Source organism: Halichoeres trimaculatus, unplaced genomic scaffold, assembly GCF_033239565.1.
Source record: "Halichoeres trimaculatus isolate MK-OKI-2021-1 unplaced genomic scaffold, fHalTri1.1 fHalTri1_scaffold_3, whole genome shotgun sequence".
NCBI classification, from domain to species: domain Eukaryota; kingdom Metazoa; phylum Chordata; class Actinopteri; order Labriformes; family Labridae; genus Halichoeres; species Halichoeres trimaculatus.
In genome coordinates, this window is record NW_027437181.1 from 25,026,885 (window position 1) to 25,582,965 (window position 556,081).

General features: G+C 39.9%; 15 protein-coding genes across 24 annotated transcripts; 5 read left to right on the forward strand and 10 right to left on the reverse strand.

The window, feature by feature from the left end:
* Window positions 1–28,615: 28,615 nt before the first annotated feature.
* mdga1 (MAM domain containing glycosylphosphatidylinositol anchor 1) lies at window positions 28,616–274,257 on the reverse strand. Of its 4 annotated transcripts, XM_074666079.1 has the most exons (19): window positions 274,035–274,256; window positions 262,823–262,944; window positions 261,349–261,438; window positions 201,080–201,219; window positions 170,952–171,126; window positions 120,765–120,961; window positions 117,990–118,122; window positions 104,127–104,396; window positions 100,655–100,984; window positions 99,603–99,902; window positions 90,227–90,493; window positions 89,916–90,064; window positions 74,334–74,514; window positions 74,206–74,229; window positions 70,434–70,586; window positions 70,084–70,245; window positions 63,079–63,209; window positions 43,765–43,882; window positions 28,616–33,434 (listed from the first exon to the last, which is right to left on the reverse strand). In XM_074666079.1, the coding sequence occupies exons 3-19, from the start codon at window positions 261,413–261,415 to the stop codon at window positions 33,349–33,351; spliced, it is 2,883 nt and encodes a 960-aa protein (XP_074522180.1). In that variant the 5' UTR covers window positions 261,416–261,438; window positions 262,823–262,944; window positions 274,035–274,256; the 3' UTR covers window positions 28,616–33,348. The 4 variants fall into 4 exon arrangements, with proteins under 4 accessions (XP_074522180.1, XP_074522182.1, XP_074522183.1 ...); XM_074666081.1 differs by lacking the exon at window positions 262,823–262,944 and having other exon boundaries at window positions 274,035–274,257; XM_074666082.1 differs by lacking the exon at window positions 274,035–274,256 and having other exon boundaries at window positions 43,774–43,882; window positions 262,823–263,385.
* A 34,302-nt stretch (window positions 274,258–308,559) lies between these two features.
* LOC141787742 (AN1-type zinc finger protein 3 homolog) lies at window positions 308,560–326,886 on the reverse strand. 3 transcript variants are annotated; one of them, XM_074666394.1, is made up of 6 exons: window positions 326,503–326,886; window positions 316,972–317,012; window positions 316,155–316,343; window positions 315,052–315,114; window positions 311,821–312,033; window positions 308,560–308,804 (listed from the first exon to the last, which is right to left on the reverse strand). In XM_074666394.1, exons 1-6 carry the CDS (start codon window positions 326,583–326,585, stop codon window positions 308,650–308,652), a joined length of 744 nt encoding a protein of 247 aa, XP_074522495.1. In that variant the 5' UTR covers window positions 326,586–326,886; the 3' UTR covers window positions 308,560–308,649. The 3 variants fall into 3 exon arrangements, with proteins under 3 accessions (XP_074522495.1, XP_074522494.1, XP_074522496.1); XM_074666393.1 differs by having other exon boundaries at window positions 315,052–315,117; window positions 326,503–326,883; XM_074666395.1 differs by lacking the exon at window positions 326,503–326,886 and adding an exon at window positions 326,142–326,217 and having other exon boundaries at window positions 315,052–315,117.
* Window positions 326,887–340,010: 13,124 nt separating this feature from the next.
* On the reverse strand, window positions 340,011–351,935 carry slc7a9 (solute carrier family 7 member 9). 2 transcript variants are annotated; one of them, XM_074666392.1, is made up of 13 exons: window positions 351,923–351,935; window positions 350,887–351,009; window positions 350,013–350,160; window positions 347,481–347,723; window positions 345,130–345,255; window positions 344,916–345,015; window positions 343,073–343,117; window positions 342,843–342,966; window positions 342,535–342,638; window positions 342,362–342,458; window positions 342,055–342,204; window positions 340,858–341,032; window positions 340,011–340,754 (listed from the first exon to the last, which is right to left on the reverse strand). In XM_074666392.1, the coding sequence occupies exons 2-13, from the start codon at window positions 351,001–351,003 to the stop codon at window positions 340,693–340,695; spliced, it is 1,491 nt and encodes a 496-aa protein (XP_074522493.1). In that variant the 5' UTR covers window positions 351,004–351,009; window positions 351,923–351,935; the 3' UTR covers window positions 340,011–340,692. The 2 variants fall into 2 exon arrangements, with proteins under 2 accessions (XP_074522493.1, XP_074522492.1); XM_074666391.1 differs by lacking the exons at window positions 350,013–350,160; window positions 351,923–351,935 and having other exon boundaries at window positions 340,014–340,754; window positions 350,887–350,942.
* Window positions 351,936–356,192: 4,257 nt separating this feature from the next.
* On the forward strand, window positions 356,193–361,911 carry nudt19 (nudix (nucleoside diphosphate linked moiety X)-type motif 19). Its single transcript, XM_074665665.1, has 3 exons — window positions 356,193–357,083; window positions 360,062–360,269; window positions 360,888–361,911. Exons 1-3 carry the CDS (start codon window positions 356,322–356,324, stop codon window positions 361,100–361,102), a joined length of 1,185 nt encoding a protein of 394 aa, XP_074521766.1. The 5' UTR covers window positions 356,193–356,321; the 3' UTR covers window positions 361,103–361,911.
* A 3,523-nt stretch (window positions 361,912–365,434) lies between these two features.
* LOC141787953 (regulator of G-protein signaling 9-binding protein) lies at window positions 365,435–368,320 on the reverse strand. The gene has a single exon (XM_074666712.1). It carries the CDS (start codon window positions 367,648–367,650, stop codon window positions 366,910–366,912), a length of 741 nt encoding a protein of 246 aa, XP_074522813.1. The 5' UTR covers window positions 367,651–368,320; the 3' UTR covers window positions 365,435–366,909.
* A 15,198-nt stretch (window positions 368,321–383,518) lies between these two features.
* zdhhc7 (zDHHC palmitoyltransferase 7) lies at window positions 383,519–396,422 on the forward strand. 2 transcript variants are annotated; one of them, XM_074665580.1, is made up of 8 exons: window positions 383,519–383,682; window positions 384,354–384,450; window positions 389,818–390,168; window positions 391,003–391,127; window positions 391,284–391,380; window positions 391,972–392,053; window positions 392,699–392,829; window positions 393,056–396,422. In XM_074665580.1, the coding sequence occupies exons 3-8, from the start codon at window positions 389,824–389,826 to the stop codon at window positions 393,236–393,238; spliced, it is 963 nt and encodes a 320-aa protein (XP_074521681.1). In that variant the 5' UTR covers window positions 383,519–383,682; window positions 384,354–384,450; window positions 389,818–389,823; the 3' UTR covers window positions 393,239–396,422. The 2 variants fall into 2 exon arrangements, with proteins under 2 accessions (XP_074521681.1, XP_074521683.1); XM_074665582.1 differs by having other exon boundaries at window positions 389,823–390,168.
* Window positions 396,423–396,993: 571 nt separating this feature from the next.
* terfa (telomeric repeat binding factor a) lies at window positions 396,994–404,071 on the forward strand. The gene is made up of 13 exons (XM_074665579.1): window positions 396,994–397,390; window positions 398,401–398,496; window positions 398,883–399,013; window positions 399,186–399,272; window positions 400,169–400,309; window positions 400,598–400,719; window positions 401,444–401,890; window positions 402,352–402,444; window positions 402,828–402,932; window positions 403,038–403,157; window positions 403,310–403,392; window positions 403,490–403,530; window positions 403,791–404,071. Exons 1-13 carry the CDS (start codon window positions 397,240–397,242, stop codon window positions 403,947–403,949), a joined length of 1,776 nt encoding a protein of 591 aa, XP_074521680.1. The 5' UTR covers window positions 396,994–397,239; the 3' UTR covers window positions 403,950–404,071.
* Window positions 404,072–404,097: 26 nt separating this feature from the next.
* Window positions 404,098–405,877, reverse strand: nip7 (NIP7 nucleolar pre-rRNA processing protein). Its single transcript, XM_074665583.1, has 5 exons — window positions 405,736–405,877; window positions 405,542–405,628; window positions 405,326–405,464; window positions 404,821–404,961; window positions 404,098–404,562 (listed from the first exon to the last, which is right to left on the reverse strand). The coding sequence occupies exons 1-5, from the start codon at window positions 405,789–405,791 to the stop codon at window positions 404,443–404,445; spliced, it is 543 nt and encodes a 180-aa protein (XP_074521684.1). The 5' UTR covers window positions 405,792–405,877; the 3' UTR covers window positions 404,098–404,442.
* Window positions 405,878–405,896: 19 nt separating this feature from the next.
* cdc42se2 (CDC42 small effector 2) lies at window positions 405,897–411,208 on the forward strand. The gene is made up of 5 exons (XM_074665584.1): window positions 405,897–405,996; window positions 407,512–407,753; window positions 408,347–408,445; window positions 408,528–408,606; window positions 411,069–411,208. The coding sequence occupies exons 2-4, from the start codon at window positions 407,700–407,702 to the stop codon at window positions 408,600–408,602; spliced, it is 228 nt and encodes a 75-aa protein (XP_074521685.1). The 5' UTR covers window positions 405,897–405,996; window positions 407,512–407,699; the 3' UTR covers window positions 408,603–408,606; window positions 411,069–411,208.
* Window positions 411,209–415,065: 3,857 nt separating this feature from the next.
* On the reverse strand, window positions 415,066–421,599 carry LOC141788194 (uncharacterized). The gene is made up of 7 exons (XM_074667052.1): window positions 421,501–421,599; window positions 421,303–421,402; window positions 417,162–417,341; window positions 416,922–417,083; window positions 416,773–416,825; window positions 416,475–416,565; window positions 415,066–415,184 (listed from the first exon to the last, which is right to left on the reverse strand). The coding sequence occupies exons 1-7, from the start codon at window positions 421,597–421,599 to the stop codon at window positions 415,066–415,068; spliced, it is 804 nt and encodes a 267-aa protein (XP_074523153.1).
* A 3,590-nt stretch (window positions 421,600–425,189) lies between these two features.
* LOC141787376 (uncharacterized) lies at window positions 425,190–429,785 on the reverse strand. The gene is made up of 10 exons (XM_074665668.1): window positions 429,589–429,785; window positions 429,440–429,510; window positions 429,241–429,349; window positions 428,914–429,065; window positions 428,660–428,802; window positions 428,328–428,484; window positions 427,214–427,307; window positions 427,031–427,109; window positions 426,746–426,816; window positions 425,190–426,660 (listed from the first exon to the last, which is right to left on the reverse strand). Exons 1-10 carry the CDS (start codon window positions 429,600–429,602, stop codon window positions 425,721–425,723), a joined length of 1,830 nt encoding a protein of 609 aa, XP_074521769.1. The 5' UTR covers window positions 429,603–429,785; the 3' UTR covers window positions 425,190–425,720.
* Window positions 429,786–432,672: 2,887 nt separating this feature from the next.
* Window positions 432,673–436,483, forward strand: ddias (DNA damage-induced apoptosis suppressor). Its single transcript, XM_074665671.1, has 5 exons — window positions 432,673–432,957; window positions 433,101–433,262; window positions 433,400–433,508; window positions 434,216–434,532; window positions 434,688–436,483. The coding sequence occupies exons 1-5, from the start codon at window positions 432,836–432,838 to the stop codon at window positions 436,426–436,428; spliced, it is 2,451 nt and encodes an 816-aa protein (XP_074521772.1). The 5' UTR covers window positions 432,673–432,835; the 3' UTR covers window positions 436,429–436,483.
* Window positions 436,484–446,934: 10,451 nt separating this feature from the next.
* Window positions 446,935–455,418, reverse strand: LOC141787898 (uncharacterized). The gene is made up of 7 exons (XM_074666601.1): window positions 455,361–455,418; window positions 452,642–452,755; window positions 452,425–452,538; window positions 452,213–452,269; window positions 451,967–452,131; window positions 449,879–449,992; window positions 446,935–449,761 (listed from the first exon to the last, which is right to left on the reverse strand). Exons 2-7 carry the CDS (start codon window positions 452,753–452,755, stop codon window positions 449,669–449,671), a joined length of 657 nt encoding a protein of 218 aa, XP_074522702.1. The 5' UTR covers window positions 455,361–455,418; the 3' UTR covers window positions 446,935–449,668.
* Window positions 455,419–460,380: 4,962 nt separating this feature from the next.
* On the reverse strand, window positions 460,381–484,672 carry lpin1a (lipin 1a). 3 transcript variants are annotated; one of them, XM_074665935.1, is made up of 24 exons: window positions 484,494–484,672; window positions 480,582–480,782; window positions 480,205–480,300; window positions 475,727–475,823; window positions 475,399–475,618; window positions 473,363–473,431; window positions 473,027–473,119; window positions 472,682–472,796; window positions 470,906–471,104; window positions 470,669–470,812; window positions 470,468–470,561; window positions 469,810–470,006; window positions 469,559–469,652; window positions 469,167–469,236; window positions 467,238–467,324; window positions 466,679–466,771; window positions 466,523–466,587; window positions 466,274–466,412; window positions 465,666–465,814; window positions 465,393–465,479; window positions 465,066–465,218; window positions 464,823–464,937; window positions 464,634–464,737; window positions 460,381–464,532 (listed from the first exon to the last, which is right to left on the reverse strand). In XM_074665935.1, exons 2-24 carry the CDS (start codon window positions 480,771–480,773, stop codon window positions 464,364–464,366), a joined length of 2,841 nt encoding a protein of 946 aa, XP_074522036.1. In that variant the 5' UTR covers window positions 480,774–480,782; window positions 484,494–484,672; the 3' UTR covers window positions 460,381–464,363. The 3 variants fall into 3 exon arrangements, with proteins under 3 accessions (XP_074522036.1, XP_074522034.1, XP_074522035.1); XM_074665933.1 differs by having other exon boundaries at window positions 473,027–473,122; XM_074665934.1 differs by lacking the exon at window positions 473,027–473,119.
* Window positions 484,673–492,494: 7,822 nt separating this feature from the next.
* Window positions 492,495–516,833, reverse strand: greb1 (growth regulating estrogen receptor binding 1). Its single transcript, XM_074665932.1, has 34 exons — window positions 516,746–516,833; window positions 508,445–508,605; window positions 508,254–508,361; window positions 507,288–507,464; window positions 506,907–507,089; window positions 505,423–505,536; window positions 504,997–505,137; window positions 503,749–503,910; window positions 503,519–503,641; window positions 502,481–502,666; window positions 502,084–502,220; window positions 501,637–501,913; window positions 501,384–501,512; window positions 501,064–501,276; window positions 500,608–500,805; window positions 500,281–500,464; window positions 499,924–500,107; window positions 499,671–499,807; window positions 499,222–499,573; window positions 498,763–498,878; window positions 498,366–498,571; window positions 497,656–498,256; window positions 497,410–497,566; window positions 497,220–497,322; window positions 495,865–496,020; window positions 495,571–495,707; window positions 495,307–495,468; window positions 494,792–494,996; window positions 494,502–494,664; window positions 494,249–494,367; window positions 493,781–494,013; window positions 493,285–493,485; window positions 493,021–493,159; window positions 492,495–492,777 (listed from the first exon to the last, which is right to left on the reverse strand). Exons 2-34 carry the CDS (start codon window positions 508,596–508,598, stop codon window positions 492,614–492,616), a joined length of 6,021 nt encoding a protein of 2,006 aa, XP_074522033.1. The 5' UTR covers window positions 508,599–508,605; window positions 516,746–516,833; the 3' UTR covers window positions 492,495–492,613.
* Window positions 516,834–556,081: the final 39,248 nt, after the last annotated feature.

Below are 556,081 nucleotides of genomic sequence, written 5' to 3' on the forward strand. Positions count from 1 at the left end.
ACACATGACAGTTAATGAGGCCATGGATGAGTAGTCTCAGGAAAGCAGTCTGAGTCAGAAGATGATTTAAGGTGTTAGGTCTGAAGAAACAGTCAGAGATGAAAAGGTAGAGTCGCACGGCAAGAAGCTGCTCTAATTCAAATGTTTTAAACTATAGCTTTCTCCGGAAAGAAGCCCACAAAGAGTGAGCTGGACTCTGTTCTGGGAATTGTCGCCTAATTATCTCATATTCTATGGTTTTGCTTTAAGAAGGAAGAGAAAAATAATATGAAAGAGGAGGAAACTTGTGAGCAAATAATGGCAGAAAACATGTAACGCTGTCCTTTATCTCTGCTCCCTCTCATTCTCTCTCCCTCTCCTTTTTTGTATTCTTCTCTCTATTCACAGCAAATTGCTCTGAGACTTATAAAGCTCCTCCAGCAGAGCTCTCACCTGGGAACTGGCCCGGGTCTACGATCTATGCCTCATGCACTTCTAACTTTAAGTGCGTTGCCATCAGCTCAGCCAATTAAGCCTCTTGTTCCCCTGAAGTCCTACCTTCCTCCTCTAACACTCGTCATTGGAAATGAAAATAAGGTAGACGGTTCTCCCCAGACGAGAGAGGGGAATAGCCTTCTCAGGACTGTGCCTGCCTTTGGACAAATCAAGTTTCAAACATTTGCCATATCTGAGGTTAAAAGAGGAAAATAATACAACTCCTAAGAAAACTTTTTTTTGTCAATTGAGGTTAATAAATATCTTAGCAGCTGGGCTTGTCACCACCCAGTGTGCAGCTATTAGAAGTCTAATTATGTAAAGTCCCAAGCCTTGCATGGGGATGGGAATATTACAGGATGCTGGTTTTAACCCCTTAAATACAAAACCTCGACTGGTAAATTGCAGTCAAGTGCTGTGGGAAGATGAACCGTAGAAAGCACATTAGGCTGCAGGTTTTAATGGTCTCCTCTGAGACTAAATTGGATTTCTGTGTGTCCAGAAGAGGCCATTGCTCATTGTTTTTATATATGAGGAAACACAAATGTGAATGGCCAAATGTGTTGTATTGCCAAATAAAATATGCATCTTTTATTGACCTCCAATGGGCAACTACAGAACTGTTGACTCAGCAGAGGAAAGCAGAATAGGGATATTGAAAACAGGCTCCTCAGAGGGCTAAAAACCTGGCAGACTCTGTCTTTCTCTGGTGGTCTGTCCACAGCTCTTTTAGTATTACCAATATGCTGCTGATTGTTGGAGTCAGGAGAATTTAGCTCTGATATACAAGTTGTATTCACCCTGACAGAGTGTGTTCTTTTTGGTATGGAGAATGTTTTATTTGCATATCTATCATGTCAATCTTTTTTTTCTTTCCTTTTCTTTCCTTTTCCTTTCTTTTCTAACCTTTAGTATGAACCTAGGTTTGAGAAAATAAACAAAGTAAAACAAAATCACTTCTTTGATTTCCTTAATTTCCGTTATCCAACTTGTATTCATAAATTAAATAGTAAAATATTTGAATACCCAAAAGTCTTGCTTCTGAGAAAAGCTCCCGGGATCAAAATACTGTATGTAAAAGCAAAATTCATCACTTTATTACAGAAGAATTATTTCTAAAAGCTATACAGCAACAAAAACAGAGAAAACCAGGCATGACTCCAGTGTGGAAGCTACATCAGGTTGATGATGAAGGCTCTGCAGAGTACTGGATGGAGATTTAGCACCTACTCTCATAAGTGACAAGTGACTTGCAGGCTCGTATGACAACGTGAACAGGTTGCAGTCTTTCAGAAGAAATTTAAAATGGAAAGTTCACTTGTTTAGTTTGTGGGATAGTAAAGGGCAGTAAACAGCCAATTTAAAAATGGTAGATGCCCAGGGAAAACAAACAAACAAACAAACAATTTCCATCTTGCCCTTTCCTGTCACTCATCTCTACACAGTATGGAGAAAACCTGCTGATACAAGACATTTAGCTTTGTCAAAATCAAGTTATGTGCAAGTGAACTCTGATTGGTTCTTTGGCACCAACTGAACTAGTTTTATGTATATAGTGTTTAACACATTTATTAGACCATGTGTTGTTTTCCTACACTTTAACATTTTAAACAGGAAAGAGGAGTTAAAAAACTGGTTTTGTGTTTTTATTTCCAAATTTGAGCCAAAAACTGAGAATTTAGAAGTTTATCAAAAACGACCTACAACCACTAAAAAACATTTTTCTGTTCGGGGACACAGGTAAATAACTGGAATTTTTCAGTCAAATAAATAAACAAATAAAAAACAATAACATGCTTTACTTTTAGCTTCTGCTTTTTGTTTTGAAAAAGTATATTAGAGAATTCATGGATAAGAATTAAATATATGTCAGCATTAAAAATACATAATTTTGATTAAAGAGCTTGCTCATTCTGGATGATTAACCATTACAGAAACACTAAAAATGTTTTTTGTTGTCAACTATATGCTGTTTATTCAGAGCAGTGGTAGGAGTGCCGGTATAGACTAGGTCTTATATTGCGTATTGTAGCTTTACTTCAGCAGAACAATAGAGTTCTTAGTAATCCGCTTCAACAAATTTGTGCTCCTGAAGAGTTCAAGTATTTCTGTAGGAACTTTCATTGATTTAAAATAAGCTCACTCTGTATTACATTTTTAACAGCCTGATGAACAAGAAAGTATTGACAAGGAAAAAGCTTAGACCATTATTTTTTTCTCCCGTGTTTTTATTATTATTATTATTATTATTATTATTATTATTATGATTATTATTATTATTATTATTATTATTATTATTATTATTATCATCTCTTTTTTTTTCAATTTTATTGATCTGCAGAGGACTCTTCCTTTGTTATTTCTACAATTTTTTAAACCAAAGTATTCCACTTCCCCATATTGTGAGCATGAACACCTCCTGGTGCCATTGAATGAATTTGAATGTCACATCTTGGACAAATTCACATGACAGCTTTCAACCTGCTGTCAAAAAAAGGCAAAAAGCAGTAAGAGTCTCAACACAAACTCAAGTTGTGCTTGAGTTTAAGGCCTTACCTTAAGTCTGTGAAGCTGCAGTAGAGTGCTTTGAGTTGTTGAGTGCAGATTTTACAGTACTTTTCAGTACTTGCACTACTCACCATTCCATTTGCACTAACTGCTGTAAATATTTTCCGCTTCGACAGTGTTGGAACCTTTTTAATTGACAATGTCCATGTTTATTTTTATTTACTTTTATACTGTTGTTTATATATATATATATATATATATATATATATATATATATATATATATATATATATATATATATATATATATATATATATATATATATATTTACATATACTTGTATAGTGTGTTTTATATTTTCATATTTATATAGTGTATTGTGGGCTTATACCGGGACCGGGGAAACTAATTTCGTTCCACCTCATGTCTTTACATGTGTGAAATGACAATAAAGCTCCTTGAATCCTTGAATCCTTGAATTTTACCATGAAAAAGACATGAAGGTTAATATTCACCCCACTGCCCACACACACACACCGTGTGTGCCTGTTATTGCAGTACAACTGTATTTTGATTTGTCTTGAATTTTATTCCTTTTTTTAGCCTAGCTTTATTTTTGAAAGACATTATAACAAAATCTACTTCAGTACAGGTATCATTTCAGAAATAATGTCAAAACAACACCTGGCAGTAGGACTGGGACGATTTAATATTCTCGCAATTTGATTCTGTCACAATTTTCAGGGTGCCGATTGCGAATTGGGATTCTTCATGTTTTTGATTTTTGTGATTTGTAGTTTGCCTTTTTAACACGAGACCATGTGAAAAAGTTAAATGATGATGATAATGTCTACACTGTCTACTATTTCAGGAGCCATATTTTCCCATAAAATGCACATTACATGAGTCAGAGAGAAACATTTTGATCCTTTGATAAAGAATCCACATTCTGATATTGTCAAACAGAAAATCCAGATTTTTTCACCCACCCCTACCTGGCAGTATGAGCTTGCTAGGCTTATGCATCTCAACATACAATATCCATTCACTCCCTCTATTCTCCTCTTCCTCCCTGTGCTGCCTTCATCATTTGCGCTCTGTAATTAACTCAGAATATCTCTGTCATGATGTGGAAATAAACCGCAATTTAGATCACAAGGCAATTTACACTAGTGTGTGTGTGTGGAGGGGTAATGGTAAAACAAACGATAGCATGAGGTTAATAGGAAGAGAATTAAAACTGAGATTAGACACTGATTAGTTTGAATAGTGCGGTTAGAACCAGAAAAAGGAGAGACTGAACGAATCGAGTGGAGCTGGTGAGAGGAACAGACATAAAGGAAAGATGGACATCTTGTTGAAGAGAGGTGAGGAGACTGCAGAATACGTGGAGCAAATAGAGGAGTCCAACAGAAAGGAAAGGAGTTAACTGCTGAAAGAAGTTATAAAATTACCTAATTTTAAAAGGAAAACTAAATGTTGTCTTGGAGACACAAAAAGGAAGGGAGATTAAGAAATTCTTTTAGATAAATCTCATTTTTAACAAGGAGACAGTGTGAAGAGTCTTAAGTCAAAAGCCAAAAAGATGCACTGCAAACCAGCATTGGGGGCTCTTTTACAATGTTTGTATAAATGCTTACAATTTGATACAATGGAAGCTGACAGGGGCCAAAGTGCAGTATTTATTCTTTTACAGCCATGGAAAAAATAACAGGGACAATAAAGGACACACCCAGATAACAAAAATACAAACCACAGCTATTAAATCTTGGCTTTTGTGTAATTGGCATTACTTTTACGATTGCAGAACATCCCTCCAAACTTTTTGTAACATCTGTTTGTTTAATGTGTTAATAATGTGTAACACAGCTGCAGTAAACTGCAAAAAAGGTGCCGCTTAATTTGATTAAGAAATTAATATGATCAAAATTTCACTTGAATGTGGCAGATGATCACGCCTGTGAAAGGGTTGCCATGTTGTACTTTTTAAGCATATGCTTGATACATTATCCTCCTTTCACACACAGACATTTTTCCTTTCCTAAGTGATCCCCCATACCTCTGTGAATTCTCACCACCAAGGTATGGTGTAAGTCTGTCTTCTCTTCATTTTCTGCTTCGGCCTAATAGAGCCCACCTTCTCTTTCTCATGTCCACCAGTGAGATGTGGATTGCGATCAAACGTTCCCCACTGAGGAGTGGTCTAGCTCAGGCTCGCTCTCAGACTTGAGTTTAGGTTTAATAGCATGTGTTCTGATAAAGTCTCTGTTAACTGCCTGTGAGAGGTTAGAGCCATTAGTAAAAGGATGAAGATAATGGACAAAATAAGAAAAAGGAAGAAGGAGAAAGTGCTCTATTTAAGCACAAAGAATGGATTTCTTTCTGCATGTGCCTCAGGATATCTGCTCTTCACTCCCCCAGGACCCAAAGGGCTCCGGGTGAAATTGTGGCCGACCTTCCTCAACCTGGACGTAAACGAATGAGGCCTTCGTCCCAGGGGGGAGCTGCACTACAGCGGGACAAAATCTAGTCACACTGTGGAAATAGTTTCTTAACTGGCCACTGTATGTATGTGATTTAATAAAAAGTCTTAAAAAGTAATGCAACAAGAGCCTTTTTTTCATTATGAGCCTCACACTGAGAGAACACAGCTAAATAAAACTTGAATCTAACCTCTTCATTTACTCATTTTTGTCATGCAAAGCTGTTTCTTATCAAGAGCATCTGAACACAATCAGGCCCAAAGCAGGTTTGTTCTTCTTGTTTTATGCATGCACCCTCTTGTTTGTTTTGCTGTTATTTGTTGATGGGCTTTCTTTTTTGTATTGCCAGAACAAATTTAATTAGAGCTGAAGGAATACAAATGAGTGTTCACCCACCAAATGCTATTTGGTCCCCTAATAAAGGACTCCGAGGTAGGGGAAGGAAGGAATTACAAATGTGTTTTCAAGAGCAGGGGAAAAGAGAATTGCTTGAGGAATGTGACTCTTTTTAACAAATGAAGGTAATTCTCCAAACTGGCCCTATAGGCTAAAGTAAATAGACCCATTCAAGAATAAGGACAGTGTTCTTTCGCTGTGAGTCAGACCTTTATTTTTCTTAGCAGGGTTTATACGACTTTCTGCTGCTTTTATGAATGTTAAGTTAGCACACGTGGGACTCCAACAGTCATTATAACATGTGAAACAACCATACAGTGACAGAGAGACAGAACTTTTACCCCTTAACCCAGACTGAGCAGTTCTTGAATTACTCTCTGATCACAAAAATTAGGAATCAAAAGTTTTTTTTTTTTTTGTTTTTTTTTTTTGTGTGTGTGTGAAAATCAACTTAAAATAGCAGAACATACTATAACATGCAGAAATGGATCCAACAAGGACTTTGTGATTAAGGTGGCCCTTTGAGTTTCTTGGAGAGAGGGGGTATGTGATGAACTTATCAACAGTTAATGTGACATGTAAAGTGAATAGTAGTCAGCATAGCTCATTTGCAGAATTTAATGCACAAAATAATCTATGCGTGAGGTCACACTTATATACCACTTGTCACTTTAAAAAGAAATTCGACATAAATTGCTAGATAAGATATAACTTTGTTCCAAAGTAAAAACAGATTTGTTTTTGACACAGCTCTAACAAATTGAAACACCTAAACAGTTTTTGTGATTTTTCTTTGGATTTTGTCTCACTTCATTCAACAGCACTGTACACTTCAACATACTGTGCATGCATTAAGGAGGAATTATTGCTGAAATGTTGAAATAACATAAATGCTGGACACAACATGAAACTTTCACAGTAGGAAAACAACAGAAATGTTACAATAAGATACTCAGAGTTACTACATGATAAGAAGAGTTACAATATGACACTATGACACCATACAACACGAAATGGCACAACATGACACAACACGACAGAACATGACATAGTGCGATGGTAAGATAAGATACTAAACAACACATGATAAACTTTGTATTTGGACTTGTGTGCAGCACACGCTCAACTGCCTTCTACAACAGTACCAATATATAAAAAAAGAAACTAAAAGTTCCACCAACTCCGGCTAACTCTCCTATCCAGATGCAAATAGAGAAATGCATACATGACCCATATTGCACAATCTGCAAAAGATAACATAGAAAAAAAATAACCTTATGAAATGTCATATAAAATGTATATAAAATATAATGTATAATTTATTTTAAATTAATACACTGTTACGTCCTGGCATTAGGGGTATGCAAGACCAACAACACTAATTCAAAAACTGTGAAAAAGGTGGAGATAATAAAGAGATGGCAGGAGGATGTGATAATTTATGTATTTTGATGTAGAAACTCAAGTCAGCATAACTACAGAAAAAAATCCTTGCAAAAACTAAGGATAATTAAAGTACTGAACCAAAAACGTTTTTTAACAGAGACTAAGAAACAGAACTAATGGTGAACTCACCAACAAGGCTAAACCCTGGAAAAAAAGAAAAGAAGACAACACTAATCGGAAATAAGCCACAAAAGCAAATGCTACTTTCACTAGCTCAGAACAAAGAACAGGTTCAGGCTGTCTGCGGCCTCACTGCAGCTTATCCACTGACCGAGAGAGATTCCACCTCCTTTGTCTCAAAGGTGCACCTCCAGGTGATCAAGATCCTGCAATCAGGCCACTCTCACACACACTCACACACAGACACACACAGACACAAACAGACACACACTGAGACATGACAGAACACCTCCATACATGTCTGTCACAGACACATACTCTATTCAGAGTGTAACAAATGTGTCTTTTGATTACACTTGAGTCCAGTCCATAGAGTAGACATAAAGTTTTATCCTTAATGTCTACGGTCTTGGTAGATGAGTTCTTCTATGATAAGTCAATGGAGGAAGATGCTGTCCGCAGATGGTGAGCTCCCTGAATCTGTTAAACCGTGGCACAATGGAACAGGCAACCCTGACTGTTCCCTTTGCTGGACTTATTAGTGACCACTTATGTCAGTTAGTCTGCCAGATGGTTAAAGGCAGTGAGCCAGAAATGGTTAAGTGTCAACTGGAAACAAACCTCAAAAATGTTTCTTTGGGCTACTAAATAAGCAGTGAAGTATACAGCTTCTGGTATTAAACCAGGAAAAAACAAAAAACACTTGCAAAATAAAATAAATTCTTTACTCAAATGAGGGTGAGTAATTGAATACAGACCAAAAATAATGATTACAGCTCTGATGAGCAAGTAAGTATTATTGTAGTAATGTTATCTTAATAACTGTGTTAGAAACCCAACATCAACATCAGATGTTTTTTACAGTGTTTTCTACTATGCTCTAGTTATTTTGCGCCTATATGGTCGAGGGATATACATGTGAAAAGGTTTTTAATTGTTGCTAGTTGTCCCCTGACATCTCACTGTTACTGACAAAAGCAGCTACTTCCTCTTTACTTCTCAGCAACGGTTTGTTTTGTTTCCCTCCACTCTTGCGTTGATCTTTGCATCTTTCTCTTTTCCTGTTCTATCCTCTTTTACTTCTCCCCTCCCCTGTGTCTCCCTCTTCCTCCTCTTTTCTTCACTTTACTGCACTTTTCTTCCTTCCTCACACACACACACACACACACACACACACACACACACACACACACACACACACACACACACACACACACACACACACACACACACACACACACACACACACACACACACACACCTTGACCTCAGCTACCTCCCTGATTCTCCCACAGGCCAGCTTTGTTTCTCAGTATTAATTGGCGTGGTCTTCCTTCTGTTTCATGGGTCCATTAATAAATTATTTTATGTCTGTGAGGTTGGAGGAGCTGCAGGTCTGGGCCAACAAGAAAAACTGCAGAACACAGACATTACAGTGTGCACAAAGTTAAAACTAAATCTACACCAAGAAAAGATTATTCTTTGAATGCAGATTGATTTTAACCTTCAAATGAATATAACCACTAAAGTTGCGGAAAATGAAGAAGCCTCTGATTGTGATAACATCATCTTTAAAACATCATTACTCAGTTTGACTACAGCCCATTTCTAACACTTTCTATTAGAAACAAAGCCCAGAGATCAATCCTTAGCCAGCCTTTTTTTCTGGGTGTAACATGAAGACAGCAACAGACCTAACCACTGTATTACAGTATGAGCCGTCCTTTTCTCTTTGACAAAGGAAGACAGTATTATCTATCATTTCTCGAGTACATCATCAGTTGAAATAAAAAAATAGATAAATTTATATAAGTTCCAGATTGTTAAAGGCAGAGTTGGCAGTCCTGAAAAACTAGCATGAATTTGAATGTAGCATCTCATCAGGACTCCATCTAGCCCCTCCTCCCCCTCCCCTTGGAGCTCTTCCAAAGCAACAGCCGGTCTCACATGCATGAGCATCGCTGATTCGCGACTATGATTGTGAATCACTGAAAGACAAACTCAGCACATCATTTTATGTTTTGCACTGTGTGGAGTCATGTCTCATTTAGAGGTAAGGAAACACCAAACGTTAAATCGTAAAGCTAAAAAACAAATAAACATAACTTTTGTTAGTACTCACAGCTGTTGTGCTAGCATTATCCACTTTTACATGTGACGCGATATCAGGAGTAAAGCTACAATACAAATAGTACATGTACATTTTCTCCAGGACTTACTAAATATCACAATTTTGTTTTGCTTGTCAGAGCCCCTGTGGTGAGAGTTTATCAGATTCTGGTCCAGACCTCATTGCTTGTCATGGGGACATGTAGATCATTTTAACCAGTATAACAAAAAGTGTATCTAAATCAAACTACCAATTATACCTTTAAATGAATTAAAAAAAAAAATCCCTATCTTTGCTAAATCTGTAATGCCATCTGTATTATACTTACACACTTAAGGCAAATTATGTTAGCATGACCCTCTATTCTTAGATCAATTCAACACCACTCATCAATCATTTATGATGCAAACCTAATGTTGACAATAGTTAAATTCTAGCTTTACCTTAATATTGTGCATGGATCAAAAGCTGACAGTGATCTCCAAAGTTTTCACTCCAAATCAAAGTTTATATGATCACATATGATCACAACCTGTGGCATGAATCAGAGAGAATTAAAAAAAAGGGTAGACCATAATATAATTTTCGTGCGGAACTGTACTAACTTTCTGAATACTGGAATATTATTAAACAAAATGTTTTTGGGGCTCATGTTGTGATATAGAAATACTTTTCTCTCAAAGTTCCTCAGAGTCCTTCATTATCAAGAACCAGCAGGTTGATTCTTCCTTGAAAACCAGACAAAAACAAATAGATTGGCAGACTGGTTGATTGATTGCTAATGCCTTGAGTTTTTACCTTTTAAGGGTGGATGATGCAATAAGTTAAGCGATATTACACATCCACTGGGTGGGATACTTTGGAACAAAAAATAAAACAATAAGGCCGGAATGCCTCTTTAGTTTTGGCATGCAGAGCACTGATGGGGCATAATTTTTTTTTCAGATTGACAAAAATAAAATAATTTATTCAAATAACGTGACAGAATACCTACAAACCTCATAAGTAAGAAGCAACTAATGCTTTATGGATTTATCATTTTTCCCTTTCTTTGATGCTTTAACAATTCAGATTCAACACCTCGTTTAAAGTCCAGCACTGGCATGCTGGTCCAAGCTTCGCTTTGGCTTTGCTCCATGCAGGGCCTGCCTCAAGCCTCTGCTTTTATTTGCAGCAGTGTTCCTTGGTGGATGAAACCATTTCCAATTTATTAAGTCACGCTTTGTTCGAGAGGGCCTGCAAATTAAGTGTCGGATGTTTTTTTTTTGTCTCCCTTCATTTCAGTGTTACTTCCTCTACTTTCCCACAGCAGAGTGTTGCAGCGAGCATGACTTTGTCTCTAAACCTCTAATATACAGCCTGGGTCCTCTGTGTGTGTCTGTGTGTCTCTGTGTATGTGTGTGTGTCTCTGTTCTGTTGGAGTCCTCTCTGCTCTGCCAAAGAAACTCAGCCCAACTGAGTTCTTTCAATTCATTAGCTCCCCACCAACGTACCCCACGAAACAAGCACAAGCAGTGCCTGTTTACTGTGTGACAATACACAACAGACTTAATAAACAATCTGATTCAGCAAGTAAATATTTCATCTTGGCTTCTGTGCCTGCACTAAGTTCAACTTATGAATTGGTGGTATAAGAAAACATAACTGTTTGAAAAATGCTTTTAAATTTTCAGATCCTCCATGCCCCCTGCAGCTCCATGGTTTTCACACCATTCTGACCAGAGGCTTCATCCATTTCTTCATGCTGTGAGACGTCATTTATAGCTCACCATCAGACCAGCCTTTTCATGTAATCCATCTTGAGTTATGAACAAGCAACCAATGTCTCTCAATTTACAATAATAAATCATGAAATATAGTTAAATGTTTAGGACCATGAATCTGACTCTGGACAGTTTCAAAAGGAGACAACATAAACATCAAGATGCTCTTTTAAGGCAAAGTACAAAACACTAATGTGTCCTTGCTGTAGGTTCTATATCAATACTGACAAATAGCTAAACTCGTCCTGACACCAATACTCTGAAGACGGGACATGAATTGCTTGTCCATAGGGTTATCAATGTATCAGAAAGTGTGAAACTACAAAACAAATGATGCAGTCAGTCTTACACTCAGTCTAAAACACAAATATCTACCAAGTCCTCATACTCTTGAGGCCTCCAAGGGCATGATAACTGACATCACTGGATTCCACTCGCTTTAGTACAATACCAGCCAAGGCCAAGACACCCCCCTTTGAAACTCCATGACAAGACACACCTCCCAGTCTGCTACATTCCCAATCCAAACGACACAAAAACATGAAAAAAAAAAAAAAAAAAAAAGACATAAACCCCAAACGGCACAGACGCAGAGTAACAGCACTTGAGGCTTTGGTATTGTATTTATAAACAGGCTTTGTAATTGAGCTACTGCATTAATTTTTTATATTTCTTATTATCTTTTTAAATTTTTTGACAAGTGTAAAAGAGAAAATGAAAAGCAAATTAAATAATCTAGTTTCAGGCAAAGAGCCAGTGTACTAAAAGATTTATTGCTTTCTTCCACGTTTTGCACAACATGCCCCTGTGCTTCAGGTAAGAATAATCTTTTTAATATTACCTCCAGCTCTCTTCTCTCCTCCCAACCATTTCCCCCAATAAATTTGTACAAACCATTCAATTCAGAAACCCAAACACTCTGGCTGAAAGTTCCACAGAGAAAGGGTTGGCAATATAGTGAGAACATTAACTCATATATATTTTCTTTTCTTTTCTTTCTCTTCCTGAAAATATCTTCTGTTTTTCCATCCAAAAAAGAGCCACATTTTCTTGCAGCACAAAACTATTACACACTGAGCATTTTAATCTCTGACTTCTCATCCTCTAACACAAACTCTGGGGTCTTGTTAGATACCATACTCCCCATCAGAGTGGGGCACTCTGCGTAGTCAGGAGTCTCCCTGAGCCGCCGGCAGTGATGGACTGATGTTGTTTTAGATCAGAAACAGAGGCTGGAGCAGACAGGCAGTTTAGTTGAGTGAATAGTGGGGAAGACGAGGAAGAGGAGGGTTTTGGTGGAACCACAATGTTTCACAATTGTAAGTCACATCTTGCCAGTGTCATACTCTTACAGAGGACATCTTACCTAATAAAGTTCGAAGAAACCAGGTAAAACAGACTTTTGGGGAGGAAACACAACGCAACAAGCCTGACTGACCAATACATGCAAAGAAGTAGAGCTGAGACAAAGAGTAAAAAATCCACAGGGAGAGGAGATACATTCAAAATAAATTGAGGAGGTTTGATCCATCAAGGCTTTCTTTGTTTTTTGTCATGCTGGTTTCATGGACTTTGGTGTTTTGCTTACAATTAAGTTTTGTAACAGTTTTCAGAAGATCTTTTTTTTTTTTTTTTGTCTCCCCAATGGGTGACTTTTTGGAGATCTCAAATTCTGTAGCTTAGCCGCCAAACTTTCATCAACTTTTTCAATAACAGAGCTGAAAGATAAGCCAGTCACATTGGTGATTGTATTAACTGTTATCTAGCTGTTAGCACCAAAGGAGAGCAAACAGACTTAGTGCAGGCTTCTCTATCTGGTCCATGCTGATGCGAACTAAACAGTTCATGGTGATTGTGTCAGTGTATGTGTGTGTGTGAGCACACTTATGAGCAGTGTGTGCAAACACATGAGCAGATAAGCATGAGATTCAGAGAGAGAGTGGGTATGGGACTAATTGGACGGTAATAAAACCACTGGTTTAATTACTCGCACAGATATTTCACCTATCTGAAGCAGAAATCAGAGCTTTGGAATAATCTGCACAAGGTCAGTTATGTACACTGCAGTAACTCTGAAGTTTTACTTTAATTCAATGTTAAATGTGTGAGCATCTATCTATCTATCTATCTATCTATCTATCTATCTATCTATCTATCTATCTATCTATCTATCTATCTATCTATCTATCTATCTATCTATCTATCTATTCAACCAACCAACCACCCAAAGCCAATACAATGAGAAACCCTCTCAGGCAACCTTTAGGCCAACCAGTAACAGGATTATGTCTCATAAAATGTTAATGTGATTTTTAACCACTTTTATTTTGTAGTTCTGTTTTATTCTTATTATTCTTATTATTCTTATTATTATTATTATTTATTTATTTATTTATTTTTATTTTTTTTTAATTTATTTGTCCAGTGTTTTGACCCTCCATTTAATGTTTTCCACAATTTTTACAGACAGACCTTTGCCAGAATTTATCACTTGGGCTGGATACAACGCGACAAACCATTTCATACGGCCTGCCATATGAGAACAGTCTATAGGGAAATCTGACTGACTGCTTTCATGGCCCAGTTTGCTGTTAGGATTAGGTGTGAAATATTTTTTTTTTCTTTTTTTTTTTTTTTTTTGTACCTTGAAGCATGAACACCACGTGAACCCAAATTAAAAAAAAAAAAGAAACCTTGGGCATGCCGCTAACAAATTCAAACGTGGAAGCAAGATGGTTATTTCAAAGGCCAAAAAAAAGTTAATGTAAGGCACAGAGTGTTTCAGAACAAGTGGAAGTATGATTATTTATTTAAGGTTTAAAGGGAATTAAACCTGTTTTATATGCTAAGAGAAAGTTGCCGATTTTAAGGAGTATAACCCGCACAGCTAAAGAAAGAGCTGTCAGTGCAACAAAATGTATTCCACAGAGCAAGAAAGGCAAACCAAAGCATAGATCCCAATTTAGTGATGTCCACCTTCAAGTCACATTGAGGGATTCAACTACACCCTCCTTCAGAGCAAATGTGACCCAGCTTTCTGAGGAGAAGCACCCTCAGGTGTTGAAAGCAAGCATTAGGCAAGAAAAGCCAAGCATGGCAGTGAAATAGTTCATAGTGGGTGGTTGGAGCCTATCCAAGCAGTTATTGGGCGAGAGGCGGTGCACACCCTGGACTGGTCACCAGTCAACCACAGGACCGACCAACCTGTTAACCAACCAACTAACTCAACCCAACCATCAAAACAACCTATCAAATACCCCACTGACCCACCAGTGAAGTGACACACTCAATTCAACCACACAACCTTTATTAACCCTTTAAACCCAACCATGCAATTATTTGTTTTAACTTAACAATAAACTAACACACTCACCAATCAACTTGACTGCCCACCCACCTACCTGCACATCTATCAAGTTAGTGTGCAAACCTTATAGCTCTTCTGCTGGCTGTTCCTCGGACGGTTTGATGCTTTGGCAACTTCAGTGGGTAAAAAGCAAAGCAAAACATTATGAATAAAGTGTGCCATGTGTAGTTACTGTTTTTGTGTTTACTTCCAAATAACAGCTAAAAAAACAGCTTTTTGGAAATATAACATTTCATCATGTGCAAAATTTTGCAATAAAGGAGCAGTTCCAGTATTTCCATGAGCCGAGCAAGGACTCAGACCACTTCATTCCTTCATTTGAAATAATTTTGCTTTATCTGTGTTGATATTGAAAAAGCCTAGACTGGCTGTGTTTCACAGTTTGGACTCAAAAAAGGTCAGGTTTCAGTTTTACACTTGTGGTCGTCTACTGCCAGAGGTGTTTTTCATTTTGAGTCTGGCTAATTAAGATGACGACAGTATAATGGAAAAATTACTCTTAAATATATTAAGAGGGTCAAAGTGCTGTAGACCATTTTGTACTTGATTCTGGTCTTGGTCCAGCTGAGCTGATGTAACTTATGGAGCTTTTTGTGGCCCAGACAAAATGGTAAAAAAAAAATTGTTTTAACTGCTTTGAAAATTCCCCTAGCCATGCATTCATGCATATCTCATCTCTTTATCTCTTTGTTTATCTCTTTTTTTCCAGCATATTTGTAGATTTTAGCCAATTTTCCTTTTTCATGGTGTTATTACAAAGTACCGAACATGTATTCAACATCTGCCTGGTGAGTAGGAGTTCACCCAGATGTCACATGATAGCACAAGGACAAGGGTCTGATTTTTTTCTTACCGTAAAAACACATTCACTCGTAATGATGGAAAATTTATAGTTGGATAAAATAAATAAAGGTCTGAAAAAGTAATCCTACAGGCATCTCCAGCTGCTAATGTTGCCACTGAGTATTAGGCTCCAAATGAAGCCCTTCACAGTGAATGGACACAGCATGTAATCATAGGTCATTAAATCCCTCATTAATACTACATTCAGTGTCCTGCCCACTGAGAGTCTACAAACCAGCTCTTTGCATCCACAGAATCTGCACTTTTTTGTATGCCATTTGAAATTCATTTCTAATAGCTGAAATTCTCTCATGTCTGGAGTGGCTACAGGCAGCAGAAAGAGTGAGAAGTGGATAAAAGAGAATGCCCTGCCCCATGTTTCTGGGGCTTTATTTAACAGGGAAAATGCAGTTTTGTAAAAGGATGAGCCAATAAAGGCACCTCTGGGGATGGATGTGCTCCACGTCCTCTCCTGATAACCCCTGGCTCTCTCCACCTCACCCCATCCTCTGACATACTCACACAAACACACACTGACTGAAATGCAATGGAATATGACTGCTCTCTATGCACTATCACACTAAATCTGATCAACAGGATGAATTTAGTATGAATATATATATATATATATATATATATATATATATATATGTGTGTGTGTGTGTGTGTGTGTGTGTGTGTGTGTGTGTGGTATAAATATAATGTCATATAAGAAATTATTATTTTGCACTAAGCTCAATAAATCAAATGTTTTCTTCCCTCATGGCCTCATAACTGAGGGCCTGTTAACTCAGGATAATGGCAAAGATGAGGCTATGGCCAAACTTCAGACTTTAGATTGTCCTCATTAATTTGTTCCTATAAATCAATGCAAAAGAACACTGTTCAATAAATTAAAACAGGATTGCTGAACAGCCATTGGCTTGTTGCTGAAGTTGGACCTTTGTAAAGCTCTCATTGTCTGAAAGCTGCTAAAAGTCTATAGTATGCATAAAGGCTGTGTGGTTGCAACAACAATGGGGTTTTGAATGGACGGTAAGGTTAATTCTGTGAGTACTTAAAGCTTCAATACATAAATAAACATTCTTTACAACACAGCAAATGGGCTCATTCTAATTTTGAGTTTTATGAGTTTAATATACACAGACCTCTGTGATGTATTTGTTTATCCTATTTGTTCAGGGCTTAAGTGGTATAACACAAAACTAAATGTAAAATAAATGGTATTGTCTTGTAAATCTAAATGTGATTAAACCTGCTTCCTGTACGGCCTCTGTTTTCTTTTTCTTTTTTCTTTGTCTCTGCTGTTCTGAGTCCGAGTTCCTGCTTGACCTTGCCTTTGCGGCACAGACCAATCGATAGCTGTGATTATTAGAGCTATGTGAGTCACTTTAATTCCAGCTTGAAGCCAAAGAACATCAGTATTCATGAGGACAGGTCATACTCCTTGGTATTTTTCAATCTAAAATAAAATTGTGCTGATTATATAACCCTGTCTCGTTCCTCCACCTACCTGCTTTTCCTGTGTCATTCAGCATCCACTGACGCACAGAACTAAGCTTCACACAGACCTGTAAAACACACAGGGAAAAAAGTCTACAGCAATGTTAGGAGCTCTTTGAGGCTATACTGAAAAGGACTGATGCTAAATGCTAACTTTAGCAACTATGTCACCGCAGTGTTGATAGTAGATGTTAAGTTACAACAGACAGTAAAAATCTAGTCAAGGTTTTTTTTTTAAGGAATTTGATGATTGGCAACATGGAAAATTGTATTATTGCATGATAGCACAAGATGAGTAAAGACAGATTATCAATTACACTTCATTACACAGAGTTATACATCTTGAATCTTCCTCTTTATTTCCGGCATCTTGTTGAAAATTTATGCAACAAATTTGGGAGGAAAGTGAAGTATCTAAAAGGAAAACACTCAATCAGTAATCCAAACTTTAAGAAGAATAATTATTCTAAAATAAATGATACTTTCTGCTTGTAGCTCATACCAAGAGGACCTTTCATTGTGGTGTGAGGACAATCCCAAAAAAGCCAGTATTTTTCCAGATTAAGATTTTTCCAGAGGGCATTCAAAATAAATAAATAAAAATAAAAAAAAGTGATTAGCAGTATGCATGTTCCAGGTTGATGGCCCAAAATGTTGATGTGCCTATACATAACCGTCATAAACAAATTATGCAAAGACAGTGAATAATCCTTTGGAAAAGTGGGGTTGTGTAGCCATACAGCAAATTTAGACTTGGGCAGCACAACACTTTTCAAACTTTCCCTTTGTCTTCGTTTTTTATCTAATTGACAAGCTGATAACAGCTGTTTGTATGTTCTTGTAATAAAATGTTAATTTCCTCAGCTGAAAAATATTTTTCTTGGTCTCAGTGACACGGTTACTGCTCGCCAGGTTTATTGCTGTTTATGCGTGGTAGGCATGCACAATTCAGGTTTTCCAGGAGGTTCCCCTAAATTATGACGTATTCTGGACCTGCATTACTTTAATGGTGTAATTAGTTAACTGGCCAATTATCTGTAGTCATGCATGCAGCTAACACTGCAGCCATACGAGCCGTTCCATAACAGTACGTTGGGACTAATGCTTCTGGTTGTTTAATAATTGAATGTGCATATGAGTTCAGATCTTTTTAACACTACTTTACATTGTTATAGACAACTTTTTACAGGCTACAAAATGACATGGTAAGGAATTAATCAATATTTAGGTAGGTAGTTAATAGTTAGGTTGTTCTAAATTTTACATCAAGCAAACTTTGCAAACTCAGTTTGTGCTGTAGTTAAGTACCAGGCTATATTTAACGCTACTGACTGCCTCTAGCTCAGAGACGTACCCTTGACATGAAGAGTAAGTGAATCCTAGTTACGTCCTGCCAGTGCTTATCTATTAACTCCAACTTCACCAAGCACAGCTGACGTAACCTCACTCTTCATTTTACTGATAGACTCTAAAGTTTTGAGCAGACCAATGCAGCATAAATGCTGCATGTGGGTTGGACACCAGTACTGTTGTTTCGACTGTCACGGACTAGCATGTCGTGCTTGTGCTGCTGAGTCTGCTGATTGTCTTTCAACCAAATGTGCATCTGTTGCACCACTTCTGCATTTGCCAACAAGCCAGATGATTGGCCCAATTCTACTACTACTACTATCAGTAGATATCTACCAAAAGCCACATCTGAACAAGATAGTCACATTGCCCACTACAGGCCTGGCATGTTTACTACAGTGTTTTTAGTTCCTCAGCGTTTCTGTGTAAATGCCGATTTTTTTTTCTCACTGCATTTTTGTGTTTTGGGTTTATTTGTTGTCACGTGAACACAGCCTTTGACGTGCCCTAATCAATCCAGTCCTGTCAGACCCAGACTGGAGACTGAGAAGTAGCATTCAGAAATAACCTATTTTGGCACTGATACTCTCATTTCAAACTGTGAACTATGACTAGGCATATATCCAGAAGTGAGACTTTTTCAAGATCACTTGGAAAGTACTCACATGTACTTTAACTAACCAAGCACCTAAATTTGAAAAAGAGCTTTCTGCAGTATTAGATACAACTCAAAGAACCAAGATATATAACAAGGTTAGATTACTAATAGGGCACATTATTGCATTATGTTGATTTGAGGGGCATCCAGAGGACACTGTTATGTTTTATCTAGCTATAAGAGCAATTTTCCTAAGCTTTTTACTAAAGGGCCATCCAAGAGGGCACTTATGCAGTATTGTTTTCAGACATGATCTCCCCCACAAGTACTGTGACACTACATAAAAAGTCATAACTAAATGAAAACAAGTGTCACATAATAAAGCCACAAAAAAACATGCATCCCAAATATCAATTTATTATCAATGTAATTGTAAAATGTGCAACTTCATGTTTGCAAGAGACCTGATGGCAGTTTAAGTTATTAGAGTTACAAGTTATATTATCAGGTGTTATCCTCTGTAACATTGGAATTCAAACTCACGCCTTAGCTCTACATTTAACAGTCACATTTTTTTTCCTAACATAGTTTCCTTAAATCATTTTACATGCTTTTAAAGTAAATGTTTTTCAAATGACGGGCTAAAAAAGCTCTAGCTGTCTGCGAGTTACTCCCCCTGAATTCAGAGTGAACTCATTAAGCAGCTACAAGCAGGGAATGAATGAATCTGTAAGATCTTGATGAGTGAACTCTCCTATAAAGAGAGAGTGCTTTAGCTCAGCAGGCCTGTTTCACACACTCTGAGTGAAAGGATGAATGCTTACAATAGATTACTTTTAAATCTTATTACACTGTTCTCTGATATTTTACTCCACAGAAATAAGTCCCCTGCTGCAGAATGAGCAGCTCCTTTCCTTGGTCTCACAGTTAAACCTGCCTTCATTTGTCAGATTATATCTGCTTTAACCAGGAAGAGCTGTCGAATCTCAGACATCTGCTGCTGCTGTGTGCTGCAGTCACTGTGCTGTCAGAGGCACATCATGTCCAGGCAACGCTGTGAAATAATGGCAGTGATTGTCAGATGAGAATGTGTTAACTTATCAAAGCCATGTGACTGGACATACATTAGAAACATCAAAAACCAGGCAGTGACTCAGACTCTGTATTAAACATGTTCAGCCCAAAATGAACACTTACTTTCTTATATGCTAAAAAAGAAACTTGTTGAATTTCAAGTGTCCCAATAATTAAATCAAGACAAGTTGGGGTATTGGGATTGTCAAACCTCTGTTAAAGATTTGGACCGACATTCTTTGATCACTCTTATCATGATTCATTCCCTGTTATTTGGAGAAATACTAGATTAACTTGACTTGTTAAAGGAGTTATTGATTTGGATACACTCTTTGGAGATAAGGATAAAGTCAGTGCAGTGAAAGCATTTACATTTTACATTGACTTGAAATAACTTTCAAAAGCATCTAGGCAGATCAAGTCCTGAAACCAATGTTTATACAACAGTAAGTCTTGACCAAGAAAGGATAAGAGGCATCACATAATTACTGATATAGAATAAAACTGACTGTACTGATATACAGCCTTTAACTGCGTTTATCACTCTCTTCTTACCAGGTATTGTAAACATGGTCGGTGAACAGTTCACCTGAGTGTCTCTGGTTAAATTAATTAAACTGGTTCCTCAGAACCACACAGGCCATTAAATCCAGACTGAATGATTAATGGAAACATTGAGCACAGCGTTAGTTCAGGCAGGCCATGAAGTCAAGTTCAGCCGACAGAGTATCAGCTGCTCTATGGCCAGCTCCTATCAGCTCTCAGTTCAGCTGATTTACATCACCTCATCCAATTGGGAAATAGCTAAACAGGAGCTCCATTTAAACTGATTAAGCCTGCCTTCTCTCACTGCTTCCCCTGTAAACCTCTGATTTTTACCAGTGTTATATATATTGTCACTAAGGTTGCTTTGTTCTGTATCTCAGAGGTCTTGGCTGCTGCACTCCCTGCCTTGGTTTTTCACATATGAATATGGAAGAGAGAGGTGTGCTCTACTCATCCGAGGCTTTGGCAGAGGGTTTCCAGAGGCCACACCCCCACCGAATAGAGCGAAGCCTGTGAGCTAGCTCAGGCAGACGGTTTAAGCTGTGCTGCCTAATGTCCCACCATTTCCCAGTCATGTCTTCTGTCTCTCAATTTGGTGGTCTATTTAAACTGGAAATGTCCCATCTCTCCCTCTGCCTTTCAATGCCTCTGCTGCTCTGCATTTGTAGTGCTGTATGTTCTCTCTTACCCACTGCCACCCCATCAGTCACCTGCAAGCTCCAGGGGGGGATTGTGTTTAGTATGTTTTGCTCATCACTCCCATAGACCATTTAAAGGTCCCATATTATGCAAAATTCACTTTAGACTGGTTTTGCCTCCTTCTCTTGCTTGCTCCAGACAAAGTTTGCTTTCAGAACATGTGTGCTCAAACACGTGGATTTGAGATCTGCCCTGCATGGCGTCATGCAGGGCGGTAAAATAAACATGGCGAAGGTACGAGCGAAGCACGTGGTTGCTCTGTTGTTGGCTGCACAAACGAGCACAGAAGTCTTTTTAACTCCATCAACTGAGGTTAAGAAGACGCAGTGGATTCATTTTATTTTTGATGGAGATGCACCCACAACAACTCCTAATGTGTGTGTATGTGTGTGCTCACCCACTCACTTCGGACTGCTTTCTCAACGAGGGCCAGCACAAAGCAGGATTCACCAAGAACCTGAAGCTGAAGCATGGATCTGTACCAGCTGTCCGTGACCCAGCTACATATGTGAGAGCTGTAAGTTTTACTAATTTATGTTGCTTTACTTTATGCCCTACCTAGCGCGATAGCCTGGCAAATGTGGTTTTAGCATGGCAGCTAACGTAAGTTCAATTGTAACTTAGTTTCCTTACTCTACGTTAACACACATGAGTAAATAATATCAGAGGACATTAAAGAGAAGATATATGGACATATATTTCACGTGAAGCTAGCTTTGTATACATAATGTTCTGTTTTATTTGGACGGATGTGACTACTTGTCGTGGTAGCCTCCGGTGGAGCTAATGTTGTGCTACAGGGTAGCGAACGCACTCATCTGTTATTATGGACGCTGAGACCACAGTCACCACTAATGTGTGTGTTACTGCTGCAGTTTAGTTTGCTTAATAGATGTCCCTCATGGTACTGACTCGAAAAACTAACAGTCCAGGCTGCACACAGTTCTTTCTGCTCGGTGTGGTCATATAACTCTGGTTAGCACCAAGCTGCTAATGTTAGCTTAATTTACCTGATGGTAACTGCAGCAGCAAATCAAGACACATTATATTTGTTACTAACCACTCAGAAACGTCCTGCTGCAGCCGTAGAGTTTGGATTTCTTCACGCGCCTCTTCTTCTGGGTTAGACTCTGGATCAAGCTGGTGTGACTGAACCAAAGAAGTTGTGAAGGAGGCGTGGACAGGGCAGCTCATTATCATTTAGAGCTACGCCCACAGAAACAGCTTGTTCTCAGGAGCGCTCAGGAGAGGGGATTTATAGAGTGGCAGTAGTCCAGGAAATATTTTTTAAAATTTTGAGGCAAAACACTTTTAATTGACTGTCCTGGGATCTCTGAGACCAATTCGAACTTGTTGAAAAGTTGCATAATATGGGACCTTTAATTAATAGACGTAGTCTCCCCGACATCAGCCGTCTGTTTCTGAAACAGATTTTTGAAACAAATCCATATTGGAAGTGACGGGAGCTTCAAGTCTCCACACACACTCCAAGTATAGGGAGCAAGTCATTCACATGAGCTGAGCCTTAGATCTGGCAAACTCAGGATCTTAATATCATCCAAATTGCTGAGATAGAAAAAAATTCACCCCCGTACAGTGAGTGCCTGTAGTGAAATTAACGATTCATACAGGAGACATATTTTTGTACCAGTCTGTAAATATGTTTATTTCTGCTGTGAAAACATATATTTTCTGGCTTGGTGTGTATGTGACTTCTGGTGCTTCCAGAGCCAGCTTCAAGTGGACATTTGAGAAAAAAGAGATTTTTGCACTTCTGCATATTGTCTCATATTTTTGGACCCGAGGTTGCTGCTTGATCACTCCTCATTGTCTACATGTAAACTTACCTGCTGTATGTATTTGCTGCTACAATAAACTATTTAAACATGAGTTTTCTGACTCCAATAACTTATCACATGAAAATGAAAATTTATATTTTGAAGACACTAGTCCTGACTGATTAAAATAAATGCACATCAAACAAAGACAGTTGTATTATGATATGTATTGATACACATATTTTTTGTAATACTTTTTAAATGACTCTCACAGCACATTCTGCTTGTAAAACTGTGTAATAAAAGCCATATCAATCCTGAGGTTAAGCAATTGTACTGAGCACCAGCACTCTTTACCTGAAGCCACATGTCTGAAAAATCACAGCCATGCTGATGCTTTACTCTACATGACTTCTTTCCAAAGGTTACTGCTCGATCAAAATTCACTGTCTAAATTCTCAAGCTGTAATCATTATTTGTATGTTAAAAACTCCTCAATCCTGTGCAAATGGTGAAGTGAAGGAAATCTCTGATAAACAAAGAATCAGAGTTAAGGTGCTTCATGAGGCTGAGTGGGTTTTCTTGTTTTTGTGACAGGTGGTCTATATGTTTGTATTTCATTTGCATGTTTTTGATTCTTTCGATGACTTTATGCCAGTGGACAGAGTGAAACTGACACGTCAGGAAGAAGCAGGTGATGTGACCTTTGTTGGAACTTCAGGTCATTTGGAGTCCTTTATAGTAAATTGCCCTCATGAGGCTATAAAACATTTAGCAGAACAATTCAACATTTTACCTTCAGATTTTCATCCACTGAGGAAGCATTTAAAGAAGCCGCAGAGAGCAGCGTTTGATGAATAATGTATAAAGGACAGTCGTAAGGATGTAGAGTTTTCCTCCTTCTATACTCAGAGCGTCTGGAATAAAGCACACAAGATCTCCTGTGGCTAGATATCAAACAAATGGAATTCACTCTTCAAGCATATCAGAGGGCTTTCTGGGTAAGTTTGTGACTCCTTTGAGAGCAATGCACATGTTGAGGTGTGTGTTTAACACAAATCTGTCATCCATAAGCTGCTATGGCATTTTCTGAAAGATAGGATGGATGCAGAAAAGTGGGCATTTTTTCCTCAAAATGACTTTGAAAATCAATCCTTTCTCTTGAAAGATATAAACAGAAAGATATGAGCCTGTGTGTTAAGATGTCTGAGTGATGCTTGATGCATTAATGTGTGTGTTAGGACTGAATAACTTCAGGTTATAAATAGACTTCAAGAGACACAAGACAGCTCACAAATGGGGGCTAACCTCGGAAATGACACACACTCAGCTTTACAAAACTGAAGACTAAACCTAAAGGATGACACCATGTGTCTGACTTTTTTTTTTTTTTTTTTTTTGCAAAATGTTGATATTGATGCTGTGAAAATATTTAAGGCATAAATATAACTTGGGGATATGAAGAGGAAGATGAAGTCTGGAGTTAGAATAAGATTGTTGTAACCTGTAAAATTATAAGATGCATGACAGGAGCTAGCTTAAAGAGGGTAATAATGCTTTCCCATGTTTTAAATGTAAGTACAAAGTAACAATGTCACATACTTAACGTATTCAGATTTTAAAAACTCTACATACTTATGTCATTGTTAAAATCCCTGAATCTGTTTCAATATGTTGGAGGGATGAGCCTCAAAGGTTTGCACATTGCTCTGTACCCATCAGGCCAAAACAGAGCTAGCCAATCAGAGAGAAGGGGGTTTGTGGAGCAGGGAGCCTTAAAGAGAGCAGCAAATTTTTATTTTAGCATTTCAGACAGAAGCTGAAAAAGGCTTATCTTAAACACCGAAAGGAGAAAAATAAGAATTTTTCGAAGCTGTAAATCATATAAAGCCACCACATTAATACCAGAGAGACAGTATAAAACCCCCAAACAAAGCATGATATGCACTCTTTAATAAAGAGATCTGGGGAGGGTTGGTTGTTTCAGCAAAATACTGATATTAAATAATATAATCTTATTTTCTCAAAGTTCTTTGAGTGGTCAGAAGAAAAGAGCAAGCGCTTCTGAAAGTAAGCCTGAGATACCATCTTCACTCCTTCAGGTATTTAACACATTATAAGATTAGCCCTTCCTTAGCATGTTTTTAGTTCATATTTATTGCTATTTGGACATAAAATCTGTGTTGTGGAGGAATTGTATACAAACAAGACTTTTAAAAAGTTACAAAAAATAATTACTATTCAATTTGATTTACAGATCCTTTAAATGTTGCATTTCTGTTTTTCTGGTTCTTGTATTAGTAAAGGAGTCTGGGCCTTTCCATTTATCTACCTGGATTTGGTAATTTAATATGATTTAGTCTCGTTTTTTTTTTTTTTTTTTTTTTTTTTGTATTAGGTTATACCCATAAAATTGCCCATTATGTTTTTTTTTTATGCATGCCCACCATAGGTAAAAAGATATTTTTTTTATTTATTTATTTTTTGTATATCAGGGTATTGAGCCCTCTGTATTGTGATAAAAAAAGATGGAACATAAGACCCTTCTGTAGAACCACGAACAGTATGTAAATCTTTGGGACACTGGACAATAGAAAGACAGAACCTTTGGTCATTTTGCAGATTTGCCTTATCATGATCCTGTACAACAAACAGTGCCATTGTGAACACATTGCCTTTAAACAAATGAGTGATATTGTTTCTGTTCTAGACAGAAAGCTTTAGAATTTAACTGAGTGATACAAAAGAAACTGTGCAAAGCAAACTTGATTAGGAATGAACTCTTGCTGTGGTTTGGCTGCTTGCTAGGTTGGATTATACACAAGTGTGCATTGATTCTAGGTGCAAATCAAAATGTCTTTGGGATTACTTAGAAGCAAAGCTTGTATCCATCAATAATGAACCCTGGGTAATCTTTGAATCAACAGGCACTGCAAAAAGCTGTCTTCCCCTCTTCATATAAGTGCGAGTCACAGGCTCAGTAAGAAATCCCACCTCCCAAGTGTCACCAACAACAAATGAAGGAGAACAGTGCAGCGCTGAACTATTCAGCCCAAACCCCTCCACCCTGCTCTGCACTAAGAGGCAGCTCAGAGTAGAAAGCACACACTAATTAGACTTCTATCTGTACATCTCTGCTCTGCTCGGTGAGAGAGAGGAGAAAGTGAGAAGAGGGGGTATGGGAGAGGATAAAAGCTGTGTCCTGTGGTCCTCTGACTGAACTACACCTTATGGGATATACATAAATATAGATGTATAAAGTTGAAAACAATAGCAAGCCACAGTAGTGCTGGACTTGAGAAGGAAGAACTAAAAATCCAAACCATCTGACTTCTGTCTCTTTTTCTAGCCATCAGACCAAAATAAGTAAGCTTATCACATCCAGCCTGAGATCAGACAGATCAAAACCAGACAGGTACTTGATACTTTTAAAATATTATCATGTAGGTGTATATTTTGATACCTGTATCTTTTTTAGATGGGATAGAATAGATAATAAGACAGCCAAAGAGGAAAAATGACAAAAGTTGACAGGAAAAACAAACAAGTAGGAACAGCACGTCAGTGTTAACGTAAGTGTGATCGAGAAAACTTGCGACCTTGGAGTGTAAATGAGTTCAGATTACAGTATTCGTTGTCTTGATATGACTACGTGCTGACATCATATGCTGAGGTGTTAAAAGTAAGGAGAAAGCTGTTTGTGTGAGTTCATTATACTTTTACACACATCCCATTAATTAGGGATGCATGAGCTGGCAGCCTTGGCAGAAAAGTCATTAATGGGAAGCGATTAAATTTGTAAGTCATTTTTTAATTCCTGAGAATTGCATCTGCGACATGTGCCATCTATCCTTGCTGCTCAGTACACAAAACATGAACATGATTGAAAGTGAAAATACATGGAGAATATCTGTAGAATAATCGGTTTTGTAAATTGGGTCACACCACAGGTGATGTTTGCGTGGGTGCTCTGATTAAACAGACATGATGGTTAACATAATGAGCTTTGGATACTTTTAAGGTCAGTTATCCAAGCATGTTCATCTTTCAATCACATATGATGACTTGCATAATGTAATTACTATCTTTATGCATGTAATTTGCCAGAAGACCATCATGTTACCGAAAGCTTTTTTTTTTTAAAATCTCTATTTACAACAATAAAAGTGCTGTTAAATAGAAATACAATTATGGCTTAATGGTTAAAAGACGCTTCAAAGCACTTGTGACCCAATTGGATGTCATCAACATTTGTAATAAGGGTATGTTTGAGATGGTATTAGCTTTTAAGCTTGAGCCTATCCCCCAACCCCACCTCACCCAGGAAAAAGCTCTACAACCAGTTAGCCACTAAGAGATGGCATTGCATTAATCATAGATGGGTGTCGGAGTGAGAAAGGCTACCTGAGTTCAATTTCCCAAGAACAGGGACTGAGGTCAGCCAGACTTGAGAGGATGGCAGGACATGTGTGTTCCAGTTATATAAACGTTGTGTTCGTCCCTAAAGTGATAATTTTGATGATATAGAAAAGAATGACAGTGTTGAAAAGCTATTAAACTAGGGTTAAGATTGAATCCCTGCTATGTTTTACATTTGTTAAGAGTTGTGAAGGTGTCTTCAAAATATAAAAGAAAGAGGCTGCAAATAGGGACTCTTGATCTGCCAGATATTGGCTTCAGTTGAGTCAGAATTCTATAAACTATATATATATATATATATATATATATATATATATATATATATATATATATATATATATATATATATATATATATATATATATATATATATATATATATATATATATATATATATATATATATATACAAGAATAGAAGAATAGAAGAGGATCAGTGACAGAAACCATAACTGACACTGACTGAGATATCACTGGAATTTCCATAGTCATAAGTGTCTGCTTAATAGCAACACAAGCTTCTGTTCAGCTGGCGAAAGTACCCATCTGAGTGATCTCTGATGCTTTATTGGTACCTTCAATGCAAGTTTTGGCTAACTCTGCATGACAACACTCCTGTCATGCTACCATCCAGGTCACTTCTGCTCCTGCCATCCTTTTTTGTTCAGTGACCAAATTTTACAAAAAATGTGTTCATTTTTTAACTCAAGTACAAAGATTTTATGATCCCCAGACAGTCTTTTTCACAGTTTATGAGACAAATATTTTTTTTTCCTCAATGACACAGTCAGAAGTCTATGGCTGCTTGGCAGCATTTTAGGAAGTTATCAAACCCAGTTAAGAAGTCGGCTTTTGCTTTACAAACTGTATCAAGGGGTCATAAGACATACTCTTTAAGAGGTCTTCAACCAAAGTGAGAAGATTGTGTTCAGCGGTGTTTATGCCAATTTGAGGTCACTGGCTGTAGCTTTTCTTTTTAAATGTACAGATGTGAGAGTGATGCTAATTTTTCTCATGACACTGTTAGATTGTAGAGTGTTGGTGTCTCTAGCAGTATTATCTTACCACCACAGGGACAACTACACAACAAACAATACAAAATTTACATTTTCATTTCACAAATGTTTATTTGTACCTTTCAGAGTCATATTTCAAATATATTTTCCTCTAAAATACTTCAGAACATGACAGAGATATACAACACCCAGCACTGGTTGATACCCTTCTCCCGTTTCTTTCTCCTAAAAGTGCATTTCACATCTCATGTTCCAAAATGGATCAATACATAGACTGCTGTACGCCCCAAAAACCCCAAAACAAACAAAAAAAGACTCAGCTAGACAGTCATCTTGTTTACTAGCGCTGTGACTGATGCACTGTTTTCCGAAACGTACTTAATGTGAAGATGATGCTTGTCACAGTGAGTTTCAGGTGCGTTCTTTAAAAGGTTTTAAGGCTTATCACTTTGAAGCTGCATGGTGAAATGCTTGACACCACAAAACACGGAACAGAAACACCATCATGTGTTAGCTGAATGTTAAAAGGTCATCTGAAACACTGAGATGCAGTTTTGTGTTGACATGTAAAATGTTTGATTCAGCCTGTTGTATTTTTGAAAGGCAAAAATATAATTGTTGTATTTTTTCTTCTATATTTTTTTTTTTTTACCATAAAAATATTTTCAATGGAGCACCACACCAAAAGAATTCTGCTTTCAACCCTTTTCATTTTGGACACCATGGCAGGGGCCAGAGCGTTTTTTTCCAAAGGTGTTTTTAATCTTTAAATCAAAGCTCTTTCACAAATAATGCATTCAGGATTGAGAAAAAGCTTGATCCAGACAGAAAGTTTTTCTTTTTTCTTACTTAGCAAAGATGAGTTTAAACATGTGGCAAAGTTTTTGACATTGCCAAGAGGATCTATTGCCACATAGATGCTCAGTGTATCGGCAGCTTTTGTACCTCAGTGAGAGACTGAGTTGAGTGAGACTGACTCTGAAAAGTTAATTCTGACAAACTCATGACAGCAGACAGTATACAGTAGATAGGTGATTAACAGTCAGTTTGTCTTTTCAGTATTGTTAACCAGTATGACAGCAGAATACGGGTATGTTTGTGTGTGTATCTTTGTATGTACATGTGCAGCTCTTCAGGGGCTTGGTGCAGCAACGAATGAGTAGGCTGCATACAGAAAGTGAAAATGACACAGTTGCAAACATTTGCTAGAAATGTACCGCACACTCATGAAATCACATTCTTACCATCTTCGTCATCATATATCTGGTCCTCAAAGGTCAATCAATAAGGTCATGGTCTTGGCTTGATATCTGAAGGAATGAACTGAGTTTAATGGAACAAAGCCTTGTTTTTGATAGTAACTGTGTTTAAGTGACAGAAGTCACAATAAACCTTAAGCCATCAATCACACTCAATACTGGTCACATTTCAAATGTTACGTGCTTGAGTTTCAATTTACTACTCCCCTCCATTTGTGTTAGCTATTGCATTGCTGCGCTACAGATCCTCATTGTGTTAAGTGAAGCTGTGCATGATGATCAGCGTTTAAGACGTTTGCTACGAAAGGATGGCAAGTAGGAGGGACATTTATACTATTTCACAAAGATGAGACTTCATGACCTTTTCAAAAGTTTTGAATTTGTAAACTGACAAGCATTTTTACTTGTTATCCAATTTTTTTTTTCTACAATTTCTTGACCCTATAGGGCGGTCAAACTTAAGAATCAGTTGCCTTTCATACTAACCTCTTTGCGATATGTTTTATTCAATACTAACTGGTAAACGTGACAACTTGCTTTATCAACCAAAAACATTTTTTAGATGCAATTCCAGCAATGCGTAGCACATGAGAATCTCATAGTTTACGCTTCTGTTCTTAAGTGAGTTATGTAATGCAGCTATAGTTATGAGTTTTCTTAAAACAAACGCAGTTGAAGTGTGTCTATGAGTTGGTCTGAAACATATAACAAAGGTTACAGACCACATATCTTAAGAATTCCACAGTGGTCTGCGTGCACTGCAACTTTTACACGTCCAAATGCAATAACAACCGGTCACTACTGCAGCTGAAACATGAGGCAGTATAAGAAACTCTTTGACAGCATGATGAAACCCCACGGAGACCAGTGCTTTAAGATATTCTTAAAACATGTTTGATTCTATATCGGTACAAACTGAACTACATTGTGCTATTTAAGTACAAAATAACGCTCATGGTAATAAACAACTGAAGCGGATATGCAATTCACACGAGACTGAGTTTCACAGCCATGTTAAGTGTAGCAACTGGAAAACTATTAATGCAGAAAAATACTTTCTGCTATGTTTGCATTGGTTTTATGACAAATGTATTAAAGCGTCTGGCAAGTGAAATGGTTATAAAGTTAGCTTCGGGATACATAACAGCGACCATTCGTGGACGGATTTGTCTCATACTTGCATGACCCACAGTGAAGTAGATTTATATTGGTGAAGACAAAGAAAACCATATGCTTACAGTCATTTTAGAAAGGCTGCAGTGTAGTTAGCAGACTTCATAATCCAGGGGTTATGGGTTTTTCCAACATGCCTGACTCAACTATGTTTGAATCAAAAGTTTGTGATACTGTATGATATCTACACTTAAAGAGGACATCAGTACAACATCACCCTTAAACCACTCTTACACCAGTCTGGGTGAAACAACCAGGCACATATTTCCATGGTGTTATGTTTATGATTGGAAAATTAATATTGCAAATGTATTTGCCTTAGCTCAACGAAAAAAAGCAACAAAATAGTATGTACCATGATGAAACCAACCTGACTTGACAGAGCATGAAAAGTACACAAAAGTGGTTTTAAAAATGCAGCAAACACACAATGGATCAGTTGCTGAAGCAGGGTGAGTTGAAGTGAAGTTTTTCTGAATGTGCTGAAGCATGATGTAGCAAAATACAAACATACTGCCTCCTGAATGAGTTGATGAGCTACAGCTTTAATTATGATGGATTCATATATGAATAGTGAGCACATTTATAAATCAAAAGTGAGAAATGATTAAAGTTCAACAAGTTTTTCTGCTGACTGAACAGCTTTAACTGTTTCTACTGTGTACAGATGTCAAGATATGAGTATTGCTTAACTTTAACAATCATATCTATGCGGTTATGAAAGTTGTTTACACTACAGACATTCAACGTTAATTAAACAAAGAATCTAATATGCAATCCACACTGTGCCCTCACCAGATACCTTCAGCCTTCTCCACCGTTTCACTCATACGAGTATGGAGATCTCATTCATGACATTCAACAACCTGTGGAGAAAGAGGTGCTCTCTGATCATTTATTATTCATCTGACCTCACTGCAGGCTCTTTTCTGCATCTTGTAACACACCATGTTTTTCTTTCCTTAAGAGACATGTCCACCTACTCTGCTGTGGTTGACCAGTCCAGACACGAGTCAAGATGTCCTCTGAATGAAAGTTCATGATAATGGAGTAGAAATGTGAAGGTTGCATCCACCAGCCGTAGTTTTCTTCTCTTTTTGTCCAGTCATATACGGATGACACTTGTATTTGAGGCAGAAGGTGAGCAGAGGGCCTGGCTGTGATGTCAGCAAAGACATCTGAGTATGTAAGTGTGTGTTTTTGTATGTTCGTTATGTGCAAAGAAAACTCCGAGTGGCTTGGGTCATCCTTCCTGGCATTTTCATTCTTCTTGCTCAATTCAGATCTTCTATCCTCTTTCTTCCCTGTCATAAATGTTAATGTAATACCTTAATCCCCTTTGCCTGTGACCCTTGTTACGCCATCAACAAAAAAAACAAACAAAAAAGCAAAAATATCAAAAACATTGAATAGGTCTGACAAATTGCAACATCACATAAGTAGAATAAAACCCAAAGGAACAGCAGAGGTTGTATAAACGTTGTGCTTCTTTAATTCCACTTTTTAGAGTCCTCCACTGTCCTAGTTGTGTTTTAGTTTAAACTTTGTTATATTTAATATATAGAGAGATAAATGTACACGTATAATCCGCACTGAGGTTTGTCTCTTGTGGCAAGCAGAGGTTGAGCAGAGAGGCCACCAGGAGCGCCCTTCTTTTAGTCCTCCGTGTCCTTTCCTCGCAGTTTACTTGTTCATTCTGCCTTTCATTCATTCATTCATTCATCAAGTTTATTTTCCATCGTCCTTTTGTCATCCTGTAGCTTCCACAGCCCCATAAAGCTGGGATGGCAAGGAGACAGTCTGTGTGAAAAAGAAGGTCTTTTTCCTGCTTTTTCTTTGTCTTTCACTTTCTTCCTGGAGTCCCTGTTTCCTCATTTTATTCCCTCAGGTCCTTTGTCATCTTTGGTAGAGTGTCCGACACTTTGGTGTGTCTGGGGAATAGGATGGAGGAGCCAAGGAGGTGGGACAGGGGATACATGAGAGGGTGCATGTAAGGATGGAGAAGGTTGATGACGGGGCGGAGAGGATAAGGTGACAAAGTGACACAGACATGGATAAAGTCGTTCTAATCAGACTAATAGAGTGACAAAGGAGAGAATATGAGGTCTGACAGTTACAGATCATTAATTATGTTCACCTTAAGTTCAACATGAGCATCAGCTGGTTATGTTAGGAGTCTAGGGGGTAAATGTTTAAAGAAAGCAGAGCAGAAAGACAAGACAGATATTTTGTGTTACAATGTATCGCAGCGAGAAGGATGAAATAGATGCATGAAGGATAGAAAGATGAGTGGGAAAGGATGTGGAGTTGGGGAGACAGGTGGGTGTAAGAAAGGAAGAGGAGAAGGATTGAGAAAGAAGTAAAAGAGCAAAAGTTGGGGCAGTGTCTGTCACTGCAGACACGTGGTGCTGAGGGAAGTGCTTATCATCTGTAGAGTAACGACAGGAAGCAGGCGAGGCCAAAGGTCAGCCAGCTGGCCAATGGGAGCGAGTGTGAGCCGCCAATCAGGACTGTGGAAACAGGCGCAAAAAGAGTGGAGATGAGTTACAAATTCAGGACAGGATACAAAATACTCACAAGCACCATGATGACTTCTGGTGTTATTTGACCACAGCTGCTATAGTCATGATAAGTCATACCTTTACTGTCACTGTATAGCTGCAGTTGACTTTACTGTGACTTTTGTTGGCCTCTCTGGTAAAACTCTGTTATTTATATGTGTGTTGCTTTGCTAGTCTCTCCCTTTTTGCATGTCTCTTTCAGCCCTTCCAATCCGAAGTCTGGTTCTGATCATTGTTACTTAAATGTTTTGTTTTACCGTTTCCATTTACTTTTCAATTACCACTGCATCCTCATGCTTGCTCATAATAGAATCAAACTGAATGCAACCTGTATGACAAGTATAGTGAAAACCTACTTTTTATGAAAGTGTAGTACTCACAAAACCTTGAGTCTGAGTTGAGTCTTGGATCCCTGGTGATAAAGACTGAGTCACCAGAGAAGAATCTGAGCCAGTCTGATTCAAGTCCCCCAGTAGCTAAAGTATGAACCTTGACTGACTGACTGACTGTGTATAACCTTTTAGACATGTAGTAAAACACATTTCTTTCATTAACATTACATCCTGCCTGAACCAGTCTGCATCTCTGCTGTATTGAATTGTCAATGAAGTTACAGCACTGTGTGTCGTGTGCAAATATGCACTGTACCACTTTTAATGGAGAGATAGATCCATTGATGCTGCCATGGTGGGATCACTGTAGGTGTCTTATGAACTCAAAAATACCATTAACAGCCACCAGTGATCAGAATTTTAACCATTTATTTTGCAAGCAGCCTGGCATCCCTTTCTTTTTTTAGTTGCATTCTCAGATATCTGTAAAAGTTAGATGTTTTTTTCTCTTCTCCTCCTTGATGGATCGTTACATTTTGAACATGTTGCACTTCCCTTGGTTTCAGTATCTAAGAAATTTTTGAGAGTGAAATGCACCATTTGTGGCACCTCAAGTCCTGGACTGAAAGGTAGAGTCTTCAGGATTTTCATAAAGAATACAAATGTCAACTTTTACAGGAATAATCCTGCTCAATCATCACTTCTGAGCCTCTATACGTGTGTATCCGTGTCAGTGTCTGTGTCTGTCTAGTACCCTTGAACCCTCTCTGCCTGTATTTTGATGTTTTGGTTGTATCAGGATGTTTCTGGGTGGAGATTAAGCGTGGTTACATCAACCAATCACAGGGCGGCCAGTATAAAAGTGACTTTGCATGTCAATTAGATAGTGGAAGAAGCTGTCCTGGGCGGCTATGATAGTGGACGAAGGTGGAGAAAGAAAAACACAACCAAAGTAAAATGAAACGCCAAACAGATAAAGCTTTTTTACTAAACGAGGGTAAAGCTTGGCTCGGCTTTCACTCATTTTCTGGCACTTGGAGAGCAGCAATGAAAAATGATGTGAGTTGGCTTTCAGCTGAGCAAGTATGTGTCAAATAACCTGGTGATTAGCTTGTGCTAACATGCTAAGTCAGGCGCACGGCTCTCGAGGCTCTCCCATGTTGATGCTGAACACAATGGTGCAGGTGGTTGCAAAGCTAGTGAGAATGTTTAAGTCGTCATGGTCAGAGGCAGTGGGTGTGCGCTACAGCTGGCACTGAGCCAAGGGGGAGGATCCCAGCTCAACTGAAAAACAAAAATATTCTAATGACTAGTTGTTTACATTTAGGTGATCAAAAATGTGACCAAATTTGTCACTATGGTCATTTATATTTTACTTAGAGTCTACCGGAAACATAGGCAGGGGCTGTCTCATGTCTAAAATCACCGCCATGTGTTCTGCATTCAACAAGCACCAGCCTGACCTTGACTAAACGACAGGATACATAGATAACTGCATGTTCATATTTATTCATCCAACCTCAAGTTTCCAATCTTTTTGTGGCAGTGATCAAAAGTTCTTTTAAATGTACAGAACAGCATCATTTGGGCAATAACCATCTTCAACAGTGAAGAGCAGAAAGGTGTCGTGGAAAAATGGATCTTGACTTTAAATGAAGGGACAGGATGGATAAACAAGGAAGAGTAACAGAGAGATTGAGATTGCACACTTTGTCATAACAGCGGTGGGGTTTAACTGGGAAAGTTACAATTGATGTCATCATCACCAATATGTGATGGATCGCTTCTCTGATTTTCTTTTCTCTTAAACCTACTCCGTGTAAGAGAATGCATTCCATACATCTTATATGTAATTAACTCTATTCTTTTACATCCATTACACTAACTAGTATAACCAGCGGCTGCATAATGATATCCATTTCTTTACTACAATGTGGAAATTCAATAGTTTTGCATTGGAGCTCTGCATAAAAACACTCCCTTCTTCTATACACCTACAATAAACTCTCTCATTACAAGAATGCGGCAACAAATTATACGTACACGCTGCTCACACAGAGTTTCATTAATAAAAAAATGGGTATTGTGTTACAGAGATCAATACGATTTCATATCAAGCGTCTGTCCTCGAGGCAGAAAATCAATGTTTATGAAAAGCACTCCCAAAACACACACACAAACACACACACACACACACACACAAACACAGACTCATTGCTGAAGTTTGAAGCAGCAGATTGAAGTGAACATGTTATTTTACATCTGTCCATTATAGATCCTTACTGAATTTCCTTTGTACCAGCGCCCCACTGAACACACACACACACACACACACACACACACACACACACACACACACACACACACACACACACACACACACACACACACACACACACACACACACACACACACACACACACTTCGACTCAGGCCCATCCAGACCTATACTTCATGCATCTATCTGTTCCCTCCAGAAATTAAAATAGAGTTAGAAAGATAGTGGATTACAGTGGGCAAATGCACAGCCATATGTTTTCTATGTTGATGTTTTATTGTAGGAGATTCTTTGTACTTTGTTTTATATGACTAACAGCAAACATTAATCCACAAACATAAATCTGAGTCCCTAATCCAGCTGTTTTTGCCTCACCAGCAACAAAATCTTGGTCGGTTTAACCGACCTTATCGGAATAATTGCAGGTAACGTTACATCAGTCAAAACTGTCTTGTACTACTTCAACGCCTTTTATTGAGCAGTCTGTATTTCAATAGTAACTTCAGGTGTTTGATAAAATGAAGCACAATGCCAAAACATGAAATCCATCAAACAGTCTAAGATGGAATCTTTATTAAGACCAGTTAGAAATTAAAAAGTGTCTCATAATGGTATCCTAGAAGAGGATGTCACAGCACAGTGAAAGAGTAAAAATGGTTATGCCAAGGTCAGACAATGCATTTTTCAAGCACAGTTAGAGTTCTACAAGTGCACAGGTCACAAGTGTGAACAAACAACATGGTGATGCGATAGGGGAATGGTGCTGTGCGGTCTTGCCATGAGACAGAAGAAACGTTTGTTGAGCCCTGGCGATAACATCCATGCTATGATGGCGTATAATCAAGGGACAACCTGATTCACTGAAGCAGAGAAATGTTGGCAGATGCACATCAGGAGCTTAACATACTCAAGGCAGATTTTGGACAGGAAGAGTTTGCAGGTAAACTGAGTAACAGGGGGACTTCAAGAGGAATGGGCTTGCATTTAAGTTGCCTCTGTGCACATATGAAAGTGGAAACAAGGTGTTAAACAAAGCAACAAACTAACCACACAGCACCGCTGTGATTTAAGCTGGCAGAGCTACACCAAACATGTCAAAGGTAATCATCCTTTATTTGCAGAGAAATGTGGTTAACAGTCCCATGTGAGTCCACATAATTAACCCGAAGTAAATGTGTGCGCATGCAACTATGGGAATGCAGACACTACAGGCTTCATGTGTGTATTCTTTCAGTCGATTTGCTTCTCGTTGAGTGGATGTATCATTAAAAAGTTTGTGCTGAAAATAGGTTATTGTGCACAAATAAGAGTGTGTGTGTAGGTGTATGTGTGTGTGTGCATACCTATGCTTGTGTGTGTATGTCTGTGTGTGTCACAGGTGTGATGTGTCAGCTGTGTAGAACTGCGGGGCTCACCTTCACACATCCCCCTCCTATGAGGTTGCAGTCTCATTGGAGACACACACACACACACACACACACACACACACACACACACACACACACACACACACACACACACACACACACACACACACACACACACACACACACACACACACACAAATGACAGATTCCTGATCAAAGCTGCCATTGATGTTATGTGCTGTTTGTACTTGTGCATTCATAAACACTACCTCGCTATGAATGTCTGCCTCAAACTATTCATCTCTCTCTGTTTATTTATCTTTCAAAAAATAAAATATATTGTCACTGAGCAAAAGTAACAAAGTACCTTTATGAGTTTACATTTTCCAAAACATGACTTTAAGAGATATAAGAGCATGTGCTGTCATTAAATCTTTGAATTACAATATTTTTTGGTGATTTATCATTTTTGATTTATGCTTGATTTGAGATGTACACTGCTTAGTTACTATTTGGACATTTTCATTTCAGTTGTATTTGACCCTCCTTTTAATGATTATTTAATTCTCTCTAACTGATGACTACTTTGTGAAGTGTGCTCCATCATGAGGTCAATAAATAACTAATTGATTACGCCTGTGATGTGTAATAATGAAGGGTGATACATCACTTCAACCACAGTTTACAGACACTTGTTATGAATTAGTTACATGCCTGCTACAAATAGCTCCACAGCTGTGCATAATAGTCTGCTGTTGTTTAATGGATGAAATGGCACTTTGTATTTGCAGCTAATGTCACGGAAAGGTATGATGTGTTGGATCAGGCTAAAATGTGGATGCGGATAGCAACAGATATTTTTAAAGGATTCTGCAGCCATATATGTAGTAGTGTCATGAGTAATGAGGCTCCTTCACATTTACTTATTTTGCCTTTGATATTGAATTGTACAGTTAAATGACTCCCTGCTGAACACACACCTTGAAAACTCTAATGATAAGAACATATGTGAGTGCATGTTTTTTTTTAGACTCCTTTCAATATTATTAGAGATCCATCTGATCTTATATTAGGGTATAAATGTCAGTACCTTTGAAATGAGAGTGCATTTTCCACTAAATCAGACTCCTTTTGGTTACATCATACCTGGTAAACATGATTTAGTTTAATCCTCCTCTAATCCTCACTTTTCCTTACCAACTCCACAGTGGCAAACTTTGTACCCCAGACGGAGGCATTTGTGTTTCTCACAGTGGCAGGGACTCTGTAGCTGCCTGCCTGATAATTACCCATCTGTCTTCACTGTGTGTCTCTGCCTGCACAAACCTGCAGGACACACATGCACACGCACAGACATGCACGCTTAGGGAGCTCAAGAGCTTTCCTCTTCCTGTTTACACCCTAATCCATTATTCACTTTATCCGCCAGTGCCTTTACATGCACATATGTGTGAGATCTCTAACACACACACACACACACACAGACACACACTTCCTACACTAGGGTTTTGAAGAGGTAAAAGCAAGGTTTCAATAATTCACCCTCCCGTTTTGGCTGTTTTGTGTTGTTTCTACAGCTCTTATGTTTTTTGTTGGTGTTTTTTTTTTGCAGCCTGTCCTAAAAAAAGAACATAAAGGTTCTCAACACATGTTGCTGCATAAATTCTAGCTTGTTGCTCTAAAATCCTCAACACACATCACATTTTTGCATTTTGTTCTTCTTAGATGTGGGTTGCTCTACTGTTCTGTCTCCCCACTTATAAATATTTTTTGTTGGCTTCTTTGTTCCAAAGAAAGAGTCTAAAAACAGAGGCTGGTGTGTGGCATGCAGATGATAAAGTTAGATGCCAAATCTGCAACTATAAACATTTAACTCTTTCTGCTGCACCATGCATTTTTTAATGGTATTAAAGCATTTCCAGTGAAAGTACTTCTACCACACAAAAGCAGATGCCTTTAATAACATTAAAGCTTCTGTAAAAAGTTTTTAGCCGGTAATGATTAGTTTGATTCTCCCATGGCAACAACCAAAATGATAGGTAGAGTATCAAAACATGCCTCATTTTTTGGTGTCGAGTTTCGGTACCCAAAGGTTAAATAATGTCATCAAGCTCTGATAATTTCACTGGGGATTTGCTGTAACTTTACATGTGGTTGCAGCATGCTGGCTGTTGCCTACTTAGAGGCTCTGTTGATGTATTTAGTGAGTTTTCAGACCCCTCTAGCTTCTTTTTTGTCAAAAAAGGGTGAATAAAAGTGAATACCAACAAATCTAGTTAATTTTCTGGAGGTTGGAGACTGACGTGAAAGCATGTTTTAATCTCCAGCACGCGCTACTTCTCAACAGGCTGCGCCAAAACACTCAAACAAGTCCTCCTCACTCACATAGCAGTTTCTCTCAGAGCTCACTGGCCATCCATACTGTGCCCTAACACACCTCAACTCTAAAGTCCAGTTTGTTTTGCCAGTGTGACAGCAAGTGTGCTGTGCTCAGGCAAGATTCACTTCTCTGCTTTGCACACTTCAGAGAGGTGAACTTTGTAGGGTGGTACATTTAATGCACAAGCGCAGGCACCCACAGCGCATATTATCCATGTATGCTGCAGCATACATGAGAAGACTACTGCATGCAAATGAACACTTGTCTCTTTTGGTCATCTTTGGTGGTCCCAACCCTGGATAAAGGAGGAAGATTATTTTGAATTAAAAAAAAAATCAGCAGAATGAAGCTCATTTATAGTTAAAAGAAACAGGTACTAAAACAATTATTTGTTGTTTATTTTTTGTAACAAAACTGCTATGGGTGGAAAAATAGTGCTGAAAAATAAGACTCAAGATTTGAAGTGTAATGTGTAATGTAGTTTCCTTTTTGTTGAAAAACAGACAGAGCAGCCTAAGCTTGAGGTAGGCTCCGGAAGTACCAGAAGTCACATACACAACAAGACAAAAAAAAGCTGTTTTCAAAGCAGAAATTAATATATTTACAGCCTGGTTCAAAAACGTCTCCTATCTGAGTCGCTTTTTTAACCATTGGCACACACTCTTACTCGGCTGTTCAGAGGATATTAGTATCGCAAGCTTGCCCAATCAGAGGCACAGCTCAGGGTCACGTGACCGACAGGCACCCTATAGCTGTACAGGAAGCCCTTGCCACTACCAATATGGCCGCTTTAGCTGATGTGCTTCATTTTCCGTTTCAGAAACAGACGGGTGATGTCGGGCAGACTACGTCTATGTTTTATACAGTCTATGCTGAAACCGCTGAGTAGAGTTGGTATATTAGGCCAGATGACTTTCATCATCCTGGAGGACATTGTTTTGAAAAAATATTTTCTTACGAATTAACAACTGTTCCAAGACGGTAGAAGCTGTTATAACTAGAGTTTTGTCAGGTTAATCTAAATGTTCCACTTCCTAACAAGTCATCACGGTGGCATTGATGACATAAATACAGGGTCGTGTTAACAAAAGTTAAGTTGTCAGCGAGATATTAGAAGAAGACAACCTGACAATGTTGAACAGCTGTAAAAGATGTAAAGAAATTAACTTTAAAAATTAAAAGAGTGAAGTAAAAGCTGTTCTGTCTTTATGCGAGGACGAGAGGAGAAGTGGAGAATGCGCTCAAGTCTGCAGAGAGCTGCTCCCATTTGTGATGTTTGGATTTCACAGAGTCCTATTATACAATTAGCACCTGTTTTATTGACGGGTTGGCGGTGTATTCCTAAATGCTACAAATCAGCGTGAAACATGAGACTAACACTGCTCCATTACGTATCGATTGGTTTAGTGTGGTATTGTATCAAATCGTGAGTCACTAAAGCAATCCCCGCATGCACATACAATATCTACTCAGCTACATTCGTGTGTGTATGTGTGTGTTTCTGTAGACGACTCTTGGCTGGCAGAGGGCAGCTCTAACTGCAGTTTAACTCCTGGCAGGTTTAAGTATCAAATTCTCTTTCTTCTATTTGGTTTTTAGACCTGATTCTTTTCTCTATCTTCTTCCCACTCTGACTCTTTTTCACTCAAACCCACACACACCTTCAGTCACACTCAGTCTTTGACCTTTTCTTTTTCTCTGTCTCCTCTCCACAGCCAACTCTTCAGGCTATTTCTCCACTGCACTCACATGGACGTGCACTCGTTCTTTGTAATTCACTTGTTTTTCTGCCCAGGTCAGACTTGAGTCGAAGTGCATCATCAAAAACGGCAGTTTTTAGCAGCAAAAAAATGTAATCTGGCATATATGGGCAGATGGCTTCATTTAGCTCATCGAGCATATCAGCATGAGAAGTGTGGTGAAACTATGGATGATTTATAAAGGAAAAGCAGCTCTTCTCATTTACCGGTCTCAGCCACTGCTGCAGAGATACTCTGTTTTGTTTATTCTCCTTCAATTTGCTATCTTTCTGTAAATTCACACAATAACCACCTTCTCCTGTTCAGTTTTTCTCACCTCGAGGACAATGACGGGAGCTTTTAAAGGACAGTGTGAGATATACAGATAACAAAGTGTAGATGGCTAATAGAGAGAGGAAGGTAACAGGAACAGAGACTAATGAAGGTAAGTAAAGGGGGACGGCTGGTATCTGATGTGAAAACTTTAAGAATGAGGAGAAGGAGAATAGACTGGGTATGTGAGGTAAATAGAAATACAGAGACAGAGGAAGGAGTGCCAATGATGCCCATCTACCCAAAGCCCCTGAACTGACATGTTCCGGCTACATTTGGTGCCTATGTTTTTACACTGACCCTGTGTGCATTCCTAAATTAGGGTTGACAGATGTTGCTGTTGATCATACAGCAATACATAGAATGAAGCAAAGAGAGTAGTCATCCGAGGTTACACAATGTACGTTGACGTACAGCCGTAAATGTGGACCAATGACAGGGTTTTGCAGTTTTTATTGTCCTGGTTATACACTTAGTCAGACTTGAACAGACTTCAAATCACACAGAGGAAGTACATGTCAGGCTAGATGTGTAGGCTTCTACATTTGAAATAGGTCACACAGACCTATGGAGTAGTCTCAGCACCATTTTGACATGGAAGTATAAACAATTCCAAACCATTATGGATAATTTGATTCTCTATCAGGGATAAGCAACCTTTTTCATGAGACTTTCAAATACGCTCATGTCCGAAGTGCCAATACTTACTTCTTTCATAAAATCATCTGCAGTCAATAGGAAAAGCTCCTTTATGTATTCTGTGTCACCAAATGGTTTTTCATGCTTAGCTATGTAGTGGTATAACTTCCCTCTGTTGCCTGGTTTATAACAGTAGAGAAAGTTTTGAATGTGTTATTCTGTTTCACATACTTTTTTAACGCTGGTTTTGCGTTTGGTCTTGAGAAGATGCTACGCAGTTGATGTCCTACATACCACACTTTTACAGCAAAAGGTGCATTTCGCCCAATCTCTGTCACTCTCTGCCAATAAATCCATACTCCAGTGTCCAACTATGTTGGAAACAATGACTGGAGCTTGGTTTGCTTGTCATGATAACACCGCCAAAGGGATGTGATTGTGAACTAGCAGACTGACGTCCCACGAGATTTGCAGAGACCATTTGCAAGACACATTTTCACATTTGTAAAGTCTTGATTTAAATTCATTATTCAGCGTTATTTGTTAAATTTTTACAGAAGAAAGTTTAGTGTTTGCTCAATTTCTTGAAAAAACATCAGTTTTGATATTATTTATTTCTGCCTCATTGTAATTATTCTTTGTGTGCCTACATAAATAGCCTGGCACCTGTGCCCTGGGTTGCATACCCCTGCTCTATATCTTATTTTGGCTCCCTGACTGCACCTGAATAAATCAATGACCTTATATCAATATGAACACCATGCTTTTAAGCTCCTACCACAGACAAACTATTGCCAAAATGACGCTGTGGGACTGACTTCACCTTACCACTATCACCTTAGGAACACTGCAGGAGCTCACTGTTAAACAAAGCCCTCAATCAATCATCTATTGAATATCAAATAACCAATAAGAACTAAACCTGTCAGAAAATTAAACACTTGGGGATAAATCAGCATTCCTCAGCGCTGACAAAAACATGGCATTTTGATTTAAGCCCATGTTTCAGCTGTTATAATGAAGGACAGGTTCATAATCTGTACCCCAGCTGGTCAATAGAGGGAGCTCAACGTAGTTTGGCTTCACTGTCACTGAACATACCTGGTGTCTATTTTAATCTACAGTCTTTGGCATACACAATGAGGAGATCAAAGTTAATTACAGATTCCTCTTTGTGTCTCGTCTCTCCACTACGAAAATGTCTATCTTACCTGTCTTACCTGCGCTGGCTACAGTGTTCTCCTGCTTGCATTTCCCTATGGTGATGGACACGTCATCCACTGCGATGTCCCCCTCGAAGCTCGGACCTCGGACTCCTTCAAACACAATCTGTTCAGGAGAGAGAGATGTTTGTGAAATATGTGTCATAGAGTATGGATGAAAAACTGTCTTTTCCTACAGGCAAAAAAAAAAAAAAAAGGGTCAAATTAGATATTAAGAAGACTTTTTGTGTGACTAAGTTCCCCTTTTCAATAATTTAAATTCTATGACACTTCAAATCTTTTTTACATTAGTTACAAGACCTGAGCTGTTTTTTTTAACACAATCATAAAAAGATGGACAGCCCAGAATCATTTGCATGTCAGTGAGCTACAGAATTCATTATGCTAAAACATTAATCAAACAAACAACACTGATAAAAGTATGCCGGTAGTAATAACCTGCAGTATAAAATATTCACAAGTTGCATTCTTATCCCATAATCACTTGTGGACCCACAAGCAGAAAACGAAACAGAAGCCTCATCTAAACACTTTCCGGGCGATAGCCACCAGCCATCTGGTTTTGATTGACAGCCTAATTACTGTGGCGTAGTGAGGCTCCCGGCTAATCAAAAACCCAGCAATTCAGTCTGGAATATCTGAGCAGTGAAAAATCCCTCCAAAAGAGCAAACTTTAATGCTGGAGAATAACAAGAAAGCAACTCTCATGGCTGTCGTTACCAGCTTTGAATCTTGGCTTTGGTGCATGTTAATGTTTGAATTTAAAAAATGAGCCGAGGTTCTTTCTGTGTATTAATGTCAATTCTTCAGCAATAATTGCTTATTTGATCTGCTGAGTAGTTTCTATAGAAATGTACATCATACACTAAGAGATAGACTGTCTTGTCAACATTTCCTCCTTGATCTGCTGCTCAGCCCTCAAGCAGGGCACTTGACCCTGAATTTAATTCAGAATTAATCAGAGCAGGTGAAAGAATGTTGCATCGATGAAAACACAGCCTTCTCTCTGTGTATGTAACATATACATACATAACAAGCGAGTGAGCAGGTGCGTGCATGGAGGGGTTCAAATATGCATGACTGGCCTCACTTTAAAACTCCATCTGTTAACACCGAGCTGCAGTGGGAGAGTATTAACAGAGTGTTTAACCCGAACAGAACAGACCTGCTGTCAATTTGTGTGTAATTGTATCAAACTGTACTGAGAGGGAGTTCTATTAACCCTGTCCTGACCCACCATGGAGAACAACACGACCCCACCCCAGGTATGTTGAGAGTAGATGGAAGTCAGAGGATGTCAGAGCAGACACCGTGGTAACCATCCCTCGCCACCGGAACATTCCCTTACGTGGGTTTTAATCTGTGAGCATGGCGCTGTTAGCTCCTTACAGTCTTGTCAGTTTGAAGTATCAAACTGAAATTCATAGGGCAGATACCAATAACCTATTCATTGCTGTAGAAAAGGATCAGCATGTGTGTGTGTGTGTGTGTGTGTGTGTGTGTGTGTGTGTGTGTGTGTGTGTGTGTGTGTGTGTGTGTGTGTGTGTGTGTGTGTGTATGTGTGTGTGCGCGTGTGTGTGTGCCCATGGGAGTTATTTCAGCAGATCTACTCTGCAGTGTAATCACGAAAAGTCAAGTTAAAGGTGAACGGAGAAAGATGCTGGAAATGGATAATTCTTTAAATGTCATTCAAGTATTTTGAACAGCCTCTGGCTTAGTAACTGTTGCTCTTCCTTGAAAAACTGAATTTTTTATTCTTTGGTTCAGTAAACTGCTGCCAGTGTGACCTCTGCCAGTGTTTGAGCACATACTGCAGGCTATACGTTCAATGGCCCTTAAAACCTGCAAGAAAAACATGTACAGCTATCCTGAATAGTCCGCGTCTCACAATATCCTCTCCAAAAGATTGCCCCATTCAGTGAGATTCATGAAGAGTAGGGAAACACAAGAGCAGCTCAACCGCTCTCCTGCTTGCTTTCTAATTTAGTCCCAGATTGAGAGATCTCTGAATGAATAAATAAAACAATTAGGAGAACCTTGAAACTGATTGGATGGCGTGAAGGGAGACAGAAAAGAAGTGCAGCAGCACGGGCTGGATGAGGTTTAGCTGCTGATTTGTGGAGAAGGATTATTGTATTTCCTGTGAGGAGGGTAGCTGGGACGGTAAATCAGGGGATGCAGAGGGAAGGGGCTAATTGGCCAAAAGGCCGTGGTCAACTAATTTAGAAGTGCCTTTTCTTCACAGTGCAGTTCTCACATACTTTATTAATGTATTCTTATTTTCTTTCATGTGTAAATTTGCATCGCTATTACAAGCAGCCCTGCACACTTCAGAATCCTTGTTGCCAATGGCGTACACACATGCATAACAACAAACTGGAGCCACACGTGGCTACAGCTGTTCACCTGAAAGTGTGTCTCATTTAAATGAGTCAAAGAAAATACAACACACAGTATAATTAAAGAGGGTATGATGAATAATTGGGGTGGGACTGAGTTCAGAAACCCAACTTTGGCCTTGACATACTAATACACAAACCCACTGCATAAGTGAAAATCTACTTTACTGACAAACAACACAGTCACACCCCGAGCAATCATTCCCTCGGAGATACAGAGCAGCCAGGCAGGAAGGCAGATATGATTGTGATTTTATTTGTGTGTTTGTCCAGAAAGGCCTGTGCCTTTTCACTGACAGATAAAGCAGAGGTGTGTGGCCATGAGTGCCTCATCACTCCTGAGTGTCTTGTTTAGGTTACATGTTTCTCAGCTGTTGACAGATCATAAATACCTTCAAATGTTTCATGCTTGACTTTGAAAAAATTGTTATTATGTCATGAATAATAATAGCTTATCAAAGATTTTTTTTTAAATCCCCATGAATCTTTGAAAACTTTTGAACAGTTAACTGTCCAAAGGTCCATTTTACCTCTGCGGAGGAGGTTATGTTTTTGGGAGAGTTTGTCTGTTTGTTAGTGTGTGAACAACACAACTTAAAAAGCAACAAATGGATCTTGTTGAATTTTTCAGGAAATGTTAAAAATGGGATAAGGAGGACGTGTTTAAATATTGTGGGTGATCTGGATCACCGTCTGGATCCAGGATTTTTTTTTTAAAGGATTCTTTATCATTGTGATATAGGGCTGTTATGACCATATGTGTATATAAAGCCACAATAAATGGTTGGATTGCTTTGCAAAACAATACAAGACAAGGTCACCATCATTTCTGACAGATGTAAAAGTATGATCCAGATCCTGGAAATATTTTGGATACTAAGATCCAGAATAAGAAATAAATTCTAGGACGTCATAATTTTCTACACTGTCAGGTAACAAATTATCGTACAAACCTGCAACTAACACCAAATTGTAGCAGACATTCTGCTTAGAGGGAGTATAACATTAAAGTAGGACTAAAGTGTTGGTGACAATCACAATATGCTTGTTGAAGGTCTGCACTCTCTGAGTGCTTTTCTAGCCTGTACTGATCAAATATGCAGACAGATACTGGAACAAAATTTTGCTTGCTCTCTGAGTAAATATTGTGTGTATTTTTGCAGGTTTCCTGAAAGCTCATGGATATAGATCAAATGTAAATGGTTGCTGTGTTGAGCGGTGAAGTCAGAAGCTAATAAAGTAGAACACCTCGGGGATGGTGGACTTTTTTCTGCCACAAGCCACGATGATGCCTCTAGTTTGCCCCTGTTTTAACAAATACATGTTTTACACTTCCTCCATCATTACCATGTTGTCAAAAACATTGTATTTGTTGAATTGTCAAGACTTTATAACAAACATAACTGAACTTTCATCACAATGCCATCCATCATTCAAAACAACAGGCCTTTTTGCACATTATCCCAGTTCTCACTGTAAATGTTCATTGTCAAGTGCTTTTCACTGTCAAGAACCAATCTTTGTACATATCTTGCTCTTATGTAAATATGTAAATTGTAATATTTTTTTTATTTTTCAACTTTTCTATACTACTTAAAATTTCTAATTTCATATTCTTCTTCTTATTATTATATTCTTTATTGCTACTGTATTACTGCACTTTTTTGTGAGCTGTTTAGGCAGAAAAAACTCCCCCCAAAGAGGATGAAAAATAATAATAATAATATTGTTACAAACTCGTCTCAGTGTAATTTAATGTACATCTAAGATTGTGTGGGGGGACTTTACATTGTACTTTGAGTGTTTGTCATTTTTTGTCTCAAGCTGTTTGTTCGTCTTTCGTTTGTCAGCTTTGGAGTTTTGATGGTACCAATTTATTGCCACTTGTAAAGGAAGCATAGACAAGTCTTCAGACTGAAACACAGCGCTGCTTTCACAAGTGTCTCTGATAATTTAATTTGACATGGGTAAATCCAAAAGACACATCAAACTCTTTATGACAGTTGAACAACCAAATCTTTAACCAAATTGTTATGAGTCAAACCTCAAACTTTCATTCTCAAGAAGCGTCATAACACTGAACGGCATGTGACAAAGGGAGTGCGTGGAAAACCTGAGTGAGATTATACAGCTCAGGTGTGCGTGTGTGTGTGTCTGTGTGTGTGTGTGTGTGTGTGTGTGTGTGTGTGTGTGTGTGTGTGTGACTACAGGATCAAAGGGTGTACAATAAAGTGTCAGGTTGGACTTGTGAATGTGTCGTTTTGTCGTGCCTTGTAACCTTTAATGTTCCCATTGATGTGCTGTCCACATACCGGAGGGGACACAGCAGTGAGAGAGAGGCACCGTGTGTGTAAGTGTATGTTTGTGCATGTGTGCATGCGTGTGTGTTTGTGTGTTTGTGTGTGTGTGTATGTGTGTGTGTGTGTGTGTGTGTGTGTGTAGGGGGGAGAGAGAGGGAGAGATGTACAGAGACAGCTTTGAAATACCAGTGCAGAAGAGATTCGGTGCAGTGTGAAGCACACAAATGTGGGTTGGCCTGGTTTCCAACAAGCCCCCCAGGAACCAAACACTGCAAGGAACACAGATGGCCTCTGGGTAAACCACAGAGGAGTGAGTAGGGACACAAATAATCCACTACAACACATTACCTCTTCTTTTCCTAAACCCATTGACTCAACATGTTCATGTGTTTTTTTCTGCTCTTCAAGTTGATCTGATTAACAACAAGCTTTAAACCCTGTTGAATCTGAGGATTTTATTACGCAACAGCAGTTTCCAACAGATTTACCGACTGAGAGTGTTACAGCAGAGTCACTTTTTTCTCTGTGTTTTGGCAGCTCGAACTAAACTGTTAAGTTCCCACTTATAAAGTGATAAACCAAATCAAGAGCAGAAGCCAACAGTGCCACTTCATACTTTGAGAACCCGGGACCTGGATTCACACAGACATTCATCACAGACAACAGACAGTGAGCTCTTCAAAATGATGATGTTTTCTTATTAGTTGGCTAAACAACTGTTTATATAAAAGCCTTGTCGTCATGCATGCAATCTGCAGAGCTACAGCTTTTTCAGAGTGGCAGGAAGGGAAGCTGTTCTCAAAGACATCATTACTTTTGTTGGACGGAGCACAGAGAGAGGGGGGAAATGCAGAGACGAGTGGCAGCACCTCAAAGGCCTTCGGTGTACGCAGTCAGCAAGCTGTGCACAGGACTAGAGAGTTTGTGTTCTCCATGGACATGCTCTCAACATGAAGCAGAAATAAAACTAGCGTCAATATGGAGCCACTCCTGCACACTGTGGAACAAAGTAACACGTACTTCAAAAGGCCAATGCAGTGGGAATTCAGATGAGTTATAAAACTATATGAATGTTGTCTGCAGTGGATATATAAGATGATATAACTTGGTAATTACACTTTCTTTAAGACTCAAGTTGGTTATTACATTTAGGAGAGCAGGGATTAATGTCAAGGACACAAACACAAGAGAACTGTAAGTTTTTCATTACTAATATGACTTATGCAAAGAGACGTATATAAGGAGCTGCACCAGGCTTACATTGGTGCAAAAGCTTATCTGTACTAACACAGTAACACATGGACAACCGACAGGAAATATCTGCTATACAGCAACTCTTGACAGCTTGATACTGAAATAACGCAGCTTTCAAAATCATGCATTTAAGAAGGGATTTAGAGTCATACTCAAAACTGACACATTTCCCATTTTTTAGAAAAGCAATAAGAGGGGCACAGCCAGTCTAAAGCCCCACACACCCACACTTCAAAAATCTTGTAGATTTTTTTTATTCCTCTGGTGGGCTGCATGTATTGCTGAAAATAGCCAATATTTTTAGTCAGACTTTATCAAAACAGTTTTTTGTGAACTAATGTGAGGATGCACCAGATTGGTCTGGGGTAAAGAAATTTGTACCTTTGTTGGAAATGCTACCATAGATGAGGCAGTCTATTGGTGTCATTTATCCAAGTATTTTTGTTTTAGTAACAACACAAGATGTGCATGTATCACAAGAGCAAGGCAAGAAATCTAACATCCCATAACAAATAATGTGCCCAGCATAACACTGTCTTTTATCAAACCACTGCTTTGTATGCAAAGCACATTTTATTTCTCTATTACAACTTCCTTGATTGATACTGAGCAGCTATCCTCAAACAAACTATGGTCCCAGTGGTGGCTCCACCCATGCACAGAGACAGGGCCAGCCCGTGGCATAGGCAGTATGGGGAAATGCTAGGGGCGCCGGCAATCATAGGGGCACCAGCGCAGCACCCTCATGATGGCTGGGGGATGATAAGAAGAAAAGAAGAAAAAATGTCTACAAGGATTTAAGGTTATGTTTTTTGTATAAAAGAATTTCCAGACTTATATTTATTAATGTTACAAAAGAATCCTGAAAAAAATGACAATAACCTAAAAAAAGGCCCTATTTTCCTGAACGGGGCTTGACCCTGAAGGGCGCACGATCACAACATCAACACGGCTCCTCCTCACCTGCTCATTTGTGGATGAGATGGACAGGCAATTTATGCTGCTTAAATGATACTGACCGACAGTACGCTAAATAACAGGTATCATGTCAAAAAAGCCAAAGCCCTCAGGAGCCCAGGGGTGAAAGAAAAGAAGAGGAGGAGCAACGGCAAAAAGACAGGTACGTGTGTAATGTTATTCACTCACAGTTATGCTAGCTTGTTATCTGTTGGTAGTCATGTGTGACTGTGTAAATCCTAACTTCTGATAAAGTTAACGCCAGTGATTTTCACTACTTTTTAATCAGGTAAACAAACATTTCTATACTTATAGATGAAGTATATAGAATTACAGTTTTTTTTATTTTATTTTTTTTTGTGGAGTACCTGCTTCCTATTAACATCATTGTGCACTTAGTAAACACGCATTCATACACTTGCCCTGCTGCTTTATGATAGTTTTATCTAAGTATGTAAAAACTGTTATTGCTGCTGGAATACAAGGGGCACCAGACGAAATCTTGCTTCGGGCACCAAATTGGTCAGGGCCGGCTCTGCACAGACTGTTCCTAGCACATAATGACAGGACGCACTATCATGGAATACCAGAAACTTTTTTATCCCCCCTTTGTTTTCCATTAGTATATTTTGCAATATTGTATATTAATATATAATATATTTTAGTTTTATTATGGCTGCACGGTGGTGCAACGGTTAGCGCTGCAGCCTTACAGCAAGAAGGTCACCGGTTCAATTCCCCACCTCGGCCGGTGGGTCTTTCTGTGTGGAGTTTGCATGTTCTCCCCGTGCATGCGTGGGTTCTCTCCGGGTACTCCGGCTTCCTCCCACAGTCTAAAAACATGCTTACCAGGTTAATTGGTCACACCAAATTGTCCCTAGGTGTGAGTGTGTGCGTGCATGGTTGTCTGTCTATGTGTCAGCCCTGCGATTGACTGGCGACCAGTCCAGGGTGTACCCTGCCTCTCGCCCAATGATTGCTGGGATAGGCTCCAGCCACCCGCGACCCTGTAACAGGATAAGCGGTATAGAAAATGGATGGATGGATGGATAGTTTTATTATAATATATAATAGTATATTTGAAATTTGTTTGTACTTGTTGCAATGACAAATAAAGTTCTATTCTATTCTATTTCATCTGTTCCAACTGTTTTGTTACAGTGTTAGTTTACTTGATAAAGACTATGATTAAAAATATTTGTCAATTAACCTTTTTCACGGATGAAAACAAAACAAATACTAAATAAAAAGTCAGACATTATGACAAGACAGTGACGGTAAATAAATGACACTTTCATCAACAAATAAAGACAACAGGAAAATGTTTGGGAGAGACGCTGGCCTGGAGTGGCACTGGGTTGAAATGTATCACAGAAGCTGATAACGTGGTCCCAAGGCTGCCTGCTTCCGCAGCTCTTTTTTTTTTCTCATATGCAGCCGCCCGCTACCTTGACAACACGTCCGTGCTTGTCAGAGGATAATGAAAATGAGTACAAACCTTTATTATTACTGTAGTTTATGATACAAACACAAGAAAATGAACAGCAAGAAGAGCAAGGATGAAGCTGAAAACACAAGCGATAACAAAAGTAAGGCATTACAGTCTAATATGGCCATGTGTGCCAAACTATGGAACTTTTTCATCAGGACGAGCTGATGGGATGAAAAGAAAACTCCAGATGGAGTGGATGAAACAGTTAAGATATGATTAAAAAAAACAACAACACTGCCTGCAAACCACCGTCCAAGTCTATGAATTGTGTATCGTTATAACATAAAGCCATATTAATTAAACAACAGCCATACAACTCACAACAGGTACATGTCCTTGTCTACAGCCCCTCAGCAGCAGCAGCAGCAGTCACACAGGAGGAGAACCAAGATGAGTTTGCAGAACTTTACACAGTTTCCAGGATGTTTTCACAGCAGTTAGGTTTTTTACATTCTATTTGACAAAAATTGGCCAATATTTAGTCAGCTAAACTACTGAAACTAAGACTAAAAGACTAAACAACTTGAGACTAGACTAAGACTTAAAGGATTCAGGTGACTAAAATATGACTAAAACTAAAACTAAAATTAAAACTAAATAGAAATAGAAAGCCTTTATTGTCATCATGTGACTTGCACACAATGAAATTAGGAGCACTGCTCCACCTGGTGCTACAAAAACAATACAAATAAACATCACAATATAAATTATAGTGCAAGAAAAAAAATAAAAAATAAAATAATATATATATATATATATATATATATATATATATACAAAAATAATTTTTGACACAATAAATGGTACAAGCAGAAAGATAAAATATTTCAGCCTACGGTATGTGCAAATTTGGTGGAAGGGTTGAGAGGGATTGCACATGTGTTTATTGCATATGAGAGAAAGATCTGCTCATTGTGTTTTGTGAAGGAGACTGTTTAGAGCTCTTATGGCTCTGGGGAAGAAGCTGTCTCTGAGTCTGTTCGTTCTGGTTTTGTGTAACCTGTAGTGCCGGCCTGAGGGCAGCAGGTTGAATAGGTTGTGATTGGGGTGGGATGTGTCTTTGACAATGTTCGTAGCAATTAATGGTGTTAAGTCAATGGTGTGTTGTTCAAAAGACCAAGAATAAATCAGAATTTGCTGTCAAAATTAACACCGCTTTGTTGAAATACTGAAAAGCGTTTTCCAAAGCGTATGACTGTCACTTCCTCTGCAAACTTCTTTCTTCAATGAAACACAACAGTGCAGAAACAAATCTAGTGAGAACAGGTTCCTCAGAAGTCATACCAAGACTTGTGACTGGGACTGGGGGGTGGGTGTCTGGATCTAGCTGCAGATCAAGAAAAGAGCGCAGTAAGTGTCTGTGAAACTGGAACATAAAGGGCCGCTCCACCAGTTACTACACACGTTCAAGTTAGTTTATTACTCAAAGGAAGCACATCTCATAATGTGGAAGAAGTTGTTTTTCAACTTCTGAGGTACTGAAGAAAGGTTTAGACACAACATTATTTTAAAGGCAGCCTGAGGTATAAACTCCAGCTATAGAATTACAAAGACACAGCTGTTTACAAGGCAGGAAGGTACAATCAATAGGCACAGTCAAGCTGAGCAAAAAAGTGAGTTTCGTGTTAATTTTTTCTGCAGCCTGACCTCGGGATATCTCAGTAGATATATGCAGCTGCATTGATTTTGACATTTTTCCCCTTTGTTTCACTTCATTCCTCCAACTTTAAGAATTACAATCTTAAATCAAAGGAGTCCTGGTTTAACTTCATTTGTTTGCACTGTAATACTGCGTGGCTCTATGATTTAGAAGTGGAGGGTGGTACTTCAGTGACTCCGACAGATTAAATATACCCCGCAGAGATTTAAAGCACTATTAGAGCCATGGCGCTATATTTTCTCCAGTAAGTTCTTGTTTTATCTACACCCTGCACAAGGACACATGCACTCACATGTGCATACGCTGATGGTGATTCACATTCTGGTGGCAATTAAAGTAAATAATGTGGCAACAAATGTGACAACACAACAGCGGCACCATCAACAAGTCAGGGGGAGACTATTGGAACGCAAACATGGGTGTTAAAACACCATTTGAAATGTTTCAAAGAAGTGGCTCTTGTTTATCTAATAAAGACTTTAACAAGGCACTAGGACTGCATGTGATCACATCGTTGTGAGTGAATTCAATTATTGGTTTGAGTGATTCAGAAGTCCAACATCACACACACCTCTTATCTTTGTGAGACAAGGCTTATTCATGTGTAGTGGAGATCCAATAATTGGGATAAAAAACTTATGAGAAATCCTTGTGCAATATTCTTCCTAACTCCAACCAAAAACTAACTAAGTAAGCCACTAAAATGGACATGGGGTTTGGATACTGTTAAGTTGCCAAGGGCTGCCAATCCTTGCATCAGTTACTTGTGAAAACACAGCAATGCCTAACTCAATCCTTTGGTTCCCAGCAGCAAAAGCACACACAAAAAAGCTTTGCTCATCTCTACCAGTCATCTCCTTTACAAACAACACCAGCTGCAGTGAGCCATAGCAATTGGCAAAATAAGCTCAATAGAGTCATTCTTTACAATTTCAACTTGTAGAAAAGAAGCTAAACGGCAGAACACAACAACAGCAATTGTGTCAGGTAATTCCCTTTGTCAACAGCAGACAGCTCAATCATTATTATTGATTGTCGGGAAACCAGCACTCCCGAGACGCAGAGGAGATAGAGAGCGTGAGTGTGAGACTGATGGAGAAAGGAGGGAAGAAAAGCCGCAACAGAAGGTGGCAGCAAGAGAGGAGGAGCAAGGGGGGGTGCTGAGGGAGAAAGACATGAGAGACAGACAGGTATGGAGCAGGGGGAGAGAAATAGTCTTCTCCCTTCTTATCTCATTTCATCAGGCCCTTGGGGAGCTCAATACATAACAGAAAATAGAGAGAAAGGTGGTGAAGGGAGAGAAAGGGAGAAAGTAACAAAGTATGTTTATCAGCTCGCCTCCTCTGGCGAGTGCTGAGATCAAGGTCGCATACCTTCTACATTATTTAACAACTCTTTTTGTTACTAGAAGAGGCGTGTGAGCGTGTGTATGTACTAAACAGGTTGGGGGATGAAATAACTGTTCAAGTTATTGATACAGTTACAAAAAAAAGTTCTCAAATGGAAGGACAGCAGAAGAAATGCTATTAAAGCTGAATTTAGTAGATTTTGACTGAGTTGTGAAAGTTTGAAGGTGAAAACAAAATATTGACTTCAAACATCTCTGAGAACTTGCTGAGGTCATAAAAAGTTCAATAATGAAGGCTTTATCCAGCCAAGTACACAAGCAAGTTCATTCTAACACCTTGGAGTAGCTTAAAAACATATTTCATTCATATTATAAATTACACCTGTGCTTTTCCTGCCATGACTTTAACAAAATATCTGCTGTGACAAAAGCCTCTGGACCTTGGTGGAACATGATTGAGCACCAAAACATTATATAATACAGTGGACAATGTTCCAGGACACACTCAGGCAAGGACACACACCGTACACACTCACACAGAAACATGTGATGGATTAGACAGAAAGCATGCAGGAAAAATAGAGAGAAGTAAGGGCAGATGGAAGAAACACACACTCATACAACGATATGATGGAGTGGAAATTCAGCACTATAGATTAAGTATGTACACGCGCAAATAGGAAGGACCTCACAAGGAAAAGGGAGACAAAGGAAAAATAGTCATACACAAGGCTACCTCCAGTTGCCAGGGAGATGACCCTTCTTTTGCACGTTTCCTTCCTCATTCATCCATCCTGCCTCACACACCTCTTCCCGAGTTGCAAATGGAGGATGAATATTTAAAACACATTAAGTGCTCTATTGTTGATACATATGCACATTCACATGTCTCATTCTATCAGGTTTACCTAGCCTTTCTCTGTATCATTAAATCACACACTCCTAAGCACACTGACACACAAACAGCATTCTCCTTGCCGTCATCTTTTTCGCTGTATAATTTCCTCCCATTACCATCTGGTTACGGTGTCTTGTCCAATTAAGCTGTCTGCTTTTGCACTGGAGAGACACTATGTCAAAAGGACAAGGCTCTCCAGCTGGTGAGTTTTCTCCTTGCAGAGTGTGTAAGTGCACCGTACAGCCCTTTACACATATGAAATCCTGACATTTTCTTGATATTTTCAGGACAGTTATATCTTCAGGACCTGCCTTTGCACCTCACTGCGGGAGATTATCTGTGTCAAACGTGCTCTCACAACTCGATATGCTCTGTTTGATTTGGGTGAAGAGGAGCGGCTACATCCCATTTGCAGGAGACAGACCAGAAGTCTACTTCAGTAGTGATTGTTGTTGGGGCTGGGACTGGCAGGAAAAAGTCCACCCAAAGAGGGAGTTTGCTAGCCCACCCAGCCAATGTTAGGAAACTTTAAAGGTCCCATATTCTGCTCCTTTTCTGCAGTTTAATATGGATCATTGATGTCTTCATGAAATTGTAGTAACATCTTTTGGTCCAAAAAGCCAATAAATCAAGCACAGCAGCATTGTTTCCAGGCTCTCATAGCCCCTCTGTTCAGAATGCTCTGATTTAGTGGGCGTGGTCTTCATATGTAAATGAGCCACCGCTGATACCGCCCCGCTCTTCAGCGTCACTGAGAGCGATGCCATGAGCTCCGAGTGCACAATGTTTAGAAAACAGCGAAGCTCATTTACTGTAACATTACAGGCTAAAACAACAGGCTAACCGCAGCTAAAGTTAGCATCCTGAAGCTAACACAGAGACAGGGGACACTGAGGAAAAGCTCTTACATCTGCTCCACAGCACACAGCATTTATAATACCCACATTTCCAGGGTCCGAGGTTTGTTGGCGGATGGTTGGCAATGTGCCTGGATTCAGGACCAGTCTGTTCACTAGCCCTCTGTTGTACTGTCCAAAGTTGGAAAAGCAGTCGGCCGTGAAGTGACTAGCACACACATGCACAGTTTTACTGAGTGCAGTTGGCACATTTCCTTGATAAATAAACTCTAGCCACTTAGTCTTGTCTTCTTCCGAGATGGGAAGCTTGTGCATGGAACTATGTGGCTGTTTACAGCCAAAAGCAAAGCAGTGATGGCTCTTCAACTTCGGCATTTCTCTCCAGCAGCGGGGAGGGGAGTGGGCGGGGAGGGGGTTCGGGAGTATCTGCACCAGTGGACCAATCAGGTCAGACTTGCTCCTGATTGGTCAAAAAAGGGAATCGCTGACATCAGCAAATCCCCCAAATCCAAACAGCTCGTATTAGGTCAGGATTTTACATTCACAAGCACTACTAAGTACAGGTTTTGTCATTAAATATCACATTTTGCGGGCTGGGAGGAAAGCCAAAGACCCACAAATTTCCCCAAAAGACTTAAAGTGATTTTTGCATGATATGGGACCTTCAATGTGTAGTAAATGCAGCTTATATTTTTCCTGTTAGCATGGGATCTCTTAAATCTCCATCCATCTCCATTAAGATTAAAACAGCCAAGAAGGGATAGTGAGTAAAAAGTTAGACAAGAAAAAAAGAAAGAAAAAAAATCTGCTCAGAAGATCACACACATTAAGTAACATACTGTTTATGTGAGTTAATGAGTGTGCAGTGGTTAAAAACTTAAGTCTATGAGACTCGTTAGCATACAAATTTGATAAAGTCAGCACTCTTCACCATCACAGAGGAGCCCTAAAAGACACTGTAAGCCCCCTGTTTCAGCCTTAATTTTGCCTGTAATGGTGAAAGAAACACGTTGCCGCAGAGGCATAGTTAATGAAGAGCAAATGCAGCCCCCAGCTAAGGCCTTCAGCCCACATTCATCATGGATTCAATTTCCCCTATGCACGAACAGAGAGTATCTGGAATCATTACAACACAACTAGCAGGCATCCCTTGCTCATAAATAAGCCTGTTAATTGACCTGTCATAGCTAATTGCTGCAGGGGGTTGGAGACCGGGGTGTGTGTGCGTTTAAAGAAAGAGTTTGTCCGTATGTGTGCATGTGTCTGAATCTATCAAAGTGTTTATGTATGTAAATGTGTTTGTGTGTGATTAAACTGCAAATCTGTGAAGCAGCTAGTGGACAGTGGGGGGGGGGTCAGAAACACAAAAAAATGTTTAAGACTCTTTCCTGTGAGTTGATTTTGCAGCCATTAGTCATAAGCCTTGAGACAGGGGGATGTGAAGCAGACAGGGCAAGAATCGACCCAAACTGGTGCATATGTCCCAGCTCAGGGCCAGAGAGAAAGATAAGCAAAGAAAAGGAAAATACAAACAGACAGGGATCGAGAACATACACAGGAGGATAGTTGCACGCAAAACAAAACCATCATCATTTTATCCCCTCTACGTTTTTTTTTCTTTGCCTCTCTGATGGGTTGGAAACTCACAGAGTTGCACACGTATTCACACAGAGATGCATTGAGTGAGAAAATGAGTGAGAGGGAAAGCATCATGTCCAGTCAGAAAAAAGGAGGCCTGAGTCATCTAGTTTACTCGGCCGGATCCCAACAGGGGAAGAGCTAACTGCAAGTGCAGCTGCCGAAGAGCCAAAGGGACCTCGATGATGTGTCAACAGACAGAGCTCAAACACAGACACGTCCTCTGTTTTGGCTCCCTGACCATTTTTCCTCCACTATCGACTGAATGTGACACAATAAACCTAAACTTTAAACTCCTGGTGAACTCGGACAAGAAACAATAATGAAAAGGTCAAACTGGATTTTAGACTCTGACCCTCCAACTTTATTGAGCTTGATCAGTTTTTGACATTTTATCAGGTCCTCATAAAATACTCAGTGTGAAAGTTGAGATGTTTGTGAGAAAATGTGTTTATAAAAGAGAGCGATATGTGGTGTAGACCAAGACTCGGCGAAGAAATAAGCCTCAAGCCGTGTCATGCTATCCAGTCTAATACTTTTTTCAATAGTGCACACCATCTCATATTGCTCAGAGTATTCAAGACTTATCAAAAGTCAAACAAGAGGTCTGACTCATTCCATCCCTTTACTTCAAACTCTGATTACAATTCTCCGTCCTTTTATTATAACCTAATGTGAACTTAGTCTGCTTTCTATCACTGAGGAGTAAAGGCTGGGTTATGGTTTCTGTACTAACGTGTCCCACAGAGATGAGATGCGTGGAATCAGTTTGGAAGAATGTGTGTGACTTTTTAACTTTTTGACTCTCCATGCAGCGCCTATTCCCAAACTGCAGGGGGCGGTGTACCACAAAAGCACATCTACCACAGTAATACACTAGAGCAGAAGTAGTTATTTACACCATTGACAACTTTTTTTGGTGTGGCCACGATTTCCCGCCAGGAGTTGTTCTCCACACAGTTATTACAGTGGTTCCTGTGTGATGAATCATATCAATGCCAGTATTTTTGACACTAGGAGTGGACTGCTTGTCTTTCCGTGTGGAAGTCAGAAATTTTCTGCCTGAAAAGGACCGTGAGAGAGGCTGCTAAAAAGACATCATTAGGCTACATGTAGGCCTACTGTGTGGACTTTGCAGACGCATCAATCATAAACTAAGGATGCAATCACACTGGCAAACCATGCAGTTTTTAAGCACACTTCAGCCCTAAAGCACGTTTAGAATGTGTGACCGCAACTGGGCCGTGCTTCAGCACAATTCACCTCTCTGCTTTGGCATGCTTCATAGAGGTGGGCTTCGGCGCAGTTTACTCCATGCTCGAGCACAAGCACATTGCGTGTGATCCATGACGTATGATCACCGCGAGCACATCTCTCGACAATCATTTTAAACAGTAGCGGGGTGTGAGAATGCTGTGTCGGGCCAAGACAACTTACTACAAGTCAAAAAGTCTCTAAAGTTGTAGCAGTGCTCTTTGTGTCTCATTGTGCTGAGTATGATGAGATCGCACTTCATGTAAATAGATGCTTCATGATTACATAGGCGGGCCATGCGCTTGTGTGACACCCGTCTGGTTCATATAGGGGTAGTGTGACCGCTGGTCGCACTCTTAGCGCTGTGGGGGGCAATCGCGCTTGAGCACGGCACGGTTTGGATGGGCAGTGTGACCACGCCCTTAGCTTAACTGCCTTTTCTTTAAATTTTTTTTGCACTTTTGTTTTCCTTCCAAAGTATAACCCTTTTTAAAATGAAGTGCTGTATTGGCACTAGGTTTTGATTTATAGGTGTAAATTCAGACCAAAAAATAGGACAAGAGAAGAAAAAAATATATACTAGCCCTGAAGAAAAAAGACCTTTCAGTATGGATGCACTACTATTTACAGCCTATGCCAGGCGTATCCAAAGTCAGGCCCAAGTTCCATTTTCATGGCCCCAGCTTTCATCCGAAAAGAAATGAAATATGGCACTGAAATCAACCAATTTCTAAATTATATAAACAGTTACAAGATTTTTTTCCAAGTGCATATCAAAGTATATCTTCTCAAGTTTTACAAAACGCCATTTAGACTGTGCATAGGCCACTTGTCAAGCCAAAGCGATGTACATGAAGTGTTTAATTTCTTAAGACTCGAGCTTTTGTCTGGTGTGCAGTTTTTAATTCACCTTGCTATTTGAGATACTTAAGACCTAATAAGTATAATAGCTAAACTTGGTCTTTGTACGGGGAGTTTGATTATTTGTGTTATGAGGTCTCTATTTGTTGTTTGTAGTGTTGTTGAACTTCAACATGTTGTTTTTTTCACTAAAATTGGTATAATGTTGTGATTTCACCAAAAGATTATGTGGGTAGTGTCTCTAAATGTGGCTAATAGGCCAAAGTTTTAAAAAAGGAAGTATCATGGGTCTGAGAAGCAGAAATTTTAGGTCTCAAGAGGTTAAAATAATTTATTTATCACTAAGTGAAAATTTGCTTCATTAACATGCAGACTTCTAAAAACACAATTAAGGACACAGGGCTGGATTAAATCATAAAATAGTGCAGAAAACGTAAAAAATGGTGGATAAAGAATGTTAAGATTGGGGGGTAAGACATTGTGCTTAACATGCTGCTCTGGGGTCACAATATCTTTGAAAAAGTCATAAAAAAGTTTTTTTTTTTTTTTTTTTTAAAGAACCCCCCCCCCCCCCCCCCCCCCCCCCCCCCCCATAAAAAAATAAAATAAAATAAAATAAAAATAAAAAAATAAATAAATAAAAATAAAAAAATAAATAAATAAAAAATAGAAAATAAAAAAATACGAATAAATTTACCCCACATTGCTTACCCTGACTGGGAAAATATCTCTTGAGAAGAAACTTGCTGGTGTTCAAAAAGCACATAACACTGCAGAATACTATAGACGTATTAGGTTGCAAGAGAGGATAATGGGATATGTGAGGTTTTATTTCATAAGTCTGTAATGATGGCACAAGTAAGCATGACATCACATAGAGACTGATTTTCTCAAGAAACCACTTTTTTAATGTTATTCTCTCTCTTCTTTTAAAGTAACTAATAAAATTCTCAACCTTAAATGGTGCACTCTCTTGACAGATCTGATTTTTTTTCTATTTATAGTCAGTATTCGATGCTACTATTACTCCAGTATATGAGCTCCATTACTACTCTTCATATCATCTCAGTGTCTTGTTGTTTCTCTAAAGACGATGAGTTGCTGCGTATACATCCTATTCAGATCATTCAAATTGGTGTGAAAACTCATTCTCTACCCTGCAATCAGCACATTTCTCATGAAGTGAATAATCCTCCAGTTACTGTGCGCATATGTTTTCTGCTGACATTCAGCAGAGAATGAGCTGAATGTTCACTCACAGGCACTCATTTATCAAAACTCCTCTCACTATATAAATGTCAAAAAAGCTGCCCCAACATTTATTTTACTGAATAAAAATGCAACGAAGTCTCTCATATCAAAGCTTCCTTTAAGTTGATTTATGCTCATTATTTTCCTGAATGCCTTTGTGACTAATCCTTTTTCGACAAATAAGATGATTAAGAATAACATACTGCGTTGATTCCACTTGGCAAACTCGCTCATTACTTTCTGTGACTGACTGCAGCGGTTAAGGTGCTGAGTGAGGCACACACAGGGCAGATGTTTGTCATCTTGTATAGTTGTTTTTTCTTTTAAACTGTAGATATGTTATCTCTTTGCATTGAAAAGTATATACTTTTGATATGTTGTTGCTCTGATATTGTTCAAGAGTTTTTAAAAACTCCAATGGTTCAAAAGTACAGCCAAAGTTGATGACTTTCTCTGGGTCTTTGAGGCTTTAAACATCAGAGCAGAGAATTTCCTACAGCAAAATCAAATTTTAAGCAGAGTTTCAAGCCAGATTTTTTGCTGAATTCCCTTGTTTCCCAAACAGCCACCGGAGTACAAAATCCCCCCAGTTCTATCTGAGCTGCAGAGGAGTCTGTCCTCATGGGGAAAGACACAGTCAAGAGGAAAGGCTGCAGTAAAAAGAAATTCTCAAAGAGGAGGGAGAGATGACAAGAAATCTGAAATATAGAGGACATAAAAGAATATAAATCACTTTTTTCTTCAACTTCTTTTTAGAGCAAGCTAAAGCAGACCTGACAATGGTGTCAGCATTTGGTGTCAATGTGCTGGAGGCTGGTTTTAGTTCAAAAGATTGAAATATTTTAACATCTAGCTTAATAATACAGAGCACACAACATTTACCCATCATACCCGTGGCTAAAGTTCTGCCTCTGCCTGCAACACATGCTAGCTGCTCAGTGTGGCTACAGGGTGGACGGCAGCATCATAGTTGAAAAAATTCAGGCATACATCCTCTGGCCCATTGGATGCATTTTTTTCATGGACATCATAGACATTACAACAGACACATTCCTGAAATGTTTCCCTGCTGGTTTGGAGCAGGTTTTTTGTTGTTGTCATTGCCGGGGGAAGAATAATCTCCAAGCAAATACCTGGAAGGGTCCACTGGGGCTGATATCAAAGAATGCTTTCCTCCAGTCCGGGCCCTGATGACCAGACTTGGTCCATATCACCGTGTCCACAGAGGCAATGCTCCTCACTCTCAGGAGCACATTGAGAGTACCTGTAAAAAGTATAAATACATGCATCCCCGCAGGCACACACACACACACACACACACACACCAAGCAACACATGCAGACAGAACAGATCATTAGAAGCTGTCAGTGAACTGTCAATGAGCAGGAACTGAAGACTGAGTTATGTAAAGCTGTTAACAGACCTCAAGCTGATTGAAACCCAGGGAGGGAAACATTGTAGACATATCAGCCCACAGATAATGACTTATTTCCACCAACATAGACATGTGTTTAAATCCTGACAGAGTGAAACGAGGCCATGGTGAATAACTGAATAAGTAAAGAGTTTGAGGAGTAAGTAAACGAAAAGGGTGTGAGCTGAGCTGCTATGAAACAGATTATCATCAGTTTTTCATTGTCCATTAATCTCAACGTTATTAAATGGCTGACCAAGCAGTCATAGATATTAAAAGTGATATATTATTGTTTACAGGCATGAGAGAAATAAAAAGAAACAAGCACTGTCCATAAAGGTATTTCATGTGTATCACAGATCACAGATCGCTGTATATTTATCAAAGAAGCAAACTGTCACGTCTTTTAGCAGAATCACGCAGACAAAAGTCTTTTGATCAACAGAATAGAGAGCTACACCTGCGTTTGACCACCACACACCATACATTTCTTTCTTTCTCTCTTACTAAATATATATGTTGGAAATTGGAAGAAATGCAATTCACACACTCAAACAAGTCTCTAAGGTCAGACACTGGATCCAGATGACATTTAGGTGGAAATGAAATGTGTGAAGCCCAATGCATGAGTGGTGGTATGTGTAGAATTTAACATTGACAGTGCGGGCAGTGGAGAGTTTTATTACTGACATAAATGGAGCAAAAGGACAGGAAAGGAAGGGGGAGGAGGAGAAAGAGGCAGTCAGGGATAATAACAATAAAGAGAAGATAGCAAAAGAGGGAACAGTTGAAAAAATAAAGCTTATGCTGTGTGATATCTGGTTTGCATCCTTAAACGTTTATCATTAATTAAAAAACTTCCCCCCCCAGAAAAGTGTGTGCTTTGATACTGTTATAATAATCAGGAGTTAAATCAGTCTGAAACTGCCTCAGGCTCAGCCCTTCAAAGTATGGGTTGTGGCCTTACAGATGACAGAGTGTTTTATTTCTCGTTTATTTATTTAGTCATTTTCAGTTTGAATGGGCCATTTTTGCAAGCTTGATCCAAGAAGCTGGACAGAGTGGAGATATGGCAGCTTATCTTTGTCACAGTTTGGTGCAAAATTGGAGCAAACTGCGCAGAGCTGCGAAGCTTTGTGGGTGTATTTTACGCTCAAATACAAGTAGAGAAATCTGCTTTGTGAATTAGACCTTGAGCGGGGCAAATAATGTGCTGTTCTTGGGGATAATTGCAGCAGCAATCCGTTCTTAGTGTATTTCCCCCTTAATTTTTCTGAGTCCTGGAAAATGGATGAGGGAAACCAACATCATCTGGATCTCGAGGTAGTTATCCAAACATGTTCTATCTCTCTCTATCTAATCCCTGAGATGCATAGGTATAATTCATCTCCTTAACGATCTCCAGCCAGCTCCTAATTAGAACATTAACCAACCACCAGCGTCTTATAAAACACGCAGGCAGGGGGCACAATATCTGTGTTATATGCTGTATATAATAACATGTGTCAGGAACAAGTTTGCAAATTTATGCTTGTGTTTGTGTGCATATGTTTCTCACTCTGTTGTGTGTTTTTACATCTTTGAATTAATGTTCCACAAACCTTGAAATAAGCAGCCGGCTGGCAGTAATTAAAGTCTCTCTCTGTCAAACGAGAGGTGTGATAAGGGGGAGTGAACCTTTTAAAGGGACACAAGGTGCTGAAATAACAAGTTGAGGATGTTTGTACTCAGCACACAGGAAGAAGCAGCAGGAGGCGGACTGTCAAACTAGTCATCACTCTAATAAGACATAACATTTGCTTTTAGCTTTTCAGCATCTGCAGTGTCTCAAAGACAAGTTTTATCAGCTTTGAATGTACATGCACAATGCTACAGGAGGGATGCTCAATGTTTCAATTTTTAAAGATGAGCTTAAGTTTATCCAAGATATATCCTAAACATTCATTTACAGTCAACTTTGTTTTTTAATGCAACCAAACTCTAGAAGAGAAATATTCCTCCTCCTATATTATATTTTTCCCTTCTAATAAAGTAACAGATATCTACAAACCACCAAAAATGTGATAAAAAAGAGTCACTACTTTGGGAAAGCATTAAGCTGGTCTATCTTTTTTTTATCTTTACCCAGTCTGAATCAGGTTAACAACCGGTTAAAATGCGGCAAATAAAGAGGTGAAATAACTGCATTTCCAGGGGACTATCTATCTATCTATCTATCTATCTATCTATCTATCTATCTATCTATCTATCTATCTATCTATCTATCTATCTATCTATCTATCTATCTATCTATCTATCTATCTATGAGGCTAGTTCTGTTGAAAGCTACAGCCCTAAAGAAATTGTTTGGGACAAAGAAAAAAACACGCATTTCCTTTGCCATGCTATGTAATGAGCAGTAGCTCTTCAGTTTGAATCATCCAGGTACAAACTGATAGTGCCCTTGGTAGGAATGATATTACAGCTGGAATAGCTACATAAGGGTCAAATGCAACTTCACATAGCATTACATTTGAGAGTTCATGGGCAGCGCAGCAGTTTTATAAAACGCAGAAAAAAACACTGTTTTTTTTGGTTCAGCCCACTTTCACTTGCCTGGCCCACTCTCTTTCTACCTCCATATATCAGAGCCTCACTGTCTCCTTCACCAACAACCTCCCTCTCACCCGTCTCTGTGCACCTTCACTATTACTACCCACACACACGCACATACACGCGCACTCACACACACGATTGCGAACAGATTCGTACACACATGCACACACATTCACACACACATCTGAAGGGAGAGGAAAGTGGACTCTGATTAGCAGTGTATTGATTGGACAGAGGTAAAGCAGAGTGTGTTCTTTAGAGTGTCAGAGAGGCAGAGGAGATGGCACAGCTCTATCAGAGGGACTGCTCTGCAGAGTCATGAGGGAGGTACGACGGCAGAGACAGACAGACACTTACAGGCTAAGAACTTTAACAGGCTATTCTCTCATCCTTTTAATAATTGGAATTTGGCTCAAACTGGATCCCTTCTGCACGTCTCCATTCTTTGTTTTTGTCTTTACTTATGCCTTGTTTAGCCTCAAAACATGCTAACTGCTTTACAAACAAGACATTAAATCATTGTCAATGGCTTATTCTACATACGACACGCCAACATCAAGCCAAAGCATGTTATCCAGAGTTCTGAGTACATAACCAATTCAGAAGCATGAGAAAAGAGGCAAATCTGGGTTTAACTTAATCCTTTTTAAATTAAACCTTGCAAGACAACAAGCTTATCATAATGTCTTTCTGAAAATGAAAATCCAAACCTGAACTCTCACAAAAAAAAAAAGAAATTAAACATGGATCATTACATCACTTGGTATTCTGAAAGCTGTGCTAACACAGAAAACTCCTCTCAAAAGCAACCCCTCCACGTTGAAACAACAAACTTCCTCAAAGTCTCCCCTAGTAAAACTGTAATCCAAAAAAATCCTGCAAGAAGTACAATATTTACACGACTGCGAAATGTAGTTTGTTTTTCATGGCTCTGAAATAAAAATGATCCAGTGATTCCAAGTAAGCTTGCCAGTGGCACTCTGCAAACCTGAGCCAGTCTGAAATACTACCCAATGCCAAATAAAACTTAATTAAATGTTGTTTATTGCTGCTGCCAGCAAGCCTAAAGAGAAAGGCATTAAGGTGAACAACAAAACACTCCACACAGGGAGGACTTTATTTGTAGCACTGGCAAACTCCAAACTAGCCAAAGAGCAACACTCTGTCACTTTTATTTCCTTGTGCTACTTTTACCTCTTTCATATCCACATGATCTTTTGATTACGACATATGTGGGTTGCAAAAGAGTACATTTTTAACTGCATTTGGAAAACCGCTTTTGTGTTTAAGTATCCTGAGGCTTTAAACATATACAGCCCTTTTTAACACTTCACAGTACTTAAGCACTATAGCATTGAGTGCATTAAACCAGCTTCAGTCCTCCAGAACAAAGCAGCACCTCTTCCATCCTCTCCCTACCTCTGCACATTAACACATTGATGGCCTCTCCTGCAGCTCTCTTTTTTTTACCTCCCTAACCATGCCCTCTCAAACTACTACTCACACTCCCTTTCTTGTCGCACTTCATTTTCCTTAGTCTGCCTCTTTCTTTCTATTTTCTTTGCTCTCTCCATTCATTAACCCTCTTATTCTTATTCTTCTGCTTCCTAAGACTAGCCAATCCCTCCTTCTTCTCATCTCCTCTCACTGACCCCCTCTGTCTTATCCCCGTCTTGTCTCTTTCCGTCATTAAGAGTCGCGCTGTGTCTCCACGGCTCGAGTGTGAGATCTGCCAAGGTAAGGCAATTACAGTGACAACAAATTGGAAGTGACTCGAAGAACAACAGAGTAAATTGAGGGAGGGCTTGTAGCAGAGAAGGCGTAACCGGTAACACAATGTACTGATATTAAGAGAGCGCTGTGTGAATAATGCAACAGTGTTTGACTCATTGCTTTGCCTGCACATGTAGAAAAAAACGGCAGTATCTATTTCAGTTTACTCGTAAAGTGCTTTGCATGAGAATGTGCATAAATATGTCTTTGAAAAGGAGAAAGTGTTGAGCTATAGAGTTAGTAACACATCAAACTGGTTCAACACAACCCAGTGGTTTCTGGAGAAGATGCATCATGGAGGCCCAAAGTTGAGGTTACTTTAATGGCAATGTGGATTCCAGCACACTGTACAGCTAATCTAGAAACAGAAAAATGAACACAGTGCACTCTCTGACATAACCAGCTGTGCTCCCAGTTATGACTAAATAATCATAATTATGAGCCTTAGGATAATCAAAACAACTTAAAGATGCCGTGAGGAGGATCTGTTTTGATTGGACAGCCTCGCCAACTTCTGGCCCTAAGTCTCACGCACACTGTCACAAATTACTTTTAGCGAGGCGTGTTTTTGTTTTAGAATTAAATGGCAATAAGATAAAAACAATTGTTTAAGACAACTTTTGATTGGATACAATGCACAGAGCTAAGGTATTTTTTTTTTTTATTACGTAGCGCTGCTGTTTGAAAATGTGACAACAAGCAAACGCTGTAGCAGCTGGCTATATTTCGCACTATCGGCAGCCCAACGGTGCTCCAACGTATCCGTAGGCTAACATGACAACAAGTAAACACAGTTGGTTTGTATGTAGTTTAGTAGCCGTTAATATTTAGCACAGCTGACAGCCTCGCACTCTAAGACATGTCAGTAATGTGTAATGTTATTGAATCCTGGTTAAGTCCTGCCAGTCATCTACCAAGCAGAGCTAACGTAACCTCACTCTTCATTTTATTGATAGACTCTCAAGTTTGAACAGACCACTACAGAATAACTGCTATGTATGGGTTGGAATGAGCATTACCACAAACAGATTAGCCCCCTGTTTTATAGAGTGAGTATATGTGCTCCTAATTAGCCGTTAGCTCAGGCTGTATCACTCTCTTGTTTAGCTTTCTTCTGCTCTTCTGACCTTTTTCTCTCTGACAGTTAGGCTCCAGTGTCCACCATCACTACAAAATTAATCACAGAAATTGTTTTCTTCTCTTTACTAAACTTCATCAGCCAGCGTAGTGTTGTCATAGAGACATAGGTGCCGTGAATCAATCCAGTCCTGCAGCCCAATTGGGAAACTAAGAAGTGGCATTTTAAAATAACCTGTAAACTGTAATATAGTGAATGAAGTTATTTAGTTGTGTTGCTGCAGGGAGAAACAAGACCACCAAAGTCCGCAGTATGAAATGTTAGGAATTCAAATGTTGTGCCAGATTGTGACATACTTGACAGACCCAGTGCAATATTTAACCTGCAAGTGGAAGAGGAAGTTTGGAAACAAATAAATAGATTTGAATTTATCTGCTATGTTACAACTACAACGACTTATCACAATGATGCAGGTGTGCTAATAATGCTATGAATGCACACTACACGCTTTGCATTCAGAGGAGAGGGGACAGGTCAGTACGTAACAAAAGCAGCACTGAAGCTTGTATGCTGGGGTTATCAGAAGATGAATCAACATTCCATGAGTGTGTGTGTGTGTGTGTGTGTGTGTGTGTGTGTGTGTGTGTGTGTGTGTGTGTGTGTGTGTGTGTGTGTGTGTGTGGTAGAGTTCATGAGTGTGCCTCCATGTTTTCGTTGGTGTTACTATACTTTTTTGTTTGTTTTGCTGGAATCCATGCCAAAGTACAGCGTATGCCTGAGTGTATGTGTGTATGTGAAAGTGTGTGTTCAGGTGCGCAGGCTACAAGATGTATGCATTCTAGCAATGTGACAGAGCATATTATGATGAACAGCTCCCCCCAAATGACTGATTGCTTCTTACCACCACCATAAATCACACACCCACTGCCCTCCTTCAGCCACCTCCAAACACACACGCTCACAAACACACCGAGGTACAAACACACTGAGGAACTTTTGTAGCACAATGACCCATGCTTGCTCCCACTCTCTTACACAAAACACACACACACACACACACACACACACACACACACACACACACACACACACACACACCTTTGATGTTGTATCTGACAAGCTCTACAAGCCAGAGTCAGGTACAGAGTGCAGAGTGTGACAGAGGCCCAGTGATATGAGAACGTGGTAGCAACAAGTATCAGTGTGTGTCACTGTGTATCTATGGTTGCTTACCAATGATGATATGTGTGTATGATTGTTCTCTGCCACATTACTCACCGATATGTTTTCCCTTCATGTGGTAGTAGAAGGAGACACAGTATGGGACTCTGCCGGAGCCTTTGGGTCCCCTGATTGAGGTCACATTGAAAAGTGGAGAGAGCAGGCGAGCCTTGTCCCCCTCCATACGAGGCCGTGATGCTTCAATATACATGTAGTACCCTGAAACCCACAACACAAAACTTAATCTACTTTAAAGAAGTCAAGGCTAAAGCTACTATCTATGATATTTTTGTTTTCAAAGTTTGAAAGTATTTTATAAATTGTAGAATACTGGTAGCACTTATTGAACTTCTTCACACAGGGCTGAACCTGTGTATGAATAAGTCATTATTCCACAGTTTACTCACCTTCCTTTGTTCCACTGCGGTCAGTCTCAGGCCCTGTGTTGGCAGATCGCTTTGGATTCTGTGTCAGGTGATTCTGTCTGGTCCAGTCGAAGACATCACTCCGGTCTTGAGTGAAACCACAGATCCTTTCATCCTCAAAACCACACACATGATCTAGGATGTAGAGAAAACAAAAAACAAAGGAAGATAAGAAATACTTGACCAGACAGGTCAAAATGATTCACAAATATTTTCCCAGTTTGACTCAGAAATAATGTCAGTAGTACAGCTGTATAATGCCTGAGATGATCGTGCTTTATTGCACTGCAGATGGATTTGTTGACACTTGAGAGAAGAAAAGCCATCAGAGGTTAAAGGCATTTCAAAAAGCCAGAAATAGCTTTGACTGCTTAAACACAAAAAAGGCACAAAGATGGACTGATGTTTCAGCGTAAGAATGCAGGCGTTGACAGACGGCTTTCAGCTCGATGCATGGTCCAAGGCTTCAGCTTATCATTAGATATCGATCTGAGGAGAACATTTCAAGATGTATTGTATACACTTTTTACACAGCTTTTATAAACTCGATAACTACTGACACATTCAGCTGAAAGTCGCCAGTTTATAGGGTCACTCTTTAAACAGCAACACCGTGAGCTGACAGACAGATTCAAACTATCAGGCTTAAAAAAAAAAATGTTGGGGAGTTATAAAACTAAGTGAGTTACAGTTGTGTGTGATGTGATTGTGGACGGAGGGGGAAATAGAAACACGGCGTGTGCTCCACTAATCAGAACTATTCAGCTTACAGGCCTCACCTTTCAAAGCTCCTGGACATTATGGAAGTACAACCCCCCAGGCAGGGACATTTTTAGGGATGTATTTACAACCCAAGAACTTTATTCTGACCTTAGTTTTGATGGCTGAAAGCGTATTGTTTTTAGGAGTAAAAAAAAAAACCTTCTGTCACTGTTGAGCCAGCAAAAAGTGAGCTGGCTCAAAGTTCATTTGACATCATCAATTTTGAACTTAGTTCATGATAAAAAAAAAACCCAACCTCACGTTCATTTTTTTAGAGCCATCTTAACTTTAATCCAGGGGTCACCAACATGGTGCCCGTGGCCACCTGGGTGCCTGCGAGGCATGTTCCAGAAAACAGCACTGGTCACAATGGAGCTCCTTCCTACCATCATTGTTCTGTAAATCATTAATAATAATTGTAAAATAATTAACAATGACCTGTGAGCAGTCTCTTCACACAGTCGTACCACTTCTACTCTGATTAATGGTATTAAAAAGTGATCTGTGCAATTTTGTTGAGAACATTTTTATCAGACAAGTAGCCCCGTGCCACTCACGTCCTGTGAGGTAGCCCTCGGTCACCCCTGCTTTAATCCATATCCCTCAAGCCAATTCCCAGATAAATGAATCCCTGCATGTTATTATAGCACCACAGACAGATATTCGGTTTAGGTATTTGTTAGCCCCTGTGTTTATGATCTGTTCACAAAACTTCAGCAAATGTTGAAGCCACGGCTGGTCTCACATGGACTGCTGCTGCTAACCGTAGTGTGTGAACTGTCAGCAGGACTAGCTATACTGAATGCACGGGGAGTGCCATTGTAGATCTGGCTTTTGTTGCTGTTTATCACAGTACTCGGCATCTCTCGGCACCTCCCGTCACCTCTCTGCAACTCCCTTCATCTCTGGGCACCTCCCGGATTGTGAGAGGCCGTTCACTGCCCCAGGAGTGAACCACCCTCATGTTCCTGTTCATGAGTTATAAACTGAGCAGTTCAGTTCAGCCCAAATATTAGCCTGTTCACTGTGTTCAATTTAACTCTTTCACACACAGCAGTGCCTTCTGTCTTCCTTTTGAGTATCTCAGATAGCATCATTTCCACTGAGAGACTTGATTTACCCATACACTATGAGTCATTTTTTTCGGTTGCTAGGCGCTACCCAAGTAGCTGCCTGTTGCAGCAGCTCTCTCGTCTTTGTCCGTTTCTTGTAATTTCTTCGTCTCTTTTTCGTAATCTTTGTATTTGGAGTGGATCATTACTTTGTATGGTTCATTGATGGTCACGGACACCAAACTTTTTGTGGCTTCAGCAATATTTTTACTACTTTTCTCCTGTGTTTGTCTGGAGATCCTACATGTAACCATGGCTGCATTGTTTACATGCGAAATTAGCTGTTAGCAGCCTGTAGCATGTCAATGCTAACTAGTGTAGGGCTTGATGATTTCCCTCGAGCTGAGGAGGAGGCGGTGAGGACGACGTGCTGGTTCTCGGATGTGAGCTGGGAGGTGACGACGTGGACCTGTCCTTCCATCCATCGTTGTTGGGAACGTGGGACCTAGCCCCGGGGGATGGATGAGCTAGCCGTGCTAACCCAGCGGCATCGTGCTGTTCACGGGCGTGGCTGACGGAGCTGACATCGGACGCCGCTACACATCGGAGGAGCTTCGCCTGCTGTGAGCAGACAGGATCCAGGAGACAGAGACTGAACAGACTGCTGGGGAGTCTCAGTCCTGGACCCTGTGGAGGTGGAGACTGGCTGGGCTGGAGAATGGTGGACGAGTGGTGGACGGGATGTCGTCATCTAATTTCTTATGGACATTTTTGCACTTTCTATATTCTTTCTTACTTTTGTTTTCTTAAATGCTGCGGTGACTCCTGAATTTCCCCTCGGGGATAAATAAAGTATTTTCTATTCTATTCTATTCTATTCTATTTTTGATAGTCTTTTATAATCCTTTTTGTCAGATTTAGGCTTTTTGATATTGCCGCAGACATCAGGGCCAAAAATCAAAAGGGGGTAAAAAATGCCATGACATGGAAATTGTTGTTTTCTTGTTACCAATTTTTTCTCATCAAAAAAGACAGAAAGTATTCTCTCTGTGGTGTTGTCCCCTTTATTAGTCCATCTGAAGGACCCTCTCATTATCAGACACGCGCCAAGTAAATGAAAACTGAGGCAAGAAGAGCTATTGAAGCCATCAAAGCTGACGGATTCAGTGAAGGCTTCCCGGACACTCACACAGTCCACTGCAGATGCATATGGCTTGCGCTCCCCAAGAGGATAGCTTGTGTGTGTGTGTGGCTTCTTTGTTTCAGGAAGCTAATCTATTACTATTCACACCCTGCTCCACTACACGCGCTCCTTTCAATTTGCACTGTTGTTCTCGCAGTCTGTTCCAATCTGCTGTTGTTTTAATTGCCTCACCCTGCCGGAGCCAACTGCCACTCCTGCCAGAAAAATGCTGCAGATCTCTTAATGAAGAAAATAGACAAGATGTGCAATTGACTGAGGAAGAGAGAGGGATGGCAGGAGAGAGGATGAGAGGCAGAAGGGGAACAGAAGTTAGAGAAAGAGGGAGGAGAGACAGAGAGAAAACAGAGGCATGCATTTACAGGGATGAAACTGTTGTAATACAGTTTCAGAGTTTAGAATATTTCACCCTTACACAAATTTACAATGCATTAACCTCTGTGGTGGTATTTTAAATGTCATGGACCTGCTTTCAGCCATCAGTTGCTTTCTCACGTCCTGGCTCTCCTCCCTAACAACAGATTTAATAAATTCCCAGTGAGGGTAATGGCAAACTTTGCCTTGACAAACTTGTGCTGACACTGCTTAGAGCGCAAGCTAAATTAGCTTGCACCAAAATTCAACAAGCCGTCCTAACTTCAGCAGCCTGTCATCAATCAGGTCACAACAACAACAAGGTCGGGACTGAAATATAGGGGAGTGGAAGAGCAGGAGTTGGAAATCAAGTAAGAGGTCTTACCTGAGGGTCTGGGGTATGTGTAGGCTGGAAAAAAAGAAATAAAGATTGTAACTTATGTGTTTAGAGTGCAAAGATGGATATCAAAGAACATGACCTCAAAAACTGATGAATGAATAAGTAAGACTTACGCTCTGAGTACTGAATAATTCGGCTGATGTAATCCCCAGTGCTGTAGGTGGTGATAGGGGCCAGTCGTACCTCGTAGGACAGAGGGATCTTCAGATCTGTGATGGTGTAGGACAGCAGCACACCCTTCTCTGGCTCCTTTTCCTTCAGGTCTATGTGTGTGGACAGCAGGATCATCTTGTTCTGGATTTGTACAGATGAAAACACACAAAGTAGACATGTTATATTCATACTCAAACAGGCTTACGAAAAGACATCAAGAGGAGTTGTGGAAAACTCACTTTTGATGACAAGACAAAGCTTCAGCTTATGTCTGATCAGGAGGGTTTTTACTGCAATATTATCAACTCTAGAGTTAAATATGGGAAGCATACCCACAATGACCAATGGGAGGAGACACCAGAAAGTGTCATTAACAAAACTGTACCCAGAGCTAAGTGGGAAAAACTAGGCCCCGTTCACACAAAGTTTCATCTGAAAATGCTAAAACGTAGTGAAAAAAATCTGCGTTTACACAGAAATGATGGTGGTCTGAGAACGCTGTAGTAAGCATGCCAGGCCTGTAGGTGGTGCTATAACGCTCTTATCCAGAAGCCGCTTTTGGGAGATTTCCACCAAAGTTGAGTTGAGCTGGTCATCTGGTGTATTGGGGAATACTAAGTTCAAGAGTGGAGCAACAGATGCACATTTTGTTGAAAGACAGTCAGCAGATACAGCAGATTGAACAGCACAAGCACAAATGGTAGTTCGCGATGATTGTAGCAACGGTACTGTTGTCCTGTTGTATGCATGAAGCCCGAAGTGGAGCGTGACATCATTGTTTCCACTAAAAGCACGGGCTCACTGTTTACACGGCATACATATCAGCTGTGTTTCAGAAGAATCCCACTCTGGAGGTCGTTTTCAAAGCTTGCGTTTTAGGTCGGCTGAAACGTTGTTTCTGTATTAACATGAAGCTGAAGCGCAACAAAACTTTTGCGTTTCAGCCTAAAACCGTTGTCGCATACACAGCCCCTAAAGGCAGTGTTTGGTATCATTAGATGAATTCTTTTCCCATTTTTTCTTGTTACTTCGGCAGAACATCACACCAGGTTGGGTGGCTTATGACATTATTTGGCTTGCATGTTTGTTTATCTTATGAGTTTGATTGTGCAAGCTTCAGTGGAATCTTGCGTCGATGGAATTGTTGATAGAACTGTCAAGCACATGGTGCCTGTTAATCCATCTAAAGTTAGACATTTTAATTACTTAATAAATGTGCTTCCTTCTTCAGTCAGCTTTCCTTCGCAGTTGGCCGTTGTTTCACTGACAACCCACAGAACGGGTGTCTGTCTATCCTCATGGTTCCTTCCCACACAACAGAAAGTTGCATCGTAAATATCGAACATGGTTAATATTTACAATTTGAAACCAGCTTGGTTGCAGCGCTCTTTGAAAAATTTCCAGGGAAGTGAAACCATTCTACACTTGCATCTGACGTTACCAGAACTATCAAATTATCTGGACCTTGCTAAGATTGGGCCTAAAAGGGGCTTGATCATTGTTTCCACAATCCGGTGCTTCCATGATAGTTATAGTTAAGTCCCTTAATATAACAGAAAAATATGTCCTCCTTTAAAATCTCTGCTAAATATGATACAGAATTGAATAAAATGCTTTGTATCAGACACTATTTTAGATCAATTAAATGGGCCGAACATCACAGGAAGGGAAATGGTTAAAGTGTTAATCCAGTCAAATTGTTGTCTTGGACCAGGGGTGTTTTTTCCTAAGCACCACTTTTAATAGAGCTACTGCCGTGTTATTCCACCCACGGAGAGAAGGATCCATTAGCTGTGTATCTGCCTCTGATCCCAGCTACTTAAAGACCTGACAGTGAGCTCAATCTAATGCATTAGGTCAGCCACTCCACCATAACACCTCAGTACACCCACAGCATGCCATTATCACAAAATGCATGCAGCAAAAGGTGTGTGTCTGAGTGTGTGTGCGGATGCTTTTGTGTATAAGGTAAATGTCTACAGTACAAAGCACTTTCACAGTAATCTATCAGAGTATATCAAGTTTGTGCACCCCAGATATAGAATGATTTTAGAGCATTTATTGCATTCATGCACACTCGATGATATTGAATTAATTTGTTGTGCTGGCAACACGTTTCATTTAACACAGCAAAGGTGACAAAAGTTTAAAAAATGTATTTTTTTCCAATTGAAAGCAGCTTGAGGAAATTATCATAACAATTGGTGGAAGCATTCACATTAGATATGAGAAAAAAGGTGCCAGAGTGTGAGTAGCCATGGAGATTCAGATGTATCATACAACATCTATAATTGCTGCAGGTTTCCCTGCTTTGACATTTCTTCGGTGAAATCTGTGTTTCTCTCTGTCCTCTGACACTCAGGTTGAGGTGTGTTGGTCCTGTTGGATGTCGACTCATCATCAAAAGTTCAAACTTAGCCGCACTGAACAGATCTTTGTAGTGACAGGACCACTGTGACTCCTGTTCATGCTGTGAGAATTTCCAGGTACTGTCATGAGCCCCACATTGCAGCCCAAGCATCAACACAGCATGTTCCTTCCCTGCAACATGCAAGGGATCAAATCCGACCTTCGCGTCGGGCTCTAGATGCTACAACCAGATTTAAAGCCTTCCTTCTCAGAGACAGTGTGCTGCTCTCTTTTTCAGTTGCTCTGACTTTTCACTTTCTCTTGCCAGTCGTGGAGCACGCCTGTACAACAGCAGGTGTCTTACATGTAGACAATAATACCCTTTTTCCCACCACCTCTGCCAAACAAATAATGTATTCTCTCCAATTCATATCAATTATTGCTAATAATCTCCCATCTGCTTGTTCTCTTTTTATTTAAAAAATCCAGCCTTAATGGTGCATTTGTGATCACAAACTTAAAAAGCATTAAGGGCCTGTCTATTACACCAAACACTTCTGTTTGATCGTGCTGTAGCTGCTGTGATCTGCAGATTTTTATGCTCTGCAACATCAACTGAAGTATTTTACAGCAATCTGAAAGAATTCATAAAAAAAGAGGGATTTAGAGGCAGGATGCTGTTAACAGGACAATGCAGCTTGTAGCAAAAAGGGTAGGACAGCGACCTTTTGGTTAATAGGCTGTCACATGAGGTAAAGGTCAGAGGATTCAATTTCCCAAACAGCCATAGGTGTTGTTCAAGTTTTCATTAGGAAGGTCCTGCTACTGCAATCTTTTGCCAAAGTGGAGGCAAACATAGAAAAAAAAAATGCTAAAGATGCCACACCAGAAGAAAAAGTCTTTTGTTCAGCCGATCTTTTAATAATATATGTCAATCAAAAAATAAATACAAAAATAATGTGGCAGAATTCCAATTAGGAATTGTCCATCTGCAATCATTATAAGCTGTGTTTCACAGTTGAAGTTGGCCCGAGGTGTATTCTGTTTCAAGTTCTTTCTCCACAAGAAGTTTTGTTAAGTGGTTTCCATCCTGAAGCTTGGCCCCTCCAAAGAGGCACCAGGTAAATGTCAGGGGGTCTTGAGATGGTTCACTGGCGATCAAAGACAAAGATAAAAACATCTTTTGAACAGACTTACTTCAATCTTTGTTCTCTCTTCAAATATCAGCGAAAGGCACATCTGAAAATGTTGGAGTTTCTGTTTGTTTGATCAAACTGAGACGACCAAAGCTGCACAATTGGGGCTTAAATTTTAATCAAGATTATTTTGATAAGTATGAAGATAATAATTAATGATTTATCAAGGCCTGTTTTGCTGTTTAACTCTTGTTGAACGTTAACACTAGCTCCATTCTCTGCTTTGCTTACACACACCTTATTGTCCTGCTCCCAGTCTGATTTCCTGCAGATACTATTTTGCATTCTCAGGCTATTTTCAGAACATATTTTTCCCTTTCCTTTAAAATGAAAAAAAAAAAAAGAAATCTGTCCACACCAGAAATATTTTTGAGATTTCTCTGTCCCCCACAACTGTTATACCGTAGACACTGTAAACAACTTTCTTAAAGCTGGACATGGAGTGGTGAGTTAAAAACTTTGGAACGATGCACAACCTCCACCCTGCACAGGGGCTGCAGTATGACGATAAAGACCATGCTTCATTGTAACCTCGTGACTGAGTGAACACTATCAAGCAGACTTAGCACAAGCTGAAGTACAAACATCAGAATTTGTCAAATGAATAGATAATAAACAAGGCTTTTATGAAATCTCTTCTTTGATGGCATTTAATAACCTCTGGTTTCATTGACCTTCTACTCCATTAACATGAGTTCTTCAGACCAAAACACTGAAGAGGGAGAGATGTTTTGAATATACACAAAATTGTGGACAGTTCATCTTTTTTTTCCGTTGGATAATTTAATGAGATATGCAAGGCCAGCACCTGGGGTCATAATGAAACTGTGAGTGAAACTTTTTTAAAGCGTAAGTTGTTTTATAAAGAAGGCTCTATACGTTTTGGGCAGGAAAACTCACACACATTAATATGAGTGAAAGAACATACCTTAAGGAAATTACATATATTAGGGCTGGGGCGATATGCTATTCTCGCACTTCAATTCTATTGCAACGTTTGGGGTGCCAATTCTATTTAAATTGCGATTTTTTGATATTAAAGATTTTTGGGCTATTTAGTTTGCTTTTTTAACACCAGTCCATGGAAAAAAGTTAAACCATGATGATAATGTCTACAGACTATAGCAGGGGACATAATTTTTCCATAAAATGCACATCCCATGAGTCAGAGAGAAATATTTCCCCCTCTGCTGGAGAAAAGTGGTAACTTTTTTTCCAATCCAGTTTATAAACAAGACTGCAATTAACAATTTGAATTTGAAAAAAAAAGAAAAAAAACAAGAAAAAAAAATACTGATTTTGTTATTGCCAAACAAAAAATCCCAATATATCAATTTTCCATTTTTCTCCCACTCCTAATAAATATCCCTAAGTAATTGTAAAGAAAAAATGTCAAACACATTTTTTGAATTGTGATTTCCTAACCACAAACACACTGAGGGTTTTTTTTTCTTATTTTGCGCACAAAACACAAATTTAAAACACTAGTGCCAATGATGTTTCTGTAAGTGTAGAAAGAACAAAACTATGCACCTAATGTGAAAAAAAAAATAAAAATAAAAAATACATGTGAAATTCTGGACCAGAAGCATTCATAGTTGCTACAGGCTACTCCACATATACATACATCATGACAGTGTATAACATTTTTACACAGCTAAATGTATAGTGCCCTTTTAAGACCTACTTAGGTTCACATTCATCCCTACAAACATTTACACACAGCTCATCCAGCTTGTGCATAATTATGTGAAATATAGCAGTAAAGCAAAGCTACGCTCATGTAATATGCATGGAGTGAGTGTAAGCAGGGATGAGCGCATAATGCTGAGGAATCACAGCTTCAGAAGGAAGGAGAAGATGCTTTCTTCATGAGTAGACACACAAACACATGCTCGCACACTTTCTCTGGTTCCTTTAGCAGGACGTGGGAGTTTCACAAAATAACAAACCAGACTAAAAGCATGCACACATACACACAGAGGGGCTGAAACAAACACACACACGCAGAATCACACATCTGCACTGTGTGGACCTGGAAATAGAGGCTGGATCAATAAGGTGCTGAAGTGTGACTCAGAAGAATTTAGCTGCTCCCACTGCTGCTAAAAGTCTCCCTGACTCTGCCTCTTGCTTCCTTCAGTAGGTCAAGGGACATTATTTGTGTGTGTGTGTGTGTGTGTGTGTGTGTGTGTGTGTGTGTGTGTGTGTGTGTGTGTGTGTGTGTGTGTGTGTGTGTGTGTGTGTATACTTTGACTGTGTGTGACAGGGAAAGGCAAGAAAGATAAAAAGCATGAAGAAAGAGAACAACTAGAGGGAGACGGGAGACGGTCAAAGTGACCGTAATGAGTGATTGATGTTTTGAAAAGGAAAAACATGTTTTGGTTGGTAGACTGATTTAAATGTGAATGTACCTCTTTTGTGGTGTGTGTGTGTGTCGTGGGGGGGGGTAGTGTTTAGCTGTGACATCATTGGACTGTTAGCAAAGACTCAACAAGACAAAGAACTTGTGAAAGAGGGTGAGAGTGAAATAGAAACACAAACACACAGTGATGAGTGTGCGTGTGTGAGTGTGAGAGTGTGTGTGCGAGCATGCATGTGTCTAAGGATGATCTGGTCTGACAGCGTGAGAGGATTCAGCCTCTTCAAACACTTCAGAGTATGAGGTTAATTTGTCTGTTATCCTCCTTTAATGGCTTCCTTTCATGACTGACCCAGCAGATCACTGATATATACTGTGTTCATGGGAAGTGTCATCACCATGCATGTGCACTCTGATTCTGTATGTGATGATTCTCTGCTCTCTGTTTGTTTGATCCGGCGTGTGAATATATGACTGTATCTGCATGAGAGGGTCGGTTATGTTATGTGCATAAGTAATTCATGGGTTTGATTTAATTCACAGCCCTAATTCAACATGAATATTTTTAATTTCTCATATATATGATAATAGGGGGTGGTTGTGTGTTTGTGTGGCTGCTGGTGCATGTGTGCAGACAGGTCCTGGGTGCAGCTGTGATAGGTTGTTAGGTCAGTGGCTACATATCTTTACTTATACACAGCAGGCAACAGTTGCATTGAGAGAGGAGATTGATACAAAGAGAGATAAAGTGTGACTGGAGGAAGGGGAAAGATGTAATGGAGCTTGCACAGTTCCAGAAATGTACTTAAATCAGATTTTTAAGGTCTAGCGTGTTAGATATCTCATTGACTGACTTAACCCTTAAAGGTGCCGTAGGCAGGATTTAGCGAGTCAATATTAATTTTTTTTGTGTGTTCTTTGGATTAAATGTTAGAGTATCGATTGATAACCCTTTATGAGTGTAGTATAATTGCACTACCGCAAGGTTGCAGCGTTTCCATCTGTCTCTGTGATGAGCTGACAAGGATTCTTGACTGCTCCAGGTATCCTTGACCAATCAGAAGAGCCCCTGAGGCCCTATCCTGATTGGTCAAGGGGCGGCGCTTCGTCCTTCATTGTGATTGGTTGTAAAGCTCTTCGTTCTCATGAACGCGCGTGAGGAAGTCCTGGCTCGCATATTTACCTGCCTTGTCGGACTTCCAGCCCCCAAAACACCAAGGAGTTTAACGAGGACAGTATGAAGGAGTGGAGGGAGAAGAAGAAGAAGAAGAAGAAGAAGCATAAACTTGTGTGTAAACTTCTTGTGGGAGGGGCTAAACTTGCGTAAGGGCATGATGCCAGAGAACACAGGACAGGAGGGGCTGTGCTGGTTTTCAAATCTTACATGGGTCAAATCGCCATCTTACCTAGGTAATCCTGCCTACGGCACCTGTGATGTACTTTTACACATACTTTATCAAACCAACAGCAGGTGGTGAATATTAGTTGATCTCTTAAGAAGTCTTTTTTTGACCTGGCCAAAGCAGAGTAGAGCAGAGTTATAATCTGTATTGTGACATGCAATACACTTCATGGCAGGAAAACAAAGCGTCAACTTCAAGTTGTGCAGAAATCTGCTGTTTTCAATTGAGGCTGGCTCAGGAAGTACCGGAAGTCACACACACCAAGCCAAAAAAAAAGCTGTTTTCATAGCAGAAGTTAACATATTTACAGCCTGGTTCAAACAACCCCCCCTGTCTTTCTAACTCGGCTGTTCAGAGGATATTAAGATCGCAAGCTCGCCCAATCAGGGACACAGCTCAGGTCACGTGACTGACAGGCACTCTATAGCTGTATGTTTGTCTTTTTTCTTTGCTTCACAGAGAGCATGCGTTATGCCAGTATATCTTCTTTCAATGCAAAGAAATTATCAGCTGTGTGTCCATAAATAAGTTAGATCAATGTATTGACCTGATGATTGATGAGCTCCAGTTTAATCTGCTGCAACATTTTAATAGGCAGAATGGACAAAGTGATACATTCAGGGTTGTAATGAGACAATAAATATCCTAAAGTCTGCTGTTTTGCATAGTAACTTTTTTTCTTTTGGTGGGTAGGCTATGATTCCACCAGACCTCAGTTTTATATTTCTAGAGTTTGTTGTTCTAGTTCAAGCTTCTCGGCTGACTGTGGCTGGATCATTTCTACAGGCATAATCTTGACTGGAGAGCAGGCTAGATTTCCAGTCACCCATAAACCGAAGCAGTCACAGTCAGATCATTTCTGATGCCTTCGTATTGACTACAAATTGACAATGAATCTCTCTTTTTTTCTGAACCAAAAAACAAACAAGACAAGCTCATGTGATTTGCTGTGAACACTGTACAATTTCAGTCAAAATGTTGTTTCCTGGCTGGTGTGTTGAGTTTAATTTCATGTGTTCAAATGTTTGAATAACATTTGTTTCATCTATTATCCTTCTCTCTCTGCAACTTGCGCACATCACTAGTATGTTTTGTTCTGACAGATTATTTAAGAATGTTTGGTTTTAAGTCCACACCCAGTCATCATCAATTCAAAGATATGTCGATACAACAAATCGCAAACAAACTTAACAAATTCTATAGTAGCTCTGACATAAACTCCTAAATCTAAGTTGAGGCAGAATGCAGGGCAGATTATTTTTGAGGTGCAAAGATTGTGTGTGATGTCAAAGTTGCAAAAAGATGGACATTCACCAAGAGCGGCACAAAAGACACTAAAACTCAAAAAAAGTTTGCGTTTCTGTCCCGGGGCTGGAATGGAAAGTTAGGCAAAGAATGGGAGATTTTGTTCTAAGTTGAGCTGAAAAACACTCTCCTACACACACACACACACACACACACACACACACACACACACACACACACACACACACACACACACACACACACACACACACACACACACACACACACACACACACAGAGCGGATTAGTCATCAGGCACTGTTACTTGGTTGTACAACTGCTGGAAGGGTAAAAATTTATAGGGATGCACTCAAAGATGAGGACCTGAAACTTTCTAGTGAAATCTTATTTAGCTTGAAGTAGAAGTGGCCAACATCTTGATGGTGTTTTAAATGTATAAGACCCCACTGATAATAATAAATGATGAAAGATGAATTAATCGCTGCCCTGTTGTGGCTGTCTGTTACAGCAGCTCTCTCTTCTTTGTCCATTTCTCGTAATTTTTCATCTCTTTTTTTGTCTTTTTTTGCTTTTGAAGTGGATCATTGCTTTGTGTGGTTCATTTTTTGGACACTAAACTGTTTGTGTCTTCAATGATATTTTTACTATCATTTTTCCTGTGTTTGTCTGAGGAGCCTACATAAAACAGTGGCCAAATTTTTTACATGTGAAATCAGCCGTTAACAGCATTTAGCATGTCAATGCTAACTGTTGCAAGGCCTGATGTTTTCCCACAAGGTGAGGAGAAGGAGGTGAGGACGATGTGCTGGTTCTCAGGTGTCAGCTAAGAAGTGATGACATGGACCTGTCCTCCCATCCACTGTTATTGGGAACGTAAGATCTATCTCCAATAAGATGGACGAGCTAGCTGTGCTAACCCAGCAACAGAGGGAATACCAGAAGGCAGAGTAGCATCATGCTATTTACAGACATGGCTAACAGAGCTTACACCAGACATGAATGCCACATTGGAAGAACTTCAGTCCTGGACCCTGTGGAGGTGAGGGCTGGCTGACTGGTGAATGATGGACAAGCTGTCATCAGCTATTTTTTATGGACCTTTTTGCACTTTCCATACACTTTCTTACTTTTGTTTTCTTGATTGCTGCTTTGACTCCTCCTGAATTTCCCCTCAAGGATAAATAAAATATTTTCTATTCTATTCTATTCTATTCTATTCTATTCTATTCTATTCTATTCTAAATACTTTGGTTGCAATGGTATATAAAGTGCAAAGATATAGCCACTAGCACAGAATTTTTCATAAACTCCTCTCTTTTTTAGACAAATTGTGTTAAGTCTTGCAGGAATCGTTTTATAATTGTGGTTGTGTTTGTCAACTTGCTTACAGAAAGTGTGCACAGCTGTCTTCTGGGTATCCCCACACATTTGCAATCGCAAACACTGAACATGTTTAAAACTTAAACCACAGTGGCCACAATCCTTTCCCGAAACTGTTCAGGGCAGGAACAACCCCACATCAAAGAAAGAAACTCTGCTGAATTTTGCCAGGAGAAAGATAAAATCAGCCCCAAGTTTCTAGCAATACAAACCCAGCTTCAAACAGATGTCCAGTGAGTGCTTTAGAAGATGGATCAACATCAAGCTGACGTCAGAGTAAATGGCTTGTAACTTTATTCCCATTTACTCTTGGTCATGATTTTGTTTTTCACTTTTCATGTTTTGTTTTTGAACACATACATCAAGGCTGGATGGGTTAGTATCAGGTGATTTCCTGAGAACAGCTATTCTTAAAAACACAACCCACCTCACAAATCAGCAGCTTTCTTTGTATCTGCATACAGATGTGACTTGTTAAACTGAGAACATGTCTATCCTGCACGTGTGAAAGAAGAGCACTGTACACAACCTGCAGCGGCTGCCAGATAAAATAAGCTGCCAGAAATAAGACACAAAAGGGCTTTGTAAATTTGTCTCTGTTGTTACTAAAGGGTGAAATTAACACTTGCTAATTATCTGTCACAAATCAAAGCGCTCATTTGAAAAGCTGTAGGAGTGGAGGTTGTGGTGTGAGGAAAATGGGTGCAGGGACAGCTTGATGGAAAAAAGGAGGGTCTGTTAGCTCTGCTAATTCCTACACAGGGAAACCTCCTGCAGGGAGAATGAAACTAAATTAAGAAGTGTTAACAAGGATTTCACAGCCTGGCAATGAGTCATGGAGCAAACCATGGTTGCCACACACACACACAGACGCACATGCACACACACAAACACTCAGCTAGACACAAACAAGAGGAGGCAAATACAAGCACACTGAAGGCCTCACACATGGCAGACATGCAAACACAACAACATAAAGCTAGTGCTGATATTGACATTGATCCCATATGACCTATGGGAGCACAAAAATATCAATACTCTGAAATATTGCGATAGTTCATGATGTGATGCTGTATCGATTCTCTAAAGTGCTGTATGCAGCACTACATATTTACGTCACATATATAGAGATATAGCTATATTTGATCTCATCACATGGACTGTAAAACATGAGTGTGCAGCAGGCACAACTTGTCATGTAGTTACTGAAAAATTAATTTCAGTTTAGTAACTTTCTTTACAAATCACTCTAAAACAACAACATTTAAAGCATCTGTGAACTGATTGATATTGTACTGTAAACACATATGAAGGCTACCTGTGATTTTTAACCGCTACGTATTGATATGTTGTAGAAATCCCACTTGCTGGATGAGGATCTCCTTACTGGTTCAAGACATGTTAAAAGCCTCAAACATTAAAGTCTGCTGTAGCTCTACCCTCAACAGGCCTTCAGTGGGCTGGCCAATCAGAGGGAAGGGAGTCTGTGGAGCAGGGAGTCACGAAGAGACAGCAGCTTAAAGGAAGTTTTTCAGAAAGAAGATGACGAGTTTTCTAAAAACACCAGTGTGAGGAAAATAGTGATGTATTGTATCTGCAAGGGGCAACATCCAGTAGGTGAAAATGAAGCCCACGCGGAAGTGCTAAAAACGAGGTGTTAATCGAGAATTTGCTTGAGGCTGGCTGCAGAAAGACCAGAAGTCACATACACATGAAGCCATAAAATTTGACTTTTACAGCATTAATAAGCATATTTACAGCCTGGTTCAAACAACGGCTCACTGGCACACAGTGTACGGTGAGTGAATTTTTTTGTAAGTCTATGGTTAAGAAGGTATTAGGATCATTTGATTGTTCAATCAGAGACACAGCTCAGGTCACATGGCTGTTGGGCGCCCTGTTGCTGTTCGAAGAGGTGCAGCAAGGGATTTTGGGCCCCATTAAAAGAAATATTGCTGGGCCCCTGTATAGTTATATTAGAAGCCTTTCTGGGCCCCTGTCAATGATGGGCCCCCCCTTTCAGTGCACAAGGCTGTTTAAAAGAAAACTCACAGCCGGCATCATATCAAATGTGGGTGCATCCACAGGTTGGCTTCATTTCACTGTTTCAGGAACAGACAGGTGACATACCGGAGGCTACGTCCATGTTTTACACAGTCTATGTGTATCACCAGGTTCTTAACAACTCACCGTGCTGATAACCTAAAACAAAGGAGCCCGTAACCATTGAGTAATCCTCTGTGCGCCATTATCAGTGCCTGAGAATGCAACTGCAAAGCTTTAACAGCTGAAACATCTTTTTACATTTTCTACACAAATTACAGTTAGTGGTAAAATTGGCCAGGAAAAAAATACAGGAAGATGATGTTTCATTTAAAGAGTACTTACATATGTAGAGGACAAGATCAGCAAAGGAATGAGAGTCATCATTTTGTCCACAGGGATCACAAAAATTGACACAAGCCCAAAGTTCTTCACAAGAAGGTTGAAGGAAATAAATACCCAAGAGTAATGGGCAAAAGATCAGACCTTCCAGTTACAAGCACTGCTCTTCATGAACTGATCTGAGTCTTTTATGTCTGCATTTCTCCTCAGAGACTCCTCCATCACTTTGTATGTGCTAAAAAGATAGTGTGTCGAGGCGTTAAGAGGATGAGCTGGAGAAAGTGTTGCAGAAATAGATGGGTTGTGAAATTGAGATGGTATTACATTTGAATGTTCTCATACTCTATTTAATAGTCGAGAGGACCAGTGAGATTTGCTGTTTTTCTTTAATTTGCATCTTATTCCTCTCTTTCACACCCTTTCATAGTCTCTCGTGCTCACTCTCCCCTAGCCCTTCTTTTTTTTTCTCTCTTTTTATCCGCTGCTTTTAAATGGATACATAAAAACATATGCAGGTAAAAAAGCTTGAAATTGAATTAGACTTTAATAACATAAAATAAGTCCTAAACCGCCACTTAATGTTCACTCATTATTTTAACACTGTCAGCATAACAACTCGCAGCAACTATTTATCAGCGCTATTTCAGTCGCCACGGTTCGTCCAACATTAAATGCCATTAATGGTGCACTTATAACACAATTTCTCAGAGCTAGAGAAACTCAGAGAGCAGCAAAAGTGGAAGCAATGTGGACGGAAAAACTGAAAAGAGAGAGAAATAAATTGTAAGAAAAAAAACAGAGAAGAGGCTATGTGAGAAATATTGGTAAAAGGACAGAGGGCAAAAAGAGAGCAGATCTTTTCAGAGAGCTGAGGCATGCAATCAAAAGTGCATCTCAGGAAGGCCAGTGCTCATTGTCTGTCTCCCTGTAGAGTCCTACTTAATGAGGTAAGCTGCCAAGCCTTAAAGTAGGAGGGGAAATCAGCTATTCAGCCGCACAAAAGCAAGCTGGCAGACCCTGCATTCTCTCTGGTTCAGAGTTTCTCACACACACACATGCACACTTACAACCAGACACTCACCACCCCCTAACCAGTTGTGTATAATTCACCATTATCCTTCCTGCTCTCTGGCTCAAAGCAAGTCATCTATGAATAGATGTCGCTTAAAAAAACAAGAAGGTGGTTTGAGGTTCCCAACCCCAGATCAGGGGCTCCGTCAGGGAGCTCCAAAACTGTTGTCAGGGGTTGGTACAGATGAGAAGTGAAGAGTGAGAGTTCCTTGAGGATAAACAGTTTTTGATTGTATCAGGCCTCACCCTTTAAGCTTTTGTTTTAATAGCAAAGCTTTGTTGGATTTAATTTGTGTCACATAAAAACATATACCTTCCATAATATCTCTTTGATCATATTCAGTTTGAATAGAGACTGCATTGCGATTTAAAACATTATCCTGGTACACGTTTACTTTGAATCCAAGTTTATAACTGCTAGACTAATTTAACACCTCACAAGGCTGTGAAAATGAAGTCACACTAATGCAAAGTCAATCATTTGAAGGCAAGCTATAACATAAAAAGAGTTGAAAAATGTAGTCTCTTAGTGTTTGTCTCCTTTCTGACTTCTGGCTTAAATGAGCAGCCATAGCAAGAGATTTTCTATGCTTATTTTAGTAGTGTCCTATAAGAGACTGAATATTTCTATGTATGCATGAGTTCTTGGTAAGAATAAAAATAATGGGTTATTTTTCAGTTAAATTTGTTAACTCATTTCACACTTACTAGTCTTACAATTAAAGGAGAAGAGAAAAAGGAGAGAGCAGAGGATTGACAGAAGTAGTTGTCATTCAGTGCAGGTCTCCATCGATCGACAACACACGCGCCTGGTACTCCACAAGCTCATAAAGCCCAATGTTTACACAGTGTGTGCACTTCACTTTACACAGACTAGCATGTCTGTGTGCTCTTTTTCCATACATTATAGGCCCTTTCAAGTAAGGTAATGTAAAACAAACACAGATGACCCAAGTTTGTCATTGACTTCTGAATGTTTGTATGAGACGGGCAGTCTGTGAGTTTATGCTGTATCTGTAAAGCCTCATGATTGCTACCTGTTGTTCAGAGCTCAAGCATGCTGTTGAGATTAAAGGTCCCATATTATGCAAAAATCCCTTTATTAAGTCTTTTAGAGAAATTTGTGGGTCTTTTATTTTCCTCTCAACCCACAAAATGTGATATTCAATGACAAAACCTGTACTTAGTAGTGCTTGTGAATGTAAAATCCTGACCTAAAACGAGCTGTTTGGAATTTCCGGGGTTGTCGACGTCAGCGGGTTCCTTTTTTGACCAATCAGGAGCAAGTCTGACCTGATTGGTCCACCGGAGTAGATACCCCAAACCCCCTCCTTGCCCACTCTGCTGCTGGAGGGAAATGCACTGCTGGAGTGTGGCTGTTTTTGGCTGTAAACAACCACATAGTTCCATGCACAAGCTTCCCATCTCAGAAGAAGACAAGACTAAGTGGCTAGAGTTCATTTATGAGGGAATTGTGCCAGCTACACTGTGCATGTGTGCGCTAGTCACTTCACTGCTTTTCTTACTTTGAACAGTACAACAGAGGGCTAGCAAATAGACTGGTCCTGAATCCAGGCGCATTACCAACCATCCACCAACAAACCTGGGACCCTGGAAATGTGAGTATTTTAAACGCTGTGTGCTGTGGAGCAGATGTAAGAGCTTTTCCTCAGTGTCCCCCTGTCTCTGAGTTAGCTTCAGGATGCTAACTTTAGCTGCAGTTAGCCTGTTGTTTTAGCCTGTAACGTTACGGCAAAAGAGCTTCGCTGTTTTCTAAACAATGTGCACTTGAAGCTCATGGCGCCGCTCTCAGTGACGTGGAAGAGCAGGGGGGGTATCAGCGGTGGATCTTTTACACATGAAGGTCACGCCCACTAAATCAGAGCGTTCTGAACAGAGGGGCTATGAGAGCCTGGAAACAATGCTGCTGTGCTTGATTTATTGGCTTTTTGGACCAAAACATGTTACTACCATTTCAAGACATCAATGATCCATATTAAACTGCAGAAAAGGAGCATAATATCGGACCTTCAAGTCTAAAACATGTGCATTACATTTGCCTGACTGCATGTTTGTTTTGTTGTTGATTTTGAGCAAACATGTCCAAGTACGTTAGCAAGACGACTTTACCTTTCGGACATTGATCCAGTAACCGATGATCCGGTCTGTGGCCTCCGGGTCTCTCTGTGTCCATTGCAGGTTGTATGAGTAGTTGTTCCCCTTTTGGATTCGGACTGGGTTTGGTGTGTCGAAGTAAAACTCTGCATTGTAGGGCTGTGCTGTGGGAGGACAAAATTTCATTGATAAATGTTACTGAAGAAGATAAATGTTACTGAAAAAAATAGTGGCACAGTGTTGAATACGAGATAGATGGATGAAGTACCCAACCATATACTGATCCATTCCTTGGAAACAAAGATAAACCATTTGTCTTGGCTCACCAGAGACGTTGAATGTGCATGTTGATACTCCTGCACTGTTGCTGACTCGGCACTCGTAAGTACCATTGTTGGTGGGATCCAGCTTAAACTTCAACTCAGGAGTCTCCTTTAGGTCCGGCATTGGCATTCGTATGAATTCACCATTGCGGAACCAGCGTATGTCCGTTAAACGTGGGGGGTTTGCCCGGAGCACTGTGCATCTCAGGGTGACCATTTGATAGTTCCTGGAACGGACATCCTGGAAGACTGGGTCCAGTAAAGGAGTATCTGCACAAAACAATAGCATGAAGAGATTCAGTACATATGTCATACACGCTGGTTCTAGTGTTTCTATCTTAACACCTTTGAGTTATCTTAACATAAAAATGCTTTTGAATACATTTTAATGAGTTGATATCTGGTTCCCTTAAAGAACTGACAACTTTTTAAAGATCATCTGTAAGTTCCTGTGTAAGTTTTGTTTTCACTAACTCTGGGCACCAGTTTAAGGAAACATGCTTTTAAGGGTTTTGGAAAGTCTTTTGAGCTGTTGTCATTTCTAATCTTTTCCATGTCTCATGTCACAAAGGGTGAAACAGTGCCCTCTGGACGGAGTGCAGTAGATATTGCAGTGAAACCACTTTGGTCGCCACGAATCGTTCTGCTCCTGTCACATCTCCGAGGAAGCCCAATAATACCATAACTCCTAGGTGTGAAAACAAAATACCGCCCAAGAAATCCCCAAAAAGGGAGCTGTGGAGCTGGATTTGATAATGATGCATCAACATTATATTGTCAAGATACTCCTTTTATGACAACAACTCCACTAAGTCTGAAGAACAGAGATTGTTTCCTCAAAAAGTTACCCCATGACAAACCATTGCCAATTAAACATAGTTTTACCCCTCGATCAATCATGTTTTATAAATGGTGTTTCTAAAATGATCACAAAGACATAAAGCATCACAATGGAGGAAATAAATTTCCTTTGACAAGGCAAAAACCTTGAGCAGAGCCACACTGATGTTGGAAAGTCATGAACTTGGAAGACAGGGTTAGAGGGAGATTCAGGGAGAAAGAGATGGACGGAGACAAACAAGCAGAAGAATAACAGTCACAACAATAGCAACTCTTCGTAAAAAAACAAACAAAAAAAAAAACAAATGTTGCATTTTTACACATAAATTTATAAATTGTGAATGTTTTTTGTGTGGCTATTTAAAAAAGAAAAATTATTAAATTACAGTAATCATCATAATACAATTTATCATTTAATTTACCAGATTAGTGCCATCCAGATCAGTGAGCTCATTCTCAAATGAGACCTTGCCAAGTTTGGTAGCTAGTTTTAAGAAAAAAAATCAGAACTATACTGTAGCAACTAAAGCTTTTTGGCAGAGATCAACTAAAGCATTTGCATACAGAAAGCCAGGATACCAGACCCTCCTCTAAGGATTTCAAAACATTCAGACAAAATTTTGCTTTTAGACATCAGACCAAAGATTGTTCCAGACAAATGGTGCAGAATAACTAAAGGCTCTTTTCCTCAACTCAGTTCTGACTTTAAGAACAACAAAATGCACACTGTCCAACAAGTGAAAGTTGTTAATTTCCTCTTTCAGAATTAAACCGGCCCTAAGAAAGGCCTCTAATGTACAGTATGCCTTCACGGATGAGAGTTCAGAGACCTGTTTTTTTGTTGTGACATGTTATTCAGCATTGTACCTACTTCATGTTAAACTACACTGATCATTCAGGATACTACAGATAAGCCAATGTGAAACATAGTCTTCAATATCTTCAATTTAAGACCATTTTCATCTTTAAGAGAAAGATGGAGAAAGTCTGAGAATACACGTTGAAGCTTGAGGACTCAGCTTACGAAAGGAAAAGGTGAAATGGACAATAAGGAAGCACAAACATCGATACGATCCATCTTTAATTCCCTCTGCCTAGTCCCTATCCTTTCCACTGCTGACTAAATATCCTCAAAGCATGAGAAAACATTAGTTTGACATATCTGACATAGAGCTGCTGGGTCTGGCATTTCTGCAAGCTACAATCCCATCCTGGCTTACTAACCTATACTAACCAGCAGTAATTAACCTGTCAGCAGCTACGTGTGGCTCTGCGGTTAATGACTGACTAACTGCTATTGCCCTCTGGGTCACCCAAGGCCCAACACAGTGAAATGACTCTGCCACAAATCAGCAGACAGCTCGTTCAGCCCCCCTCAGCTCATCATGTAGATAATAGACAAGATGCTAATGGTGGTTTTGTCGTGCAAACCGTGATGAGATCTGGTGTTAGGCCTCCGGAGGTGAGGCAGCATGACTCGAGTCCCTTATGAATCAAGTTTATCAGACACAGATGCGTAATTAGAGTCTAATCTATGTTATGCCTGTAATTTAGACAGATAGGGCGAGGGATGAACGTCAGCAAGGAGGAGAGAAAGAGACGGAGACAGAGGGAAAGATAACAGGGGAGAAGACTGAGACGGATGCTTTTGTTGTGCTCAATACAATGTAGAAACCTCAGGGCAGAATAAACCATCCCCCGTGTAATGAAAATAATAATAGACATTCAGCCAGGACCTGTCATAATAGAAGTGATCTGAATTACAAATAATCCTGATGTCTAAATAACTGATAAGGAGTCTGTGCAGGCCATGGTATGGACATGGAATAACGTGTAGAGATCTTCAGCCCTACTTTTCATTTCATGAAACGTTTCATTACATTTCATCATCATAAGACTGTCAAACTATTACATGTTTGAATATGAATTAATCATAGGATTAATAGTTAATTGCAGTTATTGACACTTTTAATGTTGTGTTTAAAATCCCATTGTTTGCATCTGAAAACATTTTTTAAGTCCATATATTAGCTCTTGTGAGGAACACTGTGCTACATGGAAACCTGAGGACAGCATTGGAGGCATCCACAATTTGACAACAATATTTGCCATCAAAGTAGCAGCAGGAAGCATAAAGGCATAAGGAGCCTTTGGTACAGTGTTTCAAAAAGGACAAAATAGCACAATTGGAAAAAAGAGTGGAAAAAACAAAACAAACACACCAGTGTCTGATGTTAATTAATTTGCAAGATTTACACTGGCAGCCTTCATTTTCATTGAAAACACTCATTCAGGTTTTTTTTCTAATATCTCTAATGTAATATAGACTTCATTGTTTCTTTTATCAACTTCTCGTTTGTCTCAGTTTCATTAATTACATGTGTACTGTTTTTAAGAGCACTCTCAGAAAAGTCTTTGATTACACCATTTATTTGCTCTGAACTACTAAATTTTACGACTACCAGGAGACAGCCGACACTGCATGGTTTCTGCATTTTGGAAACCTAAAGGTTTATTTTTCTAAAAAACACTTTATCTATTCACTCTGTGTCTCTAGATCTTTTTTTTTTTCTATCAGTCTAGGTTTTTAAAGGGAAACCAAATCCTTGTTTGAATTTACCATGGAGTGCCTGCGCTGCAGTCTGAGGAACACAAGTAAGCACCTGCATGCTAAAAAGACCTGAAACCACCAAAACATTTCACTTTTCAACTTCTGTTTTGTTTTTTTGAATAGACACCAGCTATAGGGTAAACAACATATAAAATGCATCCCTCTTTCAAAAGCTAATTGTAATTTACAGCTGGGTGCGCTCTGACCTCCATATCGACTGTGTCACCTGCACTTCCTGCAGCCACTGCGGTGTCATGTGGTAGAGTTGAGGGATGGGTGAGCGGTTAAAGGTTGTAGTGTAATCCCACGGGCTGATTAGTGTATGGTCACATACCCTGCTCCTATTTATGGACACACACATGCATACTGATGCCTATCTGACATTGGAAACAGGTGGCAAGGGTAAAGAGATGCAGGCAAACTGTGGATAAATGGTTACAGAAGAAGAAAGGAGGATGGGGTAGGCAGGAGGAGGTGTGTTGCGAGCTGGTTTGTGAGCAGTTTATAAATCATACCACCCCAGTGGAATTGGTAGGCAAGTTAATAAAATCTCTTGCCTTTCCCTGAGTTTTCATTGCAATAATTATCTAAACTTCCTAGCTGCATGTTTCACTTTCACAAGTCGTGGGGTCACTTAACTCCCAACTTCTCAAATCCTCTGGAGCACTGCTTCTGTGTTTGTTTGCAACACATTCGAGACTCCACACTGCAATGTTTTATAGTCAGTGGACCATAATCCATGTGAAAACACCATCGCTATTCGTCTTACTGGATGCAAAATGGATTCCATCCGGAAACGCAACACCGACCAAGCCAAACATTTACAGTGCACAAATAGAAAATCAATTTACATGAGACCAAGAGAGAGGGGAGAGATGGAGAGGGGAAATAGGGGGGTATAGTGGGAAAAAGGGGGAGGGAAGCAACGACAATGAAGAAGACAAATGACAGGGAAAGTGTGGTGTGAAAGTAAGAGAAGTTGATGATTGAGTATGGGAGGTTTGGGAGAGAACTAGAGAATGCAGGACGCAGAAAGGGAATGACAAGACAGAGAGTGGTCCTCTCTCATGGCCAGCAGTCAGCTGATTGATGATGATGAGAATGGCAATGAGGAAGAACAACCACCTCTCTTCGAGGGAGAGTAGGCAGGTGGGGAAGGAATACAAGGGGGGAAGAGGAAGTAGGAGAGAGGAGGGTGGAAAGAATCTGCACATCTACTTAATTATATCTGCCATGAAAAATAATGGCATCCTTCCCTCACATCGATCAGTACCGTTTAAGGGAAGGAGACAAAACAAACATGGTAGAATAAACAAATTAAGGAAGATGGTGCAGGCTGCGTGACAAACTGCAGAGAGAAGAAAAGATAGGAAAAACCAGCGGGATGTAACTAAGAAAAAGTTCTTCTTTTTGATTGCCGGGCACTTTCTTCCTCCCATCCTTTTTTTCAGATTTCTAACCTCCAAACCTAAAAATGTTTTTTCCTAACACTTGCCCTGCCCTCCTCCCTCCCTCCATCACCCATAACCCTGCTTTCCTATTCAAGCTCTCTCTTAACCCTGTTTTTCTTTCTCTCTCCCGCTCCTGCTCATGTATCTGTGTCATCTCTCTGTTGCTCTCTCGGTCCAGAGTGGGGTGGCCACCTGGTCCATTAATCAGACTTGGCTGGTGTGGACAGCAGAGCTCACAGAGCGCTGCCCTTCCGCCCCGCCTGCATTAGCAAACCCTGTAAATCCTTCTCAAAAAAGGAAAAAGAAAAAAAAAGAAGAGAAAAAATGGAGAGGAGGAAAGAAGAGGGACACTGCTCCTGTGAGGCCAAGTAGTCTCTGTCAAAATAGTGCTGGTCCTGCTGTAAGCTTTACTGTTTCTCTTCAACTCATCAAAAAGTATACCCTCTGAGGCTGTCCAGGTGTCCCTTTAAATTTGTTGAATAAGTCACATTTAAATGCATCTGCTGCAGCAATTACTTTACATATGGTGTCATATCAGGTGTGAATAGTAACACGCCTGGGATCAATAAAGATTTTTACCAATGAACTAACTTGATACAGAAAATTTGATGAATAGTCCTCTGGCTTAAAATGAGATAAAAATGTACAAACAAAAATCAGCTAATCTCACAAATTTTGTCATAGAAATTAAAAGTTTGTCACAAAATTCAGGCCATGGAGTTTTCCTCAATTTTTGAGAAATTTGTTTTTCCTGTGTTGTATTATTTTTTAGGGGACAAGCAAGAAATTGTACAGCATCTTACTTCTAGCATTCAGCACATACTTATACTATGAAATGTCTGCAGTTTTAACTTAGCTGCCAGTTGTCCCTCCAGCCCCCTCAGCTTTGGGGTGGGAGAGAACAGAATCATACATAACAGAATGAGTGACCACATTGCTTTCAATGTCTTCAAGAGTACAGGAGTTAAAGCTGGACACTGCTGAATGGATGAGCTTGCTGAATGTTATAATGTTGCTGTTTATATCAGTAAGACCTTAAAGGATCTCTGGAGTCTGAGTAACATTCTCACATTTAAAGATTCCCTCTGACTGACAAATGAAGACATGATCACGTTACACCAGTCTCCCTCTTGAAGTGTCGGCTGACATGCAGGTCCAAGGCCAGCTATGACCGGAAAAACATGGAAACATCCGAGCCTGCTCCCATTGAGGATGCAACAGGAGTTGCTATTATGAACTCCAAACTGACAACCGATGCACATCTTCCAAATGTGGACACCAGAAGGACAGCTACTGTTGCTCAGAAAAGAACAGCCAATCATCATGTTGTATTAAGGAAAGGAAAGTCTTGCAGATTAGCTGGAACGCCCACCACCAGAATATAAGACAAGTTGCCTCACCCTCATTTTTAGGGGTTTTTAGGGGACAGTCGATTTCCTGCAGACCTGTCAACTCACTTTGTTCAAGATGGCATGTTTGAATAAAGATTTTTGGATTCGGAATGACTGAACTCCTTGGTCAATGGGACTCTGCATCTTCTTCCTCAATTGTTTAATGTCAAGGTATTGGAAAATTCAACGATTAAGTATCCAGGCAGGGGAATTAGGGGCCCATCCCGACGGGACCAGCAGGAGGCCCAAAGCACCAGTAAAAAGTTATGACAACTGCTCTGGATCATCACTTTTCTTGTTGCGTGCTCATGTTTTTCTTACATCCAGCTTATCAGCTTTATCATTATAACATGCACTGGTAATACAATGAATGGGTGGAATTGGAAGTTGAATAATGCTTTGTTTAAACTAACACAAGAGCACAAGAAAAGTTAATTTAGGGGCATTTCTTTAACTAATTAACACTATTCAATAAGTACTTGTATACTGACCCACCAGATTAATTTCCTTCATTTTAGATCTGATGAATACTTTCAAAGAAGCGACAGTTTGATGTCCTGTATTGTTCAGATTAAACAGACAGTGTCACAGACATTTAGCCAATTAACCTTTTGGAAATTATTATATTCTGATTGAAGTGTCTGATTTTTATCTCTTTGTTACTATATTCGGCATGAAACACAACACTGTTTCACATAAGGACAATCAGCAGGGAGTCCTGTGTTACTGCTGCTGATGACAACTTCTCCAGTGCATTGATTGAAGCCCCCCTGCTGTGCCAGTAAAATTGAACCACATCCAGCATCAGTACATATAGGGTGCAGAAATTTTCATGTATTTCTGATGCTACTTTCAGATGGAATATTTAGGTTGGAGAGCATACCCTTTTTTGTGATGGCAAAGGCAATAATATATTGTTATAAAACACCAAAGAAAGGTAACGGGCAGTTGGAGAATGCTCAAAACTAGCAATCCCAGAGCACGCACACGCGGCTTTGGGTGACAAATGATTTGGTTTGGCTGGATTAGATAAATGAGGATGCCTAAAGTGTGGTTATTTTAGCTCCAGTTTCTGAAGAAATCTACTTCAAATCTGTATTTCACGTTACCCTGTCGTATCCTATTCAGTTTCAACTTTGCACAGGCAGGCGAGCAATGATCTGAAGTGCCAAAGATATGTATCCTGAGTGCTGACATGATTTCAGAAGCAAGGAGAAGTAGGTAACCTCATGGAAAGGGAAAAGATACTGAAATGATGTGATGCTTTAGCAAGACAGTACTTTCTAAACTCTGTCCTCTGGGAGTTTCATAATGACAGACTCTGATGAACAGCTCACGAAGGGAAAGTACAGGTTGAGTTAAACTGACTTTAAGATGCAGTTTGCTCTTGTTTCCCATTTTTACACACCCATTTTGCACTCTATACTATCTCTACACACTCTATACACTATTGCTAACATTTCGGGTCGATAGTCCATGCCATCATTGAGAGGAGATTAAAAAAGTGCTGGTTTTTGAATGTCTAATTTTACTATCACACAAAAAAGTTGTTTTCTTAGATGAAGGTCTTCTCATTTTTAATTTGAAAAAGCTCAGATCAGAAGCAGAACCCCTGTGTTTTTCAGAAGAAATGGTGTTTTTCTACCTCTTTCTTATTTCATCACATTTAATTTGCTTTATTTATCCACAACCAGTGTACTGATAAACTCTACCTCTGAAATTTTGTGTTTGTGTTTTCTTTTGCATTTTTTTATTCTCATGTATAATGCACTTTACTTTGTTTACTACTACTGTTTCTGTTTGCTGCTACTGTTGCCCAGAGATCATTAAATTTTCATAATATTCAGTCTTTTCTCTGTAGTAGAAAAGATGCAGCAATAATAGTGTTGGAAACTAATCTGGACTTGTTTATACCAAATGGCAAATAATGGCTCGCTCATCAGCCCTCTGCCTTGTGCTGCTTGATGTGGCAATGGTTTTGTATGAGGGTATGGGGGCTGTAATGGACACATCATAGTGTTGGAAAAGAAAAAAAATGAAAGCGTACTGCATCTGAAATTATACTTTACTGGGTCCTTTCTCATCAATCTATATCAAAATATACCATATCCTATTAAAACATTGTGTTTGATTTTATAAAGAACCATTGTATTGTATTGTACATTATCATGTTTTTTTACTTTATTTTATGTTGTGTCATGTCATGGCTTGCCATGTTGTCTTGTATCATATCATATCATATCATATTAAAGTATATTGGATTATATCATGTTGTATTATATCATATTATTTCATATCATATATATTATATCATATCGATTATTTCATATCATTTAGTATCGTATCTCATTATATTGTATTATATCATTGTGTTATATCATTGTATCATATCATTTCATAGCATATCATATCATATCTTATTAAATCATATTGTATTATATTATATTATATCATATCATATATATTATACCATATAGTACCATTTCATATCATTTAGTATCTATCCCATTATATTGTATTATGTTATGTTATATTATATCATATCATACATTGAATCATATCATATTGTATTGCATCATGTTGTATATTATATCATATCATATCATGTTGTATTGTATCTCATCATATTGTATTGTATCATGTTGTATCATATTGTATTATATCATATTGTATCATATATCGTATTGCATCTATCTTATCATATCACATCATATGGTATCATATCATTTATCATAATTCACATCATATTGTTTTGTTTCTTATTGTATCCTACAGTATCATATTGCTTCGTATCACATCGTATAATATCAGATATCGTATAATATCAGATATCGTATCATATCATATCATATCATATCATATCATATCATATCATATCATATCATATCATATCATATCATATCATATGTTATTGCATCGTATGGTACTGTATCATATTATATGGTAGCATATATTGTATTATATTATGTCATATAATATTATATCATATTTTATTGTAGAGCTTTTTGTTTTGTCATGGCAGCTTGCTGTAATGTGTCATATCCTTGTCATCTGTGTGTCCATTTGTCCCATCATGTCACACTTACACTGCACATTGAGTTGGACCTGTGCCTCCCTGCGTTTGATGTTTAGCCCATTATACGGAGCAGTCTGGCATCGGTATACTCCCATCATGTCCCTGGTGACATACTTCAGCCTCAAGCGGCCGTCAGGGGTCTCCACCATGGTCTGTCCAGAAGGCATGAGCAGGTCCTTCTCCAACCGAGACCAGAGTATGGGTGGGCGGGGTTTGCCGTCCACCACCAAGCACACCAGTTCTGCATTTCCTCCCTCTCGCACATTCACCACTTGTCCTCCTGGTGGAACTGACAGCATTGGTGGAGAGACTGGAGGGATAGGAAGGGGCAAAAAAGGGAAGGAATGAGAGGAAGAGGTTTTAAAGCAATTCTTCCTTTTGAATTCGGAGGAGCATGAATAATACTTTTGGAAAGAAAATGTTTCTTAACAAATATAGGAGTGTTTCAATGAAGCAATAACAGTAGCTGTTCAAAACATGCTGAAGGAAACTTTGATATATATTGTCACTTACAAATATCTTAAAAAGATAGGCGTAAGACTTTGTCAGGTGTTATTAGCTAAAGAAATTATTTTCTTTGTATGAGTTGAATGATGACCCCTGACAAGTTTTCTAAGATATTTACTTTCCTCTCAGCTTTTTAAAGTGTGCTTGAAATGCTTTGGTGTAGATGACGAGCATAAGTGCAGTGGTGAGTTGAGTCATAAATTGTGATTTAACAAGTCAAGAGGTGGACATAACTTAGAAACTACAGATGGTATTAACAGAAAAATCTTGATGACTGCGACAGACGGATAATAAAATTAGGTATAAAAGGAAGCTACATTTACAAGGTCATTTTATTGAACCGTCACACGGTTTCAGTACAACATGGGAACACTAAAAGAGGAACAGGTCAGAATTATGTGTTAATATTATGGTTAGTCAGACCGACACAAAGGTACTGAAAAGTGAAACAGCCTGTAAATGTCTTATGGACTGTGCTATTTTTTTCTATTATTAGCTGAAAGATGGGCAAGAGATATGATTTGTGGGAGAAAAGTAGAAGAAAAAAACTCTCACTGTTGTTCTGTGAGATGTTGACATCCACCCGGAGCTCTGGCACCCTGCTGCCTGGGAAGTTTGCCACACAGCTGTAGGTGCCCAAGTCCCTGAACTTCATGTCCACTATCTCCAAGCTGCTGGTGCCGGGCGCCATGTCCGGGTCACTGCGTAGCAAGATCAGGCTGTCTGAGTTGAAGACGGGTGCACCGTTCTTGTACCAGGTGTAGTTGACCTTGTCCTGCGGGGTTGCATCAACGTGGCACGACAGCTTGAGGTCCCGACCCATCTGGATGGTCTCGCTGTCCTTGTTGGAGTCCGGTGTGATCTGGAAGGTCAGGTTGCTCATCGCTGTGTGGGGTGGTAGAGGGTTGAAGAAAAGTGAGAAAAAGGGTCAAAGGTCAAGGAAGGTTTGCTAAATCTTCTTCATCCCACATACTGAGATTTTGCCTCTCAAGTATACTTTTCTGATTGAACCGATATTTTTTGGTTGGAAGGAACTTAAAGGCACAAATTTGTTTTTCTTTCAGGAACATCAACAAATTCATGCAAAGCAATACCTAAAGAGGGTGCTTTAAGCATCTCTCACAAATACATAGTGCAGTGTAGGGATGGGTACCTTTCATATTTGAAACGATACAGTACCAATGCCCGGTACCTGGCAATCAGTATCCGTACTCAACAGTACCAATTTTCTGTACTTTTTTGCGTTTATGTGGTAAAAAAAAAAAATTGATTGAATAAAAGAATCTCTTTTTTTTTCAATTTATCATATTCATTCTTCAATATATAACCAAGCTGTGTCCATGTCAAGCATGGAAAACCACCTACTCTTCCACTCCTTCACAGCCACAAGGATGCAATTAGGTACCTAAACATGGTACCTTTTGTTTTTACGTCAAATCAGTACCTGGTACTTTTGACTGAATTCGGGTGGTACCTATAAAAGTACCTAATTAGGTTCCCATCCTTAGTGCAATGCGTTTGAAATATGTCAAGCATCATGTGTTGTGAGTTCTACTGATTAAGTGTTGTACTGAGTCAAGCTTCTAAATAATTAAGAATTGGGGCCTGTGTCCACTTAGAGCTCTTGGTTATGCTACAAGTGGCTTTAACTCTATACGAAACCACTGCAGCTCTGAGCGTTGTAGGCAGAGGAACATCCTTAGTCTCAGCTGTTTTTTTTTTTTGCCTCAGCTTTCATTTACTCTCTTGAAAAAAAATCTTTTAGAACACCGCAGCCCTTGTTAATGTCACTTCCCCCTCATTAACCAATCAAAAACAAGAAGGGGTGGACACAAAAGACAGATTTAACACCCACAACCAAAGAAAGCAGAATTGCCATGAAACTATCCTATTCAAAAAGCACTCCTGTGGACTTAGGCCCCTCTTTAAAAAGAGTGTCTCCTATTTAGTACTTTAATGGGTTTATTAATCTTGAATGGATTACATAGGTTTTGTTGTATTTTTTCTACTGCTGCAGCATGTTTTTCTATTTCTAGTAAAATTTATAAAAGTTTGTAAAATTAAATCAACATTGAAACAAGATTAAAGTTAACAGCATAACATCAGATATGATGAATTGATATTAAAAGAAGAAAATGTAAAAGAAGAAGCAGGAAAGTAGTTAATACAGAATGGTGGATAAGTTGGTACTGGGTGAAGAGTATGGAGGGGGCAGAACGATGAAAAAAACACAAAAGGAAAAAGGAAATTGAAGAAGAAAAGAAAAGAAGAGAGAGGAAGAAGCAAATTGTGAAGGAGGAAAAGACAAAAGAAGCTCGATCTAGAATAAAATAACAGGGGGATTAGGAGGAGGGGGGGAACAAAATCAAGGACAAAGAGTTACTCTCACACTGTCACATTTAATTTTCAGTTTCAAAGGCTGCGTTTCCCCAACAGATTTCCATGTTGAATTCAAAACAGCTCTCTGTTTCCCCACTAAGGGGAGAGACAGGCAGCAGGGAGAGGAGGAGCGCTTGATTCAAACTCCTTTCCAGCTTGTTAACAAGACGCTTGGATGGAGTCATGAACATAATGCATTGACCAGATGGTTAACAACTTTACCTGGTTAGTGTGGAGACATTATTATTTAAGCCTCTGATTGTGTGTGCATGCTTGTGAGTGAAGCAGAGCTGCCTGCCTACCTGCACGCTTTTAATTGGAAGACTGAGCTTTCTGAATGTGTGTATGTGTTTGAGTGTGTGAGAGAGTGAGTGTGAGAGTGTGTGTGTGGGGGGTTGTGTGTCTCATTCAGCGTCTCGCCACCTGTGCTGGTGTGACGATGCGTTCAGGCCCATTAAGCTAACAGGAGAAACCCATCCAGCATACGTTCTCTACAGTGTGTTAACTAACAGAAGAGACTGTCGCTAATTGCTTCCACTCCAGTCTAACTAATTGGAGTGAATAAAGATGATTAAAGGGACTAAAAATAGCCGGAGGGGAGGAGGAATGGAGGGCTTCTGTTTTAACGGCAGGAGAATTAGAAAAATAAAAAAGCCACACTTAACCCGCCTACACTGACAAGATTTACATCAACTCTCTCTAATGATGGATCAACGGCTGGTGTGTCATGCAGCAGGCAGACAGATACTTGCCAATGAACACTGTTACACACATTCACAAGTACAATCACAGGGTCGGGGAACAAAGGCAGCAAGGACTGGACAGAGAGTACTTTTCATTTTCAGTGAAGGAAATAATTCCAGCTTTGATTGAAATTGGCTTTGACAAAAACACTAAAAAATGCAGTAGTTTAATCAGACATTTTTTGGGCATAAAACTTCAATTTTTCACCCACTGTCCGTGTGTGTGTGCATAAGCTTTGAGGAAAAATAACCTAAATAAAAATGTAGCTGTGCTTTCTTGATCAGCAGCTCGCTGTAACATGGAGAAAAGAAAAAAAATTAAATGACCTTTTCTACCATACAGAAACTATAAAGGCTGCACAACAGGAATATTTTGTTACAATATATCATTCAAATTGCCTTTAAAAAGCAATCTTCCAGATGCATCTACCTGCTTTTTGTAGTATAAACTTAGCAAACATTTACAGGCTGATCTACAACACCAGTGTCATAACAGTCACCGTCAATGTATGGACTTTCGATGTCAGTGCTTCAAGTAGGCTTAGTTTGACACCTCAGAAGATGGATGAGAATGTTCATATGAATGAGACATGATTGCATGCACAGAAATTCTCAGTAAAAATATAACTTTTTTTAAAAAGACCAGAAACAGTTTGTACTGTTCTTAATTTTGCAGATTAAGAATAGTTCTTTTAGTCAGAAGAGTAAGTACAGAATAGTAATATAGAAGAAAAATGAGCTTTTATTACCATAAGGTGTACTTTAACTTTACATTTCAAAATGTAAAAGCGTAGATGAAAAATGATAATCTCATCTGTATTGTTTATCAAAAGTAGATCCTTAACCTATTGTCTCACAAAAACCCATATTGTGAATTAAAACAAACATTATCATGCATTACTCACTTCTGACTACAATATTGACGTTCTTGCGAGCAGGGTTCCCCACGTTGTTGACAGCCGTACAGTTGTAGAAGCCTGCGTCGGATGGTGTGACAGCTCGCAAAATCAGTGTCGGCCCCCGAACTTGAGCGCTGAGGGGCAGAGGGCCTGGGTAACGTGACCACGTCACAGTGGGGGGCGGGAATCCTGCAGTCACCTCACAGGTTAGGAGCACATCCTGCCCGGGATCAACAACCACTGTGTCGTTCACTGACAGACGAATCATCGGTGGAGCTGAAGAAAGAAGGGAGAAAAAAGGATCATGATTTACAAAGAACAGATGTCAAAGTGTTTACTTTGTGTTTGCAACCATTTGCAAACATGGTGTAGTTTACAGATGTTGACATCAACAGCTGATCCATATCTGCACCTGTAACACATACACTGTTATAAATATGACTGAACAGCTTTGACTCATGTGCACAGCGAAGCTTAGGGATATTTCAAAGGAGGATGTCAAAGCTGTCTGTGGAGGATCACTACCTCACTGTAGTTCTTCTTAAAGGAGGAGGAGGCGAAACCATCCTTGACCCTGATCTGTGCCAGGCAGTTTGATATTTTCCACTAATTATTAATTTTTTTTGTAGTGTATAAAAAGTACATACACATGCACTCATTCCTCACAGAGTGTGCCTGTATGTGTCCTCATGAGCCGGTGTGCATTTCATTCATGTGGTGGTGTCTGACTAGAACACACTAATCAGTAAACCAAAAGTTTTTCACATCCCTACCCCCAGCTCTCATATCACCAGTATGATCCCTGCACCACTGCAACATTTTTGGCATGACTGACCCAACAGGGAAAGGACAGTATGACCCAAAATAAAACTACAGAGGAAAGAAAAAAAGGTTGCCAGACAGAGATCGATCGGACTCCAGCTGTTTCAAAACACAAAAAAGTGAAGAGCAGGAAAAGAGAGGGCAACACACGTTACAGGCCAGGCTACCAAATGAGGATAGAAAGGATAGGGTAAAAATGAGACAGTGTGCACTGTCTGCGCCATTACCATATAAAGGGTGAAAATGAAATGAGCAGATTACGTTGATGCTTGGATGCTGATAAGACAGCTTTCTCACACCGTGTGAAAACCAGGAAATCAACTGATATACTCACAAAAATGTAGCTACTGTAAAACTGGATTATAAGAGTTTTAGGCTTCTTGTTTTGCTAAGAAACAATCAAACAGAGCACCAAAAAAAAAAAAAAAAACAGCCTCAAATAGATGTGTCAGCTGATGGCTCAGGTGCAAGCTGATGACCTCGTTGCAGATCTGTGCTCTCGCTTTCAATCATAGAAATAATTTCAAAAATTGCAAATGCTTTGCAGAAGCATTAACAAAGAGTTTCTGTTGAGGCTGTTTCCTTGTTTCATAAAGCACGGTGACTTACTGAAATTCTATTACAAAGATAAACAGGAGTTGTTTTGTATTTAACCATGCATAATTAGTCAGATAATTTGCCATTTGGCTCTCAGTTTAAGCTCAGTAAGTGTCCGAAAAGCTGCTTTAGTTTTGAGGTTTCATTGTGTCTGGATAGAGATTCAACTGACAGTTATCTGTTTAATTGTCAACCAAAGTGTGATTTAAGTAACTGTAATGATGATTGTTGCTCCCTGACGTCATTTTGACTGTAATGGTTGATTTAGCCTCACAGCCTCTGACATGATATTTGATCAGAGCTGACACTAGCTTAAAGAGCAAAACTGATGTTCTGTGGTTTTCAACCGCGGGCTTTTTGGGTGATATATTTACTGTTTTATAAACCAGGGTTCATAAGAAAACAGAATTCAAGTAGAGAAATGGTTTTAGAGTTAACCTACTTATTTTTATTTTTTCAGTTGGCTGTAAATTTTTAAAATTGACATTCATTTGATAGCTTAACTTGTACATTTTGCTACAGAATACTTTTTGTTTTTTTAAAAAAATCTTCTACATCTGTAATTTGACACAATTCAATGCCTTATTTCCAGGACATTTGTCTTGTACTGATGTTTACTGTTATCACAGGCTTACTTTTAGGCTGAAAGTTTTCAAAACAGCAGACTGCTCAGCACATCAATCCTCACCCTCTCAGCATCTTGTAATAGTTAGTTTGTATGATTTGCCACTGGGCATAAAACGATGGAAACAAGAGGAGAAAAAGAGCTTATGGCCAAAATGTCACCTCTTTAAATCCCTCAAGAGGCCACAAAAATTTTTTTAGTGTACCACGCAGAGTGATTTCTCCTTGTCCCTGCATTAAAACCACCTTGGTATAAAGCTAAGTGTCAGTTTCTAAACCAGGGCTGCTTCACTGCTTAATCTGTATTTTTTTTACCTTTCTTCTTTTTGTGAGGAACTCCCTGTTTGTGTGAATTTTGGTGCTCTCTGTGGACAAACTTATACCTGTCATCTTTTTGCTGATCTTGTCAGGATGTTTTCAAAACATTTTCCCGAAAGAAGGAAATCTAGTCCTGTTTTTATTTAACGGTCAAATACACCTCTCTCTGTGAATGTTAATTACAACAATAGTAGCAGATGCATGCAGCAGTTGCAGATGATCTCATTCACGTTTTTAGGGTCACACAAAGGCACCCGTGTTTATATCTGTCTGTATCATCACAAGGTAAAGACTCTTTGCAGGAACTTTAAGTGTTTGTGGGTAAGAAAATGTTTGTTTTCTGTAACAGCTCAGTGAGACTGTGTACAGCAGGTAATGGTTTTGTACTGTTTGGCTTCTGGAGTCACTTGGACACTTTATAGTTTTTAGTTTTATCTCTGGAAAAAATCAACAATTAACTTTCCATCTGGTTTTAAAGAACGTTTGACGGTGAGTATACATACAGTATATACTCTCCTGCGCCAATGTGCATTCGCATCTTTTTTCTGTGTGAAATCATTTCTATTCAGTGCATGATGAAAGATGCAAGAGGCCTTCGTTCTTTAATAGACAAGGATGCATATCTGACCTCAGAATGAGAACCAGGTGAATCTGCTGCTATAAAAAGAAAACTGTTTGCAGAAACATATGCCATCCATTACTTGGCCATCAACCTTTTTTTGATGCCTGGAAAAATAAAATAAAATTTACTTTTTTTCATTTTCATGCAGTTCCTTAAAAGGAAAGGGTTAGTTGTAGAGATGAAGCTGGTATTGATTTAGATTATGCTTCATCTAGTTTTTTCACCTCACTCTCACGACAGATGAGTTTTAAAGTGGATCCTGTTGATTTTCAGTTTATAGACCCTGTGATCCATTCCAGTCATCAACAGATGGGCGGTATTAAAAAGCAGAACTTCTTTAAAAAAAAAAAAAAAAAAGTTTGGAGATGTCCCTGGAAATCTAAACCTGACGATTTTTTTTCCTACACCAAGTTTGTGGTTTCATGAATTTGTTTTCTTTGGAGCACTTTGAATTGCATATATTATCCTGCATACACATACATATGTCTATATTTCTATATTGGTTTAACAGATTGGATCCTAATGGGTGTGATTGGCTGATGTGTCCTGCTGTAGATAGCGGATATTAATCACTCTTATTTAAGAACACATCATGTGTTGCTTGCCATCGGGACATATAGATCATTTTAACCTGTATAACAAAAAGTGTATATAAAACAAACTCCAAACTATACCTTTAATTGTGATGAGATCATCATATTGAATATTGTAAACCATTTTAATCTTAATCAACATGTCAGGCAGGCAACTGTAAAGGCTAAATCCTCATATAAGCTGTACCTTTGGGCTCCAGGGCTGCCTTATGTCCTAATTTTTCCTTTTTCTTTGCCTAATTTTTCATTCATATGCATTTACCAATTTATAGAGATGAGATAAAAACAAGCACGTACAAAGTCTTCTCAAATGAAAAATACTAATATATAAACACATGACTCAATGAGTGCAATACTCTTAAGCAATTAATAATGAATGCTTGCAAATCATATTTGCAATTGTAGGACACAACCATAGTCTAAATGGAATTTACAATTTTTAAAGATAATAATAAATTGATTAGTAAAAATGATGAGCATAAGAGTAAAGCATATTAGATAATATCAACATCAAGCTATTAAGCTGATGATTCATTTCCATCATCCTTCCACCAAGTTTACCAGGAAAGACACTGAGGTCTGTTCTGCTGCTGTAAGCTGCTCTAAACCTCTCCACATGCAGGTGTGAATATGTGTCAGTACAAAACAGTGGAGCAGTCCGTGCTCTGTAAACCCCTGATTATCAAAATATGTAGTTAATCCTGTTACATCAAACGATTGTTGTGAATTTTTGAGGCACTAAGGAGTACATTGTTTTTGTTCCCTATGAGTGTCATCTCGGTTACAATGCGTTTTTAAAGATCTGAATGTTATTATTTGTTCATTTTGGGGGAGTGTACTTGAGATAGGGTCTTTTACATGAGCTCTAGAGGACAAGGAGGAGGAGAAAGCGGGCTTTTATCGACCTGAGAGAGTTAATCCTCTGTGAGAGACCGACCCCCCAAGTGCAGGAAGTAATTCATTCCTCTAATAGACTTTATGCAGTACATCCTCTCATCTAATCTCTTTTTTAACAGATTGCAATCGCCGTAATGAAAGAGGTGCACCGAGGCTCGACAAACCGGTTTACAGATGCATGTTTCCACTAATACAAGGTCGTGCACGAGGCTGTGCGTGCACACACACAGACTGGCTTGTACTCTGTTAAATAAGTGACAAAAATGTGCATGCAAAAACACACTAATGGGATATCTCTTTAGCTAACCTCCTTGGTGATGATTCTCAAGCTGACAAGAAATTTTACTGGTGTAACAACTGCAATCAAAGCATAAATAGCACTGTCCACTTCCATTGTATCAAATCACAAACGCTGGGGAAGTAAACCCCCGTAGGCCTGAGAGGCTTCAGAGTATGAGCCTCCAGCATGGAAACTGATCCATGGATCAGAACACAGTTAAACTACATCACAGCATCAGTGTACATAGGGATTTGTAACATTACACCCATGTATGTTGTCATAATTGATTTCCCTAGCAGACGTGGTAACAAAAGTCATCTTTCCTCTGGGTAAACTTCCATTAACTTAATTTTAAAAGATCAAACCTTAATTATCTGGAGACCCTGAATGAATGTGGGTGAATGTTGATATAAACATCATAAGTACAAAGCACAACTACTCAAATGTTGTGCAGTCTCACAACCAAGTAACGCCAATATAAAGTGGAGAGAAAGTCTAGGAGGGGGAAAAAGAGAGGACTAAGTGTGAAGCCAAAGGGAGGGAGGAACTGAGGATTTGAGAATTATAGCTTCAATTTCCTGGGGATGCGTGGGTGACGGTAACGGTGGGATCAGCCAGCGCTCTTCCCAAAGTAATGGGATTTATGTGCAGCACAGCGGTTTACAACCAGGTAACAAATGCACCCTCTTCCACGCTCTCACTTTCTCACTCCCTCTTTCCCCCTTTTCTCTGTGTCAGTTTGTCACCTCTGTATCTTCAGTATCTGTTTTATACCTCCCCTCCTTTCTTTCCCTACTCTCAGTTCTCATTCCTTCCCCTCTCATTCTTTCCCCTCTGCACATTTTTTTACTGAATCCTCTTCATCACTCTCTCTGTCTCTGTCTCTCTCACTGCCTTGCTGTATGACCTGTTGGAGATTTGCAGGGCCTAATCCATCTATGAGGTAAAAGCAGAGGGTTATTGGGAGAAATGAGCTGGAAATAAAGGTTTAAAGGTTTAGATAGAGGTGTGTGCTAACAGGACCTGAGTGGATGTTATGTATGCAGGGGCACTAGTTCTCACCTTAACATCAGTCAAACAGTGAGCAGCTGAGAAGCCAACTAGAAACCAAAAGTCATCTTCACTTCTGAAAGGAGGGTAAAGGTCAGGGATGTTTGGAATATTGAGGAACTTTCTTTCTACATAAAGCTATAAAAGCCTGAAGAAAGCAGAGTGGATGAAGCAGTGCAAGTGCCCTGCACTGTGGTTGTGACCTTGTTGTATTCCTCTTGTTCAGGTTTGATATGAGGTACATATGTTCACTAATACACAAGGCTGACAGAGTTGGAAAAAGTAGACATATTCAAACACAATGAACAACACAGCAGCTGTGATCAGTGACAGGTATTAATAAAACTGGGGGTGCACTGATAACAATTTTCTGGCTGATCACCAATCTTTAACGAGCCTGACCTGATAGTACAGATTTGGGCCGATACCAATTTTTATTTTTTATAACTGACAACATATACCTGTTTGAGTCTTATTTTATTGAAAATCATTGAGCAATGCCTTTGAAATAATAAAATCGTATTTTAACTTGAAAAACCAATAAAGTGTCCTGAGTTTTAGATCTCAGGGCAAAAAGCAACAATGGCTGGCTGTCAGACCTTCCTGGAGGTATATAAGATCAGTTTCATATGTAAGGATGGGTCGATCACCGGTCACCCAAAATTAAGGAAATCAGCACGGATTAATCAGTGTATGTCTGGTTAGAACTAACTTTAAACTGACAGCCATGACAGGTGGAAATATCTGCCAAATCCAGTACATTCACTTCAACCTAAAATTGACGATGGGTAGGGGTGAAAAATTCTGAGAATTTTAAAAGTCAGAAACTTTCCATGAGATTTATGGGAGTAAACAGGAACTGATAATGTGGAACTTAAATATAGCTAAGGTATGAATATTGTAGCACAATTTTGGCTAAACCATCACATTTAACGTAAGTTCACTGGAGTTCCTATGCTTTCCTTGACCACTATACTTTGCTGACTGCAGGGATTTTGAGGCCATGCTCCCTTGATGAACTGTGCACGATGCCCACAGCACAAGATCTTTAAGGACATCACCTGAGAACTACATATTCATTAGGGCTGAACAATAAATCAAATTTAAACCAACTTCGCAATGTGAAAGAACAAAATTTTCAAATCACAAAGGCTGCAATCAAAAAAGAGGACAAATTTTAAAGTTCATTTAAAAAGTGCATTCCACATGTTGACATATTTCAGTGGCTCAGCCAGAGATTTGGTCTTATTTACATTTCTGCACTTTATTTAGTGTGTGATTCAGAGAGGAGGGGATTTATGGTTATTTTTCAAATTATTGTTCATACCAGGCCTGTTGTTCTGCAGTTCTTTGTTCCTTTCTCTGATTTCCAAGGTATTTAATGATAATTATATTACACATCTACAAGGTTTGAAGTTAAATAAATCCATCAATATTCTGCTGTGATTCTTATAGTTCAATGAAGATATGTTAATTGTATCAATTCATCTTATTACATCTTAACATGTACACCTGTTGGTCTTACTATGAAACGGATTATTGATTGTGTTTAGTAAATAATGCAGAAGATAAACTGCATGCTTAACAGCGATCGCAATAAAAGTAAAAAAAAATTGCAATCAGATAATTTTCCAAAATCATTCAGCCTTAATATTCATTGTCAATTAATTTTTGATTTAAAAAAAATCAAAATATTTCCAAATTTTCCAAGCTAACTTCCCATAGAGAGCTTCTGGAAATTTCCCACTCTTTTATAACCTCAGTGACAGATGACAGTCGAGGAGATTGGCATAAGACATTGGTCCAAATAAATTCACTACTATGAGTTATTTAACATAACCTCTATTTTGAAATGCAAAACAATTGAATTCATATGTGAGGGACTGTTATTAATGATTTTCTGTGACTGTTTTGCAGCCATCATGCTGAGATGTAAACACTTTTATTTTTATCAGTGCTTTCAAAATATACTCCACAACGAGAGAGAAAAAATGGTGATGTGCTCTTTTTTTTTCTGCCACTCAGGTTCACAACGATAGATAACATAACAGTCTGTTTAGGTCTACAGTCTGCTGTAGGTCTTGACATAAGAAGACTTCAACCAGTGTGTTGACAATTAAATTTAGAGACCTACGGATACAAAAAGTAAATAATAAAAAGAGCTTCATATGAGTGCTTCAAAATACTGTGAGAGCACAAACTAGATATCTAGGCCTCAATCTAACAGACAAAATACATTCATACTGAGGGAGAGTGCATTGGTCTTGCAGCTTCTGGGGATAAATATGTGTAAAAATTTGTACATATGTAATTTTAGCAACATGATTTAAAACAGAAAAGGTCAAACTCAGAGGGCAAAAAGATGAAATCATTAGATTCTTAAAGCCTCCTCCAGTGTCTTCATAAAAAAAAAATGATCGAAGCAGAAAATTATTTTTGCCAGTGGTGTCACTGCAAAGTCTTTCCCTCAGGAAAATAGTAACGTGAAAATGGTCTGGGCATTTTGCTGGTGGTGTGGTAGGCCCTTACATGCATAAAGCTGAGACTCACTCATTCTGTTGCTGAAGAAGGAAACTGGCAACAGAAACAGATGAAGCAACAACTAAAAAAAAATCTTTTAAATGATTGGATTTGCTCTTGTTCTTCCTGTTTTTAAACCATTTGTCTGTGATTCTCTTTTCTACATGACCGCATGTCTCAGACGGGGATTACAGCCTTACATAAACCTGACTGCACAGTCCGTTCCATGCCTCATGTTGGGTTTACTGTACTGACAGTTTTAGCAGATTGTTCATTGATCCTCAGCTTTCATGTGGGAATTGGTGTGCCATTAGATATGCCATCTATTGATCTTGTCATACATGTGCAGTATATAGCATACATATGTCAAACCACCGTGCAGGTAAACTGCGGGGAGTGTTACGGTGATCAATACAAGACTAAATCAACCCAACATCCATGAGTATTTACAGGCTGACTCAGTTCACTCAAAGTTTGTCCACCCTTTAAAACACGTGTGCCTGTGAGTATTATTGTCCTTTATTTTATATGTCTGGCACAACTTTAATGATTCCCATAATTATTGTGTGCATAGGCAAAAATTTCCATTACAAAGAAAGAAAGAGAAAGAAAAAACTCCATTCAAAATGTGATTTACAGACTTCAAGAGGCTCTTAATGAAGAGTTTCACATCTTTATTAAAGGAACTCAGAAACTGTATGAGGTTCCTTTCATCAGCTGTAATCTGTGATGGATAAAATAAAAATATAAGACCTGTATTGCATAGAGAGTTTTTTGTTTTATGATTTTAAAATAAGACATCATCTGCTGCAGGTATCAAAAATGATTTTGGACAGAATGATAATCTATCCCATCATGCAAGTATTTATCTGCAAAGGGACTTGGTTGCACAAATAAATGTCTTTTTTCTGTCTAGTGTGGGAGTTTAAGTGTAATGCCAGTCACTATTTGAGCAAAAAGGGAAAATGATCTTATGGTTAGGACTGACCCATATTTTCTCATTCACATATTCCACCAACAAATATTCGAAGTTAATCTATAGTAATCCATGTGTGGCCCCAACTCTCTTCAGGTCAAAAAACTACTCTATTAACCACTCCTCCCTGTGTACTGTACTCTACCACCTCTTTAAACAACCAGACAAGCTCGGGGGCACTGCCCTCTTGTTCTTTTTTATGAGAGGCAGCAGTAACTGAAGGGCAGCAGCCCTGCACTCAAATCCCAGGTTGGGATTATGATATACAAATCAATCAATCTCCTTTTCCCAGCGTGCTGAATCAGAGCTGATGGCGTGACCTAGTTGGATGAATCTAATCTAAGCCATGACTGACGGCACAAGGACAAAAGAGAGCTCTGCGGGGAATTACCAAATATGCTCATTAGATAAATATTAAAGAGGATAAAAAACAAAGCAGAAGCTTTCAGTTTGTGTTCCTCTTTATCATTTGCCCTGTCTCTGTTTCTGTGTCCATCTGTCTTTTCTCTTTGTGTCATCGCCTGTGTTGTCTTTTTGTTCTGTAATTTATTTTCTGTCTTTCAGTGTTTCCCCACCAGTCACTCACGTCCTTTCATTCTGACGAGCTGAATCAGGAGATGTGATTCTTCGAGAAAATATCATTATGTTTAAACTTACAACTCATCAGCAATCATCTTTCATCATCCTTTGACATTTCAAGCAAGATACGACTCTGGTACTGGATGCTATCTTTATAGTGATTTCAGTTCACCTACGCATAATATTAACTTCCAGCCGAGACGTCCTTTTTCATGCAAAGCTAAACATCAATTCCTGGACTGTTTACCCCTCCTCATGTCTCAGTTCAACAGCAAATGGAAAAGGAAATATAAAAAGTGGCTTCACAATGACTTAATTCAGTGGTATGAAGCCTGAAAAAGAAGTAATGTTTCTATTTCCTTAACAGGTCTGACCATGAAGCAAATTCAGAAAAATGTACAAATACAACCTTTGTCAGGAGAGCTGGTGGAGAACTAAAAACACAGTTTCTGTACATAAAGTCTGTTGTTATTACTGTAACAGGACTATTATAGGAAGAAACAGGGGTTCAATCAGTCTGGCTGTCTGAGTGAAAACCCCTGCACTCATGAGCCCTGCCACTACAGGGTGTTATGTTGGTTTATTAAGTGATTCATTAATTCATCACATTGAATAAGCTGGGCATTAAAGGGTATAAATGTGTCACATCTGTCATGATTTGCACAGAAAAATGGGAAGATGTCTTTTTCAACATTCAGCTCATCATATGTAGGCCTATGAGGACAAAACTCAGCCCTGTCAGGATGAAAGGCTACCGTGCAGCTCTTTGCCACACAGTGCTCAGATGAGGCTGCTCATCTCAGTCACAATCAGCCGCAAATCTGGAACAAGCTCAATGAAGCTTATGGACATTTTTGTGCTTAAATTTCTTACGTGCAATTTGCTTTGTGAACAACACCTACAGACTGAGCAGATAGCAGGGACAGGTTACGTACAATTCTTGGTGCCTAAAGCAACCTCAATCCTATCTTAGTGATCCTCCCCTCAGTGTTGTTATATGAAATGAAGGCACATGTTTTATGAGTCAATCTGATTCTTCATGTTTGAATATGATCATAAATTTTAAGACTGACCCAAAGAAAATAATTTCAGACAAGCGCAAAGACAGATCCCTGGCCCAGCCTCAGTGTTCAGCACTCGGACATCTTGAAGGAGCTCGTAGTTAAGAATGTTCAGGGACGTCATCGTGACGTTCGCACATTTCCTGGGTGCTTTTTTTAAGAATATTTTTTCAGCTCGTATATAAATGGCTAAAAAAATTCTATGATGAAGGAGGAGAATTACGATATCTCATGTGCTTAGACAGTGCCTGTCAAAGGGAGATCAAGAAAAGTCTGCTGGGCAGAAACACTACCTTACTTAGCCTGCCAGGAAATGGTTGAATGCATGAAACCCTGAAGTTATTTTAGGATATGTGTGTAAGAAATGAAGAAAACTGTGAAAATCACACACACACACACACACACACACACACACACACACACACACACACACACACACACACACACACACACACACACACACACACACACACACACACACACACACACACACACACACACACACACACACACACACACACACACACACACACTCCTCAAAGCAGTGTGTTTCTTTTCACTCTGTGAGGCTGTGAGGTCCAGACAGACCGGCTGTTTTGGCAACTCCCTAAGCCTGTGTGCCAGCAAGCACACTCATTGTTATCATCGCTATGTGTGTGTGTGTGTGTGTGTGTGTGTGTGTGTGTGTGTGTGTGTGTGTGTGTGTGTGTGTGTGTGTGTGTGTGTGTGTGTGTGTGTAGGTGTGTGCAGGTGGGTTGGTGTGTATCGATTGAACCAGGGGGATACAATTGATCTCAGTCACAGGGGTCCAATAGGGAATAAGACGGAAGAATGCCTGTCACGTACAGCTCGAGTACTCAGAGTTTCTATTCATTTCCCACCTGTTGATTGTGAAAAAAAACTTTAAACTTTCTGGGACTTTTATAAAGAAAAAGGAAGATTGTAACAATTTTGGTCACAGCATTCTGGGATCTGGGATCTGACAGGCCAAAGACTAGTTCGCTTAATCTTATAGTTGTATAAGCTGATTTAATAATTACAGAATCATAAATGTGCAGCATTATATTCACCTAATACTGGTTTATAAGCCTAAGCAGGCAGTGTCCCCTCTCCTCTGGTCTGACTCATGCTCTATCTTTGATTTCATCTTTTTTCTTTTTGTTTCTGTCTGCCACCGCTTCTTTCTGGCACTGGGTCTTTCAAAGAGATGCCAACTCAGTTTGCTCTTTTAAATTTATCAGAGGTTTCTCTTTGAGGTTTTATTTATTTATATATTTATTTTTTATCTCTCCCACCTCCAGCTCACTCAAGACGACTCCTGAGAAACTGTATCTCTTATCTGAAAGACACCGCATTGCTGGATTGATAACCTCTCCTGCAGTTCAAAGTCTGTAAATAAAAAAAAGTTCAGGTGAAAGTGAAAGTAAAAAAAAGCATGGCCAATCTTAAAAACAGAGCAAGGATAACTTTCTCCTCCTACCTCATAAGTGTAGCTCGCATTTTACAAGGATGGAAAATTAACGCAATTGAAGGTCTGAGCTTCTTTTCAGACTTCAAAGCAGTATGAAGAGAGGTGAGACGTTAGGCATACAATGAGAAACTACAACAAAAAAACATCACTCTTCAAACATGACTTCTAATTTAACTTTTCAACAAGAGCCATGTCATGACCAGCAACAGAAATTAAAAGCACATAACACCTCACATTTTCTGATGGTTTAGTGTGTTGCCAAAGGAAACTTGTTTTACTTTTAACAAACAGTGTTTTTTCTCTTTGTTTAAGCTTAATGAGAAGGTAGAAATAAATATCAGGGGTGGGGATTTTTCTTGGCCAGGAGCGCTGACTCTAAGCTTACAGGGCTTTGGAGATGCTCGTAGGCAGGATTTCATCCAAGCCGGGTCAGTTTGCCTCAATTTCCAGCAAAAGCTAAAGCACTAGACCGCTAGCGTTGACTTCATTTTTAACTCAGAGCGACAAGATTCCCTATCTTCTTATCAAACTATGGGCAAGTGAGCTAATGTATTTCCCAAAATGTCAAACTAAGGCTTTAAGGGAATGTTAATCTTTCATTTCCCTCGCTAGTGTGAAGATTTGGAGACCCACTGTTTTGGCCGAGAGGCTGCTTCTCTAATATAAAGCTACAACTTTTCTGTATCCATATTTCTGTGCACAGCTATTCAGGCCTTCTCATCGTGGGAAAGGCTGGATTAAAACCAAAAGCCCTGATCATTCCTTATCTTTAAATGGCTCTGGTGCTTGAAGGAAACAAATGTAATTCTCTGTCTTAATAAGAAGCATGTTTCATTAAATTTGACATCAAGGACGAACCAAATTAATGGAGTATAAATGATAATGGGTTTGTATAAACACTGTAAAGCTCGGGTTGGCATTAAGAAAATTAAAATGAAGAGAAGGAAAAGGGGATAAAAAAATAAGCCCAGGAGAATACAGAAAACACACACACAAGGCTTTTCCCTTGTGGTGTATCAGTCTGACCGTAACAAACCTGACAGGGTTGTCAACGGCAAACATGACTCCGCAAGTAAGAGAGTTGCAGGGTGATGGTGTGCAGACGGACAGAGGGGTGTGGAGTGAATTGGAGATAACAGGGAGTGTGACAACTGAATTACAGCTGACGGCCCTGACGTGAGCCCTCAGCCACAGGAAAACAAGACACATAGACAAAAAGCACAGGGAGGCAGGGGAGGACACAGAGACAGGGTAAAACAGACAGGAAAGAAGCAGAGCAGAGGAGGAGAATCTGAAGAAACTGGAGAAAGAAAATGAGGGAACTGAGGGTTTGGCTGGAAACAGGGTGAAGTGAGGTCTGAGGATACCTGAGACCTGCTGCCATTCATCTACTATCTCCTGAAATTTGGTAAAAGAAAAAGTAAAAAGCGCATCTAAAGGGAAAGTTTCAAAAACTTACATGTTGCATTTGTCAGCCTGAAGGTGACCGACTTGTCTTCGATGTTACACACATTACGGACAGACACCTGGCACGTGTAATTAGCAAAGTCCTTTGGTCTGAGGTTCTTTAGCTTCAGCACCTTGGTCTCACCCTGGATCAGACAAGAAAAACACAAACAAGACATCAAGTTAAAATGATTCCTAATAACATTTTATCCCAAAATGAATCTAACTGGCTTGCATTCACATTACATAACATTACATCAACATGAAAGCTCAGAGCTTTCTGTTGTCTTTTCTAAACTAGTTTGTAATCTTGTGTAAAAGTCACTTTAATTTTTCATGAGCTGCAGCTCGATAAACAGGGTCAAATACACACTACAATAAATACACAAACGTACACATCAACACATACTGTCTGTTTGCCTGGCATGGCCTGATTATCAACTGAAGCGTCTCAGATCTCCATATAGAGCAATCGTGAATGCCTCTCACATGAGAGCATAACATAAATGACACTGAAGTGATTGTCAGCGCAAAGACCACAGCTAAATTCATCTGTCTTCTCCCTCGGTATTCATAAAACAATGTCACTCACTACTGTCACTCAGTGTGCGTCTCAGAGAGACAGATTCCCTCTCCTTCTTTCTCCCACTTGTCTCCCACTTTTGCTCCCTCTTTCTCAGCCACACAGAAGCAGACACATCTCTTTTAACTCTGGTGGTGATGTTGTGTCTGATAATGTGTAACTGTCGGCTACAGGGGGTGATGGGCTAACCCCAGGAAGAGCTCTGCTGGCCGGTTAATTGAACTCGAGGGGCTCCACTCTGTGGCTGACTGACGCTTTGATAAGTGGAGAAAAATGGAGTAGTTGCACTAATGCAACAACAGTGGGTGCAGACCGGATCAGGCTTGGGCACAGTTTATTTTTTTTCCTTCAGCTGACTTACGGGCTACTGCTGTCTGACCAATCACATACTGAAGAACTGAGTGAACGAATGAATGGTCATTTTAAAGTGGGTCTAACCGTGTCTTTGTTTTCTTGGTGATATTATGGCAGGTCTCTGACCATGCTAACTGGTGACTCTCAGCCGACGGTAACAGTGATTAACGGCTGAGAGTCACCAGTTAACAATTAACTACACCCGCGACGTCTGCGGGTGAATAGTTAACTCCGGGTGTCATTTTCTGGTTCTTGTATTATGAACCAGGTCTCAGACTCAGCAGTCTGTGTGCTCCTTTTGGTCTGGGTTTAATTCCTGGTCTGTCACAGTCTGATAAGTGTCCACAGATAATGCGGTAAGGAGCATCGAGAGACAGTTGTGTGTTTAAATTGCTCTCTGGGTACATGCTGGATTCCTCCGCAAAAAAAAGTCTGTCCACCTAATATCTGTCCACCTGCTGATCTCTTTTATCCACTCATTGCTATTTCACAACCCTGGGAGCCGTTTACCATCTGTATAAGTGCTGATATTTCGTTTAAAAATGTGTTTTTTGGTGGTTAACTCCTCCACATCAGTTGACAAACTGTTATACTCCGCAGTGGTTCTGCACCAAAGTTGCGCACGCACCTGGCGTTGTTGATAAACAAATAATCCCTCTTTATGTGTTTATATATGTCTAGGCATAATAGTTGTACGAGAAAGTAAAAAAAAAAAAATGCAGGTGTGCACCTTAAAGTAGTGGAAGTTTTTCTCATCTTAGGGTACTTTAGAGCACATAATGCCACAAAAAAACTGGATTAATCAATTTTTTGCTATGACTCAATTTTGTGGGTAGGCTCGCTCATGTTTATCATGTTTTATCTGAAGGAACAAAATTTGGGGCAAAAGTGGGAGAACAAATAGGCAAAGAATAATCCTTAGGGTTTCAAGAGGACCTTTGCCCCTGACCTTGTGGTCAGGCATGGGCCCTTAAAGTTGACCTTTGCCCATATTTAAAGGCGTTAGTGCATGCAATTGGACAAGATGGTAACACTTTATAATAACCATCATCTATACCGGCAAAATAAGTGTAAATAGTTAATTAACCATTCATAAAGAGCAATTTACAGTCAAAAAAAAAGTGAAGTTACAGTTTAAATTAAAGGTCACATGCAGTTACCGAGAAAAGTGAGTTGGAATTAGCCCTGTAATGTGGCTAACTTGTTTTTCAGCATTGATGACTTTACTTAAGCTGTTAAACCAGTGTTAATAGGTTTTAACTGGCTGTTAATTTCATAGTGGTGACATGTTACAATGGGACATGTAACCTTGCAAACAATGTAGAAATAAAAGGTCAGTAGCCTTGTAAATGAGACTACACTTGGTGCCTGCCTAAATACAAAGTTTAATCCTTTCCTTACACATTCACTCGCACATTTCAGTTTGTAGCAGGCTTATGAGATGTGACACAGCTCTCAAAACTGTTTAAACACATAGTGTCATTCTCAGTAGGGCCTCGTGAACACAGATCCTGAATGTGAAGATATTCACAGCCTGTCAGACCTGTCTCACCCTGTTAAAGTTAAAGCTTTTGGAGCACTGTTGTTTAGGTAAGGAGTTTAGTGAACAGTCAAACCAGTTCATTGTTGTCAAAGCCATAATGTTTTAACAGTGGTCATGTAAAGGCTTTATTTTCACATAGAAATGCTGTCCGATGTCAGCAGAAGGTTATCTGCTGAGACAAGGATATAACCATGGAGTTGGGAATTGTATAACACTCTGTGGGACTTTCTGTGGTATTTCGGAGCAGAAAGTGACTGGTGACTGTACATCTGGCAGAGTGTCTGCTCCAAATATGTGTTCCTGTGTACCTGAGTGTAAAGCGGTTCATAGATGTCGACTCCGTTGTCCTTGCTCTGTTCGATGAGCATGCTCCCTCGTTTCCAGATGAACCGTGCAGGAGGGTTGGAGTTGACGGTGCAGCGCAGGAAAACCGTCTTCTCTTGGTAGTAACTGCCGCGAACATCACTGATGGTCTGGTGCACCGTCAGAACTGGTTTGTCAAGGTCTGAAAAACAGCAAAGAAACAAAATAAAAAGCATGAAGCTGTTGATGAAAAATGTCCCGTACATTTACTGATGAAAGTTTACTGCTAACTACAGAAAAGCAGGGAAGCCACAGGGTACTTTGTGGGAAAAAAAGGTAGAATACTTAAGCCAGACATGGCAGATGGCTCTCCACAAGTGAGTCTGTTATTGTTCCTGCGCCTGTTGCTAAGTGTTGCTCATGGTGGATAAATGTATGGTCTCTCTGAGTAAAGGCACAGTGTGGAGCTGCTTTGAGGGGTACATCATAAAACTTTTTAGTGAATAAACATTGGGAGTGAAATGAAAATAACAATTGACTTTAAATCAGCATAACTATACAGTATAGTCTGTTGTCTTTTGCACAGATGGTTATTTCTGTAGCAAATGTGTTTGCCTCTGTTGTTTCTGTAATGTGGATGTGAGGCATGGACTAAAAAGTCTTGAAAGAATGACAAAAAAACAACGGTCAACCCAGCAGATATAAGGAAAATCTTAAGTGTGGGAACCCTGCATGATGAAATAAAAAAAAAAAGTTCATCGAGCTTGTAGCAAAAGAAAAAAAATAATCTGACAACAACAAGAGCACTTTGTCAATGCCTCTGCACCTCAAACAGCAGCATCCAGTCCATGAAGTCAACTGAGTGGACCGGTGTTTTGGTTTAATAAGTGACCTTCCAGCCTAATGTTGCTGTAGTTACAGGGTCCATGAGGTTGCCTTTTTCCCCTCAACATCTACAACCACTAGTGCTTTCAGCTAAAAGTCTCTGGTCACTAGGGCCAGAAGTTAAATCAAAAGACCCTCAGACATCTTGTTAGCAGTATCATAACAATAAATAAATGAGCCTACTTGTTGAGGCAGTTAAGGTAAGCACAGACTGCAAGATAATAATGGCAGTTTTTTTTTCCTCTGGTTAAAAACATAAATGTTGTGTGTTTTCCTGCCAAGCAGCGGACTCCAGTCTTCAAATATGAATCCATGTTAAACTACAGAACCGTTAAAATGTCAATCCTTATATCAAAATAAAAAAAAAACATGTTTACATCTTTGTTTGAAAAAGGGTTTCGGTTTCAGGACCTAATTTCTTTATCAGCACTCACTGTACAGGGGTATTTTTTTTTTTCGAAACTCAGTATTTTTTGAAGTTATTAAACTTTCCTCAAACTTGCCTCAAGCTTGCCTCTTTTCCTCTCACAAGCTCAACCAAAGTTAGGTTGAGTCAGCTTTTATAGTATGGCAGCCGCCGATACGTTTCAGAAGTCCTCTTCAGAAACAGATGGGTGATGTAACAGAGACCATGTCTATGAATTATACAGTCTATGGTCGATGTATCAGCTGCCTTTTGTGATAAGCCATAGAAAACAATAATAGTACTATCAATTTCTTAAAGTATGAGGTTTTTTCATGATACGGACAAAGATACACCCTACAAAGACAAATATGGCCATCCCCATTTGTTAGCCAGTGTCATGAGCTTCAACATTATCTTTTTTCTAGATTACACTTACAATAGTTCATTTATCATTCATTCCTTTTCTATACTGCTTATCCTGTCCAGGGTCGCTGAAGCCCATTCCAGCTGTCATTGGGCAGAGACAAAGTATACCCTGGACTGGCAGACAACCGTTCACTCACACACTCACACCTAGGGACAATTTAAAGTGACCATGTTTTTGGACTGTGGGAGGAAGCTGGAATACCTAGAGAGAGCCCACGCATTGCACGGGGAGAGCATGCAAACTCCACAGGCTGAGGTGGGGATTTAACCGGGGACCTTCTTGCTGTGAGGCTGGAGCGCTAACCGTTGTGCCACCGTGCATCCCCACTTACTACAGTAATATATGTGATATATTTTTATTGTACTTTTTTCACTTATACTTTCTTGATTGCTTCTGTAACACAGTAAATTTCCCCATTGTGGGACCAATAAATTCACAGCTTATCGTATCGTAAGTAGTATTGGAGAAGTTACTTAAAAAAGTAGTATTTGCTTGTTACTCGTTACTTCTTGAAAAGGTAGTCCCTTACTTTACTTGGTTACCCTCAGGAAAAAAAAAAAACTTCTGGCGTTACTCGTTACTTTTACATTACTTTTATGGTGCTTGACTTTGGGCAGAACCCCATCTCATTTCCTAAATGTGTATAGGTCGACATCAAGTTCTACTATGGAGCACATAGAAGGTGATTATTTTGTGCTCTTTATTCTGAAAAATGCAACAGAGCACTTGACAAGAAAAACAGTAATGCCATGATGACTGAATTCTCTCTGCATGCTATTGCAAGTACCAGTCTCAGTGAGAGGCGGCGACCATTGGGCATGTGCGCAGCTGAGGCAGTGTTGCTGTCAAATCGGTCCCTGGGAAAAGTAATGTTGTGCCCAACTGAAAAAGGAACTACGTTGCATTACCATATTTTCAGTAGTAACATGTTACACTACTCTTCACCCCAAAAAGTAGTTACGTTACTGTAAAGCGTTACTTTGTAACTCACTATACCCAACACTGATCGTAACCATTTTTATTCAAACCCAGAAATAATACAGGCTAAGATAATTCTTTCAGAGTCCCACAACAGAGATATCTGTAATGTTACAGCCATAGATATCAATGAAACAAGTTACTGCAATATGTCTTTTAACTTGATTCAGGACCAGAACTATCAATTAGATACTTTATTAGAACAATTACTCCAGCCCTAATACATATAAATTCTTTGATAAATTCACACCCACAGAGATGCAACCACGAGGCAGCTTCAACAACAAAAAAACGAACACTGAACAAATTCAGTGAGTAAATTAGCTGTTTGTATGATGTTGTCTTTTCTGTGCAGAATGTAGAAAGATTATGTGTGGCAGTTATGGGTTTTGGTAACTGGGACACAAACAAGGGCAAGCAAGTGCTGTTTGTTGGCTGAATAGCCCACCCATGCTGACCAAAACTGTCCAAATAGTTTCCTATTGATTCCAGCTTCTGACAAACTCAGACGTCCAAACAGTCTGCACATCTCCCTCTAGCTGTGATTGTCTCACTCACTAAATTCATACTTTTCCCTGTCAGTTTTATCTCCATTCCTCCGTTTCTCTGCACATTTCCTTCATGGGAGTGTCATGTCCTGTTTCCTCCAGTGGATAGGATTTCAGCTGCTGTCACGAGCAGGGAGGCTGCTCTCCCCTGGTTCCTGCCATTTCTCCTAAACTCACTGCCACTTTCACTCCTCTTCACCCTTCCTCCCTCCGTATCCCTTCCTCCATGCTTCTCGCCTCTATCTCTCACAGGGCAGAGTGTAAAGTGAGTGTGTGTAATCCTGATTCTTTGCTGCCTAATTGGACTGTTGCAGACTTCAAACGTCATGGAAACAATTTCTGCCAACACCAGCATAGCCTTTTCACCCCTTTTCCTGCCTTTCCATTTTCACTTCTCTTCTTTCCTCTACCCTTCGCTTTTATTTTCTCTGTTCCTGTCCTTCAAGCAGTGGGGAAAGGGCCGCCTTAACAGCGGACAGAAGGACGTATTTGTATTTTGAGCTCTTTGGTTAAGATCTTTGAGAGTGCTGTTGGAAATGGTCACAGCTGTCACACACGCAGGCAAGGCACTTCTTTAGTTCAAAGGTAAGAGCTGTGGGAAAAGACTAGCACATAAACACAAAGGAGCAACTCAGACTCGTTCAGGTGGATTTTGCACCTAAGGAAAAAAAAGCAGCATTGCATGAGATTGCAGCTTTCTTTGAAAGTCAAGTTACGGGGTCAGACGAATATTTACCAATTCATAGGATGAGAGGATCTATCTTCTCTGCTTTGAAGCTATAGTGTGCAGAAACTTTGCCTGATGTCATGGGAAAGAAGGATAAATCAGAGGCGGTAACATACTCAAACTAGGCTGTGAACACTCTAGACCACAGATGTTCAGTCAAATGAGCTTCACTATCGTTTTACAACAGAAAACACTGACAACACATTTCTTTGTCGTTCATGCGAATCGGTTCTGAGGCTGTTGTAATACTCAGCAATATGAAATGAATATTTACAAATGGATTAGACCTTGCTATGACCCTCTTATGTAATTGTTCTGTAATCCACCCAGAGAAGAGGGAGTTTTAATTTAGATCTACTGTATGTTTAATGAGAAAATGATGGTTTGGCAAAATGGGTTTTGACTGTATTATGCATTAGTACACCGATCAACCATAACATTATGACTACTGACAGAGGAAGTGAAGAAAACTGTGGCAGGTGGAATGGCACCTGTCAAGGGATGGGATGTAAAAGGCTGCAGGAGGAGATTCTGTCCTCAAAGTTGATTAGTTGGAGGCAGGAAAAATGGGCAAGCTTAAGGAAGTCAGGGACTTTGTCGAGAGCTAAATTGCAATGACATCTCCCAACTTGCAGCATGTGCAAGGTGTTCCTGGTCTGCAGTGGTCAGTTCCTATACAAATAGTACAAGGAAGGGAAATCAGTGGACCACATACAAGGGCATGGGGGGCTGCAGCTCATTGATGCATTGATGATGGAAGTTGGCCTGTGTGGTGCGATCCAACAGGAAAGCTACTGAAGCTCAGACTGCTGGAGAGTTAATGCTGGTTCTGATAGAAAAGTGTCTGGGTGTATCCATAGACTGTACAAAACATGAACCTCTGCGACGTCACCCGTCTGTTCTTGAAACTGTTAAATGAAGCCCATCCACAGATGCAGTCATGTTCGTTATGATGCCGGCTGTGAGTTTTTCTTCAAGCAGCTACAGGGCGCTTACTTGTCATGTGACCTGAGCTGTGCCTTTGATTGGAAAATCAAAATATTTTAATAACTTCTAAACCGCAAAGTAAATCCACCATTCAGTGTGTGCCAATAGTGAAATCAGCTTTCTAGACCCAACCCATTTTTTGAACCAGGCTGTAAATATCCTTTTTAATGCCATAAAAGTCCATTTTTAAGGCTGGGTGTGTACCATAGACTGTGTAAAACATAGACGTAGTCTCGCCGACGTCACCCATCTGTTTCTGATACAGAAAGTGAAGCACATCAGCTATAGGGGCCATATTGGTAGTGGCAAGGGCTTTGCCTACAGCCATAGGGCGCCGTCGGTCACATGACCCTCAGCTTTGTCTCTTATTGGGGGAGCTTGTGATCTTAATATCCTCTGAACAGCCGTGTTAGAAAAAATTCATCCCCTGTACAGTGGGTGCCGGTTGTAAAATTAGCAACTCAGACTCAGTTTTTTGAACCAGGCTGAAAATAGGTTTATTCCTGCTTTGAAAACAGCTTTTTTTGGCTTGGTGTGTACATGACTTCCGGCCTTTCTGCAGCCAGCCTCAAGCGGATTATCAATAAACAGCTACTTTTAGCACTTCCGCATAGGCATCATTAATACTAACCGGATGTTGCCCCTTGGATGTATCACAGTTTGTCTCCTATGGAGCCGTGCAGTTGCAGACTATGTGCATGTCGACCGCTTTCCACCACAAAATGAGCATGTGAGCATCTGAAGTGGACGATGGGGTGTTACAAATGGTGACCTTAATGAACATGATAATGAAGTGCTGAACAACAAAGTCCGATCCACGAGGGTTCTCCCTGCATCTTATTTAAGTCACAAAGGATCTGCTGCTGAAGCCAGACACAGAGCAAACCTGAAGAAGAAACCAGTTCAGTCTGTCATGGCCCTGACCTGATAGGAGGGAGGCCTACACAGGGTTACATCGCTGCTAATCATGTTTTGGCGGATCAGTGTATGTTTTCTTAGAATTCTCACTGAGCTCGAACAAACCCTTTTGCAAGCCTTTGTGTAAAAAATGTTGGAAAATTGGACAAAACACATGAACAGCTGTTATTGTTGAGCTTCATTTGCTGAGTATGACCCGGCTAAGCTGCTTACAGTTATGCACTGCAGTCCTTTTGTGCTCCTGTTATTTGAGACTTTCTCAGTGATTCAGCTGTGCTCTGTGTGAAGTGCTCACCTGTTTCCATTCCTTTCATCTCCCCGTGGACACCCTCATTTATAGAGAGACAACCTGCAGATTGTGACAAAAGGCCCAGCAGGGAAGTAGACGCTGAGGTACCAGCAGTCTCTCTAAAAGCCTCTGCCAGCAAACAGGCCATCAAACCTGGGTGCCTATCAAAGATATCTGCCTCTTAGTCCTGCCACATTGGCATGTGTGTGTGGAAGAGATCTGGCTGAAGACCAAGCACCTTTTCCTGATTCCATTAATCAATGTGTGCATCTTAGTGTGTATTTGTACGGATTGGTCACAGATTTTTGTGTAATTTTCACAAATCATTTGCAGCACAGGGTGAATCCAAGCTGACAAATGGTGCTGAAGAGCGTGTGTGTCAGAGAGTGAGAGATTTGAACTATCTGCTGTCACTCTGTCTGCTTTTTGACACTGTGGTGAATGTGTAGAGAGTCAAAAGTGACAGGATGACACAGACAGAAGCAGAAACAGACAGGTAGATTCCAGAGAATGTCACATATCTGTAAATGGACGAGGACTGAAGAGTCACTCAGAGGCCCTCCATGTGGGTTTATATCCAGACAGAAACTCTGACAGCATAAAATAATGGGGACCATACTGTTTCTGCTGGTGTTGCTGTATTTCTCCTTTACTGGGGCCAAGCTAAACAAAGACAATACTTTCACAGCCTTTTCTCACATGATAGTTGTGCTTTTTACAGCTTTTATTTCCAAGCCCCCACAGTGCACCCAACTTTACTCTGTTTGAGCCCTTAAGTAAACAGAACCACAAGATGAAACTGCAAGTGTACAGAAATACAATATGAAACTTTAATGAAGCCTCTGATTTCCCCAAAGTCCTGCCTTTGCACACAGCTCAGATCAATTGCGCTGCACTGCATTTGTTAGCCACAGCTTTTAATGTACATCTAAGCTCCCACAGTCCAAGCTGCACTGGGGGTCTGGTGCTGTTTTCAGCCTGGACACCACACAGTGGGCAGACACTCAGGCATTTTAGTTCTCTCTTTGTGTGTGGTCCTGAACTTGGAACGTGACCTTTAAAACGACGGATAAAAAGTGATGTCTGACTTCTGCTGCTCTCAGATGGTTAATCAGATGATTTTGATGGTGCAAATCTATGACTGTCCTATGGGAACTGTGCATGACTGCTAACTTGGGTTATCAAGGATGCAGAATTTGATGGAACAAACAGACCTCTGTCAAAACTAGAAACAAGTGAATTACCCCTTTTCCCCATCAGATACATCAAAAAGTGACATTGATTCCCATTAAAGGTGTAGTCAGCAATCATCTAATCTGCACTATTTGTCAAAATCACTTATTTCTCCTCTCCATCCACAAGATATCATCACTGACAGCATGTTGAAAAAAAGTCCGGTTTCAGTACACAGCCTTGGCTCTAAAGTTCTGCAGGTAAATACTGTGGCTTGAACCGAGCCACCAAAAGGGGGTACACCCCCACACACCCAGGGGGCGGATCATACTCATGCGCAGGTCAGACAGAGGGGGGAGGGGGAGTAGTCTGTCGCGGAGCATTCGCAGTAAGCTTAAGAAAGCAGTGTGATACCTACAGTAGCAATGGCCGAAAAACAGCCCAAAAGAAAAAGGACAGAGGAGCACAAAATGAAAAAGTAGATCTATGACCATAACAGAGGAAAGACCAAGGTCAATATTGGTGTGGCTTTCTGATGGTGGAGGGAACTACGCGATTTAACAGAGCTGAAAACAGACGCAGATATTGCCGTCTTTCTGCTGGACAGGTAAGCAAGATTAGCTTTGCGGTGCTTCACAAAACAGTAACAGCCGTCAGGCATTCATCTTATTGTCTTATCTGCCAAACTGTACTGTTGTTGTGATGTTATCAATTATGGCAGTTTAGTTATGGCTACTGTTGTCTGACGAGTCAGGGTTACCTTAGCTTTGCAGCTTAGCAGTGAGCTAACCCAGAGTCGACGTCAGACAAAATTAAACAGGGGGCATTATGACAGGTGCAGGGGGGCACAGATTCTTGTTCATTACTGGATTCATAACCATTGTGTAAAGTTCTAATTCACATGTACAAGGCGCTGTACCACAACAACACGTCCCTCCCTCTCTTTTCTCTCCCTCCAGTGCACACAATCATGCGCCTTTAGCACACCAAGATTAGAGTGAACATCAAACACCATTCAACAATCAAAGAACCACAAAACCCAAACAATAGTAGCGAGCTAAAGATAGAAATACCTTTAAAACAGCTGGAGCGGGCGAGTGTTGCAGCTAAATCTCCTGAGGACAGTGTCCTGCCGCCTCATCGTACATCTGCAGGTCAAGTCTCTTTCAAAGGCAAGCTCAACAACCTGGACCTTTATATTGTGGAGCATCACACATCTTTGATCAAAAATTATTTATATATCTTAATATTATAATATCTTTTGCTCAGATACTACTAAAACTTGTCACACTCCTACTACTTTCAAAGTAATAACTACGGCTTCATGTATTATAGCAAACTGACCCTCGAGCATTCGCTGGTCGGGCCTCCGCCATGTTGGTCACCCACGCAGTTTCTATGGTGGTTTCCATGACGATGCATCATCTTTCGGACATGGAGCCAGAGGTGGGGTCTAAAGGGAGAGGCGGGTCTAGATTCGTTTATCAACTACCTCTCCAATCTTTTTCTCCCAGATCGCTGACTACACCTTTAAAGGCCCATTACATGTTTATTTATTTATTTAATTAATATACGATTGAGTGCTTCCAGGGACTACAGTTTCATCTCTTTCCTACTTCTTAGTGATCAGGATGTTGACGTGTTGAGTTTTCTTTGTAACAATTCTTGATTCACTGTTTTTGCACAAGGGGAATCCCTGGAAATAAGTATGAAAAATGATAGAGATGAAAAAAGAAATTTAACACACGCACACACACACACACACAGTGAAGGTTTCTCAATGTATTAAATCCAATAAGGTCACCATGATCGAGTTCAACTTAGATGCTATTTAGTTCCTTGGGCACTATTTTTTAACATAGACGTTTTAAATAGACAGAAATTAAAAATAGACAAATAAATAATTGAAAAAGATAAATATATGTCTTTTGCTCTGATTCTAGATTGAAAATTAACTCAATTTGATTTTGCTTTGTTTAATTCTTTGAATTAAAACAAGGAGGGGAAAAAATGCTACCTCTCTTTTCTCTTTGTCAGATAACGGGAAGAATCCAAGACTTTGTTTCATATAATCAGATCCCATCAAAACAGATGATTCTTAATGAAATTCCTTTATTACTAGAACAAAACACTTGAGATCTTTTAATCTCCTCTTCACTCAGAATAATCTCAGGTCCCTCTTTGTGTCTGCTGTACCAAAATCCAATGCATGAAAGCCTTGATAAGCAAGCACGTGCTTCAAAATTACCAACTTGTTTGAGGTATCCCCTGAAGGTTAACACTGAGTGAAATTTCAGTCAGGCATTCCCATCATGTTTGCTCTTGAAGATGATGTTTGTTGTTTTAATACAAATTTCAGGGAGAGCTAACGAGCAGAAGGTAGCACTCCGACACCGTCTTTGTTTGCTTGTTATCGGAATTAGATGATCAGGAATGTGATCAGAATTATAAATCATGGACACTACAAAAAAAAAAAAAAAAATCTTCCGCTGGAAAGAATGCAACGACAGGGTGTGTTTTTATCAACCACAAGACATTACTCTGGGTTTACCTACTGTATATGAAAGATATTTTATACTCTTTTTCCAGTCCTGCATGGCAGGTGTAAGCGACAACAAAATGGGGGGAAAAATAAATCAGTATGCTTAATAAAAAAATGCTTTTAAAAAATTTAGCTAATGCATTTCCATGTGAACAGTTCTGAACAATCATAGCTTAGAGTCTGTCTGACTGAGCCAGACTGACCACGGTTGTGATAGAAGCAGAGATTTACTCTAAAGCAATCCATCTGAGCGGTCAGGGTTGACCGAGTGTGTTTTTGTAACAAGTTGACCTCTGCTGGGTTCTTTTCCCCCGCAGGAGGACGCCCCGGACTCCAAATCCTCTTTGATTTCCAATAACATGTCCTGTTCTCTAATAGCTCTCCAGGAGTAGACGGCCATTAGGGGACCAAAGAGAAGATGACAGGTTCAATTGAGTGTGAGCGTGCAATGGAGGAGAATAAGGTGTGGTGTGGTGTGGTGTGGTGCATGTGGTGTGATGCGTGTGAGGTGGGCGCGATGTGATTTTGTGAGCCAAGATATCTGTGTTCAGGATCTATTGTGCAACACAAAGCAGCAAGTGTATTATCAACAGTGAACAGTTATAATTCACTGAAGGTCGGCATAACACCTATTATGAACTTGCAGAATAATAAAGAAAAAAATGGACTGTACATGTATGTAAAAAAAGAAATATCTGGGGCATGGAGCTGTATTCATGTTAAACTAACCTGATACAAAGCCTCTTCTATTCAACACAGACCAGAGGGGTGAGTAGGTGATGCTGGAGTACTCCTGTGCAAGGCTTGCTGATATGTTGTGAATTTCTTTTCAAAAAGCAGAGTTTTGACACTGAAAAGCTGCTCTAGCTCTCTGTGGCTGATTCTGCACACCTCCTTGTTGCTGCTGCTGGAGAGCATTTCAAGAAACATGGCCCTGGTTTCACACATCAGTTCTCTTATTTAAGAGTTCCTTGCTTCTTTTCCGACCTGTGAGATGCTGCAGTCAAGCATCAAAAAGGCTGTTTCGGTGGTTTTTCAAGAGTGAAACCTTTATGGAGGTTTTTTGGACTGGTGGACCTCTTCATGAAAGGTCTCTGTTTTTTTGGATTATGTAGGCTGTTTAAAACTACATTTATTATTCCCAGAGTTTGATTGATGAAGTGGAAATACAATAACAAGAATCGACTCAAGGCTTTACAATGTCAGACTGTGTTGTTAGCAATGTTCATCTCATCAAATATTATGACAATTTTGGTCTAATTGGACAAAAAGATCATTATCATTGTCCTTTTTATTAGAAAAACTTATTTTTAAAATTCATATCCCCCCATTAATCAACATTATGCACAAATTACCATCAGCAATAAACACATTTTAATTGTCCGTCACTTCCCTGAAGTCAGTTGTAAGGCTGAAAAACTGTGTTTGTTCAGCAATTATAATTAGATGTGATGCATTTCCATAAATTACACTTTGGCTAAATCAAGATAATCTGTTTTGTTTTCTTTATTATTAATGCTAATGCTATATTATCACTACAATCTTTTTGGGCTAGAACAAATGAATAACTGAATGAATAAGGCAGTGCTGACTTTAGAAGAAGTATATGAGCTATTGAGGCCTGGTGGTAATTGTGCTGCCTTATGAGTGTCAGAGCACATACAACAAAAACAAACCATCAAACATTGCAACAAAACAAATTTAAGCAACAGCTGTTGCAGACATGTTGACATCAAAAAAGGTTTTGCTTTAGATCACAGGAAAAAAAAACAAAACAAAACACTACTTGTGTATTTTCTACAATGACTACAATCTCTCTGGAAGCTTCCAGAGCAGGGACTTGGACAGAGTTGAGCTTAATGTTATAGTCTCTCTGCAAACATGCTTACAAAAAACAGAATTGGCATCCAAAAGTTGTTTTTAGGGCATTTTTTCCTTTCTTTAACAGGACATGACATGTAGAGAGTGAGGGAAGACATGAAGTGAAGGGTAAAGCCAAGCGCAGCAGAGGTGTAGCCTCTGCAGTGTGTGCTTCAAACTCCGAGCCAAACCCGCACTCCCAGAACCAGGACTTTCAGTTGCTTGTTAGTTAGGAATTCTGAGATGCACGTAAAATGTTCATCAAGCTTCAGTTCAGCTTTAGTTAAAGGTCCCATATTATGCAAAAATCACCTTATTAAGTCTTTTAATGAAATTTGTGGGTCTTTGGCTTTCCTCCCAGCCCACAAAATGTGATATTTAATGACAAAACCCGTATTTCGTAGTACTTGTAACTCTAAAATCCTGACCTAAAACGAGCTGTTTGGATTTTGGGGATTTACCGACGACAGCAGTTTCCCTTTTTTGACCAATCAGGAGCAGACTCCCAGCTGCTGGAGAAAAATCTCTCCAGCAGCGAGGAGGACAATGCCAAAGTTGAAGAGCCATCACTGCTTTGTTTTTGGCTGTAAACAGCCACATAGTTCCATGCACATGCTTGATAGTCACTTCACAGCCGACTGCTTTTCCAACTTTGAACAGTACAACAGAGGGCTAGTGAATAGGCTGGTCCTGAATCCAGTCACATTACCAACCATCTGCCAACAAACCTCGGACCCTGGAAATGTGAGTATTTTAAATGCTGTGTGCTGTGGAGCAGATGTATGAGCTTTTCCTCAGTGTCCCCACTGTCTCTGTGTTAGCTTCAGGATGCTAACTCTAGCTGCAGTTAGCCTGTTGTTTTATCCTGAAATGTTATGTTAAACAAGCTTCGCTGTTTTCTAAACATTGTGCACTCTGAGCTCGTGGCGCTGCTGTCAGTGACGCTGAAGAGTGGGGTGGTATCAGCGGTGGCTCATTTACATATGAAGGCCACGCCCACTAAATCAGAGCGTTCTGAACAGAGGGGCTATGAGAGCCTGGAAACAATGCTGCTGTGTTCAATTTATTGGCTTTTTGGAGCAAAACATGTTACTACCATTTCATGAAGACATCAATGATCCATATTAAACTGCAGAAAAGGAGCAGAATATGGGACCTTTAACACTTTCATTTCTACAATTCTCTATTGTTTACAGCCCAGCTAGCCTTAGACAAAGTGGTGAATAGAAAACAGATCCCTGTTAGAGAGCCTGATGAAAAGTCCAATCCTTTCAGATGACTGCATTAAGACTGATGGGTATATTCATCCTCTTCAGCTCTCCCTATGGACTATTTGTCTGCATACAGCCAATATACACTGATGTGCAAGTTTACAAATACAGTAGTCTGACTTTGAATAAAAAAAGACTTTGAATACCCTGCTGGTCTGGTGCTCTAACGTTTACATCAAAGTAAACACCATGAAAAAAGTCTAGTGGATAGATATCAGCTCATCTACAAGAGAATCAGGCAAAATCATCTCTGCCTCCATCTGTGCATCAGAGGAAACATGAGGGTTGGCATAAAACACTGGCATAAAACACTGGCCACACGGATCCTCTCTGCCAAACATCTTGCTAACCTACAGATGCTGGATGGTGGAACTGACAACCTCTGTGCCTGCTTTGTTTCCACATGAATATGGTGAGTTCTGATGTCCAATTGTTCCCCTGGTGAATGGATGAAACAAGATCTTTGTATCTGAGAAATGGGAGCTGTGATGTCTTTTGTTTAACCAAAACTTGGCGAGATCCAAGATTCTTCAGTGCCAAAGTTTAACAAAGTCACCATTCTTCCAGAACGGACGAATAGGAAGAGAGCAAAGTCAGAAGATTACTCAGGGCAAAAACAGAAAAATCGTCAAACTATCTGACAAGTGTGCTTAGGGATGGGTACCGAATTAGGTACTTTTACAGGTACCGACTGAATCCTGTCAAAAGTACCGGGTATTGATTCATGTAAAATCAAAAGGTAGCATGTTTAGGTACCTAAACGCATCCTTGTGACTGTGAGGGAGTGGAAGAGTAGGTTATTTTCCATGCTGGATATGAACACAGCATTGCAAAGTTATATATTGAAGGATAAATATGTCAAATTGAAAAGAATCTATACTTTATTATTAAACAAACTAATATATTTTACCGCATAAACACAAAAAAAGTACCGAAAATTGGTACCGTTGAGTACCGATACCGATTGCCGGGTACCGGGCATCGGTACTGTATCGTTTCAAATGTGAAAGGTACCCATCCCCAAGTGTGCTAGAGATGATCAGAAAGAGCCGCAACAATTATTCCTGCTGCGCATAAGGGAAGTCAGAGGACATCCAAAGATGGGACTTTGGATGTCTGAACAGGAGGGATTCTGCCTAAGAACTCACGAGACATTTGTTGGCAATAAACACTTAAGCCAAAGTGGTGAACAGACAAAAGAACAAGATCTCTATCTCTTGATGTGAAAAATACAAAACTGCTGCTGAAGTGTTTTCAGAGACAACAGGGCCAAACATGTTTCAGCACGCTGTAAAAAAAGTACCACCGAAAATCCCAACCTACTCATCTGTCTTCTTTTCTCGTGTACACACACACACACACCTACACCCACGAAACAGACTGTGAACAAATTAATATGGGCTTCTGACCACACACACATGCACACACACACTCAAAAATGTGTGCACATAGCCACATGCACAGACAGAAAAGCTGTGCATTCAGAGAGGCACAAACAGAGGCAGACTTTCTCTTTGATCTCTCTGAGTCTCGTCAATTATTCAACATTCTGCTCATAGACATCGCCTTAAAGACCACATTAAACTTGCACGAGGCCCACATTTGGAAATAACGAGAACATTGCCTGTGTTTAAAATGCAGGGTTGAGAAGTAAAGATTGATTTAAGCTGATTTTCTCTGCACATTTTTTTTCTTTTAAGTATGCAAACCAAAATCACTCTGCTTTGTTTTTTAGTACCTACGTGTCAGTTTGTTTCTTTCTTTGCTCTGACATAAAGGAAAACAAATTATGGAAGACTGGAGGGGAGATAAAACAAAACCAACAAGACTTTTATCAGCATCACTAATATCCTTGTAAACAATCAGAGGGATTGGATTTTGATAACATCTTGGTGAAATGATCAGCAATGCGATTGCTTTCCTTCAGGAGGGGAAATGTCACAGTGCATAAGAACTGTTTCCTTCACAGTGAGAAAAAAAGGAAGAGCTGTGCTGTCTGTGGTTGCTTCTTCTGCCTTATTCTGCAAAGTTAGGTGTAACAACAAGGCGCAGGAGCATGTGCTTAGAAAAATGACGCTGTGAGTCTTCTCCCAAATTAACACTCATGAATTTGCTGAAAATGGTGCATTTTTGTTAAGCCAGCGCATTATGTACAAGCCTTAATTATGCTTTTGTCAGCAAAGAGTCTGGAAAATGGTATTTAACATTCATGACAGTGTGCCTCTATTATTTTAGGCCATTAAAAGGCTAATTTGGGCACGGATATTTACCCTGAGTGTGACAGCGGAGCAGCACAGCGGTGGTGACAGCAGAGGGGGGTGTTAAGGGACAAAGAGGCACAGTTCACTCACTCTGCCTGCAGCATGAAATAACACACGAATGGGAAAAACACAGGGAAACTCGCACAGAAGCACACATGCAGACATGCATGTGCACACCGTGAATTACACACTGAATCTCCTCAGGGTTAAATCACACATGAATCTTAGTTCCCCTGCACTCCTCAAGGGCTAGCATGAGAAAATCCTGAGTCTCTTTAAGTGCCTTCTGAAGTTATCTTTGGGGATCAGATTGAATAAAAGATGCCCTTCTTACTTCTTCTGAAGACACCTGGGTCATGTAACAGCTAGAATCCATACGGTACTGTGGTGCAAGGTGTTAAGGTCAGAGAGTGATGACATCAGTAGTAAGGAGCAGCAGCTTCTTCTTTGAGACAACACAAGAAACTTTATTCAGGCGAGATCCAAAAGACAGATCTTTTGTTTTTTTCACCTTGGCACGTGCGTACTGTATATCTTATTAGCTTTGTGGCATGGAGGCCACTGCGGACCACAGCAATAGAGCATATGGAAAACACAGTAAAAGCAATATGGTCTGATGCTTTGAAATGATTGAATTACACACGTTTTATTTTGTTGTACTCCGATGCAGACACTGGAATCTACACAATGCCTCTATTAAAAAAAAATAAAAAAAAAATGGACCACTTCGGGAGATTCCTGCTCCAGAGCTAAAGTGATATCCTAGCACACCTTTGTTTATTACCTCCTGTTTCACAGGCTGCTGTGAGAAAGCAAATAAATAAATAAGAAGTAGACTCCCAAGACAACAACTGGCTGGAAAAGTTCCCAGTCTCATCATAAGATTCAGACAAAAGTTTGGAGGTTTCATTTATTTTTTTTATTTTCACTTTTAGATGTTCACTTATGTATAAATGAGTTTCATGTGTTTTGAATGTAACTAAAATAGAAGGGAAAGAAAAGAGCATGCTTTGGAAAAACTCATCAGAAATGTCTATTATCTTTTTCCCAAACAATTCAAGATACCAGATCCTTATTGGTAAAAATCCCATAATAACAGAGATCAATCTGCAGCACCTCAGCAATGCACAAACACAAACAGAGTAATTTGATGTATCAGTATGAAAGGAAGCAGTCATGATTGACTTGGGTAGACAACTGAAAGTGTTTTATGATGATGTTGATGCATGTGCCACACTCAAAACAGAATAACAGCTAAAATACACCAGATGCGTCTGCAATGCGTCTGCGTTCTGTTACGGCAAACGGATCAAATAGTTTTCATTCAAATCAATGTGTCAACTTGAACAGGATCCCTTCTGTTGCAATACGTCTGTGTGGCTGGTCCGTTGTGTTGCAGGACAGAAGTCGTGACCGGAAACTACCTGAAAACACCCAGTGACTTTCAAAATAAAACAGACCGTGTCAAATTCAGTTCATATTTAGCATGACAACGACAACGACAAACGGACATCATGAGTGGAGCCAGACCAGAAGTCAACAGGTCTGAGGTTTTACAGCCCAACATGAAAGACGACTTATCAGTGGAGAGGGAAGCGCGGGAACTCCTCGGTCTGTGACTCCAGCTGAGACAGCTAAGAGAGAGGCAGGCCTTCACGCCTTTGCAGGCCCCACATTTGCCTCAGTTATATTTAGAGGTCTGTAAACTGCAAAACTTAGAATGAATAAGGGCTAAATGAGGACAAAAATCTCAACATGAAGATTTATGAAGAAGTCGCAATCCCTTTGTCTCATGTTATCTTCAGTGGAAAGTTCAAATTCATGTGAATTAGATGAAAGATGCAGGCCCAGGTTTAAACTTAAACAAGATCTAATTCAAGATCCAAGAAGCTTTGTTGTAATACATTTTACCCTCAAGGTCCTGTTTTTAAGTGGGTAAATATCAACAAATGAAACACATAAAACCAAATAAAAAGAAGATGTCTTACGAGCAATTAAAAAAATATAAACATCTGACATGTCTGGTTTAATTTTCATTGGCCAGACAGAGAGGGTGATAAGGATCAGATGCCACAGCAGTGTAACTGATGGTAGAGTTTCAGGGTCTATGATGAAGATGTATCAACAGATAACTTCTTATTTATCAAATTCATCCAAATTAAAATTTTGGGGGCCAACTTGTTCATGATTTTGGTTGGAACCAGGATAATATGTGAGATAATGAGAACACAGCGTTAAGACAAATCACAACCAACAAGATGAGCAAGATCCCTCTGCTTTATTAGGCATCCAGTATCCCATACAAGTTCATACACTTGTCTTTTCCCAGTAAAATCTCTCAGTATCTATTGTCAACCAAGCAACGTTCTCTAAAAGCTTGGTGCTTTATTTCCTTCTAGCATTGTTGTCATTGTTATTTCACCACAGACATAAACTAACCATACAGAGTAATCATGGTCGCTGTGAAATCTAAGAGATGAAAGTGCTTTGCTGATGTGTGAGCTTCCAGTGGCCGCTGGGCAGGCGTGTGGTCTGACCACAAGCTCCTGCCCTTCTCTGGTGGACTAAAACCATCCATTAACTGGCCTGTCTCTACTGTCCATGATCTCACTCTGAATTACTGTCCCACATGCATTTATAATGATGACGGTGGATGAAGATGCACTATGGACACTTATTTTTCTACCAGGTGAATCAAGGACAAAGAAATTTAAACTCTACTCCACAGTTTATGAATATGCACTAACATGTCACTAACTAATCACTGGCTAAGAAACAGAGAGGTTCCTGTTTCACATTTAAAAACACAGGTCTGACAAAGCTTGTAATAAATCCAAGTCATCTGCCAACCCCCTGCAGTTAATTCTTCATGACCTGGAGCAAGGAATCATCCCTCACATATCTTTACCAAAACAGGCAGGTCAAAGGTCAGCAGTGTTCATCTGCAGCCGGTAACTAACCTCACTGTTCTGCCCTGGAGCAAGACACAGAAAATCCATCTGCTTATTTGATAAATACTTCATAATCCTCATAAAACAGTTCAAAATTAAAACTTGATAGGTTGTGGGATAGAGCATGATTACTCTGCGTATATTGAATCTTTCCTTCATGATACGCCAACAATCACAAGAGCCTCAGTAGAAGACTCTGTCAGGAACATCTGAAGGTATATTACGTGTTATTTGTGATCTGAGTGGCCCCTAATGGGCCATTACAAAGTGACTGGAGGTCTTTGTTCGCATTAACCATTTATTCATTCTGGGCTTTAGGGATTTGACAAATGATCCTTATGCCCTTTACAATGGTTTATTGGGTCAAAAGTCACAGGAAAGTCTGAGTTTTGGCAGGAACACAATATCAAGACCCTGGAGGTTAATGATTGTGTCAGGGAATGATTCAATAAAGCCAAAATATATAAGTGAAATGCCATAATCACATAAAGGCAATTCAGTGCTTGGAGATTCAGAGTTAGCAGTCATGAAATTGTTTAAACTCACCAATTTAACGTTCAAAAAGACAGAAATTTCAATAACTTTTTTTTTGTTAATCTCCAGGTGTTTTGCTGAGTTGTAAATGTTCATTTGTCGCTTCAATGGTTGCTTGTCGCTAAGTGTAAATCTTCCTATTCCCTCATCTCTTTTAATTTTTGATGGAAGTCTGTAGGAAATTTAAATACAGAAAGGGTTTCCGAGATTATCGGTGCTTATTTATTTGAAAAAAACAACAACAACAACAACATACTGAGCCCCTCTCTTGCAAATATCAAATTCCACCATAGAAAATCCACCCTGAACCAAAACATAGTGTTTCAGAGAAACAACACTCCTCTAAGAAAGTGCCCACAGCCAATTTCTCTCTCACAGAGCTTATTAGGCGACGCTCTGAGAGAGAATAACCCCACCTGCCTGTGGCTGTGATGGTTATTGCCTGCTCTCTAGACTGATTTGTGTGGCACCCACAGCCACCAGCAGCAGCTCTCACAAAGTGCTGAGCTGGCTCACTATTTACTAAATTTAACACCTTGGGGTTGTGGCAGGGCCCCCACAGGGCACTGGTTTCAGATTTTCATCGGGGTCACTTCCTTGTTATTTTTTGTTTGCCTTACTTTTTTTTTTTTTCTTGTTTATGTTTTTTTCCCACCCTGCTTTGTCCTTCCTCGCCTTTTCTACAAAGACAAAGACATTATTTCCCCAGGCTGGAAAGCTTGTAAAAGTTTTACACTTTCAAACAGATTTTGCATTGGGGAGTAAAAGTGCTGCGTCATGCTCTTGAAATGATTCAATTTGTACTGAGGTTGAAAACTTGCTCCAAAATGTTTCTGTGTTTTTATGAAGAGAAGAGAAAAGTTACTGTTACTTTGCATGATTGCATCAAACTCTCTGTAAATCAATCCTGACACACCACCCTTTTACATTCTCAGCTCCTTTTTTTGTAGCTGTATCTTTTCTTGGATTGAAAAAAAACACTCATGCCTCCAAATGATTACATATATCTGAGTGCCAGATGCATCAGGTTTAGGGACTGTGAGAAATAAGGGTTGGTATCAAAAATATGCTTTAAACTTGTTAAAACATCATGTTAGATGTTTGCTTAAATGAGTAGTTTGCATTTCTTTTGGTATCATATTATTTTATATGACTTTTTAAAACCATTTTTAGCCAACTAAGGAATCAGTCCCATTAAATTGTCAAAGTTGGAACCACAAAAGCATGATAAGTATTGCATAATTTACCCTCATGCAAGTGTACAGATGAAATCGTCCTTTGTCCTGAAATATCTGAAAGGGGCTGTGAGGAGTTTCTAAGTGATCTTGAAAAAGTCTCCTAGATATATGCCTGATCATAATCTACACTTTAAAATGAGATTATCAGCGCCAATATTACAGGTTACAGGTTATTTTAAATTACTTATTAGCTTCCAGTTTGGGTCATCCAGGACTGGATTGATCTAAGGCACAATGACAACACCACGCTGGCTGACAAAGTTTAGTAGTGAGAAGAGATAAAACACAGAGATTTGCGTTTTTCTCTGCTAAAAATAATTTCTGTGACTAATTTTGTAGCCCAACTGTCAGACAGAAAAAGGACAGAAGAGCAGGAGAAAGCTAAATAGGAGAGTGATACAGCCTGAGCTTAAGGCTGTTTAGCCTTTAGCTAGGGCTGTCCCACAGTATAACACAGGGGCTAAAGTGTTTGTGTTAATGTTCATTTTAACCCATAGTCAGCAGTTATTCTGCAGTGGTCTGTTCAAACTTGAGAGTCTATCAATAAAATGAAGAGTGAGGTTACGTTAGCTCTGATTGGTAGATGACTGACAGCACACAGCTAACCAGGATTTACTGTCTGAGAGCACTTGACTGCCAGCTGCGCTAAATATAAATGGCTACTAAACTACTTACAAACTGACAGTGTTTGCTTGTTGTCATGTTAGCCTACACATACGTCGGGGCACCAGGCTAACATATAGCCGGCTGCTACAATGTTTGCATGATGTCACGTTTCAAACCATAGAGATACGTAACTGCACTGATAAATACCTTACCTTGGCGCGTTATATCCAGTAAAAAGTTGTCTTGAACAAAGAAAATTTGTCTTTTAGCTGAAAGTATTTTTCGACAGTGTGCGGAGACTCCTGGCCACAAGGTGGCGAGGGAGAGTAATCAAAACAGATCCTCCTCATAGCATCTTTAAAATAAACTTAAAATACTTCATTACTAAACTTGATAGTATCACTTTTGTTGTAATGAGCAATTCAGTTAGCTGTAGACATCAATATTTTTCTCTATTTTGGGATTTTTTAAACCTCATTTTAACAGTAGACTGCTAAAATCATCATAGAAACTTTTTTGGCACAATTTCATTATTAGAAACATTGGTCGCACCATTTGGGGCCTATATTTACATGTCTTTTACCCTGTAATTCATCATGAGCAGGTGGTTATGCAAATTAGGGTCCCTACAGTGTGAGCAACACTTGAGGCCCAGTAGCTCCTCTGGCTTCTCTCACATCTGTGCCAGATGTTTGATGATTGAATGTTTGAATGATTTGATAAGACGAGTGATCAGGTTAGCCCTGGCTTCAGGTTGTACAAGTCAGAATCAAGTATTTAGCACAAAGATTGTTTAAGATTAAACATGACGTCAGCTTCAGATTTGCTGTGTTTAACCTGCATTGAGCTTGTTGTGAGAACCACACCATTGTTGTTTGTTACTATAACAATATCTATACTGAAACGAGGTAACTTTAGGACTTAACTGTTGTGATGCCAGATCAGTGTGATGACTTCAAACATCCAAGACAGCACATCACAGGCCGTATTGGTTAGATGGTCTCAAAACAACTCTAGATGTACACTCAACAGAACTGTTTTCCTTTAGATATACAATATCTGGTAATTTAAATAATTCTAAACATTTTGCCCTGGTGTCTCACATTTTTCAGAGTCAAATTTGCCAGAATCAAATGGAAATGTATGAAGACACAGTCATGATTTCCTTGTACCTGTAATATTTTCCTGTTCCTGGATCTTTCCCATGTGTCATGGCTGTCTCATCCTCCAGCCTCTGCCCCTGAGCTCCCATCCTCCTCATCCTATTTCAATTTTTCTATCTGCCGATACACAGCCTGCTGGCCTGCTGGGGGGTTCCTCCCATACTTTATAACTCTGCCTTCATTACCCAGACTGCTGCAGCTGCTCATAAATGAAAATCTGAGGAAGGGGGATGTTGAGGAGAAAGTACAGGAAAGGAGAGGAAAGGGTAAAAAATGTAAAGTGAGTCAATCATGAGAGGGAGAGTCACAGTTAGAGACGCAGTGGGTGGAAGAAGCAGGAGGTTTGGTTTCAAGGAACAGACTGAAAAAAGTAGAGAGAAGGAGGAGCTCGGCCATAAAATCAGAGCTGGATGTTATTGGAGAGCTGCTGGATGAAAAATGCCATGGCCATAAAATAATATTAGAATTGGCCTGGCCTTATGGCATTGATGAATACAGATGCTGCCCAGTGGGGCCTTTGGCTGAGGAGACTGGCTAATTTGAACAGCAGCCTACCTGTGAGGGTGGTTAAAAAAATATTAAAGGAAATGAAATAAAGGTTCACTGTCAGTATTTCAGTTTATGGCTCCACATTTCCATCCAAGAGTGAGATAGGTGTCAGACAGAAGTACTTCCTGCCAAGGCGGCTGCCTGTGGGGCAGTTAACCATGTGTGCTGGATTTATTGTTAATATCAGGTAAAATGAAAAAAAACTACAAACCAAAAAAAATTAGACCTGCAGCAGCTTTAAACACATTAATGTATGACAAGAATCAAACCTCTCCACCTTGTACACTGAAAAATAGCTTTTTTTTTCACCCACACCCACCCCAACATGCCGTCAATAACTGGCCCAGGGGAAGCATGAGTGGACGTGAATTAACGACAGCTGAGTGAAAAAGGAGCAGCTGAAATCTGATCAGCTATTGACCAGGGGATAGTGGAAAGACAGCTGGATGCCTTAATTACAGAAACATTATTGTGGTGCCTTTTCATCACATTCAAATTAGGTCCAGAGAAGTCTATCAGCAAAGTATGCTGCCATTTTTAATCATAGACGAGGTAATAAAGATTAATGCTGCAATTTCAGGCTGACTATAAAAATAAATTATGCTTTTTAGAAAATAAAAGCGGTATTCATAATGTAATCTTATCCATGCCATTTTACTGATTAATGCCCATGTTATAAGATAATGACAAACTAGGTGCAACCACAGTGTCTAGGTTTAAAATTTTCAGTATTTCTCCTCTACTCACACAAAATAAATATATGCTTGAGCAATAAATACCAGTACTCCCCATTCAAATCTACACGTCAGATTTGACACTCTGTTTAACACATCCAAAATAGCCCATTATATACATTCAGTAAAGTGTCCCTCTCATTCAGACGTCTCTCTTTCAGCCCCTCTTTAATAATTGCCTGTCTGTCTCTTCTGTTTCCGGGGAAAATCCTCCATGAGCCACCTGATTTATGCTCCATTCCAGCATAATGGTTATTTTCTCTGAGAACAATATCAGCTTGTGCTTCAAGAACCGGTGGTAAGGTCAAGATAATTTCAGGCCTACACTGCACTGTGTAACCTTCAAAGAAAGAGAGAGTCAATAAATAAGGGATGGAAAAATAAAAAGGACTGGGGGTGAAAAAAAAGCGCGTTTAAGATAACGTCGGCCACACGATGGAGAAAGTGAAGGGGTCTTATCTCCTCATGGTCTTGTAGACAGCTTATTACTAAACCATACTTCACCCTATTGTGTGTGTGTGTCTGTGTGAGAGTGCGTGTGCGTGTGTGTGAGTGTGTTCAGGCGTACTCTCACAGCATGTTTACTTTGGTGGTCTTAAAAGATGTTTGACTCAAAGCAGAGCTGATAACTTATGTGTTGAATTAATGTTAAAATGTGATTGAAATAAATAAATAAAGCAGAAGTGAAAGATAGTGATTCAGTCTAATCTACTTCACTTATAATATTAACATAAGGCTGTCAGGATCCCCCTCGTATAACCTTTACATCTCTCTATTCGTATCAGACAGTCAGCCTTTTGATCAGGAAAACACTTTTCTTATCTTGTCTTAACCCAGCAAACTGATATAAATGCTTCACCTTACTTGGCTATGCATGAGACTTTGGCAGACAGCCATGAGGGAAAAAAACTCCCTCAGTGTAGTTTTAATCTGTAAAGCAGTAGTATGATGGTAAAAAAAAAATGCAACTGCACGTACATTTCTGTTATTGTTGTTGTTTTTGATATTTATATATAGATTTTTTGTTCTCTTAATAGTTTTTTTTTTTTTTTTTTTTTTAATCAGCTGTGCGCAACACATTTACTTTATCTTCTCCTTTATCTTTACTTCTATGCCAACTTTTTCTGTCTCTATCTACACTTTCCCCTTTTTCTCTTTCTTTTTTGTGGAAATCCTGGTCGTAAATTGTGTCATACCTGAAGCACCGGGAACTAGCTTTAGTTAAAGCTACTGCTACTATAATGCTGTAGTAATCTGCACCCAGATGTAAACAAGCACAGTATTTGATGGAATGTCTTGGTTTAGGACTAATTTGATAAAGAAGGTGAAGATAATATGTTTGTCTGATTAATTTATCAAATTGACTGTAGAAATATGTGACCAGCACAAGCATGTGGATGTTAACCTGTAATGAGGACTAAAGGCTAGTGGTGCTAGCTCTGCTGATGGTAGAAAAGACACATTTCATTGACTGTCTCTTTCAAGTGTTTTCTCTCCTCATTATTGAATTTTGATTCATTCATTCATTCATTCATTTTCTTAACTGCTTATCCAGTTCAGGGTAGCGGGTGGCTGGAGCTTATCCCAGCTGTCATTGGGCGAGAGGCGGGGTACACCCTGGACTGAACAACCATTCACACACACACTCACACCTACAGCCAATTTAGAGTATTTGATTAACCTGATGAGCATGTTTTTGGACTGTGGGAGGAAGCCGGAGTACCCGGAGAGAACTTAGAATTCACAGGGAGAACATGCAAACTCCACACAGAAAAGGCCCACCGGCCAAGCTGGGAATCGAACTGATAACCTTCTTGCTGTGAGGCTGCAGAGCCAACTGTTGCGCCACCGTGCAGCCCCTGATTTTTGATTAAAGGAAGCAAAAAGAACACCCCTACTTTAAAACCTTCTGTATTCACTCCACCTTTGTCTTTAGGGTAACTAACTTTAGGTTAAATGAAAAGTACAACACCTCTGATTTTAAAAGGATAACAGATACCTGGCACCTCATTTTGCCTGAGTGGAAAAAGGGGACCAAAACCATCGTGGTGAGCCACATTACATTTAACAGTGACTTGACCTACTTGATCACTTCTTTCATACAGTCTCTTCAACCCCTGTTCACAGAACATTATATAGTCATATATATGTACAAACAAAGGCACACCCTATTGAGACTTTTCTGTATGTTGCCTATTAAGTGTATCTTGAAAAGTAAGTGTCTCAACTGACATCTATCCCTGAATGTGCTGTTCCTTGAAGAGTTCCTATGAAAGGTCATCTTCTACATGAATCTGTGAGGGATTTCACACACACACACACACACACACACACACACATAGTGTGTTAATCAAATTAATTTGCTTCATGGAAGAACTTTCATTAGTTTGCACCAACATAGTAAAAGAAAAAAATGGAACTGATATATGAAAGGCCTCGCACAGAATATGAAATTACTTGTCACAGAGGTGATCATTTACATTAACTGCCCTTTGTTTAAGAGAATGGGATATCATTTATTTTTAATACAGTTTTAGTTCAGATAAGTGGCTGCGGTTCAGGGTTTCTGCTACAGTGGAGATAGAGATGTGCGTTTTATGATCGGGGATTGTTGTCACAGATATGTGTGCGGCCTGTTGGAGCGTAAAACAGGAAAAGCCTTGAGAGATTTTTTTTCTGGCTGTGATTAGAGTTTCTTAAGTGCTGTTAAGAAAGGCTGTTAGAGCAATTTGAACGAAAGCATCAATTGGTTCAGCAAGATTCTGCTGTGTCAAAGCAATCGGGCATGGCTAGATGGTGCCTGAAATTTGGATAAATGAGGCTCCGTTGTGACGGTGTAATTGTAACATGTCATATTAAGCATATGTCGGGGAAGTAATAGAAGCCTGATTGTGGTTTGTGCTCATCACCTCCATCTGCTCATCCATCTGTCCTGACAAATACAGCTGATTTGCTCGCAAACTATGAAACTTCTCAAGTTGCACTAATTGGGGACCTTTGATTAGGCAGAGTTAAAAAATGGCCTCACTCATGCTGGGATGTTATCTGCCCCATCAGGGTGTTATTGGCTGAGGCTATAAACCCAATTTGCAGCAGATCTATTAAAAGTTGCAAAGAAAGTTCCAGTGTTTTGAGACCTTTCTTTTGTAATCTTCCGCTTTAAGCAACTGGATCAAATTATTGGATAAAAGCTGTCTATTAGCTGAGGAAGCTGTCTGTCATTTGACATCACTATTGGTCAATTCATATATCAAGATACTCAGTTAGTGATGCCTCTGATTGGCTGAGTGGGTAGCTTAATATTTAATGATAACCATTCACAGTTTGGCTGAATTTAGGTGAATTGTTATAACAACTGCATTAAGACTTAATTGAGAATGCATGACAAGGCTGTAGTTTCAACTATGGGCCTACTGGAAAAACTTACATGTACATTTACCACTGTGGCAGGCCTTCTATAACCCTGCATTTTGTCCAATCTTAACATTTATTATTTACATATTTCAACATTAAAGATAAAGTTAAAATATACTTACTCTAATGTTGATTTCAATGGTTACCACTTCACCCAGGTGCTGATACAACCTTTATCCCCTCATATTCTTGGTTGCAGATATGTATCACCAGTAACACTTTCTGTCACATTTAATGAGGAAGTGGCACCTAGCTAATTACAGCACTGTCTGCATGGCTGCCACAGGCTGTTTTTTAAGCTGCTCACACCCCGCCTGTCAGAGGGGAATCAATACAGTTCAATACACACAAGAGTGATATATCCTCATCTCCAGTTACACTGAAGGGTATCTTAGAGCACTGCCTGTCAATATTTAGATCTTGAAAACTAGAAAGCTAATGTGTTGTGTGATTTGACATCACAGAATACAACTGTACGCCCAGTGACTGCTTTTTAAGAGACAGTATTATTTCAAGATGGGAATGTCCTGTAAGATTTATTGACAAAACTCATCTAAAACCAAACAACAACCAACATATTTTCATTTAAACAGCATAAAACCCATCATAGCTCCATGGAACAAGAAAAAAGCCTGTACTATTAGGGCTCTAATTTCGTGGCGCAGCGCAGGGGGCGCAAGCCTGGCGCAGTCTGAGCAGTGCTAATTTTGTGCGGCGCACCGCCGTGCGCTGCCAATTTGACAGTTTGGTAGACCGTCTGCGCAGAGATGGGTGTGACGGCGCACCAGGGGGAGGTGTCAGCAGATTCATGTTGGCGCAGTGACAATTTTGTGCCAAAAAAGTGCGCTGAAAGCTCGCCAGCTCCAACCTGGTCTATCCTCGGCGCAAGGCGGAGCGCACCCCACGCAGCTGTAATTTGGTGACAGGCACACATGTGCGCACATGTCATCAAAGCCTCAGAGGCAGGTTTCCAGAGTGTCAGGCACATTTTAATGCAATAAGCAATCACAGCAAACACTATTTAATGTAACCGTCTGAACCAGCATATACATTTATATCTATATTAACTGTCCCGTCACATCTGATGTCAGATTAAAGCCGTTTGTCATAATGGAAAGTTAACCTGACGGCAGCTGGAAGTTTGATGCACATCTTACAATTAAACAATAAACAGCCTTAACATCTGATACTGAGTATATATCTGGTTCTCTCATTTCATTTAATTCAAAGAAAAGAGGGAGAGAAAAGACAAAGAAAAAAGAGACAAAATAAATGTATGTCACTCAAGATTTACCCGTGATTTCCCATATTTCTCTGTTTTAGTCTTTATTTTTAACGTGATCTAAAAAGATGAAGTACATTACTGTAAGGAGGATGAGGTGGGGACACTGGGAGAGTATACAGTATATCACCAAAGGCTCTGCTTGGCGATGACAAACCAGGAGTGCAGGTGGATCAAAAGTATTCTGAATGGATAAGCCAGCTGTGTAACTGTCTCTTCATTTTGTACTCCTATTAATGACAAAGGAACAGATTAAATCTGTCCTGGGAGCTGGCCCACAAGGTGACGCGCGTCGTGTCCTCCGATGCACCCCGCTGTCCATTGACCTGCTGCAGGCACAGCGACTCTGACCGTCTCCGCTATGAGCACTCTCTCCGCGGTGCTGGAGATCACTCAGACCAATCAGACGCTGCGCCTCAGTTGCCGGGCGAGGAGAGGCGCTCATTTGATTGGTGAAAACAGCGCTCGGCTGTGTTAAACCCACTCACGGCTTTTCTCCTCTCTCTCTGCCATTTGCGCGGAGGGAGGCGTGGATGCGCTGCTCTGCGCTCATGTGCCCCTGTACTGCACCTCTCTTGGCACTGCAAGAAACTTGCAAAGTGCGCCGGTCACGCCCTGTGCGCACGGCGAAGGCCGGCGCAGGGCAGGTGCGCCTGCGTCTGGTCTACGAAATTAGAGCCCCTAGAGTCACCTGAAACCCCCAACCTGCCTTTCTTCACAGCACAGGCTCACACCAGAACAGCCAAACCACTGTACAGTAACAATTCTAGTTACCTTTACATGAAAAAAATGAGAGTGCAGTTATTTATATTAATATGTTGATTTCATCAAATCATTTATCAACTGTATTTTACTCATTTTTGTTTGATGTCTGCTCTGGTGGACCAATCAGGTCAGACTTGCTCTTGATTGTTAAAAAAAGGGAATCGCTGACGTCGGCAAATACCGGAAATCCAAACAGCTCATTTTAGGTCAGGATTTTACATTCACAAGCACTACTAAGTACAGGTTTTGTCACTAAATATCACATTTTGTGGGCTGGGAGGAAAGCCAAAGACCCACAAATTTCACTAAAAGACTTAATAAAGTGATTTTTGCATAATATGGGACCTTTAATTTTTTAAGTAGATTTTTCTGAGTACACCAGTAAAATGTCATCAGTGACATTTAGGTATTCTGAGCAATAAAGGTTCAAGACAAACAGTGGACCACTTGTTTGATTAAATAAGTGAATTTTGGTAAGGTTTAGTTAAGAGAACCCCTCACTGAAGCAGTATGTGACTGCTGTATAATTGTCTCTGCTGAGTGGCTCTCCTGGGAGACAAAGTGACCTCTTGCAATTGAGAGGGTAGGGCAAGAGGAGCAGTGAGGACATACTTCTTGCATAATGAACTAAGTAATGGGTCCAAAGCAACAGCACTATGGTCATGTGCTGTTAAGGAGCTGAGTAATCCAGCAAGATGGTTGTGACATTCAGGGTTAGAGCAAGGACATTTTTGTTGCAGGCTTATCATTGTGGAACATTTCATCCTGCACAGTGATGCTGTGACATTAAAAACCCTGGAGTGAGCTCCCTATACATTCATCCCAGGGGTGCACGCCATAATGCAAGATAATCCTGCACATATATAAAGACATTTTTAGGATATCTACGTTTGTCACACAGTAAAAGTTTGTGTACAGGACAGAGGTTGGGAGACGCTTTATTATTTAGGATCACTAGCATTGCAGCTCTTATTGCCCTTCTCCCCTACACACGTTTTGGGAACAGAGCAACATACTCAACTGTCAAGTCTCTGTGACCTCATCCAGTTGTTTCCTACAGAATCACCTGAGGACTCACTTAAATGAAAACCAGGCAACATCACTGAAGCAGACAGATTCTTTAAAGCAGCAAAACACAAGCTCTTAGGCCTGCTGATTGGTTGATGTATAGGAAAATTACACTTCTGTCGCTAACTGCTGCTAATTGATGCATGTTAAACTCTTGACATACAAACTGTGGGACTGCCTCCTTGTAATCTTAGTCCATCACATCCAGTACAACAAGTGCTGTGCAGACTCCAGCACATTAAAATTTCAATGGACTGAATTAAATTTTACTAAAGATGTTGAGACACTGCAACACAGAAACAAAACAAAATGTTTGTGGCAGCTGTTCTGAATTGATCCCTCTGGAGAGATTAGCATATTCTCCATGGAAATGAGGGTGAAAAATCAACAGCGCACCTTTAAAGGTTGACCTGCAGCAGCCCCATTATGCAAATCTGACTCATTTGTAAGCATACCTTTATTGGAATAGCGGGTTTTATGTTAACCACATTTAAACAGTAAGAAATAGTGCCTTTAAAGGAGTAAAATCCTGACCTGCATTTTTATTACGCCTAGTAGAAAAACTGAGGTTGAATAATAATTTCTGAATGTGAGACAAAAATTCATTATTCCATGAAAAAAAAAAAAAGTGATGTCTGAGATATCACCTGAGCCACACATAATAAACCGCACTAGGACTGATGAGAGAACTACAGAGGAAAATAAAACCATTAATTTTAAATATTTAAAAGCACTCAGAGGCGTTGCTAATAGAGGGTAATGTGTGGTACATGAAGGATGAAGGCTGAGGATTTCTCACACAGGCTACCTTTGTATAAATATTTCTAAAGGCTGACAATAGTATTGTCAGTGTGAAAGCTCCCCCTTTCACAGACATCTCCACTGCTTTGAATATTTTACATCACAAGCATTAGCTGAGTGTTGCTCTCAAGGGGAATTAATAGTACAATAACTTCACTTTTTATGTGATTATTGCTATCTAGCACGACAAAAAAAAAATCATTGTATTAATGTGATACAAGGTGAGAGAAAGTACCTTTCAGATTTTGTCTCTCTTTTTTTTAAATCCTCTTTGCTGATCAAAGATTTGTGGGCTACATGTAAGTGCTTTTCCCTGTTTGGTTTGATTCATATTCTTCCGGACACAGAGAAGCCATTATCTGTTGTAGTGCCTTCTCTGATGTCCCGGTATGTTACTCTGTCAAGGTGACACCGACCGATATGTCAGGAACAGCACATGTCAGATTGTAAAAGATGTTTTTTGCTTGAAGGCAAAGGTTTGGCTCAAGACTCAATCAAACCTTCCAACTCACTCCTTGCTCTCCCCCTCAGTCTTGCAATCAGTGTCTGGCAGCAGAAAGAAATAATTAGGCCAGGGTGGCTGTCTGAGGCATAAAGATCCATTAGCAACACATCGTACACATTACATGCTGGTTTTGCAAGGGTAGCTGGGGTCTGATCTCAAAAGGAACACATATCTTACTCCTTTCACTGTATTCAAAGAAGAAGTAGTTCAAGTGGATAGGACTAATGTAGTCCATATGTCGCATGTCTATAGAGGGATTATTTGTTTGTCAACAACGGCAGATGCGGGCGCAACTTGGGTGCAGAAGCACTGTGGGGTATAGTGGTTTGTCAACCGATGTGGAGGAGTTAACCACCTAAAAAAACACATTTTTTGACTTAATGTTATAACTTTGACGGACGGCAAAATGCTCCCAGGTTTGTGAAATGGCAGCAATTGGACAGAAGAGATCAGCAAGTGGACAGATATTAGGTGGACAGACGTTTTTATCAGAGAAACCTAGCATTTACCCAGAGAGGAAACACAACTCTCACTCGATGCTCATGACTGAATTATCCGTGGACACTTATCAGACTGTGACAGACCAGGATGTAAACATTGTTTCATAATATTCCCTAATTTTACTTTGGTCATAAAATCTGTTTCTGTTAACCATAATTCATAGATTCACTCATTATTTACTGTCCATATTGAGTCCATGTTTGGTCAGAACCTCTGCCCCAAACCAACTTTTTCATTAAATAAACAAAGTCAAATCTGTATTTTCAGTATCAGCAGTTATTATTGTTTGTTTGCAGTCAAATCTGGTTAACTGAGGTTGGATAAAGAATGCACATTTAATTACACACACGCAGACGTCCCTGGTGTATCAGTGTAAAGTGTGACCCTGTTAACTGGTGACTCTCGGCCGTTAATCACGGCAGCCGCCGGCTGAAAGTCACCATTTAACATGGTCGCTTTTAACGCTGAAACACCGGTTGCGCTGTAACGGTCGAAACTTGACAGAAGTTGCCTCTATTGTGAAGTATTGTTTTTGACAGCTGTCCACAGAAAAACCGTACATTTTGATGCTTCTAACAGGTTGAATTTAGTGTTTAAAACGCTTACTCGTTTGAATGAATGGAGCTAAATGCTGTTTCTGCGGTCAAGATGCGTGCGCATCTTTATGATGACATAGACTGATAATCCTTAGATAGCTTCTGTGTTTCAAAAACACAGGCAAAATAAAAACTCTGGAATGCCAATTTGGTTAATGGCCTGTGACTGTCCAGGTTCAACAAATTGAATGTATTTTAGGGAGCCCCTCTCCTAAGGGATGGCCTCCACTCATTAGTTTCTACTTTTACAACCTAAACACCAACAAGCAATTACCAAGAAGGACTGATTTGGGGTGCAGTGCTAAAACAGTGTTTAACAACAATCTGTGACCTATATTTCTACACCAGCAAGATTACTTGGATTAATGAGGGTAAACATGATGTTTTTTTAGTCTCCATTATCCACTGTACAGTAAAATCCAGTTGAATGGTCATAAGGGCAAAAGAATGAGAGAAAAATGTGTCAAAACAACAAAAATCAATTAAAAAAAACTTTTAACTCTCTAAATAAATTTTGCTCAAATCCATTTTTAAATCATATTGTGTTAACAGAAAATATTACTTTTATTAGATAAGCACAGGTTCCCATCTTATCTGTTTGAATCTCTTCATAATTGACCTAAAACCTTGCATAATCAACCCACGAAACAAAAATACAGATATAACAAGTCAAACATTACTCGGAAAAGATATCCTGTAACAAACACCCTGATGATTGGCCTTTCTTCCCCATCCAAGCACTGAAAATAACTCCAAGGTCAGTGAGCTCCCATTAGGGAGTCATACCATAGAAAAGTGCTAATTAATTAGGCCTAATGTGAGACAATGGTGGGATTGCCAGCTCATTCTCTTGTATCATACAAAGTCCACTGTTGGACTTTGGTAAGCTATTTCAGGTCAAATAGAACCAGATTTTTAGCCAGCAACGTGTGCCCACATTTACAACTCACCTAAATCCTTCATACCGTGGTTAAGAACAGACATTTTTCTGTTGAATGGAATCTCCTTTTTAATAAGATTCATCTTCAGTGGAGATAACATGAAATATTTTGTACACAAACAGGCAGCAATGGAATGTGATGCAGCTGGAAAAAGGAAGTACAACGTATGGGTTATCATTACACAGATGCCATTTGACAGCTGGTCCATTCATAGACCAGAGCAATGTTTTGGCTCTTTTTCTTAATCATCAGTGCTCAGTCAAACTGCCAAGACACTTTGTTACAATGGCTTATTTTTCCTTTATCTACCTGCACCAGCTTCTGGCCCATTAAAGCACAGTTTAAGGTGAGTGAAAACTTACCACGATGAGCATTAATCTTTACTTCACACTACATGGCTGTGTGTTTTAGACTGATTAAAAAAACTGCAGAGCTATCAGAGCCATTTCATTGCATTCATCTGGTGGCTAATGTCCCCTGGAGAAACATACACTCATGACAGGCAGCTTAGCAAATCTTAAGGTAAAGGAGAAATAGTGAAGAGAGAAACAAACCATAGTGATGTTACAGCTTCCTGACTGATCAGCATTTAAAATACTAAAGTCCTCTGAATGAACTTCATGCTTTGTTTTCAGATTAATTTAAGTGATATTTGAATTTTATATTTTTTTAGGCGCATCAGCTATCAGCTAAATTTAGCACTTGCACCACTTTAATATCTTACATGTTGGTTTAAAGGTGTTAATTTACATACAATTATACAATAAGTAAAACATGGATTTTTAGCTTGTGCTAGCTGGCTAACAGAAAGACAAGTGAGAAAAAAAGATGATGCAAGCCATTGGTAGATTATTATTTATAAAATAAGTTACGGCCAGGTGTCCCTATAAATTTCACAGTTAAACGTTCCTGTCACTGATGACTCAAAAAGTCATGAGTTACTCAGTTTTCACAGATTCCGTTACATTTAAAAATGTTGAAAACCTGTCAAGTCTATTGTTAACTTCTTTGTACAATTTCAAATTTGCCTACTCATAATAAATGAACCCAAATCAGTTCTGCCAAGGTCCATTTTACCGTAATGACCCAAATATAGGACAACCCTGATTTTAAAACAATCCCCCTCTTTTCAAGACAAAGCTTTAAAAAAAGACTCTAATAGCCAAGCTATTTGTTTTTTTTTTTTCTTCTTTTTTAATTCTGAATAATCATTGAAGTTATAGTTGGACACTGCTTTTTATTTTTGGCTTTAAATACAATCAGTAAGATCTGTGTTAAAAATGTAATTCTGATGGCAGCTCTGGTAATGGGCACGCCTTCGTTACATTTCTCAAATTCATACAAACTCCTGTCAAACTCTTGGTAATGGCAGCTTTGAGAACCACGATAAACCTTTTTTTTTTTTTTTTTTTACAGTTTGCTTTTTTCAGACGGTCTTAACGGACACTTCATCTTTGGGCATTACACTCTGTAACTTCATAGTTTTGACGGCCTGACAGTTGGTTAGAGTGAGGTCTCTGACGTTACGAAAAGGTGGCACTCTCTGCTGTTGTGACCATAGATAACTATCAGCACATGGTTGGACCCCGATTATACCCCCAACCCCCAACACCACCACACACACACACACACACACACACACACACACACACACACACACACACACACACACACACACACACACACACACACACACACACACACACACATTTTCACTTTTCATATTTTCCACAAAAAGAACCTTGTCTTATATTCAGGTCAATATGGTAATATTCATGACTGGGTGATTGGGACTGTTTTTTTTTCTTTTTATCTATTCTTGTTTCCTTTCTTGAAACATTTGTTTTAGACGTACTCAAAAAAATGAATTCCAGATTTTTTCACTTATACAGACATACCTATCATTCAAATGTTAAGTCAGTGGAATAACCAACTACTTTTGTAGTGTCTGGTACTGAATGGAGTTTGGGAACAAAGACTTGTTCATTTTTTTGGCATAGAGACTGAAAGAGGGAGGCTGACTTAAAATATCAGCAGGATAAACTTAATCAGACTATGTATTCATGGGGAACAGGACAATAGCTGCTTCACCTTTTTATAACTCTTTATATCTACAGAACATCTTTTGCCTGTTCAGTCGCAGAAATACGATGCACAGTGGGACAAAATTGGATTTTATAGAAAGAAGATGTATTATTTCCCAGTGACAATAGTCCTCCTATTGCTGCTCAGCACACAGATTTATGCACAAACCAGTTCATGGACACATACTATATGTATACCTTTTTTCCTCTTAGATATGGATGGACACAGCCACTAACATACACATTCAGTATTATCTTATTCAATCAGGCTAATTTATCTGGGAGAGACTATGTTAAAATGTAAGTGCTGGTATTGAATTCTACCTTAGTATTTAATCATATTAGCTCTGAAGTGGAGCTGACAACGTGATGATAAGCTGATAGCACCTGATGTGATAATAATCATATTCTTCTCCTCACAAAGATCAAATGAGAACTCAGAGAGACTAGGCTGGCTTCTCATGGTGCACTTGCATTTTTTACTTCATATTGTGAGTCAAATTATTTCATTTACATATTTGACTGGAGGTGAGATAGTGGTAATGAGAATCTTTCAGATGCAGAGAGAGAGCAAAGAACATGACCGATAGGCCCCGACTATTACTGAACACATTCTGTCAGTTTCTATTCAAAGTGAGCAGTACAGCTCTTCTTTTAATGTTGCTGCATCTACTTTTTTTATTATTAATTTCTATCTGGGGTCATTTAAAGTTTATGTACAACTCTGACATGGGATTCATTTGATATTTCGCTACCAAAACCAGTGGTATTCAATGTGTATTTAACTGGAGTGCAGATACTTGCTCTGAAGAGTAAGCAGGCTTTTTGTATACATAGGTCATGTGTTTGCATCAGTGATGTTTGTTGAGTCAATGGATACCCTATCCACTATCCAACTCTAGATGTGTTATTTAAATTATGTGTAAAGCAATAGCACAAAGTCAGGATCTTCAAGTATTTGATATTTCTCGTTTTCGTGCGCTGACAGTGAAAGGCTAAGGCTAGTAAACACACTGGAGACAAAGAATGAACTCTCATTACACACATTCTTCAGACAAAAACTATACCTGGCTCTCTACAGAGACACATAATGTGTGTGTGTGTGTGTGTGTGTGTGTGTGTGTGTGTGTGTGTGTGTGTGTGTGTGTGTGTGCGTGCGTGCGTGCGTGCGTGCGCGCGTGTGTGTGCGTGCGTGCGCACGTGCGTGTGTGTGTGTGTGTGTGTGTGTGTGTGTGTGTGTGTGCGTGCGTGTGTGTGTGTGTGTGTGTGTGTGTGTGTGTGTACACATAAAATACATTAAGTATCTCAGCTCAAGACCTAGGTGTATGCTGACTACTCACTACTGATTGAATAGCACAGCATTTTAAAACTCAGCTTTCAACAACTCAGACAAAATATTTAAAGCGCTGATAATCTGTAGTACAACCTCTAAACTACACCTTATGGAGCTAAATCTTACGATATGCACTGTCTTGGGAAACTGCAAAATGGGTTGAATATTTTGGAGGTTATCTAATGATCATAAATATTGGTTTTAAGCTGGTATTTAACTTGCACTAACAAATGATGGAAGACCACTGATCTACATTACATGGATAAGATTACCTAAAATTCATGTCACATGAAAAAGGACCATAATTAGGGTGTTGGATTTAAGCGTTGTATATTCACACAGTAAATACACCTCCTGGCCAAAACATAACATTATCCTGTCCTAAGGAGCCTGAGGTTGTTTTGCACATTAGCAATACCACAATGCTACATTAAGCAACTGACCGTTGTCATGCAGAAAGCATAGAGACGACAATGCTGTTGTATATACTCTTATAAAGTGAAACATGCAGCTTTAGGCCTTTGTGCAAAGGCAGGGAGCATAGCGATCTACTATTCTTTGGTCTCCTGGTAGCGCTAATGGGGAAGTTGAGCCTTTTCATGGGTAATTGTCTGAGCAATCTTGAGACAATTTTTCAAAACTCTGTACATTTTCAATTCCTCTTTTACCTCAAGGTTTGGGATCATTGATGCAATAACTTTGGAAGGATAAATCAAAAAAAAAAAAAATAACGGGCTGACACTCTCAAAAGCTTTGTGCTGTTTGACAATGTTTTAGTACTATACAAGTTTCTTTCTCTCTCTCAAAAAAAAAAGCTTGATTCTATTCATGCAAACACTTTTAACTGTCTTGTATCAAACAATGAAACATCCTTGGAAGGTTTTTACATTTACAGTAAAAGTAGAGGACATTTATTTGAGATTCAGAGTCCTTGCTCTGGTAGATGAACCCAGAGAAATCTACTGTATGTCCCTAACCATAAATTCATATTACACCTACTGATAGCCTGTAGAGGAGTGGCATGTGTCTCTCAAGTGTTACATTCTCACTCTACAGAAAGCAGGTATAGACTGTCATAAATGTTGCAGCTTCTGAAAACTCTCATTGCAGATGTTCAACCCTGGTTCAAAGTGAACTCTTTCCTTTGAAACAGACTGACAAAGAAGCCATTCATGAAAAGTCGCGAACTGAAATTGAATTCAAAACACTCCCAGGTCATTACAAAGCACTTAAGAGAACAGGTCATGTCAACTGTATTACCTACTTTCTTTTTGAACATTGCATTTAGTAGTATGATTAAAATGAGCGGTACTTCCACGTCTCTCAATATAAAGGCTGAAATACCGTGAAGTTCACATCTACAGGCTGAAAAAGATCATGAGTTTGTCGACAAACTGGAAGTCAAAGCTCTCTCTTTATTCTGTTTAACCATATTTGTCGTAGGCTAACTAATCCGTGATAGCCAAAAGATAGTGAAACAGTCTGTGTTACCTCAACCCTCCTTAAAGCTATGGTCTATGATCGTTTGAAAAACGCAGCCTCACTCACCCCTCCCCTCCATGTTCCGAGATCCCACCCCCCAGCTCGTATCGCCCTTCTTCGCCTCCTCACAACACGCCCCCTCCGACAGAGCAAGCCAGCCGGCAGAAAATGTAACAAACAAGACAGTCATCCTCCTTCTAACACACAGTAGTAGCTTTTTCAATTAGAGCGGCGCAATCAAAACTATGAATTAGCCACGAAGCAGGTCTGGCGTTGCCACTGCCAGCTGATCAGAGCAGGGCCGACTGTGGGCGAAGCTTTACCTTTCTTGGCGTGTCTTCACCAGCTCAGTTTACAATGCTAAAGATGTGTGGCTAACTTATACTAAAATCTATTGACAGAGCCGACCCGTTCCGACCAGCAGCGTTCAGATATTAGCCAGTATAGGCACAGACTAACCAGAGCTATTCAGCTTACATCTCCCACCAACTTTTGTGTAGTTTTAAACTCTGTTGATCTAGAGAGTGTGAAAGGATGGCCTGAATGGTGCTCTTCTAAAAAGGTTTTGAAAGGACAGGATATGTGTAGGACAGCACAACCTGAAGAGCTCTTATTTGTGTTTATACCCTCCTGTAACTTGAACAGGTTGTCCTTAGAGAACTTCTCTTTAGAGCACAGAAACAAATATTTTTTTTGTCCATGCAGAGAAAAATGTACCCACTCATCTTGAGGTCACTTTTTTAGGCTTTACTTCCATTCCAGCCATTTCACTTCTTTCCACCCATGTCTCTGTTGATGGCATTCCACCATCAAACTGCTTTATTACTCTGCTACTGCTGGGTACAAAATCTTTTTATATTCATTAATTCATCTAAAGGTCTGTGGATTGATTTTTTTTTTTTTCAAATCTATTGGCTTTTATGTCCTATAACAAGTGAAGAAGCATCAGAATTTTAGTTTGGTTCCACACAGCCTTCTTGCTGAGAGGTGACAAAGTTCACCAAAAAATAAGCATGCTTTTTTAATATATGTTGGAATTACAACAGTTTACTTGCTTACTTTCCAAATCAGCGACAATTTGAAGCCATAAGTAAGGTCCTGGCCCTTGCACAGAAAATAGAGGCCAAGTCTTCTGTTGGGATGACAGGCTCTGAGTTATCTACAACATGGACACTGAAGTTTACGAAACAATGAGAGCAGAACATTTGAGGGAAGACTGATGGTCTTTGCGTGGTATTCTACCTACCTTTTTGTCCCTGAGTGTATGTGTCTGGGTTTTATCCTCTACGACACATGCAGATAAAATTAGTCAGTGTTTAAACAACATAAGACACTAGCATTATGCCCTCAGTCTGACACAAATCCATGACTGCAAATTCAACGGAAGGTCTCCTGAAATGCTAATGTTGCTTTCTGTTGATCTGTGTAATTGAGTCTCTTAGTACCAACACCATGCATTTGAGAGTGCTAATTTGCCACTTGTATATTATTAGCTGATGACTGTTGTAGTGGATAGTGGATGCTGACATCATTACAATAGATTGACAAAGAGTTGAATATAACACAGAATAGATCTGTCCCCACCCTCAGTCAGTGCTTTTTTCCATAAATGACTAAACACAAAGCCTTTTCATCTGATGTACTGCTGAATAACTCCTCGATTATAAGCAAGGTGTTGCTTCAAGTAAGGCTGGATTTAAAATGTGTTTGTAGTTCAAAAATTACTTTAATATTTCAAGCCACTTACAACACAGTGACAAAAAGAAAGTCTTTCCTGGGGAGAGACTTCTTCCTTTATTTGATTATGAAACTGCATTTCCTTCCTCTTCTATCGCGTGTTGGATTTTCAGGTTATGGAAGCTCGAGGGCCATTCAAAGCTGGGGAGAAATGCAAAAAGTGATATTTTGCTCTCTATTCTTAGCTTACTTGTCAAATGGAATTCATTTTCAAGATTTTACAGTTGGAAGAAGAATTCTGCAAACTTTACTGGGAAAAGGTTTTGAAATATTTCTTTTCTCTTCTCATCAAATGAGTCAGTCTTTTTTTTTTTTTTTTTTTGCCACTGATGTGGATCAACACATAAAGTCACTCAAGCTGCAATAGGAACTTCTAAGTAGTACTGAGAACTAGCATGGGGTATTCATGTGATCTGAGAAGGCAAGGTTTTGTTTGTCCATCTTCCTGTAATCTGCTGACAGCCACTTAACATAAAATGAGGATCAAAAGACTGTTATCCATATGTATTCTGTATGCACGCATACACTTTCCGCAGTCTACACAGTCAGACATGCAAACACGCACACAACAGCTAGTCGAGGAGTGGCATAAAAGAACATGGTGTGGCAGAGGAGAGCAGCTGGAAAAAAAACATGGGACATTGCTCAGGGCAAGCGTCACAGCACTTTAAGTTACCAAAAGAACTGAAGCCATGCACTGTGCTCTTAACAATGGGAGCTTTTTGCCTTCATATCAAACAAGAGCCAGTGTGTTTTTCCATGTGATATCTACAAGCAACTCAGATATTGACCTATAAGTTCACTTCTAAACTCATCAAAGGCCACATCCAACACAACTCTTAAAAATTGAAGTACAATAGCACATTTTCAGATTAATCCATTTTCACCTCGCTGTCAGCTTTGATTATATCCTAAAGATTCCATTAGGAACGAATGAAAAACAGAATATTATTACTACAGAAACAATTTCTGGAAGTTTTCTTCATTTCCGTCTGCAAAAGTAGAGGTTCATTCCTTGTTAGAAAAAAGGTAATAAAAAATGCATTTTTATATCAGTGGTGCCACCATAAAAGAACCAGGGCTGGCTCTGAAACAAAACACGGACCAGAAAATCAGGGAAGGAGCAAAATGCTTTAGGGCAAGAAAGCAACTAAGTAGATGTCAAAGGAAATATAAGAAGAAATGCAGATACAGTATTTTCTCCCGGTAGAAACTCAATGCTTCTGTGCAATTATTTAAATGCCTTTCAGCTTTCAGCCTCCACAGTTAAAAAAGAAAACGTCTCTTTGGTCGAATATGTAGAACTAATAGCAAGTGTATTCAGTTCTATCTGTTCAAATCAAGCTCCCATGGTCACTCTGGGTTACATTTATGAAGACAAAAATCATTTATGTTATTAACCACACATGAGCTTTTGTTAAGGCTTAAAACACAGGACCAGTACAAACTGGGATTTTGGTTTGCCTTTTCATATTTTAAGTGTGACGATTTAGAAATTATAACAATAAACATTTGCTTGTAAAGGTAATAGAGCAGGGGTGGCCAACCTGCGGCTCAGGAGCCACATGTGGCTCTTTGCCTTTCAGCTCTTCGATCAATTCATAAAAATATATTGTTATGAGTAGTGGTGTGCTGATCAATCTGAAATATTGATTTATTGATGCCAACGTTGGTATTGATCAATAGTTGGGTGATGAGATTGATACTTAAGTTTCAGTTTCTTTTCTCTACATTTGCTCCTCTCAATTCCTCATGCACTCGTTGCTAGACAGACAGATAGATAGATAGATAGATAGATAGATAGATAGATAGATAGATAGATAGATAGATAGATAGATAGATAGATAGATAGATAGATAGATAGATAGAACTTTGTCTCATCTGCGGTAAAAACAAAAACTCGCCTTTGACACGGCTCAAAGAACAGATTTAAACACACTTGCAAACACAATAAATTTTGCTTTGAAAATTGGAAATGTATTGTATTTCATTTTATGTCATTCAGTTTACATGTTACAGGAAGTAGGTTCGAAAGACCATGTATGCCATGCGGCTCTTTGTAGTACCACGGTAATTTCTGTTGCTCTTGGTCTTTGACTGGTTGGCCATCCCTGTAATAGAGGCTCTCAAAATGGCTTTTGAACTCTCCGGAAAAAAAAAAATCAAATTTTAACAACCTTTTTTTTTTTTTTTCACTCAGTTCCCCAATGTGCCATTTGAAGTCCCTGTGACCATCATAATACACCGAAATTTCTCCATATACAGAAGAGCTTGAGGCCAGATTAACAGAAATTTGACCTCATCTGGTGCTTTTCTCATGTTCTGATCTGGTTACTGCAGACTAATCAAATTACAGAGCTGTGAAATAGAAAAACACATGGACCATATAAGCTACAGAGTTTCCCATACACAGAGGATACTTGAGCCAGACTAATACAAGATGACTTAGATTTTAACAAATTCAAAAAGTTCTGAGGTTTTGAAAATCAGAGATGTTGGTGAGCACTAAAACAAGCTGAAGAACAAAGCAAGAGAAATATATGTAAACTAAAGTAATGAAAAGAGAACTTTTAATTTCATTACTTTTAATAGACTCCCAACCTCACACCTCATGCCACCTCCTCTGTCACAGGTACAGTGTCATTCTCTAGGAAACACTGAACTATATATCAAAAAGCACATTTCTAGGAACAATGCAGCATGTGAATAATCATCTTTTTTTCTTTTTTTTTTTTCGTGCTGAGCAAGCAGGAGAAAATTGGATTGGGAATGAAACCAACAAAAGAAAGTAGAAGACACAAAACCTACTGAGACAACACTGAAAGACAGAGGAAGCACAAGCAGACCAAGAAGCATACACAAACAGAAATATATATTAAGAGAGCCACAGACAGTAATAATAACACATGGAGAGAGGGCCACTGAGTGACAGCGAGGAGGACAAATATAAAGAGCAAGGACGGGAGAAACACAGAGAAGTGATGGTGAACCAAGGGACCAAAGTTTGTGCGAGTTTGCCACACTGTGTGACTCAGATGCTACTGTTGTGTCCTAGTGATTCACCCCACGGCTTCAGCCTCAACACCACTGAAAGGTCAAAGCTTTTTTAAAACTACCTGTTTTAAACTGCACCTTGTTTTGTCTTCCACAGCCTACTTCTTTCATCAGTTTCTGCAGCTTGTGTGTGTGTGTGTGTGTGTGTGTGTGTGTGTGTGTGTGTGTGTGTGTGTGTGTGTGTGTGTGTGTGTGTGTGTGTGTGTGTGTGTGTGTGTGTGTGTGTGTGTGCTGTTTCAGTGGAGTACCAACACCAGCAGCAGTGCCCATTCATCCCTTTCAGCCAGGCCTGGTGTCACCCTGAAGCGCAGAGCAGGCTGTTTGGTGACAGAAGACTCTGGCCAACATAGACAGACCAAATGCCACCAAGCCTGCTGTTTAGGGGTGTGAAAGTGTGTGTGCCTCTGTCAAACACAACAATTCTACTGTAGAGCACTTGTAGTACTGCACTGGGACTATTTCTGAAGCCACAGTGTTGGAATAATGGATAACACATCCCTCTCTTGACTCCAATTGCAAGTGACAGAAAGGGCGATAACTGCCAAAGCAGAGAAAGGGCTTGTGTACATTTGGAGTTACATGGTCTTATACTCCATTGATTTATTCTGTCATTACTGACAATGCCACAAGAGGTTGGTGCCAGTTTCTTGGAGGAATTCAGTCTGACTTGAAAATCAGCAGAAAAGAAGGTTAGTTTTTGATCAATCAAGCTTACAGGGAGCTATATCTTCCTGTCTCTTCTTGGCAAGTGTTGAGGGAACCTTGATACTCTGCTGCTCAGATAGAGCTGACTATGCTGGCTGTCTTTTCGGTCACTATTTAGCTTACACATTCTCTGAACAACCTGGAACAACAAGAAGTATCAATTACAATGCCCATTTCACCAAAATTTTAAGACCAGTTGAAAAATTGCAAGAATTTACATTTTACACTGTTGGATCTCAAGAAAGTTCGATAGGGAATCCCATGATGCAAAATGAATGAAGACATGGGGGCGAGACTAGAGCTGCATGATTATCGCAATCGCATTCGCAATGTCAGCACATGCAATTACGTAATCGCAAAAGAGGTGCGATTGTAAAATTATTTTTAAAAAGTGTAAAAAATGAGCGTGTTTGTGTGAGTGATGTCTGTGTGTGTGTGTGTGTGTGTGTGTGTGTGTGTGTGTGTGTGTGTGTGTGTGTGTGTGTGTGTGTGTGTGTGTGTGTGTGTGTGTGTGTGTGTGTGTGTGTGTGACTGAGTAAGAGAGCGAGCGTGAGATGACTAATCAGTCACTGTTTCAACTTGTCATGTGACCACCTGCCCCCCTGGTACGGCAGTTTAATCAGACAAGATGGAGCACAAAGAAGTAAGTGAGGCGCTCAAGGCGAAAAGAAACTCTACCTCTGTTATTTGGTGTTATTTTGGTTACAGGTTGAATGACACAGCAAAAAAAGATGTAATTTTTAAAACATGCAAAGCAAAAGTGGCATAAATGTGCTATTTTGAATACAAACAAAACAGTACTGTTGTGCTGTACATTGTTGTTTGTATACAGTAAGTTTGGATATTTTGAGAATTATTACACAATTAAAATCCTCAGTAATCCATCTCTGCTTTTTTCTTGATTTTTCTCCATGATAACCAAGCAAGTCTGTAGACTCATGACATTTTTTTTTTTAATTAAATCGCAAGCACAATCACAATCGCAATATTGTCCACCTAATCGCAAATCGCACCTATTCCCCAAATTGTGCAGCTCTAGGCGAGACAAAAACTGACATAGGCTGATCATCACAGATCATAAAACTGTAAGACCACAGGCTTTAAAAGCCAAAATCTGTGCAAGCATGTGGATCCAATGTTATTTCCTGTCAGGTATCCACGATGCCACTATGTCCTGAGCTCTGATTGGCTGCCCATAAAGACATGGGACAATTCTCTACCCAAATTAAGGCCGTTACTGGTGCAAACTGCTGCCCAATAACCATCGGATGACATCTGTGAGAAAAGCCCAAAGAACCAAAAATGTCTTCACAGGCCTTGTCCTTTAAACAACACAAAATTGCTCATTTGGACTTTACAAAGAACACCAAACACAGGACTGACAAACAGAAGAAAGTTTTATTCTCTGATGAGAAAAATTTAAACCGTGGCTAGCAATGTGGAGAGGTAGCATGGGACATCCCTCATTGACTCTGGCCTGTGTAGTACTGACTGTGTTTTCAACAAGATAACGCACTGACAAAGAACTTCTTCCAGAGGAATAACATCACTCTTTTGGACCATCCTGTGTGTTCGCCTGATCTAAATCTGAGAACATTTAGGGATGAATAGCACAGGATTTTAACAAAAATGGACATCAGGTCCACACAGTGGACACCCTCTGTGAGGCTAATCTTCACCACTTGGAGCAATGTTCCCACTAGCCTCCTGGAAACATTTGCAACAAGCAAACCACAATAATCAACAGAAACGATGGAGCTGCTTATTACTGATTTTTTTTTTTTTTTTCAAAGTTAAATATATATTTTACTTTTTTTTTATTATTCTATTTTGACAGTTTTCACTGTGGTCTTAAACTTTTGATCTGCTGATGAACAGCCTATTTCAGTTTAATTGTTGTTGTTAGCAATATTTTGAAGCTCAGAACCTTTTTAAGAGCCACCTGTTTAAAAGGTAATTTTTTTTTCAATTTTTCAACTGGTTTGGTGAAATTTTGATCAGGTGTGTATCAGTGCAGAAATATAGAAAACACTGTAAGATTCCAAACACTTACCAAGGTAATAATTATATCAAATATAGGAGGGTTTTTTTTGTTTGTTTGTTTAAAAAAAAATCCATATAAACAAAGAGGAACTGACAATTGTTTACTGTGCAATGGATGCATCACAGATTCAATGGTCAAAGTCTTATCTGCGTAGACATCCACCAAAGATTAAACAAACAATCGACTGTAAGTATTGTATGAAGGCTCAGATTGTATCATATCCCACTGGCTCTGTTCTTTATCAACTCATATTCAGGTAATAATAATGAGAACCTGTGTATACACCACAGGCTGGTTGTGGTGGAGTGGCTGGGTGAAGATGTCTTATTGGTATCTACAAAGAGCTCAACAGTGTCAGAGTCTGGGTAAAGTCTGTTTTGCATTTTTTGCTTTGATCTGGTGTCAAATTGCTTCACAGACCCAAGACATCGTCTAAATCTGGAAAAACACAGCGTCAGCATCCTGACAATCATCATCTTCCCCCCCACTGTCTCAACATAGCCACCAACAGGAACATAATCAGCATCTGTCTCATTATCCCCATCATCATTAACCCCCCAACACTCCGCCACTTACCTGGTTGTGTCCTGAAGAGAGTAATGAGACACAGAGAGGTCCTGATCTGAACTATGATGAGCAAATCACGTTTCTCTATGTTTTATTTAGGTATCATTGATTGGGTTTCTGAACCAAGTCCATCCCATCAGTAGAGGCTCCTCAAAGTTAAACCCCGCCAGCTCACTGCCCCACTGCCTCTGTGGTCGGATGCCAGGTCATTCGTCAGGTAGAGATTGATATGATAGAGGGAAAAGTTTTACAGAGATGGGTGACGAGTGGAAAAGGTGTTTTTGAGTGGGAAAAATCAGTTTAGGTGGTAAGTAGATGACTAGAAGGCTCCCTGTTCATGTTTATTGATTATCAGGGAGGATAGGATTTCCTTCATTGGATTTGGATTGGGTACCTTGCCTTTGTAATAAAACATAGTGGTGTAACAAAATAGATGAAATCTGGTAAGCCTGCACTGTGTTAGATATGTAAAAGCTGTGTGACTTAGATGCCACTGTTGGTGTGACATCAAAACTTGAACTTTACTGTTAAAGATCCAAACTTACAAACTTAGTTCAGACAGACAGTAGTCTGAAATAACATGATGTGAAACAAGATTTTTCTTGTTACCAAATCATAGGTTTCTTTAGAAGGTTATGTAAGAGCTACTCTCTGAACTACTCTAACATAATTAAAGGACCAATACAGCAAAAATAGAGGTATGTTTACAAATTAACACATTTATATCATGGCTTGTCTTATCGAGGAGGGTTAACACCTTTGAACTTTGAAACCCTGATGATAACATTTCACTAAAGATCCTTCAGGATGTTTCAAAAAGAAAATGAATAATAGAAGAAATAGACCGTCAGCTATATGTATATATAAGTGAATCATTTCAGTATGTCTTCTGTTCAAAGCAGAATATTGAGTTTGCACCTTTGCTCTAATCCTGAAACTCTTCAATCATTTACATGGCTGTCTTTTCAGTTTCAATCTGTCGTTCACTTTCTCCGCTCTGCTTTCTTCCTCCTGCTCTCACATACCACACTTTGAAGTGTGAATCAGTGTGCTTTGGTGCGTGAGTGCTTTTTTCTGCTTTTTATTTGATTCTACCGTTCTGCTCAAGGGTGTGTCTACTTTACTTAATGCGTTAGTGTCCATGTATATCATTGCAAATGTGCATGCGTGCTACATTTAAATGTGAGGCTGTGTATGTATATGTGTGTGTGTGCTGTCTTGGAGGCCTCCTTGTATCCATGCAATTGTGTGAAAGCAGAGTTGCATGCAGGGCACATGACCTACAGCCAGTTGCTGCTGTGTTTGGATGAACCTCACAGCTGAGAGAGGGGAGGGACCCCAGCTGACTCATCTCACACACACATACACACAAAAAACACACTACTGTTGGCATTTGTGCGTGAGGCTAAAGAAGAAAAAAAGAGAAGAAAAACATGCAGGAAGATCAGAGGAAATAAAAGAAGGAGGAAAATAATGATTGGAGAAAGTGCAGGTTTATGATCATTTCAGTGAGGGGGGAAAAAAAGCTGAAAATAGCAAAACGCATACATTGTGTGACTGAGATACACGCTCCTGTTTGTACCCAGTGTGGGTAACAACGTGTTCTGCCCTGGAGTCCAACAACTGGTCTGTTGGATGCATCCAAATTGAAAAGCATATGAGTGCATCTACCTTATTATGAGCATCTCTCTTTGCCTCACTTCTTCTCACCATCTTTTTTTTTTTATCTTTCCCTCTGTCATTCTTCTTCTGTTCCTTTTCCGCTTCAGGTTTTCTACTTTTGAGAGTGAAAATTACATCTCACTCCATATTACAATCCATTCTTACACAATCAATCACCACTTTTCTCTATTTCAGTATTTCTTTTTTACATTGTTCATTTTATTTTTGCTTCTTTTGTGAGGAAGAGTGCTCCTCAGTTATATGGGGGTAAACACAGGGCACACTGGGTTTACTTTGCTCTGTTTCCCCTCTCATAATCCTGCTTCAGGAAATGTTCACACAGTCATATCAGCAGAATGTCTGCATCTAAAAATCCGATGCTCAACTTTTTAAGCCTTTATCAGCCAATACCAATGTTATGAGATGCATCCCTAGTTTTTTGCCACTTTTTGTTATGTTGCCAGTCACAAGCAAGAAAACATCAATTTTAGTCTAACTACAGGGCTCTGATGAAGCAGAGATATCAATTCTGGCCTGAAAGACTCTCAATTTAGTTCAATTTATTGAAACTGAGACATTCCCCTTTTTGTGATCTTTTTTTCTGTTTCCAAATTAGATACAAGATATATAATGTGTAAAATGAGCTAAAACAGCTCTAAGCCTTTTTTAAAATCTCCCTCTTTACTAAGCTTTATACACAGGAGACTGACTTAATACAGGTCAATTTACTCTGTTGTTTTGCCTTTTAGTATAACTGCCATGTTAATTCAATTTCAGACTTTTTCAGGGCTTCTACATAAAATCAGAGCTCTTTGAATTTGAGTTGTGTTTTTTTGGAAGCATCTCCAGGGCCCCTCAGCTATAGCTGTTTCTACTTGTTACCGCACAACGTCTTCCTGCTGATAACCTCTCTCCCTCTTTACTGTCCCATCCATCTTTTACTCCACTTCCATCCAACACCCCTTCTCTCTACTTCCCACTCTCTGCCTGTCTTTGTACACAGTAGCCTCAGCTAATTGTTACATCGCCTGAGCTCTAAAGCCGCTCTGTGTGGGACGCGTGGCTGACCGCCGCCGTGTGTAACTCAGCATGGGGGATGGGGAATTGAACAAGCATTGGCTGTCAGAGCTGGTTAGCTTCACAGCGCTCTTGTCACAACCACACACACACACACACACACACACACACACACACACACACACACACACAAACACACAAATTCACACACACAATACAACCTGTTTACTATCCAGACCCCTCTGCAATTACCAGCACCCCTGCAGGCGCCAAGCTAACGCCTGGGGAGAACTAACACTAACTGAAGAGGAGGGAGGTCGAGGAAAGGAAGGAGAGACGGGGAGCCCCATTAAGAGGCTGAGGTAGGGCAGTGTGTAAGTGACAAATCCTACAGGGACATGCACAGGGCAAGCATGTGTGTGCAGCTACATGGATTGATGTTAAGAGATTTGATGCTAAAAGGGTGGCAGAGCATTTGACTATACAAAAGGGAGAGCAAAAGAAGAGTTAATGTGAAATAAGGAAATGCAGGTAATTGATGTTTAGTGCTATAGGACCCTTGGAAATTCTGTTTTTTTTCTATAAGTCTATAAACCAGCCATTAAAATGATTGAATCAATGAAGGAGGAAACCATCCCTGCAATAAACTGTTGTTACACAGGGGCGCTAATTTGAAGTTGCCAGCAATGAAAATAAAGTGTATAAAAGAATCGATTTGTTGGGTATATAGATATGTGTGCGTCAACTTGTCGCCATGACCTGGCCCCTGACTCACAGGAACAGTGGGGCAGTGAAACAAGCAGCAGCACGGGGCCCCTACAACACGACACTGCTTCTCAACAAAGCCTGTTTAAAGATCCTTGGACTTCAGGGACGCTTCAAAGGATCTGTGGCAAGGTCCCAGAAGGAGAAGTGATCTCTTTATCCTTAGCAGAGAGAAATGAGCAAGTTAACTTTCTTCAGCAAGGTCAAAGGGGAACATTGAGAATGTCTCAGTCAGACTGGCTGACTGTAATGTTGTATTCTTTTCCATTTCCTGGAGCTCTTGGGATGTACTGAGTTGAGAGCAGTGGGTTAGGGAGCCCGTACCACCTGGACTAACTGTTTTTTTTAACTCTTAATACATCCACAGACTTCACTTTCTCCAGGAGTATCTGATTAAAAAAGAATCTTCCTTCTCTAATTACCCTCATTGGTGGACCACAGCAACCAGCATTAACTATAAAACAAACCAATGGTGCACCAAAGCCAAGAGAGAGTTGGGACTGAGATGTTAGTTTTAAGTGTTTCCATCTGATCCACCCTCTTTTTCCAAATACTGCTCTCTCCTTTGATTGATCCCCACCTCCCCTCATAATCCACGCTACCATGCTTTTCATCCTTCCAAAGTCCTCAGATACTCCTGGAAGCCATTCCCACCTGAGATCTCATCATCCATCCAATCTGTCTCTCATCTTTCCCCCTCCAATCTTACCCTCTCTCCCTGCACCTCTGGCTCTTGCTCTAACAGTGGGAATAGCTGAAGTGAAAGAGCTGTGGTCTAAAAGTGGAAGGAGTATTTTTTCCTCTTTCTCCCTGCCCACTTACACTGCACATCTACACGGATGGACTTGATGGCAGCCACCCCCACCCCGTTGTCGGCCTTGCAGTAGTAGCGACCTCCCTGCACCCTCTGGATGCCCTCAATGCGCAGAGTCTCGTTGTAGATGGGTGTTTCCTGGAACTTGTCTGATGCACTGCCAGCTGTTTTCGTCCACCGTACCTGGGGAGAGCAGAGAGGGGAAAAGCTGTTGAGTGGACAAAGATGTTGTCTTTGACAACGTGATTTTCTGAAGGACAGAGTCAGTCAGGGTTTAATGGAAGAAAGTCTAATGGGCAGGTTTTGAGAGTAGGAGAATGAAACACTTAAATGATCCAATATGAGATAAATGTTGACAACAAGCACCAACAAGCTAATCTCTATGTTTATGGGCAGTATTCATCATTATACCTATAAAAAATGTTTACTCCTTATTTATAACTGTTTTTTTTCCTTTGGGCTTGACTGTGCAGCTAAAAACATTCATCAAAAAATCATTTTATTATCTGCCAATGAAAAAAATCAAAAACAAAAAATGAGTGTCACATCATATTCTTAAGCTGTAATCACAATCAACAGTGATGTTAAGTGACACCTCGAGGAGCACATTAGAACATAAATGCAGACAGTTGTTGAAAAAAGCAGTGTTCCCAGAAAACATAGGCTTGTAGTTAAGAAATGCCCTAAAATAGCACAACAAAGCCTTTTAGTGGCTGTAGGATAAAAGACGATCACCTCTGGTAGTTGACGACACAGTTTTGCTTCTTACCCAAGCTGTCATTGAAATGGGTTTCAAATTTATGATTTCCTACAAGAGGAAGTCTTAGTTTCTGTAAATTATGACCATGATCATGGTAGATCCTTGATTTTAAATGAAACTTTATTAAGCAGATCAAAAGCTTGTTGATTCTGTGCAAAGTTAGCTAAAGGGCTATACTTCCCTAACACCACCAGGTAAATGTGTCACACCATGCAATCATTTTTACTCCAAACAAAACTTGTTTGTTGATCAATGATACCACAACATCAGAAAGCTTCATCTTTATAGCTCTTATTTGTGTAGATATCGGACTCCAATACAGTAAATATATAGTTATAACAAAAATTGCATTTTCATCAGTTTTTCTGTTCTTTTTTTAATATGCTGTGCATATTTTTTTGAAAATTTACTTAATGCAGTTTTCTTTTTGTCTTACATGTGTCTCATATCTATGGTTATTTTCTCTTATGTATTATTTATTTTTCTCCTTTTTTTCTCTTAGTAAAGTTTAACATTGGTGTGTGATTTGTTTTCTAATAACTGACTTTGCATTCAATTTATTCTGCTCTGTTTTATTTTAACTTGTGCTTTTTAGCTTGCCTACTTAAACATTTGGCCAGGGACTGCAGATGACAGCTAGCCTTTTGGCTAACTCTGGCATATTTACTGAATAATAATGAAATAATATGCATTGTCCCTGTAAATTAAATAAATAAAAAATATAAAAAAATTAAATTAAAAATTAAATTAAATTCATCCCTATGGTTGTGTTGTCTTATATTGAAGTGTAACATGCTACTGATTGAGAGTGATGCACCAGACAAACAAAACAAGGGCCAAGGTCCAAAGTCTTCCACACACACTGTGATCTGTGGTTTGCGCACTCAGTAATGTTTAAAAAGGGACCCTATGTGCTATGCAGAGAGACCCAACATTAATGCATACAGCTAGTGTTTAGTCAACAGAAACGCTTAGAAGTTATCTGCCTCAGAGCAAAGTTGTAATATTGCTGAAACACAATTATAAACTTACTTTTGCTTAGCCTCCTTGTTATTTTAAGGATACGTTTGAACAGATCACTTCTTGATCTCCAACTCTGAACTGAAGCTGAAAACTACTAATGTAAAGGCTTCTGAAGATTTTCCCATATTGGTTACTCTGGAAAAAAAAAGCTCTATGACAATGATGTCTCCATCATTTCCCCAAAGGAGCAATGATGGAGAGCCAGAATTAGGTGATGCTACAACACAACTCAAGAAGCAAAAGAAAAACAGGCAAACACTGGACCTCTGAATAAAGGTTTACAAATACATCCATACTAAGCATCAGCACAAAAGACACAGAGATCCTGTCTCCTCCTTTCACTTCTCCAAAGCAGTTTTTTAAAGACATAAAGTGCATGAGTGATCACACTCACTTTCCCAGAGCAGGCCATTCAATTGTCTAAATAACTGATCAGAACTATAAAAGCAGTTATGTCTTTTTTCTCTCAGTGATAAAATCTGTCTCTGCCCCATAGAGCTGAAGTTAATGACACTAAGCCCTGTACTCGTGGCGTCCATGACGCTAAACTCAGACCATTTAGACTTTTGACAAACTCTGTCTGGCTTTTCATGCTTCAATTATCCCATCAAGCTGTGGAAATGCTGCCAGGCTGACGGCTACATGATATTTTCACTCTGGTAATCAAACACACAAACACACATGCATACACACACTTTAGAGACACATGAAAGGCTGTAAACTCATCAGTGCTGGAGTGTTTTTCTGGCTCTTCTGTGTGAGTATGTGTGTGTGCGTGTGTGTGTGAGTGTGTGTGTGTGTGTGTGTGTAATAGTGTGTGTGTACAGTCCATTAATCCCTATTAACCCTTGTGTGTGTTATCAACACCGACAAGACTATCAACCATGTCCTGTTGAGGAGGTCAGGCAGGATAATGGGTAAAAGTCACTGATACTGTGTGTGTGTGTGTGTGTGTGTGTGTGTGTGTGTGTGTGTGTGTGTGTGTGTGTGTGTGTGTGTGTGTGTGTGTGTGTGTGTGTGCGCACATGCAAATGTTTGTGTATAAAAGTGAGTGCCTCCTGCTTTCATGTACAGTTGCCTGCCTGTGTTCCTGGGCAGATACACAGAATGGGCAGACAAATTCAATCCATTATGCATGTGAGTGTGTCAGTGATTGTGTGTATGTTTTGAGGGGGGTTAGAAAGCAGGTTATATGGATTAGCAGATTATCTGTGCCTGTGTAAATGCTCTCTGCCTGTTTATCCAGCTCTGTTTGTGGGAGGGATTTGCAAGAGGCAGAGTGCCATTGATCAAACCCAGCCAAGGTGAGCAATGAAGCGAACCCTGTCTCTCCACGGTTTGGTGACTCCCGTTTGCATGCATGCTTGTGTGCGGTTGTGATTGTGAGTATGAGAGAGTCACAGCAAGCATGAGGAGAGCATCCGTGTTTCCTGCGTTTATCCGCTGTGATGAGGATTAACAGATGAGTGAAATCTTACAAATTACAGACATTTTGTTTATACATTTTCGCAGGATTAGAGTTTGACAACCTTGAGGGTTAGGTTTAAATTTAGAAGAAATGGAAGATAAAGTGACAAAGCCCTTTGTTAAAAAAAAAAAAAAGAATTGAAAAAAGTAAATCAATCACATATTTCAGTTGTAAGCAGTCAATGTTTGCCGGCTGATGTGGGTGAGTGCATGATGAAATTTTGTGTTTGTGGGGTAAAAAAAAGTATGTGTTAAGCATGAAATCAGGATGATGTATTGCACTCAAAAGATTACAGAAAGTCAGTGGGGACGGAAGAGGAATATAAGCTTACAATAATACAGCTGCCAGTATTGTTATATAAGGAGATCCTGGGGTGAAAGCATGAGCAAAGTATGCAAGGCAGCCTAGAGAATAAAAGTGAAAAGAGAAAAACTGAGTCAGTAAGGAATACAATAGGTAAGACGGGTATGTGTGAGGTATAAAAAGATTTTATGTGTAAGTGAGATGCAGGTTTTTTCAGCCAGTGAGAGCGAGAGAAGGAGTTTTATATACAGTATCGCTGGCAGCTGTGTGAAGGGGAGAGAAAAAGTGGATCACACTGGGAAGTCGCTACAACAGGGAGGCAAATGAAGCGAGATACAGGGAGGTGATATTGCGAATAAAGGGGATATTGTGTGCTATGCAGATGACAGGCAGGCAGGAGAGGAGTCTATATCTGCCTGTGGCACCAGCATCTTAAAGCCGTCACCTGCGCTCTCTTTCTTTGACCTTCTCCTCTCTCCTTTCAATAGATGTGTGACACTGCTCTATTTTCTCCCCTCAGGTCCCCACAGATGGGTCTGGATATCTCTCCCAGTCTTCTTTCTCTCCCTTGTCTTATCTCCGTCTTCACTCTTCCCTGTCCTTTTTACTTCTTTACAAAGCAGAAGAAAGCAAAACTCTCACTCCTCATCAAATCTTGCACATCCATTTACACACACGCATAACAAAAAACACACACGATTCCCTCCACACTCCGTGCCTCACACAAGCTGAGAGATAAAGATGCATTTGTTGAGTAAGAGCCTTTTGTAATAATCACTCTTACATTTGGTTAGGAGTCTCTAACGTGAAGGGAAAGCGTTGAGCTCCCTTGGGATCCGGCTCGACATGAGATGCAGCAGGTTTTGTGAGCTGTTTCTGTATTCAGCCGGGGAGCTGTATGCTGTCTAGGACACAGATGTTTCAACAGGAGAACAGAAAGAGAGCCGGGAGAAGAGGAGAAGCCCTGTCAGAGTGTTGAGAAGGGGAAGTTAGAGAGACTACTTCAAGTGAGACTTTTAAAGGGAAGTTAAATGGATGGAGCTATTAGGCTTCATGTCAACTGTGGTTATTGAACAAACTGACCAGGGACAGCTTGAGCATTTTCCATTAGTGGTCTCTTGGTGGGTGATATCATTTTACTCATTTGTGTTTACTCAGTAGTTGCTTCCCATCAATGCATGGATGTTTTCTTCCTGTTTGTTAAAAATGAAACAAGTAGGAAAAGTTATTTTGGTATTTTTACTGCTTGATATGAATAAAGTGCTGAGTGTACAGCCTCCAAATGTTTGGAGCTGTATTCATCTTCAAATGCATTTCAAGATTTCACCTAGTGTAACACAGTTACCTTGTCCTCGCAATTTCAATAAGACTAAATTAAATGTTAAGGTGATTTTTCATATAAATAAACTTTATAAATCCTCCATCTCTGCGGTTTACCCAGCAGCCCTCTGCAAAATCCTTCACAATTCAGGAAAAAAGTGTTGTTGAGGACTGAGCATGTAAGCCGAGTGAAACTGCAACAATTTCCGCTCTTCGCTCCAAAAGGTGTCCGTCTCAGTCCCTCTCTGCTCAAAGCCCCACCAGTAAACAACCAAGATACATCCCACTCTGCTCCAAGCTCGCTCCAAAAATATGTTCTGGTTCTGATTCTGGGCCCGGGTTTGGGCATGCTTTGAGCCTGGACCACACGAATATGGATATATTCCTAAACGCACATTTTTCTGTCCAATTGGGCCTCTCAACTACACGAACATGGCGATTTCACCCACATAAACTGAGATTTTTTAAACAGATAAAAAAAATGAAGAAATAGAAAAATATCCGGTTGAGTGCATCCGTGTAGCGGCGTTAGACAGAACTGGTGTTGAAGCAATGACGTCAAGCGCCTAGCAACAAGTCACTGTAGCAAGGGATGCCAACAACAAGAACGGTGGCTGACATTTACCACCCTATTTCTGTGTTCTTTGCACTTTTTGCCCTCATCACAGCTCTACAAATGAATGTAATGTTTTTGTATTTGTTTTTTTTGCCATCCCCTTACTCCGTCGACTGCTTCTTCGTAATGTTTTTGACAGCACATGCTCATAACCTTCTTCTTCTATGGATTTCACATTTTGCTAACTTGCCACTTATCGGCCAGGCATGGCATTGCAGGCTTCAAAGGTGATCGTTTTCAGTTTTGCCTCTTCATATAGACAGAGATATTTCTGTGGTGTGGACAGAGTTTTTTTTTTTTTTTTTTTTTTTTTTTTTTTAAACGGGGAAAAAGATGTCCGGTCAAAAAAATATCCATAAACATGTGGTCCAGGCCTAAGACTCGTGATGTGAGTGGTAGCAGAGTGAAACTGGAATGGGACAGCATACCTCTTCCCATTCTTAAAAAAAAACTAAATCCAACTCTGCTCACACGCTCTGTTGTGAAATATATTGTGAATCTATTGGAGATGGGGGAACAAGTTTGAGTTTGCTAGTAGTGCAAAACCCAGACTTAAGACTTATCTTGGAAATTTTAATTTTGGGCCCAATCGTTTCATTTTGTTTTATTGTTAATATTACAAGTTGAATGTAATTCCCTTCTTTGGTACTTTTCAGATCAATCATATCACCTGCAGCTGCTGCTGATACTTATTTGTCATGGAAGAGGCTGTTCATTATCAATCCTGTGTAGAGGAGTTGAACAGCACCTGGCCACTAGTGAGATGACAGAGACCGAGAACATGTATTTCACAATATCCTCCTTTTGAAGACTGGAAAAACAAGGCAGCTGGACTGTTTTTTTTTTTCCAAGTCTTCAGAATCATGAGAATCTACATAGACATACAATCCTCCTGTTGTGCACTGATTGAGCTCAATGTCTTATGTTAGATATCGACGGTTTTAACAGTTCTGTGCAGATACTTGCTGCTGTTTTGGATCGAGCACACACAGAGTCACCTGTTGTGATAATAGAAGATTGCGTGAAACATTTTGTAACTGAGTTGTTATTGGGGCATCTTCATAAAGCAAGCTGCTGATGAGACACACAGGCATATAAAACCCGCAAGACGCAAGGCCAGACACACACCACTGCAGCGTGTAGTAGAAAAGGAGAGATACGATACACACCATCCCTGTACTTTACAAACTAGTCAACATTTCCTCTGCAGTATCTCAGCAACAGTGTATGCTGTTGTGTACTCTACAATACAAACAGGTATTTTAACAAACAGCAAGGTTTCACTTTACTTGATACACACACCTCTCTTTTTCAGCAGAATCCAATACAGCAGCCCTGCAATAAAACCTAACTTTATGAAGCTTGTAAAGTTGTATACAGTACATCTTTCAACTCCCTACCTCTAAAATGAAGTCAACACCTCTCTGACACACTGTCAACACAAAGAGTGAACATTACAAGCTTTATAATACCAGATTTATGGTCCACCACCTGGATTTTCTGCACCGGATTTTCACTCTGTTTCTGTTTTGTGGTGAGAAGGAGGACAACTTACTATCACAAGCTGAATATGGAACAGACCTTGAAAAGATATTAGTTACAGCAAAGCCGGGGATTGATTTACAAAAGTGGAAAAAAGAGGGCTGACAAACACTTTGATGACGCTAATCTTTCCAAGAAGATTACAGATTAATGAGTGAAAAGGGCGAAAGGTGTAGGAATTAGGAGGTGATGGAAGAGAGGAGGGCTAATATGTGTCAAACACAGTGACAGGTCAGTGTCCTGCAGATTGCACCCTGCCTCCCCTCGCTGTCTTTCACAAGTGTGTCTCTGTCAGTCTGTGGTCTCACTCTTATTCTTCAAATCATTTCTCTCTGTCCTCTTTTTCCATCTCTACCTTCTAACTCTTAACGCCCAGTGATTTCCTCTTCATCCCCACTGATCTGGCCTACCTCCTCCACCTCAAATACAAACATGCAAACACAGTGTTTCCCTCTCTCCTGTTGAGTGTCTGTGTGTCTTTCACTCCCCCCTCAGTGTGACACATCACAACAAGATTCAGCAGACATGGTCCAATGACTGTCAGACCCTTTAGCCATGCTGTCCGAATGGGAGGCTGTCAACGCTACACAGCACAACGTGAGACCACCATAGTGAACAAGCATTTATAGCCCACAAAAAAAGACATTAGGATGGTTGTTTACAACCTGTTCTATTATATTAATCACTAATTTACTAATCAGCAAGGCTGTCACAAATAATTACGGAAAAGGTAGACATACTGAAGCTTTAAGCAAGTTTTTTTTTTTTTCTATCTTTCAGTGACAACATGAGCAGGTTATAGACTTCCATTTACATTTCTGCCTGAGTAATTCAGAGACGTTTATCCACCTCCTTTGCTATTAATATCTCCAGTGCTGCATGGTGTGGGTACTAGACTCTGTGCATGAAAAAGCATAACTTCCATCATGTAATACTGCATGAACTCTAAGAGCTGTCAGGAATTAGCTCATGCATGCCTCAAGGCAAAAAAAAACAAAACGTAAGAGATAAATCACAGCTCATGCACTGGCTGTTGAGCCTCGACTGAGTGATGCAGTGATGTGGCTCTCTTTACATTATGCTTGTTTCCCAGCTCCAGTTCAAGGAAGTTAACTAATAATACATTAGTATTAAATGGAAATTAGAGATAGTTTTTCAAGCTTTTTTATGCCTTTATCGAAGACAAGCCAGCTAGATAGATCAGGAAACAGACAGTAAGGAGTGGGATACTGAAAAGGTTGGATTAGAACCTCGGCTGGACTCACGGGACCTGCCAGAAGGCTAAACTGTCACCCCAGTTGAATATTATTTCATGGATAAATATTTCATCTGACCTCATACCATTAAGGTCTGTGGTTACCTTGGGTACTTTCTTCATTTTAAGATAACATTAATAATGAATTGGAGTGCTGTATGGTCCATTTCATGAGTAAAAATGCAATGATGTATGATATTTCAGTGGTAACGCGTGGGTGCACTGGGCTCACCATGTCTGGTTTGCTGCTTATTCTGTGTTTAGTTTTTGAACTTACGACTTTGGAACAAATTACATGATCAATCTGTTGTTAGACTGCTCATTACCAAGTGTTAAACCAAAGTGTAGCCTCTGTGTAATAAATCCATTTACAGTGAAACTGAGACTGACCAGAAACGAAAGAAAAAGTGAGTAAAATATATTCTAAATGCTGCTTGATCCTTTTTTGTGTGTGACTTTGGACAGTGAACAATGCAGCACACACTGAGTCTATAAAGGTTGTTCATAGTTCTAAGTATTACATTATAATTCAGACTACTGGTAAGTGTGAAGCCGTGTCCTTGGCATTGTTTTTATCAACCAGCTCCATTAATTCCAAAGACAATGATAACAGGTTACTATAAATTACATGTGTATTAAAAATAAGGTGTAATCAATTCATGAAATATTCTAGGGATGGGAATCAAAAACCGGTTCCTGTTGAGAAGAAATGTTTGAAATGTTTGATATATAAAGAATTCAATTCTTTATATTGTGCCAGAGCCGCCGGACCTTAAGTCGACTAGCCTGCTGCAGCTATCTTAGATTAGCAGTGAAATAACATTTCCCAAGAAAACTTTGATTCAGGATTTTCAGCTTGAATTTTAACCGACTTCATAAAGGAATGTACATTACTCTCTCTCAGGAGATTCATATTCAGTACATTCGAAATGGTTTAAATCACCTTATTTACCAAAATAACAAAATAGCGCTTATGGGAAACTGTATTAATATGCTAGCAGTTAGCATACACCAGTATAACTTCAGCTTCAGAATAGAATTTCAACTTTCATCACAGAAACATATCACATCAACTCTTTGTAAAAAATACTGAGAATTCCAAATATCAAAAGCTAACAGGCTAATGAATGGCTCATGTCTGACTTCATAACTATGGAAAGCTTCCAGACAACTTAAACCATTGCTATAACCACTTTGAGACACTAGATGGCCTACTTGAATTATTGATATATTACAACACAGTACATCAACGTCACATTGTGGGTAGTTTTTACCTGTTTCTGTATAATTATACCCAGAAATGTCCAGACTCAGGGACCAATTACATTTTATTCCCTGTCAGTATAAACTCAATTAAATGTTGTTGACACAGAAAACCTGTAAAGCTACTTTTTGTACCAAGAAAAGTCACAACAGGAATTCATAAGGGAATCGATAAAGAATCAGATCGATAAGCAGAATCGATAAGGGCATTGGTATTGACAAAATCTTGGCAATTGCCATCCCTAGTATATTCCCAGTTCTTTTCACGCCTGTCCTCACTAACTGTTAGTTCACTAAGAGAGATTACTCTGTGATACACCAAATATCATTGTGGATGGAACTTGAATAAGATATTAATTCTCACGTATTCCTGACAGTTCATTGAGCTCAATACTTTTAGTAACTAATGGCAGCTCTTGATCTTTACAATAAATTGTAACTCCTGTGTCTCTGTTCATGGACCAGCTCTGCAGTCTTTGCATTCAATGTAAGCCCCCATCAGGCAGTGAGTAAAATCCTTGAGTGAAAAGTTAAATCCTTCCCTGTTTGACATCACTGTAAGCAATGCTTAGCTTGCAGAGGCTTACCCCCCTCTCCACCGCAGCTGCTTCCTGCGGTGTTACAAAGTGTGAATCCTTTATATTCCCTCTCAGAAGCCCACCAAGAGCTCGCTTTCTGCCTGCCTTCTACAATTTTTCTAACTCTTTTCTTGATGTAACGCCAGCAGAGTCGACGATACAGTGCTTTATCCATCCAACTGGCTCACTTACCGTGAATAGGCTTAAGATAGTAATCCTGTTATCGGGGAATACTACTTGGCACGGGTTTGGACTGCTCATACACACAGACACGAACACACAAAGCACACTGGGTGAAGTGTGTGAGGGGAAGTGTGGGAGAGGAGGAGAGAAAACAGGCAGAAAAAGAGGAGAAGGGGAGAAGTGCAGGTAGATTATAGCAGCTTGAATGGACTCTGGGAGGTAATTGCTCCCTCTTTACTTTACAAACAGCGGTTAAATTGAGTGACTTAAAGTGACAAGGTGTGGATGACATACAGTACAAGACTGAATAAACTTGCACAGGAGGTATCTATTTTAATTATCTGTCAGTTGGATGATAGATGGGGGTTGAAATGATGGAGCTGAGAGGAGAAGACGAGTAAATGGACGGTTTTAAGAGACTAGAGCGAGTAATAAATATCATTCCAAGCATCGCCGACTAAATGGACGATAACTTGCTGATTCATGGCATTGGGTACTAGAAAAAGAGGACGAACAGGAAGCAAGGTGTTGAAACAGAGGGCTTTTTCCCTCATTTTTGTGATTCTGGAAAAGAATTTGGTAAATTGCTCATGCAGAAGATTTGGGGAAAGGTCAACAGGAATAAAGTTAAGAAAAAGAAAGTTGGGATTACAAACAAAACACCAAAGGTGAGTGGGCAAAGGGACATGGAGGATCATGTGCTGTAGTGGCTCACAAAAGTTTTTTTGTTTTTGTTTGTTTTAGAAGATATAACAGAAAATAAATGAATAAACCAAAAGAGGGAAAAGGAACCACACAAGGTAACAGAAAACACACACACACACACACACACACACACACACACACACACACACACACACACACACACAATGGGCGTTATGCACCGGCGAGCATGACGCACTTTGGGTCCAATCTCAGGATGCATTTAAACTTCCAGTTACGTAGAGTCCCATGCTACTGTAGGATACCACCAAATGCTTGTTGTCAAAAAAATCCTGAACTGTTCATTTTTGTCGTTGCTGTGTTTACATTAATGTTTGTATTGATGTTTTTAACTTTGGCTAATTATTTACTGGCTAAATGTGATGATGTGTAACCGTACAAAAGTGACCTTTCAAAAATGGGATGGCAGCTTTCCCGGTCTCCTATACCATTGCTGTGCAGTGTAGGAGATGTATAACATGTTCAGTGGACTGAAAATTTATCACTTGTTTAACAGAAAAATACATTTGCTTGTGTGTTCAGCTATGAAAGTTGAAATTCTGCTGGAAAACCAAAGTTTTATCAGTGTATGCTAAAGCTAGCACAAAAATGCATTTTTCTTTTGTATGTTAGTGTCAAGCTAGCGCTAGGTTTTTATATTGTATTAGTACGCTAGGAGTTCCTAATACATCTAGATGTGAATCCTCTTTTGGGAGAGTAATGTATTCATGGGCTCTCAGGAAGGTCTTTTGTAGGTCCATTTTTACCTTTTACTTTAATAAAAGTGCAAAAACATGAAGTGAGAGGTTTATACACATAATGCAACATACTTGAAAGCATGACTGACCTGAGGCAGAACAGCGTCTTAAGTTTACACACCAAAGGAAGGTTTCTGGTTCACGTTAGCTAGGTTAGCAGGTTGGCAAATTACCTTTAAAGCTGCAAAGAAAAATTATTACATGTGCATCTACTCCTCCCTGATATGGTTGGCTAATTGTTGTCTGTCAAAATATGAACAAATGAGTTCTATTGAAATTCTATTGACCATGTTTTATATTTCTGTTGAGGAAAAGTTATTTTAAGATACATATATCTTTGTTGTTTTATCACCCAAGGCCAGTTGTTAGTAGTTTTTCCTTTTCAGAGTTGCTGAAAAGTCACCTGTCTCACCAATCTTTGGGATGGTTAATTAGACCATAAATTAGAGTTTGTCCAATAGTTAATGTCTGTCCAAAAAAAAAAAAAAACTAATTTCTGAATCAGCAGTTAAATATACTGACTCAACAGAGAAAAAATGGCTAATGATATCAGTGCATGGTGAAGATACATGAAATACGCAAATGTTTTAGGTATGTTTAATTTAATTTGTGGAGAATCATTAAAAATTTCAATCAGTAACCCATTTTGTTAAAGAACTTTACATATTAGTTATGTCATATAACTGTTGTTGGTATACTCTAATTTCAGATCAATCAGCACTGACTCGTCATATGTTGATGTTCTGTTTAAATAACTGAGTGGAAGCCAACTCCAGTCTGTTGTTTTTCTCTATTTTAAAAAACCTTCCACTCTTTAGAGCTGAAAACACGCAGCAAGAAAAAAGCTCAATAACACTGACTCATTGATATTGAACACACCATCCTGCTCCCTAACCTTGTCATACAATATGAATGCCTTTACTGCTCTTTCTGCCTCTGTAATAAGAGACTAAGGTGGTGATGAGATTACAGGAAACAGAGGCATCATCAGTGTATGTGATAACCTCATGGTCTGTGAAAAACTGCAGCCAAAACTGGATATTGAACCTCTGAGTTCATGAGGTCATGAGTGTTGCAGAAAATTGAACAGTTTTTCAACGCTTGGTTTTTACAGACATCAATTTTAAGTTTATTTAGAAAATCTTTTCACAATTTATTTTACTGTTTGACCGAAAAGCTCGATGGGATCATTTTAAGTGCTCGCTCATCACTGTCTTGACCATCAGATGTCTTGACTCTGAGCAGATCAATCCCAGGCAGACGGATTAAACCGACATAAGGAGCTCTCTCCAAACAGCCCGTATGTGTTGACAGCCGTCAGCAGCAGAGTCAGTCGCCACTCTACACACTCCACCCATACTGGATGTGTTACTTGTAATGAGTAATGGATGATTAGCACAAGCATGGCACTGTACAGCGAAATCTGAGCTCTCACATTGCTGTCGGTGTGTGTTTGTGAGTGTGTGGAACAGATGATGTCATTGCTGGGTGGCACAATGATGCTGGATGCTGAGTAATGAAAAAAACAGAGTGAGGGAGGAGGATAAGGAACAGCAGGATATCTAGTGACAGTAGCTTTAAGGGTTTGCGTTGGTTAAATAACAAAAGAGGCAGAGATACACCACATTAACACAACTGGAGGTCTGACTCCAGAGGAATTCATAAGTTGGTTGTTGAAGGTTACTATTAAGCTGTATTCCAGTGCCTGAAGCTCTTTGTGTATGAAATACTGTGTTTGACTCTGTCCTTGTATTACCTTCTATGGCTAATACCTGTGTACTGTCCCCAAGAGCCAGTCATCTCAGGTAGGCCTGGTCCAAAAATTAGGCATGTCAGTACCAAAGAACTGTGGGAGGAAGGTTGTGTATTTAGCTGTTCTATCAATCACAGATTACATCAATTAAAAGCTACACACATGCTGCAAAACTCTTAAACTAAACTAAATTGAATATCTTTATAAGTCTGTGGGATAGATGTGATGGTTTTGGGTAGAGACCAAATCATAATTGTCTGAATACTGTCTAGCACTTAAAAATCCCTGGTGTTACGTAACTGATTGGCTTTAAAGTTTATTACATGATCATATATTACATGTTAAGCCAGACTGTTATTATGGAGATGTCCCCTCACCACTCACAGACATGCTCTCAATGCAGGCATGGTTGCAGTTAAAAAATGATTTTACTGAACTGGAAGCCTTCAGTATCCCCATGTTTCAAAAAGTTCCTTAATTATGCTCTTTATCTATCACTAAGACAAAAGATTTGCTTCATAAAGAAGCGTTTGTTGTTGTTGTAACCGTTGTTGACTCTTCTTGTTAAGTTTGATCCATAAATCTTAGTATTTCTGCAATTCTTTGCTTATTCTTAATACTGAGAGATATTCTGACTAATCCCCATTCAAACGTCTTTTTTCCATCATATTTTTATTTTTACTCTTAGTTCTATTTTACTTTTGAAACCAAAGATCTTCCATTAAAGATGGTGACAATGTCTTTTAGCTGATATTACTATCCAATGGTTCTGACTGACAGGTTCTAACTGTTTAAAAGACTTTAAGATGCTTTTTGTTTTGTTTTTTGTCTGTTTTTTTGTGTGTAAAAGTAATTTTTTTTTCAATGTTTTTTTATGTTTATGTTTTATGTTTTTGTTGTATGTCCAACAATGCGGGAAAACAGCTTTACAACTGACTTAAGATTATGCACTTGCTGCATGGTACCAAATTCTGAGCTTCATAAGTACCTTAAAAACTCTTAAATACTAAATCTACTGTTACTGTCATTCCTCAAAACAAAATAAAGAGAATGAATAAATCCAATAAATGAGTTATAATAAATGAAGTTTTAAAGAAAGGTGTGTAAATTGTTAACTTTGTCCAGCCTAAAGTTTTAAAAGACCAAACTGAAGAAGGCAAGCAAGTATTTTAACCCATGTTTTGTTGTTGTTGTTTTAATTGATATTGTTTTTATTTGCATATTTGTCTGATTTATTCTTTCATTATGCACATAATCTTTTCTATTCTTATCCTGTTCATGTTCCTCTACAGTTAATGAACCTGCAATAAGGGACTTAGCCTTGTTAAGCTATCAGCAGAGAGAGTTGCCTTGAGTTACTTGTATTGTTAAAGATATGAGCAAGTTTATCAAACTTTTAGTAAATCAGCAGTTATACTTCACTTACTTGGCTGAAAACATCAAATTTTAGGATACTTTCTCTCAGTCACTCTGTCTAGTTATATACAGTCTACTTTGTCCTACCATTCCATTTCATCTCAAGAGCCCAAACACTGAGACCTGTAGACATGGTCTTTATTAATATTTTCGGCCTCAGAGGGGGGCTTGTCTGCAAAGTGCAGCAAGTTACCTTGGCAGCAGACACACTAGAGACACTCAGACATATAGGAACGACAGAGTCTTCAGTCTGAGCAGTCTGCTCAGATTTATCACTGAAAATATAAATATATAAACTTTTTTCATTTGTTTTTCCTTAAGATTTAATCTGATCCCTCTCATCACAAGGACACAGATACATCAGACTCCTCTGAAGTAGTTTAGACCTGTTTTATATTGAGTTTCCTTTCAAACTTAAGTGTGAACTGAAGTGATTCAAAGACATGTTACAAAAGCTACATTGTCACGTTGCCTTCATCAAGTGTTGGATAAGTGATTGCATTGAAGAGGTTGATTAGTTGGCAAACACTTCTGTATTAAGTTGGCAGCAAAGTAGAAGCACTATACCTGAGAGAAAGAGATCACCGATTTCCTCAGAACATGTCGAGTTTTGTCTACTCTTTGAAAAGTCCCAGTTTGGGGCCTATGAACAAAATAACTTCCCAAACCACTTAAAGAAACACTAACTGACGCCTTATGAGCAGCACACCTGGCACAAAGTAAAATATTCAACCTTTTCTCCTACATAGGAGCATACATGTTTTCTCATAGTAGACAAAAAATGTGGTTAAAAATCTCAAGGTCTTTCTGTGGTGCCACTTTTTTCTCAGGTCTTATTTCACTCCACAGGAGACCCTGCCGAGAAAATATAATGAAAATCTCACATCAAAGAACAATAGACCATAACAAACTGTAATCACGCATCAGGCATAACAAGAACAAAACCCAGGTATTTCAGATGCTTTCAATCACTTCATTGTGTAAAACCTGATGACCCTCCTTGACTTTCCTCTTTTCATCTCAGGAAGTTTGTTTCTCTTTGCACAAGGGACACGTCAAAGACAAGGGTGTATTAGTTTAATAATGGAAAAAAGAAAGGATTTTTTTTTTTTTTTTTTTTTTACCATGGGCAGATTTAGTAAGCATATGATGTTGTGTTTGGACTAAGACACTGCTATGCACTCACTGGCCACTTTATTAGATACACCTTGCTAGCACTGGGTTGGACCCCCTTTTGCCTTCAGACCCACCTTAATCCTTAGTGGCATAGATTCAACAAGGTACAAACATTCCTTAGAGAGTTTGGTCCATATTGACATGTGGACCAGCTCAAGGAAGGTTATTTTGACTTTTTTCTTGTTAATTCAACTGCAATCTCTGATGTTTTCTTCAACTTTATTTTAGAAAATTTAACTTTATTCTTGTCCTTTCGACTTTTTATTCATTCATTTATTTTCTGAACAGCTTATCCTGTTCAGGGTCGCGGGTGGCTGGAGCCTATCCCAGCTGTCATTGGGCGAGAGGCGGGGTACACCCTGGACTGGTTGCCAGTCAATCACAGGGCTGACACAGAGACAGACAACCATTCACACACACACTCACACCTGCATGGCGTACATAGGGAGACCATGCAAACTCCAAACAGTAAGGCCCACAGGCCAAGCTGGGATTCGAACCGGTGACCTTCTTGCTGTGAGGCTGCAGCACTACCTGTTGTGCCACCATGCACCCCTGTCCTTCAAGTTTAATCTTGAAATTGTTTTTCGACTCCCTTCTCATCATTTCGACTTTAATCTCGTTGTTACTCCATTAAAAATGGCCCTAATCCACTTCCAATGAAAATAGTGTCCTTTTTTAATGTCTGTATTTTGCTTTTCAATTGAACTTTTTCTACAATGTCAAGTTTCTTTTGCAATACCAAATCTTACTCTCAGTGTTCTAGCTCTGTGCGTTACCTCTTTTGTCCATCTACTTGGACATTTTGCATTACTACTTCAGTTAATCCCTAACAATACGACACAGTATTTCAATGTGTGTTTAATCATTGTTCAAGTCTTTCACACTTTACTGCTACATTTACTGAAAGTGTTTTTTTTTTCCTTACTTCTATCTTTGTTTCTCACTTCTATAGAGCTGTGTCTTCAGTTCTTATCTCCATTCAAGCACTCGATGACAGTTTATTCACCTAAGCACAGAGCACAGGGTGTAACATCGTTTACTTTTTTTTAAGGTGGTCTTGAGTTTTGTCTTCAAAGAGTCAAAGATCATCTTTAACTTTTTAAAACAGAAGTACGCCCTACTGTACATTTTAAAGATTTTCCTCTCTGCAGATACCGCATGCTCTTCTCATTTTATATGATAACATATCTTGTCCTCATAGCTTCCTCAATTTTCTGTCTCTCACTCTTTGCTTGTTTTTGCTGCCATGTTTGATTTTTCAACAAGAGAGTCTGAAAAAATGAAAAATAATTAAGTAACAGCCCTGGTTCTTCAACCTTATTGAGCCCCTCCAGACCCTTTTCTGCCCTCCTCGCTCTTCTTTTTTCCAACTTTCTTTTTCCTCTTCTTTCCATCTCCCTGTCCAGTTAGGGGTCATGCAGTGACCTTGTTTGTGTCTAGGTCGTGTTCCCACTGAGTGCCTGTGCAGCCTCGTGCTGCCACCCGATCAGCCTCGCTTTCAGCCTCACTATCGATCGCCTTCCTCTCACCCCTCAAGGACGGAAATCCAAAACCCATATTCCAGACCGCAGCCCTCATCCCCCTCCACCCTGCTTCTTTCTTTTCCCCTTCTATGGCTCTCTCTACCTTTTTCCTCTCTTATAGAATTCATCACACACATACACACAGGGATCTCAAGGTTGCAATGACCAGCAGCCCCATGAATAAATAATAAGGAGGTAGGAATCACTTTCAGAAAAACCATTTACTCTCCTATTGTGTTCTTGAAGAATCCATGAGTGTGTGTGTGTGTGTGTGTGTGTGTGTGTGTGTGTGTGTGTGTGTGTGTGTGTGTGTGTGTGTGTGTGTGTGTGTGTGTGTGTGTGTGTGTGTGTGTGTGTGTGTGTGCGCACTTGCATCCTCACATGTGTATGTCTAACAAGAAAGGCTTTGTGAGCCAGACTACAGTGCTTTGTTAACTAAAAGCATGGCTGTCCCTAGAGTTAACTTGAGCAAAGCTACAAGCACCTTTCAGGTGACCTCTGACACCGACTTTTCACTGTGTTTTTGGCCTTTTGCTTTGAGTCATCGTAAGATAGCCAGCTCATCAGTCTCACAGCTTTACAGGAGAACATTACAGAATGAGAGTCAGGGTTCGATGCCCTTTATAAACTAACCCTGATATGTGAGTGCAGAAAAAAAAAAACAATAAAAGTAAGGAAATTAAATAATGCTACAAGTATCATACCAATAGGTAATAGTATTATTTATTGGATTGTGTCACATGTAGTGTTGATGAGGAGGATATAAGCTAGAGTCATTGGGGTTTCCTACCAATGTTGATGAGGCCTCCCATGGTCCAGAAGAAGGAGGAAACCCTTGTGGCTCCTTGCATTAGCTAGGACCTCCAAATTAACATCACTTCTTAAAGAAAAAAGTGTAGATACATCATAAGCATGATGAGAACTAACTTTGATGAAAGAAGTCACGTTTGAGGAAATGTAAGTGATGAATAGTTTGACCCATGTTCCATCTGCTTCTATGGAGAAAACAGGCTTTGTCAACCTGTAAGATCATATGTTTTGGCTTCACTTGCAAGAAGCTGCTTTGTCATCCTCATTATAAAACCTATGTCGTTAAGGCCTAAATTTAGATAGCATTTAGATGCATTTAGATAGCATGTTCTTTTTTTAACTACCAAACATTTTAGTTCTTGTAGAAATAAGAGATGGACCAATATGTATTTTTTGGGGCCAGTACGAATACTGATTATTAGTAGGCAAGAAGGCGGATAACCGATATCTGAAGTTGATATTAATTTGCAGTCAAAGTGAAAATATTGGCGTAAAAATTTTGGGCAATACTAACTCCCTACAATTAACTGCATTCAAATGCCTTCAAGCATACGTTTATTAAACAGCTCCCAGGCTTAGCAGCATGTTTTATAAAGTTAAATGAAAACTTAAAAAAATAAATAGCTAGTTTTCTACAACAAATGACATCTTTCCAAAATTTCTACGTCACTGCAATAAAACTGGACAGAATTGAGTTTGTGCTGCCTTTTATGGGCATGAACTGCAGTTGAATTAATTTTCTGTTTGGTTTTACATGGCTGGTTTAAAATGTTTCGACCATCTAAGGCTTCCAAAGTGTAAACAGGGAGAAACTCTGTGCGGAGAAGCATCAACAAGCAGCTCCTAAATGTCTGCAGTTTATTTTATTTTTTAAAATCATTTTTAAGGTGCAGAAAAACATATTCCTGTGGGTATTGAAGGGAGGAGTTATTTTTGTGTCTGTGATAGTTAAAATAAGCTCATAAACAGTCAGATAGTCACAATGCTAAATGTGTTAGCCTGTCAATGGAATTTCCCATTGACATTAGCATTATTGACCTTTGGATTAAAAAGCTGATGTCGATATGCCCCAAATATTGGCCTTAATAATCGGCCTGGCCAACAATCGGTCTATCCCTAGTGGAAATCCAACACCACTGGGCTTTTGGATGACACAAAGAGTTAAAAAAAAAACTACATTTTGGATCAAACTGGAATAAAAAAAAAAATCACTGAAGTACTATGTTTGGGCTATGAGCTAAGCATACAGAAGCAGCCAACCAGACAGATGTCAGTTGGTAACCACTTCCAAAAACCAGCTGAGCACTATTTGGAGTGTAGATATAATCATGTACCTGTGAGTCCATTTAATTACTGGGCCTGCTAAATATGTGGCAATCGACAACAGGCTGGAGAACAGTCAGTATGTTGAATGAAGCTAATGAAATCAGACTATTAGTCAGCGTGAGCTCGGACTATAAAGATGTGTGTGAACAGCTTAGTCTGGGGGAAGGACTCAGTAAAGCCCGACTGTGACACCTCGATAATGTGACTGAAATCGGACTGCAGTTAGATTGGACAGGACTCAGCATGTCTCTGTGTGCCTCAGCGTTCAGCTCGAGGAAATTTCACCTGGGAAAAGAAGTAGATGACCACGATAAATGGGGTTGCTGCACTCAAACACAACAAAAACCTCTGTAGGGTTCAGAATGAGTGTTGCATAATGAGTTATTCATAATCAACAAAATGGATTTTAGTATTTAATTAGATTTTAAAAAATCAATTTGTGACAACCCTGATTGAAGTTTGAATGTTTTTAAATGTTTCCAGTTTGTGTGTCTAATAAAATAAAATCCTTTAACAAGCAGTTTTGTTTCTTTGGACGCAAAGAAAATTTCCTTTCCCAAAAGCAGCTCCATCAGGGGGACTATCTGTTTGCGACTTGATGTATGGCTTGTTGTGGCAGGTCTGAAGTAAAAAGAGGAGAGAGGGGCAAGAAAACCTAAGCGAAATCGCGAAAGAAACAATTGGCGATCTTAGCGGGGAAGGGAATGAGGAAAAGCTCAGTTTCAAGAGAGGAACAAGACAAGGATAAAAGAAGCCCAGAGAGAACAAAGACACGCAAAGAGACTTTGGTGAAGGAAAGGAAGAGTAAGAAAGACTGAGGAACAGAAAGAGACCGTTTGAGGAGAACAGACTGTAACAGAAAAGATGAAAGAAGAGACACATAGACAAAGAAGAAGAGAAAGAAAGTGAAATGATTAGATTTCTCCCTCTCCTCTATGGATCAGGGTGAGAGCTCTCTTTTCAATCCAATCAAGCTCCAGCAAAGGTAAACAATCAGTCTTGATAAAGGATTGGATAAATCCTCAATCAGACTCATTCGCAGTAAAGCAGATATTTATTGGTTTGGCCTCACATGGCCAAATTGGATCCTCCTTCTTTTGACAAAGGCGAGGACTGAGAGAATAGGACTGAAAGTCTACATCATCTCAGTTCGAGCTGCTGTGGATTAAGGTTTTGGAACAAAATGGCCTTTGCATAAAAAACTGATACACAGTAAAAAAAGTTCTTTCCTGGTAATACATGTAGACTGAAAGTGCTGAAAAAATCCATCGCCAATCAGAACTCATACATCATATTCTTATGATCTTAAATGAAGCCATCAAAATGTGGGCCACGAGCCACTCTCTCCCAAAGCTTGAAAACCAGAGACAGATAAAAGACCCTGAACTACTATGAAACAGCTAAAGGAATTAAAAAAATATGGGGCTCTAATGTTTTTAAAGACTCACTGTAGTCCACTCTGTAGTGGGTGTGTTTATCAGCAAATGAATTCAAATGTTGTCGGAACAAATTTGTGTAGTGCATTGTTTCTCAAAGGGCTGAAAACAGAGAGCATTATGAGGACATTTACGCTAAACTGGAGTACATCAATAAATAATCACACAGCAGCCAGAAACTCCAATATTTTGTGTGTCTGCTGAAAGCTGGGGGCGAACACAAACTTCAGAGTGAGGATTTTTTTTCTTCCAGATAAAGAAGACATGGTTCACTTTATAAGCAGCTCAACTGTTGTGTTTCTTTTTGTGGTGAATTTAGTGCATGTTTAGTGAGTCTTTGTGTAATAATTCTATGAGTGCATGAGGAGTCCACTTCAAAAAATAATCAAACTGTCACAACTACTCTTACCCAGCTTTTTCTTTAAGAGTGAATTCTGCATGCTGCACTTGAGGAATCTTGTGGTCAGAGCCCTGCAATACCGCAGAGTTGTTAAGTATGTATTTGACATCCATGCAAGTTGTGGCAGTTTCTTGGTGATCTATTTCTTGAATATTATGCATGTGATAGATACAGAGATGAAGCAGTTTTTCAGACTGTATCCGTTTTCCATCAAAGATAATGTGTTAGGATCATAAACTGTATAAAACATGGACAAAGCATCCACAACGTAACCCATCTCTTCCTGAAACCATGGAATGAAAGCTGTGCCTCTGATTGGAAAACCAAACAATCCTAATAACTTCTAAACCACAGAGATAGAAAAAAATCACTCACTGTACAGTGTGTGCCGGTAGTGAAATCAGCGTTTCAGACCCAAGCTATTTCTTGAACCAGGCTGTAAATATGCTTTTTATGCTGTAAAAGTCCGTTTTTATGGCTGTGTGTATACGTGACTTCCGGTCTTTCTGCAGCCAGACTCAAGCGGATTCTCGACAGTTAAGGTGTTTAATGACATCCACCTGAACACGGACAGTGGCAGAGTTTCAGTAGTCGTGCTGCTTGATCTCAGTGCTGCTTTTGATACAGTACACCATGAAATACTGTTAAACCGACTGGAAAAGTAGGTGGGACTTTCTGGCACAGCACTCAATTGGTTTAAATCTTATCTAAAGGACAGAGACTGTTTTGTGTCTATAGGTAACTGTACATCTGAGTGGACAAAAATAACATGTGGAGTCCCCCAAGGATCCATCCTGGGGCTTCTTCTGTATAACATCTATATGCTCCCACTGGCTCAGATTATAAAAAACAACAAAGTCAGCCACCATAACTATGCTGACGACACACAGTTATACATTTCAGTGTCACCAGGTGATCATAGCAGCATACAGGCTCTGGGTAAATGTATTGAACAGCCCACTATCACTTAAAGAATGTGTCAAAGATTAAAAGGCTGATGTGTCAGCAGGACCTGGAAAAACTGGTCCATGATTTTATCTTCAGTAGGCTTGAATGCTGTAACAGCATCTTTACAGGTCTCCCTAAAAAATCAGTCAGACAGCTGCAGCTGGTTCAGTACGATGCTACTCGAGTCCTCACGAAGACCAAGAAGGTTGAAGACCCACCTTTTTACAGCTGCCTTTTATTAGACCATTTTAATAATTCATTTTAATATCTTCTCTTTAACTCTGCACTGCCACTCTTATCTTAAAATCTGTTTTAAAAAATGTTATAAAATCTTTTTTTTTTTCCTTTAATCAAATTTTGTTGTATCTTTTTATTTTTATCTGCTTTTTAATTGAACTTTAATTGTTTTCTTTTAATTAGTTCTGTTTGTAAAGCTCTTTGAATCGCCATACTGAAATGTGCTAAATAACTTGCCTTGCCTTCTTAACACAGCTTCACTTCTGTCTTTATCTAATTCACTGTTGCTGCTGCACACAGGACTTGTGCATATAGGAGGGTTTTTGTTGAACTTAAGCTTTGCTCAGAGTGAGGATGGCAGGGTAGGCTGACCAGGAATGGATGGTGACAAGAGAATTAGGCCGATTGGTAGCTCTATAGCAGAAATATACAAACCGTTAAATCATTTTGAAACGTGTTCCAGTGTATCGAAAAATCGATACATTACACAGTTCAACTACAACGCCAAAAGAAAACCTAAAGTTAAACCTAATCAGAACTCTCCCCATTAGCTTTTCTTGACTGTTTAATTCTCTTAACTTTTAGTGTTGCAAATAGAAAGAGAAATATAATGAGGTTGTGTTGGCTTTCATTTTTACACAAAATGATACAATTCCAAAACAATACACAAGTTAGAACAACTTTGTGCAGGACAACAGTCTGTGTTTTTTGTGGGGAAAAGAAGGTATGGAAATCTGTAAGGATGGCTAAAGGAGAGCTGGGGCTTCAGGGATCAGATTATCAATATAGCTGATGGAGCAGGGGAAACTCAGTAAGCCCAATGGGGCCAGCTGCAGAATGCTGCAGTGTGCTGCTCCAGCACAACACACTGGGACAGAGGTCACTGTTTACTTCTGTTTAACTCTAATCCAGTCTCTGCTCACAGGCAGAGGACGTGGAGCTCATCTGACAACCCTGCTTTCTGTGGGTCACTTTTTCTCAGCCCAGTTTTGGCAAATTTTGACATTTGGTGCCTTTTTGAGTTTAGCACAGGGTGATGGGAAAATTGGTTGGACAGATAGAGGATGACAAGTGACAAAGGTCAAGCAGTCAAAACCTTTTGGTGAGCAAGCAGCAGCCTCTACAGTTTCATAAAAATTAACTCATAGGGCTTTATTTAATGCTATCACAAACATATGTTTTGTGCTTCTCCAACATGGACATGATGGTAATGCATTAAAAGGGGCAGGCAGAGATAAACACACAAACCTACACAGGCATGATTATCTGGACTCCAGATTGATCTTCCCTCTCTATCACACTAAGAATCAACACATTTTGTTTTTCATTCTTCACCCCTGTGATTCCACCATAATCTTTCATCACTCAATTTCTCATTTATTGTCCTTACATGGCTTCTCTGTGTTGTTATCGTCTGATCTTTGTCTCTTCCTATCTCTCTGTCTGCATGTGGATGGGTGTACAAATGCCACCTCTATCTGACGGCCTTCTCCTGTACAGGTTCCTCTCACTGAGACACACAGTTGTCAATATGTGCTGAACTCTCATGTTGTTTTTTGCATCTTTTTAACACATGTGGAGACAGGAAAATTATTGTTTTATTGACAGGTATAGTTTCTAGTCTTTGACCTTTGATAGTGTTGGTGCTGATGTAGTTTAGATGTAAACTAAAATCAAAAAGTGTAAGTTTAAGGGTTTGTCACTCTGGGAATAGAGAACAGAAAATGTTATGAGGCATTCTGCTTTCAGGGTTAGCATCTCCTTATTGTAACTGTGTTTTCATCCTTTCACAATGAGCACAAACAAAGATACTTGTGTGCAAAGACCGGCATGATGTTTTTCAGCTCAGTGCATTTTGCTCTTATCTTTTTTTTGTCCAACTGAGGAGATGTGGCATTGAGTCTTTGAGTCTGGCTTTTTTCCTATTTACAACAGTTTCCTCTCATAAGCATCCAAATGCAGCTCAGCCAGTTTCAGAAGAAAGAAACTTCAACCCAAGGTGGCTCCAGTCCATCTCCTCATGGAGGAAGTAACAAGCTTCACCATGTTTTACAACTCCAGGATGAGCTTCCATGCATGTTGTTGTCAAGCACCTGTTGTTTCTGACCTGTTCACGCCTTGCTCATCAAGATTAATCGTTGATTTATTTATGTTAACAACAAAGAATTTTATTTTTTAAGATGAACTAAATCAAATGTAAATGTTTCAATGTCTGAATTCCTGTCTTGCTCAAAATTGCAAATCTGCTGCACAGGCCTTCGAAATGCTGAAGCTCCAACTTAGCAGATCCACGGCACATGGAGCCAGTGGAAGCACGCGGATTGACAGACCGAACATGCATCTGATGGAAGTTCCTGGAAATAGTGGGTGGCTTTTTGGGCTGATGTTCCTTGGGCTGTTGTTGTAGGATTCAACTTTTTTTTTTCCTTCAACTGCAAATTTCGCCCCAGATGAATGATGCATGATGGCTCATTTTAATGCACAGAAACAGCACCAGTGCACAGAGACACCATTTGTTATCGCTACATGCATGTGTTTTTATGAATTGGACATATTTTTTGTCTGATTTGAAGGCGCAGCCCTGTTGGCTATGCCTGCCTTTTGCAGCAGCTCTCTCTTCTTTGTCTGTTTTTTTGTAATTTTTTCATCTCTTTTTTGTAATCTTTGTATTTGGAGTGGATCATTACTTTGTATGGCTCATTTGTTGGTCATTGAAACCAAACTTTTTGCGGCTTAAGCAACATTTTTACTACTTTTTCTCCTGTGTTTGCCTGGAGATCCTACATGTAACCATGGCCACATTGTTTACACGTGAACTCAGCTGTTAGCAGCCTGTAGCATGTCAATGCTAACTGGTGCAAGGCCTGATGTCTTCCCACAAGGTGAGGAGAAGGAGGTGAGGACAAAATGCTGGTTCTCAGGTGTGAGCTAAGAAGTGATGACATGGACCTGTCCTTCCATCCATCGTTATTGGGAACATAAGATCTATCTCCAATAAGATGGACGAGCTAGCCGTGCTAACCCAGCAACAGAGGGAATACCAGAGGGCAGAGAAGCATCATACTATTCACAGACATGGCTAACAGAGCTAACATCAGACACCAACGCCACATTGGAAGAGCTTCACCTGCTGTGAGCAGACAGGATTCAGGAGACAGAGATGGAGCATGACTGAAGAAGCTCAGTCCTGGACCCTGTGGAGGTGGAGGCTGGCTGAACTGGAGAATGATGGACAAGCTGTCATCATCTATTTTCTTGTGGACCTTTTGCACTTTCTATACACTTTCTTACTTTTGTTTTCTTGATTGCTGCTGTGACTTCAATTCCAATGTACTTCTTACAATGATAATAAAGTTCTATTCTATTCTATTCAGTTCTATTTAATTCTATTGTATTCTAAAGGATTACCCAGTTCAAAAGATGTGCAAACCCTTAATGCATCAGGCCCTCACAGTCTTCATCACCTTGATGGTATATTATCTCTTCATCATTATGTGGCAAAGAATTAAATTTTTAGGTGTAAAGAAATGTAGTGATCACTTCAAAACCTGAAAACCTGAGTGATGGTTAACAGACGTGTGTATTCAGGAACATCTGACTTGAAAATTAAAACACAAACCATTCAGTAGACTTACACTTTTTATAATTTGGGTTGATGAAGTTAGACAAAGGGTTGAAGAAAAACTCACTAGGTTGTAATGCATGATGAATGTACATGATTCTTTCCACTGATTTACCCTGACTGTGTTTACTGTTTGCTTTAAATAAGTTTATCTTTATTCTCTTTAAGACAAACTTTTATGGGGAAGTACCAGAAACCTTTCTTTAATTGTGAAACAATTTTGAGCTGACCTTTACACACACTTTGCTGATTTAATCAAGATATGTTATTTCAATCTCGGTTTTCAATCTGAGGGCATAAAGCTTCTGAAATGTTCCACTGCTAAGATTCTGCAGCCCAATGTTTGGCTTGTTCTTTATCTGCCTCCTTTAATGTGTGTCTACACACAAATTTTCACACAAACACACACACACAGTCACTCAACCGATGTCTTTTTGCCAGGGGCAGTGGAAGTCTTGTTTGTGTTCGCATTATATACATTTTACATTCTGACAATGTGGCCAACGTGATCATTATTCAAAATAGACTTCCACCTCCGGCCCACAGAACAAGCAATCACTGACGCAATTTCCTCCATCTTTGAACTGCTCCAGGGAATGAACTTGGGCAGTGTGTGTTTTTCAGAGAACATTTTTATAATGATTATTATTCCTACCCTGTTGAAAATATGTTTTTATTAAAAGTCAGTCTGCATTTGTTTCAGAGAACTCGGCCTGAAAATCAAGTGTGTTTATCTGTGTGTGTGTGTGTGCCACACAGGAAAGGAGGAAAAGGATTAGAGACAGAAAGAGATTCAAAAAGAAGACAGTAAACTGATCAGATCTAAAAGTAATGAAAGCCACCGTTAGTGTGGGCAGGTCAACTGTTCTATTTGTATTTAGATATTAGAGCAACATGTCAATGGTTAGTTTGCGTCTCCAGAGTCACGCAAACATATGCCACACAAGCATGAGCACACAGACTGGATACACACTTAGACACAAACTGAAGACAACAAGGCCTGGACATGGGTCCTGTTTTATTCATGATGATGTGATGCCAGTGGACACGCACCCGTGAGGAACACTGCTTTTCTCACCTCACACACTCCCACTCATATATACACAAAACACACAATCCCAAGGCAGTCACCTCAGTTTATTCTGCATCTGTCTACGTCAGAACACACACACACACACACACACACACTCACAGAGAAAGCAAAAGAGAGACAGAATCTGGTCCAAAACTGTTTTGCTGGAGTTCATCTAAGGAAACCAGATGTGTCTACTGTTGGCAGAGTCTGCTGCTTCATGTTTGTGTACCTAAATACTGTCATATATAAAACATGTCTTTGTAAAATAACAGAGGCTGTGGTCGCTGTGACCCAATTATGGGGCTGTACACCAAATACAGTATGTGTTACCCAGGCTGAGCTGTTGTGTAAGAGCATTTGTTCTTCTTCACTTGTTGCTGTGTGGCCAAAGAAAACTGAGGGACCTTAAGTGGCATAGTAGACTGGAGAGATGGGTTAATATAAATGGAAAAGTTTACTAAATGGCACGCAAATGATCCTCTTTCTTGTTAGTGCTCTAGCTGAACAGGAATCATCTAAAGAGCCAAACTGTAATTTGTTTGTATGCTACAGTTCTGCAGCAGGCGGAGCATGTTTGGCCACAAGCTATTTAGAGAATAAAACCAATGACCTTTAAGTCAGAGGTAATTCCACCAAGTCCAGAGCTTATCTGCAACATAATGTGTAAGATGTTTCTCTTAAATTTTCTGAATGTGCCACTAATAACACAGAGGACACCAGTAAGAGCCGACAGTTATCAGTGCCAGCTGGAGAACACTGAATCAGGCTGTGTGTTCCCACTTTGTCACACTATCTCCCCTTTGATACACCTTACAGTAGCACCAAGTAACACAGTGACACTATAACCATGAGGCGCAGATACATCACAATATCTACACTACTGATAGCAGCTCATGTTTGTGATTGATGCCAATCAAAGGATGTGTCCATGTCCTAGACGGCATGTTGACGACACACTTACTTTGTGAGCAATGTTTTTGCTAGACTGAAGAGGGTTTTCATGCATTATAACTACATCAACAGCGTGATGACACCTTGGGCTGTTCTGTATATGTGCTGGTAAATTTGGACTCTCAAAGAAAGACTGCAGTATAAACCTGAGTTTACACGACAATGTTTCATCTGAAAAAGCTAAAATGCAGTGAAAAAAAAACGGGGTTTACACAGAAACACGGAGGGACTGAAAAAAACTGTAGTAAGCATGCCAGGCCTGTAGGTGGTGCTATAACAGTCTTGTCCAGAAGCCGCTTTTGGGAGATCTCCACCGAAGTAGAGTTGAGCCGGTTATCTGGTGTATTGGTGAATACTAAGTTAAAAAGTGGAGGAACAGATGCACATTTTGTTGAAAGACAGTCAGCAGATTCAGCAGCACAAGCACAACAGGGTAGTTTGCAACAATTGTAACAATGGTACTGTTGTCCCGTTGAGCGCTCGCGCAAAGCTGAGGATGACGTCAGCGTTTCCAATGAGGACACTGGCTTACTGTCTACACAGAAACAGTGTTGGCAGCATTTCAGGTTGAAACGTAACAAAATTTTTGCGTTTCACCTTAAAACCATTGTCGTGTAAACAGCCCCTGAATACAAGGTTATAGAAGACAGAAGCCGCATTTCCTAAAGACTATTCTTAAATGAATAAATTAATGATTTAATAATCAAAATAGTCTTGATTATTTTGCACAGGCTGCAAATGAAGCAGGAAATTTGATAGAGAAGATACAGAACTTTTAGATCCCCCCCTTCAGACTGGCTGCAGTATTGATCATAATGTCTGCCTGTTTCCTGGGACAAAGGTCAATCTTTAAAATCTAAATACAATGCCAAGATTTTTTTTCTAAAACATACATTTCTGTCAATACAGCATATTTTTAGTTGGCTGATTTGCTGTTACTTTTTTTATCCCTCAGGGTGAGCTAAGGGTGGATGCTGGGATGATGGAGTAGCTGGAAGTTCCAGTGCAGCAGCGGTGTGTGTCAACAGTGGCAATAGCAACACAGAGCAGTCTAGAAATCTTGCAGCTTAGGCGGTAAAAACAGGGGGATATTTTTATCAGATGATTGCAGGAACAATGCATGTGTGAAATCAGTGAAGCTTGAGCCGCTTGGACTTGCTTTCAGGGATTTAATTCCATTTCGTTCATCAGGAAAAGGAAGAGAGCTGCCCTTAATCGTTGTTTACAGTCGAGTAATATCTAATTGATTTGTGGTCTTGATGCAGCAGACTGTAATAACAATATACAGACCATTGCACACCATTGAGGTACTAAACCACAGAGAAATTTTATTAATTTATCCCTAATTTATGTCAGACATTTTCTAAATACACTCAGAATAAAAACTATGATGTACTGAAACAGGGGTGTAATATAGCCAAGTATTGGAAAGCTTCATCCACCCGTCCATCCATCCATTCTTCACTATCTGAGTGATTACAGAGAGTGCAGCATGCTGGACTGCTGACAGAGCGAATAGAAAAACACTATTGTCAAAGTGTCCTTGAGCATGGAGTCTCTAAACCAACCTGCTCACTCAGTGAGTGTCACCCCAGATAGCAGGATCAGCATCAACATGTATGTAAAACAATCCGTCAACAAATCCTCTGACACACACACATCTGCTCAGCAGGTGTTTCAGGAGCTTACCTGTGGTCTCGGGTGTCCTTTAACAATACACTGAAGCACTAGTGTGTCTCCTTCTTTGATGGTGTAGATCCTCTCACTGATGTTATCATCCTTGACATTACACGCAGCACCTGAATGCACGATCTGGGCGTTGGCTGGGGCTGTAAACACATGGACCAACGTTCACACACATGCACAGACAGACATGAAGCCATGCGTACATACACATTTACACCCACACATACAAGGGAAGGAGGGGAGAAAACAAACGACAAATTTAGACACAACCTCACCACAAAAAGGTCACTGTCTTGTGGGCGCATATGTAATACCATTACTCACACCATGACTCAGAAAAATAAAAAAAACATTACTCCTGCATCTGTATGAACATAACCTCCTAAAGAATGCTTAAGTGTTTTATTTATAGGTGCATTATAAAAACGTTTCTAAAAGTCTACATAACCGTCTAATTGTAACATTTCAGTGTACTGATGCCCTGACCTGTGTATAAGGTCTGTTTCAATGGCACTAAAAACTGCTGTGTCCTTCTGATAAGACTCGTCACTACTCCACAACTCAATCCAGTGGCTCAAATGACTAATGATTAGTCCCATGTCATACCTCATTAATCAGGTATTGTGAATTATTTGGATAATGGTTTATTTATTTATACCACCACATATCATTACATAACTTTCTTTCCAGATGCCCCAAAGGTGGTGGATCATGTTGTTGACTTTGGTGGGCAATACATTATTACATTGTACCAATGTAACAATGTAATTCATTAAATTTTATTTGATTGTGATTTCCATCTCTGGTATTCACTCCAAAGCAGTACTTTTACTGTAGATAACACTTTTTTGAAATCACACAGCCCACAGAACAAAAGGTTGCCAAGTTCTTGAAGCAGTGTTTGGTATCAGTGTGCAGCTATGCCACAAAAACAAGTGAATGGCTAAACTTTAAAAAAAAAAATGCAAACACATTTGCAAGGGGGGCACAACATCACCAATGCCGTCAGTTACTATGATTAATTGACAATGGCTGATGCTCTGGCACACCAGTACATCAGGAAGGACATGCATAAGACCAAATTTATGTGTGGAATTTATTACAACTTGAAACTTCATTATTGGGTGACCCAGTGATCACAGTGTTTTGGAAAAACATACATACAAAAAAAAAAAAAGCCAGAAAATATGAGGACTTTACAGAGCTAATCTTTAAACTCAATCGTCAACAAACTTCAGTTCTGAACATGTAATGAAGGCCTGGTTATTGAAGGAATTTAAAGGGTCCCATTTTGTGCAAAAATCACTTTATTAAGTCTTTTAGTGAAAGTTGTGGGTCTTTGGCTTTCCTCCCAGCCCACAAAATGTGATATTTAATGACAAAACCTGTACTTAGTAGTGCTTGTGAATGTAAAATCCTGACCTAAAACGAGCTGTTTGGATTTTGGGGATTTGCCGACTTCAACGATTCCCTTTTTTGACCAATCAGGAGCAAGTCTGACCTGATTGGTCCACCAGAGCAGATACCCCCAAACCCCTCCCCGCCCACTCCTCTCCTCTACAGAGAGGAGTGGGCTTCGCTGTTTTTTAAACATTGTGCACTCGAAGCTCGGTAGTCATGGTTACAAGGCGCCACTCTCAGTGACACGGAAGAGCGGGGCGGTATCAGCGGTGGCTCATTTACATATGAAGGTCACGCCCACTAAATCAGAGCGTTCTGAACAGAGGGGCTATGAGAGCCTGGAAACAATGCTGCTGTGCTTGATTTATTGGCTTTTTGGACCAAAACATGTTACTACCATTTCATGAAGACATCAATGATCCATATTAAACTGCAGAAAAGGAGCATAATATGGGACCTTTAAAATATGTATGATTACTTTGTGTCCTCCATGTATAATCACAACCTCCAACATGGCAGAGAAAGAGAGAAGAAGAGGCCCAAACTTGGTTTCAGTGTGTTTTCAAGCAGGACAGTGAAAAAGTGAGCCTCTGAGGCTAAATATAGCTGGCATGCCCCAGCTGACAAACTAACAGGTACAATCCAAACTCTGTTTTTTTTGCTGGAGGAGAAAACACAGCTGATATCCCCCAAACATTTTCTCAATCTAACATTTTAAGCCTTCTGCTTTTACTTTCCTTACTGCAGGCTGAAGTCCGACTCTGCTTCCAGAGACGTTAAGTCACAGCTTCTGGCAAACATAATTATTGAGATCATTTTATGTAGTGAGTGTTGCGTCTTTGTTAATTATTATTTACTGCAGACTGCGATGTGAACAACTCACAGGTAGCTCCTGAAGTGACCCGCATGCTCAGTTGAACATAAATGACGTCTCACACAGAACAGTGTTTACGGAAACACACATTGCAGCAGCTGGTAGTCTCTCATTTACAGTCTTATGTCAAAAGCAGTGTGTGCAGCCAGAAAATTGTAAGCAGGTTATGTTTAAAAGGAGGAAGAGGAGAAAGGATTTTAATTTTTAACCTCTGTTTTTGTCTGCTCCAGAGCGACGTCGCAGTCGCATTAAAAATCTGGTATGAGTCTAATCCAAGACCACATTTTGAAAGTGGCCTGAATCTGACTCAAAGGTGTCGGATTCAACATGACCTGTGCTCTTCACACTGTCAGAAACAAAGCACCAAAAAAAAAAAAAAAAAAGAAAAAGAAAAACAGCTTCAGGTCACTTTTAACTGCAGTGTGATCAAAGCTTTAGCCTGACCTAAGACATACTCAGATAATCAAATTTATGTCTGCATTAAAAAATTTGAAAAACTAAATCTGACACATTTTATTCTAGCATCGTTGGAGTATAACTATTTCCAAATTTGTCAGCAAAAGCTCTGTATTCCACTTCTGTTTGCTACACTGAAGTTACGACAAGCTGTGCCAGCACCCGCTGAATTCTGAGATGACAGGTGCATGATGGGAGATCTCTGCAGTGGCGACAACTGCAATATCTGAGTGTGCACAGCGCTGACCCATGAGGAGGCCTGGCTTGCGTGCGAGCACCCTCAGATGGCTTCACCTCCTCTGTGATGAAGGCAGACAGAAGGGAGGAGGGGAAGGACCCAGACAGAGCGGGAGACGCAGCGGGTGAGGAGGAAAAGACCAGAGAGGAGTGTGAAACCCCAGAGAGAGGATGGGAGGGGTGTACAATAATGTGATTAGCATTGATTCACAGGGAGAGCAAATTTTCACTCTGCTCTACAGCTGTTATCACAGAGCAGACAGAACGGAAGTGGGCGGCCTCTTCACCTTTGACTCCAGCTCAATGAGATCTAACGTCACTAAGACATGAGTCAAGATCACAGGAAAGAGAAGCTTTTCAACATCTCTACATGCTCACTTTAAGAGAAAAGGTGTTAATAACTTTAGTTACCTGCTGTAGTTTTCACAAATAGGTTTAATTTAATCATACTTTTGCTTCAACCTTTTTTTTTTTCTCTGAAGTAACAGCAAAGAAAAGGGAGACAAGAAAAGAGACTTCTGGTAAGACGCAGCATACAGGTTAAAATATATCTGCTCCAATGTCTGGTGGAATAATGCAACACAAAAGTATTTTATGGAAAGCATGTTGCCAAGAGAATATCACAAAAGAAGCTCTGAGATGTCTGGAAAATACAAGTTAATATCTGCACTGTGCTGTAGCTGACATTTGAACACAGTCAGCTCTCTTTTGTTTAGTCCTGATTCTCAGAAAGTGGCTGTTCTGAAAGAAAAAAAAAAAAAGATGAGCCAGGGTGTTTATGGAATGCTTCCCACAATGCCTAGCGCATGTGTGTGTGTGTGTGTGTGTATGGGAGTGTGAAACTTGGTGCAGTATAGTTTCAGTGTGTGCACTAAAGAAATGTGTGTAAATCCCTGTTTGACGCTGTTGATGCACAGTTGAGTATAAGATCATCAACAGAGCAGTCAATCATTCATTCTTTCCATTATCTCTTTAGCATAACAGAGCCGTTTTCTCTCAGAGCGCAAACCATTATTATTCATAAACACGCACAAAACACATGACCAAGAATCTGTGTCTCCAAACACATAAAGCTACACAAAAACACAACATCTACAGATTTAATACCTCCTCCTGCAGCAACTCCCTACATGTAAAACAGGCTTGTTGTTAAGTCCTCCCACCCTTCTCTATCTCATGTCTCGACCTCGCTGTATCTCTGTCTCTGCAACACAAGCTGGAAGGAGCTATGTGGGGAATAAGTTCAACAGTGTGAAACCCCAGACTACCTTCTGAAACTGTGAGTTGGAGTTCGACCTGAGCAATAACCCCTAAAGGGGAAAAAAAAGACTTAAACTTATCTAAGTTTTGAATTTTGCGTTGAATTTCAACCCTGGTACTTACACACATACATGAGGCAGAGCTGCCTTGTGTAATCACTGTCTTTGTCTGTTGGGCTCTCAGCACATCCAGAGGAGCAGCTGGAGGTTAAGTGCCTTGCAGAAGGGCACATTGAAAGCGGTTTATGTGCGACTGGAGATCATGTCTCATTTATGCTTGCTTCAGTCAGGTTTTACAGCTCATACTGACCAATGATCTTCCGGTAAGAGGCAAAGTGTAACCTCAAAGCTGCAGTTTCTCTTGTGCAAATCCCTGTCAATCAATGAAAATGTAACCACCAAAGGATAAAAGACACGTGGGGTAACAGAGCCGGGCTCCGGAGGTGGGCCGTGCTAACGCAGAAAGACAGAGAGCTGATATAAATGGTGAATAATTGTCTCTTTACAGCTTATTGGCGTGTCGACATTAGTTTGCCTCTCCAGAGAGGGAGGGAGGTCGGACAGAGCGGCTCCTCTGTCTGCTCTCGCCTCCGGCAGCTTGGCTGCTTCAACTGTCTGATCGACTAGAGGCTGAGAGAGAGGAGGAGGAAATAAAGGCAAGAGAGGAAGACAGAGGGAGGCAGGAGGGAGAAAGACTGTATGGGCAAAAGGGAGACAGAAAACAGAATAAAAATACAGAAACATGGAAGGAACAAAAAGAGAGGAGAGAGCAAAAGAAAGAAGTCAGAGAAAAAGTTAAATCTGAACAGGAAGGGCAGAAAAAATATGATGAAGATTGGGATGAGTTGAGAGATGAATTAATGTAATCAGGGATTTTTTAAATCGGAAAGAGATCACTGGGAGAGTTCTTGATGGGTATAATCACAAGACATGAAATGAAAGAGGATTTAGTGAACCAAAGAGGAGAGACTGGCAGGAGGGAGAGCAGAGGAAGGCTTCTCAACAGGAGATTGAGTCAAAAACAAAGCAAAGGGATGACGCAAACATGGACTGAGAGCTCAACCTGTTCAACTGCAGACACATTCCTCTTTTTCTCTTCGTCCTAAAAACACCACTGGCATTTCAACATACATTGCATCATCAACAAACAAACTGGGCAGTCCAGCTTCACATAAACAGACATTTAATTTCTGGGCAAAAATGGGAAATATTTACTGTAGCTGCACACTTCTGACAACTTTGAATGAATTCCACACAGTACAGTGTGTGTGTGACAACCACTTCTTGGTTTGAAACACAAAGTGTTGCCACAACTCTTTGATGAACTTGGCAAGGTTGTTCACATGAAGAAAACAGTGAGTGTTCTTCAATCAGACTTTCCCTTCTTATTTTTACAGGAAAATCAGTAAAGTGTCGTACAAGCAGGAGACAAAGTCAGGTATGGGCGGATAGGCAGGCTGGTAAAACCGCAACAAGAAATAGGAAGGAAACAAAGGCAACAGATAGTGCAATCCAACGAGGAAGAGAATAAGGAAGTATAACAAGGACGATTGGGGGGTGGAAGGGGAAAAAATGGAACATGTTCAATATATTTGCAGTGAGACTGATGTATGAGTGAGACAAGTTAGTAGGGTTGCAAGGAAGGTCAGAGCACTGATTGGCTGATTATCATAGGTAATAGGTACATCAGTGAGGGGGGAGAAGTAGAGCACCAGACTTGATGAAGATGGAATCTGACCTTAGAGGAGGAACTGGGGGTAAGACTGTGAGGTTTACAAAGTATTTTATGTCATGTCTCATTAGTTTGGTTAGGTTCCCTCCCATGTTTCTGTCATGTCCCCCCGTGTTTTGTCAGATTTTATTTTGTAGTACCAATCTCTCAGTGTTACCTCAAGCTTCACTTCCTGTCCTGGTGTCTACATGTCTTGTTGGTTGTGTGCTCCACCCCTAATTATAATTAATATAACTATTACCTTTTTTTTTGTACTCCAGTGTTGCTGTAACTTTCTGTTTAAAGATGCTATGAGGAGGATCTGTTCAAATTGCACTCCCTTGTCACCTTGTTGTCTGGCGTCTCACACACACTGTAGTAAACTACTTTTAGGGAGGCTTGTTTTTGTTTTGGAATTGAATGAAGATCTGATCCAAACAAAGTTTCTTTGTTCAAGATATTTTTTTCACTGGATACAATGTGCTGTGGTAAGGTATTTATCAGTACAGATGTGTAGTAAAGGGTTTGAAACGTAACATCAAACAAACGTTGTAGCAGCTGGCTATATGTTAGCCCGGTGCTCTGACATATCTGTAGGCTAACGTGACAACAAGTAAACACTGTCAGTTTGTAAGTTATTTGGTAGCCATTTATATCTAGCGCAGCTGGCAGTCCAGCGCTCTACGACATGTCCATAATGTGTAACCTTATTAAATCCTGGTTAGCTATGTCCTGCTAATTATCTACCACGCAGAGCTAACGTAACCTCACTCTTCATTTTATTGACGGACCACTGCAGAATAACTGCAGCATGTGGGTTGGAATGGAGATAATCACCTACAGTTTAGCCCCTGTGTTATAGAGTAATACACCCTGGGCTAAAGGCTTATTAGCCTTATTAAAGGCTTATTAGCCTTTAGCTTGGGCTGCATCACTCTCCGTTTAGCTTTCTTCTGCTCTTCTGTCTTTTTTCTGTCTGACAGTTAGACTCCTGTGTCCACCATCACTACAAAATTAATAATCAAATTTGTTTTTAGCAGAGAAAAACTCCGATCTCTCGTCACTACTCAACTTCATCAGCCGGCGTGGTGTTGTCATAGAGACCTAGATGTGCCATAGATCAATCCAGTCCTGGACGACCCAAACTGGAAGCTAAGAAGTAGCAATTTAAACTAACCTGTAACCAGCAATATTGGCGCTGATAATGTCATTTCAAAGTGTGGATTATGATCAGGCAGATATCTAGAAGGGAGACTTTTTCAAGATCACTTTTAAACTCCTAACAGCTCCTTTAAGGGTTTGGGTCCTCATCACTGAGCCCTGTCAATTCTGCTTTAACAGGTTTTTTTTGTTTTTGTTTTGTTTTTTTTGTTGAGGATCTTTAACCTTCAGATTCCTCACCAATTACAGTCTAACAAGGTCATGTCCCTTCAAAGTAAAGGTGAACTTCCCAATTTTGCCGTTATATGCCAGCCATGACTTTCTTTAAGTCCTATGTGGACAGGTGTAACTGGACCTTTTTATTTTGGGGGCTTTAACATTGGCCACATGCAAAACTGTCTCTGTAAGCAATTGGACAGATCTACAGCCTGTCGGAATGACACAAGTCACTTAGCACAGAGCTTCAGAGCAGAAATAGTAAGCTTTTTTTAATCGAACTAAAGAGTCTGATGATATGGAACCAACAAACGTTGTGTTTCATTTTTCCTCTACCACAAAAACATCCAAACCGGAGAAACGCATGCTAAACAATTTTTCTTATGAATCAAAATGTTTAACAGCAGGAGAACCGTGCAAGTTATTAACAGAAATAGTGACACTATGTTCTATCCTGCTTCTGGTGAATCAATTTAGTTAACGTTTGGGATGATCATCAGTCATAGAGAGCGGCCGCCTTGACAGCAATCTATCCAACGCAGACAATTCATCGATCAAAAGTGTTCCAGGGTATGCTGATTGAAAGTGTTGTCCATGCATTATTGGAAACTTTCTGAGACATTCAATGCACATTAGTTGTAAGTGAAACATAACTATCGGCAAATGCCGGGCCTGATTAATTGATTCGTCACTGCATGCCATGTTTGTTTTTGTTGAGGGGACAGGACATCTCTCACTAAAACTAATGATGAGACGGGAGAGCTGGTGTCAGACCGCACTGACAGCTTGACAGAGTGCCGAGCCGCTTGTGTGTGTGTGTGTGTGTGTGTGTGTGTGTGTGTGTGTGTGTGTGTGTGTGTGTGTGTGTGTGTGTGTGTGTGTGTAGCTGAATACTGAGACTGTGTGTGCTTGTTGCTGAAAAAGGACCCTCACACATGCAACAGTCCATATGCATGTGTTATTTGTATGTTTTACTGTATGTTGCCGGAGGAATCCCACAGAAGGTCATGAATCCTGTGGAACATGGAGTCACGCTGAGCATGACTGATTGGCGTAGTTACTTTATGGGTGCTGCTCATGCATGGCGATGAGCTCTGTCTCAATTCACTTCATTCACAAGAGAACATTAAGATGCTTTGGCCCATTCCCTGTCATCCCAGAGAAGGGAAGGAAAAGGAAAGGAAAGGAAAGGAAAGGAAAGGAAAGGAAAGGAAAGGAAAGGAAAGGAAAGGAAAGGAAAGGAAAGGAAAGGAAAGGAGAGTTGCTACCGAGAGAAAAGTCACAGACTTTATCGATTAACTGCAATAGAGGGAAGTGTTCATCTGACCCCAACAAATACTAATCATACACACATATACACACATCAACACAGCAGAGAAGGAGCATTTTTCAGGCTTTTCCCTGCAGACAGGATGAAGAGAGATCAAATAGGCGATGTCATGACCCCATCCTTTTCATTTCGGCTCGATCGGAGCGCTAGATATCAAATCAGGCCTGGGACATTGATTTAACTTTTGACCTACAGCATTTATAAATGAGATAACTAACCTCAGACACCCTCTGGTGCTTTCAATGAACTGTAAATTACAGTTATGCTTCTTATGTGAACAAACACTGGCAGGAACTAAAGGATAGGTATTATTTTAATGTTAATGCAGATGGTCCTTCTTAATCTTAATCCATTTAAGATTTTAATTTTGATTTTTAAAGGGGAACCTGGGGGGGGGGCTCAGCTGGGTTTACATTGTGTCTTATTAAATCACATTATTTTCTTTAATATAGCATAGTTGTTTAATTATGTAATTATGTTACGTTTTGCAAATAAATGAATATAAAGATGAAGGGTCAGATTAAAAAAATTACAGCTAATTTTTCTTCAAAATTGAAGTTAGACACCAGAAAGTGTCCAACAAATTATATAATGTATCTGTTTTTGCGGTTATTTTTTTTTTCCTTTTTGTCAGGACTGTTCTTCCTTCAGCGTCCATGCAGGTTTGAGTTTGTGGATGTACTCTAGTGTTTGGTAATGCACCATCGCATTTATTAGCTTGTATTTGGTTTAGTGCATGTGTCACACTTTTCTGTGTAGTTGGAAATGTAAAGAGTGGATCTGCCAGCACCAGCTATGAACAGATAAAGCCAACAACGAGAGCTTTGATTAAATTTTTATCTGTTTTATCCCCCAACAATGAACAGAAGATCATTAAACCAGTGTGTCTGAGGGTGTGTGGGACACCTGCTGTGATACCAAACCTTTGTGTGTGTGTGTGTGTGTGTGTGTGTGTGTGTGTGTGTGTGTGTGTGTGTGTGTGTGTGTGTGTGTGTGTGTGTGTGTGTGTGTGTGTGTGTGTGTGTACCTGTGTTTGACAGTGAGTAAGTGTGTGTTTTCCACCACAATCACTGTAAGAGGAGAAAGAGATTGCTCGATCCACAAAAGTGTCAGATGACAGGAGAAGCTAATAAAGGGGGATCATTGGAGAGCAGAGGGTAGATTGGAAGGGCAGGGAGGTGAAGAAACAAAAAAGCTAATAGAAAAAAGGAGAGGGGGTAGAAGAAGATGTTTCTTCACAGCACTCCAGAACAAGGAAACTTTTCTTTGAAATTTTCACTACAGATTATTGGCAGGCGGAAAACATGTAATCCTTGAGGAAAGTGAGGAAAGATGAAAAATCAGACTATCCACACTTTGTTCTGGCAGTTTCCCAAGGCTTACCAAGCTTCTCTAAAAGCATGCAGGATATGTTTATTTTCTGTTTTAACAGTATTTTCATCAGGACATCACAAAGAAATAACAAGTATAAACTGTTTGTGCTCCATGTGCCTCTTTGGTATTAATTCACCAAGAGGTCCAAAACAAATTGAGAAATCTTTGATGGAAAATGTGTTTAAGAGGAATAAATTTTGTCATTATAAGAAAAAATAAAGGTTATGAAAGACCAGGGCCATGAAAACAGGTATGTTTATTTATGAAGTGACAGTTTCTGTGAGAAGTGTGGAGAGAAAGAGGTGAAAAACAAAACAAACAGAAAAGACAAGAAGTCAGGGTTAGGAGATTGGGGGTTGTGTCTGTTGTGAAGACTGAAGTGATGTGAAGAGTCGGGGGTTTGTTGAGCGCGGTCAAACATGACTCGTACCCCTCCATGAGAGTGTGTTTGCTGCACTTGAGCTTTCCCAGGATGAAAAGATAACGAGAGGAGAGAGAGGAAGAGTTCCGACAAAGAGATGAAAACTGCTTAGATCTTTGGCAGAGACGGACAGAAGGGGAGACGAGAGGAGAGCACGGAGCGGGAGGAGGAGGGGGGGTGAAGAGAAGGAAATAAAAAGAAATGTATGACTGGCGTTCCCTTTGTGAGAGCTTCATTCACGAAGCCTGTCGTCTCCCATATACAGTGTTGGAACTGACAGGCCGAGAAATGGGAGAGAAGTGGAAAACAGACGGTTTATTTCCAACGCCTAACAAGCTTTTTGGAGTTTCATGAGCACAAAGTACACAGCTGTGGTGATTTCAAGGGTTTCTGCAGAAACAATTATTTTTTGGTTGCTGCTCGCCTGACTTTCATCTTTACCTGAACTAGAAATGAGAAGGTTTGAGCATCAGGAATAGACAGTTAATACTCTGGACCTGATGAGTGTTGGTAGACTTAACCCATTTCTAACTCAATTACAAAAACTCCATATTTAAGATGCTCTGAAAATAAAAGTTGCGCTTTTAAAACTTTTCCGTTTGCTATGCCAGCACCATGACTGCTTTTATTCGTTAGCTGGGCATCACTTTAATCCATCAGAAGTGTTCCTGGTCCCCAAGGGATATTCAAATGGCAGACCTTGGCGATCTTTTACATTCTCCTTTTCAACAAGCATCCAAAGTGTCACATATCTTATAAAATATATTATTACCTCTCATCATCACTGAGCACATATCTGACCCAGACATTCTCTGTCACCAGAGTGTAAATCCCTCAGAATTTAGAAATCCTCTGTCCTCTTTGGTTCAATAAGGATTTCAAAAAGTTTCTGGAGATATCTTTACATTTACTACATTGTTCAAAATAAATTTTCTTGCAGACATTTTTGGTTCCCAGGGGATGTTTCCTGCTGACTTTGGTGATGCGCTGACTTTTGCTACACACTAATTCACTGCCTTGCCAAAGTGCAGTCTTGCAGAGTTTGGTTCTGGATTAAGGGGCAACATCTGGTTTTAAAAAATAAAGCCTGTGCAGAAGTGTTAAAAAGGTACAGTTAGTTGACTGTCTGCTTGAGGCTGGCTGCAGAAAAACCCAAAACTACATACACACCAAGCCAAAGACTTTTACAGCATTAAAAAGAAACCACACATGTACAGCCCGTTTTAAAAAAAGAGCTTGGGTCTGAATTGCACTATTGGCACACACCGTATAAGGAGTAATTATTTTTTGAAACCCAGCAGTTTAGAAGACAAGATCACCTGTTTGTCAAATGAGAGCCACAGCTCATGTGAATGGCAAGTTTGGTGCCTTATAACTTTTAGTAAGGAGGCTCAAAGCCTACCTCTTGAGTCAGCATTTTCAATATGGTTCCCAGCAACAACTGGCTTCATAACTTTGCTTCAGGAACAGTGGGTGGTGTTGTCGGGACTATGTCCATATATTATTGTCTCTGTACTGGACCTGTTGAATAATAATAATTACCAGAAGGTGCCCTGGCTCGGGCCGAGGACCCTAATAAATGACTTCAACTGTAAATTAGTGGTGAAAACCGAGTTTCACTAGATTAAGGTATGCTAGCACTAGATGGGAGGCTGATGAGATAGCTCATCTTTGCCTTACAAGTCAATTCTGAAGGACTAAATTGAAAGTATTGCCTGTTCTCATACCTGTTTTCCGATCTAGATGTCAGAGTTCAAGCTTATACTATCATACAGTTATAGTGGTAGTTTTTCCTTACAAGCCCATACTATATTATATTTTTACAAATAGGGCACCTGCCAGGTTTAAGTGTACAATAATTAAATGTGAACTCAACAAAACTGACTTTCGACACTTCAATGTAAAATAAAAGCTCATTAGATTACATATCACCAAGTGCATATAAGATATGTATACATTAAAACATCTGGGTAAATGAAATGATATTGAGGTATATCTAAGGACAGAATGAAAATCAGGCTGAAGTTTAACAAAAAGGGCAACAAGAGTTTAAATTGCCTTCATTCCAACACTGAAAAGTACATCACTGTGCAGCTAGAGTAACAAAAGCACTTATTGACATCTTGACTGGAGGTTAAAGTGCTCAGACAAAGTCCAGCACACACTTACAAACACAAACACACAGTGCTCACTTCAACAGCAGGGCAACAACAGGACTGAAAACTGTGGGCACTTAACTGAGGTATGTATTGAACTGTGGGCTAACTATATTGTTCAGGCCCCCAGGGTTTGATGTTACAACTGCTGGACAAAATCACAAAGTACGCTGTTACCTTAACAAAATTTAAATTAATCGTTTACCAGCAATGTTAGTTTAATGTCACAAATAAAATGAAATTTAAAATCAGAGGGTCTGACTGCAAACATACTCCTCTCGCCTGAAACTATAACCTCCTCCTGAGGACTTTCACAAGTTATTATCACTCAGCTTCTTAATTGTCTAACACTGAGCTAAATACAGCATCCTGGTGGGCAAAACATGGACCCCCTGCTATCTAACCTTTAATCTCATCGCTTGACTGTTGTCACAGGTCATTTATCTTCTCTACTGTCCTCATGTACTCCTTAGTAAATCCTCTGTTGTTAATGTCAGCCGGGTAGGAAAATATGTTAGAGACCAGGATTTGAAGCAGATTCACAAGTCCCGCCTTCTTGGTAAAAAAAAAAAAAAAACTTGATGGTGTTAGTGATGTTTAAGATCTGTGCTTCACACTTCCTACATCATCATTCTCACCAACCTCTGGGTCTCTCAAAGCAACACAAGCATCTGTTAAGACAGTAAACAAAAAAAGAGAGACAGAGAGAAACACACAGAGGACGGTAACAGCTGGTGAGGCAGAGAAATTGCAGCAGAGCTTTTACTTCTTTTACTGGGTGTTTGTGGATTGTGTCTTTTTTTGTGTTTGCACAGCGTATGGCAACACACACCACCTTAGGTGTAACATATGGTTATTCTCGTCAATACAGCTTTCTGGAGCAGGATGTGAATGATGAGGAGAGACAAGGAAAGCATCTCTGTGCTTCCTTGTTTCTGTGATTACACGGGGTTGTAGAGAAGAGGAGAAGGGAGGTAAAAGACAACAAGGCAGAAAACAAAACACTCAGATGACAGGAAGGAGAAAAGCACTGTATTTAGAGTGAAAAGAGAGAAAGAGGTGAGGACAGGGCGGTGTGGCGTGGAGGTCATGTGCCTCACATCATCTGTCTGCCTGACTGTCAGTCTGACCTATTCTGCGCAACTACACACACATGTGCACATATGAACAACAGAAAGAATTCTTAAGAGTCTGTGTCCATTAGACTGTGTGTATGAGTAAGTGTGTGTGTGCATCTCCAAGGAAACTGCAGCTGAGCAGCCAACAATGCAAAGCGGTCAGTCCAGGTGAAGTGGTAGGAAGGAAGGAGGTTTTGAGAAAGGATGTCGATAAAAGAGGAGAGTGAGAAGGAACGCTTGAGTAAAAGGTCAGAGTCAGAGCTGGTGGTACAGAGAGAGCAGGTGTGTGTCTGTGTGTATCAGTGTGTGTATGTGGGAAAGAAAGGAGGAGAGGAACATGGTGGAGACAAGATATGGAAAAGAGGTGAGATATTATGTGTTCTGCCCATTTTAATGGTCACACCAATAAAGCGAGAGATTGGAAAGAGAGATACCCCGACGAAGAGATGGAGAGAAATGCTGAAGCAGGCAGAGGTGAAGTCATATTCACAGACTGAGGGAAAAGGGCAGAAATTGAAATATATCTTTACAGTAACAAGCACAGGAACAAATCATCAATCGATGGAGGAAGACCAAGGCAGGTGAAGATACAGACTCAACTGTGACACCAGAGAAAATTCAAGATAAAGAGAAACTGAACTTCCCCCAAAGTGTCAAAAACAGCCAGCTGACTCAGTATATTGATGGAAGTGTCATGCATAACCACAGGATCCATTTTACTGCTTTATAAATAACTCTTCATTAATGTGTCACACTTCATTTTATGCAGGGCTTTTTCAGCTGCCGCCAGGATTTAATAAAGGGCTTGCTCACACTAAAGGCAGATCTTAGGAATGGTAATTTTTCTTGTCCTGTTCAGGGAGACAGACAAGAATTTCCGTCTGTGATGGATCAGGACAAAGAGACAAAGTTTTTCTGGTTGTCCGGGTCTTTTGTGAAGTTCTTTGGTCATATGAGGTGACTGTGAGGAGTTTTTGGCTGGTTGTGCGACAGGCTGAAAGCAATGTGGATGTCTTTATAACTATAACTCTGTTATCATTATTGTCTAAATACTGAAAAAATACTGAAAAAAACAAGGAGAGAAACAGTTTTAAAAATTTTTGTTTTGTTTTGTTTTTCATTTTCCTCTTCAAAGATTCACAATGAGTGATTCTTGCCACTGTTGTAAAATATAATATGAAAATGTTGTCATCAGGTTTACACGCAGCTGGTGCCAAGTCAAGGCAAATTGTAAGACCACAATATTCTTTGTGTTAAAAGCAAATTAATAATTTTAAGTCCAGGAATTTTTCAAGATTCTCAGATGCAAAATGTGTTACCAGCGCCCTTGATCATTAACTCCGCCAAGGAGGTTATGTTTTTGGGAGAGTTCGTCTGTTTGTTAGTTTGTGAACAACTTAACAACAAAAAAAATTAAAAAACAACTCGAAGACACAACATTCAAGTTCCTCCACCTGCAGCACAGCTGATGGTAATATTGTGTGTTAGTATTTTTGCATCACAATCTTAACATCTGCACAATTAAGTTACTTGGGACATCCAGTCAGCACAGACGTTCCTCAACTCTGATTATTTTACTCTTTGAGTCTCCTTCATCCTCTGTGAACTCTAGCTCATAACCATGTCCACTTGCCCCTGCAGTAAACGGTAACTCTTTAGCAGTCAGAATCACTATTCTTGTGTTTTTGATTGGCTAAAATCCAATCTCTCTTAAAGCCTGAAGACCCAGTTTCTAAAACTACTAGAAAAGCACTCAGAGAGCGCAGACCTCCACCAAGCATAATTTGATTGTCACGCAACACTTTAGTCTTACTTTAATGTTATACCTCCTTTCAGCAGACTGTCTGCTACAGTTTGGTGTTAGTTGCAGGTTTGTACGATAATTTGTTTCCTGACAGAGTTGAAAATTATGATGACCCAGTACATGTTTCGTATTCCAGATCTTAGTATCCAGAATATTTCCAGGATCTGGATCATACTTTTACATGTGTCAAAAATGATGGTGACCTTGTCTTGTATTCTTTTGCAAAGCAATCCGACCATTTATTGTGGAGTTATATACACAAATGGTGAAAACAGCCCTATCTCACAATGATAAAGAATCCTTTACAAAAAGAAATTTCCCATGTTCACATCTGGAACATTTCCTGAAAATTTCCTGAAGATCCGTTAGTTTCTTTTTGAGTTATGTTGTTCACAGACTAATTAACAGAAATACAAGAAAACATAACCTTCTTGGCGGAGGTATACAGTATAATTTATATTTCCATGGGCATGAGTGTTTTTGTCAGACTCTCTTAAAATGAACTAATTTACATGCTCCATTGACTCTGTGTGCCCAGTTCAAGGCCTATATGCCAGTTCTCTGTATGGTTTCTCAACAAAGGGCAAATCTGACCAACGTCTCCTGTGATTAACAAGCTTATTAATGACACGCACCTCACACAACCCCACTTTAAAAAAAGGAAGGTACCAATAATATAAATAGAACAATACAACACCTGCCATACAGGTGTGCTGATGACTTTCTCATCTAAGTTAAAAAAAAAACTCAAAAACAAACTGACAACATCTAAAACATTAGCTAGTAATATTCTGCAGCTTGTATTAATGTGACTATTTTACAAACCCTTAAATCTGGGAAAAGTAAGACTAACTGGTTGACTAAAAACTGAAAACTCGTTCACATTACACTTGTATATTTTTAGGCACACTGACACAACCCTTCTTACCTTCTTCATCATGCTGCCAACTTTTTATCTTTCTGAGTAAAACAAAACTGTTAAGGTGCAACATCTGGTGCATTTACCAAGGCGAGCGATGAAAATCACAGTTACTGAGGGTGTGTGTGCAGGGGAAAAGGAGAAGTAGGGGTGAAAAAGAAGACATGTTAACAAATGTTGTGTGAGATGGACTGTCTGACTCATCCCAAACATCTCAGCCAGATAGTACACTCACAAAAACTCTATCAACTATGCAACCTTTAGACATTTGTAACGTGTGTTTTGGAAAACCCTTGATACTCAAGTGCTTTATGATACACAACAAACATAACCTTCTTCAATATAGTCATCCCACTTTTTTGTTTTTCTCCACAATGTGAAAAACGCTCAGATTTGTTCAGATGCAAGAAAAGGAGAGCTGGAGAGGGAGCATCAGACTTTGAGTATTCACACCATTGTGAGCTTCTTACAGCTTTTTTCACTCAGTTCAGACAGCTAAATTATCCAGTCTGTGTGAAAAAAAAAAAAACATCTCAGAAGTGAAATTTGTATTTGTACGCCCGTTTCTGTGCATCTATGTGTACAGCACCCCGTACCATCAGCTGTGATGGATTATGAGCTACAGGCCTGCCCTGGATGAGCCCTTAGATGAAATTGGAGCAGCAAGCTGCGCTAAAACCTGACAGAGACATCTGGCCTTGGATAACCTTCATGTGCCTGTTTGGCTTCAAAGCCAAAGACAGGCCAATAAAAAAAAAAAAAAAAAAGGTCTGCAGAGCTAATCTAGAGTAAAAGGCTTTTCTCAACTTGAAATGTTACCTTTAGCTGAGAGGAAACTGAAGAGTTTTAGCTGCAGGGGCAATTTTTAATCCAACCCTTCCTCTTGTGAAGAGTTTACACTGTTTAGAGGCTTACCCAGCATGCAATGTGCACAAAGCAGCGTACACGCTTGACAGATCCTCTGTCACTCAAAGTGCTAACACATGTGGACAAACACATTTACACCCAAATTCACACTTACAGATCATCTCCAGTTCATGTAAACTGTTGAAGACTGCTGGTGTAGGCCACACGGACACAGAGCTAACACCAAAACCGAAGGTGGTTTGTTGTCATTTCTATTTTCATCTGATACAAATCATTATCATGACATCAGCCTTGGGTCTAGTTACAGATAGATTCTAGTTTGGAGGCCTCATTTTGACCTCCTAAGGTGATGTCTTAATGGATGACATTGTGTATATGATGTTCTTACCTTTGCAATTATCACCCACCCTTGAACAGTTTTATTACTCAGCTGTATCCAAGCAACATAAGATCCTCCATGCAAGGCCACAACTACCTGTATCATACATTCTCTGCACAGAGGGAGAGACTTTCTCAAACCTACAGGCTTTAAAAACCTAAGAGCCTGTCATTAGCTGTAGATGAGGCTCTATGAAGACAATAAGTTCAGGATAATTGGAGTGATGTTAGGCCACTAAAGCCAGAAAGATCAACCAGCTGTCAATCACACTGTCATCATATTCACAACTTGTATTGTGCTGAAACAGAGGTCATACTTTTTATGATCTGAAAAGATGTTTGAAAGGTTTGTAGTCCCGTAGTTTCATTGACAGTTAATCACCAATGTCAGAGATTACACAGCGCTGCAGAAAAATACAACACCTCAGATTTTCCTGCTTAAAAGGTTTTCTTATTTTATAGTGATGATAAAGTTAGTGACAGACAATAGAGTGAAATATGCAAATGATTGCTGAGCTCTGAGATTCATTTCCTGATGTTTTTGAACATGGGATCCTCTTTTACCACCAGGAAGAAGTGGAGGTTGTAGTGGAAAAAGTTTTCCTCAACTCAAACTTGAGGTTTAGCTGTCAATCACTTTTGAACTTGACATTTCTAAGAGTGCAGGCTTACAATGCTTTCAATTAATTACACCAAACTTTCTGTGATGCGCGTAGCTCTGCATTAATCTTTTATTGTACGTGATTCTCTTTCAATAGTTGGCTCAACTGAAAACGTTTTAATAAAGAGATCCTGTGACTTTTTTAGATTTTTGTGATGGTGTTAACCTGGGGAAAAAGTCTAGCCAGAGATGGAAGATGAAATTACTTCAGACAGAATAAAGGTTGTGCAACGGAGAGAGGAACCTGCACAGAATAAAAAAAGGAAACCTGTGCTGAGAAACTCACAGTCTTTGAAGGTTTTCCTGACAGTCTGTCTGTCTGCTGCTGGTTTATTAGATCTCTTTATATATGATAATGCCTCTGTCCCTTGTGACATATTTGATGTAATAAAAATGAAGCAAACTGCAATCTCACACAGATTGGAGAACATGGAGGGAGAATAAAGATCCCAGAGGATTATTTTCAACCAAGGATGCATCAGTTTCTGACTTAGCTAACATGAATAAAACGATAAGCTTCAAAACTCATTGGCAGAGTGAGGCATCACTTCTTTCTCTCAGCACAACTTCTATTTGAGACACGCGGGGAGTTAAAACACTATGTAAAGATGGACATCTGTGCACATTTAACAAAACAGACTGTCTTTCCTGCCTCATAACATGTTTGTGTATTTTTTTCCCTGTGAGGAAACTTTCTCCTCCTGGACATAAATACCTTCCTCACCACAACAACCACATCTTTGAGGTTTTCTAACTTTCTTTTTCTCCTGGTCTGTTTCTTTATCTTTGCCAAGCCTCTTGAAGAACACTGAAACTGACAAAGTTAAAGAAGCAAACCTCCATGTATTGCAGCAGTGCTAGTGTGCTGGTGTATTTTTTAAAACTGCAGTTCATGAGCCCAGCCAGAGTGGGGGAACTGTGCCTGGAGGGTCCCGATGGCTTGAAAAGGCGGCTGACATGTTTTTTCCGGGGCATTTTTCACAGGATGAGAGACAATATTTCCCAGATTTGCAATGTAAGCCACAAAAGACAAACACGCTGAGGGACCAAATGTGTTTGAAAGACAGACAGTGACTCATCAACGCTGCGTTATTTAACAGTAGATTAAATATTAACTAGCAGTCGAGAACAGTTGGACTGAAAACCCCTGAGGAGGGCGGATTGAAAGACAATAACAGATTGACGAAGAGGGAAACAAAGAGGTGGCGATAACTACAGAAGCAGAGAAAGCCGCTGAAAGAAAAGAGTATCAAAAATGTTAAAAAGCAGAAAGAAAAATACAAGAGTGTGAAAACAACGCATACAACAGCAACTCTGTTGCAGACCTACTTTCTTGCAGAAATTTCACCTATCATCTGGAGCCTGGATCTGAACCCCACTTCACCGCATACACACTTATGACTCAGTGACTTAGACGAGCATCAGACAACACTTGGGGTATGATGATACACTCAACTCCAAAAAGACGAGAAACAATAAAAGCTTCACAAGAACGAGATAAGATTATAATCACGCATTTTTTTTTTTGAGAGAGAGACAAAAAAACACTTCAGTGATGAAACGTGTGAGTAGAGAATTACTTTCATGCCTACGAGCCACAAAAGCAAAACAATGCAGGTTTGACTGGTCACCATCTTAAAATGAGTGTCACTTCAGTTTGACTTTATCTGTATTTCTTTATTACTAAAGGAAAAGACACAAATACTGTAAGATATCATCATTTACTGTTAGTCCCATGACGCTTATGAAAATCATAGCCATTCTCCTACAGCCGTTTCTCCCTGTACTTCAGTGACTTATCATGGTAATAGCAGTTTTATATTATTTTATTTTTTATCTTTTTTTATTCATATGTCTTCCAGAGCTCAGCAATAACACACTAACTTCCTGTAATTAAGACATGAGGGCTCTAAATACTAATCAAATTGAAAATGAAGTGTTGCCGTATTGCACTGCAACAAGGTGAATGTGAGGTGCAGAAGTTCAACAGAAATGGGACAAACTGGGACAGATCCCTCCACAGTTTAAACATGGATCCAGAGATCAAAACTGTACATTAAAGTTCAGTCACAACTTTCTGTAAGCACCTTGACTGAACTGTTAAAACGGTGATATGAGAGTGTTTATCTTTAACACAGACTGTAGGACCTCTGATCAACAGCAGCACAGCATGTGTCTGGTGCTGCAGATTATCAGGTGTGAAGAGAGTGAGAGATTGTCTTGGGTACTGGCTGTCAATGGAGATCTAACACATAAATCAGTTAGTTATCTTAACTGCTTTTTCCTTCAGGGTCGGGAGGGTGACAGTATCCTATCCCAGATATCTTTGGGTGCAAGGTGCTGTACCAGTTGCGGCTGCTGGTCAGTCAAGAAGGGAAAGCTCATTTTTTTCCGGCCTACATCATAAATTTGTTTATTTATTTCAACGTAAATTCTACCCTTGTGTTCTTTTCATGAAAATGTTCTGTGACCCTGTCATACCAACCAGATGTTTTTCCATGGATTTTACCAGTGTTCTCTCAACGCTTGTCATTTTTAAGAAAGGTAAACTCTCTGGGGATCGATAAAGCCTTCGGATCAGTCCAGAACAACTCAGAAGATGCTCCGGTGGAGGGTTGTACTTCAAGATCCCTGACTGGCTCATTTCACTGTCAATCAAAAAGGGATTCGGCCTCAGACAGATCATCCAATCATCATGCAGAAGCCGAGGGTCCAGGCCAGCCCACTGCCTCATAGACCCCCAGAGACGCTGAGCATCCGAGGGAGGGACAAAGCCCAGCATTTATCCAATGACTGTCCAGTTTCCACAGGGGAACAATCCACTCTACGCTTCCCCGCTGAAGTCAGAAGACGTCCGACTGTGTTAAAGCTCTGAGACACTGCGGGGATGAATGAGAAGGAGGTTGAGCCAGTTACCTGTGATAGGTAGCTGATTCTGAACAAAAGGTGAAGGAATTCTAGCGCATATTTTGTCCATGAAATGTACACACAGCAGAACATATCACCACTTTTTTTAGGGACATTTTCGAGGAAGCAGAGCTTCCCTTGCAGTCTTAGAGCAATCACCACTGTGCTGTTCCCACTGGGCATGTTGCCAATCATTTATGTACAAATTTACACTATTGGGCAATTTATAGTGACCCACCTGATGAGCATGTATTTGAACTGTGTAAGGAAGCTGGAGAACCCGGGGAGATGCACAGGAAAACATGATAAGTCCACGCAGAAAGGTACCAGGAATCTTTTCTGGGAGACTACAGCACTAACCACTGCACCATCACACATCTTTTTTCTTTTTAAATTGAGATTTAAAAATGCTAAAAATCAATATTTTGAGCATCACATTTGGACAGCCTACCCAGTTACTGCAAGAGGATTTGCTCTGTGACACTGGTCAGGTGGGTTTGCTCACATTATCTCTCATGTTAGGAGAAATGTGATCAAATGTGTAGAGTGTGAAGGGATTTAATTTGTAGTTACTGTTTCAATCTCCATGTTGTGATATCCTACAAAAACAACCATCAACACATTTTTCTAATAACTTTTAGAATTTAAGAATGAAATGTGTTTTTGGGAAGTAACAGGGTTTGAATGAATGTTTTAATCATGTGAAATTGATCATAGTGTGCTTATTTTATATTCTTATAATAATCATGATACTCAAACACATTTCACAGACAGTGCATAGTGCAAAGCATCTGAGAAATAATTAGCGCAATAATCTGTTTGATCAAAGTTTTCCATAAACATATGAAAATACTATGGCATATATAGCGCATTAACCCTCAGACACACAGGGTGCATGAGGCCCTTTGAGCTCTTTGTGTTGTCATCTAAGCACCTCTGAAGTTTCACTCCAGGCCTCAGACAGAGAAAAATACGGGGAAAAAAACAAGACAACAGTCTTTTGAAGTCTCCTCTCCCATGTTTTGTCAGAGAACTTTGACAAGAGTGGAGGAGGAGCGCTGATGAGAACAAGAGGAGATCGCTCCTAATTGGCTGCATGAAGAGGAGGAGGACAAGGCCGAGGAGGCATCCTGATAAAACTCTGTGAGCTCTGAGCGACAGCAAGTGTGAGTGCGATGATTACACACACACACACACACACACACACACAACTCCTTATGTTAATAACTCCAGTATAACCAATGCAATATTACTGATTCGCACTCACATATTTAAAGGTCCCATATTATGCAAAAACCGCTTTATTAAGTCTTTTAGTGAAATTTGTGGGTCTTTGGCTTTCCACCCACAAAATGTGATATTTAATGACAAAACCTGTACTTAGTAGTGCTTTTGAACGTAAAATCCTGACCCAAAACGAGCTGTTTGGATTTTGGGGTTTTGCCAATGTCAGCGATTCCCTTTTTTGACCAATCAGGAGCAAGTCTGACTTGATTGGTCCAGCGGAGCAGACACCCCCGAACCCCCTCCCCGCCTACTCCTCTCCCCGCTGCTGGAGAAATGCCAAAGTTGAAGAGCCATCACTGCTCTGTTTTTGGCTGTAAACAGCCACATAGTTCCATGCACAAGCTTCTCATCTCAGGAGAAGACAAGACTAAGTGGCTAGAGTTCATTTATCAAGGAAATGTTCCAGCTACACTCAGTAAAACTGTGCATGTGTGTGCTAGTCACTTCACGGCCGACTGCTTTTCCAACTTTGGACAGAACAATAGAGGGCTAGCAAATAGACTGGTCCTGAATCCAGGCGCATTACCAACCATCCACCAACAAACCTCTGACCCTGGAAATGTGAGTATTTTAAATGCTGTGTGCTGTGGAGTAGATGTAAGAGCTTTTCCTCAGTGTCCCCCTGTCTCTGTGTTAGCTTCAGGATGCTAAATTTAGCTGCGGTTAGCCTGTTGTTTTAGCCTGTAACGTTATGGTATACGAACGTCACTGTTTTCTAAACATTGTGCACTCTGAGCTCGTGGCACCGCTCTCAGTGACGCTGAAGAGTGGGGCGGTATCAGCGGTGGCTCATTTACATATGAAGGTCACGCCCACTAAATCCGAGCGTTCTGAACAGAAGGGCTATGAGAGCCTGGAAACAATGCTGCTGTGCTTGATTTATTGGCTTTTTGGACCAAAACATGTTACTATCATTTCATGAAGACTTCAATGATCCATATTAAACTGCAGAAAAGGAGCATAATGTGGGACCTTTAAAATAAAACTGACATCAGTTCTTTCATTTTAGCCAATAGGACTGTATCTATGAAGCCAACAAACAACAATTTTCAAGAACTTTGACTTTACAAGGAAGCTATTCTGACTTTCAAAGACAAACTGAGGCAAAAAGTTCAGAATCAACAAAGCATTTGTTGACCATTTTTCTGTGACGTACCTTTTTATTTACAATCATTGATGAATTTAGAATAAACTTGTCAGTTTTACCCTGGGCAGTTAGGCCACACATCATTTCATTGCACTTATAATGCAGGGCACTGCAGCAGTAAGGAGGGATAGATGAATTGAATAAAAGAGGAGATCTATATCAACGCCTTAAACATATAGATTGTTTTAAAACATGCAGGCAGTGAGGATCTTTCCCAAGGACAGTGTAGCGAGATACAGTAGCAACAAAATCTTTCTTCTGCCGTTTTTTCTTTTCATACTGTATGCAGAGCAACGCAGGGTATAAAATATTCTGGATGTTCTGTCAAATTGAGTATTCTGTCACATCTTAACAACGGTGGAACAATATAAGACAACGTGGAAGGAGCAGAGAAATGCATGTCACAATAAAAAGACAAGACAATTCATAATGTACACACCCACATACACATACGCGTTCATCCGTTCAACAAGGCGTTGAGAAAATCCCCAGGTGCTGTTTGAGTCCCACAACCAACTTTTCATTAGAAGCTGGGGAGAGAATGGAGGAGGCAGGAGAGATAGAGATAAAGAAAAATAAAGCACAGGGAAGAAAATCAACTGTAAGAGAGAGATAAGGAGGAGGAGAGAAAGGACGTCTAGAAAAAAAGAGTAGTGGAAGAAATGAAAGGAAAAGGAAAAGACTGAGAAAAAAACAAGGAAAAAAGAAACAGAAACAGAAGAAAAGACACAAGCAGAAAAGTGAAAGTAGGGAGCGAGCGATGTGCTGTCACTGAGTGAAATGCCACCCGGCCTGTCACATATCTCTACAATATTAATTACACTGTGCCACGCTTCTGAATAATGGAACAGCCCTATTTAACCAGAGTGAATAATTTAGCAGCTGCTTGGCCTAGTGTATATAACGGGATCGATAAGCAGCGAGTACAGGTAATGAAATTCCAAAGGGAAGCTCAAGGAGGAAAGTTGGGTCCACCTGCACTCAGAGTTACAGCCCATCCAGAGAATGTGTGTGTGTGTGTGTAGCTCGCACTCACTCTCTAACCCACGTAAGTATATTTGTTAGGCCTTCAAGGTAAAGCTCTCTGTGAGTGAGTGTTTTATGAAGTCTTACACACAATAACAAAATACTTAGCAGATCAAATGAATCTCTATCAAAAATTGTGTCCCTCAAACAGGTTTTAGTCTGATGCTAGACTCACAGCTAATCAAGTGCCTGCATGGCTACTTGAGTGAAGCACCTGTTCAAGGAACTCATTTTTACAAAGTCCTATCTCAGTTCTCAGTGTTCAATACTATAAAAAAGCCCCAAGGGGAAGTGAACCTTTCACTATTGGTTCAGCTGTCAGTTGCAGGTTCATGTAAGTTTATGCAACACAACTTACACAGCTGTAGTGTTGCAGGAGGTGAATTTTTCTCAACCTATATTTACCAAGGGCAGCTGTTGTCTAAGAGTTGTTTTCTATACAAACACTCAACATTCACTGAGCTTATACACCAAAACAACTGCAGTGTGAGCTACTCTGCTCTACTCTTATACAAAGAACTACAGAATTTACTGATACGTTTACATGGGAACGGCATTTCAGCTGACCTAAAACGCAAACTTTTGAAAACAGCCTCCAGAGTGGGATTTTTCTGAAATGCTGTTGACACCGCTGCTGTGTAAACAGTAAGCCGGCGTTTTCAGTGGAAGAGCTGAGGTCACACTCCGCCTCGCGCTTCATGCATACAATAGGACAACCGTACCGTTGTTACGATCGTTGCAAACTACCGTGTTGTGCTTCTTCTGCTCAATCTGCTGTATCTGCTGACTGTCTTTCAACAAAATGTGCATCTGTTGCTCCACTTTTGCACTTAGTATTCCCCAATACTCCAGATGACCATCTCAACTCTACTTTTGGTGGAGATCTTCCAAAAGCTGCTTCTGGACAAGACAGTTTTAGCACCACCTACAGGCCTGGCATACTTAGTACAGCGTTTTCAGTCCCTCAACGTTTCCATGTAAACGCATATTTTTTACACTGCGTTTTAGCGTTTTCAGATGAAACATTGTCGTGTATATGGGGCCTGAGTCTTGAGAGAAGGAAAACAACTAAACCATAATAAAGACTTATAAAGATTAAAAGTTTTTCTACTATCTGTGAGTATAGATTGATCATTTTGTTGTAAAAGTAGGCTGTACACAGCTTAATAGTTACACTAGGGTGGGTGCTGATTTGCCCAAATCTAATTCAAGCAACAGAAGTAAGAAAATACTTGCAGATGTTGCTTAACTCACTTGGTGCCATTGACGTCTATAGACATCAATTCAATTACAGCCGTTTACTGCATCTATAAAAGTATATTGTGTTTTTCAGCGAGAGGTGAGGTCTGATGGAGCTTGTCAATCAAAATCATGCTGGTAAACTACTGTGGGTGAGAGCAGTGCACTCTTTGGATGAGAGATCAGCATGGATATGAGGAGAAGATGTGAGATGACAGAAGCATAGCAAGACGCCGCAAGTCAGAACAGTCCAGGCAGCTCACACTCGAACTAAGGATGTGACTACGGAGATCATGGAGAGGATCAAAGGGGGGAGGGAAGGGCAGGCAGTGAAAGATAGACACAGACAATGCTACTGTGCCTTCTGAGGTCTCCTGCATCGAGAGGTTAAAGGTCAAAGCTGATATTTCAATCACAAGAAACACACCAAGGGTAAAACCCATTACCTTTAATGTTCTTTTTTTTACTTTTAGGCTATCAAATTTAAATCCTGTAATAAAATCCATAAAATAAAACGGACAATATAGAATCTAAGCTAGTACCATACATCATCATCTCTATAAACATTAATACCAAGCGTAGCTCCATCATCACAGTGACACCCCGTCAGCTGGTGCATCAGATTCATGGACGTATGGAGGACAAAATGTGTGTCCATTCTTTCAAGCAGAATCTGCTCAGTCATCACAAACAGCCCATGATAAATGAACATGGACATCGTTCCCCTGGCTCCACCTGGCCTACATCAACGAGGTTTAGTCCACTGGGACATGCAGGCTGTGGCTGTCTTCTGAGATGATGTCTCTGATGCCCTAAAAAGTGGGGATTTGAGGGGGCTCTTGGTTAGTTTACAGGATGGGAGGGTGGTGGAAAGTTAAAAGAGTAATGATGGACATCTATTTAAAAGTTAAGTCTGTTAAAGCAGTTAAATCATAAATGTCAGACACTTTTTGTTGACAGAGGCCCATTATATACAAGAGGAGTGATGTGTCGGTTTTTTTTCAGGGATAACCAAGTGTTAACAGCAACAGCTAAGTCTGCGTATTAACACACAAATATTCCACACATTTTGCTCCACAACTTTGCAGATAATACAAGAATACACTTAGCAGCATATATTTTGTTTGGGGAAGAAAGCAGCTTGGTGAACTATGACTGCAACTGTTTCAAAGATATGAAGTGGACAAAGTAGAAGAGTGAGCTGCATGTAATTGACTGTATTTTGAAAATAAAACTGCAGATACTCCAGTGTGTGTAAGAAAGTCTGTTCCTCAGATAAAAGGTTGAAGCAAACATTATTGTTCCAGTCAGTGTGTGCTCCTGTTCTCATTGTGTTCATCTGTGTCTCTCTTAGCTCAGTGCATGCATTTCTGTGTTAGCAGTTATGCAAATGCCTTTGAGGAGCCTGTGTGAGTGTGTGTGCAAAAACCCAGGAAGGTGTTGCGGCTGAGCAAAGCAGCCCTCAATTAATCAGCCCCGCCAAACTCCTCTCCCTTGGAAATGGATGTAAGCAAAAAGTTAAAAGACTTAATTCATAAATAAATCACACAGTAAATAATAGGTGTTTGCACTGCTCGCGACAGTAGACGAAGCTGTGTGTGAGCTGAGGGAAAGGGGGGATTTACACTCTCACTGCACACGGTGAATGAGGTAAAGCCACTGAAGACGATACATATGCATCACTAGACTGGTAGTAAATTCAGGTACAGACAATTACGACTCAGTACAAGGCAGTACAAACAGCCACAAATATGTAGCTGAGAATAGAGGAAAGTAAGAAAAAAAGTGAAAGGAGATGGTAGAAGAGAGGGTTAGAGGAAGAGATGGAGTTGGAAAGGGGGAGAGGAGTCTAGATGGAGCACAGCATATAAGGAAGGACACTAAAATTTCATTTACATAAAGTGGACTTTGGTTTCAACTTGTTTAAGTTGAAACAAAAGCAACAACTCAGATGACTTAAAGGATAGAAAAATTATAAAATTACTTAACTGCTCACTTAAACTTGATCTGCTTTAAAATAATAGAAAAGTTTAACTTTAAATTAAAAGGAAGAATGTAATGGTACTTATTAGAACTTAAAACACAATTCAAATCAATGAGGGCAAAAAAAAAGAGTTGTAATGAGTCTTCAAACCAGTAGAGGGTGTAATGCCTCCTCATGCCTGTAGCTGAGTTGTACAGACATGACATCAGCAGTGAGGACTGCAGTTCAGGATTCACTATGAGTTTGTTAAGGAAATATCGTGTCGTAAAACAGCGCTACCTCCGCTGCAGAGCCACAGCCGGCTATGAGGCTCTTAACGCTTAGTGTATCAGTCCTCATGGCAGCATGCCAGATATAAACAAACGCAGGTTGTCTGCCAGGACGAAGAGACACGATGAGAACTAGAGCCTTATTTAGCGGTGTTTTTGTGTGAAAGTAACGCGCTGAAAATTCTCTGAATAAAGCGTGAATGCAGACCGATAGAGTTTTTCGGTGGGAGTCCGTTTATTTGTGTTTTTGATCAAGTAAAAATTGCCCCGTCTGAGTGCAGAGGAAACAGGCAGAGGAGCAGGGAGGGGGTGTTTAGTGCGTGCGCCATGGGCTTCTGCTGCACAAAAACACTGCTGTAGGGGTAATTTCTGCCCTAAACCTTGTGATAGGACCCAACTTGTTCCATCCCGGAGTATCACTTTAAGGCCAGACTCTGCCTGAGTATTATTGCTGACCACGTCCGTCTCTTTGTGAGTGTAGCCATCTTCTGATGGATACTTCCAGAAGGACAACACAGTATGTCACAAAGCTGGAATAATCTTAAACTGGCTTCTTGAGCATGACGATGAGTTTGCTGTGCTCAGATGGCCACCATCCCTAGATCTCAATCCAGAAGAACAACTTTGGGATGTGGTAAAACGTGAGCTTCATATCATGGATGTGCAGCTGACAAATCTCCTATGAAGCCCGCATGGACCAAAACATCTGAGAAATGGTTTTTAGCAGCTTGTTGAATCTATGCCGTGAAAAATGAAGGCAGTTCTGAGGGCTAAAGGTGTTTCACTGAGCATTGGAAACGAAGCCAGTGTGTGTACTAGATCAGTGGTTTCTCAAACTTTTTTTAATGACGTACCCCCTCTGACAGGTTTTTTTTTCTGCCAAGTATCCCCTGCCAAAGTCGAAAAAAATATATAGAACAAAGCGCTGTACCATACGCGTCTATTATATCGATATATAGTTATTGACTATTATATAATATTCAGTTTTATTATCTTACATTTATATTGGATTCAAACACTGATTGAATAAATGGTGTTAAAGGAATTTTTCCTTGGTTGCTGTTTTTTTTTGAATATACATTCTTGAATCTTGCGTACTCTCGGAGTGCCCTCGCCTATCCTTGGGGGTACACGCACCCCCCTTTGAGAACCACTGTACCAGGTAATGTAAGAGACAATGGATCACATCAAATCATATAACAAAAGGAGCATTATCATATCAGCAAAAAACGGCTGCGGGAAACACAAAGAACTTCACTGAGCGAAGAGTGCACAACACAAAGTACACACACTACTTTACTTTTTAAACACACTCTTAACATGTACTTAACATGCCACAAAAAGTATCAAATATTCAAACACATAGGAAAATCTACTCACTCAGGCATTTATTATCCAGTTTGCCATGCATCCTTGCAGGCACTGAGCTATGGTTTATAGTTACTACACCTCCACATTCTCTCACACACTTGCTTTCTATCCCTCTTTCCCATAATCAGCTCATTCTCTGTTGCAGTTTCTCTCAAACTAATCAGGACTGCAGAGCCATCACTGAGGTCATTGTCTCTCAATGAATGGTCATTGCAAAACACACTTCAGAGCTCTGCCTGAGGCTACAACAGGATGGTCCCATTACCTGGCTGCCTCTAGCAGCCATTTAAAATTGGTCAAGGTAGGATTCAAATACAACGTGATGATGCCTAATGACTCCACAGCTTAAAACAAATCTGTCAGCATTAAGTAAAATGCTCCACGGGGGAATGTATGCATAATTATTCTGCCTCATATCTATGCAATGAAAGGACTATGAAGCAGTATTTCACTAAAAAAGAAAACATGGAATGCACTACACAGCAAGAAGATACAAGTTAGATTAAAGAAAGGATAAAGTAACCCTTTGACTACTGTCTCTTCTTGTAAGAATGGCTCCAGAGAAGTGAGGTCGCTTCCTGTTTCTATTTCATTTTGAATCCCCTGCTGTTGGGGTGAGGCTCTGAAAGTTAGCAGAAATCATCAGCATGAGCTACAACTTTAAACTTATATCTTTAGTAAGACCAGTGTCTTCATTCCTTTGTGATTGGACAAATGCTGTTTACATTGCTGTTGTTAAAAATAAGCCTCATTTCTTGATCCTGTTTACACACACAAGCAGTCATGCGTCTTTATATGTGCGGTGCCTTCAAATACCCCTCTCGATCCCCTGTGGAGTCTTCCTTTTTCTCAATGACTTTCATTTTTATTAGAGCACTTGGCATCTGATTAAGTCCCTTTTGGTGTGTTAATTAGCTGAGCTGCTTTGCTGCAGCAGCCTATACACTGAATAAGGTCAAGACAACAATGAAGAAACCATCAGGTTTCTTAGAGAGTGACTTCGAAGTTCACTGACTCTGACATTACGAGAGCCAGCAGAGAAAGAAGAGGCTGGCACAAGAGAGATACAATTCAGACCAAGGTTTGAGAACCGCTCTAACAAGGCTGTCCTCACCAAGAGAAGGACTACTCTGGATGTTTGTTCAAACTTTTAGAGGATCCCAGAATCCTACTTTAAGCTTTCTGCCTTGTGAAAGTGTCTCTATACTTGGACAGGTATCAGCACTGTTAATGTAATATTAATGAAACAATGCTGCACCCTTGTTGGTCCCTCTGGAGCCACCTTGAGGTGCAACTGGTAAACTAAGTGGTTACATTAGAGGTTTGCTGAGAGTTTGCTCTGCTGTTTACTGGCTGGAAAAAAAGTGATCTGGAAAAAAAATGAATATAAAAAGTGATCACTGCAATAGGTAAGGGTCTTAAAACATGGAGGAGAAAAAATCATACAGAACTGATGACTCTGGCCTGATCAGCTGCATGTCAGGGCTGATGATTAAGAGGTTCACCAAACATGCCTCCTATTCTATTCACAGGCACTACAAACACGGCTTCACGATAAACAAGATCAACATTTGCAACCCAGCAGGTGATCCTTGTTTTAAAGCATTTAAAGTTAAATTCTCCCAGAGTTCATAAGTTTCAAGACATAATGATTTTGCATGAACTGCCATTTAGACCATGACTCATGTCATATCTTTCAATAAATGATATCAGCCTGATTTTACTACAATTAAAGCACCAAGTCAAGCTGAGAAAGTATCTTGTAGTGAAAAGTCACCAGGCTTTTTACAAGGGCAGACAATTAAATTTCACAAAAGGATCTAATAGACTGCTACTTCAAGGTGGGGTATCTTTGCACCTCTTTCATCTTAAATGCCATGTGTAATGATATTGAATGGAGGTGGAAAGTCCTTCCGCCTCTGATCCATTTAAGATGGTTAGAGGGGGATTATCTGGGGCAGACAGCGGTAATATGTAGACATGCACCGATCGATCAGTGCCGATTTCCTTAATCTTGGGGGATCAGTGATCGTGATCAGAGATTAGAGATCGGTGATCTGCCCATTCTTACATATGAAACTGATCTTATATACCTCCGGAAAGGTCTGACAGCCAGCCTTTGTCGCTTTTTGCTCTGAGACCTAAAACTCAGGACACTTTATTGGTTGTTTAATGTAAAACGTAAAGATTTTATTGTTTCACAGATAATGTTCAATGATTTTCAATGAAATAGGATTGGAACATTGAAGGTATATTCAGTCAGTTTTACACAATAAAAAGTAAAAATCAGTATCGGCCCAAATCGGTATTGACAGGTCAGGCTTTTTTAAAGATCAGTGAATGGTAATCGGCCAGAAAATTGTGATCGATGCACCCCTGGTAATATGTAGTGTTGGAGCCGCCAGGGTTGAATAGCACTGTGTGGCAATTCAGCTTTAAGTTTACATGCTGGGCCTCCTGCTTCTAATGCAACATGAAATCACATACTGACACAATAAAATAACAGCCCTGTGGGATTAAAAAGGCATGGTGATGGGCTCTCATTGTCTTTTTTTTTTTTTCTTTGCTTTGTTTTTTTCTGGTTGTCCACCCATAGACTGTATATAGAGTGGACAGTGTGGTTCCGCCATTTACCATTGTACGGTTTTAAAGCCAAAATATCCCTGTCATAGGTGCTGCCATTAGAAGCAGTTGTGCAGCCAGAGTCTGTGCAGTGGAGACTGTGAGGGATTCTGGGAAAATCTGAGTTGAGTCGAGTGACAAAAATAATAACTTTTTTTCATTCGAGAGTCTCATCACTTCTTGACTCTACCTCCTGACATATTTTACAATCCCCGAAAAAAATACATGAGAACGGCAGCTGTCAATCATCGTTAAACATGACGTAAAACCTTGTTTTTAACCTCGTATAACTAATGAAAATGAAACTTTTCAGAAAAAAAGAGGACTTGAATACAAGACAGCCAAATGATATCTTCAAATCACCACAACAATCGGACATGAGAAACATTTCTACGAGGTGTATTAATTTTTTTAAGTTTGACCACAGCCCATCTGGTATGACTGGAAAGCCGGATTTTTTAACCTATACTGCGGCCAGTCACCAGGGAGAGCAGTTTTTGTGGCGACTTCACTTTGAGCCGAGTAAGATGACGTCCATTTTTTACAGTCTATGTGTCACCTTGTCCAAATTGAAATAAACCAATGCACCTGAGAAAAAGCACTACAGCCATGTTTGAGTTTTGCTAAAGAGAGGGGAGTGATCACCTTATGAGCTGCTCTGGAAAAGTGGTTGAAGTAACGCTGCATCTGCACAGTAGGCTTTAAAAAGATTCCCATACACCACGCTGACAGTCATGGGCTGGGCTGGGTGGTTATCATCATAATTATTTTCCTCTTCATGTCTTGAAGTGGGGCTGCACTGTGGCGTAATGCTTAGCCTCACAGCAAGAAGGTCATCAGTCAAGCCCCAATTTGGGCAAGCTGGGCCTTTGTGGAGTCTTCCCCCGTGGATGCGTGGGCTCTCTCAGGGTACTCCGGCTTCCTCCCACAGTCCAAAAACATGCTCACTAGTTTAGTCGGTGATTCCAACCCAAAAGACAGCTGGGATAGGCTCCTACCACCCTGAACAGGATAAGCAGTAGATATTTAATGAATGTCTCACAGTGTAAGTAAATGAAAACATGTGAAGAACTCAACATTTCTCTTCCGGGCTGATTCTCTCGTGAGCACATAATTCATTCAAAGTCAGTGGTACTGTGATGTGCTGGACTATATCAAGCTTTATGATAAAAGCACTATGCTGGAAGAGGACTCACAAATTTTCATGGGTTGGGGACATAACATGCTAATTTATTTCAATTTCAGCTAAAACCTTGTTAAGCTGATATCATTTCATTGATACCAAACACTCAGGTGCTGATTTAGTGTCATTCTAACAAAGTGGATGGCTGTTTAGTAAACAACATATTGGACAGATTTTTAACAACTACCGTTAAAATGTTAGTACGGTTTCCTACAGAAAGCTCCTGATTTGGATGTAACACAGTTTTAATAGAGTAGATTTTAGGATAGTCAAGCTCTGTTGTGTTTATTTGGCACAAGTTTCTCGACCTGCACTAAGATCAAAAACTCAGGTATTTTGTTTACAAGCTCTAGAGAGAAGAAAAACACTGCTCGATCAAGGCCGAAAAGAGGACAGTAGTTACACCAAAAGTGTTAATTAACAGCATCCATCACAGGAACCTTATATTGATTGTGTACAGCAGAATGAAAGAGTCGAAGGGTTTGCTGTTTTTGTTTATATGAGTCAACACGAGCTCTTTGCCTCCACATCACTTTTTTTACACCTCTGTTTCAGCCTGGTTTCTCTTTTAGCTTTACCACCACCAACACTCGCTCTTACAGCGGCCGATGTTGCCATGGTAATTAACAAGACTTGTGAATATCAAAGTCACTGAGACAAGAGGCTTATGACTTTCACACAGTGAGATCACTCAGCTGACAAATGGATTAATTAAAGCTCAGGCTTACTTTTAGCCTGGAAGCTATTATTGTATTATTTCCCCTGATCACAGCAAACAAAGGCTTCTCGCCAACTCTCCACATTTTGTACAGTTCTTCATATTCCCATCAGCCGAGATGAGTTCTGTGGGAACGTAGAGAGTGTGTGTGTGAGTGTGTGTGTTCATTTCCATCATCATGTGGGCTAATTTGATTTAAATGACTACAGGAATCAAACAGCTGTGATTGTAGCAAACTTGTGGCTGTTATATGAACACAGTGTTAAAGGATTAGTTCACCATTGTTTGCTGGAAAGTTTAAAAAGAACCAACGTTCCAGTGTCACAAGACTCAGTCTGACTTTTTTTTCGTTTTCAGATCATTATTTTGTAGCTTGTTCTTATATGTTTTGCGTTGACTTCCTGTTTGTTTTTTATCCTGGCGTTCTTGGATTATGGCCAGAGTTACTTTCCTCCATATTTTTGTGTCCTGTCTTTTTTTCCATACACACCTGTGCCTCTTTTGCTATTATCCTGGTCCATATATATGTATATATACCCATGAGTTTTCCACCCACTCTCTGCCAGATTGTCATTGTCAGCCTAGTGTGTTTGTGCTCTCCAGCCTATTGTGACTGATTGTTTGCCTGTTTTGTGACCTTTGCATTGGGTCTTGGGTTTTGATTGTTTGGATTAGCCGTGACTGGATTTGTTTGCCTCTGCTGATCGACCTACTGTGTATCATATCCTGAACTGTTTCAGTAAAGAAAAATTTCTCCTGAACTTTACTTGGTGTCATGGACTTTTCTCTGCAGCTGAGTCCCTGAGTTGTCACAGATTTAGTACAAAAATCGTTTTTTTGTTTTCTATTGTTTGTGTGCTTGTGCAAGTATGTTTAATAGTTTTTTTCTTTTACTCTGTCAGGTTTTCCTGAGTGCATGAGCGGAGCAGCACACAGATGAATAATGAGGCAATTATAACCACAGCAGACCACAGAGTACCACCTGCTTTCACTCAATACCCTTGGACCTGCACTATATGAAACACCCCTACTGGATCCTCCCAGCTATCAATGCTCTCAGAATACATTTGGTGAGAAGTGGGAAACTTGTATGTCTGTGTTGGTTGGCAGGTGTGTCTTTGAGAGCAGCTGATTGACCTTCCTCTGCAGGCTCTCTATTTTAAAAACACACTCACAAACAAATCACACAGAATCAGCAGTTAACTGTCATGAAAGTTAAGCAGCCCTCGGCAACCTTGAATATGAAGCTTGAAATTTAATTAACTTTTCAAACAAGCTTTTTTTTATTTGGTGGCAAAGGTGCTCTAAAATTCCAAAAATATTGAAGCACCCTTACAACTTTTGGGGGTCTCAATATTTATATGAACATTTCTTCTACCAGTGCTAACATTTGAAAGCTGGTACACTCCACTTAACCATGAGAATAACTTTGGAGGTAAAAGGAAGATTGGTGAGATTCAGACACAACCTTGACTGAGCTTTCTGAGCTTTACAAAGGATGCTAAAGAAGACAGAGCCGGCCCTCGCAGACCCCTGCCACATTCTGGCAGAAACATTTTAGCTGCTTTCATCTGATCACAGGTACAGCCTGCTAAAATGCATAGACTTTCAGCACTTTTGTCATTGGAGTCTTAAATAAACAATACTCAGATTTTTATATATTGTTTAGTGAGGGATGTGCTTCCTTCTGCTGTGTTTGCTGCTGGCTGTACAACAAATTACACCTCAGAGATCATAAAGATTTCCTTGAACCTTGAAAAAAAAGACCATCACTTGGGCTTTTTTATGGACATAACAATCAAAAAATTCAACAGTAGGATTACCGACCAAATTATTTCAAGAGCCTGAAGGTGGAGATTATGATGGTTTAGTAAAAACATCCACAGTAATCTTTAACAAGATTCAGCAAAAAGATAAAAACAGTTCTCTTAATTATTCATTTTTTTTACATGGATAAGAGAAATAATCTCAACAGCCTTCTCTGATCTTTCTAACGTGCTTAGCTGTATTTCAGACAGTCAGTTAGGGGAGCAACACATCTCCTTTTGACCTTGTCACCTCCTGCGGCTTCTGATAATGTCTGCTGTGTGATCAGTTCCCATGTGTAAAGACATCCCTGCCTCTCTCTCATGGTTGGCTTTACATCTGTCCCAGTACATCTCTGAGCAGCGTGAGGAGGCAGGAGGGAAGAAAATCCAAAGACAATCTGCTCTGAGTTTCATCAGTGGACTGTCTCTGCTTTTCTTTAGCTGCAGCAGTTTTTTCCTCAGTGGTTAAAGTTTTGCTCTTTGCTTTAGGTCGATGTGACTGAGCAGAGGGAAGACAAGTGTTGCATGTGAGCTTATTAGTCATGATGGCAAAAGCATACAGGCATGCTGCAGAAAGGAAGGAATGAAATAGAAATTTAGTCCAATTACTTTTTTATTTCTGCCTAGAATGGAGGAAAAGCTCCATAGAGATATCAGTTGTGTGAGCATTTTAACTTCTGAGGTCTGCAGTCACCACAGTGCCCGAGTCCATCAGTGAACCTTTGTTTCTTCCTGACTAAAAAGGCCTCTTAGATCTCTTGGGCTAAGTCTGCTGGCTGATGCAGAGTCACGAGTTAAAGATAAATGATAAAGCCTTTGCTGTACTGAGACCTGTGTGTACGTTTTGAAACAGTCTTCAGTTCGTTTCCCATCTGCTGACACTTCAGACCTTTTCACCTGAATGTTTACCCATCTCTCTGTTACTCTCCCTGACTTCAGCTTCAGTTTAATGTTTGAACTTCTTGCAAGAAATGTGTAATCTGTGTTTGAAGTGTAGCTGATAAAGTGTTAAAACTGAGTTGATTTTATGCAGTCAACAGAAACCAATTAGTTGTCAGTTGGATGAAAAGTGTTATATATTACATTTGGTTGATAATTATTTTCAAAACATTGGAAATTTGAAGATTAAGGGCTCTAAATTCATGGCCAGGCACAAGCGCAGGCGCACCTGCCCTGCGCCGGCCTTCGCCACGCGGGCAGGGCGTGACCGGCGCACTTTACAAGTTTCCTGCAGTGCCAAGAGAGCCGCACTGAAGTCGCATAGAGGTGCAGGGGTGCGCTTCCACGCCTCCCTCCGCGCAAATGGCAAAGAGGGAGGAGAAAAGCCGTGAGTGGGTTTAACACAGCCGAGCGCTGTTTTCACCAATCAAATGAGCACCTCTCCTCGCCTTTAAATGCCCTGTGACCGAGGCGCAGCATCTGATTGGTCTGAGTGATCCCTAGCACCGTGGAAACAGTGCTGGTAGCGGAGACGGTCAGAGCCGCTGTCCCTGCAGCAGGAGAATGGACAGCGGGGCACATCGGAGGACACGAAGCACGTCACCGTTTTGATCCACCTGCACTCCTGGTTTGTCATCGCCAAATAGCAGAACCTTTGGTGACATACTGTTTACTCTCCCAGCATCTCCACCTCATCCTCCTTACAATAATGTACTCCATCTTTTTAGATCACGTTAAAAATAAAGGCTAAAACAGAGAAATATGGAAAATCATGGGTAAATCCCGAGTGACATACATTTATTTTGTCTCTTTTTTCTTTGTCTTTTCTCTCCCTCTTTTCTTTGAATTAAATTAAAAGAGAGAAGCCAGATATATACTCAGTATCAGATGTAAAGGCTGTTTATTGTTTAATTGTAAGATGTGCATCAAACTTCCAGCTGCGTCAGGTTAACTTTCCATTATGACAAACGGCTTTAATCTGACATCAGATGTGACGGGACAGTTAATATAGATATAAATGTATATGCTGTTTCAGACGGTTATATTAAATAGTGATTGCTGTGATTGTTTATTGCATTAAAATGTGCCTGACACTCTGGAAACCTGCCTCTGAGGCTTTGATGACATGTGCGCACATGTGCGCCTGTCACCAAATTACAGCTGCGTGGGGTGCGCTCCGCCTTGCGCCGAGTATAGACCAGGTTGGAGCTGGCGAGCTTTCAGCGCACTTTTTTGGCACAAAATTGTCACTGCGCCAACATGAATCTGCTGACACCTCCCCCTGGTGCGCCATCAACTCCCCCTGGCGCGCAGTCACACCCATCTCTGCGCAGACAGTCTACCAAACTGTCAAATTGGCAGTGCACTGCGGTGCGCAGCATGAAATTAACACAGCACAGGGTGCGCCAGGCTTGCGCCCCCTGCGTTGGCCACGAAATTAGAGCCCAATGTCTGTTTATACCAACAACCATAGAAGACAAATCTTATATATTAGACAATATTGCTTTTACTCGTTGTGAGTGATGATGATAAATATCTTTAACAGCATTAAATGATTAAGGAATCCTACCTTGGATTAATAAAGCTGTAGACCGAGCACCTGCCACAAAAGTTTTTGTTTTTTTGGTCGTGGTTCAGGCTCCAAGTCTGAACTCTCACCCTCTGTTCTTCAGTCAAAATCACCAAACTGTCAGTATCTCTGTTTAAGTCTGTTTGTTGCCCAAAAAACATGATAGTGGTAGAAATAAACATGTCAGTGAAATGTTCTGTGTCATGCCACAGCCGTCTGTTTTACAGCAACAGTGTCAAGAGGAATAGAACCTCAGAAATCTTTAGTGCTTCATTAGACAACCTTACAGGCGTCAGAAAGCACACAGAGCATAAATTTAGGAAAACTAACTGAACAAAAATAATGTTAATTTTTACAAATGTATTGCCATCCAAAATGTCATAAGTTAACTGCTCACCTTTTTTAAATAACATGCAAAAAAGTTATTATTTTCTGTAAATATTCTTCATTCCTCAGACCCAGTTTGCTCACCACTACAGTCACTTTAAGCTTGGATTGGGATACCTTTCTCTTCTAAAAGCACATTGTGGGCAAAAGCCTTTTTCTATTACAGTATTAGACATTTTCCACCTGCCAGGTACACTTATAACACAGAACAGAGTCAGAATCATGTTTTGAAAAGACTTCACTCTTTTACATGTTGGAAAACCGCGATATAATACCGTTATCGCAATATAAAGGAAAAAAAATACAGTGATAGGAATTTTGGGCCATATCGCTCAACCCTCATTTCCATGTTTGACCTGACATGGGACGCAAGCTTTTAAAGATCAATAATTACCTGCTCCTGGGTAATTTTGGGTGCTAAATGTGCCATCAGCTAGTAAAATAAATAATAACTGGTCTACTTTTCTGAAAAAGGCTGTTGATCACTTTGTCATTATTTCTGTGACTTTGTTATTAGCAGAACGGTCTTTGTGCTCTTTAAAGCTTCATGACTGTTGAATGAGCAGGGGCAGACTCTGTGCCACTGCTGTTTGATATTCCTTCATTACTTCTACAATGGGATGACTGTTAATTTAAGTGGTTTTAAAGATCTGCTGTTTTCAAAACTGGGACCCTTTTTCTTCACTTTTAGCACATTCAGCACATTTAGGAAGTTGAAATGTGTTATTTTCCTCTGTAACTGAAAATCATAGTCTGTTAATAAGACAGTGAGAGAAACTTCCATCAGTTTTTACTGGTTTAAACAGTTGTATTGATATGATAAACCATTTTAGCCTGAAGTGTACTGAACAGATGTTTATCTTATGTCTGCTTTTGTCTGTACACAGTATGCAACTCTCTACTATTCTTCAGTCAGTTTTATAAAGTTCACAGATTATGCAAAAGACAATTTGCACCATGTAATGTTTCTTCTTAATATGGACATGGTTCATTAAAACAAGATCAGATATAAAAAAATGATGGAAGGCTTCTGCTTTCATTTAAAGTCAGAGATGATTACAGACAGAGGCAGAGAGATAAGACGGATGAGGGAAAGGAAAAGACAGAGTAACAGAGGTGTGAAATATCACTCCCAGGTATACACAAACACACATAAACAGAGGAATGAGCTTGCTTTGTCTCTCTTTTGCCAATTACCTTCACTTTCTGGAGTCCACCCACACACACACTACTCAAGGAGCATGATTAAGAGTGACAGAAAGATGGAAACACGTTAACTCAGCTAGAAACAGAGCAGTCACACTCACTCCCTGAATGACTTGCTGATAAGAATCTGATCACACTCAGTGTGTTATTATTATTCTTCACAGGAGAAACTTTGGTATCTCAAGGTTGTACTAAGAAGCTCTAATTCCAAAAGTTCTCATTAAGTAAATAAGCTGGATATTTGAGGAGAGAATTAAGCAAAACAAGTAGAAGATGACCATTTAATAATGAAACTCAGCACCCACATACTGTACCTTGACATAAATCACTTGCCTTTATTAGCTCTTATGAAAGACTTCATTTAAAAACCACTTGTCAAGCTCAAGGACAACATCAAAAACAAGAAGTTAACCTGAGATGTTCTCAGACATCTGAAGGGGTGATATCAGCTCTAAAAAACCCAGCCAGAGTACATTCATCAACACTCTGGCTGGGAGCCGATATCGTGCTGAGGCACATTTATATTGCATCAACAATTTTCAATTCAATTTGGCACCAATAAAAAACATATTTTCCTGGGCATGGATTCAAAGCTGTCACTGCCAAACAAAAAGCAGCAATTAGAGGAGTGGGCATCTTAAAGGAAGATGAAAGTGCATGAAATCCTCTGGTTACCCATCATAACATTCACACAGTATCACTCAGGGGAGATGAATTCTCTGGCTGGTTGTGGTTTCCAATCACAAACAAAATGCAAAATGTGACTGTTATTTTCTCCCTTAATAAAAGACCTTTTACAGACATTTATTTCATTTTAATTTAATTACCAGATGCATAATTTTCCCATAATCTATCTCCTAAATTACACAATGCTTTTGAGGTTTAGACACAGTGTAATTTATCTGGTAGAAATATAAATTCATCTAAAATGTTACAGCAAAAAAGTATTTTAAATAGTTTGGAATATGTACAGTTAAAAAAAAATATAACAATACTAACGCCAGATAAAAAGCATCCCTTCAGACAAGAGAGAAATTGCAAGGTAATGTGTGGTTTCTGAAAAAGCTGAATTCCCACAAAAGCCTTTTTTTTCCTTTTGTACTTTCATGTGCACAGAATTCATGCTGTACCAAGTTATTACATTATGTCACCTATTAGTCCTTTATAGTTATTTCACAATGCCAGAAAGACTTTTTCTCCCAAAGTCCTCTCAGTGCATGCACAGTGGCGGAGAGGAGCATGGTGACTCATTTGCATTTGAATGACAACTGTACAATATGCATCACTGCTGGTTCCTAAGGAGAGTGTTAATAATAAATGCAGTACCTGCTGCTGTACAGGATAAAGTAAAATGGTTTGTGCAGCAGGATCTCTGTGTACATCCCAGCTGGGATATGATGCCCAACAGTGTAATTTAACACAGGATCAAAACTGCTTTGTCTGACTGACTCCCTCCACATATTGGTGAAACGTGTTGGGAAATCAGATTGTAATGTGTACAATCAGCTACAGCAACAGCATTAACCACTACAATGTATTCACCAAGGATGGATGTGACCGTTACATGAGTCAGAAACAGGTCCTCACTGTTGACACGTCACAAGGAAAGCTGCTGTTTGATTTACCACTGAGAACTGTGTGGGACCTTTTGGGTATAAAGAAAACACATTTCATCATCAAACCCAGACTGATCCAGTGGGCATGTCTGTAGATTTTAATGATCAATGAAAATCACGCTGTGTGTTGTGCGTTAATGTGCACCACAGCTCTCCTAATGGTAGATGCACCAATTCTGCTGCAGTTGGATCACTGCAGGTGTCTAATAAACTCAGTAACGCCTGCAGCCACACCGCTGTTAGTCAGAGGTTTTAACAAACCAAATATTGACTTTGACTTTGGTTAAGTTACTTTATTCACAAATATAACTGGAAGCCTGCAAGAAAGCAACTCCAGCATCCCACCTACAGATGCACCCAGGACAGGTGTCTGACTGAGGCCACTCCTGTCTTCTCCCTGATGGTTCTTTTGCAAGAAAAATTCAGATTTGTTGCCCCTCCTTAACTAGCAGTAACTTTCAGTCCCCTAAAATATAAAGCCTAAGAAGTAGTGCTAAAATCTGTGGTCCTTCAAGATTCTTCTTGAGACAGGTTTTTGTACGAAAATAAGTAACATTAGTACAGCCTGGTTCAGAAAATGGTTTTGGTATTAGTGCCTTACTTCTCTATCGACACACACTGCACATAGGAATGAATTTGCTCATAATTCAATAGTTTTTTAGTTATCAAAAGCATGAGATTATCCTGTTCAAGAGCATGGCAGACTTGATTGACATGTATGTGGACAGTAGCTGTCTGCAAAGAGGCAGAAGGCTCCACCTCTCTGCCTCATCCAAACTTGAAGAAAGCTACGTTAAGTTCAGCATTTCCAATGTAGCACCAACCAACGACAGACCTCGAAACTGATGATTTCAGTCGGGATAGAATTAAAGATGATATGCACAACAAAGGCCTTGTGCACCGGCCTAGCAGGGTATTTTCAAAAACGAATATTCATCCCTCATTTGTTTTTTTCAAATACTTTTGTCCACATGCACTGGGAAAATCTGCCGATAAGTGTGGCTCGAAGCACGCCAAACCCATTTTTGGCAGTGTTTTCCCCACCCTAAACCTCTGCAATCCAATCAGAATGAACCTCTGTCATTCAGCAGTGACATTTAAGAACCAAATACTCTGTCTCCTGGCGTCTACACGACACCAGGAAACCAGAGTTTTCCAAAATCTTCACTTTGGCCGAAGTTTTCACACAACATTGTTTTAAGTTTTGTAAAACTGTGGTTTCCTGTGGATGACAGGGCTAAACGTATTAAAATATACGCAGTTTACAAAAACTGTCTGATTTAGCATCAGAACAGATTGACACAAACTGTCAAAAGTGGAATAACATCTGTGCCACTAGCCTGCTTTCTGAAGTCAAGTTTCCAGAAAGTTATACCTTTGAATATGATCTGCAGTAAGCAGCTGAAGCAGGATTTGGTAATGATTTGCAGCGTTAACAGATTCATATTAACACACACAGAGTCACAGATCTCACCTCCTTGCCCCACTCAAAACTTGGTGCAAAGATGTAAAAAAAAAAAACTATTGATCTGATTGTTTGCCCCTGTAAATCCTCTTGGTTTTCACCTTAAAAATATATGCACTCTATTCTTTTTTCCTTTATTCCTTCCCTGCTTTCTTCCTTTCTCCCTTTCTTCCTTCCTCTGCGGCCCACTTCTGCACAGAGGGAATGGCAGCGGTGGCTTCAATAATTCACTTTCCCTCAGAACAGGTTGTGTTTGCATTGCAGGGCGCTGCAGGCGAGAATAGAGAGGGCGAGGAGGAAAGATTAAAAACAAGGAGGAATGAAGAATGGAGTCGGAATGGATTAAAAATTTGAATAGAAGGGCAGGCAAGGTACAGGTAGACAGACGAAATACAGCGGACGAGAGCCTGTTGTGACTCGTTGTGATGTAAAACAAAAATAATAATAAAATAAAGATCAAAAAAAGTTAAAGGGGAAGAAGTCAGATGACTGCGCTCTCCTGTGTACATTCTCAAAGGTGAGCCGGTAATGAAAGTACGAGGAGAAATATAATGTTATCAGAGAACATACTGAGAAAGGCTTCCTGCGCAGAGGGGAGAAAGACAAGGATGGTCAGTGTGATAAGGAGTGAATTCACCTCTAAATGAAACATCCTCCCTCGGTGAAATCACAACAAATATAAATTGAGCTCTGCTTCCTTTTCTGAGAGAATTGTAACACTGGTTCTTTAAATCCAGAGCTTGTTTCATCTCAAACTGCTCATATTTAAAATCTGATGGCTCTGATGATGCGCTGTGGTTTGTTCCACAGGGATGAAAAATCTACCTCAGAAAACTGAAGACTTCAAAGTGTTATTTCATCTTTGTTTTACGTTGACCTGAAGTTCAGTCAAACTTGTAGAAAATGGTAACAAGACAAGAAACTAAGAGCTGAATTAGTGAACAGAAAGTTAAAAGTCCACCTTTAAGTCTTAGAAATGTCCTGTTAATATGTGTTGTTCTCCTTTTCGCTGCTTTTCTCACATTTTGATTACACTGATGTGAATATCTGTTGGTGGAACTAAAGGAGAGAGTTGAAAGTATCTTTTTTTTAAGAAATGAGATGAAACACATTTGTTTCGTTGCCAAAATTTCAAAGAAGGCAACAAACTCAGTGTGAGTCAGTGTGATTTTGAGTGATGTTCTCTTATACCTGAGCAGTGATTCATGCAGGAACCAAATGTTAAAATGCCCTAAAGCAAACTTTTTCAAGATGGTTTGAGTCCTAGCAGAATAAAAAAAGTTTCTGTCATTCCTTTATTGAACTTTCTCCTGCGCTCTCCCTCTCACACTAACTCATTCCTTTTCGTTCTTTCTCATTTTCCAGGCCCCTTGTCGGTCTCGCTCTCTGTCTCTAGGGAAGCCTTTCTTCTTTTAGCTGCTCTGTATCTGGTCCTGCCCTTTCACAATGTCACTCTGGCTGTGTCTCTCCTTTTTTAGGATGAGGTCTCACTCTGCCATATGCTCTTTTTCTCCTCCTTACCAAGCCAGATCTAAGACCTTTTATCGAAGATTTAATCAGATTACTTCAGCTATGTGTAGAAATGACACCGTGTTAAACTCACAAACCTCCAATTCTACATGTCTCATATTGCTCAACTTTCCTTCTTAAACATCTCAAGTTTCTAAAACATCTTCATTTAAAGTACATCCCTGCTGCTCAGGAGACCTCCTGTTGCTTCTGTCTGCTTTACCGCTGAGCGGTCATGAGGTCCACTGACGCATCAGAACATGCTGAGTGTGTCTGGTTTCTTTGGATGAAAGTGTGAAATCTTCCTGATACATTAGCTCGCTGAAGAGCACCACCTCCTCAGATATGAGATGTCCGGGGAAATTATTTTTCATGTGATATAAGGTGTCTGTTCTGAGCCAAAGGCATCTGAGTGATTGAGTTAGAAATAATCTTCTCATATAGACAACTGGATGCAGAGGCTCTTATTTGTTTTTTCTTCCATCCTCACTGAATGCATCGGGCATTTCAAGCAAAAGAGCTATTCGATATCCGCTCGTAATTATTCGAAAAGCAGCCGCAACCCACACACACACATACCTGCAAACATTTCTCTTTCACCAAGATTTAGAGGGCTGTTATGCTCTGCACGTCAACCATCAAACTCATTTCTTCTGGTTACAAAACTGACCACTGACTGTTGATCTGTGAACAGCTCTGCACTTTCCGCTGTATGCCTTGCTCTCACATGGCTGTGCATAGTTGTTGACGGCTTGTGACATGTAAATTAAAGGCCCATTTATGCTCAACATTACATACGGATATGGGCGGAGCCTTTATAACCAGATACAAGGCTTTATTGTGACACAAAGAAGAAATAACAATGGTGGAACTTTCGCGATGTAAACTGCCTCATTGACCGCTGCCTCCAACAACGCTGCCTCTGTTTTTGTCTTTTATGCAGGCGGGACATTATTGTTACCTCCCCCACAGTCACCATGCTTGTTTTTGAGTCTTGTTGTCATAAACATAGACTGGAAAAAAAAATGGACGAAGCATCCACAACATCAACCGTCAGTTCTTGAAACCGCGAAATGAAGCCAATCCGGACGCAGCCACATTTGCTCTGGCACCGGCTGTGAGTTATTCTTTTAGCAGCTACAGGGCGCCTGGCGGTCATGTGACCTGAGCTGTGCCTCTGGTTGGACAATCAAACGATTGTAATAACTTCTAAACCACAGAGATAGAAAAAAATTCACTCACCGTACAGTGTGTGCTGATAGGGAAATCAGCGTTTTAGACCCAAGCTGTTTTTTGAACCAGGCTGTAAATGTGTTTTTTCATGCCATAAAAGTCTGTTTTTATGGCTGGGTGTGTACGTGACCCCCGGTCTTTCTGCAGACAGCCTTAAGCAGATTCTCAATGAACAGTGACTTTTAGCACTTTAGGTTTCATTTTTACTGACCAGATGTTGCCCCTTGGTCATAAACTTTTGACTCTGGAGGGGCGTACGGGAGTACGTGGGCAGTGACGGTAACAGACGGATACATTTTCCTACGTAATGGAGTATAAATGGGCCTTAACCTTGCAGAGTTTACACTGTTCCTCTTTCTTTTTTTTTTCAAGGGAGCTCCCACACGTCCCAATCATACTTGAACGTCTCCTTGTTCTTGTTTTGGCTGTAAATCCTCAAGCCTGTTCATTTCTGGTCCATCTCTGTGCATTATGTCAGTTTGTTGATGTGGTCAAGTTAAATGCAATCTGGTTTGGACATGGTTTGTTTTACTTTGAAAGTCATTGAGCATTATAGATGGTTTCCGTGCACAATTCCCTGTCGCACTCAATCTGCTTTTTGTGAAACTGACGCATAACAGCTCTGGCATCCGGCATTAAACTGGGATCTGCTGCAGACAGGACAAAGCAATCTGAACATAAACTATTTGATTTTTTTGATGTTAACGACTATTCATCATTCATTCATTTTCTGAACCACTTATCCTGTTCAGGGTTGTGGTTTGCTGGAGTCTATCCCATCTGTCATGGGCCATTTCAAGTTGATAATAATAATAATTAATCCATATGCTACCATGCACTTATTATCTGATGAAGGATTCGGCCACTTGTTTCTTCTCAGCCTCATTCCCCAAAATCAAACCTTTTCTCTTGTTGCATCTTTCCCTCTGGCCTTGTTTCCCTCATTCACCGCTCGCCAAACCTGCCTGCTCGCTCCCCAGTGTCAGCCCTCCGCCCAGCTTCCCAAAGCCTGTCTGCAGCCCTCAGTGACAGTGTGCGCTATGTCCTATATATGCAATAAGTGGAGAGGTGGGTGGATGCTTGCCACTGAATTGGGGGATGATAGCAGGAGATGACAGGGCTTTGGAGGAGCGAGGTGCTGGGTGGAAAGAAAAGAAGGGCTGGTGAGGAGGAGGAGGAGGAGGGGAAGGAGGCAAGGAAGAAAAGTGGCACGGAGAGTTAAAGGGTTGAAAGGAGTTTGGTTGAAGAGGGAGAATTAGGATGTAAAGCAGAGAACTGGTACATTTTGTCCCTTTTCTGAAATGTTAAGGGCAGCTATAATGTAGGCTGAAGAGGAAAAATGGATCTGAGAAAGGAAGGAGAGGAAGATGACAGAAACACCCCTCTTGACAGGTACAAGTTTAGTCGATGGGCAAGGACAGAGGGAAGGAGGAGGAAGAGGAGGAGGAGAGGACTCAGGATGTGTGCCGTGGCAGGTAAATTGTTAAACCGCCAACATGGGGACTTTTCAACATATCCAACAGATTATACTCCATTTCTTCTGAGCCAGCAGAGATGCATAAAAACAGAAAAGTGAGGAAGCAGCAAGCTGAAATTTCAAATGTCCAAAGTGCTGGAAAATTTTACTGGGAAAGTGTTTTTTCCTTTTTTTTATCTATTTTTTTTCCACTGCTGATGGCGAATGAGTATCAGAGAGTGAGTGTGAACGAGAAGCAGGGAGGGGAGAGGGTGAGATCTCTAAGCAGCACGCATCGCTGAATTATTGAGGCCAGACGTGTGTAGGAGCAGCAGATAGATTTCCACTGTCGATCCCTTCCTGCTGTCAGAAAGTTTAGTTGGACACGATCAACTCTGGTAGTTGCGGCTGTTCTTGTTGTTGTTTGGGGGTTTCAGCGATCACCACGGGGGAAAAGAAGAACACATGTGGGAGGAGCAGCCTCAAAAAGTGAGTTGAGTATAGCCAGAGTATATCTGTAAGACATGTTTTTTCCAGGCAGTCAGGAGCTATATGAGCAGGTTTCATGAAGTGACAGATCGATATAAGGCTGTGCTGAAGGTGCGACAGGCAGCAGGAAAGGCTGTGAAACCCCACTGTTCCCTCAGGGTGAGCCAGCATTATAACAAATATTTTAAAACTCCCTGAGGAGGCGAAAACTGGCTGTAAAGACTGGCACAGTGTGACAACGCGAACACATCGGTAATGCCAAAATGATCTTCAAGGTAACTGAATTAATCTTTACAACTGTTATGGACATGAGGGTTGTTTGAACAGGGTTCAGAACAGGGCTGGGAAACGTTGGGTGATCAAAAATATAATATCAAACACGATACTCTGAACACAACGATGATACTATCATGATTCAGAGATACGAGATAACTGTTTTATTGCAGGTGAAATGCCATTATATCTTATTATCTTGTGAATACTACTGAGAAAGGGAAAGTGTTAATGTGCAAATCAAATGTAAAACAAGTTATGACATTCAAAAAGTTTAGAAAAAAAAAACATATATATATATATATATATATATATACATATATATATATATATATATATATATATATATATATATATATATATATATATATATATATATATATATATATATAGTCTGACAATCATTTGCAGCTGATTTCCAATGTATCTAGTGCAAAGATAACATATCAAATGTTGCAACTGAAAAGATTTTGTTTTTCAAAAAAATAAAAAAAATCAAGCAACGGCAACAGGGAGCAACATGTTTCCAAAAAATTGGGCTGAGGATAAAAACCACTGCATCTATTGTGTTAAGATTAAAATAAAAACTCAAAGAACATCTCCACACTAATGAAGTTTATTTGAAACAGTTTAGTGACATTGATGTGTATAAAAGAGCATTCAAAGCGCTGAGTCTCTGCAAAGTAAAGACGGGAACAGGTTTGCCACTCTGTGAGAGACTGTGAGAGCAAAATGGTTCGACAAATTTAGAACAATGTTCCCCAGTGGGAAGGCGTTAATTATTTGGGGATTTCATTATCTACAGTACATAACGGAGAGAAATCTCTGAACAAAAGTGACAAGAGGAATGACTGCGATCCCAGGGCCCTCAGCCACCATCTTTGTCAACCTTTTACACAGTTCTAGCTTAGTTTCACTAAGACACAAAATGTAAATGTTTTAGTCTGTTAATCCAATGTACAGACCAATGAAATAAATTGTGTTTTAAAAAAGATGTTTTCAATCAGACATTGTAGTTCTTGACAGGGATAACTTTCATAACCAGAAACACAACCAGGTTGTTTTGATGTTTGTCTCTTCCTGTAACAGCTTCAGGCATTTGTGTTGGAGTGTAAATAACAACCAGGTCCCTTTGAGTCTGCTTTCATTGCTCTGGAGCTTTCAGTCATCTTCTGACAAAGAAGCAAAGGATTAAACCTGATGCATCACATTGCTTTTCCCTTAATATTGTCAAAGGTATGGCCTGAAATTATCATGCAGTCCCCTTAAGCTCAATGAGAGCTTCCAACATTTTTCATCTTCATTCACAACAAAGGGCTGGAATTTTTTTTCTGTCCTTTTTTTTAAGTGGCTCTCCTTCATCTTCTTCTCATCTTACTTTTTTTTAATTTTACCACTGTCACCTTCTTCTTCTTCTTCTGCCAGCTAATTTTTATTCACATTACACTATTTCTTTCATCTGCGCCACAAGCTGCATTTCCATTACACTTTTTCGCAAAATAAAAGCGATATTTCTGAAGTTTCGATAAAGAACAATTTAGCTTTGCTGGTGTTTCCATTACGAACAGAATTGCTCACAACTTTGGTAAAGTAAAACATAATGTTCGAACGCTGCACTCATGATGATGCCGATTCACGAACATTAGTGTTTTTATTCTCTGCTCAAATTGTCGGCCATAATCACGCTAACTCAAAACAGGCACAAACAAAATGCTGAATGAAGATCATCATCTCCAGCTCACATACTCTCACTCACGCACAAACACACACACACCTCTGCCCCTCCCTCCTGCTGCTCTCTGACTCTGACCGGCTCACAGCCGTCCTGATGTCTTCATAAGTGTTGGTCAAAAACACAAACATCTGCATTGAACATATAAATAACAGCAGAGCTGATAAAAGATGAACGCTGGAGTCTGTTTGTGTGGCAGTGGACACGTACAAGGAGGTAAGGGAGGAGCGTTGTTATGATAACGTGCGGGAAAGGTGTTTCCATTGCACTTTTGTGACTAAGTTCAGTATCAAAATTTCCAAAAAATACCTCATGAAAGCGTAAAAACTTTTAATCGAAATTTGAGAGGTTTTTAAAAAATGTGCTGTTTCCATTACCGTCTCTTTGTTGCGATATTTAGGTTTTGCGTAAATCTAGGTGTAATGGAAATGCAGCTACAATAAGGTTATCTGTTTGCAGTGCTATAATAAATTCAAATTACTGACCTGAGTCAGCTGAACTAATAATTTGAAACCCTAATTTTGAAAAAATGTCTGCCAGATTTTGGGGGAAATAAAGTTGAAAACCTTTAAAAGTTTGATGGTTGGCCTCACTTTACAGGTGATGTAAAAAGATAATCCTGCATAGGAAAACTAATTTGACCCTTTAACTTTGATTTTTGGCCTTGATGACTGAGCACATGCAGCTCACCAAAGTGAAATGTTAGAAACAGAAGTAAAATTCCACATGCAATTAAAAATAAGCTTGCATTCACAGAGAGGGAAAAGTTGTAAAAAGTTTTTCTCTGCCTTCAAACATGATGGGTATTTTTTTTTTAAGCTGCTGTCTGTGAGATTCAAAAGTTCCAACTGTGAACCCTCCAGCAGTAGTCACATGAAAGACACAGCCAGTGTTTGATTTTCAGCGCTGAACTATGCTCACCATTCTAGTAAAAGTTTATTCAAAAGAGCTGGGCTAAAGAAAGAAATAAGTGCTGAAGACAAAGGACAGGGAGGTGACAGAGAAGGCAGTGAAGAAGAAAGGGGGTGACAGCGTGAGAGAAGTGCAGGAGGAGGCAGACGGTCTCTGATGTAAGCTATGTTCTCACCGCTGTTCGCGGCCGTCCTGTCGACTTCATGAATAAGTTAGACGCCAAATGTTCCCTCCCTCTAATGTCCACGAATGCGAACTCACACAGGGACACACACACACTCTAACCCTTGTTCTTTCACTCCCAAGGCACCGGGATCAGGGCCTGTGAATCCCCCGAAAAAACACTGACAGACATGACAAAACACACCTACGCTCCAACGGCTTTGTCATCCAGCCTCTTAACCACAGTGTATTAAAATATTAAATTGTTCCACTCTCTTAAAATCCTGCACAAAGGCACACGTGTTTGCTCTCCTGAAGCGGAGCCAATGAGAGGTGCTTGATAATGTCTGACAGAGTGACAGGAGAACGGAGGAGAACGGAGGAGAAAAGTGAAACCTCCCTGACAGTTTTTCCTAATCCACGTCATTCTGCTCTGGACCCATCTCATCCAAACATTAAGTGTGTATGTGTATGTGTGTGCGTGCATGAGTGTGTGATTGAAACTGACTAACATCCCGCTACAAAAGGCAGTAGAGTGGGTGAGAGTGAGGTAATGATCTTTGAGTTCAGCTAAAGGTAATCGTAGCGAGAGATGTTAGCATGCGTGCAGGTCTGTAGCTGCCTGTATAATTTGTGTGTGGGCTTCTGGTGTGTGCGGTTTTGAAGCATGGATGTGATCTGTATGAGCAAGAACATCATCATCCCAGGGAGTGAATTATTAAAAAAACAAAATTATAATAATTCTCTCAACCCTTCAGTATTAAGATAGGCGGCTTGAGCCTGCAGCGCTTCTCGACATTTCAATCCTCTATCTTTGATTTCTCACAGGCAGACTTGCAAGAAATGAAATATTTCCAGTGAATATGGATTTCTTTCATACTCCAATTAATCTGACCATCAATCTGCTCTTATTTGAACACACTCAATGCAGAGAGTAGTGAGTGAAGCTGTGTAACAGTGTGGAGGGTCTGCATATGCTGACAGAGAACAGACAAGATGAGACAAACAACACAACAAGCCTGCTTTTATGTGGCTTGAGAGATCGCCCATTTCAGAAAAACTACAACTATTTTTAATTCAATGATTTCAGTCTTGATACTAAAGGAAAGACCTAAATTTGCCAAACAGCCACACTACTTATGGGGAAAAAACACTGGGGCTCACTTGGCTTGAATGTATGTCAAATCTTAAACAAGACGGTCGTCAATCACACACCTCATCATACAACTACCTTTAAGTTTGCTCTCAGACATGATTGACTGGCAAACATTCAACTCAGCAAAGCTCTGGCTGACATTACATACAGGACTTATGCCATAATGTTATCATATGCTATCGTCATGTAACAGATAACTTTAAATCACCTCTTCTTTCTCTGAAACATTAGCTGCACATAGCATCAAAAATACAACTGTGGGAGCTATAAGAAAGAAAAGTTCAACATTGGTAAAGGAAACCATTTCCTGGTCCGATAATTATGCTACTGATCAAATCCTAATTTTCCTAATACTCATTTTTTATCGATTCCCAATACATGTGAAGAAAAAGCTTCTTTTGCGTTGTGCTTGCCCTTAAAGATGACACATCAAACCCTTTTTTAGTTATTTAACACAGTGCCCTGAAGTCTAAAAGAAACTTTCTCCCCGTGTTTCAGTCAAAATAATACAGAAATAACAGTATGGCTGTGTCCGAAATGGCATACTAACATACTACATACTACATGGTCGTTGTGTATATACTGTATACTACATACTATAAGTATGATTAGAGTGCCAACCGTTTACACCGTAGTATACTACTCGGTTTCCCATGATGCATTTCAAAACCTCCGACGACAAAAATTGGAAGCACACATAAGTCTATGGAAGCACACCAGGCTATCAAATATCTCAGTTGATTCGCCATATTTGAAAGTTTCAAGAACATTTTAGGCGAGAAAGTCATCACGTAGAATACCAAAATGTGGTCATTTGGGCCACAAAACGCATGGATACAAATTTAATTTCGACATTTCGGACATTCTGTTAAGAGCGCCAATATGCTATCGAAGAAACTTCTGGTCCGCTCCACAACAAGAGCCCAATTTACAAAAGCGTTAAAGAACTTAAAGGAGATAAACGGGTGCTTTTATTTTGAAAACGTAAAGTTCGCGAGTGGATGATTTTTAGCTAACACCGGTCTCAAAACGAATTCATCTCTCTTCAAAAAATTAAAAAATGTTTACTGCTCGCAGACACCAAAGACGATCCGTCCGTTGCCTCAGGCACTTTATTTCTTTGTACCTACGTTTAGGTTTCCCTGTAGAGCTAAGTCCATTTTAGTTGCTTCTCATCTTGTCATCTCATTCTGTATTTACGTTAATAAATACGGGGCTCGCAATGCATGGGGCGTGTCAGTACGACTAGTATGCCCACCTCCCATACTTAAAAATTTTACCGATATAGTATACATCCGGGTATTTGTCGCGCACACAATCTTTTCATACTATTTAATGTGAACGCACTACATACTATTTTTGACGTCATACTTAGTATGAGTAGTACGTTAGTATGCCATTTCGGACACAGCCTATGTCTCTTTCAATCCAAATAAGCTCCTATAGCCCCACCCCTCTCTTCCACTGGTTTCAGACCTCATAGGAAGCTAACATGTAGTGCTGCGGGGGCACACTGTTTCACGCCGACTGTAGCATGTTTTACACTTGACTGGTTGCAGTAAACTTTAATCAGTGGTTACACAAATTTGGGAAAGAGCCACGTGTGATCCATGGTTAGCTGCTCAAAGAGCATCTACACCAGTACCTCTAAATAAAGAATCAACCTGATGTCTGTTTGAACATGTGTAAAGGCGTTGATCATGTGTTCATTTAGCTTGTATGTTAAAGAGAGTTATAAGTGACACATTTAGATTACTGCAGGTAGCAAACGGGGTAAATAACACTGAGCTACAGGTAAATGTGAGATTTGTGTCAGATTCTGAACAGACCATCACACTGAGTGTTAACAGACATATGTGCATCACAAACAAAGGACAACATATTAGTAAGAGAATATACCAGACAGACACGGACAAGTATTCAGGCTGTCGCTTTAATGTGTTATTTAGCGATGCACCAATCCAACTTTTCTGGTTCCGACACCGATACTGAAACTGATACCGATATCTATACCTGGTCTTTGGTATTAACCAATACCGATCAGATCCGATACCAGTGTGAAATAACAGCCTGCATGCCCTACTGTGGGATAAGACTGATAATATTTTGGATAAAAGCCAAAAAATGAGTATATGGAAATACTGAAGTTAATATTTATTTGAACTATAAAATATCTAAAAGTTAACAATCAAAACATTCTTTTCAGAATACACACAAGTTCTTTTCAAATGTAAACTTTTATACTGACATTTTAAATAAAGTAGCAAAGAGCGCTGGTTAAAAAAAAAAAGAGCTTTGGCCTGGATCAGCACCATGGATCTCTTCTCACTGATACCAATTAAGCCTTGAGGGGCACCGATACACCAATAACCAATCAGTATTAATGCATCCATAGCGTTAATTAGATTAGTTAATTACACAGTAAGTTAATGCATTACAAGCCAGCCATTTCCAGCACATGAACGATCTTTCAAGGCCCAAATAATATTGTTTTCTATGACTATAAACACCAAAACTACCTAAGAGTGGACCCTCTTCTTTAATGTCCCTCTTCTTGTTTCTGATACTTTTTTGATCTTGTTTGTCTCTGTGTTTCATCCTTTGATCCTCTCCATGATCTCTGTCATCTTTTCTCACACATCCTCAGTTTGAGTGTGAGGTGCCTGAACTTTTCTGACTTGCAGCGTCTCGCTATGTCTCTGTCATCACACATCTTCTCCTCATTTCCATGCTGATCTCTCATCCAAAGAGTGCACTGCTCTCACCCACAGTAGTTTACAAGCATGATTTTGATTGACAAGCCCCACCAGACCCCCCCTTCCCCTGCTGAAAAACATAGTTCATTTCTATAGACGTAGTAAAGTGTTGCACAACGTCACTGGCAGCAAACACAGATATTTTACTTTTGGCGAGATGAAAAAAATGTATATTTACAAACAATTTGTAATGTCCTAGAATTCAAATTCTCTATTTGGGGACCTTAAGCAGATATAAGATTAAAATGTGATTGATTAGACTAATTAATTACAAATCCTGTATTAATTAGCTTATTGTTTTAATCGCCTGACAGCATTAACAAGCATACAAGCAAAAATACTGAAGAAGTGTTTTATCCTCACAGTGCTTTAAAAGGCCAAACCTCAATCTCAACACATACATTATATACTTAGTAATCACAAGGAGACTTGCCAGACAGTGTTTTCTAAGAAGATATAACTATAACACCTCACAAGGGGACCCAGTGTGCCAGACCGCCTACCCCTACCTGCTGCCGTGTGCACACCCCGGGCTTGGAGTGTAACTGGTGGGAGGCAGGGTGATAAATCAGACCTCCCAGGACGTTGTCTTAGCACTCTTATCCTTTAGCCCCAGGTAGTAATGCTAGTGTAAACCACAGTCAACATATGACTTTGGACAAAGGCCTATGGCACCGCTGCTGACCTGTGGGTTAATGGAAATGTTGTCAGGCTGTAATATCCAGTCAGCCACAGAATGAGAGGAGAGGAGAGGAGAGGAGAGGTGAGGAGAGGAGAGGAGAGGAGAGGAGAGGAGAGGAGAGGAGAGGAGAGGAGAGGAGAGGAGAGGAGAGGAGAGGAGAGGAGAGGAGAGGAGAGGAGAGGAGAGGAGAGGAGAGGAGAGGAGAGGAAGCACCAAAACAAGGAGGTGAGTGTATTTTACTGAGTTTCGTCAAGATATGACCCTAATATTCAAGCCACACAGCTACACAATGGATCTAGTTAAAGCATAGAAAAATTGAGAGCAAGATGGAATAGTTAAAGCGCTGTGTGCACAAAAATTTCAGCAGAAGGGACGTGATTGGAAGGACTGGAAGAGATGAGTCGAGACAGACCAAAAGAAGGCGGACAGCAGACAAAGAGGGGGAGCAGACAGATACCTCCACTCACGCCTCGTACTTCACAACTAAATTTTCAATTTTGAAGCGTGATGAACAATGGAAAATCAGAAATATAATACCACCAGTTTAGCCTCCTGCCAACATTAATCAGTGTTGGACTCTGCCAAGCCATTAACTCCTATCTGTTCATTCAGAGAATAGATCTGCTAATCGCCTGGCACCCAGCACCACAATCAAGCTTCCTTACCATCCAAATAACAGAATTCTTCCGTCCAAATATTGACCCAGTTTGTATGCCTCCTTTCAGGCAGCTCTATCTATCTACCCATCTCTATCTTTCTATCCAGTTTTATTTGGATGGTTGGGGAAGCAGTTTGAGCACCTTTAATTAAATTCCAAGGACTTTAATTACACATAATACAGAGGGAAAGGTCATTCAACAATTGCTGACATTGCTTATCTCTTTCACGTGGAGGCCACACAATGTGTAAGGAGAAAAAGGTGTGTGAGTGTGTGTGTTTGTGTGTGTGTGTGTGTATACCTGTGAGGACTATGAGCAGAAAAATGATAGCAAAGTGGTGCAGAGTGGGAGGGGGGTTGTATGTGCCTGGTTAGTGGGAGGTAAAAGATTATAATCAGCTCTAACCTAATGCTTCAGTCTCTTCCTATCACCATCTCCCGCCCCTCCCTCCTCCTCTGCCTAAGAGCCAGTGATAAATTATGGATGCTTATTAGAAAAGGGCAATATTCAGCATCCAAAATAAACGCAACAGCAAGACGCATAAAAGAGACACAAACAAAAAGTGCTGATGAGGGGAGAGGGAGAGTTAAACTCACAGGGGAGCAAGTGACCATGCAGGCCACTGAAACCTGAAAAGATTTCTTTCTAGGTCACCATCCCTCCACCCGGATGCCACGGAAGCTAATGCACCGCTGAGAGTACAGCTCCACATTAAGACGCTACTCAAATGTTGAGCACTCATCCACACACAGAATGCATACAAAAAAACTCACTCTTCATTCTTCCCTGGGCGACAGCTTCAAAGTGAAATAAAATCTGCGCACATTGTACGCATAAGAAACTTTTCTAACTCTCTGCATCTCATGTAGCGTTTTGTTCTCTGGCCAGTGGCAAGGCCTCACTCCTGCTGCTACTGCATGTGCCTCTCTCAAAATCTGAAACAAAAACACTGTAGTGCAAAATTATTGATTTGAGTTCATTAAATTTCCTGTTAACAAGCACATAGTGAAGGATCATAGTGCAGATTAATGCAGTCTGAATTCCATCTGCAGCATCGGCTAATGGTTTCGTGTGACTCTGTCAGGCAATCAATAATTTGGTGTCACTGCGAACTCTGTTGCTTCACAGAGTGGGATGTGATGCGGCACCATCGCTGATGGAGAGAAAGTCTTTCTGGTGCACTTTGTCAGTTCTGATGTCCTGACTGCTGCCTTCAGATGACGAGTCATGTCCTGAGAGACTTTCTGGAATATTTCTGAATTTCAACTAATCCTCAAGTATGTTTCTAAGAGTCAGAGCTTCTCTGAACAATGTATCATGCATGTTACGCCTGGGATTATAGTCCATACAGATTACAGGAACTTGGAAATCACTTTACATGTATGCAGGGATGTTTGGGACAAGACAAAAAAATGAAGGATGGAGGAAATGCGAGAAGAGGCCTTTGGGGGAAAAAATACAATCAGATAATCGTCGTAAGAAATTGAAATGTGAAAGCAAACACTGTGTGGAGCCTTGGAAAACAGCGTTGCAATTTCTCTGCGCACTTACCTGTCCAATTGCTGTTTGATGGACAGGTGTTACACGCTTTCTGACAGCCTATCAGAATTCACAAAAGTGCAATCAATACCACACTGCTGCAAAGAGAAACAGTGACTGATCCACATGTCCCTGCTGAGCCAGCAAACTGTTGCAGAGGCAAGAAAAGTGTGTCTGCTGTACAAACACGTCCCACTCAAACACACAAGCATACACACACACACTCACAAAGTTTTTTACAGATTGGCAGAGACACACACATGCCTCCTCTCTGTCCTCACGTTTTCGAGCACAGACACCTGCACGCACGCACGCACGCACTCGCAGGCGTGAGCCGACGAAAACGCACGTATCCAAACGCACCCCAGAGAAAGCTACAGTAAATGAACCTCACAGCCATCCAAAGTGCTGACATCAATCAGGCACGCTTACACTGTTTGGCTCCCGACGGACAGTGAGTCGCATCTGTCTGTTAGAGCAAGTGCTAAACAATTCCAAAGAGAAGCGAGCCATTTTCTGCATTTCTGCATATACAGCGAGCTACTGAGCGAGCCAAACTCGTTGGCTCTCCTCCAAATTGTCTCTACTCATGCTGTTTACAGCAATTGTGAAAATTGTGAAACAATTTGTTCTTATTGAATGACTCTTTTACAGCTTATTTACCTTCATGAAACAGTTGTTGTGCAGGTACACACAGACGAAAAACAACCCCCCAAAAGCCATCTGGAAATCTGGGGGGACTGCAAAAAGCTGGCCAGTGTGATTTCCACTAAGCTTTGGGACTCTGGTTCCCTCAGCAGTGACTGAAAGGCAGCTGTTGCACATAAGAAAAATAACCCACAACGGTGGGAAGGGGGGAAAACAGCATAATATCACTGCAGTCCCTGCTGTTAGCCTTGAATAAATACCTCTCTCTGGCTCGACCCTCTACATATTCATAACAGAGCCCATGTGGCATGGATGTGCAAAATTCTTAATGACAATCAGCGCATCACTCCACAGAGAGCCAAAAACTGTTTCATGTTCTTATTATGAAAAAAATGAGGACAGGAATGCACAAGGGCAAAGTAGAGATGTGAGCCTTCTGCAGGACAGAGCAACTAGATCAGAGGGGTCACTCCAGGAGGACACAGCTGACTGAAAAAATAAAGTAGACATGCTCCACAAAAAATGACTGCTGGTGGGGAAAAGTGACACATAATCTTCAAACTATGCATGTTTATTTGTTTATGTATAGATTTATATATGATTTTTTTTTCTCTTATTTTTGGAAAGACCTCAACAACAAGTAAATCCTTTTCTTATCATACAAGATAAAGCTACACCTGCAGGTAAAAACTGATCACAGATAAGAATGTGATGTTTCTAAAACTGAGGCACCGTCTTTTATTTTACTTTTTCAGCCAGCCGTATTCGACACATTATACAAAACCAGATAAGACAGAAAAATCTGAGCTCTGGAGATCTTATCCATCACTGTAACAATACCCTAACAGTGCTCTGTTCACAGCTGTAGGTCACAGAAATACACTACACATTGAAAAAACTCAGAAAAACCTATGACATTGCTTTGTGAATGCTGAAAATGATCAAGATACAGGCAACAGAAATTTAACAATTCCCATGTTTTGTGGTTGTAATTTACACTAACGCTGTCACGACACCTGCCGTATTGGACAACATGTGTCTACTTGCTTCAGAAAATGACAGATTGTCGGCGTGTCACAGTGTGACGGCTGTCTGCGGGATTGCTTATGACAACAGCACTCTATGCTACTATGACTAAACAGACCTTTTTTCAATGGCTGCCACATGCTTTCAAACATCAAAATAAAAGTATCAGAGCTGACAGATCAGTTTGTGTGTTTGCCTTGCCCGGAGGGACAGCAGGAGGAGGATGCATATCTGGCCAACATACGCGTGTCGCTGAAGAAACCGAGCCTCTCTGGTACAGTGAGACCGGTCTTATGAGGGGGACAGATCCACGCTTCATCCTCAAAAGCACAGTGTGACTGTGCAGCTTAACCCGACATAAGACAAGCCACTTCTCTGAGAGCTCTGCCAGGTTTATCCAGTTCGTATGCGTGTGTGTGTGTGAGTGTGTGTGTGGGTATGTTCAGGTTAAATACGGGTTAAACTATAACCTCCCTTCAGCAATAACCATAAAACTGTAAGAATAACTTTAAGTTTGATTTTACTTTGTGTAATGAAGAGCTAATCCAAGAGCCTAATGAATGTTGGCCATGAAGATTTATATCAGCCTAAAAATGATATTAGATTGGATTTACAGTAGGTGGGTTTCCCTCCAACACACTGCTGGATGTTTTCCCAGCCGCCTCTTGCGACTTCTAAGAAGTAATATCTCCCTTTCAAGTTAATTTGCTGTCGATCTCCCCGAAGCTGTTCTCCAGTAGTTTAAACGCCAGTTATTACTCTGCCTCCCATTTGCTCGTCGCACTGAAAGGCAGACAATATGTGGCACGGAGAAGCCCTTAATTAGGGTTATGGGCTAATAATTGAACAAATTAACATTGCTCCTGCTGCAACTGAGCTCAGTGAGGCTGCACTAATAATGCATGTGTTGATGTAGTAATGGGAATGCATTTGTAAATAGCATTTTTTTTTACCGTAAACTCCTTGGCCCCAGGTGAGAGGACAGACACTAGAAAATAACAAAATCCAGAAAGGCTCCATGTTCAGCTCAGCTCCGTCATAACCTGAGAAAACACACACACACACACACAGGCATAGAGAGGGGTGAAAACAGAGAAGGGCACAGCTTGTGCATCTATGTGAAAAACAAGCGGCGACAGCTGAGTGATTGTTATCAAAAAGGAAGAAGAGGTCTTTGGGATTGTTTTTCTCGTGTTCAGATACGTCCCCTTCAACCTCTTAAGCCATGGAAATAATATTACAGAACAATTTGGCCCCTGCTGTCACAGTCTACATCATTTCACTGAACTTAAAGGACGCCTAATTCAATCACCATTGGCGGATTACACAAACTTTACAAGCCCAGCTGTGCTCGTGTCTGTGTGTGTGTGTGTGTGTGTGTGTGTGTGTGTCTGTGTGTGTGTGTGTGTGAGTAGGGAAAATTGGAGATTGACAGAATAGTCTGCTGTTTAGCGTGACTGAACATCATTCATTACACTTCTTCTCACTGAGGAGAGGAATGATGAAGGGGGTGTTGCGGGTGGGTGATGATATGAAGGTGTAGCCAAGATGAGGCAAAACTGAGGATTACACAGCAGTATTCATGGAGGTTTACCTACAGCATGTGGGGTCATGCACTTTAGACCCCACCCCACCTACACACATACACACACTCACACACACACACACACACACACACACACACACACACTCACACACACACACACACACACACTCCTCTGTTTGTTTCAGATCAATAAAATTACTCTAAATGTTTCTGCTGCAGCTAACGTGACAGAAGTCTTTAACAGGACAGTTTTTATTTTAATTTCTGTCACAACCTTTTTAGTCACAAGCGAGTTGGCCACTTAGATCACATGGTGATGCAGTTTTTTTTTTATCTAATCAGTGATAACTTGTGGAAAACCTGTGAAAATGTCAAAAGGCTGCAAGAGTCAGAAGCTAATGGACCCTCTGATGTGATTCCTCCGACTGAACATGGATTTCCTCTGCCGTCTGGCCTCCACATTTGTATAATGAGTGTGAGCCGGCTGCATTGGCAGGTTTTATTACAGAGCGCGCTGTGATCAAAGTTTCATTATACGGTGCACGAGAGTTAACACGCTGCGTTAATGTCAGGATGCGCTGCATGACACTTGTTTTAACTGACGTGTTATGTAGTAGATCGGTCATAAAATGAGGTGATGTCAAATAAAGAGGAGTGGGAGAGTAGACCTGATGGTGAATGGTAGCGGTGAAGCGTATTGGAGCCAGGTTGAATTTTATTTCGGATCCAGCGCAAATTGGAGAGACTATACTGACAAAAACAGGCTGCACTTCTCTCTTAAAATTAACACACAGAACATTTCAAACCCATTCCCAAACATTCACTCTGAAAATAGTAAATGTGGTTCCTGTTCAGGTATGTAATCCCTGCCGTGGCTCTACCTTGTCTCCGAGGTTGCCGTCCTTTGGGTCAGTCTGCTACCCGGCGCAGCGCGCTCTCCTCCCGGCTCAGCGAGGGGGATCGCTCCGCTCCCTGCCAAACCAACCCGCCTCCGTCCGTGTCTCTCCAAAAAGATTGTTCAGAAGTTATACATCCACCGGTTCGATATCAGCTTTACAACAATCCCGGAGAGTAAAACGGAGACTTTGTCTGGCTCCAACACCTCTCCAGTGATCTCTTTGCTGTGTTAAACTTTATTTTACGCACGGAGACACGCAGCTAGGCTCCACAACAGTCTTTCCTCCAAAAGATAAACACACTTTCCTTCAGGAAAACTCAAAGGTTAGTTTGCCTGAAAACTCCCATACACCCGATCTCTTCTTATGTGGTCTGTCTACTTTTAAAGGCGTGGTAGAGATGTTTTTACTCTCTGTCTGTCTTTCTCTCTGACCGGTGACAGTCTGAAGCGAAGCCCCAGTAACACAATCACGCGCTCTGAAAATAAGCTCCCCTCCGCTCCTTCAATCAGCACTGTGTCTGTGGACTCCAAGTGATGCTGGCCAAGTGGAATATGTGCACTGACTGAGAACGACCGCCCCTGTCTGTGGAGAGGGAGGGAGGGAGGGAGGGAGAAAGAGAGGGAGAGATGGATTGAAAGAGGGAGGGAGGGAGGACAGAGGCTCACACATAGACGCGCTCAAGCCTCAGCTCCACAGTGAACAGGTTGTCAGAAGAAGAGCATCGCTGCCCTCTCTTTTTCCTCATGAATTCACTATGAAATATCAACGTTTTTAGTGCCGCGGAGTGTCTTTAGAAAAGAAAAGGGGGCAGCAGCAGAGGTTTTTGTTTTTTGACTCTTTGGTGGAGTGCGCCAGCTGCGGTGCCACCACTGCTCCGTGCCAATTAGAACTGAAAGGCGCTCCGAAAGTTTTTGGCCTAATGGATGAGCCCTCAGCTCCCCCACCCCTCCCCGTGGACCAATTATTTATGACAGGGAAAATAGACTGACTGTTGAACAACCCCATCCCCTCACTCACTCTCTCTCTCTCTCACACACACACACACACACACACACACACACACACACACACACACACACACACACACACACACACACATATACACACACACTCTCTCACTCTCTCTCTCTCTCTCTCTCTCTCTGTCTCTTACCACGCCAATAGCCTACACACACTCACACCAACTCTCCTCTCCCTCATTTGCTGAGCTCCTCCACTCTCAGCATCAGAGCAGCGCCGGCAGGTTTTTAACTTCCAAACGCGGCCACAAGGGGGCGAGTTTCAGGTCATTACCACTTCTGGGATGGGGGATTGTAGTGGGATTGTAGTGTGTGTGTGTGTGTGTGTGTGTGTGTGTGTGTGTGTGTGTGTGTGTAGCGATGAGGTCTGAAATCAGTATCCTGTGTGAAGGGCTCTTGTACTTCTGGCCTGTGCGTAGAGATGTTGGATGTCTCTGTGCGCAGCTGGACTGAATGAGGCACTTTAAATATCAAAGAGCTGCTAAACAGAGTACAGCAAGCAATCTCAGTCTGGGGGGGAAACCTGCATTAAATATACAATCCTCTGTGCAATGGAGCAGTCTCATGAGATTCCTCTTTTTTAAATGATCATAAAAAGGGAAAAGTCCTGATTGTACAGTTGGAGAAGAAGTAACATCTAACTCGACTAGAAAGCACTCAGCGTGATGGTGTGGTCTGATACATTTGCATGTAAGTCTATGAATGTTTATCTTGAATACAAACATACAGCACTGTCAGTTTTCCATGTAATCCAAGCCACATCACCTCAAAATCATCTTGTTATTAAACAGATTCTTTTTCCTACTGAGAAACTGTGCAATAGAAAAATAAATCCATTTAGAACCTTGAGAATCTGGTGCAAACGAATGTCTGTGTGGTAAATGTTTAGTATGAAGGACTGTGTGGGTGTTCATGTTGCATATTACTAAATGGCGTTTTAGTCCACTTAACAGCACAGTTTCAGCACATAATGCATCACTATAGAAAATGCCGACCTTTGACCTTTACCTGTCTGGCATTTTAACTCATTATCGTCATCCCTCTCCTTTTTTCCACATACACTTATTCTAACACTGTATGTATTGTTCACAATCAAAACTGCAACTAACAACTATTTTTTACAGTCAACTTGTTGCAAGCTATACCCAAAAAATGACCTTGAATGTTTGGATGAAACGTAAAAATCATTTGATGGCTCCCATTCCATTTTTTTTTTTGTTGTTGTTTTTTTTGCTTTAAAGTAGGGATGCACCAAGTATTAGCCGAATATATTAGGCCGAATATTGCAACAACAAAAAAAAGCCACATTCAGCCTTTGGTGAAGTGAGTTTAACGCAAGGCCAAATAGTAGTGTGTGACACAATGACGCAATTAAACAAGGTGCAGTGACATAGTGACCTCTCACCTTTGGAAAAATGTCGGCAGTGTGGAGATATTTTAAAGCATTGGAAAGCGAGAAAAGAACTGCAGTTTGCAAAGACTGTTCAACAGAACTATCTAGAGGGAGTTCCTCTGTAAAGACTCTTAACACTACTGCTTAAATTTTCCATTTAAGAGCCAAATACCCTCAACAGCATGCTGAGTACAAGAGAGAGATGATGCCTGCATCAGCTAAAAGGAAAGCGTCTTGTCTCAGCATGCCCACTCTGTCCGTGGCCGACGTCTTTGAGGACGAAAAAGTTTGCTCAGGGCAAGAAAGTCATGGAGTTCATGGGTTTGGATGATCAACTGTGTAGTGTTGTGGAGGGCACTGGCTTTCGGAGGCTTGTGGAGCACATTGAGCCCCGTTAAACTTAGCAAAACATTGATATTTCATTCGGCTTCAGCCACAAATTTTCATTTCAGTGCATCCCTACTTTAAAGCTTCCACAAGAAAAGTCTTCACTGGTTATGAAACAAACTTAGAAAAAACTTTGATGTCTTTCTGTGAGCTACTAAAGCAAACCAGACAACAAGGCATCAGGTTGATTAATCCTATGTTGATATTTGTTATGTCTGAAACTAACATTTCACAGACATTAGGACAAGTACTAAACTATGTGCAGCTGAAACAGACATTTTTTTACATATATACAACTCCATGACAAGGTTCCCCCGTCATTAAAATGGTTAAGCGCAAAAAGCCAATCTTTCTGGTTGATTCAAGTGATTCACTTCCAGAAGCTTCATTAACATTAAAAACACACAAAGCATAAAACTACTTATCGGAAACATTTCTTAAGAGATTTTACTTGACCACAAAACACCTCAAAGAGATTCAGCACAGCAGAGAGGCAAAAATGATCACACAGGACCACAACCAGAAGTTCAAATGGTCAACAGACTGTGTTTTGTAGTGTTTCTCTAGTGTTCTGACGAATCAGAGCACTGTTGTCATACATGTCACATTCACCCATTAACACCACAGATGGCACAGCATGGGGGTCCTGCCCAGGGGCAATTTGGCATGTGAGACCTGGGATCAAACCCTTTTAGGCTTGGTTTGGCAAAGTGTTAAAAGATACCCAAGGTAGCAACAAGGCAACACAAAATGACTACAAAAGTCACCAGATATCAACAAAATAAAATAAAAAAACCCCCCAGAAAGATAGAAAAATAAGGGACTGAAAATGATAAAAAATAAAATCATTAAATAATCATAAAGATGGGACTGCCAGTATCACCACAATCCAACTCCTACCCCGTTTTTCTGTTCTATTCACTGTACTTTCCTCACCAAATAAAGGGATCAAAGAGGCAAACATGTTCAAAAAAAAAACACATCAAGAATAACATAAGTTTTAGACTGTGCCAGAGTCCCAATATCCAATTGTTGACTTCCTCCACAGGTTGCACCTGCAGGTTTTTATGCTTGGCTCAAGAGAACTGAGGTGTTTAAAACAGTGAAGAGCATCTCTCATCTGGTTCAGCTGCCAACATTCCCACTGAATTGTTTGGAATTAGAACCAGCAACCCTGCAGTCAAACGTCCATCTGTCTCCACTGCAAGCCGTCTGAGCCTCTGATGCAAAACTTCAAAGTGGTCTGTGCTGCTGTACTCTGAATGCCTTCTTCACACACTCGTTCATTCTGCTGAGACAGGCAATGTAAATAATCCCATATGACAGTTTCAAATGCGCTTACTAGAAGTTCAGTTTTACCAATCCTTCTCCCTGTCTCAGCTTTGGCCTCGCATGTGGTTGAATAATCGGTGAATAAGCTCCACATTTTTTTTCACAAAAAAACCCAGACAGTATTCAGTAATTCAGCTGAACTTTTTTGTTACCCCTCTTAATTATTATTGTGATAACTGAGAGAAATCCTCAGAAAGACACAAATTCAAACACTGATTTTTCTGTCCCTAACACAGACCAACATTTGTACACTTCAATCAATCCGTGGCAGAAGCGGGCAGTAAACATTCAGGGTTTTCATCTGACATCCCTCAACAGAATCAAGACACTCAGCAATTACTTAGCTCTCTGGATCCAAATGAATCTTTCATTCAGAGTAAACAAAATCATGGGATCTGACTCAAGAAACTGTCTCCCTCTTTCCTTCTTTCCTTTTTGCACCTCGTCTTGGGCTGCAGCCAGCAGTCTTGGCATGTCTCGCTGAGAGCACATCATCGCTGCTTAAGGCAATGAATCTCAAAAGACAACATGTTGTACGAACAACCTTGGGTGCGAGCCACACACAAATACACACACACACACACACACACACACACACACACTACATGAAACCATGTTTTTTCAAAGAACTGCAGAAGGCTTCTGAGCGAAGCAATAATTGCAGTGGGTGTAGTGAGCCAACAAAGAAGTGAGCACAGACAACAACAAAAGACTACACTTGCCAGATTCTCTATTTGGACTCTGCTGCACTCTCTAACACACACACACACACACACACACACACACACACACACACACACACACACACACACACACACACACACACACACACACACACACACACACACACACACACACACACACACACACACATCTCAGCTTTTAGAGACTTTTAGGGCATTTTGACAAAGTCACAGTCCCTACATGTATTACTGAGGTGAAGATGCAACAAAACAGTTTTAACTTAGTGTCTAGTCTTGTGTGTGACTTTGCTTGCAAGGAACTCCTGCAGCAGACTTTAGTCTATACATTTTAATGGAATAGAGTTAAACTAAAACTCTTTTTTATTTTTGGTCTGAAGATCCTTCGGCCACCGCTTTTTTGCAGTTCAAAGTTGTTGAAGTATGCAGAAATCATCAACATGTATCACTGCACCGATTAGCACAATAACTCAATTTGATGTGATGGCAGGTACGAGACAATTCACAGAGAAACACAAAAGCCCTAACAAGTTGTGTTTTTAACAGTTACTTCCAGGTTAATGTAACTTCCTTGTCTCTGCTATCCCTCCCCAAGTTTTCCATACATTTAAACTGGTCCAGAACTCTGCTGCCCATAGTACAACCCCTTCAATAAAACACTTCCACACACACCCCAACAAATTCACTGGCTGCCTGTCAGGTACCACACAGACTTCAAGGTTCTTCTTCATACATTAAAGACTCCCCATAAACTCCCTCTTCCTTACACTCCGTTCTCCCTCATACTGAACACCTACTAATACACACAGATATTCTTTCTCTATGCTCCTCATGCTTTGCTTGTTTCACCCATACAGGTTTTCGAGCATTCACTTTTGCAGGCCCCCAACTCTGGAACTCACTACCCCCAAACTATGATCCTCTTCCTGGTTTCAAGTCCCACCAATAAACCTTTCACAGGTGCCTTTTTCTGTATTCCTTTTCTTTTCTCTTTATATTTTATTTTACTCCACAACATTCATTTTGGTGCTCTTCTGATGCCCCTTGTAAAGTGACCCTTGTAAGCTATGGTCTACTATTTGGAAGCTTGGTAGTTATAAATAACACCATTTATGAAGCCGTTAAGGTCCAATGGTCTGATCTACGCAACATAAAAACAAAAAGAATGAAAAAAATCAATTCAGTACATCAGCTGCAAAATATAACAGCATAACAATTGACCGATCCAAACCACCGTTTCCCTTATTTCAGGTCTGTGAGTGAGTCCATCCAATCCCCTGTCTCCCCTGCTCTGCACCGCCCTGCCCATGGTCCCCCCTTGTCCTTCCCCACAACCCCTCTCACGTTAACTAGCTGCTCAGCTACTGAAGCATCATGGAGCTGGGGAAGACCGAAACTAGGAAGCTGTTACTGTTACCCTCCACAGCGAAGAGAAGGAAACGAAAAAGTTCAGAGGAAAAGGCTGAAGCAAGGAGGAATTTTGAGCGATACAGGTGCCAACGGAGACTGAATATTGGAGAAATGTACAACCGACGGGGCTGCGTTTTTCAAATGTGTCTCATCAGCCAAATTGGGTTTCAGATCGTAGACCATAGCTTTCAGTTAGCGATGCACGATATTATCGGCACAATATCGGTATCGGCTGATAAAAGCTTAAAAACACATTTATCAGTAACGGCAGATACGAAAATTTCTGCCGATATGCACAGCCGATAAGGTGCTATTCAGTTGGGATTATTATTATTTTCCATCTGAAAAATAAGCTCCTTAAATAAAATGTAGCACTTCATTTATTTGCACTGCAGAGCTCTGTGTCTGTCACCAGGTTGTTACAGAAGCTCAAAAATAATCAAATTCAACTTGGTTATGTTTAAAAATGCATTGTTCATTTAAAGTTCATGTGATCTAAAGAAATTATTTTTCTGTATTTCAATACTGAATGTCTTGAGTTTGAAAAAATAATACATTTCTTATTCATGGTAAATGCAAATGTTTTTTGTCTTGTTTTATGTGTGTTTCTTAAACAAATAAGACCGTCACAATAAGAGTAACATATAAATTTCAGTACAGGATAGACTTAGCTGTCAATAAAAAAAAAAAAAAACAAACTTGTGATTAGCGGTATCGGCCAAAAGGGGTTTCGATATATCGGCATATCGGATATCGGCAAAAATCAAATATTGGGCATCCCTACTTTCAGTGTCTTGAAAAGTCATCATAAATAAAATGTATTATTTTAAATTATATTTGAATTCATCAGCTTTTGTCTCAAAGCAATGTGTTTCTGAGAATGACGACCTACTCATGTTTTTATCCAGTGGTTAGTAACAAAAGCAATTTTACTGTCTATGTACTGCGTTAGGGTTAGGGTTGAAGAAAGGAAGAAACTGATTCGTTTCATGTTACTTGTCATTAACACATCTAGAGTTTGCAAAGGTAACAAGATCATGATGCACATTTTTCAATGATGTGCTCTCAAGAGGGGATGGACCAAATTTGACAGTGCTTGACCTAGTGATGTGTGGTTGTCAAGTGCATGTCAGACAACAGAACACTGCAAATGAAACCAGATTACTTCTCTTATCAAAGTCCAGCCCTGCATGAGCAGATTCGACCACATCAACCTCAAATCTGTGACTTCAGATTACCTTCAGGTTAGTGCTGCACGATTTGGGGAAAAGGTTCGATTTGCGATTAGGTGGACAATATTGCGATTGCGATTGTGCTTGCGATATAATAAAAAAAGTTGTGTCATGATGAGTCTAAAGACTTGCTTGGTTATCATGGAGAAAAATCTGAATTGCATGTGCTGACATTGCGATTGCGATATCCTCTTTTGCGATTACGTAATTGCATGTGCTGACATTGCGATTGCGACTGCGATTGCGATAATCGTGCAGCCCTACTTCAGGTCAACTAACTGCCTGTCGACATCTTCTTCTCTGCTTTTCTGGTTGCAGTTCTTTACCCAGGGATGCTACATGTCCATCTAAAACACAAAGTTATTAATATTTATTTAAATCTAGAGACAAAACATAGTCCAGGAAATATCAAAAACCCTCAGTGAATGTGTGCCTCAGCCTGGCTTTTTTATACGATTAAACTTTGAAAGAAAGTATTCTTAATAAAAATTGATGTTTTTTTTTTAATTATTTTAGTCTCTGCTTCAGAACATTTGATCCATAACCTGTTGACATGCAGTTCTATGGCCAAAAGTATATGTCAAAAGTAAGTTAGGCCGACATACGATGCTGCCTGGACTATTTTGTCCTTTCTACTAACAATGTGTGGGAGATGTCCAAGTCTAAATGTAAAGAGTTAAAGGTAAGAATCTACTAAGAGTGAACACTTAAATAGCTCTTATTTAAATCTATGTCAAAGGTTGGAAAATAATCAAATGAGGTGTTGATTTTGTTTTAAGCTACGGGCAGAAGCCAGAAAAGCATTAGCCTAATCAGCCTAAAGTAAAGTGTTTTTTTTTTCTGGCAACATCAACAAAATCTAAACATATTTAGGCAAATTTTAAGGTGGAGTTGATCAAGATCACACTTGGATACAATTTTGGACTCGTGTAGCACATAAAGTGGTTATTAAGTGTCAAACAGCACCTAAGAAAATGAAACCTTTGTTGCTCATGCCACTTGGTTCACAATTACGTTATCATATTATACTATTAAAAAATGTCTTCACCTGTCTTTAAATGAAGTGTTTGCAAACCTACTTCTATTTGTGCAGCCTATCAGAGCACCACACACTGTAACGTGATCTGAGGAGCTTGGTTAAATTTTTTTCTAGCACTGTTCTCTGTAATTGATGTTCCCATCAGTGTAATTCAATCGGCGCTCAAAGTGCTGTATATCAGCACCAAGCACTTCCCCACACAGAAACAGCTAAATGGACAGAAAAGATACACTTGAGACCGCCGATAATTTCATTGTCTGCATGTGTGTGGGTGTCTCTGCGTCTGTGTGTGTGTCTCGAAAAGAAAGGAACAGAAAGCAAGATAACTTTGTTAAAACGAGATGTGGTGACAGACATCTCGACCTGGCAGCTCAACACGTCAGTGCAGGGATGAGGAGGGAAAGAGGATGATGTGGGGGAAAGGGAAGACTCTGAATGCCTGAGACAGACTAAGAACTGGCATCTGGTAGATGTCTGATAGATGGGGAACAGTTTTCTTTTCCTTAAATGCCCTGAGTTAACTTTTTGCAATGTTATACTCTTTTAAGAGCAAAGCAAGTATCTTCTTTTGGCCCTAAAAGAAAATCTGTCTCTTTCTTTCCAACATGATCTCACTTCCAAGTCCAAATAAATGTTTGGCAGCACGTTATGTTCACAATATCCTACCTCTAATCAGACCTTTACATGATTTCGTTGTGTCCTTGTTTTCTTTCTAGTTCAACGTAAATTAAATGGGAGCATTCAGCAAAACAAATGTATTTTGTTTTTGTTAACAAAGCCCTGAATTTATTAAATGTTATGAGGTCTTTCCTAATTACAGCAAGTAAGACTACTGAATATGTGTTAATGAAAGTCTTTTAAGTAATGATTTAAAATGTCAACAGATTTGGAAACATGAAAATATAAAGCTTCTTTAAAAACTCTAAACATTAAAATAGGTGAAGCCAGACTCTGGGTCACGGTGTGTACAATAGTCCACAAAACAGTGAACAGTGTACAGAAGGGCTATTCAATTAAAAGTTCGGTTGGGCTGGATTTTTAGATTACAGACATGAGCTGGACCACACATTTTTAACTGCGAAACAAGCTGCCATTGCCCTCCCCTGATCTCCCTCAAGAGATCCCTTGGGAAAGTTTGTCTAAAACTTGACATGTTTTTAAGTTAGTGGTAAAATAAATACATCCTTTTCAGTCCACGCAGAATTAAACTGATGATTATCGAAACTGATGATACCAATTTCTCGTTTTAGGGTAGAAAGAGACATGCTATTTTCACCTGTGTAGACTTGCTAATGTTAACTTTTCAAACACAACGCATTGTGGGTTAATTGCTAGGTTGCGATAGGTGTTGCAGTCAATTTATGTAGTAATGTTGGAATTTTGTCAACGTTAGTAAAAGATTTTTTTCTCATCGGACTAAAATCCCAATCACTTGGCAGCTGCTTTAAGGCCACTCAAGGGTTGCTTTCAAGGCCACTAATTGAATATTCTGCCACACAGTGAGTTTTAATTGAGCAAAGCGTTAGTTCAGACAGGCACAGAGTCAATCTGCTTAGCCGAGCTCTCGCTCATTTGCTTATGGGGGTGGCCTTATCGGGCGGTCTCACGTCAGCTGATTGGTCCCCCCTCCCAGCCAGATCAGCTGATCTATTTGGCACGTTATTTAAACTGCCCCAGTCTACCTGAGTGTCTGGCTGCTCATCTGCACGCTGCTCATAACCCACCTCCTCCCCAGCTCCTCCTTTTGTGTTCCAATGTCAATGTTGTCATTAATGTTTGCTCTGTTCCAAGGGTTCTTGCTGACCGTTCTCCTTCCCTCATGCTCCTCCAAGTCAACACTTGGAAAGGCAGGGAGGAGTGCTCTCCCTGCCTCAGGCTTTCCCCGCAGGCACGGGGAAGGGGAGGGAGGTCCCAGAACAGAGCCACACTGCCAAAGTTCATTTTGTAATTCCATTGGTCGTCGTGTACTCAAGACAGTGTAATTGTAAATGTTATTTCATGCAAGCAGTTGTAATTAATCTTAATGTTTTATTGTTATGCAAGTAACTGTAATTCCAAATGGTTTTGCTTTTACTGAATTAAGTGTAATAAATTTTTGGACAAAGTGATGCTGGCTGCAATACACTTCATCACTGGACTAAAAGCATTTCAGTTTTAGTACACCCACAAACAGGGATTAACTCCCCTCAACTCTAATGTAAGTAATGTATTAACACCATGTAAGGTCAAATGTTGTTTGTTGTATCCGTACCAAGCTTGTGTTATGTTGTGTTCTCTTTTTAAACTCACTGATCATTTTAGAAATTTACTACTCAGAGGATTTAATATCAGACATGGAAGAGCAGGGCAGTGTTGATATCAAACTCTACCATGAATAGCCTACATACGCTCTGATTTATAAAAAGCAGAACCAAATCTTTATCATCAGATTCTTTTACGTGACTGACATCACCAATTAAGTGAGATACCCAACACAGCTGCCTCACGATTAAACAAAACCTACATAACGTGGTTTGGTCTGAAAGTGCAGTCTTTAGTTTTGTATTTCTTCTACTGTTTCTTCCTTCAGGAGAGCCCCAACAGCTGGTTACATACAGTTTCATTCATCATATACTATTTTTTATGAGGTCTGTTTGTATTATTGGCTCATCTTTTTGTGACACATTTTCACAACTACTCACCAGTTTTGAGTCCCTCTGCGTCGCGCTGCAGGTCTCAGTGATCATTTTCTCACACACCTCCAAACTTCAGAAGGAGTTCAAGCAGTTTCCAGTTCATCAGAAGTACTTATATCCCACTTTACAATATGTTTAGGTGACACGACACGTTGGGCGCTCAGTTGCGTGTTCCGAAACAGTATCCTCGCGCAAGGAAGCTTGTACTGTGTTCTGATTGGCTAACGCACTTACTGGCTGTTAACTCTTGATGACCCTTGCGGCGTTAATGAAATCAATCCCCTTTCCTTTATTGACCATGTACCTTGAGCTTTATTCCATGAATAAAAATAAATAAATAAATAAATAGATAAATAAAAAAAATAATAAAATTAGAGTTTAAACCATCGTTTACCATAAAGGTAGAGTCAATTGAAGAATCAGTGTCAGAGGAAGACTGCTTGTTAAAAAGTTTCACCTTTGTCTTTACCATAACTTTGAAAGTTGTGATGCACAGTTTAAATGTCACTACATTTTTATATCTTCCAAAATCAATAAAAGTAATAACATCCTTCAAAAGCAAGCAACAGAGGGAAATGGGTGAGTGAGTGAGGAGTGAGTGGGCAACTCTAATGGAAACCACCTGCCCTTCTAAATTTTCAGCCCAGAATATCACACAGTCTCATTTGAGAAAACATTTTCTGCAGATAATTGCAGTGCTCCTGCACTTAGTGCAGCGCTGTTTCAGATTCTGGTTGAGAAATTTCTGTTTGTGATATCATGGTGATCATAGTTGTTATTTCCACAGGTTAATGGCATCTTACAAAAGGCATATTTTCCTCATGGTTAGAGATAGTAAGTCACACAATAGGAACCAAACAACAACTTTAAATAAATATCTGCTTAGTTTGGTGAAACAAAATTTCATTTATGAAAATTATTTAAATTCTTCTTGGAAAACTAAATGGAAAGCAGGTCTGGGATGTTTTTTGAAGTTGTGCATTTCTGTGTGCAAATGCTTTACGTCTTCACTTTGAAGATCTCCCTGAGAGCTTGTTTCTGTGCATAGATGTTGGAAGAATAACTGTGATCAAAATCATGCAACAGTTTTGACATCTTTAGACTTATTCTTTCCTCTCTGTGCACCTAGGATATAGATGAAGTTGTGCCAGAATGCTCAGCTTCTTAAATACATCAGTCTACAACAGCATCCTTTTTAAAATACATAGGTACCAATATATGCACAGTTGTCTTTTTCTTCTTCTATGTTATTTTTTTTTTTTTTACAAACTGCTTGTCCTATATTTATTTCTAAGCCTTCTTGTTCACACCACACAGCTCATTTCACACCTTTTTTTAATTATTATTATTATTATTTTTATTTTTTGAAAAGTAAAATCTATTTAAGTTTAAGTTTTGTGTCTCCCCTTTTCAGATCACTGTGCAGAAACACCATCACAATAATCATCTCAGTAATGTCTGCTTTGGTGGTTCATTTCAAGTTCTAGTAACATAAGAATGCAGAAAGCTTTACTCCCTAAAGAGCAGTTCAGCATCCACTCACAGACATAAATATCAAATCCTGTCCAAAGTTAGTTCACACTTTTAAACAGCCCTGGCTGTCAACCCTCATCCTCATCTACAGGGTGCATAAAGAAATGGTCTAAAGAGAAAAGGAAACACTCCTCCTGATTGAAAACTTTCTTCTCACTGCGAAACTTCAAAAGATGAGTTTTACATAAACTCGACAGGGTGGGTGTCAAATAGGCCTGCTTGGCTTGCTGAAGATCTGAAATCCACTGTAGCAAAATAACCATCCGTGTGCCTGATAATCTCATTTTAATTCATCTGTAAGAGAGTGAGACCATTCAAACACTTCACAAAGTACCTTTGAAAAGATGGATGGGTGTCACTGATGTCAGAATCAAACTGTAGCTAGAAACGACCTGAAAGCATCCCGACCTGTTTTCACCCTGTTCCTGACCAAATGTCAACGCAGAAATCTCACTTAGTGCTTATTGGGCTGTCTCTTCTCAGAACATCTTTGTGATAAAAATGCCCCAGAAGCACAATTTTAGAGGAGTCACAGAAAAGGAGTCTATGCAAATACAAAGTTTGTGAGAAAAGTATGATAAATGAACTTTGTTCGCCTTTCATAGTTCTGGTACCAGACAAATCAGTCAGCTCAATGGATGAATGTTACTGTGATTAGCTTTAGAAATATTCAAAAGCATAAGTACTGAAGGAAAAACTTCAGCTCACTTCACCCACATCAAATCTTTCCCTCCTGCTTCAATGAACAACCAGAGTTGTACACTCAAAACTTCAGCCCAATCAGTGGTGTATTTTCTTATACATACACACAGCTGCATTGCTTAATGGCTGATTTATGTTCTGTGGTGTTGCTATATGTGGAGCACTTTTCTGGAAACGATGACGTCAATAAAATGTGTTGAACCATTAAGGTTGATATGATTCTGTTGTTTTAGGGATACAACAAGGTCAGGATGCTACAGCGGTTCCTTCTTCACTGAGCTCACTTTCACACAGGGTCTTCATCTCTATTGTGGCATTTAAAGTGGATCTGTAGTTCATATTGACCAATTGACTTTGTGTACATCATCGTCCTTAAGAGCAGATGATCAAATTGGCAGATCTTGTTGGTGGAGGTTTTCATGTTTTGGGGTGTATGCTTCTTTTTGTTGAAAAACTACAAAACTTTGAAGGCTGGCAAAAGTCACTTAAAGGAAAACAGACTGGTTTGAAGACCAAAAACAAAAAATGTATTAAAGACATACTGGTAATAACTGGTGACTGTCTAAGAGCAGTGGTGCACAGAAGGGGGGTAAAGGGGGGCAGTCACTCTCCCCCCTCATGGCCCAGTTGTTAAAAAACATGTGCTAAAGTGCCCCCTTGAGACCAAAACATATTTAAAATTGAACTCTTGAGTCAAATGCATGTTAAAGTGACCTTTTGGGAGCCAAACCACACACTAGAGTGCTTTCTCTTCATTGGCCGACATGTCTCGTCCGCTGAAGTTGTGGTAGATTTTTGTAAAAGTTATCCCCACCAGTGAGAGATGTTTTCTCCTGTGTGTTGTAACTGAAACCCTGTCGCTCTTCTGGGCTGATGGATAATGTGCTGCACCTACACAGCCTCCGAAATAAAAAAAAGAAAAGAAAAATCAGAGTAAACAAAGAAAAAGGGATCATCAATCACAATGTGGAGCCATATTTAAGTAAGTGAGCGCATGCATGCATGTGTGACTGTGTGTGTGTGTGTGTGTGTGTGTGTGTGTGTGTGTGTGTGTGTGTGTGTGTGTGTGTGTGTGTGTGTGTGTGTGTGTGTGTGTGTTTCGTTGAGGACATGTAGACGGAGAAGGCTTAGCTGTCCAGGAGTGTGTGACACCAGCTGATCCATATCAACCTCTTGTCCCACCTTACACACACACACACGCACACACACACACACACACACACACACACACACAAATCTGCGGGCGAGCATACACACTTATGTCCAAGAAAGGGTCATTTTTCACTGGGTAATTGGCGGCGAGGCACATTGCCCTTGGGATTCGATAATTCATAACCTCCTCCCATCCGATATCGGATAGCGGGTAGAAATGGGCTGAGACAAGGGGATGGTGGTGTGAGAGGAGAGGAGAGAGGAAGAGAGGGGAGGGGGCGGGTGGCAGCATCATTAGAGAGGAGAGGTAATGGCTCTTATTGATTTCGCCCCGCCGGGCCCCCCTCACCATTTCATGTTTAAAACAACACTGATCCTCATTACCCAGGCAGCCACCACCACCCTGATAAAGAAGAGAGAGGAAAGAGACGAGGTGAGAGGAAAAGGAAGAGGAAAAGACAGTGATGAGGGAAAAAATTAGGACGAGGAGGCTGAAGAGAAGTTTGAGCAAATAGAAAAACAGACGGAAGGTAAAAGGAGGGGGAAAAAAGGAGAAAAAGTGAGAGCACAGCTTGTGTCGTGCAGTCTTAATGCCTTCAGTTTGAGTGGTATAAGTAATTACCATCACGCTTTAATGTGTGTAATGCAGTATTACTTGTTTAAATCCCTCCCCCCTCCTCCCCCACCCCCTGCAGTGTGTAATAAGGCTAAAGAATTGACTCCAAACACAGACTGCAAGGATCTGTCTAATAATTCTCTCTGCTATTATCCTCCTTTGCTGCTAACACACAGCTCCCTCTCTGTGCGATTGGCCACGGGCAAACACTATCATTACTGCAACAGTGGTATAAGCCCAGCTCTAGTGTGTGTGTGTGTGTGTGTGTGTTTCTCTCCCCCTCCCTCTCTCCTTACTCTCTCCTTGACTCTTTCCAAATTTAAGCTTTTATTGGATGGAGGTAATTTGCCAGCTCAAATTGCTCTAAAGTAACAACTAGGGGATCAGACATTTTATTTATTTACAGGCCTGTGTTTACAGGAATTCAAGGACTCATTTCAGTTTTTGCTTTGTTTCTTTTCTTCTTCTTCTTCTCCTTATTAGTTGGTCCAGTGTTGAGATGTGTGAGGCAACACTTGTTTTATCACACACGGTAATGTGTGGACAGTGATTAAAGACAAAACCACATAGGCTGAAGTCCTCATCAAAATTTAAGATGCAGTCATTTCCGTTCTTTGATACATATCCTGTTAAAGGGAAAACTGCTTCTGGGCCAAGAATTAACATAGATATGAAGTTTTTCCAGTAGCCTAAAGCTGAAATATCTGAGCAGAGATGTCGGTCTCACCCTACCCATCTCCAAACTAAAAAAAAAAAGAAAAAAAAAACACTGTAAGTTGCCTGGGTATTTGAGTACACAAATATCACAGTCCCATTGATATTTGTGCCATAAATTAAAAAAAAGTTGAAAGGCTCCAATGAAATTAGAAAGTCAAAGCAACAATTTGTCAATTAAATGAGAAGCAAGAACTCGTACACATTCTACACTGACATTTGGTATTCAGGAAATAACATAAAAGAGTGTGTTTAATGCTGGTTTAGCTGTAACTTGACGCTAACGTTTAACTAAACTCCTTTCCCATACTGTTTTCATGTCAGCCAACGTTCTTCTATGTTATTGTATAGAGTGTCGTTGAGTGGTGACTGTTTTTGACTGGTGCAGTTACACTGAGACATAGACTTTGTTGGGACAGCTTGGCATGGCACACAGTTTAGAAGCTTACCCAAAATCTAGGATAGTTAGCCACAATAATCTACTTTGACCTCTCAGATAAAAGATATTTTTTATTTAAATCCAAAACTTTACTTTAGAACATTTACATCTGCTGAATGTGCAGTATAGTCTTATAGGACTCAAAATATTTGTCTATGGTCATTATTTGAAGCAATGGTTCCCTAAGTGGAGTTGGCCAAACACTGATAGGAGGGTTGTAAAATGCTGTCCAATACCAAAAACTATTTACGATTATTTACTTCATCCATCATTATAATAATTTTCACCAAACCAGACTTGAATTGTTTTATTAAACCATACAAATAGAAAGTATGTTTACACATTTCTTTATTAGCAGAGGACCCCTGAGGTGACTGAGCCAGGATAAGACCTCATCAGTCGTGGCAGATCAATACAGGAAGCATAGCAACATGTGCCCACAGGAAGTCTCATTTTCTACCAATTAGCTAAACTAAGTATCTTAAGCTTTTCTTTTTTCTTTGGTGCTTTTTTTTGTATGTTTTTGGATTAGTCTCCTGGAGTAGTTCCACAACAACAGAAGGGTTGAGGCTTAATAGTTTGGGAACCCCTGATATAAAGAAAAAAAAGAAGAAAGAATTGAAACGCAAACTGTCAATTTATTAAAACCCCGTCTGAATAGCTGATTTAAGTGTCATCTCTTAAAAGGAAAATAGCCAGTTGTGGTGTAGGATTACAGGGCAGTTGCTGGGGTAGCCAACTAGATATCCCTTGGCACCACACCTGCTGTCACTACCTGACATCACACCAGGTTCCAGTGAACTGGCTGTATTCAACATAACAAAAATATATTTTTTAAAAAGCAGGACTTGTGAAAACTCAACGAAATCTTTTAAGAAAAGGACTTTCTGGAAGTTTAAAGCGTTAAAAAAAAGGATCTTAACAAACCGTATGCTGACACATGAATGGTTGAGTTGGAGTTAGCTACATTACTAATCAAATTGATCCTGTCAGCAGTGGTTCCTCACCTATGCGTATCCATGCTGGGTCTTTGGTCTTGTGGTGAGCATTGTTGCTTCACAGTAAGAAGGTTCATAGTTCAATTCCTTTTCTGTGTGGAGTTTTGATGTTCTCCCTTGTGTGGGTTTTCTCCAGGCACTCCAGCTTCCTCCCACTGTCCAGAAACATCCACCTCAGGTTGGCTGGTCACTCTAAATTACTTGTGCATGTGAGACTGACTGTTGCTTTGAATGGTTGTCTGTGTCTTCATATTAGCCCTCTGATTGGCTGTTAACCTGTTCAGGGTTCCCCACCCAATGGCAACTGGGATAGGTCCCAGCCCTAAACTTGCAGAGCAGTTGGACCTGCCTCATTCAGTTTCTGAAATCCTGCAGATTCATCTTGCCAGGCTCCATTGACCAATAAATTCACTTGGCTAAATTCTAACCTGCCCAATCAGGGAAGAGCTGCTGGAGCAGCAGAAGTGACGAGCAGATGTGACGTCAGCAGACTTTCATACTTGTCAGCGTTCCTTTGATTCTTAAGTTAACTTTACAAAAATGGCAGCAGTCGTCTAACGCCATTATCACAGCTGTTTCTCGTGATCCTGTAGTTGTTCGTCTATTGTTTCTCATCAACGACGCACATAAGCTACGTCATACCGTGGCTTGATGTGGATTGGTCTGTGGTGAGTATGTCAATCAGAAAGGTTGTTCAATCACCAGCTGCTGAATTTTTTTTATGTCCCGCCTCTGAAAACAAATCTGAAGAGCTGCTTCCCAGATGGACTGGTGAAATATTTCCGTGGCAGATATCTGAAAGTGTTAATCTGGGTTATCCCAGCCCCCTGGGGGCCATGAAAGGTAAAAGAGGTAATGATAATGGATGGATGTGTAGTGCATACACAAAGATCTGCTTGGAACTGTTACGTTTAATTACATCCTCTTTGTCATTATACTGCAGCTAGGGGGCAGACCAGAGTCAGAAAGTCAGAGGGGAAATTACATTTCAGTTTCATCCCTTTAAGAACACATACATCAGGCAGTGACATGGGAAAAACAGGAATAGAAGAACTGTGGAAGCAGCTAGCGTGCCCAGCACCCAATCATAACAGATATGAAATGAAACCATTCTCACACATACATAGATATATCTTGCTCAGTAGTTCCTCATTTGCAACTCCATAAACAGTTTGAAGATTAGGGTTTATGATTACTGCTCACTTACAAAGAGGCTTAGTATATGCACATGTGCATAGTGTTCTTCAGTGTTGAGACTCATGAGAAATTATCATCATCTTGTAGCTGTGCATGGCTATACAGGCATTTTAACTATTTTTGTGCAGTACAGTAGATGGAAATATTTAGAAACATCTCCAACAAGGACAGGATGCATTTATGAAAACAACCTGTCTTAGACATTTTTCTGTACAAATATGGACAAAGCCTAAGACCATTTAACAGTAGAAACAAGTGAAAGCCTTTCAGCTATAGTGGTTGTCATTCTTTGTTCATCTCTGTCTTTAAGTTCTTAGTAGCAGCAGCTTCTCCTGACAGGTTTATCTATAGTAAGACTCGCCTTCTTGGACTTGAACAACAAATCAAAAGTGACAAATGACAAGCTGTAAATGTTTCAGTACATTTACCGTGTATAAATCTCCAATGTGGTCCATGTCATAGAATATATTTGTCCAGACCTTCTTTTTCTTTTTTTTTTCTTCAAATGCATCATTTGAAATCTGCACTTGCATACAAATTTCCCTCTCTTTCCTTCTCTCCTTCATTTTTCTAACTCATGACTAGTTACTGTGGAAGTCCCTTATTTTGCATTTACTCATTTATTCTGCTCTGGCTGTGTAACCAAGACGAGAGGAAAGCACAGAGGAAAAACTCAGCAGCCCATCCAAGGAGCTGGTTGTCATAACATCTTTTGTGACTTCTAATAGCAGATGAATGAGTTAATTGAAGCTTTCCAATTAGATCTCTTTGCAGGAGGGGAGTTGTGAGACTCTGCTGAGTAAGAAACGAGGATTCTCTGAAAGGATGGCCTCATATATGAATGGTGTGGGGGGTTTTTTGCCTGGAAGAAATTCTTTGAAAAATCACAACAGCTTCAGCTCTTTCTGTCTTTTTACCCCATACTGACAGCAGAAGAGCCTCCCAGCTCATGCCCTCACCCTGGCCATCTCTCTAATGCCCTCTCATTCTGCCCTTATTCCCTGACGGCAAACAAGCAGTCGACACTCTCTACTCCCTTTCAATTACTGGTGTTTTCTGATGCTCCCTTTCCCCCACACAGACCAGTTAACTGGGCAGAAGAGAAGGAGCAAAGGCAGTCAAAGCAGAGTAAATTGGAGGGGTCGAGCCCTGGGGGGATAATCCTTGTACTGCAGCGTGTTGAGGGTCATCTCTTTGCATCCTGCATAGTAACAAGCAGAGCATGAGACGGAAGGAGAAGAGAGAGTGATTATTCTGATTAGCTATGCATTCCTCTATCCATCTCACCCAGTGCAAGGCTTTCCATCCACTCACACACACACATCCACACACACATGCTCTCACAAAGCCTGAACCAGCCAGCCAGCAGATCCTGAGATAAGCCAGCTAAAGGGCAGAGTGTCCACAAAGCAGAAAGCTCACAGAAAATCATCAGCGGACTGACATGTCGCTCCTCGATTCCTGACCTCACAGATAAACCACTCGCTGTATCAGCTCAGTCGTGGCCTGAATAGCCATCACGGCCCCCAGAGCCTCAACGCTACTTCTACATCAAATACTGAGTGAATCCAACTTCAGCTTTAATAAATAATGATTCGTCACAAGAATCTGTCTAGGTCTTTGCATGCCTATCTCTTAGATGTGCAGTCGCCATAACACCCTATGTGTGTGTGTGCGTGTTTGTGTGTGTGTGTGTGTGTGTGGTTTCTAGTAGAGACATACTTTCTGTAAAATGCCTCTATTGATGGTAGTCAAGTCAATGGCATCCTTGCAATAGTCATCCACACAGTCAATTACCTCACAGAGAGGTGGGTTATCTGTGAGATAGTCTGAGCCAGAGCTGGCAGAGAGCCCGGAGTGTCTGTGAGGCATGAATGTCTGTCTTGAAAGAGCTCCTTTTTGGGAAATAATAGGAATTCAAATATTGGGTCTGTCTGCAATTGACACTGGAATGTGCAGAGAAAATGAGGTCACTGCAGGAGAGAAAAAAATCATTTTTAGCCCGGACCAAATAAAGTCCAAAAAACTCTCTGTCAACATTGGTTATGATTATCTTTGCCTGCATAAATTACCCAAGGAGGTGTCATGCATGCTTTTGATTGAGCAGGTTGGACCACACATTTCATACACTAATGTCTGTAATCACATTGTCTAGCTGATAACAAGACAAAGCGTTTGTCATACTTTTGCTTATAATGTGGGAATGAGACTGTGCAACCGCCGTTGAGCCTAATATAAAACTACATACAGTTAAACAGCTCTCCTCACACAGAGACAGATACTGGACTGAGACTGTGTGGCCTGAGTTTGACCCTTTTTCCCTATTTTACAAACACAAAAGAGCTTTTCTTCAACAAAATTTTGCGTGTTACTGAAGCATGTCTTTGATGGCAAATCATGCTCCATGAAAAATGGGTTCTTTCATTTTTCACAAAGTGATCCTTGGCTGCTTTTGTGCTAGTTAACAATAAAGGCAAGATAACCAAAAGTTCAATTCCCGTGGACAAAAATGAACATTTACAGTTAGAGCTCATTATTTAAAATTTTGGATTCAGTTAATGGGCCAAAATTGTGCCATAAAAATCATACTCACTGTTTTATGAATAATCTGTATATGCCTTGTAAGTTGTTGCAACAGCTCGTTCAAAGGTGTAGTCAGCGGTCTTGGAGAAAATGAGTGGAGAGGTTGTTGATAAACAAATTTGGACCCGCCTCTACCTTCATACCCCACCCCTGGCTCCATGCCCGAAAGATGATAGACATGCATCGTCATGGAAACAACCGTAGAAACTGCATAGCTGACCAACATGGCGGAAGCAGGACCAGCAAACGCTCGAGGGTCAGTTCGCTGATATACGTGTAGCCGTATTTATTGCTTTGAAAGTAGAAGTAGTGTGACGAGTTTTAGTTGTATTGTAGCAAAAGATATTTTAATATTTATATATATAAATATTTTCTGTTCAAAGACGTGCGATGCTCCACAATAGAAAGGCCCAGGTTGTTGAGCTTGCCTTTGAAAGAGACTTGAACCGTAGATGTACGACGAAGTATAGGAGGACGCTGTCCTCAGGAGATTTAGCTACAACACTCACCGGCTCCAGCTGTTTTACAGGTATTTCTTTCTTTTGCTCGCTACTGTTGTTTGGATTTTGTGGTTCTTTGATTGTTGAATGGTGTTTGATGTTCACTCTAATCTCGGTGTGCTAAAAGCGTGTGGTTGTGTGCGCACTGGAGGGAGAGAAAAGAGAGGGAGGGACGTGTCGTTGTGGTACAGTGCCTTGTATATGTGAATTAGAACTTTACACAATGGTTATGAATCCAGTAATGAACAAGAATCTGTGCCCCCTGCACCTGTCATAATGCCCCCCTGTTTAATTTTGTCTGACGCCTACTCTGGGTTAGCTCACTGCTAAGCTGCAGAGCTAAGGTAACCCTGACTCGTCAGACAACAGTAGCCACAACTAGGCTGCCATAATTGATAACATCACAACAACAGGACATTTTGGCAGATTAAACAATAAGTTGAATGCCTGACGGCTGTTACTGATATGTGAAGCACCACAAAGCTAATCTTGCTTACCTGTCCAGCAGAAAGACGGCGACATCCACGTCCGTTTTCAGCTCTGTTAAATCGCAGAGTTCCCTCCACCATTAGAAAGCCACACCAATGTTGACCTGGGTATTCCCTCTGTTATGGTCATAGACCTTCTTTTTCATTTTATGCTTCTTCTTTTGGTGGCTCGGTCCACGCCACAGTCTTTACCTGCTGAAACTCAGAACCAAGGCTGTGTATTGAAACCAGACTTTTTAATGATATCTTGTGAATGGAGAGGAGCTATTCGGCAATTTTGACAAATAGTGCAGATTAGACGATCACTGACTACACCTTTAACTGATTGTCTCTGTTGCTGTGGACACTATGATGTTTTGTGTGCTGGAGTTCACACAACTTTAAAACAACAGCCTTAAATCCTCCAAAAAGAGCTCAGTCTCTTCTCAGGGACCTCAGCATTGTGAATAAATAGAAATGATCACAAAGTGTTGTTCTTAAAGCTTCTGTTTGAAGCACAAGAAGATAAACAGGCCTCAAGAATAGATAAAAGAGAGGGGAAGAGAAACAGTATGAATACCACTCATCTAAAACCGCCCAGGAGATTGTAGCTAGCATGTGTTAATTGAGCGCTACAATAAATAAGCACGCATCAGATGAGACCTTCTCCGCTCAGGCGTTGATCAGCTATGGGAGAGTGATGAGAATCGACTGAGAGTCTCTATTTCCAATAGCAATCACAGTGTGACATCTCTTTCTCTAATTAGGACTGTGGAGAAGGAGAGAGGAATCCGAAGGGAGCTGCTGTTGCTTTGAATAAGTTGTTGTCTGCTTTAATAGTTTTTCACTTTCCCCGTCTGACCTGTGAATGATACCGACACTTAAAAGCTCACCAACACAAATTACACACCACATAAAGAGTTACTTTGTCAAAAAACTTTGTCACTTACTTGACTTTTTCTGTGAACTGTTGGGCTTCACAGGGAGTGTACGTCACCCATGAAGGCTTAAATTGCTCTGGTACAGACAAGGAAGCAGGTTTGAGTTAAGAAATCACGTATAAGGCCAGAAATGACTGACCTTAAAATGAGTCATCGTGTTAATTATACATATAAACCAAACACCAAAGATGAAGCAATTTAATCTGTTATAAGTTGCTGTTGTTTTCATGTCTGTTTTTAATCTTGACGACCACAAACGTTTTTAGAAGTTCCTGAAAAGTAAAAAATGTTACTAGTTGTTACTTCAGCCATATTTTTGTTTGTTTTGTTTTTTTTACTTTTCTTTTTTAATATACTAAACTGATTTTTATCACTCTTGCCTACAAAAATCACAAAAAACAATGGTAGAAGTATGCTGCAAAAGTATATGAAATGGATTCGTCTTGGGCCATTAACGAGCTACTCCTGATATCATAGTGCTTTACAAGCCATGCTTTTCAGGTTGATGCAAAAATGATGCAAGTGCTTACATTACTTTAAGCAGCATTAATCAATTTATAAACCTTTGAACAAGGCAAAGCATTTTTTTTATTTTACTACACTGTTTATTTAGCTTATTCAACTAAAAGAAGGCAGGTAAAGTGCATTTACATAGAAGGAGTATTTGTTTATCAACAATAGCGGATGTGCGCGAAACTTGTGTGCAGAAGCATTGCCAAGTATAGTGGTCTGTCAGCTGACGTGGGGGTGGGGTTAACCACCAAAAAACACACTTTGCTAACTTTTTATTATCACTCTGACAGATTGCAAACAGCTTCCATGTTTGCGTTTTTCACAAACCTAGGTGGACAGTTGTGGTTAGCAGAGATCAGCAGGTATGGATTGATGTTTTTGGTGGAGAAATCCAGGGTGTAACACAGAGAGGAATTCAAACACACAACTGTCACACTACACTCATGACTGCATAATCCTTGGACACTTGCCAGACCGTGTCAGACTAGGACACAAACGTGTCAATAAATCAGACACCTTCAAAAACCAAAAAGAGCACATAGACTCTCTAATACCCTGTTTATGATAAAAGATAAGAAAATGACATCTATAGAACTGCACCAATTCACAATACTAATGGCTGTGTGTTTCAGAGCTAACAGACTGGTTAATAATATCATAATATTCCATAATTTTAATTCTATCATAAAAACTGTTTTTGTAAATCACAATTTATAGGTTCACTTTTTATTTACTCTCTTTATTAAGTCCATGTTTGGTCATAATCTGCCCGTGCATCTTTATGGTGACATTGGCTGATAAGCCTTCTATAGCACCTTTGGCGAGCATTATATTAAATGTTAAAAAGGCAAAACAGAAACTATATTAAACAAAAATGACATAAAAGCAAACTGTGATGGATCAAACAAGATGTATATATATCCCGAGGGTGCAGATAAAAAAAAACATCAGGGGAACCCAGGATAGAACCCTGAGGGACACCACGGGACAGGTCTTCTGCCTATGAGACATATTAGCTAACATGACCAGAAGGGAAAGCATCAACAGTTTTTTAATGATGAACTAGTGAAAATGAAACACTTAAAACAAAAGCATAATTGAGGAAAAATCACCTCACACATGTGATACTGCTCTATGGCAACTGTTCAACCACATTAGGTGACCCAGACTCGTGAGCATATTACAGCTAGTGTTTTAATAAGCTCTTTAAAGAAACCATTGTGTCCACATGGTTAAACATTCCTTCCTGGACAGGGGTTGTGGGATATGTATGGCTAATGAATTCCTAATTAACTTGTTGATTTATTTCTGTCTTGCAAAGAAGTCATGTGGTTAAGAAAAGTTTAACTGATCATAATCCATGAGGATGCCTAAAATAAAAACCAAGAGAGTAGATTTAAGGAACTTATGGGGATTTTTTCCCTCATTTATGCTGTTTTATTTTCCACTGCTGAAGATTTGTAGTTTATTGTTATTATTATTATTATTATAATTATTGTTGTAGTTGTTGTTGTTGTTGTTGTTGTTGTTGTTGTTGTTGTTATCTTGATATGATGTGGTAAGTTTTGTTGCTATACTCTGTACCATATTGTGTTGTAAAATAGGTAACTTTAGTTTGAATTTTGGTGGTTAGTTTGCCTTGCAGTGCAACAATATATGTTTATGTTAGTCCAGTACTTAGGCTCTGGCTGGTATCCTATGATAATTTTCGAAATGATGCCCCCACTTTTATATATAAATAAGGTTCTTGTTCTCTAATTAAACCACTAGCTGCTCAGTAGAGACACACACACTGTTTACCCAAATCACATTATTCATTCTACTTTCTTATGAACTGCCACATGGTCCCTAAGGAAATTGTCGGCCTATAAGACTGCAGATGCAGATAGAAGGACAGTAAGGGCCACAGATCATGAGGGTATCACGTGGGCACCTTCCTTGTCGCTATTTTGTCTCCATAAGGTTCTATTTGTCCAAGCACACCCACTTCTCTCAGTAATATCTGCAAAACATTGACATACCCATCAGCCTCAGCCAAACATTTTTTGTGTGCTGCTATAAAGCATTTGACTGTGGGCAAGAAGGCAAACATTATGTCAGCTTGATGTTGACATGCTAGCACCTGCCATCTTAAGATGTTAGCAAACTTTAGTTTATCACTATTCATCTTGTTTTTGCCAAGTGGTCCTTGTGAAAGACCATGGGCAGCACAAGTTTTCTAATCAATGCTTTTCTACCTCTTAGTGCTCTCAAAGCCATCATATTAAAGCAACTCTTCATTCTAAATGTCCTCGGCTCAACACGAAAGGTCTATTTAAAAGAGTTGAAGGCTAGCCTGTCCTCTCAGCTCCTCTCTCCAAAGTAAAAAGCAGCAGAGAGGACTGTTCGACTGTTCTCCATTTATGGTGAAGGAGCATCCTTTTTTTCCCTGTTCACCATGCTGTACTCTCATTCACATGGCTTTGAAGAGGTATTAGTGTGTGTGCATGTGTATAAATGGCTGTGCATGGCCTGTAACAAAAAAGAAACAAACAAAAAAATGCGGATACAATACATGGATATAAAAAAGGAAAAGATTTAGAAGCTGAGAGTAGTTCTGCTCTCTTTATGCTCCTCTGGCAATAAAAAGTTTTGCAAACAGAAATACACATGCAGAGTTTGTCCACATTTCAAGAGTTGCATTGCCAGACAAAAAGTGATCTGCCTGCTTTTTTAATGGCAATGCAGACAAAAGCACTGTATTGCCCGAGTTTTGAATGGAGAAGATCAATTGGCTGTCCCAGAGATACAACTCAATGCACTCTTGCTGCAATCTTAAATCCAGGATCAGTTACTTCCAGAAGTTTTTTTCTTTCTACAACTTGCAGGAAGAGAGCATCTCCTGTAACTTGCTACATATGAGTAGGAATAACGTGGCCGAGGATCAGGGTACAATGTCATCCAATTGACCTATGGCTAAGTCCCGCCCCAAAACGAGATGAGCCAGTCACAGTGTCTTTTGCCATTCCCATGCACTGGGACATTCTCTGCCCGGACGTCCATTGAAAGGCATTGCAAGCCAGTTTTTGTTCAGTTCCATTAAGTTTTTCTGAGATTTCAAGTTAAACAGACAACTTGGATACAACGTATCCTGAGAGGCTGGATGACAAGGTTTTTTTTTTTTCTTACCCTTTCCTGAACCACATCTCAACCCAGAAAAGTGTCCTCTTTGGATAAAGTTGTGCGGTAGACCACAACATCACCTCAACGCAAATAAAATCAACAAGGATGATCAAAGGAAAGTCAATGTCATATTTGAGGCAACAAATTGTCCCTTTGCTAGAAAGAAATATCAAGCTAACTTATCACCTCTAACGTTAGCTTAAGTTGGCCTAACGATAGCTCCTAGCTGTGTTTTTCCTTATGCCTCTTCCACCACCTCACAGTCACAGGGATGCATTTAGGTACCTAAACATGGTACCTATTGGTTTTCAGTGAATCGATACCGGTATTTTGACAGAATTAGGTCAGTACCAGTAAAAGTATCTAATTCGGTACCCATCCCTAGTCATATATGAGTGTAAGATGGTGAATATGAAGCAGAGTGTAAGGCACTTTTAATATTGCGAGTACCAGCAAGCTATTAGTGCCCTCCAGTTACCACTGATCACTTTACTTTATTTACCAGAGGTTTGTAAGTAACATTAACTCTTTAACTGTTCAAACCTGTTGAAATGTAATTGTGTGACAAGTCTTGAGAGCAACTTAAAGTGTTCAACTGCCTTAACTCAAAGAAGCTGACTTCTAGAGTGTTAGACTTCTGCTCACACAGAATTCCTTAAAGGCAAATTGCTGTCAAATAACTGTAACAGCTGCATAATGTCAGAGTACCCGTTTCGTGGATCACACTGTTTGCCTGAAATTAGTTTTTAAATTGCATTAGCTCTTGTTGTAGCTGTTTGTCTCTGGAGTAAAGACTTGAGAGAGTGTAGTGCTGCAGCGAACAACAACAGACGGATACAGTGTGGCACAAAACAAGCAAGCTGCCTTTTAAAGTTTGGACGTTAAACAAGGCTGTTTGCTCTGAAACTGTTCCAGGATCAGAAAGGTTTATGGAATTTTTAACGTTTGTGCTGTGACTTAAAAACAACCATATTATACGTACCATAAGGTTGCAGCTCTTACCTCAATGAGTATTTATATTATGGCAGCAAGTTATGGTGATTTCTTAGAGTGAAAATGGGAGTCAAACAGTCGTTCAGACACTGCCTCTTCCCTGAAACCCAACAGGGATCAGGTTGTCCAATATCATGGATCACTCTGGATAAATGAATTTGCTTTCCCCTCCACTCAGCCCTGTCTCTGTGCACACAGACACACCAGGCCAGAGCAAATTGTTATCGCACGCTGCCTGTAATGTAATATCCCAACAATCAGCAATTAGACACCGTACAGCAGCTGTGCATTGAATTTATGTTACTGTCTGCACCCTTTGCAGATGTGATGGTGCCGGGTGTCACTGGCAAATTTTATCACTGCTTAGGTAATGGAATCAGGAAAGGGAGGGGGGTCTGATAGATTGTGTTGTCAGGGCCTCCTGACAGACGATCAGAGAGTTCCCTCACCTTTTCATATCCCCCTCCTCCTGACGACTGCTCTTTCTCTTCATTTTCAACTTAATGAGCTCATCGGTATTAGAGTTCTCAAACAATATCTCTGGGGCAATTATTTACAATTGATGTATGATTTTGAAAATGATTAGACTGTGTGAGTGTGTGCATATGTGTGTGTGTTTAGCAGAGCAGAGAGAGGACAAAAAAAATGGAGAGATAGTGAGATGAGTTCATGCGTTCATCTAAAGGCTCTCTGAGATATCAGCCTCTGGGCCTCTGGATGTGTTATAAATTTTCAATTGTAAATTAGTCAAAGGATATTAGATTCTCTACATTCATATGAGCAGCACTTGTGGTTGGAGTCTGTAATTCTGTGCTAAATGAGCCACATCATTCTTATGTTTGTAGTTTAAATTGGTTCCACTGGTCAGTGAGTCTGCAGGACTGGGCTGGTGGATAAATTGTGCTGGTTTGCAATGAGCCATGCTTCACTGATTTGATTTTCTTTTGTTTTTATTTTGTCAACACAGTTGTTTAAAAAGGGTTATATGCTCAAATTTGGTTTCCTTTCTAAAGGGACCTTGTTTGAAACTTATTTTGGGGGGGGTTCTGCCTTTGTTCCAAGAAGACAGGGCAGTGGATAGATCAGTGATCAGGGTGAGAATGGGGAGTGATCTGAAGATAAGGATCACAGGATTATCAGCATTATGGTGTTTCTCAATTTCCCTGTACAAGTCGTCCAGGTCCAGATTGATTAACCTCAAGTAAAAGTCCCAATGACAGCACCACACTGGCCGACAAAGTTTAGCAGTGAGGAGAGCGATCCGTGTTTTTCTCTGCCTGAAAATGATTTCTTGGATTAATTTTGTCATTATGTCTGGAGCTGAACTGTCAAAAAGAAAAAAGGATAGATGAGCAGAGGAAAGCCAAACAAGAGAGTGATAGAGCACGAGCCAAGACATGAGCTGAGCTGTTTGTGATAATGTCCATTCCAACCCATGCAGCAGTTATTCTGCAGTGGTCTGTTCAAACTCAAGACTCTATCAATAAAATGAAGAGTGAGGTTACGTTAGCTCTGCTTGGTGAGGTTGGAGTTGGTAAATGAGCACTAATAGGACATAACCAGGTTTCACTTATGTTACACATTACAGACACGTCCAAGAGCATAGGGCTGTGAGTAGCGCTAAATATAGCCGCCTACTAAATTACAGTATAAATTGAGTTAACAAAGTTTACTTGTTGACACGTTTCAAACAATAGCACAACGAAACTATTAATAAAACCATAACCTCTTTGCTTTGTTTCCTGTAAAAGTTGTCTTGAACAGAGAAAATTAGAGTTAAAAAGAGGATCTTATCTCCATCAATGTGCTTCAAAACTAAACACGCCTTGGTAAGACAGTCATGCTCTCAGGACAGTGGGTGCAAGTGCTCATGGGAAACAGAGTTTTTTTCCTAGACAAACTCTAGCTTCTCCAGATAGTCCTCACACCCCTTTTTTGGCTATATCTGAGCGCTAGAATTTTCCCTTTGAAGAAAATTCACCAATTGGTGATGGACAACTTGAGAAAACCTCACATGGATCTTAGTAAAGAAAAAAAAAACCTTGGAGGTATTTCTTAAGGCTAGATGTTGATGAAACTCACCTTTTCATCTCTTTGAGATTGTTTGTATTAAAACTTAGTACTGATCAATAACATTTATCAGAGCTCATATCAATGACCGCTCTGAGCATGAGCGGCCCTAAATTTGACAAACAACTCCAATAAATCTGTTTGAAACGCATAACAGAAGTTAAAAAAAGTTAGTCTTTCATATGACTCAAACAGTAAGAGCAAGAGGGGCTGGATTAGATCATACAACTTTTTCCTCACCTGCTATTATGCTGAATTTGGCTAATTATTTGAACACAGGGGTAAAAACTAAAATAAGGAGGAACAGAGGAGCTGTGGAAAAGAGGCTGCTGCAGCCAAAGGTTTTGAAAACAACAAATTATTTATTTGGCTCCGAAACCTGTCAATAATCTGAGCTAGCCGGAAGGCACCAGCAGCAGAGAGGAGACAAAGCAGCCAAATGATCTCAGTTCAACTTCAAGTCAAAGCTTTTGAAGCTGAAGCTGTAAGGGAAGCAAGGTTTTGGTCTGGCTGGCTGTCACACGGAGCGCAGAGACATGGGCAGAAAAACGTCTCTGAATGAAGGCTGAGTGTTACATAACTACCAGATATATATCAATAAACAATATCTATCTATCTATCTATCTATCTATCTATCTATCTATCTATCTATCTATCTATCTATCTATCTATCTATCTATCTATCTATCTATCTATCTATCTATCTATCTATCTATCTATCTATCTATCTATCATCAAAAATGAACAGACAGATGTCCCAGCTCAGGGTTTGAACTGAAACAATAAGCTTTTACCTGCAGCACATTATCAGTCTTTGACAACAATGTATGGTTTTAAATGTTACCTGCTCTGCTCTGCTGAGTCATTATTGAAGTCATTACAGAGTTATTAGGTGTAAGTAGTGTTATTTTTGCATACCTGTGCAGGCAGATAATAAAAAATAAAAATACATTACAGTGAGTAATGTACACCCCCCCCCCCCCCCACACACACACACACACACACACACACACAAACACACACACACAAACACACACACACACACACACACACACACACACACACACACACACACACACACACACACACACACATAGACACACACACACTTAATAATAATTATAATAATTAAAAAGTATTACAGGGTGTAAAAAGATGCAGGAATGTAGGGTCTTCACATCATCCAGCAGCAGGGTCCTAAATGAAAAAAAAAACTTAGATCTGTTCAAAAAAGACTCCAACAGTAAAGCAGCACTGGGGATTCTTGAGTCTTTTTTTTCTTTTCTTTTTGGCCAACAAAATGAGGTTAGAAGCTAAAAGTGTGTTTTGATTTAACCAAAAGTATGCCATGTGTAATGATCTAGACACCCATTAAGCTCTTTCTCTTACTTTAAAAAAAAGAAAGAAACAAGCATGTATTGTGCTTCACAATATAAAATGCCCTATACGTGTAAACTTGTCTGAGTTTAAAGCTTTAACTGTGGACCACACAAGTTTCTATGACTACCTGTAACAGCTACAGTCCTGCCGCTGTCATTAAATACAGCAGTGTTTTTCTGAGTCTGTTCCTCTGTAGCCTTTGGTCAAATTTCACTTGCTTGCATCACACTAGTTTGTAAAGTGTAGGAATGCCTTTCCTATTTGTTGTTAATCGAACGAGCACTGATTGTAACAAAGGACTGTGTGTCATGTTAAGTCCACCCATCCCTCTCTTCAGTCTTGAGTGGACCTTCCACCTATCCTCCTATCTAATCTTATCTTAACTTCCTACACCACGCCCTGACAATGCTCTGACTTTAGCTGCCCATTAACTTCTGCTCAACATGACTCTCATTTATATCATTAAGGCCAGAACAATGAAATTACAAGAAGTGACAGAAAGAGTCAGATCGGCAGAGAAATGTTTTTGTGGTGCCATGCTTATTTCAATAAAAAAATCTATATTTGGGATTTTCTTTATCAGTATACAGTAAAATCTCCATAAGATAAGCCACTGATGTATCACCAGATCAATATTCTGTCCCACCCCCACATGCATCATACAACAATCAATTCAAAACTCAAAGACAAGTAGAAGAAAAAAAACTGCACCTGGACTGACCACACAGGTACACACTTAGCCGAGGTGAACTGTACCATGAGAAATGTGGGAACACGTACAAACATGAACACACACTCCTCTGGGTTTATCCTGGCACATCTGAGATCCCATTTCAGAAGATGGACCTGTGTGTGGAGTGGTATCAAACTCAGGAGAGGGTATGAAGTGCATAGAGTCATCCTCTGATTGATAAACCATGTATGAGTTTTTGCAGCTAACCCAGTGTGTGTGTGTGTGTGTGTGTGTGTGTGTGTGTGTGTGTGTGTGTGTGTGTGTGTGTGTGTGTGTGTGTGTGTGTGTGTGTGTGTTTTCTCTTCAAAAGCCGAGAACAGATGAAATGTCAATGTAACAGGAACTGGTACCAGACTTTGAGTATTATTGAGTAGTATTTATTAAATCATTTTCTGCAATATTCTCAAAAGAAGGCACCAACATTAAAGAAAAAAAAATTAAAAAGATGGTGTTCTGGCCCCGAGGGAAGCATTTTGGATCAGGAAATTCTTGACATTCTATGGAGGGAGATCACAAAAAACAGTCTGAAAGGACTGCTCAGACATGATGAGATACAAAGGGATTTTTCTGGTACACAACAGATTGACTGAAGACATGCAAAGCTCTTTCAGTGACACAGACACAGAGGTCAAAAAATTTATTCTGGGATGTTACCCCATCAGAAAAACAGGGTAACTCAAGACATACAGTAATTGAGATAAATGGTGAAGAATAGAATAGAATACAGTAGAATAGAATAAAACCTTATTGTTATTATAACAAGTACAATGACATTTTAGTCACTGCAGCAATCAAGAAAACAAAAGTAAGAAAGTGTATAGAAAGTGCAAAAAGGGTCCATAAGACAATAGATGATGACAGCTTGTCCATCATTCTCCAGTTCAGCCAGCCTCCACCTCCACAGGGTCCAGGACTGAGCTTCTTCAGTCATCCAGCTCCATCCTTGTCTCCTGGATCCTGTCTGCTCACAGCAGGTGAAGTTCTTCCAATGTGGCGTTGGTGTCTGATGTTAACTCCGTTAGCCATGTCTGTGAATAGCATGATGCTACTCTGCCCTCTGGTATTCTCTCTGTTTCTGGGTTTGCACGGCTAGCTCATTCATCTGATTGGAGATAGATCTTATGTTCCCAATAACGATGGATGGAAGGACAGGTCGATATTGTTACCTCTTAACTCACACCTGAGAACCAGCACGTTGTCCTCACATCCTTCTCCTCACCTTGTGGGAAAACACCAGGCCTTACACCAGTTAGCATTGACATGCTACAGGCTGCTAACAGCTGAGTTCACATGTAATCAATGCGGCCATGGTTACATGTAGGATCTCCAGACAAACACAGGAGAAAAATTAGTAAAAATATTGCTGAAGCCACAAAAAGTTTGGTGTCCATGACCAACAAATGAGCCATAAAAAGTGATGATCCACTCCACATACAAAGATTACAAAAAATTGCAATAAACGGACAAAGAAGAGAGAGCTGCTGCGAAAGGCAGCCATAGCCTACAGGGTGGTCTAGCACACACACACACACACACACACACACACACGCACACGCACACGCACACACACACGCACACACGCACGCACGCACACACACACACACACACACACACACACACACACACACACACACACACACACACACGCAAAAATTAGATTACCTGCTGTAATATTCCAAGAGTAAATGAGATCATTGTATTTTGAGATCAAAGTTGTATTATCAGGAGAAAAATGTTGTAATATAAAAAGAATAAAAGCAGAAATGAAATAAGAAAAACACAGTTTAGTGCTGTGATGAGCCAACATCTATTTTATCTAAAATACCATTAATACTTTTAGCTTATCAGCACCACGGTGTCAAAGCTATCAGTGTACTTAATTAAGTGTGCAACTACCTGAGTCTGTCACAAAGACAAGCTAACAAGCAGCTTGTGCTAGCATCTGCAACTGCTGTTGATCCTCAGCTGCTAAAATAACTACATATAATGATCTACATCCCTCATTTTAAAGCAAGAGGCAGGCTGACTTTAGTCTCGCAACATTACCCCTTCAACTACTTCTCCTCTTAACCCTTTAGCATGGACCTTTTCTTCTGTTAGTTTTCTACCACACCCTTTTTTTGTTTTACACTGTGAGCAGCTGTAATCACCATCATATTTAAGCACTAAACTTAAAGATGCTACGAGGAGGATCTGTTTTGATTGGAATGCCTCGCCACCTTCTGGCGCAGAGTCGTATGCACACTGTTGTAAATTACTTTTAGTGAGGTGTGTGTTTGATTTTGAATTATATGGAGATTGGATCGAAACAAACTTTCTTTGTTTAAGACAACTTTTGACTGGATGCAACACACTGAGGTAAGGTATTCATCAGAACAGTTGTGTAGCGCAACAGTTTGAAACCTGACATCTAGCAAACATAGTAACCGGCAATATGTTTGCGACAATGGCAGCCCGGTGCTTCGCTAACATGACAACAAGACAACACTGTCAGTTTGTGTGTAGTTTATTAGCCGTCTATATTTAGCGCAGCTGACAGCCCGGTGCTCTAAGACATGTCCATAATAAATAATGTTAATGAATCCTGGTTATGTCCTGCCAGTCATCTACCAAGCAGAGCTAACGTAACCTCACTCTTCACTTTATTGATAGACTCTCAAGTTTGAACAGACCACTGCAGAATAACTGCTGACTGTGGGTTGGAATGAACATTATCACAAACAGATTAGCCCGCGTGTTAGCCTTTAGCTCAGGCTGTATCACTTTCCTGTTTAGCTTTCTTCCACTCTTCTGTCCTTTTTCTGTCTGACAGTTAGGCTCCAGTGTCCACCATGACCACAAAATAAATCACAGAAATTGTTTTCAGCAGAGAAAAACACAGATATCTCTTCTCACTACCAAACTTCGTCAGCCGGTGTGGTGTTGTCATAGTGACCCAGAGGTGCTGTAAATCAGTCTGGTCCTACTCCACCGAATTGGGAAGCAAAAGTAGTAATTTAGAATAATCTGTAACCAGAAATGTTGGCACTGATAATCTCATTTTAAAGTGTGGATTACAATCAGGTAAAGTATTGAAAGTTTACACATAATGTGTGAAATTCAGATAGAAATATACAAAACAGGTCAGAAATGACGCTTTGAGATGAACTGTTTCTTTGATGCCGACTGCAGTAACTTGCAGACTAGCCAAAATGACACCCACCCGAGCTGGTACTGGGTCGCAGGGTTTTTCAGCTGAGGTGCAGAGGACATCTGTCATTTTTATGACTGTAAAGTCTGCAGGTACCATCTTAAAAAGTGCATTTGCAACCTTTTATATGACTTTTTTTCTACTTCTAAAGGCCGTGGAATATTATGACCACAAACAGAGAAAGTGACAGAAAAACATTATATCTTCTCTCAGCAGCTGCTGTCAGTGGTCTTATAAAGTGGTAGCCCCCAGGGGCTCCACTCAGGTGCTGACAGCAGATTGTGACCCAGCTCTACTTGGGCTGTGCACTTGAGAGAAAGGAAGCTGGTTTTGCTTGGTAAACAGTGTGCATGCCTAAAATACTTCTGTAGTGTATCAATCAGAGCCAATCCCTGAGCTCAGTAACACAACATGTAGTTGTAGAAGATGAAATTTACCTGTTTTTTGTACCCATAAGTCTGAATCAAATACAAAAGGAGAATGTGGCGAGGCTCTGCTTTTACCTTTGCATGCACAAGTGAGTGTGTTCATAAAATACAAATGTGACATACATTTATTGTAGCTGTTGCTGGGGAACTGCCACATTCTTTCTTGTGGTCATTAATTCTCATTCTGTCGTGAAGCACAAACATTTGAACGTGTTGTAACTACAGAATCATTTCTAAAGACGACCAGAGAGTTTTGACCATCAGGTTATAATTTGATCAGACTGTAATTCAAATACAGGGGCTCTGATTTATGATTAAATTTCCTTCAAGGAAAAAATAAACAGGCAACTACGAATGAAAAAAATTCTCCTCCATCAGATAAACATGGCACACACACACACACACACATGAGCTTGTTAATATTAATTTTATTCAGCTGAAGAAACATGAGCAGAGACCGGGATAGATTTAAAAAATAAATAAATAAATAACAGCTCCAGTATCAGACATTAATACTTGTATTTTCTGGTGTTATTTTTGAGGTCTGAGGGCCGAGCAGAGTCAGTTTTCCCAGCAGTGGGTGATGATCTCTCAACGAGGCTGTAGCTATGCTCGCTCCGCCACACTTTCACTTTGAATGTCTGTCAGGCTGCTTCAAGGTTGTAGATGTGGACTGCGGTGCCGGATTGACAGAAAACAGCATGGTGGTCGAGTCTTTCCAAAGTCAGAGCCCTACAGCAAAGAGTGCTCACTAGAAACTGAAGCAGTACAGCCCTTGGTAAGTTGAAGCAGAAAATGAGCGGTCATAACCACATTCTTTATTCACCGAGGGTGCAGATAACACAGAAACGATCCTATCTCTTAAAAAACTGGACTGAGTGGTGAGAAAACTGTGACAACTCCAACCCAGTGAACTACCATCTCAACAACTTGACTTAACATCTCATGATTTGGACATACTTCGATTTAATAAGGCTGTTTCCTTTTCTTTTGTCCAGTCCAACTCTTTCTCTTTTTACTGGCAATGAAGGGCTTCTATTTCTAAATCAAAACCGAAATTAAATCCATAAATCTGAGGTGGATTAAACCAGTCGATAAGTACATTTAATGAAACAGAGAAAAATTAAATATATTGACATAAAACAGGAAAACTGCGGTAAAATTCTGGTTCTTGAAAGAAACCAGTGGAAAAAGAAGGTGAAACTTTGAATCAGAGACCAAACTATGTTGACTTTGAGTCATAATTCAGGCTACAGAAACACTGTTTATATTTCACAGCCCTTGTTTTTGACATGGTCACTTTTTGATTATACACATCTCCTGTTATAGTACACATCTGTTGACTCCTTCCGTAATGGTGCATCTTGAGAGTGCGCACACCAAAAACCTCAGTTATCAATCCTCATATTGTTACATGGGTAACAATGAGGACGTGCCAAAAACTCCAATGTGATCTTTCAAGTCCACTGAAGTTCAAAGCTGACAGCATGTTTTTCAGCTTCTTACACTACAACTGTCAAAACTCCTTCACTCAAAACTGGCTTCAAGTTCTTGAACCCCAGAGCTGTGGACACTGACTGAACATGTCATACATATAAAAGTGGGTTCACACTACAGGATAATCGGGCTGATTTTTGTGTTTGTGTTATGCTTGTGTTGTGGCCACCATGGCAGTCAATGGGCCTTAAAGTGGTTCGTAGCAAAAACTGAAGACTGAAGACACATAAATAGGGAAATGCTGTTTTGATGGACATTGAGACATCATTGTGAAGTGACCTGGGGATGCAAAGAGGAACACAATGGCTTGTGCCCAACTGTGGAACCCAGTGAGCAACCCCCCCCCCGGCTTGACAACTCCTGCTGTGTCCTAAATTGCATACTTCCATAAGTACACTTACATGAGGTGCTCTGTGTACATTCTGCACTTAGGCATTAAAAAAAAAGACAATGATGGTTAATTTTAAAGCATTCTGGATTTAGTCATTCTTATTTCATTATTTATAACCTCAGAGAGTTTAATCTGCATAAATTACCAGCTTAAATTATATAAAATATTACAGATATGCATTTCTCATCATGAATTATGACGTCTTGTCAGCTTATTCACTCACTGAATTTCTATAGATGTTGTGGTATTGGCACCCTTCAGAGATTTACTTTGCAACTAACCATTTAAAAAAAAAAAAATCATCCTAGACACGAAACTATTTATTTATTTTTCATTAGATTGTATTCCTGTTGGCATTCACCACACCTTGCTTGTTAGTTTGTTTGCCAAACACTGAGGTAACCAGAGCTCAGGAGTTAGGTCTGATGTTTGCTTATCCCTGATGGGAAGTGCTGGTGAAAGTACTGCAGGTTATTTTATGAAAACCCCCTTTTTCATCCACCAGCCAATTGCTGATTATCAGCGCCAATATTACAGGTTACAGATTATTTCAAGTGCTACTTCTTATCAGCTTACTGATAAGGTCAAACAGTACCAGATTGATTTACACTAAGTCTAGGTCTCTATGACAACACCACGCTGGCTGACGAAAATTAGTAATGTTAAGAGATAAAACTCAGAAATCTGTTTTTCTCTGCTGTGTTTTTTTCTGTGATTAATTTTGTAGTAATGGTGGACACGGGAACCTAACTGTCTGACAGAAAAAGAAAAGAGGAGAAGAAGAAAAACAAACAGGAGAGTGATAAAGGCCAAGCTAAAGGCTAATTAGCCTTTAGCTTGGGCTATACCACTCTATAACACAGGGGCTAAGCTGTTAGTGATAATGTTCATTCCAACACACATGCAGCGATTACTCTGCAGTGGTCTGTTCAAACTTGAGAGTCTATCAATAAAATGAAGAGTGAGGGTACAGGACATAGCTGACCAGGAGTCACTGATGTTACAAATTACTGACATGTCTTAGAGCATCAGGCTGTCAGCTGTGCTAAATACAGACCCCTACTAAACTACTTATAAACTGACAGGGTTTACATGTTGTCACGATAGCCTACAGATATGTCAGAGCACTGGGCTGCCGATGTCACTACATAGGCTATAGCCAGCTACTCCAATGTTTGCTTGATGTCATGTTTCAAACCATACATATCAGTACTATAAATATCTTACCTTGACGCATTGAATGAAGTAAAAAGTTGTCTTGAGCGAAAAAAAAAAAAAATGTTTCAATCCAATCCCCATTTAATTCCAAAACAAACACACACTTTGCTACAAGCAATTTATGACACTGTGCATGAGACTCTGCAGACGTCTGCATAAATTTTAACTATCACTGTTTTTTTTTCTGGGCTTTATCGCAAAGTGATGTTATATCTAATCATTGTTGCTCCAAACAAACTATAAAAAACCTTAAAAGACAGCAGAGAGACTCACTAAGTCTTAAGAAGAGCTGTGAACTATGTTAACAAGTGTTTAATTACACTAATCTGATTGAATTTCAGTATTTGTCATCAGTATAGGGACCGTCTTATCATCAGGTTCCTCAGGCCTCGACAGTAGCAGGAAGCAGAGGATTAAAATTCTATCGTTGTAATGGCCTGATAGATAATAACATTTTGTGAGTTTAATTAAATAATGTAGTGCATCAGTTGAGTAAAACTTGAAATGAAATCTAAGATGGATGTAATGCACATTTGGGGTAAGCATGCTTTTGTTGAAACAGAGCTCAATTTTGAAACATGAACCTTCAAACTCTCCATCAGAGGCTCCCTGACTGCAATACAGATCTCTCAGATCACCAGTAATTTAAGTCTCATCCTTTCCGCTGGTTTATCTCACTCTGCTGAAATCATCCAGTAACTGAAGAGAAGTGTGCACTCAGCTTCTTCTTTAAAGGTCACATGAGAGAAAAAATGTGCGACTGACAGTAATGGGCACACTGGGATTGGTTCTTCCAGCGCTGCTGCTAATTTCCTCTTAAACCAGACCAAATGTCAGCAGTTCGTCTGTTTGAGACTCCGGCAACATGGTGTCAGTTTGTGGTAGTTAATGATGGTGGAGATGGAAATGAATGCTGCTGGAGTCATTAGCTATGGTATAAGAAGGGATTATACTATGTATCTCGGGGTTACAGAGATATGCTCGAAGAATATTAAAGAGCAAGCGTTGTCAAGTGATGACTGCTAATAACATTGATGACATCAGCTGAAAAGTATGCTGTTTAATGTACAATCAGTTAATAAATGATATTGTTGACCTTGTTTATTTCCTTGCACAATACACTTGGTGTTATCAGTTTTCAAAGTAATACAAAAAAAACACATGAAACAGTCACAGATAACAACTGAGCATTGGCAAGAAGTGGCTGGCAGCCTGATACTTCCTCTGTTAAAAACAGATATTTTCTAGAGGTCAGATAACATACAGGCATTCTGGAGTTATAACCACTGAAATACCAAATCAATGTGCTGGCTATCATGCTAATAAGGAAGGGGAGGCCAGTAAATTCTGAAAAGGGTTAAAGTCAGGTTCTTTATGGGTTTTAGCTTAGTGTGGCTTTGTTTAGCTCACATGGATTCAGCGTTTCCAAATGGTGTTCCCCGTCTCATACATCATATCCAGGGAGACTATATCCAGACCTCCAAACAGGAGCACTATAAAAACACATTTCCTGCATCTTCATATGAGCTCATGGAATTTCAATCGGTGCACCTTTTTTTACAGTTATAATATCTTGGTGTGTAAAAATTTTCACCATAGGTGGCAAAAAAATGGATTCTTGCAGTGTGCTCTATATGCAGCATTTTTGTTGCTTGTTGCTTTTCAAAGGACGCTAACTCCCGAAGATAATACAAATAAAGAAAGGAAGTGGAGAAATTTACCAGCAATATGAATACCTGCCAACACTCCTGCTTTCTGCAGGTCTCCCACTTTACAACTCTCTCCTGCTTAACTCCCAATTTATAATTTTTTTCATGTTCTCTGGACGGGACAATGGGAATGTTATGACAGGCTATTTTGTGTTTGAGAATTGAGCCTCGTCTCCACCAAGCGGTCCGGTTTAAATCAGTTCAGCTTGGTACAGGTTGGCTTGGTTAAGCTTGGTCCTGTTTGCATTTTCACAGCCAACTGTGCCCCCTCATGGTAGGTGGCGTGTAAGCTGGATGCTAACAGCCACCTCAGTAACATAATAGTGTGACGCCAAAGCAGCATGACACGGTGTATCCCATTAATAAACCCAGTGAAAAGCGCGACTCAGTAAACACGGGACAAGGATGGAAGACATTCAGCATTTTATCCTCTTTGTGATTGGCAGGTGTCGATAAGCCACTGGCAAGTACCAAAGAGCCATTGGCAGGTGCCAATGAGCATTAAATAGCATACTAAAAGCTGCTTTTGGATCTCCTTGTCCCTAAGCATATTTGGACTTGATTAACAAAACCAATTTCATGTACAGTAAAAGTATGATTACATTCAGATTTTTCACAGATTTCAGTTTTGGTTGTGTTGAAAAATGCTGACTGTGGTACCATGTAATGCATGTCTGATGAGGAAATCTATCATAGATTTAAAAAGTGGACCAATTTATCCATGTTTTCTTTATCCTTGAATTATATCATTGTGTTTTAGAGCCTTTGGGAGTTCCAGCAGATAGATTAAAGGTCCCACATTATGCAAAAATCACTTTATTAAGTCTTTTAGTGAAATTTGTGGGTCTTTGGCTTTCCTCCCAGCCCACAAAATGTGATATTTAATGACAAAACCTGTTCTTAGTAGTGCTTGTGAATGTAAAATCCTGACCTAAAACGAGCTGTTTGGATTCTGGGGATCTGCCAACGTCAGCGATTCCCTTTTTTGGAATAATCAGGAGAAAGTCTGACTTGATTGGTCCACCGGAGCAGATACCCCCGCACCACCTCCCCGCCCACTCTTCTCCTGCTGCCAGAGAGAAATCTTTCCACCAGCGAGGAGGAGAATGCCAAAGTTGAAGAGCCATCACTGCTTTGTTTTTGGCTGTAAACAGCCACATAGTTCCATGCACAAGCTACCCATCTTGGTAGAAGACAAGACTGAGTGGCTAGAGTTTATTTATCAATGAAATGTGCCAGCTACACTCAGTAAAACTGTGTATGTGTGTGCTAGTCACTTCACGTCCAACTGCTTTCCCAACTTTGGACAGTACAACAGAGGGCTAGCAAATAGACTGGTCCTGAATCCAGGCGCATTACCAACCATCCACCAACCCTCTGACCCTGGAAATGTGAGTATTTTAAATGCTGTGTGCTGTGGAGCAGATGTAAGAGCTTTTCCTCAGTGTCCCCCCTGTCTCTGTGTTAGCTTCAGGATGCTAACTTTAGCTGCTGTTAGCCTGTTATTTTAGCCTGTAATGTTACGGTAAACGAGCTTCGCTGTTTTCTAAACATTGTGCACTCGGAGCTTGTGGCGCCGCTCTCAGAGAAACGGAAGAGCAGGGCGGTATCAGCGGTGGCTCATTTACATATGAAGGTCACGCCCACTAAATCAGAGTGTTCTGAACAGAGGGGCTATGAGAGCCTGGAAACAATGCTGCTGTGCTTGATTTATTGGCTTTTTGGACCAAAAAATGTTACTACCATTTCATGAAGACATCAATGATTAATTAAACTGCAGAAAAAGAGCATAATATGGAAGCTTTAACTTGGTTGTGGACAAACAGCAAACAGTGACACAAGAACATTCCGTTCATTCCTTTGCTTTAAAGATTCAGTTCAATCAATTATAACCATACCATAAAAAAGTAATACTCTGGTGTCATGATATTACCTGGAGCCTCAAACATCCTGCACAATCATTAGTTACCATGGGTTACTAATGAATAAAAGAGGGTTCATGTCACTTTCAGTGTAAATTATGGAAAAATCTCACCTGTGCTGAAGTGTTTATGTATCTAATGTAATTACAGTCATGCTTTCATACTGCCAAGCGCTTTTCAAGTTTAGTGAGACTAATAAGGGACAGCATCATTACAGTGGGTAACACTAGTGCTGCTTGGAAACCAGACTGTGACGCATCAAACTGAGAAACTGATCCTGTGATTACACCGCGTATTGTTCCCTTACATTGAATTTTCTGTTCATCTGAGATCACTCTTTCTCTAATGTGTAATTGAAACTGGGCTTGGCTCTTCTGTCAACACTTGTACCTGCCAACTGATGCTTCCCAGAGTGTGTCTGAGAAGAACATGAAACGAAGGAAGTAATAGCAGCTGACACAAGAGTAGCAAAAGAAAGAAAGAAAGTGTTTAACAAATGGAAATCCAATAAATGGATGGTGTACATAACCGATGTTAGCCAATCAAAGCGGTAAGGAAAGGCAGGCTTCCTTGTTGTCGAGCTGTAAGGGGATTACTCATCCGAGGCCACCATAACATCTTATCCCCAAAATCCCTCTCTAACATCAGGCAGCCTCCAGCAAATACAGAGCTCATGCTGCGCGTTGCCACTCAGTCCTGGCAATGTGTTTCATCCTGAGTGTCAGGATATAATCAAGACAACAGAGAGCACAACAGAGAACAGACACTGATGAACAAAACAAAGAAAAGGCTCTGGGAAGCTTGAGTGGGGCTTAAAAGATTATGAAAAACCAAATGTATTCAGGCTTTATTAAAAGCTTTGAAAAGCACATGAGGAATATGTACTGCTCAACAGAAACCAGTGTGAGTCGGTGTTTCAGAAGACTTCATCCCCCCTATCTCCACAGTTGAGGCACAGTGAGCCTTTAACTGATAACTGGGATGGTTTTCTTACTGATTTCATTATTGTAGCACGAGTTCAGTTTCCAAATAAACTTGGACAAGGACACACAAGGCAACTTTTAAGAGAGCCACATCCTGTCTGTAACCCAGCAGCTGGCTCAAAGTCTCGACCACCTTGACCAAGGGGAACTTCTTTAACAATGACTTCACATTAGGCTTCTAACTTTCCTAGATTTGGCTCGGTCCATGCAACAAGGAGGCTGAGAGATTACGCTGAGGCTGGCGTACATCCAGCTTCACTGTTTGAAGATGCCTTTTGATCGTTGCTACATGTTTTTTTTTTTCTTCACAACATTAATTAGCGCAGCCAGCCCACAAGACTCATCTCTGCCATCAGAAGCCTCTTTGGTTAAAGCTCTCCATTTGCAAGCACACATGTTCACACACAAACATGCTCAAACAGATTTGTTTAATGAATGAGAGTAGCTTTATAGCGGCCCTCTGTGAGCAGTAAACAGACGTTTACATCACTATAAAAAAAAAACTGGCAGGATGTTAGGACATGGAAGAGAGCCAGAAAAATGTTGCAAGAAGGGAGTCACTCTCTGCTAACCTTCGCTAACACATGAGTTCATCTCAGATTCTGACAAATAATTGTGTTCATCTCACTTTCTGAATGTGACTGTAATGCATAAAGGGACTAAACTCTTCCCTCATCTGAAATAAGTACACAAGAGGTGTTCACACTTTGTCTAATCCAGTTTATTCTTTCTCAGTAAAAGAAAAATAGATGGGAAGGGGAAGCAAAAAGTAAAGCAATGGAAAAAAAATATTGATTTTTCAATGTTCATCTTCCCATTTTATAAACACATTACAACCAAAAATAATCAACTCTACACTAGAAGTGTAAGTGAAAAGCAAAAAAAGGGTTAAATAAGGTCTTGTTTCAAGGATACAGAATATTCATTCATTAAGCATGATCAGTTCATTCCCTTACACAGTCCACCTAAAATATGTTTGGAAAGAATTATTTGCTTCTTCTTTTTTATTTTTACTTTCAGCACTTGGCTCAGCTCTACAGCCGCCTCCCTCGGCCAGAGGAAGAGGGGGAGCAGTGAGGGTGAAACAAGGGAAAAAATAGAGCAATCAATAAAGGGAAAGATGAGAGAGAAAAGGGAGGAGAACGCACGTGAGCTCATCATGCTGGCTGGAAATGAAAAGAGGAGGCTCTGGAGGAAGCAGGAGCATTAAAGAGCTGGTAAAAGGAGTGAAAACAAAATGACATCTTTTATCAAAGATGAAGCCTAACATTACCTTGAAAATGCCCATAACCAAGACATAACGAGAAACCTGAACCAGAGAAACCATCAGTCCAAACTTGAGTTGTATAACAATGCTTGATTTGCCTGTGATCAATGAGAACATCTGAGAGCATAAAACAACATAAATGTATGAAAGAGTGTTTTTTGCACGAGTCTAGTGATCTGCAGGTGTGTACAATGTCAACATGTCATACCATAAATCCTATGCACACTCAAATGCAAACCCAGTCCTGTGAATTCCCATCCAGCAAAGATAAACCACATGGCCACTAAGAGACAAAGTCTTTATGCCGAGGAGCTGTGGAGAACAGGGAGATAAAGAATGAGACAAAAAGAGGAAGACAGAGGAAATCTGCCACAATTCACATCCCAACTTTGAAGACAGATCTGTGCGCAATCCATGGGCTTCCAGCTCAATCTGACTAGAATAATGTTTCTGGGCCAAAGTCCTCCCTGTGGAGTTAAGGTGACACCCCATTTTCATCGTCCACGTCCTCTTCAACAAAGTCAAAACACCTCTAGTGAAATATTAAAACAAAACAGAGAGAGGATCCTGAGGACGAAAAAAAAAAGAAGGATTTGAGTTTGAAGGAGGAGAGGTGAAGATTGAGCTTTGATATCCTGATAACCTGAGGTGGATCATGTACAGGTGTTTCTAGGGGTATTGAGACAACCGAAGGGTAAGACACTGACTTAAACTGAGACCAACTAGCTCGGTTTGCTTCAAAAGTCCATGCTGGGCGCAGAATACAAAGCAGCTCTGTCTGATTTTGAGGTAAAGAGCACAGTCTAAAAAGAGCGCCAAAGCAGAAGTATACAAAAAGGGGTTACTACCCCTTCCTCCTCATCATCCTTATCATCTTCATCATTCTTTGTGTTTTCTTTTTCTTTCTTTCTTTTTTTGAGGTAAAGAGTTTAGTCTTAGACTGGCTTCTGGAGCAAACATCTTTCCAAAGTGTTGTATTTCTTCCCATCGTCCTTTAATCCATACACTTCTCACACTTGTATAGTCAGGAGGTGGCAAAAAAGTGAAGAAATTGTGTATTTCTTTTGCTCTTTATTGTCCTTTCATTCCTGGTTGGGGTTTTCCAAAAGGCATCCTAGCAGCAGGGATCTGATCAAGCCAACGGTGGCAGAAAACAACCAGGATAAGAGAAACGGGAACAGAAATTGTTTATGTAGGGCTTGTATCCAAAAAACCTGCAAAGTTCTTGAAAAACAAAAACAAGTGGGGGAGGAAAAAATATCAAATCCCTGTAAGCACTAAGACACCGACTGATCATTGAGATTCTGTTCAGGGAACAGCAGCTCAGGAGCACTCTTCCCCGATGCGCTGGCACGAACGGCCCACCTTGCGGTCGAGCTTGACCATCTTTAGGACGGCCTCCTGGCGGCCGCGGCCCAGGTGGTCAAACAGACAGTCGTGCTGCTCTGGGAGCCGGTGGAGCATACAGAAGACATAACCTGGAGTGTGGAGAGACAGAGAGGGAGCAAAGTTTGGTTAAAGTAACTCTACAGTCTTCTACAGAAAAATACAGATGATAAAGAATGTACAGAAACACTAATTCTAACAAACATTGTAACATTGGTTAACCAAAGAGTCATCTAAAAGCGACTCACTTTTCTAGCACCTGAGATCTCTACCTCCATTAGTAAACATCTAAAATGCACACAACATAATATTTATTGCTTTGCAGCCCTGCCTTTGTAAAATGTCTTGTTAGCAGAGAAGATTCAGCTGGAGCAGGCAGCTCCCTCTTTTGACTCCATTCAACCAAAGCAGACAACCCTCATCCCTCTCATTGACTCTCTGTCTGCGCTGTAGCACCCTCAACAAAAGGCCCTGCCACTGTAGGAGGCTCGATAAGCTCAGAGAAGCTCGTTAGCTCTCATCTTCTTAAATTCCATCATTAATACACATAATAACACTTCTGGCTTCCAATGAGTGGTGATTAAAAGCCCAGTTTGACAGCTGGTTGCCATGCAATTAAAACCTCAGTGATTACAGTGCTCATGAATGGAGTGGAAGGGAGGAAGTTGTGTAACATTTAAATCTTTTAAAGAGATGAGCTGTTGAGACATTGGTCAAAAATCAAGAAGACGAGGCGGCTGCAGAAATCCCATGATTTACCTACTGACATAAAATCTCACACAGGACGTAGCACACTGTGCAAACCAAGAGGTTAGCTAAAATACTGTGCGAAAGCTCCTGTGAGAAACTTTGAAATGTGTTTCAGCTCCCCTTGTTACCAAAAGTTTGGTATTTTTCATCCATCAAAAATTAGCGACAAAAATAAATCAATACACCCTTTATTATGTATAATGCATATAGGGTCCCAGAAGAGGTAGGAGCCTATTCCAGCTGTCACTGACCAAAAGGCAGGATACCTCCTAGGCAGGTTGCTAGTCTAACACCGGCTGATATTCAGACACAAGAGATACAGAGATTCAAGCCAGCAGCCTTTTCTGTTGTGAGGCGACAGCACCAGCCACAGCATCACTGTGTAGCTCAGATAACTGCAAAGAAATGATCGATCAACTCCCTGATGGTCCCTTTTCCTTTATGGGACGTGTGGAGGCATCAGTATTACTTCCCCTATTTGATTTTCAGCTAAAAACCCCTTACATTGGCTTTAAGATTAACACAAATCTTACAATTTGACCAAAACTTAAGCCACGATTCCACCAAGCAGTCCGGGTCGGTTCAGTACGGTTTGGCTCAGTTTGGTACAGTAAAGCCTGATCCCGTTTGGGTTTCCACAGCAAACTATGCCCTCTCGTAAGCGGATGCCGGAAGCCGCAGCTGTTAAACAATAGTGCAACGCCGTAGCAGTTTAAAAAAAAAACAAGGAGAGGGTCCCAAAAAAGTAGACCAGCTCGTCTTGGTTTTCAGGAATCTGTCCCGGGATAAGTCAGTGGAAACGCCGCAAAAAGCGCACCGTACTGAGACGGACCGAACCGGTCTGCTTGGTGGAAACACAGCTTTATATATAGCCAGTGAATGTGTGTTTTTAAGACCTTTTAAAAAAAAAAAGAGGGAAAAAAGGAAGTCATTCCCACCTTAAGACCCAATCATCAATTTACAACGCTAACTGCTGGTTTTTAGTGGATGAATTCTAAAAGTTTCAAAAAATTAATGCACTAGAAGCAGAGTACAGGAGGAGGTCTTTTCATCTTCAGTTACTACCAGGCTTTGGTCAAAATTCAAGCTCCTTCTTCAGCTACATTCTTCAGTTTCTCCTAGATGAAATAAGTGTACCTTTATTTAAGACAAGGTAATCAGAGAGAGACGCATGATCACACACAAAGTGTAATGAAATCCTTGCAAGCGTGACTAGTTACTGTGTCAAAATCAACTTAAAAGATGAGTTTCATGTCTCCCACAGCAGCACACTCATTGTTTGCTCACTACTTTTGACTCATGCTGCTGGGCAGAATTTTTTTTTCATAATTCAAAGTTTATAAATATGCCAACAATAAAAAGAAATGCATAGCCAGATTCTTAACATAATTGCAACATTGTATCTTTACTTGTCGCCCTATTTTTGCTACTACTTTACACCTCTGACTTAAAAAAATCTGATACTACAAACAGTAGGAAGGAGAGCCTGTCTGATATAATTTGCTGTTCCAGCCATCGAGCCTTAACTGTTATACTTACAACTCGTCAGATCAATTTTACCGGCTTTGTGAAGCAGAATTGTGACAACATTAGATCTGATACTCGCCAGAGCCATCTTTTCTCCTCCATTTACAACGTGAAAATCATCATGCTTTCAAGTCATTATCAGACCTCCTTGGCTTACACTGTGAGACATTCTGCAGAACCATTAGGAAAGAAAACTGCAATTACTGCAATAGTCAGAAATCACTGTAATTGCCACCATTTCCCCCTCAGTCTGTAAAAAAAAGGCATGTTTTCATGGTGAGCATTGGACTATTAAGGATGGATGGCCCCTGCTTTAAGCAGCGCCTGGTGGGGGAAAAAAAGGCAAGTCAATTTCCAATTTAGAAATTATTGCGTGGGTTTAAGCAGATGGTCTTTAAGCAGTGAAGAGCTGTGACTTTTTAAGTACTTTAATTTGTATGCAAACAAGTTGATTAGTAAGCCAAGTATTGGTTTAAACTGCATTAGTGTTTGTGGTAATTGGCTTATGTTTTATGTGCAATGTGAAACATTCAGGCTTTCTGAAATGGTCCCCCAAGGCTTGCAAAAGCACTCTGGTCATCGACTTTTCCGTCAACACACAAACACATGCACAGAAAGTAAGTGCATCCTCTTACTCTGGATTCAACAAACTATCTCTGAGTCAACAGACGTGTATATGAGGCCAATATAAATCGCTATGAAGCTATTTATTCCGCTCTGCTTGTCCCTGTGGTCTTGAACTGCCAGTATGTGATTATAAACAGAGATCTCCATGGGGTTAAATATACGTGTTCAAAGTGTGGTCATGTGCATAGAGTTATGTAATCCTACCACAGCGACAGGAACCCAGCTCTTGCTGAACCAGCTCCAGTTTGGTTTGGCAGCGATGGCAGCGTTTGCGGCTCCGCTGTTTAGAGCCGCTGCGAGACGAGGACGATGATGATGACGCAGACAATGACGAGGATGATGAAGACTCCTCACCCTCTGGCATCTCGCCGACTCTCGCTCTCTTTTCGGGTGAAACATCGCTCTCCGATTCCGAGGCTGAGAAAAACAAAAGTACACGCAGATGCACACGAATGAAAAGGAGAAAAAGGCCACGGTAACAAAACAAAGTCCAACATTAATTTAGTTTTAACTTTTTTTCCTTCCACAAAATTATAAGTTCTTGGACCCTGTCAATGCTCTGAGTAACTTTAAATTTGGACGTCTGATTTCACTACAGTGCGGCCTCAGCCAGTGCCACCCAGTACTGGTTTTTGTAGATTTGTCCCTTAAGTGCAGAGATTTCTCCAGATTATCTAAATCAGTGGTTCCCAAACTTTTCAGGCTGCGTGTCCCCCTTTACCACCCGACTTAGCTGACGCACCCCCAGTGCCTCAAGCATAAAAAAAGAAAAGGCGTAATCTTTATAGCCACATATCAAGTTTAATAAAATCAGCTACTGTTAACACTAGGGCTGAACGATTTTGAAAAATAATCTAATTGTGATTTTTTTTTTTTACCACTATTGCGATTGCAATGTAGCATGCAATTGTTTGAGGGGTTGTGTTTATCTTCTACATTATTCACTTAACACAAGCAATAAACTGTTCTATAGTATGACCAACACAACAAAGGATAGTGTAACATACAAACCATTTTTTCCTGGTTGCCAGGCCTACATGTCATGTTTACAAATAACATATACCTTTATTTAACTATTACAATCACAGTAGAATATTAACTGATTGATTAAACTTTAGGCCTTATAGACCTGTAATAAAATTATCATTAATTACCTTAAATAAAATCAGAAAAAGGAACAAAGCACTGCAGAACAACAGGCCTGTTATGAACAATAATATAAAAAATAAATATGAATCCTTTCATCTATGGATCTCACATTAAATACAGTGCAAAAATGTAAATAAGACCAAATCTCTGGCTCAACCGCTGAAATATGTCAACACGTGGAATGCACTTTTTTATAAAATGAAAAAAAAAACACTGTGTGAACATAAATTTAAATATTGTTAAATCAGTAAAAAAACACAAACTAAAGTAAATGCACTTTAATTTTTGTTTTGTTTTTTAAATTGCAGCCTTTGCGATTTGAAAATTGCATTCTATTACATTGCAATGTCGGTTTAATTTCGATTAATTGTTCAGCCCTAGTTAACGCAGAACAGAATGCACAATAATGGTCCTAATGGTCTCTCACATTAGAAACAGATGGGAGAATGACAGAAAGTAACAGTATAATAATGACAATAATATCTGAAAGTCAAGTATAGTCGCCAAGCGATGAATAGCAGTCATTGCTATGCACTATGTAACAAAATTTGTTCAAATATTTAGAATATTAACCCCCATTAAAAGGTGATTAAATTATTAATTTAATTATGTTTTATTCATTTATTGATACATTATCAATAAATAATGGTGCTCAACGGCCATTACACTAACGTTGTGCACCTCCTAGCAGCAGCTCGCACACCTGACTTGGGGTATCACTTTGGGTAATTCCTGATGTAAATCACATTTTGTACAGTAGATGGTAAACCCCCCATATTCTTCCTGATCTCCAGCTGAGGAACTTAATTCTGACTTTCTTTTTTACAATTGGCTCACAAAGTCTCTCGAAGAGGTGTGACCCTGTTCCCATCTTTAAGACTCTACCTTATTAGAATGTCCCTTTAAAATCCCGTCATGGTACTGGACTGTTGCAAATTAACCTTGTCAGTTGGGTGATGTTCTTTCAGGATTTAATTTACATTAAATATCAGGTTTAAATGAATAATAAATAAATAATGCACAAGCATTCACCCTTACAGTCTGCCACTGCAGCTTTCACAAGAAATTTAAGAGAAAACATCCAGATAAACAACTTTCCTTTTATATACAGTAACATCAAGTGTCTGCAACTGATGATTGCCTGCTAGAATAAAAACACCTCCTCTACAAAATACATGCTTTAGAGATAAATGGTTCTCCTGCATTAGACTACATCCAACCCAGCACCTGCCACGGGAGGACTATGTAGCCGGTTTCAGTGGCCGCCTGGAATTTTAACTCAGCTTTTCTCATCAATCCTGCAGACTTTTTCCAGGCCTGGCCGAATGCTGATCAGCGCTCAATAAATCTCTGAGAACTAGGCCAGGCTGAGCAGCCAGATCCCCCCAGCCTGCCGCATCGATCTCTATATATGTGAAAGTGTATGTGTCTCTACATGTGGAGGTGCCTGTTGTGGAAAAATGTTGCATCCTTGCTTGCCTTTTGTTATCCTGGTAAATCTAAAGGGCCAGTTTACACATGCTGGTGCATCTAAATCAAATGTGAGTCAACAATACAGAGAAATACACCATAATTTAAGAAGGTAAATATGTAAAGACCTGCAGAGCCGAAGTGTCTCATGGTTTAGAGTTACATTTCATGTGGTGTCATTTATAGGGACTATTAAGTGAAACTTCACGCAGCTTGTGCACACAGTTAAAATGAGGCTTTCCAGTACATGTGTGCTCACATGAGCCAGCTGCATTAAACATGAGATCAACATGTTCACACACCATCTCTGAGCCTGACCTACTCTGCAGCAGGCTTTAGTTGACAGATGTGAGTGCAGCAGACAGTGTCAACAAGCTAGTGTGGCAAAAAAAGGGGGAGAAACACACTGGAAACTTGATATCTACATTTTAAACCTTTTTTAAGTAAATATTCTCTTAATCCTTTATGGAGTTTGTTCAAAAACACATGATTGGGATTTGTTTATGCTAGAAACATGCTTGTTTATGATGCTCTTTGTTGTGTAGTCTAAACATTCTTTAATGCGTACACTGTTAAGAAAAAGTAGTGTGCTCAAGTATCCACTTCACTGGCTTTGCCTTTGCACCCTCTGCAAGAAACACCCCAAGTATTCCACCCTCTGCTGTTTTACTGGATGTACAATTAACCCAGCCACTTTGGATCAATCTTGAGTCGTTAATGCTTCTAGGTCCTTTACTCTGATGCTTAAAGTGGACATGACAAGAGCACAGTGCAAAACCCAATAATGGACACTGTAACGGTAAGGCTGAGGCGTACCTGATTCAAAGGAGCGTTTTGTGGGAGTGGAGAGTGAACTGAAGACTGTGTCTGTGCTGGATACTTCTGAAAGAGAGATGCAAAGGTAGAACAAAGAAGACAGAACAAAGATGAGATTAGAGAAAGGAGAGGGCATGAGACTTATTAACAGCATTTATAAAGCATGTGCACAAAATAGGCAAACTGCAACTGGAAGAAAAGGAACTGTGTTTATAATACTGACAGAGTCGTGATTTTTCTGCTGGTAGCTCAGATTCTGCTCAGCCTTTTTCTACATGGTGCAGAACAAACAAAGACTGACTGGAGTGAGCTACATCCTTCCTCTCCGGTAAGCTCTATTTGTCTTCACAGAGACTAAGTTTAGTGGTATGGATAAAGTGAAGTGTATGTGTGCAGACTGCAGCTAGCCAAGGTACAGCTGACTGCAGTGGGTTAAAAAAAAGTATGTCTTGTGAACTTGACTTTCTTTGTGAAGTCAGTTAAAGTTAGCAACACTAAGAAATTCAATGGTTAAAATATTCCTTTATATGCTCACTAAGTTGGAACAGGGTGCCTTCTCTTTTCCTTTCTTAATGGGGATAAATGTTTGTTTAAAAATAATCCTAGCTATGGTTTAATATGCTAAGGTAATGCAACTAGATTCAGCTCTCTGTCCTGGATTCAAACCTTAAACCACAAGCAGGCCACAAACCACAGAGAACCACAGAGTGGGAATGGTGTGTGCATTTGGTTGCTACTTTATTGTTCTGTCCTGGATCAGCCTCCACAAATAACCTTGTCACTGTACAGCCATGACCAATGCCCTGGCAGTTGTAGGTGTCCTCTTAAAACCTTCACTTCTGAATGGATACCCTTTGCTATTATTCTTGCTATCTGTGCCATGAGGACAAATATAGCCAGGACAGGGGCACAGCAGCTGCTTCAGTTGGCACAAAACTAGTGAAAGTATTCTGCAGACACATGTCCTGGGCAAAAACACAACACTGTAGAAGTTTTGACCACACATATCTCAAAACACAGTTCTTAATTCACAGAGATTATGAACAAGGTGTGGCCCTAAAGAGAAAAATGATACCATTCTTACCGATCCACTGATGTCTTACCGTCCTGAGTAGGTAGAGATGTCACTCCCTCCTCTCCTGGCGAAGGCTCTTCTGATGTGTCGGGCATCGATATTAGGGACTGACTGATGCTGCTGCTTGTTTCGTTACAGAAGATGTCTTTTTGGCTGCTGCTGGAGCTTGTAGAGGCTTTTGGAGCACAATCATCATCCGACTGTTTCTTCTGAATATCTGTTAAATAAAAAAAGGTAAACAGGGGATCATATGAGTATGTTTGTGAAAGAAAATCTGGAATATGAGATCACTAGCTCAGACAAAAGAAGGAAAAAGCACAGACACACCAACAATTTAACTCAGGTGCCTTAGTTCAGTTCTGTTGAACTTTTAAGTTAACTGATTTTATTTTCAAATCATATGCCAAGCAGTGATTCAATAAAACAATTAACCATCACTTTTGAGATAGACTTGAACTAAAGTAGGTTCATCAAAAGTATTGAGCTGGACAAAAAAAATCAATTCATTTGTGAAAGAGAAACAGGAACTGCTTCATTGTTGACAAATAAAAACCATTTAATAATACTGTAAGTCAATCTCAAGCAGGATATAGAGAAAAGGTTGAAAAAGTTACTGTTGAGAAAATAGATAAATACAGTTTGAAATGCCCTGTCCTTAAACTAGTTCAAACTCTCTGCGGAGCAAACACTACACAGTACACCCGAGATTCTCTGAGACTTGTTTGTTCACTTTTTGTCACTTGAAGGCCTTTTCAGAACACGTACAACACTACAACACAGAAAACATCAAAAACCCTCAGAGCTCCATTTTGGACAGGAGATCAGTGGACCAAACAGGAACTCACCTGCAAAACATTTTGAGCAGAGATTCATAGTCTTGCTGGACCTGAGGAGAAGAGCAGACAGGGGAAGCAAATGTGTTAATCAAACAGTGAAAGTTCCAGCCTGAGGATGTATTTCTCACTGGAGGTCTTGGTGGAGTAAAAAAAAAAGTCTTTAATTATTTATCCCAACCAAAGCTGCCATGATATGAGATGTCAAGGTCTAATGAGCGGAGGAGCAGCAAGAAAAGTATCTCAACTTGGTTGTGACTCTCCTGTATGTCTTTCAACTCTTACATTAAAATGAAATTTTGATTTTCTGATGGAAAACTGCATCAAATCTTCATCCAGCAGTGAAAGTAAAGACATAACTTTCTATGATGTAATATCACTTATTATATGACATATTTTCCAAGTGTGTAAAAGGGCATTCTTCAATATTGATATTTGACCAAATGAGTCTCGTTGTTCTAGTAAACAAGCACACAAAGAGACCTCTGGTACAACCTCTTTGTTTCACTAGACTGTAAAATGAGGCTGATCTTGATGCTAGTGCCAAAGCCAAAAAATGCAAATGCAAAAAATTTCAGTTCTTTCAGTGTCCATATGCGGCCAGCTTTAAGAGCCCAGTTATGCACACATATAATCAAATTACAATATCAATTCATACCAACAAAGAAAGTAAAGAAAACTGTCAAAATTAATCATTTTTACAGCCTCCAAGTTTTGTTTTTGTTTTCCCAACTATTTTAGCCCAGTAGTTACACCATCTAGTTTGACAGCATCAATCATAGCGCCTTGAACTACTTTTCAAATGGTAGAATTTAAGAATTATGTTCTTGCAGATACTTTACTCAGACAACTTTATTTTTCCAACAAAACAAAGCCAGTAACTCGTTCAACAGTTAAACATCATTTTATTACTATCTGAGTTGAAGATAGTTGTACACCTGTCTGGAGGGCAATCCGACATTTTCACATCAACTTCCAGGTTTTACGCCAGTCAGTAACTTCTTGTTCTGACATCTTGTTTTCAGTTCAGTTTGATTTGGATTTGTATACTGTGGTCCATTCTCCTGCAGCCTGCAGACACACTACTTTTGACCAACACAGTGGTAGTATCTGAAATCATTAAAAATTTCACAATTAAAAAAAGGTTATTTGTGACAGTCTTGTTTGTTTTTGTGCTTCACAGAGAGGCATTACTTATAATTCCAGACTGCTTCAGAACCAGCCAGAAAATTCACAGAGAAGCTTTAAGGCTACTGTGAGGAACTATCAATTCATGTAGATTTTGGTGCCCCCTGTGAACATGGTGGTAAATCTTTACCAGATTGCTGATCCTATACAGTACGTTGTATTTTCTAGTTTTTTAAAGCTGTTTTCTCTGGATTTGCATGCCTTTGTTTAGAGAGGACTGGACAGTGGATAGAGCTGGACACACGGTGAGAGTGGGGAGTGAAATGCTGGAAAGGGCCGCAGGTTGCCTGGGCCACTTGCTCACTCCAGGACCAACTAAGCCAGTGGTTCTCAAATGGGGGTATGTGTACCCCTGGAGGTACCTGAGGGCATTCCAGGGAGTATAGACCATTCAAAATGTATATTTAAAAAATAGCAACCATTACCCTCCAACCAATCCAAGTTAATTTCATGACTAAGTTTATAAAACTAAATACTTTAGCCAACAGGCACTAACAGTACAGCGCTTTGTTTTACGTATTTTATTCTGACCAGAACTGCTTTCTGCTTGTTAGAGGGTACTTGGCCAGAAAAAAAAAAAACATTTCACAGGGGTACATCACTGGAGGTTTCAGCACTGAACTAGGCCATACCGGTGCCCCACAACCACTGTTTTCTTTTATATTAAAACGTATCACTCAGTGGAAATTTTTTCAGTGGTAAATGTACAAAAGACATTTTCTTTATCTCATCAAACACCTTTAACTTTAACTTTATTTGATTTATATGGCACTTTTCCTGCAATTTAGCAACACAAAGTGCCTCACAGAGGATTAAAAACAAAACAAAACAAAACCAAAACGAAGTCAAATAGAAAAAAGAAACGAGAAAAGAAAGAAACAAAGGACAACCTGACACACCAGATGAACATTTTCATATAACCGCCACGGAAATATTTCACTAGTCCATCTGGGTAGCAGCTCTTCCGATTTTGTTTTCAGGGGTGGGACTTTAAAAAAAAATCTGCAGCTGGTGATTGGACGACCGTTCTGATTAACACACTCACCACGGACCAATCCACATCAAGCCACGGTATGACGTAGCTTATGTGAGCCGATGCTTCTAAGAAACAATAGATGAACAACTACTGAATCACAAGAAACAGCTGTGAAAAAGGCGTTAGATGACAGCTTCCGTTTTTATAAATTTAACTTAAGAATCAAAGGAACATTGACAAATAAGAAAGTCTGCTGACGTCACGTCTGCTCCCACAGCTCCCGCCTCTCTTCCCTGATTGGGCTGGTCAGAATTTAGCCGAGTGAAATCGTTGGTCATTGGAGCCTGGCAAGATGGACCTGCAGGAGTTCAGAAACTGAATCAGGCAGGTCCGTCTGCTCTGCAAGGTTATCAGACACCTACCTTATGGCAGAAGTGGCAAGTGTCTAGAATAACTGTAACTATGTGATTGAGCTTGTCCTTCATGTTGTTCATTTCAATCCAGTTTTTGGTTAGAAACTCCTCACATGAGCTGTAACTATGGCCAAAGAAGGGGCAGTAAAGTCTAAACTTTTGCCATGTTCAACAAATACAGAGTATGAGGCCACTGTCCAATGTGAAAGCACAACAAAGCTACCAGAGCAGGGGAAACTCAGTAAAAAAAAATTAAAGACCTCATTACACTCCTTAACCTCCAAATACTTTCTCCTTCCTAGTCATAGATGGAGATCTTTGATGTAAGATAACCGTGTTTTGGGTACAATCACTGAAGCCTCACTGATTTCTGTGGCACAACTCTTTTAGAACAGATGGCTCTAGCTTTCCTCTGAGAGGGCTCCTCTCATATCCTCTCCTGCTTTCGCCCTTACTGTCTGCTCATCGAGCGTGACGGTCGCTGCTATCAGTCACATTCTATTTATTTTGGGTGCCTCATTGCACACCTTTGTCCTCATTTCTAAATGTACGGTCAGCCGCAGTCAACCTGAGGAGTGACTGTCACTCTGCTGCTGTGTGCTGGAGAGGATTAAAAGAGAGGGGAGGAAGACTGAGATGAGGATAGAGGAGGGAGCTCATCATGAGACATGGCCAAGGAGGAAGCTGACACTGGGTAAACAATCAGTCATATCCTGTCGTTGGTTTCATAAATCAGTGGTAATCTAACCCCTGATTAATTAAGGAACCAAAAAGGGTGAGGAAAAACATGTAGGAAAGAAGGTGGGTGCTAGTTTGGTTGGGTGATGTTTGAACAGAGCGCACACAATCAGAGTATTTCATAGACGGCCTGCTGCTGTCACTAATGAGAACATCTGATTAGAACAGACAGGAAGAAGAGCTTCGTCGTCTAGGTGATTCATTTTGAGGGACATCAGTTAAATTAAAAATTTATTCCTTAATACAATCAAAAGCCTTTTAACAGAGAAACTTCACACAAAATTACACATCTGGATGAGTTCTTTCAGAAAGGCATGCTGGTGGTAGTCAAGTATACACAGAAAAAAAAACCCACTGGTTTATCTGTTTTAAAGAGGGGGAGCAGGGATCATAGTAAACAGGTTCAGTTTGGGCCTTTCAAAACAAACCAAGGTATAAGAGCAGCAATGGATAATTTATCTTGTCTATTAATGATTTAAATGTCCACTTGGAGCCTGTTAAGCTAAACTTGAATTGACTAAGCTTTTATGTCATTTTCCCTCTTGCAAAAATAATTAGAATATTGAGCTTCAGAACCTAAGATGACGTGAGTTATTGAGTGACATTAACTGAAAAAGCAGTGCTGGCTCTTTGATAAATAAAAAGAGCTTGGACTCACATTCTCTTTATTTGGTGACAATGGTGCTCTTAGTCTCAAAATTAGGGATGGGTACCCTTCACATTTAAAACGATATGATACCGATTTCCAGTACCTGGCAATCGGTATCAGTACTCAACGGTACCAATTTTCTGTACTTTTGTGAGTTATTGTGGTATAAAATATCAATTTGTTTAATAATAAAATGTAAGTTCTTTTTAATTTTACATATTTATTCTTCAGTATATAACCTTGTAATGCTGTGTTCATGTCCAGCATCAAAAATCACCTACTCTTCCACCCCCTCACAGTCATAAGAATGCATTTAGGTAACTAAACATGGTACCTTTGGATTTTATGTGAATTGGTACTCAGTACTTTTGACAGAATTCCATCGGTGCCTATAAAGGTACCTAATTCGGTATCCATCCCTACTCAAAATACTCGGAGCCAAAACTACAGAGCTGTGTTAGTGATGCTAAATGGACGGCAGCATCCTGACGGATAAAACCTTGGTAATCAAACCTGATTCTGATCCCGTCCTCGGCACACACTTATCCCAAAACTTGCGCTGTCTCCATGTTTGATCAAGCTCTTGTGCTACCATTGATTCTGGGATTTCTTCTGCTCAGATATTGTATTTTTTTCAGTTCACTGCATTTTTGTGCAATTGGAAAATTATGACAACACGGGGTGTGGGACATTGACAGAAATAATATATCTCAGTACTTTTAGGGATCATGCCAATAGCATGCAACAAAAAATAGTAATGATAAATTAAGACAATTTAGCCAGAGCTGTATGAATAAAATACTTTGATTAGACTATGTGTGTCTTTAGTTCAGAGTATTCCGGCTGTTTGAAATGATCTCTTTCTCATGTTGCCATTTGTTGCCCTTCTTCTAGTAAGGCACTAGTTTGGCAAATGACTGCTTTAGTAGACCTCTTACACTTAAATATATCATATTCTTAATACTCAGAGCAGGGATTAATATGCAGATGGTGAAACACTTTCACTGAGGTGCAGTCTTTCTGATAAAGTCTGCAGATTGGCACTGTTTGAGCGACATTTATCTTTTCCGAACCAAACTTAAACCCATGTTCAGCAACAAAGTAGACAACAGACAACAGGTCATACACAGTATATTGCACACCCCTAGTAGAAACTTCAAAAGTCTTTAATTTAAAAATGAAAACAGAAATTAAACCGTTTGAAAATGAAAGTTCAATAAATGGTCTAATTAAAAAAAAACTCTTATCAGGGTTGGCTGATTAAATGGATGTAATATGAGTTGATAGGAAACAGAGACAGTCACGTTTGAACTTTGGAATATTTGTGATCTCACAGTAATCTTAGTTCATAGTTTATCTCTTGTTTTGTTCAAATAGACTTACAGATACTTGACTACCTCTAGTATACTACAATGTGAAGCAGACAGGTCCAGGTTGAGTTGTAATTCACAGCCCTGACTCAGGGCAGCACCAACACATTCACACAAACGACAAAGACCCAACACAAACAATCCACACCTGTAAGGAAAAGGAATGTAACCGGCAAACACAACTAAAAACGTGGCACGTGCACATGTGGATTGTAGGCTAGCCAGGTATCTGTTAGTACATGATAAAGAGGCACATGTAAAAACAGAAACCTGACGCTGGGGCTCTGCAAAAATGGACAAGTTGTAAATTTTAGTTTGACCAACCTTCCAGAAAAGGTCAACTTTTACATGCTCATGAGAACTCTCTCTGATACCATCCCCCCCCAAAAAAATAAAAAATAAAAAAATCAGTGAATGGCAGAGTTTTTCTGTGCTTCTTGTCTAAAACCACTTTGAGACAATCAAGACTTCTGCTCTCAGGGAGAAATCACAAAAGGAAGTACAAGCATCAATCTCTTTCTAAATGTCAGATACAATTATGGCTCATGAGCCACAGAGCACCAATCAGGATCCTGTGTGGCTCACCTGAATATGTCTCCTCAGAGCTAAGTTTGAGGCAGAAAGATGAATGTGGAAGTTGAACAGTAAGGAAGATACACATGACAAGTGAGTGTCCTGACCTGAAGGAGGTATGTTTAAGTGTCGTCATACATCATTCTGACAAGTCTGCAGCGTACAAAACAACCGACTACAAGAACTTGTTTTTTAACCTGAGCCCAATGACATAATTTAATAGCCCTCCTGTCCAATGGGTGATTCAAGGTTCCATACACAATTCACAACTATGCCTGTAAGCAGGATGATCTGATTCAAGGGCTGGACAAACTTAATCAATCATGTCCGAGCAAAAGGTCTTCGACAGTGACCACTCTAAAACAAACAAGAAGTTTGGTTTATTCTAGACTGAAACTTAGAGGTCAGCATCAGCTTCCAGTGGTAAGTCTATCAAAGTCCTGAACAATCAATGTGTTTAGGGGGAGTACTTGTGATATGAATGGGGACACTAATTTAAGCTAACTAAAATTGGCTTTTTACCAAAACATACCCAATCACAGCATCATTTGTTTATTTCTTTAACTCTAAATGAACTGCCCTATAACCAGGGATTTAGACCATGAACTCTTCACAGGGACATTTGACTGAGATGAAAATTGAGTGGAAATTTTGCCAAAATAATTGCTTTTTTGTTGATTTGAAGCACTCATATACAATGTTAGCTTTCAGATCCAGACACTAAGACCACTTCTCACTTACTGTCCATTAAAGTGATACTCTGGGATGGAACAAGTTGGGTCCTATCACAAGGTTTAGGGCAGAAATTACCCCTACAGCAGTGTTTTTGTGCCGCAGAAGCCCAGAGCGCTCGCACCAAAGACCCCCTCCCTGCTCGTCTGACGGTTTCCTATGCATTCAGATGGGACCAATTTTTACTTGACCAAAAACACAAATAAACAGACTCCCACCAAAAAAATCAGATATCATTCTGCATTCACGCTTTATTTAGAGAATTTTCAGTGCGTTACTTTCACACAAAAACACCGCTAAATAAGGCTGTAGTTCTCATCGTGTCGTAAAACGGCGCTACCTCCACTGCAGAGCCACAACTGGCTACGAGGCGCTCGCCACTTAGTGTATCAGTCCGCGCGCGGCGTGACAGATATAAATTAACGCAGGTAGTCTACCAGGATGAAGAGACACGGTGAGAACTAGAGCCTTATTTAGCTGTGTTTTTGTGTAAAAGTAACGCGCTGAAAATTCTCTAAATAAAGTGTGAATGCAGACTGATATCACATTTTTTCGATATCACCTTGTGATAGGACCCAACTTGTTCCATCCCGGAGTATCACTTTAAGGGTTGTCAAATTTTTTATACTTCACGACTTTTCATGTATCACAGCTAAGATACAGCTTGTAATTTTCTGTTCAATAGTATCCGAAAGCACCACAGCTAAAGACAAAAAACAGTCACACCAGTTATACTCATGAACCTTTTAAGGAATCCATATCTGTGCAAATGTGCAGAGGTGCTAGATTCTGTCTGCAGTACTTGTTTGCATACTTCATCCTGTGCACTGCTTGTGTGTCTGTAGCGTTCTGCTCACTGTCACACCTGCAGCTCTCACAAAGCCCTGACACATTGTTAAGTGCTCTGATTCACAGGTCGGCAAACAACAATGTTCTATCAAGCAACAGTCCTCTCAGCATCTTAGAACCAGGCACGTTAGGCTTTCATCAGGTGCAGACATATGGACCCAGTGACCTTGCTGTCTCTCTTTATATTTTTTTTGTATAAGTCTAGACCACCTGATTGTTGATGAAGCTTAACACTGCAGAATGATAGATGCAAGATTGTGCAGAAAATAAGAAAAAAATAAAAAGCAGTGAGACAGCAGACTCTCTGCAGACAAATCATCATTTATTTTTAGAGCAAATGAATAATGATTTAGATATGTCAACTTTATTTTAGATCTCTTTCTATATACATGTATTTCTTTCACAGTAAAATTATAATTACTAAGCTTTCCCATTCTGTTAACAGTAGGTCAAGTGTTGGTCTGTTTTTGCTTGACCAGCTCTGTTTACAGTAGTACTAAAAGAGAAACTGCCCAACTATCAATACCTAAAATGTTGGTTGCTGTATCATTATCATTTAATATAGTTTAGAAGTTTAAAATTCTGATATCACAAGGGCCCCGGTTCCCATGTGGTTGTATGATGTTCAGACACTAGACAGACTAGTAAATGGTTCGGAGACCAAGCACTTTGCTAGTCTTGAGAGCACTCAAACTGCTTTTACACAGTAAGTCACCATCTTTCATTCACACACACTTTCATACACAGATGTAAGAGAGTGCAACTCTATGAGGCTTTCAGTATTAACTATTCCCAATTTATGCAGCTTGGGGACCAATGTCTTGCCCAAATACACTTCAATATCTGTGATATCTGTTGCGAGCTCTTACATGTAGCTGAAAAGCTGAAATACATACTTCTCATGCCATGGCACTCAGACCTACCTCATCGCTAAAACTTTCCTGTTACATCTTCGCATACTATTTATGTCCAAAAACTGAACTGAATCTTTTATGGACTAAAACATTTCCTAAAGTGTAACCCTGTATAATAGTTAATGTTCAATTACAGGTGTTGTGATCTATCAGTCATCTATTTTTATGTATTTCTCACATCTTCTAAGACCAATCCAAAGACTCTGTAATGCTGTAACGACTACCTTTCTTGTCTTTTTACAAGCACCGTTTTTCCTTTCCTAAAATTAAACCCTATAATTTCACATTTCTGTAACTTTACTTTTCTATTTTTCCAGAAAAAAAGCCAACTTGTTTGACTTAACAGGAAAGGTACTGTAAAACTGTAGTCAGGATCTTTACATGTGACTGCTACTTTGACAATAAAGCTGAAAAAAACAATGTGATTTGATATTAAGTTTTTAATATCTGAGTGGGATGTAAATGAGTCAACTTTAGTACTGTGTTTTCGAATTTGAATATGAATTCAACCGGAGAAACACCTCCCTCCCACTTCAAAATCATTGAGTCATGACAGCAAACATCATAAACTCACATTATCTGGGGTTCAGTAGAACTTTGCTGAACAAGGTGGAGTCAAATGTGTCTAAATACGTTTGACAAAACAAAACATAGCCTACCCATGATGTTAACTGTGCTCTAAACAAAACGTGTACAACTGTTCTCTGCCAGTGTGTGCAGAATGTGTCACCACAACAAGCATTTCCTGTTTAACACCAATTTGAACTGATAAACACTAACCGTTGCTTGTTTTCACCCCAGTCCAGTTAATGGTCAACGACCGCTGTGTCTGAGTTGTGGTACAAACCGTTTCGTATTTTCGCCTAATACTGTCAAACTAACCAGTTAATTTAAGTTGTCACACCTGTCACATTACCCAGAGGGCTTATCCCATACCCATACCCAGCTCTCTACCTCTCCATGAGACGGTTACCGAGCCAGCTGGTGTTAGCTAGCAGCTAATGCTACAAAACAATGGGGAGGGGGTAATAACAAGAAAAGCAGCTCATCCCTCTTTGAGCTGCTAATGCTAGTGGCTAGCGACTCAGTTAGCTATTTTCAGAGAAATAAAACAGCAGGAAGCAGTGTTTTTTCGACTTACCCCCAGAAACCACACGGGCAGCGCGGGGGTATCACGTTCACGTTACTCGGGGGCTTGCTGCCCTCGCTCCCTGTGTCCCCCATGTCGGTCTTCCGTGTGAGGCTCTCCGCGTAGCAGGTGAATCCGGGGATGGACCAAGGGCCTCGTATTTGCGTGAAGATCCCCTTGCTTTGACAAGTACAAAGTCAATACCCCGGCCAGATTATCCGTGACAGTTTCACAATAGTGCGAGCGTTTTGCCGACACGAGCGGCCCCTCACTCCGTGGAATTAAAACAGTTTAAATCGACGTTTGCCCACTGAAGCCGTCAAAGCCAAACGACGGACGGAGCCACCGGGGAATCCTGGGCCGATCAGCTGGAGAGTACGGAGCATACCACCGCCAGAGAGGGGAGGTGTGTGAGTAAAAGGGCAACCGAAAAGTTGAGCAGTGTCTCTTGTCAGAGCTGAAAGCCACTCAGATCGTAGGTACTTACCATATTTTTAATCGTGAAATACAATTTCAATTGTGTAGCCGGCTAAAATGTAATATTAATTTTAGGAACGTCAACATGGTATGCTCCGTGCCAAAGTATCTTCCTACAACTAGAAAGTCCACAACACAGTGGTACAGTCTTTTATATGCTGTAAAAAGGGCTTTTCTCGTGTTAAGAGGAAACAGAATGGGGTTGTGTTTCCAACACTTTACAGTTGAACGCTATAAAGCTTTACTGAGCTATGTCACGCTCATGTGTTGATATAAACAAACAGACAGTAAAGAAAATCTGTCCTACCTAAATGCAAAATGCTTCATCCTGACTGAAGGAATTTGAGGCTGATAAATATTAGAATGTAACCTGTGAACATAAAGAACCTGCCACTCCAAAAGCCACCATATACAATATCACATGCATCATGCTTAAATTTACTATTTTTCATTGGTTTAAGCATCCTGTATTGTGTTTGAAGGTTCAAAGTTAAAAGTTTGAGTTTTAAAACAAGTTTTGTTGTTGTTGTTGTTTTCATTTTTTATTTTTTTTGCTTGTTTTTTCTTGCACTCATTTATTTTTGTTTTATTTTTTGCTTGTTTTAATTCATTTTTTATCATTCTTTTTTTTTCGCAGAGAAGACATTACTATTTTGTTTTCTTTTGTTTATTTGTTTTTGTTTGTTAATTTTCACTTGCTTTTAAATTGTTTTTATTATTATTTTGTTTTTGTTTTTTTGTTAATAAAACATTTTTTTTTTGCAACTTTCAGAAATTGCAGAAACAGATTTTATTTTCTTTTTCAAGCATATGATCATTTTAGTCATCCAGAAAACTTCATGTATTTCTGGTTTGTCCCCAGTGCATGCAGATATTCCAATGACCTTAAAAATATTTTTCTGTCATTATGACTCTGCATTTTTCTGCATTAAGTTGGCCTTTCTGCTCCCTAGTCCACTGCTGTTTTCCGACACAGTGTACTTACAACTTAACCACTTTAAAGCCACCAGTATCACATACAGTTCTTACATCATCGCCATGCAGCACAATCTAAATTCCTACTGTGAAAAGAGACAATTGTTACTTTTTGCACCTTGTGCTCTAGTCTTACAAGTAACACAACTGGTAAGTAGAGCCATTGTAGCTATGATTCAAATCAAGATGACCAAGATTTAAAACATTGTGTTATTATCTGACAACTGTGTGCATATAAAGTTAATAAAAAGGTTATTTTTGAGTTACCACTACTTTATTCTTAGAATAATACATTACCAGTTTTTTAACCTTATCAGCCACCCTATCAGGATATCTTTCATTATAGTTGTCTCACTCTTGGACACCAAAGAGTAAAATAACTTGACAGGTATTGGATGAATGGCCTTGAATTTGCTCATTCATGTATTTGATCAGTGCTCAGTCCCTAGTGGCAAAAGTAATTTAGTTGGTGTTGATCCTTAACATATTTTTGAGTACCTATACTAGCAGGTGAGAAAAACAGTTTTTCCCATTCAGGACAAAATAAAATATCTTTAAGCAAGCATCGGATATCTATCACCCTTAAATGTTATGACCTATCAAAACCTGGTTTTATGAAAGCTGATTTTTAACAACAGTAATGTATCTAATTACAGTTAAGAAAATAATATCTTTAAAGTGACTGTGAGGACTTACTAAGTGATACTGAAAACATCTCATTTGTAAACATATATGCCTAATTGTAATCCACAACTTATAATGAAATTATCTGCACCAAAAATAGGTTATTTCTAAATGCTGTTTCTCAGTTTCCTGGTTGGTCAGACAGGACCAAATTGATTTACGTATGTCTATGTCCCCATGACATCACCTGCTGATGTCATGGGGACCATGGGGCCAGCTGACAAAGTTAAGCATTAAGAAGCAGCGCTGTAACAAAATTTTATGGCACAAAATTTCACAAAATAAAAATGCAGCAAAATAAATTCTGAAGAATCACAAAATAAAGCATACAACCATCTTAACACAACAAACTTAAAGTACCATTAGTTAGGTTTGATTAAAAAAAAAAAATACAGCCTCTAATCGCCTGTTTCAGAGTGTTTTCCCTGCTTCAATATGATGTCTGTTCCGAGCTTGAGAAAACGCTACCTGTCAATTATCCTGCCTTACATCAGCTGATGCTTAAGTGGGCTAAAGCAAATGTACTTGTACTTTTCGTTTTGTTTTGTTTTGTTTTGTTTGTTTGTTTATTTGTTTGAAGGTGTCAAGTTTAATCTGGGGGGTCTGAACATGAGATACGACTTCACTGTTTTTAGACTTACAGCTGTTGACTTTTTGAATGTGAATCTTTTCTGTGATATTGTGACCAAAAGAGTATCTCATATTGTGAATACTTTGTATCATGAGCCCTATGTGGTATTTGGTATTGGCTCACAAGTGGAGTATTTTGTTACACCCCTGGTAAGAAAAGTGTTCAGTGTTTTTCTCTGCTGAAAACGATGCCATGTATTAAATTTGCAGCAATGGAGGACACTGGAGCTGAGCTGTCGAGAAAAAACTAGACATAGGAGCAGAAAACAGTAAACAGAGCAGAGCATGGGCCAAAGGCTAAAACATGGGTTAAGCTGTTTGTGACAATGTGCATTACAACCCACATGCAGCAGTTATTCTGCAGTGGTCTGTTCAAACTTGAGAGTCTATCATTAAAATGAAGAGCAAGGTAATGTTTGTGAGTTGCTCTAAAAAGTCAAAATATCTACTGTTAAATCCTATATCCACATTAACTGGTATCTGTAACTGTACGCTCATGCTAATGCTACATAGTAATGCTGCATGCTGAGGAGTGAGAGCTGGTTAAAAAAAAATGTATTTACATTTCAAAGAACTGGACAATGATACTTCTTATCCTGTGACCTTGCAACTAAAACTAAAACTCAACTACTTTTGTCTATTAGAATTTATCATATTTGGTTGGGGTGATACAATTTATCATGTTTCAAGAGAGCATAAAACTGAAGACTCAGATTTTGTATCATCTGCTAGCATTAAACTTTTTGTAAAGATCTCACTTTATCAAAAATCAACAATTTAAAATGTTGATGCAGAACTTAATTTTGCTTAAGAGTGCTTGAAATATGATAACTTGAAATTTAAAAAACACACACACAAATTTAAAGATTTCATAAATCCACACATACAGTGTAAATTTTGGTTTTGTGATTTATGGCTGTAACGGCCAACAGGTTTCTGCCGGTCCATGGTTATCATTCATGATCTGTCATTGTAATTTGCTCTGCCTGAATCAAGCTTTGATTGAATTTTTCTCTGATATCACAGATGGCTGCCCTAGCTGTAGATTAGACTTGTTTCATATTCACAAATAGTAAAAGTGCTGTGTACAACAACAGAAACAGAATTACTAAAATCTGTTTTTCACCTTTATATGACTTTCAGAAGAATGCAACACTTTACTTCAGAGCCAGGAGGTTTGGATTCCCTGAAGCAAGACCTGCCAAGAAGTAGCTTCTGTCTGCAGGGAAGGACAAGTGGCCCTCGGTGGAATGAAGATAGATAGCTGATAGTTCATTAGCTAGTTAGGCACAGGGAGGGGTTGAACCTCAGAGGATTGCAGAATCTCGTTTTTCAGCTCTGCTAAGTGCCTATAATCTTGAGCAGGGGCAAACAACGCTGGAGAGGATGTAGGTGTTCAATGCCTCGCAGTCTTTTTGTTGTTGTTGATGATGATGATGATCCTTTGACATGAAGACACATCATTTCTGATGGGACATTTTGTTTCAGACATCAGTTAATTGAGTGTTAAAAAAACAGCAGCATGACCACGATGAGGCCCAGCTTTGGCCCCTGCAGTGTAAATGTGGTTGTTACTTCTCTCCCCACAGCCTGAGTCCAGCCTCGGGCTTGGTCGTCCTCTAGAGATTTGCAGAACAGCACTTCAAAGACGGATCCCCTCTCCTTACATGCCGTATACCCTCATCCCCTCACTTGCTATAAACACGAGAACTTAAGGAATTAATTAGAAACCGGATCAAACAAGGGTTGGTAAATTCAGCTCACTGTAGAAACCAGAAATGGTGTGATCACATGTTGAGCGCTGTGTGCCTTCTCGTGTGGGATATCTTTGATATGTATAGGAGTCTCCATTTCATTACAGATCCAGCGTGACAGCTTCCATTGGCAGTCTCTTGACCTCTCTCTTATTCACTGAGGGATATGGGCAGGGGTATTCTGCTGGCTTTGCTCCTCACACAGAGGGACAGCACTGCAGCCCTGTGAAAATGCAAGGAAAAATTCACTTATTACACCAACCGCTCCTCCGAGGCTTGTTCTTTAAAGAGAGTTTCTGCCATGAGGGCGCCTCCCAAATTAATTTTCCCATGGCTCACATCAAAGAAGCTCAAGTTCTGATAATCTGCATAACATCACAGAATACTGTTTATTTTATAGGTGGAAAGGTGGTGTAGTTTTGCAGTACATTTTCACTTGTGTTTGGGGTGATCCAGCACTGTCTAATCAATATGCAAGGTGTGACTCCTCCATTCTGCAATCTCACAGTATGAGAGTAACAGACTAACATCTTTATTTATAGGAGCAGTAAGAAATCACAGCCTGTACTGTACATGCTGATTACCAGGCTACACTCCATGTGTCAATACAGAGAGTTGATTCATGGCTGATAATGTGAGAGGCAGGCTCTCCACCTCGTGCTATAGATGGATTGCATAGGAAATCTATGTAAACACATTTTCCCATAAATGAGAGTCTTTCTTATCTGTTAATGCCATCCCCTGATGGGCAGACTGAGTGTTATTGACTGCAGGACAAGCAACATGCCACAGCTTGTTGATTTGCTCTGAGGGGAGATATCAGACAGCAGGATTACCTGGGTTATTTCAGTAAAGTGTGAAAACTGCAGTATAGATTTGACTTAGAGGGCCATTGTGGATCTAGGTATTTATTCTTCATAAGAAAATAATGATGACATTAGCCAAAAAAAAATAAATAAAATAGCTGCCAATTCAAACCAATTTGTATAATTATTAGTGCTGTCAGGCGATCAAAAAAAATAATCTAATTAATTACAGGATTTGTAATTAATTAATCTAATTAATTGCATTTTAATCTCATATCTGCTTAAGGTCCCAAAATAAAGAATTTGATTTCCAGGACATTAAAATTACATTAAAAGACATTAAAAAACATTTACAAATAAGGTGGGGATATATACAACAATTTTTTAGGTACCCTGATGCATAAGGAACACATGAAAAAAGTTTTATGGTTCTATCTTTACAAAATCTACATAGTCCTGCACCAAAGATAAGCTGATTTGATTTTTAGGACGATTTTTGCTTCTGTCACATTTTTACTCGATGTGGACTCAATTTTCACAGCAATATAAACTTCTATACTTCTATGAGGTCAGGAGATCCAGGGCTAAAGGCTAAAAACTGTGAGGAACTATGTACAAAACACTTAATTCAAGTCTTGGATCAAAGAAGAGTTAAGTATTTTTATTTTTACAAGCTCTGAACACACAAACTGTTGCTCATTGGTGCAGAGCAGCCCCAAGCTGAAACATGACACCAGGAAGATGGAAGCAAATTTTCAAAGAATTCTTTAGATTTAAATACAGGACAAATATCGATCATTCAGGGCTTGTTTAATGCAGTAAAGAGTGTAGAATTATTAGTTATTTACAGAATTGAGCTAGAGCAAACGGTTGATTTTCTGCAGATTTTCAAAAAGGACGTGTGAATAAACAAGATGTGGACAGCAGTTCCCCAAGAATCACATTTGCATCAAAGAGCCACATGACAATCACAGAGAATGAAATGCTGGATGTCTCCCATCATTGCTCTTTGTTTACTGTGTTGCCTTTTTCTTCTTCGTTGGATTTATTAGCGGGGTACACTGTGTCGCACTGCTATGGCGTCACACTACCTGCGGCTGTCAGCATCCAGCTTACAGGCCGCCTACCACGAGGGGGCGCAGTTGGCTGTGGAAACGTAAAAAATGTTTTTTTAAGTGCACTTTGGCGCTTGTTATTTCCACCCAAGACAGCATTCCAGCCTGCATTTTGGCCAAGGGGCAACATTAGCTGGACGGTTTAGAAAAATGTGGAAGTGCAAAAAGTTGCTGTTTATTGAGAATCCACTTGAGGCTGGCTGCAGAAGACCAAAAACCACATACACTTAAAAAAAATAACAACAAAAACAAACAAACAAAAAAAACTTGTACAGCATCATAAAGCATATTTTCAGCCTGGTTCAAAAAATGACTTGGGTGAAATGTTAACTTTTTTACCGGCACACACTGTACAGGGGGGATTAATTTTCCCTCTTACTGCAGTTTAGAAGATATCAGTATTGTCTGATTGTCCAATCAGAGACACAGCACAGGAACAGATGGGTTATGTCGCGGAGACTACATCCATATTTTATACAGCCTAGGGTTTTGCAAACCCCCCTCCCCCCAGAAAACCACTGGTTCCTCCCTCTGGATCTTGGCTAAACTCAGTATATTTAAGCAAAGTGCAGATCCCTCTTTTATCAATATGTTTTTTTTTCTAATGCATGTCTCATTTACAGATGTGGAAACAATCTTTGACAAGGCGCTAAGAGATCATAACGTGGCTGTGAAGCAGCCGTGGTTATGTTTGTAAGAAGTACATACTCACAGGACAAACATCAGAGAGAAGCCTGCCAGGCATTTCGTAAAAGCTGTTTGCACTCCTTCATTACTCCTATAAATCTGGCTTGTTCCTGCCTCGCCTAACTAATCTTTCATTCTGCTTCTGTCCGTTCCCAAAACACAATTTTATTATTTGCAAATCTCTGCTTTTATACCTTTTCCTCTCATTTGCTTCTCTTTACATACACACACACTCACAGGCTGTTTGGAGGATGTGTAGTGGAGCCCACAGAGCATCAGGCGGGGGAACCAGCACTACCAGCTTCCCCACCATCTCACTATCTGCTGATCAAAGAGCTTCTAAACAGCCAGAAACTACAGCTAGAGCAAGAGCAGAGGCATGCACAGCAACACAATTAGCAGGCATCACTTTTTTATGTATATATTTTTTAAATTCACATCTCGATCTCTGACATTTTCACACACCAACACTGGGGAGTGTGGTGCATATAAATTTCAGAAGTATAAACATAAAAATGCAAATAACTAAACTCTGATTAATATCTTGCTCACACACACACATACATATATAAATATATAAGAATATGAGCATATGTAAATTAAAGTGAACCTTGGCTTCACCTGTGAGTGACTGTTCACGATGGCATCATCCACTGATCTCTAAGTTGCTCAATTAAAGTTGGTGAAGAGCCTCAACGGGGTGAGGAGGAGAGGGGAGGAGGAAAAGGAGATCAAAGGGAATACAGAGAAAATCCTGGCAGGAGGAGAAAGAGGGAGGGGAGTGTGTATGAGTGAGGGAGAGCACAGAGAGGGAGGATTTAGGCTAAGAAAAGACAGGGAATAGGTTAACAAGAGGAAGAGAAAGAGAGACAGAATGTGTAGTATGGACAAAAAGTCACCCTGATGCCAAGCTTTCTGTAGTAATTAATTGTCTCCCCACTAAGTGATGTAGGAGTCACTGCAGAAGTCATTTTTGTTGTAAAACTCTCGTAAGCTTGCAGAGTTTGTGAGAAAACAAAGGTCAAGTCATGCCATTAAGAATTTATCAGCAGCAGTATCCACTGCCTTGGGCGCAGCTCATCCTCACCTGGAAAAGGTTGAAACATGAAGCAAACAAACAAATCCACTTTTTTGGAGCAGTGTTACTCTGTTTTTGTGTGTTTTTGTCTGTGTATACTTTTTTGTGGCTAGTACACGGTGTAGAGAGAGACAGAGGGAGAAAAGGCAGCTCAAGGTGTCAACAGGTTTGGTTTGTAAGAGACGCTCCATTACAGCCATGATACACAGCTCAAGACAAGGTTGTTGGAATTTATTTTGGTGCTTATTTGGTGTTTTTTTGGGTTGTGTTGATTTTGGCGCCCCCTGTGGACCACCCGACAAAATATCTCATCTGACTCTTTTGAAAAGTCAGTTGAATCCCTCATTGGGAATCTTTGCTGTGATAATTCAACAGTTGGGAAAGAACCAGCAGATCCATACATGAAGTTTCTTAACTGTCACATTTGCTAATTTGCATTTGGCTAGTGTAAGTACAGCGAACTATGTTGTGTTTGTTCAAGTCACTGTCGCAAATACAAGTAAAACGTTTTTTTGACATGAAATATCAGATTTAACTCCTTTCATTCAAAGTTAAAAAAAAAAATAACGCTAAAACCCCTGTAACACCATAGTTTTGATGTTACTACCCTACAGCAGCTAACATTAGCTAACATTAGCAAACATGAGATCAGTATTGTTGAGTTTTTGCTGAGTTAAATCTCTGGTTCTAAGACTTTTAAACTCACAAAAAGGTTGAACTTCACTCGTTAAGTGTTCAACTGTAACTCACTTACTACCTGTGAATGATTCAGGAAAAGTTGCATAATTCCAACTTTAAGCTAACAAGCTACCCTTCCTCTTCTGGCTGTGTATTAAGACAAACAAGCGACTATGGCACAGGCTGTCAAAAAAAAGTTATCATTGAGACACTTGTAACAGAACAGTGATTTGAAACATAATAACATTAATGAAAAGTATTTTTTCATAATGTCCCTTACACTAAAGGCAATGCAAGGACATTTCTGGGAGCGGTGCCAGCTGGGGGTGAGCAACAAATCTAGAGAACGTGTCTGTGAGGAAAAAGATATAGATGCTGTAGTACTGTGAAGGGATGACAGCGTAGATGAAAGTGGCTCCAGCTCTTTACTGCCACTGCTTATTCAAGTGTGCCCTCCAATGGAGGAAAACAGGTCATGTTGACAAAACAGACTCCTCTTCTGGATGTTTGAGTGCTACTTCATCCCACCTGTGTTTGGAAAATGTTATTTTCACTGTTATTAAATTTCCTCTGCCCTCGGGTGTGAAAAATCAGTGAGCTGAGTGTTGTTACAGCTTAATTACAGGCACTTCCAACCATTAAATGTTAATTAATATTACAGAAGAGTCATTTAGGAAAACAGTAGACGTCATCAAAAAAAAAAACTTCACTTATTGACTTATTGAAATCACATATTACAGTTAACTGTTTTCTAGTTCTGCTGTATTTTTCTTTTTTCAGAAACAATCAGCTGAAAACAGACTTGATTTGAAGCATATGTTCATCAGTGAAACATTACAATGCGTTTTTTGAAAAGGTTGCTGAATGATTGCAGGGTTCTAATCCAAATGCTAATTCACTATCTGATTGGAAAACTTGAGTAATGTGATGATAACGACATGCAGATGAGTTCTCATCAGAGACATCTACTCATTAAAGAGACGATGTTTGAGTGTATGACGATATGAGGTGAATGACTGTGGGTGTGTATGTTTAGGTCCACACTCTGCTTGATATTTATCATAATCATGTTTGATCAGTTGACCAATGCTTTCATAGAATGTGTGATGAAGACATGTTACAGATGAAAATACACGGACAAAAAGCATCTGCGCTTGATTGAAGATCATGGACAGTAACCATGACTATACAAGTTTACAAAACTGTAACAAGTGACAAACACTATATAGCAGTTTCATAGTGTCTCTTTCCTACCAGATTAATTTATGCATAGATCTCATCTGCGTTTCTCCAGAGGGGAGGTTGAGTTTGTTTCCTTCAGGTGTGGTGGTTCTCCATCCCTTCAAATTATTGTGGTTGATGAGTTGACCCAAAAGAACCAAAGAGCCCGTAGAGAAGAGCGCAAGCTGAGATTTTCTAATGGTTAGGCAAAACAATCTTAAATGCCCTGGGTTTTTGTTAGATCTTTTTTTTTTTTTTGTAGGTTTGCTTTGATTAATGTTGTATGCATTTCTACTGAAGTTTTCACTAAAAAGTTTCCAAACAATCCAACTGAAGGGGCTATGAGGAGTTTCTGAGTGATCTTGAAAAAGTCTCGATACATGCCTGGTCATGATTCACACTTTAAAATGTGATTATCAGCACCAATATTACAGGTTACAGGTTATTTCGAAATGCTACTTCTTAGCTTCCTCATCAGGTCAAGCAGGACCGATTGATTTACATATGTCCAAGTGTCTATGACAACACCACACCAGCTGATGAAGTTTAGTAATGAGTAGACACATCTGTGTTTTTCTCTGCTGAAAACAATTTCTTTGATTAATTTGGTAGTAATGGTTGACACGGGAGCCTAACAGAAACAGGACAGAAGAGCAGAGGAAAGCTAAATGGGAGAGTGACAGTGCACAAGCTAAAGGCTAAAACAATGGTTAAACAGTTTTTACTAATGTTCATTCCAACCCACAGTCAGAGGTTATATTGCAGTGGTCTGTTTAAACATGAGAGTCTATCAATAAAATGAAGAGTGGGGTTACATTAACTCTGCTTGGTAGATGACTGGCAGGACATAACCAGGATTCAGGGCTGTCAGTTGCACTAAATATACACAGCTACGAAACTACGGTACAAATCTATTAAGTTTACTTGTAGTACCATTTCAAACAATAGCGGTACAAAACTGTTGATAAATACCTTACTTCGTTGCACAGTATCTGGTAAAAAAGTTGTCTTAACAAAGAAAAGTTGATCTGATTCGATCTCCAATAATTTCCAAAACAAACACACACTCTTCATGACAGTGTGTGTGTGTGTGTAAGACTTTGGGGCAAAAGGTGGCGCTGGAGTCCAATTTGAACAAAGCTTCCTCATAGCATGTTTAAGCTTTAGAATAAAAATCTGAACCTTATGTAGGTGTTATGTCTTAAAACTGTACTTTTTTTTTTTTTTTTTTAGCACTGTTGGTAAGTGGAGTTTAGAAGGTGTACACATTATGAAGCACCAGCCTGATACTCCAAATAGTTACCTGAAGCTTCCACAATGACAGGCTACTGTAGTAAAATACTATTTAAACATTGTATCATCAGTAAGTTTTATGCATTTATATACAATTAACAGCTACAAAAAGTCAATTGATTTATGTTGAAATGTCCTAAACAGTAAATCCTAGAACAGTAAAGACACTAAATGGAAATCAATCTTACATCATCATAAAAGCACAATAACACCACACAGAGACCAAACTTCTTTTTGTAACTTCAGAGCAGTTTTACTTTTTCTTTGCAGGACTGAAATGAAACATGTTGTTTCTTTCATTAAAGAGTGATGAAACAGAATGTAACTGCTCGTCTCGACCCTATAATTTCAAAAATCTCCCAAATATAGGAGCAATAGCGATGATGTAAGTCAGGGCTGTTATGTTATGTTACTGTTATGTGTGCTGAATCATAAGTCTCAGGCCTGGCCGTTGGCAGAGAAGTCATTGCATTTTGTCTACATGTATTCAGTCTACATGTGCAGTTGATGCTGCAGGATAGCAGCATCTTTTGACAAAAGCACTGAACAAATTTGAAACGAGCCAAACACAACAGGCTTCACAACCAACATGCTGCTTCTCCACACAGATCCAGCCTCATTTGGCAGAAGTTACTGAGCAGCTTTTCTGCAAATATCCTTTCATTTAGCACAGCCAGTGCAGATTTGCTGCTACCTCCTCTATGGCACAGGATGATTCTGTGTGTAGAGACATCTTACCACTAGAGGGCAGCCGTGGTAATGAATGATTTCATTCAAAGGTTTGTGTGTCTCGCACCAAAATGTATGCCTGGTCAGAGACATATATCCCATTTAATGTCATGTACTTATGTAAGGGTGTAAGCTGAGCTATTTATACCATAGAACTTAAGTATATTCACAACATAAACAATGCTCTCCACATTTACAATTACACTTACTACAGTGACTACTGATTGATGGCAACAGTGAGGAAGTGTTTGCTATATGTGAAAATTGTTAATTATATTTAGGCCTACGTTAGTACATAATGTATTAATCTGATCCATATTTATTTGGGATTTTTACATCATTGACTCTAAGTGCAGTAGCAGAACATTTAACAGGTCTGTGCTGCCACCCGCTGGGCAACAGAAGCCCTGGGACAGTCAAACACTTGTTTTATTGCTCTTACTTCTTATTAAGGCCTTAAGCATACTCAGCTAGTGTTTCTCCAAGCGAAGGCACAAATGTTCCTCACTCCATGCATAACTTATAGCCCTTAAATCCTCTTTTTGACACAAATAGACCACTGAGTTAACAAAGACAGAGGTATCTGGATCTGCTTCTGTAGCAGTGGAGTCAGCTTGCAGTAATACAACACACAGTTACAGCTACAGTTATTGTGATTAAAAGCCCAGTCTGTCTTTAAGTGTAACACTGAGATAAACTAATGTTATTCTACATGAACAGTGAGCAATTACTTCCCATCATAATGTCTTATTATTGAGTTTTTCTTCAATTCACCTAGCTGTGTTGAATACTCAATCCTGATTAGTCAACAATGGTAATATCTTCTGGCCAGCTGTGACATCAGATCACACATATCAAACAGTCTATGATATCAAATCAATCCTCAGGGTGCAGTCCAGAGCCAACTTTTAAAGATTGGGTTTTTATATACTGGCAAAAAAAATTGCATTAGTAAACAATATGGGGAATATTTATTACATGAATGTTAATTTTTATGAAAGGCACAAAACCTTTCAGTAGTGGTGTTAATGGCTCACCTGTTAACAGCACAGAAGAGAATAGGAATGGAAGAGAGCAGCAGACAATCTGAGATGAGAAACAGGCACTGAGTGTAAGAGGTGTTAAAGAAAGATTGAAGCAGACTCTTAAGAGGACTCTTTATACAGATGCTTCTGTTCTGCATATGTTAAGACCACTGACAGGAAAGCACCAAAGTTTTGACTACACTGCAAATGAATCTGTGTGGATGTGGATTATGTATCACAAGCTGAACCTGGTGGTTTTGTTCCTTGACAGAATTCACACAGAGCAGAAGTCAGATCTGTGAGACATAAAATAAAAGACACTTGGTGGAAACATAAATATTTAATTTCTCATTTTCACCATCTCCTCCTAACACTTCTAAGAGACTTTCCAGTATGATTTGGACGATGCAGACATCTTTCAATGAGCCTTACTTTTTATTTCAGGTTACAACCACATGGCATTAAGTTTTCACATCATGTTTCATATTGTTTCTGCAGAGTAGAAAAATTTTAAACTTCACTGTTTGCTCACATATTGATTCATTCACATTCATAGATACTCCTCATTACATGATCTTTGTACTAAAAACTTGTGCGTTCACTACAGAAGAAAGGGTTTACATAGTGCGTCTGTTGACAATTGTTAAACTTATAAAAGGTTATCTCTAGGTTAAAGTCCTACTTAGGAACACTATACTCTTACTGTACCATAACTAGCACTAGAGGGAGGTTTTTGTAAAAGTTTAAGTTCTTTTAGTGGAGAAGACAGCATGAGAACATAGTTGATCCATCTCTCGCATGCCCGTACTTGTGTCCCTCTTTTTTTCTATTTACAATTTATGCACAGCAGCATTGTCTTTTTATTTCTCTTGTTAAATACCACATAAAAACATGATTTCAATTGTCTCCTGTACAAAAGATTCATCTAGATCTACATAATAAACACTGTACATACAGCCAGATAGTCAGACAGACGTCAGCTCCGTTGGTTGGCTTCACTTGTTAAAAACAAGCAGCAGAAGTTGACCCGGTTAGCAGTGAGGTCCTGTTTCACTCAGTTTTCTCTGGAGGGACTACTTCCATCAGCAGCTGGAGATGCATGGTGATAGGACCTACAGGGGATGGAGGTCAAAAGTTACATCAATTATACTTAAGTCAGGTCAAAGGGAGGTCAGCACAACATATTTCTTATATGTAGTACAAAAGCGAACTTACTCATGATTTTTTGTGCCCATTTGACCCGCAGATGGATGAGGGGGTAGTAGAGAAGAAGTCCACTGAGGATGAAGATTGCACAGTAGAGGTATTCCAGCTCTGGCTTATCAATAATGGGAGCCAGGACTAAGTAGCAGGACACCAGGACCATGAGGCCAGCTATGACTATTGGTACCTTTGGTTGTAAGAGCATAAAGTAAAACAGGATAAAATCAGCTCTGTGATCACAAACCACAATGAATACACATAAGCCGCGTTTCCACCGAGCAGTCCGGTTTGGTTTAGTACGGTTTGGCACGGTTTAGTACAGTTAAGCTTGATCCCGTTTGCGTTTCCACAGCAAAACTGTGCCCCCTCGTGGTAGGTGGCGTATAAGCCTGAAGCCAAAAGCCGCAGCTGTTAAACAATAGCATGACACCGTAGCAGTGCAACACAGTCTACCCTGCTAATAAATCCAATGCAGCATTTTGTCCTCTCTGTGATTAGCATGCAGCTCTTTGATAAAGTGCAATCAAGCTTTGTTTCAGAGAAGTCGGTGTGCTGCAAGGAGAAATGCAGCCACTGTCGGGGTGAGTGACGATTCCTTTGACCATTCAATGGTCTTCATTGTTGTAGCTCCACCTTCCGAGAGCGGCTTGGTTCAGTCTGGCACCCATATGAAAAGGTCCCTAAAAGTAGGCTGGCTCGTCTCGGTTATTTGGGGATCTGTCCCAGGATAAGTCAGTGGAAATGCCGTAAAACTGAACCGAACCAAACCGGTCTGCTTGTTGGAAACAGGGCTATAAATATCATGATACTATATGACAGTATCAACATTATATCCTATCGACATTGATAAACAGGGCAAACATTTCCATGGTTCCTGGAACTGCAAGCACAAAGCATCAGCCAAGAAGTAAATTGGTGCATATCATTTATAAAAAAAATAAAATAAAATAAAATCAGAGGAAGACTGAACTAAAGAAGAGTGCTTGTCTTAATGCTGATATGATAAATGACAGGTGATGAGTGAGGGATGACATGCACCTAATAGGCCTGGTTCTTTACAGGTGAATAACACTTTGACCTCCACAGAAAGACAGTATGACTCTGCTCTCTTTGTAATCGGATCATGTGAGATTGAGATTTATTCAAAATAAAAAAAAGCAAAAATCATCGAAAAATAATCTCTTTTCAGCTCTGGGAGAAGAGGCTTACCTTCACTGGTCTGTGGAGATCCTTCCTGGTGTAGCGCATGACGATAAGAGCGAGTGCTGACAGTCCATAAAACCCCCATGTAGCAAAGCTGAAGTAATTAATGAGGGTGTTAATGTCAGCTGGGATGATGTAGCAAATAGCCAAAATGCCCTAAAACAGAGACAAAGCAGAAAGAGGAGGAGATTGTTCTGTTAATCATGAACTAGATTCATTAAGTGTTGCCCAGATTTTCATGTACACTTGAACAAAGTGTATATCAAACTGGCAGCAGCACAAAGACTAAAACATTCAATATGCACAGACTTACATTAAATATGAGAGCAGGGGATGGAGTGTAATGCCTCAGACTGATGTAGGAGAGGATTTTCACCATGTGACCCTCTCTACCAGACACATAGGCCAGTCTGTGAAAGAGAAACAGAAGTAAAATACGCTGTACTTCACTGGTCATAATGGACTCGACTCTCTCAACCCTTATACCTTCCAGCGGTGAAGCAGCTCCCATTGGCAGCTCCAAATGTCGAGAAGACAACAAAGAGAGGAACGATCCAGGACAGAGGGTAAAGAACTCTATCTCCAAAAGTCTACAAACAACAAACAAGCCGGTCAGTGAGTAACTCAGCATGGAGCTGAGATTTTAGCTGTAATTCTCCAGATTTTGCAAAACATACAAAACATGTTGCAACGTGTAAGGAATGATGAGCCATTTTCTGGCAGTGTTTGTTTCTTCATGTTTATCTCCACTCCAACACCTACGACAAGTCGTTACCATAGAAACTCTGTCTTACCACAGCAACAGCTGGAGACTGCAGTAGCTCAGTCGTGGTCATTGCACTGAAATAGGCGATGTTGACCAACACGTAGCACACAGACACCAAGGGGATCCCAATGATGATGGCCAGAGGCAAGTTCCTGAGACAGAAAACACATTAAAGAGACAAACCCACTGAAGTGAAACCAGATTGACCATATTTTAAAATTTAGAAGCAGAATAGATGTGGACTAAAAAGGATCTCACCTGAATGGGTCTTTCAGCTCTTCTGTGATGAAATTCAACTGATTCCTAATAGAAAAAAATAATGAGGAAATGATAAAACAAGACAGTGTGTAAACTCTAAAAGTGATTTACAAGAAAGAACAGAGCAGAGCATCAGGTTTTTTTAATGAGTGATGTTTTTACTCCAACTAACATTCACGCCTGATCCCTTTCCTCCACATATCACTGAGTCGCTCTGACTTAATGTTCAGTTTTCTCACAGTACAATGGTTTCATTCATCACACTCTGTCTCCCTCTTTCATATTTATTAGTGGCATGGTATTTACATACTTGATGTGTTACCTCTTTGCCCTCTGGTTAACCTCCTTTGAAGAGTCTGACCCTTGAGCCCTCTGGTGTGATTATCACTCTATAATCAAAGGGTTGAGGTCAATTTGTGAGGTCTCCTCAAATGTAAATGTCCAATTGACCTAACTCATTATACAAAGTCAAATATGCAGAAGGGATCTGCCACACACATCTGAACTTGGAAGATGTGATATAAAGAGAACTAGGGCTGGACAATTAAACGGATTTTAATCGTGATTTCAATTTTGCCATCTGACAATCATAAAAACAATATAATCGAAGAAAAACAATTAATATGCCACACAGTGTAGATGTATGCAAGTTCCTGTGCTTCATAGCTCTTCTGTGTTCCATGTGCAGCCACAGCGAGTGTGTGTGACTTATGTGTATCAATAATACTGTATGTGCCACTTGCTGGTTCTTTGAAGTTGTGTTTAAATCAATACTGAAGTTTTTGAATAAATGAATAATTGTGTATATTAATCGTGATTTCAATATCACTTAAGATAATCGGGATTCTTATTTTTACCATAATCGCCCAGCCCTAAAGAGAACTTAAAGCTCCCAGCTGGTTAAGCACAGGAGAAACCTGTTTCTACCAAGGGGCAACATCTAGTTTAGAAAAATAAAGCCTATGTGGAAGTGCTAAAAGTTGATATTCATCGAGAATCCTCTTGAGGTTGGCTGCAAAAAGACCAGAAATCATGTACACACCCAGCCAAAAAAGAGAGATCTTTTACAGCATAAAAAAGCAGATTTACAGTCTGCTGCAAGAAACATCTTGGGTCTAAAACTTTGCTATCTGCAGAAAAGGGCTGCAGCGGTATGCTATTCTTGTGATTCGATTCTATGACATTTTTGGGGTGCTGATTCAATTTAAATTGTGATTCTTCGATATATTTTCGATGTTTACAATTTTTAGTTTGTTTTTTTTACACCAGACTGTGTGAAAAATTTAAACGATGATGATAATGTCTACAGACCATATTTTCCCATGAAATGCCCATCACAAAAGTCTGAGAGAAACATTTCACCCTCTGCTGGAGAAAAGTGGTACCTTTTTGTCCAAGCTAGTTTATAAACAAAGACTGAAATGAAGAATTTGAATTTCAAACAAAAAAAAAAAACATTTTTTTTAAGAATCCAGATTCTAATATTGTTCAACAAAAAATCTGGATATATTGTATATCGCTTTTTTTCTTCCACCCTTACTGCACACATTGTGGATTTTTTTTCTAACTTTGCAATTTAGAAGATATTAGGATTGTTTCATTGTCCAACCAGAGATACAGCTCAGCTCACGTGACTGACGGGCGTCCTATAGCTGTACCTCAGGAAGCTAAAAGCTGGTAATACCAAATGTGGCTGTGTCCACTTACTTGCTTCATTTCAATGTATCAGGAACAGACAGGTGAGGTTGTGAAGACTACATCCATATTTAATACAGTCTATGATTTCTACACACTGACCTCTCATAAAACCAAAGTGAAAGGAAAGCTGAAGTTAAGTTGTTACCATCCATCATAAGCCCAGAGTCCATTATAAAATGCAAGTCCAATTGATCCAAAAGATGTGGTTGAGCCATCAAAAGCATTTGACAAATTTTCTGTGTGTCCTGAAAAAAAACATGATAACTTTAAGTGTAAATATGTATTGTTTTCATTCAACTACTAATATTAACAAATAGAAATGTACCTTTAAAATACTGATATTAAAGGGAGAGGCTCACCTTGTGCCAACATGACAATGCCAGCCACCACTATGACACAAATGATGAAGAGCTTGGCTGCAGTGAAGAAGTTCTGCACATAGTTTGCCAGTTTAACGCTCAGACAATTGACACTGACGATCAACACTGAGGAAACAAAAGAACGTTTATCATTTTAAACAGTACAGACTGAATTCATGAACTTGTACTGACCATAAATTTCCCCTCTCTTTATGGACGTTTTCAATACAACTCAGAACTGCTTCGCCAGCATAAAGTTATATCCTGGTGCCAGTTTTTCTCTAACTGTAACTTCATAGCCTCTTCTCACTGTGGCTTGAGGAAAAATAATTGATATGGTTGTTAAATAACACACTATCCCAGGATATTAATCATGCATGTTCAGTTTTTTAAAGGGAACTTTTTCTCTTCATGTTCAATCAAAACTGTGGGCCGGTTGCTACATAATTCAGCTATTTTTGTGGAAGAAGAGGAAATAAGCTGCGAACAAGAGAAGTCATCATATTTCAAGATTCTTTTTGTTTTTGTTGTCTTTTTTTTTATTAGGTTTTATACTGTCTCTTTAGTACCTTCATAGTTGCTTTACATAATTAACAACAAAAACAAAGATATTTTTTCCACCAACACTATTTTGGAAAACTCTTGTTTCTGCATATTTTTTGTTTTAGCTGCCATCTCTTTAAGACGCCTTGCTCCACAAACCCCTTCTCTTTAACTTGCCAGCCATGTGGAGGCCCACTAGGGGCATGTTAGAACCAGACACATAACAATGACCCAAAATGTATTTTAAAAACAGTGTAAAGCCTTAAGTGTAATAACTTGTCAAAGAATGTAACAAAAGTGCTGTAATAAAACTCAAAACATAACAACCAACCTAAAATCTAACAAGTTGTTACATTTTGGGTAAAAAGTTATTGGATTTTGGGTTGGTTATTATATTTTGGGTTTTACTACACTTCTTTTATTAAATTTTGGGTTGTTGTTACGTTTCAGGCTTTGACAGGGCATCTATGAGTAGACCTTGGTGTTTGAGGCCCGCCCTTCTAACATGTCTTTGACCAGTTAGGAGGACCTGATACGATCATCTCATATTTCAACATGTTTCATACAGATCTCATGCTATTTTCTTTAAGCATTTCACAGACAGAGTCTGCATCACATGACTGTAGAGGTTTGAAGATTAGTATGGACATACTGCATTTTTACTTTATATCTATGTTGTATCCATGAAACAAAATTTACTCTGATCTGTCAAAAACAAGACACCTTTCTCCCCAGTGTTCTTCTGAAAGCTCTGCCTAATGAAAATACTCTAAAACAAAGTACTATCAAGCCCTATGACTGCTTTCTTAACAGCCTATAGGATGTGAGTAAAGTTAGTCTCAAACAGAAGCAGGGAATACTAATTTTCGTAGCCAGGATGTCAACAAGAGAGAGTGCAATGACTTAAGCCCTCTTAAATTACTGACTGAAAAGCTGATACAAATATCAGGTGCTTTTTAAGAATTTCTTTATTAACTGAAACCTTGCAACTCTTTGGGTATTTCTTGAATCTGAGACAAGGAGAGTATTGCTAGTAGAGCTGGGAGAGTTGTAGAGTATACCCACACTTAAAAAGGCTTCTTTGCTGACAGACAATTCCTGTCAGCTTGTTCTCATAAACTGTCTTGAGAAGTGGAACTGAAGCTAAGCTACCAACCAGGGCAGACAGGGTCAAGTCTTTATCAATATGCTAAATATTGGAAACTCCAACCCAAACATTAATTTGGGTGAAAGTGTATGGTATTATTACTTTTTTTTGTGCATTTTTATTGCACCAAGTCTGCACCTACAAAAGACGTGCGAACTAAGCAGTGGCTACATAATTCTTTAAATGTTGAATAGTTTTGCATTTTAAGATCTTGTTCTTTGATGGTTTACACCGGAATTATAGCTTGGAAAAGTCAACCAAAACCTTATATTTACCTTTTATACATATTTTTTTTACAGTCTTAAGTCTAACAGCAATTTTCCAATAAATGAAATTATTATTATTTGTTTTATTTTTTAATAATAATAATAATAATAATAATAATAATAATAATAATAATAATAATAATAATAATATTATTATTATTATTATTATTATTATTATTATTATTATTATTATTATTATTATTATTATTATTATTATTATTATTATTATCGGTATTATTATAAATAATAATAATACTGATTATAATAATAATAATAATAAATGAAATCATCAGTCAACTTAAAAGGGTTGAGATCAAAATTTTTAAAGTGGACGCAGTTGCACGCTTTGTATAAGTATTTGTTTTTATCATTGACTTTGAAGAAGTTTTACTCACATATGGCTGCTGCTGACAGACACTTGGTGACAAGCACAGGAGGATTGCAGCCAGGGTAGAAAGGCGTGGAGGCATATTCTGCAAAGCTCAGCGTGATGATGGCAAAGGCTGAGGGTTTCAGCACCATGACAGTGGTCCAGGAGAAAAGGTAGGCTGGAACCGGGCCATAAGCCTCCATTAAATATGAATACTCTGCACCTGATTTGGTGATCATGGTGCCAAGCTCTGCATAGCACAGTGCTCCTGTGAAGCCACAAAAATAAAGAGAGGTGAAACAAAAAAAAGAAGAGACAAAAACAAATCCACATTTTTTCACAGTAAATGTAAGCAGTAGAAAATATATAATTTATTTAATTATTCATTTTTAAATGTGACAAAACTTTATGAGTCAAGGTTTGCAATCAAGGGTCTTAGATCCATGCTGGGAACTTTGTCCCAAAGCAAAACAAAACAGCAGCAACAGCAAAGAGCAAACTAAAGGTTATGAGAACAGTCATAACAAAATACACTTTGTTGTTCATTTGTATTTCAAAAGAAACCAGGTAATTAAAAAACAATAAAATCATGAACTTTGTAATATAAAATAAACTTAGGGAAGTTTTTTCATTTGTAAGATGTTGGATCCAAAACGCAGCAAGGGCTTCAGAAAAGGTCATTTAAGCTTTCAAAGAGTATAGTGACCTGAAAACAATGCCGTAAATAAAATGTTGTTTCCACTGCAGCTTTTCACTTTAGTTAAGCAGAGCTTTTTAGTATGCCGTATAGGCCATGCTGCCAGTTTTACAACTTGTAAAAGTTCCTTTTATCTATCCATCAGGTAGTTAAACTTTAACACTCACTACTTCAATATGTGCTTTTCATATATCTGACATACCTAATGCAGAATGTTTAACATAACCCAAAGAAAGCAGCTCTTTTTGTTAGTGAACTTGTGTTACAAAAAGCAGTCGTTATGCTGTGTGTCCTGCTTTCTCTGTGTGCTCTGCAGTCAAAGCTCTGCAGGGATGCTCACAGCATGTCAGCATTGACTGCCAAAACTAACATGTTCAGAGCACATACATGGGTATGTTTAATGAACTGAAGTAAGATAAATAACGATCTTTCAGAAAACAGATAAATTGTACATTTGGTCAAATAATAACGATACACTGAGGTTAGAAAACAGGGCGAATCCAATCTGACATGTATTACATCCATTCTTAAGCAATGCCTTGGCTGTAATATTATTCTGGATGAGTCAGTTTTTTGCATCCAGCATCCTGTCTGTATGGTTGGTAAAGGCCAAAGACCTTGTCTTGTGAATCATGTGACTCAGATATGCCGCAGCTTTTTGTGCCAGGACACCGCAGTGTCTGCGCATTACTGGCTGCTCCAAGGCCAGGCCTGAGCTGTGACCTTTGTCATTTGTCGCACAAAAACATGGCAGCAAAGGCCACCAGCTCATTCTCACAGACACTAAGCACAAGGTCTCAGTGTGAGAACTCACAAAGACCTTCTGAGTCAGAGTTTTCTCATTGATTCTGCTTTCATCCGTAACAGCTGGGTCTGTGTGAGAAAGGCAGATTCTGATCAAAAATGATTTACTATCAGGGATTAAGGTTTCATATCATTGGCAATGAATGGATGTTAACAGCCTTGTCATCTTGAGCCTTACCTCAATAAACCTGCTCTGTCATAAAGTAAATCTTTATAGGCTTAACAATTATTTGCAGAATATAAAAACAAACATATACTTGTTGTGTTTCCATCATTGTGCTGTTCATGTCTCCAACCAACAAACATAGAAACACAGAGCCTTGTATTTCCTCTACTCAGAGGTAACAGACAAGTGTTGGTCAAAATGATTTGTGGTCTATGCTTTTTGCCATATAGACCAGGGATCTCCAACTCCTACCCTGGAGGGCTGAGAGGCTGCAGGTTTTCTGTCCAACCAAAAACTCCACCAGCTGATTTCACTGATTACCTCACCTTCAAGCAGAGAGCAGGGAGTAATCAGTGAAATCAGCTAGTGGAGTTTTTGGTTGGTAAGAAAACCTGCAGCCTCTCGGCCCGCCCGGGTAGGAGTTGGAGATCCCTGATATAGACTATAGTACTCATGGATGTAGTCTCCTTGATCTCTGTTATTTTTTAAAATGCAGTTTTGAACCCTGTCAGTGATGGCTGTACATTGAAAATGCTAACACAACCTAACTTTCAGTCCACCTAACAACAGGCAGAGAGACAAGAGATGCGTAATGTCTTCTAAACTAATGAGTTATTAAAAACAAACATCCCTGTTTTGCATTGACTTCAGATCTCCAGACTGAAGGTTCCTGCTTGCTTTTCTCCATCTTTTCTTTAAAACTCAAACAATGGCAGAAAATTAATCAAAAGTCAGAATCTTTGTTATTTTTGCATCAACTGTGTATTACATGACAGCTCCATGAATCTCTGACCAAATCTCTCAACAGACACATGATTAGATTAATAAATTAATAGATATTGGTGTCAGTTGCTGATTAAACACTGGATTGGTTTGACTCCTGCTCTCACCCAGAGTGGCTAGCACTCCACAGGCCGCCCAGACGATGAGGCAGGGTCCCACAGCTCCAGAATACAGCAGGACAGATTTTGGAGAAATGAAGATTCCTGAGCCAATCATTGTCCCCACGATCAGACAGATACCACTGAACAGGCCGACCTGAGTACAAGCAGGGAGAAAATAACAAAAGTCCTATTTCAATACTGACATCTGAACTTTGTAGAAAGATCTTTACTGACTGGGTATGTACAACCAGGAGCAGATATATACATCTGTTGAATCAATTTAATTTTTTACCTGATACTATCAAAACTCGTTTTTTTCAGCAGTAATGATACAGAATTTAGCTCATACCCTGTGCACACCTGCAGCAGCTTCAAGCCTGGCTGTTGATTTTGTCATGTTTTATCTAAGAATACACAAATCTCACTGACCTCTGTCATGTGATTTCTTCCCATTTTAAATTTAGAAAGCATCCTCAGAAGACATCAGAAGTTATTCCCCTCAAGCCTGCCATAGATCTGCTTATGATCAAATTTCTCAGCTAACTTGATAAGCTGTTGAAAATATTGTTTTGGGTAAAACTGGTTAGGGCCAGTTATCATTTATTGGCAGACATTGAAATAACGATCTTAGCTAATCCAGGGAAACTCTTTCAGGCCTTCTAAACTCACTTAAATGCTCAGGGGGCTTAGAGGGGCCTGGACACTCCTGGGTGGATGAATGTGGTGTTAACAAGTAGAGACAGTGGTCATGGCACCGCCTGGTACTCTGTTCTCAAAAAGTGATGGTGGCTATTGGTGTGAGCGTCTGATGGGGGCTGTTCTCACACACTGAAAGATCAGCCATATGCACTTGCGCGCACACACACACACAGATACATACATCTTTTTGAAGCACAGTAGCCTTGGTGGGCTTCTGGTCTTCAGTCTGACTGTCCATGATGTTTCCAGTGGAGCCATTCTGCACCTCTGTCTTCTTCCTGGTGCTGCCTTCATCCATTTCGAACTGTTGGTGAACAAATATAAGAAAAAATGAATGAATGCTCACATTTTTATTTTATTAAAATTGTATATAACATGACTTGTTTCAGGTGGTATAACACAGGCTATCTGGTCTCATCTTTGTGGCATCTATCAAAGGTCATCGCAGCACAAAAGACACGATAAGGTTTACAGGTGGGGAAACACTGTAAACCGGCACAGGAGGGTATATATTTCCTCTGATCCAAACATGAAGCTCAAACACGAACAACAACTCACTGAGAGTAGTTAATAGTTAATCCTGTGATCTGACAGCACAGATTCTGACCTTGACTTTGCCCACCATTTCTTTACAGTTTTTTTATAAGGTGACTATAACACTGGGGTCCTAAGGTGGCAGGTAAACATAGCAGCTGCAGGTGTTACATTTGTACCTGGTTACTCTCCTTTTCCTTCACAGTTATTTCCTTTTGGTGTCAACGCAGCAAATCAATCTACATCAATCTACATCTATCAATCTACAACACATAGAATCTGACTACCCTGACTTTTTAGAGAGATGCCTGTAGACTTGAAACAAAAGTCTTTCTCTCTTCTGGAAGCAGTTAAACTATTTCACCTTTTAGCATGCATGTAAACTATAGTTTTTAAGTACAACTCAATTCAAATCATCCAAAATTTTATGTTTAGCTTAAGTATTCCTTAGCTCTGACTGTTCATCAGTTGTAGGAATAGGTTAATGTATAAACGGATGTAAACATATGCTTTAAATAATTTTAATCAATAGTATCAAAAAGCAGAGCTGTCTTAGTTGGAAGCAACCAGATGGCTCCATTATGGACATGTCTGAGTGTAAAATCACTATAACAGTTTTCAGTCTTGTTCAGGTAAAACTCGAACTGATGCAAATATTTGATAATAAATAAAGTTTCACTTACATGTAACTCTGACAAAAACACTTCAGTGCTGCTTCATGATCCTTTAATGGTGTTATTTTTCCAGCACAGACACACAGTGATATGAAGCAACAGAAGATACTGAGCCAAGTTTAATGAGGCAGGGTAGGAATGTCTGATGCAAAGGGAAACAGTGGGCTCTCCAGACAGAGCACACTCCTACTGTGGGAGGTTCCAGCAGCTGATTGGACACTTTGGACGGCACAGTGGGGGAGAAAGATGGGTAAAGACGAGAAAGAAGAGTGTGTCTAATAGTTTGGTGCAAAAATTAATGAAATCCTTTGATCTGAATTTATAAAGGGTAGTTCTGGTTTGGTGGTTCATACGGAAAAAAAAAAGTTTTTTTCTAAAAAAAAGAGAGAAACTCATTTTCAACTTTTTTTGTGTGTTATGTCATGTATTGTTATTACATGCCAGGTTATTTTGTGTTTCAGAAACTAGTGAAGAAACACGTATATGGTACTGGATGTAAAAAGGAATACATTATTATTGATTAGCAGTTAGAAAGATAATCAGGTGATCAAACAACAGACCCACACTTCACCCCCCTAGTCTGAATACACACCTCTAACTTAAAGGTCCCATGTTATGCTCCTTTTCTGCAGTTTAATATGGATCATTGATGTCTTCATGAAAGGGTAGTAACATGTTTTGGTCCAAAAAGCCAATAAATCAAGCACAGCAGCATTGTTTCCTGGCTCTCATAGCCCCTATGTTCAGAACGCTCTGATTTAGTGGGCGTGACATTCATATGTAAATGAGCCACCGCTGATACCGCCCTGCTCTTCAGCGTCACTGAGAGCGATGCCATGAGCTCTGAGTGCACAATGTTTAGAAAACAGCGAAGCTCATTTCCCGTAACATCACAGGCTAAAACAACAGGCTAACCGCAGCTAAAGTTAGCATCCTGAAGCTAACATAGAGACAGGGGGGACACTGAGGAAAAGCTCTTATATCTGCTTCACAGCACACAGCATTTGAAATACTCACATTTCCAGGGTCCGAGGTTTGTTGGTGGATGGTTGGTAATGCGCCTGGATTCAGGACCAGTCTGTTTTCTAGCCCTCTGTTGTACTGTCCACAGTTGGAAAAGCAGTCGGCCGTGAAGTGACTAGCACACACATGCACAGTTTTACTGAGTGTAGCTGGCACATTTCCTTGGTAAATGAACTCTAGCCACTTAGTCTTGTCTTCTTCCGAGATGGGAAGCTTGTGCATGGAACTATGTGGCTGTTTACAGCCAAAAACAGAGCAGCTCTTCAGCCTCGGCATTCTGAACAGCAGCGGGAAGGGGGGATATCTGCTCCGGTGGACCAATCATGTCAGACTGGCTCCTGATTGGTCAAAAAAGGGAATCGTCGACGTCGGCAAATCCCCAAAATCCAAATAGCTCATTTTAGGTCAGGATTTTATATTCACAAGCACTACTAAGTACAGGTTTTGTCATTAAATGTTTCATGCAGTATTCAGTCCTTCAATAAACTCTGATACTCAGTCTGAACTTTACTTAATATTTTGTTTACTTAACATGAAATGCTCTGATGACGTTGCTAAATCTGTCTTGAATGGTTGATTTTGTCATCTATGTAGGTTTTCTTTTTTTTTGCTTTTGTTACAAATCAAATTATTTCAAGGAGCAATAAAGGTTTTAATAAATCAATCATCCATTATCCTGTGACTGAGGTCAAAGTGTTCCTACGCGTTTTTAATTAACTGCATTACAGATCACTTTCTTTGTTTCATAGGATCACATTTCTTAGATCTCATAAAGATGCTGCATAGAAAAACACAGCTTGATGGGACTGCTCGGAGGCAAATTACTGTAAGGTATCAATTTTCAACAGAAAAAAAGTCTGTTACACTTTCTCCTTTCTGGCCTAACGTAACCAGACTGTCTCCACAAAGCCTCTTTGATAAGGATACGTGATACCCCAGCATGTGTGTGTGTGTGTGTGTGTGTGTGTGTGTGTGTGTGTGTGTGTGTGTGTGTGTGTGTGTGTGTGTGTGTGTGTGTGTGTGTGTGAGAGAGAGAGAGAGAGAGAGAGAGAGAGAGAGACAGAGAGAGACATTCCCTTTGGACTCTACTCTACCTTTCTTTCTCCTTTCCTTTCCACAGAAGCTTGTCTCTGTCAGTGTAAAGGAAAATAACTGAAATGTGAAATGACAGAAATCTTATCACACTGTTCCATAAACAAACATGAAGATAATATTGTTAATATTTCCAGAAAATGACATGGAAGCAGTTGCATGCCCCTCTGTGTGACCTCCAGTCTTGAGTATATCCAACCTGTTGTAAGTTTCTATCAAGAGAAACCTTAGAGGAAAAGTGTTTTGTACAGTTTTGATTGGCATCACTTTTATGATCCAAACTGAACAAAGGATGTTGGTCAATACATTACATAAAAAAATCAGGCCCAAAGTGGAGTGCATGCTTTTTCTGTTTTTGTTTTTTTTGCTGTCAGGTTTGATAAGACACTTATGTGTCTTAAGAAAGTCAAGTATCGTCTCTGTTGGCCCCATCGTTCCCCCCAGGTCTGCATGTGTTTAAGCTCCAGCTTAAGTTGCAGACTCTTATATCCTTTGAAATGAGAGGGGGGTCAAACTAAATATGAGAGGAATTTGTCCTCTTGTTTGGTGGAATGAAAGAGAGATGTACACCACAATGTGCAGATCTGGCTTTTTACAACCTGTGCAAGGTGACTGTGCTTAACTGTGATGTGCAAAAAAAGACAATCTCTTTGTCCTTTTACTATTATTTAAACTAAAAGTCAAGAAAAAGTCCATGCGTATTGTTTTACCACTTTGCCTTTATCATGAGGCTTTCAAGCCAGATGCTGAAATTGATCCTTAGTATGTTTCCCAGTACCTTTTAGGGAATTTAACATTTGTTGTTCAGACACAGCCCTGGCCAAAAGTAATCTGAGACTGCAAGATCTCTTTTGCTTCACATGAACTCAGTAACACCGAGGTCAAGAACTTCAAAAAAAAAAAAGAAAAAGAAACAACAGAGCCACAAGCTTTCAACACAGAAACTTACAGATACACGGTTTAACCAAATGGTGTCAGTGCTACATTTGAACAAAGAAGAATTCTGTATTACGGAGTACAAGAAATGTTATATTTTAACTGACCAGATAGGGAGGATTATGGGAGTATAGAGAGTTGACACCAAGTTTCACATATAATGCAGAGAAGGTTAACTACATCTAAAATTTCTGAAGACAAAAAGGCTGGATATAGTAGTGTATAATAGTGAATGTGGCTTTATTTAACTTAATTTGTGGCTTAATTTTTCCAATATTAATTATTGATTCTTTTCAAGCTTGTCATATTTTTCAAGGACTTTTGTTTTTATTTCAGAATAAATAAATGATTACAATACAGATGTATGGTTTGATGTCCACATTACTGAAAGGATTCAGAAAAATCAGGGCAAATGGGACAGCTTGAGTAAATAGCTTAGTGTTTCTGCTTTTAAATGCAAAATCAAAAGCAGATAATGCAGAGGTAATTCTCTGAAAGAAGGTGACCAGAACCATATGGCCAAAGTGTTTTGCCTTTAGTCATCTTGATCACTTTGTGATGTCTATGGTTTGTCCTCTGTTCATATTTCATTTGATGCCAGTGCATATGAGAGTGGAAAGTCAGGGGAATAAAACTAACAAGTTGAATGCACAAAAAAGGAGCCATTGTTGAGTACATAGAAGTGGTGAAGGCAGGGCAAGAAACACACAGTTGGACACTGTTTTTGCAATGATATAGAATTAAAAGGTCCACCGTAAAACATGTGTCTGAGTATACCTAAGCTGCTGTACCAGTTTGCCAAACACGTCATGGAATAATAATTTTGTGTCAACTACACTAGGTTTCCTTAACTAGTAAAACACAAAGAAATTCTCAATATGAACAAAGTAGACACCTTGAGGGATTCAGAATTGTATCATATGCTGGGTTATATTTTGTAGTTTGAGCAGTGTGTTAGATTGCAAGGTGGGGTTAAAGAATCTTTAAGCACCCTCCTATCTAATACAAGAGTCCTTATTTTTAATGACAGTTACGGGGAAAAATAGTCAAATGTTACACAAACCAATAAATAGTATCATTCTATAGCTTAAAGTCTGGTTGAAAACAACAGTGTTCTGTCTAATTTGAAGCATACCTAAAACCCATGGTGCAGGTAAAAAGAGTCTCAAATATGTCGAGCCTGTAAACGTCTCTTCATTTTCCTGCAGGGGGCGATAGACGCTTGACACGAATGCTCTCGTGTTCCTGGGCTTCCTGGTTTGCGTCACTTCCGCCAAAACAAACGTCGCGAGGAAGCTCCGCCGCATCCACGGACTTTAACTTTTGTGAGGGTTTTAGTAAATAAACAGAGCTTCCGATGAACACGACCCTGAAGCACTGGAAGGAGGCGGCCACTCTCATCCTGGCCGCCGGACACAGGCTCGGCCGGAGCAGTTTACCGTCAAGGACACCGCTGACCATGGATGGAGGGTCACACCTGCCGCACAAGTCCTGCTTCGACTACGAAGTGTTGCTGCTCAAAAGAAGCAGCAAAAGTGGATTCATGCCCAATGCTTACGTTTTCCCCGGAGGCATGGCGGACTCATCCGACTTTTCGAGTGAATGGGTGGACATTTTCAACTCCTTTAGAAACTTACCAAATTTTGGTCTAAGGAAAGTTAAGCAGCCTCCGGAAACCAGACCGCCTATTTTCGCCACAGACCGGCTGAAACTGGGCTCGCCTATCCCCGGTGAGGTCGCCTTCAGGATCTGCGCTCTGAGGGAGACGTTTGAGGAGTCAGGTGTCCTCCTCGTCGTGCCTAAACTGGAAGAGAAAAGTTTGTTAAAAGACATGGAAGAAAGATGTGACAGTGATAAAGTGATACACACCAGAATGAGTGAGCTGGACAGTAGTGAGCTCACCAAGTGGAGAGCTTTGGTCAACAGAAACCCCTCAAACTTCATCAGGATGTGCAGAGAGCTGGAGGTGGTGCCCAACATCTGGGCCCTGTATGAGTGGGGAAACTGGCTCACCCCGAAAGGACGACGTCCGTCCAGATATGACACAGTTTTCTTCATCTGCTGCCTACAGGAGATCCCACACACACTGCATGACGAGAAAGAAATAGTGCACTTTAAGGTGAAGCATAACTCACACATACCCATGGAAGAGCACATCGAAAAGAATCACATTTCATAATGGGAGTGAAGGAATAACAAACAAAGAAATGCATCACCAAGTGTAAAAACGACTGGAAAAAAAGTTAATATATATTTGTTTACTCACCATGGTTGTCTTAAAGCAGGCTTAGTCAGCTAATATACAGCAAAAACAAAGCTTTAACACAAAACAGCCTTACACAGTCTTTACAACAACAAAAAAAACATGAAAAATATCGCTGAAATATTTGCACATGGAAAACTTATGTTGAAAAAATGTCCCTTGGGATTTATAGCCACGGGTGCCACAAGTTTTTAAATTCAAAACCATAGATTTCCTAAGCAAAAGGTGCCAAAAAAGCAAGAGACTCTCTTAAAATGTTGAACAGAATGTTGTTATAAATGAAGAAAATAATTCAACAATAACAGTCAAGGAGCATAATAATAATTTATCCCTTCTTCAGTCTTCATTTCTTCCTGTTTTTGATGGTTATATGTGCATGAAATAATGTAACTGTTCACATATAGTGAAGGTGACTGTTGAGACTATTTGTACCTGGATCCTCGATAAATGTTATTGTAGGTAGTGGTTTGAAAAGAACGGAGAACAGTTATGAGACAGGATTTGTTGTGTTTCACTTTGACTCCCCTGTTTGTACCCATACACACAGAGCAAAAGTATCTGATATGGACAAGCATTGTTTTTACTGATAGTAAAAGCAGGAAAACAAGATAATCTGCATGACTGACACTTTCTACCATGACGTGTGGATTGGCTGTGCTCTAGTTACACAGACAGATTTACAATAGCAAATGGTAAGCTATCGTTATCCTGGGGCTGTGTATTTACTTGGATTTATAACTTTCAGGGTGACTGAAAAACAAACTATTTTAGGTTCTAGTGTCAGTACAGACTTCATTTTAACACCATGAAAGACTTAAATGTGGCTAATGGGACTGTTCTAATGTAACCAAGGGATAAGGCTTTAAACATGACCTACAAGAATAAACCAGATCATCACAAAAAAAATTTACTTACCTGAGTAACAGTTATATCTGTATTTGTTTTGAAGTCAGTGGACAGTGTTCTCAGCATGCAAACTGAATTGACCTTTGTTAACCTTTTTTAGGAAAAGTCTAGTTGTCAGATTTACATTGAGAGGGTCATGAGCTGCATGAGTTGATGTCATACTAAAACGTATTGCTGCCATGCCCCAAAAAGTAAAATGAAGCGAATGAAATAACACATCAGTACCACATTATTAAATTATCACGTTTTTAAACTACACATGAATAGCAGCTGTCAGTCATTAATAAACATGAAATAAAACCCTGTTTTTAAGGTTTAATAAATGATAAATTAACTTTTCAGAATAAAGAGGACTTAAACACAAGGCATCCCAATAATATATTCTTATCTCATTAGCATACAGATGTGAGAAACATTTCTACTAGGTATATTTATTTTTTAAAGTTTGACCACAGCTCATCTGGAATGACTGGGGAGACAGAGTTTTTGACCTGTGCTGCAGCCAGTCACCAGAGGGAGCAGTTTTTGTGGCGACCTCACTTTGAGCTTAGTAAGCTGACGTTTTATTTTTTACAATCTCCGGGAAGCACTAAAATCTGCCGTTCATTGAGTGTCTGTTTGAGGCTGTTTTCAGAGATGCACACCAAGCCTAAAAAAAAAAAACAGACCTCCACAGCCATAAAAAACACATTTATACCTTCGTTAAATAGGTCGTAATTGCTTATTATTTCTCTCTTGGGGTGAATTATTCCCTAACTCAGCAGTTTGGAAGATAAAAAGATTGCAAGTTTACCCAATCAGGGGTGCAGCTCACATGACTGAAAGGTCTGACACCCTGTAGCAGTTACTGAGGAGGCTCAAAGTCCACCTTTCTTGTATTGCCGCTGTTGACGACTGGCTTTATTATTCTGCATCTGGAACAGACAGGTGTCATGGCGGAGACTTTATTCACAGGCTAGGGTCATTTTACTTGATTATGTCATTTCAAAATAAGAAAACTATGATATTAATTCATGAAACTGTGAAAAGCTTCAGATTGCACAGCAGTCTTCTTGTGTACGGAGAACGAGTCAACTGTCTGTGGGGCTTTTATGCATGGTCTCCCATTGTGCTTGGTGCTTAGTATGAGGAGGCAGTTTGAGTCGCTGGATCGGAGGTGTCTTGTGGTGATTTGGGGGGTTAACAGTTCCTTGAGATAGCTTTACTCAGTCCAAACAATTCAGTAATGCATTATCACGTGTATCACATGGCAGCAATACCCTTCAATTATTTTGTGACTTGAGAATAAATAAAAGAGAGCTCTTTGAGATTGGGTCTTTGTAGTTCCTTTGTAGTTCAGACCAGAATTTAATGTGTAAATTGAAGATGATGTGCAGCCAAATAGATTTAAAACTGTTCCATAAATCTTGCTCCTCTTTCTTATTAAGTTTTATTATACATTTATTTTAATCTTGAGGAACTTCGAGGTCATAATGCCCAATAAAATTGGCTTAAATTGTCAGTTTTAGCTTTAAATCTTTCTGCAATTTATATATTTTTGTCTTACTGTTGGCTTATTATGAAAACATGATAGTTATAGGATTTTGAGAACAAACCCTTCCAAATCAAAGAATTTTTAATGATTGCCTGGACCGGGTAATTGTTTGCTAAATCAGGTGTTTCAATCTTTATTGGACAAAGTTTAACATCCAGCACAACTTCAAAATTTCTGTTTCTGTTTCTGTGTGACAGAACAGCAGCACTGGAAAGTTGCTAAATGCTTCCTTTGTGTGTGTGTGTGTGTGTGTGTGTGTGTGTGTGTGTGTGTGTGTGTGTGTGTGTGTGTGTGTGTGTGTGTGTGTGTGTGTGTGTGTGTGTGTCTGTGTGTCTGTGTGTCTGTGTCTGTGTCTGTGTGTGTGTGTGTGTCTGTGTCTGTGTCTGTGTTTCAGTGGTCCACTCCGTCAGAGGTCCTGCAGAGCTACCAGGCAAAGGAGTTTTGGATTGCCCCCCCACAGTTCTATGAGCTCGGTCGTATGTGCCGTCTACCTCTGTTGAACGACCTACACAACTTTTGCAGCAAGCGCGGCACAGAGGGCATTGAGCACTGGCTGCCTGTGTACTTCACTAAAAACGGACGCTACATTTCACTCCTGCCAGGTGCTAACAACTTGTACCCATTTACATCAATCTATTGAGCTTTTCTTCTTCAAAATTCATGTTTTCCTTGTAACACACAACAACCAACATTTATATGGTCATATTGTTTTCTCTGTGTCCAGAGTCTTATGTATCCATTTTGTATCCTTTGTTTTATCCTTTTACATCTCCACTGTTGTCCAAACACATAAGAAAACACACTCCTAAGTGCTGCTGCACTAGATGACATAATTCTGTATCCCAGTAAACATAATCATTAGAGCGTAGTGTGATGTGTGTCAATCCCAGAGATTTTAACCTTGTTATGGAACATTACTTACAATTAAACTACTAAATATAGTTCACAAATGCAGTACTTAGCCTCTGTTAGGGTAATTCCTCTGACAGTCTACACTGTCCAGCTCTAGAGTCTGGATTCATATCTTCAGGAGGAGTTGCTGGATGAAGTGAAAGTGACGGGAATCCAACAGACAATAAAGACGTAATTTAGAGCTTTCTTTTGATCTATATGTTACAACCAATTTAGCATAATCTTTTCTTATTACTATATTATAAGTGATGAAAGAGTTTGAATATATGATGGATTAAACTTCTGTCTTCTTCTACCTCTCTTTCCAGGTGACAAATGTTACCCATCAGACACTTCAGAAGAGGCCAACATGGATCCAAGCACAAATTATGAGGAGGAGGCTCATGATGCTCCAGATCTGCATCGAAGTGTGACCTTGGATCCATACACTATACATCTACAGATCACGATCACACCCAAGTACAACCATCTGCTTCCTGTTATCGGGCAATCTGCCTCTCATGAGTCTAAAAGTCAGTTGTGACTCAACTCAACAAGTTTTCAGGGCCAAACAAATCATCTGTGCACATGTAGCAAACAAGATCTTCAAAAGAAGGAAACTTTGCAGTAACAGCCTGAAGCACAGCAGATTATAATATTAAGTGATCTATTTTTATGGTAGCCATTTTGAATTGTCATTGGTGACAGTTTTCCTAAGCTCTTCAGGCCTGATCCAGTGATTGTTTTACCTCATAAGTTTTATCTTCAATAACTTTACATACATGAATCAAGGACAATCGCATTACACACTATTTTTGCTTTTTTGTCTCCAAGCACTTTATGAACTTGATTTGGAGGTGCTATTTTATTGGTAACTGTTATCCAATAACAAAACTGAAGCAGCTAAATATTGATCAGCCAATTATTTCATCATTACCAAAAGTGTGTTTGTACTGTGCCAATCTTAGCAGCCTTGCTTTTGGCCTGACTGCATGACTCTGTGTTCAGACTGTGAAACAAATTTGTAATCAACAAAGATTGTGTGATTGAAGTGATTGCTGATGGCCTATTTGTGTCCTTTTATTATGCAGACACTTATTTCTGTCTGAAAACAATTAAAGTCAAGCACACCATCTGACTTGAAGTAATTGAGGGATGAATTGCTTGACTAGAAGCTCCTGTTGGTGTTTGATTATGGAGCTCTTTCCTTATAGCATGAGCTAATTCAAACAAATGTAAATCTTTTTGCTGAGATTGTGTTTTAAGTTTAATTGTTTTCACGAGACCTAAAATGTCAAGGGACCCCACACACACATGAAATATATGAAAAATTCATTTTAATAAAATATCTTTTTTTTGGAAATGAAACTGAGCCTAATATTTTGATTTTTTTTTTATTTCTACAGTAAAGGAAAAAAACATTCTATCACCATAATAACAGCCTGATTACTGAAAGTATCAAAGTGGCTGAAAGGAAACGCCTGCAGCTGCGCGTGTGTAGGTTTGTGTGTGCGTGCATGCGTGCATGAATGTGTGTGTGTTTTGAGTTGAATGTTTTGGTGGTCCCTTTCAAAAGGAGTGCATATGTCAGTGATGGAGACTCTGCAGGAGATCCACTCTGCCTCCTTTGGGTGTCTTCCTTGCTCACAGCAGTGCCCTTTAAGGCAAATTGACATCTAATAAGCACTAATCTCTGTCAAATGGGTTGTACCCTGTGTCTGCCATTTATGAATTAATGTATTATTAAAAAGATTAATTTATGAATAATAGATGAGAGTTTTTCTTCTTTTTTTTTCCACTGATGCTGACTCAAACTCATTTAGGTAGTTTGTGCTCATTATGGGCTTAAGTGATCTTATCAGCATTGGGTCAAAACATGCCCAATGTTTTCAGATGTGTATCTGAATTGTGTCTCTGAATTGTTACGTCAAGGAATATATATCCTTATATATATATATATATATATATATATATATATATATATATATATATATATATATATATATATATATATATATATATATATATATAAAACAGATGAGACATTTCATCTCACAGCATATGGGGCAGGAAGCTCAGGTTCAGTCCCTACTTTAGCACTTCCTCCTCTATGTCCTCACACAACATCTCCTTCTGCCTGACAGTGCTACATGAGTAGGATGGTGATGCCTGAAAGGAGGTAGAGTTGCAATAACACAGCTCAACCTTCTGTGCTGTTTTGCTGTGTAGAGACAGTTGAAGGGTTTCTATAGCAACCCACAGCCTTGGAAACCCACCATCTTCGTCCAGATGAGGTGATGATGCTGTGGTCCTTCACTGCAGAGCTGTCAACACTCCTCTCTGTCAACCAGTCTGCTTACTTGATTTGTTTCCATGCAACGGCGAGATGTGAATAAAAATGTACTGTGAAATGAAACACTTCCAAACAAATGAAGAGGAATCCTACTCACCTGTTTGGCGCTGCTTTTTATAACTAATGAAGCAAATACTCTAAAACTTTCATGCTGCTGCTATTTTGAGAAGCAGCTTACATAACAAGCCTGCAACAAAATCGTCTCTGCAGACCTAAAAAGGTATCAAAGTTGCATCAAAGGAGGCTTTTTCTCCTGCAGTTCTCCTCTTGAAATGCAAAGGACAGAAAAATGTAGTATTTCAGGAAGCTTTATCCAGTCACTATTTCCTCTCTTTTCCTTACCATGTTTAATTAATTGGCTTTATACTGTTGGATCCCGGTATTACAATGAGTGCCTGTCGAGAATTTCAAGAGGTTCCTGACTCACTGTGAGCAGAGCTGAGTGGTGAGAGGACAACACGGATAAACAAGATGTCGCAAAGCCTACCATGAATCAGGCGTCAGCTTAACATGCTATGAGATTTAAGAGTTGAGTTTTCTTTCATTGTCTATTTTTAAAAATGATTTATTATAGTTTACCAACTTGTGTCTAACCCCAAGACACAGTGGGGGCTCAGAAAGCCTTAAATAAAAACCTTTTAAGAAAACAAGAGAAAGGTACTCGACTGAGAGAACATCTGATTCAAATGATATGCCTGCAGCTTATGGTTCACATAATTTTTACAGTGTTGTTTTAAGCAGGTTTAGTATGTATTTGTTGTGTAAAGTCATTTATTTCCACAAGACACTCAAAGGTGAAAGCTCATAATTAAATTCAGTCCTTTGAAACTCTGTGTTTTAGCTGCATGCATCTTAAGCTGAAGGCAATTTAAATGTCAGGGGCCTATTTACTGCATATAATTATCAAAGGAATCTCCTTGAGCCTGGAGGAGAAGATCACCGGGGTCAATCCTGGACTTATTTGTCGTGCAACTGTTAGAAAACAGGCAATAATTGGCATTTATTGAGAAACCAAGGGAGTAATAACTCAGTAATAAACAATATGTCTGTTACGACCATAATGAGCAGCAAAGGATTTAGGACACCTCTGCTGCAGGTCACTGTGTTTGCTCCCTAAAATCAAAAGCAGCCAAGTGACAAACAAGCTTACGTCAAAGATAGAAATAGAGTCACAAATCCTTGGTAGCATCAGAGCATTTGTAATTAAACTTTCCTCCTTAATAGGATTGATTAGAAGCACTTTCGATGAACTTTATGACCTCACTACCACTTTTTCACCCACAGTAGTTTCAGAGCTTTGCTTATCCACCTTTATCCTCTTCTTTAGGGAGCCCTTGTAAATTATGTTTTGTTCTTTTATCTTCATTTCTGTTAATTTGATGAAATAATTTCAGATGAACCACAATTGAGAAAAATATGTAGCGTGTCTTACTTTTATTTTAAAAATCAAATGGGAACTATTGGATTAAAGCTCAGGTTAGGGACATAAAGTTTGTGGCAACTATGGCGCCCCCTGTGGACAAACTTGCCTACGTTTACTTTGTCCAGCACATACAAAATGAGTGTTCTCAACAAAATCTCCTCACCCTCTCTTATGACAGTTAAAAGTTTTGTCACCAGGACTTGTTTGCCTTAAAACAAGTGAGGAAAGGCTGTTAATGATCAGTTCACTCACCCACCTCACGTCAGTGGTTACACACATTGAAAACAGCCGAAGAATTACATTTGATGATTGTCAGGTTTACTTTTTCAGGCCATTACATTTATCCAGAATATTCTCATTGGCACTTAAATGCAGTTGTAACCCTACAACACTATCCTTGGATGATTTCACCTGAGCAAATGTATTTACATAATTTTCATTATGCTGTGTTAGACTTTCCTGGGTCCTCACTGATGTCATCAAAGGTAGGCGTGTTTTCTTGCCACCGGTCCTGTTTTTGTTTTTTGTTTTTCAGTGGGCACGTGTTCGGTTGATTTTGGGGAGAAAAATTTTCATCATCATTTACTAATGAAAAAAATTAGGAGAAGACAAAAGAAAAAGTTCCCAGCTCAATTCATTTTTTGTTTTCTTAAATAGTTTTTCATTGATGACTCCCTGTTTTTCCACAAATTTTAGAGCATTCACTTGGGTCTGCTAATGGTGCCTTTTTTTTCATTATATAAGACTTTGTATATGGCAAAGTAAAGAAGAGTGCCTCACTTTTCTGTCTATTGTACTCCAATATATTTTAATGTGATTTTTTTTTTTTACTGGGTTTTATATATCAGGTAAAATACACCCAATGCAGTGTTACTATTTTTAGCGTTCTAGGGTTAAGGGAGAAATGAAGAAATTGAATGTTGGCATGCACCATATAAGATCTCACTGTAGGTGAACCTGTAGTTATGATACTTAAGTTATATTCTTTCTTACAAGTTCTTTGAATACAAACATCTTTAATGTTCAATTTTAGTTAAAAAGATGAACAAAGTGTATTTACGGACATGGTCATCATAATCTCATAAACCTTATTTTTTTATCTAAACATGATATTCAAAATCATTTCCAGTTGTTGAATCAAAGACAACTGAAATATTATTTATTTGTAGCACATTGTTCTCAGATTGATAATGTGTGAACCAACATTCCTCAGCCCAGGGTTTTCCAGCTGCTTGACCTCCGTCAAGCTGAATAAGTTTCTGGCTTGGAACAATTTTATTATTTCATCCCAAACAGTATTAAAAAGTCACCTGAGAACTTTCCCAATGCTAAACCCCATCATCACCAACACCCAGGCTTTGGCTCTAGTGCCTGGCTCCAGTTCACCTACATAGCCCTCTCTACCTGGAATATCTTCAAAGACTCTTACATCTAAAACCATTAGGGATTTAAAGCATCTATGTTGGTCTGTTTTCCATTTTAAACCCAACACTATTTTAACGCCAAGGCATTAAGATACTAATCCCCTGCTGAAAATACCTCTGTGTGCATCTGCTGCAGGCATATATGAAATGGGCTAATCTAACCTGAGGGTTTTAACTCACATTTCACTCATAATACAAATGTCACTTCACTCCTGAGGAAAAAAAATATTTTTCATTTGTTTTTCTTGAAATTTTAAGCACATTCCAAGTGTGTTTGAAAGTTTTATTATATTAAATAGAATTATGTATATACACTATCTGACACAGCAGTCTGTATGTACAAATAACCCTCTATATTCACATGTTGTGATGCATACATTCAACACTGTTTGCAAGAAGAGACCCTGAATTAAAAGGAGCAGGCTTACAGTGAACGGGTGCATTATTCAAAGACAGTGGGTGTCTCTCAGGTCCCAAGGCTCTCATGAAGCACATTGTGATTTCATGTAAAGTAGTCGAGATGCAGGCTTACTGCAACCTGGCTGTACAGATTAATAATAAAGTGTGCTACATGAGTGTGGAACAGTGCAGATTTGATCACATCCAACCAGTGTGATGTGAGGAGCTTAGCTGTAACACTGCTTCTATTAGTGTCCATACTATATGAGCTCTATACTGCTCTGACTACATGGTCCCACCGCAGCTGACTTTGCTGGATTGAATTCATAGATTGAAAGCAACAATCAGCAGAACATCAAGGGGGAAATACTTAACAGTAGGCTACATTTACGCTTGAGCTTTTCCACTAATCCACTTGGATTACGTGTTGTTTATATCATCCTGATGGCCAGACACTGTCACGTAATTTCACGACTTATTTCCCCCCTTTTCCAAAAATTAACACCAGCCGCTGGCATCACAAAATACTTCAAATGGTGCCCAGGAGCGTCCTCTCAGGTTATATTCTTCTACATCTCATCTAGTGCAACTCTTCAACTTCCACTCACACTCACAAATCCGAGAAAGATCAGACCTTCGTGCGTAAAATGTTTAAACCTCTTTCCCCGTCTTTGTGGAGAGCTGCCTGCGCTCTTGGTTCCATAGGCAGCCGCGCAGCGTGTCCATTTGCGTGGGCTGCAGGTTCAGGCAGTTCAGGACATATTGATGACCAGATATCCCAAAACCCCAGCGACCCCCACGATGACAAAGAACACAAACACAGCACAGACTGACGCAAGGCCAGCATCCCTGCTTCCGCCTGATTCCTCGTCTTTTGGCTCCTCTTCACAGATTGAGATTACACCCACGGAGGAATTTCCTACACTCATGTTGGACTTGAGCTCCGCTCCCGCCTCCTGTTTCGCCTCCACGGCCCACGGCGCCACCTGCACCTTCATCTCCATCTCCTCCATCATTTGGCTCACCTGGGTGATCTCGGTCTGCAGCTCCCGCAGGTCGGCCGTGTCGATGTTGCTGTCCGCCTCGTACTTCATGTTCTGCACGCTCATGGCCCGGGCTGCCACGGAGGTGGTGCTGCCGGTCATGCCGGTCTGGATGAGGTGTCTGGTGGGCACCTTGAGGGGGAAATCCTGCCCTATCTCCAGGGACCGTTTCATGTCCACCTCCAGCAACTCCATGCTGCTCGAGAAGAGCACCCATAGGCGCTCATACTCGGCCCGGTCCTCTTTGCTAATGCTCTTGTCTTTGAGCAGAGAGGTCAGTTTAGTCCTGTTGGCCACCGCCAGCTCCTGGGCCTTTTTGCGGGTCCGCTTCAGCTCCTCGCGCAGGTTCTGCGAGTCCGAAGTGCTTCCTAACGCGATCACCAAATGCCTGTAGCAGGCTGTGACTTTGTTCAAAGCGTCCAGCATTGTTTTGCACTCCTCTTTCCCCATGATTGATCAATAAATGACCCGTCTCGTTGCCAAAAATACTCACAAAAATAAAGAAAACAGGCTTTGAGGTAAACGGTGATCTGTCAGTGACGGCGCGTTAGCCAGCTGTCCTCAGTTTAGTTTTCACAGGCGCACACCCCCAGCTCTACAAATCCCCTCAACGCTCTAGTCAGAGCAAATTCCTCTCTATCCATGCTCCTTCCTGTCTGCAAGCAGGCACCGAGAGCGGCTTAGAAATTAATGCGTTCGTAAATGGCTTTGGGCTACCTTTGCGCTTCCCCAGTCGAGATCAAACAGCACCGGAGCTCCTCTTCTGTAGGATGGACGCTCAGTGGATGTAAAACATCGCAGCCGTCTCTCTTTTTTAAAAAGATAAGCATCCAAATACAGCTACAAGTGTCACAACATCCGCCTATGACTGTCTTTGGTGGAGAGAAAACTGCGCGTTTGTCGTCCGCTGATGTTTGACGCGCGGCAGAGAAAAGAGCTGATCTTCACTAGGACTAATGATTAAAAGAGAGAGCATCAGAGCTTCCATGACACATATCCCAATCCAAGATGTTCCATAGTTTTTTTGTTTGTTTATCTGTATAGGGTGCTGTCCACTTCAGCATCCAATCGATGGTGTTTAAATATCAGTAAGCGCCTTCCGTGGTCACATGTGCGCACTAAACAGATCCATGCAGGCAGGGAAACAAAGCAGCTCGGCTCCCATTGGTTCTGTCACACAGACATCTGGTTTACAAGCAACCAACCATTGGCTGATCTGACCCCTATGTGGGCAGGACTGTAACGGGCACAAATCATTAACTCTACCTGCCATGAGCCATCAGGAGAGGAGACAGCTGAAGCATTGATGTGATGCTCTGTGCTAATTTATAATTGTTTAGATTAAAAAAGCACATTTAGAGCATTTTAGTGTATTTCTCCAATTTTTAGATGATTAAAGTACTTTAACTTACCTCTACATAAAAATTCATAATAAAGGTGAAGTGTAAATTAATTATTTTAAGATGATTGCAAAATGAATGTCATTGAGTCTCACCTGCCTGCACATGCTTTATGGCTGAGAAGGGTGCCAGCTGTTGCACGGGCCTATTGGAAGACTAATGTGTTGTTTACCCACTTAGCTCCTGCTGTGTCAAGAGGTGAGAGGCAGACACGGCTGTGTAGTGTAAGACTGCTTTGCTCTTTTTGCATTATTTAAGCGGATGCAGCCTAATGATCCATTGACTGCAGAGTAAAGCTAATGGACCAAAGGGCAGAGGATGTCAGAAGAAGTGAGCGACAGGTTTGCTTTGTGATATCTGCGGTTGTTACTTTGAGATTTATTCCCACTGGTTTAAAAAAAACAATCTTAGTTTTTCTACAGCATATTTTATCACTCACTAAAAGCAACCCATTAATCTGATGTATTAAAACCTATTTGAAATGTCCACAAAATGTGTGTTTCTCAAATGCAGTCAATTTTACAAAATTAAGGGAATCATCCTAAAAGATATTTTTGCACAACTTATAGAATAGAATAGAATAGAATAGAATAGAATAGAATAGAATAGAAATTTATTGTCATTGTAACAAGTACAACGGAATTAAAGTCACAGCAGCAATCAAGAAAACAAAAGTAAGAAAGTGTACAGAAAGTGCAAAAAGGTCCATAAGAAAATAGATGATGACAGCTTGTCCATCATTCTCCAGTTCAGCCAGCCTCCACCTCCACAGGGTCCAGGGCTGAGCTTCTTCAGTCATGCTCCATCTCTGTCTCCTGGTTCCTGTCTGCTCACAGCAGGTGAAGCTCTTCCAATGTGGCATTTGTGTCTGATGTTAGCTCCGTTAGCCATGTCTGTGAATAGCATGATGCTACTCTGCCCTCTGGTATTCCCTCTGTTGCTGGGTTAGCACAGCTAGCTCGTCCATCGTATTTAAGATAGATCTTACGTTCCCAATAACGATGGATGGAAGGACAGGTCGATGTTGTCACTTCTTAACTCACACCTGAGAACCAGCACGTCGTCCTCACCTCCTTCTCCTCACCTTGTGGGAAGACATCAGGCCTCACACCAGTTGGCACTGACATGCTACAGGCTGCTAACAGCTGAGTTCACATGTAAACAATGCAGCCATGGTTACATGTAGGATCTCCAGACAAACACAGGAGAAAAAGAATTAAAAAATATCGCTGAAGCCACAAAAAGTTTGGTGTCCATGACCAACAAATGAGCCATACAAAGAAATGATCCACTTTAAATATAAAAACGACAAAAAAATCTATCTAATCTATGCTAATCAATTTTAAAGGGTTGACTGTTAAAAGTGTTACACATGTCCTCCACAGAGGCACAGTGTTATGAGGTCATATCATTTAATCCACAAATCTATAATTCCTGAGTCCACTCAAAACTGCTGCACCTGAAGCCAGGTCCCCACCCATACAAAGCTCTCCCTTTTCTCTACTGTCTCTGAGTCTGTTCACCTACTCTGATATGAATGCTGGACTATGAAGCCCACCATGCAGAATTCCCTACCAGAATACTATGTGCAATGCTAAACATCAACCAAGAAACTCATATTACCGTAAAGAAGACACGAGGGTTATCAAAGGTGAGGGATAAAAAAATTATCAAGGGACAAGAAGAACTGGTCAATGCCAGAAACACTAGGAGCTCCCAGTCTGTAAACTGGTGCTGCAGTAGCCAACATGTGGGCATAGACCACAACACAGGAAGTGACATTGGACTTCTCATCTGAGGATGACCTAATGAATGCCCTGGATTCTAAATCAGGCGAATATAGTAAAGGATCCAAAGCGTTAATTAATCTTATTTCTGCAGGCTGGCATGTTCAGGAAGTCATTTATTGCAAACAGCTGGCTACTGGAATAACCCAGATATTCAATCTCATTAGACATCATCAGGCAAGGGAAATCAAACAATGGGATCTGAGACTGTGAATACACTTAAATCTCTACCACACTGTCCTATAGTGTACCTGTACTGCCTGCAGTCACGTCAGTCTCTCACAAACAACAGATTTGTCGGCTGAGTCAGATGTTTTCATTAAGATCTTGGCCAATAGATCATCTTTCTTTTCATTGTTTCCATGGTAAGCTCTCACCTCTTTGCAAACACTCCTCCACCATATTTTTCACAAGGTATTAAATGACACTTCATACAGCTATGCTCATTGTCTCCTATGTTGTGTTTAGAGCTACAGCTGAGTTGTAGGCATTTACTGTAAGAGCTGCACAATGTGTCACTGCCCTCTGTGAACTCAATTTTAGTTATGTTTTACTACAACCATGTATCTATTTCCTGTTAATTGAATTTCAAAGCATCCAACTTTTGTCTTAACAATGTCATGTTCAGTGTTTTGATGTTGAGGGTTCATGTAAAGTGAACAGGTGGTTAGATTAACAGGATTTCTGACAGGGTGAGCAATACCCAGAGGTAAAGCTACGTTTTAATGTTGGGATCATCTTTCCTTTGTTTACAACAGGAAAACTGATTAAGACTGTTTAAGTCCTGTTAAGTTTCCGAAAGGGATTCTTGTTTCAAGTCACAGGTGTCCTAAAACAAGCCAATGCAAAACATCTGCAGATGAAATATAATCAGTACACAAATACAGTGTATTTATTTATCTTATTTATTTATTTATTTATTATTTATTTAATCAATTAATTATTTAATTTAACAATTTGGATCAGCAGTTTTGTTGTGTAGCTCCTTATATTTGGAAGTGAACTATTGAACCCAGCTACCGTTTTTTGTTTGTTTGTTTTTTAGTTATTTAAGTTGTTTTTTAGTTATTTAAGTTGTTTTTAAGTTGAAGAGACAGCAAACATGGAGGAAGGCATGCAGCAAAAGATAGAACCAAGAACGTTTTTCCATGGGGCACACATTTAAACTTTTAGGCCATCACCATTTGTACTGTTGAGGTTTTAACCAGCCAGTCAAGTATCAAGTATTTTACCACAGCCAGGTGGTGAAGGTGAGATAAAGTAAACTTAACCCTGTATTTCAAAATATGGAATCACAACTGAAATCCACAAGCCAACCTTAAAATCTGTTGCTCCCTAGTTACAACAAACTTGGGAATTTATTTCACTTCAATCTGGCCTTTATTACCTTTACATGGGCTTGTTGTCAGCAGAATTACAGGACTACATTGTGAAACTGGCTCCAGTGTCCGTCCCTTCTCCCTGCATTCCCATAATAAGATTGCTGATAAGCTGGTCTGTTACATTAAAGAGTTAGGGTGAGTAAGACAGGCTGTGGTCTGACTGCTCACAGAGCAAACGCATCACAGAAAACTCAATGTGATTTCCCGCACACAGATGCTCTGTGGTTTGCTGTTAGATGGAGAGGAAAAGCAAGATAAGAAGGAGATGTTTAGAGAAAGTTGGCTACAATTTGTCGCTACTTTCAGAAATATTTGACATTGTCTGAGAAGATGTATCATATTTTGATTTAACAAAAATCTATCTTTTAGTCAAGTGTTTTGGTTGCACTAAGATTTCAACTATTACAATAGTTGTGTGCTGAAACTAATGGAACAGATATTTGTTACTATAAAAAACTGTACTTACTTTCCTCTTTTGTTTTATCCACTTTAACTGCTGTTACACCACATCTCACATCACATTGGTGGTAAAAGATGATATTCAAAGTGTCCATCAGAATGAACTACTCCCATTCATGTGCAGTTCATCCCTCGGTGAATTTTAGGGCTCCAAAGAGCATAAACCTGTAAATAATGCTTTAGTAGGACTTTCAGAATTTGTCAAGTTAACTAATTCACCAGGTAGCTGAACTGTTCTGTCTGGTTGTTAACTGGTGATCCAAATCACAGGCTGGTTATATGCAATGATTTCAAGCTGAGTGAAAACCTTTTTTTTTTGCCACTACACTTACTATTGACGAACACCTCATACAGCCCTGCTACAAGAATCAAAAATAAAAAAAACCTGAATGGTGGAGAGTTGACCAATTTATCAGCAGAGATTGTTGTTGGAGTACCTTTAAAATTACAGTCCAAGCATATATCATTTGTGTTAAATTATACCCAAATAGTACCCAAAACCATCATTAAAGATTAAGCCTTTGGATGTATTTTGAAGCATGTGAAGTAAGATTTAGAAAAAAAGAAATGCTTTCAATTGAAGAGAACTTCATAAATCAGTTTTTAAGAGATGCTTTGGGGGCCCCTGGGAATCTTGGGGCCCCAGGCAACTGCCTGTGTTTGCCTAATTGTAGCTACGCCCCTGACTAGTGGGGATGCTTTAAAAAATTGTATGTGGGCAACATACTTTTCTTTAATCAAGGATGACTTTTTCAAAAAAAAAAAAAAGAAAAAAGGCATGCCTATGATGCGATCACTTTTGAATTTGGGGTACGCTGGCTCAATGGTTTAAACTTTGTTAGCAGACATTTTCACTGCTGATACAAAATTGTTTTATTATATAATTTATGTGATATTTTTGGTAATTTTTTCTTAGTTTTGCTTGTTGACAAGTCTGTCAGAAATAAAATGTATTGTGTAAAAGCTGAAAATCATTCAGTTGTATTTAATTGAAGCGTCACGTTCCAAAATGCATGAAGTTCTTGGTCCAGAGGATGGACTGTTGGAGTCCAGGTCTCACAGTGGTTAATTGGATCAATTTGGAACTTGAATTAAAGGGGATCTTGGCGTCAAATAAGGACACATTTACAATGCAGTTAAGTTATATACATTGACAGCGGTTGCTGAGTTGGAGCAGAGTTGTTTTCTATTTGTTTGTGAGGATTATAAGAAACACATGTCAACATGCATAAAGTACATAATTTTCAGCAGCACACTGCTTGTAAAGTTAAAAAATGTGTAGTTGTCATGTGATAATCTGGATATATAAAATGTAACGGATACGAAAATTTGGTTGTAATGCATATTTGAATGTGACATAGCCAAAGACAATGGGTGACATCTGAGGAGAGGACTTTTGAAGCCCCACAGTGTTGGTAGTCATATTGGAAATCTCAGCTGAACCTGTTATTTGGTCTGCAAAACTTAAAACCTTTAGAAAAACAGAAAGAAATGAGTCACTAGTACAGTATGTGGAGAAAGAGCAATGAGTTATGTTACTAAACCATTTTGTTCCACTCCATCGGTATATTATTTTTCAGCTTTTTGTAAACTACCGTATGGGCTTCATATTTGAACAGCTGATAATGCAGCCTGAGGTCAATGTTTTTTTTTACATTATATTCCCTTTATTATGGATATCATAGTTTTCTTATTCAATGGGCTGTTCCATGTTATAACACATCTGAAAATTTGATTCAGGAAGAAAGTGGTAAAAAACACTTTTTTCCCATTTTTTTCTTATTTCTAACCAAGTCGGAAATAAAAACAATGTTGCTCTGAGATCTGAGATAAACATATAAGACTTTCTAGGATTTTAAGGACTTTATCTTGCCCAGGAAAGAGGATAATTTTTTCAAAATCAAACTTTTTGAGTTGGTTATAAACAATATTGTACAAAATCTCTTTCTGGATACATAACTCACTGGACAGGGGGTCAAATAAAAATATATTAACTTTAAAATAATAGTACCAAAAAGTATGGTAACTGTAAATATCACCTCTTTCGGTAGATTATTTTCCAGTTTTATGTTGTGCTTGATATTTACATATTTTTTCTTTACTAAATTATTTTTTCTATATTTACCTATTGTAATGTTTTTCACTTCATACTTTCTTGTTTGTTACTATTACTCTGTAAATTCCCCACTGTGGGACAAATGAGCCGTCAATTGACCATAAAAGATTTCAAATCCAGGACGAAGTGGACTAAATTATGTATTCACTTTTTTCAAAATCAAACTTAAGTACAGAACTTGAGGAAATGCATTTAGTTGAGTTAAGTTACCATGTACAAGATTAGCACTGTCTCATGCCTTGATTCTTGGAAAGAGACAGTGGACCCAGGGAAGGCCAGTCTAGCTCTGAGGAAGATGAGTTACAAGGACATGGAGGGCCCCATTGACTGGGTTTGCCTTGGGCCCCCAAACCACTAAATACGCCTCTGCCATTAGCCTACACTCGTGACACTATGAATGCATGGCGTGCTTATTGACATTACTGAAAGCCTGATATTAACAGGAAATGATGAGGGTAAGGGACGCTCCTGGGTTGAAAAGGTTAAGACGAAGAGGAAACGAAAGGAAACAACTTGATATGTGGCAGCTGACATGATACTATAAAATGATTTACAAACTGTATAATCCAGATAAGCAGGTTCCTGAAGGTCCTGGGATTAGCAGTATAATACCCACTAATGTATCTTTTAATGGAGGCTTTGGTCTGTCTCGCGTGCATTTTCATCATATGGAATCAACGGTTTAAGCAGCAAATGGAGCCTACTGGCATTTACTACACTTTGTGTGCGATAACAGTCAAAGGGGAGCCCACACAGAGCTGTTTCCCCTAAGAGCACAATAAAGCCTTAAAAAAGCACATTAGAAAGCCCTTAAATACTCTTTGTCATCTTTATCGACAAATCCAGTATCCGATTCGGACCGTTCTTTTGCTTTATAAGTGCTCCTGGATACGGCCAAGTCTAAGATTCGACTGGTTCTGTCAATACATTGTGAATAATCAACAAAATATAAAAGCACAGTTTAATCTCCTTAACCTACAGTAAAAGAAACCAGTCCTCAGTTGACTCCATCTTAAACTGCTTAACTTTTCAGAAGACTGAAACATGTCAACAGCTAATTGAAAAAGAAGTGTCTTTAGCTCTCCTCCCTATTTATATCTGTGTGGTTTAGAGTTTATGGCTTTGCTGTGTTTTTGTTACTTACTCACTGGGGACTTGTTTCCTGCAGACAGAATGCAGATGGAATGGTTGACTGATTCCCAGTACACATTACCCGTGTATTTAATCTGTACCATTCTCGACTGCAGATTGATGTTGGTATTGAACTTGGAACTGGTTTGTAATAGTGTGGTAAGTTTGGTATAAAATTTGGTTGCTTCATTCCAATAACCAAAAATCAAAAATAAAGTGTTAGCTTATGAAGACTAATGGGGAAATGGCCTGTGATTTTTTAAACTATTATTTACCATAGATAAATCATCTTCTTTTTAAGCCACTGCACACCAACCTAATGGCAAATCTGTTGACAGATTGTTGGACCAGATGAATGAGTGCAGATGTGCACTGAACCTAAAGTGAGGGGCTTGTGGTGCTTGATGGAAGGCTTTTAGTCCCTATGGCCCTGTACCTTCTTACTGTTTGGTTCAAATAACTGCCAACCACAGAGCACATGTGCGGTCAAAATATCATCTCTGGAAAACCACTCCAACACCCCCCTTTGACTTCACCGAAGTCGACATTTTACTTAGTCTATGAAGCGCTGAACGGGATTAGCACTATGTGTGGCCCTAATCTTCCATGATTACGAAAATCTTGCTGGATGTCTTGTTTTTAGTGTGGAGAAATCCTTTAAAGGCCAAAGATTACTCTGGTAGGCTTCAGATTTAAATTCGGAAGCACATCCCTGCTTGTTTTAAGTGGTTTAGAAAAGCCAGGTTAGCAGAGAGCCAGGCAGACGAGAAAGCCGGAGATAGAGGCTGTTTGTGGAAATATGGGGACAGTCAGTTAGAAAACTGAGTCTGAACGCTGAGAGAGAGGGAAGAGAGAGAGGGAGGAAGTCTGTCTTTTTTGAATTATTGATGGACCTCATCCACTATGTGGTCTCTTACACTGCACAGCATGCGGCAGTGGGGTAAACCGTGAGTCACGCCTCAACTCCATGAAGGTCCAGACTTAGACAGGTCTCCACTGAACCGTGGCTTACACACACACACACACACACACACACACACACACACACACACACACACACACACACACACGCTCCTTTCTTGACTCCCTGTGAAAAGGAAAGCTGAGCTTACCTTAAAAGCCCTCATACCAACTTTGTATTGATCCCAGCAAATGCAATGCAGCACTCAGGAAAGAGTAGTGTGTGTGTGTGTGTGTGTGTGTGTGTGTGTGTGTGTGTGTGTGTGTGTGTGTGTGTGTGTGTGTGTGTGTGTGCAAAGCAGAATACACCTATGGTAAAAAAAAAAAAAAAATTAAAAAAAAGTCAACCCTTTTCTACAGAGATGCACAAGATGCAGTAATTTCAGACGCTATCTTTTGTTTCAAGCAGAAAGTAGAAATGGAGTCTTACCAGTCTCACATATCATATACGTGACATTTTCTATTTTAAGGACTTCTTGAGCCAAACATGTATGTGCCTTAAAAGAGGTGAGTACAGAACCCAAATTTCTGACAGCAAAGAAAAGTGCTCTAAAAAAATACCAAAACTGAAAATAGTGATCGATTTAGTTTGATCTTTTTCAAATTAGCTGCACTTAAAAAATATTACAAACTTTTTTTCTGCGTTCTGTGACACACAATTTCATACGGTTAAAATTAAATCTTGGATGCTCTGATCTGATTTTACCCTGTTTTAAAGCAAATTTTAGTGCTAAAGGGTGCGGCCACACTGGCCATTTGGTCAGCTTTCTCATCAGAGTCAGCACAATGAGACACAGAGAGCACTGCTAAAAATTTAGGGACTTTTTGGCTTGTGTTACATTGTTTAGGTCAGACACAGCCCTCTAACACCCCCACTATTGTTTAAAATGATTGACAAGAGGAGTGGTCGCAGCAATCAACCACCATGCATCATACTTCATGTCCCCGGGCTTGCGCTTGTGCATGAAGTGAACCGTGCTGAAGCCCACCTCTCCGTGTGTGCCAAAGTCAGATTCAGAAGTGAATCGTCCACAAGCCAAACAATCTGGGCTTTAGGGTGGAAGCGTGTTTAAGTAAAGCAGTACGGTTTGCCAGTGTGACTGCATCCTAAGTGCTAGCTGCCACTTATGTTAGCATAATGGCTGGAAAATGGGTCAAGGGGCTGATCTGACTTCTCCTTGAAGCAGCACCATGTGCCTTTGAAGACCTCTCAAATTTTCAAGATTCCCAATCTTCTTTATGTCACACAAATAAAACACACTGAGGAGACAAAATGACATGTCTTTTCTTCCAGTGTTATGTATTTTGGTGGAATACTCAGAGCTTTATCTTACTTTGAATCTTGTATTTGTTGATGGACTTAATCCTTTATCTTGCTGCAGCGCCTGAGGTCATTATTGCTGTTCAACATACCTTTGTCCACATGTTTACAGTCTATGTGCTAGATTATGCCAAGCTAAGCTAAGCTAAGCTTAACTAAGATAAGATAAGTTAACCAAACACTACATGTAGCACTGATTGACTAGCTTTTATATACGGCTGTTGGAAAAACTCCAATTGAATGTCACAGTTATAAGGTTTGGCCATCAAGTTTTCTCTATCGTCTGAGTGTAGATTCTCTTTACCAGAGGTCTTTCTGAATGGGCCAGGACTGGAGTAGAGTTTTTTCTTTTTTTAACGAAGAGTGGAGTAAGGCTTTGATGTGCTACAGTAAACAGCACACCTCAATGTTAACCTGGGATGAGCTGAAAGGAGCGAGGGCACCTGTGGGTCAGGGCTTAGCTCTAATCCTATCACATCAAGGAAGAGTCTGCGGTACCAACGGGAGGTTTGGCGGTAGTGAAAGCTGTAAAGTTCAAGAAATAAAGTCACCATAAAATGCTAGCAGGAATGCTGCTAGCATTGAAAGTCTCACCTTTCCATTGTTATTTCTTCTGCTTTTCAATGATATAAAAGGTTAGAGACAGTAAAGGCTGCTGCTTCACACTTTCAGCTGGTCTACCAAGAAGCTTCTTGTTTCTTGTTGGCTGTTCTCACAGTTGTGTTCGTGAAAACCATTATACCTGCCCCTCACTGTAGAAAACAAAGCTGTGCAGGGAAAGTCAGAAACAATTAATGGATTAAAAGATATCCCTCAGCTGACTCCAGGAATATACTCTGCTCAAACACAACAACACTCTTAAGGAGCTTTCTTTATCCAGCAAGCTTGGAACATTAACAACAGTTTCCAGAAATTAAGACTCTTGAACCTCAGTATTAAACTGCAACCAAACATACAATGTTGACCTGATGGTCTGGATGGGACATGGTCTTGGCCCTTGCATGTTCCACTCTTGCAGTTGCAGAAAAGCCAACAGATTGCCTTTCTCAGAAAATCCCTTCTAAAAGGCTTCTAGGGTGGATTTGTGCTGGCCAGCGGGGCGAAGGATGGATGGAGCAGAGATAAGCCTATAGAAGGTTAGAGGCCATCCCATCATGACTCCAGCCAGTGTCATCTTTCATGTGTCTGTGGAGAGAGCAATACCCCTTGATCTTAAGATTCTGATACTTCCCATACAACTTGACTTCACTCAGCTGTCTCTTACTAAGTCTAGAAGACTTTGCATGCATTCAATCTTGATTGGATGTTAACAGAAGGGATAAATGGTAGTGACCAGTTGGCTCAATGGGGTCAATATGAATTAGCAGGGTTAGTCCTACAGGCAGCGGGTCATTGGGTTTGAACATAACACCACTGGGATCGCCTATATAATTATAAAGTCAGCAATGACTTGACACATAGAGAAAAGAGCCAGTGGATCCATTTTTCTCTTGATCAGTCACCTAAAGGATGATTAAATGATTTCAATTTAGTAGATCTGAGGTGCTTTATCACAATAACCCAAAGCTGTCATGCTTCTGTTCATTTTATTTGCTTTGTTCCTCCTTGATAAGATATAAATTGTTCTCCTGAGATCCCAACTTTTTTTTTCAATAGCTTCATCATCTGACACTTTACATCAAGTTTTTGACAATCCTGTTGGACCGTCTCGTTCCACAGGAGAGGTCACACCTCCATATGCAGGGTAGCATCCTAAAAGTAAGAGGGTGAGAGCTTTTTTGTCTCCAAAAAAAACTTACTTCATTTTGTTCTCTCCTTTGGCAAAAGAAAAGCATGCAGTTGAGATTTGTGTGTGTGTAAGCTGGAGAGATCAGGCATCACCAAGACTATAACTCTGACGTCAAAAAGCACATGTGCAAACAACTTGCTTCCATGAAGATAGTTTCCAGAGAATCTCGTGCTGCAAACAGTGATGACCCAGATGCAGCACAGGTTAGCTGAGGTGGAGCTACTCCATCCAAATAGGCAAAGCTTAAAAAAGTCATAGAGCTATACACTGTCCACAAGGTTAAGGACTATTTTAGGATTGATTTTATGTGAATCTAAAGGTGATGGTAGCATTTATCAACAGTACATGAGCCAGTGGTGTTAAAGAATTAAATAAGTTCAGCATGGTAAGCTGGTATGAGTATACAGTATTATGTGTATACAGTATTATGAGTATACAGAATCAACCTCATTTTGTACTTAAAGCTCCTGTGACTGGCTGTTAAACAGGCTTGGATTAGTATTAATCCCTCTGAAGCTGCTTCTGGAGGGCATAAATTTACACCTTTGACAAATGACTCACTGGCAACCATTTTCAGAGCATTTTGACTGATCTTAAAGACCCACAGAATATTGTCTTCTATGACTTTGTCAACGCTGAAATTACCTAAGAAGAGTCCACTGTCCTCTTTTGTGTTTCTTTTTCTGTTTTTGATCCCCAAAAAAAACGGAAAACATACATTTTTGGGTCCCACTCATCTCAAGTGCTCTATGCTCTGATCCTCTCCATAATCTCCACCGCCTTTTAGTCTTTTCTCTCTTCCTCTTTACTACTGCGACACATTCTCTGTTCAAGTGTGAGCTGCCTGAACTTTTCTGGCTTTCAACATCTCGCCATGTCGTCTCTCATCTTTTTCCCCACATCTTTGTTGATCTCCCATCCAAAGAGAGCACCACTGGCACTTACAGTAGTTTACAAGCCTGATATTGATTGACAAGCTCTGCCAAACCCCCAGTAATTGACTTCTTTAGATGCAGTCAATGGTTGCTGTTGAATTGACATCTTTAGACATCAATTGCAGCTAGTGAGTTAAAAGAAAGCATGGAAAATATTTTTTTTGCAAGAAAATACTTCTGAAACATGTACAGAATTAAATGAAAAGAGATAAGCTACTTGCAGTGCCAATATGGGGGCTCCAAAATTGACTTGAATTAAAAGTTCCTTAAAGTAGCTTTAATCTTCCAGTCAGTCTGGATGCCAGTTTGTCTATTTTAAACATTCAGAAGAGTGAATTGTTGATCTAGACACAAGAGGATAGTTACTGGATGAAAAGTGTTTCTCAAAAATGGCCTTTTGTGGTGCAAACATAATAATGTTGCTTTGCAGTCCTGGGCTTAAACTCATGGAAATGGGCAAGTAATGCCCTGCACATCTGCACAAATTTCAGCATAAATCTTTTTCTTTAATCCAAACAGAACAAAGTATAAAACATGGTCAGTAACATGTGTCAGTGTTTGCTGGTTGCTCACGTGGTTCATTTTTAACTGACAAATATGAGAGCACCAGCACCAAGGAAACAGTGTCCTAAAAATAAAAACAAGCCAGTATCCATTGATGAGAACTTGTGTTAAGTATAGAAACATTGATCTTGAATCGTGATATCCTGACTTGAACTCTTCTTTCACTCGTGTGTTCTTGCTCTCTCATTCTCTAAATGTATTTCTATCCCTCCTTTCCTCTCCCTCTCTAGTGTAAGCAAAGAGTCACATCCTCTTTGCCCCTGCCATCCCTGAAAGGGGGTGAAGAGGAGTTACCACTACATTAGACAATTTTCCCAAACCACTCTGCTCTCAACCTCATGTTGCAGCACTTTTTTTTTAACTCCAAAAAGCCCACATGTCTACAAACGGCAGTGGTGGATGGGGTGAGGGAGTCTGCCAAAGCTATAATGCACATGGGAACACAAGGCCCCCTGTGGTAGATTTTATTTGTTGCAAGAGCACTTAGCATTTATTATTTAGTTGCGTACAAGACTCTTGATTACATCAAGAGTTAAGAAATCCACTGCTTGTCTTGGTTGCTTTTCACAGTTGCATGTGGCTGATACATCCAGGTGTAAAATATTTGGGGGATGTTTATCCGTCTAGGGGAGCCTTTGAGAGGACGCAACAGACAGGTTCCATGTAGCCACCATGGCTGCTCTTTTAGCCATCAGTCAGCTGCTTATCCATCCATAATGGAGACAGAGAGAGGGAGGATGTAGTTCTGGAAATGGCCTCAGTCCCCAGCCTTTAAGCTGCTTTAGAGGATTGCTGGGTATTTTTTCCCCTCCCTCCCTCTACAGCAGACAGCTGATATCGGCTCTGAACCAGAACAGGAGAGGGCAGGGCAGAAGCCCTGAGCTTTCACTGCGCAGCTGCAGCCACAGGGCAGGGAAGAGCCAAGCTGCTTTGTCTTGCCTTTATAATTCACTCTTGGGAGACACGTGACATGCAGCGAGGCCTGCCAGGAAACTCCTGCTGCACCCTGCTGGGGACGTACTGCTACAAGTGGGCATTTGTCCCCATCTGACCATAATGCACTTAAGTTAGGTCAAGTTTGATATTTCCCTTAGTCAGGAGCAGGTGTGCTGCAGAAATGCCTTTTGTGACATCAGTCACTTTATCACAGGCCTCACAAGTGCATGAACAGCCATATGAGACTCAGCTGTTTTCTGTGTTGATGATTTACTATGGAGGGTTCAGACCAAAGGTTCTGTCTGAAATGCACCATATTCATGCATTTTCTAAACCCTTGTATTTAGAAACCCGACCAAGGCTGAGGCTGTCAGTGCAGTTCCAATGCAGCTTCTTTTCATTAACATTTTTTGAGTAATACTTAGGTATACATAATAAACTATGATTTAAATGGAGTGTAAAGGTCTACACAGTTATTACAGCTGAACAGTGTTTTATCAATAAAATTGAGAATACCATACATACTACAATACATAAACTTTAACTCCTAAATACTGTGTGTGTGTGTGTGTGTGTGTGTGTGTGTGTGTGTGTGTGTGTGTGTGTGTGTGTGTGTGTGTGTGTGTGTGTGTGTGTGTGTATTTGTGTGTATTTGTGTGTGTGTGTGTGTGTGTGTGTGTGTGTGTGTGTGTGTGTGATAAACTCTTGACCCACTCAACAAAACACAAGGAAAATATATCCTTTAGGCATCACTGACAGAGATTTTCAACGTGTTGTAAAAAACTTTACAGGCATTTCAAGCATTAAATGAAATATATTACTGAGCAAAATTATGGCATCAATTCCAATTTATCAGAATAAACACCTAAAAAAAGAAATATATTGTGCATTTTGCAAAATTTATGCCTTTGATTTTTAGTCCTATTTGAGTAGAACTGATTCCTCAGTGGGTGAAATAGTTTTGCCACAATGCTTTAAATGAAAATGAAAAAGTTTAAATCGGATTTTACAGCATATACAGATTTGCAACTATACGTACACCAATGATGTAATGTAATAATAAAAGTGAGTGTGGAAACGACACTTGTGCTATGAGTCCAGTAATGTTGGTATGAGACAGTGGCACTTGTGTCAGGAAAACTTGCAGACAGGAGGATTTACCTGCAGTAGTGCTCCCTGTTGCAGGGTGGATGTCTCATCTACTGCTAAGTGTCGTGCAGTCGGTGAGAGGGATTGTCCATAATGAACTTTGCTAGCAGATTCCTCTCACCTACCTCCTCAAGGGAGTCCAAGGAGAAGTCCAGGACAGAAATGACCCTCTTGACATCAATATTCAATAATTTTTTCGAGTATTTTGATGCACTACAGTTCCCTTAAGTTCACTGGGTCAATGCCATTCTCTGTATTTAGCAAACAGCACCTACATGTGGAGAACTACGTTTATCGCAGTTGTAAAGATGCACTTCTCTTAGAGCACACGAGATGGCGCTATTTAAGCAACTACTACTTTCCCGGACATCTCCGAACGGCTCCGGGTAATCCCGAAGCGGACCCCGGAAGCAGCGTCGTTACCAGCCCCTTGTTGGAGCGATGTGTAGCCGCAGCAGCGGGCACGGCTTTGCCGGGGCAGTAATGTGGCTCAAACGAGACCGAATTTTGTATTAACAAGACGTGCCCTAGAATAAATATAAGGATTACTGAGGTATGTAATTTAACGTTTATTCGTGAGGCTCTGATTTTGCGCTTATTGTTAACAAACAGTGTTAGCATGCTAGCTGTTTTAGCACCTGGCTGTGGCTAACCCGTTAGCAAGCGTGATTTACCTTTCAGCCTGGATGCATGTTAAGTGTCAGGCTTTGAGAGCTGCTAGTGTGGTTGTGTGGGTGGGAGTGTGGTTGTTTGTGTGTGTTGTTGACAGTGCTCAGTTTCAGTCACGACGTGATGTGTTACTGTTGCAGCAGCGTTGTGAATTCGGGCTCTAATCTCAGTCACACCTCCGTAACTAATCTGTTGAGGTGCGTCTGTTTGAAGTCTGGCTGCTGCAAACACAATACTGTTTGTTCGGATGTATGGTCAAAGCTTTTGAAGTGAAAATCACGTTTTGATTATCCTGAAATATGAATTGGAAAATGTTTTGTTCTCTATTGTGATGTTCTTAGCCATAGTAATACACACACTTATGTGGTTTATAGTCTAATGGAAAAGAAGCTTTGGATTTACAGTCCAATACACACTCCTGAAATGATTTCTTGTTTCATGTATTTACTTAACTATATTAGGGTGTAATATACTCACCAACTGGAATTCTAAGTCCAGTGGTTTTAATACAAAAATAAATCACATCTGGTTTGTTTTTTCTTTTTTTTTCCTTAGGTATCAGCCTATGGTTTGCATTTGTACTGCATTCTGAATCCTGGTCCAGGAAATACACACCCCAGCATGTTACTATTGTGAAGAGAGAAAATATTAGGTAGGTTTCTCCACTGTTTTCTCAATTTCCTTGTCTTTTGTTTGACTCAGAACAATGTTTAACAAGAGCAAACTAAGCATAACTGCTTGTGTCACCCGACCATCTCTTATGCAAAAGCTGGATGAGTAGCATTCCTCATTTCAACATTCAGGAAGTTTTTTATGGACACACTGAGTCATTCGCTTAGTTGTCAATACCAGAAAGAAGTTACTTGAAAAGTCGTTTTCAGCCTCATATTTAGACAAGAAGCCTCCAATACTGAATGTTGACATTCTTTCATTTGAAGGTGTAAGACTGGAATGCACGCTTGAATAAAGCCTCAGGCTGTCGTCAGAACTCAGACATGTTAAAAAACCATCAACGGTTTAGTTGAGAGGTAAATGTGGAACAGTACATTCTTGAGTACATTCATTTTACTGAAAGCCACTGCTTTCAGCAAGATTTTACCTTTTGTTTCTTCTATCTCCTTTGACATCACCAAGGCCAGCCCCTGAAAAGTGATGTGAGAAGGGTGACACTTAAGTGACTACTGGTCACATTCAAAAAAGAGAAGTGGATAGATAAGGAGAGAGACCGGTTTGTGCTGTGCCCTCTGACTGGAAAGGGCAGACTGCTGGATGAGCTGCTGATGTAGTTTCAATGGATGTCCCTTTTCATTGACCTCAGGAAAATCAATATACCCTAAACTGGCCAGGAGCATTTTCAGCCCTCTTAGGGATGATGCTGATTGTCTTGTTTAACAGAAAGACAACATGCTGCTGGAGGCCAGTGATATGCTGTAAACAACTCTGTTTGGAAATAAGCACTCTTGTTTCTGGTCACGTTCTAAATTGCATCTTGTGGTCAGATCTTTTCTAATGTCTATTTAAATATCCTGAATAAAAATACAGAATCTTTACACTTGGGTCTGAATTTCCTCATGGAAAGTGTTCTTATTTTGGCCCTAAAAAAGTTTGTGCAGGGATCAACAGCAGGTGAAAAACACAACACTGTATACATCCCAGCTCCCATCAGCAGTGATTAGGAGATTTATTTGTCTTTTGATATCTTTTTGTAAGTGCAGCTAAAAAACGAATCTGTGAGGACAATCTAGTGACTTTCCAGGATAAAGACTCTGTTTCCCATGAGCGCTTGCACCCACTGTCCAGAGGCTTTGACTCTTGCCAATGGGTGTGTTTGTTTTGAAGCAAAATGTTAACATGATATAAGTGAATCCAGGTTATGTCCTGCCAGTCATCTACCAAGCAGAGCTACCATAACCTCACTCTTCATTTTATTGATAGACCAGGCATGGGCAAACTACGGCCGGGGGGCCACATGCGGCCCGTTAAGCGTTTTAATGCGGCCCGCCGAACTTGAAAAAATTAAATGAATAAACCTTGTTAATGTTTTATTTTCCCTGCAGTTTTGATGTTTTCCCACTAGGTGGTGCACTGTAGAGACATTGGCTTTGTTGAGGTGAAGCGTAGGCCTATTACTCCACGTTTGCACTTTACCCTCTGACCCATCAGCCCTTCTGTAAAGATGAACGTACCTAAGAAAAGGAAAGTGGACAAAACAAAACTCATTGAAACACATGGAAGTGCGCATATGCGAGCGGATAAGATGGAGTGGATCGTCAGCGATCTGTTACTTATAAAAAAAAAGCTCAGGAACATGTCTGTATAAACCTTCAATGTGAGTTATTTGTCTAATTTTTATATTGAGATGTTCACATTTAATATCAAAATATCACACAAACAATTTTGGCACAATCCATTATTATTTTTTGTTTTTTCATTTTTAAAACCAGGACAGAAAAAAACGCGTTTTTCTGTAATTCCGTTTTTTTCGCTTTGGTTGTAAAACAAAAAACAAGTCAATTTTTTCTTTTTTTTTTTTTTTATTTATTTTTTTTTTTAACTTTAGTTTTGAAACAGAATAACAAAAGAACAAACCATACACAGATTAAAAATCCCATTATAATTCCATTCTCTCAAATTCTAATTTTAATTTTAATTTCAAAACAAAATCAAAACAGCGAAAAATAGACCGTTATTTGTTTTCTGATTTTTTATTTGAAAACAAAAAATTGAGTTACAAGTTGTTATACGTTTTCCGATTTTGGATTCTAAAACGGATATGGAATGAATGAATGATACCCTGATAGTTACCAAAGCACTCTGTCCATCTGCTCCTGGTCCGGCTCCTTTGTCAAATGTTAGAACCCATTGAGGCCCATGAATCAAAAAGTTTGCCCACCCCTGTGATAGACTCTCGATTTTGAGCAGACCACTGCAGAATAACTGCTGACTGTGGGTTGGAATCAGCATTGTCACAAAACTCTCCTGTTTCGACAGCTAAGCTCCAGAGTCCACCATTACTACAAAATTAATCACAGAAATTGTTTTCAGCAGAGAAAAACACAGATGTCTATTCTCACTGCTAGACTTTGAAGGCTTGTGAGGTGTTGTCATAGAGACTGCTACGTGCTGTTCACCAATCCATTCCTGGCTGCTCCCAGCTGAAAAAAATCATTTAGAAATAACCTAATTTTCTGTGGTAATCTCATTTTAAACCATGGATTATGATCAGACGTGTATCTAGAAGTGAGAATTTTTCAAGATTGATAAGAAAATCCCCACCAAGACTTTTACAATAAATCTGTTTACAAAAGCCCTTTCCAGATTATGTGGAATAAATCAGAAATGACCAACTCAATATCCAGTCTGTTCAGCAACCAAGAATTCTACAAGTTGTTTTTTCCTCTTACACACTAACCCGACAGTTTACAGTTTTACCTTTAACATGTATTTACACTGATATTGTTATTATGAGAGTATTGAGGGTAGACAGCAAATCAATTCCAAAAGTTTAGAGTTTAGATACAGACAAAGTAAGAGGGGAGCACAACTAAGAAAAAAGATTTAAAACTCAGGATGTTTGAGGTGGTTTGTTGAGAGAGTCACTGTACTGAAACCAGTGGGTCAGTGTGGTGCGCTCCTGTTCTGGTCTTGGATGTAAATTACCATAATTTTTGCAACAAATTGTTTTGGTACACGTCTGCACCAAACCAAAAGTGCTGCGCTATAATGGCTCCATTGGGATACACGTACCTTTACACCACTACACATTGTTGTTTACAGATAATCCACATCAGTCCACTACATGGTCTCAGTTTAACTCCTCTAACTGGAGTCTAAATGCTCTTGTCAGAGATACATCTTTGCTGATTCTGATTCTTAAAACACTGCAGGACAAAACATCTCACCCTTTTTTGCACACCATTTTGCAAGCAATTTGAAAGACACCCACTGACATGGAAAGTCTTTGGATGCAAGCAGAAACAAACAGCAGTGTGGTGTTTGGAAAGTCGCCTGGTTGGCCAGTCAGCTGAAGACTGAACGCTGAGCTGTGCTCCCACTGTCTCACTACAAATGTCTCTTTTAAATGCTCAGCAAAGGAAGCAGTGATTTCCTTCAAAGCATTGTACGTCAGTGTACCATAGCAGAGCAATCTATCAACAAATGCAACAAGTCAGTTCTGCTTTAATATTGACCAAGGAAAGTGTGGAACAGGCTAACTGGATTCTTTGTGAGGTTGTTCTTTTGGCTCACTCACTGAACTTGAGTGTATGAATGAAGGGCCAGTACTATATATATGTGCATCCTCCCTCGCTGTGTGAAGAGAGACAGTGGCATTTGTCTACACAGCACATCTGCAAAGAAAGAGTATAATTCCCTTCCTGTTTGAGATTATGAAAAACTGTATTTGTTATACCCCAACCTGATCATTTAGAAACACTTTTTACACAAGAACTGCTTATACAGTTAAATACACTCATATCTTCTCCATCTGTGGTTGCCCAACTTTTGTGGACATTTTGCAGAAATCTGGGAAATTCCATGTTTTGCCAATCCACAAATGATGGACAGAGTGGGAAGATCATGAATCTGTCCTGCAGAATGAGCAAGTGAACACGTTCGCGCATATCAGTGTTGCCAAAAAAAGAAAAGAACAAAACAACCGGATTGAATAATAATTCTCAAGGTGGTGTAAGTTTTGACACCATTTGATAACTATTATCTATGATTTTACTCTGCATCAGACATGTGCCAACTGAGAGAACTGGGTGTACAGATTATTATTAGCCTCCCCTACAGCAGGATCAGATTCCTTAAAGCGTCAGAGTTTCATTGATTGATCTTCAAGCAGCCAGCATTGTCTCTGGGGCCTGTCCCAGCTGCTCTCTGCTTGCCTCTGGCCTTGATATGACCACAGAGGAAGAAACTCAAGAGACTCATGGTTCAAATGCTGCATGGCTCAAAGAGCTCTGAGGAATTGAATCCAAGGTGGACTTACCCTTGTTCTTACTTTTTCTTTCTCTGTCATAGTTAATGGTGTCTTACTCTGTGGTTTCAAATGTCTGAGGCCAGTTTGCATCAAAATATGAAGAATGAAAAAACTTGTGATGTTCTTGTGAAGAATCCTGTTTATTTTGGGAACTTATGACCTTTCTACGAGAGTCACACTCTTCTAGAAGTTTCCAATGATTGACACAGGGTTGATCAGGACCAGAAAAAACCTACAGTCTCTCCTGATTCTGTGGTACAAATACATATATTCAATGATATCTTTTTAATGCTGATTCTCTTTTGTGTCACTTAACCTTTCCTAAATCACAAAAAAGTGAAGACAGTACTTTCTGTGCATTTTTATAGTGAAAGACAGAGATTAGGGATGCACGATATTATCAACACATTATTGGTATCGGCTGATAAAAGCTTAAAAACACGTTTATCGGTATCTGCAGATATGAAAATTTCTGCCGATATGCACAGCCGATAAGGTGCTATTCAGTTAGGATTATTATTATTTTCCATCTGAAAAATAAGCTCCTTAAATAAAATGTAGCACTTCATCTATTTGCTCTGCAGAGCTCTGTGTCTGTCACCAGGTTGTTACAGTAGCTCTAAAATAATCAAATGCAACTTGGTTATGTTTAAAAATGCATTGTACAGTTAAAGTTCATGTGATCTAAAGAAATTATTTTTTCTGTATTTCAATACTGAATGTCTTGAGTTTGAATAAATAATACATTTCTTATTCATGGTAAAATCAAATGTTTTTTGTCTTGTTTTATGTGTGTTTCTTAAACAAATAAGACTGTCACAATAAGAGTAATATATAGTACACACAGTACAAGATAGACTTAGCTTTCTCTACAGTGAAAAAAACAAACAAACTTGTGATTATCGGTATCAGTATCGGTATTGGCCAAAAGGGGGTTTCGATATATTGGCATATCGGCTATCGGCAAAAATCCAATATTGTGCATCCTTAACAGAGATGGTATCCTGTGAGTTAAACTCTACCCTCTCTTTCAAGGGTAGGATGCAGTCTTCAAACCACCGACTGCGAGACATGGAGCAGCACCACCCGCTGCTGTCTGCAGGTTCAGATGTGGAGTCAGGGAACCTGGCTGCCGGAGTGATGGTGGGGAGTCCTCACGTGGGCCACGCTGGAGGAAATCGCACGATATGGTTCATTCAGGACAGCTGTGGGATGGTGTGTGCCACCATCACCTGGTTCCTGGTGCTCTACGCTGAGTTTGTGGTGAACTTTGTCATGCTGCTGCCCAGCAAGAACTTCTGGTACACGCTGCTGAACGGCGCTGCCTTCAACTCGCTGGCTGTGCTAGCTTTGGCCTCACATCTGCGCACCATGCTGACTGACCCGGTAAGGATGTGGAGGAAAGTCTGAGGAGGAGATATAGAGGAGGAGAGGTGATGTAGTTTGCAGATTTTTAATTAAAACTTAGTAGAAACAATGTGGATCTAGATTGTGTGTAGGATATTTTCTTTCTGCAAGAGGATGAAGTTTGAGCTCCTTATCGATAATACATAATAAATGAAGTGCTCACTCTTCATGCAGCTCATCCTCCAAACAGTTAGCTCTAGACTGTCATCTGCAGGACTCGATTTGAGATAACCATGAACCACGTCGGTTCTTCTTATGTTTGCTTTTATCACTTCTCTGAAATCTGAGCTCTCTGGCTGATATTCTGAGATCACTCTCAGGGATTTAAGTCCAGTCATGCTTCAGGAGATGTAGGTCAAATATTATCAGTAGTGCTGCAATGTTGACTCATTCTCACCCTGAGAAACCTGATGACTGATGACACCATCATTTGTGCTCACTTGCTCACTACCTCCCAGCCTTCACAGCTGCTTCATTTTCCGGCCTAAAATAGACCACAGACGACTGTGCTGCAGTGTGTCAAAAATAGGGTTTGTCTCACTTGGAAAGATTGTGAATTATTTGAGGATTCCACACTTCAAGTGGTTGCTACACCTGACAGTGGTTCCCTCGTGTAGTTTCTTTGTAGGTTAACATGCTTCCTCAAGTTCAAATGAGGTCTAGTGAGTGAACCAGTCTGGTTTGTTTTCAGCTCTTTTCACAGTGCAAAGAAAAGTAAAAGCTGTTTTACATTTGAGGTTTGAGTTTCCCAGAGCCATAATGGCTTAACGCTTTTATTAAAACATTTGTAAGAGACATCATGTATCTCCTCAGGGTGCAGTACCTAAGGGCAACGCAACAAAGGAGTATATGGAGAGCTTACAGCTGAAGCCTGGTGAGGTCATCTACAAGTGCCCAAAGTGCTGCAGCATCAAGCCTGAGAGGGCTCACCACTGCAGGTCAGTCAGAGTGTGGGATCAAGAAGTGACACACTTCCTTACTCCACTTCTATCATCCAAGCTGTCTTTTTAAAGCACATGTACTGCATGTGCATTTTTTAAGATGTGTAAAGTTGTATGTGCTGTGCACTGACATCCTTTCTCTTCTGCCTGCAGCATTTGTAAAAGATGCATCCGCAAGATGGATCATCACTGTCCCTGGGTCAATAACTGTGTGGGAGAGAAGAATCAGCGGTTCTTTGTACTATTCACTGTAAGTACACACTCATGGCTGAGTCTGTTTCAATTAAACAGGGGTGTGGTGAATTAGGATCAATATTTACATACAGCTGTTCTTTGGTTTCTCTCTGTGTTCACGATGGAAAATGACTAATCAACAAGATGACTTACTCATTTCTTTCTGAGTATGTTTGTCCCTACTCTGCTGCGCTTTTGCCATTTGGAGGGTTTTAATTTCAAGAGGCAGATTTACCTCTCTTGTTGGAAAAAATGTTCAACTTGTATTTCACCAAAAGCCATCATGACCATCAGACATAAACCTACATGAAGTGCTCTCCAATGGTTTAAGCCTGTTAAGACAACATCAACTATTTTTATGGCTTCATATGCTGACTGGATTTCTTTTTAATGGTAGAAACATGAACCTGTCATGGCTGTGAGGTAACTGTATTTGTTTCTGTTTTGCTCTTCTTACAAACTGTCATTGACAGAAAGGTGAACAGTAAAACTGTGCTTTGTTTACTATTACATTTTAATAATGTAAAAATGAAACGACAGCTCACATTGAATGAAATTTCTGGTCTCTCATTCAGTACCTCTCCCCCCTCTTCTGCTCTTCCCCTAGATGTACATAGCCATGATTTCAGCCCACGCCCTGGCGCTCAGTGGTATGCACTTCTTCAGCTGTATAAAGGTCCAGTGGAACGGTAAGGATTTTCTTTTATTCACCGCTGTGTTTGTGTGTTTGAGACAAGAAGACAAGCACAGCATGAGTCCAAAATAAAGAGATTTAAAAGTTCTTGGAAAGATCGAAACTAATGATCAGAGTGGAAGAAAAGGAGAGAAACTGAGATCCTGTTGTGAGAACAGCAGCTCTGCACAGGTCGTTAAAGTTGTGCCGCTCAGCCATTACGGAGCTGTTGTTGATCTAGTCCTGCTCCCCTGAGTTTCTCTCAGTAGAGATCAAGTAGAAAACAATAATACCTCATTCATAGTTTCATTTTCTGATGTACAAGGTTACATTACAACTTAGAAAGGAATACTCCTCAACCAATTATTTTACATGCCAACAAGTTCACCTGAAGCAGGTGAAAATTGAAGTAAAGCACACCTGGCAGATTTTTGTTTTATCATCTTGAATGCTACACCCTAGTCATGTCAATAGTCATGTACAGGTACTCTGAGCTAAGTTTTGTCAAGATGTTTACATTAGCCTGGAAACAGACCAGGACTGAGGACTTAGGAGCCTGCCCTCCTTTTTTTAAAACACATTTTTTATTTAGCTTGTGTTCTGTTTTTCATTTCACTTTGGTATGGCAAAGTAATAACTGTGCTTTTCTTTTGGTGACCAGAGTGCAGCGACTTCTCTCCAGGGGTGTCTGTGCTACTGCTGATCTTCCTCTGTCTTGAAGCCATCCTCTTCCTCACTTTTACAGCAGTAATGTTTGGTACGCAGATCCACTCCATCTGCAATGATGAGACGGTGAGTATCCAAGGCACCCTGCTAGATTTGTTTCTCTGTGTATGAAGATGCACAGGAAGAAGATGTTAAAAGAAGAGAAAAATGTGTTGAGCTTTTTTTTTTGTCTGAGTTTGACTTTGTACTTCTTCTTTACATGTAATTGCATAACATATATGAATTGGACAAAGAATATGTAAACTCTATTGAAGAATTTTGCGATTTAGAGACCACTTTGATTATCTTGCAGGAGATTGAACGTCTGAAAAATGAGAAGCCCACATGGGAGCGTCGTATGAGATGGGACGGGATGAAAGCTGTGTTCGGAGGTCCGCCCTCTCTGCTGTGGTGTAATCCATTCACAGGCCTGCGTCTTCGGCGCTTGCTGCTGTTGACCCACAGCCGCCGCAGTGGCTCTGAGTTTTCTGTCTGAGAAAAGTTCAGGCTGGTGAAGCTAAAAAAACACTCCTCCACCTCTAAAGCGAGAGTCCAGGGAGCTGCTATGAGCCTCTGCTCCCTGAGGCTGTTATCATCATTTGTGAGTGACACACAGTCAAACAGCTGCCGTGGGACCACAGTGCATCACAACCACCACTGAAAGTTTGTATTGTCACTTGCACATGCTGTCGGAGATCCAACACTCGTGGTCTGCACGAGTTCAACTGGAATATTGTTTTTAACATGAGCATCTTTTAGGTTTCTGTGTGTGTTTTTAGATCAAGCATGCAGTTTGTAACTGGAGTGAGCCTTTTATTCCTTGCGACACCGTCTAAGGTGCTGTCCGAGTCCAACTCATGCATCTTCAGGAGACTGCTACAGTGGCTTGTTTTCTTTACTGGACACATGAGATTCAAGATCAGCTTTTGAAGTCTTGATCCGGGATCAGCAACATATCTTTGATCGTTACTCGACCTACACAACTTGAGGTAAATGAACAAATGCTTCAAACTGTTGTATTGGATCCAGATGAGGGATTCAGTCAATGACATGCACCAGTTGCATTGCACTAGAGGAAGAACTCTGGATATGGAGCACAGAGGATATCAGAAATGGTACTTTGCTGCTTTGATTTCCATATACAACAACCCAGTCAGTCAGTATCTCAGCCTGAAACCGAGGCTTTCACTATGTTTGAGTGAATCAACAGGCAACTTTGAACACACACCTCATTCTTATTCAGTAGGACTGAGTGGCTTTGCATATCTGCTCATCTTCTCTGTGTCGTTTGTCTCCTAATGCTGACATATTGATTCTTTAGACTACTTTGGCCAGTGGAAATAAATATATTGGGGGATTTTTTTAATAACTGCCAAAGCCTCTTTATCTTTCATCACAGTGACCACTCCTCAACAGCTGACCATGACTCACTGGAGATGAACACTGACATTTTGAATCTCCGTTCTGGAAACAATCACAGTTTTGTACTTCCTGTTAAGTTTGTGTGTCTCTGTAAGTTTTCCATTCTTTCACTCCAACATGCTTCTCCAAATCTTTTTTTCTATGGTTTATTGACCACAGTCATGCCTCCCTGTGTATTTATATCAAAACAAAACAGGTGGAACAACTTTGTCTGCTGAAAAGGGTGAATTGTAGAACTTAGATCAAAGTTACTTGCACAGTTTTGCTTAAGTAAAAAAGTACAGACCACTACTGTGTGCAGTAGGAGTCCATATGTAAGAACAGTTGGGGAAAACTTTATAGCATTTAAACCTTCAGAAACAAAAACAATCCCCCTTAGAGTTGAGTTGTGGACATGGCGAATTTGCATGCTACTCAGCCACAAACTGAAAAGCAGAACTAAAAACATTAGCACAAGCTCTCTTGGACAGTTGAGGGCTTATTCTAAACTTAAAGGCCAGGCTCCATTGTGCAGCCTGCCGACAGAGTTACAAAAGAGCTGCTTTGCTGAAAGAGGCGGAGGCACCAGACTTGTTCAAACTTAAATGCTGGGCGAAGTCTGGAGGAGCCCAGCAGAAGCTCGAGAGGCCTTTCCTGATTCATTCCAGAAATGTCAGGCCTGTACCATTCACTGCAGATTCTTATCCAGTGTCATTAGGACACTTCCCCATGCCTTTAAATTCCTTCAGATTTTGTCAATCCTGCCATATTTATAAAAGTGTTCTCCTGTTCCATGACAACTTGTCTCTTGTTCTGACACATTAAGCAGGCCTGTTTGCACTGTGTGGAAGCAGCTTTTTGAATCTGCAGTACAGAGTTAAAGGAAGTTTGACTGGTAGATGGGTGTTTGTCAAATCATTTTTATCATATATACTGCTGATTGTTCTCATCTGTGGCTGTCAGAAGAAGGGCCTCAAACTGACCTGTTTACACTTCATGATCATATCTGACGCTTAAAACATGCTGTCATGAGAATGTAAAACATCATTTTGGGACTAAGGGACACAGCACTGACATTTAAACAACGTGATTTTACTTAATGCCAGCCTCATGTGTCTCATTTTGTTCTGCAGTATTGCATCATCTTTGCAACAGTTGATTGCTACTGTAATTTTATTTATGAGTGGTGTTTCTTCACCCAGGCAGTGTCATATTTTCCAATTAGTAGTCCTTTGTTTTTACATGCTAGCCTTTATTCAAATTTATGGTGTGAATTGATAAGGACCACATGTCAGCAAAGCGTTTACACAGCATGTCCTCAAATACAGACTCACCTACACATGTGCAGGAAAATTGTTGGCTTTTTGGCAGTTGTACACATGCTGCTATAATTAAATACAGTTAGTGTACCCATGGCAAAAGTACATCTCAAGCCAACAAGAGGTTGAGTAATCACTAAATGTGATAATGACAGATGTTAATGTGAATTAGGAGCTGAGGTGATAACAGCAGTACTGAGACACTGGAACACTACACTTTTGGATGTATTTATAGGACGTAGCATTACACCTGTGCTGGTTTGAGCTTGCTTTTGATTGAAAGAAGTTGCTGTGTTGATTGAATACTGATATTCAATGGTGACTGGTGTTATTTGTGCAATAATTTGGGCTTGGTTGATGTATAAAAGTATTACAGAATAGGACATTCATGACCCAACCCAGATGCCGTACTCATAGAAGCTCAAATTTGGATTTTCTACAGGGTATGTAGGTTGACATTCAGGCTCAGCAATAGAATCAAAGCACCATGAATTCAAAAAGTTATACTCCTTGTTGTATGTCATCACTTTCTGCTGTGTGACCTAAGCTAATACAATTACAAGGAGTGTGTTGCTTGAGAACTTGCAAGATTGTTTAAATCAGTGATCTGAGGCTTCCCTCCGACTTGTTATATGTTGGTGGAAATTGGAGGAGAAAGTGTACTAGTTAGATAAAAAAAAACATTTTGTGATGTGTAGTAATCATCCTGGGCACTGTGAGGGTATGATCACAGAGTTATCCTTAACATGTCAATGAACAGATAAGACAAGTTTTGTTTCCTACTCTGGAGAGAATGTTTCTTTAAGAAGAAAGGCCATCAGATTTATAACAAAGTATAAAGGTTAATATTAACAGTATATAAATGGAATGTTTTATTCAAGTTTTTTTAATCGTGTCATAATCTTATAATGTCATATCTTTAATGTCATTCTTTTACATAATAAACTTGATTAAATTAAACTTTGTGATTGAGTTGTTTTTGCTATCATTTTAAGAGTGTTGTTGAGTTGTTCATTGACCTCAGATGCTACAAAAAGAGAAACTGAAGAAATAAAATGCAGACTGTATAATCAGATTTGTATACAGATTCGTATAATCTATATATTCATAAATCTTTATAAAACCAAAAAAAAGCCTTTGTTCAGATTAAAATCTCTTGTACACAAGTGACCTGGGCCAGATGGCGGCATAAAGTCTAGGTCAGTTGTAATGTAAATGCGGATCAAGCTACCTTCTGAGTCAATCATTAACAAAATACACATTTTAGCCCAGCAGTCATTTGTATTGCCACTAATTTCAAATGTCAGCCACAGGTCAAGTGGATTGAAACAAATTTCTACGAATAATTCACACCCGTTGTAAATAAACCTCAAAGACAAGTTTATTCAGAAACTGGAGTGGTCTTCAAAGCAAAATAACAACATAGCCAGTGGGCGGCAGTGTAACATTTTTGAACTCACAGGAAGTAACACTGAATTGGTATTTCTATTCCCTGAGATACGCCTTTCAGGCAGCAGTATTGTCAGAGCCTCGGCTACAATTTTGTAGCTACACTCAAATTTTCAGAGCTTAGAGGAGTTAAGTTTTTTGTTTTTACCCCAGTTGTATTACATTTATCTATATAAAACTTGTTCACAATTCGATGATGAGGTTTCTGGCGATGACACACGATTGACGTACTGCCTGAAGTCTAAACACAGGGATCATTCCGAGCCTTCCCCCTGCCTCGCGCCCAGAGTTGTTAAACCTCTTCCTTTTTCCGTTGGCTAGTGGAAGTATGGCGGCAAAAGAAAACAAAAACAGTCCTTTGATTGAAGTTGAATCAATTGTTAACCGCTGGTTATTGGACTATTACTATTGCTACTTACTAGAACTGTTTTCCAAGAACCGATACGACGACTTTTGTGGCATTAGAGGTGTAGTAGACAGTAAGTAGCATATGAAGTTGTCTCTAACCCTGTCGATCAACAAACTCTGCTGGACTTTGTAATTTTTGTCTCACAAAAGCAAGCTTTTAGTGCGGCTGAATGTCAACTGTCCCAAATAGTCTTATTGACCAGTCATTAGCTGAGCTTGATGCTCGATATGAAAAGAATAATCTCCTGTAGGTAGCTAGCTCCGAGTTAGCCCAGGCTCCGTTGGCGACTGCGTAGTCAGTCACTGATGTTGACGTACTGAACCTTCGAGAGGCACGAAGGTCTTCTCACATATTTTGATTTGATATTCAGTAAAAACGTACTCTGTTAAATTGATGTTCCCCACAATTTGAAGATACTTTGTGGAAAATATTGTCAACAGTCAGACAGTATCAAAGCGTATCTTCTTATGTCAGTTTAGACTAAAGGCCAACCAATCAGTTTCAGGTGTGCTGGTGGCGTAGTCTCCGCTTGATGAGAAGTGAATTTACTGTAAGGGGTGAATATCAAGGTATGGCGTCAGCCTTTATTTAGTTGTCATCTGAACACATCTACTAAGAGGTTTAAAGTAATAATAACTTATTATTCATTAAATAGTACTTTCAGTACAAGTGACAATGTGCTTCAGAGTGGGCGGTTCAACAGATAACAAACAGCAAACTATAAAACCCATATAAAGGCAGCCAAGCAATAAGATAAATGTAGTATTATTATTTTTATATAATAATTATTATTATGTATTTATAAGTCTGATTGTGCAAGTTGAATCCCCTCTGGCAGGCTGTTTCTAAGTTTGGGGGCTCTCACAGAGAAAGCTCATGACCCTTGGGTCTTTATTCTGAACCTCAGAAATAAAGAGCAGCACAAGTCCATGCTGGGCCTTAAGTGAGATCAAATGGATCTTAAAATCACCACTAAAAATGACAGGCAGGGAATGTATGGTGCATTTCTTGTTATAAGCCGAGTCTGTGTGTTTTTGATGCAAGTCAGTCCAGTTAATCTGCTTTTTCCTCTTGTCATAGATGTGATGAACCGTCCTATGCAGACCACTGAAACCACAGCACTGAAGATCAGAGTAATGCAGTTTATCTCACGGATACTCGAAGGTGAAAAACTTGGTGAGTTAAGCATTGAAAATTGCATTTTTTTATCCCTGCATTGATCTCATCTGTTGCAGGCAATTTTACCAAGCAGAATCAGGATTATTGTTTAGAATATTTGTTTGTAAATACATCTCAAATCCATAATTCATAACAGTTTTAATTAGATCTGATATTATGATATTACTCTTATCGCTTAACAAATAAGCATCAGATTTGGTAAAACTCAGTCAACTTTACCATGCCCCTTTATCAAAGCATTAGTATGAAAAGCTTCAAAAAGGGTTGTTCTACTAGTTAACATAAATCAAATACCAAACTGTTGCCCACATGAGTAGAGATTTCAGTTAAAATAGTACATTCTGACTGAAAACACTATAATAAGGTTTTATTTTTGCCTGCAGATTTGACCTTTGAGCTTAATGATTCAACTACTCCTCTGGAATCAGCCTTAGACATTCTGGAGAATCTGAATAAGGAAAGTGTTATTTCACAACAGCATTTCCAGAAGGTCAGCACTTCACTTAAAGAGATGGTAAGTTTTTGGAGTCTTTATTGTTTTTTTGTTTTGTTTTGGTTTTGACTGCTTTGTTGGTTCTCTTAATCGTAAGTGTTGTAATGGCAGTTGATATTTTACCACAAAGAAACTAGATTTTACTAAGTGTAAGATTTGGTGTACCAACTTGTTCTTTTTTGTCTGTCTTTAGATTGTGGGACTTTTTATCAGAAACGATGAATATGAAAAAGCAAAAGAGGTGCTGACCAAACGTTTTCCTAAACCGATGGTCGGAAAGGTATGTTCTGCTGCTGAAATGCTATGAGCTTACAGAGGCATCACCATTTACAGGGGTCAGATTTTCACACAGTTATTGAAGATACTGAATAACACATCCTCAAAGCTAAAATTGGGATCAGAGTCAATGGCGTTGAATTATCTGTGTACAATTTGGTTGTGCAGCTTGCTCAGGGAAATGAAATGTCATAAGCAAGGACATTAGTGGTCAACCCATGGAATCTGACAGTGAGAGAGCAGCTTGGCCAGTGGGTGGTGATGATGCTGATATGTTGTATTTTAATTTTTTAAAAAAAGGTTAAATAACATTCATTAGCTTTGTGAACTAAAACCTCATATACTTGGTTATTTTGGCCAGAAACAGGTTTTAGATTAATTTATTAAAAAAGAAATAAATATGAGGTTTTGTAGTGGATTTCAGGACATCATAGACATATGGGCCAGAAGCAATATTAAACTGTATTTTTCTATACATCCTGTATTTGTACTAAACATCAGCTAGTAACTCTTTCAGATGTGATATTCTGTCATTAAGTTTGAGAGAAGATGTTGACAGAAGAAAAAAAAATCGCAGAATAATGAAATGGACATGGGAGAGGTGCCTGAGGCTCCTATAGATATGCTTAAATCCACTGACTGACTGTGGGAGGAGATTGCAAAAAAAACTGTGGTGACATCAGTTAAGACCCTAAACTTCACAGCTTTCATATCCGTTTATATCCTGTCTGGATGCGTTTACTCTGTCCTCTGTATAAATTGTGTAGATGCCAGTCTGTATTGCCAACAGTCCTGTTGCAGAGATATTTTTTCAGTTGTAGTTGACCTTCTTTTGACCTCTGTGTTTGGTAAACTGTTTATGTTTTCTGTACTTTTTCTCCTGAATGTTTGTGTTTGTAGAAAGCGATTTACACGGGCCTCATAAGACAGAGGAGTAAAAGACATGAAGTCATTGAGAACATTGACTTCCAAAAGTTCAAGGAGGAGATGTTTGCCTTTTGTCAGGAACTCTGTCCACCCAGTGTCCCCTTTCTCCAGAAGGTATGTTGAATTCAGAGTTCTTTATATTGACCACGGTTTTTTGCTGCAGATGGGCAGGTTATTAGATAAGATGATGGAAATTTATGATTTAAGAATAGATGCTGATAAAGTTTTCAAGAGCATTTTTTAAACGGGCCCTGAATGTCATCAAAATGAGTTGAGAAATATATTGGCATTAACATGTTTGCCGATGAATAATGTAATGTTTCTTCAGCAAATCCACATACATTACAACATTGATTATTCACTTGTTGATAACTTTTTACTTTTCATGTGTCCATGCAACAGGCTGCGAGTCGGCTTGTTGATCAAGGAAAATTAAAGGGGGATGATAAGGTTGCCGATGGTGTTGAGCAAGCTGAACCTGGTCCATCTTCTTACATTCCAGTAAACATCCAGATTATATCGAGGTAGGCTCCTGCTTTTTCTCAGCTCAAAGCATTCAGACAACATCTTTTTTTTAATGTGTTGATTGTTTTTTGCTTGGACAGTTACACAGCATTTATAATAGTTTTTAAAAGTTGGACACCTCATATCAAGGGTAGGTTTAAAGCACAGTTAATTTGTTAACTATGTGTATTCAAATTAGTATCTTATAAACACAGCCAGTGATTAATCCTATTCTCTTCACTGATCTGTGATTGGACAAAGACTCTTGGAAAACTTAATTTATACACATTTTGGCCCATGAGGCCCCAAGACAAACTGACCAACCCAGCCTGAATAAAATATGGCACACTGTTACTGGTATAAGGACCAGTCAGTTCGACCAAAGAGACAAAGGGGAACCTTTACTCTTTAAAACCCTGGTGTATGGTGTTATAAAATGTCAAAATTAGACAAGTGCCATTAATGGGAACTTGGGAACAATAAGAAAACAAAGCAGAGCTTGCTGCATCCAACACAAACCTAAAAATATCTTTCAGTCATCACATCTAAGCACAGTGTTTGGTTAAAACATGTAAATCTGCCCATGGTCCCAACAAGTGTGTATAGGGTCACTCATTTAGGCCAGCGTATCTGCTGGAATGTTTTCAGTAGAAACCTTTCTATTTAATAAGACGACTCCCAATAACTCTTATTCCTTACCACAGCTGTTCATTTAGTCATTCTTGTCACTATCTCTTCTTCTAGTGAACCAACAATCATCCTGAAGACCAGGCTGGAGGCAGCCTACAAGGCTTTGTCGGTTTCAGATGAGCAAACCTTTGCCCAGGCGGAGGAAGAAGTGGAAAGAGAAGCAGAGGCGAGCAAAGAGTCTTTTTCCCCCCAACCCTCACTTCCCCCAAAGAAGAGCACCAGCCAAGACTCAGAGCAGCTGTTCCAGAGGGACTCCAGCAGCCCCATGGAGGCCTCTCCAGCAGACCAGCCACCTCACACAGACACTGTTCCACAAACACAGGGTTCACTCTCAAAGACACCCGAAGTGATGAGGAACAGGCGCTTGCCCTACACGCTGGCACGTTTAGTGATCGAACCCGACAGCCAGGGGGGCTCACAGAGTACCACAGTCTCTCAGGAAATTCAGGTTGAATTAATAACAGAAGAGCCTGCTAAAGCCAATAAAGAGAGCCATGGAAGGTAAATATTGTTTTAGAAATATCCTTTTCACAAAAGCAGTTTATCATGGATGATCTAAGAATACGAGCATTAGAAATTGTGAGTGGTTGTCTTGAATGTCATGTTTCACAAAAGAGTATTATGACGCAAGATAAAAATGTAAATTGCTCTGATTCACTGTAAAACTGCTGAATCCTCATTATAAAGTCCAGACATCCATCATAAGAGTTAAAGACAAAGATTTTTTTTTTCCCCACGGGGCTGAAAACCTGAGAATATTGCAGGATTTGACAAAAGTGCAGGGTGTAGTCGAAAATTCACAAGTGCTTGATGGTAAGCTGTGATATCTTCATTATCACATGGCTCAAACAAAAATACTTCAAACACCTGTCTTTGTATAGCACATTTTATTATGGGGCCAGTTTGTGGTCCTGTGCTGCTTGGTGAATATATAGCACTAACACTAATGTTTTATCATGCAGAGACTCTGCTGATATGATGGAGTCATCATCAGACATTGAGGAGGAGGACTCTTCTGGTGAACTCCATAACCAGTTGGTCAGACCACTTGGCAGGTAAAGTCAAGATCCCCCCCCAAAAAAAGTACTTCAGAGCCTGAAGTTCTTCACATTGAGGATACACTCTGTCACCTTACACTATGCTGTTGCTTATTCTCTCGTATTTTTTGGAAGTGTGCAAGAAAGTGTCTTGTCACATAATTTGAGTGGGTTACTTCAACATGAGTGATGTTTAATACAGCTTTTGCTTTAGCCTTCTAAAAACACATTTAATCCAGCCAGTTTACAGAACCTTTATGAATAGTTGTAGTTCATTTGGATTTTTAGTTTTTTAAAATTGATGATGTCTAAAGAGGAATTCTTTTTTCTTAAAGTAAACTTTGTGATACGTTTGGTCTGGAATTTGAAAGTGAGTTAAGAATGTGATTCTGCTCTAACAGATCAAGGCCCAAAAGGTTGCAATCATGTTCTGATGAAGACACACAGGAATCATCATCACCCAAAAGAACACCTCCTAAAAAAATGACCAGGAAGCTGTACAGCAAGCAAGTTCAAATACAAGCGTTGAACCTACATTCAGTATGATCGTATTGTTCATGGTATGACGTCAATGGCTTTAAGTTATAATAAACTGTGCCTGTTTAAAACAGGGATCAAGAGAACAACGGTGAGGTAAAAATCACGGATTCCTCATTGGACAGCTCACCTTTAGTGCTCACGCAAAGAAGCTCCACCCCTAAGAAGACCACCCACAGTCCTCAGTCTAAATGGTCAGTGACTTCTACTGCAGAAATGTTTGGATTGATGTTGAGCCCAATGTTTACACTCAGTTTGCCAAACATGATGTGTACAGGATACTTCAAAATGTGCTGTCTTATAGCGAATTTGATCCTGAAAATCAGATGTTTAATGTTGTCCACAGGAAACAACTTTACAGCAATGCCAAGGAGAGCAAGGATACATGGAGTGATGAAGAGTCATATTTTAGCGCCAGGAGAAAACAAGGTAACAATATTCCACTTTTTACTCCTCTTTTAATTCTCTGTAAAGATAGGGTGTTGTCGAAGGTCGTTTACTCATATCTTTGTTTTTTTTCCACAAGAATCACAAAATGAGAGCGCCATGTCAGGGTCCAGGAAAAAGGCAAGTACAACAAGACAATTTGCGTTTCTCATTTCAAATTAGAAAAATTTGCCTGATAAATGTTTGGTTCGTTTAAAATTTCCATTTCAATCTTAAATTAGTGACAGTAGCTCAGCTTGAAAAGTCTGCTCCATGTATGTAAAATGGTACAGTTTTGTACCCCCCCAATATGATTGAAACACACAGAGGGTGTGTATTTATCAGCATTTTGACAGTATTAAGAGAGCCGACTAGTCTGATCTTTCTTTGTGGTTTTTCAGATGTGGACTGACACAGAGACAAGGAAGTTGAAAGAAGCGGTCCAACGATTTGGGGAGGGTAACTGGAATAAGATCCTGTCATACTACAGCTTTGAAGGTAGAACTAATGTTCAGCTTAAGGACAGATGGAGGACAATGAAGAAGTTAAAACTGACTTAAAATGGGGAAGCCTTTCAAATTCTGCTTTTAAGTTCAGTTAATGTATATGGTTGAGTTTGCAAGATCAGTTGTCAGCAGATTGTAATAAAAACAGCAATAAAACAGTCTGATGTAGCTTTACTACAATGAACAGTCAAACTACACAAAATGTGAGAAACCCTGGATTTATTTCAAAGACAACAAACGAAAATATGCACAAATACTTTTTCCTTCAGTTTTGACTAAATTTAAGTCAAAACTAAAGTGGGAGCCCCAAGAACAAGTGAATCTTTGGGATGATTTGTATGCAGTCACTCAAGGAGTTATTGCAAACCTTTGAAAACAAAAAAACTGTGGCATCAGCAATTGCAATGCCATATTAGGCATTCAAATCCAACCAAGTTGAAGTCTTGTAGGAAAAACCACGGTGCTGGTTGCGCGTTTCTGTAAATGTTGCTGGAATTTAATTTCACAAAGACAGAGGAAACTCCAAAATCCTGCTGTTGAAAGGTCTTTATGTCAAAGTGTCCTCATTTCTGATGAACTCCCCCACATCAGCCTGATGGAACACTACGATGGACATGGGGTCCACACGGCGACACTCCTGGGTGTTCTTAGCTGCTACACCAAAACCCTAGAAAATGAAAAGCAGCATTATTCAAGAACTGAATTTGGAGGAAAGGAGGAGACTGTTTTTAATTGTGATGTTAGACTCACACCTTAGGAAAAATAATAAATTCACCTAAAAATGCTGCAGGGTGGCAGAAAACAATAAACTGTGTGAAATTGCATCCAGGCCCACATTCACTCCTCATTCTAAGCTACCCAAGCTGACGGTAACACAGAACAAGCAGAAATGTAAGCAGTACTGCATCATAGTTATAAAACTTACCAAGGGAACATCAGCCATGGAATACACCACAACACCCTGGTACTGCTGCGTGTTTTCTGTTATCCTCCCAAGCCCAGACTTTAACACATGGTTCCCATAGAGAAAAGACTGTTCTGCACCAGGTTTCACCCACACTTTGAACTGTAGACAAAAGGATATACAACTTTTACACATTGTGAGACATACTTAATGGGTACAGAAAATATTTGGGTATTTTGCGAGATGCAACTGTGTCATTAAGGGTCACTATCAGTGGAACTTATCTGCAATAATCAAAAGCAACCAAGCAGGAAAGGACACCTTTTAAGTGCACTTTTCATGGTATATCTTTGCGACTTTTACAAAGCAATGAAAAAAAATCCTTTCTATATTCCCAACGATCTTTCAACATCTCCTCTCAGTAGCCCTATCCCATCAACAGGCCAGAAGAGCCCAGGAGAGGTAAGGGTGCAAAGGGGTGATGCAAAGAGACAAATGTTGATGACAAGATGTGTCCAGTCGTCACCTTTGCATAGGGCGCCAGGAAATCCAGAGCAGTGATGTGCAGCCGGAACTTTGTGGTCTTTGTGAATTTCCCGAAACATGTCCCAGCTGATACGAGTTTGTCTCGAGAAATGTTTGTAGTCAGCTTAAGAATTTTCTCACTGTGGACAGAACACGATGATGAGTTGAGACATGATATTCAGCTCCGTTATACCGAACAGCATGTATGTTTCCTTACCTCATGTAGTATACGCGGTCATTGTGTAGCCTGAAACAGTAAGTACCGTCGGGTCGGTCCACTAGAAGTTTTATGTTTTCACCGATGCTGTCGTGGGAAAAAACGGCATGGGTTACACAGTTGGCTAACAAGTATGTAGCATCTTTGATATGGTGAATGCTCCAAAGAGCAGAAGTAATAGTGAATAAACTTACTATTTGGAGAGCTTCTCAAACATCGTTTTCGTCTCTTCGTCGGTTAAAGGCCGCATTTTGAGCAGTTTAATACAACTTTAATGTGTATTAAACCGTTTCTTCGGTGGAAACGACACAACGTGGGTCAATACGGAAGTGCGTAGTTCGCAGTAACGGAAGATGTGTGACGTAACGCGCAGACCCAGTTCCTGGTGTTTTTTTCACGGGTTCTAGCTTTCAGACGATCGAACATCTTTACTCCGACAAACCGGCTCACATTTGGTAAGTTAATTCGCTTAAATTAAAAATAATAATTGAAAATGTACTTGTGTTGTAATGTTTAACAGTTGATGCGGTTTCCATACTGAATACAGTCCACACTGAAGTCTCAGCTTCGAAAACGGGCTCAGCTAGCCTGGATAGCGAGCTGTCAGTGAGCCCTATGCTGCTAGCCAGCTACTGAATCTTAGCCTATTAGCATTCATAAAGCTAACACTAGCTTGCTGCAGGCAACGACCCCACTCTAGAAGGGTGATTGAATTCAAATCAACCGTAAAACACTGGGACGTCCTGAACTACACACAGTATTTGCACCGAGCTCTGTATTGGCCTTGGCCACCGTGAATAGACACGAGTCTTTGCCGCAGCGCGGCGGAGTTGCATAACGCTAATTTGTTTGTAAATACCGCTTACGTGCGTGTAATCCGAGATCAGGGGCAGAGTAAGTAATCCCTTCAAGATTTCAGTGGTCATTAAGATCAACACAGCAATTTTGGGCCCATTATGTGACACTGAAACATGTGAGTTAAGTGTGGTCAGTGCACAGTAACAATTCAATGTCAGCGATGTGTAAAGTTAGAGGTACAAGTTGGGAAATCTCCTCTGTCAGCAAGCACTTAGCATTTGCTAGATCATTTGATCCTCCTCTCACCTCCAGCCTCACAGCAATGATGACTAAGAAAATATGCTTGACACTGTTCCCTGAGCCTGCCCAGTAATATTGTGTAAAACTAGTGCATTGTTTCTACGAATATGACAGTCATATGACACAGTAACAGCAATGCCGTTTTAGTTATTTCCACAGACAATGCTCTAGATTGTCTTACCTAATTGTCCTCTGAGCCCTACATATGAAAAATGCCTCAAGATTATTTCAGCCCAAGGGAGAAATTAATTAAAATGATGAATAAATGGACGTTTTAATAATAGCACGATGAACACTTAAAGACAAGAAGCGATAATGAAAGTGTAATCATGCAAAGTACATGCCAGGACATTATTTTTCAGATCTCCATTCGAGACGTCATGATTCTACAAAATGTAAAACTATCTTTATTTATACATGTATTGCTTTAGAATTCAGTTTTGAAGTGGTGCACAGTTTACCAGGCTCCAAAAGTTAGATGTGTGCCTTATTTGTGTGACAGAACGTTAAGTAAAAGTAAAAACTTTTTCTTTTCTCCATCGTGAGTGTTCGCTCAGGAGTAGTGACATATGACTGTGACCTGATTATCTGTGGGTGTTGGTAGAGGAGAAACCTACTTATGTGAAAGCAGAGGCACACTTGGCACAAAGCCAGTGACTAAATTAACAACATGACACCACTGTGTTGAAATATCAATAATAGATGTTTAGGGGAAAGAAACATATTCTGGAAATTAAAGCTCTGTTGTTCAATGCTTTATGATTGCTTGTCAAAAAAAACATCTTCCGGATGCTGTTTTTATATTCTGTCTTTTAAAGCTAAATGCCTGTTTTTAATTAAGTTGTTGTGTTTTTACTTTCACATGTTGACAGAGGCTTCCCTGTGTCGGGACAGCAGTTCTCGTGCCAACAGTTAACCCAGGATAAAGCAGCGACTACATCTGTCGTCAGCTTCCTGTGTGTGTCTGTGTCTCTGGTAACGTTGAACAGGAAGACAGACGCAGAGAGACGTCTGAACTGAGAGAGGAAACTGCTGCGGCTTCTTCTTCTTCAGCCTCAGAATGACTGAGTTCTGGGTTTGTTTTAGCTGCTGCATTGCAGAGCAGCCACAGCCTGTGAGTATGACATTTATTGGGAAAACTTGTCGATAGGAATTCCTGAACTTGCTGTCTTTATTAAGTTGAAATAAGAGTGGAGCTGTCAAAGCAAGAGGATACGTAAACAACAGGGCGGTGTTTTCTGTTGTGGTGGAGCTAGCTGGTCCGCATATCTTCAGTTATACTCGGGATGTGAATGTTCACTGCTCTAACAGAATAATTTAGCTTTCCCAATGCTGACAAAATAAATATTACATCCTCTTTTTCTTAAAGATTTAAAAGTGACAGGGCCCCAGGCTAACCACATCCTCCCGCCTGACATGACACTAATGTAGATTCACTAAGGCCCATTATGGGAGCAAACAAGCAGCTGTTGTGTTCAGTTAAAGTCAGCCTGGCTGACTGCACACAGATAAGATAAAAGCAATTGCGAATGTTGACCTCTGTCTTATTTTGAGCTGCACAGTACATGTTTTAGGAGATAAACAGAAGGATGAAGAGTGGGCTTTGTTTGGGCTGGTGTTTATGTCATTGCCAGTGAATGTGACTGGAAATGATTGTTTAGATAGTTTTTAGAGAAAATGACTGGTGTTTCTTGTGCTTGTTCACAGAAACGGCGGCGACGGATTGATCGCTCAATGATCGGCGAGCCAACAAACTTTGTTCACACAACACATGTAGGCTCAGGGGACATGGGCGGATTGCCGTCGGTAGGTCATGGTCCTCTTAACTTAGTATGCAACCGTCAATATAAACACCATAAGTATATTAACCCTGCTCTGACTTTTGTAGGTGGACCTCATCCAGGCCCAGATGAAATCTAAAGGGGGCTATGCGCATGGAGGGTCTGAAGGTTCTCAGTTGTAACAAGGTAGGTGAGGCTTTTTTATCCAATCCCCTTTGGAAATGACAGATGTTTGAAGGGCTGCAAGATTCAGGGAATTTTCAAAGTTAGAAACTTTTCGTGGGAATTTTCTGAAATTAATGGGAACTTTCGGGAATTTGCATCTACCCGGTCATATACATGTATGAAAAATGAACATTTTGGTTTGTTATAAGCAGACACGCATGCAGATATGTCTGATGCAATTTTTTTTTTTAAATTAAACTATAAAAGAATTTTCTTGAAGCTTTTCTTTAAAGATGCTATGAGGTGGATCTGTATCAGCTGGGCTGCCTCGCCACCTTTTGGCCTGGAGTCTCAGGCACACTGACGTAAAGATGTGACTTTAAGCAACGTGTGTGTTTTTGAATAAATGGAGATCAAATCGAAACACAGTATCTTTGTTCAAGACGACCTTCACTAGCTAAAGTGCTCTGAGTTAAGGTGTTAATCAGTACAGTTATATAGCGCCACGGTTTGAAGTGTGTCAACAAGAAAATGTAGTAGCCAGCTATATGAAGGGCCATAGGCAGCCCGGTGCTCCGATGTAACTGTAGGCTTAAATGATATCAAGCAATCATAAGTTTGTAGTGTAGTTAAGTGGCCGTCTATATTTAGAGCTACTGACAGCGCGATGCTCTGAGACATGTCTGTAATGTGTAGCGTTAGTAAATCCTGGTTACGTCCTGCTAGTCATCTACCAAGCAGAGCTAACGTAACCTCACTCTTCATTTAAATGACAGACTCTCAAATGAACAAACCACTGCAGAATAACCGCTACATTCAAGCTGGAATGAACATTAACATAAACAGTTTAGCCCCTATGCTAGTCTTTGGCTTAGGCTGTATCACTCTCCTGTTTACCTTTCTTCGGCACTTCTGTCTTTTTTCTGTCTGACAGTTAGGCTGCAGTTTCCACCATCACTACAAAATTAATCACAGAAATCTTTTTCAGCAGAGAATAACACAGATATCTCTTCTTACTACTAAACTTCATCAGCCGCTGTGGTGTTGTCATAGAGACTTGAACCTGCCATAAATCAGTAACCCATAATATTGGCCCTGATAATCTTATTTTCAAGTGCAGACTACGATCATATTTGTATCTGGACTGGAGACTTTTGCAAGATCACTTAGAAACTCTTCACAGCCTCTTTAATCTAACTGTCGTGAATATAGGCATAAATGTTTCTCAGAGTTAGCATCTAAAAATTATGCATATTTTGATGAGTATTTAGTACTTTAACTTAAATGTGTCCATTACTTTAGGTAAAACCATACCATCAAATATATTTACGCCAGTAGCATCGTTAAAACGTTCCTTAACAAGACTTCTAGGCTCCAAATCCAGAAATGTGGTCTCTCTGGAAATGCTGCAGGTTAGTGAAATAGTGATAGTCAAATGTTTGTGGAATTGTTTGCACAACTGTTAATCAAGTTGTATTTAATCATTTGGTTTCAACCATGATTAGCTTTGAAAACCTCATTCAAGTTGATCACAGGAAAAAAAAAGACAGGGAAAAAAAAAAATTCTGAGCCAAAATTTCCCTGGAAATGTTAGATCATTGAAGGCAAAAAGAAAGAACTCTGAAAATTTCCTATTTTCCCAACCTAAAATTCCCACAGAAATTTTCAGAAAACCTTCCTGAAATTCACCGGAAATTTTCCCCGCTTTTGCAACCTCAGTTGTTTGTGACTTGAGTGCTTAAATGATACAGATATTTTTTGTGTATTTGAAGTCAGACGTGCAAATATTGTCTTTTGCAACATTCTGGATAAGTATGTCAGACCACCTATATTAAACTATTTAAAATTCCTGTTGGACATGTCACACTAAGTGGCTGTCTTGACTCCTATCACGAGAGGAGATGAGCGTAACAGCTGTTGACAAAATATCTTCACATACAGCAGTACGCCTATCATGAGTTGCTGTGAAGGAAAACTGATAAAATTCCAAGGATTTCCTACATGCATTTTTACACGTCTATGCTTAAATAGAGAGTCATGTTATTAGCAGGGGATTTCATCCTTCCCAGCATAAAGCAATGAAAGTTGTTTTTCCCTCATGATCATCTTTTCGGTTATTAAAGTCACCATTTTCCTTATGACATGGATGCAGCTGTAAGTGAATTTGTAATGTCGGTGTAGGTTTTCTTTTCAGTCTGGTGATCTGTTCGCATCCAAAAGTAGCTTTACTGTTATTGTTGTTACCCTTTTTGATTGGTGTCGAATTTTTCCTTGTTGCTTTTTTTGTCACTAATCACACTTGATGATTGACAGATTCAGGGCAACATTACTGAACTACTTTAGATGAATAGAAATAGTGAACAGATCAGGGTCAGTGCTCTGAACGCTGACACTTCAATGGTAACTGTGTTTTTAAGATGAGCCAGACTCTTCCATAAGTGGTGTTGAGATCCTAACTTTTGCTCTACTTCTTCCCCTCACAGCCCCTTCACAGCCTTGTGGAAACTATTGTTGATATGAGGAACCTTTTCAAAAAGCAGTGCTGTCTGTAATGGACACAGGACCAAAAGATGAAACTACTGCTTCTCCATAATGTTGTATATATTTTTATTTTCCATTCCTTTTTTTTTAAATGAAAGCACTGCTTATCCATTTGCTGCCATACTGTTGCACTGTAAAGAGTAGCTGTTAGGAGTAGATACGAGGGTTTAAAAGGTAATAATCTCAGCCACGTATGCTTGTGAGTATGCATGAGGAAAATAAGTTTCAAAATGATTTGCTGTTGTAGCCCATTTGGATGCCTGTATTTATTATCTGATTTGTAAAACGGACCTCATGGTGGCTGGGCCACGCTGGAGATTTTGGACATTCTGTTTCCTTCTTTATCCTCAGAGGTTTATCAAAGGACAGGTAGAGGTGTCGAGGTGAAGCGCGATGTGTTCATTGTTTTATTCTGAGAAATACTCATGGTTCTCTGAGTTGCTTTCAGGGTTAATGATTGCTGTCTTGTTTATAAACTTGAATGAGTAGCGTACACTGGACCATGCATTGTACACTCACACTTGCTTAGGAATTCTGCATTGATTTGCTCAACTGTTTTTTTTATACTCGTTTAGATCAAACCATATAGAATTTTAATAAACTATGAACTTTCTAATCTGCCTTCTGAAGTCATGTTCGTTTTTTTAAACTAGCATCATTTGGCAGCTTGATGCTGCACGTACTGAGCTTAGTCAACGCCTCATTTTTTTCTTTTTTTTTTTATTTGTAACTTCTTTGTTTTGTTTTCAAGAAATGTAAACCAACATTGGACTTAAGAATTAAACTTGGAAGTAACCAAATCAGCACTGCAAACACTGCTGCATATGTGGGTCAGGTTTGATGCAGTGTTCTCAAACCTGAAGTAGTCTACCCTCTGTTGGACCATTATTTTTCCTTTAGTTTGCAGCTGTCCCATTTTCCCTGCACAGTTCAGTGAGCAGGCTGTGCCACATCTCTGTAGAGTATTTATCTTTGACTTAAAATCATTTTTCAGCTATTTGGCTGACACGCACAATTTTAGCCGAGGTGGTTTTGTCCCTCTGGAGGTTGTGGTAGTCGTTTGATGTGTCTTTGAAAGTTTAATAAGTGCCACTGAACGGCATTCAAATTCATGTGGCCCCACCTTTTGTAGCAGTGTTTGTAGCTTTGTTGTAAAAGCATGTATCTGTGTAATGTAATACTATGTCCAAAGCTTTTTAGAGTACAAAGTGTATTAAACTCTGTTCTTTTCACCATAGAAATTTAACTGTTTTACCAGTTTATCAGCCTGTTGTTCACCTTTTCATGGAAATCTAATTTTACTAAAAAAGTGCAGCTCCTGATGCCTGATTACACAGACTCTCAGTTGTAAAAGTGATTACTTGCTCTCACTCTTACTAGCACATTTTCATCCTGTACTGTCATATGCAGTCTAAATTTCTTAATGCAGCTAAACTTGAAAATAAAAAGCCTTTATTGAATATATTCAGAGAAATATAAATTGCATAATCCCCTCTTCATGGGATCTATACTGACCATTTTTCCAAACACATAGAGCCAACCAGCAGGCCTGGATCTATGAGTACATGTGATTATTTTTTCTCATTGTACATCTTATGACTTACTTTTCAAAAAGTAGACAGTGGATGTATAATTAGTGGAAGAATTTGGTGTAAAACAAGTGTGAATGTCATTCGATTGATGATTCATGAATGAAATCCTCAATGTTTCTATTGGGAAATGTAAAACACCCAACAGTCACATTTGTAAAATCTCTTCATATTAGTAACTCCTCTCCTAACACCCACTGATAGAGTTAATCATGTGATTTATCAGGCTTTAATGTTGTCACAGGTCATCTGTTCCTCTTTAGATGTGTCTGTAGTATTCTCTGTGTGAAAAGAGATCCACATACTGTATGTGTAGTTTCTTTTTCACCATCTCTGGGTTATATGCTGTAGATGTTAGCAGGGTTGCCGTATATTACGTGACCAGCAGGCTGTGCTAGTGCACTGGTTGAATGTGACTTAAAAAAATGTTCCCCTCTCCTGACATAAGACTTATTTTATGATGAAAATGTAAATACAAAACATAAAAGTAAAGGATCCATGCTTTATATGTATTTGGGATCAAACATATTTTTGGTTACATTTCTCTACAAGAGTCCTGGGAAGGTGTTGGAGCAGTGTTCTGTTGTCTTTATTTGGTTTTTCTTTCTCAGGAACTGCCTGTTATGTAGTTCCCACTTTAAGGGAAATCCATCTGTCTTTTTTTCTGCATTTTCCAAAATAAAAAATAAGAAATAAATGTTTAATGTTGAAGTTTGACCAAATGTGTGGTTCATGATTTCTTTTTGGGTCTTAACCTGTAAACCATGGGGTTAAAGAGGAGGTGATGGAGCTTACTGTGGAACATAATCTGTATTGAAAGATGCTTCACTTCATATATTTGGCAGAAAAACATGGATAAAACTGAATTTCAAAAACACCAGAAAAGATTGATCTTAAATGTTTATTTATTTGTAGCTGGTGGATGCACTGCTAAAAATACATTAACCTTCCAAATAAGGTATGGCGAAAAATATATAAAAACAAAAAAAGCAACACAACATGCACATGCTTGAGTGAAAGCACCTTAATATATAACTCTCAGGTTTAATTGACATTAAAAAAATAACTACTAATGTCTGAAATAGGTTTCTATTTCATCAGTTCACATCCTGTCTGGTTTTTATTTAACATCTAGTTGTGTCTAGCAGAAAAACCACAGGTTTATTTACACCATGCACAGCTTAAAGCATTGCCACTTCGGTCTCACCTGGAGCGGCTCTGGGACACTTTAAAGGAACTGAATCATTGTCCTGCTTGTCCTGCTGTCAGACACGTAAAAAATTCTGAATTGCTTTGGTGCCTGAATGTTCTGAATGTGGCTGAAAAAGCTAAGTGGAAATAATGATAGATGAGAAAGTATAAAGTCTTTACACAGAGCTCCATGTAAGTTAATATGCGCATATACAACATCAATCAGCCATAAGACAACAACCACTGACAGGTGAAGTCACTTGTAATCCCATTACATTGTCACCTGCCAGTAGGTGAGATGTGAGGCAGGAAGTGAACATTTTGTTTTTGAAGTTGAATTAGAAGCAGGAAAAGTGGGTGAGTGTAGGGATGAGACTGGTTCACAGGTTAAAACTGAGATGACCAAACTACTGGGTCACAACATCTCACAAACTGCTGTTCTTGTGAGGTTTAATTGGTCCTGGTCTGTTTGTCAACTGGGCTGGTGTTTGAAACCCTGTCTAGGATATTAACCAGTTTAAAACCAAACTAAAGCACAAGACTGATAACAGGTTTACTGTAATGGCCACATCACTTTTTGATACGCACAAAAAAAGATTAAAAAAAAAAAAAAAACAATGCTTTCCATTACACTAATGATTCTTGAATACTTGAATATGCAATCTCCTTGAATTATTTCAAACACAGGTGAGCTTTGAAAAAAAAGAGAAAAAAAAAGAAAAAACATTTAACAAGATTAATGTGAAAAAAAATGCTGCTTAAAATGTGGAAAACATACTAAAGTTTCTCATTCTGACAAATTTGTGCGGCAGTAGAAAAAAAACCCACCTATTTAAAAAAAAAAAAAAGCTTATAAAATGAAATGAGATCTGTTTACTCTGGTGTGAGCTTGGTGTCACTTCAGGGAGTTTCAGTCTGAACCGTAATGAACCCAAGTGATGATGACAGGGGTAAAGCTTGGCTTGGAATAGGATCTTCACCTCAGCACGCTCAGCAGAAAGGACAACTGACAGAGCAATAATCTCTGTCCCCTCCTCTGTCTCCTGTTTCTCCTCTACAGAGATCAGCTGATTGAGACAGACAGCAGAGGGGAAAACAGCTGATGGTTAGCAAGGCGAAAAAAAAACAGCACTGGTCAAATGTAAGCTGTTGTGAACAGCTAAAGCATCAGTGTTTGCTGATGTGTGGACCAATCAGAAAGTTCCTTGATGTAGTTTGGACCAAACAGATCACCGTAGTTCTCTGCATGAAGAGAATATGTGTAATCATCCCCAGCACCTGAAGAGCACAAGACAACAAGTAAATACACGTAAAAACACAGAAACAGGTCGAAGCGCTGAGCTATGAGCATTAATACATTACATTGTTTTTTCTCTGTACGTTAACAACAGCAGTTTTCTAACAGATACATAAGTCATATGCATAGTCAAATAGTCAAATAACGACCATACCTACGCACCCTGGACTTTATTAAAAAAGGAGTGACATGACTGGGCAGCAGAAGTGAGGCCAAAATGATCAAGAATAATCTGTTACGCTGGGGTCCCGACAGGCTCAAGGAATCTTTGGCATTTTTTTTTTATTTGAAGTTATTTTAGGGACTTCTTATGTATCTATTCAGAGAGGACAGGACAGTGGGTAGAGAAGGAATCAGGGTGGGAGGATGTGAGCCAAGGCCAGCCACTTGAGGCAGCAGTCTAGACTACCAGGTCACCTAAGTACCGCAAAGACCACCTTGACTTTTTTGTGTTTTACCCCTAAAAGAGTCAGATGTCAAGATCGGAAAGCTCATTTTCTATTCTTTCAGAGACCGTTTGCAATTTTTAATCTTGCTCAAATAGTAGTAAAGTTACAATAATAAGGGTAGCTTGCACCAATTATTGCTGGGGATTGGAACTGTAATGCCCCTGGATATTTCTGTGAAGTTTGTTTTGTATTCTTTGAGGAGCACTTTGGATTTTCTAGCTAGCCCAAATTGTTGAGGAGTTCGGGTAATTTGAAATCTGCATACCAGTGACTCCACCTGTAGTAAAAGGGCTAAATCCAATGTTCTGGGGGATGTAAGATTAATCCCCAATAAGATGGACAAGCTAGCCGTGCTAACCCAGCACCAGATCCTTGGGTAGAGTAGCATCATGCTATTCACATGGCTAAAAGAGGTCACACTGGACACAAATGCAGCGCTAGTTGGAATTCACAAGCTGTGAGCGGACAGGATACAGGAGACCAGGACTGAACAATCTGGTGAAGGTCAGCTGAGTCTCGGACTCTGTGAAGGTAGGTGACAGGAGAATTATGGCCAAGCTGTCATCTCTGATGGATATTTTCTTTTTCTATGTGACACCTATTTTATTACCCAGGGATCTATAGCATTTTTATCTGGAAGTTAAATTCTGCTTTTGTTAGCAGAAGAGTGGGACAAGCCTACGACTGTCTTTAAACACAGAAGGCGTCTTCACCTGTCATGGGATGTTTTGGCTTTACTCTTGTGTAAGGAGAGAAGTTGGAAACACGCTGTCCATCTTTATGCATAAACAGTCATTAGTTTTTACACTCCTACTGATGTACCTGGCCAGTGGTCCCACAGTGTGTGAGTTCTCCATCCTTTCTGCTCCCCAGTCTGATTCCAGAGGTCAGTGCTGCCTAAGTGGTCCATCAACTACAAGAACCAAAACCAGTCAGATGTATTCAGAACCTACAGCTTTAAAAGAAGTTAAAAGTCCAATGTAATGAATTAATGCCATTTTTCTTGCCTGAACATATAAACTCAAGCCACCCTCTAGCCTCTGTATGTCCCACCTACTGGGTCAGACATCCTAGAGTCAATGCATTGAGTCAGTCATTTGTAACAGTGTCAGCTTTGCACCTTAAAAACAGCTTCATTCTGTTCCTGGTCTTCTGGTTTGGCTTCCCACATTCCTGCACAACAACAACAACCATCAGTGTTATGATACAGGCCATAAATGCAACAGCCTGAGCAAAAACAACAATATACATCAGTAACAAGGACCTCACCATGTAACTGACTGCTGGATAATGTGTCTTCAGCAGGGGGCTCCACCGTCTGTGCTGTGTCAGGGACGGGTCTTGCTGCTGTGGGTTGCCAAGTGTGTGTGCTGTGTGTGTCATCACTTAAACAGGCTTGTCTTTCACGAGATCTGCCGAACAACCGAAGCCCTGAGGGAGGGGAAGATGGACCAGTTGCATGAGGTCTGTCTGTTAAAGTTTCAGAGTATCTAACGGGTTTTTTTTTACCTCTCCTGCGTCTGTGTGTGTGAGTGCTGGGCAGCATCCTGTACACTCTGTAGGCATTGCTGCCTCTCTTCCTGCTGTGCTCCTGCAGCTCACAGATGTCAGGTAGAGAATTTAGAGCACAGCGGAAATTTGCCTTCCAAGTTTTTGGATCTGGCTTATCTTTGCCTGGGCGATATCGTCCTGCAGAGACAAGTGGACAGAGTGACAGATTTTTGCAGTTTGGTTGATGTTGGCTTGATACTTGCCACCTCTGAGCAGATATCAAGGGAAAAATGACACATAAATATAGAAGTGTCATGCAGCTTCAGAGATACTGCTTTGACGACAACCATTGCTTCGACTTCATTTCAACCTGTTTCTGCTGACCTTCACTGGCTAACTTAAAGCAGTCTGCACAACCTTTGGTGTATGATGTACTTGATCAGAGAAGGAAGTGCTCCAAAAGTAGGATTTCTTCAGAACAACAGATGTGGTGTGGATTTATTTCTTTGTTTTCTTCCTTTGCCCCTGGGGCAAATCATGCAATCATGGTACAGATTCCCATTGTTATGCTGATGACACCCAGCTGTTTGCTCCTCTTGAGCCTGGATCAACAGATGTTTGCATCATAATGTCCCAGCTGTCTGACTGACATCAAAAACTGGATGTCCAGAATTTTTTTTGACAACTGAATGATTCCAAATCTGAAGTACCTCAGAAAGGCAAACTCAGTGTCCTCTTTAAAATCTCCTCTTGAAACCCACTTTTTCCATATTGCCTTTCATAGACACTTTACTTGTTTTATAAACTGCTTTAAATGTTTAATTAATGTGTTTTTAATTGTGTTTTGTTTTATTGTGAAGCATCTTGTAACTTTATTTTGAAAGGTGCTATCCGAATAAAGCTGGATTGTATTGGGTTATAATGTCAAGTGACCTTTTAAGTGCTGTGTCTAACTTAAATTGTCAAATAAAAAATTAGGGATGGGCGAGTACTGATACCAGGGATCAGTTCAGGCTGATAACAGCCTTTTTTCAGGGTATCGGTACTTGCAGACACTGCAGATACTAGCAGCAGATACTCTAGGCTAAAAAAAACCGTATGTCGAGCAACTCCTCCTCGCCATTAGTTGCTGCTAATTGCTGCAGTTTAACACCACTGCAAATGTGCACCAGGTCCTTTTCAGGACATGAATGAACCAGGGAGAGTTATCTGTTCAACTGTTTTATTTTGCACTTTAGTTTACTTGAAAAAATACTTAAACTCTGACACTTGTTAGTTGTATTGTGCACTTTTAATGGTTTTTTTTTAAATATATTTATCAAAAAAAAAAAATTAAACTCAGAGAGAGTTGTTTGTGTTTTATTTGGACTTCACGACAGAGTGACTGTGCTGTGCTTGATTAAAATAATCTGTCACTGTTAATTGAAATTTTATGTATCAAAACTACACTCGGTATTGGTGAGTACTCAAGAGGGAGTACTCTTACTGGTATCAGTCTGCAAAAAATGGTATCAAACATCCCTAATAAAAACGCATGATTTTTAATAAACTTGTGCTGACAGGGTTCAGATATTCTCCGGGCTGAACAATTCTGCTGTTTCTTGAGGCGAAATTACTATTTGATTAAATAACATGATCACCTGAAAATGAATTCAGCTAAAGTTGTAAAATCACTGGGGCTTTTAAAAATCAGTTATCAGTTAAATAAATCTTAACACGTAGAAAATGATCACAGTCAGCAGCAGCAGAAGTTTTATTACTGACAGCTTCAATGATATGGTGACTATTTTGACCTGATTTTAGCCACTGTTGGGTGCAGGAGTGAGGTGACTTTGACACACTTGTAAACGAGTAAACGTGTCCACTGAGGGAGGGTTGTTTTGTTTTGTTATGTTTTTGTTCATTTGTTTTTGTTTGTTATTTTTTGTCTTTTTCAGTGACCCAATGCAAACAGATAAGTACAACTTACTTCAAGGATTATCCTTGAAAGGGGTTGCATTAATGTCCATGATAAGTGGTAAAAACTGTGTGCTCTTCCTGTTACCAAGGCCACTGCTTCACCTGTGCCCCTTTTTTAGCCTTTACCGCTGAGCCACATGCTTCCTTAAAGTGCCCCATGTGGTAATTGTTCAGCTGACAAAAATCAAAAACCAAAAACGACATACTGTAGGTAAAATGAATAAAACAAATGACTTATCCCTAAACTTTGATAAAACAAACTTCACGATTTTTAGCAACGAAGGCAAAAAGAATGTTATATTAAACATTGAAGGTATTGAAATTAACAGAGTAAATGAAATAGAGTTTCCAGGTGCTATTGTAGATGAAAATTTAAATTGGAAATCACATAAATGGAAATATTAAAGGCAAAGGTATATCCTTATGGAACAACTTAAACGGACATTTCAAAGAAGCCAAAAACTTTCAGTATCTTCAAAAAACTTATCAAAACCAACACAACAGACAAATATAGGGAATCCCTGACATTCTAAACCCTATCTGGTTATGGGTCTTCTGTTTGTTGTTGTTGTAGTTTTTGTTGTTATCTTTGTTGGGGTGAAAATTGAGTGCTATGTTTGTGAATTCTTTTGCTTTTCATTTTGCTCCAAGAATGATCTGACAGAATGTTAATATGACAAACTGGCCAAATAGTGTAACTTCTTCTGTGTCTGTTTTGCTAAGTGTTTAGTCAACGTTTTGCAAGAGAGTGGGCAGATGCAAAAGGATTTTTCTTTTTTCTACTCCTTTTCATTCATTTCAGAGTTTTCCCTTTATATTTACATTAGTAAATTTACAAATTTTCAGTTTCATTTAAATTAGTAAGTTATCCACCCTGTACTTCTTGTCATTATTTTGTTTTTGTTGTTTTTTGTTTAATATTGTGGTTCATTTTAGAACAAATGTGTGGATTATAAACATTAAAATCAGTTAAATGACTCTTGTACTTTGACAGAAACATGATAACCTCAACCACCCATAGCAGGTGAACTGAATCTTTCCCATGGTGTGATGAAGCCACTGTCAAAAAGCATGACTCTTCCCAAGACTGCGGTGATGTAAGGGGGTTATAAATGTCCGTCAGTGTGCGTGCGGATGTGAGTGCATGCATGATCTGGTATGTGTGTTTTATTACCACGCTCTCTAACTCAAAAAAGCAACACCATCTGGTTTTGGAATTATAAACCAAAACAGCAACATCTCTAAAATAACCATTAAAATTTACAGCATGTTGCATATATTACATAACCTGATTTACATTACAGAGTAATGCATACGAAAGAAAGTTCAGTCGTTTGAGAAAGTTCATCAATAATGTCACAGATTAGTGTTTTGAATGTTCTGGCTCCTCTGATGATAACACTTTGTAATTGATTTTTTTTTTTTTTTTTTTTCTTACTTGTTTTTCAGTTGCATACGTCTGAAGACTCATGCATGTTGATAAAGATCAAGGAGGCAACAGTGAAGTGTGTGACATTTGAAAAGACGTGAACCAAGCGACAGTGTTTTCCCACATTTGTGTGAAACTGTCAGAGCCCTGAGCTGTCATCATGTGGAGTTGCACAGTTTGAATTGAGATCCCAAAAGTCTTCGTATCAGTTACAGAAATGATCCAACAGCCTTTGATTTGGCATTCACTTATGTTACTGAAGGTTGCTGGGCAATTCTAATATCTGAGCTGCAATGAGAATGTGGTAGATCTGGAAAAACATGGATATAACGACAACTTCATGGCTGCCTTTAACTGAATACTTCTGCTTACCAGGAAACAGAAAATGCAAGGGGGAGAACAAAAACATTACTCACAGGAAAACTTAAAATAAATTCTTAGATGTAAATTTCCTCTTCACAAAGGTCAACATACACAGAGGAGGTAATCAACGAGTACATGCTACATGCATCTTAAATCACTAGTTGTCAGAATAGCCTATAATAGTGAGAAATGATTAAAAAACAGTTAAGGTCTTTAAAAGACAGTAAGAAGGCTTTTAGTCTCTTGTGAAGAGGAAATCTTTACTGTTTCTTCAAAAAAGCATAACTTGGTGTCAGGATTGTTTATTACGTGTTTTTGTTGTTTGTGTTTGCTATGCACATTAGGATAAAATCATGTTAAAAGAGCTGTTTAAGTTTCTGTTATAATGCTTTCTTGACTGACTCCTACCTGTGTGCATGGCCCAGCTCCTGAACAGTGTAGCATCTCGGTCAATACTCCAGCCATGGCGAGCTGCATGTTTCCACGGGATTTGAAAGATTTGTGCCGACTGTGGAAATAAACAGAATCAAACAGGTTGCATTTTGCCACTGTGTCTGTGTTGAAGTCTGTGTGTACCTGTGTACATGACAGACAGACAGATCTCACCTGGTCCAGCCAGCAGACTCCTGGATACCTCCCTGACTGAATCTGCTCCTCCAGCCACGGCCTCAGCCTCTGCCTCTGCCGGCTCTGCTGCTGCTGCATGCTGCAGTCTGAACTTCAGGTGTGCACACAGGTGTTGGGTTGAGATGCTTCACAGGAGAAGGCGTGAATTTCTCAGCAGTTTGGATTAAATCAGAAGATCCTCCCCCACTTTATTCTTCCAATGGTAGACTTCACAGGTATGATAATACTCCTCCTCACTGCCTGTACAGCTTCTCCAGTTACAGGAAATAACTCTGGTGGAGGCTTTTGATTATGTTCCTGCTGTCTGGTTGTACACATTGTGGGCTCAGCAGATTTGAAACTTCTTCCAAGTTATGCAAAATCTAAAATTAAAAAGTGTGTTGTTATATTTTGTGTCACCTCGAGTGTAGAAATCAGTGTTTCAGTGATCCTGTGAAGTGTCACCATGTAGTGAAGATGTTAAATCATGTTCCATCACTAGGGGGAAGCAGAGGTGGACATATGGGTGAAAGCTGCACTGCATGTGTTAACCTGCCTTCCTTTGAACATTACTCCACACATTATTTCCTGTCCCTGTGCTCATCTGGGCTCTTTTCAGGTCAACTAAAGCTGGTGTCTTCATGTTTTGTTTTTTTAAATTAATATTGGTTTTAAAGCTGGAGCTTAACAATGATCTAAGGCCAAACATATTCATACCACAAACATGCATTTTCCAAATAGTTCCTCCACTTATTTCAGTTTGTTTTCTTAGAAAAGATTTTTAAGTTTTGTCATAACTAGCTCTGCCCCCGTGTTGACTATGTTTTTAGTGATTTCGACTGAGATTTAAAACATGACCAACCATAAAGTTTAAAGGTAAGAAAACACCTACAAAACCATCTAACAATATTTGAAATTAGTCAACAGAGTTAACCCATGTTTTTCCATCTGTGATTCTGAGGGTTACGCAGTGCTTGTTTTACTCAAAGACTGTATATAGAGTGGACAGCGTGGCTCCGCCATTTATCATTGTACGGTTTTGAAGCCAAAATACCCCCGTCACAGGTGCAGCCATTGGCAGCAATTGCAGCCAGAGTCTGCGCAGTAGAGACGATGAGGGATTCTGGGAGAATCTGAGTGGAGCTGGGTGACAAAATTTTTTTTTTTTTTTTTCTTTCGAGAGTCTAATCACTTCCTGACTCTACCTCCCAACATATTTTACAATCCCCGAACGGCAGCTGTCAATCATAGTTAAACCTTACGTAAAGCCTTGTTTTTAACCTCGTATAACTAATGACAACAAAACTTTTCAGAAAAAAGAGGACTTAAATACAAGACAGCCAAATAATATCTTCAAATCACCACAAGAATCGTGAGAAACATGTTTACGAGGACAATTAATTTTTTTCAAGTTTGACCACAGCCCATCTGGAATGGCTGGGAAGCCGGATTTTTTCATCTATACTGCAGCCAACCACCAGGGGGAGCAGTTTTTGTGGAGACCACACTTCGAGCCAAGCAAGCTGACGTCCATTTTTTTTTTTTTTACAGTGTATGGTTTTACTTGGTTTAACTGCTGCATTTGACACAGTGGAGCACAAAATCTTAATATCTCATTTAAAAAACCAAGTGTCATATGTGACACAGCACTGGATTGGTTTCAACCCTAACTGACTGACAGGTCCTTCAGTGTGAATATTTCAGCCTCAGAGTCCTCCTCTGCTCCTCTATCATGTGGGGTCCCACAGGACTCAGTCTTAAGGCCATTGCTTTTTTTTCCTTGTGAATACTGCCTCTGGTGTCCATCCTAAGGAAGCATGGAAAAGCTTTTAATTGCTATGTTTATAACTGCCAGATATATGTGTGCCCTTAAACGTAAAAGACGTCCCCTCCTTGCTTGTTTAGAAGACATTAAATCTTGATTGGGCCTGAACTTTTTAATCTTATATGAAAAGAAAACAGAGGTTATGGTGTTTGTGAGTCCTGACAGTATATTTTAAAACACCTGTTAGAAACCTGGGTTTTAAGTTGAAAAGTGATTTTAAATTGGACAGCCAAACTAAAACTGTTGTCATTTCTTGTTTTTATCACTTAAGGTGGTTGGCAAAAGTCAGACCTTTCCTATCCAGGCAGCGCTTTGAAACAGTTATCCATGCTTTTATTCCATCCCTTTTGGATTACTGTATCACACCTTATGTTGGAGTGAGTCAGTCACTGCTCTCGCGGCTGCAGATGGTTTCAAACGCTGCTGCGTGACTTCTAACAGGTACATAAAAGGGAGCACATCAGCCCAGTACTGGCTTCACTTCACTGGCTGCCTGTGACTTTTAGAGCTGATTTTAAAATACTGATGTTTGTTTTAAATGTTTGAACGGTCTTGCCCCATTACATCTCTGAGTTTCTTCGTCCCTACTCACCATCTTGGTTGCTCAGGTCAGCAAACCAGCTGCTTCTGCAGACACAGAGGTCCAGGAGAAACTTAGAGGGGACAGGGCTTTCTCTAGTGCTGCCCCCTGGTTGTCGAACGATCTTCCTGTGCACATCAGAGAGGCCCCTTCACATTTTGAAACACATCTGAAAACCCATTTTTATTCTTTGGCTTTCAACCTCAGTGAGTTTCTTTGCCTGATATTATTCCTTTTTATTTGCTTTTAATTGTTTTCAATATGTTTTATTGTATGTATTTATATTTTCATATCTGTGTTTATCTTTTTTTTTATTTGACCTACCTGTGAAACACTTTTTTTCCCAGCCATGGTTGTTTTAAAACTGTTTTATAAATTAAGTTGCTATGGTTTGGTATGGTATGGTATGGTTCAAACTTTTTGATGAAAGAAATGTTTTCCTTTTTTTTTTTTGTTGTTTTTTTTTTCTTTTTTTTTTTCTTTAGAGTTATAGAAATGCATAATGGGGTTAAAAAGCCTACCAGCTATAAAACATACAAAGTTAAAATGTGAAAATATCTTAATTATTTTTAAAGAATCAAGAGAAATAATTTTTCATTGAATAGCGAAGAAACACAATTTTTAAGTGGACAGTAACTTTCTGTGGGGGGTTATTTGAAAAAAAAATGAAAGTATTTTTTTCACGCCCTAAGAAGAGTTAAAATAAAATCTTGATGCAATCTTTAATTGTTCAGGCATCAGAGGGTGACACTAAAATAATTTTAAAAAAAACTGCCTTTTACTCAGAAACCTTAATAATTTCAGTTTCATTTAATCCACATCACACTAATGTCTCTACACTCTTATTTTGACACAAGTTCCATTGAGCTCCAAGGGATGACGATTACAGCGCAGGCCAAGCTGATGTTTTTCTGTGGAAGTGAATCAGCAGTTCCAGAGAAGAGAAATGAGGAAGTAGTTACGTAACTGGATAGCAACAGAAGGGGAGGATGGTTGGTTTGCTGGTGTCAGACACTGCGTTCAGCCAGTTTTTCTTAACATTTCTTCACAAGACACAGTGTTTATGAACAAATATGGTACACACATGACTCTTCTGTTTTTTTGTTTTGTTGCTTCACTTCTGTATCAATCAACCGAAAGGTAAAAAACAAAAATGTCTCAAATAGCTTTGCTTCAAGCCCTGAGAATACATTTTGTATGTGCACTGGCTATTTGGCTTTAATGCACAGGTGAGTGTTTTAAAGATTAGACACACCAGCTACTTTAAACTTTTTGTATTTAATATGTGAAGCCCAACACACATAAAAACAAAGTGCACCTGAAATAACAAAAGCATGTAGACAGGTAATTCACATTAAATATTTATACAAAAATGTGCAAATATTCAGACGTAACTTTCGAGATACTCTGACAATCAATGTCAAAATCTGTCAAGTTGTCTGTAAGATCAAAACATTGCATTCTTTTTGGACAACACAGCTGCCATATCCTGCACTCTGGAGCCACCTTATCATTAGCTCACAGTTCTGTCTGCAGAGTCTCCCTTGAAAAATACACACAAGTATTTACATTTCACAAAACAAATTTTTTTTGTATATCCGCAGTATGTACGATGTTTGACTGAGAGATCAGGAGCAGTCACTGGGAATATGTTGAAATGAGGTTTCTCATCATCAAGTTCAACAAAGAGGAATCTTGAGTCATGTTTAAGATATGACGAACATTCACAAGTCCTCCACTCCCTTCTTATCATGTTTATTATGTACCAACATGTTTTAGGAATAAACGAAAAGCAGAGCAAATGGAAACATGGCTCTAAACACACTGATAGCCACTGTCAGTGATTACTGGCATAGTCTTGGTGGCAGACATCAGAGAGAGAAAGGGCCTCTGGAGCTCTGTGCTGTTCATGGGACACGTAACAGCTTGGTTGAAGAGCATTTGAGGCATCTTGATTAACGATTCCTCTGGATCCATATTGTTCTTCTCTGAAAGCAAAACACCAGGCTGCTCCACTGCTCCGCTCTGAAACGGCTGATAGTCAAAATCCACAGCGGGAAAGCTGCGTGAGCCTCCAGGCACGGTGCCGTAGCAGGGGTTGTCATCACATACGACTACCTGCTCAGTGTTTCCTCTTTCCAAGCTCTCATGTGCACCCTCAGCTGAAGGCACATGATCACATGATGCAGTTGTGTTGGTGTCGCTAGCGATGGAGGACGAGCTGGAATCCTCTGCAAATGAAAATGTGCCAGAATCTGCATTGCATGGCTGATAGGACATGTCTGTGGGCATCGATGATGGGACCTGCGGTGGCAAAGTGATAAGTGGACATGCCGGTGTCAACTGGTAGGTAGAGATCACAGTGACACCCTCACTGGAATGGTAGTCTGAGTCACAGGGCATTTGGTTGTCAATCGGCTCAGGCGTGCTTTGAGAGGGGCAGTTAGGGAGAAGGATGGAGTAGGTTTTATTGAGCATTCCAAACGATCCTGAGCTCATGTCATCAGCCATGAAGTCGTTAATGTCATGTGGAGGGAAGAGCAAACTGCTGCCTTTATCCGTGACTAAGGGAGGGTTGGCGGTTGAAGGTGACCCTCGGCCAATGTTGGGTAAAGCTTTACTGAGGGCCTCCTGAACTTCAGCAATAATGTTAACTGGTTGTGTGTCGGCATAGCTGGGACAAGAAGAGCCAGTGCTGATTCCACTGCTTTGTTGAAGGCTCCCACCGCTCGAGTCCTTCAGTGATTCCTTTAACCTGAAAATAGATTGATAGGTTGCTTTAAACTTAGGGTGGAGTGACACAGAGTTTTACAAAGAGAATGTTGATGCTTATTGCTCACCATGGTTTCCCATCATCCAACAGAGGCTCCACACAGACAGAGGAGATGATAGGCGGCATAGGCTTCAATATCTATAGCACAGCAAAAAAAAAACAGTTAAAAGTTAAGAAAAGCTATATAAAGTTTCAGAATTTCTTCTGTAGAAAATGCAAAAAGTAAACAGAATGATTTTGCAAGAAAATAGAAAATAAAGAAACCAGGATTGTACCCTTACTGATCCATGCATAAAAAAAACAGATACAAGAACTTCAGCTGCAAGTTTTTGATTGACAGTTAGTGCCTCACCTCCTTCTCACTTGTACGTACAACAAGAAGTTTGGGATTTGGATATTTCGTGACTGAGTCCCACCACTTTTTTTTCAACCTTAAAAAAAGCAAAAATCAATACAGATGGTTACAAACATAACACAGGGACGCAACTTTCCTATAATTCACATACACAAGGAAAACTACTGAAACAGGACTTACTTTACACAACAGCCAAATATAGCTGCAGAGATGAGAACTGCAGTTAGACTGAGACTGATGATGATAGCCAAGAAGATGGTGTTCGAGGAAACAGCTGTGAGGAAACATGTATCAACTCAGTTAATGTTTTAACATTCAGTGGTGGCTAAAATTATAAGAACACCTGACAGATCTGAAAATTCAGACTTTGTTTTTGCCTCCTAATAAAGATAATGAAACATGCAGATGTTTACTGTGAACACAACAAATACTGGATAAAGTCAGTCCTACTGTTTTATCTATTTTAACTTTGATATTTGGTTTGTCCACCTTTTGCAGCATTTACAGAAGCGCATGTTTCTGTCTTTGTGTCAATGTATTTCCTGAGAATTTTAACACTGATGTTAACCAATGACTTCTGCAACTCATGCCAAAGACTTTGCTTTGACCCTATTATAGATCAGTCCTATTTATTTGACAAATTTGCTGGATGGAGTTGAGATCCAGACTTGAGGGTGCCAGTCCACCATTTGCAATGTTCCTTAATCTCCCTATGGTATATAAAATATGATAAAATAATGTTGACCTTGTAGATATTCCATTTGTTTATTGGGGGTTTTAAAGGACAATTTAACAAAACAACTAGACAGACTGCATGACTGACAATCAAAAGATCAATAGAAATATGTTGATGAGGAGAGAAGCATAGAGGATCTTTAATATTGGAGCCAGAAGGAGGAAGACGGAGAGTCCACTTCAGCAAACAGATCCATTTTATTTGATTAATTGTCATTGTATGGGACCTCAAATGAAGACATGACAAATTTGATGGGGGATCATTTTTTTTCCAAACACTGCTTTGCATTTAGTGAAAGTGCTGCTAAATAAAAATACCTCAAAAAAAGAAACCAGTGAGTCTCTGGATTATTTTTCTTTGGAAAGCTCCTGAGAGCTCAAAAATATGCTCTAAATATACAACCTTTTCAGTCATGCCTTTCCTTTCTTGGAGTCTGTTTACTGGTTTGTTTTTTGATGTTTCATGGCCATGTTGGATACAAGAACTGAAATAAGTAATAAGTGAAGGGAGGCAACTGAAAATGTAAAAAGAGACAAAAGCTTTCAAGAAAACACTTACGGGTTGTGAACTCCCACTCTTCGCTACTGTCACTGTACAGTCGACTCTCGGGGAAGTAGCTTTTCACGCTGACCAGGTATGTTGTGCTGGGCTCCAGGTCTTGTAATTCATAGTAATTTGTTTCATCAGTTGGAGTTTGGCTGACATTATGAGAAACCTGCACAAGATAGAAGAATCTTATGAAAGGGGAGTCAGGCAATCAAAGCTTCTTTTATTTCACAGAAAACTGACTTATCCTGCACACACATGACCAAACTTGGCAACCAGGTCTACATTGATATCTTTAGAGACAAAAGGATCTGTTACACAGGGCATGACTACTTCTTTGATACCTTTTGTGTGCTTCCTTTCTCATGGTAAGTCACTTCAGCGGTAAGACTGTTCCTCAAGGGTCTCTCTGTGTTTGTCAACCACACAACTTTAAAGTTGCCGTTGGTTTCATCGACTGAGACAATAGTTGGCCTTTTTGGCTTGACTGTAAAAAAGCAGAGTCAAAGAAAGAAGTGTTACAGTCCCGCTGTTATGCCCAAGCACTCAGGTTCTGGCATAGGTAAGATGAACCCTCATTTAATACAAGTGGACTCACTGGTCTCTGTGACGTTGATGGTTTTAGACTCCATGCTTTTGCCTTCTTTCCAAACAGTTGCTTCAAAAATTTCCCCTGCAATAAAATAATCCATTTGTATGGAGCAACAGCACTTTTTGCTGCCGCACTGCTTGAAAATGCAATCCCTGTTCCTGCAGAACACAGGAAAAAAGTAACTTAATAAACAAAAAATACCCATGATGCTTCTCAGTCAGCAGACTTATAGCTAAATATGATTCTGACAAATCAACTGAATACATTTAAATGCTTAACTTGACAGCACTCTTAACTCTACAGACTCTTTATTGAACAAAATCAGTAGCTTACCAAAGTGGGTCAATGTTCTTTAGAGTCATGTTGTACTCAGCGCAGTTTTCCCCTCCAAACTGACAAAACATGAACTTGTCAAAGTCGTTGGTGCAGTCAAGACTTTGGCCTGGTCGAGTCAAACAGTACAGTGGACATTAATCAGCAACATCATTTGAGACTGTTGTTCAAAAGCTGTCTACGTGCTTCTTGTACGTACCAGAGAGTGCCAGAACAGCTGCAACATTCACAATAACAAGAACGGCAAAAGTTTTCCTGACGCCAAATGCCCTGAAAAAATCACAAAGAGGACAGGCTATTAGCAACTTGAATCAAACGTGATTATTTCAATCCTGTGAGGCAGCTTACCTCTTTAGCTCCATGATGAACGGATGTTTTCCTCTAGTTTTTATCCAAAACAACAACTCAGCTACGATTCATCCCGTCAGAGAGTGAAGATTGTTTGCTGCGTGTTCACAGTACAGTGCCCAGGTTTCCTCTTCCTGATTTGGGAAAGCTCGCTCTTACTGGAAATGTTGCGAGAGCAGCTCAGAGGAAGGGCGGCGCACTCCACTCCTCCCATATCTTTATACAGAGAGGAGGTGATGTTACACTTTAACCAACAGAAATTATTATTCAAATGCTGAACACGGTAAAAGAAAAAAAAAAAACAGATTACACCATGCTAGACTAAATAACCCACGATGTTAATACAAGACACATAAATTTAGTTCTCTGCTTACATCAAAACTGGCCTCCAGGCAAACATCACTGCTGACAGGTTAAGTAGGCTATATAAAAACCTTTCACTTCACATATTTCAAACCGGAAGTTGGCAACTAATCTGTCACAATGATGTAAGCTTTTTTCTGTGAAATAAACTTCATCTGTCATTAAAAAGGTGAAATATCAAGTTAATAAAAGAAAAGCCACTATTAAGCTACCTATGGTACCTACCTACTATTAACTCTTCTGACAGGTGTACGGAAGCCGTGTGAGGCTTTCTGAAAAAGAAATAGTATATTTGTATTCTATTTTCACAAGATAATGAGTCAATTTAATTTGTGTTTCTCAAGATTTCAGCTTATTTTTCTTATTAGACAATTGATTAATGTAATATGGTATATAATACTTAGATAATTTATCTTGTTATCTTGAGAAAAATAAAATGTTTCCCTGAAATAATGAGTTAATTTTCCTGCACTTATTTATTTATTTATTTATTTAACTTGTCATTTTATTAGGAAAAGCACAGTTCGTTTTCCATTACACATAGCTTTCAGTATCCATCAGACTAGTACATAAAGTCTGAGTGACTTTTTCCACAATGCTTCCTCATAGAGATAGGCGATACTAGGAATTTTGGTACTGATTCGATACCAAGTAAATACGGGGCCTGTATCGTCGATACCGATACTGATACCGATACTTATTAATATTAAAGGTTGATGTATCATCAAACTGCTGACCCTTAGGTGTTTTGTGATTTCTTTCTTTTGATTATGTTGTTAAAACCTAGGACAGAATTTGGGCAAAGTTTAAAGGTGATGACAAAATCTAATGAAATGATAATCGTTTATGTTCAGAAACAACAGAACAGTAACAAAAAAAATTCTCCCCTCAACATTGTTTTGTGTGGAATTCTACTCTTAAGAAAATAATCTGCAAAAAATGATCACTTTATGGTAAAATTAAAACAAAATCTTTTTGGCGGTACAGAGTTGAAGACTACAATCCAAAATAATAAAGTTCTCCCATTATTCCGCTGTTTATTTAAAGAATTTTTACACTAAAACAAATGTTATAAAAAAAATATTTGATCAAGTCTGAGCCATATGATATTCAGTATTTTTGTTTCAATTTCAGTATTTTTTTTCTGTAGTTTTTTTTTTTACCTTTATGTTATCAGTATCTTCAAGTATCTTTATTTACACAAATACATATCAGTTTGTAATAAAAGCAGTTGTTGAATTTAGCTGATCAAGATGTCTTTGAAAGGCATCAACTAAAATAATAACTAATTAAAAAAAAATCCTTTATGTCCCCAAACTTACTCACTTTAGCGGATTTTGTTCATCATGACAAAACATCACATAAAAATCTTATTCATGTTAATTTATTGAAGACAGTGGTTGAAGGACTGATTTTGAAATTACATTCAGAAACAACTATCTGAGGGTCAGGGTTTATCTGCAGGCAGGGTTTGAGTCAGCAGACCTGGCTCCAAAGACACTGACACAGCCACTCCTCAGAGTGGCGTCAGAGTCACAGCAGAAAGCATTGTTTCCTGTCTCGGTTTGCCAAAACTGAAATATAGATTATACTCAGTTAAATGCACATAAAGAACACTATAGGTAACATGAAGATAGACAAATTGTTTAATGATCCTCCGTCATAACTTTGAAAGGAATGGGAGGGATGTAAATGACAGTGTAGACATTCATGCAAATGAGAAAAATTTGGCTAAAATGTAAATAAGTAGGCTTTCACTTCAGTGAAAGTAACAGGTAGTTGAGTTTTTTGCCACTCTTTAATACATGCAATTGTTTCTTTAATTGTCTTTGACTTGAAAAAGGTAATTTGGTCATACTTAGCTGATAAAATCGCTGCATGGGCCTCTAAAATCATTACAAAGGCCATTTTCAGTGATTGCTACATCCGTAAATGTGAATTTAAACTGTACTACATAACAAGGTGTTGTGGTTAACTTCTCTAGCTCTGAGTCTATTTATTGCTGCGGTAAAAGTTGAAAACTCTCCTGCTGAATATTTGGAGCAACATGTGCTGCCACAAAGATCTTGTATATTTCAGCAAGAAAATGCTAATCCCCTTTTAAGACTTAATACAACAGCATGGCTCTAACCCTAACCCAAAAGCATGCTCATCTGGTCAATTTGTCATCCTAAATTGCCTGTAAGCATCCATTTATGAGTGTTAGCCTTGTGATGGACTATGACATGTTCAGCATGTGCACCCTGCCTTCGTGCAAAGACAGATGGGACAGTCTGCAGCCTCCGAACAACCCTGAAAGGGAAACGCATTATAAAGGATGGGAAAAAAAAACTTTTGAGCTGTTAAAATCCTAAATCATTTCACTCAACTTAGGTAGGCCTACTGGAATTCATTTTTCATAACATACAAAATTTTCTCGGTTTTTAACATTTGACATGGCCTCTTTGCAGTATTTTGAAATAAATATCTGTTTAAATGATTTCAAAACCATCAACGTTTATTTTTATTAACATTTTGTGACGCAACTCAACTGAGGCATGTGTGATAATTACAGTCGGTAGTTCAGCTGCTATACGACCACCAATACTCTGTTCTACATTTATTCCAGTAGGGGGCAGTAAGCTGAGTCCCTACTGTTTAAACAACCGTAAATAATCACAACAAAACGAAGAAGAACCAGACCGTCGTTGAGATTCAAAGTCGTGGCATCAAAGGGAGCGGTTACTATTGACTCGTGTAACTTGTCGTATAGTTGAACCTGCTCTTTAATTCGCTTTATTTTTTATTATAACAGAGGCTCCTGACGTTAAAATGAGGTTAATATAACCCGTGTGTTGTAAGAAGCTAAAGTTTTTCGAGCTCCAACAGGTTGAGCAGCAGACTGATGTCTGTTAGACCAGCTCTCGTGGACTGCGTGGTTTTGTTTGTGCAAGATTCCTGTGTGTTTTATCCATGCTGTAAAGGCTGTTTCTCCAGGATTCAAGTGGACCCACAGGATCCAACGAGGTAAAAACGCAGAATGGTCTGCGTCAGTAACTTAAAAAGTCCTTAACACTTGTGTCATTTTCCAGCCACTTTATCTAAATTCACCAAGCTTGACCGACTCTTGGAACTCATCCTTTCTGCCGTGTTCTGCTCATCCACCACAGGTTCAGGTGCTCCAAGTGTGGCTTCATTTGTCTGAGGGACAGTGTTGATCACAGATATCGCCTCTCTCTGAGGGTGACCCGGGACGAATGCATATTTGGAGTTACAGTATTTGGGTCATGTTTGAATCCATTCTTTGGCATTCATGCTGCGGGTTTACAGAGGTAAGCTTAGAAAAGACTACTCCAGTTCACCAGTGTTAAGTTCCCCACATTCAGAAATCTCAACTGCTTTTTCGTGCATTCTTTTAACTGTGATGTTATACGTTTTTAAATTTTGTGTTGTGCTTGTAATGTCATAGGTTGGTTGAGAACCCTGATGGACCCGGTGACATATCAACCAGATCCACATTATTAGTGAAGGCTGTCCGGGATTGTTTCGTTGGCAGACATGTCATCTTTGGCATTAAGGTACAACTGACCATGAGCATCGGAATCCTAATCAGTCATACTCTGATATTGTCTGTTGTTTAAGATGTAGCTTGGACGACAGAGAGATATCTATATCTAGATCTAGTCAGAGACCTAAAGCCACAAAAATTACTGTGGTACTACAAAGAGCCACATTACATATGTGGTCTTGCAACGCACTTCCTCTCACATATAAACGAAATGACACAAAATGAAAAGCAGTACATTTCCATCTATCCATCTATCTATCTATCTATCTATCTATCTAGATAGATAGATAGATAGATAGATAGATAGATAGATAGATAGATAGATAGATAGATAGATAGATAGATAGCTATGAGCTCGAGCGATTGAGAGGAGCACATGTAGAGAAGAGAAACCAAAACTTAAGTATCAACCTCATCACCCAAGTATTGATAAATACTAATCCCAATGTAGGCAAAAATATATATATCTGGGAATGGATCGAAGAGCCTGACACCAAAAGGTAAAGAGCCACATGCGGCTCGCGAGCCACAGGTTGGCTACCCCTGATCTAGATAGACAAGTAAATCTCCTGGCATCAAACTTGGAGATTATTATGTTACTGGGATATGTTGCACATGATGATGAAGCAAACCCAGGACTTGTGTTTTTTTGCTTGAAAATATCCAAGTGTCTTCAGTTGTAACTTGAATGTCAGCTCATGTTCTTGTGTTCTTCAGGTCACAGAAACAGAGCCTAAGCCTTGGCTGGGAAGACCTCCTGGCTCCTGCAGCAGAGACACAAAAGACACAGTACAATTAATCGCCAGCCAGATGATTGTTCCGAAAGCTTTGAGCCCAACAGGCTGCACAGTGGTCAGTTATTATCAGGTTCTTCTTCAGAAGGTTGCAGATTATGTGCCGGGAGCTGCTGACAGGAGAAAATCTTCTCGACTACGAGAATCTTCCCTGCTGTTGCTTCCTCATCATTCCACTGCCAGCAGCATCAACGGTGCTTCACTTTGTACCTCTGGTCTTCTAAATCAATCGCTGCAAAGGTAAAGAGACTGAGATTTTTAATCCTTTTATACTGATAAAATTAAACTGTTGCATGTTGTGTTTGTACTTTCCAGCAGTTACTTTGAAAATCAGTTATTTTTTATGTGAATCTTTTATATTCATCTATCATTTCTTCTGTTTTGTTTGCTTGTAGATCACAGTACCAGGACTGCCCCCTCACTCCCACACCTCCATGGCAGCAATCACTGGGGCTTGTGACATCATCAGCTGAGCAAGAGGAAGGCTGCAGCATCCAGGACAGTACAGTGGATGATGCTACAAAGAGGGACAAAAACAGAACACCAATTCGCCTTTACAGAAACAACCCAGGGTACCGTAAAGTTGTAGAGGAGAGACGACTGTCATGTCTATCCCCGCCCCACTGCAGCTCTTGCAATAGTCCCGTGTTTGCGAGGTACTCAAACTCATTTGTTGATAAAGCTGCTGGGAATGGCTCCATCCTAATCCCTCAGTTCTGTCCCTCCTCAACTGATCACACCAGCTCAAAGATGAAGTTTTTATCTACAAGCCGTCTAACAAATACATATCTTTCAGACTCTTTGGCTTGGGAGGATTTGCCTTTTTCTGAGAGTCTTACAGAGTTTTTGGGTAAAGAAAACAAAGATTTTATCATCGGTGGAGAATCAGAGCCAAATGTGCAGGTGCAAAATCAAAAAGAAACGACAACAGACAACCTGGAGGTCAGATCTCAAAGCAAGAAGTTGTTAGTTGATTTGTGTGTCAGTAAAAAATACACAGAGACAAAAGACAGCTACTCACAAATATTTGTAGGTATCAGAGACACAGCAGCATCTACTAGAGCAGACAGAGATGATCTGTTTGAGCAGGTGTGTGGAAAACCTGTAGGATGTGTACTCAACAGTCAAACCAAGACAGTTTCTCCAGAGGATGAGAAAACTGATTCTGTTTCTTTTCCAGATGATGAAGATCAGCTTGAAGGCAACACTTATAATTGTTCTGCCGACCTTTTCAGTAGCTCACCAACGATCAACATAAACACAAACACACCCAGCGTGCACATAGAAACTGTTGTAACATCCACAGAAACTTCCATGCTGCTTTCTGTGCCAAAAAAACATTGCAACAGTGGAGCGAATTTGAATGTCTCACATTCAACACCACATAAACAGAAACTAAATAGCAATAAATGTGTTAATGAAGATTTCTTAATTCTACCAGGTACACAAGATCTTGACTTCATCCCTCCTTCTCAGTCAACACCTATTGTGAGAGTAGCTGCTCGGTCAGGACTTGTCTCAAAGAGAACCATTGCATTTGGCGAGTTACAAACTCACAGTCCAGATTCTTCTTCTTTAGACAAAAGTCTGCCCGTATTAAAAATCCAATCCAGATCAAAAAATGTGAGTGGCAATCAGCTGCCCCAGTGTGGAGAGTCCACAAAAGAAAACTTGTGGATAACGACATCTAGCGAACACAAAGTGATCTCAAAGAGGAGATTTTCGAAGCGTAAAAAACACCTGTCCCCGACGGTCCAGAAAGAGGCTCCAAACTCAGAAACACCAAGGAGACTCAATTACACATGTGACTCGAGTTTTTGTGATGTGACTGTGTGCAATAACATGGACAATGATGCACTTTTTGTTCCTCCCACACCGGCTGCTAAACCATCACAGATTGTGAGGCTGCGCACACAAAGTCAGACTGAGAGCTGCATCACAAAATTGGTTCATACTGAAGAGCTGCAGGAAGAAGGAGCGAGTGCAACATCGTTACAGAGAGGGGAGGCACAAGCAAGAAACTTTGATGGAGAAACGTTTGGGAAAGGCATGTTTGATGGATCCAGTTATCACTTCCAGGATGGTGAGAATGAGGCATGTGATTGGTCCAGAGATCTGTTCTCCGACTCCATCTGAGCAGTTCTGCACACAGACTCAACAAGTTTGTCAGAGTAATTCAAACTATTGTCATATATGTCATGTTGACATAAATAAATCTATATTTATTTTTAAAAAGTAAAACTACTACTTTTACCAGAACTCTTCTTTTTGTTCTCCAACTCTTAAGTGCTTAACTCAACTATGGTAGGCAAACTCTTTATTTTTATCATGTGTCCATTGAATGATACCACAAGTCATATGTAATGTTTTGGGGCTCTGGCATAAACCACCCATTCATTGTAAATAATCCTGCTCGTTATCTGGTCACCAAGCAAAGATAGAAACACATTAACGGAAGATATTGATGCAGAGCTGACTTTGATTTTTGCTGCTTATGGTTAAAGTTACTCCACTGCGTCTTGCTGAAGCATTCACCAGCCCTGCTCTTGTTGCCTGGATTGCAGGACAGGATCTTGACCCACTTTTTACTGTGGGGTGTTTGGTGCCCAGTAGCTCCTCGGGCTGCTCTTACACCTGCACCCTTGAACTTTCACCATTTCCTGTATCTGATGACGAACATGATATACTTTTTCCTAGAATGTCTACTAATGAGGAGTCATGATTGAAGCTAATGTTTGTATCACAGTGTCAACATGCAAAGGTGTAATGTGACTAATAACCCACTAAGCCAAAAAGACACTGTCATTCATGCACTGCCTGGTACTTCTGTTGGCAGCGGAGCTCTGGACTCGCTGCACAGCTACTGTACGGTTTTGCAGGGGTGTTAAGGCCAGGATGAGTGTTCACAGTGTCGTGCCCATGAGCTGAGAATAGCAGCTACTAGATATCATGACTACAATGTTCTGGAAGTGTGAGTCCAAGAGAGCAAGATGAAGATGATGTTACATGATTAAAAATAGAACTGAGACAAGAAGTTAACAGCTGGAGCTTTGTACTGTGTGTGAGCAGCAGAAGCAGGGCTGGTACAGTATGTTGTCAGCTGGGTATGGTATAAAGTGTGTTAAGTGTGTGTGTGTGTGTAAAGGCACACTTTCAGATGAATCTTTCAATGTGGACTAAAGACCAGATGCCGTAAGGGTTATAGATTTTAAATGTCTCTTGCTGGTTTTACAAATTCAGGCCTCAAAACTCCACTGGTATATTCCTCTCAACCACCTCAACAAGGTGTGCAAAAAGTAGCATTTCTTTCGGTAATGTCCTTGCAGTGTTCCTGATTGCAGAAACATCATGTATAGTTTCTGAGATGTGCAAAACGAGACTCTATACATTGGACTGGAATGTACAGTTGCAGAGTGCGTGTTATGGCAGTGCTCAGACAGAGTGCAATGCAGTTGTTTAGATATTTGGTGAGTGTGCCAGAGAATTTCTGGCCTTAGTTGCCTCAAAAACAAAAATAGTAAATATAACTTTGGATATCACTATGTAGTATACCCCAAGTGTCAGCTCACACACTTTGAAATTTAAAGCACAGACTCATGCAGATCAATTTATTTGACATCAATATTTTATTTAATGCAAGCCCTGTCCTAATATTGGTGCTTGAGAATTGTACTTATGTGCTGGAGAAATTCTTATTTGTTTGGTGTCATTACAGGCCAGATTATCAGTGCATTCACTGTTCTTACATTGTGATTTGATTTCAATAACACAAGTGTGTTTCCATCTATTTGGTCAAAATATCTTGAAAACAGACCAACTGAACATGCTCTATACAAAAAGTCTGAACCACTTTACATGTTAGCCCTCCAGTGACATGACATTCAAGTGAATTTGACAATCAAGAGGACACTCACCAATAGGTCTAACAATACAACCCACAGCCACTCTTCTTCTGTTATTACTGTTGTTTATTGAGAATTAAAAAGATCATTGCTCACTGGATGGGACATTAAATGAGATGGATAAAAAGTGATAAATTATGTGCATGTGATGGCCATAATCCATTGCAGAAATAGAAAAAATAGAAAAAGAAGAAAAAAAAATTATAAGAGCACATCCTTAGAGGGGGGAAGTGCCAGTGTTATGGATCATTTAAACAAAATATAAATTAAAAAAAGATATAAATCACAAAAATCTTTTTTTAGTCATTAAAATATCTTGGATTTAAAATGTGCATTCAATACTTGCCATTACCTGTAATAAAAATTATGTTTTAAAGTCCAAACAGTTTAATTTCAGTGTAAGTACATTTGATCAAGTGTTTAAACTTCATCTGTTATCCTTTCTTGTTCTTTAGACGCGTCTTGAAAATGGGAACACTACGTGATTAATGTCCAACAGCCACCGCTGGGCACAGAGGGAGATCCTCTCTCCTTCGCATCATGCCAGTACAGTACGTGAGCTATGTCACCAGACACTCAGTGAATGGAACTACTTTAAGCCGCTGTCTTTCCAGCACGTGCTCTTTTGTGTCCGTCGGCACTGGTATCATTTCTGCTTCAGTTATTGCAGAATATATTAATTACTGAGAATAATTCAGTGTTTTTTAATTCAGTAAGTTTTGGGTGTTAAAAATGACTTTTAATCCATCAATTAAAATTTATTAGGAAAACATTTTTTACAACACAGGGAAGAACAGAGGGCTGCATATAAACAAAAAGTAATAATAAAACAAAGCAAAGTAAAAGGAAAAAAAAAACAATATTACAAAAAAATGTTTAAAACAAAAATATAAATCTAAGATGGCAAAACCAACATAATAAACAAAATGTAAACTTAATGAATAAGAAAGCCAGAATTGAAAGGTCAGTCTTACGTTTGCCTTTAAAAAATGTTTAAACTCTGTGCTGCTCTTCTACAGACATGTACCAAATGATGAAAAGCTGCTTCAAAGTGGGTCTGTCTTCTGACCTTTCACACAAACAAAAGTCCACCACCTGAAGACCCGAGGGCTCTCACAGGATCATACTATAAAAGCTGTTCTTATAAATGAAAAGGGGTGAGCCCATTAAGGAATAATAATTAAAAAAAAAAAAAAACAACAGACAACTTAAAATCAATTTCAAACGAAAATAAAAATCTAGAGATGTGTAAGGAATATATGTTAAACAGAAAGAATATCATGCAAGAAATTAAGTGCAAGTTAAAGCTGATAAGTTTATACTCCTGGTAATTTGTGTTCAAATAGCACACAATTAAACACTACAGTGCATAACTGCACAAGATAGGGCAACAACTTTAGATGATATATCTTAAACTCAGATGTGCTACTGTTTAATAAATATGTTCTACTATACACACTCAAAAACAATCAAGTCAGTTTGATTTGCAGATAATGCAGTTTTGCATGAATTATTTTTCAGGGTAGTTCACCCTCAATAGCCTTTTTTAAAGCATCTTTTAGTTTATGAACACAGTTTATAGACAATGGTGCACAGATTTTGTCTGTCAAAGTTCTGTAAGGAAAGTGTCTTTTAACTATGTGGATACATAGTTGTATTAGGTATGAAATAGTTTTAAGATGTTTGTTTTTATGGTTTGTACCATAGTTGGTTGAAGTCCCAGGACTCTTTTTGACTGTGGGATGTGTCAGTGTGTTCTGCGGTAGTATTTCCATTGCACAGTTTCCAGTTCAAATGTTCCTCTGTAAGCTGCTGGAGCTGAGGCTGTAACATTAGAGTGCTGTAGAGGCTAAGAGGCGTGATAAGCACATGGTGTGTGAGGGTGGAGAAAGGTCTCAGTATGGAGTTGTCAACAAAGCGTCAGAGAGGAGGTGGCTCACAGTCAGTACACAGAGGAAGCTTCACTTTGTAGATCTAAAACAGACAGACATGTAGATACATCACATCGCGCCATGGTGCACAGGGTGAATCTCTCAGAACTGCAGCATAAAACTGGTGTGGACTCAGAGATGTGGAAAAATAAGACAGTGTAAGTTTAATAACAGCTGTAGTCTGAGCCTCGTCCAGCAGTCATTTTAAAATCCACTGCTTTTTGTGACCGACCTTTGACCCAAGACCTCCTGACAGAAAAGACAAACAAACAAAAAAGAGACTTCTCAAGAGAAGTCTGACATCTTGTTTTGATTCTGGATGACATATACTGATTGTGCTTATTTATTTACACAGTCTTATTTTCAGTCAGGGCATATCTGTTTACATATATATGTATATGTATATTTAGAAATGCTTCCACATGATCAACCTCTTGAAAAATAAATGCAAATACCTGATCTATTTACTTTGTTTCTGTAGTCTCGTGGTCGATCCTCCATAGACTGGTCTCAGTCCCCACTCCAAAACGGGCCATGGAAAGTCTGACGTTGGATGCCAGCGCTCCTTATAAGCACCTGTCCTCCCGCGTCACTCCAAGCTCCCAATATGAAATGTGTGTGATTGTTTTCCACATGAGACAGTGTGCGTAGATGGTAGACTGAGACTATATAGCCTTCATTGAGGTCCCTTTCTCCATTCAGCTTCAAACAAGACACTGCTAGGAGGCTTCACAGTGAACTACACAGGATCTGTTTGAGGTAAGGGAATATTTAATTCTATCTTGTGCATGTTCAATCACTCTTTTTTAAGTTGTTGGGCTCCTTGTTTGTATCAGTCTTGTCTTAAACCAGTTTTGCACTAATGCTCACTTCAGTGCTACAAACGCAGAGGTTAGTCTGAAATGACTGCTATGCCTTTATTCAGTGTCTCTGCATGATTTAGTCTGTTTAATTTAAGAAAAGAGGATTTCTTGGGGTTGCACGAGAGTTTATGTTAGAATCAGCATTCTGTTTTTATTCCTTTTCAAAATACATAATTACTTGCATACAAACTTTACATTAAGTAGGGAAAGTATTATAGTCTGTTTGCTTCCTTCAATGTAAAAAAGTGCCTGTAAACCTGCTTTCCACATGCTAATAATTGATACCGACTGTTTATTCTTCAGATGGCAGCCTGTGCCCAAAACATCAGCAGCCATGCAGTAGAGCTAATGACAAGTCTGAACCTCCAAAGAGAACGAGCTCAATTCTGCGACTGCGTGGTCATTCAGAGACTGAACCCTGCACAGGTCTTTCCTGCTCACAGGTGAGCTAAATCAAAAAGGAAAAAAAACATACACACACACTGGCTAAATATTGAACAGTTTTGTCTGTTTCTCTCTTTCTTTCTTTCTTTCTTTCTTTTTAACCCGTTAACTGCCTCTTTAATTTACAATCATATTAGAAATAAAAATTCTGTATGCTTTTGAATTCTTACACTTGCTAAATTGGGTGAAGATCATAAATGTGAATATAACACATACAATAGTTATAAATAGATTATATGATGTTTGTACATAGATACAATAAGTTCACCCTCTGACCAATAAACTGTTGCGTAGTGCATTTAGTACAATCCTTGTTATGTGTAGGATATGAATCAATAAGCATTGGTGGGATACAAAGTTCATCTCAGCTGCATCAAAACTTCACAGTGTATGTCACAAATCTGACAAAAGTGCATTAAGGGGTTAACATATGCTTCTAGCAGTGGTGGAAGTAAGTGATAGCATTTACTGAAGTTTGTATACTTGTGCCTGCACATTTTGTGGGAAGTACTTTAAAACACCAGCAGCTGCTTGTGCTGAAATATCAACACTTTCACGGATTCCTCCTTCGCATGTCCATAACTGGTCAGCAAAACCGATTGTGCAAAGCTGCCAGCTCTTCTAACCACAGTCAGGTAAAATGTAAGTTGCAACCTGTTGTGATCTGCAAACTCATAGTGAAGTCTTTGCACAGCAGGCTGTGACGTAATGTAGGGGCTGTCTACAAAGTGCAAAATAAAAAACAAAGGTTGAACCAAAGTAGTTCTTCTAACTTCGTTGTGAACAGTTGTGTCAAAAACATCCCTCCTCACATTAATGCTATTCTGATGGTTCTAGTTTAACAACTGGCGTAGGAAGATGTGTTTTAGCACTATTTGGAGGTCATATTTTAACTTTACTTGTACGTCGGTAAAATATTTCTCCTTCCACCCCTGGTTTCTCGTGTTTAGAGCTGTTGTTACACAGCAGAAGACTTTTAGTTCAGTACCTTACTGGGCAGGTGCCTTCCTGTGTGGGGTTTGCATGCAGCATGGATTCCCTCTGGGTAATCTGGATTCCTCCCACAGTCCAAAAACATGCCAGCCAGGTCCAGGGTGAACCCTGGCTCTCACCCAGCTGGTATAGGTTCCAGCCCTCCCCTAGCCCCAAAAAGGTTAAGTGGTAAAAACAATGGATGCATGCGTGTGTTTCAAGCACTCATACCTGGCTGCTTTCTTTACCCCAGGTGTGTCCTCTCAGCCTCTAGCCCAGTGTTGGCATCTATCTTGTCCTCAACTGGAGCCCTGGTGGAACTGCAGGATCCATGTCTGTCTGACTCAGTGCTGGCAATGCTTCTGGATTACATTTACTCGGGATCCATGCAATACACATATAGCAGGGAACAGTATTATAGGCTGCTCTCTGCTGCCACCTACCTGCAGATGGATAAACTACAGGAAACTCTAAAGGCCTGGCGGCACACTGAGGTGGATGCTGCAGACGAAACAGATGAATCCACTGGAAAGGATCATCAAACCAACAAACACGTCAAAGATGCTCACAGCAAAAGTTGCGACAGCTTTAGAAAACATCAACCCTTGTTCCACCCGAGTAGTGAAAACTCATCGCAGGGGGAGGATCATTTACCCGCAGTTAATGTGGATATATGCAACATCAATACTGGCACAGCAAAACAACATGAAGAGACGAGCAGACAGGAAAATATGGAGCAACTGTGTTTAGAACTGAAAAGGATCAAAGAAGGCGAGCAAACAAACAGCAAAGACACAGAGGAGGCTCCTGGTTCACTGTGGACCTCTTCATCCTCATCCTTATCATCGCCTCCATGCTGGGGAGCTGTTTCTGTCATCTGTCACAGCAGTAAAGCTCCTATGCCTGAGCTGACAGAGCTCTCTACAAAGCTTCATTACCCACCATCGTTTAAGGCTTCAGCCAGCTCGAGCTCGCCATCAGGAAGCACTGACAGTGACTTCAGCCACTGTGGCTCTTATGGGGCTGGAAACCACTTGAGTCACAAGTCCAACAGCAGCATTGCAGATTGTGAACACAGTGATGAAGTAACATGTCACGCTGCTGATCAATATGATCACGATGCTCATTGTGAGAATCAGTCTAATTCAGAGCCACAGAATACGCTTTGCAGAAATATTATCAGAGGATTAAAGAACAAAACTGATCACAGGTTTGAGGATTTACCCTCAAAATATCAGCGTCTCGATTCCTCTGACAGCCACAGTGTCTTAGCAAAGCCTGTTCACTCACATGATCAGACAGCCGTGGTTCCACTTCCTGCTCCAAACACAAACACAGACCCTAACTCTCATTGTGAATACTTGTGTCCCAAAGGAGAAGTGAAAGACGAGCATTCTTGTTCAAAAGGATTTCCGACTGATGTGGAAAGACAGGACAGCAACTGTAACCTCTACAGACCTCGGACTGTTATGTGCCAACATGTGCAGAAAGCTGAGACGAGCACAAGTGATTGTTCATTTGACATTTGTTCATGTGTACCCACCACACCAGAAACAAGTCAGGGCACCATCGCTGGTAATCCCTCTGTCTTTGAACGGCGCACATCTCTGGAACTTGAAAAGATCATGAGCCGAATGCATGTGGACAACAACACTTCTGACCATGAATCAAATGTTGTGTGGCGGTCATACCATGGACATCTTCAGTATCACTGCATGCCTCAAGAGAACACTCACATATCAGATGGAGACTCGGATCACAAACTCTCTGACCCTGATCATTTTGACCAACCCAGCGATGAAGAGGAAGTGAGCGCATATCAAGATGAAGAAGCTCTGAGACAGCACTTTGCCAGACAAACTACAGAAAGGGTTGTACTGCTGGACATTAGTGCAACACCTGCGGAGCTGCTTGTGACCTACAAACACAGATCTGAGGGGGGAGAGAATCAGATGGAGTATGACTACAAAAACAGAGAGAACAGTGACAAAGCGCAATGGGATGAAGCAACACTTGCAGAGAAAAAATGTGCAGCTTCTGATAGTTTTGATGGAGCTAAGACTAAATCCTTGTTTGAAGAAGCAAGTATTGCAAAAAGACAATCCGTTGGGAAACACGAAAGCTGCCCAGACCCTGAGGATCTACAAAAAGCAAAGGTTACTCAAGTTGGGAGCCATGCCTCCACTTTCACTGTTTGTTCCCAACCCCCTGATTCAGAATTTGTCGGAGGCCCAATGACACCTACCTCGTCTGACTTCACACCTTGTACCCCTTCAGCCACCACGAAAACAGATAAATCAGCTCCTCTGTCAGCTCCTGCTCAACACTCCTTTAAATGCTATTTGTGTGACCGTTCCTTCAGTCAGCGAGGCTCTCTTAATAGACATGTAAGGAGCCACCTTGGTGTTCGCCCCTTCCCTTGCCCCAACTGCCCTATGACTTTTTCACGGCAGTACCGTGTCACAGAGCACATGCGTGTTCACCAGCGTTGTTCCCTTGGGACTGACTTTGTGAAGCCGTCTGCTTCCGCAACATGAGACACCGCAGAGAGGCCACGGAGCTGAAGTTTATTGTCCTGTCACTGACACACAGATTGTTATTTAGGCAAGGACAAGTGGCGTGGACTGTCCTCGACGCATTGCAAGGAGGACAATAACTGCTTTTTGAGATCCAATCTACGATGTGTTTTAGAGTTGTGCGCTTGCCCTCCAGATGGGATTATAGTGCTTCTCCAAACAACAAGAAAAGGCAGACATGACGTTAATATGGAATCTGCCTGTATGTTGAAGAATTTCAAAGTAATGAAACCAACCCAAAGCCACAATTCCTTCACACCACCTTGGAGCTCTGTTACCTCTAAATTCTGTGAATACATATCATAAACTAGAATTACTCGCCTGTCTCTCCAAGGAAAACACAAAAGATTACAGAAGTTTATGAGGAAAGGATAAGAAACATGATGGTGCAAAACAGTAGCCTCTGTGAAAGGGGAGCAGCTCTTTATAGGGATATAAAAGAGTAAAGTGTTAAAGGAAACAAAATTGGTAATTCACTGTCTAAATAGGGTCTATGAGGTGTCTGGAAAACCTAGTGTTTTTCCGGGATAAAGACTCGGTTCCCTATAAGCACTAGCACCAACTGTCGTGAGGATGTGACTCTTACCAAGGCGCAGGTATGGGTACCGAATTAGGTACTTTTGTTGGTACCAACCAAATTCTTTCTGTGGTACTGAATACCAATTCACATAAAATCAAAAGGTACCATGTTCAGGTACCTTAACGCATCCTTGTGACTGTAAGAGAGTCGAAGAGTAGGTGGTTTTTCATGCTGGACGTGAGCACAGCATTGCAAGTTCATATATCCAGAAATACATACGCTAAATTGAAAAACTTTGAGGTTCTACTATTAAAGAAACAAACAAATAAATATTAGCATTTTATATGTGAAAGGTAGAGATCATCATCCTACCAAATGAATGGAGAGCAGATATTCTTTTTGACACTTCTTTTCTTTGATCGAGACAACTTTTTAATGGATACAAAGCGGTGAGGTAATGTATTAATTAGTAGTTACGTAGTGCCATTGTTTGAAACGTGACAACAAGCAAACTTTATAAACTCAGTTTATAGCATAGCATATTTTAGTACCAGGCTATATTTAGCTCTACTCACAGCCCCATGCTCAAAGTAACTTATGGACAAACGTAAGTGAATCCTGATTATGTCCTACCAGTGCTCATCTACCAAAACCAACCTCACCAAGCAGAGTCTAGCCTTTGTTTTTAGCCTTTAGCCTGTCCTCTTCTGTTCAGCTTTCTCCTCTTCTGTCCTCTTTCTTTTTGCCAGTTCCCCTCCAGTTTCTGCAATTACTAATAAATCTAAGAAACTTTTTTCAGCGAAGAAAAAAAAAGGAACAAACCTCTACTCTCACTGCTATAATTTGCTGGCAGACAGTGTTTTTTTAGGGACATTTACATGCTGTAAATCAATTTGATCCTGAAATTACAATTACATGGATACAGAAATTATCATTTCCAAATAACCTATTTTGGTGCTGATAATCTCATTTTCAGTTGTGGATTACGATCAGGAATACATAGAGAGGTGAAACTTTTTCAAGACCACTCAGAAAGTCATCTCAGGGAGGATACTGTTTGGTTTCTTCTCACTTCTCAGCCCCAAAATATCAATGCTGGGAACTGCTGACCCCCTGCCTTGAGAGCTCACTAATGGGCTGATCCATAAACAGACAAAAACAAACAAAAAAAAGGCACAAGAAAATTTATTTCATCTTAATCAGATCTATGTGGACCTATTGTTTTCTAAATTAATCTGCAGCCACTGGTACATAATTTTATGAGCTTAGTTACCTCAAGACTCTTGTGGTAACAAAGAAATGTAGAAAACAGATCAAAAGTTTTCTGTTCGGATACTTTATTGTAAAATTCAAACCTGTCTTGTTTATATTTTTACAGTTAAAGATGTACAACAACAGAATAATGGAAATAAGCTTTTGTAAATAGTTTTTGATTTTGGAAAGCTTTTTGTGACCCTGCTACCAGTGTTTCTTTGAAACCACTGCTCTCATTTATCACAATGTGGGTTTTTTGAGACAGGACATATGCTGCAGTAACACTCGCACAGTTTATGTGAAACAGTTGTGTCTTTCATTACCGTGACCGCTCTCCCCCATGTGGTTATTCTGCCGGTTTTCATGAAGACACAAAAAACAAACTGATTATCAACCATGGAGAATCAGAGTCCTTTATTTAAGCATTTCAGTGTTTCTCATTGTTCATGGAATTTTCAATCTTTTTTTGATGTGTCATTTTTCCAGCTTTCACAAAAACATTGGAAAATGTAATTCATTTGGACTTGTTTTAACAACTTGAAAAGCAATAAATGATCTCTGTCTAAATCAACTGCAAAATAATGAGCTTCATATGTTTTTTGATTGGTGTCCAGTACGATCAGTAAGTTAACTTTTTCCTACTTTTTGTCCGTTACTGTCATTTTCCATTGCAGCCTGTTTGTCCTTTGTTTCAGTTTAGTGATTAAAAAATGAATTAACTAAAAGCCCTTATTCATGGTGGCACTTCAACAACAGGTTTTGTCGTGCCATAGCTTTGATTACACTGAACTATCTGCTCCTTCAGACAGAGACATTTATAGGGGACTTGTCTCACATGCTGTCCTCTGAGGATGGCACTTAAAGTGCTGTAAAGTTCTTACTTAATACTGCTGCTGCTGAAACTTGAGCCGTCACGGTAAGAGAAAAGTATCAAGGACAGCCATGAGACTCTGTGCCGACTCTCTTCTCTGTGCCAAGCTTCTGGTGTGAGGGACATGTGTAGAACAAACACCACCATTCTTTGTCCAACCCTTCATTAAAAACAGAACCAACGAGCGCACTGGGTTGACCTGTTTACGGTTGGACTTGTCAGCATCATGTTATGATAATAATGTGTAACAGATGTTTTCTTGTTGAAAACAAGTCTCCCCATAATGTTTTATATTAAATATGATTTCATTTTTCCTGTTGTTAATACTCCAGTCTACATTCAAACAATTAAAAAGTATTAAAGGTAAACTCAAGCTTGTTACTGTTACAGACCTACATGTTGGTAAGTCAGTATTGGTTAACTAATTAAAGGTCCCATGTTGTGCAAAAATCACTTTTAGTCTATTCGTGAACTTTGTGGGTCTTTGGCTTTCCTCCTAGCCCACAAAATGTGATATTTAATCACAGAACCTGTACTTAGTAGTACTTGCAATGTAAAATCCTGACCTAAAACGAGCTGTTTGGATTTTGGGGATTTGCAGATGTCAGCGATTCCCTTTTTTGACCAATCAGGGGCAAGTCTGGCCCGATTGGTCAACCGGAGCAGATACCCCCGAACCCCCTCCCTGCCTCCCCCTCCCCTCAGCTGGAGAGAAATGCCAAAGTTAAAGAGCCATCACTGCTCTGTTTTTGGCTGTAAACAGCCACACAGTTCCATGCACAAGCTTCCCATCTCGGAAGAAGACAAGACTAAGTGGCTAGAGTTCATTTGTCAAAGAAATGTGCCAGCTACACTCATTAAAACTGTGCATGTGTGTGCTAGTCACTTCACGGCCGACTGCTTTTCCAACTTTGGACAGTACAACAGAGGGCTAGCGAATAGACTGGTCCTGAATCCAGGCGCATTACCAACCATCCACCAACAAACCTCAGACCCTGGAAATGTGAGTATTTTAAATGCTGTGTGCTGTGGAGCAGATGTAAGAGCTTTTCCTCAGTGTCCCCCCTGTCTCTGTGTTAGCTGCAGGATGCTAACTTTAGCTGCAGTTAGCCTGTAATGTTACGGTTAACAAGCTTCGCTGTTTTCTAAACATTGTGCACTCAGAGCTCGTGGCGCCGCTCTCAGTGACGTGGAAGAGCAGGGCGGTATCAGCGGTGGCTCATTTACATATGAAGGTCACGCCCACTAAATCAGAGCGTTCTGAACAGAGGGGCTATGAGAGCCTGGGAACAATGCTGCTGTGCTTGATTTATTTATTGATTTATTGGCTTTTTGGACCAAAACATGTTACTACCATTTCATGAAGACATCAATGATCCATATTAAACTGCAGAAAAGGAGCAGAATATGGGACCTTTAATAGTGTCTAAAGAACATTAACTGCACTTTGTCAGTGCATTGGTCATATTTGAATCCTAGTGCAGAACTTCTATAATACAAAGGATAAGTGGTAAAAACTGATCAGCCCACATATTTGAAATATTTTGACTGCTGAGAGCATTACTGACTCAGAAATTTGCAACCAAGCTGGTCAAAGGTCATTTGGAAAGCCTCTCTGTTGAATTTGACCTTAACAAAGTAGGTAAATAGTGTCATTCTGGCAGGACCCCAGCCTCTCAACCTCAGAATCTGTCTTCTCAGCAGTAGATGACTCGTTCATTGTTTTTTATATGAATTCTTTAAATTTGATTCTACAAGTTTTATGATCAACAAGTGAAGTGTCTCTACCTTTATTAACTTTTTCTTAAAAACTGTTTTTTTTTCAGTACCTCAAAAAGACATTGGTTTCGCTCAGACCTTTGTCCTGTGATGCAGCAGTGCAAACAAAGTGTGCAGACAGCGAGTACAGCATAATTACCTACAGTGTGGTCCTGGTGGTGGCAATGCTTGATAAGTCAGGAAACTTGATGATACATGAGAATCATTTATAGAGTCGTGCCCTGTTGAGGACACACTTCTCTTTGTAAATGCTTTATATTACTACTATTCATCCATTCTCTCACAGTTTAGACCTTCTTCTTGTGCTTGTTGGTCATCTTGTCTTTCAGCTGGCATGGAGGTCTTCACAACTATTGTCTTGAGAAAAGAGAAAGAGCAGTGCTTCAAGGCTAAGAGGAGATACTCAGCGACACTCTGAGCTTGTGAAACATGCACAGCTCTCAGATCAAAGAGAAGAGTTTTGCATGCCTTTACCTGGCTTTTTGTTGATCGTAGGGCAGCTCCTGCCATAATGGACATGATGATGAAAATGATTGCACCCGCAACACTGTGAACCAGGAAGATCACTTCCAATGACAATCCCATTGCCTGGAAAATTAAAACAACTGATCAGCTGTAGACCAAATGAAAATTGTAGACACACAGAGCTGATCCAATTATCATAAAATCAAATTTAATACCAACGACTTATTTCACTGTCTCCTAAGGCAGGAATTAAGTATTTCAGCCAAGACAGTAACTCAATATGAAAATACTCAAATATGACATCTTTTTTTTTATTTTATTTGTAAATTGTTTCAGATCCACAGTATGTCTCATCTGCAATTGTTAAGTTATGCGGAAGCTGTGCCAATGGGATGCAAATTTCCCAGGAGAATTTAAACAAGCCCAGATGTCTTTTGTAACACTCTTTGGGTCATTTCAGCCTGTACTTCTAATTCTTAGCATTGTTAGGAGGCTCAGGACACTTGGAAAATCTTTTCTTTTTTATGGAAAATTTGCCCCAGTCTCAGAGAAGCCAGTTCACAAGCTGAGAGATTAGACCCAGAGAGTTTGGAAAGGTGTCCTCCTCTCTCTCTTTCTTAATTGCAAAACAAATTTTTCAAACTGGCAGAACAAGCAATTACATGAGAGCAGCTTCACAACATTTCTGTGTGCTTTTAATCCTTAAACCAGATGTTTCCAGTGTCACACTTTGTGCCTTTTACAATCAAACTACACAAGTTCTTTTTGAGACTGTTTGGGTTATTTATAATGATGATCAAACCATTTGTTGTAATATACATTTTACACAAGCTTTCATTTACAACAAACAAAAAAAAAAGCTCTACCTTTATCATTATTTCATACAATGAGCCCCACCTGACCCTTGAACCAATAAACTAATAAACATGCTGAATGCTGACTCTTTCTTAAAGTACAGAATGGGCCAGAAAGATTTACCCATTGTTTTTTACACACTATCCAAAAATGCTTGCAGACAAACATAACAAACATTGAACACAATTTCTATACTTTATTCTCCGTCACCAAAAAGATTTACATCTCAATATGGCCACCCTTTGCCTTTGTCATAGCCTGGAGACGACCTGGCACTGCCTGGCATGAGCGCTGCACTGTCTCTGCATCAAGTTTTGACCATGACTTCATCAGAGCTGTCTTCAAAGCGGTGACACTGCTGTGAGATACTCTTGAGACCTCCTCTCCAGGATGGACCAGATCGCAAAGTCCATTGGATTGATGTCCAGACTTGACTGAGGCCACATGTTCTTGTCCCAGAAGCAGGAAAGTGCTGCTTGCACCAGGCCTGTGTGACATTGGATGTGTGAGCTGGTGCACCGTCTTGTGTGAAGACATACTGGTTTCCAAACGCATTGGTTCACCAAGGCAACACTTTTTCTTCAAGCATTTGAAGGTACACCTGGCTGTTCACTTCCACACCCTCCTGAATGAAGACCAAAGGAGACTTTGAGCCATCAGATGCAACAGCAGCCCACACCATGACTCCAGCTGGCTTCTGACGACCAAAATGAGTTCTGCAGCTTTGGGTAGGTGCTGAGCACTATGTGCATAAACCCTGTTATTCTGGGAATCGACCACTGCCTGAACAGTGAAGATTCTCATCAGACCAAACCAGGACTTTGTCTGCAGCACTCTGGATCTTCTGCAGCATCATTTTCCCCCTGTAAAGCTGTTTTTTCTTAGAAGTAGCTGAAATCAGTTGTCTGTGTTGCATTTTTAGTGTTTTCAGTCTGAGATCCTGTTTGACGATTCTTCTCAGTGAAGTTCTTGAGATGTTCACTTCCTTTGCTGTTGCCCTCATGCTCCTGCCAGGATTCCTTTTGAGTCTCTTCCTCACCATCTCAACAACCCTTGTGGTCCGGACTGAACGTTTTCTTCCAGGGATTGGCTTGCTGATGGTATTGCCAGTCTCCTTGTATCGTTTCATGACATTGTAGACAGTCTTATGACAAACAATCACCTTTTTCATGATTTGCATTGTTGTCAGTCCAGCCTCCTTCAAGGCCACAATCTGGTTAATTAAAAAAAAAGTAAATTTACCTCCGTATAAGAACTCCATACAGCTTCTTCCTCCTCTGTGGTATTTTCTTCAGTGTACTCATAATACCTGTGGTATTGGTGGTGTACTATGTCAGGCACTAGGTAAAGGATAGTCCAACATGCCCAAAGTATGGTCACAATACTCAGAGCCAATGATATGGTTACCTTCATGCAGACACAAACAGAAAGGGGTCAGAAAGAAACACACATAAACAAACACGTGTGAAGCATTAAAACAGAACTTACCGTTTTCTTGGTCGGGTTGTGCTCAGTCAAAATATAAAGAATGCCACAAATTATAAACTAAAGGGGAGAAAGGACAGAAAGTTATTCACTTGTTTGTCACCATAAATGTGTTGACTGCTTGTGTTTTTTAATTATTTATTTATTTATTTCCATTTTATGAAAAAACCCTCAACAAGCCACAGTGATCTCCTGATTTATAATCATTTACTCACCAGTAAACCCAGCAGGACGCCAGGCGGGAAAACTGTCCAAATGTTTTGCACTATTGGGTGGATCAACGAGACGGAAAGGGTTAATACACCAGAGCCCATGATCAGCACGATGACCTTGGAGAAACACATTGAAAGAATCAGATGTAGTTAAAAGTGGGTTTATTATCTGTGACCTAAGATAATGACATAATATAGCCGATGGATGTTTGTGTCTTACGCCAACAATCTTTGGTTGTCCCTTAATGAAACGGTGCAGAGGTTTGGTTCCTCCCACCGTGGTGCCCTGAAGAGTTGCATTATTCGTGCTTGCAGAGTAGAGCACAGCAGACATCTTGCAGGCAAACACACACCAGATAGACAAAGATATGAGTACAATTAATATCCACAGACATTCAAAAATATTAATGATGTTACGATTAGAGCAGCAAAGTTTATTTGACTCTGACTTCTTGTGTCTCAGGCTGTTAAAAGACTCAGGCTATTCAAAGATTTGTCAAATTATTCATAGAAGCAGCAATGCACATTTTGGACACAATATCAAAATATTCAACTTTTGTGAATTTGCAATGACCTAGGCTTTGAAAATTCTTGCTAATGCACAAATAACCAACTTCCTTCTTTTTAATTTTCACTTTTACGTGATGAAACAATGGGAATAATATCAATTTTAATACCCTACTCCACATATTTGTGTAGGCTTTGAAAAATACAACAGTGAAAAATGATTGGAAGTGCAAGAATATTTAATAAAATGATGGTGGAAGGTATCTTTTGATAACCAATAAAAAAAACAGCTCTGTATCTCAGAAACACTTCCTCAAGGAAATCCTATTTTCACAGTTTCCCTTATTCACAGTGTGGAAATAATAATACGGATTATTATAGCTGTAGGGATAAACAGAGTAATACAGTGAAGGGAATTTTTAAGAGAAGTTTACATATGAAAAGTGCAGACTGCCCAAAAGTGAAGCTTTGTACAAAGTGCAGAATGTTCAGCTATACATTATGTAAGAAAAGCAAAACACAGAAATGTAAGATACAGTACAGAACAAAGGAGTTCAGCAGTCAGATTCAATTACTTAATTAGCCCTATAGAACACAGAGCGCCATATAGTGTAAACATCATGAAAATCATTGGTAGCCCTGTTTGAGTCCACTCAGCTCTCTAATGCACAATATATTTCCTTCATGCACATCGTTGTCCAAGGAAAACTCATTTTTCTTTAAACATAGTTTGATTGACCAAACCCTGGTCCATAGGCTGATCTTTTCATCTCAGCTCGATGTTATGCTCTGTTTGCAGCAGCTACATGCACACATTTCATCATCAACGGGTCTGCATTTCAGGACAACTCCTGCACCAGCATGTGCAAGGCTAATGTTTCAAAAAGTGGCAGCAGTCATTCAAACTGTATCAAATCCAAGTTAATCCATGAAGCAGTTATTGTTGTCACACAAGAACTGTCCCAGCAATGCTTTGTAAACTTCACAGAGTGAAGGTCCCTGAAACACATTGTTTGGATGAGCAACCCCTGGAAGTAATAAAAAAGAGAGTCCCGCCATCTGGTTGAACACTTGGATCAGTTTAAGATCAAGTAAATATTTCTCTGACACTGACACTCTGCTTGAACTGTATTAGAAAGTGTGTTAGTAGTTTTGAAGATTTACTTCCCCAATAAATAATGGTTCAGTCAGTTTCAATAAAGATATTTCACTTTGGTGTATGGAGTAAGAAAAGCCAGAGGCTGCAGAAACAGACATCCTAATCCCATCTCCACGCTGGGGGATACAGTTCTTTCATTGAATACTTGAATTGGATCAAACCAGTAGGTTTCAATATTGGCCAATAGTATCGCTGAAGTATCATAATCCATATGAGGACTCAAAAAGTTGGATCAGTTCCTCCTCATTTTTAACAAATGATTAAAAAACGTGAATATCAAACTGTAACTTGTTGACACAGGGACAAAAATAGAGCAAAAACACATACATAATTGTTGTTGTTGTTATTTTTTTAAATGATACAGCATCATCAATGAGTTCAATATTGGACCATTCAAAATAATGAACTGTGTATTACAGTGGCTTTTTGAGCAAAAAGTTATAAAGTAACACACAGTGTTTTTATAGGTAAATCTCAGCAATGCAGAAAACACTTGGGGTGGTATTGCATATGACTTTGATAGATTCAGACACTTGTGTATATATATATATATATATATATATATATATATATATATATATATATATATATATATATATATATATATATATATATATATATATATATAATTTGATTTTTAGAACATGGAAAACGGGTTTGACAGTTAAAGCTGCCTTTAAAATTGCAAGGAAAAAAACACAATTTTACATACGCATGTCACTAATCTAAGCTGCGCATCACAAAGTTCAATTTGTTTGCAATGCCAAAGTTCTGACAGGGAGCAAATGACTAAAAAATCAATAGTAAGTAAGTGCCCGCAGAAAATTCTTGTTTTTTAAACGAAAAGTCTTGTTTGAACGATGAAAGGATATTATTTTTTTAAAAGCAAGAGTACAAATGCAAAAACTCGAGGTCACACACCTAACGTGAGACTGCACAGGCGAGTTTAACTTCAAAAGAGTCGATACTTCAACCGTCTGTGAGAACATTAAGTATCTCCAACACGCAGGAAGAACACGACTGTTTAAATGGAGCATCATATCAAATGAAATAGTAAAAATGTCACTCATTTATATCGAGGAAAGCTCTTTTTTTGTCCAACCGGGTGAGGTTAAAGCGAGGCAAAATGCTTCAGTGTGAGGTAACATACGGTGTGCATTTCATTTGCTGTCTGTCAACTCGTTTACTATACAAAGTGTTTAAGAGAAATTTTTTTCTTTCTTCTAAATCTGATTCAAGGAAGAAATATAAGAAAACAAAAGGAGAGACTAACCTTGGGGAGTCCCGCAGCTCAGTGTTTCCACTAGAAGTGACTGACATCACGTTAAACATCTGGAGCAGCCTGGTGGGCGATACGTGGACGAGCGGTACATTTTGATCCCTAAAAAGAAGCCTGTCTGATGATACTCCGAGCTGAAAGCACATTTCAACTCTTCTTCTTCTTCGTATTAGTATTAAAGAACAGACAGTTAGCTGATTCATACATTTAAATAAGCTTGTGTGAGTTAAAGATCCACGGCATATTAAACTACCAGGCAAACTACCTTAACACTTGGAGAATTCTTTATTTTATATAGTTAGTTGCACTCGAGACATCCGCTTTAGTCAATGTTTTCCGATCAGATTTATTTGATAATTTGCTAAATTTGCCGAAAAATCCAATTTGAGTCCAAAGTTGTGGTATCTTTACTTTTTTCTTTACTTTTACGCATAACCATTCAAACTTACATAAGAAGGTAGGATAAGCTAGGTCATTGGGAATTTGGGGATTCCCAATGACCTTGTGGGGAATTTGACTACTGATGAAATAAAGAGCAGTTTAGGTAGACGGTCAAAGTGCTCTGTTGTGATTTAGCTAGTAGTTTTCATTTTAAGTGCCTCCCATAACATTCAGGAATGAGCTCTGAAGGTCTAACTAACTTGTGACACATCAAGAGTAAACATCAAAAGAAGAACTATATAACACTTCTTTTACTATTTGTTAATACCTGAGAGTATCATTTAGTCTACAGTGGGATGTAAAAGAAGTTTGGGCTCAAATGGTGGGATCTTAAAAAAGATTCAAACTTCCCTTCACTCCAGCGAAAACACAGGGGGAAGGGAGGAGGAAGGATGAGCTGTGCCTGTGTGTATGTTTTAAGCCAGCCCCATGCATATGGGGTAGCAAAGGGTTAGAGCTGAAATGGAGAAGTAGAAGGAATGTGTTGAAATAGTTTGGGAGAGGAAAAGAAAGAGAGGCGAGATTTCCTGTTTTTTTCCATATCTGTGTGTTTTAGTGTTGCTCCATCAATGGAGCAGAGAGAAAGTGAAGGAGTGTGAGAAGAAGAAAGAGAGCAGGCTGGGAGGGGAACAGTAGAAAAACACAAAAAAGGAGGAGGAAGGTATTAAATATGAAACAGCTGCGATATTTCAAGCAAAACAGAGGAAGATAGATTCAATTTTCTCCCCCCTATTTCTTCCATGGGCATAGCACAAAATTCTTCACTCTGTTCTTGGATTTGGGCCTCTCCCAACATCAACGATTTATTAATTCCCCTGCTCAGCAGTCAGGCTCAGCAGTCAGGGGTGACCTTTCAACAAGAGGGAGATCTGAAATACAAGTTGGCAGCATGCACATTTTATGATGTACTTTGATGTACTATTTCCAAGTGAAAGGACTCAAGTGTAGCCAAAAAACGTGTAGTTTGGAAAAGCATTAGAGCATTCTGATCCCTTTCCCCCCACTGAGGGGAAAAGTTTTAGGTCTTCGGCGCAGCTGTGGCTCAGTGGTAAAGTGGGTCATTTTTCAATCAGAAGGCCAAGGGGTTTGGTCACAGGTCTGTCCACATGCCGAAGTGCTCTTTGCAAAGATGCTTCACCCTGAAGTGCCCCTGGGGGCTGCGATTAGATAAAACTGACAGACACATGAGCCTCTGCCATCGATGAATGAATGTGGTGTGAATGAGTAAGGTGGGTATGTAGCCAGATAACAGCCTATAAAGTGCTTTATTATGAGTGAAACTCGTGCACTCAGTACATTTAAAGTTAGAAAACTTTTCCAACAATATACTTTAAGACCAATATTTAATGTGTAAATGATGAAGAGTGGTAACATTTTTGGTGAGGTGTGTAAAATACCTTTAAACAAACAGGACAAAAGCATACCAGATTGACAAAACAAATACTGAAGGCTGCAACTACAGCCAGAGAAAAACAAAACTATAAAAAACAGTTTTAACAAGTAATTCTCCTGACAAAACATGTGACCTAATGTATTTTCCCCACCACACCACACCACCTATAGATGTGGTGTGGTGGTATGCAGTTTACCAATAGTAAATCATTTCTGTTTACATAAAACACACTCATTTATTGTCCTCTGTGCAATTGAAGGTTTGCCACAGGATTTTTGAAATGGGTTTGTATAAAGCTGAATGCACTGAAGGTGAAAGAGTGCTTGGTCAGAGTTTCATGTCATGGCATGCATTGTGGCTAGTGAGATGTAACTGCTCTTCAGAAAAGATCATTGTTGTGCAGAGTGCTTGCCCCTAGTAGGGTTTTATAAGGGAGTTACTGTATGTTCCAGTGGTAGGGTACAGGCTGAGAGGGATTCAAACTAACCGGATGATCTAACAATATTGAACAAGGGTCACCTATCCAAGAACAGGGTGTTTACGGTTACTACCTGGTGGGGGGCACCCAGCATTAGTTTTGAGACTTGGCGTTCAATCCTGATTTTTTTGCCAGGTTCATTCTGGTCTGGGTGCAGAATGAGTCCTTGAAGCACTGATCATATTACAGGCCAGATTTCAAAGTTGAACAGCTTCTCCCTGGCGAAGAAGAAGCCAGATCTGGTGCCATAAATGGAGCATTGCCAGTTGGATACAGCCAGGCCCAAAACCATGCAGAAATCTTTAGAGGACTGAACTGCTGCATCAGTGTGCACCGTCAGGACTCAGGCGTGTTTTTAAACTGAATTCCCTGATAACTTTGCATTTTCAACAAACACTCCATTTAACACTCCATTTGGTTGCTAGGCGCCGCCCTGTTGGCCATGGCTGCCTTTTGCAGTGGCTCTCTCTTCTTTGTCCTTTTCGTGTGGTTTTACCAGCTCTTTTTCGTGATCTTTGGAGTGGATCAGTACTTTGTATGGCTCGTTTGTTGGTCATGGACACCAAACTTTTTGTGGCTTCAGTGATATTTTTACTACTTTTTCTCCTGTGTTTGTCTGGAGATCCTACATGTAACCATGGCTGCATTGCTTACATGTGAAATCAGCTGTTAGCAGCCTTTAGCATGTCAATGCTAACTGGTGTAAGGCCCAATGTCTTCCCACAAGGTGAGGAGAAGGAGGTGAGAACGACGTGCTGGTTCTCAGGTGTGAGCTTAGAAGTGATGACATGGACCTGTCCTTCCATTCATTGTTATTGGGAACGTAAGATCTATCTCCAATAAGATGGAAGCTAGCCATGCTAACCCAGCAACAGAGGGAATACCAGAAGTCAGAGTAGCAACATGCTATCCACAGACATGGCCACATTGGAAGAGCTTCACCTGCTGTGAGCAGACAGGATTCAGGAGACAGAGACTGAACAGACTGCTGAAGAAGCTCAGTCCTGGACCCTGTGGAGGTGGAGGCTGGCTGAACTGGACAATGATGGACAAGCTGTCATCATCTATTTTCTTATGGACCTTTTTGCACTTTCTATACACTTTCTTACTTTTGTTTTCTTGATTCCTGCTGTGACTTCAATTTCATTGTACTTGTTACAATGACAATTAAGTTCTATTCTACTCTATTCTATTCTAAGCATTTGTTAAGTTTAGTGGGGAACAGACAGACTTGCTAAAGACTGCTGACTGATGTATCATCAGATCTGTAGTCATTTGTCTTGGAGACTTAAGTAAAGAGGAAAGTCCAGCCGTCAAAATCACCACCCACTGGTGAGTTTATCAGATGGTAGGAGGTTGCTTTAAAGATATGTTAAACCCAAGCACAAAGTGGTTGCAGTTTTTGGTTGAGAAACAAAAACCTAGGTGTGGAAGCGTTTGGAAGCTTTTGACTGTCTCAGTAAAGATCTGGAAAACTGCTCCAACATTCAAGCAGGCAACAAGACCTGGTTCTGACTCTTTAAGGAAGAGAACAGCTGACCAGAAATACTGTTGAGCAGTGGGGAAAATACTTCAAAGAACTCTTCACCCAACCAACCTATCACTTTAAGATGTCCTCTGGTATCCTTCGAAAGCCTTAATTTAAGTGAAGTGTATTGAAATAGTCCAGAAGTTCCAAACATGATGCCACAATTTTAGAGTCTAGACAGTATATCTTGGGATATCTTTTCTGACACATCCTTAAAAGTTGGTCAGAGATCTGGGACCTGGATCTGTATATGGACTGATAGACTTGAATGTTTGTTTCCCTTTTTTTTTTTTTTTTTTGTCTTAAAGGATATCAAAGTTGTTTTAGCCACTTTAAGTATTGTATAACAAAGCTCCCAAAATGATTTTATGATTTTCATAAACTGGATTTCAGGACACATTTGGGTTGAGGAAGGATTTTTTTTCTTTTTTTTTTTTTTTAGATTGAGTAGCTCTTATGCATTTTACAACATCGTAGTTTTCTTGGCTTTGTTGATCAGAAATCGCCAGCAGGCACTGGAGCAGTTTACAGCTGGGTGAGAAGCAGATGGGATGAAAGTCAGGAGGTTCGAGTATGAGGACCATTGTTTTCTGCTGGAAACACTGGATTGCTCCCTGCAGGTGGTGAATGTTGACTGTGTCAAACAAATGGACTGGTTCTCAGGCTCTTGTTCAATGGATCATCAAATGTCATAAGCTGATCTTGAAATTATGCTTACAAGTTTTGTCTTTCTTTGTTTTTTTGTTTTTTTTGAAGTTTTGTCCTCTGCAGGGTGGCTAGCTCAACCTTGAAAACAGACTAAGTTCAGACTTTGAGAGGAACCTGGAGAAGAAACTCTGCCTTGCATCATAAAATGAGGATGAGATAGTTTTGGTATTTGATTATTTTACCTCTTGGGTGTCTCTTTAGTGAGGTAATCGCGTGCTGTTAAATAAGCGATTACCAAAGCAGGGCACAAACAGTGAACTGCAACTCCTTGAATGTCAAGTGAAGTCAACTTAATAAAACCAACTTTAATGAGTGACTGGGGTGTGGTTGATTCTATAGACCTCAGAGACTAAATTCAGACCTGGGATAAAATATAAGATGAAAAGAGAACATTACGAGGACGTGTTAAACAGACAGAACAAGAAAGTGACACAAAGAGCCAGAGTTATCAAGAAGCAATCACCTCTGAGTTTATTGAAAAATGTGTCCATTGTACAGTCGCTGTTCAGGTTAGCTTACACTGCAAACTGCTTGTAGGCTGCTGTTTTACATGGGATGGCAAACTAGATCAATATCCATGTCAACACAGAGAGGGACTGGATAACTGGTCCAGAGCTTAAATAAATCTTTCATAGAAAGAATTTGATGCTAAACATCTAAAAGATGATTCACATTAAAAGATAGAGCATGGTTACATTACAAGAAGAAAGCCTCTCTTTCTCTTTGACTTATTTCAAGAGATCACAAGATCTTTATACTTTTTTCCACACAATGGTTGGAGGAATATCAAATGAACTCACTCTGATTTCACATCTGATCAAACATGGTTTGGGACGGAATAAATATAAGATGTGTAAAAGTTTGATCTGTTAATAACGAGTGATGCCAAGCCGTACAGTCATTGCTTCAGATTAGTTTCCAAACTGCAGGGAACAATGATTTTTCAAAGTGTGAGATATGTAAGCTGTAATTTCCAATCACTTTTTCTCTTTTGTTGAGCTGAGGTACATGAGGCAAAAGATTGATTAGATAGTGATTAGACTGTGATCACAACATCCATGTAAATATGCGTCTTCACATTACAACAGCATGCATCCTTTGCATTTTCCCCCCTCTCAAACCACTCTTTCCAAAAGTATGTCAACATCAATAGCTTTAAGTCTAATTCAAGATTAATTCCTGATTAGTTTTTTTTTCTTTAGTCAAAGTCATTCACAGTACAGTTTCAGACGTATATACACACAAAGAGTACATAACATTAGAACAGAGTCAGTCCCAAGCAGACAATTTACTGACAGTATCCTGCTATTTTGATTTGTTTATTCTTTACATGGGATATATCAATTTCTGATGACAAATATCCCCAAGCAGGTTTAATCTAAGTGCTTTTTAAAAATTCTTTTTTGTCCTCCTTACAATTTCTTGATAGGTTTAAAAGATTCTCAGTGCTAAAGATTTCTACACTAACATGAACAAAGGAGGGCTTTGTGTGAGGTGATAATACAGGTATCTTCAAACATACAGCTATAAGAAGAAAAAAAACACAATGTACGGGTTGAAAGTTAATCCACCCACTGCCTTATGTAAAAATACTGCATGCTGACCTCTTGCCTTAAGAGTCACGATGTTGTGAAACTTCCACTTCTGAGTACAACCGGAGGAAGCTGGTTGGCAGATGTTAAAAGAAAAGCGTTGTATGGCTGCAAGTGCAATGAGTAAGCACCAGTAACAAGTCTCTTAAATATCAACAAGTGTTTTTTTTGTTCTTTTCAAAAGAAATCTCATTTCATATTTTCAAAAAATGCATAGAAATGATTATTTACAGTGGTATCCCCATTCAAAGTTATTCATGTCATTACAACAAATGTTGTTATAGAAATGAAGTACAGTAGATTCTAAGTGATCATGAGTAAAAACATTAGAATCTGATAAAACACAAATACACACAACCAACTACCAAAAAGTACTTTTGCTGTGTGTCTTTCTAGTGTTTGAATGAACTTAAGTCTCCACTATAAAACAGATAAGTGCTGTAAAAGTATACGAATCCTTATTACAAAAGAATGTTGAACTGTGTGTCCTATAAGGGCTACACAGTGTTTGCATTGATGAGCATTTGTCAGAGTATCAGAAACACAGAGTGATTTATACATTTAAACATTCTAGCATATCACTGGAGTTAATATGTAAAAACAGACTAAACCTTATTTGCATTGTGCTGCATTTGTCTTGAGTATTGTCATTGTACCCTGGTAAGAAAATGTGCCAGCCACATTTTTCACAGTAGCACGGTCATTAGACCACACACATTTAGCACAGGAGATGGACTGGTTACACTGTCTGTGCTATTTCTGCCTGATCTGAGCGATCCAACGGCGATACAATGAGCTGTTTGTGTGCTGTTTACCACACCTGAGGTCAGAAAAGTAACCTTTGAGTAAGGAGAAGTTTAAGTCAGAGTGAAAATATTGCTTGTAACTGTCAGAAAAAACAGCAAAGATTCTCTCTTAAAAAAGTTTCAAAAAGCAATGCGATGACAGGTTGATATGAGATTTGATCTGATTTTAACTTGTATTCATACATTGATTTAAGACACCTAACCTGGAGAGCTGAGATTTTCAGTGAAGCTCTGTCTGTTTATATGAGTTGTGTGTTTTGTGGAATAGTCTTGTCTGATACACACCCTAAACCACTATTGAAACCAACATAAAATCAGTGTTTCCCAGCTCCACCATCCACCTGTATAAATGAAATGTTTTACTAGTAGACTAATAAAACCTGAAGTGAGAGGCATTATACTGCAGGGTTAATTGTGTTTGGTTTTCTTATACAGGTGTATTCTTTTGTTTGTCACTTTATGTGCATGTACAGGATGGGCCAGAAAGATTTACCCATTGTTTTCTCAGCACTATCCAAAAATCCTTGCAGACAAACATAACAAACATTAAACACAGTTTCTCTACTTAATTCTCTGTCACCAATAAGATTCACATCTCAATATGGCCACCCTTTGCCTTCATCATAGCCTGGAGACGACCTGGCACTGCCTGGCATGAGCGCTGCACTGTCTCTGCATTGAGTTTTGACCATGACTTCATCAGAGCTGTCTTCAAAGTGGTGACACTGCTGTGAGTGACTCTTGAGACCTCCCTCTCCAGGATAGACCAGATCGATAAGTCCATTGGATTGATGTCCAGACTTGACTGAGGCCACATGTTCTTGTCCCAGAAGCCAGGAAAATGCTGCTTGCACCAGGCCTGTGTGACATTGGATGTGTGAGCTGCTGCACCATCTTGTGTGAAGACATACTGGTTTCCAAACGCAGTGGTTCACCAAGGAAACACTTTTTCTTGAAGCATTTGAAGGTACACCTGGCTGTTCACTTTCACACCCTCCTGAATGAAGACCAAAGGAGACTTTGAGCCATCAGATGCAGCAGCAGCCCACACCATGACTCCAGCTGGCTTCTGACGACCAAAATGAGTTCTGCAGCCTTCAGGTAGGTGCTGTGCACTATGTGCATAAACCTTGTCATTTTGGGAATCAACCACTGCCTGAACGGTGAAGATCCTCTCATCAGACCAAACCAGGACTTCGTCTACGGCACTCTGGATCTCCTGCAGCATCAATTTCCCCCTGTCAAGCCGTTTTTTCTTAGAAGCGGCTGAAATCAGTTTCTGTGCTGCATTTTTAGTGCTTTCAGTCTGAGATCCTGTTTGGGGATTCTTCTCAGTGAAGTTCTTGAGATGTTCACTTCCTTTGCTGTTGCCCTCATGCTCCTGCGAGGATTCCTTTGGATTTCTCTTCCTCACCATCTCAACAACCCTTTTGGTCCAGACTGAACGTTTTCTTCCTGGGATTGGCTTGCTGGTGGTATTGCCAGTCTCCTTGTATCGTTTCACAACATTGTAGACAGTCTCATGACAAACAATCACCTTTTTCATGATTTACATTGTTGTCAGTCCAGCCTCCTTCAAGGCCACATTCTGGTCATGTTTACCCTTCGATGCCATACTCGACCATCATTAGGAGTAAACAAAGTAACTCAGGTACATCAAAAGCTATGCTTTTTAAGAGACACTATCCAAAATTTTAAGTTTCTAGGACAACAGCTGAGCAAACAAAATAGAGATGTACGGTGGGTAAATCTTTCTGGCCCACCCTGTATGAATCAGTGCACTTCAACATGTGTTATGTGTGAGTCCCTGCGTTGACCTCAGGAGGAATTATTAGTTGGCCTCACTCCAAAGCAGCTGCTAAATTTTATTTCTAACTTGTTCTGCGAAAAGAAAAACTGCTTTTTGTTATTCTCTTCCAGCAGTCCCATTTGCAATGGACCCATAACTCTGCTGTTTAGACTGACAAGGCAAAACTATGGCAGTCAGCTTTAAATCAGAATACCACTGACTGCAATGTGGAGAAAAGCTGTATCCTCAGTGCTGGATTTCCTCAGCGTGTTTCAAATGGCTGTGGCTCCTCGACGGGGTTGGTTCCATCAGAAACTTGTTCACTCCAATAGTTGCAGCGGCCAAAGGTGTCATCACAGGGGACGCCTGCCCCCTCATCTTGATCCAGGATGGGGAAAACATGATCAACCACCTCACACAGACCACCAAAGCTGAGAGAGACACACGAACACAAAGCAGCATTTATCGGCTTGAACTGCACAAAAAAAGGGTCAGACTTTATGAATGAAACCTTAACGAAGAATCAGCTTACGAGGAGATGCTGGTTTTGGCGTGCTCCTGAACTAGCTCTCCTTTGGGATTGACGGTAAAAATCCTGTTCAGAGGAACTCCCACCTCCTTGTAGGAGTACACATCCTGCTTACACACAAAATATACAGTCATTATATCAAAAGAATGACATTTTACAGAGAGAAAAAAATGTTCATCACAGAAATCTCACCGTGGCTCTGTTGCCGAAAGCAGCATAAAAAGGTTCAGTGTTCGGGTAAAAAAGGTGCTTTATGTCAGTGAGACACTCAATCTTAAACTTCTCAGGCTTCTTCTCAATCACCTCCCTACAAAACATAAATTTAAAACATCCAATGTGAAAGACGTCAAGGTTTAGTTTCTCTACTGTAGCTTTTCCATGACGCAGTATGGTATGCAACTATCATCTAAGTACAGAGACACACATATTACTGACCTGTGCAAGGCAGAGAAAAGGCTGCTGGGACTGAGTAGCACAGGGCCCATTGGTAGCATGGTTCCTCTCTCATTGACCCAGTGCAGGTAGCCTCGTGTCATATCAGCCATGCCGATGGCTCTGGCTGAGCAGTACATGAATTTATAGCCATTCCTGAGACATAGAGAGAAACAGAGTAAGTGTTCACTAGACTGATACATAAAAGCAAAGAAACATGGTAAGAAATTGAGATTAGAGGTGATAGTTGGACTATGAGAGCTGGGTTTTTTTTTTCTGTTTTTCGACTGTACTCAGACCAAAACCGTGCAGGTTGAAGGAAGCACTCACAGACTGACTTTGTGGTAGAGGCGTGCAATACCCTGGTGTGTCCAGTCTTTGCCCAGTGTGGGGAGGATGTGACCCAGTGTGTCTGACCTGAAGGCAACATCACATAATAAATACAGCGCTGCACTCCATCATCGTCAACCACCTTCAAATGTAAAACCTGACACCTGCTGGTCAAAATATGAGCTGCCTACTGTTGTGTGATACACAAGGAAATTTTCACTCTCTGAACTGAAAAAAAGGGATAAAAAGAGACAAAAAGTTGCTTTTTGTTACCTGGTGATTGTTCCATCAATATCTGAGATGACTATCTTGTCATCCCAGTTCCACAGGTAGATGGTGCCATGGCAACGGCAGGTTCCCTGATACTGTGTGGTCACACTGAACACCACCTCATTGGGACCCTCCTTTAGCTGCAAGCTCGCCTACAGACACACAGACACGCAGACAGTGTTTATCAATGAGCATAATGCATAAAAAGCTGCCCAGCCACACATGCTTAAAAAATTAACTCCTTGACTGCAAAAAGATTAAATATACTTCATATACAAACTCTTTTCTTTGATATTAAACTTAGTTTAACAAGGAGTTTTATACTGTCTTTACACTGTCTTGATACTTAGCCAAAATGTTGCAACAGATTATGTTTACCATATGTCAATATTTTGTAGTAACAGGGAACTGCCAGGAGCACCACATGTTGAGCTTTAAAGCTGAGTCTGGCTGAAGGGAACACTATGTATACACATTTGTTATTTAAGCAGAAATGCTGCTTTGCCAACATTCTTGCTTCACTGTAAACCATTTGCACAAAATGGCAGAGCTTGATTACTGTAAATCCATCTCACCCCGTCAAGGTCAAAACCAAGTGCAGAAATGCATACCAGCTGTTCTGGGGTGAGCCGGAGAGTCTTCTTATAGCAAATGTTGGATGAACTCATGAGGGGGTCAGACAGGCAAGACCCTGATGCCTGATTGGACAATCTATGATCTTCATCACTAGAGGATGACTCATCCTTGACTCTGATTAATCAAAGACAAACAGTTTGGTATAAGAACTTTTTGAAAATTTGAGTTTTGAGAAAAATGTGATTTAGGAGAAAGACAACAGTCCATAGTTTGTGTGGTGTTACCTGTTCACTGAAGACATGGGTAGTGAGCTCTCTACTTGGTCTCCACCTGCATCCATAGCTGATTCCTGTAGTGTACAAGGTCAGGGGTCACTGACTTAATAAAACAAAAATGTTTTATGAAGTTTGGTACTCTTGATGTGTTTTCTGTATACTTACAGATTTAGAGTCACTGTTCCTGCTCCTCCATGAAAACCACCAGCGTCCTCCTTTTTTTGGCATCTTGTCCTTCATGATGTTCTCCACTGAGGCCTGGAGACAATCATGCACATACAACTCAAAACTGACTGAAAGTGTAACACAAAACTGATGAAAATGAACTCAAAGCAAATCAACATTGAGAACACAACTAAATAAAGATTAAAGAACTCAATAAAAAGCACAGAGACCTACAACTCAAAATGTAAATTAAAAGAAAACATTTTACACCATTATGATTTATAACTGCCAAAATGAAGGCAGACATAGGTGAATTGCATGCAAGCAAACAACCCAAAACAAAACCTCAAGGGAAAAAACTGTTGACAAGTTGAAACTAGACAGCGATTGGGAAACTCATGGGAAAAAATGAGAATGAAATCAACAAAAGAAAAAGAAAGAGACAAGAAGGATACGTCAAGATGGATCAAACAAGGCTGTCAATGGATACAAAATTAACAAAAGAGAGACCAACTCATGCAAGGCCATCAATGCCAAGCAAAGTACTAAAACATCATACAGGCTGGGGAGGGCCGGAGCCAAAAAGACCAGGGAGGCAGTACGAGAAGAGGCCAAAAGCAGAAAACACATAACTCAAACACCAACACTTAGTACATGCAAACACGGAATGGATTATGGGAGAAGGAAATGTAAATGAAATCATAAAAAAATTAAGGGGGGGCAAGAACATTATTCATTGTTAGGAAACAGATTTTTTTATCATATGTCACTGTGTAATGTGTGGAGAAGCCTCTCTATGGGTGCTCATAAAGAGCCAATTGCAGTCACAGAGTCAATTATTAATAACACAGTCCACATGAATACAGTTTCTGTTTATCGCTAGTAAAAACCAGTACTGACTGTGCCTGAAAGAAACACTAAAACGCATCATCTCAAAGTGTTTCCATGACTTCATGAGAGGACTCTTACAAATGTTGAACAGTGAACCAGAGTGAAACATCACATTAAGCAAGTCATTTGCAAAATGCAAAAAGTGCGCAGGAGAAAGTGATGTGAGGGGTTGCAGAAGCCTGACAGACAACACACACACAACCTTGAAAATATAAGAAAACATACTTATATTCAAACTATAAAAATGTCATTTGACTTCTTCTGAAAGGCTCAGCGAGCTGTAAATAACCAGATTGCCTCTTGCAGCTCTGACATATTTTTGAACTACATTTAGATTTTCATTTTGTTGTCCCTATTGTTTAGAGACACCTTCCAAAAGATGATTCAACTCAAAAAAGGAGATTGAAATATACACTATTACTTAGAAGATAACTATTATGATAGTACTGAGGTATGCTTTCACTCTCCCACCTTTGAAAATTAACTTTGTTGATTTTATTTCACCCCATGATTCAGATTGTGCAGTCTGCTGAAAGATTGTTGAAAACTAAACATACAGTGCTGCTTGACTATCCTATTTTATCATCACCAGTATTTTGTGTATGTCATGTCAGATATATGTTTGTCAATTGCATGTACTAATTGAGTGGGATTTTTGGGATGAAAATTGGACTGCCATGACATTTATTGTGGGAGGGTTGCTAGAAGGAAACGCTTATTCTCAACTTTGTCAAGGAGCACTTGGGCAAGGGCCTTGTAAAAGTCCATCCTCTGGACAGACAATCCCAATATCATTTGGTCACAGTAGAAACTAACATGTTTGCAGAAAAGCCAGAAAAAAATAAAAAGCTAAGTCATATTCTAGATTGGCTCATTCAAAGCCCAGACCTTATTTTCCCAATTCAAATGTTGTGGCAAGATGCGAGAGATAGGGATGGGTACCGAATTAGGTACTTTTATAGGTCCCGACCGAATTCTGTCAAAAGTACCAAGTACCAATTCACATAAAATCAAAAGGTACCATGTTTAGGTACCGAAATGCATCCATGTGACTGTGAGGGAGTGGAAGAGTAGATAATTTTCCATGCTGGACATGAACACAGCATTGCAAGGAATAAAAAATAAACATACTGAGGAATAAATTTGGTTGAAGTGATGGCTGCAAAAGAAGGAGCTTTAAGCTACAAAGACAAGGGTTCACATACTTCTGCACATGATACATTTTTAGTTTTTGTGAAATAAACCACCTTTGTTGAATTTAATAATGAGAATGTATCTTTTTTTTGTATGTGTTTCCACTATCTGGAAGGTGTGCTTGACAAAATGGGTTTGGATCTGTGAGCAATCAGGTCATTTTAATGTTTTTAAGAGGGTTTAGAAACTTTCTAGCAGCACTGTAAATTCAGTGACAGAATATGATGCAGTCATGGATGAAAAGTAATAAAAAAGTGATTGAACACAAAATTATACAAAATTAAGAGAGTCTGTGCAGGTAATACTTGTTACCTTACTTCACACCTCAGTACCTTTCTACCTCTGATGCCAGATAAAAAAAACTACGACAGCACTGCTTTGTATATCACTGTGGTGTTCTTACCTGCGGCAGTGGTTTCTGATACACCTGCATGGCCAACATGACAGGAGCTGCTGTGTTCCAGTTGTAGTACCTACAATAAACAACAGAGGTCGCTATTAGTGCTTCTTCACACCTGAGCCATCTCTGGAAAACAAAACTGAAACATTTCTTTCTCAAAGATGATGTGACTGCTGTGACACTTATTTATTTCCTGGTGAGCTAAAAGGGGCAGAGAGTGATTTAAAGAATACATTTATAAGTTGTACTTTCACCAAATTGTCTTAAAAAGCAAATTGTTTGTCTTTTCATACAGTTAAAAAAAGAAAAACTAGCACATTATCCAGGCTAAATACTTTCTTCACTTTTTAAAAAATGTGAATCTCACATAGTGAATAAAGTACAGCAGCACATACTTGTTTCCTATCTTGACGACCAGGTTAGGATCATCAATAATGGAGGGGTTTTCAGAAAACTGCTGGTAGGAAACTGCTCTTTCCTGGAACTGTTCTGTTGCATAGAAAATACACACAAATAAAAAGATTACACACAGGCTAACAGGGATATGTTCAACAGGTAAAAGGTACATTTGTTTATTCATAACAGGTAACAAGTAACAAGTAAAACCTCTGTGAGTCATCACTGTCTCACACACTCCTCATCCTACCTCTCGTGATCTCTCTGTTGTCTGTGAGTCCTCCACATAAAGAAATGGCAACATGAGGCAGGTCCCCCATCTGGTCAGACAAACTGTCCACGCCGCTGTCCATCCCGCTGCTGCCCACTGACTGTGGGGACTGGTTAACGCTCCGCACTCCCATCATCATCTCTGAGTCCAGCCTCATGGAGCTGCTGCCTCCATCACTAAGGGGGGAGAGAGAGACCCTAACATTGCACTTCTTTCTGATGATGTTTTTGATTTTTATTATTAATCATCAATGTCTTAAAAGCTACAAACTCTCAACAGTAGAAGGTAATCTAGAGAAGATGCTGACATGTCACTGTATGTGTATTCACTTCCTGTATGCAGCCAATGGTCCTTTAACACATATTACTGTATAACTACATGTTTGTTCACAGAAAATCAAAGTCAAGAGTAAAGTCTCAAGCTGCTCTCCTGGATAACTTTTTGTACAAAAATAATTGTTTTAACTAGTCAGTCAAATACAGCCAAAGATACTCCTCTGAATTCCTTATAGGACCTAAGTGCTTAACACTACACCATGCATTAAACTCTATAAAATATCTCAGTACAGTAGGTATGGAGCGGTTTGAAGGCATGCACAAACAAATATGATCTGTGAATATATGCTCCTCAACTGAACCTTTTAGGGAAGTACAGAGCAGCAACTTCAGGCTCCAGCTCTGTAATGTCATCCAGGTAGATGCCATCTTCACCTAAGTGTTGGCTTCTCTTTTCTAATGAGAGACATGTGAACATAATTCAGCCAGGAGCAGACATAAATGATATTGCAACATTGGTGTTAAGAAAAGCCTCTGTATTATTTTTAGCAGAGAACTTCTACCTTTCTTCTTGGATGGTGAATCTGTTCTTCTGATTGGACTTCCTCTGTTTCTACCTTCATCCAAGTGATCAAGGAGCATCCTCTGAGATGCTGAGCCTGCTGTGATACTTTCCATCTCTGCACATAATGGCCCAACACTATCCACTGGAAAACAAAGCAAGGGGTCACAAACTCTTTCACTAAATACAAAGTAACGGGAATATATGATGAAAAGCAGTTTTGGTCTCATTCAAGTACCTTGCTCTCCTCCAAACCTCTCCCCAGTCTTTGTGTCCTTGTCTCCACACTGGGTAGTGGCCTCTCCTGGCTGGGGAGCATACAGAGCAAGAGACGGGGGTCCTGTGTCGTTGATGGCTCTGAAGTGGGTGCTGGTCGACACTGGGATGGAGACTGTTGTGGCTTGATCCTGTTTCTGGTGGGAAGTGAGGAAGGATGGCTGTGATAGAAACGGAGAAAGAAAACACATTTTCCAGTTAACGTTCAGAATTTTTAACTCATACTATCATTCTAATCAAGTTTCTAATATTATCACTTCTAAAAGTCTTTTCAATTATCCCGTGTTTCTTATTTTCAAAGAGCAGCATCTGTAATGCTTGTAAACATTAATATTAGCTGAGCTGCAAGAGGGACAATTTTCCATTTCATGGTTGGCTGTGTGTCCCTGACAAAGGACAGAACAACTGTTACTACTACTACTACCTTAGTATTTCCTAATGCTAAAAGCTCCCCCTAGTGGCTGACTACAGTAAAGCTGAAGCCTGGGCCACAGAGGAAAATTAAAATATATGTAACATTTGTTTTTCTGTCAGAGCAATTACTTCTTTAGTGCTGATTTATGTCCATGTGCTAAAATATCAAAGCAGTTTCATTTTAATTGGTTATTTGATTTGAAACATAATTGATTGACAGCTCTGTTGGTAAACGTGGTTCCTGAAACGTTCTGCACTAGAGCTGGTTAGAGCATAAACTCATGGTTTCTCTGTTTTCAATGCCTGGCAGATGCTGATTTAATTATAACCCTAAACAGTTACAGCCTCAGTTACATCTGTTAAAGTTTTTGCCAGACACTTAAAAAAACTTAATTGAATTAAACCCTTGTTAGACTTGTTTTGATTCAGCCAATTCAACACACTAAGACTAAACAAGGCTTACCCTATTCTTGGTCTACATAATATAGCCTAATTTCATAAGTCGAATCACTTTAAAATTTCCCATTGAGATAAAATCATTCTTAAATCAAATATATGATAAACTGAAGTCTTATTTTGTCTTTTCGTTTACTCAGCTCTCATTTTTGTTCATCATCTGGCAGCGATAACTTAGCTTAGTTAACTTTAATTCATAAACTTAGTGTACGAAGCGTTAATAGGCAGGCTTTCAACGTGATAACAAGCTAGCGCCAATAGTCCGGCAAGCTGTTTTCATTCTTCGTACAACAAAGGTTGCATCTATTTTGTTGTATTTCTCGCTCTATGACAAAAAAAGAAAACACCATCAAAATTCCACCGCGCCGCGCACCGCTCCGATTTTCAAACCCCACTGGTAGCAGCGCGCCACGCCGCTCAATCCAGGGGGGGCTGGCCCTCGGAGAGTCACATGCTCTCGTGTGAATAGTTATATCACACGATCACTATTCACTCCCGTAACTTTTGATATGTCAGTCTACAACCTTCTTGCCTGTATCCTTATAAAAAGGCTGTTTGGGGTCATACAGAATGTTGAACTTCTCTACTTCCACTTATTTACAACATGTTAAGGAGATTTACGCTCGAGAGTTCCTGCATTGTGTTTTATTTTGAATCTTCCTGGTCCTTCACACGGTGACTTCCTGACTAGTGCTTTCTTATCAACAGTGAATTTACGAGGTCTGGAAGCGGCCTCGCAGAAAATAGGCCTGAAGCGTATTTCTCGCGCCTGGGCGCGCGCCAGCGCTTTAGCAGCGCGTGCGGTGGAATTTACTTGTGCCTGTTCAACATACATGAGATTAAAAACCTGAATGAAATGTATAAGTACCTGTGCAGCCTGTGGCAGCTCCCCCCACGTCCACAGCATCTCAGGGTTGTCTTTGTTCTGATTGTTAAGCTCTGAGTCGCTCTTCGGTGTTGATGACCGGGAATCATCAGGACTACTAAAGAAGCCCAAACTTAAATTAGTTTAGATGGTAATCCCTATTAAACATTTCCTATTAATGCCTTGGTACCTTTAATATTCACATTAGATGTTAAAGAAAAAAAAGCAAGCATAGAGCACAAAATAAAAACCAAGGTAAAAAGCTTTCTAATGATTCCATGTTGGCATTGATTCATACAGCAAAATAATTATTCAGTGCATCAGAGAAGCTTAAATTAAAGGTGATACCTAATAGAGGAAGAGAAGTGAGAGGTCTGCTGAGGACAAGAGATGGACAGACCACATGGTGGAGGGATGGAGAGAGTCTCCCGAATCCCTTTACTACAGGCGGGAACAAGACACAGAAAAGATGGACAAAAACAAGAAAGATGGAGAGGCAAACAGAGAGTGACGGTGAATCAGATTAATATCTAGCGATTGTGAGCATTAAAGGTAAAGCACAATTTAAACAGACTAAAAGGCTACAGAAGAACTGAATACAAGGAGTTTAAAGAGAGTCGATTGAGCAGAAGAGAAGGCTATCTTAACATATTTATCCTAAAGTGTGTGTTTAGGTTGAAATACCTCTGTGAGTGGGTCCAGTCTGTGCTGGGGTGTGTGTTGGCTGTAGACCCCTGATCCCCAAACACAGGTCTGATGAACACACACACACACACACACACACACACACACACACACACACACACACACACACACACACACACAGTGCAGGGGTTATTAGTCATAAATACACACAGCTTATTTCACATCCTGCTCACATATGTAAAAACATTCCTCTTTGCTGTTCAGAATGTAAAATAGATTTCATGCTTATGATGCTTTTATGAATCAGAACGCTCAATTATTTGTTTACATCTACTTTGAAAAGCACATCAGAGAGACATCCTCAATCTGTTTCTAATCAGACATCATAAACAGCCTGATCAAGGAAAGCACCAAGCATGACCTTCAAGCTCTTGGGAATAACTTTCTGTTTGTGCTGCTTTTAGCTCTCATTAAAGACTTTCATGGTACAAAGCAGCTAATCAAATCGTTAGACACCGCACGGATCTCTTTTGCTTTGCAAGCTATAAAGGGCTAACAGTATTTATTTCTGTCTATTGCCTTTCAGGAGCTTCAAGCAGAGACACATTCTTACGTGTCTTTAGGGGGTTTTAGGAATTTTCCCACTCTTCTAATGTGGGACAGTTTCCTAAAATGCATTCGAACCCCTGCAGTCAGGATTCACTGTGAGTCGTTATTTCAAAGAGACTATCGTGGGAACAGGATGAATCCCTGGAGAGTGTCCTAGAAACAAATTCATTTTCCAAGAACTTACCAAACATACGTGCTTCACACACATGCAGGCTCTGGCATTATTCTTTACCTCTAGGTAGTTTACTTGAACCAATAAATTATTTTGAGTGAGGTTTTTTTTTTTTTTTTCAAGAAAACAGTTTTCTTCTGAAGGAGGGAATATTTATGGTAATGCCACATGGAAAATATCTGTACATAATTCTTTCAGTATCCTCAGCTCCTCTTACTGATTCATGATGGACTGCCAGAAAAAAAAGACCTTTGAAAGAACGGTTAAGATGATGGATTATGGACTTTCTGATTGACAAAATTTAGAGGGTGTCTGAAAAACTCCTTAATCATTTCCACTGGTTCACCACAAGGGGGTGTCCTTTCCCCCTCTTCTTCATTATGTCTACTGATGCACTGGAGAGCAGCTACCTGGCCAGATTTTCCAATGACAAGGTATTGTTGTCCCTCTTCCAAGGTCCAGTGTTCGACCATAAGACAGCTCTCCCAGTTTTTCTTCCTTGTCAAGACAAATTTTTGGAATTGAATGTCTCAAAAACCAAGGAACTCAATTTTAAATGTAAAAAGATGCCACTGTGCTTGCAGCTTAGTGGAAGTGGATTGTTCTTTGGGGAAAATAGACGTGCTTTAATGCCTCTAATGACCCTATATGAGATGTTTAAGATATATAGTGATCAGCATGTTTCATTTAAGTAAGTTTAAGTAAGTGCTGAGATGTTTTCCGTATATGTTGGCATATCCATCCACAGAGCCTCTCACACAGCACGGCTAAAAATGAACTCATTCTAGTTTGAGCACAAACAGAAAGTCCTCATTTTCAGAGCTGTGTTTGTTCTTGTTCTACTGATTCACATGGTGCTTATGCACAAGCTCTGTTTCGAATAGCTGGAAAACCAATCTCACACTCATTTCAGCAAGACAAACAGTAGATAACTGTCTCCTGCTTCAGGCAACAAGGAGTCATTGGCATTGCTTCACCTTATTCGCAAACAACACTGTGACTGCTGACGAAAGCTGTTTACCACAGGAGCAGAATAGACTGACTTCCAATAACCTCTCTCTCATTCACAGAGAAGAATTCACTCACACACACACACACACACACACACACACACACACACACACACACACACATACACACACACACACAAACACAAACACAAACACATACAATGCAAGAAATTGACACCATCCAGCCGTCAGCTTAGAAATACTGGAAGTGCTGAGGTATTTTCTTAGCTCTCATACCTGAAAGACCAAAAATATCTCAAAGTCTACAATTTAAGGGCACACACCTGCTGCTGTCCCCGTCCTTTTCCTCATCTGAGCTCAAGTCAATGGTAAACATGTCCTCCTCATCCGAGAACTCTTCTCCACTCTCCTCTCTCCTCCCCCCTCCTCCACCTGCATCTGGCCGTGCCTTCCTCCTCCTCTTCCTCCTCTTCTTGTTCATCCCGCTGTCACTTTGCTGAGGTCCCAGGGTCTGGACAGGGAGCGAACCACATGGGATTGTGTCTGTGTAATGAGATAGAACAGTGAGACAACCATCCCTAAAAAGGAAAAGGGGTTTTTTATTAACCTGAAATTCTTTTTATTTTCTTTTTGTTTTTGAACATGGCCTACCGTGGTGACGTGCAGCGCCCCGGCCCAGCTGGGACCCCATTAACTGCTCTCCTATTGACATGATGGGTGAGGTGGCGAGGTAGGACGGAACCACTTCCTGTTAACGGAGGAGAACAACTTCACAATTAAGGTTATTCACATAAAAGATGTTTTAAAAGGTGGTCCTATTCATGTTTAAAGTGGAACTAATTAAACTCAAGTTACAAATTGTATTGATTATTATTCTTCAGATCTGCAAGTTAGATTATGTTAATCATGTGCACCATCTAAGTTTAGCCTCCTAGCATACCCAAATGGGCCAATCAAAACACACACTTAGGCTAATATGAGCATTTTAGCCTAAAAGGTATTCATGCTCAGCTGTAACATTAGAAATATGACATTTTTTATCTCAGTTGTAAGATGAAAACTGAGTATCAGCACCACAAATACCCTTCATCCTGACTGGACAACTGAAGCTGTGCTATGACTTGAGACTATAGACTGTAAAAAAAAAAAAAAAAAAAAGATGGACGCCCTCTTGCTCTGCTCAAAGTGAGTTCGCCATAAAAACTGCTCCCCCTGGTGGCTGTCTGCAGTATAGGTCAAAAAATCCATCTCCCCACTCATTCCAGATGGGCTGTGGTCAAACTTTAAAAAATTAATACACCTCGTAGAAATGTTTCTCAGGTCTGCTTGTTGTTGTGATTTGAAGATATCATTTGCTTGTCTTGTACTCAAGTCCTCTATTTTTTTAAATGTTTCGTTTTCATTAGTTTTAAGAGGTTAAAAATGAGGTTTTACATCACGTTTAACTATGATTGACAGCTGCTGTTCTGGTGTTTTTTTTTTAGGGATTGTATAAGAGTGAAGAAGTGATTAGACTCTCGAAAGAAAAAAAATATCATGTTTGTCACCCAGCTCCACTTAGATTCTCCCAGAATCTCTCACAGTCTCTACTGCGCAGACTCTGGCTGCACAACTGCTGCCAATGGCTGCGCATGTGATAAGAGTAAATGGCGGAGCCGCACTGTCCACTCTATAGAGTCTATGGTTGAGACCTTGCAATGTGACTAAAATACAGATATTCCTTGGTAAAGTTCCAAGAAATCCAGAGTAGCTGAACATAATTTGAATTTCACTGATTGATGACTCAGAAAAGCTTTTCTGTGTGTGTGTTTTCTTAATCTGGTGAGAATTTGGTTTTGAGCTCAGATTAGGAAAATCACACAGCTTGGCCTGCCTCACTCACTCCCCAACCAAAATGACTGCCAAAGAGAGACATACTTCAAAGACACACACACACACACACACACACACACACACACACACACACACACACACACACACACACACACACACACGTAGAGATGAAGAGAGGGAAGGGGGGAAGATAAAGAGATGATCTGAACAGTGCAAGCTAACACATGCCCTGCACAGCACGTGTCTTTTGCACAGTCCAGCACAGCCCCATTCATTTTAATGGGAGAGAAAAGGAGGCAGGTCATCTACTCAGAGCTCCAGCTTTACTGTAAACATCCACGGCCCAGTTCATTATGTTTGAATACTTCAGTCTAGATCTATTGTGATTTAGTTCACAGATCCTTTTGATGTTATTCCTGACTTGACCTGCATTCACAGAGTATGTCAACTATGGCCCTGTAATAAATAGACACTTCACAGAGAACAAGTAAAACAGCAAACACTTCTTCACATGGTGCAACTAAATACTACAGGTCACATGAGATTGGTCACACTGATCTGACAGGTGATTTACAACCAAAAGATGAAACAACACGTTCAACTCCCCTGTTTTTCTCTGTCAAGGCCATTAAACATAACCACATTGAGGTTAATTACACATACATACATAGGTGCAAGATCTATGATTTACTGGGAAACAAGCTTCAACAGATCCTCAGAAAATATGACTCTACAGCCAGAGGAAAAAAATAAAGAGATGAAAGGTTGATTGGTTGAGAGAGAGGCAGAGGAAACTGGGCTCAGTGCCAAGTAGTTGTTGAAAAATGTAGTTAATCTTTGTTTTTTTTTTATCACAATGAGGCCAGTCAGGTTGTAATGTCAGTAAAAATGCTGACGAAACAGAAACAAAGCTCGTCCTATAAAAATCATTAAACTACTATATCCTGCAGTGTTTATATGTTTACATGTAGAAATAAACACTGTGTTTTACTGCTGTACAGCATGTGCTGTATGTGTTATCAGTCCATTCATGCCTCTGTTCCCTGTGTTCGTCCTTTTCCTCCTTCAGCCAGTATTTCCATCTGACCCCTTTTACTGCCTCCTTGTCTGAATGCACAGCACATAGATCAGTGACAGTCAGTTCCTGTTTGCAGTCTGTGTGCGACAGACTGTAGATGAGGATGAATTTGGCAGAGCTATAAATAGCCTGTGGTGCTTTTCCCCTCTGTGGAGGGAGAGTTGGGTCAAGGAGGGGATTTAAAAAGAGGCCCAAACACTTTGACAGGCGAGTCAAACAGAATAAGCACTCAAATCTCAGATTTTGTGTTTGAATTTGATAAATCTCCTAGGGATTATTTATTTTTAGATACAATACTGTTTTGGAAACCGTACAACCTTATGCTGCATTCTTAGGTACAAAAAGCTTCTCCAATTTTGACAAATTAAATAATGAAAGCAGAATAAAACTAATGTAATCCTGTGGATTAGAAGCTCAAGGGTATTTTCCTCCCAAATCCAGACTGGAGACTTATTTAGTTCTCACCACGATTACCACTCCTTCTTTCTGTAGCATCCTTCAACTCTCACCAGCGCCCTCCATTTAATCACCCCTGCATCTTGCCATGAATCCTCCCCTATCACTTTACACAATCAGTTGTCAAAACAGAAGGAAATGTTCCTTGGCCAGATTAGTTTCTGCTATATTTACACTTGTTCAGAGCAAACTGCCATGTAACATGATCTAGTAAGGAAAGATGCAAAGCAAGGACTTGAGTACTGTGTAAAACAGCACATTATTGTGATACATATTTGGCAGATAAGTGCTTTATAAGTAGTTTTTCCAAACCCTAAGAACAAATTGATTATCCTCCCTGCTCTGACAAAGTATTGACAAAGTAAGTATTAACAGCAGGCTGTTCCTTTATGCAGGGCAGCATTGTGTGAAGAGCAAAAAGGGTGAAATATTCAATGTTTTAGTTTTAATCAGCGATTTCAAACAAATCTCTGCACACACAGCATCAACTCTTAGATGTAATTTTTCAACACTTAATCTAGTTCTTGCTTCTGAAGATACCAACTGGACTGTGAACAGCTGATGCAAAGGATAAACTCTGACCCTTGGTAGTGATAAAGGCTGTGCCAGTCACACGCACATTTATGAACAGTGAAAAGAAAAAAATAATAATTAAATAACTAAAGCATAGGAAGACAGTATCAAACAATACATGACCTAGTTATGGTGATCCAACAGCCTACGAAGTTTGTCTGTGTGTACTGCCTGATCTGTCTCTCCTCGTGTTTTATTTCCAGGAAACTTAAGTCATGCTGGTACACAGGATGCCACTCAAGGACAGACTCTTCTGTTCCTTTCTGATGTCCAGCTTGTATTTCTGCCGATGCGCTTCGGTCCACACTGACTCTCAGATCACCACATTGATATGTCGTGTTTCCTCTTTGAGACAGCGCTGTTAGAAACTGGTTCTTTGTCATTTCATTGATAAACCATCTTATAATAACAGTGATTAAAGTTTAAATTCCACCACTTTTTTTCTGACTCTGCCTTTTTTTTAGGACCAATACACTTACCCATGGTCCCTATACTTATTTCTGCATTATTTCTTGCTCGGGAGCTTAATCTTTAATGAAGTTGCTTATCGAAACAGGAGCTTGCATTGCAAGGTTATTTCTCAGATTTGAAGCATTTGTGAATTTTAACACACGGAGAGTTCACTTTTTTGTCTACCCTCTGGTGTCTACATAAATAAAAAAGCTATCGTACACGACCTATTTCCCAGAGCTGCTACATCTATCACATAAAGAAAGTTATACAAGCTTTTAAGCTGAACTTGCTGAGTCATATTTCATCTTCTTACATTAAAGCATGTCTTAATCAATTATCTGTCAATGTAAATGGTTTTGTTTTAGTCCAGCTCACTGTAACAGTATGGTTATAACAAGTAATTCACTGTAAAGTAGATTTTGAAGCCTCCTCCAGCAGCTGTTTGGCAGCACATAATCTCATAAATCTCATGTAACATCTCAGACTGCGGTAGAGGAGGGGCACATTTCTGCCTTCTTTGGGCTTGTCTTGGCAGGAAAACTACTAAAATCTCAATGTGTATTTGTAGTAAGTGAAGATGTCTGTCTCAGCTGTCACATTTCAGATGGTGTGTGTTCCCGGTCCTATTTAAACGCAGCCAGTGCTTTAGTCATGTATGTCAGCTATGTAGTGAGTGTGACCTATATTTGTGTGTGTTTACAAAGTCAGAGCTTCGGCACTGTCAAACGTAACTCACCAGCGTGTTCTCGGTCTCTTTGACGAAGAAGGCCTCACCATTCTCCCCCAGCTTCATGTGCAAACTCACCGGCTCTCCATTAATTTCTATGTCCACCTGCAGCACACAGAAAAAAAGCTTTTAATGTTTTTTTTCTCCTCTTCTTAATCTTAGCTGATCGGTCACCTGATAAAAGATAATCTAACTAGTAAAGATGGTCACAAGAACATCATTGAGGATTATCTGACGGGTGCATGTTGTGTTTTCTGATTTCTGCTGCTTTATTGTTTATCGTCACCTCTGCTTGTTGTGCTGTTTAAAGGAAACATGCCGCAGCCTTAGATTATAGAGCAGTAAAAAAGTGAGTGCATGGGGATGGGGACGCCCTGTAATCTTACCACTTTCTCACGGGACCGCAGCACACCCATCTTGCCGAAGCGGACGTGGAAGGGGGAGCACTGCAGGGAGCCATCGGGCTGTTTCACCACGATGACATCTATACATCCAGACAGTGTTGCAGGGTTGAGACCCCTGTATAGCTCCTTGACTTGCACGAACACCTGACCCGCCAACTGACCCACATAGTTCATGGTCTGTAACTGGAAGCAAACAGAAGAGAAGAGAGGAAGAGAAAGAGAGTTGTTTATTACTTTCCTGCAAAAAAACTCTCTACCTGTCTTCTCTTTTCAAATTTTTATTTTGCATCTCAGTTATTTGGCTTCAACTTTAGAAAAAACACATTTGCTGCTGTACTTTGTTTCAGTGCACGGATGTAAAAACATTCTGCATTTCTGTTAAAAGCTAAACCAACATCCAAAATCAAACTTCTGATTCTCTCTGTGAAGCAAATCCACCCCATCAGGGATGAGTGTAATCGTGTGGTGCGATGCCAGTCTCTCTGATTTATAGCCTCTAATGCTCTCAGTTTATTTTGCCAAACATGGCCTCAGAGAGACACACAGACAGAGGACATTTATTATTCACAAAATGGGTGGTTGTTGGTACCATGTACAGACAGAGAGCAGAGGGAGAGGTAAAAAAAATATTCTGAGGATGAACCTGTTGTACGATGCAAACCAATCAGCTATTTGTTGAATCACACCAAACCTGTGTCAGTAAAACTCCTGTAACAAGTTTTCCTGGTTATGAAAACATAACCATTCCTCCACATAACTACACAAAACCATTCCTGAAAATGAATATTATTTCTATATACAGGAGCTTTTTTAAATGCCTGACACTGCTGTTAATATTTGTTGTTTTTCGTCTCTTTTCCGTTGATATTTGTAGTGGATCATTACTTTGTTTGGCTCATTTGTTGGTCATGAACACCAAACTTTTTGTGGCTTCAGTGATATTTTTACTATTTTTTCTCCTGTGTTTGTCTGGAGATCTTATATGTAACCATGGCTGCATTGTTTACATGTGAACTCGGCTGTTTGCCACCTGTAGCATGTCAATGCTAACTGGTGTAAGGCCTGATGTTTCCCACAAGGTGAGAAGAAGGAGGTGAGGACGACGTGCAGGTTCTCAGGTGTGAGCTAAGAAGTGACGACATGGACCTGTCCTTCCATCCAACCTTATTGAGAACATAAGATCAATCTCCAATAAAAGATTCATTCAATTAAAGATTCGTTCAATGAAAGAAGAATAGAGCTAGCTGTGCAAACTAGGGCTGCACGATTATCGCAATCGCAATGTCAGCACATGCAATTCAGATTTTACTCCATGATAACCAAGCAAGTCTGTAGACTCATCATGACACAACTTTTTTTATTAAATCGCAAGCACAATCGCAATCGCAATATTGTCCACCTGATCGCAAATCGCACCTTTTCCCCAAATCGTGCAGCACTAGTGCAAACCCAGCAACAGAGGGAATACCAGAAGTCAGAGTAGCATCATGCTATTCACCGACATGGCTAACAGAGCTAACATCATACACCAACACCATGTTGGAAGAGCTTCACCTGCTGTGAGCAGACAGGATCCAGGAGACAGAGATGGAGCATGACTGAAGAAGCTCAGTCCTGGACCCTGTGGAGGTGGAGGCTGGCTGAACTGGAGAATGATGGACAAGCTGTCATCATCTATTTTCTTATGGACCTTTTTGCACTTTCAATACACTTTCTTACTTTTGTTTATTCTTGATTGCTGCTTTGACTTCAATTTCTCTATTCTATTCTATTCTATTCTATTCTATTCTATTCTATTCTATTCTATTAGAGCTGTACTTAGTAGTGCTAAAATGAAACACAAGAGTAGCTTTCATTGATGAATCTGCTGTTTGTGATAGGCCTATATAGGCTTTTCATGAGTGAAGGTAGTATCAAACTAATTCATAAGAATCTAATGAGCAGCTTGGATAGATTAGAGGGATTTGAGAGATAAAACAGTATAGAGAGGAAAAATAGGGAAGAGTTTCAGGAAGTAAGAAAGATTCAGGTACTAAGACTGTGACAAAATGTTCTGCATTTTCACCACCTGTTTGTGCTGACTCAGAAAATGTCATCCAACACACACACACACATTGTTAGAGCCTGCCAAACAGATGGCCCGTTTTTCTGGCAAGCCATGTAAGAACCTCTAATGACGGGGATGATTTGTTAGCGTCCACTCCTGTGAATCTCAGATTAGGGCTCCTCTGTTTTAATGACCAGGCATCTGACCCATGTGAAACTTGTTCTGACCAGCCTGCTATAACAACACGTAACACAGCAACTACACTGTTTGTGCAACCAGACAGAGCCTCATTGTAGCTGTGCTGGAATCAAATTACACAAATGTCATGGAATAAACTAACAGTGCTGCTGTAAAAACATGCTGAACTTCAATTCCTACTTAAAATTATATCAACTGGACACGAGAAGAGACACATTTCAATATGATGACACCAGGACTCTTCCTACTTAAAATACTTTCTACTTCAGAATAAAGCTGCTCAGAGTAAAAGCCTGTGGATTATCTGAGACATTATTTTTAGTCCTTTTGTGTTGAATAAAACTGTTGATTTCTCTACAAATGTACGAGCAGAGATCTAAGACAAGGGTATCTCAAAACTAAAAATAAAAAAGAGCCCCTGCTTGAAGCAACTGTTGTGAAGAATGTAGCAACTCAAATGACCCTTTCACCAGTGCTAGTGTGACTATTTGCTCAAAAACCAGGAGTGGGACTGTGTGAAACAGTTACATAATGATTTTAACCTTTTGTCCCACTTGTCCTTTTGAGCACATGGTGTCACAAACACACACGCTTAAAAATCATTCTCTGGGACAGACCTAATATCACTGTCAACATTGACCATGTGTAGACCATTTTCACACACACACACACACACACACACACACACACACACACACACACACACACACACACACACACACACACACACAACCAAAGCCTTGCCCACTCTTCTGAGAAATCTCAGTGTGGTAGCCAATCACAACGCTTCCCCATTATGTAATAAACCCAATCATGAGTCAACTCTGTGGGTCATTCAGTGCCATGCTATAAATGTTTTTATCAGTATTGTGCAAATGTTAAAGATATTTCTGAAAAGCTGCTGTTGTGATATCAACATAAATCCTGCTGTGAACCACCAAACATCATGGGGCTTTTTTTGTAAAACGTAAAGACCAAAAACTCTAGTGTCAGTGTCAGCTCAGCACACAGGGTGATACCAGCAAACACAAACAGAGAGGCGGACAGAGGTGACAGAGAGGCTGAGGGATTAACAGACAGATAATGATGTGAAGGATTATCCAATTATATTTAATATTACAGGACCAGCAGTGTGGTCCGCTGGGACTGTTAATGACTGATTTCAATATCTCCCACTGATAATGAATGCAACAACACAGATCTGTTTTCTTAATGCAACCTTATCACATATTCTTTCTGAATGAACTACATGAGGGAGAAAGGAAATACTATTTTACTGAGGTGAAATCTATGCTTGCATTGAAGCTGGGAGACAACTAAAATAGACGAAAACAGAAAGGCAACAGACCTATAAAACGAAAATAGTACTTGTATGATCATGTATGATCATGTATGTAGTCTGCCTTGTGGCCTGTGAGGCGGCATGTAAACATCTGCACACGGGGTGAGGCTCTGCAGTCTGTACCGCAGCTCGGTCCTCGTTCATTCATCTGCACATTACAACCGATGTGAACAACCCGCAAACATAAACAGGTAGGAGGACGCTCAAACCGAAATATGAGGTAATTATTGCATTTCGTTTAAACTGTAAGTGTATTATTTTCCTTACGCGGGGTTATTGTAGCCTATGGTCCAGCAGTGCTACTTACATTATTTAGAATTTCGCTTTTCGTTCGGAGGTATATCCACCATCCAAATGTTTACACCAACAGTTTACAGTTTTAGTCCGCGACGTGTCGGTCCTACAATCACATACTGTCGATAGATCCTTCTTCACATCTGATCTTGAATGTTGTGCTCAAGGGTGCTTCGCTATTTAAACCAGAACTGAAATATTCCTCCCACTACCACCGGACCGCAGTGACAGACGCAGCTGATTGGCTGAGCAGGAGCTGACGTCACCGATTGTTGACTAAAATTTCCCTCTTAAAATGAGATTTGTTGATATTATCTCTCTGGTGGTTTTATGCCTTTACTCTGTTTAATTCTAATCATATTAGGTTCCTGTTGTCTTACAGCATGTGCTGTCAATCACCGCTTTTCCAAACTATTTGTGCAGCCTACTAATTGTGGCAGTCACATTTAAAATTTATGTTTTTCTTTTTATGTGTATTTATCAAAAACCTTGTTTTTATTATGTTATGACAGCATTATTTATCCTCTTAAAGACTGACACTTGTCAGTTTTGTGGTTTTAAATTTAGCTAATCAGGTAGACACCAACACTGACTGTTTGACCTGTGAAGTCTGACCTCTGGGGAAAAAACTACAGGGTGTGAAAACGAAAATGGGCTATTCAAATAGCGTTAAGCCTCATTTAAAACACCTAATAACCCTTAGTTAATATGTTTCAAACTTGAGAATATTATACTTATTTATAATAACTGCAAATTACTTACAATAGAGATTCATTGAGGGCTACTTGAATTTCCTTCTTTTTTTCTCTCTTTATGGTGTATTTCTTATTAAAACTTGTGATTGATCTTTTCGAAGTGTAGTAGTGTTAGACAATATAAAGGATGCCTGGTACAAAGTTCATATAATTCTGTGATCTGAGATGCTGTATTGGTACTGCAAAGCTGCAGAACAGAGCAGCTTCTCTGATGTTTTATTTTATCTGTGTTTCATATGGGTCATTTTGATTTTGGAAATTTTTATCGTTCTAGAAAAAGATAGATAGATAGATAGATAGATAGATAGATAGATAGATAGATAGATAGATAGATAGATAGATAGATAGATAGATAGATAGATAGATAGATAGATGTTTCAGTATTTAAGATCAGAGCTAGCAATCATCAGATGTGTCACCTTAAAGTTGGACTGTCTTGTTGATAGCTTATTCAGCTCCACTGTAAGTGAGGTGAAATCAAGTTTACTGCAGTGTTTGAGCATGATTAAACCATTATACTCCTGTGAATGTTAGAGATTTTCTTTCCATTTCTACTTAAGCTATGAGTAAAAAATCAACATGTTGAAACACGGCAAAATGAATACTGTGAGGGAGTACAACAGCATTTTACATATCATTTGTTAAACCATAAATGGTAAACGGAGAACAACAAATATAAGAGTATACATTTCTTTCAGAGGGATAAAAGACATGAGTAAACAGGATCTTGTTCATATTCCCAAGAATTACAAGTATAATATGTGACACTGAGCGGTCAAGAATAGCACTGACATTCAGGAGGCTCGAAGGCATGTGTATCTGTGCCGTGCTCGGACTGTGTCTCAGTTTTCAAAATGTAATTCTGCCCACCTGCCCTGACACTCGAGGCTGGTACAAGACATTGTCAGATCAGTGAGATCATCTCCCTCTTTGTTTGATTCTTAGAGACAGACTCCAACAAATCAAATCAAAAGTTTGATGATTGTCTGTTTTTTTCTTCAATATAACCTTACTTGCAAAATAAGAGAACTCAAAGTGCTTTCTTGTAAACCTCCAAACAACTAAGACCCCGCAAAGTGACACGGTAACTGAAAACTGACGCCTTTTATGAAGCCTCAGATCAACATGTAAAGAGAAACTATTCAACTAAGTGCAGTTTCTTGTGTTGAAAAAATAAGCTTTCTTGAAACATGTTTATAGTAGACTGGGTACCCTCTTCAGCTCATTAGCTTAGTGTAGTATAAAGGCTGGCTACTTGCAGTGGCAAATGGTATTGTCTAAAAACACCAAATCACCTTCCTGTGGCCTGTAAAACTCAGCACTGAACAATTTTTGTCCCATTTGATCCAGAATTTGTTAGATATGATCATTAATGTTAGGTTGTAGATGTGACTTTTAAAAGTATTTTTTTCCACTGTAAGGTTGCCAGGCTTCAAGCTAAGCTAGCGGTTTGTTAGCCATCAGTTTTCTTTTGAGAAGTTTGAAAATGGTTTGAAGTCATTCACTGACCAAGTCACGTCAACAATTGATTCAAGCAGTGCATGATTTTTAATCAAATATTTTTCAGGATAATAAAAAAATCTATATTAAGAGCATGGTATAAAATAATGTAAATTTGTACCAATTTTATTGTTTTCTCTAGCTTCTGTGTGTCCCTTACCTCTGTTAACAGGTTAAAGTGAGGTTATGTAAGGTCATATGACCTGACCTCACAGTCAAGTCCAGAAACAAGAGCTCCAACTCAAAAATCTGCCTCCCCACTAAGTTTTCTTTCACTAGGTCTCATGGGTCTTATTGTTGCTCAATGTTTCTAAGAACCAGACAACCAAGTCACATTCATATCCAGCCGATACCACGTTCAAGAAAGTGGTGACACAACACAGCTACACCCACAGAATGCATATTAGGTTTTCTTAACACCAGTAGTGAAAGAGAGATAGCACGCCTGTCTAAGAATAACCCAGAGAAAGTAAGAGAGAAGAGAGTGTGTGTTAGTGTGTGTTTTGCAAAATCCCTCAGTCAAAACTTGTCAATCACTCAACCTGCTCACATATTTTTGCTGTGTAACTGTTTAACATGGGATTACTCACTTCCTTGTTGTTGCTGATACACTCACTCTCACATACACTAAAAGCAATTGGCTGCAGGAGAGGGAACAAAGAAACACGTGCCGGGACTTCCAAGAACTCAGTCATTCAGAGGGAGTAAGAAGAAGCCAAGGAGAGGAGGAGAGGGAGGGGAGAGGAGGAGTGACAGACAGAGTGTGTATGGGGCTGGAGAACAGGCCAGGGTGAGAATTTGCAGAATGTTGAAGTTTGTGCCAAATAAGAGGGCAACAGAGGAGAAGAACTGATTATTTACTCCACTGTGCAGAGTGATTGCTCGGTGAGGCTCTGATCTGCAATTTCAATCTATTTGATTTGTCACCAAAGCCGTATCCAGATATATTAGATATTCTATAAAAAAAAAAAAAAACAATAAAATTTTATCCTAAATTGCAGCCCAAGTTGACCTACCTAATTAAATCATATCTATTTAATGCACTGTTATTATGTGTGCTTCACTTTAACAGTTTGAGAGATTTGTTTTAACTTTATTTTTATCTTTCATCAAAAAAACAAAACAAACAATAAGGGTGTTTTATAGCAAAAAAGCCTGCCTCTGGCCAAACAGTAAAAAAATCACATCTGAAGCTCACTTCTTAACTCTTGTTTTATTCATAAAAAAAGACCAAGATAAACTATCCCCACACATCCAGTCTTTAGGTTAAGCTAGGCTGACTGTCTGCAGCTGGATAGCTGATAGAAATGAGAGCCAAGTCTCTAGAAATTCTTAGAAAGGAAGCTAAACATTACAGTTCTTAAATTTAGATGTGGAGAAAGTGAATCCTTAAACGGGGGGTTGGATCGGTGTGTAATTTCAGGAATTTCATTCAATGTAGCACACGTGTGTCCAGGCCATGTGCTTGTTTGTTTATGTGGGTGGGTCAGTGTTTGCTCTCTGCATGCAGGAGGAGTATGTGTTTATGAGTGTGTGACTGTTTATGCTGGTTAGTGTGTTTGTGTAATGCTAGCTGCTCTCTATCTCTACAGCGATCAGTAGGCATGCAGCGTCGTTTCATGCAGGACACGTGAGAGAGTGTGTGGGGGCTGAAACAGGGGAAGCCACATCGCTCCCAGGAACTCGCGCGGGTCAGGAATACGTTCATTTCATCACCACAGCTACAGGGGTGTTTTCGGGGGATGGGCTTCATGAGCCAATCAGAAGGCTGCTCGCGCCACACTCTCAACTGAATTATTGAACCGCCTTTTCCGTTCTCAGAGGAATGCTACAGCTTTATGTTACCGCGGTTTCCAGGCCTAGACATGACTGATTGTAGCTTTTCTATAAATCCTGTTTTGACCTCAACAACCGAAACAGACTCAAGGTGGACCAAATATCTGCACTTACAACAAACAAGACGGCGTTATAACAGAATATACCTGCACTAAACTTCACCTATGGAGTCAAAGCACATGCTGTCACTAAAACCACCAGCTGACCCCATAAAGAAGTGGACAGAAGTGACAAATCGTCTTACATAATGAGCAGTAGCTGTTAGATTCCTGAGTTTATTAGCATCATAAATTAGTGACCTTTAGTGCGTGTAATGCACGATATTGTCCTTGTGTTATTGTTTGTTACAGGCTTACAGACAAGCTATGAATGTAAAATTGTTCCACATAAATGTTTTATTTATTTATCTATTTATTTTGTGAGTATTTCTATGTTTATGTGTTCATACTTTTTCTTATCAAGCATGAACATAGACATTAAAAAAGATAGCCAATATAGCTTGCATTATCAGGATTTGGAGACTGGTTTGGTAAATCTTTGCACTCAAACCTGAGACTTTACATGATTCAAAACTGTAATTAGGATAGGACAAATACAGTGCTACACAATTAAAAAAAAAAAAAAAAAAAGATTAGGGGTGTGACATGATTAAGACACCATTGGTAAAACCTAAGCTGATAAAATCCACAGAAAAATACTGGTTTGCACATTACCCATTTTGTAAAGTCATCACATGAAACACAACACTGGCATCAAAAAAAAAAAAAAAAAAAAAAACCTCTTGCCAATATATTTTTTCGAGTAGGGAGTTAGACAGAGCAATGGCTTCTGTGAGCTTTGGCCAAAGGTGAGCCTAGGTCAGATATGATCTAAAGGAGGGAAAGGTAATGTGGCGTTGTCTGATTCCACAGAGCCACTTGGAGGCCCCTACACAGTATGTCTATTATATAACAGGTCCACTAACTGTGGTGTAATATGCCTTTATAAGTACCTGTGTGGGCTTGAGGTCATGCTCGGAGATGTGAGCCGTTGATCGAGCACATGGTTTCACTGCACACAAACAGAGAAAAGCTCACATGCTCCGTGAGCACAAGCAGCATCCACGCTGAGAAATGTGGATGGTTGTACAACAAAGAGCAGAGGATGAGTGTGTGTTATGATCCGTGTTTTTATGGACACAAGTTCTCCTGATTTCTCAGATAGTCTCTATTTCTTTACTTTAGCATCTCTTATCCATCGATTAACTGATCTAGTCTATTGATAAGAATTATTCATGCCTCTTGGTTCAAATATTAACCCCTATCATTCCCGTAATTCTTATTTTCTGCCCTTTTTGCTTTTAAACTCATTGAATATCCTGTGTCAATCAGCTATCTGAGAATTTCCTGTTAGACCAGCTTGCCAACATTTTATAGTGAGGATCAAAATTGTAGTCTAGAAAAAATTCTTAATTTTGAATTTTTACATCACATTAATTGCCAATGCTATTTATAACTGTTTAAAATAAAAAATAAAATACAAAGAGAAGCAGAAAAGGCCCACTGGTTTATCTTCTCTGATGTGAGGATTTGTGTCTGAATCTCCAGAGTTTGACAGTTGCTTAAACAAATCAACTCATAAACAGTCTTTTGAAATTTTAGTTACAGATAAATAAATAAATAGTAATGAGAAAATGTTACCCAGGACCAGCTGTATCTGGGGCTGTCATCTTCACTGTAGCTGCTGAAGTCTTGCTCTCTTTCCTCCACATGTCTTAAAGCTGCATGTCGCATGGTTCACAACCCTGAGCTGCTGTGCAGACTCCTGTCGTGAAGAATTCAGAACATTGCAAAATAATCTGAGGGGTCCCTCTAAGTGGTCTGAGCAGAAGTCTTCTGAAAGTTTGCAGGAGTCAGGCTGATCAGGAGCTGCTCAGGAGTCAGAGATGTGTTAAAAATCTACCAAAAAAAAAAAAATCCTCTTTCTTTCTTGCTCTAAAACTTCCTGTCTTAGTTGAATTCAGACTGACAGTGGTCAATGAAAGACAGTCTTTGCTGAGCTCTGAGACTACCTGTCAACTTCACTAGATTCGACTATATCTCTTCACTATGGTGCAAAAGCTCCTTGAGGCTGCTTTGGTCGAGTCTTTTGACTCTTAAATCAGTGAGACTGTACCTCTGACTAACCAGTGCAACATGCAGTAAACAGATTACATTCAAGTTCTGAGAATGGACTACTTGGAGGAAATCTGAGAGGGTCCAGAGTGGCTGGACAGTGCTAACCGCTTGACACTGCAGTCTCCACACACATGGATAAACATACACAGCCCCCATGAGATACATTCTTCGTGCTCTTTCTGCTAATTAAAACACAACAGTTATTAAGTTCTCATTGGTCATGATTACTGATGCAGTGTTAAGAGGAAAGAATGAAGATTATTGGTATAAACCCATGGCGTCCCTGCGTCACATGCAGGTACACATAGACGCACTGATCCTCCCAGTGAGGACACAAGGTCCATCTAAGGGCAGCAGCGTGTCCTTTCATCACTGCGTAATGTTTGCCACTCCACTCTCCTCATGTGATCCCTCTGCTAACAGCCATTTGAACCGTGGCAGCTCTGCTCGTAGTGTCGTATATCACATGCAGCCTGGCACAGGTACAGAAGGACACATGGAAAAATTTCTTTGTGCATTTGGAGACTATGTTTCCATAAAGCAGTTTCTTGTTGAAGGTCAGTGCAGCTCTGCTTACAAAAAATTTTTAAGTTTCATTGCAGGTCTAGATAAAGCATAATAAATTTTTTTCAATAAAAGTGACAAAGTAAAAGCAGGCATCTCAAATGTGTTTATTTGGAGTATTAAGATGGACTATTTCTAAAACATACAAACACAAAATAGGATAAAATGTCTGTACATTTATACAAATCAAGGCATACAAAAGCGTAAATAGAGAAGCTGATGACACATTGAATTCCTATAGCAAATACAATGCCATTCAAACCATGAAGCGTAAAAATGTAACAAAAACTAATCATGTGAGAAATTTTTCTTGTAAACATGGTTAATAAGCATTTTTTTTACATTCAACTTTTTAAAAAACTGACATGAAACGTCATTATTAAAGCGTTATTGTTGCCAAGAACTGGCTGTATCGCTCAAATTGCTCAAATGATTGTGTCAACCCTTCTTCAGAAAGTCTCGAGCTGTGTGCAAAACCCTGTGATACTGCAAGAAAAACTATAACATGCAAAGACACATGGAGATATAAGAACACAGACATATATATAAAAAACAACCTACAATTACAGTCAAGTCTGCTTTTATCAAAGCACGTCAATTTGTCCTCTCATTCAGATGTTCAGGGAAGCAAATTATTGTTTGTTACTCTAACAGTTTACAATACAAATTCACTGTGTTGTGTTAGAATATAAGGCTCATGAATGACATTTAAAAATTACCAGGAAAACGTTCAGTGTTTCCTGAACTTTCAGAATGCACTCACAGGACAACAATGACACATTAAGGCCACAAAAAAAAACAAGAAAACATCAAAAACACACAAAAATGATACAAAAGGATTTCTTCTTATAAAAAAAACACAGTTATATTTTTAAAGAACTCCTGAAACAACTTTCAGGATCATTTCTCATTTCTAATAGCAGCCAAGAACCGGACCTCACATCCTAATCCTTTTAGTGTGTGTGTCTGTGTGGTGAACATTCACCATCGTTGAATTTTGTCTCACAGGTCCACTTCTCCTGTCTCTTCAGTTTACCCCAGGTTATTCCTCACATCACAGCTTTACAAACATCATGCAGTGTTTTTCAGCCTCCTTTGAGAATCCCGATGTGATCCAAGGCAACATGAGATACAAAAGCCCTCCTGAGTCAATCGTCCGGCCTGGAGTTTTCCTTCCTTTTCTGATGACTCCTTCCATGAAGAGTAAAACCTCTGCTGCAGCAACAGGTGCATGTCTGTGCTTACTGTCATGCTGGAGAAACACTCCAGTTTAGTTTGTCTTCCAATCTTGATCACAAGTCTTTGATTCAGGTTTTTTTTTGTTATATATGTTTTCCAGTCAGAAAGAAGAGCGGGCGGTCCTCCTTGGCATTGGCAGTCTGGAACTCATCGCTGAGCCTGAACCTCCACTCCTCCTCGAGCTCCAGCCTGCCCACCGTCTGCCTCAAGGAGCTACGATCTGCACCGATGACACACAGAGTCGCACCTACAGGGGGCAGACAGGAGGGAGAAGGACAGAGACTTTAAAAACACAGGTCTCTGGCTGGGATTGATTCAGCAGCCTTGTTACCTTGCATTTTTTTCATCAATAAAAATCTATTTCATGTAGCATAGAGCATAGTTAGACATTAAAGGAGACCAAAGAAACCACATGTGACCTGGATTATCTCTATACAGTTGTGTTACCTAAAAATGCATAGGTTACCCTCTCTCTATCTGCCTTGAGTACCTTTCAGGAAGCTGAACTTTTTGAGGAACCCTGCTGTCACAAAGGAGTCGGCGAAACAGAGAAGAAGGCCGCTGAAGAGCAGCCCTGTGGTACCGATGTTGACAGAGTGAGGTCTCGAACTCACAAAACACACGGTGACCTGCAGAACAGAGAAGTGGACCTTGTATTCAAAATAAAGTCAACATCGTGGTGTCATACTGAGCCAATGTGTTTCACCTTATATATATATATATATATATATACTGTATTTGGTGTGCTGCATACCTCAGGCCCCAGGTTGAGGTAACAGTCCACAGACAGGACTGGATGAGTGTAGTTTTTGGTGCTGAGGGGAAACAGCTTCTGGCTGGTGTGTTGGAGGTACTTCTCCAGGAGCAGCTGAGCTGGTGTAGCCAAGAAAAGGTGCTTGCTGTCTGGAGCGCAGACGTACTGTGACGGCCCCACAGAGGTGGGAACATCAGTCATCTGGGGAAATTTCAAATTTAGGTTTAATGACACATTTTCAGATTGTTCCATGTACTTCTGGCTTGCTACTGTGGAACTGACTCACTGATCATTTCTGTGACACATGATAGTTGAATTAAATATTCTAAATCAAAGTTTGTTTTTTTTTTGATAAAAATCATATTAACTTATACCTGTACATTATGCATGGTGTTATGGTTTCACTTGTATCCTGCTACAAGAGTCAGGACTTTAACATGTATCTCAACTCTGTAAGTAACATGTAGTTTTGTCTTTGTAGTTGTTTATCCTTTACCTTGGTCTTGATGATGAATGTTCGGTATCCTCCTATGGCGATCTGCTTCTTCATGACACTGAAGCTGTTAAACCTGCAGACCAACAGTCCTGCACTGTGCAGTCTCAGAGTGAAGTCCACATCTTGACAGGTGAAGCGGTTCTGGTCGTACTGGACGTTCTGACTGCGGTCAACATTGAGGAGGAGGAAGTCATGAAGATGTCCTCTGGAGAAGGGCTCTCTCCTTAGATTACCTGGTGACAATGGACAACATTTCAATTCAAACTGTCTCATTTATAAACCAAAGATTTATGATTTGCATTTCACTTTAATCATGAACATTCTGCGTGTCTTACATTTATGCTGACTATTATTTAGACATGTCCTGTAGCCTCTCAATGGTTAAGCTTATAAAGTTACAGGCTAATAGAGTGTAAAAATAATATCTTGTCAAAGTATTTGCTGATGTTCAAGGTGTCTAACCCTGACCTGCAAGTCCTCGGCTGCTCCACTTCCTGATCCCACAGAGTCCATAATGTGCCAGATCTGGACAGGCCTCCATGTGCTGTAAGACCTGCTTCAGTGACACAGCGTGCTCCACTGGACCACTAACATGGGAAACAAGACAACAGCCATGTGAGGATGTGAATTCAAATTGAAGATGTATTTTTTTTTCAACAGAATCAACAAGTTTTGTTTTTCATCCGAAATGTTCATTAGTAAGAATTATGTGTCTGTGTACCTGCGTGAGTCCAGATCCACTGCATTCCACATAACGCAGGAGTCATCAGCCAGTATGATAAAGGGCCACACATCACCTGCCGGGCCCCCTCCCTCCAAACGCCGACTTCTCTCCAGCTCCAAGTTGTGATACGAGAGCTCTTTAATGAGGAAATGAGCAGCACCTGTAACAGAGAGAGAGAAGAAGTTATGAGCTGTTGGATGAACGCAACAGTAAACCGACTGCTTTTAGTGTGAGCGTTAAAAATCGATTCAACGCTGACATGTCTACTGGGAGCTGTGGTCATGTACCTATTCCGGCTCCATTGAAGACAGTGGGTAGCACCAGCATGATGTGGTTGGGCCAGTATTTCTTATACACAGCCATCTCGTACTCTTTGACCACCAGGATGTGTAGATGTGAAGCTCCATCCATAGCATGGAACAGGTTAAAGAGACCGTGCTCATGACGTCCAGTGGTCGGGGTGAAGATGGGACTCTTGATGCAGTCTGGGCTCTGAGATGGTAGAAGAAAGAGAAAACGTTATTTTTAACCCATGACATAATGTGTCATCATATACATATGATCCATAAAACAGAGTCTCAAACTGTTGATTTCTCAAGCTCTGAGAGAAATTTCTCAAGGGTTGCTGTGACACATGGGCAAATTTTGAGTATGTAGCACCATCTAGTGGTACTACCACTGTACTGCAGAAGCTGAACTATCTGCTGCTCTATTATTTTTTACTCTGTGTATGAAATCTGGTAAAAGGAAAAAGGCTTACACTTGATTCATATGATTCAGGTTTCAGAGAGGATGAACGTACCCAGTCAGATGTGAGAGGCAGCCTCATGCTCTCCAGCTGCCCCCCAGGCTGGCTGAAGCTGAAGTAGTGCTCTTTAGACTTTGGGATGATGAAGTAGAGTTGAATTTCTTCCCCGAGCAGGAGATGGGTGAACGTGAAGGCATGCAGAGTTGACTCATACATCTATGTACAAGAGAGACAAAGACATAAAATATCAAAGTTAACCTTTAAAATTGAAAATGAGAGGTTTGGCGTCCTTTATCATGTCCTGTTTGTTCTGCTGACCTGGTATCTGGGGTTGAAACCCAGGTACTGATGACACTGCTCACAGTGGTGATAGGTATTATAGGCTGCATATTTAGACAGCTTAATCCTAGATGTTCGCCTTCGAAGGTACACCTCCTCCTGACGAACAGGGTTTCCTGGGACAGGCAACAGGAGCAGAGACAAATTAGGAGAAAAGAAGTTAACACAGGTCGACTCCAGAGGAGCGTCTGGATTTGCTTTGTTAGCAGCAAAGATAAAAACAAATGCTGTTCAAGCATGGTTGTGGTTGAATGAACATATAGCAATACTTACCTTCAGCACTGGGTTTAAATTCAGGACAGTAGACGGAGCTAATGTCATCATATTTCGGATCATGGATGGTGTAGTCAAAGGGGATTGTCTTCATGATGTCTGGGCTGGGCCAGCGTGCGTTTGGTGGATGGTATTGCACTCCCTCTGCCTGAGCGCCTAAACACAACACATTTAAAATGTATGCATTAAACACATGTTTAAAAAAACATCAAAAATATTGATGATGAAATTATGAGTGGACACAACCTGCCAAATTAGCAGTAACAGCAATGCAAAAAAATACAGCAGTGAAGAAAACAGTAAAAAAATGGAAAATAAATCAGAGTAGTCTTATTGAGGGATTATTTGTTAATCTACAACGGTGGATGTGTGCGCAACTTGGGTGCAGAGGCACTGCAGAGTATAATGGTTTGTCAACCGATGTGGAGGAGTTAATCACCAAAAAACACATTTTTTGACTTAATGTCATCACTTTGACGGACGGCAAAATGCTCAGAGGTTTGTTAAATAGCAGTGAGTGGACAGAAGAGATCAGCAAGTGGACAGTTATTAGGTGGACAGATGTTTTTAGCAGAGAAACCAGAGTGTACCCAAAGAGGAAACACAAATCTCACTCGATGCTCATGACTGAATTATCCGTGGACACTTACCAGACTGTGACATACCAGGATGTAAACATCGTTTCATAATATTCCCTAATTTTACTTTGGTCATAAAATCAGTTTCTGTTAATCATAATTTATAGGTTCACTCATTATTTACTGTCCATATTGAGTCCATGTTTGGTCAGAACCTCTGCCCCAAACCAACTTTTTCATTAAATAAGCAAAGTCAAATCTGTATTTTGAGTATCAGCAGTTATTATTGTTTGTTTGCAGTCAGACCTGGTTAACTGTGGTTGGATAAAGAATACACAATTAATAACACACAAGCAGACGTCGCTGGTGTATCAGTGTAAAGTGTGACCCTGTTAACGGTGACTCTAGGCCGTTAATCACATGGTTAATCACGGCTCCAGTTGGCTGAAAGTCACCAGTTAGCATGGTCGCTATTAACGCCGAAACACCGGTTGCGCTTTAACAGCCGAAACCTGACAGAAGTTGCCTCTATTGTGTAGTATTGTTTTTGACAGCTGTCCACAGAAAAAACGAACATTTGATGCTTCTAACCGGTTGAATTTAGTGTTTAAAAAACGCTAACTCGTCTGAATGAATGGAGCTAAATGCTGCTCCTGCGGTCGAGATGTGTGCGCATCTTTATGATAGCGTAGACTGTTAATGCCTCTATAGCTTGGTTGCCCTGATCAATATTAATGTAAGGGAGAATTAGGAGCTATGGCTGTAGTCAGTACGCACAATAGTTGATGTCCTCTTCATCGTAGATATCCACCTCCATCAGTCTGATGAGCATCCGAGACAGTATGCCCAAGAAGTGCAGGTATGCTCCTGTTTTTCCCACCTGATGGATAACATAAGCAAACAAATATAAAAACGTAGTATTGAGTGACTTTAAGTTTGAAGAGAAGGTGATCAGGACAGACAGTACCTGTGGGGGTCCGCTGAGCAGCAGCCTGCGAGGGTGGAAGTTGTCGCTCCTTCCTTCAGTGCGATTGCTGCAGTCCATGTGGTAGGAGCGAGGAACAGTCCACTGGCGATAGTATAAAGACTGCTCTGTGCAAGTCATCATCTTGCTCAGCAAAGGCCTAAATGCAAAGACAAAGTGAGACCTGTGGTATCTGCTCTCAAAAGGTCTTACTGTGTTTCCATCACAGGATACAAGAGTGCTTCCTACCTGAAGCTGCTGGCCCACGCAACGGACATATGTGGCAGGAACGAAGTACACCGTGGAAGCCCGCTGCTGTCGCTGGCTGTGATAATGTCATAAAGAGCACGAGGGAGGAGCACAGAAGGCGGACGACTCACTCCTCGTGCCCAGGAGCAGCTGAGATGAGGAGAGGAGGCTTGCGGGGACAAAGAGCCAGAGGAGGTGGACTTGGAGTGTTGGCGGTGGGACTGGGCGGGGGCTGGCAGTTGTGGTTGAGAGTGAGGTAGTTGCATCTGAGAGGTGGAGTGATGCTGGGGAGCTGTTTGAGTGTATTGTTGAGAGCTAGTTTGAGATTGGGGCTGCAGCTGGGACATGGATGGTGGCTGGGAGTAACTCTGCACATGAGGATGGGTTTGGTGATGCTGTGCAGCTGGAGGGTACAGTAAAGATACAGACTGAGATGAAGACTGGGGTGGAAACTGGATCTGTGACGGTGAAGGAGACTTAATGGTTTCGTTGTTTCCCTTTTGGACATTTGGAGAGGTGGTGCTTTGAGCAGAGAAGGGATCTGAAGCTCGGCTGTCTGGACCTGACCGAAGCTGCTGACTGGTGGACAGAGGGGAGTCCCCTGAATATGTGAGGAGGGAAAAGAAAACAGAGGACATCAACTAAACATCAAGTTTGAACATTTGACACGTTTTAGGAATCCCAACAAGCCCAGTTTCATGTCATTTTACCATGTTCCTGTCCCTCTTCCTCCTCGTTGTCAGTACTGCTGAGTTTCTCTGCGTCACTCTCCAACTGGTCACTTCCTGGTCCAGGGTTGTGTGGGGGTCGTGACTCTGCCTTCACCAGATAAGCAGCCAGTCCTAGCTCTTGTTCGAGTGTAGTTCTCTGAAGGTAGGAGCAGCTTATCACTCGAAGATCACAGTACTTCAAAGACCTGAAAACATAATAAATTCACTGTTAACATTTAAGATCACATTTGTTTTTTTTCTGACTTAAATAATAACTTCTAAATACATTTTTGATCCACACACAACCTGTTTTCATATATAGGATGTTGAGACTAGGCCGTGGATTTTTTGGTGGGGAAGATCAAGGAGTTAAGATGGGGGCTCAGAGTGAGTTTACCTTGGTAAGGATTCTCCCAGTGGCTCAGCTCCAGACAATATTAATATGCAGGGAAGCGCCTCCAGTTCCAGGTATGTCCGAGGAACCCAGTTAGCATCGTGGATCTTCAGCCATGCCTATAAATACACACATTACTGTCTCAGTTGTAAAAGTAAAATGCAAAAGTAAAAGTAAAATGTAAAAAAAATGCTTGAAAAAGTAACATTTCTAATGGCCAGTAGGGGGAGACTCCTTTGGTTTCAAGGAGTGGAACAATATCACCTGTATTTGACAAATTGCCACCATTGCTTCCTGTGAGTAAGGATAGAAATGATACTCTGCACATCACCTCTATAGTCCAAACTGAATCACTTGAAACTCCAAAAACGGGGTAGCAAAACGATGGCTGATTTCCTACTGGCTGCATCCATTTTTTCATCAACTCTGTTTATTTCACGGTGAAACAAACCATCAACTCACCTTAATCTGATCGATGAAGCTCTGCCCAATAATCAGAGCTTGGTTTGGATTCCCCATTATTATTTCAAAACTCTCCTCCAGACCCAGCTGCCTCCGAACTCTGGACAGCCGTCGGTGGGCCCAGGCAGCCAGAGCCAGAGACGGGATCCGCAACAAGACCATGTGACCATGGTGGGCGGGGCACTGTTGGGCAGCAGTGAGCAGAGATTGCACAATCTCAAGGGTCTCTACAGATGTGTGTTTATGGAGATTTTCAGAGCTGCTGATTCTGCCGGATGCAGCCATCAGAGCCACACAGTAGTGTTGGATCAAAACTGTAGTCCGGATCACAGCACTGTGGAGCTTTGGGAACCTGCGAGAGAGATCTTGCTCTAATTTTTCTGTCGGCTTGCAAAAATTTTCAAACTTGATTTTAAAGCACACATTTAGCATGCTTGAATCTGGGTTACCTCTCTTCCAAAGCGGATGCCGTGCTTTCAAAGGATAAATCACACCGCATCAGAGGCAGACTGCTTCCTGAGCGTGTTGACTCTAACAGCTCAGACACACCGAAGTACCGCGTCCTTTCATGGTACAGGTCCACATCCTTCAAACACAAATACAAACATACAAAGAAATCCATAAATATGAGTTTCCTCAACCTCCAGATGTTTGTCACTGATGTGAAGTATGTAAAGAAGTGTTTGGAATACAAAGTCTTACATTGCTGAATGCAGAGGGCCAATGGATCTCATTGTAGGGACTGATGCGAGTGTACTGTGTCTGAAGACTGAAGGGGAAGGAGGTCACATGGAGAATTAGGATGTTTGGAGCATCCTTGACCTGCCTGGAGTTTAACAGCTGGTCCACCAGGCCCAAACTACTGTCTGGGCTGCTGCAAGTTGCACTGGATGAGGGAAAGAGACAAAGAAAGGGACTTAAAGACCAAAACAACCCAACAGATTTTTTAGTGCTTGTGTTGCAAAATGAAACATTCATAGAACAATTAAAGTGGGAGCAGTGATCATTCTGCATCACTCCTCTTCTCTAATCTCTGTTAACACTCTCTCCTACACACACCTGTTAATGTCACGATGAGCATGGTCATGGACCAGGATATAAAGTGTGTAAGAATTGCTGTGTGCTTCCTGGATGAGACTGTCTATTCGTGTCTGAGCGCTCTGATCCATCTTGACCACATAACGCTCAGCCTCTTGATGAGACACAGACTCCTGATCTAAACCCCCGAGCTCCTGAAGTACACCTGAGTTACAAAAAGAGAGAAAAAGAAGGGGTACAGGTAAAAAAAAAATACATAACTTAATAGGCACAGACACAAATGTGAAATGGGTCTCTTTTTGGTATAACGAAAAACTATCGCCGACAAAAAATAGTCATGTCACCAACCAGAGCTCCACAGGTGAAGAACAGTCTGCTGAAATGTCACCTCAGAGGGCGGGACCAGGATGAGGAAGCTGACCCTGTCGAAAGAGCCCAGGTCCAGATTCTGTGTGCTTGAATCCGCTATCGCACAAACATGGGACAGCAGCTTTCTGGCCACTGCCAGCTGGATAGGACGCACTTCACACCAATCTACAGAGTACTCTGCAAAGACACATAACTTTATACATCAGACATGCTTCTTGATTTTACATATTATGACTAAAGTGTGCTGTGCAAAAAGAGAAAAGGCATGAAAAAATCGGACTCAAGATTTGTTAGCAAATAGTATTCAAAGTGGTTATTTATGCAATTGCGCATGCATGATGTATTGATTCTGAATTTCTTAACACCACATCAATGAGTATTTTCCACACTTTGTTCAGGGGAGAAGATATTTACTGTAATCTGTATGTGCTTCACCTGTACAGGTGTCTTTGGGACTTAAAGCTTCCATTTTGGTGCTTGGCGAGTCTTTGGCACCCTGTGTCTGTGTCTCTTTTGAAGATTGAGTGTCTTTAGGACTACTTGTAGATTTTGGATTTCTCTCCTCAGCTGACTCCTGACTACTAGACATCGGAGACAGCTCACTGCTGTCCACTGTGGCACTGTCCAACAGTGAATCCAAATCACCATCTGAAAAATGAAAAATTACAAAATGAAATTTGGTGACTCAGTTTGCATCATTTTTGTACTGCACACACATAAATTAATGTTAAAAAAAGGTAGGTAGTCAGACAAACCTTGACCGAGGGAGTTGCAGAAATGAATGAGTTCCTGGGCAACACCAGTGGAAAGTTGATGATTGATTTCTTTTAACCCCTCACTGGGAGAGTACATGCTCTCTGCCAAGGCACGACACTGGTGTTTACCTGTAAAAAGCATAAAAAACACACAATTTTAAGTTGCAAATCACACTCTCTCCCTGAAGAGTTAGATTTTGCAATTTATCTTTAAAATTCACAATTGAATACAATATAAAAAGATTACCCCTACCTGTGACGATTACACAGGATTGCGTTTCCTGTCCTGGCACAGTGACAATAATGACGACATAGTTGGTGTTTTCAAGCCGTCGTTCCATCAACCTGCTGAAGGTTTGCTGGATTCCTTGAGCCAAAGATCCAATGTGCTCCCCTAAAACCACCACACCCTCTCCACACGACGATGCAGCCAGCTGGGCGAGCCAAGGAAGCTGGCTGGGAGTCAGAGGTTGCTGGCTCTGAGGAGGCAAAGAGAGGTGCTGGGGCAGGCCAGGCATGGTGGACAGGGCCTGGAGACACGTGTTCAAAAGAAAAAATGAATTTCTTTAAAAGATGTGGTCACCCCAAGATAAACTGTAAAATAATGGCCAAGGAAGACGACCTAAGTAAAAGTTTGCCTGACACACCAAGTCATATTTTTTTCAAACTTTTAATACAGCCAGGGACACTTCTGTCTCACCTCTAAGCCATAGTGTCTCCCTTGGGTGACAGTTGTTTGAGGCTGTTGGTACTGTCTGATCTCACTGAGGTGTGACTCCCTCCATGACCTCATGAATATCTGCTCTAAGTCCTCTATGAGGGGCACCTGGTCTGGACCTAGAAGGAAAAATATTAAAAAGATAAAGAAAGTTATTATGATGATCAATGAAAAAAAAAGTTTGTTTATGGACCAAGTTTTAAACGAAGTAAAGCCAGAATGGATCAGTTAAATTAAAATCTGTGTCATGCCCCCTAGTGGCAACTATAAGGTACAGCACTGATACCAGGAAAGACAAACACCTCTGTCCTCTCTTAAATACCTCTGAGCTGTGTGTAATTATCACAGCTGCTGATTTTGGAGGAAGTTTAGAACTGACCTAGCTGTACAAGGTAGTAGACAGTGAGTAAAATCTGCATCTCAGTCGACAAAGGCTGGATGGGTGACGGTCCATAGTGTTGGTAGACCCTGGGGAGCGTCTGGGAACTCAGGTAACAGCTCTGGAGCAGAGAACTGATGAGCACTTCACTGACATTTCCAGTCATCTGAGGGAGAGGGCCATGACCTGTTTCAAGAAGAGGTGGATGGAGAGAAAGGTGAGCATGGTGAGGCTGCAGATATTATTTTAATCCACCAACATCCCAAAACTCCCCTCCTCCTTTATACATATTGAGACATCTATGGTTTCTTTTAACATGCACAAGCTTGGCCTCTATCATGACAATGAAAGAAATTCATAGCCCTGGCTCTTGGGTGATGCTCAGTTAGAAGAATGATGCTTCTGATCTGAAGGAGGAAGCTTGGATTCATGAAGGACTAATGGCTGGAGAATTACCCAGGATTACCCAATATTTAAAGAGTTACTAGTTTGCTTAAAGGCTGTGGTGAGGTCTGAATGGGCTTTGGGATGTTGTCAGTAAACGACTGGGTTGACATCTTTTTACTGTGCAAGTGTTATGTGTGCTTATGTTCCTCTGAACTGATGTGACTTCTTATTGTTATCTGCCTGCTCTTAGTGGTGTTTTAGCCTTGGATGCAACCTGAACCCCTTATCATAAAGTTGGTATAACTTATAATAAGTCATTTACAGAACATCATGTAGAGAAGAAGTAGCAGAGGATGTGGAGGCAGCACAGGGGATGTGGATGATGTGACAGGTAGAATAAAGTGGCTGAAAAGAGTTAAGAGGAGGGGATCAGGGGAGGACAAACAGGCTGAGAAACGGCCTTGGGTCTTGGCTGACCTCTGACCTAAGAGGAAGAGCGAGCTAAATGACCATCTGTTGAGTGGTTACTGAAACCTTACCTGTACACCTGCTTCTGAAAGAGTGGAAAATCTTACTACAAGTTGTCTGAAGTAAAAAAAAATCAGTAATATCTGTATTATGTTAAATAAATGATAGATTCATCAGTATGACCTTTAAAGATGACAGGTTGCAGTCTACAGGTGTGTAGCAGCTGATCAGGAATTGTTACAGACAGTCCTGGGGGAGAAACTGGGGTCAAGGACCCCTGCGATGAACTCAGCGGGGCAGCAGTCTCTGAGGAAAGCACAGAAACAAATGTGCTGTCAGACACAATTCACAGACAGGTTTGTGTACTTCTAATTATCACATTATCTCCCATAATTCTCCCCTCCACTTTGTACCTGATCTGGCTCCGTTAGCTGCAGCAGATAACACAGGTATTGTTGATACGGTGGATGAAGATGGTGATGTCTTGACGATGCTCTCTGGAAGACTGCTGGCAGACGAATCCGGGGACCAGCCCTTGTGCCTCTTTTTTGGAGGTCCAGCATTTGCAGGAGGGCCTGCAGGATGAAAAACAAGACTGAAAAGGTTACACTCTGATTTTCACACCTCATGAAAATGTCCATTTGTTGATTACATTACAATTTAAGTCAGGGGAAACTTGAGTTGTCCAAATATCTTCACACGGGAAAGTACTTTATTTATTGACATCTTGATAATAATGTAACCACGTCTTTTCTCACAGCTGTATTCACTATAATGCTACTTCACTTATAATTCTTTTTTCAGCAGCTATGTCTATTTAACTGTAGTAAGGGTTACTTTTTGTGATAGTAATCCCCAAACTGGCAGAAAAAAAAACGTGAACTAACTTCAGACTGGACCTCTAGTAATACAGTAATGAAAAAAACCCGCTTTTAGTCATACATTAACCCATCTCTTCTTCTTCCTCTGAATGTTCTGTTGAAATACAGTCACAGGGAGACACATAAAAGGTCTCCTAGTTAAAAGAGCCATGAAATAAACAACATCAACAGGAAGGAAGCTTTTCATTCAGCGAGGAAGAAGGAGAAAAAGACGAGACAGAGGGAGAATTTTACAGCCCTAGTTTATAGAAGTGACAGACAGACAGACAGAGGAAGAGGGCGGGAGGGAGGCAGAAAGACAAAGGACACCCCCAACCCACAATACAGCTGGCTGGGTGTTATTACACACACACACACACACACACACACACACACACACACACACACACACACACACACACACACACACACACACACACACACACACACACACACACACACACACACACACACACACACACTCAGAGGTGTGAAGAAAAACCAGCAAAGTAAAGTGCCAAAAATAATACTAAACTGAGCTTCAGCTTAAACAAAGGAGAGTGCTTTGGTTGAAGTTGGTTAACATGAGCTAAATCATGGTAGAGCTAACTCTGTCGATACCAGATGAGCACTTTCATTTATTATTTCTGACCACGTCGTCAGTAAAGGGGCTGAACTGACCGTCATCCCCTGTAGCTGGTACACTTACCAACGAGGAGCTCATACAACCCAAGTAGAATAAGTGAACTATCCCTTTAAGACAACAATAGAGTTGAAGTCACTATGGTGCCCAGTCCATACCTGTAGCTGAGGGTCTTCCAGGACCTGACTGATTCAAAGGTGGCTGTGTGATGGAGGAGGGAACAGCATGGTTGCCATTTGTAAGTGAAGGAGGGACTTCTGATATTTGTGACAGAACAGCTGGGTCTGCTGGTGGTCCTGCTGTTTACAGATAAATGGAAAAAAAGTGGATAAAAACATTGAAAAATGGCTCATTTCACTTTGCTTTTTGGTCATTATAGAGCATTTTCTTCTTTATTTGTCAGTACTGGACTGAGCATTATAAATAAAAAATGCACTGTGGTTCATCTGTTGATTAGAGCTGCATCTGTAGGCAGTTTATTTAGGAATAATAACACTATAAAAGTCCTCAGTGACATACAAGGTACCAGCATATTCATTTCATCTTTGACAGTGTCCATATTGCTTTGTGTTTTGGTGTGTTACCTGTATAGCCTCCAGGTGTGTGTGATGGGGGAGTCAGTGTAATGGTTGGTGGTTGGTCATCTGCTGTCACATGACCTTCTGAGAGGCCAGACACTATTCGTCGCATCCTGCCATCTAAAACGCAAAATAACATAAAACAGGTGAGCTGATAATTACAGTAACCTTGCAGTGGTTGATTTATCAGGGTATATGCTAAAATCCTGAGGTTGATTTCAATACCATTTTAAGACTTTTTCAAAAACCTTTAAAAAAGTTTTAAGACTTTATCGCAACTTTCAGTTGTTGTTGGCATCCACTTTTTAACAGTTGTAGTTTACATTTTTACAGAAATGATGTAAGCTAAGGAGGAATAAAGCTTGAAAGAACAAATGAAACCAAAGGCAGGTTTATCGACACTCCCACAACAAGAAACAGGAGTTATTCAAGGCCAACTTGCTGAAGAAAATGAGAAATTATTCAATCATTTTTAAAATTTAGGACATGTGAGATTTTGTGATTTGCTTTATTGCTGTATTTAAATTCTCTTTATGAAACTAGAAATGACATATCTATGACACATTTATAGCTGGTGTTTATACCGCTCACAATCCTTATTGTTGTATTTTATTGTAACTAGAGTCTTTATGTATTTTTTTATTCTATTCTTTTTTATTTTTGTATTTTTCTACCGAGTCCATCGATTTCTGCTGTTAACACCATAATTTTCCAGTTTAGGATCAATAAAGTAACTCTATTCTCTTCTATTCTATTCTATTTTAGAACTTTATCGGCTGAATGTTTAACGTCCCAATCAGGGGACAGTTGCAAGGAGGAAAATAAATATTCATGGATATTTTTTGGGTCAAAGCTTGAATACCTATGAAGCTTAATACCTCATAAAACCACAATTAAGACTTTTTAATACTTTTTAAGGACCTTATTTTTCCCAAAATTGATTTATCAACTTTTAATACTTTTTAAGACCCTGCGGACACCCTGTTTATACCAGAAGTGCTGTGTGGGAAGCTACAACATTTTCCAAATTCTAGAATATTTGCACAAAGTAGAAAAAGATATCTAAAGATGTGAGAAAATCAGAAAAAAAGCAGTTAAAATGAGATACTGTGGAATAAAACATCTACAGGGTAACTATAGGTGTTTCCAACCGGCCTTTCACAAAGGCACCATCTTTATAAGGTGCATTATCTGCATGCATACATTAAAGAAAAAGACGACAACTTTCTAATCCAAGTCAGAGAATGATCAAAACCTGAATCCCTCTCATATGTAATGTGTATTTACAGAACCCCCCAGCTCTGTCATTTTACTCATCCATGAGTCTTTTTAAAAATGTCAATGTATAATGAGAAAAATATGATGCTAAAAGCTCACAGGCTATGCCCACATTCCCACTGTTTATGTAACCTTTATCGGACCGCATTTTGATTCATTTTTTGATCACAGTTGCTAAATACACACACGTAGTGTATCTGTATGTCTCTTACCATGCGCTCTCCAGAAGATGGGAGCTCCTCTGACCAGTAGACCCTGGTTGTTTCTGTACAGGTGGTACTTCAAGTGCTTCTGTTTCTTTGGCTGTGTGCTGAGCTTCAGATTTATGTGGTTGGAGAACTCTGTGAAATAGCGAAAGCCTTTCTCTCCACAACCCATGCAGTTCCCTGAGAAGCCTGGAGGAAAACCATATACAGAAATATAAGAGAGGTTCTTATTTCATATTCCCATCCTGTGACACCTGTTAACACTCGAACAATGTCTCAAAGTCACATATGGAAAAGTACCATGGAAGCCGGCCTCTTCAGGGAGTTTGACTTCTAAACAAAAATTGGAAATACTTTGACTGTGCTCCTTTGAGTGTTCAGTCTCACCCAGCAGTGCGTTGTGGCCCCGCTCATCTGGCAGGAAGCGGCGGTCCACGGCACAGACCAGCAGGGTCTCAGGAAGAGAGGGGGACTTCACCCCAACCAGTATGAACCCAGAGGGAACTTCAAAAGGATCTGATGCCAGCGAGGACAGGCGCAGATCTCTGCCTGCCTGACAGAAGCCTGAGGAGGAAAGAATAGAAAACGGTGTTGTTATGGGATCCATTTTTTACTTACCTACTCTATGCGTTTAAGACACAAAACCAGACGGAAACTGAAACTGTGTGCATGTGTGAAAATGTAAATCTCCTTGTTCTAAGGGGCATTTTAAATGACAATGGTTTTAGGGTGAAACGCAAACGTTTTGTTGCGTTTTAGGGTGAAACGCAAACGTTTTGTTGCGTTTCAGCCTCGTGTTTACACGGAAACAGTGTTTTAGCCGACCTAAAACCCAAATTTTTGAAAACAGCCCCCAGAGTGGGATTTTTCTGAAACACAAGGCAGTGGTTTTCAGTGGAAACGCTGACGTCACACTCCGCTTGCGCGAGCGCTTACAACAGGACAACAGTACCGTTGTTACGATCGTCGTAAACTACTGTGTCGAGCTTGTGCTGCTCAATCTGCTGACTGTCTTTCAACAAAATGTGCATCTGTTGCTCCACTCTTTAACTTACTATTCCCCAATACACCAGAAGACCGGCTCAACTCAACTTCCGTGGAGATCTCCCAGAAGTGACTTCTGGACAAGACAGTTATAGCACCACCTACAGGCCTGGCATGCTTACTACAGCGTTTTCAGTTCATCAGCGTTGCCATGTAAACGCAGATTTTTTTTCACTGCGTTTTAGCATTTCAGAAGAAACGTTGTCGTGTAAACGGGGCCTAAATGTGACTGTTTTGCAGTGTAACACAATAAAAGCAAAGGTTTGCTTGTTTTAATCCACTTGTGTTTAGGTGTTATTATGTACCAACCATCTGTGGTGCAGCTTCCCTCAGGTGGGGGCTTCATCTGATAGGGTATTGGGGGGCTGTTTGACTCTGAGCCATCTTCATCGTCTTCATCCTCATTTTCTGCGCGGCCTGATGGGGACATACATGTAAAAATTAGAGATGCCACCAATTCTGAATCCTTATTTTTTCTCCTCTGCATCCATAAAACCCACCATCATGAGACAATGACTGCTCGGTCTCCAGGTACAGCTGTGAGAAGACCGGTCGAGGTACCACCGTGTTGGACCTCAGAGATGCCTCGATAGAGTTGTGCAGAACCTCCTCAAAGCGTGTGGTCCGCAGCTGGCCCGCATAAGAGTTCCCCATTGGTGACCTGCAAAAACACAGTAACCTTGTATTGGAACAAGAAAAGATATTTGCAAGTTGACAGCAACTGACTAAAATTTGTTTTGTGTTTTCTGTAACTTTAACTGCACTGCTTTTCATGATTACGGCCTTTCTGCAGCTCCAAAACAGCGTAAGTTTCACGACATGATGTAACAAAAAACTGTATTTATCACAGTAAAATACAGCTTTCTAGGTCCTTTGGAACTCCTCTGTTTGCATTTGTTGAAAAGCTCTGACAACAAGAAAAAAATGTGCTGCTTAATAGTGCCAAGTCTTAGCTAAACACGCTCCCACACAAACACACACACGAGCACAAGCACATTAACACTGAAAAACACATCCATATTTATGCTATTATGAAAAAAACAAACTCTAAAATCCAGAAACATCCACTCACACAGAAACACACACAGGCCTACACACACACACAGGCCTACACACACACACACACACACACACACACAGTAGTTACTGCTGGATGGCATCCGTCCAGACAGCATGCCATTAAATCAGCGGCTCTGACAGAGTCAGGGCACCCTGACCTAGACTCTCCTCCTCTTTCTCTCTCTGTTTTTCTACTTTCCCTCTCTGAGCATCTCTCTCTTTCGCTCCCTCTGTCCTCTCTTTCTCTCATTCCTTTTAACTCTCTGGCTTGCCGCCTTCATCTGCTCTCCAACAGATGAGAAAAGCTCCAAGAAAGCAGTAGTTCTTGCACGAACAAAATTACAATCCTGTTTTGAATCATTTTGAATGTTATTGCGTCAAATTCTCACAAATTGTGAAAGACTTTGTTGAACTGTTGGATTAATTTGAGAGAAAAATATGAAGATATTGCTTGTACAAAAAATAGTTCTGAAAAAAAGGATTACTCAACTGTGAGAGAAGTTTTAAAGCAGAGTACAGATTTAGTCAAAGCAAAAAGATATGGAGAGGCAAACAAACTGGGTCACTCTGAAGGTATATTACAAGCTGTAAACACCAGCTTATCCCCCTACTCTAAACCTCTCCATATGCTGGCTACTTTTCTCACACACACACACACACACACACACACACACACACACACACACACACACACACACACACACACACACACACACACACACACAAACACACACACACACACGCTCAGTGGTTCATGTGACAGACTGACAAACCTCGATTCCCTGTCATGCTTCATTTGCCACTCACAACCACGCAACCAGCAGAGCAGATTAATGAGAAACAAGTCGACACGTCACAGACTTTGGGCTGTTTGTGTTTTACACCACAGGTTAGAAGAACAACAGCGTCACGTTAGACTGAAGGTTTGAAGAAAAGACTGATTCCTGTTATGAGAGTTTGAGCCAAAACTTGCAGAGGGAATGGGCAAAGTTTAATTTTCTCCTCAAACCAATGAAACTGTTGTGTTTCAACTATAATAACTGGGCTGCTCATATTGTTGGAAAGATGTTATGAGGCATTTTAGTAGAAAAGTAAAAAACAGAAAAGTACACATCAATTCCCATCCCTTCATTTTAAATACAGAATATTCATGGGCAAATTGCAGCTTGTAGATTTTTGGTCTTTTTCCTTTAGGGGACTTTTTTCTTGACATACATCGGTCATGTTGACTGACACAGAAATGTGGGGTGAGAGGAAGAGGAGGAAACCATGCTGTGGGAATAGATCCTATGACCAGTGTGGTGAGAACTGTAGCCTGGATACACAGGGTGTACACTAACTGAATGAAGCTGAACACCCAGAATGATAATTTTCTGCAGACTTTCAGTGGATAACAGCCATTTTAATCTTACAGAAGTTTACTTTGAGGTGGCATAATAGGGAAAAAGTGAAAACAAAGACAAAAAACAAGACAAAGATTTTTTGCAGAAGTATCAACAGGTTTAGTTTAGGGCTGCAGCTACTGAATATTTTAGTATTCAAGTATTCTACTGAAAATCCCATCGATTAATCGAGTAATCAGATAAAATACATTTTTGTTTAGTTAAAGAGCAGTTATTTCCATCCATCCATCCATTTTCTATACCGCTTATCCTGTTTTAGGGTCGCGGGTGGCTGGAGCCTATCCCAGCAATCATTGGGCGAGAGGCAGGGTACACCCTGGACTGGTCGCCAGTCAATCACAGGGCTGACACAAAGACAGACAACCATGCACGCACACACTCACACCCAGGGACAATTTGGTGTGACCAATTAACCTGGTAAGCATGTTTTTGGACTGTGGGAGGAAGCCGGAGTACCCGGAGAGAACCCACGCATGCACGGGGAGAACATGCAAACTCCACACAGAAAGACCAACCGGCCGAGGTGGGGATTTGAACCAGTGACCTTCTTGCTGTGAGGCTGCAGCGCTAACCGTTGCACCACCGTGCAGCCCAAGAGCAGTTATTTTTTAAATGAAAATTTTTCTCTTTAAGAAATAGAATTTTCTGATTCAGCATGTCAATAAGAGCACTTGCTTTGGTAGCTCCAAAATTTGTAAACACACTTTGACATATTTTTTGTGCCTTGTACAGCTCATCAAATGTTGAGGACCCAAATGGCACCAGTTTCATAGAATGACCCATTAGTCTCCAAACTCCAGAAAAGAAGCTAGATTTATTGCTAGTTGCTATTTTGTATAAGAGGTAGCTTGAGGGGTCTGAAAACTCTCTTAATATGGCCTCAGCTCTATGTGAAATACCACTCTTTGATCTTATTTAAAATTAAACGATTCCTCGAGGCGGAGAAAATTACTCGAGTATTTTTTGTAATCGAGTACCTCGAATCATTCGAGGAATCGTTTCAGCTCTAGTTTAGTTACTGTACTTCTAGTGAGAGATTGTTTATTTCTGCTTTAAATAAAATGTACTTTGATTCCAATCAGGCATCACATGAGTGGCTGCCTGTTGCAGCAGCTCTCTCTACATTGTTGTTTTTTCATCATTTTTTTCTGATATTTTTGTTTATATTTGTATTTGAAGCCAGTCATTACTTTTTATGTCTTATTTGTTGGCAATTGACACCAAACTGGTTGCGTTTGCAGTGATGTTTTTACTTGTTTTTGATCATATGTGTCCGGGGATCCTACATGTGTCCTACCTGATCTGTCCTGGGGAATGTAAGATCCATCCCCAATAAGCTGGATGAGCTAGCTGTGCTAACACAGCACCAGAAAGAATACCAGAAGGGAGAGTAGCATCATGCTATCTACAGGCATGGCTAACACGGGACACGAACGCCACATTGGAAGGATTTCACCTGCTGTGAGCAGACAGGATACAGGAGAATGAGACTGAACGGACTGGTGAAGAAGTCCAGCTCAGTCCTGGACCCTGTGGAGGTGGAGAATGGCTGGAGATTTATTTATTTTCTAGTTAAACCTATCATATTATTCTATATATTCTTGAATGTTTTGCACTACACACTTTCTTGTATAGCTGCTATGACTCTGAATTTCTCTTTGAGGATTAATAAAGTACATTCTATTCTATTCTATTCTAGTCTTTCATAGGGATGCCAATATTGGATTTTTGCCGATATCCGATATGCCGATATATCGAAACCCCTTTTGGCCGATAATGATACCGATGATCACAAGTTTGTTTTTTTCACTGTAAAGAAAGCTAAGTCTATCCTGTACTGGAATTTATATGTTACTCTTATTGTGACGGTCTTATTTGTTTAAGAAACACACATAAAACAAGACAAAAAACATTTGATTTTACCATAAATAAGAAATGTATTATTTTTTCAAACTCAAGACATTCAGTATTGAAATACAGAAAAATAATTTCTTTAGATCACATGAACTTTAAATGTACAATGCATTTTTAAACATAACCAAGTTGCATTTGATTATTTTAGAGCTACTGTAACAACCTGGTGACAGACACAGAGCTCTGCAGTGCAAATAAATGAAGTGCTACATTTTATTTAAGGAGCTTATTTTTCAGATGGAAAATAATAATAATCCTAACTGAATAGCACCTTATCGGCTGTGCATATCAGCAGAAATTTTCATATCTGCCAATACCGATAAACGTGTTTTTAAGCTTTTATCAGCCGATACCGATATTGTGACGATAATATTGTGCATCCCTACAATTTACACATTTTTTGGGGTAATTATTTTGTGCCGGGATAAAGATTGAAATATTTTATATGAAAGTAATAAGCTCAGAGTGGAAGGTTGCACAGTTGTGGATATATCTATCATGCAACCAAAATTTGATAGCTCTCTCTTTGGCGTTAACTTAGCTCTGAACCTCAAAATGGGTACAGCCAGGATTTTAGGAGTGGTTCCTCAGGAACTGAAGGTACTGAACTATAATTCCAAATTGAAAACTTCAGAGTATAAAACATATATTTTGTACAGCAAGGACTCATTGAGTGTTTTTGCCTATTGAGCCACCTTAACCTGGGAATGCCCCCCCCCCCCCCCCCCCCCCCCCCAAAAAAAAAATAAATAATAATAATAATAATAAAATTAAATAAAAAATAAAAATAAAAAAAACAGCTTCAAATTTTCAGACAGTGTCAGTTATGGTTCCCTGACTTTCACTAGCAATCAGAAAATTTTCATACCAGGATGTAAACACCAAAAAGACAAAGCCCAATCTCAGAAACCATCACACACACTCACACATGGACACACAGTCTCTCTCTCTCACACACATATTCAAACACCTTACGAGGCCACCTTCTGCTTCCACACTTTCATATGCAAAGGAGCGGTGAAGACTTTCAAAGGCCTTGCACCACTTTGTAGAATGACAGAGGATACAGGACAAAGAGCCCTGTCATAACACAGCCGACACTGAGAGGAAGTAATCACACCTTCCACCAAAGAGCACACTGATCTTTTTACAGCTAGAGACAGAGGAGACAGGGAGGGAAACAACAAGCACACAAGAGATGAAAGCACATTTCACTTTTATTGAATCCGACCAAAATCCCAAACTTCAGACCAACTGGTGATTGAAAGAGGTGAAGAGCTGTAGCTGCAAATCTGTGGAAACTCACACAAACATGGATTTCACCACGGCTAGTATTCTTACAAAATTAAAAGTACGGCTCTCAAAAAGGCTCTTTTTGTTTATATGTGCAAAAAATGTGAGATTTTTGTCTTAAAGTATGACCCATCAATTCAAGGGATGAACTGAAAGAGCATGACTGCTCTGGTTAGCAGTCTCCAGATGCTGATTTACTCTGGCCTCATTCTTCAGACTTTCTGTGCTGAGAATATCTCTCTGAAAGCTCACAAACAACCCCAGGTGCATAAAGAGAAGACGAACAGCAGATATGATGAAAATGAGCAGAATGTCAAACCTGCAGAAGCTTTGTCGTCTCCCCCTCCTTCCTCTCCGCCTCACGCAGAAGTGTTGGATCCTTTCATCACCCCCACCCCCTCCTCTTGTTCTACTGCTCTGTCTTTTTTTCACCCTGGGGAGAGGGACACTATTGTGGTGTTTTATGACCCCTTGGACCCCCGTCCCACCATCACCCTCCAACACCAAACTCACACTGTAGTTAGGATCCCTTTGAGGCTCCATGTGAACAGATTATACTCTTACACCCCAGCCTTTCACTACTTTTGAGGTGTTTTAAAGAGTTTTCAGAAGATTACTATCAGAGAAACACAGATGGCCAATAAACAACTAGGAGGAAGGGTATTCATCATTTATAAATGAGTTCAATGCTGGACATGATAAAGTATGCTTTTTATTGGCAACTTAATGACCAAAGTTCTATCCTTTTGTGTAGAAAGTGTGAGAAAGAGATGTGCTGTTCTGGTCTAGGCATGCTCCACCAGATCCACACCTAACATCTTGCTCAGCTTTTTGCTAATTTATGCAAACCCACATAAACATTCCCCGCTCTGAGGGCATGGACGTATTCATTTCAGGGATGTCTCATGACCCAAAGGTCAAAGGTGAGTCCAGAAAACAATGTTTAAGTTAGACTTTGATGTGGCCCTTTACTTCTCCCACACAGGCACACAAACTCCCATGGAAGCACGCACAAAAACGCATACGCACCGCACACACGCTCTCCCCTGGGTTCAGGCTCAGTGGACACAAAGGGCTCGCCTCCAGGGGTGAAAGGTCAGCCTGGGAGGGGTCAGATAAGAACCCCAGGCTCTTTTTTGTTAGCTAGGCCCACATACCAGTTGAAGGCACTCACACACAAACACACACTCACACACACACACACACACACACACACTCACACACACACACACACACACACACACACACACACACACACACACACACACACACACACACACACACACACACACACAGAGTTGTTCTGGAGCTGTCTCTTTTTTTGCATTTTATGTGTGTGTCCGTGCATGTGTCAGTGTGTGTTTGTGTTAAAGTCAGAGAGTGACGGACAGAGGAGGGGGGAGTCAGAGATAAGGCAGGGGAGTGTGTGGAGCGTCAGCTGGTCAGTGCCACAGCTCTTTCAGCCCTGAACAGAAGCACTGAGAGAAAAAAAAAAAAGTCCAGCTCTGCAGATGCTCTGTGATCACTGACCCACTGCAGCACATATGCACAGGGATGTTTGCTGTACACACATGCACAAACAGCCTCACATGGGCTCATCACTGACCACTGACCCACAACAAACGCTCTCATTCACAGTTTGCTCAACAGTCACTGGATCGATGGCCTGCCAGCCAACTGGCCGACTGCTTGGGAAACCCCCCCCCAGTCACTCGGCTACACATCCACACACACTGAACTGACCAGCCAAACTAACATGGTAGCTCTTCAAAACCAAATAAGATTCACAATGCTCTTTTTACCTTGATTACATGAAGGCATGATCGGAAGCCACCAAGCTCCTGTTCCCTCAGTGTTCAGTCTCCACTCTGCCTGTCCGTTCACTATCATGCTGTACGTCCTTGAGCACTTTTCCTTTCTCCCTCTCACTCTATCTTGCATAGCTCCAGGAAAGCTTGTGGTGTCTACAGGCTTCAAATCTAGTATATGGGAGTGGTAGTTAAAAGTTGGTTTAAACCCTAATATAATAATAATAATACAAAACTTAAACTGGATCGTAAGCTAGAGGTTTCCATGTGACATCAGGCTGTATTTGTGCAATTTGCTAAATCTTAAAGTTCGAGGTTTGTTTAGGAAGGAAGAAGTGAAGAAGTGAAACGTTAACTCTTACAACCTGGATTTGTGCAGTATCAGGAGTTAATACAGAAATACTTGTAGATGCTTTACAAAAACTGCAGTATCTCTCTATATCTCAGTATGTTTTCAAAAAGTATGCAATAAAAGGTGCTTATTTATGCATCAAGCCTCGTGAATTGAGACTTTTTAATGTAATACAGCAGTAATTTACTGGAACATGCAATTTTAACTTATTTCAGGACTCCTAAACTATAGCTTGTGTTCCTGCTCAATTTATTTTTATACTTCCATAGATATCAGGATATCTGAACAGATACTTGTAGAAATAATAAATGAAAAAATGACTTCTTTGAATTGACGTAAGATGAGATAAGACCTTATCTGGCACATTCTAATGTGCAACATCCAAAACAAACATCTTCAGTGCTAAAAAAAAAAAAAAAAACCTCCATCAGTTTGTGAGCAACTGTTGATCATGACACACATTTGAAAGCTGCTATCTGCATGCAGGCCTAAGGCCTGTGTAAAGTTTTCTACAAAATATCAGACGTGGCACTGAGGAAAAAAATGGATAGTGCAGTTAGAATTAAAAAGGGGGAATTTTAATATGCAAGTCTCAAATAGGTGTAACCTGTTTACAACGACTTTATGAAGACTTCAGATGTTAGGTGTGCAAGAGTTCAGCTATGAGAACGTAAAACGTGGGGCATTTAGGGTTTGACTTTTAACAGCGTGCCTCGCCTTTAAGACTAAAATAAACAAAACAGTTTTTCAGCAAAGTATTTGAAAATTATCACTAGAATTCTTGTTTCGTCGTTCAACCCCTTCTCTTATTTTATTAGTTAGTACTTTCTGCTGTTTCCTGACAACATCATCAACAACTGAGCAGCGGAGGTCTGCTTCTAATTAGCGTTACGTCCAGACAGGATATTAAACCTCACCTGATAAAATAGTGCGACATAACCAAAAAAGCCAAAGCGTGGTAAAGACACTTACCTCTACAGCCCAGCGGGAGCAGCTCGATAACTATTCCTCGTGTAAATCCTGAAAGTTAGTCCTGTTTGCTGTCACCATATCTCCGGCGCGAGACCTCCGGCGGGACTGGGTGTCGCGCGTGTCATCACCTCTGATCCTCCGCGATAAATGGTCCCTCCCCTCCTACACCGCAGAAATGGTACGGTCCGAGAAGCGGCTGGAGGTGTTCCTTAACCCCTTACCGCGGTTAGATAGATCCAATGATTGCAGGTAAGTTAACGAACTAGGCAATAAGAGGAAATGTCGAATAATATTAAAAAATTGTGATTAAAGAACGGACAGCGAGATGAATTGGTCAAATAAAGTCCGTTTAAACACTAATTGTTAAGTTTTCTTGTCAGTCGACCTGAAACTGCGACAAGTGATAGCTTTCATGAGCTTTCTTCGTGTGTGCTGTTATGTTATTCGGCAAGATGCTTTTTAATTTTTTTTTTTATTTCTCCCTATTTTGGTCATTCATACATATGTCCTGGTCAGAGGACTTTATTAGGAACAGATGGGGTTGACCAGAAAGAGCATGGGCTCAAAAATATCTTAACCTATATTTACAAGTAGTGTAAGCTCTTTTAATCACGTTATATGATGAACTTGATATCTCAACTCTTTTATAAGCTTCATGTGTGGCTTAAACTTATTGAGATATCCACGTGTTGAGGTTTATCAGACTTAACAGAAAATATGGCACAACTTATTAACAACCTCCTTGTTTTATGTAATTTTAGGATGAGAAACAGGATTTTTCGGCTTCATGCGAGGAAAGTTACTCCAAAAACTGGAACACAAAGCAGTTTAAAGAATGTTAAGTCTGTTAAGTTTAAATACACTTTAGGAAACAACGATTTTAATAGAACGACAGGTTAACTGGATAAACAAACCCAAAAAGTAATGTTTTTTGAGATGATACAGCCTGTTCAACTTCACACATACGCGTATGTCGCCCTCTAGTGGGCAAAACGCAGACTTGCAGTGCACCAGCAGAAGGGAAAGACGAATGAACACTATTTCAGGACATCTCATGTTTTAATTGGAAAGTAAAGACAATTTAAAAAGTAAACCTAAGAGTTATGAAATAGGTAGCCAAGATAGGCTCAGTAGAATGATTTCTGAGTCTGAATCTTTCTTTTAGAGGACCTTTAGAGCTGATGCCGGACAAGAGAGAGACAGGTTAGACCCCTTTGCCAACATCCCTGTAGCCACAACACCACCCAAGCGACCGGTAGGTAAGATTCAAGGTATGCTTGGCATGCTTTGTTGGAAGAGACATGGTTGTTGATATTTGGTTTTATACTTACTTCTAATATCTCTAGACTGTGTTACATTCCTATTTGTAAAAAAAAAAAAAGCATGGTTCTGCTGAGCTATTTAAACCATCTATATTGGACTTTATTGGAAAACTGGATTTGAACTATAATCACTAGCTTATAAAATCTGTGTTTGAGTTCAATTAACAAGGTCAGCAAATGATCCAAAATGCAACATTTCAGTTTTTAGTTATGGTTATCGAGCTTTCAGATTTCAGTTTTTAGCCTTTAGGCAAACAAGTTTTCTGCCCAGAATTAGTAGATTATGACAGCTCAAATCTGGAATTAGATTAGATAGATTACATACAGTAGATGAGTATTTAAGATCTTAATTTTTTATTAAAAGTGATCTAGATCATTTACTGTATAAGTTATTTTTTGCTCATGAGAAAGCAGAGTAAAGTGCAAAAAAAAAAATGTTTTAAACACTGAATTCAAAATAAATACTTTTTCATAAATTAAAGTTCAGACTTCAGTATTACTTAAAATATAAAACGCAGCAGATATTTTTGTTTGGCTTGGCCATTTTCTACCATGGCCCTCCCTTCTTATTACAGCGTACATTTTGTCACAGGGAATCTCATACTTCATCGTTTCCGCTGCCCGGCTGGGCAGTGCCAATCTGTACAGTGGCACAGCCACGCCACGCCAACACAACATCCCCTGATGGGAAACAGGTGTTGGACAGGGTCCAGTGGAGCAGAGCCGAGCGGCCTGCCATGATATATCAGCTGAACCGGCCAGCACCGACTCTTCTGGCCCAAGGGAGGGGGACCCGGCCATTTATTAAGAGTGAGTGTGTGTATGGGTGTGTGGGTTGGTGTGTGTGAGGGCAACAGCAGTTCAACAATGAGCTCTGACAAAACTGATAGGGACCCGAAGACCCAACGGGGAGAGACTAATCTGGGAAATCCCAAAACAAAACCATATATTTCAGCTTGAAGCGAATCTAAATTCTACATCCTTTGGAGGGCGCACTGTTATGACATTGTGAACCATGATATGATACTCTAAATGTCAAAATAAAGCAACAGCCAACTGCTTTTTGTTTGTTATTAAAAAATGTTTTCTCCATCAGAGGCAAAAGAAGGAAGAAGACCTAAATAAATATCTTTACTGCTACTTATCAAACTAAATAATATCTGGGTTTTTTGCTGTTGTTTTTTCTGCTGGTTTTTGGATTTTTCTGAAACAGATGTGCTCGATTTTGGTTGGCCTTTGAACAGGACCTGGTGACAGTTTCTCTTTCCTGACTCAGTCCTTAAGAAACAGCTTTGTTGGGATTTTGAGATCAGTTTCTGGGGTCCCTTTACTGCTAATTTTACAGCCAAAATGACACTGGGTGTGATGATTTGCTCAGTCGCTGTGGAGCCATATTGGCCGAGGCGAGGCTTGTAGTTCCTGTTAATGGGCTGAGTATAATATTTTATGTCCCGTTGCTATAGCCATGCTGCTTAACTTGTGATGTAAAAATAGTCAGGCCCATTCATTTTGGTATAAATACTTCACTTCGCTTGAAGACACACTGAGCTGTATGTAGAAGGTGTCTGTCTGAATGTGCCCCGACAGAGGGAGAAGGTATGGATACTTTACACGTAATGACGGCCCGGGTCGTTTGCCTGAGAATAATGGTGGTTTCGCTGTATAGCATATCACCCTCATTAGGTTTTTACACACTGGAGATGCACTTGTCTGGACACGCGCACCCACACACACCCACACCCACACCTGCATGCATTCACACACAGTTCCCTCACACAAACACACACACATATCCATCTCCAAAGTCATTAAATCCCTTTGAAAAGAGGCCTCATTTGAGAGAAGCAATAAAATTTTTAATCATTTTATTACCAAAAGAGTATTTAACAAGTGGGTAATGAAACGCCAAAGGCAGGTTAGCTGAGTTTAACCTTCATAGAGGAAGCCATGTATCACATGCTGCCCCGAGGCATGGTGGGACAGAAATGTCATCCTCCATTATCCACCATACCTGAAGTGTGGCGTTGCGCGGCTGGCAGGCAGGCGTCTCGCTCTGCAAGGCGAGGCTGACGAGAAATTAGGGGGAATTCAATTAATAGACGTTTTTTACGCACCAGGGAGAGGGCACAGCTGCACACACACACACACGCACACACACACACACACACACCTTAATTTCTGTTTCAAACATCATAAGAAATGTAACACACTTGAGAACATGTGTGTACCTCAGAGCATACACTGCTGGCTTCACTCAGGCTTCTGATGGGACGGGAGAGCAGGAAGAATACATGTTTCTGTCTTCACACTTTCTTCGTTTTTATGCATCTTCTACCATCCCACACCCCACTCTCCTCGCTCTGCTTGTAGAGTTTGCTCCAGTGAATACTCCATCGCTTTCTTACTTTCTCTGTTGTTCTCTGCCTGAGGTGACAGCCTCGTGGGGTCCCTCCACCTCTTCCACTCAGCAGGTCAGTTGCGGAGAATATTAGGTGGAGAGGACATTCCCAGTCTGAACCACAAAAGAACCTAAAATACCAACCTAATCCGACTTGCCAATCGCTCGTTGAACTGACATCATGTAGTATAAACTGCCATGAATTGGCAGAGCAAGTCAGACAGTGCGTGTATGTGAAAAGAGAAAAAAAAAAAAGTGCTTCACACTCCTTCTGGTTCGAGGAAAAAATGGGACTCCCAGAAATGCAATCTAGGAGTCCTTAAAGGAGGCGAAATTCACCAAATACAGGTCCATACATTATAGCATTCAATTTCTTTGACACACAGGAATAATTTATGACTGATAACAAAACTGCTCTTTTTTTTTCAATAACAAGCTTCTGTGGTACTTAGAGGTACTGGCCCCCAAAGTTAATTGAAAAGTGTCCTGGCTCTCATTTGCATAAGAAACACATTTAAAGGTGAAAAATTATAAATAAATATGCGGCCACCTGTGAAATATGGCTTTTGGCCTGCTGGTCATTTATAACTTTGCCTTTAATTATGTGACAGGCTGGGCTTCTGCAGCCGTAATGAGAGGCTGGAGTGATGGAGAGGAGTGTGAGAGAGACAGAGGGCTATAGGTCATTTAGTGTGTGAACAGACAAACATGCATGGACACACACACAGATGGACCGATACACACACAGGTAGACAGATACTGTATGGGCACACGCACAAAGATCGACACCCATGTGGATTTAAACACACACACACACACACACACACACATGGGGGGACAGATGTTCACATGGCCACAGAGACAAAAATGAACCAAAGAAAAATGTACACATATTATTTAAAGCTACTTTTTAAAGAAAGAAGGAAACTATTATTGAAACCTAATGCTAGTATGGATTTCATTTTTGTCCGTGAAATTTATTTTTTCAGCACACAGTTCAACCAAATTTCTGAACGTACAGATTTAGGCAGACAGGGTTGATGTTGGTTTACGTTTGAACCTTTCCCAGATGAGTCCAACCACTCAAGTAGAGGGTTTTTTTTTAAACATAAAAATGAAAATTTTGCTTATCTTTTATATGTGAAATTACTCCAAGGCATATTAAGGAAAATAAAAACCTTAAATGTAGACCACAGAACAACACCACAGTAAAATATCCCTCAATACCTGTGCCTCACAGTCTCACGAATTGACAGATTGTTGTTGACAATTTATAAAATCGTACCAACTATTTAAGATATTACAGCATAAAAACAAATTGTTGATAAAGGCATTCCTGGCTGGTATCAGTTTCTGCAAGAATCAACTACTTTTCCAACTTTTCCAACCTTCAAAGCCTGGAAATCTCCAACATGTTGGCGATTAAAGTGTCAGACAGACAGGTCAAGACAAAAGTCAGCCGCAGAGACAGACAGGTAGTCATCACCAAACATCAGACACTTAGTTAGACAAAAGACTGGGTGGTGAATGTGCGCTGTCTCTGCCTCCCCTCCTCTCTGTCTCTCTCCCCTCCTCCTTCTCTTTTATGCATAAAGAAAACAGCTTGCATTGCCCTGCAGGTACTACCAGAGCGCTGCACCGCCATGCGCCGCTTTCACTTTCACCTTCACACCTTCTCTGCGGTCACTTCCCGTGAGAGCTTGCGTCGCAACAGCGGCACTTCCCGGGGTGCTCTTTCTCTCCCTCATCTCCTTTTTTTAACCCTTCTTTCCATCCTTGTGTAGCAGTAAGAAAGGATGAAAGGAGGGAAGGAAGAAGGGAAGGAAACAGGGAGGGAGGCATGGGCCTGCCCTAGCCCAGCTCACTAAGTCCTATTATAAGTAGAAGAAGGCAATATATCACCATTTCACCCCCAGAAATATTACAAGATAGACAAGCAAGCGGGGGCTAATCCCTGGGATGAAATTAGCAGTGGAGGGGTTAGCGGCAGGATGGAGGGATGATAGAAAGGAGGGAGGGGTTGGGCTGAGTAGCTGAGCCCGGCTAGAGGCGTCTCGTCCACAGGGATAATTACAAGATGCTACTGGGATCTGTCTGTCTGTCTGTCTTTGGGCTGTGCTGGGCCGGCCTTCATTTTTGATGGCTCTATTTTCAACAAGCGGGACTAGTTCTCCCCCCCTGCACTGTGTGTGTGAGAGTGTGTGTGTGTGTGTGTGTCCTTTTCTTTCCATGTCTCTAGTGCTTCAGATACATAGTAAAAGCTATTAAAATTGAAATTGTTCTAGGGGCAGTGAGTGAACATGGGGAGAGAGGCGACACACTCAAACCCCCCGACAGTGTGTGTGTGTGTGTGTGTGTTGGATGGGGGCTGTGACCCACCTGAAAGGCCTTGTGTGAGTATTTCTGCTCGTTTCAGAAATGTGTAATTTTGTGTTTCATTAAATTTTCCTCCTCTTCTTCTCCTTCTTGTTTTTCTGCATTGGTTTTTAAAACAAAAAAAGCTGATTAGTTGCAGTAACATTAACTTTTTGATACACCAATGCAAGTAAACATGTAGAGGCTGCATCTATGTATACCCCCGTAAACAATATAAAATGTGTATTGAATATAATGGAAAGTAAGTGGAGAAACAATGAAGGATCACAGTGTTATTTAAATCCCCCTACATTACAGGTATAAGTGAGACTCCCTCCCTGTGGTCAGCGGTGGGAGGTGAGCGTGGCAGCAGAAAGCTTTGACCAGCACACTGACCCCTCCCCAGGGAAACAATGACTTTGAGAAGGCTGGGACACACACACACACACACACACACAAACACTCACCTCCACACCCACACACACACACACACAAAATGAAGAATGGAATGGACTAACTCATTCATCACTTTAACAAATATAACAGGCTATTGTAGGAGCGCGCAAAATAGAAGACAAAAGCTAAAGTAGTTGCACTTAGGCCAATGGCTGCGTCCACTCAGCCACACCGAATATTTAACCTCTGTGTGCAACACACACACTGAAATACACACTCATTCACACTATCTAAATGCACATGCAGTTCAGTGAGTTCAACAAAGTTAGAGTAGTTTTAAAAACTTTATCTTTAGCAACAAACACAGGTGTTCATTTAAAGTAAATTGAGATAACCCACAAGTGAGACATAGAAGAGATGTCACTTATAAAACAGGACACTGATAAGCTAATGTGGAGATAACAGAAAATAAAGTGACTTCATATCAAAATATTTTGAATATTTTTCAAACATGATAACAACACTAACATCTTTGATCCCTCTACTCTGATGCTGTTTTAATTTGGATATTTCTTCTTCTCCTTCAATTATTCATTCAGGTATTGATATGACTAAAATGACACAATCATTACTCGCAGTGGTCTTCCTCATAAGCTTGTTTCTGTGCCTAACAATGTCTGAAAAACCAGCATCTAGGAGTCAGAAATTTGGTCTGAAGTAGAGACGCCCCCCTCTTGTCCCTGTAGATGGCGCTCTAAACCAGGAAATGACGCTGGACTTTGATGGAATGCGGGCCACAGCAGAGTAGATGTGTGTGTATGTGCTTCTGTGCATCTGTATGTGAGAAGAAGAAAAATAGAGCAAGAAAGATGAAGAGTGTGTGAGTGTGTGTGAGTTAGAGAGGGACACACAGAGAGAGGTGTACAGTACCTGATGTTACAGAATAGTCTAATGACCGTCCTTCTTTGTCTTTGAGCCGGCAGACAGAGTCATCCAGCACATTCAGCACCAGAATAGCTACTGAACAACCACGCATAAAGTTATAAACAAAAAAAAGAGTGCACTAGATCATCCAGAAAGGCAGAGCCAGGATGACATTTTCCCTCTGATAACTGCGACCTCCCACATAATTCACAAATTCATACAAATGCACTGTCTGAGTGCTGTTGTGTATTCAGTCAGTTATGAAAGAGAATAGTTTGCTGCTCAGCTTCTTTTAAGTAAGAGCAGGTAAACGGTGCAAACTGAATATGTAACGCTCAGACAGGTCTGCTCACTTAAAGCAATAAAAACAGACGCACACAGAACTTACCAAGTGTAATTAAGCATCTAAGAAGATAGGGTTTGATTCTTTTCCAATCAGCAGAAAAACTTGATATTACAAAAACACAATCAAGTTATGTTTATGATTATAACATTCTCCTTTCAGTAATTATAGTGTAATTAGACACTAATACACTGTAGGAAAAAAATGCACATTTTTTAAACTATAACTAAAATACATGGACAACACTGGACAGATGGTTTGTTTGTTTGAAGTTGTTGCCATGTCTATCTGTGTGATTAGTAAATTCAGTCAAGGTCAGGTGAGTAATTGGCCTGTTGGTAGAAAGCAGCTGTGTCACATTTTGTAACATGCAATTACAGTGTAATTAAACAGTAATTACAGGTGAGAAAAGCAGAAATAATTGCTCTGTTAGTTAGAATTATCCGATGGTCAAAGTGATTTGATTCTTCATCATGTTAAAACTCATTAAATGACTTTTTTTTGTTTAAATTCATATATCCTGTGGTTACAAATCACAAAAAAAATCCACAAATTATTTTCTTTCTTATTTTGTTTCTTTAAAAAAGGGACATAATAAGGAATAATCATTTTCAGACTGGCATTTTGTTTTAACAATGTTTATTAATGAAGACTTTTCGAGGGCTAAATCTCTTCATTGTTTTGTGTCAGTGGCTACAACATTCATGTGACTGAGGCGAGAGCCTAAAAATAGAATAACAGATGTGACCAAATAACATCCACAGAGCTGCGATCTTAACAGCCTGCACATATATGTCTCCAAATGTTCTGCTGCAGCTTAATTATTATTATTATTATTTTTACAAACATTAATATGTATAATTAATTAAAAAAACTAAAAGACTAAAAATATTCAAGAACATTTGAAGCACAAAAATCTGGTAGTCAATGTATTTTCATTTTTCAGCATCTTTTAGAGAGTGAGCTGATTAAATATCTGGCTGATGATCCATGCACACACTGAGGTTGAATCTCAATCAAAATAACTATTTAAAATTCCTCAACATTTGATTTGAATAAAATAAACATATGCAAAAATTACAGTATTAGATTTTTTGTCTTTTAGGAATTTAGTCCCTGATTAAAAATTGCAAAACACTTTTGCACCATATGTCGTCTCAGTGCTGATAGTACGGTGTTAATTTAATAGTAGCTGCAGATGCATGATCACATATGTCCTACCCTGCACTGAATATCTGAAAGGTGCCCTTGACAGTGACTCAGCCTTTCTGTATTGATGCTTTCTCTCCTCATTTAATCTCACGTTTGTGAGATCCTTCGTGTTGTAACAGTTTAGATGTAGGAGGCGTGGAGAAGCAAAGGCAAACTTGTTTCATAAATTGTGTGATTAAAAGTATTTTCAAAATTGTGCTAACAAGGGCGATATCACTATTCCTTTCCTAGTATTCATAGAAAAACAATGCAGCCTATCATTTTTTTAAATGGGCAGCACATTATGTTGATAATTTTATAAACAGCTGTGACTGCTACTGTGATGTGTGTATTCACTGAACCATTTAAAAGAATTAGTGAAATTTTGCATCGTACATTTCAGACCTGTCCAACTTATTTCTTATTTCTATGTGTACAGGAATGTCAGAGGGAAACTTAACCTAATAAATAGCGTCCAGCTTCTTGTTTAAAGGGAGCATTAATAAACCCCTGTAAATGTGTACAACTTTATGAACAAAATGTGTCATGCACAATAAGTTGTTTAAAATCAGTGCTGCTGCATCCTTTCTGTGCCGAATGTAAAGCTGTGACGCTAAAAGATGTCCATGTCATTCATTAAAAAATTTGGATATCTTACAAAAATACAAAAAATATGGTTTAACTTTAATTTCCTTCTTCTTATTTATAAACGGTTGATATTCCCCTTGACTCAGCCATCACCACCTTCATAACCCCTCAAGGTGTCTCTCACTTATAACGACACAAATAACACACACACACACACCAACACACACATACACGCAGAAAGCTCTTGAGCATTCTCCAGTTTTCCCGCTCAGTTTGTCTCATTCTGCAGCACTCATGAAAAAAAACTCTCTGATGTAAAGAGTTGGCTTTCATTTTTCTCAGATAACAGCTCCTGTTCTGTGTGGCTCAAGCAAATCCTGATTAAAACTTGATTTGTATTGCTTACTTTTATTTTTAACATCAGTAAAAGTTGAAGTTTCACTTTTTTTTTTTTTTTTTTTAAGTTTTTGCAATGCTTTACAAATAAAGACCAAAATCACGCCACTGGAATCAAGACATGGGGTACAGATGATAGATAATGAGCTGTTAAGCTGTTTCATTGCTGGTGAATCAAATTGTGTTGTATTTTTCAGGACGGACTTGTGCCTCATTTTCTACCTTACACTGTTTCTAATATCTTCTAATCATTTCCTTTTACTTGTATCTGAAGCTCATTTTGACTCATCAGTATAATTTCAAAATCATCTTTCTGTTTTTCTTAAAAATCAGCAGCTTTTATCTATTTATGTTTCATCTATTTTTTATTTCTGACACGTCTTCAGAGTACATAAATACAGACGTGCAGCGGCATACACTCTTTTTTTCTTGCCTCTCTGTCTGAACGCTCTGACTTTGTTGTGTGTAATACTTCCTAACGGTTACAACTAATGAATTGACCAGCCTCGGGGAGGTATATATAAACCTATTAGCTTTAATAAAGTCTGAAGGTATAAAATTACTCTCTGAGGTATTTCACTATACACTTAGTACTCTCTCCAACCTAATAATATCCGCTTCTCTTCTGAGTACATTGTCCTGGCCTTTGATTGCATTGTGGGGTCTGTGTGCACAATTATTTTCAATTTAACCACTTAGAGGACACTGGAGAGGGAGAGAGAGGACAAAAAGGCAGAGTGTGAGTGAGATGTGGTGTCTCCTCACTTTGAATGTGTGTAACCTCAGAGTCAACGAGGAAATGGAGATATGGAGGCGAAATGAGTGAGGAAATGAGAGAAATGAAATAGATGGGTGGAATAGATGGATTGCAGTGTGGAAAACAGAGAATCTAAGGAGACCTTTAAAGAACAAACATTAAAAAAATACAGACAAGGCGAGACAAGTTGATTTGACTTCCCTTCAGTCAGCTGAGGATGTGTATGCGTGCTCATTTTGCCACCTCTTAATCCCTGATTCAATTTCCAGCCTTTAACCATGACGAATTACATTCCTGTCCTCACCTAATGCTTTTAACACATCCCTATAAGAGGCCTTAATCAGGTGAGATGGGCCCCAATGCTGCTGGCTGTACACACACACACTTAAACACACACAAATGGGCTGATTAGCCTAGCTGCAGAGCTAGCCACCCTGGATAAGCCACCAGGTGGATAATGTGCTACTTTAGCGCCTTAATTACGCTATAATCTGTTCAGCGCCTCAACCCCCTGCACAGAAGGACAGAGAGAGGAGGGGGAGGGGCTGGTGGGGGTAAGGGGACTGAAAGACGGGACGGGAGAGGAGTGGGTGGAGGAAGAGGGGGAGCAGAGTTGGGGGAAGGAGAGGGAAAAGAAGCCTGGAGGCACTCTGCTTCTTGACCCCACACCTCCCCTCCTCTCGTCTCCAAACTATCTCAGGTCCTGCAGTTATACCTGCTTTTCCTTTCCTTCCTTTGCGTCCTTCTTTCTCTCCTTCTTCGCTTCCTTTTTTCCTAAATTACTTCACACAACCCCCAGACACCTGTTATGTTACCGAACATGCCTTTAAGTCTCCAGACTGGCTCCCTCTCCTTCTGTTTTCTGTACGTCTTGAAGCCCAACAGTATTCCCCTTCAGCCTCTCTTTTTCTTTTCAACACCCCCCTCCTCCCCTGGCCATTCCCCTTCCATCCACCCTCTCTCCTCTGGTATCTCAGGTCCTCCTGTACCCTGTACCTGTCACTGTGCGCGGCCCTTTGACAAATCACGTGAAGGGCAGACTGAGTTTTGTAGGACGAGACAAAGCTTAAACATATGGCTGCCATGTCCCCAGGTGCTCTGCTGTGAGCTGTATCGAGTCCCTGTGAGTCCTTAGATATAACATTAGCTACCTGTCTGTCTGCCAGGGTACCTGACTCTTTCTGTATGTTTGTATCAACAATTTTTAACCATGAGTTTTTCACTTTGGTTTTGTACAAAGATGAAGGACACATCTTCACCTCTTGGTGCAGTAGAGCCAGCCTGTAAAACAAGCTGACTGCTGTTACCAAAGCAGACATCTATCTTACTGATCTCTCAATTTTTACAGTCTGCAGGAGACTATCCTCTCATGTCTGTGAAGCAAACACTCGCACTTACAGAAAGTTTTGTTGCTAATCCAGAACATATAGAGCTGCAAGAGACACATTTATCAACAGACAGAAACAAATGGTTGAGAATTAGTCATTACACATTTCTATTTTTACAGTTTTTCTCAGTTGCTTTGGTGCATTTCTCGAACCATCCTCGCCATTTGCAAAACAGTGAGTGCATTTCTCAAAACAGTTCATACAGATAGCAAACACCATTAATTACCAGCAAAAGCCAGCCTCTCTCAAAATTCTTAGTTCATCTCCCAAAAGTAAATATCTGTGTTGGTGCCGTCAGAATGATAAGTCCCTGTGTCATTGTGTTTGGATAGGACAAATTGCTTAGTCATGTTGTCAATATAACAGTTTACTCTGAAGAACGTTCTAATGTAAACTATGCCTGAAGTTTTGATGACAGTTATTGTAAATTGTAAGTTACATCTTAAGCCGTGTTTCCACCAAGCAGTCCGGTTCAGTTCAGTACGGTTTGGCACGGTTTGGTACAGTCAAACCTGATCCAGTTTACATTTCCACAGCAAACTGTGCCCTCGCGTGGTAGGCGGCGTGTAAGCCGGATGCTGAAAGCTGCAGCTGTTAAACAATACAGTGACGTCGTAGCAGCACGACACAGAAAAGAAAGGAGCATAGATGGAAGACATGCAGCATTTCGTCCTCTCTGTGATTGGCATGTGGCTCTTTGATACAAAGTGCAATCGAGCTTTGTTTCAGAGAAGACTGTGAGCCGCTAGGAGAAATGCAGCCGCTGTCGCGGGGTAAGTGACGATTCTTTTGACCAATCAACAGTCTGCAGTGTGTTGCTGCACCTTCCAAGGGCAAATGGGTTCAGTCTGGCACCCATACGGAAGGGTCCCCAAAAGTGGGATGGCTCGTCTCAATATATATATATATATATATATATATATATATATATATATATATATATATATATATATATATATATATATATATATATATATATATATATATATATATATATATATATATATATATATATATATATAAAACTTTGTGTGAGGCTTACTTTTGAAGAAATGTGAAATAGTTTGTTCCCCTGCAGCTCTAAGACATGCTTTAGTGCATCTCAGGTCATTGGTCTGACAGAGAATAACCCTGCAAGCATGGTTAAGGAGGTTTTCACATCTACTTTACTTGTTTTATTTTTCTTATCTCTGAAACTCACCAATGCTATATTTAAAGCTAAAAACCTGCCACCAGACATGCCTCATGACAGACACATTTTAAATCTCCTCATAAGTAATACACGCCAGCAACTAGTGCTAGTAAGAGCAAGTTTCCTCAATACAGAAATATTTGCATGCAACTGTCAAGAGTTAGCAAACTAACAATTCTGAACCCCTATCAAATAAAATCAAACATAAAAACCTGCGAGGTTGCTCTAAAACAAAACAAAAAGTTGAGATAAAGTATGCTTAAAAAAAGATAGATAGATAGATAGATAGATAGATAGATAGATAGATAGATAGATAGATAGATAGATAGATAGATAGATAGATAGATAGAAAGATAGATAGATAGATAGATAGATAGATAGATAGATAGATAGATAGATAGATAGATAGATAGATAGATAGATAGATAGATAGATAGATAGATAGACAGATAGATAGATAGATAGATAGATAGATAGATAGATAGATAGATAGATAAAGTTTTGAAGCAGGAGGAGGGGAAAGGAGAGAAAAACCATGTCCTACAAAGTTTGAAAGTTCTTTCCTTTTTCAAACTTCCCTCGTATTTGCTGTCTTGCAGAATAATTTTGGGCTTAGCTCCTCTCCGGGGCGTTGGCCTCAGGGGCAGGCAGGCCCCCATGGGGGACAGGTGTCAGGCAGGTGTGCATGCATGTGTGTGGGTGTGTGTGAGAATGTGTGTGTCAGTGAGTAATGGCGCTATCAATTGGCCTCCACGATCCATCATGCGCGTCCCTGGCCTCGCACCTCTAGGGCCACAGCACACATGCACGCACACACATTCAAATGAGCCAACACACTCACATACACACATTCAATCATATATGCACATTGGTACACGTCCACACACACAGATGTACACAACAATGTACAAACTATTTAACACTTCAGTTAAACAATAGGAGAAGAAGATGGGACAGTAGAGGATTGTGTTGGGTAGTGTAGTTGTTTCACGCTCTCAGTGCAACACAAGTAGAGGCAGTAAAAGCGTCTGGAGGGCCAAGACTTCTAGTGATAGTCTTGATTTCAATCGAGGGCACATTCTACTTCAAAGTCAGTACAAACAAAAACTAAATTAAATTCTAATCAGCTCTGTGTTGTATTGTTTGAGTATGACTAAAGGTTCATTTTATTCTCTCAAAACTACACAACCACTTGTTCTCTGTTTTCTCTCTGTTCACTCATTTCCTGTCCTTTCTGTTCCCCTTTTCTCTTTGTGCAGCCCTCTTCGTCTGTCGACTTATAGCAGAAAATGTTTCTGAACAAATCACACTGTTCGGTTATTATCTCAACGGGGGAGGGTGGTATTATAATTAACAAAACAATAAAAGTTTATTAATGAACATTAAAATGCAAAATAGCAGGAAGAGAAGACTGTGGGTGCTATCAATCAAAAAGAAGTGACTCCCCCGCTTTTTGGAGCCTTAATTAGCCGTCCGCTCATTAATGGGATGAGAGTGTTTGTGTGTGTGGGTGCAGGGGAGGTTACAAAAGGACTTTAATTGATCATTGGTCCAAAATGGGCTATCAGCAAGTCAAAGAGGGAAAAAAAGTAATTTATTGAACAATGTCAGTTTTATTTCCACACCAACTAATTATGGAGGCCGAGGGGGAGCTTTTACTTAGTTCAAGGCCTTGTCCAATCACGTGCAGACCAAGTGAATAATAACCTGCAGTTTGTAAGAATGCTACCCAAAATATACATTATGTGCTGTGCTTGTGTATAAACTTTGAGTGAAAAATTAAAATCCTAAAACAGTTGGTCTTTTCTTTCATTTACTCCCTTCATCATCCACATGTGCTTAATGGGACAGAAATATAGATCTAATAGTAAGAGGCTCAACCCGACATGTTATGTGTCTCCATACACTTTAACTGCTATGATCTGAAGATGAAACCTGCGAGTAGTTCACTGTAGTAACAGTGTTGACTCATTTGTTTATGAGAAAATAGAGTAACATGTTTCCTAGTTATTACCTGAAACATGCATGATCAACAGGACTTACTACAAGAACACTCTGGACAGAGATCTGGTGATGGACTGAACGTCACAGAATATAACACAACACAGAAAATCACCAGCACTTCATGCTCCAGGTGGCCATGATGAATCTATAAATGCAGCTGCATACTCAGAACCAATGAGAAACTGCCCTCTTTTCCTCCTGTACGTCTCTCATGCATACACATATGCAGGCAAATTTCCACATTATTACACACCTGAACACACATACAGCCCAGCTCCATTTATAATAGTTGGCGTGACCCTGTGCCCCCTCTCAGGGAGGAACTAAGAGAGTTCAAATTTTGGCCTAATTACACCCAGCTCCACTTCACTCCCTCCGCCCTGTGCTCTCAGAAAGTAGAGCGCATGGCTGCAGTTCACACACACAGCTTTGCTTCTCTGCTTTCAGAGCAAGCTGAGTGAAGTCTCCTTCTTATGTCAGAGACAGACAGGATCATACATCAACCTTTGCAATGGATGCTCCTCTTACAAAAATCTTACCATACAGGGAAACATTTATCAATTATTCACACTGAAACACACACACACACTTTAGCTTCAAGTCAGTTCTTTTACTGATTTTATAGCGGCAATGCAGAAAATATATGTAGACTCTGTAAATATAATAATATATATATATATAAATAAATATATAAATAAATAAATAAATAAATAAATATATATATATATATATATATATATATATATATATATATATATATATATATATACATACATATATATATGTATATATATATATGTATTTAATTATTTATATTTACAGAGTCTACACATATATATATATATATATATATATATATATATATATATATATATATATATATATATATATATATATATATATATATATATATATATATATATATATATATATATAAATATAATAGAATTTTTTTTTGAACATGAGGTTAAAGTAAAATCTCTGTCAAAGACAGAAAAAATACAAAACAAAACAAACAGACATTTAATCACATATTCGAAAAGGAATAGGATGAAATAAAAAGTTATTACTTCCCACCCCATCCGAACAACAAACAACAAATGCAGATGGTATGTACTTACTGTACATATACACACGTATACTCATATTATATGGTGCTGAGAAATAACAAGAAAAGTATCATCTTAATTTAGGGACAGTGTCTGTAAAAACCACGTGAATCACGTCAAAATGTACATGAGCTCTCCAAAGTTTAAGCAAAACATTAGCATCAAGAGTGTAATGTGCTTAAATAAGTGGGAGCTCAGTGTCAAAATGATTTTCTGCAGCCTTTTTGTCTTCCACTTTTTGCAGCAGTGATACAGATACAGAAGCCTGACCAGGGTAACTAGCCTTCACACTTTCTGTGTGTCCTTTTATGTATGAGCATGCACAAAGTTGAAGCAGAAAGCCTCAGTTTATACTAAACTTCCTATGCAGGGCGAAAACCTTGAGTTACATCAAAAAGCAATCTAAATCTTCCTGCAAGTCTGCAGTTCTGTTGTACTGTACCCAGACAATGACTCAGCTCCATCAGTGACAGTTTCTTGCTGTTTCACTTGCTGTAGGAAAGAGAAGTGTGTGAAGCATTGACAGATACAAAGATCTCCCGAAGACCTTGACACACAACACAACAATCTGTGTATGTGAGAGTACATCTCCATCCAAGATCCTAAAACAAATTATTCAGTTAATAGCTAATACATGGTTATGAAACTGGATGAATTTCCAGTAGTCCCTGACAGTCTCTCAAGGGGCTCCAGTTTACAGGAGTTCTGAGAAATGTTCTCAACCATCAACTTGAAGTTGAAGAGAGAGGAAAAAAAAAAAGGAAAATCACTGGAGGCAGAAAATGTTCCAGTTCCTCCAATGTCACAACTTCCTGACTGCATCTGAAGAGTGGACAAGCTTAAAGTTTATTTTTCTTTAAGTTTGGAAGACTTACACACACATACGCACACACTCACACACACGCACACGCAGTGAATTAAATAAAAAAAATAAATAACAGACTGAAATATTGGCTGTGTTCTCCAGAGAGACAGTTTATTTTCAATGGGAGGAAAATATCCCTCAGGGTAAGATCATCACACACACACACACACACAGTAACCCCCAACAGTTTAAAAACATATTTGCTGTGCTTTTTTAATGGATGCCAAATTACCAGAGTCCATTTACACACAGAAATATGAGTGTGTTTGTGTTGTGTTTGCATATACACACCCTTGCATTAACAAACACTTAATGTTGACAGCCTGTTACAGCACACTTGTGTCCAGTGTGAATAAGTGCAGTTATTGATTTACCTTTTTAAGGTAATTGAGTCATTTAAAAAGTATTTGTTCAGAGCCGTCGTTAAAGAGCACCGACCCATTATCAGACGCTTAAACATATGTGCACATTAACACACTCACAGATTATTAAGAGCAGAAGTAAACTGAGCCTGCACACACACACACACAGAAAAGCTCCTACTCTCTTTCTATCTCCTGTCCTCCTCCCTTTATCTCTTATTCCCTTACCTCACTTCACCCTTCTTCCTTTCCTCTGTTCTTTGTCCATTCATTAATCTCAATCTCGCTGCCTCTGCTGCTTGAAGTAAGATGTCAACACAGAGCAAACACACACTCTCTGATGCACACACACTCACACACACACACACACACACACACACACACACACACACACACACACACACACACACACACACACACACACACACACACACACACAGAGTGATGTGCCATATCATCAGCTCTGCTTGCAGTCTGTGTTAGCGTTTGTCGTCACAGGCTTGTAGAGAGAATCAAATCACATTTGTCTGTCCTGTCATGTTTTCATCAAACAGACTTGTGTGACTGTGTGTTTGTGTATAAATGTATAAGTGTACAGGCCTTTGTATTTGTAGTATGTACTGTATGTGCTTGCAAGCATGACTCCATGAAACAATTGCATTACCTTGTAGTCAAGCAGTGCACAGTGGTGAAATGAGACAGGGACATATTACACTGCTAGCTCTTCTTAACTCAACACTAAAAGAGAAAATCTGAACATAGCTTACATGTGTCAGCAGATACTTAAAGAGGAAGGTAAAAAAAAAAGCTAAACTGTGATGACTCAGACCCTCCTCCCTCTGTTCTTCCTAAATGTTGTTTGATTTGATGTTTAAATTGAACTATTCACACATCATTTCTTTATCTTAAAAGTCAACACACAGGTTATCTGTCATTAAATATATACTTTGCCAAAGTTAGGTTCAAATTCCAGGTAAAAAAAAAAAAAAGTTATTTGTCATGTTAATTACAAATAAAATTATGTTAAATAACCATTTTAATAATGGGGACTCAGACGTAAACACCAAGGACTTGATACTCGACTCAATTAAACATCTTTGATTAAATACCTGATGTTTTTTTTTAACCAACAGGACAGCTATGGAAAAACATCCAACATCTGGATGAAACTCGTTAGCCTGTTTTCAGTGAGCCCACTTTTTAAGATCTGATATTGCACATTGTTCATCAGTAAAAGAAAATAAGTGAGTGATAAATTTATTGTTACACTTGTTTTTTCTGTTTTCTTTCCCTTTTTACTTTTACCTCCGTCACTCTTAGCAGTTTCAGTGAAAGCCACTTCTACTCAAGGACAGGTCAAAGTCATGGACATGCAAACAGGGGCACGCACAAGCGCACACACACACACACACACACACACACACACACACACACACACACACACACACACACACACACACACACACACACACACACACACACACAAATATATATAGAGGAGGTGCTGCAGTATGCATTGTGGCAGCTCTGTGGGAAAAGCCTGTGGGTCTGACCAGAGAAAAAGGCAAAAATAGAATAAAGTCGTCGAGCTGCAGTGACTCCACTGGGCTAATTCAAATCTCTCTCCCCCTTCTTTACCTCTCACACACACACACACACACACACACACACACACACACACACACACACACACACACACACACACACACACATGTGCCTAGTTAGGTCGTATGAAAAGCCTCACGGCAGTACACTGAGTCATTTTTTTCTGGATGTGTTTTTTTTATATTTCTGAAATGTATACATTTTCACCCCCATTTGCAAACTTTCACAGAATAAGGTAAAACGGAGTTATCAAGCGGTAACAGGCTGTGAGGTGGATTGCAGCAACACCTTTGGCCTAAATTGCTAAGTTGTGATGACCTGACACTTACCAAGGCGTGTGTTTGTTTTGAAAAGTGAATGGAAAGCAGATCTTCTTTTCAACACTCCTTTTTTTGTTTAAGAAAACTTCTTACAAAGTTACAAGGCAATGTATTTATCAACAGTTATGTTGTGGTTTGAACGCAACAACAAGCATAATTTTAAGTTTGTACCATAGTTTAGTAGTCGGCCATATTTAGCACTACTCACAGCGTGATGGTTGTAGATAATTGTAATGTGTAACATCAGTGAATCCTTGATATGTCCTACCAGTGCTTGTCTACGTTTAGAGCTAACATAACCTCACTCTTCATTTTATTGATAGACTCTCAAGTTTGAACAGACCACTGCAGAATAACAGCTACATGTGGGTTGGAATAAACATCATCACAAACAGTTTAACCCGTGTTTTAGCCTTGAACTCCTGCTCTATCACTCTCCTGTTAAGCTTTCTTCTGCTCTTCTGTCCTTTTTCTTTTTGACAGTCCAGCTCCAGTGTCCACATTTACTGAAAAATTAATCCAAGAAATCATTTTCAGCAGAGAAAAACACAGATCTGTTGTCACACTGCTAAAATTTGTCAGCCAGCATGGTGTTGCCATGGAGACTTTGAGGTGTGTCGTAAATCGATCTGGTCCTGTCTGACCCATGAGGGGAGCTGAGAAATAGCATTTATGAATAACCTATTTTGGTGCTGATAATCTCATTTTAAACTGTGGATTACAATCAGGGGTATATAAATTATATAAGTTATTTAAAGTTTACCAATTTATGCAAAGCAGTTGATCCTGAGGTGAATATTTTTTATTTATGGTAGGGACTGACACAAACACACAATTAATCAAAAATGTTTCACTGGAAAAAATGTGCATGTATCTGAGAGAAGAAGAGCAGAAAGAAGTGCATAATTTATCATTTGTGTGTGTGTATGTTTACTGTCTATATGAGGTCTTTTCCTGTTCAGATATTGCTGTGTTTCAACCTAGTTGCATGAAGTCCTTTTTGACACCACACATTCAAACACACACACAGGTACACTGACACATGCATGTTAACTGTTTAAGTGACAGAAGTGAAGAAAGTTTTCACTGAACTTTACTGGTAAAGTTGGGGCAGTAACTCAGTTTGTAACCAGAGGGTTGCTGGTTCAAGTCCTGGCATGCTACAAGATTGGGGATTGGGCTGATAGCAGGAGAGGTGTTAGCATAATTTCCTGAGCATTGTTGAGGCGCCCCTGAGCAAGGTACCACACCCCAGCTCAGTGTTATATGTTTCGTTAGAAAGAAGCTGAGTGAAATTGTAAATTGTGAAATTGTAAGTGTTGCAGGGAATAGATAATTTATAATTTGTCCCTAAGTGTCATCACACTTGCCCAAACCAAGGTAATAATAGTTTGGGATTTGTCATTATAGTTTAGTTTTAGTTAGTTTTAGAGTGGGCAATCTAGTTTTTATTTAGTTTTGATTTTTGCAACAAGGCTTAGTTTTAGTTTTTTATTTAGTTTGGTTTAGTTTAGTTTAGGTTAGTTTTAGTTTTTTCATGCCTTATTAATAAAGTGCAGGATTCAAAAAGGTCAGAGTAAATATTTTGTCATACTGTTTATTTTCAAGTCCAACATCGGGCTCACTGCTCAGTCAATGCTGATACCAAAATGTTGGCTGCTGCTTTAAACACAAGAAAATAATATAAACTTAATATAAGAAATATAAACATAAATTAAATAAAAATAATGTTGACATAAATTACATAAAAATAATAAAAACATAAATTATATAAATAAATATAAAATGAGCTTTGATATTTAGAAACTTGGACTCTGAACAATAAAGGCAGACTCAAATACAATAAAGTCAGACTCACATAAAATTAAACTATTACAGATGCCCTGATCCATTGCACCACTACATTTCGTTGCAGCACAGCTCACAGCCAGTCAGTGCAGTAAACAAGCTCGTCCCAGTACGTCGCTATGATGGTGCTTTACGGCGCTGGCAACTGCCTAAAACTGTCTAAAATTGGTTGGGAAAATGTGTCGGATTAATTTAAATCCTAATCGCTATTAATATTGTCAAAAACTATAACTAAGGACATTTTGTCTAAAATTTTGGTTAGTTTTAGTTAGTTTTGTGAACACAAGATACAGTTTTAGTTTACTTGTGTTTTTTTTCCGTTTTTAATTAGTCTGAGTTAACTGCAATGTATTTTAAATTTTAGTTTTCGCTTTTAGTTTCATTTTAGTTAACTATTATAGCCTTGCCCTAAACACAGATATGCACACACACACACACCTTGCTGCAGGAGTCAGATGGCATCAGTAATTCATCTTTAGGTATGTGAATGTTGTCTGGTTTTTTTTTTGTTTTTTTTTGACACAAAGTTTTTGTCATTTTGGCAAAATGACCATAAAATATAGTTGATTACATCTGGTCTTCTGCTATGCAAGGACAGCATCTGAATAAAGTGATAAACTTAGTACAGGCAGTGATGCATGCAGACGTCGCAAAGAACATGACATCTGCCGAAAAAGAGATCTCTAATTTTATCTGCCATGAAAGTGACGTGTGTGTGTGTGTGTGTGTGTGTGTGTGTTTGTGTGTGTGTGTGTTTGTGTGTGTTGAACACTGTGTGTCAGTGTGAGTGTGTGCATAGTGCCAGTCAGGGCGATGCCCTGCATCACACTGCTGATGACCTGTCTAGCCCTGTCAGACCCCAGTGTGTCTGTGTGTATGGGGGGGTGGGGGGTCTTTAAATGTCACTTGGCAGTTTCCCCTGCAGCTGCATCTCTGACCTGACGGTAACCTTTGCACAGACAAGGACACACACACACACACACACACACACACACACACACACACACACACACACACACACACACACACACACACACACACAAGAACAAAAACAAATGCTGAACATAATAAAGCTGAATGCTGTCAACAAACGAACAATCAAAAATTTATACTGAGACATAAAGCACACGTAATCTTATATTCACTGAGCTGTTGTATGATTGTTTCCTCTGTAATCTGACTGTAATTAGTTTGGTTTTGTATTAACAGTTAGTGTCTGTGGTCATCCGTGTTTAAGTGTAATGTTACAACATTGACGCAGGTTTTAAAGTCAAGTGTATTGATGCTGTAAAAGTAGTCGTAGTCTAATTGATCAACCACTTACTTAATGCTGACATCCTTAAGAACATATTGGATCTCCATTTGCAACACTTAACAGCCTGACAGCAAACACACTTACACACACATAGAGGATATTTAAAGCTCATCCCAGACAACAGGAGTTTCAGTTAATTTACCCAAGATTTCCTTTCCCAAGTTTCTGGGGCAAAATTTGCTCTTAGGGTTTCGTGTGGAACCACACAGTGGAAAAAAAGATGGATGACATAATAGTTTCTAAAAAAAAAGTGAAGCCAAAACAACTGTGACTCATTTTGTTGCCTGTCCAGTGGCCTAAACAGGCTTGGTCTGCAGATTCTTCTTGGGACTTCAGGCTGCAGTGGAAACACAGGGAACATTTAGTCCCTTTAAGAAAAGTTGCAAGGACTAAAAGTTCCTAGTGGGTGCAGTTGAAAACCCACATTAGATGCCCATAATTTCACTGGTAAAGAGTTGAAGCAAACTCTTCTCCTTCTTTCCTGGTGCACCTCTCTAAGATGTTAATACAACTAAAAGGCACACTGTGTCTTATTCTGCTATCAGCCCCCCTGAGATGCCAGCCATAATGGCAGTGCCAGGCAGGTGATGGTGATGCCAAGCTGGAATGACACTCACACACACACACACACATTCAGAAATGTATCCCTGCGGACGCTCTTAATTAGACTCCACCCGTCCCCCACGGTCCCTGTGGCAGGCGAGACAAAGGGAGGCTCACTCGTTTGGACGTGCAACTGTGTCTGTGTGCGTCCGAGTGTGTGCACTGTGTGTTTGTGTCTGAGGGGCCTATCTTTAGCAGATGCTCATACCTCTCTTGTCTCTCTGTGTGTGGAGCAGTGGTGCTATCATTAAAGTGTCATTGAGAAGTGGCACCACTTAATTTTAGCTGCTCTCACTGGGGGCGCTGAGGGAGACGCTGGAGACTGAACAGGGAGGGAGGGAGGGAGGAGATTGGGGATGGAGACAGAGAGGGAAGCAAGTAAGAAGATTCAAAGGTTAGATGGAAGGGATTAAGAGGGGAAGCGTGTAGGTTTAAGAGGACAAGCAAAACCTTAATGATATTGTTTCCATTGGAAGATCACTAAGAAATAAGTTGCCTTGGTGAAATAAGTTTTCTTAAAACTGCAATACCTTAAAATCAAGCCTTTGGGTTTTGCTCTGCATCTTGGCAGAGTCACATCCACTTTGTTTTTGTTCTGATTGAAAACCAATTAAAAAAAACAAACCAATTAAAAAAAAACAAAAGAAGCCAGCAACAAAAAAAACTTAACTTTTTTTTTTTTTTTTTTTCAAATTTACAATCTGCACACACCACTGTTATGACTTTTATTTTTTCTACTCAAGTTTTGAAGGTAAAGCCCAGCGTTTTGGTTGGATCGTCTTGAATTTTTATTTTAAACCAAAGTGGGTGGAGCTGCAGGACCCATGAAAACCAGTTACATGTTTATAGCCTGGTTCAAAAAACAGTCCAGGTCTGAATGACTAATATCTAAAATATTTTCTGACAAGAAAACTGCCCCAAATGGAGTAAGCATGGCATCCAGCACCACTTACTGGAATCTGGGAGTTCTGTTACATTAGGATCTCACTTCCAACCAATTTCAAGGACTGACTTTTTTTTACCTAGTCCATGCTCTGTCTAGGGTGGATTACTTCAACTTCCTTTGAGGCTGCCTGAATAAGTCCATAAGTCTGCAGCTTGAGTTCTGACTGGGACTGGAAGAAGAGAGCACATCTCTCCTGTGCTACCCCTTATAAACTGCCTTCCAGACCTGCTGGTATCTACGATAGTATGGAAGAGCCAGCCTTTAGTTATCAGGCTCCTCTTCTTTGGAATCATTTACAGGTTGATGTCTGGGGCAGACACCATCTCTACTTTTGATTTGTCACCAGCTTTTAAATCTTAATGTCTTTTCAGGGCGTGGTCACACTGGCCCTCCAAACCGTGCCGTGCTTAAGCACCATTGTCCCCCCAGTGCCGTTCCCCAGCTGGAGAGTACGGCCAGCGGTCACACTACCCCAATATGAACCAGACTTTAGCAGGTATCACACACACCCATGGCCCGCCTACGTCATCGTGAAGCATTTGTTTACATGAAGCACGATCTTATCAGAGTCAGCACAATGAGACACAGAGAGCACTGCAGCAACTTTAAAGACTTTTGGACTTATATTAAGTTGTTTTCACCTGACACAGCCCTCTAACACCCCTCTTCATTTAAAATGAATATCGAGAGATACGCTTGCGGTGATTATACGTCATGGATCACACGCGCTGTCCGCGTGCTTGTGCTCGTGCATGAAGTAAGCCGTGCCGAAGCCCACCTCTCCGAAGCGTGCCAAAGCAGAGAAGTGATACATGCTCAAGCACGGCACAGTAGCGGTTACACTGGCCATCCTAAACGTGGTTTAGGGCTGAAGCGTGCTTAGGCACGGCACAGTTTGCCAGTGTGACCGCGTCCTTAAAGTTATTAACTATCGATCTTTCCGGACATCTGAGCTCCTTTATCACGTAGGTTCCTCTAGATTGTTTCTGTAGACCTGTCAGACTGCACGTGCCACAGCTACTACAGTCTCACCATAGTCATCGCTGCTACAATGCCAGGCAGATGTCTGTCTTATATGAATTTTGTTCTGCTCAAGGTTTCTGTCTGTTAAGAGTGGTTTTTCTTTGGGACAATAATTTGCTAATTTGGATAGCACTCTATTCATGGTTAAGATGAGATCAGACTCCTTTTCTTGTCATGATATTGGCTCTTTATGATATAAAGTAAGCATGTCTATACCTGCTAATGTGTTTGGAAGCATCTTGAGAGAGCATTTGTTGTGAATTGTTAAAAGTTTCACTGTAATTTGATTTGAATGGTTGTCCCAGTGCAGACCAAGCTGTCTGTGATATTGTTTCAAATGTTGGAGGATTCTGACATCAAACCAGTGGACTGTGATGAATTTGCTGCAGGGATTTATATGAAAGATGGACAAAACAACTGTGAAGGAAGAGACAAAGAAAGAGGGAGAGGGGAGACAGAGAGAGATGGAGTGACACACACACACACACACACACACACACACACACACACACACACACACACACACACACACACACACACACACACACACACACACACACACACACACACAGTATCCTGGTGCCGTCTAGCTCGGTAATGAATCCATGTCTCAGGGACGTCAGGTGAGAAGCAGTACTTCCTATAGAGAACTCAAAATAGCAAAGAGTTCACATGTTAGGGAGACAGACAGACAAACGGTTACTGCGCAACTGTCAAATATTGAATACTTAAATTCTAAAAGCAAATGACAAGTGTATTCATACGCTTTTTATGTTCATATTTTGCCTTGATAGGGTCTGACTTTTCCCATTGATTTACTGACCTTGAACTTCACATCCCCACTCTGTTCCTCCCTCCTTCCATCAGTCTGTCTGCCCGATGTGTCAGTAAAATGTTCGCACATTGTCGTTGTCTCAGGAGCAGGTATAGACTTGTTAATCCTGCCCCATCCTCTGCTATCTGCTATTTACATTTTGTCTGGGAGGCGTGATGTGAAGATGTGTTTTCATAAGGCAGTTGCCAACACATACAGAACATTCTTCCACGGTTTACACAAACTGTTACTTTCACTGGAGGGACTTTTAAAACTTTTTCTCACTCCTTATTACCACATTAATTCTCTTTCTCACCCTTTCAGCCTGCCATCACTCCCTCCCTCCATCCCTACTCAAGGTCCTTCAGTTTTTAAAGCTGGAGAGTTTTCTGAAGTTGGACAGCTTACTTGGCTTAAGACGTAGCACTGAGCCGCTTAAAATGTTTCATGTTATATATTGTGCTGTTTGTGTTATAAATATTGTATATAGGCCTGACATTTGAAAAAGTACAGTTATGTACCCTGGTGGAAGAACTGGATCCATTCTGTCCTTACAGCTTGTGAAGTAACATTTCCAGCTATCATAACGTTTCTGTAGTACTGGGTTCAAAAAAACACAAAACAAAAACAAAACAAAAACAAAATATAAGACCAAAGCAGGCTTTGAATGGAACCACCTTAGTCCTTTCTACCAACCAGTGTCCTTCTATTGTACTTTAATACTCTGATATCATAGTCTCCTCTCTCACCTTTCCTAGCAGACACCCACTGCTCCCTCCACCCTCCTTGTCTCCTCGTTTGACACTCACTGTCATACAGGTTTGGCATCGGCTCCTTGAACCGCCTCCCACATGTCTCCCTACCTTCTCCAGCCTCCCGTTATGACTCCATATACTCCTTTACTCACTTTACATCTCTGCCCTTCTCCTTTTATTTGAGCTCTGTCTGCATGCTGTGTCTCTGTCTGGTCTTATAACATGCCGTGTACTCAATAGGGCAGCTGACACAAGAGCCCTACTGTGAAGCTGTGTGGTTTGTTGGCTGGGGTCTTGTTTACGGATGAGATCCCAGGAATCAGTTTTTAACCTCTTTTTCTAAACTTCTCTCAAGTTGTTTATTTTTGGGTGGATGGGCGGAGGGCGTGAATAGGGAACAGTGATTTCTTAGTTATTGGTAAATTTGTCATTTTTCATTGAAATCACACAAAGCCTTATAAAAAGTGAAACATTTTCCCTGAAGTTCATCTTTTGTGTTCTTCACCAAAAATTTAAATTTAATCTGTGGATGAGATTCTTCCTGTTTCCCACCTCTCACTCTCTCTTCCTTTAAGAGTTTTTCAACACACCTCTCACTTAGCTTCCTCTTTGGCATCCTACCTCTACTGCGTGGCTTTCTTTGAAGTCTTGATCCTTCTGACTCCACTGCTTGGCATTTGAAAATAAAAACTTTATATATCCTTCTCCTGCTTTGTGAGCATCAATAATGCTTTATCTTAAGTCTAAAAGTGATTTCTTCTTTTTTTTTGGAAGGATGCTTTTTAAAGTGTCTGCTCAAAACCTTGACAGGGTTTGTATACTGTGTGTCACTTCTTGAGGCGGCTAATAATTTTGACTCTGATAGCTTTTTCTGTGTGTGTGAAATATTGTGTTTCTTGAAAGCAAAATGAACTTATGTAAGCATCCAAATAAATCGAGGATGTTTGGAATAGCTGAGTCAAAAACATATTCATCTGTTAAACATTATTTGGGAAATTTGTAGGAAAAAATTTTGTGGGCTTATAATTTTGACCTCAACTGCAGGCGACAGTCTGGTCATAGATACAGCTTGACATATCCCAGACCTGAGTAAAACATTAAATCGGTAATATCTATGGTGCATTAAGAGAAACAAAATGTTTCCAACTTTGATAAAACTCCCCACAATGTCTGAGATAATTTATAAATCTATTTGGTGAGAAAATACATCCTAAGAGAAGAAGCAAACTTCTTCCTGGGTTTGATAATCATCATCATCAGAGTAACATGTGAGGAACATTCAGGATCTTAAGTGTGACATTTACAGGACATGCAGGAAGAACCTGACATTTGTTTCTCAGTTAGATTGAGTTTTTGTTGGAGATGTCTCTATCCCACGCATCGGATAGGGATGATTTTGGCATTTTTCAAAGTATTGGTAATCGGGAATTCTAGCTGAGCCTCTATACCTATCATTCACATTAGCCGTCATAAAGCCAAAATTGCTGCCGAACACTAATATGTCAGCAAAACCAAGCGCTATAACTGTGCCCAACCTCAGAAGGTTGATGAGAACTAAAATAAGGTACAGTGATGTAGAACAGCGGCCATACTTAGCTATATTACAGAACACACGTGCACAATAACATCTGCTTTACAGCACCCTACGGTAACTCTATGGGGACAAAGGGCGAAAACAAACAAACACGGTAAAGTCTGTTAGCTTAGTGCTTGCAACTCCGGGGCTTCTGTGTCAGCTGTGTGGAAATACATCAAACTAGAAAGCCAACGGCCACATCTATGCTCTGCAATGTATTCAAGAGGCGTTCAGTTCGACCAAAACATCCCAAAAAAACATGCAACATCGTTCACTTGCCGAGGAAAGGCTGCTCCGCTGTTTCTGGGCGTTAAAAAACAGATAAATGTCCATGGAGAGAGGATGACAGTGCCCAAAAAGCTCTGAGAAGATGCAGGTTTATGCCATCTCAGGCCCCGTTTACACGGAGACTCCCGCAACGTTCTTCCTTTGCGTTTTCAAAAGCCACCCGCATTTACATGAGGACGGCGTGAAAATGATCTGCGTTCATACGACTCCAGGAGGAGAAGTCTCCTCTTCTGTTCTTTCTTTTTCTGCCGTTTTGTTGTGTGAGACGGTCGGCAATCCAACCACAACGCGTATTACCGCCACCTACTGGCTCAACTGGAAATGAGGCTGAGCACGGAGCCTTTACCTGAAACTGTGAGTGCGCTCTGTGTTTACACGAAGCTGGATGGAGGAGCGGATTCAGATCTTTCCACTCTGGGGAGCGTTTTCAAAAGTTTGCGTTTTCACTGAAAACGCAACGTGGTAAACGGAAGGCCAAAACGCAACGAAATGTTTGCGGAATCGACCGTTTTCGGCGTCGTGTAAACGGGGCCTGAGTTATCCACGGTATGTCCTTCCGTTCCAACACTTAAACAGCCTGCTTCACTGAACCTGTACAGCACCGTCCATAGAAACTTGATGATGGTGTGATCAGTTTAACAACAAAAGTTTTTCTGGTGTTTCTGCTGAGCCTCGCAGCACACGAGATTGATCCCTTGCCATGGATGGTTCAGATCAGTTAAAGTTATAATCCGGTTTATAGCAAAATAAATATTTCCATTAAATGAGAGAAACATGAAATAGTCCTGTTGGTGTATGTTCGAAATCTCTCACCGTCTTCGGATGGTTGCGTTCAGGGCAGCCTCTGATTTTAGCATTCTGTATTACATGCATACAAGTTGTCCACCATTCAGGGTTTGCTGAATGCCGTGAGAAACATAGAATTTTTTTCAACTGAATTTAGTGAGCAAACCGTTATTTTCTGCAAATGTTCTGAGAAGACATGAAATTCAAGGCGATGTTAATGAAATTCTCCTGTCTTCTGCGTCGCATTGACATGTTTCCAGCCTTAGGTGTGATACGTTCAAGTACCCTCGGAAACTTGAGAATTTGGCAATTACTCCAGTGTTTTCAGTTTTTGAGTTGGACAAATGGCAAGTAAAGGCCAGTCATTTTAAAATAAGTGGTATTTTAATCCTGCCGACAGATTTGGGATCCCGAGGGTTTTAACTTTAAAACTAGTAGAACTAAATTAAATGGACTTAATAAGCTATAACTGTTTTTTTTTTTACTTTTCAGTATTAACACACAAGATAAAAAAAACCATGCGGCTTCACTTTCTCACTTCTTCAGAAAAGTCTATATCTATTGGATTTTTTTTTTTTTTTTTTGCGATTGGTTGACTGATCAAATTATACATAAATTGCAGTTTGTCGCACTATGTACTGTGCACTTTGTATAGCTGCACTATGAATACTATGCAGCAGTAAGAATGAGGCCATAGGTGCTGTTGGAATCCTGTGTTTGTACATTTGGAGCAGTTATTAATTTAGATTTAGATTTATTGGTTCCATAGGGGTATTAATTTTCACTGACTGTACATTACAGAAAGAGACATTACACATCACAGACATCAAACAATGACGACAAACATTGCACATTACGGACACCAAAAACCTACAGTGGGACACTGACAGAAAATGTCCCAAGGTGTTTCCATTGCACACGGCTACCGCACCCAACGTGCCCTTTATGAGTTTCATCTGTGAGGTAGGGTGGGAGAGTTTTTTTGTTGATCGTGATGGTCCACAAAGAGAAGGGATGTCAGGGAGTGAAAGGAAAAATGCACAAAAGTCCAAGCTCATATGTTTAAAAGCATGGAGGCAAGTACAAAAGTGAGTTTAACCAGATAAAGTAAAAGAAGAGGGATGAAGAAACTTTGAGAGAAAAATAAGGGAAGAGTGAGGAAAAGACAGCGTAAAAAAAAAAGAGGGCAAGATGTGAGAACGGAGACAAGCGGAGCCCTGAAGAAGGGATGAGAAAGGCGAGGATGAGGAGGGAAAAAGGAGTGAGGCCCTCTTCATTTATTGCTCCACTGGAGAAGAACGTAGAGCTCTCTAATGGCGCTGCCGTGGTAATAACAATAAAAACGAGGGGAACAAGAGGAAAAGAGAGACGGAGGAGGAGAGACAAAAAGAGAGAGGTTAGGACAGAAGGGGAGACGTGAAGCATGATTGTTTTCTTTCTGCATTTCCATATTTCCCCGTAGCTCCCTCTTTCTTTCTTTCTCTTTCGCTCTCTCACACACCCTCACACACACGCTTTCCCTCTCTTCCTCTGTTCTGTCTTTGCGCTGTTGGCGCTGTGTGTCCTTGCTCTATGCTTTGTTAGGCAGGGCAGTGCCACTGCTGTAGCTGCTGTGTCAGGGCTTTCTATTGGTGGTGATTAATGTATGGAGATGGACTGATCGTCACCAGCCACCAACAATATTCTCACCGGAGGCACAGCGGAGGCAGACACAGGGGGTGGGGAACATGGAGGCAGCCTGTGCATGGGAGTCAGCAGCACTAAAACATACTTTGCCAACCCACACACACACACACACACACACACACACACACACACACACACACACACACACACACAAGTGTTAACGTAATGTGTTAAATTAAAAAAACTTTAAGATTTTAGTAGTAAACAAATAAGTATTTATCACCACATATACACACAAAAGCACAGAAAATTGGTACCATTGAGTAGTGATTGCGGGGTGAAGAGTGAACAGCTGAGTTTGTCAATCTTCAAGCTGTACAGTAATAAGCTTTGATGTCAACCACAAGTTATTTGTTTTTTGGTATTTTTTTTTATCGTCCATGCATTAAAAAGATGACTTAATGTGTCATCAAGGGAGATTTCCTTTTTAGTGATTTAAACCTCCCTTCTCTCAGCAGCCTGAGAAGCCATAGTGGGATTATTTTCTCCCCAGAAGCGACTTCATGCCTACTCTCTTTTTAAGGCTTGACCTCCCCCCAGGACCACCACCTCTAGGAAGAGTCACCTCGTGTGGTGTAGGGCTTTGTGGCTCCTTCTGCAGGGCTGCTTTTGTTGTGCCCACAATATCACCCAGGAAAGGAAACCCGATCCTTTCTGAATCCTGGTGTCTCTGCTCATCACTGCCAGCATCCAGCAGATCATTATTGTCGTCGTCCAGACACGGGAAGCCAATATTCTGTAAAGCAGAGTACACCTTCACATCAGATTAAGACTCCATTGTGGTGTCAGGTGGTGTTGGACTTGCTGGTGAAAGTTTTTTTTACCATTATGTCAACTGGCTTCAGACCAGAGACTTCTCCCTTTGGAGCAAGATTCATGCATGGACTTTGAGGCAGTTTGACCTCCCTAGGCATGACATTTTGAGCCTTGAAGAACCCTGCTGCCAATTTTTTGTCCAGAGCTGGCTCATCATCATCGTCATCCAGACATGGGAACCCGATGTTCTGTAAAGCAGAGTACATCTTTACATCAGATTAAGAGTCAATTGTGTTGTAAGGTGGTGTTGGACTTGCAGGTGAAAGAATTTTTACCATTATGTCAACTGGCTTCAGACCAGAGACTTCACCATCTGGAGCGAGATTCATGCATGGACTTTGGTGCAGTTTAAACTCAAAAGGCGCGATTTTTTGAGCCCCGAAGAACCCTGCCGCCAATTTTTTGTCCAGAGCTGGCTCATTATGGTCGTCATCTAGACATGGGAACCCGATATTCTGTAAAGCAGAGTATATCGTTACATTAGATGAAGAGGCAATTGTGGTGTCAGGTGGTGTTGGACTTGCAGGTGGAGAAATATTTACCATGAAGTCAACTGGCTTCAGACCAGAGACTTCTCCCTTTGGAGCAGGTTTCATGCATAGACTCTCAGGCAGTGGGACCTTCCAAGGCATGACATTTTGAGCCCTGGAGAACCCTGCTGCCATTTTAATGTCCAGAGCTGGCTCATCATTGTCGTCCAAAGATGGGAACCTGATGTTCTGTAAAGTAGAGTACATCTTTACATCAGATTCAGAGTCCGTTGTGGTGTCAGGTGGTGTTGGACTTGCAGGTGAAAGAATATTTACCATTATGTCAACTGGCTTTAGACCAGAGACTTCTCCCTCTGGAGCAAGAGTCATGCATGAACTTGGAGGCAGTGGGACATCCCAAGGTGTTACATTTCGAGCCCTGGAGAACCCTGCTGCCATCTTATTTTCCAGAACTGGCTCATCATTGTCGTCCAGACATGGGAACCTGATATTCTGTAAAGCAGAGTACATCTTAAAATCTGATTCAGAGTCATTTGTGGTGTCAGAAGATGTTGGACTTGCAGGTGAAGGAATATTTACCATAAAGTCAACTGGCTTCAGACCAGAGACTTCTCCTTCTGGAGCAGGTTTCATACATGAAGTTGGAGTTAGTTGAACCTTCCAAGGCACAACATTTTGAGCCTTGGAGAACCCTGCTGCCATCTTACTTTCCAGAGCTGGCTCATCATTGTCGTCATCCAGACATGGGAACCTCATGTTCTTAAAGTCAGGGTTCATCTTTGAATCCAGTCCAGAGTCCACCATGGTCTCAGAAGGTGTTGGACTTGCTGGTAAAGGAATTTCTGCCAGTACATCAAGTGGTATCAGACCAGGGACCTTCTCTGCCTCTGGAGCTGGAAACAAGCATGGACTTGGAGGCAGTGGGACCTCCCAAGGCATTGGTTTATGAGCCTTGGAGAACAATGCTGCCACTTCATTATCTTGAGCAGAATCACCACTTTCCTCCAGAGAAGGAAACCCAACCTCTGCCATGTCAGGGTACATCTCCTCTTTATAATCTTCAGTTTCCAGCTCATTAGGGCTTGGAGGAAGTGGAACCTTAGAAGCCCGTAGGTTTAAATGCTGCTGAGCCAGCAACAAGGCCACTTCTGTAGTCTCAGAGAGAAACCAGGTTGTGTCTGGCGGTGGACTACGAGACAGGATCCCTGGCTCTGGGCTCTCTGGCAGTGGAACCTCCCATGGCATTGGTTTATGAGCCTTGGAAAACAATGCTGCCACTTCTTTATCAAGAGCTGGATCACCATCATCCTCCAGAGAAGGAAACCCAATCCTTGCCATGTCAGGGTACAGCTCCTCTTTAGGATTGTCCAGCTCATCACTTGGTGGTGGAGTGTGAGACAGGACTCCTGGTTCTGGGCTGTCTGGCAGTGGAACCTCTTCAGCAATGAACCTAAAGTTGTAGTTGTTCATTGTTGTAACAGTGGTAGTATCGACTGCCTTTTCAAAACTTTGCAATTTGTACTTTGCAAGTTTTTTCTTAAGTGCTCAGGAAAGTAGACACGCGTGTGCTGACTTTGAAGAGAGAGTGGGTAATGAGGATTGTGGCTTCTACATTGGAGTCTACCTTGAACTCTCTATGACACAACAGAGGCAGTGCTCTGGAATGTTTCATTATGACAGCTGACTGTTCTTTGTGTGTATACAACTTTATTTAACTTTGAATCCAAACAATCAAAAAAAGCTGGAATCTTAAAAAAAAAAAGGATTTAAAAAGCACAATGTTACCTCTTATGCTGCGGCCACACCAAACGCGAACACGCGAATTTACTCGCGCGAATGGCCTGTCACGCGCTGCGTGAACGCCCGAGTCTCGCCGCTGGACTTTTTTGACAAGCTGAGGCACGAACACGTGAATGCGCGGTACTGCGCATGCGGAGTAGAGAGCTCGTTCATTTAAAGACCGAAAGTCCAAAAGAGCAGCTGAAAAACAATGAGCTGTGGTTTCCAAAGCATGACAGGAGAGTGTGTGAAAGCTTTGGAGATCACAATCAAGGCCTGCTGCCTCTCCCTGGTAATCCACCAGCCCTGCTTGGCTGTTCCCTGCGATCTCATCCCCGATCCCCCGAACCTCCGACACCCCGTACCCCCGACCAATGTTCCCGGAGGTCTCTCTGGGGATAATGAAGGGGTGGAGGAAAGAGAGGAGCACAGAGAACTTCCATCTTTTCCCTGGCTCTGCCCCTGCCCCACTCTTTCCTCCTCTCTATCAGGCTCAAAACTCTGCTGAGGAAAACGCAGTCGGACTCAGTGATAGCCCGTGCAGGCAAATCCAGCTGGGAACGAATGTTTTCAGAACTTACATTCAAAACCTGTCTCCTCAGAGACTTTCAACCAAGCCTGCCCCTGTTTTTCCGGTCTCTGTAGAGTACACACGTCGTATCGTATAACTCTGGATGATGACACACCGCACAGATTGTTTTCTCCTCCATCCTCCGGCGGAGTTGGAGCCGGAGCAGGTGGCAGTTGCCCCCCACGTCGTCAAAACAATGACGTCGTGGGGGAATATTTTGAACTCGAGCGAATTCGCGTCTACCGCCCAAACGCGTGAACGCTCCAAACGCGCTGCGCCAAACGCGCGAATAGCGCCGCCCGAGGCGAATTGGCGGCTAAACGCGTCTTTGCATTGACTTTGTATGTAATCGCGCCGCAAATTCGCGTTTGGTGTGGCCACACCATTACAGTAGTGGCAACTTCCTGTGTAATAATTTAACACAGAAGTGTGAAGGCTGCCACATTCAGTCCTCAAAGTTTTGTACATTTGCTCACAATAAACCATTTCTTGTTTAACAAAGACTGGTTTCAGTCTCCTGGACTCAATGACGTCGTGGGGGAATATCATCGCTGATTGGCGGCCACGGCACAGCCTCATGCGAACGTGCGAACGCTCCAAACGCACAAACGCGCAGCGCCAAACGCTGCCCGAGGCGAATCGGCGTCTAAACGCATCTTTGCATTGACTTTATATGTAAACGCGCCGCAAATTCGCATTTGGTGTGGCTGTATCATAACAATACTTTACCATGGTAATTATGGTATTGCAAAATTAATTTCGTGGCAACATATGATACTAGTCACTGTTACAAAACCGGTATACCGCCCACCCCTATGGGCTGTAATTGAAAGATTGTCAGCGCAGGCTAAGGTCGGGTTCATTTTTTTATTGTTTCTGACTCAGGTAGAGTTCTGTACTAGACCCTTAGTACCAACTGTCAGGTACTGGACATTGGTACCGTATTGTTTCAGAGATGAAAGGTACCCATCCCTAGCACATCACATTAGCTATCTGACATGCCTATCTCTTTGACAGGAAGTGTGGTATTTCAATTCTTCCTCTGTGTTTCTTTTTAAAGAGATCTTTTCACCTCTTCAAGTGTGTTTGCTTTGCATAAGCTATCATAAACTAGATTCAAAGAAGCACCAAATTAGAAGGCTTTTTTTGTTTGTTCATTTTTTCAAACATATTTATTAATCTAAAACCTCTCCTCTTGACATCAGCGTGCACAAAATAACATTTGTGGTCTCAGAAATAGTATCAGTTGTGGAAAAAGACTGAAAAAGAAACAGTTTGTGTCTACAGAAATGGTTTAGAAGGTTCAGCCTGTGAGCATGGTATAAATAGTTGCAAATTGAGTAGTACTTGATAAAAAATAAATAAAATAAAAAATAACAGTGTAGCAGGATGAAGTGCAGAAAACAGTTCTTATTTAACAAGTGTGATTAACAGGTAACATTTGTGCAATATCTAAGTAACAAATGGCACACCAGCTTGGCATTTCTGCACACACTGCATATGTGTGTGTGTGTTGTGATTAGGCCACTGAGACAGTAGATAAATTAGCTTTCAGAAGAAAATGAAAGTGCTGGATATACTGGGATGCCCTATGAGAGTTCATGAAGTAAGTAGTGACACACACACACACACACACACACACACACACACACACACACACACACACACACACACACACACACACTGAACCTTCCCTCCCTTCCTTCCTATCCACCTTCCCATCCATCAGGCCATCTCAGGGAGCTGCCCGCGGTTCCACTGGCTGGTTTAATTGTTAATGCTAATTGCTATTTATTGGCTCAGATGCAAATGATAGGCCGGCCAAAGTGAAATTTTATGAGGAGTGAACTCCCCCTCTCACACAAATTGAAAAAGTGAAACAAGAGGAAGAGGGAAATGAGGCGAGGAGAGAAGAGCTTAATGGCGGCTCTTTAATGGCAGAGAGCAAAAATTAAGACTGATTTAAGACACAGCGCTAAATCCCCCCCAAAATCCACTGTGATCCCCTCTCTGGGACACACTCGTCGGCAGGAGAGGAGACGAGGAGAGGAAAGGGAAGAGGAGGAATTTGTAATTAATTGAGCCTGTTACCGACATAACATGTTAATTTTAGTGGATTTTTGAATAGATGGGAACCTAAAACCTTAGTCTCTGAGCTTTGTAAGTTTGTTACTTTATAGTTAAACAGATCAGGAAAAAAAGAGGGCAATTCAAAGGATGTAGGTTTCTTTAAAGCTAGGTGTAAAGACACATATACATACACCACTTCCCACTTGATAGCAGCAAAGACACAGAGGAATAATTGTATTAGAGGAGAGCATATGGAGAATGACACCGGGCTGAGGTCAAACTTAGCCAGCGGCAGCCTCTCACTGGCTCCCTATACACCAACTGAGCGTGCACTTGAACATCACCCACTTTCTAATACACTCTAAAAGGCAAAGCACTATTTGCACAGCACATTATCTTAATGTAAGTCTTGGAATATGTGTGTGTGTGTGTGTGTGTGTGTGTGTGTGTGTGTGTGTGTGTGTGTGTGTGTGTGTGTGTGTGTGTGTGTGTGTGTGTGTGTGTGTGTGTGTGTGTGTGTGTGTGTGTGTGTGTGTATGTGTGTGTGTCCAAGCATAGGACAAGCTTTGTGACACTACAGTGTCCTCGTTTTAGGCTCCCTCATTTGTTTTCCATCCATCCATCCATCCTGTCTCCTCCCTCCTCTCCTTCCCTCGCTCCATCACTCCATCTGATTGAAGCCTCTTCTCACCATCCTCAAGGTGTGATCGCTCGGCCAATTAAAGACCAATCCAATCGCATCTGAGCCTCTGTGTGTTTATGTAAGGTGTGAGTGTGTGTGCGACTGCATGTATTCACATATAAGGATGCATGCATGCGTATGTGTGTGAGTGTGTATGTGTGAGCGTGTGATGTGAGATCTGGGAGGTTAATGCAGTTAGGGTTATTTCACAGTCCATTAAGAAGCTTATGTTGACCTCATGACCTCAAAGCCAACAACACAGAATCCATTATCATGACAATAGGACTGTGTGCGCACGCATCTGTATGAGCGTGTGAGTGTGTACAGTTTTGACATGTGGTGCCCAAAGTTAGCACGGATATGGGAGGAGATCAGAGGGGAGGAATGGGAAAAAAGGGAAACACAGAAACCATCACAGCAGTAAGAAGGACTAACATCTTATTCTCTCCTTTTGTCATCACTGAAGGTGTGTGTGTGTGTGTGTGTGTGTGTGTGTGTGTGTGTGTGTGTGTGTGTGTGTGTGTGTGTGTGTGTGTGTGTGTGTGTGTGTGTGTGTGTGTGTGTGTTTATTGTTGCCTGTCGAGTAATTTGTATCATTAAAGTTTACAGAGCTGGGGACGAAGGACAATCAGTGGCCATGCAAAAAGGAGCACAAGATGCTGACGCCAGCCTTTTTTTCTTAAGGTAGTGGAAAATCTGATTCAATTACGTAGAGAGCAAAACCTAGTCATGCCGTACGTGCTGGATTGTGGTTGTGAGTGTGTGGTTGTGTGTGTGTGCGTATGTGATTATGTGTCTTTGACAGATTAAGCCATCACTGGGATAAAAAAGTTCAACAGCTGTGAAGGCAACCTGAGTAACTGCTGCCAAAAGTGAATGTAAAACAGAATTTTCTCAGCTTCTGTTCTTCCTGTGAAAGGATTTGTGAATCAAGTATTGATAAAAATAAACAAATAAAAAATTATATTATTATTATTATTATTATTATTATTATTAGTAGTAGTAGTAGTAGTAGTATTAGTATTATTAGTATTAAGAATAATAATGTATTAAATAATAATAATAATAATTCCACACTTTTTTTTTTTCCCTTTCCTCTTGAAAGGATATTTTGGTCGTATGACTAGTCTATGTCCTCATGTTAAGGATTGATTTTTTTTTTTTTACTTTTTTTTCAGGATTTACTAAAAAGGAAAAATGTATGACATTAATAACTGGTTGTCTGGCCTTTTTTTTTTTTTTTTTGAATTCACATACCTGAAAAAAAAAGGACCTTAAGCCTAGATGCACTTCAGGAAACTGAACTTAAAAATGGCGACATGAAGTGTTGAAATGTTTTAACTCACAGAATAAACAGGCTTCAGTCCATTAATCATATGACAGTGAACAATTTTACCCTCCGTTTTTTTTCCCTCTGTGATTCATTTAATGCACTCCATTCTCCATCTCTCTCATCTGTTTATCCACTTATTTCCCTAACACCTGGCGGCTAACCCTGACCTTCACCTTGCCCTTGCCCCGCACTATCCACACCTCCTGGATGGTTATTGATCCACACTCACACACACACGCACACACACATGAAGAGGCCTTGCTTCTGTGTCCATGCCTAATGTGACAACCACAACCAGTGTAGCTCACACCAGTTTACATTTTAGACACAGCTGGAAAGATTTATATTTAAAGACTCGAAGACTTCAGCTGTGGTCCAGTTTAAAGGAACAAAATAATCCAAAGAGGTTAACTAAGTGTGTTTACACGCCCACTTCCTC

Bases quoted from the DNA above. Each gene is read 5' to 3' on its own strand.
- LOC141787376 (XM_074665668.1), bottom strand. The intron at 428,485-428,659 runs GTATCAAAGAAG...TATCTTGTGCAG, and splicing joins AGAAAGGAAGCACACAAAAG to GTTTCTCATAATGTCAGCCA. The intron at 427,308-428,327 runs GTAAGTGTTTTC...GTTTCCTCACAG, and splicing joins AGAGTGGGAGTTCACAACCC to CTGTTTCCTCGAACACCATC.
- ddias (XM_074665671.1), top strand. From the start codon at position 432,836: ATGTCTGTTAGACCAGCTCTCGTGGACTGCGTGGTTTTGTTTGTGCAA. The intron at 432,958-433,100 runs GTAAAAACGCAG...CATCCACCACAG, and splicing joins GACCCACAGGATCCAACGAG to GTTCAGGTGCTCCAAGTGTG. The intron at 434,533-434,687 runs GTAAAGAGACTG...GTTTGCTTGTAG, and splicing joins CTAAATCAATCGCTGCAAAG to ATCACAGTACCAGGACTGCC.
- lpin1a (XM_074665933.1), bottom strand. From the start codon at position 480,773: ATGAACTATGTGGGTCAGTTGGCGGGTCAGGTGTTCGTGCAAGTCAAG. The intron at 473,123-473,362 runs GTATTTCAACCT...TGTTCCCGCCTG, and splicing joins GACTGGACCCACTCACAGAG to TAGTAAAGGGATTCGGGAGA. The intron at 470,562-470,668 runs GTAGAAGTTCTC...GTCTCTCATTAG, and splicing joins TTCACCATCCAAGAAGAAAG to AAAAGAGAAGCCAACACTTA.
- greb1 (XM_074665932.1), bottom strand. From the start codon at position 508,598: ATGGGGAACTCTTATGCGGGCCAGCTGCGGACCACACGCTTTGAGGAG. The intron at 502,221-502,480 runs GTCAGTTCTAAA...TTTTCCTTCTAG, and splicing joins CTACTACCTTGTACAGCTAG to GTCCAGACCAGGTGCCCCTC. The intron at 498,257-498,365 runs GTAAAATGACAT...TCACATATTCAG, and splicing joins GGAAGAGGGACAGGAACATG to GGGACTCCCCTCTGTCCACC.
- LOC141788194 (XM_074667052.1), bottom strand. From the start codon at position 421,599: ATGCAGCAGCAGCAGAGCCGGCAGAGGCAGAGGCTGAGGCCGTGGCTG. The intron at 416,826-416,921 runs GTGAGGTCCTTG...GTTGTTGTGCAG, and splicing joins ATCCAGCAGTCAGTTACATG to GAATGTGGGAAGCCAAACCA. The intron at 415,185-416,474 runs GTACATCAGTAG...TGTGCTCTTCAG, and splicing joins ACTGTGGGACCACTGGCCAG to GTGCTGGGGATGATTACACA.
- LOC141787742 (XM_074666393.1), bottom strand. From the start codon at position 326,585: ATGGGGGACACAGGGAGCGAGGGCAGCAAGCCCCCGAGTAACGTGAAC. The intron at 316,344-316,971 runs GTGAGTTCCTGT...TTTATTTAACAG, and splicing joins CTGCTCAAAATGTTTTGCAG to ATATTCAGAAGAAACAGTCG. The intron at 312,034-315,051 runs GTACGCCTCAGC...TGTTTTTCTCAG, and splicing joins AAAACGCTCCTTTGAATCAG to CCTCGGAATCGGAGAGCGAT.
- zdhhc7 (XM_074665580.1), top strand. From the start codon at position 389,824: ATGCAGTCTTCAAACCACCGACTGCGAGACATGGAGCAGCACCACCCG. The intron at 391,128-391,283 runs GTCAGTCAGAGT...TTCTGCCTGCAG, and splicing joins GAGAGGGCTCACCACTGCAG to CATTTGTAAAAGATGCATCC. The intron at 392,830-393,055 runs GTGAGTATCCAA...ATTATCTTGCAG, and splicing joins CCATCTGCAATGATGAGACG to GAGATTGAACGTCTGAAAAA.
- LOC141787898 (XM_074666601.1), bottom strand. From the start codon at position 452,755: ATGTCTGCTGTGCTCTACTCTGCAAGCACGAATAATGCAACTCTTCAG. The intron at 452,270-452,424 runs GTGAGTAAATGA...TCTCCCCTTTAG, and splicing joins GCGTCCTGCTGGGTTTACTG to TTTATAATTTGTGGCATTCT. The intron at 449,762-449,878 runs GTAAAGGCATGC...TCTTTTCTCAAG, and splicing joins TACGATCAACAAAAAGCCAG to ACAATAGTTGTGAAGACCTC.
- cdc42se2 (XM_074665584.1), top strand. From the start codon at position 407,700: ATGACTGAGTTCTGGGTTTGTTTTAGCTGCTGCATTGCAGAGCAGCCA. The intron at 407,754-408,346 runs GTGAGTATGACA...GCTTGTTCACAG, and splicing joins TTGCAGAGCAGCCACAGCCT to AAACGGCGGCGACGGATTGA. The intron at 408,446-408,527 runs GTAGGTCATGGT...TGACTTTTGTAG, and splicing joins ACATGGGCGGATTGCCGTCG to GTGGACCTCATCCAGGCCCA.
- slc7a9 (XM_074666392.1), bottom strand. From the start codon at position 351,003: ATGGATGAAGGCAGCACCAGGAAGAAGACAGAGGTGCAGAATGGCTCC. The intron at 347,724-350,012 runs GTGAGAGCAGGA...GTGGCTTCACAG, and splicing joins TGGAGTGCTAGCCACTCTGG to GAGCACTGTGCTATGCAGAG. The intron at 340,755-340,857 runs GTAAGTTCGCTT...CATCCCCTGTAG, and splicing joins ATGGGCACAAAAAATCATGA to GTCCTATCACCATGCATCTC.
- nip7 (XM_074665583.1), bottom strand. From the start codon at position 405,791: ATGCGGCCTTTAACCGACGAAGAGACGAAAACGATGTTTGAGAAGCTC. The intron at 405,629-405,735 runs GTAAGTTTATTC...TTCCCACGACAG, and splicing joins TTTGAGAAGCTCTCCAAATA to CATCGGTGAAAACATAAAAC. The intron at 404,563-404,820 runs GTAAGTTTTATA...TTCATTTTCTAG, and splicing joins CCATGGCTGATGTTCCCTTG to GGTTTTGGTGTAGCAGCTAA.
- nudt19 (XM_074665665.1), top strand. From the start codon at position 356,322: ATGAACACGACCCTGAAGCACTGGAAGGAGGCGGCCACTCTCATCCTG. The intron at 357,084-360,061 runs GTGAAGCATAAC...TCTGTGTTTCAG, and splicing joins AAGAAATAGTGCACTTTAAG to TGGTCCACTCCGTCAGAGGT. The intron at 360,270-360,887 runs GTGCTAACAACT...CTCTCTTTCCAG, and splicing joins CTACATTTCACTCCTGCCAG to GTGACAAATGTTACCCATCA.
- mdga1 (XM_074666081.1), bottom strand. From the start codon at position 261,415: ATGGAGCCTTTCTGGATTTTGTTATTTTCTAGTGTCTGTCCTCTCACC. The intron at 74,230-74,333 runs GTAAGTCTTACT...CTTTTTTTCCAG, and splicing joins AATTATTCAGTACTCAGAGC to CCTACACATACCCCAGACCC. The intron at 70,587-74,205 runs GTAAGACCTCTT...TCTACATCCTAG, and splicing joins CACATACCCCAGACCCTCAG to ATCATGTGTGTGGTTTTGAG.
- terfa (XM_074665579.1), top strand. From the start codon at position 397,240: ATGGCGGCAAAAGAAAACAAAAACAGTCCTTTGATTGAAGTTGAATCA. The intron at 402,933-403,037 runs GCAAGTTCAAAT...TGTTTAAAACAG, and splicing joins ACCAGGAAGCTGTACAGCAA to GGATCAAGAGAACAACGGTG. The intron at 403,531-403,790 runs GCAAGTACAACA...GTGGTTTTTCAG, and splicing joins TGTCAGGGTCCAGGAAAAAG to ATGTGGACTGACACAGAGAC.
- LOC141787953 (XM_074666712.1), bottom strand. From the start codon at position 367,650: ATGGGGAAAGAGGAGTGCAAAACAATGCTGGACGCTTTGAACAAAGTC.